Genomic DNA, 576,716 nt, shown 5'->3' with positions numbered 1-576,716 from the left:
AGGGTCTGATCCATAAACAGGGACCCCTAGACTACAGCAGCTAAAACCAGGAAAACACACGGACAAAACGCAACCCCAAAAAGCTTAGGGGCGCTCTCTGCCAGAGACAGGTGGCTGGGATGCAAAGAGACATTTAAAGGGCCAACGCAAAAATTTGCAGTGGTAGCTTCCCTCCTTAATCTCTGGATAGAGACAGCAGCAGAGTGGGCTGGTGCCTGGGAGAAGATTGGTGAGGAAAACTTTGTGAAGAGAACTGAGACGGTGGCCAGCGGAGCCCCGGTGATAACACACCTCCCACTCTGCAGCTCCCATTTCGATCAGGCGTAAGGGAATCAATTAACCTGCCTTTTGTGTGCTCCACACACAGCTTGTGCATGTGCGAGCTGGGAGGCTATGTGCAGACAAGCTGGAAGAAATAGAGGATCCCTGGCCAAAGAGGTCACACAGCTGCATAGAGACCCTTGAAGAGAGACTGGAGACGGAGATGTTGGGGAAAGAGCAAGAGGAGGAACCAGGGATTCCCAACTCCCTCCCCATTCCATAGTCTCCATTTTGAATAGGCAGGGCCAGCCCCTAATGAGGCAGAAGCAGGCACATTGGAGCCAGACAGCCTGGGAATACAATGCCATCCCCAGAAATAGTGGATCCCTGGCCAAAGGGGCCACAGAACTGCCCAGAGACCCTCAAGGAGAGACTGGAGACAGAGGAGTTGGGGAAAGAAAGGGAGGGGGACCAAGGAATCCCAAATCCTTCTACTTTCCGTAGTCTGCATTGTGCGTGGACAGGCCACACCCCCAAAGAACCAAAAGCTGAAAAGCACACAACAGACAGCACAAAACGACCTACTGCAGGTGTGTGCACATGCCCCAAGTGGCTGGCGAGGGTTGGCAAGCATGTGTGCGGACCCATGTGGGCTGGCGAGGGCTCCCACAGGTTGGCGCCCACAGGGCCTGTGAGGGAGTGCACAGATCAGTGAGGGCAGGCGTAAACCAGCCTGCGTGGGCCCGCGAGTGCAGAGCAGTCCGCAGAAATAGTGGGTTCTGGGCCGAAGGGGTCACGGAGCTTCCCAGAGACCTTGGGGGAGAAACTGGAGACAGGATTAACCAGAGTCCTGGAGCTGACTTCCTCCCATTTCCGTAGTCTCCATTTTGCACGGGACAGGGGACACCCCCAGAGAGCCAAAAGTGGGGAAAACACACGATAGAACACCCTAAACTGACCAGTGCTGGGGTGACTGCTGGGCAGGGGGCCAAATGAGTGCACGAGGTCGCGAATAAGCACCTCTGGGCTGGGGCAAGCGCGCGCCAGCCCAAGCAGGTGGGGGATCCTGTTGGCAGTGGAGCGCACTCAAGGAGTCAGCGTGAGAGTGCAGAGCGATCCACAGAAATAGTGGATCCCTGGCTGAAGAGGTCACAGAGCTGCCCAAAGCAGGAGTCAGACACAGACAGTAGACTCCTGGAAGCCTCAACAAACAATCCAAGGTCATATAGGGTCAACAACTGACATCAAAAGGTAGGTCTATAAAGAAAAGAAAAGAAAAGAAAAGAAAGAAAGAGAGAAAGAGAGAAAGAGAAAGAAAGAAAGAAAGAAAGAAAGAAAGAAAGAAAGAAAGAAAGAAAGAAAAACAGAGAGGGAGGGAGGAAGGAAGGAAGGATGGAAGAAAGAGACCTGCCTACTACCATAGAAGTTTAACCACAAAAGAAGGAAATCTAGATGGATCGATTGAAGCAGAAGCTAAATTAATTAATTAATTAATTAATTAATAGACACTCACAAAAATGGGAAGAAAAAGAAGTTTTCCCCAAATCAGTGGAAAAGAGGAATCCCCACAGAGAGAGCTAAATGAAATAGAGGCAAGGGAACTATCAGATATGGAATTCAAAACAATGGTTCTAAGGAAGCTCAATGAGCTCAGCCAGCTCAAAGAAAACTATGAGAAACTGCACAGAAACTATCAGGATCTTACAGCAAACTATACAGGCTGGAAAAGGACATTGAAACTATCAATAAGACACAAGAGGATATGAAGAATACCATTTCTGAATTGAAGAACACAGTAGAAGGAATCCAGAGCAGGCTGGATGAAGCCAAGGATCGATTCAGTGAGTTGGAGGATAAGGTAGAAAAAAGCTGCCAGAAAGAAAAAGAAATGGAAAAAAGACTCCAAAAGAATGAAGAGGCACTTAGGGAAATGGAGGACAACCTGAAACGCAACAATGTTCACATGATAGGGATACCAGAAGGAGAAGAAGAGGAGCAAGGGATAGAGAACCTCCTAGAAAAAGTAACGATGGAAAATTTCCCTAATTTGTGCAGAGAAAGGCTCTCATGGATCCAGGAGGCACAGAGGACACCACTCAAGAGGGACCCAAGTAGGTCCACTCCAAGACCCATCATCATTAAAATGGCAACTATCAAAGACAAAGAGAGAATCCTCAAGGCAGCAAGGGAAAGACAGAAAGTATCATACAAGGGGGCCCCAATAGGCTTAGGAGCTGACTTCTCAACAGAAACACTACAAGCCAGAAGGGAATGGCAACGAATATTCCAAGTAATGAAAAGCAAGGGCCTACAACCAAGGCTGCTCTACCCAGCAAGGTTCTCAATTAAAATAGAGGGAGAAAAAAGAAACCAACAGAGGCAAGAGGGAATGGGGGGCAGGCGAAAAGGAAGGGAAGTGGAAAGTCAAGGAACATATAGCAAGGATTCATGGACTAAACCAAAGGGGAAAGGTTGAGGGAGAGAGGGAGGCAGGGAGGGGTCAAGGGAAAGTGGTGGGGGTAGGCAGAGACAAATGTATTTGAAAAAAATAAATTAATTAACTTAAACATGGATAAAGAATACAAAAAAAAAAGTTTCCCAGACAAAATAGGGCTAAAAGAATACATCTCTACCAAACCAGCACTACAAGATATGCTAAAGGGATTGGTTTAAGAAGATGAAGAAAAAGAGTTAGAAAGAGAAAAACACAGGTACAAAGAGGAATAGGTTTCTATCAGTAATAACTCTCAATGTAAATAGACTAAATGCCCCAATTAAAACACAGGATAACTGAATGGATAAGAAAATATGACCCACACATATGCTGCCTACAAGAGACCCACCTCAGAGCCAAAGACCTACAGAGACTGAAAGTAAAGGGATGGAAAAAAATATTCCAAGCAAATGGGCAAGAGAAGAAAGCAGGGGTTGCAATACGTATATCAGACAAAATAGATTTCAAAACAAAGACCATAAAAAGAGACCCAGAGGGACACTTTATAATACTTAAAGGTAAATCTATCAAGAAGACATAAACATTATAAACTTATATGCACCCAACATACGGGTTCCCAAATACATAAGGAAAATCTTGAACAACTTCAAAAAAGACATAGACACAACACACTGATAGTAGGAGATTTCAACACCCCACTGTCTAAAATGGACAGATCTTCCAAACAAAACATCAATAACGATATTGCGGAGCTGAATAATGCACTGAATCAAAGAGACTTAACTGACATATATAGAACCTTACATCCCAAAGAAGGAAAATACACATTCTTTTCAAATGTGCATGGCAGTTTTTCAAAGATAGACCACATGATAGGACACAAAGCAAACCTCAGCAAATTCAGGAAAATTGAAATAATACCAAACTTTTTCTCTGACCACAAGGCCTTGAAACTCGAAATCAACCTCAAAGAGAAACTTCAAAAACGTACAAACTCATGGAGACTGAACAGTAGACTATTAAACAATGAATGGGTCAATAATGAGATAAGAGAAGAAATCAAAAAATTTCTGGAAACAAATGAAAATGAACAGACAACTGTCCAAAACCTATGGGACACAGCAAAGGCGGTCCTGAGAGGGAAGTTCATAGCAATACAAGCCTATCTAAAAAAGATAGAAACATTTCAAATAAAAGACCTAATATTACAACTTCAAGAACTGGAGAAACAACAACAAATAAATCTCAGAGCAAGTAGAAGGAAAGAAATAATCAAGATCAAAGCAGAATTGAATGACATAGAGACGAAAAGAACGATTCATAGGATCTACCAATCCAGGAACTGGTTCTTTGAAAAGATAAAATTGACAAGCCTTTAAGCAGACTCATCAAGAAAAAAAAGGGAAAAGACCCAAATTAATAATATCAGAAATGAAAGAGGAGAAATAACAACTCATACTACAGAAATACAAAGGATTGTCAGAAAGTACTATGAACAATTATGTCCCAAGAAATTTGAAAACCTGGATGAAATGGACAAACTTCTAGAAAAGTATAAACTTCCAACACTAAAGGAGGAAGAAACAGAAAGCTTGAACAAACCGATAACAGCTGGGGAAATTGAAGAGGTAATCAAGAAACTCCCAGCACACAAAAGCCCAGGGCCGGACGGTTTCACAGGAGAATTTTACAAAATATTTAAGGAAGAACTAACCCCTATCCTTCTCAGACTATTCCAAAAAAACCCAAGAGGAGGGAACACTCCCAGACTCATTTTATGAGACCAGCATCACCCTAATCCCAAAACCAGATAAAGACCCTACAAAGAAAGAAAACTACAGGCCAGTTTTGCTGATGAACATAGATGCTAAAATCCTCAACAAAATATTGGCAAACCACATCCAGAAATACTTTCAAAAGATTATCCACCAAGATCAAGTGGGATTCATTCCAGGGATGCAGGGATGGTTCAATATATGCAAGTCAATAAATGTAATACATCGCATAAACAAAAGACAAAAACCACATGATCATCTGGATAGATGCAGAAAAAGCATTTGATAAGGTACAGCACCCATTTATGATCAAAACACTCTGCCACATGGGAAGAAATGGGGCATTCCTCAATGTAATAAAGGCCATATATGAAAAACCTGCAGCCAACATCATACACACGGGGAAAAACTAAAAGCTTTCCTACTAAGATTGGGAACATGACAAGGATGTCTGCTTTCACCACTTCTATTCAACATGGTATTGGAAATCCTAGCCACAGTAGTCAGAAAAGAAACAGAACTAAAAGGCATCCAAATAGGAAAGGAAGAAGTAAAACTATCATTGTTTGCAGATGACATGATAGTGTACATAGAAAACCCTGTAGACTCTACCAAAAACTCCTCAACATATTAACTGAATTTGGCAAAACAGCAGGATACAAAGTCAATATTCAGAAATCAAAGGCATTTTTGTACACCAGCAATGAAATAGAAGAAAAAGAAATCAGGAAAAAATACCATTCGATATAGCAGGAAGAAAAATAAAGTATCTTGGAATAAATTTAACCAAGGAGATAAAAGACCTGTACACAGAAAACTATACAACATTGAAGAAAAAAAATTAAGGAAGACGGAAATAAATGGATGCATATATCATGCTCATGGATTGGAAGAATTAATATCATCAAAATGTCCATACTACCCAAAGCAATTTACAGATTCAATGCAATCCCTATTATGATACCAATGACATATTTCACAGAAATGGAACACACATTTCAAAAATTTAGATGGAAGCATAAACGACCATGAATAGCTGCAGCAATTTTGAGAAAGAAATACAAAGTAGGAGGGATCACAATACCGGACATCAAACACTACTACAAAGCCGCTATACTCAAAACAATCTGGTACTGGCACAGGAACAGACCCGTAGACCAGTGGAACAGAATAGAAAGCTCAGAAATAAGCCCAGGTCTATATGGGCATCTAATATTCAACAAAAGGGGCAGAACCATAAAATGGAGCAATAATAGCCTCTTCAACAAATGGTGTTGGGAGAGCTGGATGGCTACATGCAAAAAATTGAAACTGGATCATCAGCTGACACCATACACAAAAATAAACTCAAGATGGATAAAAGACTTAAATGTAAGTCGCAACACCATAAAAGTCCTAGAGGGGAACATTGACAGGAAACTCTCAGATATCCCATGCAGCAATTTTTTCACTGATATGTCTCCTAAAGCAAGGGACATAAAGGAAAGAATAAAGAGGTGGGACCTCATCAAAATAAGAAGCTTCCGCACGGCAAAAGAAAATATCAGCAAAATGAAAAGGGAGCCGACCGTATGGGAAAATATATTTGCTAATGATACATAAGATAGAGGTTTCATCTCCAAGATATAGAAAGAACTCACTTGACTCAACTTCAAGAAGACAAATGATCCAATCAAGAAATGGGCAAAGGACCTGGGCAGATGCTTTTCCAAGGAAGAGATACGGAGAGCCCAGAGACATATGAAAGGATGCTCAGCATCACTAGCCATCAGAGAAATGCAGATCAAAACCACCATGAGGTACCACCTCACACCGGTCAGAATGGCCATCATAAACAGATCCACAAACAACAGGTGCTGGTGAGGCTGTGGAGAAAAGGGAACACTAGTCCACTGTTGGTGGGAATGCAGACTGGTGCACCCATTGTGGAAAGCAGTGTGGAACTTCCTCAGAAAGCTGAGAATAGAACTGCCTTTTGATCCAGTGATTCCCCTGCTGGAACTATACCCTAAGAATCCCAAAACGCCAATTCAAAAGAACCTATGCACCCCAATGTTCACAGTAGCACAATTTACAATAGCCAGGTGTTGGAAGCAACCTAAATGCCCATCAGTGGACAATTGGATGAAAACATCATGGTACATATACACAATGGAATACTATGTAGCAGAAAGAAAAAAAGAACTACTAAACTTCGAGACAGCATGGATCGAACTCGAGAGCATTATGCTAAGCGAAATAAGCCAGGGGGCGAAAGACAAATACCATATGGTCTCACCTATAAGTGGAACCTAACCAAGAAAACAAATGCAAGGAAAATAAGACCCGCAACACTGAAACAAAAAGAAACCGCCAGAGACAAGAGGGAAGGAGGGAGGGGTGGGCGGGGGGAAAGGAAGGGAAGGTGAAGGTCAGGGAACATGTAGCAAGGTCTCATGGACAAAACCAAAGGGGAAGGATTGAGGGGGGCAGGGACAGGGGAAGGTGGTAGGGGGAAGGCAGAGACAAATGTATTTGAAATAAATAAATAAATAAATAAATAAATAAATAAGAAAAAAATAGACAGGAATAGGTTAAGAATAGTATAGGAGATGGAGAAGCCAAAGAAGTTATATGCACAAACCATGGACATGAACTAAGGGGGAAGAATTCACACGGAGGGGCATGCAGGGCAGAGTGGGTTAAAAGGGAGAAAAAAATGGGACAATTGTAATAGCATAATTAATAAAATATACTTAAAAAATAAAAAAATTACAAAAAGGACAGTTTGTAAACTGGAAGCTCTCAAACCAAATTGGAATGAGGCTCAAAGGTAAATTGTTATAGATCAGCTTATATCGTTAGAACACAGTGACTGTTTTCTTTACAGTGATTGGTTTTAACATTGGAATCATCATTGGTCACCTCATATTAACCTTGGAAAGAGATCAAGTTTTGCTTATGATTCCCAGAGGCACAAGCAAGAAATGTCTCAGGTCAAGTTAATCTTGCCAAATAAGCTAAATTAAACTTTGCTTATATCACTAAACTGAAAAAAAAATGAGTAAAGGACCTTAACAGATACTTCTTCAAGGAGGACATACACAGGGCCCAGAGATATCTGAAAGGATGATCAGCATCACTAGCCATCAGAGAAATTAAAATGAAAAAACCACAATGAGATACCTCTTCACACTGGTCAGAATGGCCATCATAAACAAATCAACAAACAATGGGTGCTGGCGAGGCTGTGGAATAAAGGGAACCCTAGTACACTGTTGGTAGGATTTCAGACTGGTGCAGCTATTGTGTAAAACAGTATGGAATTTCCTCAAAGAGCTAAAAATGGAACTGCCTTTTGATCCAGCAATTCCACTGCTGGGATTATACACTAAGAATCCTGAAACACCAATTCAAAAGAACCTATGCACCCCAATGTTCATAGCAGCACAATTTATAATAGTCAAGTGCTGGAAGCAAGCTAAAGGCCCACCAAGTAAATGAGTGGATCAAGAAACTGTGTTATATTTGCACAATGGAATACTACACAGCAGAAAGAAAGAAAGAGCTACTACCCTACGCAATAGCACGGATGGAGCTGGAGAGCATTTTGATAATGAAATCAGCCTGGGGGTGAAAGACAAATACCATATAATCTCACTTATAAGTGGAACCTAACCAACAAAACAAACAAGCAAGGTAAATATAACAAACAACATTGAAAGATAAAAGAAACCAACAGAATTAAGAGGGAAGAAGGAGGGGCAGGGACAGAGAAGGGAAGGTCAAGTCAAGGAGCATATATAAAGGACCCATGGACAAAGCCAAAGTGGGAATGGATTGAGGGAGAGGGGCAGGAAGGCAGGAGAAAGTGGAGGCAGGAAAATGGAGACAAATGTATTTGAACAATAAAAAATTAAAATTAAAATTTTTAAAAAAGCTATGTTACATTTACACAATAAAATACTACGCAGCAGAAAGAAAGAGCTACTACCCTTCACGGAAGCATGGATGGAACTCGAGAGCTTATGCTAAGTGAAGTAAGCCAGGGGGTGAAGAACAAATACCATATGATCTCACCTATAAGTGGAACCTAATCAACAACAACAACAAAAAGACAAGCAAGGAAAATATAACGAGCAACAGTGAATGAAAAAAGCAACCAATAGTAACATGAGGGATGGAAGGAGGGGGTTAATGGAGAAAGGAAGGAGAGAAGTCAAGTCAAGGAGCACGTATGAAGGACCCATGGACAAAGCTAAAGTAGGAAATGGTTGAGGGTGGGAAATGTGGGTGGGTGGGGCAGGTGAAAGTGGTGGTGGGAAAAGAGACAAATGTATTTGGACAATAAAAAATAAAAAAAAATTTAAATAAAGACCAAACAGCAGAAGATACTCATAAATGATAAACCTGTTAAGGGGTTAATAACCAAAATACATAAGAACTCATACAACTTAACAACAGAAAACCAAAGATTTTAATTAAAAAATGGTCAGAGAACTCAGACATTTCTACAAAGAGGAGATACAGATGGCCAACTGACATATGAAAAAATGTTCATCATCACTAATCATCAGGGAAGTGCAAATTAAAAACACACTGAGTTATCATCTCAGACCTGTCAGAATGGCTATGATCAATAAATCAACAAATAGGCACGGAGGAGATAGTGGAGAAAATGGAAACCTTGTGCACTGTTGTTTTGATTGTAAATTAGTGCAGCCACTGTGGAAAATAGTATGGAGATTCCTAAATAAATTAAAAATAGAGCTGCCATATGATTCAGCAATTCCACTTTGGGTATTTACCCCAAAGAGGAAAAACCCCACTAATTTATAAAGATATATGCAGCGCTATGTTCATTGCAGAATTACTAGTAAAATTCAAGATATGGAAGCACCTTGGATGTCTATTAATAGATGAATAGATAAAGAAGATATGATATATATAATGAAATTTTATTTATCAAGAAGAAAAGAATGAAATCTTGCCATTTTCAATAATAGCCAGGGACCTAAAGTGTATTATACTAAGTGAAATAAGTCAGGGAAAGACAAATCCCGTAACTCTCACTTCTATATACAATCTTAAGAAAACAAAATAAATGAATAAACAAAATAAAACAGAAACAAATACACACACACACACACACACACACACACGTGGGTGGTTGCCACAGGGAAAGGGATGGGAGAAGTGAGAATTTTTTTAAAAGAAAAAAACTACCCTTTTGTTTTCATGTATACCATACGTCTCTGCACATATGGGTGCATGCCATTATGTGTGTGTATGCATGTTGTGTGTGCTGACCTTTGGAAACCCCATTCCATCCCTTAATGCTTTGGGTGGAGAATGTGACAGTAGCGAAATCAGCTCTGAGTATCTGGATTTGAAGTTGTCCATACTTGGTTAAATTTTACCTAGACCCCACAGAGAATGGTTATTTCTTGTCAGATTTCCAGGCATCGGGCTGCCTTCTCCCTAGTACAACCTGTTCTCTCTGCCCCAGACCAAACAGACACTGAATTTTGATGGAAATCTATAATATTTTTCATTTGGGGGGAGTTCAGCAAAGTATTCCAAAGCAATGATAATGAGAAGATGAAGAGATGGGTCTTTATTTTAGCTACCTTGAATCCTGGTCACAAAGGAGCCTCCGGAGGGTGTCTTATGCCTGCCCTCCCTAACTGTCTATCCCCCAAACTTCCTTGCCCTCTTCTCACAGACTCCCTAAAGCCCTCCATCTGGTATCTAGCCTCCATCTTTTACAAAGGACACTTTCCAGAGGGCAATGGAGTCCTGCCTCCACTTTTCTTGAGTCTTACATATTCTGCTGCCTCAAGTTTTGACTGGATGTCCAAGGAGTCTTATGCTCATTTCATGGGGAAGAGGGGAGCTCTGATCCTGTGGACAGGATTCACTGCAGTTGGATATGAGGTAGGAAGAAACTACTGTGCTTGAAAAGCAGTTTAGTTTCTCTCCACCTATTTGAGAACTTGTGTCCTGAGCTCATGCAGCCACAGTTATATAAGGAACACATAGTCCTCCTATTGGTATGCCTTGAACCCTCTTACTTGTAAATTAATAACAGTGGACTTTTTAATATGGGCAACATGAGACTCTGAAATAGCACCATTCAGCTAAGCTACTCCTAAATTCCTCACCAGCAGAAATATTGTGAGTTAACAAATGCTGTGTAAAAGAAAAGCTACTAAGTTCTGGAGTAATTTGTTATGCAAAAATAGAAAACTAACATGCTCCTCTGTCTATGATGACAGTACAAAACTCAGTCCCATGATCCTTGTAAAAATAACCCATTAACACAAGTCTGTTTTACTGAACATACATGAAGCTACAGGGGAGGGACATTACATATAGAAGCAAGTAGTAGTTTTCCTTTTTGTTGACTCTCCATGCCCTTCCTTTCAGAATTGCCACTTTGTAGAGACTCACATGTGATCTCCATGTCATGTTCCAATTCCCAGAACATATAACCCAGCCTTTTCCTCCCCCTCCCTACCCACTGTCATGTCACCTCTGCCTTAAAATGAGATTACACTGTACATAGTGCTTAGTAATCCACTTTTTTGTGTACTATATTACATATATACTTTTTTGCACCAATAAATATCCTTTTATAACATGTTTTCAATAATTTAAAACTATGCCATTGTTTATGAATGTTCCAGAATTAATTTACCTAATCCTTGTGTACTACATTTTAATGATTCCCTGCATTTATAAAAGATAACACCCTTGGAACTAAATCTTTCAACAAATAAAAATAATTTCCTTAGGATTAATTACTGGACAAATGAAGGCTAGGCAATAAAGTGTTTTTAGGCTGTTGAGGCTTTTGATGTTTATTGCCTTACTGATCTCCAAAAATGAATATACCATTTTTGTTAAAATTGATAACAATATCTGAATGGGCCAGCATTCCCACTGACATTGTGTGTTATTCGAATATATTTCTGAAATGTCTGCCCTCTGTTAAATCCAGTTATTTTTAAGTATGGGCTTTGTATATTATTTGTTATGAATGTGAACAAGCTTTTATTATACATTATGACTGACTATTACTGGTATACAGGAAAATTACAGATTTATTTCTCCTATATTTGATTTTTAGGCATAGTTTTAAACTCTCTTACAAGAGTTTTCTCATGGATTATTTCAAGTTTTCCAAATAGCCATGAATGAACGTGATTTATAAATGATAATAATACCATTTGCAAACCTTCCTTTCCAAAAGCCATTTCTCATTATCTGTCATACTTCATTGTTTAATGCAGTGTACAACAATATTGAATTATAGGAGGCACTGTGGCAACATTTTCTTATTTCTGGCTATAATGAGAATGTCTCTAAAGTTTCTCCATTAAAAGTAGTTTCTTTTAAAGTTAAAATCAATGTTTTAATAAGTTTTCAACATTTCATCTGTTTTTATACATTATTTTAAATTTATGTCATGTTTATTCTATTACAGTTGTCTCAATTTTTACCCCTTTACCCCTCCACCCATCCTACCCTCACCCCCTGCTCCACAGTCAATTCCCAATCTGTTGTTCATGTCCATGGGTTATTCATACATGTTCTTTGTCTAGTCCCTTCCCCTTCTTTCCACCATTGTCCTCTTTCCCCATCCCTTCTGGTCACTTTCAGTCTGCTCCATGTTTCCTGGCCTCTGGTTTATTTTGTTCATTAGTTTATTTTGTTGAATAGAGTCCACTTATAGGTGAGATCATATGGTATTTGTCTTTCATCAACTGGCTTATTTCATTTAGCTTAATATTTTCCAGTTCCATCCATGTTGTTGCAAAAGGAAGGAGTTCAATCTCTCTCTTTCTCTTTTTCTTTCTTTTTCTTTCTTTATAAATGCAGATTGATTTTATTCATTTTTAATGTTAAAGTTAATTATAAAATATTAAAACATTTAAAACCATTATAAAGTCTCAGCAATTAAACCAACATGATACCAGCACAGAAATAATCAAGTAGATCAATGAAATATAATGTGCATTCTAGAGACAAATGTATATATCTGTCTAACAATATAATATATGCTTAACTTGATATTTCAAATCAGTGGGTAAAATAAGACTTAACAAATAAGGTGCATTGAAATAAAACAAATATAGAGCCCTATTTCACACATTGTACAAGAAATATTCAGGTGATTTAAAAATCAATATGTAGAATCTAAAGAGTTTTAGAAGAAAATAGAACAGATATTTTTCATGACCTGAAGTCAAATATTCACCCCCAGAAACTATAAAGTAAATATCGACAATATGACTATATTAAACATTTAACTATATAGTAATATAAAAAAAATGAAAGGACAAAGAATAGAATAGAAGAGTATTTACAACACATCTGAAAAAGGGTTAATGGGCTCTTTTTTTTTAGGGAAAAAAGGTCCTACAAACCTTTAATCAAAAAATGGACAAAGAATACCAAAAAGTCATTTAAAGCTTTTAAAAATAATATAAATAGGCAAGAAATATACAAAACAGGTTTAGTTTCAACAAATAATAAAGGACAATAAAAATAACATCATTGTCACAATCGAATTAATAAGTATTAAAAATATTAGTGAGATCAAGTATTGGCAACTCAAAGGAACTGGGTATTCATAGAAACTTTTTCTTCATCTTAAAGCAGTCTCTTTAACATATTTTGCAATGCTGGTTTGGTGGAGGTGTATTCTTTTAGCCTTCTTTTGTCTGGAAACTCCTTATTTCATCTTTCATTAAAATTGAGAGCCTTGCTGGGTAAAGCAGTCTTGGTTGCAGGCCTTTTCTTTTCATGACTTGGAATATTTCTTGTCATTCCCTTCTGGTTTACAGTGTTTCTGTGGAGAAGTCAGCTGCTAGCCATATTGGGGCTCCCTTATATGTTACTACCTATTTCACCCTTGCTTGCTTTAGGATTCACTGTTTGTCTTTGATATTTGCCATTTTAATGATGATGTGTCTTGGAGAAGGCCTCATTAGGGTCCTCTTGAATGGGACCTTCTGTGCTTCCTGGACTTGTGTGACTTTTTCTCCCCTCCAATTAGGGAAGTTTTCCATCATGACTCTTTCAAACAGGTTCTCTATCCCTTCCTCAATCTCTTCACCTTCTGGTATCCCTATTATAGAGATATTATTTCATTTCCGGTTGTCCTGAATTTCCCTCAATGCCTCTTCATTCTTTTTTTAGTCTTTTTTTCATTTTCTTGCTTTTTCTGGGAGCTTTATTCTACCTGGTCCTCCAGCTCATGGATTCCATCCTCAGCTTCATCTATCCTGCTTTTAATTCCTTCTACTGTGTTGTTCAATTAAGAAATTGTATTCTTCATTTCCTCTTGTCTCTTATTGATAGTTTCTATATCCTTTTTCATGCTGATATAGTTTTCAGTAAGTTCCTCGTAGTTTCCCTGTCGTTTTTGGTAATTCTGTCTGAGCTCACTGAGCTCGTTCAGCTTCCTTAGAACCATTGTTTGGAACTCAGTATCTGATAGTATACTTGCCTCTATTTCATTTAGCTCTCTCTGTGGGGATTCCTCCTTTCCCTTCTAGTAGGGGGTATTTCTCTGTCTTTCCATTATTTGTGAGACTCTTCTCTTTTGCTTCCGCTTCTTAAGCTTATCTGTCTTAATTTCCTCACTTTTTGGTGTGAACTATGGTTGGAAACTGCTGGGGGGTTTTTTTTTCTGAATCTGCCTCTGATGATGTCAAATGTTGTCCCTGTTTGACCTTAGGCAGTCTGTTCAAGACTTACAGGAATCTACTGTTTGCAGCTGTCTCCTTCAGCTGTTAATCCAGTCACTCCGCACTCAGCAGGCTGACTTAGACAGGTCAGGGCAGGGAGGAGTCCCTCCTTGGGGTGGGGTTATTGGGTCCTTTCATGCTGCTGCCTTATGGGGAAGGTGTCCACACTGGGATCCTGCCAGCTACTCTCTGTGTTCTCTCCCCAAAGTCTCTGTCCTCAGTCTCTCCACAAGTGTCTCCAGATTTCTCTGCACCCCCTTTAGCCAGAGATCTACTGTGTGTGGCTGTCATTCTGCACTCAGGTGGTGGCTTAGACAGCACTGGGCGGGAGGGAATCCCACCTGGGGGTGGGGCTATTGGGTGCTTGGATGCTGGCGCTGCTCAGGGGGAGTGTCTCTGCCTGAGCAAAATGGCTGCTGCTACATAGGGGATGAGTCAGCACCGAGATCTCGTCAGCTACTCTCTCAGTTCCTTCCCCAAAGCCTCCTTCCCCAGTCTCTCCTCAGGTATGTCTAGCCCACTCTGCCTCCCACTTTGCCAGATACCAGGGTAAGTGGCTGCAAATAAAAATTTATGCATTGGCCCTTAAAACAGCTCTTGTGTCTCCAGCCCCTTGTCTCTGGCAGAAAGCAACCCTGCCGCTTTTTGCAGCTGGCTGTTTTCTGTGTGCTTTTTGGACTCTGGTGCTGTGGGCTAGAGATCCTTGCTTGCGGTTTAGTCCCCGCTCTTCTCAGGGGAATCCAACTGGCCATTTCAGTACCCTCTGGTGCTACCACTTGTGGACGCCCCTCCTGCCTTCTCCAGTCTGTATCTCACTCCTTACAAGTTAGATTGCACTGAAGCTGATTCTCCTGTCTCCGAGTTTACAAGGCTCTTCTCTTGCTGTTGTTCAGTTGTTTGTTCCAGGTGATTTCTCCACAATTTATTTGTAATTCCAGGTTGGTCCTGGGAGGAGGTCAGTTTGACTTCCACTCATTCCTCCGCCATCTTGATTCTCCTCCACACTTGTTTTGGGTAACAGAAAAGTAAACACAAGTTGTATTATAAAGTAAATTAGAAGTCTCATAGCAAGTTCAGGCAAGGCTTGATCCAGTCAACCATCTCTCAGTCTTTATTATAAAGTGTCTTCCTGTCCTGGTCCTAAAATGGTTGTCAGAGGCTTCTAAGGGCTGCATGTTTTCTTGTTCACATTTAATAGGAAGAGAATATTCCTCAATGCTTTCCCAGGAGCCAGAAAAAAATACCCTTATGTCAGTTTAGCCAAATGAACAATTACTTATTCCTAAACAAGTCACTACAGCCAAGTGAACAGATTATGCTAATTGGCTTAAGCCAATTAGAAAATATACATGGAATGATCCCAAACAGTAAGTGCCCCTTATAATCATTTTTATTAAATTAAGGTTCCATCCTCTTCCTAGTTCAAGGAACTTTATCAGAGAAAGATATTGACATTCATCAAATATCTCTTCTGCATGTATTTTCTCTTTTCTTATACCTGTCTTAACATATTTATAATGTCTCCTACCTCAAGATACTTAAGCGATTCTAGAATTTTTTTAATGCCTTGTAGAGCTTTTTTACATAAGAGGTGTTCAATAAATACCTCAAAAGTTTCAAATCTAATCCTGCTGGGATATGGACTTCTGGGCACTTCCTGATCACCAGGGGCCTCCAACAGCTCAAAATTTTTATGAGTCAATGTTAGCTTTAAAAAGGTTAATGTTGTCCCAGCCTGTGATAATAAAAACAACACAAATGCATTCTGACTCCAATCTACTCTTTCAATTTTGTTTCCAACCAACTTGAGCTTACAGATTCTTGTGCAATTTTCTGTGGAAATTCTGACAATTTCTGCCATTGTATCATGGCTCCTGCTCTTCAGATACCACTACCCTGTCACTATGTGTACTGGTCATTTATTAACTAATATTTCCTGTAAGCTCATGTAGGACAGGTTTTCTGTATATAACTTTCATTTGTGTCATGCTTAGCATAATATTTGTGTTTGATGATAATATTTACTGGGAATCATTTTATTCAGGAACATGCTGAAATATCACCATCTTAGCCATGAATTTCTAGGTCACTGGCTGGGCCTAAATAAAAACACTCAATATATGAGGGATAAAATAATTGAGTTTTATTTTCACCTAGATGTCTATTTTTCTGTACTCAGCTCTCCTAAGCCTCACTGAAAAATACTTTAAAATGGTGCCTCCTGTTGGATCATAGTTTCTTGTGGGTTTTTTTTGTTTGTTTTTGTTTTCTTTAATCCCCACCAGAAAACATGCCCATTGATTTTACAGAGGTAGAAGGAGGGAGAAAGAGAGGGAGAGAAAATTGATGTGAGGGAGAAACATTGATTGGTTGCCTGCATACATGTCCTGAGTGGGAAGACAACCCACAACCTAGTCATGTGCCCTGACCAGGAATCAAACCCATGACCTTTCAGGTTGCAGGACTACACCCAACCAACTAAGCCACACTATCAAGGGCTGTTGGGTCATAATTTTAATGGAGTCACTGAAACTTTCATCTATCAAAAGCATTTCTGAAACTCAAACCTGAGTTTGCTACTAAACATTATAGGTAGATTCAAATATTGCCTAATCACCACTGGGTCAAGGTTGCTTGAGGTTTTGCAAACACTAAATTATCAACTGAAAACTGGAATAAGCATGCATATCATTGTCAGGACTGGGTGGAAACTGCTTAATCTACTGACCTATGTATGCAAGTGAAGATTACTCAGCATGTCTCTATATAGATCTATTTAGAAAGATAATATTTCCCTAGTTTAGGATCTTGTGCCTGTCTATGAGGATAGACATTAAGTGAATCTGAAATATGCTGGGAAATATAAACCTAAAATTTATTCTAAAGTTGTCCAGTGAGTAACTGTTATTTCAGATCACTGCCATGAGTAAAGGAGAGAGTCCAATGGGTCAAATAGATGACGGTGCCTGTGAAAATGTGACCCTAATTAGGAAAGTGCTAATACTTCTTGTTTCTACAGACCAGCTCGAGTTTTCTTGCCTTGATGGAGTCAAGGATAGGGGGTAAATTGTACAATCATTGTAAATTTGGAACTGTTCTCTTAAACATCCCAGATAGTGAAGATCATTGTCTGAATTTTTTTAAAAGTCAACCACTGCCTAAAACCTTTATTAGTACAACATCAACCCTGTCCCTTGTTCTTTTTGCCCATATTTAAGGCCATGTGTTCCCGCGAAGCCATCTTCAGAGTCAACAGACTTAAAGAAGTCAAAGTTACAGTGGACCTCAGAGAGCCTCATTCTACACATGATAATAACCCAGATGAGCATCCTGAAAGATCAAGCAACTTACCTAAGCTTACACACCTTGTTGGTGTGTAACACAGCACCATAATTCTGGCCTCTCCATCCTAAGAGCAGTATTTTTTTTGTGTGAGAACTGAAAACCATTATTTTAGTTTGCAAGTATCCCATTAATCACTGTCAGTACATGATATATCATAATAGGACCAGTGATTTTTGCCACCCCAATGTGGATTCTTTGGAAAAGTATCTGTGTTGCCGATTATGCATGAACTGCATTTGCTGACAGAGGCAATAAGCCATTTATTGGGGTAATTACACTAATGTGTCATTTTATATGCACAGCTATCCATGAGGCAATATGTGCTATTGTTTTCACAATATCAGTTGTTCTAACCTTCTGAGAACATAAAATACATTAAAGTTGTCCCCATTTTGGGGTGTCTATAAGAGCAAAACTTGCTAAACAGTCTAAAAACCCAGTTTAATTGAAGTCTGGGAAGAAAAGTTGTGAGGGCTTAAAAAAAATTATTTCCTGTTTCTACAGCATAAAACGAGGAACTCAGTTTGTCTGGAATCCTGTCAAAAACCAGGCAGAAGCTGGATTTGCAATAGAATATGATCCCAAATGTTTGAGTATCAATTCTATTGTAGTTGTGTTTTGAATTGGTTATCAGTGTGGTTTAGTCTCCCTTGAAAGAGACGACCATCCTTGGGATCAATCACTCAGTGAAAGAAACTGAAGACAGGATCCATCCACTGTCTCTTGCTTTCAATCTCTTGGCTTTGAGGAGTTAAGTTGTCCAGGTGTGTGGAATTCACTATAGGGGCTAAGATGGTACCTGACAATTGGGGATACAAACACATCTTTCAGAATTTCATGAAAGCTATTAACTCTATTCCCAGAAAAATTCACAGGCATGCAGACATTCAATTACAATTTCAGGGGATCAATGGTGCTTGCTGAAATTCATCCACAAACTTCCCAACCTCACCCAGTGGTATGATATAGCAGCAAGCTAGAGCCTAAGGAGAGAGCATCCTTTACAAAGCATCTCAAGAATAAAACAAAACAACCTTATAACAAGATTATCTAAATTGTGGTTATTTTCACTGTGTCTTTCTATTTTGTAATCCATAAAGTTTTAGGAAGTTTTGAGTGTCAGTCACTTTCAAATATGCTATTATGGGGATAGACTGTGTTCCTACTCAGGCCAGAACATGAAAGAGAAATCTCCATTAAGAAGGCCATTTTTAAACAACAACAAATAAATCCCAGAGGAAGTAGAAGGAAGGAAATAGTCAAGATTAGAGCAGAACTAATGACATAGTGACGAAAAGAACAATTCAAAGCATCAACCAATCCAGAAGCTAGTTCTTTGAAAAGATAAATAAAATTGACAAGCCTTTAAGCAGACTCATCAAGAAAAAAAGGGAGAGGATCCAAATTAATAATATCAGAAATGAAAGAGGAGAAATAACAACTGATACCACAGAAATACAAAGGATTGCAGAAACTACTATGAACAATTATATGCCAAGAAATTTGAAAACCTAGATGAAATGGACAAATTTCTAGAAAAGTATAATCTTCCAACACTAAAGGAGGAAGAAAGAGAAAGCTTGAACAGACCGATAACAGCTGGGGAAATTGAAGCAGTAATCAAGAAACTCCTGGCACACTAAAGCCCAGGACCGGATGGTTTCACAGGAGAATTTTACAAAACATTTAAGGAAGAGCTAACCCATGTCCTTCTCAGACTATTCCAAAAAATCCAAGAGGAGGGAAGACTCCCAGACTCATTTTATGAGGCCAGCATCACCCTGATCCCAAAACCAGATAAAAACCCTACAAAGAAAGAAAACTACAGGCCAATTTTGCTGATGAACATAGATGCTAAAATCCTCAACAAATAATTGGCAAACCGCATCCAGCAATACATTCAAAAGATTATCCACCAGGATCAAGTGGGATTCATCCCAGGCATGCAGGAATGGTTCAATATATGCAAGTCAGTAAACGTGATACATCACATAAATAAAAGAAAAGACAAAAACCACATGCTCATCTCAATAGATGCAGAAAAAGCATTTGATAAGATACAACACCCATTTATGATCAAAACACTCAGCCACATGGGAAGAAATGGGGCATTCCTCAACATAATTAAGGCCATATATGAAAAACCTACAGCCAATTTCGTACTCAATGAGCAAAAACTGAAAGCTTTCCCACTAAGATCGGGAACAAGACAAGGATGTCCACTTTCACCCCTTCTTTTCAACGTCGTATTGGCAGTCCTAGCCACAGAGGTCAGAGAAGAGAAAGAGATAAAAGGCATCCAAATAGGAAAGGAAGAAGTAAAGCTATCATTGTTTGCAGATGACATGATAGTGTTCATAGAGAACCTATAGACTCTACCAAAAAACTCCTCAACCTAATAAGTGAATTTGGCAAAAGAGCAGGATACAAAGTCAATATTCAGAAATCAAAGGCATTTTTGTACACCAGCGATGAAATAGAAGAGAAGAAATCAGAAAAAAACACCACTTGATATAGCAAGAAGAAAAATAAAGTACCTAGGCATAAATTTAACCAAAGATGTAAAAGACCTGTATGCAGAAAACTATACAACATTGAAGAAAGAAATTAAGGAAGACACAAATAAATGGAAGAATGTACTGTGTTCATGATTGGAAGAATTAATATCATCAAAATATCCCTACTACCCAAAGCAATTTATAGATTCAACACAATCCCTATTAAGATACCAATGACAACAAATGCTGTTGGGAGAGCTGGATGGCTACATGCAAAAAATTGAAATTGGATCATCAGCTGACACCATACACAAAAATAAACTCAAGATGGATAAAAGACTTAAATATAAGTTGCAACACCATCAAAGTCCTCGAGGAGAACATTGGCAGGAAACTCTCAGATATCCCACGCAGCAATTTTTTCACTGATATGTCTCCTAAAGCAAGGGACATAAAGGAAAGAATAAACAAGTGGGACCTCATCAAAATAAGAAGCTTCTGCACGCTAAAGCTAAAGAAAACATCAGCAAAGTGAAAAGGGAGAACCAACCATTTGGGAAAATATATTTGCTAATGTGTGATAGAGGTTTGATCTCCAAGATATACAAAGAACTCACTCGACTTTACTCCAAGAAGACAAACGATCCAATCAAAAAATGGGCGAAGGACCTGGGCAGATGCTTTTCTAAGGAGGAGATACAGAGGGCCCAGAGGCATTTGAAAGGATGCTCTGCATCACTAGCCATCAGAGAAATGCAGATCAAAACCACCATGAGGTATCACCTCACACCGGTCAGAATGGCCATCATAAACAGATCCACAAACAACAGGTGCTGGCGAGGCTGTGGAGAAAAGGGAACTCTAGTCCACTGTTGGTGGGAATGCAGACTGGTGCAGCCACTATGGAAAGCAGTGTGGAATTTCCTCAGAAAGCTGAAAATGGAACTGCTTTTGGCTTTTGATCCTGGGGTGGGACTATACGAGAACACCAAAACGCATACAAAAGACCTATGCACCCCACCAAAAAGAACCAATGTTCATAGCAGCACAATTTACAATAGCCAAGTGTTGGAAGCAACCTAAATGCCCATCAGTAGATGATTGGATCAAAAAATTATGGTACATATACACAATGGAATACTACGCAGCAGAAAGAAAAAAAGAAGTACTAAACTTTGCGACAGCATGGATGGAACTGGAGAGCATCATGCTAAGCGAAATAAGCCAGGGGGCGAAAGACAAATACCATATGATCTCACCTATAAGCGGAACCTAACCAACAATGCAAAGAAGCAAGGCAAATATGACCAGCAACACTGAAAGGAAAAGAAATCAACAGAGACAAGAGGGAAGGGGGGGCAGGGAAAGGGAAGGGAAGGGGAAAAGTCAAGGAACATATAGCAAGGACTCATGGACAAAACCAAAGGGGAAGAGCTGAGGGAGGGAAGGTGGGAGGGGGCAAGGGAAAGAGGTGGGGGGAAGGCAGAGACAAATGTATAAAAAGTAAATAAATTAATTAAAAAAAAAAAAAGATACCAATGACATATTTCATAGAAATAGAACAGACATTTCAAAAATTTATATGGAACCATAAACAACTCTGAATAGCTGCAGCAATTTTGAGAAAGAAACACAAAGTAGGAGGGATCACAATACCGGACATCAAATTCTACTACAAAGCCATTATACTCAAAACAATCTGGTATTGGCACAAGAACAGAGCCATAGACCAGTGGAACAGAATAGAAAGCCCAGATATAAGCCCAGGTCTCTATGGGCATCTAATATTTGACAAACGGGGAAGAAGCATAAAATGGAGCAATAACAGCCTCTTCAACAAATGGTGTTGGGAGAGCTGGATGGCTACATGCAAAAAATTGAAACTGGATCATCAGCTGACACCATACACAAAAGTAAACTCAAGATGGATAAAAGACTTAAATGTAAGTTGCAACACCATAGAAGTCCTAGAGGAGAACATTGGCAGGAAACTCTCAGATATCCTATGCAGCAATTTTTTCACTGATATGTCTCCTAAAGCAAGGGACATAAAGGAAAGAATAAAGAGGTGGGACCTCATCAAAATAAGAAGCTTCTGCACAGCAAAAGAAAACATCAGCAAAATGAAAAGGGAGCCAACCGTATGGGAAAATATATTCGCTAATGATACATCAGATAGAGGTTTCATCTCCGAGATATATAAAGAACTCACTCGACTCCACTCCAAGAAGACAAATGATCCAATCAAAAAATGTGCAAAGGACCTGGGCAGATGATTTTCCAAGGAGGAGATACAGAAGGCCCAGAGGCATTTGAAAGGATGCTCAGCATCACTAGCCATCAGAGAAATGCAGATCAAAACCACCATGAGGTACCACCTCACACCGGTCAGAATGGCCATCATAAACAGATCAACAAACAACAGGTGCTGACGAGGCTGTGGAGAATAGGGAACACTAGTACACTGTTGGTGGGAATGCAGACTGGTGCAGCCATTGTGGAAAGCAGTGTGGAACTTCCTCAAAAAGCTGAAAATGGAACTGCCTTTGGATCCAGTGATTCCCCTGCTGGGACTATACCCTAAGAACACCAAAACCCCAATACAAAAGAACCTATGCACCCCAATGTTCATAGCACACAATTTGCAATAGCCAAGTGTTGGAAGCAACCGAAATGCCCATCAGTAGATGATTGGATCAAAGAATCATGGTACATATACACAATGGAATACTACGCAGCAGAAAGAAAAAAAGAACTACTAAACTTCACGACAGCATGGATGGAACTTGAGAACATTATGCTAAGCAAAATAAGCCAGGGGGCAAAGGACAAATATCATATGATCTCACCTATAAGTAGAACCTAACCAACAATACAAAGATGCAAGGAAAATAAGACCCGCAACACTGAAAGGAAAAGAAATGAACAGAGACAAGAGGGAAGGAGGGAGGCGGACCGGGGAAAAGGAAGGGAAGAGGAAAGTCAAGGAACATATAGCAAGGACTCATGGACAAAACCATAGAGGAAGAGCTGAGGGAGGGAAGGAGGGAGGGGGCAAGGGAAAGTGGTGGGGGGTAGGCAGAGACAAATGTATTTGAAAAAATAAATTTAAAAAAATATTATAATAAAAAAAGAAGGCCATTTTTAATAAGAGAACATCTGAGCTGAGAGATCCAGATACCTTAAACAAGGAGGATATTTTTGTTTTATAATCTGGATTTTATTTTTCTATTTAGGAAGGTACACATATTTCATGATTGACTATGAAATATGCTGTTGGTGAGGGTACCTCTACAGTACAGCCCCAATCTTCAGAGGCTGCTGCACCATTCTTGTAATTTGCTGTTGTCTTCCTGAATGACCTGCCTCTCATGTAGGAAGATCTATATTTGTTTCTGGATCTTTTTTCAGTCTCTCTCACGCAGAGTGAATAGAGGCTGATATTAAGCCTGACAAAACAAAAACTGTATCAAGTCACTTATATGTGGAATTTAAAAAGAAAAGACAAAAAGCTGATCTCATAGAAGCAGCAAGTAGAATGAGAGATAGTAGGACCTGGGGGTGGATATAGGGAGATGTTTGTCAAAGGGTACAAAATCTTAGTTATACTGGGGATCTAATATAAAAAAATGGTGACTATAGTTAATAATATAATATTAAATACTTAAAATTTACTGAGTATAGATCTTAAGCATTCTCACAACAAAAAAAAAAAGGTAAATATGTGTGATGTTAAAGGTGTTAACTAGCTTAGTTGTGATAATCATTTCACAATACACATATATCAAATCACTACATTGTACACAAAGTATATACACATTTACTTGTCAATTATACTTCAATAAATATGGAGGGAATAAAAAAAGAAAGGGGAAACTAATGCCATTGGGAAAGTCCCCCGCCCCAGCAACCAATGACTGTAAAATTAAGGGAACAACAAATGGATGTTTCTCTCTCTCTCTCTCTCTCTCTCTCTCTCTCAGTATACTTGGCAGAGGGGGGGCTGAGAACAATTTTATTTCATTTTTTTTCCTGCCACCACATGCCCCTGCCCCAATTCCCCCACCTCCTACCCTCAATCCTTCCCCACTTTGGCTTTGTCCATGAGTCCTTTATACATGTTCTTTGACTCAACCCTTCTCCTTCTTTTCCCTGTTACACCCCTTCCTTCTCCCCTCTCATTACTGCCAGTTTGTTTTTTCTTTCAATGCTGTTGGTTATATTTTGCTTGCTTGTTTGTTTTATTAATTAGGTTCCACTTATAGGTGAGATCATATCATATTTGTCTTTTACCACATGGCTTATTTCGCTTAGCACAATGCTCTCCAGTTCCATCCATGCTGTTGCAAAAGGTAGTGGCTCTTTCTTTCTTTCTGCTGTGTAATATTCCATGGTGTAAATGTACCGTAGTTTTTAGATCCACTCATTTATTGATGGGCACTTGGTTGCATCCATCACTCAGTTATTGCAAATAATGCTTCTCTGAACTTTGGGATGCATAGGTTCTTTTGAATTGGTGTTTCGGGATTCTTAGGGAATAATCCCAGCAGAAGAATTGCTGGGTTAAAAGTCAGAGACAAATGTATTTAGAAAGAAAGAAAGAAAGAAAGAAAGAAAGAAAGAAAGAAAGAAATGCTTGGGGGAAAAAAAAAGTCGGTTCCATTTTTAGTTGTTTGAGGAAATTCCACACTGTTTTCCACAGTGGCTGCACCAGTTGGCATTCCCACCAATAGTGTACTAGGGTTCCCTTTTCTCTACAACCTCACCAGCACTTGATCTTTGTTGATTTGTTTATGATGGCCATTCTGACCAGTGTGAAGTGGTATCTCATTGCAGCTTTAATTTGCATCTCTGATGGCTACTGATTCTTCCTTTGAGTATTATAAAGTGTCCTTCTGTGTCTCTTTTATGACCTTTGTTTTGAAATTGATTTTCTGATATAAATATTGCTACCTTAGCTGTTTTTTCCTGTCCATTTGCTTGGATATTTTTTCCCATCCCTTTACTTTGAGTCTGGGTAGGTATTTTGTTCTGAGGTGGATCTCTTGCAGGCAGCATATGTGTGGGTCATGATTTCTTATCCATTCACCTACCCCATGTCTTTTGATTGGGGCATTTAATCCGTTTACATTTAAAGTTATTATTGATAGGTACATATTCATTTTTTCCTTGTGTACCCATGTTCTTATCTTTATCACTCTTTTCCTTCACCTTCTCAAAGCAGTCCCTTTAGCAATTCTTGCAATGCTTGTTTGGTGGAGGTGTATCCTTTTAGCCTTCTGCTGTCTGGGAAACTCCTTATTTCACCTTCTATTTTAATGGTAGAGCAGTCTTTGTTGCAGGTCTTTGCCTTTCATGACTTAGAATATTTCTTGTCATTTCCTTGTGGCTTGTAGTGTTTCTGTGGGGAAGTCAGCTGCTACCCATATTGGAGCTCCCTGGTATGTTACTATCTATTTCTCCCTTGCTGCCTTTAAGATTCTCTCTTTGTGTTTGATATTTGTCATTATGATTGTCTTGGAGTGGGCCTCATTAGGTTCCTCTTGAATGGGACCCTCTGTGCTTTCTCGACTTGTGTGACTTTTTCTCTCCTCCAATTAGGGAAGTTTTCCATCATTACTTTATCAAACAGGTTCTCTATCCCTTCCCCCTCTTTTCCTCCTTCTGGTATCCTTATTACATGGATATTTTTACATTTCATGTTGTCCTGCATTTCCCTAAACACCTATTCATTCTTTCTGAGTCTTTTTCCATTTTCTTACTCTTTCTGGTTGCTTTTTCCTACCTTGTCCTCCAGCTCACTGATTCGTTCCTCTGCTTCATCTAAACTGCTTTTGATTCTTTCTACTGTGTTCTTCTATTCAGAAATTGTATTTTTCATTTCTTCTTGCCTCTTTTTGATAGTTCCCATGTCCTTTTTCATTGTGATATAGTTTATAGTAAGTTCCTCATAATTTCCCTTGGTTTTTGGTAATTCTCTCTGAGCTCATTATTACCATTGGTTTGAACTCAATGTCTAATAGTTTATTTGCCTCTATTTCATTTAGTACTCTTACCGAAGAGTCTTCCTTTTCCTTCATTGGAAGGTGTTTCCTTGTCTTCCCATTATGTGTGAGACTCTTCTTTTTGGCTTCTGCTTCTTAAATTGATCTGTCTTGATTTACTGACTTTGTCATGTGAAGTTCTATAATAGGAGACCTGTGAGATTCAGTTGTGCAGTCTCCTTGCTCTCCTGAACTTCATGCTCTTTGGATGCCTTTTGTGGCGTTTATGTTGGCTGTCTGGAAGTAACTGCATTTTGATTGTTGTTTAGCCATTCTTTGGTTGATCCTGCCCTCCAGCTGCTTGACTGAGGGTCACTCTGCCAAACATGTCTTGTGTGTTTTTGTGCAGTTCCTGCCAGAATAAAACCACAAAGCCCAGGAAAGAAACCCACATCCACAAAAATAACTCTCCCCTACAATCCCACCATCAACAGCAAATGTAGTAGTATTACTAAGTCTATAAAGATATTAAGACTATTCTAAGAAAGGAGAGAAACAAACTATTAGTATAAAATCTGATGTATTAATATGCACAAACTTGATCGACCAGAAATGGACATTAAAAAGCTATGTAGTAAAGAAAATATAGCAAATTAAGGAGAAGACCATAGTGGATTTTTGTCTAGGTAGCCGCTTATATTTACTGCTGTTCTCCCTTTCTGGGTCTGCCTCTGATGATGTCAGATGTTGACCCTATCTGACCTTGGGCAGTCTGTTCTAGACTTCCAGGAATCTATTCTCTGTGGCTGTCTTGTTCACTTGTTAATCTAGACACTCAGCACTCAGTAGTCAGGCTTAGGCACCACCGAGTGGTGCAGAATTCATCCCGGTTCAGGTCTATTGTTTCCTCTCATTCTCTTCCCACTCAAGGGAGTGGTCTGCATGAAAAAGATGGCTGTTGTGCCATGGGAGATGAGTCAGCACCAGGATCCCACCAGCTACTCTCTCAGTTCTCTCCCCAAAGCCTCCATCGCCAGTCTCTCCTTGGGTGTCTCCAGCCTACTATGTCCCCACCTTTTCTTGAACACAGGGTACGTGGCTGAAAATAAAAATTTATACATTGGTATTTTAAATGGGTCTTTGGATCTCCAGCCTCCCATCTCTGGCAGAGAGCAACCCTGCTGCTTTTTGCAGCTGGCTGTTATCTGTGTATTTTTTAGGCTCTGGTGCTGCAGGTTTGGGATCCCCACTTATGGTTAAACCCCACTCTTCTCAGTAGGATCCAACTGGCCATTTAAATATCCTTCTGGTGCTGCCGCCTGTGGGCACCCAGCCATCCTTCTCAAGTCTCCACCACCCTCTTTATCAGTCAGGTTGTGCTAAAGCTGATTTCTGTCTGTCTGAGGTTACACGTCTCTCTCACTCTTGTTCAGTTGTTTGTTCCAGGTGATTTATCCAAAATTTAGTTGTAATTCCATGTAATTCCAGATTGGTCCTGGGAAGAGGTTAGTGTGACTTCCATTTACTGCACCATCATGTTGTCGTCTCATCACTACACTTTTTAACAAATTGTTTAAAAAACTTCCCAGCCCTTTAGAAAGTCCACTCTTCAACTTGTACTAGCTTCTGAATAGCATCAACCTGAGTTATTTACCCTCATTTATTATATCTGAGGGGTGGAACTGATCACCTAAAAAGTTTCTTTTTAAGGATGATGTATCTCCCTGAAATTTTCCTCAGTATAGTAGGAAAAGCAGTGGAAGGCTGAAAACCCAGAGTGAAACAGCAGATGTGACAACTGTCTGTGGACCTCCCACCAGAAAGGAATAGGAAGTTGTGAATCTAAGAAGTGAATGCTACTAGAAAAACCTAGACTTAGGTTCAAGGGAAGGGATTTGAAAGGGTAGAGCTGGTTTCCAGGACTTGGAGGGTATTGGGTTCAAATCAGGTCACTGTAGCGGGGACTCCATGACAGGAGACATGGCAGAACTTGTCATAAGAACTTATATGCACAGAGACTCTAGGCTTCTAACAAGAAGATCAGTGCCTTTGCAAGAACTGTTCAAACAGACAGCAAGGAAGATTTAAGAATGAACTTTTGCTGCACATTTGAAACTCATACAGAAAAAATATTTAATGTAAACAGTAATCAAAAAATATATAAATATTTTTTTTTTAAAAAATGTGAGTCCAGGAATGTAAAGGGATCTGGTTAACCCCTCATGGTAGCACAGGTGGAGAGATGCAAAAGCTAGAAACCAAGAACCACATCATGAGAGATGCAAAGAAATGAAAGTCTTATCAATGCAAGTAAAATGTGGTTGAATCTCAAAACTAGACTATGCCACGTAAAACATCCTCCTTAACAAATACTCCTGGTCCCAGAAAAGTCCAAGGCCAAAAGATAGACTAATTACAAGCCCTACTTGATATATGAAAAGAAGTCAGACATTAGTCCCAAAAGTGCGCTCAACCTGAGATCTCTTTTGAGTGTGGATGTATCTGAGATTCCCAGAATAAGAAAACACCATTGTCTTTTCTGAGTCTACCCTCCAAGCAAAACCCAATTTTTATTTTGAGTTTTGAGGCAATTTCTAATAAAATAAATCTATGCTTAACTCATCTTCCCCCCCCCCCCCCCAGGAAAGATGTATGGTGAAATCTTAGGGTGAGTTGTCAAGGACTCTGCAAGGCCTCGTGAAATATTGATACTTAGAAATAAGTAATATCTTTGTATGATAGTAGGTACATATCATGCTTTATCAGCTTCTTCTCAGAAGTCACACCACATGTGACTTAATCTTCTAGAGGATTTTGGAGGGGAAAAGCAGGTGAGGTAGACAAGAAGATCCTGGAAAACACTTTGTCACATACGGGGCTCTCCTGATGATGGAAAATGCTACCTGTAAATTGTTTTCATTGACTATCCTCAATGCAAAATCCTTAAAGGAACATTCATTCTCCACTCACACAAAACCTCCCTGAGCCTTCACAGGAATTGTCAAATTCTAAAGGAGACCCAATGTGTTTGCGACCTCAGCAAATCTGTCCTCTCTAAATTGACCTGATTCTTCATAGAAGTCCATCTACCACAGGCTACAGCTATAACTGAACCCATGAAAATAGTTCTTTTTCCTCCTAATCTTGTTTGCAAATGATACACTTAGCATTGGAAAAATCTTTCTACCTTGCTTTCTGACCCATGCTGAAGGTGGAAGTTTAATATGAGAAACATTTACCTCTCAGTTGTTTTGAAGTAGTGACTTCAGCTTTTACATATTTTAAATTGAATTTCATCTAGCACCTGTGACACCAAAAGAAACATAAACATTTATAACAAAAAGCAAATGAAACTGCAAACAAATGAGACAAATAGAGGTGATACCAAAAAAAGTCCATTTGAAAGAGGAATTTGCAGGTTTTGAACTTTATGTACAGTATTTTACTTTATTTTTTAAAATCTTTTTGCATGTAGAAACTTTCTAAAATACTATGGAAAAGTGTGGGGGGTGAGGGGTACAAAAAATGTTTCTTTTTTATTATTCTTGTTTATTGCAGTTGTCCAATTTTTCCCCTTTTGCCTTCCTCCATCCAGCCCAACCCCCACTCCCATAGTCAATCTCCACACTGTTGTCCATGTCCATGGGTCACTCATACATGTTCTTTGTCTAGTTCCTTTCTCTTCTTTCCACCATTCTCTTCCCCCTCCCCCCTGGCAGCTGTCAGTCTGTTCCATGTTTCCATGTCTCTGGTTCTGTTTTGCTCATTAGCTTATTTTGTTCATTAGATTCCTCTTATAAGTGAGATCATATGGTGTTTGTCTTTTACCAATTGGCTTATTTCACTTAGCATAATAGTCTCCAGTTCCAACCATGCTGTCTCAAAGGGTAGAAATTCTTTAAATTGTTCTACCATCTAGAAGCAATATATTACCTTTTGGCCTATTCCTTTCTTATCACTTCTCTATGTATTTTGAACACAGTTGAGATAAAACTATACAGAACATTCACCATCTTGTGAATATTCATGTAATAATTTCCTATGTCATTAAAAGTATAACATAAATGTTGTTCTTAGGATTCACATAATATTCTATTGCATGAATGCTTCATGATTTACTTAACCATTACTCTAATAACAGGTATTTACATTTTCAACTTCTCACTTTTATAAATAACCTTGCAGTGGCTATCTTTGAATCTTTGGCCATAAATCTGGACTATGCTTAGGATTATATCTTCAGGAAAGAGTACCAGGAAGAAATTTATAAGGCCAAAAGAAATGAACATTTTATGGCCTTTGACACATGTTGTGACACTGCTGAGCTGCTTCTTTTGGAAATAGATAAAGCAAGGCAGCAAAACTACCTTGAATCTAGCAGGCTTGCTCAATTGTCTGTAATGCAAGTAGAGGGGCAGGATTCTAATGCCCATCCCATGAAGGTTGAGTCAGTTGGACATGGACACTATTTAATAAACAGAAGCTACAATTACACTTTCTAAATTTTCCAAATTTTATACAGAAAATTTATAATCAAAAAGTGGTTGTGATTTTTTTTAGAATTGCCCAGTAAGGCTGTTGCCCATTGCTTTTTAAGCAACAGTTAGAGAAGCACCATTGTTCACCTCTTGAAGGTACAGTTTATGCAATGCCTCTCCAGGGTATTTCCTTAAATGGTCCTCTCCACAATTGCTTAAGCCAGGCAGCTCAGGTATTATTGTTCCATTGTACAGATGAAAAGACCAGGCTTCCCAGTCTTTTAGACAACCAGGGTCTAAAAGAGTTGACATTATTTGTTTTCAGTTCCTTTAACTTAACCTTTCCTTGCTCTTCTTTATATGAATTGTACATGCTACTAGGGAAACAGAACAGAGCCCAGGCAGCCATGAGCACAGTACAAAACTGAAAACAGAAAGAACAGTGCATCTCTGCTTAATGTCCCTCTTGAACACTGCCTGATGAGGGACCAGCTGCATCCCTGATATTCCTTTCTCTGAGCTTGAATAATATGTGGTTGGGCTGCTTTTTGTAACATGCTGTTCTCTCCCCTGGAAGAAATAATTGTTAGCATTAGGGCAATAGTTGCCTGAGGTTAGATATAGGACAGTCAAGGGTAAGGGTAATGACTTATCATTGTCCATTATCTGTGGGGACCCCAGAATATTGATGAAAAGAGTCCATCCTTTCAGGTATCTTTCTCTGATGAGAAATACCATAATCTAAAATGAGTATGGTCCTTTCAATTTCTTCAGAGGTAAGACAACTTCTTACATTTACCTCAGCTCCACAGCTACCTCGGGAAGTTGGTATTGCTATTATCCCCATTCATAGAGAAGAAATTGAGGCACTGTATGGCAGAAACTGACTAGATTTTCTCCTTGAGTACTCAAGAAAACTATTTTTCCCAGATTTCTTTGTAGTTAGGATGCAGTCATATGTTTGGGTCTTGGCCAATAGACAACCAGGATCTAAAAGAGTTCACATTATTTGTTTTCAGTTCTTTTAACTTAACCTTTCCTTGCTCTTCTTTATGTGAAGCTTACATGCTACTAGACAGAACAGAGCCCAGCACAGTACAAAACTGAAGACAGAAAGAACAGCAAGTTGAAGTAATAGAACTCACTTGAGGCTGAGCCAAGTGGTTTTGGTTTTTTTTAAGAAATTTATTTATTTACTTGTTGAGAGACAGAAAGGGAGGGAGAGAAAGAAGGAGAGAAACATCAATGTGTGTTTGCATCTCACACGCCCCCAACTGGGGACCAGGCTTACAACCCAAGAATGTGCCCTGACTGGGAATCCAACCAGTGACTCTTTGGTTTGCAGGTTGGTGCTCAATCCACTGAGCCACACTAGCCAGGGCGCCAAGTGGTTTTCTATGTGATCCTCCATGCTCTCTTTCTTTACTGACAGGCCCATTAAATGAAAAGGGTACAGGAAAAGAGTCGAAGGAGACCCTTGAAAACAGAAGAGCCACCACATGAAGGAAAAATGGATTCCTGCATCATGATGTGTAGAGCCACCCTGATCTTCATTGGACTACAATGTGAGTGAGAAATGAACATCGATGATATAAAGTTGTGAGATGTGAAGGTGTGTTTGCCATTGCCTAGCCTAGCATAACTCACAGAAAGTGATTGGCTCAAGGTCACCCATGAATAACACTTAAGATATACCATTATCCTGTAACTCCTGCAGTGTAGCCCTTAAATAGAATCAGGAAATCCTTTCTCTAATTTCTTTGCTAGAGTGTCCTAAAGACTGGGGGCTGGAATCACCTGATGCTCACTGCCACATGTTTCTGGAAGTTGATTTTAACTGTTGCCTGGAACTTCAGCTAGGGCTGTTGGCCAGAAAACCTAAATAGAGCTTCCCCGTGTGGTCTCTTTACTTTCCCAGAACATAGTGATTGGGTTCCATGAGTAAGCATTCTAAGATGACAAGGTAGAAGCTGTATCACTTTTTATGACTTAGCCTTGAAAGTCACACAGTGCCACTCCCAACATAGTCACAAAGCCCTTATGCTTCAAAGGAAAGGACCATAAATCCCACATCCCAAAGGGTGGGATGTCCAGGGACATTTTAGGGTTGCAGCTGTCTTAGAAAATACAATCTGCCATCATGGCTAACAAGACACACAGTAATAAGAAAAAGCCTGGTACAGAGGCTTTGGTCACATTTCTCTTTTTTAACAAGATTATTTTTTAGATGTGTGTGTAGAAATGTTCTGTAAATATTTACAAAAAAAAAAACCAGATGAAAATAATTTCCTCTAAAGAATGAGAGTGGGAATCCAAGAAGAAAGAAGAGCTCACTTTTCATTGCATAACTTTTTACTGCTTGAATTTTTTACCATGCATTTATGTTATTTTCATAATACTAAATAGAATTTTAAAATGATGAATGGGGATATTCTGAGTTGATTATACACATTTTTCTTTTTCTCCTGTTCAAATCATTAGATTCTTTTTGAAGCCAACCATATGATGCAAATGAGGAAAAAGAAGTTTTTGATTTTGAATCCAGATGTCAATTTTCATTTTGTACTCACTAGATAACAATTTCACACAACCAGAGTCACATTTGCACATGCAAGAGATTCTTAATTTCCCTGCATCTGTGGTTTCCCATCCTGGCTGCACACTCCAATCACCTGGAGAGTTTTATTTAAACAACAACAACAAAAAGATTTCTAGCCCTATTTCTGACCATAAATCACAGCCTCTGAGGTAGGCACCCAGGAATCTTTATGTGTGAAAGCTCTCCCACAAAATTCTAATACCATCAGCCCAGCCTTGGGTTTTTGAACTTGGCTTTGGGAAGAAAACATCTGCCTAACCTTGCTTATCCATGTGTGGGCCATTTTTTTAGGAATGCAGGTTCTCAGGTGCAATCTCAAACCTACTGAATTAGAATCTACGTTTTAGAAAGATCCTCAGGTGATTCCTGGGCATGTTGAAATTTGAGAAGCATTGATCAAAAGGATATAATCCCAAGAATAGGGAACAAAACAGACAAAAACCCCTATCTTCATAAGGTTCATTTCATGTGGGAGAGATAAGCAGTAAACAATGGGTAATAAGCATATTTTATATTTATTATTTATTTAAATATGGTAGGTAAAACTGGTGATTTTGAAAATAACCTGTAACAGTAGATTGTTTGCCATAAATTGTAAAATAGCATATTAGATGTTGATAAATATCAGGGAAGGGGAAAGGGAGTAGGGGGACAAATTTGCATCTTTAGAACAGGAAAGACCTCACTGAAAAGATAGCAATTGAATAAAAGCCTGAAGGAGCTGAGGGCAGGTGTCTTGCAGAAATATAGTGAAGAGAATTCCCAGGAAAAGAAACAGCCAGTATAAAGGCCCTTCTTTGTAGAGTGAGCCTGGAGAGGGGGCAGAGAATCTGAGGCAATGTGAAGACATTGTCATCTATACATAGTGAGATGGGAAACTGGATGGGCTTTGAGAAACAGCGACATGATCTAACTTACGTTATCAAAGGATCCCTCTGACTGCTGATTTGAAAATATACTGTGGGAGCAGTTGTAGAAACAAGGACCCCAGTTACAAAGCTATTGAAATAATCCAGGGGAGAGACAGTGGTGACCCAGAGCAGGAGGCAGCAGAAGGGACTGTGAGAACTGGTGAAAGGGCCACATCTGTTATGGCCCCTTCTCCCTACCTCCAGGGGTTAGGGACAAACTGGCATTGTCTATGATACTTCAATAGTGTCATGTGAGCCAGAGGGGAAAAACTATGCAAAGTAGTAGGAGAGCTAAACTTGTGTCTCATTTTCCCCAGGTTTGCTTCAGAGTCCGCTGCTCACAAAAGCACCATCTCACTGTCATTTGCAAGGGTTAATGTCCCATGTTGTTTTAGTGTTCTATATAAAGAATTGTAATCATCACCAATGGGGGAAATAAGAGTACTTGCAAGGCACAGAAGTCATAAAAAACACAGTTTAATTTCCAGCAAGGTTTGTAAAAAGAGTGTAGGTGGCTGACATGTAATTTCTTTTTACTCATTCATAAGCTGAATGATTGCCATTAATCTTTATCAGCAAAGATAATTAAGTAGAACAATTCTGGCGAGGAGCAGGCCTGGGGGAAAGGGCAGAAAGAAGGGGAGGAAGAAGAAGCATCTCCATTAAGTTCTGCCTACCATCACATAAATCATCTCACTGCCCACACAAAGACATTAAAATGTTCTTTTCCTTCAGATTCATCCTAGCCTAAACTCAAAATCTCCTTGCCACCATGGCACATCCTGGTAATCACAAGTGTCCTCTTGCTTAGCACCTTGAGGTGGGTGTCATGAATCAACAAGAAGAACTCTTCCTGAGAGACCACAGGAACTGATGGATACCAAAGAGGAGCCATCATTTTGAAGGAATGGGAGGTGCAGATATTTACCAAAGTGAAATGGGATGAGATTGTCCACGGTGAAGGGACAGCACAGATCTCATTGTATAAGAATTTTAATTTTATAGACTCATAAGTACTTACAAATGGACCAATTCATTTTACCCACTTATAAGGAAACTAAAGTCTGGAAAGGAGGAGTGACTACCAGAACAATAAATTAAACACAAAGCTACTTGCCTCACAACACCATGATGATCCCATGTTTTAACAGTTCAGTACTAACATCTTCAGGCACTAATTAGGAACTTCCTACTCTATTATCTGTCAAAATTAGTGCTTCTCTGGGGATACCCTAAATATAGATACTGTCACATAGTATTAAACCCTCACTTTTATCAAGAGGTGTTTTGGGAAATTATATATAATATTGAGGCTCCTACCTCTTTGACACAATCCCCTCTTCTTCTCTTGGAACAAGCAGGGTTTATCTTCTGCACAACTTTCTTTACCTTCCTCAAGACCAGTTGTTTATTCAGATTTTATTAACCCTGCTCATTCATCTCTCTGCCTTCTAATTCTGCTTGGAAGGGCTACTTTAGTGAGACATAGGAGGATAGCCATGGTCTTTCATAAATGAACAAATATTTCATTTGTCCCCTTCATGTTGACAAAGACTCTCTCCTCTGAGCCATTTCCTCAACTAGACCTCAATCATGGCCCCTGTACTTGCCTGGGCCTGTATAGTATAGTCCTAACAAGAATCCTGCTGAGTCAATTTAGAAAAAATCCCCCAACCTTGATGTCTGACCACCTTGGCCTTCCTTCAGCAAGAATCTTATTAAGTGGGTTTAGTAATAATCCCCCTGCCCTTGATGTCTCCTTTTAGTAATTCTCTGTCCACTGACACCTCTTGATCTGTTGTTGGCTACAATTCCCACCTGTCCTTGATGTATTCAGTGTTGAACCCAAACTCTCACCCCTACTGCTATTGTCTTGCCACCTATTGCAATAATCCTGAATAAAGTCTCCTATACCATTTTAACAAATTTCATAATAAAATTTTTAACAGCATATATATGTGAGAGAGGTTATAAGTAAATATACCAAAATATGAATAATGATGATCTCTGGGTTGTACTTGACTTTATACTTTTTGGAACCTATGTCCCCAAGAGTCCAACTGCCCAGTCATAAATTCAAGTCACTCTTCAACTTGAATTTATGTTGATGAACACCATACATTCCATCATTGTCTCCTAAGAGACTGTGTGATCAGGAAAAGACTTTCCAGGAAGCCATTTGCTTTAAACTTCACCTGAAATTGAGTTGAAAACCAATGTGCATTCACACAAAAGCCCAGGGCCAGACGGTTTCCCAGGAGAATTTCACAAAACATTTAAGGAAGAGCTAACCCCTGTCCTTCTCAGACTATTCCAAAAAATCCAAGAGGAGGGAAGACTCCTAGACTCCTTCTATGAGGCCAGCATCACCCTGATCCCAAAACCAGATAAAGACCCTACAAAGAAAGAAAACTACAGGCCAATTTCGCTGAAGAACATAGATGCTAAAATCCTCAACAAAATCTTGGCAAACCGCATCCAGCAATACATTCAAAAGATTATCCACCACGATCAAGTGGGATTCATCCCAGGGATGCAGGGATGGTTCAATATATGCAAATCAGTAAACGTGATACATCACATAAATAAAAGAAAAGACAAAAACCACATGATCATCTCGATAGATGCAGAAAAAGCATTTGACAAGGTACAGCACACATTTATGATCAAAACACTCAGCAAAATGGGAATAAATGGGGCATTCCTCAACGTAATAAAGGCCATATATGAAAAACCTACAGCTAATATCATACTCAACGGGCAAAAACTGAAAGCTTTCCCACTAAGATCGGGAACACGACAAGGATGTCCGCTCTCACCGCTTCTTTTCAACATCGTATTGGAAGTCCTAGCCACAGCGGTCAGACAAGAGAAAGAGATAAAAGGCATCCAAATAGGAAAGGAGGAAGTAAAACTATCATTGTTTGCAGATGACATGATAGTGTGCATAGAGAACCATGTAGACTCTACCAAAAAACTCCTCAACCTAATAAGTGAATTTGACAAAACAGCAGGATACAAAGTCGACATTCAGAAATCAAAGGCATTTTTGTACACCAGCAATGCAATAGAAGAAGAAGAAATCAGAAAAAATATACCATTCGATATAGCACGAAAAAAGATAAAGTACCTAGGGATAAATTTAACCAAAGACACAAAAGACCTGTAAGCAGAAAACTATACAACATTGAAAAAAGAAATTAAGGAAGACACAAATAAATGGACGCATGTACCGTGCTCATGGATTGGAAGAATTAATATCCTCAAAATGTCCATACTACCCAAAGCAATTTATAGATTCAATGCAATCCCTATTAAGATACCAATGATGTATTTCACAGAAATAGAACAGACATTTCAAAAATTTATATGGAACCATAGACGACCCTGAATAGCCGCAGCAATTTTGAGAAAGAAACACAAAGTAGGAGGGATCACAATACTGGACATCAAACTATACTACAAAGCCACCATACTCAAAACAATCTGGTGCTGGCACAAGAACAGAGCCATAGACCAGTGGAACAGAATAGAAAGCCCAGATATAAGCCCAGGTCTCTATGGACATCTAATATTCGACAAAGGGGGCAGAAGCATAAAATGGAGCAATAACAGCCTCTTCAACAAATGGTGTTGGGAGAGCTGGATGGCTACATGCACAAAATTGAAATTGGATCATCAGCTGACACCATACACAAAAATAAACTCAAGATGGATAAAAGACTTAAATGTAAGTTGCAACACCATAGAAGTCCTAGAGGAGAACATTGGCAGGAAACTCTCAGATATCCCACGCAGCAATTTTTTCACTGATATGTCTCCTAAAGCAAGGGACATAAAGGAAAGAATAAAGAGGTGGGACCTCATCAAAATAAGAAGCTTCTGCGCAGCAAAAGAAAACATCAGCAAAATGAAAAGGGAGCCAACCGTATGGGAAAATATATTCGCTAATGATACATCAGATAGAGGTTTCATCTCCGAGATATATAAAGAACTCACTCGACTCCACTCCAAGAAGACAAATGATCCAATCAAAAAATGGGCAAAGGACCTGGGCAGATGCTTTTCTAAGGAGGAGATACAGAGGGCCCAGAGGCATTTGAAAGGATGCTCAGCATCACTAGCCATCAGAGAAATGCAGATCAAAACCACCATGAGGTACCACCTCACACCGGTCAGAATGGCCATCATAAACAGATCCACAAACAACAGGTGCTGGCGAGGCTGTGGAGAAAAGGGAACCCTAGTCCACTCTTGGTGGGAATGCAGACTGGTGCAGCCACTATGGAAAGCAGTGTGGAATTTCCTCAGAAAGCTGAAAATGGAACTGCCTTTTGATCCAGTGATTCCCCTGCTGGGACTATACCCTGAGAACACCAAAACCCCAATACAAAAGAACCTATGCACCCCAATGTTCATAGCAGCACAATTGACAATAGCCAAGTGTTGGAAGCAACCTAAATGCCCATCAGTAGATGACTGGATCAAAGAATCATGGTACATATACACAATGGAATACTACGCAGCAGAAAGAAAAAAAGAAGTACTAAACTTTGCAACAGCATGGATGGAACTGGAGAGCATCATGCTAAGCGAAATAAGCCAGGGGGCGAAAGACAAATACCATATGTTCTCACCTATAAGCGGAACCTAACCAACAATGCAAAGAATCAAGGAAAATATGACCAGCAACACTGAAAGGAAAAGAAATCAACAGAGACAAGAGGGAAGGGGGGGACAGGGAAAGGGAAGGGAAGGGGAAAGTCAAGGAACATATAGCAAGGACTCATGGACAAAACCAAAGGGGAAGAACTGAGGGAGGGAAGGTGGGAGGGGACAAGGGAAAGAGGTGGGGGGAAGGCAGAGACAAATGTATTTAAAAAGTAAATAAATTAATAAAAAAAAAGAAAAAAAAAGAAAACCAATGTGCATTCAAATTTTAGTCACCCTTCAAAGTTATCCTTCAGTTTCATTATTAGAGGAAAAAGTCAAATTGTCCTTCTCTGGTCACAACAATGTTCTACTGCTGTATGAATTGAGGCTGCTGTGTATATAAAAAAGAATATACACAGTTTAGACTCAAATTAAGAAGGACTTGCATTCACATGGAATTACAGAACATGAATTTCTAGAGGCAGAACGACCTTTTAGGTAACCTTATAGATTAGGAAAACTGGGGCCAAGGCAAGACAATATTTCTCACCATTTGTTTTGTTTTCTTTAAATTGTTTTTAAATTACATAAACAATACCTAAAAGTTGATTTTCTTCAGTAATCTTTGTAAGAAAAAAAGGGTCTCACCTGTATGAGTGTGCATTATTTTGTTGTTGTTTTTGTTGTCATTGGGGTGTGCAGAAAAATAAGATCCTAATGTACATAGTTTTTTTAAATGCCTTGTCTTAGAGATCTTGATATGCTAAACTATGGATCTACTTTGTTATATAAAACAGTTTACATAATCATTACCTAGATGATGTTTATTTATTTTCAACTTTTAGCTATTATCCCCCAAAATGCTTCTTCTTATGTTCAAAACTAAAATTCTGATGATCTTGCCACCCCCAATCACCCCAGAAAGGAACCCTACTCCACCTTAAGTCTTCCTCATCTCAGTTGACAGCCAAGTTGCTCAAGCCAAAACCTTGGAGTCAGCCATGACCCTCATATTCAAAGTGAGCGTCTGTCTGCAGAACACTGGCAGAACCTGACCACCTCCAGCCCCTCTCCTGCTCTTGCCCAAGTCCAGGCCAGGAGCAAAAGCCTCCTTACTTCTTCCCCTTTGTGCTCTTGCTTCTCCCCTTTTGCTCCTGCCAAATGTTTTTTTCGCAGCTTCCAGGATGGTTATATAAATATGTAAATCAGATGGTCTACATTGCTCAAAATCCTACAAAGCCCTCCATTTTATGTGCAGAGTCACCCAAAGTTTTTACAATGTCCAATAAGTCCCCTTATGTTGGATGTCCTATTATCAACACTGACTTCCTTTCCTATTCTCTCTTCTGGCTCCAAGTCTTTGCTTTTTCTCAAACATGTCAAGCACACTCCCACCTCAGGGCATTTGTACTTGTTCTTCAAATACCTACAGGACTCCTTCCCTCCCTTACTCAGATATCGCCTTTACAATGAAGCCTCCCCTAACCACATTATTTAATACTGAAAACTTCTCCCCACTTCTAAACCCCACTATGGGTACTTCTGATTCTCCTGATGAGGTTCAGATCACACTACCCTCAAATATGGCACCTTGGCATCTTAAATACTTTAAGCTGAAGGAGTCTGAGAAAACAACAGAAGCAGAAATGTCATTCTGACTCCCCCTAACCTTCTTCCCTGAAAAGCTCATAAAACCCTCATGTAAGAGGTATCCTTCCCATACCTGGATGAAAGAGTATCCTATCTCTGAAGACAAAGGGACACAGTGAAGAATCTGAACACACAGGCTTTGCTAGGTCTTCCCCAATTTACTACGCTTACTTCATATTCCTTAACTTGTCATATTCCTCCAGAACTGCCCACTCATCATCAAACCCAGCATAAAAATACTGAAGTCTAATTTCTTTCTTCAGGTCTTCCTTTCCTTATAAAGACTCATGTGTCACACAAAACTTATATTAAATGAATATGTATGCTTTTCTTCTGTTAATCTTTGTAAGTTTAATTTTCAGACCCAGCCAGGAACCCAACAAGAGTTGAGGAAAAGTTTTTCCTCCTTTACACTCCTTTATACTAATTATCTTCTAACATTCTAGAGAATTTATATATTCCTTATATTAAATGCTCCCAGTCTCTCTAACCCATGAGAATACAAATCCCATGAAGACAGGGATCTTTGCTTGGTTTGTTTTGTTTACTGATTTATATCAAGTATCTCTAAGCTTAGGATACAGTAGGTGCTTTATCAATATTTAGAGCATGAATTAATGCTTTCATTATTATATGTTTGCATGTTTATGAATATTTCTTAGGAAATATAAATATAATTGCTGGGTCAAATATGCATGCATTTAAAATTTTAATAGACATTACCAAATTATACTCCAAGAAAGGAACCAATTGACACTTCCAATATCAATGCATGGGAGTCTTTGCTTCCCTCCCTTAGAAGTTAACTGATAAAAATCCTTGTGTGGTTTTAATGTGGGTTTTTCACCCATATGCTGGTGAGGTTGAACATTTAGTCATAGTTATTGATCATTTGTATTTCCACTTCTTTGAACACTACAGTGTTTTAATATTTATAACAGCTTAAAATTTTTTGAGATTATACTTTTTCAGGAAAAATTGTCCAAGACTGGGCAAAAGGAATACCTGGGTGTCCTTTAAGTGGCAGATCTGGGCATTGCCTAGAAAACACTCCAGGGATTCTATAATTCTATAGAGGTTTGGCCTTTGATTGACTTTCCATTGATTGGGCAACTTTACATGACTGTAGGGGTAACAGTTAAATGGAAGACAACTAGTCGCACTGTAATGGTTTTGACCTAGAGCAATGGAAATGATTTTGTCCTAGAGAGAATGGAGCTCTTTGTAAGTTAAATTCTGATTTGAATCTATTTTAACTGATGACTAACTCCTTCAAAATTAATTAGCTAAATAAAATCTTTGATACATGTTCATTTTATATTTATAAAAGGGTCATGTTTCTAACTTCTTGAAAATTCTACCTTAGCAGACTTTCCTTAGTCAGTCTGAGGAATTCAGCTGCCCTTGGGGTTGGGGATGAGAAAAGAAGTTTAAAATTATCTACAGTATGAATACCAAGAATTAATATTTTTTTAATTTATAAATCATGTTTATTCTATTACAGTTGTCTCAATTTTTACCCCTTTACCCACTCCACCCATCCCACCCTCACCCCCCCACTCCCACAGTAATTCCCACTCTGTTCCCATTCATGTCCATGGGTCATTCAAAATGTTCTTTGTCTAGTCCCTTCCACTTCTTTCCACCATTGTCCTCTTTCCCCATCCCCGCTGGTCACTTTCAGTCTGCTCCATGCCTGTGGTTTATTTTATTCAATAGTTTATTTTGTTGAATAGAGTCCACTTATCAGTGAGATCATATGGTATTTGTCTTTCATCAACTGGTTTACTTCACTTACCTTAATATTTTCCAGTTCCAACCATGTTGTTGCAAAAGGTAGCATGTCTTTCTTTCTTTCTTTTATTTCTTTATTTCTTAAATGCTGATCGATTTTATTTATTTTTTTAAATGTCAAATTATAAAATATTAAAAAAAATAAAACCATTATAAAGTCTCAGCAATTAAACCAACTTGACACCAGCACAGAAATAATCAAGTAAATCAATAAAATATAATGAGAATTCTAGAGACAAATGTATATTTCTGTCTAACAATGTACTATATACTTCAGTTGATATTTCAAATCAATGGGGAAAATAAAGCTTATTCAACAAATAAGGTGCATGGACCACTTTACTTGAAATAAAACAAATATAGAGCCCTATTTCACACATTGTACAAGAAATATCCAGCTTAGTTAAAAAAAAATATGTAGAATCTAAGGAGTTTTTGGACAAAATACAAAATAATATTTTTATTACCCTGAAGTAACATATTCAAACCCAGAAGCTATAAAGTAAAATATTGACAATATGACTATATTAAAAATTTAAGGCTGTACAGCAATATACATATACAAAACTTAAAGGACAAGTAATAGAATAGGAAAGTATTTGCAACACATATGAAAAAGGGTTAATGGTTTGGGCTTTTTTTAAGGTAAAAAATTCTACAAACCTTTAACCAAAAAATGGATAAAGAATACCAAAAAGTCATTTAAAGCTTTTTAAAAATAATAGAAATAGGCAAGAAATATACAAAAACAGGTTTAGTTTCAACAAAAAATAAAGGAACAATTGAAATAACACATAATTGTCAAAACCAGATTAATACATTTTTTAAAAATATTGGTAATATCAAGTATTGGCAACTGCGAAAAACTAGGTACTCCTAGACTCTTTTTCTTCATCTTAAAGCAGTCCCTTGAGCATATTTTGCAGTGCTGGTTTGATGGAGGAGTATTCTTATAGCCTTCTTTTGTCTGGGGAACTCATTTTGCCTTCCATTTTAATTGAAAGCCTTGCTGAGTAGAGCAGTCTTAGTTGTAGGCCTTTGCTTTTCATGGCTTGAAATATTTCTTGCCACTCCTTTCTGCAGTGTTTCTGTGGAGAAGTCAGCTGCTAGCCATATCAGGGCTCCTTATATGTTACTACTTCTTTCTCCTTTGCTTCCTTTAGGATTCTGTTTGTCTTTGATATTTGCCATTTTAATGATGATGTGTCTTGGAGTGGGCCTCATTGGGTTCCTCTTGAGTGGGATCCTCTGTGCTTCCTGGACTTGTGTGACTTTTTCTCTCCTCCAATTAGGGAAGTTTTCCATAATTACTTTTTCAAACAGTTTCTCTATCCCTTCCTCATCCTCTTCTGGGATGATGAAAGAAGTCTCATCTTCTTTCTGGTGAGGATGAGACTTCTGGTGTCCTTATATACGGATATTATTATATGTTTCTGGTTGTCCTGCATTTCTCTAAATGCCTCTTCATTCTGAGTCTTTTTTCACTTCCTTGCTCTTTCTGGGAGCTTTTTTCTACCTTGTCCTCCAGCTCGCTGATTTGATCTTCGGCTTCATCTAGCCTGATTTTGATTCCTTCTACTGTATTCTTCAATTCAGAAGTTGTCTTCTTCATTTCCTTTTGTCTCTTATTGATCGTTTCTATGTCCTTTTTCATGCTGATATAGTTTGCAGTAAGTTCCTCATAGTTTCCCTGAAGTTTTTTGTAGTTCTCTGAGCTCACTGAGCTCACTGAGCTTCCTTAGAACCATTGTTTGGAATTCAATATCTGATAGTGTACTTGACTGTATTTCATATAATTCTCTCTCTGGGGATTCCTCCTTTCCCTTCTAGTGGTGGGTATTTCTTTGTCTTCCCATTATTTGTGAGACTCTTCTCTTTTGCTTCTGCTTCTTAAGTTGGTCTGTGTTGATTTCCTGACTTTGTATTGTGAACTTATGGTAGGAGAACACTGTTTTTACTTTCTGGATCTGCCTCTGATGATGTTGGATGTTGTCCCTGTCTGACCTTAGGCAGTCTGTTCAAGACTTCCAGTAATCTACTATTTGTGGCTGTCTCCTTCAGCTGTTAATCTATTCACTCTGCACTCAGCAAGCTGACTTTGACAGTTCTGGGTGGGGCAGAGTACTTCCTGGGGACAGGGTTATTGGGTTCTCTCATGCTGCTGCTGTATGTGGGAGGAGTCAGCATCAGGATCCCACCAGCTACTCTCTCTGTTATTTCCCCAAAGCCTCCAACACCAGTCTCTCCTCAAGTGTCTCCAGACGTCTCTGTACCCCCTTTAGCCAGGGATCTACTGTCTGTGGCTGCCACTCTGCACTCAGCAGGCAGCTTAGACAGCAGAGGGTGGGGTGGAATCCCATCTTTGGGCAGGGCTCTGAGGTCCACTGACATAGCTGCCACTCAAGCAGAGTGGTCTCTGCCTAAGCAAGATGGTTGCTGCTGCATGGGGCATGAATCAGAACCAATATCCTGCTGGCTACTCTCTCAGTTCTCTCCCCAAAGCCTCCTTCCCCAGTCTCTCCTCAGGTGTCTCTAGCCACTCTGTCCCCACCTTTGCCAGAGACCCAGATAAGTGGCTGCAAATAAAAATTTATGTGTTGGCTCTTTAAACATTTCTTTGCATCTCCAGCCACCTGTCTCTGACAGAGAGCACTCCTGCTGCTTTTCGCAGCTGGCTGTTTTCTATGTACTTTTTGGGCTCTGGTGCTGTGGGCTAGAGATCCCTGCTTTTAGTTTAGACCCTGCTCTTCTCAGAGGGATCCAACTGGTCGATTCAATATCCTTCTGGTGCTTCCCCCCATGGGCACCCCGCCCACTTTCTCAGTCTGTACCTCAGTCCTTACCAGTTAGATTGTGCTAAAACCAATTCTTCTGTCTCCGAGGTTACAAGGCTCCTCTCTCGCTATTGTTCAGTTATTTGTTCCAGGTGATTTCTCCACAATTTACTTGTAATTCCAAGTTGGTCCTGGGAGGAGGTCAATGTGACTTCCACTCACTCCTCCACCATCTTGATTCTCAAAGAATTAATATTTAGATTCCTACAGGTAAAGTAAGTTTTACATTCACTGTAAGATAATGGGCTCTAAATCCAGGTTTTGTGCAGAGAGATCAAGATTTTCCAAATTTCTTTATCTTTATACTTTAATGTCTCAAGAGCCTGGAGGACCTAAGGGATGACCAGTTAGACAGAAGAGAACAGAAGAGTGTCCCAGAAACCTGCCAAGAGAGGAGAGTGTCTAGTTTAATATCTCTGTGTTGAAAGAGCATAAACATGTATGTAAATTGAGGGGAAAGCAAAAGGCAGCAGAATCCAGACTGCCTTTTGCTTTCCCCTCAATCCAGAAGGAGATGGCCTCACACCTGCCCCAGTTCCAGCAAGTCTGGGCCCAACCAACTGAACCCAGTATGCAAGGTGGCAAAAGATGTGCCAGGCAGGAGGAAGGAGGGTTTGAGTTAAATTCTCCTAAGTAGCCCTTAGGTTCGATCTGGCTAATACTGACAACTTCAGCAAATAAAAATGCAAGCTGTCTAGTTAAATTTGAATTTCAGGTAAACAATGAATTTTTTTTTAGTGTAAATATGCACCATTCAATATTTGAGACATGCAATATTTGGAACATATTAATACTAAAAAATTATTTGTTGTTTATTTGAAATTGAAATTTAACTGGGCATCCAGTGTTTTATCTGGCAACCCTACCTGTGGCTCTGATGGAACCCAGAGTTTCCCACAGTGTCTCCAGGTGAAAAGGAACTTGGGTGGCTAGCTAGGGAACACACAGAAAGTGGAAGAGGACACTTCAATGAAGAAAAGTAGCTCACTCATACGTAAGAACCATAGGATGGGCCAGCATTGGGACATAAGAATACCTCAGGAGACCGTAGCAGTGGGGCCTGATGAGCCAGAAAGGGCCATAAGCATTGACCAAGCCTGGATAAAGGCCAAAACCCAAGACATCAATATAGACCTCAACCTCAGATACCAATGGAAATAAAAGACCTAAGCATGGGACAGATGACACCTGGGAAATCACCAATTCATGGACTGAGGTGACATGAGGGACAATCTAGAAGTCAACAAATGAAACCACTGAATGTATTAGTTCATATTAAGCTTACTGGAGTAGACGAAATTGTGGTCCCCCACTAGGGAAGATAAGATCAACTATAGAGAAATAAAGTATGGAATTTCCTCAAAAAACTGAAAATGGAACTGCCTGATTCCACTGGGTCAAAAGGCAAGGGGATAGCAGGGAGGGGAGAGGAAGTGTCATCAGGAAGGGAGGCGAAGGGTCAGATCAAGGAACAGGTGTGAAGGACACATGGACAAATCCAAGGTGGGGAAGAATTGAGTGGGGGAGGTGGTGGCCAGTGAAGCAGGGGAAAGTGGTGGCAGGTAATAGAGACAAATGTATTTGAAAATTGTTTTTTAAAGAAAGAAATGAAATTTTTTTTAAAAAAAAGATGATTAAAAAAAGGAACTGCTTTTTGACCTGGCAATTCCACTGCTGGGATTATGCCCTAAGAATCCCAAAACACCAATTCCAAAGAACCTATGCACCCCAATGTTCATAGAAGCACAATTTACAATAGCCAAGTGCTAGAAACAACCTAAGTGCCCATCAGTAAGTGAGTGGATCAAAAGCCTATGGTATATTTACACAATGGAATACTAGGCAGCAGAGAGAAAGAAGGATCTCCTACCGTTCACAACAGCATGATTGGAACTGGAGAGCATTATGCTAAGTGAAATAAGCCAGGTGGTGAAAGACAAATATCATATGATCTCATCTATAAGTGGAACCAGTCAACAAAACAAACAATCAAGCAAAATATGACCAGAGACACTAAAAAAAAGAACAAACTGACTGTAACCAGAGGGGATGGGGGAGGGGGTAACAGGGGAAAGAAGGGGAAGGGTCATCAAGGAACATGTATAAATGACCCATAGACAAAGCCAAAGGAGGTTAGGATTTAGTGTGAGAGACGGGTGTGGGTGGGGTGGGGAGAAAATGACAGGAGGAAAATGGAGGCAACCATACTTGAACAATAATAAAAAGAGAGAGAGAAATAAAGTAGAATATATTTTATCTGCACTTCCGAGTGTATGGTAATTTTGTCATTCAGCCACACTCATTTTTGTATAGAATTATTTTATCTTTTTCTGATTGCTTTATAAAGGCTTTGTGTAGTCTGGATAATAATCATTTAGCTCATATATGTTACAAATATTCTCTGGTTATTATATTTTAATTCAATGATTATACACTACCATTTTTTTATATAGTAGTTTAAATTTTCATGTAGTCTATCAAAATTTATCAATTGTGCCTGATGCATTTTGTGTCTTCCTTAAAATTTCCCTATCCCAAGATCAACAAATATTCCTATATTTTCTTCTAATATTTTTACAGTTATAACTTATACATTTTTCTTTTAATTTATTGTATATAACATATATAGAATACATATTTATAGCCAATAAAGCAAAAACCCTATAATGTACTTCAACTTATGATTTTTAAAAACTCTTTTTGTATTTTATGGATCAAGTTAGTAAGAACTGACAAATAGACAATATGGACACATGGTATGGCTCTTCACTAACTTAGATCTGTACTGGTGACATTAAAAAGGACCTGGAATTGTTTCATGAAGATCCTGCATATCTCTTATTACATTTATTACTATATATTTTATAGTTTTATGGCTATAAAATCTTATTTTGTATTATTGCTAAAGTTTAAGAAATCTTTGGACTTTTTATGCTGATCTTGTATTAGACAACTTTATATAAAGGCAACCAGTTTTAATAACTTGTCACTTGATTTTCTCTGATTTTCCAAGGAATCATATCTTCTCCAACCATCTCATTTTCATCTAATTGCATTGGTCTTTAGTATGTTTAATAGTAGTGATAATTGTCTTTGTCCTATTCCCCTATTTGATGGAAATGTTCAGGTATCTAGTAAATGCTTCATATAAAGATGTTATGCTGGATGTGTCAGTAGTTTGCTTACCCATAATATCAACACCTACCTAATAGCAGGTACACTGCCCTCTTTCCAAGTACCCATGCTTACTGTTCACACCTGCCTGCTGCTGCTTAATTAAATTATGTGGCAACCAACCTGACTGCTCTAACAATACCTCACCAATGCCTGGACAGGTAACTCTAGGGCACCTCTCTGCCTCCACTACCTCAAGCTTGGAGCTCTGCTGGAGCCCTAATGCAACACCCCTGGACTGCTTCCACTTTTTAAAGAATGTTGCATGAGTTTTGATTGGTGAACTCTACTTGCTACCTGATTTCTTCTCCTTTCTGACTTTCATGCATTCCTCATAAATCCTGGTTCATGAGAGTTAACACATGCAATTTTACAAAGGTGTAATGAATGTTTTATGTATTTTCCATAATTTCAAGAGATCTAATGTAGAGGACGGCTGGTTCACAGGTGTGCTCAGTCTGGTACATTTATCTAATCCCCCTCCTTTCCCAGATAAGGTACTTTTACCCCTTCATCAAAGACACCTACTACCCCAAGGAGGAATCTCCTTTATCTTCTTAGCATGCTATCAAGAACTTCTTGTGCTGTGCACATTCTCTTACTCTACTGGGGTCACTCAGATGGAAAAGGCTGCCAGAGCCCTATCATAAAAGCTACAGATGGGCTGGTTATTTATGTTGCTGCACTTACTTTGTCCTCAAAGTCACCCTCTCAATAAGCATAGATCCAGAGAGAAATGGATAAGATTTCACAATGATGGGTGGCGTCAGAAAGGTCCATTTTAGGCACCCAGACAAGCTGAGATTTGAGCTCAACTATGACCTTACAGAGAAGTTTCAAAACATTATTGGAACTAAAATTGCCCAAGAAAAATGCTTTCACAAGTCTTTTGGCAATCAACTTTGTTACCCAAAGGACAGTAGTACTAATAGTTCTGGTCATTTAGAATCACTTTTTGATCTTCAAAATTTAAAATTACATCTTTTATGATTTTTTAATGCACATTTGGTGTTTTATAGGTCCTCTGGCTTGGTCTGATTTGCCTACTTGGAAATCACTTGCCAGAAATCATTTCAATACCATGACTTCCTTCTCTAGGAAATCATGGCAAAGTCAGACTAAGAAAAGGGAACTAAGAAAAGACAATGGGAATTAACAAATTACTTTTACTCACATGCACTAAAAATTATTGGCCTCCGATGTGCAGACAAGTGGATTTGTAAGACTTAAGATTTCTTCCTTATTTGTTTTTATTGGAGTCTTTCCTTTGTTGGCTTTAAATGTTTAAATGTGATTGTGTAAACAGTTCAGAAACAATATGGCTATGGAGGGTGAAATGTTCAAGAAGAGGATGTCATATTGTTGGAAAACTGAGTCATGACTAGACTTTCAGACCCATAGAGTGCTGAGCCTGAAATTCATCTCCAACATATTAAGGAAAAAAATAACATTAACTTCCAATGGATATGACCAAGACTTTGCTGCCACCTACCCTCCATCCCTAGATCTGGCCTTTCCTCTGAGTGCCAAACAGCAACCATGAACACTTTTCCATCCACAGGGCTACCAAACAGTTCAAAGCCAATTCTAACAGACTGTCCCTGAATGTCCTCCTGATTGGTAGAAATCTAAAGATACTACAACACTCAAAGTGAAGATGGTGTCCTGGGGCATGTGCAAGACTTGGGATCCCCCCAAAACAGACTCTGAAATGAGAACTTGAATGTAAGTAGTTTATTTGGGAGGTGGTCCCAGGGCATACCACTAGAGAAATGGAGAAATTAGGCAAGGAAGAGGAGCTAGCCAATAAAGGGTAGGGGATGGATTCAGGTACTACTATGGGCAACTGAGTATCAGTTAAGCTGGGCACTTTGGGAGACAGCATAGAACATGGCACAGAACTGTCTCATTCTTGGGACGGGGTGAGGAATAGGGGTATATACCACACTTTGCTGAGAGCTGTTTTCAAGGGACATTAACTTCTGCTGCCTATCTCTGACCAAACATGCTGCAGAATGCCCTTGGGTGGGAAGTTGGAAGTTCTTATAGAGAAAGCCTTCAGCATGCCCTGAACGATGAACATGAGAGCATGTGGGCAGGGCACCAAGCCCATCCACTGAAAGATTTGCAAGCTTTGACTGTTGGGTTTTCTGAGCCCTCTGAGCAACATGACTACCCTGTGTCCTCCCTTTGGTGAATACTTCTCAACATGATTTCTTGGACATTATTGTTGCCTTGCTCTGGTTCACTCACTATTTCACATGCTCTCAGTCTTCAGGATTTCTATAAATAGTATCATCATCAGTAGGGGAGGAAAAAGTTTTACTCGAGGATCATCTTAGGGTCCCTGGCTGGGTCCAAAAATTAAACTGGCAGAGACAAGTTAACAGGAGTAAAGCATACAATTTTTTTTGAATTTTCACATGTACAAGAGAGCTTTCACAAGAGAATCAAGAGAATGATCACTTCTTTGGTGATCAGAACAAGAAGGTTTTATACCTTGTAGACAAGGAAACAATAAATTTGTGAAGAATTAACAAGACAAAGAGGTTTGGGCTAGGGATACTAAGTAGTGAAGAAGTAACTAGTAAGAATTGGGTGAGCTTAACAAGATTTATTTGTATATATTTCTTGCCTCCCAAATTTTCTGTTCCTGGGCATAAGAATGTCTTTGCCTTTTTTTCCTCCTGGTACAGGGAATGTGTTTTTCACATGAGAGTTTTTTATGACCTATTTCAGGGAGAAAGGGCGATGGGCAAATGGAGAAGTTTGAAGTCTAAGCAACCTTCTGGGCTCTGTTGTCTTCCCAAACTCCTTCAGCTTAAGATAGCCCGTATCCCAGGGTGCCGTATTTTGGAGTACTCTGTCCTAAATCTCGTCACATCAAGTTATGCAATCAGTTCCCAGAAGAAAACTCTGCCCTGAAGGCCCAGATGACAAGATGATTCCAGACTTTCAGCTACCAACTGCTTTTGCTATTAAATCATGTAGAGAATGTCCTAACACTTGTGACAGTTCCTAGCACTTCTCACCCCAGCTATGGCAACCACCTCACAATGGGTCTTCAATGTACAACACTCCACCACTTAGTAAATAAGATTAATGGAGCTAAGTTTTGTACGTGCCTATCCTGATTTCTTTTTTTAACAAATATTTTATTGTTTATGATATTACAGTTATCCCAATTTCCCCCTTTTGTCCCCCTCCACCCAGCCTGCTCCCCACTCTCACAGGCAATCTCTATCCCGATGTCTGTCCATGGGTCATGCATATATGTTCTTTGACTAAACTTTTCCCTTTTCCTCAACCAGTAGCCACCTCACTGCTCCCCTCTTAATGCTGTCAGTCTGTTCCATGTTTCTATGCCTCTGATTCTATTTTGCTCATTAGTTTATTTTGTTCCTTATTCCACTTATGAGTGAGATCCTGTGATATTTGTCTTTCACCAACTGGATTATTTCTCTTAGCATAATAGTCTCCAGTTATATCTATGCTTTCTCAAAAGATAAGAATTCCTTCTTTTTTACTGCTGAGTAATAGGCCATTGTGTAAATGTATCAGTTTTTTCAATCCACTCATCTACTGATAGGCACTTAGGCTGTTTCCAAATCTTGGCTATTGTAAATAACAATACTATGGATGTAGGGGTGTATATATTCTCTTGAACTGATGTTTGGGGATACTTAAGATATATTCCCAGAAGTGTAATTGCTGGATCAAAATGCAGCTCCATGATTAATTTGTTGAGTAAACTACATTCTGTTTTCCACAGTGGCTGCACCAGTTTGATTCCCACCAACAGTGCACAAGGGTTCTCCTTTCTCCACATTCTCACTAGCACTTATTGTTTGTTGATTTCTTAATGATAACCATTTTGGCAAGTGTGAAGTGATATCTCATTATGGTTTTAATTTGCAATTCTATGATGACTAGTGATGTTGAAGATTTTTTCATATGTCTTTGGGCCATCTATATGTCCTTAAAGAAGTGTCTATTCAGGTCCCTTGCCCACTTTCTAATTAGATTATTTGTCTTCCTGATGTTGAGTCATGAGTTATTTATATATTTTGGAGATGAACTCCTTGTCCGATATATCATTGGCAAATAAGTGTTCTTATACAGTGAGTTTCCCTTTCATTTTGATGATGGTTTATTTAGCTTTGCAAAACCTTTTTAATTTGATGTAGCTCCATTTGTTTATTTTTTCCTTTTTCTCCCTTGCCCTGGAAGATATATCAGCAAAAAATATTGCTACATGAGATATCTAAAATTTTACTGCCTGTTTTCCTCTACGGTTTTTATGGTATCATGACTTATGCTTAAGTTTTTATCCATTTTTAGTTTATTCTGGTGTGTGGTATAAGGAGGTTATCTAGTTTTATACTTTGGCATGTACCAGTCCAGTTCTCCCCACACCATTCATTGAAAAGATTGTCTTTACTCCATTGTATGCTCTTGTCTTCTTTGTCAAATATTAATTGACCATAGAGATATGGGTTTATTTCTGGGTTCTCTATTCTGTTCCATTGATCTATATGTCTGTTCTTATGCCAGTACCAGACTGTATTGATTTCAGTGGATTTGTAGTGTAGTTTGATATCAGGTATTGTTATCCCTCCTCCTTTGTTCTTCTTTCTCAAGATTACTGAGGCTATTCAGGGTTTGTTGTTGTTGTTGTTTGTTGTTCTTTTCTGGTTCCATATAAATTTTTGGAGTATTTGTTCTAGATCTATGAAATATGCATTTGATATCTTGATAAGAATTATGCTGAACCTATAGATTGCTTTGGGTAGGACGGACATTTTAATGATGTTAATTCTTCCAATCCACAAACATGGTATATGAGTATGTTTCCACTTATTTGTATCTTCCTCAATTTTTTTTCTTCAGTGCCCTATAGTGTTCTGAGCACAGGTCTTTTACTAGCTTGGTTATTTATTCCTCAGTTCCTTTTTTGCAGCAATGGTAAATGAGATTGTTTACTTAGTATCTCTTTATGATAGTTCATTATTGGTGTGTGAAAATACCATCAATTTCTGAGTATTGATTTTGTATGCCACTACATAGCTGAAACCATTTAGTAGGTCTAGTAGTTTTGTGGGGGAGCCTATAAAGTTTTCTATGTACAATATCATGTTCAAACTGTCTGCAAATAATGACAGTTTGACTTCCTCCTTTCCAATGTGGATGCCTTTTATTTCTTCTTCTTGTCTGATAGCAGTGGCTAGGACTTCTAGTACTATGTGGTGAAAGCAGACATCCCTGTCTCGTTCCTGATCTTAATGAAATGTTTGTAATTTTTGCCCATTGAGTATGATGGTGGCTGTACGTGTTTTTTATATGACCTTTATTATCCTTAGGTATGACCCCTCTATTCTCACTTTGCTAAGAGTTTTTATCATAAATGGGTGCTGGATTTTACCAAATGGTTTTCTGACATCTATTGATATTATTATGTGAGTTTTACCTTTCACTTTGTTTATGTGATGTATCATATTTATTGATTTGTAAATATTGTATCAATCTTGCATCCCCAGGGTAAATCCCACTTGATCATGATGTATGACCTTCTTAATGTATTGCTGGATCCAGTTTGCTAATTTTTTTCTATGATTTAAGCATTTATGTTCATAAAGTGGGCTATAATTTTCTTTCCCTGTTGTGTCGTTACCTGTTTTGAAATTAGGATAATGCTGGCTATGTAAAAAAGAGCTCAGAATTTTTCCTGTTGAATTTTTTGGAATAATTTGAGAAGGATAGGTGTTAGTTCTTTGAATGATTGGTAATATTCACCTGAATGATTGAATAATATTCACCTGGAATAATTTGAGAAGGATAGGTGTTAGTTCTTTGAATGATTGGTCCAGGACTTTCGTTTGCTGGGAGTTTTTTGATTACTGCTTCAATTTTGTTCATTGTTATCGATCTATTCAGGTTTTTGGCTTTTTCCTGATTTACTTTTGGAATATTGTATGTTTCTAGAAATATATTCATTCACCCAGGTTGTCCAATTTATTGGCATATAGTTGTTCATAGTATTTTCTTATAATCCTTTGTATTTCTGTGATATCTGTTGTTACTTCTCCTTTTTCATTTCTGATTTTATTTATTTGGGTCTTCTCTCTTTTTTTCTTGATAATTCTGGTAAAGGTTCATCAATTTTGTCTACCTTTTCAAAAAGTCACCTCCTGGATTCATTGATATTTTGAAATTTGTTTTGTTTTGTTTTAGCCTCTATGTCATTTATGTCTGCTCAGATCTTGATTATTTTCTCCCTTCTACTCAGTCTGGGTTTTGTTTGTTATTGTTTTTCTAGTTCTTTTAGGTGTAGGGTTAGATTGTTTATTTGAAATGTTTCTTACTTCTTGAGGTAGACCTGTAATGCAGTGAACTTCCCTCTCAAAACTCCTTTCACTGTGTCCCATAGGTTTTGGTTTGTTGTGTGTTAAATTTAATTTGCTTCCAGGTACTTTTTGATTTCTTCCTTGATCTTGTTAGTAACCCATTCATTATTTAATAACATGCTATTTAGCCTCCATGTATTTGAATGTTTTTTTAAAATTTTTTATTGATGTTGATTTCTAGTTTCATGCCGTGTGATCTGAAAACATCCTTGATATGATTTCAATTTTCTTGAATTCATTAAGACTTATTTTGTGTCCAAACATATGGCCTATCTTTGAGAATGATCAATGTGCACTTGAGAAGAATGTGTACTTTGCTGCTTTGGGATGAAATGTTTTATAAATATCAATTAACTCTATTTGATTTAGAATGTAGTTTATGTTAGTTGTTTCTTTGTTGATATTTTGTCTGGATGATATTTCCATTGGTCACAGTGGGGTGTTAAAATCCCCTACAATGGCTGTACTGCTGTCAATCTCTTCAAGTCCTCCAAGATTTTCTTTTTATATTTAGGTGCTCTATTTTGGGTTCATATGCGTTTACAAGGGTTATATCCTATTGTTGGGTTGATTCCTTAAGTTTTATGTAGTGGTCTTCTTTGTCTCTTGTTATGGTCTTTGTTTTGAAGTGTATTTTGTCAGATATAAGTATTGCTCACTCAGCTTTTTTTTTTTCCTTCATTTGCATGGAGTATTTTTTTCCGCTTTCAGCCTATGTAAATCTTTTGTTCTGAGCTTGGTCTTTTGTATACAGGATATGTATGGGTCATATTTTCTTATCCATTCAGCTACCCTATGTTTTTTATTAGAACCTTTATTCCATTTGCATTTAAGGTTATTATGGATAGGTACTTATTCATTTCCTTTCCCCTCTTCTATATCTATTTTCCTCTCTATTTATTATTCTTAAAGCAGTCCCTTTAACATTTCTTGCAATGCTGTTTTGGTGGTAATGAACCCCTTCAACATTTTTTCTGGGAAGTTCTTTATTTCATCTTTAATTTTAAATAATAGCCTTACTGGATAGAATAGTTTTAGTCTCATGTCCTTGCTTTTCATTTTGAATACTTCATGCCATTCTCTTCTGGCCTGTAGTATTTCTGTTGAGAAACCAGCTAACACTCTTATGGGGAACTCCCTTGTAGGTATCTGTTTCTCTCTTGCTACCTTTAAAATTCTCTCTTTGTCTTTAAACTTCACCATTTTAATTATGATGTGTCTTGGTGTATGTCTCTTCAGGTTTGTTTTCATTGGTGCTCTCTGGGCTTCTTGAACTTGTGTGAGATTTTCCTTCATGAAGTTGGGAAAGTTTTCTCTCATTATTTCTTCAAACAGGTTTTCTATCCCCTGCTCACTTTCTCCTCCTTCTGGTATCCCTATAATACAAATATTATTACATTTTATGTTTTCCCATAATTCCTTAAACTATCCACATTCTTTTTGAGGTTTTTTTTTTTTTTATTTTGTTACTCTGAGTCAGTGGGTTTTGTTTTTTACCTTGTCTTCCAAATTGCTGATTCAATCATCTGCTTCAACTAGCCTGCTTTTAATTCTTACTAGTGTATTCAACATTTCAGATATTGCATTTATAGTTTCTATGTCCTTTTTCATGTTGATGCAGTTCCTACTAATTTCCTTGTAGCTTTCCCTAAGTTCCTTGAGCATCCTTATAAGCATTATTTTGAGCTCTATAGCTGATAAATTGCTTGCCTCAATTTCATTTAGCTTTTTTTCTGGGGATTCCTCCTTGTCTTTCATTTGGGGGTTGTTTCTTTGTCTCCTAATTATATTTGTCTTTTTGTTTGTTTGTATATATTAGATAGATCTGCTTTAACTCCCTGTCTTGATGGTGTGGCCTTATGTGGTAGGAATCCTGTGGGACTCAATAGTACAGGCTTCTTGATCACCTGAGCTGGTTGCTCTGGGAATGTCCCTTATGAGGGTTATGTGGGCTCTCCTGTTGTATTTGGGTCTTGATCACTTTTGGCCCATTCATTGGTGGGATCTCCCCATTACTGGCTGACTGAGGGGCTCAACTCTAACCACATCTTGTATGCGTGTATGTTGTACAGGTGCTTACAGGACAAAACAAAACAACACACACAAAAAAAATCAAACAAAAAAGAACCCCAAATAACAAGAGCAGAATCAATGATGAAAGATGAAAAGAGCAAAGAATATAAAAAGAGAAAAGAGAAATAGAACAATTAAAGGAAAAAAGAATCCAAGAAGACCACAGGAAAGGAAAATGATTATGAAAGGAGAGGAGGAAGAATAACAAAAAAAGTAAGTAATAGAAAGAGGAAAAGGGCAAAAAAAAACCAAAAAAATGGAAAGAATAATAAAATGAAAGAAGAAAAACAATAGACTAAGAAAAGGAAAGAGTAAAATAAGAAATATGAAAGAAAAATAGAGAAAAGAGAAAAAGAAAAGAAAAAGAAAAAGGCTATGAAAATGAAAAATATTATAAAAGATAATATTAGAAAGAGAACAAAGTAGAATTTGTCTCTGCAGGGGTTAGTGCCTGTCTGCTGGGTTCTCCCTTTGGATATGGCTCTGATGTTGCCTAAAACTGGCGTGAGACAATCTCAGATGCTGTCCAGTCAGCCTGTTTGAAACTACAAGTGATCTATAGTTTGTGGCTGTGTCCTCCAGGTTTGGCTGCACATGGCATGGGCCAAGCTATGCTGCAAGGCTGACTTTCATAAGCACAAGGCCTAGGAATGGGTCAGGAAATGTGTAAAGGTTCCATAGGATCTGCCTCCACCTGCCTTTGCCTGCCAGCCTGATGTCAGTCTTGGATGCTGACATGATTACTTCTGAGAGGGCTTCTGGCAGAATCAGGAGGATGGAACCCCTTGCTCTCCCAGTGTGGGGGGAGGTGCCATTCAGACTTCAGGGAAGATGGTGGGTGTGTTCCCCTATCCCCAAGTCATTTGTCTGAGTCTGTTGCTAATTATTTCCATGAACTTGGCAGGGTGGAACCCCTAGGAGGAAAGTGGGTGGAGCCTCCAGAGCCTAGAGTTTGGGTCTTCCAGAAACCTGGAGGGTGTTTCTATGGCTCTCTCATGAAGGAGATGGGCCAGACCAGTTCCTGGGAAAACATATGGAATGGCCACACCGTAGATCCAGTCTCTGACACCTCCTGAGTTGGCATATGTTGTTGTCTCCTCTGCAGAGGTTAAGATGCAGGGTAGGGGGTGGAGAGAAATAAAAAATAAAGGATACAGAGTAGAGCCAGAGGGTTCCAGAGGGTGGAGTGAGTGGTACCTCACAGGGTAGGGTAATTGTTTTTCCCTTGGGAAGGGCTTGCTCTTCTCAAGAAAAATGGCTGCTATGGTATCAAGTGATATCCTGGCCCAGGAATCCCAACAGTTTCTCCCCTACATCTCCCAAATGCTCCCACTTAGACTCTCCTTAGGAAACTACAACCTGCACTGCCCTCCCTTCACTGGAGCACAGGGTGAATGGCTTCAACAAAAAATCCTGTGTTTTTGACCCCTTAATAAGATAGTTGCTTTGTTTCCAGCAGGCTCCATCTCTCCCAGGCAACAGAAACCCCATGGCCTTTCACTGCTGGGTGTATGTGGGAGGCTGATCCTGGCTCCGGTGCTCTGTGCTTGGGAGCCCTGGCTGAGGTCCAGGGTCCAGGCCACTTTCCTCTCAGGGGAAAATTCCCACAGCCCTGTTCCAATCTCGGTCTGCCACCTGTGAGAGTGGGGCCAGCCCCTTTGGTGTCCCTCCCTCTTCCTACCAGTCTCAAGGTGGTTTCTGCTCATGCTTGGTTATAAGTCTCCTCTTCGGGTAATCCAGTTGTTTATTTTGGGTGGCTGTTCCCCTCTTATTTTTATTTCCAGTTTGGTTCTGGGAGGAGGTGTGAGAAATGTCCTCCTAATTCTGCTACCATCTTGCAACTCCTAGGCTTTTCTTGATTTCAAACCTGTCCTTGGCTTCTCATTCTCTGTGGAATAACATCCAGCCTTCTTAGTCTTCCAAGTCTCCACAATCCATACCTAGCCTGGCTCCAAGTCCAGGACCCAGCCAATTTGGCCACTGAGACAGGGCCAGACTGACCATGTATCCTCCAACCTCCTCCCCTACGAACATGCCCTCTCTGTCTTACACTCACCTGGACTCCCTTGGCCTGGTTAATGCCAGGAAATAATAAGCACTCAGTAATTCCTTTTGTGAATTGATTCATCAATCAACCTCTGACCTTTGCATTGATGCCATTTTGAATAGAAGTGTTACTTGGTCCTCATCCAATAGTCTCAGAGATTTATTCACATTTTTGTGTTTTTATTTGGATACACTCTATGTCCCCAAATCTGTCTAAAAAAATAATTCTGTGACTTAGTTATCATTTTTCCCCTCAATTAAAAAATAACTTTGAAGGGAGAAAACAAATCTAGGTAGCTTTCTTTTTTCTTTTTCTTTTTTTAGAACTAAATCATTGAAATTTGATATACTTGAGACCTGGCATCCATAGTCGACATGGTAGCTTATTCTGTGGGGTGGGGGATTATCGCACAATGCAGTTCTCTGCAGACTTGAAGGGATTAGGCAGATGGAGCACATAGATGAAACGTAGCCAAGGGATCAGTAAATAGGGGTGAGTGTGATCCCAGAGCACATTTCATGGCCCATTTTATATCTATAAATCAAGGAAAGTGGCTCTGGGAAACAGTTCTGTACATAGCAATATGCTGAAAAGTAGCAGAAATGGACTCCAACTAGCATCATTAATGAGGAGAGTAAGCAGTAGGATGCAGGGAACTCTGAGCAAGAATGATTTTGGTCCATGAATGACTAAAATGCAGCCCTGGTGAGCCCTGGCAGAATACTCTCCTCAAAGGGCTGCCTGTTGGCTGGGCGTTAAGCCAAGTGTGGCAAGGAACCTGGGATTCTTCCCCACATGGCTTCTCCCAAGCCAAGTGAGCTGTCTCGCAGCATGGCAGTTTGATTCCAATAGGGAACCCCTCAAGAGACAGAAAGAAGAAACTGCACATTTCTACCAAGAATGCACAACCTACTTCTGGCCAAGATGGAGGTGTAGGTAGATATGCTTTGCTTCTTTGCATAACCAAAATAAGGATAACAACCAATTTAAAAACAAAAAACAATCAGAACTGACAAAAAAATCAAACTATATGAAAGTCCAACAAGCACAGAGTTAAAGAAGAAACATTCATCCAGACTGGTAGGAGGAGTGGAGACGGCAGCCAGTGGGGAAAGGACATGAAGCAAGGCAGCAGCTGGTGGACTGGGCAAGTGAGGCAGAGGCTGAGAGACCACGTGGTCCCATATTCAGGTGCAGATAAACCAGAAGGAACAAATGGAGAGCAAGACAGACTGCACCACCCAGGGTTGTAGCATGAGAAAATAAAGCTTCAGAACCTCTTACTTTATAACTTGTGAAGGTTGTAGTAATAGGAGAAACTCCCAGTCTCAAAGGAGAGTCTGCTGGAAGGGCCCACAGGGTCCTAGAATGTACACAAGACCACCCACCCAGGAATCACCACCAGAAGGGCCCAATTCACTTGTGGGTAGTGGTGGAAGTAACTGAAAGTAGAGCAACAGCCAAGCAAGTGGCATTGTTCCCTCTCTATCCCATCCCCCACATACAGCATCACAATACAGCAGGTTTGGTTGCCCTGCCCTGGTGAATACCTAAGGCTCCATTCCTTCCAATGTAACAGACGTATCAAGACAAAGAAATATGGCCCCAATGAAAAAACAGATCAAAATTCTATAAAAAGAACTAAATGATGAGGAGATAGCCAACCTAGCAGTTGCAGAGTTCAAAACACTAGTAATCAGGAAGCTTACAGAAGTGATTGAGGGTGGATGCAAATAAAGGAAGATGTGAAGGCTATACAAAGTGAAATAAAGGAAAATATACAGGGAACTGACAGTGAAGGGAAGGAAATTGGGACTCAAAATAATGATTTGGAACAGAAGGAAGAAATAAATATTCAACTGGAATGGAATTAAAAAAACAAAAATTCAAAAAAATAAGGAGAAGCTGAGGAACCTCTGGGATAATTTTAAAAATGCCAAGATCTGAATCATAGGAGATTCAGAAGGAGAAGAGAGGGGGCAATAAATTGAAAACTTATTTGAAAATTAATGAAGGAAAACTTCCCCAATCTGGTGAAGGAACTAGACATTCAAGTCTAGGATGCTCAGAGAGTCCCTAAGAAGTTGGATCCAAGAAGAAACACACCAAGACACATCATAATTAAGCTACCAAGATTAGAGATAAGGAGAGAATCTTAAAAGCAGCAACAGAAATGAAAAGGGTGGGGAAAAGATGGCAGAGGAGTGAATGGGAGTCATGCTGACTTCCTACCAAGACCAAACTTGAATTGTGACTAAATTGTGGAAAAATCACCTGGAAAACAATGGAATGATAGAGAGAGAGGAGCCTTGGAGCTGCAGACAGACAGTGGAATCAACTTTCACACATCTGAATGGGTCAGAAGTGCGGTGGAGGCTCAAGAGGGTGGGCTGGGTGCCCACAGGCACCAGCATCACAGGGACATTGAAATGGCCAGTTGGATCCCCCTGAGAAGAACAGGGTCTAAATCATAAGTGGGGACCCATAAACTACAGCATCTGAAACCAGAAAAACACACAGACAAAACACAACTGTGAAAAGCTTAGGGGCGCTCTCTGCCAGACAGGCAGCTGGAGATTAAAAGAGACATTTAAAGGGCCAAAGCAAAAATTTGCAGTGGCAGCCACCTTCCTTGATCTCTGGGTAGAGGTGGCAGCAGAGTGGTCTGGTTCCTGAGGAAAGATTGCCGAGGAAAACTTTGCGAAGAGAACTGAAATGGCGGACAGCGGAGCCCCGGTGATAACTCACCTCCTCCTCTGCAGCTACCATCTCACTCAGGCATAAGTGAATTAATAAACCTGCCTTTTGCGCACTCTGCACACAGCTTGTGCGTGTGTGAGCTGGGGGCTGAGTGCAGACTGACTGGAAGAAATAGAGGATCCCTGGTGAAAGGGGACACACAGCTGCATAGAGACCCTTGGGGAGAGACTGGAGATGGAAACATTGGGGAAAAAAACAGAAGGAGAAACTGGGGAGTCCTGACTCCTTCCCCTTTCTGTAGTCTCCATTGTGTGGGGGAAGAGCATCATGGACCATGCCCCCAAAGAGCAAAAGGCGGGAAAGCACAAAACAGATGGCCCAAAACCGCCCAGTTCAGGGGTGCACTAGCGAGTGGCCAGTGAGGGTTCGCGCAGACCAGCGGGGACACACACAGACCAGTGCCTGTCAGGGCCAGTGAGGGCTGGGGAGGGCCAGCGTTAACAGGGCTGGTGAGGGCATGTGTGGATCAGCACCTGCAGAGTTGGCAAGGGCGCACAAAACTGGTGAGCGCAGGTGAGGACCGGCACCAGCGTGGGCCTGCAAGTGCAGAGCGGTCTGCAGAAATAGTGGATCCCTGACTGAATGGATCACAGAGCTGCCCAGAGACTCTCGAGGAGAAACTGGAGACAGAAGCATTAGAAAGTCCCGGTGCTGACTCTTCCCAAGTCCACGATCTCCATCTTCCTCAGACAGACTACTCCGCAGAGTGACAACAGCCTATAAGGGGACCATAGTCCTGCCATCAGGAGACCCTGCTCCACCTTGTGGTACCTAAGCCTGACAAATGACACAGTGACCAGATTGACAATCACAGGAGACAGACACAGACAGTATATTCTGGGAAGGCTCAAACACACGGCCCAAGGTCAGATAGGGTCAACAACTGACACCATCAGAGGGAAAGCCAGAAAGAAAAGTAAAGAAAAAACAAACAAATAAAAGGACTCGTCTACTACCATAGAAGTCTAATCCACAAAGTCAGGAAATCTAGATGGATCAATTAAAGAAGAAGCAAAAACAAACAAACAAACAAAAAAAGACTCACAAAAATGGGAAGAAAAAGAAGATCCCCCAAATGAGGGGAAAGGAGGAATCCCCACATAGAAAGATAAATGAAATAGAGGCAAAAGAACTATAAGATATTGAATTCAAAAAAATGGCTCTAAGGAAGCACAATGAGCTCAGCCAGCTCAAAGATAACTATGAGAAACTGCAGAGAAACTATCAGGAACTTACAGCAAACTATATCAACCTGGAAAAGGACATAAAAACTATCAAGAAGTCACAAGAGGATATGAAGAATACAATTTCTAAATTGAACACAGTAGAAGGAATCTAATGCAGGCTAGATGAAGCAGAGGATTGAATAGGCGAGCTGGAGAACAAGGTAGAAAAAAGCTCCCAGAAAGAACAAGAAATGGAAAAAAGACTGAAAAAGAATGAATAGACAATTAGGGAAATGCAGGACAACATGAAACACAATAATATCCATATGATAGGGATACCAGAAGGACAAGAAGAGAGCAAGGGATACAGAACCTCCTCAAAAAAGTAATGATGGAAAACACTCCCAATTTTAGGAGAGAAAAGGTCTCATAGGTCCAGGAAGCACAGAGGGCCCCATTCAAGAGAAACCAAATGAAGCCCACTCAGACATATCATCATTAAAATGGCAAATATCAAAGACAAAGAAAGAATCCTAAAGGCAGCAAGGGAGCCCCAATACGGCTAGCAGCTGACTTCTCAACAGAAATACTACAAGCCAGAAAAGAATGGCAAGAAATATTCCAAGTCATGAAAAGCAAATGCCTGCCTCCAAGGGTGCTTTACCCAGTAAGGCTCTCAATTAAAATAGAAGGGGAAATAAGGAGTTTCCCATACAAAAGAAGGCTAAAAGAATAGGTCTCCACCAAACCAGCACTACAAGATATACTAAAGGGACTGGCTTAAGAAGATGAAGGAAAAGAATGAGAAAGAGAAAAACACAGGTACAAAGAGAAAAAATGAATAGATTTCTGTCAATATAAACTCTCAATGTAAACGGGCTAAATGCCCCAATCAAAAGACACAGGATAGCTGAATGGATAAGAAAACATGACCCACACATACACTGACTAGAAGAGATCTACCTCAGACAGGAAAGTTACACAGATTGAAAGTAAAGGGATGGAAAAAAGTATTCCAAGAAAATGGGCAAGAGAACAAAGCAGGGGTAGCAATAGACAAAAAAGATTTCAAAATCAAAGGCCTTAAAAAGAGACCCAGAGGGACATTTTATAATGCTTAAAGGAAAAATCCATCAAGAAGGCATAAACATTGGAAACTTATATCCACCCAACATAAGAGCACCCAAATATATAAAGAAAATCTTGGACGACTTCAAAAAAAATATACAGCAACATACTGATAGTAGGGGATTCTAACACCCCACTGTCAAAAATGGACAGATCTTCCAAACAAAAGTTCAACAAGGATATTATGGAGCTGAATGACACACTAAATCAAATTGGCTTAACTTACATATAAAGAAACTTACATCCCAAAGAATAAAAATACACATTCTTTTCTTGCTCATGGAAGTTTTTCAAGGATAGACCACATGATAGGACACAAAGCAAGCCTCAGCAAATTCAGGAAAATTGAAATAATACCAAATTTTTTCTTGGACCACAAGGGCTTGAAACTGGAAATGAATCTTAAGGAGAAACCTCAAAAACTTGCAAATTCATGGAGACTGAACAGTAGACTATTTACCAATGAATGGGTCAATAATGAGATGAGAAGAAATCAAAAAAATTCTGGAAAGAAATGAAAATGAACAGACAACAGTCCAAAACCTATGGGACACAGCAAAGGCAGTCCTGAGAGGGAAGTTCATAGCAATACAGGCTTACCTAAAAAATGTAGAAACATTTCAAATAAAGACCTAACACTACAATTTCAAGAACTGAAAAATCAACAACAAATAAATCCCAGAGCAAGTAGAAGGAAGGAAATAATCAAGATCAGAGCAGAACTGAATGACATAGAGACGAAAAGAACAATTCAGAGGATCAACCAATCCAGAAGCTGGTTCTTTGACAAGATAAATAAAATCGACAAGCCTTTAAGCAGACTCATCAAGAAAAAAAGGGAAAGGACCCAAATAATAATATCAGAAATCAAAGAGGAGAAATAACAACTGATACCACAGAAATACAAAGGATTGTCAGAAACTATTATGAACAAATATATGCCAAGAAATTTGAAAACCTCAATGAAATGGACAAATTCCTAGAAAAATGTAATCTTCCAACACTGAATGAAGAAGAAGCAGAAAGCTTGAACAGACCAATAACAGCAGGGGAAATTGAAGCCGTAATCAAGAAACTCCCAGCACACAAAGGCCTGGGCTGGACGGTTTCACAGAATTTTACAAAACATTTAAGGAAGAGCTAACCCCTGTCCTTCTCAGACTATTCCAAAAAATACAGGAGGAGGGTACACTCCCAGACTCTTTTTATGAGGCACCATCAATCACCCTGATCCCAAAACCAGATAAAGACCCTACAAAGAAAGAAAACTACAGGCCAATTTTGCTGAGGAACATAGATGCAAAAATCCTCAACAAAATATTGGCAAACCACATCCAGCAATAATTTTAACAGATTACCCATAAAGATCAAGTGAGAGTCATCCCAGGGATGCTGGGATTGTTCAATATATGCAAATCTATAAAAGTAACAGATCACATAAACAAAAGGAAAGACACAGGTCACATGACCATCCGGATAGATGCAGAAAAAGCATTCCATAAGGTAGGGCACCCATTTATAATCAAGACACTCAGCAAAACAGGATAAAGGGGGCATTCCTCAACGTAACAAAGGCCATATATGAAAAACATACAGTCAACATCATATTCAACGGGCAAAATAAAAGCTTTCCCACTAAGATCGGGAACATGACAAGGATGTCCACTTTCACCACTTCTATTCAACATAGTATTGGAAGTCCTAGCCACAGTGGTCAGAGAGGAAAAAGAAATAAAAAGCATTCAAATAGGCAAGGAGGAAGTAAAACTACCATTGTTTGCAGATGACATGATAGTGTACATAGGGAAAGTGGTGGGGGGTAGGCAGAAAAATGTTTTTCAAAAAATAAATTAAAAAAAAAGAAAACCCTGTAGACTCCAAAAAACTACTCAACCTAATAAGTGAATTTGGCAAAACAGCAGGATACAAAGTCAACATTCAGAAATCAAAGGCATTTTTGTACACCAGCAATGAAATAGAAGAAATCCAAAAAAAAATATCATTCAATATAGCAACAAGAAAAATAAAGTACCTAGGAATAAATTTAACCAAGGAGGTAACAGACCTGTACACAGAAAACTATACAACATTGAAGAAAGAAATTAAGGAAGACACAAAAAAATGGAAGCATATACTGTGCTCATGGATTGGAAGAATTAATATCATCAAAATGTCCATACTACCCAAAGCAATTTATAGATTCAATGCAATCCTTATTAAAATACCAATGATGTATTTCACAGACATAGAACAAACATTTCAAAAATTTATATGTAACCCTAAACCACCCCAAATATCCACAGCAATTCTGAGAAAGAAACACAAAGTAGGAGGGATCACGATACCAGACATCAAACTATACTACAAAGCCACTATACTCAAAACAATCTGGTACTGGCACAAGAACAGACCCATAGACCAGTGGAACAGAATAGAAAGCCCAGAAATAAGCTCAGGTCTATATGGGCAACTAATATTTGACAAAGGGGGCAGAAGCATAAAGTGGAGTAAAAATAGCCTCTTCAACAAATGCTGTTGGGAGAGCTGGATGACTATATGAAAAAATTGTAATTGGATCATCGGCTGACACCATACACAAAAAATAAATTCAAGATGGATAAAAGGCTTAAATATAAGTCGTAACACCATCAAAGTCCTAGAGGAGAACATTGGCAGGAAACTCTCAGATATCCCATGCAGCAATTTTTTCACTGATATGTCTCCTAAAGCAAGGGACATAAAGGAAAGAATAAACAAGTGGGACCTCATCAAAATAAGAAGTTTCTGCATGACTAAAGAAAACATTGGCAAAATGAAAAGGGAGCCAACCATATGGGAAAATATATTTGCTAATGATACATCAGATAGAGGTTTGATCTCCAAGATATATAAAGAATTCACACAACTCCACTCCAAGAAGACAAATGATCCAATCAAAAAATGGGCAAAGGACCTGGGCAGACACTTTTTGAAGGAAGAGATACAGAGGGCCCAGAGACATTTGAAAGGATGCTCAGCATCACTAGCCATCAGAGAAATGCAGATCAAAACCACAATGAGATACCACATCACTCAGGTTAAAATGGGCATCATAACAGATCAACAAACAACAGGTGTTGGCGAGGCTGTGGAGAAAAGGGAACACTAGTACACTGTTGGTGGGAATGAAGACTGTTGCAGCCATTGTGGAAAACAGTGTGGAATTTCCTCAGAAAGCTAAAAATGGATCTACCTTTTGATCCAGTGATTCCCCTGCTGGGACTATACCCTAAGAATCCCAAAATGCCAATTCAAAAGAACCTATGCATCCCAATGTTCATAGCAGCACAATTTTCAATAGCCAAGTGTTGGAAGCACCCTAAATGCCCATTAGTAGATGATTGGATCAAAAAATGATGATACATTTACACAACAGAATACTACGCAGCAGAAAGAAAGAAAGAACTACTAAACTTAGTGACAGCAGGATGGAACTTGAGAGCATTATGCTAAGTGAAATAAGCCAGGGAGTGAAAGACAAATACCATATGATCTTACCTATAAGTGGAACCTAACCAACAAAACAAAGATGCAAAGAAAATAAGACCAGGAACACAAATGAAATGAAAAAAAAATAGAATAGTAAGAAAAGAAAACAAAAGAGAAAAGAAGGAAAGGAAAGGAAAGAGGAAAGGAAAAGGAAGGGAAGGGAAGGGAAGGGAAGGGAAGGGAAGGGAAGGGGAGGGGAGGGGAGGGGAGGGGAGGGAAGGGGAGGGAGGGGAGGGGAGGGGAGGGGAGGGGAGGGGAAGGGGAGGGGAGGGAGGGGAGGGGAGGGGAGGGGAGGGGAGGGGAAGGGGAGGGAAGGGAAGGGAAGGGAAGGGAAGGGAAGGGAAGGGAAGGGAAGGGAAGGGAAAGAAAAGAAAAGAAAAGAAAAGAAAAGAAAAGAAAAGAAAAGAAAAGAAAAGAAACCAACGGAGACAAGAGGGAAGGAGGGAGAGTGGGCAGGGGGAAAAGGAAGAGAACGGCAAGTCAAGGAAATATAGCAAGGACTCATGGACAATGCCAAAGTGGGAAACGATTGAGGGAATGAGAGGGGAGAAGGGGGTAGGGGAATGTTGTGGGAGGTAGGTGAAGAGAAATGTATTTGAAAAATATAAATTAAAAAAAAGAAATGAAAAGAGTTACCTACAAAGGAGTTCCCATAAGACTATCAGCTGATTTCTCAAAGGAAACCTTACAGGCAATCCCTGGCAGGTGCAGCTCTGTGGGTTGAGTGCCAGCCTGCAAACCAAAGGGCTGCTGGTTGTTACTAGTAAGTGCACATGCTGGGTTGCAGACCAGGTTTCCAGTAGTGGGCACATGAGAGGCAACTACACATTGATATTTCTCTCCCTCCCATTCTCTCTCCCTTTCCCCTCTCTAAAAACAGTTAATTTAAAAAAATAAAGTTTAAAAAAATTTAAAAGAAATCTTACAGGGAAGAAGGGGCTGAAAAAATGTATTCAAAGTCATGAAAGGCAAGAACCTATATCCAAGATTACTCTATCCAACAAAGCTATCATTTAGAATGGAAGGGCAGATAAAGTGCTTCCCAGATGAGGTAAAGTTAAAGGAGTTCATCATCACCAAGCCCTTATTGTATGAAATGTTAAAGGTACTTATCTAAGAAAAAGAAGATCAAAACTATGAACAGTAAAATGACAATAAACTCACAACTATCAACAACTGAACCTAAAAAAACAAAAGCAAACTGAGCAAACAACTAGAACAGGAACAGAATCATAGAAATGGAGATCACATGGAGGGAGATCAGTGGGGAGGGGGAAGGGAGAGGGTGGAGGAAAAGTATAGGCTATAAGAAGCATAATTGTTAGGTACAGAATAGACAGGGGAAGGTTAAGAATAGTATAGGAAATGGAGAAGCCAAAGAACTTACATGTACAACCCATGCAAATGAACAAAGGGGCAATGCTGGAGGGAATGGGGGTATGGGCAGAAGGGAAGAAAGGGGAGAAAAAAATGGGACAGCTGTAATAACATAATCAATAAAGTATACTTAAAAAAAAAAAAGAATGCACAACCTGACTCTAATCGTGAGGAGACATCAGACAAACTCAAATTGAGGGACATTCTACAATGTAATCACCCTACACTCTTAAAATGTCAAGGTGATGAAAGACAAAGTCAGATGAACTCTTCCTAATTGTAGGAAACTAAAGAGGTGTGACAACTAAATGTGTTGCATGAGCATGACCACTCAATGCAACGCTTGAGCCAGGATTTTTTTTTTATTTTTTGCTATTTATTTCAATCTGTGAAGTCTGCCTGCTAGTTACCTCCCAGCTCAAAAACATTGTGTAGAAAAAATAAAACACATTTCCAGTTTGGTTAATCAACAATCTTAATTAAGATAAACCTGTTTATAAATATTCAACCTATCATAAAGTTCCATCAGCTCCTGTTCACTTATAGAGCAGCTCAATTGCAGAGACTGAGTCTAGAGAACCAGCTTGCATCATAGACTGCTACAAATACCATTAACTCTGAAAAAAAGTTGCATCCCTGGGATCCAGAAGCAAATTTGAAAATCTGATGGGGAAAATAAGCCACACATTCTACATAGAAAAAACAGCAGCATGCAGTGAAAGCTACGGCTTCATCCCCTGCAGAGTCCAAAGGCCTATGAGGCAGAACCCAACTCTATCACAAAGATGTAGACATTCAGGGAGGCATTTGGCATGTGCTGGCCTCAGCTTCCTCCACCTGAAAAATGAAACCATGGACTCAGTCCTTTCAGAGATCTTCTTAGCTCTAAAGGGGTAGCCCATCCCTAAAGATGTTGAAAACTGAGGGCATGGTGACACTCAACAGTGCAGACACAGGATAAGCACAACATTGTGCAAGTCTAGAAATTCTGGTGACAGAACCTTCACTATGGACCTGCAATGTGCTGCGGTCACTAAAGAAGAGGCAGTGAGGCTTTACCTTGAATTCAGAGGCATCTACCTGCACAAACACTGTTGGGACTCCACCCAGACAATCTCAGGGACTCATTGCCATTTATTACAGACTGAATTATGTCCCTCCCCACAAAATCCTTAGGTTGAAACCTTAACCCCCCAATGTGAATGTCTTTAGAGATAGGGCCTTAGAAAATGTGATGTGGTGAAATGAAACCAACTTTGCTGGCACCTTCATCTTTGCCTTTCAACTTCCAGAACTGTGAGGAAATAGATTTCTGTTCATAAGCCACCCAGTCTGTGTGTTTTGTGGTGGCGGCCTACTAAACTAATACACCATTTCTGCATGTCCAGCCCACACCTCCATGCACTTCACCTCTATTCCTCACATCTGCAACTTACTTCAGTGCCATTCAGTGCCACCACTGAAACCACTGCCCAGCACAAAGAGAATAAGTGCCTTTAAGTTTATGGCCTGCCCAAAGTGGTGCAGAATATGCAAGCCTACTCCCTGCCATTAAGAAATAACAAACTCTTGATGCAATTCACACCCCAAAACCACCCATGGGATCAGGCTGAGGCTGCAACTCCATCTGAAATTACACCCTTGTGGCTCCTTCACTCCCCTACTTGCCTTACTTCTAATAAATTTATCTCCAAAGTCCTGCACACAGATTGTTGTCTAAGGACGTGCTCTTGGGGAGCCCCTCCCAAGAAACTGGCTCAAAGGAAATATCCACCCCAATGGCATAACTTCGAGAGAACATGATATTCCACACTTACTTCTTGTTCCTAAAGGGAAATATGAAGGGCCATGCCGATGGTTGAGTCATCTGAGACCTCTGGTATCCAGGACATCATGATCTCTGCCATGTATTTGTACAATCACATCCAGCCTCAGACCACCTCCAAGGAGTTTTGCAAGCACATAGGTTGCTCTGGTTATACTCCCAGTCCCCTCCTGAGATCTCAGGGACACAGGGAAGTAAAGGAAGCCAGTAAGAGTAAGTTATCAAGCAGGTCACTGCTGTGGCACCTGCAGCTCTATCCTGCAGGGGATGTCTGAGAAACAGCATAGAACTCACACCCCAAAAAATCAAGATGGCAGAGGAGTGAATGGAAGTCACATGGACCTCTTCCCAGGACCAAACTGGAATTACAGCTAAATTGTGGAGAAATCATGTGGAACAAACAACTGAACAATAGTGAGTGAGAAGCCTTATAACTTTGGAGACAGAATAATCAGCTTTAGTGCAATCTAACTTGTAAGGAGTGTGGTACAGACTGGAGAAGGTGAGTGGGGTGCCCACGGGGTGGCAGCACCAGAAGGAAATTGAAATGGCCAGTTGGATCCCCCTGAGAAGAATGGGGTCTAAACCATAAGCAGGGATCTCCAGCCTACCAGAGCACCAAAACCCAAAAAGTATACATATAACAGCCAGTTGCAAAAAGCTGCAAGGTTGCTCCCTGCCAGAGACAGGCATCTGGAGATGCAAAGAGCCATTTAAAGGCCCAATGCATACATTTTTGTTTGCAGCCACTTAGCCTGGGCTCCAGCAAAGGTGTGGGCAGAGTGAACTGGAGAAACCTGAGGAGAGACTGGGGAAGGAGGTTTTGGGGAGAGAACTGAGAGAGTAGCCGGTGTGATCCCTGTGCTGACTTATCCCTCAGACAACAGCAGCCATCTTGCTCTAGCAGACCACTCCCCTGCACAGGAGCAGCATCAGAGGCCCAAATAGCTCAGCCCCCAGGAGGGACTCTGCCATGGCCTGATAGTGCTAAAATCTGATGGCTGAGTACAGCCACAGATAGTAGATCCCTGGCTAAAGTGGACACAGAGTGGTCTAGAAACACTGGAAGAGAGACTGGAGATGGAGGCTTTGGGGAGAGAATGGAGAGAGTGGCCAGAAGGATCCCAGTGCTGACTCTTCCCCTATATGGTAGTAGCCATCTGGCTCACGCAGACCACTCCCCTGAGTGGCAGCAGCATGAGAGGACCCAATAACCCGCCGACAGGAGGGACTCCATCCCATGTTGTGGTGTCTCTAAGCTGGCCTGCTGAGTGCAGAGTGAGTAGATTAATAGCTGGAGGAGACAGCCACAGACAGCAGATTCCTGGAAGTCTCTAACAGAGTGCCGAAGTTCAGACAGGGTCAATATCTGACATCATCAGAGGAAGATCCAGAAAGAAAAAGAACAGTGGTCTCCTACCATAGAAGTTCACACCACAAATTCAGGAAATCAAGACAGATCAATTTAAGAATCAGAAGCAAAAGAGAAGAGGTTCACAAATAATGGGAAGACAAAGAAACACCCCTCAGTCAAAGGGAAATGAGGAATCCCCAGAAAGAGAATTAAATGAAATAGAGGCAAGTAAACTATCAGATATTGAGTTCCAAACAATGGTTCTAAGGAAGCTCAACGAGCTCAGAGAGAATTACAAAAAAAATACAGGGAAACTACGAGGAACTTACTGAAAACTACATCAGCATGAAAAAGGACATAGAAACTATCAATAAGAGACAGGAGGAAACGAAGAAGACAACTTCTGAATTGAAGAACACAGTAGAAGGTATCCAAAGCAGGCTAGATGAAGCCAAGGATCAAATCAGCGAGCTGGAGGATAAGGTAGAAAAAAGCTCCCAGAAAGAGCAAGGAAACGAAAAAAGACTCAGAAAGAATGAAGAGGCATTGAGGGAAATTCAGAACAGCAGGAAATGTAATAATATCTGTATAATAGGGATACCAGCAGGAGAAAAGGAAGAGGAAGGGATAGAGAACCTGTTTGAAAAAGTAGTGATGGAAAACTTCCCTAACTGGAGGAGAGAAAAAGTCACACAGGTCCAGGAAGCACAGAGGATCCCATTCAAGAGGAACCCAATGAGGCCCACTCCAAGACACATCATCATTAAAATAGTAAATATCAAAGACAAACAGAGAATCCTAAAGGAAACAATGGAGAAACAGGTAGTAACACATAAGGGAGGCCCGATAAAGCTAGCATCTGACTTCTCCACAGAAACACTGCAAGCCAGACGGGAATGGCAAGAAATTATCCAAGTCATGAAAAACAAAGGCCTGCCACCAAGACTGTTCTACCCAATAAGGCTCTCAATAAAAGTGGAAGGTGAAATAAGGAGCTTCGCAGACAAAAGAAGGCTAAAAGAATACACCACCACCAAACCAGCCCTGAAAATTTGCTAAAGGGACTGCTTTAAGAAGATGAAGAAAAAGAATCTAGGAATACCCAGTTCCTTTTGCAGTCACCAATACTTGATATTACCTATATTTTTAATACTTATTAATCTGATTGTGACAATGATGTGCTATTTTAATTGTTACTTTTTTATTTATTTATTTTTGTTCAAATACATTTGTCTCCACCTTCCCACCACCACTTTCCCCTGTCCCACTCCCCCACTTCCCTCCCTCAATCCTTCCCCACTTTCGCTTTGCCCATGAGTCCTTGCTCTATGTTCCTTCACTTGACCCTTCCCTTCCCTTTCCCCACCCACCCCACCCCCCTTCTCTCTTGACTTTGTTGGTTTCTTTTTTCTTTCAATGTTGCTGGTCATATTTTCCTTGCATCTTTGTTGAAGCTAAACAAAGTTTAGTTTTTGTCTATTTTTTGCCTATTTCTATTATATTTTAAGAAGCTTTAAATGACTTTGGTATTCTGTATCCATTTTTTGATTAAATATAGAATTTTTTCCCTAAAAAAAAAGCTATTCATCCTTTTATAGATGTTGCAAATACTTTATTATTCTATTACTTGTCCTTTAACTTTTTTACATGAATAATACTGTATAGCCATAAATGTTTAATATAGTCATATTGTCAATATTTTACTTCATAGCTGTTGAGTTTGAGTATGTCACTTCAGGGTAGGAAAAATATTATTTTGTATTTTCTCTAAAATTCCTTAGATTTTACATATTGATTTTGTAAATCACCTTAATATTGTTGTATAATGTGTGAAATAGAGCTCTATATTTGTTTTATTTCAAGTAATAGTGACCCATGCACCTTATATGTTGAATAAGCCTTGTTTTCCCCATTGATTTGAAATATCAACTTAAGCATATAGTATGTTTTATAAAGATATATACATTTGTTTCTAGAATGTTCATTTTATTTCATTGATCTACTTGATTATTTCTGTGTGGGTGTCATGATTGCTGAGACTTCATAATGTATTTAAATTTTTTAATATTTTTATCCATTTAACATTTTAATCCATTAATATTAAATCCATAATGGATCCTGACATCTAAATAAATAAATAAATAAATACAATCTGCATTTTTTTAAAAAAAGGAAGAAAGAAGGAACTCCTGCCTTTTGCAACAACATGGATGGAACTGGAGAGTATTGTGCTTAGTGAAATAGGCCAGTGGGTGAAAGACAAATACCATAAGATCTCACCTATAAGTGGACCCTATTCAACAAAATAAATTAGTGAAAAAAATAAATCACAGGCAAGGAAACATGGAGCAGACTGAAAGTGACCAGAGGGGATCAGGAAGGAGAACCATGGTGGAAAGAAGGAGAAGGAACTAAACAAAGAACATGTATGAGTGACCCATGGACATGGACAACAGAGTGGGAATTGACTGTGGGAGAGGGAAGCAGGGTGGGATGGGTGGATGAGGGCAAAGGGGGAAAAGTTGAGACACTGTAATAGAATAAACATGATTTAAATATAAAAATTTCAAAAAAGAAGATATAAAAGCAATACATTTCTACCTTAGGTAACTAGAAAAATTAAGTCCAAAATAAGTAAAATAAGATTAAATCTTTTCAGAAAAGGAACTCACACTCCAGAGCTTTCCATCTAATGGGTATAGTATCTGATTGATGTCTTCAGCAACTGTAGAGTTGCCAGTAACTATCTGAGGCCTGCTCCCCGGGGAGTGTTATTCCCTTCGCACTTCTGGTGAACACAGGATAGCAGAGCCAGTGCCAGTGGCCATGCAAAGCCTTCAAGTGCTGGCATCTGGAAGTGAGACTAAGTGTAAAGGCTGAGGAAACACTGCTTAGGCATTGATCCCATCTGATGCACCAGGATGATTTTAGGAACCGACATTTGTAAGCCAGGAGATTTGTGGGGTGGGCAAAGAGACATGATTTAATGTCAGGAACTTAATTTTACTTGCTAGCATTGTTAGCAGTTCAAGTTGCTCCATCTCTCCAAACATTTATTTCCACGTCTATAAAGTGTGTGTTAAAAATAACCATCTCATGCTGACAGTTTAAGGAATAACAGGATATTTGCCTAGTCTCAAAGTATCTCTCCACAAAGTACTTATAAATTGTAAAGGGAAATATATCCACTTTATAGTGGAAAAACCTGACAGATACCACTTTAAACAAGTGACAAAAATTGTGACTCCCTGTGATGGGACAAATCACTGTCATGCTCCTGGCATGATGCACTGAGAGACGCAGCAGCACTTCTGCACATTCCTGCCAAAAATGTACAACCTGACTCTAGTCATGGGGAAGACATCAGACAAAATCAAATTAAGGGACATCCTACAATATAATTACTCTACACTCTTCAAAATATCAAGGTGATGAAAGACAACATCGGAGAAACTGTTTCCGATTGCAGGAAACTAAAGAGATGTGACAATTAAATGTGTTGCATGAGCATGACAACTCGATGCAATGCTTAGGCCAGGATTTTTTTTCCTGCTATAAAGAACTGAAGTCCAAATAATTCCTATAAATTACATAATAATGTTCTACAAGTGTTTGATTTTTACAATTGTGTGGTGATTTTATAAGAGGATTTTTGTTTGGGGAAAATATACTCTGAAGAATAAAGGAGTGAAAAATAAAGGGCAAAGGGATATACTCTTTAACTTAATCTCAGAAAAAATTCTTTTTTTCTGTAAATCTTAAATTGTTTCAAAATTAAAAAGTAAAAAGGAAATCATAATCACCTCAGTGTACCAACCCCTAACTTCACCATGGACCCTGGACCTTGCTTATGGAAAGTCCAGAAAAATAGACCCTCTGTGACTTGCTGCAGCCCATCCATCCACTCCTTGCCCATCTTCAGCCCAGGCTTCTGCATGAATGGATGATGGAATGACTGAATGACCAGATAACCAGATAATACACCATCCCCTAGACTCACCATGCTATTTCCTACTTCCACTCCTTTGAACAAACTATTTATTCTGCCTGGAAGACCCTTCCTCTCTTGCCCACAAAATTTTCACCAAGGCCTTTTTCCAATATCATCTCCTTTGCTTCCCTGATCCACCACCCATGGCCCCGAACAAGCCAATCATCTTTTCTTCCACTCAACTAGTATGCCTCTTCTAGCTCCACACAAGTGAACGTGTAAGAACTTCAAACACCAACTCAGACAAGTGTTAGAAGATAGGTTTTTTAGTTTTTGTTTTTAATATCCCAGCTCCATTGCTTCTTTACTGCAATAACTCTTCTAGCCTTTTCTATCTTGGCTTAAAGTTTCACCCACAAACTAAGCCCCAGTTGCCCATAGGGGTGGCTGATTTCATAACATACTCTCAATTGGTTGACTTTCCTTCCTTGTATCACCTTCAGACTCCCTTCTGGAGTTCCTTCATGGCCCAAATAAAGTACTTGGACTTGACCCCTTGTCTCAGATTCAGCTTCTTGGGGAAAAAAAATTAAGGCAGGCAGTATGTCTTGTAATCTTAGTTTCCACCCTTGTTCCCTCTGTCCACATAAACTGATAAACCATATAATCCAAGAAGGCTATTTAATGCTTTAATCTAATGCACTTATGATTCTTCATTTTATTTTTCTGTTCTAGCTCTCTTTGAAACAAATGATGCATAAAGAAAAATGAAAGTACATACTACTGTCCTCATATTCCAGTATGTAAAATTCTTTCAGATTTTGTATTTTAAACTTGAAAATACCAAAAACAAGGTATCAGCTTTCTGCACTCCAAGGGTTGAAATAAAATTCTGTTAACACAATGTTTGAGTTCACTCAGGTGGCATTATATATATATGATATATGTGTGTGTTATGTGTGTGTGTGTGTGATATATATGAGATATATAGAGCAGATTTAGGTTCACAACAAAATTGAATGAAATGTATGGAGATTTGCCATATACTCCCTGTCTCCACACAAGCACAGCCTTCCCCATCATAAACATCCTTCACCTGAGTGACACATTCGTTATAGTTGATAAACCTACATTGGTATATCATAATTACCCAAAGTCTATATACATTAGGATTCCCTCTTGATCTTGTATATTCTATGATTTTGCACAAATGTTTAATGACATATGCCCATCATTGTAGGGTCATACAGAGTCATTTCACTGCCCTACAATCTCTGTGCTCTGCCTACTCAACCCTCTTACTTTGCCCTCTGCCCCATTTCCCTGGCAACCATTGATCTTTTTACTGTCTCTATACTTTTCTTTTTCCAGAATGTAATATAGTTGGAATCACATAGTGTGCAACCTTTTCATATTGCCTTCTTTTACTTAGTAATATGCATTTAAGTTTCCTACATGTTGATTCATGGCTTGACAACGTATTTCTTTTTACTGCCTAATAATATTCTATTGTCTAAATGTACCACAATTTATTTATTATGGAGAATGTCTTGGTTGTTTCCAAATATGAGAAATTATGAATAAATCTGCTATAAACATTTGTGTGCAAGTTTGTGTGTGGACATAAGTATTCACCTCCTTTAGGTAAATACCAAAGACTGTGATTCCTGGATTGTAATTGTAAGAACATGTTTAATTTTGTAAGAAACTGAAAAACTATCTTCTTATGTGGCTGTACATTTTGCATTCCCACCAGCAATAAATGAGAGCTCCTGTTGCTTTGCATCCTTGCCAACATTTGCTGTTATTGTTCTGTATTTTGGCCATTCTAATTGGTGTGTAATGGTGTCTCGTTGTTTCAATTTGCATTTACCTGATGACATATGATAATTTTCATATGCTCATTTGCCATCTGTGTATGACTTTTGGTGAGGTGTCTTCTAAGGTCTTTGACCCACTTTTTAATCATGTTATTCATTTTTCTTATTGAGTTTTAAAAGTTCTTTGTACATTTTGAACAACAGTCCTTAATCAAATACATCTTTTGCAAATATTTTTTCTCAATCTGTGACAGTGTATTCTCCAGACAGTGTATTTCACAAAGCAGAATTTTTTAATTTTAGTAAATTCCAGTTTATCAATTATTCCTTTCAAGGATCATGCCTTTGGTATCATATCTAAAGAGTCATTGCCATACCCTAGGACATCTAGATTTTCTCCTATGTTATCTTCAAGCAGCTTTATAGTTTTGCACTTTACATTTAGGTGTATAACTCATTTTTTTAGTTAATTCTTCTGAAAGATGTAAACCTTGTGTATTTGTTATTTATTTATTTATTTATTTATTTATTTTTGGTTTTTGTTTTTTTTCTTTTTTTATTTATTTTAATTTATTTTTTCAAATACATTTGTCTCTGCCTACCCCCCACCACTTTCCCTTGCCCCCTTCCTCCTTCCCTCCCTCAGCTCTTCCCCTTTGGTTTTGTCCATGAGTCCTTGCTATATGTTCCTTGACTTTCCCCTTCCCTTCCTTTTCCCCGCCCCCTCCCCCTTCTTCCTTCTTGTCTCTGTTGATTTCTTTTCCTTTCAGTGTTGCTGGTCTTATTTTCCTTGCATCTTTGTATTGTTGCTTAGGTTCCACTTATAGATGAGATCATATGATATTTGTCTTTCGCCCCCTGGCTTATTTTGCTTAGCATAATGCTCTCCAGTTATTTATTTATTTAGCATGTGAATGTCCAGTTGTTTCAGCAGCATTTGTTGAGGAGAATATCTTTGCTTCATTGTATTGCTTTCATTCCTTTGTCAAAGATCAGTTGACTATATTTATGTGGGTCCATTTCTGGCTCTTCTTGCCTGTTCCATTAATCTATTTGTTTATTATTTCACCAATATCACCATGTTTTAACTACTGTTGCTTTATAGTTAAGTCTTGAAGTCAGATAGTGTCATTCCTCTGACTTTGTTTTCCTCTTTCAATATTGTGTTGGCTATTCTGGGTCTTCTACCTCTCCATATAAAGTTTAGAATCTGTTTCTTGATATCCACAAAATAATTTGCTAGGATTTTAATTGAGGTTGTCTTCGATTTATAGATCAAGTTGGGAAAAAAACTTACATTTTGACAATATTGGATCTTCCTATTCATGAACATGAAATATTTCTCCATTTCTTTAATCCTTCTTTCATTTCTTTCTTCAGAGCTTTGTAGTGTTCCTCCTATAGATCTTATACATGTTTTGTTCAATTTATACCTAAGTATTTCATTGGGGGAATGCTAATATAAGTTGTTTTTAATTTCCAATTTTACATGTTTGTTGCTGTCTTTTTAGGTCAACTTTGTATCCTGAAACCCTGCTATAATTACTTTTTAGTTCCAGGAGGGTGTTTTTTCTGGGGAAGGGGTTGTTTGGGTTTTGTTGTTGTTGTTGTGGGGGTTTTTTTGGTCAGGTCTTCTGAATTTTCTGTGTAATTATGTCCTACGAAAACAAACATAATTTTATTTCTTCTTTCCCAATCTGTATATTTTTTATTTTGTTGCATTGCCTTGTTCTAATATTAGTGAGAAAACTTCTAATTTGCGACTACTAAATATGATGTTAACTGCAGGTTTTTTGTAGATGTCCTTTCTTAAGTGAGAAATTTTCCCCTTTATCGCTACTTTGCTGAGACTATTTAAAAAACGAAGAATGGGTGCTGAGTTTTGTCAAATGCTCTTCTGCATCTATTTATATGATTATGTAATTTTTCTTCTTTAGCTTGTTGATGTAATGGATTACATTAATGGATTTTCAAATGTTGAACCATCTTTGCATATGTGGAATAAATCCAACTTTGTTGTGGCATATAATTCTTTCTGTATATTATTAGATTTCATTTGCTAATATATTTTGAGGATATTTTAATATATGCTCATATTGGTCTGTAGTTTTCTTGTCATGTCCTTGTCTAGTTTTGGTATCAGAATAATGCTGGTCTCATAGAATGAGTTAGTAGTATTCCCTCTGCTTCAGTCTTCTGAAAGAAATTGTAGAGAATTGATATAATTTCTTCCTTAAATATTTGAGAGACTTTACCAGTGAACCCATCTGGCCCTGGCACTTTGTTTTAGAAGATTATTAGTTAATGACTCAATTTTTACATAGCTAAAGTCCTATTTAGATTCTCTATGTGTGTGTATGAGTTTTGGCAGATAGTGTCTTTCAAGGAATTGGTTCATTTCACCTGGGTTATCAAGTGTGGGTATAGAGTTGTTCATAGTACTCTTTTATTATCCTTTTAATGTCTATGTGATCTCTCTTCTTTTATTTATGATACTAGGAAATGTGTCTTCTCTTTTTTCCTCAGATAGTCCAGCTAGGGGTATATTGATTTTACTGGTTTTTCTAAGATTCAGCTTTGGTTGCATTGATTTTCTCTATTGATTTCTGGTGTGATTGTTATTATTTATTTTCTTCTGTTACTTTGGATTTAATTTGTTTTTCTTTTTCTAATTTTCTAAGGAGAAAGCTTAGATTATTCACTTTAGGTCTTTTTTATTTTATAATATGTACACATTCAGTATTATAAATTTTCCTCTAGGCACTGCTTTCACTGTATCCCAAAAATCTTTAGAGTTGTATCTTCTTTTAGTTAAAAACATTTTAAAATTTTTCTTGATATTTCTTCTTTGACATACATATTATTTAGAAGTGTGTTGCTTAATTTCGAAGTATTTTGAAATTTTCCAGCTATCTTCCTGTTATTCACTTCTAACTTAATTTCATTGTGACCTGAGATTATATATTATGTGATTTCTACTATTCTAAATTAGTTAATATGCGTTTTATGGTCCAGAATGTGGACTATCTATGTGCATGCTTTATGTGAGCTTGAGAAGAATGTGTTCTGCTGGTATTGGATGAAGCAGTCTAATGATGTCTAGTTATATCTAGTTATTTGATGATGTTGTTGAGTTCAACTATGTATTTATTGATTTTCTGACTGTCAGATCTGTCCATTAGTTGCAGTTCTATCAGTTATGCCTCATGTAGTTTGACACTTATTATATGCATACAAATTAAGAATTATTATGTCTTCTTGAAGAACTGATTCTTTATCACATTATGTAATGCTCCTCTTTATTCCTGATAACTTTCCTTGCTCTAAACTCTGCTCTGCCTGAAATTAATAAAGCTACTCCTGCTTTCTCTTGATGACTATTAACATGGTATATCATTCTCCATCTCTTTACTTTTAATCTACATGTGTCTTTATATTTAAAGTGGGTCTCTTGTAGACAATATATAATTAGGTTTTGTTTTTTGATCCACTCTGACAATCTCAGTCTTTTAATTGGTGTATTTACACCACTGACATTTTAAAGTGGTTATTGATACAGTTGGATTAATATCTATTCTGCTTATAGCTGTTTTCTATTTATTGCCCTTGTTATTTGTTCCTGTATAATTCTTCCATTCTTTTTCTGCCTTTGTGGATTTAGTTAAGCATTTTATATGGTTCCATTTTATCTCCTTTCATAGCATACTAATTATACATTTTTTTAGCGGTTGCCCTAGAGTTTGCAAACATTTAAAACTAATCCAATTTCACTTCTAAGTGACATCATGCTACTTCATGGGTATTGCAAGTATGTTATAATAACAAAATTTGGTCTTAATTCCTCCCTCCCATCCCTTGTATCATTGTTTTCATTCATTTCACTTATATAAACTATAATCATTGGCTATGAACTGTACCTGTGCTCCTCATTTTCCCCCACACCTTTAGGTAGTACGAGATGGCTAGAGAGGGCTGCAGAGGGTTATTTCCGTTTCAACAGATCACTTAAGCTCTGATAAAACTCCAATAGATTAAACTCTGGTATAATAGTTTCTCTTTTTTTAAGATTTTATTTAATTTTTTTTTTAGAGAGAAGAAAGGAGGGAGATAGAGAGGGAGAGAAACATCAGTGTGTGCTTGTGTCTTGACCACCCCCTACTGGGGTCCTGGCCCACAACCCAGGCTTGTGCCCTGACTTGGAATTGAATGAGCAACCCATTGGTTCTCAGGCCAGCACCCAATCCACTGAGCCACACCAGCCAGGGCTGCTATAATAGTTTCTATTGAGTGCAGGCATGTTGAGAAGAACAGAGGGCTCTGGCGAATTTCAAAATTATTTCTCCTGCTGGAAGCCTGGGGTGGGGGGGTTTCTCCAATATTTACTATAAGAATATTGTTATAAAGCTTTTGAGATAAGACTCTCAAAAGTGTCCCCTCTCCCCCTATGACTGGCTCCCCTGGAGATTTTATCTCTCAAACTTTTCCACATTGAGCCTCTAGCCACTCAGCAATTATAGTTCAGGGTTTCCTATGCTAGAACCTGTGCCAGCAGAGGTTTATGCTACAGTAAATTGCGATTCTCTATATCCACCTCTCTCTCCAATTTTGGGGCTACAGTTTGCTCTGAGACCACACTTCCTTGAGCATTCTAAGAAGAGACATGGATTTTTCAGGTAGTTCACCTTTTTACTCATTATTAAAATGGTGTGATGACTTCTAAGTTCTTTATGTACCAGATCAGAGAGCAAAAGTCAAGGATAATTGTTTTTCAAAGGTAAAATTATAATTGTCATATAGTTATAAAGTGAATACCTGCCACTTACTTACAAATTAACACTTTCATTTACTTAACTCTTTAATTATAAAGAAAACAGTAAGATGTTGCAATCTGCTCAAAAAAAGTTCAACCAGCAACCATATATATACACAATATAAATCCTGAAATAAATTTTGCAAACACATACAAAACTGGCCAATAATTAATTGTATCTCCATCAGACACAACTTATTTATATATCTATGGACAAGAATAAGTTGAATTACTCTAGTTTTTTAATGACTTTTTTTAGAGAGAGTGAGGGAGAGAGACAGATATTGATTTTGTTGTTCTACTTATTTACACATTCACTGGTTGATTCTTATATGTGCCCTGACCAGAAATTGAACAATCAAACATGGCATATCACGACAACCCTCTAACTAACTGAGTTACCCAGCCAGGGCCTGAATTACTATAGTATTGCTATAACTTATAGAGCTGTGAGATAACTCAAAGACAATGAAAGAAAATGATAGCCTGAAAGGGTGCCCTAGATAAGACATCTAGTGATCTTTGTCACCAATTCCAAAGTCTTTCCAAATTTTTCTTGGCATAAGTAAGCCAGACAACTCTATTTTCTTATCATTGGCTTTAATTTCTATTTCAAATCCCTATTTGACCTACCTAAATAGTAGAAACTTTACCTCAGTCAATTTGGGCTTAATTCTTCTTTTCCAGAATAGCATCTAAGTTGTGGGGGAAGGGAGGGTTAAGATTAGTACTATTACTGTGAAAAGAGTCATCTGGTCTTGGTGTCATCACCACACAGAAGACTGTTGTTATTCATTGGTTCACATACACTTCCATGGTGAGATCCTGTGTTCCCATTAGTAGTTCCTTCTGACCTAGACATTCTTAATACTATTTCAGTGCCTTTTGAGTACATAAAACTTTAGATGACAACCCTATTGAGGTAGGTGGGTCCCAAACATGTCTAACAAGTTCTCAGGTGATGCTGATGCTGTGGTCTGAAAACCACATTTTGAGAACTGGACAACTCAGATACCGCTTAACAATTTCCAACTCAAATAGAAATAACTTTAGGACATCTAGAAGATGGTGGAGGAGTGAATGGAAGTCACGCTGACCTCCTCCCAAGACCAAACTGGAATTGTGACTAAATTGTGGAGAAATCACCTGGAAAACAACAGAACTATAAAGTGAGAGGAGCCTTGGAGCCGCAGACAGTCAGTGGATTCAACTCTCACACATCCCAACAGGTGAGAAGTGTGGTGAAGGCTCGAGAGGGTGGGCTGGGTGCCCACGGGCACCAGCACCAAAGGGACATTGAAACAGCCAGTTAGTTCCCCCTGAGAAGAACAGGGTCTGAATCATAAACAGAGACCTCTAAACTACAGCAGAAAAAAACAGGAAAATACAGACAAAACGCAACCCTGAAAAGATTAGGGTCACTCTCTGCCAGAGACAGGTGGCTGGGATGCAAAAAGACATTTAAAGGGCCAATGCAAAAATTGCAGTGGCAGCGACCCTCCTTGATCTCTGGGCAGAGGCAGCGCAGAGTGGGCTGGTGCCTGGGAAAAGATTGGTGAGGAAAACTTTGTGAAGATAACTGAGACAGTGGCCGGTGGAGCCCCGGTGATAACGCACCTCCCACTCTGCAACTGCCATTTTGCTCAGGCACAAGGGAATCAATTAAGCCACCTTTTGTGTGCTCTGCGCACAGCTTGTGCATGTGTGAGCTGGGGGGCTAAGTGCAGACAAGCTGGAAGAAATAGAGGATCCCTGGCCAAAGGGTTCACACAGCTGCATTGAGAGCCTAGAGAAGAGACTGGAGACAGAGGTGTTTGGGAAAGAATGGGAGGAGGAACCGGGGAGTCCCAACTACGTCCCTGTCCTGTAGTTTCCATTCTGGGCAGGCAGGGCGCGCCCCAAAGAGGCAGAAGCAGGGCGCGCATGAACCAGACTGCCAGCAATTGCAACACAGCCCACACAAATAGTGGATCCTTGGCTGAAGGGGTCACAGAACTGCCCAGAGACCCCTGAGGAAAGACTGGAGACAGAGGTGTTGGGGAAAGAATGGGAGGAGGAACCGGGGAGTCCCGACTCCTTCTCCTTTCCTAGTCTCCATTGTGTAGAAACAGGCCACACCACTAAAGAGCCAAAAGCTGAAAAGCACACAATAGACAGCCCAAAACGACCCAGTGCAGGCAGGCACACTTGAGCCGAGTGGCCGGCAAGGGTTGCCCAATGTGTGTGTGGACCCACGTGGGCTAGCGAGGGCTCACACGGGCTGACAAGGCCTCCCACAGGTTGGCGCTGATGGGGCCTGCAAGGGAGTGTGCAGATTGGCAAGGTCAGGTGTAAATCGACCTGCACGGGCCCGCGACAGCATAGCAATACACAGAAATAGTGGATCCTGGGCAGAAAGGGTCACAGAGCTGCCCAGAGTCCCTGGAGGAGAGACTGGAGACAGGATTACCCGGAGAGTCCTGGAGCTGACTTCCTCCCATTTCCGTAGTCTCCATTTGGCGAGAGTAGGCAATGCATCCAAAGAGCCAAAACCAGGGAAAGCACACAATAAAAGACCGTAAACTGACCAGTGCTGGGGTGCCTGCTGGGCAGGGGGCAAGACAAGTATGCGAGGTCGCAAATAAGCCCCCTGGGCTGGGGCAAGCATGCAGGAGACCAGGCAGGTAGGGGATCCTACTGGACCAGGGAGCCTGCTCATGGAGCCAGCGGGAGAGTGCAGAGCGATCCACAGAAAGAGTGGAACCATTGAAGAAGGAGTCACAGAGCTGCCCAAAGCAGGAGTCAGACACAGACAGTAGACTCCTGGAAGACTCAAACAAACGACCCAAGGTCATATAGGGTCAACAACTGACATCATCAGAGGCAGGCCCAGAAAGAAGAGTAAAGGGGGAAAAAAAAATTAAATATATAAATACATAAATAAATAAATAAATAAAAAGACCCGCTTACTACCATAGAAGTTTAATCCACAAATTCAGAAAATCTAGACGGCCCAATTGAAGCAGAAGCAAAAATAATTAAATAAATAAACAAACAAACAAACAAACAAACTACTTAACAGATTCTCACAAAATAGGAAGAAAAAAAGTTCCCCCCAAATGAGTGGAAAAGGGGACTCCCTACAGAGAAACCTAAATGAAATAGAGGCAAGGGAACTATCAGATATTGAATTCAAAACAATGACTCTAACGAAGCTCAATGAGCTCAGCCACCAAAAATATAACTATGAGAAACTGCAGAGAACCTATCAGGATCTTACAGCAAACTATATCAGCCTGGAAAAGGACATAGAAACTATCAAGAAGACACGAGAGGATATGAAGAATACCATTTCTGAATTGAAGAACACAGTAGAAGGAATCCAAAGCAGGCTGGATGAAGCCGAGGAAAGAATCAGTGAGATGGAGGATAAGGTAGAAAAAGCTCTGAGAAAGAACAAGAAATGGAAAAACAACCCAAAAAGAATGAAGAGGAAATTAGGGAAATGCAGGACAACCTGAAACGCGTAATATCCGTATGATAGGGATACGAGAAGGACAAGAAGAGAGCAAGGGATACAGAACCTCCTCACAAAAGTAGTGATGTAAAATTTCCCCAATTTGAGGAGAGAAAAGGTCTCATGGAACCAGGAGGCACAGAGGACCCCACTCAAGAGGGACTCAAGGAGGCCCACTCCAAGATATATCATCATTAAAATGGCAACTATCAACGACACAAAGAGAATCCCCAAGGTAGCAACGGAGGAGAAAGTAACATACAAGGGGACCCAAATACGACTAGCAGCTGACTTCTCAACAGAAGCACTACAAGCCACAAGGGAATGGCAACAAATATTCCAAGTCATGAAAAGCAAGGGCCTACAGCCAAGGCTGCTCTACGCAGCAAGGCTCTCAATTAAAATAAAAGGGGAAATAAGGAGTTTCCCAGACAAAAGAAGGCTAAAAGAATACATCTCTACCAAACCAGCAGTCCAAGATATGCTAAAAGGACTGGTTTAAGAAGATGAAGGAAAAGAGTGAGAAAGAGAAAAACACAGGTACAAAGAGAAAAAAAATGAATAAGTTTCTATCAGTAATAACTCTCAATGTAAATGGACTAAATGCCCCAATCAAAAGACACAGGATAGCTGAAAGGATAAAAAACATGACCCACACATATGTTGCCTACAAGAGACCCACCTCAGAGCAAAAGACCTACACAGATTGAAAGTAAATGGATGGAAAATAATATTCCAAGAAAATGGGCAAGAGAAGAAAGCAAGGGTTGCCATACTTGTATCAGACAAAGTAGATTTCAAAACAAAGGCCATAAAAAGAGACCCAGAGGGGCACTTTATAATACTTAAAGGAAGAATCTAACAAGAAGACATCAACATTGTAAACTTATATGCTCCCAATAGAGGAGCCCCCAAGTATATATAGAAATTGTTGGATGACTTCAAAAAAGGTATAGACAGCAACACACTGATAGTAGGGGATTTCAACACCCCACTGTCAAAAATCGACAGATCTTCCAAACAAAACATTAATAAACATGTTGTGGCGCTGAATGACACACTGAATCAAAGAGACTTAATTGACATATATAGAACCTTACATCCCAAAGAAGAAAACTACACATTCTTTTCTTGCTCATGGAAGTTTTTCAAAGATAGACCACATGATAGGACACAAAGCAAGCCTCAGGAAACTCTGGAAAATTGAAATAATACCGAACTTCTTCTGTGACCACAAGGGCTTGAAACTGGAAATAACATCCAAGAGAAACTTCAAAAACTTGCAAACTCATGGAGACTGAACAGTACACTATTAAACAATGAATGGGTCAATAGTGAGATAAGAGAAGAAATCAAAAAATTTCTGGAAACAAATGAAAATGAACAAACAACAGTCCAAAACCTATGGGACACAGCAAAGGCAGTCCTGAGAGGGAAGTTCATAGCAATAAAGGCTTACCTAAAAAAGGTAGAAACATTTCAAATAAAAGACCTAACAATACAACTTCAAGAACTGGAGAAACAACAACAAATAAATCCCAGAGCAAGTAGAAGGAAGGAAATAGTCAAGATCAAAGCAGAACTGAATGACATAGAGGTGAAAAGAACAACTCAAAGGATCAACCAATCCAGAAGCTGGTTCTTTGAAAAGATAAATAAAATTGACAAGTTTTTAAGCAGACTCATCAAGAAAAAAAGGGAGAGGACCCAAATTAATAATATCAGAAATGAAAGAGGAGAAATAACAACTGATACCACAGAAATACAAAGGATTGTCAAAAACTACTGTGAACAATTATATGCCTAGAAATTTGAAAACCTTGATGAAATGGAAAAATTTTTAGAAAAATAAACTTCCAACACTGAAGTATGAAGAAACAGAAAGCTTGAAGAGACCAAAAACAGCTGGGGAAATTGAAGCAGTAATCAAGAATCTCCTGGCACACAAACCCCCTGGGGTAGACGGTGTCACAAGAAAATTTTGCAAAATATTTAAGGAAGAGCTAACCCTTGTCCTTATCAGGCTATTCCAAAAAATCGAAGAGGAGGGAAGACTCTCAGACTCTTTATGCAGCCAGCATCACCCTAATCCCAAAACCAGATAAATACCCTACAAAGAAAGAAAACTACAGGCCAATTTCACTGATGAATATAGATGCTAAAATCCTCAACAAAATATTGGCAAACTGCATCCAGAAATACTTTCAAAAGATTACCCACCTTGATCAAGTGGGATTCATGCCAGGGATGCAGAGATGGTTCAATATACACAAGTCAATAAACATAATACATCACATAAATAAAAGAAAAGACAAAAACCACATGATCATCTCGATAGACACAGAAAATCATTCGATAAGGTACAGCACCCATTTATGCTCAAAACACTCAACAAAATGGTAACAAAGGGGGCATTCCTCAACATAATTAAGGCTATATATGAAAAACTGATGGCCTACATCATACTCAACAGGCAAAAACTGAAAAGTTTCCCACTAAGTTCAGGAACATGACAAGGATGTCCACTTTCACCACTTCTTTTCAACATCGTGTTGGAAGTCCTAGCCACAGCAGTCAGACAAGAAAAAGAAATAAAAACATCCAAATAGGAAAGGAGGCAGTAAAGCTATCAATGTTTGCCGATGACATGGTAGTGTATATGGAAAACCCTGTAGACTCCAAAAAACTACTCAACCTAATAAGTGAATTTGGCAAAACGGCAGGATACAAAGTCAATATTCAGAAATCAAAGGCATTTTTGTACACCAGCAATGAAATAGAAGAAGAAGAAATCAGAAAAAAAAATACCATTCAATATAGCAAGAAGAAAAATAAAGTACCTAGGCATAAATTTAACCAAAGAGGTAAAAGACCTGTATGCAGAAAACTATACAACATTGAAGAAAGAAATTAAGGAAGACACAAATAAATGGAAGCATATACCATGCTCATGGATTGGAAGAATTAATATCATCAAAATGTCCATACTACCCAAAGCAATTTATAGATTCCACGCAATCCCTATTAAGATACCAATGACATATTTCACAGAAATGGAACAGACATATCAAATATTTATATGGAACCATAAATGACCCTGAATAGCTACAGCAATTTTGAGAAAGAAATACAAAGTTGGAAGGATCACAATACCGGACATCAAACTGTACAACAAAGCCGCTATACTCAAAACAATCTGGTACTGGCACAAGAACAGACCCATAGACCAGTGGAACAGAATAGAAAGTCCAGAAATAAGCCCAGGTATATATAGGTAAGTAATATTTGACAAAGGAGGCAGAAGCATAAAGTGGACCAATAATAGCCTCTTCAACAAATTGTGTTGGGAGAAGTGGACGGCTCCATGAAAAAATTGAAATTGGATCATCAGCTGACACCATACACAAAAATAAACTCAAGATGGATAAAAGACTTAAATATACGTCACAATGCCATCAAAGTCCTAGAGGAGAACATTGGCAGGAAACTCTCAGATATCCCACGCAGCAATTTTTTCACCGATATGTCTCCCAAAGCAAGGGACATAAAGGAAAGAGTAAACAAGTGGGACCTCATCAAAATAAGAAGCTTCTGCATGGCTATAAGAAAACATCAGCAAAATGAAAAGGGAGCCAACTGTATGGGAAAATATATTTGCTAATGATACATCAGATAGAGGTTTGATCTCCAAAATATGTGAAGAACTCACATGACTCCACTCCACGAAGACAAATAATCCAATCAAGAAATGGGCAAAGGACCTGGGCAGACGCTTTTCCAAGAAGGAGATATAGAGAGCCCAGAGACATTTGAAAGGATGATCAACATCACTATCTGTCCAAGAAAACCAGATCAAAACCACAATGAGGTACCACCTCACACCAGTCAGAATGGCCATCATAAACAGATCAGCAAACAACAGGTGCTGGCGAGGCTGTGGAGAAAATAGAACGCTAGTACACTGTTGGTGTGAATACGAACTGGTGCAGCCATTGTCGAAAACAGTGTGGAATTTCCTCAAAGAACAGAAAATGGAACTGCCTTTTGATCCAGTGATTACCCTGCTGGGACTATACCCTAAGAATCCCAAAATGCCAATTCAAAAGAACCTATGCACCCCAATGTTCATAGCAGCACAATTTGCAATAGCCAAGTGTTGGAAGCAACCTAAATGCCCATCAGTGGACGACTGGATCAAAACATCATGGTACATTTACACAATGGAACACTACACAGCAGAAAGAAAAAAAGAACTACTACACTTCATGAGAGCATGGATAGAGCTGGAGAGCATTATGGTAAGCGAAATTACCCAGGGGGTGAAAGACAAATACCATATGATCTCACCAATAAGCGGAACCAAACCAACAATACAAAGATACAAGGAAAATAAGGCCAGCAACACTAAAAGAAAAAAGATACCAACAGAGTCCAGAAGGAAGGAAGGAGGGTTGGGTGAGGGAAAAGGAAGGGAAGGGTCAAGTCAAGGAACATATAGGAAGTACTCATGGACAAAGCCAAAGTGGGGAAGTATTGAGGGAGGGAGATGGGGGAGGCAAGCAGGGGAAAGTGGTGGTGGGAAGGCGGAGACAAATATATTTGAACAAAAATAAATAAATTAAAAAGAAAAAAAAACAGTTTCCAATTAACCTTGAGTACTAACAATTGGGATTTCTTGCCCTAGAGGCAAATACATAGATATCTTCATGCATTTCCCTAGGACCAGGTAAAGTAAGCGACTTCAGCAGCTCTTGGCTATCTTGATGAATGAGAGGTATATCTTACAAACTTACCATTTAACCTGAGTTATTATAATATCAACAACCGAGCTAATCCTCTTGGGACATTGCAAATTTGATTTTTATTGGCTGTTTGTACAGACTACTGTCAAAACAGTAGTTTTCTCTCTGCTGGCTTTGAGAAAAGATACTGATTTCTCATAACAAGGAGTTGTTCTTTTGCATTTGGAAATCAATTCTCACCTTGGTTTCCTATTGCAGAATTTTCCTGATTGTTATGTGGCTTCCTCTCTCTTCCTGTGATAAACATTAGAGGTGCTGAGAGAGATATGTGTGCCTGGTAGGAAATTATTTTTTCTGTAGGCCAGGTGGTTGTTTTCTCTTTAAAATTGAGTCCAGTCCTGTGAATAAGAGTTGCAGGTTACTACATGGATACTCCTTGTCATTTATTTTTCCAGGCAAGTGACTGTTTCTTCCCAGTGATGCATGTTTTCATATGCACAAACCTTACATACATAACAGAAAGAGAATGAAACACTGAATTAAAAGAACCTAAAAGAACACACTCAAGTGAAATCAACATTTATTAAGAGTTATACATACAGGCTGAATTCCATGTTGTGATTCCCCTGTATTCTCTCCTGATATTTCTATCAGTGACTGTCAACACTGGCCTTAAGACCACTGGCCCTGTGTCTCCTTGCCAGAGATGCCAATTTAGCAGGTCTGTGTGTATGGCCTGACCAACGGCAGTTTTAAGGGCTCCCCTGGTGGTACAATCACTTTAGCAAACTGCTAGGCAGTATTTATTAAAGTTGAAAATTCAGTCAATTCTCATTATTCATGATAGTTATGTTCTATAAAGTTGCCACAAACACTGAATTAATGAATGCTAAACTCCTACTCCCAGGGGTAATATAGCAGGTACTTGAGTAAATTCATATTATTCAACATTATTTCGTTATAATGTTGATGAGATTCCTGAACTCATACCTATTAGTCTATGGTAAATTGGTTTCTATATAGGCTATTTTGCTTAAAGTCACAGAACCCATCAAGAATGTTAAGTGAAGACTTATTTAACAGAGTTATGTTGGCACAAGACTCTGTTCGCACTATTTTCACCAGCCAATCAATACCTAACCTTGTTTTATGTGTGTTTCTGTTTAAAGACACTTTGTTTTTTAATACTATGTTGATTAATTAGCATTGAACTCACAGCCACTGACACTATTATTCAGGCCTGAAAGAAACTTATCTAATGCACATGTTTTCTTCACAAGATTTATCACAGCCTCTTGAGCATAGGAACATAGCACTTTAACACTAGACTCTGGGCCAGTTGTTTACAGTAAAGAGCTGCAACAGGAAGGCAGAGCCTTCTTTTATGTCAGCTAGTAAAGAAACTCAAATTTTAAAATTTCCCATCACTTTGTCTGTGTCTATGAATGAGTCTGAAAGTAGAGTATTGATTTGGGGGACTGCAAGTGTATTTTAGCAAATAGCAAATGCACAATTCAGTATATATAAATAATGAAGATTGAATGTACCTTTCCCCTCAGACCCAGCAGTCCACTCCACTTTGAGAAACTTGAGAGAGTATGTCACTGAAAGATAAGTACAGAATGTCCAAAGCAGCTTTCTCTAATAGTGCAAACCCAGAAATATCTAGCAATGAGAAAATGGATCATGTATGATGTATTCATACAATAGAACACTCATGTGCAATATAAGTGAACACACTACCAATTCAATCAACAACATGGATAAATCCCAAAAACATTCACTAGAGAAAAGAAGCCAGACATAAAAGACTATGTATACACATATAATTCAAGGACAAGTTAGATTAATCTGTGGTGATAGAAAACAGAATAGTGGTTACTTCTGTGGTATTCATGGGAAGACATAAGGTCTCCTGAGGTGCTTAAAATATTCTATGTCTTGGTTAGGGTAGTGGTTACATTTTTTATGTTAAAATCCATCAAGCTGCATACCTAAGAAGTAGATAATCTATTGTGTGTATGATATACCTCTACCTCAAATGTTTTTTTTTTCTTTTTTAAAGCTGCCAAGGTAATTCCAATGGGCAACCAAGCTTGGGAACCATAATTTAAAGAAATCTTTGAGCACTGGCTGGTGTGGCTCAGTGGACTGAGCCACGGCCTGCAAACCAAAGGGTCATCAGTTTGATTCCCAGTCAAGGCACGTGCTTGGGTTGCGGGCCAGGTCCCCAGTAGCAGGTCCATAAGAGGCAACCACATATTGATTCTCCTCTCCCTTTCTCCCTCCCTTCCCTTCTGTCTAAAAATAAATAAAATAATTTATTAAATCATGTTTATTCAATTACATTGTCTCAATTTTTCCCCCTTTCCCCTCCCCACCCATCCCATCCCCCCCATAGTCAATTCCTACTCTGTTGTCCATGTCCATGGGTCATTCATACATGTTCTTTGTTTAGTCCCTTCTCCTTCTTTCCACCACTGTCCTCCTTCTCTATCCCCTCTGGTCACATTCAGTCTGCTCCATGTTTCCTTGTCTGTGGTTTATTTTGTTCATTAGTTTATTTTGTTGAATAGAGTCCACTTATAGGTGAGATCATACAATATTAGCCTTTCACCGACTGGTTTATTTCACTTAGCATAATATTCTCCAGTTCCATCCATGTTGTCATAAAAGGTAGGAGTTCGTTCTTTCTTTCTTTCTTTCTTTCTTTCTTTCTTTCTTTCTTTCTTTCTTTTTAAATGCAGATTGATTTTATTTATTTTTTTAAATGTCAAGGTCCATTATAAAATATTAAAAAATTTATATCCATTATAAAGTCTCAGCAATTAAACCAACATGACACCAGCACAGAAATAATCAAGTAAATCAATGAAATAAAATGTGCAAACTAGGAAAAAATGTATATATCTATCTAACAATGTAATACATGATTAAACTGATATTTCAAATCAATGGGGAAAAAAAGGCTTATTCAACAAATAAGGTGCATGGACCACTATTACTTGATATAAAACAAATATAGAGCCCTATTTCACAATTATACAAAAAATATCCAGGTCAGCTAAAAATCAATATGTAAAATCTAAGGAGTTTGAGGAGAAAATACAAAATAATATTTTTCTTACCCTGAAGTAACATATTCAAACCCAGAAGCTATAAAGTAAGATATTAAAAATATGAACATACTAAACTGTTAGGACTATATAGTAATATACATATTTAAAAAGTTAAAGGACAAGGAATAGAATAGGAAAGTATTTGCAACACATCTGAAAAGGGTTAATTGGTTTTTTTAGGGAAAAAATTATACAAATATTTAATTAAAAAATGGATAAAGAATTCCAAAAAATCATTTAAAAGTTTCTTAAAATAATAGAAATAGACAAGAAATAGACAAAAAGAGGGTTAGTTTCAACAAATAATAAAGTAACAATTAAAATAATACATCATTGTCACAATCAGATTAAGTATTAAAAATATTGGTACTATTAAGGATTGGTGACTGTGAAAAAACTGGGTATTCATAGACTCTTTTTCTTCATACTCTTTTCTTTAGTAAAAAATTATATTTAATAAAAATATACTTGAGATAAATATAAGAACACAATAACAGTATTTGTCTTTGAATTATGCAACACTGGGAATCATTTGTTACAATGGATGGCATTTTCCAAAATTTTCATAAAACATATGTGTATTACATTATTGTTTTTCAAGTAGATCAATGAAATATAATGAACATTCTAGACAAATGTATATATATGATTAATGTATGTATGATAAAGTTGATATTTCAAATAAATGGGTAAAATAAGGCTTATTCAACAAATAAGGTGCATGGACCACTATTACTTGAAATAAAACAAATATAGAGCCCTATTCCACACATTATACAAGAGCTATTCAGGAGAGTTAAAGATCAATATGTAGAATCTAAGGAGTTTTAGAAGAAAATAGAACTAATATTTTTCATGACCTGAAGTGAAATATTCACCCCCAGAAACTATAAAGTAAATATCAACAATATGACTATATTAAACATTTAACTATATAGTTATATATATATATATATATATATATATATATAAAATGAAAAGACAAAGAATAGAATAGAAGAGTATTTGCAACACATCTAAAACATGGTTAATAGGTATTTTGTTTCTTGGGTTTTTTTTAGGGAAAAACGTTCTACAAACCTTTAAATCAATAAATGGGTAAAGAATACCACAAACTCAATTAAAGCTTTTTTTCTAAAAAAATAATAGAAATAGGCAAGAAATACTAAACAGGTTTAGTTTCAACAAATAGTAAAGGAAAACAAAATAACATCATTGTCACAATCAGATTAATGAATATTAAAAATATTGGTAATATCAAGCATTGGCAACTTTGAAAGGAACTGGGTATTCATAGAAACTTTTTCTTCATCTTAAAGCAGTCCCTTTAGCATATTTTGCGGTGCTGGTTTGGTGGAGGTGTATTCTTTTAGCCTTCTTTTGTCTGGGAAGCTCCTTATTTTGCCTTCCATTTTAATTGAGAGGCTTGCTGGGTAAAGCAGTCTTGGTGGCAGGCCTTTTCTTTTCATGACTTGGAATATTTCTTGCCCTTCCCTCTGGCTTGCAATATTTCTGTGGAGAAGTCAGCTGCTAGCTGTATCGGGGCTCCCTTGAATGTTACTACCTCTTTCTCCCTTGCTTGCTTTAGGATTCTCTGTCTTTGATATTTGCCATTTTAATGATGATGTGTCTTGGAGTGGGCCTCATTCGGTTCCTCTTCAATGGGACCCTCTGTGCTTTCTGGACTTGTGTGACTTTTTCTCTCCTCCAGGTAGGGAAGTTCTCCATCATTACTTTTTCAAACAGGTTCTCTGTCCCTTCCTCAATCTCTTCTCCTTCTGGTATCCCTGTTATATGGATATTATTACGTTTCTGGTTGTCCTGAATTTCCCTCAATGCCTCTTCATTCTTTTTGAGTCTTTTTTTATTTTCTTGCTCTTTCTGGGAGCTTTTTCCTACCTTGTCCTCCAGCTCGCTGATTTGGTCCTCAGCTTCTTCTAGCCTGCCTTTGATTCCTTCTACTGTGTTCTTCAATTCAGAAATTGTCTTCTTCATTTCCTCCTGTCTCTTATTGATAGTTTCTATGTCCTTTTTCATGCTGATGTAGTTTTCAGTAAGTTCCTCGTAGTTTCCCTGTAGTTTTTTGTAATTCTCTCTGAGCTCACTGAGCTCATTGAGCTTTCTTAGAACCATTGTTTGGAACTCAATATCTGATCGTTTACTTGCCTCTATTTCATTTAGTTCTCTTTCTGGGCATTCCCCATTTCCCTTTGAGTCGGGCATATTTCTTTGTCTTCCCATTATTTGTGAGACTCCTCTTTTGCTTCTGATTCTTAAGTTGATCTGTCTTGATTTCCTGACCTGTGGTGTGAACTTCTATGGTTGGAGACCACTGTATTTACTTTCTGGATCTGCCTCTGATGATATCAGATGTTGACTGTGTCTGACCTTAGGCAGTCTGTTTGAGACTTCCAGGAATCTACTATTTGTGGCTGTCTCCTTCAACTGTTAATCTATTCACTCTGCACTCAGCAGGGTGCCTTAGACAGCTCAGGGTGGGGCGGAGTCCCTCCTGGGGGTTGGGTTATTGGGTTTTCCATGCTACTGCTGTATGGAGGAGAAGTCCACACTAGGATCCCGCCAGCTACTCTCTCTGTTCTTTCCCCAAAGCCTCTGTCCCCAGTCTCTCCTCAAGTGTTGCCAGACCTTTCTGCACCCCGTTTATCCAGGGATCGATTGTCTGTGGCTGCCACTCTGCACTCAGCAGGCAGCTTAGACAGCACAGGACGGAATGGAATCCCACCTTGGAGTGGGGCTATTGGGTCCTTTGATGCTGGTTCCACTCAGGAGGCGTGGCCTCTTCCTGTGCAAAATGGCTGCTGCTGCATGGGGGATGAGTCAGCACTGAGATCTGGCCGACTACTCTCTCAGTTCTCTCCCCAAAGCCTCCTTCCCCAGTCTCTCGTCAAACATCTCTAGCCCACCCTGCCCCTGCCTTTGCTTGAGGTTAGGGTAAGTGGTTGCAAATAAAAATTTTGCATTGGCCCTACAGAATGCTCTTTGCATCTCCAGCCTCCTGTCTCTGGCAGAGAGCAACCCTGACACTTTTTGCAGCTGGCTGTTTTCTGTGTACTTTTTGGGCTCTGGTTCTGTGGGCTAGAGATCCCCGCTTTTGGTTTAGACCCACTCTTTTCAGTGGGATCCAACAGGCCATTTCAATATCCTTTTGGTGCTGCCGCTGGTGGGCACCCTTCTGCCTTCTTAGGTCTGTACCGCTGACCTTACCAGTTAGATTGCGCTAAAGCCAATTCTTCTGTCTCTGAGGTTACAAGGCTCCTCTCTCACTCTTGTCCAGTTGTTTGTTCCAGGTGATTTCTCCCCAATTTAGTTGTAATTTCAGGTTGGTCCTGGGAGGAGGTCAGTGTGACTTCCACTCACTCCTTGGCCATCTTGATTCTCCATATTATTAAAACAGTCCCTTTAGCATATTTTGCAGTGCTGGTTTGGTGGAGGTATATTCTTTTAGCCTTCTTTTGTCCGGGAAGCTCCTTATTTTGCCTTCCCCTTTCACTGAGAACCTTGCTGGGTAGAGCAGTCTTGGTTGCAGGCCTTTGTTTTTCATGACTTGGAATATTTCTTGCCATTCCCTTCTGGCTTGCAGTGTTTCTGTGGAGAGTCAGGTGCTAGCCTTATCAGGCCTCCCTTATGTGTTACTACCTGTTTCTCCATTGCTTCCTTTAGGATTCTCTGTTTGTCTTTGATATTTGCCATTTTATTGATGATGTGTCTTGGAGAGGGCCTCATTGGGTTCCTTTTGAATGGGACCCTCTGTGCTTCCTGGACTTGTGCGACTTTTTCTCTCCTCCAGTTAAGGAAGTTTTCCATCATTACTTTTTCAAACAGGTTCTCTATCTCTTGCTTCTCTTCTTCTGGTACCTAATTATCTGGATATTATTATGTTTCAGGTTGTCCTGCATTTCCCTCAATGACTCTTCATTCTTTCTGAGTCTTTTCTCATGTTCTTAGTCTTTCTAGGAGCCTTTAGCTACCCTCTCCTCCAGCTCAATGATTCGTTCCTCTGCTTCATCTAGCTTGCTTTTGATTCTTTCTACTGTTCTTCAATTCAGAAATTGCAGTCTTCATTCCTGTTGCCTCTTATTGATAGTTTCTATGTCTTTTTCCATGCTCATATAGTTTGCAATAAGTTCCCTGTAGTTTCCCTGTAGTTTTTGGTAATTCTCTCTGAGCACACTGAGCTCACTGAGCTTCCTTATAACTGTTGTTTGGAACTCAATATCTGCTAGTTTTCTTACCTCTATTTCATTTAGTTCTCCTTCTGGGGATTCCCCCTTTCCCTTAGACTGGGGCCTTGTTTCTTGTCTTCCTATTATTTGTGGGGCCCTTCTTGTTTGTTTCTGCTTCTTCAACTGATGCCTTGATTTCCTGAGTTTGTGTTGTGAACTTCTATGGTAGGAAAATGCTGTTTTTTTCTTTCTAGATCTGCCTCTGATGATGTCTGATGTTGACTCTGTATGACCTTAGGCAGTCTGTTCGAGACTTCCAAATATCTCCTGTTTGTGGCTGTCTCCTTAAGCTGTTAATCTAGTCACTCTGCACTCAGCTGGCCAGCTTAGATACACCACAGTGAGGGGCGGAGTCCCTCCTGAGGGCACAGTTATTGGGTCCTCTGACTTTTCTGCCACTCAGGGGTGTCGTCTCTGCCTGAGCAAGATGGCTGCTGCTGTATGGTGGAGGAGTCAGCACTGGGATCCCGCCAGTTACTCTCTCTGTTTTCTCCCAAAAGTGTTCATTCCAATCTCTCCTCAAGAGTCTCTAGACCACACTGTGACCCATTTAGCCAGAGATCTACTATCTGTGGCTGCCGTGCTGTACTTAGCAGGGCCAAGTACCCTCTGGGGGCAGGACTACTGTGTCCTCTCACTTTGTTGGCACTCAGGGGAGTGGTCTGCCTGGGCAAGATGGCTGCTGCCATCTGGGGAATGAGTCAGCAGCAGCATCCCTCCAGCTACTCTCTCAGTTCTCTCCCCAAAGCCTCCTTCCCCAGTCTCTCCTTCGGAATCTCTAGCCCACTCTGCGCTCACTTTCACCAAAGCCCAGTGTAAGTAGCTGCAAATAAAAATTTATGTATTAGCCCTTAAAATGTCTCTTTTTGTCTCTAGCCTCCTGTCTCTGGCAGAGAGCAACCCTGCTGCTTTTCACAGCTGGCTGTTATCTGTGTACTTTCTGGGCCCTGGTGCTGTGGGCTGGAGATCCCCACTTATGGTTTAGACTCTGATCTTCTCAGGGGGATCCAACTGGCCATTTCAATATCCTTCTGGTGCTGCCACCCATGGGCACCCACCTTCATGAGTTTTTATCACACTCCTTACCAATTAGTTTTTGGTAAAGCTGATTCTTCTGTGTGTCCAAGGTTATAGGGCTCCTCTCTTGCTATTGTCCAGCTGTTTTTCCAGGTGATTTCTCCATAGTTTAGGTGTAATTCCAGGTTAGTCCTGGGAGGAAGTCATTGACTTCCATTCACTCCTCCACCATCTTGATTCTCCCTAATTTTTTAAAAAAGAATTTTTTGAGTCCCATTAATGCCCTGGGTGTTCCAAGTTATGCTGCCAGTTCTACTTTCAGATCATGATGACTTGCAAGATATCTGAGACACCACAGGTTTAAGTGTCTGACTTGGAAAAAAATACAGTTTAGAGTAGTTGTTCTTAATCTTTAATCATTGGGACAGCTTTAAAAAGATTCATGTTTGGGCTCCACCCAGTGGGTTTTAAAGTTCCCCAGTGATCATCGATGTGCAGCAAAGGTTAAGAGCAACTGATACAAGTGATCTGGAGAAATTATGAGGAAGCCTAATGATATCAATTACACAGATGAAGAGGAGGCTCTGCTCCAACCCACAGTTGGCAGAGTGACCAGGACAGTGTCAATAGCAGAGATGTACAGGGCCCAGAAGCCCCCATGGTTTAGTGGCCACCCATATGAGAAATGAGTTTGCTGAGGCACAGTGCCACAGTGGGCAGCCACCAAGGGGCCAGGAACCACCAAAGGTATCCTAAAAGTCATTTGAGAGCTAAACTTAGGGACAGTCAGTGCTCAAGCAAGGGGCAAGGCAGGATTTTCAGTGGTTTCCATAGTGACCCTTAGGATGTACAATTATTTCCAGCACCATTGCTATGACATATCCCCAGCTCCTCCTTGTGGATGCACAGCCCAGGCTGGTATAGAAGAGGGAATGTTAGGGTCTACTCACATTTACATAACCCATCACTGGGCAATTGGCTTTCCCACACAGTAACTCACTTCAACTTTCCAACTATGCAGTGAAGTAGCCAAGGGAGACGTGACTATCCTCAGGTCACAGACATGGAAATCAAGTTCAGAGGTTAGACTTGCCAAGGTCACAAAACCAGGAAGAGTTTGGGATGACATCCAACAGATTTCCTAACTTCCAGTGGGGGCTTCTTTTCAGTCATTATTATTAACAATAATAGGTAGTATTTAAGAGCATTTATGTGCTCCGGGCACCTGCTGCATTTTATTTCAATTATATCATCTAGTTCTCATATTGCCTAGAAGGTATATATTAGAATTACCACTTTACATATGAAGAAACTGAGATTTCAGGGTTTAAGTAATTTGTCCAGATTCACATGATATTCTGCTAAGAGTGGTTGTGGGCAACACTGCATTATAAATTAACAAACACAGTGACATACCAGCTGGAATACCTAGTCTGTAATCAGAGAAACTAAATCCTACATGGAGGAATCCTACAGATTCCACCAGATTTTTGAGTTTGACATGTCTACACCACAGCTGAGTGGAACAGACTATGCCTGAGGGACAAACACCATCTCCTCATTTCCCAGCTTCCTTTGAATTTAAGAGGCTGGTGAGAAAAGCAGAAGTCTTATCCTATACAATACCTGAAGCCAGAACTGAGGCCTGATATGTGAGCATATACATCACCTTTCATGTGTGTAGACCTGCCCTCAGGTGATCTACATAGAGTATAAATAAGAGAATGTCTGAAGGGAAATGTGATTCCACCAGGTTATGACACATTCTGAGTGATTCCCCACTCAAGAACATAAAACACAGAGATCTTACTTCCTCATAGGTTCCCATTTTAAAAGGCACCAGTCTAAACACTCCAATTATGGAACTAATAGATATTATCTCCTTCTAGATATGATTCACTGGGAGGATAACCATAATTTCTGGGGTATTTCTTCCAAAATCTAAGATCTAATCTAATCTAAATCTAATCATTAGAAACACCAGACAAACCCAAACTGATAAACATTCTACAAAATAAGTGGTCTATACTAAAAAGAAAGAAAGAAAGAAAGAAAGAAAGAAAGAAAGAAAGAAAGAAAGAAAGAAAGAAAGGAAGGAAGGAAGGAAGGAAGGAAGGAAGGAAGGAAGGAAGAAAGAAAGAAAGAAAGAAAGAAAGAAAGAAAGAAAGAAAGAAAGAAAGAAAGAAAGAAAGAAAGGAAGAAAGAAAGAAAGAAAGAAAAAACAAAAGAAAAGAAAAGAAAAAAAGAAAAGCAAAGAGAGAGAGAGGGAAAGAGAGAAAAAGATTTTCCATGAAAGTCAAAGAAAGATCAAAACGTTGTTCCAGCCCTGCCCAGTTTGGCTCAGTTTGTTGGAGCATGATTCCATAACCAAAAGGTTGCAGGTCTGATTCCTGGTTAGGACACATGCCTACATTGCGGGTTTGGTTCTGGTCTAGTTATGTATAGGAGGCAACCAATTGATGCTTCTCTCTCGCATAGATGTTTCCCTCTCTCCCTTCTTCTCTCTCTAAAAACAATGAAAAGATATCCTCAGATGAGGACTTTAAAAAAATTTAAAAAACAAAAACTGTTCCAGATTAGCAAATAAAGAGATATGGTAGCTAAATGCAATATATAGTCTTGGATCTCCTGAACCAAAAAAAAAAAAAAAAAAAAAAGTTTTTTTCTTTTGATGTAGAAAATATTATTGACAAAATTTGAATAAGAAATGTTGATCAGCACACAGTATTGCATCCATGTTAATTTCCTGATTTTGACCATTCTACAGTGGTTATGAAAGATAATTTTCTTGTTTTTTAGGAAATACACATTGAAATATTGAGGCAGAAAGAAAGAGAGAAGTCAGAGAAAGAATTCTAAAGCAAACATGATAAATGTTAACATTTGGGGTTAAAGGATTTCTTTTATACTCTTCTGGGTTGTTTTTTTTTTCCTGTTTGCCAGGAGAGAGGAAAGGGCACTTTCCAAAAGAAGCACCCTGAGCCCCTTTTTTCCAAAGGCTTTTATTGCAAAGGCTATCAGTGGGGCTAGGGAATAGGAAAGTGCAGGTTATCTCATTAGGTCAGTATGTTAATGTTTACGGAGAATAGATGATGTTTTGAAGAAAATAGATGTCAGGAACACACCAATTTACATGGGTCCAAGAGGAGACTAGTAAACATGACAGCATAAACATGAGAGCACAAAAAAAGTTTAGGGTTAGGGTCTATGAATAATGTAAATTTCTTTCCCAGCATGAGCTGGCTATCATAGCTTTTGAGGGAGAAACAAAGCATGCTTTAAAGAATTTACTTTTAGGCCTGATTTCCCCTGGGAACTGCCAGCTCCAGTTTAGGACTGTCTCCAGTATTATTTCAAGCCTGAGCCAAGCATGGGGACGGAGCCACCAAGAGACAAGGAGACTTCTTTCAGATAGAACGAGGACCCCGGCCACATCGAAGCCAAGCCGAAGGGTGTGGGCCTTTTTGCCCTTTCTCTGTGTTACCCAAGTACTTGACCTGCTGCCCATATTGGCTGTGTCTGGCTTAGGTCATCCCTCCTCTTGAGGAATCTTACCCATCATTGACTACCAACCATCACAGGGCCAAGCAGGGTGATGTGAGGGAAGCAGGGGCTGCACTCCTGTGAGGGGAACTATTCTTTATGCATTGGGCCTTTGTGTATAGTAAACATGGCAGAATCCTTGGTCCTTCTGGGGAACCTCAGAAAGTCTCTACAGGTCATGCCTCAAAATTGTACTTAGAGGAGAGGAAGCAGGATATTAATCTACAAGTCTTACTACCCTTTGGTTGAGGGCTGCTTCTGGAGCAGAGTAATTACAGTGTCCACTAAATTCCCTCATTATAACTCTTGCCTCCATGCAGAGCATCCTCCACCTGGCTATCCAACCCCCAAAGCCAGAACCTGCAAAACATGCATAAGCATGACATTAAGTTGACATCCATGTTCTGCTGAAAAACAAAGATACAGGCACTGAGAACCATGGATGAACACAGAGGAAGTGTTTTCAGTGTGGACTTTCCCAGGCACACTTTGGCACTTTCCAGCTAGGGTAATGGGAACACGGGTGTTCTGAGCCAAGAGGGCAAGCCAGGTTCACTGCTTGAAGCCAAGAGCTCGAGTGGGACTGTTGTGTAGGCTATCCAAAAGGAAGCAGCCTACTGCTGCCTGGATTATGGATTTTAGGGCTGAAGAAAGAAAGGAGAATTGAATCCAGCTTGATTGCAGGAGCTGAATCAAGCCACCTGCTCCGTTAAGAAAAGACAGTTCACCAGAGGATATACAGATGGCAAATAAACACATGAAAAGATGTTCACCATCATGAGCTTTCAAGGAAATGTAAATCAAGAGCACAATAAGATACCATTGCAAATCTATCAACAGCTAAAATAAAAAAGGAGCACCAAATGTCTGCAATGATGTGGAAAAACTGGATCACTCACACATTACTGGTGGGAATGTAAAGTGATACATCCATCCTAGAAAACTGTTTGATAGCTTCTTATAAAACTAAATATTAAATTACCATATGATCCAGAAAATGTACTCTTGGGCACTTTTCCCAAAAAAATGAAATTTATGTTCATATGAAAACCTATACATGAATGTTCATAGCATCTTTCTTCATAACAGCTTTTCTCCAAAATCTGAAAATAGCCCAGATGTCCTTCAACAGGCACACAGTTAAACAAACTTGTATATTCATACCATGGAATGTACTTGCAATAAAGAAAAATGAACTATATACTCACACATGAACTTGGATGAATATCCAGGGAATTATACTAAGTGAAAAAGTCAGTACTAAAGGTTACATACTCTATGATTCCAGTATAGAAATGAAGAGCAGATTAAGTAGTGTTTGCCAGGAGTTAAGGATGGGAAGAAAGAAGAGAAGGGGGAATGGGAGGAAAATAGTTATTGGTGTAAAGGGCAACACAAGAAATCTTTGTGGTAATGGAAATGCTGTGTGTCATAATTGTAGTGGTTATGGCACATGTGAATAATACACACACAAATGAATACAAGTAAAATTGGGGAAATCTAAATAAGACGGGTGGGTGAATTGTATTAGTGTCAATATCCTGACTGTAATATGGTATCATAATTTTGCAAGATGTTATCATTGACAGAATCTGGATAAAGAGTACATAGGACCTCTCTGTGTTACTTTTGATATCTGCATGTGAATCATTTATCTCAAAATTAAAATTTTAATTAAAAATAGAGATAAACATGCATATTAAAAGGCTTGTTTAAAATCTTGGAAATAAAAAAAATGTAGTCTTGAGAAAAAGCACAATTGATGGAAATTAATGAATTTGAACCAGCACAGTCCTGATCTAGTCCAGGATGTGAAGGCTCAGGTGTCTGCAGGGGTAGGTAATCTCATAAAGGAGTATATCAGTTTGACCAGGGGTTATAGTGAACTAGAGAGGACTCATCTCTAAAGAGGCACAGCATTTTGCCAAGCAAGGGAGCAGGCCCAGTGTCACCAGACTTTCTAATTTTTTTAGAAAAGGTAAAATCTGGATTTTAATAACTAATATTCCCATTTTTAAATGTTGGTGACTAGTTTAAAAATTCTAAAACATTGCACATAACAAAATGTAACTGAATCATATTCAAACTTCAGGTAGCCAGTATTCTATCCTTAGTCTAATCCAACTCCACTTCCCTCCACTAAATTCTACTCATCATGCAAGACTTAGCAAAGGTTTTATTTCCTCTTTGACCCTTTTCAGTCCCACACTAGCCTATGTGCCTTTTCTGTACTTATATGTATTTTAGACCTACAGTTGGGAATCAACAGATGTGGAGGGCCAACTGTAATTACACGCAGATTTTTGACAGCACAATACCCAGGCACCACTAACACCCTGATTGTTCAAGAGTCAGTTGTATAGCCCACCTCCACCTCCCCACCATTCTGTTTCTCTCTATCAGAAGGAAACTCTATTATTGAAATGTCTGATTACCTGAGAGCTCTGTACAGCTAACTATGGACACCATAATGCTGTATAACAAACAGGTCATCTAGGAATAGGCTGATGTGAGCTAAGGAGTTTACTGATGTTGGCTTGGCTTGCTTATGTGTTTGTGTTAACAAGGGTCAGCTGATCTAGGTTAGCTTCAGCTTGTATGGTTCTGCTCCATGTGTCTCATTCTCCTGGGACAAGTGGCTAGCCTGGGTTTGTACTTATAACAATAGCAGAGGACAAGAAGGAAACATTCCAGGACTACTCCAGGCCTAGGCTCAGATCAGCACACTGTTATTTCCACCATATGCTATGATCCCAAGTAGGTCACATGGTGTACCTCAAAGTCAAAGTTAAATAGACTCCACCTCCTTAATGGGAGGTGCAACAAAATCTAATGCAAACAGGGTAGATTAGACACAAAGTGGAATGAATAATTAGGGATTTAATGCAATCTACCCAGCCCCTAGTGGTTAGGAGCCTTGTTTTACTCATTTTGTATCCCCAAGAGCTTATCATTGTGCCAGGTACATAGTATATGCTTAATGGTTCTTTTTGAGTTTTGAGAAAGAAAGAATGAATGAGTAAATAAACAATCATTTCTTTTATATATGAGGAAATAGTTCCAGTGAGGCAGAATGACTTGCCCTGAATCACACAGTTCATGGCAGATTCATGAATAGGCTTCATGTCTTCTGTCTCTTTCCACCATCACGAGATGCTTGGTGATGAAGCCATCATGGCAGAGCACACACCCCTCTTCACCCTGGGTCAACTGAAGGCTGGTGTCTGGTGGACACCTACTGACCAGCTCACAGAGCCTTATATAGCAGGGTCCTGTGGGAGCAGCTGCCAGGCTGTGAATCTAGCCAAGGTGTGGGTCTGTTTTGCCCTACTGCCCCTGACACACCCCAACCTCCTGCATAAAATGAAAGAGACACTTTATCTCTTAACAAATAGAACACAGCCAGAGGTCTCCACTGTTACTGTCATCTTTCCTTTTTACATGCTAATCTTCCCTTCAGGGAGTTGGAAAAGGCTGCTATTCTGAGGCAGTTTTCTACAGTTTTATGCTTGTGTTCCTAATCATTATTGCCACTTGCTGGTGTCCCTGTTGGTATATTAACAGTTTAATCCATGTGGATTTCATGTGTGCTTGCATTCTTAGGTGGCTTAAAGTGAAAGCTGGGATTTTATTTGCCTAGAAAACTAAAACTACTTTCTCTCTTCAGAGGAACTGGCCCTTGGCAAAGAGAAAGCATTCGGTCAAATCTCTCACTGCCCCAAATTGAAGAACAAGGAGGAGTGACCAGAGGTCACTGTATAATTTTGTTTTTCTTAGCTACCAGTTAAGAAAATCGGATTCTAGTAATTGGCTGTTTCATTAGACAGTTGTGTGAGCTTAGGTAAGCTGCTTGGCCTCCTTGCACCTGAGTTACAATCTGCAAAACAAAGTGGGTAACTAGATGTATGTTTCTTATGAACAGGTTAATATCCCCCAGAGATACACAGGGGACGGAGGTGGGTAGAAGAGGGTGTGAGGGACTTCAGGATAAATTATGAGAATCATTGGTACTTGGCTAGCTACTTCAAGTCACCCTATCCATTCTCACAATATGATTTTCTCCTCTTCTAACATTAGAGGTACTTGGTAGAAAAGTGTGAGAAATTCCAATATTACCATCTGGTCTTAACATTGCCTAAGTCAGTGAATCAAGACCATCAAACTGCCAATCTCTCATCCTGGAAAGGGTAAATACATACAGTCACTTTGGAAAACTGGCAGTTTTTCTTATAAAGTTAACCATGCATTTACCTATGGCTGACCAACTCCACTCTGTTAACCCAAAGAAATGAAGACATATGTTCACACAAACACTTGTACATGAATGCTAATAGCAGTCAAAAGCTAGAAACAACCTAAATATCCATTAACAAAAAAATGGATAAACTGCATTGCATCAAACATTGGAATACTCCTCAGCATTAAAAATATAGAACTGATAATATATGTAAAAGCTGGGTGTTTGTGAATCCTAAAAATTCATATGTTGAAATCCCAATCCCTAATGTGATGGCATTGATATTTGAAGATGGGATATTTAAGACGTAATTGGGTTATAAGGGTGGAGCCCTCATGATGGGATTAGTACCCTTATTAGAAGAAACAGGAGAGAAATTGCTGCCTCTCCTCTCTCCTCTTTCTTCTATCTCTCTCTCTCCCTCTCTCTATCTCTGTCTCTCTCCCTCTCCAGCCATCATGTGAAGACACAGCAAGAAGGTGGCCATCTACAAGCCAGGAAGAGGGCTCTCACCAGAACCCAAGTATGCTGGCACCCTGATCTCAGGCTTCCAGCCTCCAGAACTGTGAAAAATAAATTTCTATTTAATTGTTTAAGCTACTCAGTCTATAGTATTTTTGTATAGCAGCTCGAACTGACTAAGACAGTGGATGAATCTCAAAAATCACTATGCTGAATGAAAGAAGCCAAATACAAAAGTGTACATACCATATGATTCCATTCAGGTGAAATCCTAGGAGGGGCCATACAAAGCCGAGTAGAGGTAGCTCCTGGAGGGAGTGCTATAGGTGTTGACTGGAAAAGGGCACAAGAAAGTTTGAGGGTGGGGTAAGGGAAGTGTTTTCTATCATAATGGGGCTGTTGATTACATAGGCATAAACATTTGTCACAACTCATTAAACTGTTAATTTAAAATCTGTGTGTTTTACTGTATATGTTATGCCTCAATTTTTTAAAAAAATCAAAAAACAAATAGAAAATTTTTACTCTAACTATAGAACAGAGATGTTACTGGGAATTAAGAACAGTGGCTTTTTAAACATCAGAGGTTTCTTGGAACTTCATTGAATAAAAGCTGTTGAACAGAAAACTTTGTGTCTAGGACAAAACCAATTTGTCAAGATATAGCTGAGGGCCTCCTCAGTCAAGAGTTGTCATTAATACAAAATGTCATTGATAATGCTACTGTGACAGATTGGGTTTCCTGGAAAGCAGACTCTGGGATTAAGAATATCTTGCTGGAGGTTTTTTAGGAAGGGCTCTTGGGAATCAATGTTTGTGGGAGGTAAGGCAAGGAAGTAGGATTGGACAAAGGGGAAAGACTGAATTGCAGTCTCAGCAAAGGCCTCATCTGGCGCCATGGTGAGTCAAGTGGCTTTCAGAGCTAACTCATGAAGGGTGAGAGCTGGATCCTCAGCCCACATTGACTACTCATTGGATGCAGGCTGACCCTGGAAGGAGGTCTTACCTCAAGCCAGCCAATACTGACATGAACTGACAGTCTGAGGGCTGTCAGCCACCAAAACTCAGAAGCTGGCAGAATTAAGCTTTCATAAGATAGGTCTGGGCAGGTCATCAGAGACTCTACTACAATTGCAAAAATTATAACAAAACCTCTCTCATTTATCATAAACCCAACTCCACTCTCTCTGACATAATTATAAATAATAGTATTCTCCCTGACACTCACCTGTTAAGTGAATAATGAATATATGCACACAGTTAAAAACAAAAATTAAGCCAGTGCAATCACCAGAAAAAAGTAAGTCAAAACCACAATACAAAATCCCAAACACAAAGTAAATTAACATTCAAATTGAAACAGAAACAAACTCATACACACAGAGAACAAACTGATGGTTGTCAGAGACCTGGTAGTGGACAGAGGCAGGTGGAAAGGGGACAGTGGACAGGGGATTGAGAAGTAGAAACCCATATATGCACCCAATATAGGAGCACCCAAATATATAAGGAAAGTCTTGGAGGACTTCAAGAAAGATAGAAACAGCAACACACTGATAGTAGAGGATTTTACACCCCACTACCAACAATGGATAGATGTTCCAAACAGAACATTAACAAGGATATTGTGGAACTGAACAACACATTAGCTCAAATAGACTTAACTAACATATATAGAACCTTTCATCCCAAAGAAGCAAAATGTACATTCTTTTCAAATGCGCATGGAGCATTTTCAAAAACAGACCACATGATACAACACAAAACAAGCCTCAACAAATACAAGAAAACTGAAATTATATCAAGCATTTTCTTAGACTACAAGGGCATGAAACTAGAAACCAAACTCAAGGAAAAAACTCAAAAACACTCAAATTCATGGAGATTGAATAGCATGCTATTAAGCAATGAATGGGTTAATAATGAGATCAAAGAAGAAATCAAAAAGTTTCTGGAAACAAATGAAAGTGAACACACAACAGTCCAGAACTTATGGGACAGAGCTAAGATATTCTTGAGAGGGAAGTTCATAGCAATACATGTCTACCTAAAAAGGATAGAAACATTTCAAATAACAACATAACCCTCTAGCTTCAAGAACTGGAGAAACAACAACAAACAAAGCCCAGAGCGAGTAGAAGAAAGGAAACAATCAAGATCAGAGCAGAACTGAATGACATAGAGACTAAAAGAACAATTCAAAGGATCAACAAATCCAGGAGTTGGTTCTTTGAAAACATAAACAAAATCGACAAGCCTTTAAGCAGACCCATCAAGAAAAAAAGGGAGAGGACCCAAATAAATAATATCAGAAATGAAAGAGGAAAGATTACAACTGATACCACAGAAATACAAAGGATTGTAAGGAATTACTAAGAACAATTATATGCCAAGAAATTTCAAAACCTGGGTGAAATGGACAATTTTTTAGGAAAATATAACTTTCCAACACTGAATGAAGAAGAAGCAGAAAGCCTGAACAGAGTGATAACAGCTGGTGAAATTGAAGCAGTAATCAAAATACTCCCGGAACACAAAAGCCCTGGACAAGGTAGTTTTACAGGAGAGTTTTAAAAACATTTAAGGAAGAGCTAACCCCAGTCTTCTCAGACTATTCCAAAAAAACTCAAGTTGAGGGAAGACTCCCAAACTCTTTTTATGAGGCCAGCATCATCCTAATCCCAAAACCAGATAAAGACATAACAAAGAAAGAAAACTACATACGTAAATATAAATCGTAACACCGTAAAAGTCCTATAAGAAAACATAAGCAGGAAAATTTCAGCTCTTTCATGCAGCAATATTTTCACTCATCTATCCCCTAAAGCAAGGGACATAAAGGAAAGAATAAACAAATGGGACCTCATCAAAATAAAAGGCTTCTGCACAGCTAAAGACAACATCAGCAAAATGGAAAGTGAACCAACTGTATGGGAAACTATATTTGCAAATGATACCTTGGACAAGGGGTTGATCTCCAAAATATATAAAGAACTCACATGACTCTACTCCTAGAAAACAAACAATCCAATTAAAAAATGGGCAAAGGACCTGAATATATACTTCTCGAAGGAGGACATACACAGAGCCCAGAGACATGTGAAAGGATGCTGCTCCTTTAATTTGCATGAGAGAAATGCAAATTAAAACCACAATGAGATACCACTTCACATTGGTCAAAATGGCCATCATAAATCAGCAAATAAGTGCTGGCAAGGCTGTGGAGAAAAGGGAACCCTAGTACACTGGTGGTGGGAATACAGACTGGTGTGGCCACTGTGGAAAACAGTTTGGAATTTCCTCAGAAAACTAAAAATGAAACTGCCTTTGGACCCAGCAATTCCACTACTTGGACTATACCCTAAGAATCCTGAAACACCAATTTGAAAGAACCTATACACCCCAATGTCCATAGCAGCACAATTTACAATATCCAAGTGCTGGAAGCAACCTACGTGTCCATCAATAAGTGAGTAGATCAAAAAACTCTGGTACATTCACACAGTGGAATACTTTGCAGGAGAAAGAAAGAAGGATCTCCTACCCTTTGGGACAGCAGGGATGGAACTGGAGAACATTATGCTAAGTGAATCAAGCCAGGTGGTCAAAGACAAATATCATGTGATCTCATTAGGTGAAATTTATTAAACAAAACAAACAAGGAAGCAAAATATAACCAGAGTCATTGAAATAAAGAACAAACTGACAGAAACCGGAGGGGAGGGAGAAAGAGATAATGGGGGAAAGAAAGGGGAAGGGTCAGTCAAGGAACATGTATAAAGGACATATGGACAAAGCCAAAGAGGGTAGATTCAAGAGTGAGATGTGGGGGTGGGTGGAGCGGTGGGGGGAATTGTGTGGGGGAAATAGAGACAACTGTGCTTCAACAATAACATAATAAAAAAGAAAAGCAAAACTGAAAAAGGTAAGCACATTTAAAAAAAGAATAAAAGTATATACTGCAAAAATAAAAAAGTACAAACTGTTGTCTCACCACTATGCTGTACATCTGCAACTAATACAATATTGTGTGTTAATCATATTAAAAAACACAATAAGGTGTCACCTCACACCTGTTAGAATGGTTATTATTAAAAAAGAAAGGAAATAAGGTGTTGGTGAAGATGTGGAAAAAAGAGATTTGTGCACTCTTGGTGGGAATATAATTGGTGCAGCCACTATGGAAGGCAGTATAGTGATTCTTCAAAACATTAAAGCACAACTACCATATGATACAACAATTCCACTTCTGGGTATATATTCTAAAAATATAAAATTATAATCTTGAAGTGAAATCTGCACCACCTCCATGTTCATTTGCAGCATTTTTATAATAGCCAAGACATGGAAACAACCTGTTTATCAGTGGATGAATGGATAAAGCAAATGTGGCGTGTATACATAGTCAATAGAATATTATTCAATTATAAAAAAATCCTGCCATTTATGATACATGTATGAACCTTTAGAGTGTTATCCTAAAGTAAATAAGTCAGACAGAGAAAGACACATACTGCATTATTTCACTTACATGTGAACTCTTAAAAAAGAACTCAGAAACAGAACAGATTGGTGGTTGCCAGAGGTGGGGCAGCAGGGAGGGGAATTAAATGAAGGTGGTCAAAAAGTACAAACTTATGCTTATAAGATAAATAAGTTCTTGGGATGTAATGCACAATATATGAATACCATATTGTATATTTGAAAGTTGCTAAAAGAATAAATATTAGAATTTCTCATCACAAAGAAAAGTTGTAGTAAGTCAGGTGATGGATGTTAACTAAACTTATTGTCATAATCATTTCTCAATATATATATGTCAAATAATTATATTGTACACTTAAAACAAATACAATGTTATATGTTAATTATATATCAGTAAAACTTGGGAAGGGTGGGGAGATATCCCAGGGCAGCCCTAACTTTAATAGCTTTTAGGAAATGTCTCCCCTTTGTTCTGCAAATTAGATGTAGATAGCATAGCACCAACTCATGTAAGAAAGGACCCATGTCAATTCTCATTCTCTGAAGAGAATGTTATTCTCCCATTACACAGAGGGGAATAGTCAGTACTTTAGCAATAAAGTCTAAATTGAAGATTGTCCCCATGATGTCAAGGGGGACTAGCTATGGGATGTAGGTCTCTGACTGGTCCATGTTGTAGCCAAAACAAAACGATGCCCTCATTCCTCCCAACAATGTGTGCTACCTGTTTATTAACCAAAAGTACTTCTTTCAGTTTACGCCTCCACAAAGTTGAGAAAACATCACTTATTTTGTGAACAATATCAGCTTCTTCCTTCTCTAGCTGTGTTCAGCCTAGGCCCCAATTCCTGAGTTAGTCCTCAACAAGATCATGTATTTTAGAGCTGGAGAAAAGGATTTGGGATGTCAGCCTAGGAAGCCAGAGTGAGGGAGTGAAGAGAGTAGGACAAGGAAAAAGGGAAAGCCAATAAATTTCATTTTATTGAGCTGTTCATCATTGTGAGTAACGGTAGCTCAATCTCACAGAGATCCCTCTGAAGAACTTTGCAGAGAACACACCTCAGAATTGTCCCTGCACAGTGTAAGGGCTGCCTCCAGTAGTCTAAAAGTGCCACCCAGGTAGAGATCGAGCTACCTCCTCTGCCTTCACAGAAAGTCCAGATCTGTGGAGAAAGGGGAGTGCACTGTTCAGATCCACTTCAAGACAGGACTGTAGTACAATTGCAAGTGGTATGCTCAGCTGCGGCCAGGGCTGGCTTCAGGCTGCACAGCCCAGAGCAGGTCCTTACATGTGACTTAATGCTCTGCTGTCACAGTCTTGACATTCTCAGTAATTTTTGAACAAAGGGCGCTATTTTCATTTTACACTGGGCCCTGTAAATTATGTTTCTGGTCCTGGTGATAGCCTCCAGCTTTAACTCCTCAGGGTCCACCTTGACTATGAAGCAAAGTTCACATTCTTGGAACAGTGCCCAGCCAGTTGCTGAACAAGACATTTATACAGGGAAATGTCTAGACATTTCCATCCAGTGTAGGACTCTTCTAAAGGGCAGTCTTTGTTAATATGGACTTTACCAGGCCTGCTTTGGGGTCTGATGACTCCCCTAACCCAATTCTGCTTGTTCCCTTTTCAGCTGTTACTCCTCAGTGAGCCTTCAGCACTCTTAACTTTGACTTAGCATTTGCTTCCCAGGGAATCCAACATGCTGCTGCAGCTGAAGTCAGAAGAAGGACAAGGGCATGTGGTGAGAAGCAACAGGACAACTGCTCAGATCACTTTTGTTACCATTCAGCCTTGTGAATTTCCCACCCCACCACCCAGTAGGGGCATTAGCACTTTGTAATGGGATTGTAAGCTTATAATGTGTCTTACTCACAATTCAAAAACTGGGTTTTTTTTTCTCAGTTTCCCATTTTGTACTTCAGTTCTCTTGAGACAAGATCTGTATTTTCTGTGCCAGAATATTAAGCTGGAACAATGGCTAATTTCTGCCAACCTCCCTCCCTGTGCCAAATATGGATAATTAATAAAAACTATTAAGGACACAGTCCAGCTGACTTTGACATTTGGAAAAGCCACAGTCTAACATCTTTCTGCACCCAACACCCCAAATTCCACACAGTTGACACCATTGCCTATTGTTTGTTTGTCTTATAATATTTCTCTAGTCTAGCTGAGAGCTTTCACCTTCTTTCCACCTACATGAACACCACTAGCTGATGACTTCTTCTTAAACTATTTTTCAAAAAAAATAAAATTTGTCCCTCCACACAAGTTATAACATGAGAGACAAGGGAAAATTACATTATTACACACATGTGACTGGTAAATCCATGGATGCACAAACTCTATACTGATCTAAATAAGCAAAGAATATAAGCATCTTCTCCACATCTAACTAGTCCCTAACTATAAATATAATGAGTTATATCTACACACACATTATATGCACCTCGATTTGCAAATATGTATAAACATAACTGAATTTTTAGTATGTATAGCAGACTCTGATTGCTGTCCTATCCCAGAGACCCCCGGGCTAATCTCTTGAGTTGACCTGCAGCTGTAGTGGGGAGTTCCTGGGTACACTGGCAGCATCCCTCCCACAGCACATATGTGTTTCAGCTTCTCTGCCTGAGAGCTTTCTTCAGCACCAGGTTATCTTGATCAGACTGTGCTCAGGGAAACCCAGAATGCTAAGAAGTTTAGGTCATTAAGCAATCTCAAAACCAGTAAGAGATGAGAATGGGTAGACAATCACTCCAGCTTCATCATCCCTCAACTGCTCAAGAGGAAATTCTGTGGCATGTTCTATACAGAGGCTCTCAAGCATCAAAATCATCTGGAAGGCTTGAAAACCGTGGATTGCTGAGCACCACCACCAGAGCTTCTGATAAGCAGGTCTTGGATGTGAACTCAAGATTTCACATTTTTAATAAGGTCCCAGGTGATGCCCAAGCTGCTGGTCCAGGGAGAACCCTTTGAGAAGCAGTTTTTCTGGGGTCTTCAGTGCAATTCTCCCCGCATTGCCCACAGAGCAACCCTGCTCATCACACACACTTCATTGGTTTCTCTCTCTTTCCAGTCTTATTTTCCCACTCCCTAGTTTGGGCTTCCTTGGAATTGCCTCCCAAATAAATTCCCAGTGCTCAAGCTGTTGTCTTGGAGTATCTGCTTTTGGTTTTATAGTCTTTCCATTAAAAAGTACAACTGAAACATATCCTGACACCAAAAGATATTGAAAACCACTGATTTAGATAAAGCTTTTATTTTACATAAAACATATTTTACATAAAAGTTTGGGGTCTTAATAAGGGAGATCTGAATCTCCTGAGGGAATTCAGATTTCCTCGACTCTCATTCTCTCACACTACCTACTTAGAAAGTAATATTTTCCTTATGCCAAATGTTAAATTATGTCCACTGCCTGACCAAAAGAGTGTGTGTGTGTGTGTGTGTGTGTGTGTGTGTGTGTGTGTGTGTGTTTGTGTGTGTGTGTCTGGCGGGGGCATGAAAGGACAGAGAGGGAGAGAACACCCACTCAGTCATGCTTAGTCAGCTTGCCCAGTATTTTCCTCTATGCCCCAAATGGAGCCTTGATTTTCAAGATCTTGAGGATTTACTTTCTGCCCAGCTGACATTTCCTTTTTTATTGAGACATAATTGAAATATAACATTATATTAGTTTCAGGTGTACAACATAATGATTCCAATATGTATATATTGCAAAATCACCACCACATTAAGTCTAGTTAACATCCATCACCAACATACTTAAAAAACTATTTTTCTTATGACATTTTGCAAATTACTTTATTTATTTTTCCAAATACATTTGTCTCTGCCTTCCCCCCACCACTTTCCCTTGCCCCTCCCTCAACTTTTCCCCTATGGTTTTGTCCATAAATCCTTGCTATATGTTCCTTGACTTTCCCCTTCCCTTCCTTTTCCCCCATCCCCCCTCCCTCCTTCCCTCTTGTCTCTGTTGGTTTCTTTTCTTTTCAGTGTTGCTGGTCTTATTTTCCTTGCATCTTTGTTTTGTTGGTTAGGTCCCACTTAAAGATGAGATCATATGGTATTTGTCCTTCGCTCCCTGGCTTATTTTGCTTAGCATAATGTTCTCGAGTTCCATCCATGCTGTCGCGAAGTTTAGTAGTTCTTTTTTTCTTTCTGCTGCGTAGTATTCCATTGTAAATGTACCATGATGTTTTGATCCTATCAGACACTGATGGGCATTTAGGTTGCTTCCAACACTTGGCTATTGCAAATTGTGCTGCTATGAACATTGGGGTGCATAGGTTCTTTTGAATTGGCATTTTAGGATTCTTAGGGGATAGTCCCAGCAGAGGAATCACTGGATCAAAAGGCAGTTCCATTTTCTGCTTTCTGAGTAAATTCCACACAGCTTTCCACAGTGGCTGCACCAGTCTGCATTCCCACCAACAGTGTACTAGCATTCTATTTTCTCCACAGCCTCGCTAGCACCTGTTGTTTGTTGATCTGTTTATGATGGCCATTCTGACTGGTGTGAGGTGGTACCTCATTGTCGTTTTGATCTGCATTTCTCTGATGGCTAGTGATGCCGAGCATCCTTTCATATGTCTCTGGGCTCTCCGTATCTCTTCCTTGGAAAAACGTCTGCCCAGGTCCTTTGCCCACTTCTTGATTAGATCATTTGTCTTCTTGAAGTGGAGTCGAGTGAGTTCTTTCTATATCTTGGAGATGAAACCTCTATCTTATGTATCATTAGCAAATATATTTTCCCATATGGTTGGCTCCCTTTTCATTTTGCTGATGTTTTCTTTAGCCATGCAGAAGCTTCTTATTTTGATGAGGTCCCACTTGTTATTCTTTCCTTTATGTTCCTTGCTTTAGGAGACATATCAGTGAAAAAATTGCTGCATGATATATCTGAGAGTTTCCTACCAATGCTCCCCTCTAGGACTTTTATGGTGTTGCGACTTATATTTAAGTCTTTTATCCATCTTGACTTTATTTTTGTGTATGCTGTCAGCTGATGATCCAATTTCAATTTTTGCATGTAGCCATCCAGCTCTCCCAATACCATTTGTTGAAAAGGCTATTATTGCTCCATTTTATGCTTCTGCCCCCTTTGTCAAATATTACTTGCCCATAGAGATCTGGGCTTATTTCTCGGCTTTCTATTCTGCTCCACTGGTCTATGGGTCTGTTCTTGTGCCAGTACCAGATTGTTTTGAATATAGTGGCTTTGTTGTACAGTTTGATGTCCGGTATTGTGATCCCTCCTACTTTGTATTTCTTTTTCAAAATTGCTGAGGCTATCCGGGGTTGTTTATGGTTCCATATAAATTTTTGAAATGTTTGTTCTATTTCTGTGAAATATGTCATTGGTATCTTAATAAGGATTGCATTGAATCTATAAATTGCTTTGGGTAGTATGGACATTTTGATGATATTAATTCTTCCAATCCACGAGCATGGTATATGCTTCCATTTATTTGTGTCTTCCTTAATTTCTTTCTTCAGTGTTGTATAGTTTTCTCTGTACAGGTCTTTTACCTCCGTGGTTAAATTTATTCCTAGGTACATTATTTTTCTTGTTGCTATATTGAAAGGTATTTTTTTTCTGATTTCTTTTTCTTTTATTTCAGTGCTGGTGTACAAAAATGCCTTTGATTTCTGAATGTTGACTTTGTATCCTGGTTTGCCAAATTCACTTTTTAGCTTGAGGAGTTTTTTGGTGGAGTCTACAGGGTTTTCTATGTACATTATCATGTCATCTGCAAACAATGATAGCTTTACTTTCTCCTTTCCTATTTGGATGCCTTTTATTTCTTTTTCTTCTCTGACCGCTGTGACTAGGACTTCCAATACCATGTTGAAAAGAAGTGGTGAAAACAGACATCCTTGCCGTGTTCCCGATCTTAGTGGGAAAGCTTTTAGTTTTTTCCCATTATGATGTTGGCCATCAGTTTTTCATATATGGCTTTTATTACATTAAGGAATGCCCCATTTATTCCAATGTGGCTGAGTGTTTTGATCATAAATGGGTGCTGTAACTGATCGAATGCTTTTTCTGCGTCTATCGAGATGATCATCTGGTTTTGTCTTTTCTTTTATTTATGTGATGTATTATGTTTATTGACTTGTGTATATTGAACCATCCCTGCATCCCTGAGATGAATCCCAATTAATCATGGTGGATAATCTTTTTAATATACTGCTGGATGAGGTTTGCCAATATTTTGTTGAGAATTTTAGCATCATATTCATCAGTGAAATTGGCCTGTAGTTTTCTTTCTTTCTTTGTAGGGTCTTTATCTGGTTTTGGGATCAGGGTGATGCTGGCCTCATAAAAAGAGTCTGGGAGTTGTCCTTCCTCTTGCATTTTTTGGAATAGTCTGAGAAGGACAGGAGTTAGCTCTTCCTTAAATGTTTTGTAACATTCTCCTGTGAAACCATCCGGCCCTAGGCTTTGTGTGCTGGGAGTTTCTTGATTACTGCTTCAATTTCTGAAGCTGTTATGGTCTGTTCAAGCTTTCTGTTTCTTCCTCCTTCTGTTTTGGAAGTTTATACTTTTCTAGATATTTGTCCATTTCATCCAGGTTTTCAAATTTCTTGGGACATAATTGTTCATAGTACTTTCTGACAATCCTTTGTATTTCTGTGGTATCAGTTGTTATTTTTCCTCTTTCATTTCTGATATTATTTATTTGGGTCCTCTCCCTGTTTTCTTGATGAGTCTGCTTAAGGGCTTGTTGATATTATTTATCTTTTCAAAGAACCAGCTCCTGGATTGGTCGATCCTTTGAATTGTTCTTTTCGTCTCTCTGTCATTCAGTTCTGCTCTGATCTTGATTGTTTCCTTTCTTCTACTCACTCTGGGCTTTGTTTGTTGTTGTTTCTCCAGTTGAAGTTGTAGTGTTAGGTCTTCTTTTTGAAATGTTTCTATTCTTTTTTAGGTAAGCCTGTATTGCTATGAACTTCCCTCTCAGGACTGTCTTTGCTGTGTTCCATAGGTTTTGAATTGTACTATGTTCACTTTCATTTGTTTCCAGAAATTTTTTGATTTCTTCTCTTATCTCACTATTGACCCATTCATTGTTTAATAGTCTACTATTCAGTCTCCATGAGTTTGCGAGGTTTCACATTTTTGAAGTTTCTCTTTGAGGTTGATTTCCAGTTTCAAGCCCTTGTGGTCAGAGAAAAAGTTTGGTATTATTTCAATTTTCCAGAGTTTCCTGAGGCTTGCTTTGTGTCCTATCATGTGCTCTATCTTTGAAAAACTTCCATGAGCAAGAAAAGAATGTATTGTTTTCTTCTTTGGGATGTAAGGTTCTATATATGTCAATTAAGTCTCTTTGATTCAGTGTGTCATTCAGCGCCACAACATGTTTATTAATGTTTTGTTTGGAAGATCTGTCGATTTTTGACAGTGGGGTGTTGAAATCCCCTACTATCAGTGTGTTGCTGTCTATACCTTTTTTGAAGTCATCCAACAATTTCTATATATACTTGGGGGCTCCTCTATTGGGAGCATATAAGTTTACAATGTTGATGTCTTCTTGACAGATTCTTCCTTTAAGTATTATAAAGTGCCCCTCTGGGTCTCTTTTTATGGCTTTTGTTTTGAAATCTACTTTGTCTGATACACGTATGGCAACCCTTGCTTTCTTCTCTTGCCCATTTGCTCGGAATGTTTTTTTCCATCCATTTACTTTCAATCTGTGTAGGTCTTTTGCTCTGAGGTGGGTCTCTTGTAGGCAACATATGTGTGGGTCATGTTTTTTATCCATTCAGCTATCCTTGTCTTTTGATTGGGGCATTTAGTCCATTTACATTGAGAGATATTACTGACAGAGACTTACTCATCTTTTCTCTTTGTGCCTGTGTTTTTTTCTTTCTCACTCTTTTCCTTCATCTTCTTAAACCACTCCCTTTAGCATATCTTGGAGTGCTGGTTTGGTAGAGACGTATTCTGTTAGCCTTCTTTTGTCTGGGAAACTCCTTATTTCCCCTTCTATTTTAATTGAGAGCCTTGCTAGGTAGAGCAGCCTTGGTTGTAGGCCCTTGTTTTTCATGACTTGGAATATTTGTTGCCATTCCCTTGTGGCTTGTAGTGTTTCTGTTGAGAAGTCAGCTGCTAGTCATATTGGGCCCCCTTGTATGTTACTTTCTCCTTCTCCGTTGGTGCCTTGAGGATTCTCTCTTTGTCTTTGATAGTTGCCATTTTAATCATGATGTGTCTTGTAACCTGTTTGGTTACAAGACACATCTGGACCTGCTTGGGTCCCTCTTGAGTGGGGTCCTCTGTGCCTACTGGATCCATGAGACCCTTTCTCTCCTCAAATTGGGGAAATTTTCCATCATTACTTTTTCGAGGAGGTTCTCTATCTCTTGCTCCTCTTCTTCTCCTTCTGGTATCCCTATCATGTGAACATTGTTACATTTCAGGTTGTCCTGCATTTCCCCAAATGCCTCTTCATTCTTTTGGAGTCTTTTTTTCCATTTCTTGTTCTTTCTGGGAGCTTTTTTGTACCTTTTCCTCCATCTCACTGATTCGATCCTCGGCTTCATCCAGCCTGCTTTGGATTCCTTCTACTGTGTTCTTCAATTCAGAAATGGTATACTTCATATCCTCTTGTGTGTTCTTGATAAGTTTCTATGTCCTTTTCCCGGCTGATATAGTTTGCTGTAAGATCCTGATATTTTCTCTGCAGTTTCTCATAGTTCTCTTTGAGCTGGCTGAGCTCATTGAGCTTCCTTAGAACCATCGTTTTGAATTCAATATCTGACAGTTTTCTTGCCTCTATTCTTTTAGCTCTGTCTGTGGGGAGTCGCCTTTTCCACTCATTTGGGGGGAACTTCTTTTACTTCCCATTTTCATGAGAGTCTGTTAAGTAGTTTATTTATTTATTTTATTTTTGCTTCTGCTTCAATTGATCCGTCTAGATTTCCTAACTTTGTGAATTAAACTTCTATGGTAGTAGGCAGATTTACTTATTTATTTATTTATTCATTCATTCATTCTTTATTGTTATTTCTGGGCCTGCCTCTGATGATGTCAGTTGTCGACCCTATATGACCTTGGTTCCTTTGTTTGAGCCTTCCAGGAGTCTATTGCCTGTTTCTGACTCCTGCTTTGGGCAGTTCTGTTACATCTTCAGCCAGGGATCCACTATTTCTGTGGATCGCTTTGCACTCTCCCGCTGACTCCTTCAGCACACTCCCCAGCCCAACAGGATCCCCGGACGACTGCATCCCCCACCCAACAGGATCTCCAGCCTGCCTGGGCGCTTATTCGCCCAACTTCCCGCACTCGTCTAGTGCTCGTAACCAGTGCACGCCCGGGGACTGTTCAGTTTATGGTCTTCTATTGTGTGCTTTCCCTGCTTTTGGCTCTTTGTGGGCATCGCCTGCCCTCGGCAAATGGAGACTATGGAAATGGAAGAAGTCAGCTCCAGAACTCTCTGGTTAATCCTGTCTCCAGTCTCTCCTTCAGGGACTCTGAGCAGTTCTGTGACCCCTTCGGCCAGGATCCACTATTTCTGAGGACTGCTCTGCACTCGCAGGCCCGTGCGGTCGGTTTATGCCTGCCCTCGCTGATCTGCATACTCCCTCGCAGGCCCAACCCATGCCATCCTGCGGGAAGCCTTGCCAGCCCACAGGAGCCCTCACCAGTCCACATGGGTCCACACACACGCTCGCCAACCCTCGCCAGCCACTCTGCACAAGTGTGTGCGCCTGCACTGGGGGGCTTTGGGCTGTCTATTGTGTGCTTTTCAGCTTTTGGCTCTTTCGGGGTGTGACCTGTTCCTGCACTATGGAGACTACAGCAAGGAGAAGGAGTCGGGACTCCCTGGTTCATCCTCCCGTTCTTTCCCCAACACCTCTGTCTCCAGTCTCTCCTCCCAGGTCTCTGGGCAGCTGTGCGACCCCTTTGGCCAGGGATCCTCTACTTCTTCCAGCTTGTCTGCACTTAGCTCCCCAGCTCACATGTGCACAAGCTGTGTGCAGAGCGCACAAAAGGTAGGTTAATTGATTCCCTTATGCCTGAGCGAGATGGTAGCTTCAGAGTGGGAGGTGCGTTATCACCTGGGCTCCGCCGGGCATTGTCTCAGTTCTCTTCACAAAGTCTTCCTCACCAATCTTTTCCCAGGCACCAGCCCACCCTGCTGCTGCCTCTACCCAGAGATCAAGGAGGGTGGCTGCCACTGCAATTTTTGCGTTGGCCCTTTAAATGTCTCTTTGCAGCCCAGCTACCTGTCTCTGGCAGAGAGTGCCCCTAAACTTTTCAGGGTTGTGTTTTGTCTGTGTGTTTTCCTGGTTTTAGCTGCTGTAGTTTAGAGGTCCCTGTTTATGATTCAGACCCTGTTCTTCTCAGGGGGAGCTAACTGGCCATTTCAATGTCCCTCTGGTGCTGGTGCCTGTGGACACCCAGCCCACCCTCTCAAGCCTCCACCACACTTCTCACCTGTTGGGATGTGTGAGAGTTGAATCCACTGTCTGTCCACGGCTCCCAGGCTCCCCTCCCACTATTGTTCCATTGTTTTCCAGGTGATTTCTCCACTATTTAGTCGTAATTCCAGTTTGGTCTTAGAAGGAAGTCAGCGTCACTCCCATTCACTCCTCCACCATTTTTCTTCCCCCTCTTATGACTTTTAAGATTTACTCTCTTAGCAACTTTTAAATATGCAACACAGTATTATGAACTATAGTCACCATGCTATACGTTACATACCCATGCCTTGTTCATTTTATAACTGGAAGTGTGAAGATTTGACCACTTTTACCCACTTCACACACTTCTCCCACCCCTACCTGGCAACCACCCATCTGTTCTCTGTATATATGAGTTGGGGTGATTTGTTTGTTTGTTTGTATTATATTCCACATATAAGTGTCATCATATGGTATTTGTCTTTCTCTGTCTGCCTTGTTTCACCTAGAATGATGTGTTCAGGTTCATCCATGTTGTATCATGTATCATTTCATTCTTTTTATGGTTGAAGGTATTCCATTGTATCTATATGCCCCATTTTCTTTGTCTATTCTTTTGTCAGCTGAACTTAGGTTGTTTCCATGTCTTGGTTATAGTAAATAATGCTTCTCTGAATATGTAGGTGCAGATGTCTCATGAGATAGTGATTTTGTTTCCTTGGGATTATACCCAGAAGTGAAATTGCTAGGTTGTTTGACAATTCTATTTTAATTTTTTGAGGAATCTTCATATTGTTTTCCATAATGACTACACATTTTCTATTTTCATTAATCTGATCAGGGCCTGGGCTTTCTTGGTCCCACCCTGAAATAGCAGGTCCTCCATGTCTTCCCCATCAAGGGAACAGATTCATGCTGTACCTTTTTGGCCATGTCCTAGGCCAACACACTTGAAAGCATTAAGTGGGCTGGAAGGACCCTGTTGTGCTGTACTCCTCCAGTCTTCTGGCTGTAGACTAAGCAAAAACAGCTGTAAAATTTCCTCTAACATGATTCATGCAAAACCTCCTACACATATGCAGTTGTTGAGCAAGTGGCAGGACGCAAGCGGTGCTCTAAATCTGGAAGATAAAACCAAATGATCAGGACCCTGAAAACCCATGGCTGTGTTCTGGGAGAAGCAACAAGTCTCCTCTGGTGGTTCTGGGGGCTTCCATTTGGCTGTTTTACTTTCACTACTATTTACAACATTGAATCCTGTTTTGCACTTCTCTCTCCATGATCTGCAACTCATCTGACATTTAGTAGTTTACTTTTTATAAACATTCTCTAGATGTGTTACCATTTGATGCCATCTGCTTGTGTACATTGCCTTCACCTCTAATCAATATCAATATTGGCTTATAAAGTGTTTGGCCTTTTAGAAGCTACCAAGGAGCATTATTTTGGGTCCTTAATGCTTCCAATTTCCCCCTCATAAATTAGGAATACATTACCAAGTTCAAAGATGCAGGAGAGGAGGTGTATTTTGAGTGATTGGTCTTGACTAAATGTAGAAGTTATTTTCCAAAAAGCTAATCAAGTGACCTCATGGTAGGCTTAATAATGACCAGCCCCCCATATATCTACAGCCTAATCCCTGCAACCTGTGAATGTCACTTCACATGACTAAGGGGACTGAACAGATGTGATTAAGTTAAGGACCTTGAGATGGAGAGATTATCCTGGATTATCTAGGTGGGCTCAGGTGTAATCATAATGGTCGCTATGAGAGGAAGGCAGGAGGATCATATTTAGAGAAGATATGTGATAGCAGAAGCAGAGATTGCAGTGATATAACAATGGAGGAAGGGGCCACAGACCAAGGAGTACAGGCTGCCACCAGAAACTAGAAAGGCAAGAAAACAGATTCTCCCCCAGAGCCTCCAGAAGGAACCCACACCTTGAGTGGAACTGATTTCGGACTTGCAAGCTGCAGGACTCTCAGAGAATAAATTTGGGGTGTTTAAGCCCCTACAATTATGGTGAAGCCAGTAAGAAATTTTGTTCTTTTTAGAGCCATTACCTCTTTATTATTGGTGCTAACTTGCCAATTATATCTTTTAAAGCAATAAGTAAACCCTGAATAGCAGGTCTTGGGGCAGCACAGTCAACTTCTATATCCACTTCCACCACCTGGTCAGTTGACATTAAAGAAACTTTATCCTAGTTATTCTGATTTGATCAAATATGTGTTTTTTAACTGCCCTCTGATAAGGCAGATTATTCTCAAAGCAGGAACTTGTTCCCAAGGCATTCTCTATTTTTGTTTATACCCCAAACTTAATGATGTCCTTGCCAATCTCATCTTTGCCCGATAAAGTGAAACACGGGGACACAATGACACACACACAGAGCGATCCACAGAGTGATCTCCTGCAGAAAAATCCACACAGGCTGGTTACTCCTCAAGCCTGAAAAGAGACTACAGTATTGTTCAAATCTCCTGCAACAGCCAACTCTAAAAGGGGAGAAAGAGGAGGCAGGAAAATCTTCATGTCTGTTGCCTCCTTTTAAAGACAATCAGATCATCCTTTTCCTGAAAAATGAAGCCATTCTTATCCAAGGAATTTAATCACCGGACTCAGTGTTAGCAGGGATTCATGGGTGTGCAAAATGGTTCCTCATATACAATTAACCTTTATACCTAGCCTGCATTCCTTCCAAAGGTGACATGTTTTCAAGCCTCCTTTCTCTTAGGAATAATGCACATCCTGATGCATGTATGTTGATACTTCTTCACTTCTCTCCTGCTCCTACTTCCTCTCCAGAAAGAGACATATTTATTTTCAGAGTCTGGCTAGTCAACTTTTGCTCACCCAGAAGTTGGATGACAATATGAGCTGCTGAGATGCCACTCTCACCACATAATGCAGATGTCAATCTTTAATTATCAGAGAAGGGAGAGTCAGTAACCTATAAGTAGGGTAACAAAACGGTTTTTTAAATATATATTTTATTGATTATGCTATTACAGTTGTCCTATTTTTTCCTCTCCTTTATTTCCCTCCACCCTACACCACCCCACCCCCAAGAATTCCCCTCCTTAGCTCATGTCCATGGGTTGTACATATAAGTTCTTTGGCTTCTCCATTTCCTATAGTATTCTTAACCTCTGCCTGCCTATTTTGTACCTATTATTTATGTTGCTTATTCCCTCTACCTTTTCCCCCATTCTTCCCCCTCCTCCATCCCCGCTTTTTATCTTCTTCTTTTTCTTAGGTAAGTCCTTTTAACATTTCATATATTAAGGGCTTGGTGATGGTGAACTCCTTTAACTTGACCTTATCTGAGAAGCACTTTATTTGTACTTCCATTCTAAATGATAGTTTTGCTGGATAGAGTAATCTTGGTTGTAGGTCCTTGTCTTTCATGGCTTTGAAAACTTCTTGCCAGCCCCTTCTTGCCTGCAAAGTTTAAGTAATTATGATGTGCCTTGATGTGTTCTTCCTTGGGTCCAACTTCTTTGGGACTCTCTGAGCTTTCTGGATCTCCTGGAAGTCTATTTCCTTGGCCAGATTGAGGAAGTTATCCTTCATTATTTTTTCAAATAAGTTTTCAATTTCTTGATCTTCTTCTCTTTATGTCACCCCTACGATTCAGATGTTGGATCATTTAGAGTTGTCCCAGGCGTTCCTAAGCCTCTCCTCAGTTTTTTCAATTCTTGTTTCTTCATTCTGTTCTGGATGAATATTTATCTCTTCATTCTGCTCCAAGTTGTTAATTTGAGTCCCAGTTTCCTTCCCTTCACTGTTGGTTCCCTATATATTTTTCTTTATTTCACTTTTTGCATAGCCTTTGTTTTTTCTCCATTTTGCAACCATACTCAACCAATTCAGTGAGCATCCAGATTACCAATGTTTTGAACTGTGCATCTGATAGGTTGGCTCTCTGTTCATCACTTAGTTCTATTTTTGGAGCTTTGATCTGTTCTTTCATTTGAGCCACATTTCTTTGTCTCAGGGTGCCTGTTACATTGGAAGAGGCAGAGCCTTAGGTATTCACCAGGGTGGGGCAACCCAGGTGGCAGAGTTGTGACACCGTATGTGGGGGAGGGAGTCCAAGAGGGAACAATGTCGCTTGCTTGGCTCTCTGACAGCTTTCAGTCACTTCCCCCACTACCCATAAGCAAATTGGGTCCTTCTGGTACTAATTCCCAGGTGAGTGGGTTTTTGTATGTTCTAGGACCCTGTAGGTCTCTCCAATGGAATCTCCTGTGAAGCTGGGAGTTTCTCCTGCCACCACAACACCCACAGGTTTTTACCTCCAGAGGTTTTGAGGCTTTCTTTTCCTGCACTGGAACCCTGGATTGTGCCAACTCTCTTACTCCCCAGGTGTTCTGTTTTATCTACATGCAAATGTGGGACTACCCAGTCCTCTAGCCACCGCCTTGCCACATGGCCTCTTCACCCTGCTGCCCATCTCTGCCCTTCCTACCAGTCTGGATGAATGTTTCTTCTTTAATTCCTTTGTTGTCAGACTTCCATACAGTTTGATTTTCTGGCAGTTATGGGATTTTTTTTTTTGTTTTAAAATTTGTTGTTGTCCTTCTTTTGGTTGTGTGAGGAGGCAAAGTGTATCTATCTACATCTCCATCTTGGCCAGAAGTTGTAAAGGGTAACAAAACATTTCAGTCTGCCTGGGAAAATCCCAGTTTGAGCCTATATTACTTGCATAATTATTAATGGTGCTCCCTTTTACCCTCAGAAGTATCCTGGGTGGATGATTAATGTATAGTCATCCTACTTAGAGTTGTTCTCTGAGATCTTGGTCTGGTGAAATGGTATAGAAAGGTAACACGCTATCAATCAATAACTAGATGTCCACCTGGCCCACACCCACAGAGGATGACCTGGTTCATTTGCAACAAAAACTTTAATGTGATTAATTCAGCCTCTTTAGATGCCAACAGTGGTTGGGGGCAACTTCTTCCTAATGCCTGAAAGAAGGTTTGGAGCTATGACTTTATCAAAGTATTTAAATGCCATTTTCTACCCCTGGTCAGGTGGCTCAGTTGGTAGTATCATCATCCTATGTACCAAAAGATTGCAGGTTCCATGCCCAGATGGAGTGGGTATTGGAAGCAGTAGATGTTTCTCTCTTGCATTGATGTTTCTCTCTCTCTCCTCTCTCTCTCTCTCTCTCTCTCCCCTCCCCCCATCATTAAGAATATATCCTCGTGAGGATTAAAAAATAAATTAAATTAAATAAATGTTATTTTCTAAAAGTAAAGTTAGGTCCTTACCTTATAATAGATTCCCAAATAAATTTCAGCAGCCTTCAAGAGTTAGATATGAGAAAAAAAAACTACAGTAGAATTAGCAGAAATCCACATGATCTTGGATAGAGAAGTTTTATCTGTGCACTAAAAGAAAACGTTGTGAAGGGATAAATCTAATTATACCAAATTTAAGTTTTCTGAATGGTGAAAACATAACCATACACACAAAGTTAAAAGTCAAATTCAAGCCAAAAAAAAGATGTGCAATATATAAGAGAAACAAACATTTGATATCTTTAATTTTGACAGATAATTCAACTAACAAATTTTCCTATTAATTGGTGCTGCCTGCATGTACATAGCCTGCAGTAAAAGGAATAGCTAATATATATTGAGCCCTTAAAAATCAGTTTTTAAAACCATGATAGAAAAAAAGGCAAATAGAAAAAAAATAAGCAATTTACAAAATAGAAAATACAAATATCAAAATTGAACATATTCCCTCTGATAATAAAAGAATACAATCAATGTGACATACTATTTCCCACCCATCATTTTCATGATCATCCAATGTTGATCAAGAGCTGGATAAATGAGCTCTTTCACACACACCTAGAAGGACCAGATGTTGTCAACGTTTCTGGAGAACATTTTGAGTATATCTCAAAGCCTCATCTCATTTGAGTCACTTGAACATAGTCACAGCCACCCAATGCAAGTCACACAGATCTCAAGCCAGACCACCTCAAAGTTACTGTCAGTCCATGAGAAATGGCCTCTTGAGGAGTCGAGTTCTAGCTTTGAAATATTATTGAGTTCAGAACTCTGAAAATACAGAAGGTTGCCTAAACAAGAACTCACTGTCTGCCTCCTATCCCACTTCTTCTGGTGGTGATTGTAGTTGCAAACTGCCTCAGTCTTCCCTCTCCCCACTTCTCAGGGTTGAGGTTAAAAAAAGTTTCCTAGTTCTCCAATCTGACAAGTAATAGAGGCACACCAACCTAAGTTGTTCCCCTGCCCTGAATTCACACTAAAGGTGCTTTATAGATATGGAATGTGGATTCCAAGAGCAGTCAGGTCAACAGGAGAAGATGTGTGAGCCAGGCAGGACAGCCTGGGTTTACAACATCCTTTCATTGAGAAACATATGGGCCTGGGCTGCCCAGAGCATAAGGGAAGTGCTGCCCCTGGGAGCTCACCCAGCACTGTGGCTGGAGGCATAGTGCAAGGAAGCCAATGACAAGTGTTTGATAAACAAACGCATCTGGAAAGCCCGGAGGAGAGGGATCTGTGAGGGGAGAAAAGGTGAGACTGAGCTCTGAGTACCACCCAGGGAGTTCTCATTTCCCTCCATTCATTGCCTGCCATTGTTCCTGATTATGATTTTTTGCTCCTGTCCATCTCACATCCTTGTGCTACCTTCCAATCTGGGGCAATTTTATTGTGCTGTGTTTGCTAAATTCCTATTTAGAGCAATGAGAAGGCAGCTTTCCACTGCTTCCTGATGGCTCAGAAGCCAGCTGAACAGGCAGGAGGTGAGAATTCTCTGCTTCTGCAGTCTTCCCTTTGTAAAACAGTATTAGCTTTGAAATACAGGCATGCCAGAAGCTTTGGAGCAGCTGCTTCTATAGAAAAAGCAACAGAGAAGTCAGGGCAGAGGAAGCAGTGTTGAGAGAAGAGTAGTACCAGTAAAACTACAAATGTTGACTCTGAGCTCCAATATAGATGCTGAGGGCAGAAGCAGCTGCTTTGCTACTTCCTTCTTTCTATTATTAAGCTCAACAGCAAAGAGGTTTTCTTCATCCCTAAGGAAAAATGGGATTGGTGATAGGTTAGCTTGCAACAGCCTGATAGAATCCAAATGACCTCCCATCCACCATGCCCTGGGGAGCTATTGTTGGGCCTCCAAAAGTTCAGTGTATCAACCAGCTATAGCTCTGCAACAAATTTCTCTAAAGCTCACAATTGCCTGGGTCAGAAATGTAGGTTTGGCTCAGCTGGGCAGTTCTGATCTCAACTGGATGCCCTCATTTGTCTGTAGCCAGTTGCAAAGGGGCTGTGCTGATTTAGTCAGGGCTCTCTCATGTGTATAGGTCTCAACTGGGACAACTTGGCTCAGGGACATTAGGTTCTCTTCCACCAGCCCTGGTTTATTTACATGGTGAAGGCAGGAGTCTGGCAAAAGCCTACAGAAGCATGAATGGCCACTTAAGGTACAGGCCCAAAACTAGCCTGCTCCGTCCTCCCATTCAGACTATTGACTAAACCAAGTCAAACAGATGCAAGGGGGTTGGAAACAGACTCCCCTCGCAGTTGAAGGAGGTCCAGAATCACATTGCAAGACAGATGAACTAGCAAGGAATGAACAAATGTGGTCTTTTCTGCAGTCTTAGCAACATTCTGTAGTTCCTCAGAGGAATCCTTTGCCCAGTCCAATAGCTATGAAAATGGACTCAAGATATTTTTCAAAAAACACGTTTAGTCAAAGAAAACCCCAGGACTGACCCCTTCACATGGGCTTAAATTCAAGGCATGCCTCAATCATGACACCCATGGGACAGTGTTAAAATCTAACACTGTCAACTGGGGAAGCAGCAATTTTCTAAGATTCAAGTCTGGTCAGAGAAGTGTCCTAAGCTTTCAGCATAAACTGGGGAAGAGAAACTACCTTTGAATAGCTTAATAAAGGAATTTATTAAAGTGGGAAGGGTTAAAGGAGTAAAAACAGGGCCTGTTGAAGTGCCCAGAGACAAACAATGGCAACACAGTCAGCACCAGCCCCGACCTGAATTGGAGCCCAGCAAGCAAAGCAGCCCTGGAGGAAGGACCATTGGACAGAAGTCAGAGCCATGGGAGGACAAGAAACTTGGCCCAGGGCAGGCAGGCCAGCCATAAGGGAGAATCACCTAGACTTCTGTCTTTTTCTATCTTTCTGGGACCACTCAGTGACCAAGCCCAACTGGAAGCCTGAGGCAAGGAGTAAAGTGATGTACTCCGCAGAGCTCAGCCCCTCTGGGTACTCGTCAGGGCAGAGAGGGTGAGGGATGGACTGGAGAGTGACAGGGAGTGAGTAGTAGCACATTACCACTGCTGCTGACCATGCTGGACAATGACAGCAGCCATAGTGGCCTCAAGAAATGAGACAGTTTCCGTCACTGCTGCCACAACCACCGAGGATGGACTCTCCCTGGCTTCAGCTTCTCACTAACACTCACTTCCAGGCAAAGGTATGAAAACGGAGGTGGTGACTCCAAGATGTATGTCTGTACCCTGTCTGCAAAATATAGATGGGAACGCTAGCATCCTGTTTTGTTTGATTGTTTGTTTGTTTGTTTCTTTCTTTCTTTCTTTATATTGTTCAAATACATTTGTCTCCATTTTCCTGCCACCACTTTCCCCCGCCCCACCCACCTCCACCTCCCAACCTCAATCCTACCCCACTTTGGCTTTGTCCATGGGTCCTTTATGCATGTTCCTTGACTTGACCCTTCCCCTTCTTTTCCCATTACCCTCCTCCCACCTCCCCACTCATTACTGTTGGTTTGTTTTTTCTTTCAATGTTGCTGGTTATATCTTTCCTGCTTGTTTTGTTGATTAGGTTCCACTTAGAGGTGAGATCACATGGTATTTTTCTTTCTCCCCTGGGCTTATTTTACTTAGCAAAATGTTCTCCAGCTCCATCCATGCTGACGCAAAGAGTAGTAGCTCTTTCTGGCTCCTGCTGCATAGTATGCCACCTGTAAATGCACCATAGTTTTTTGATCCATTCATTTATTGATGGACATTTAGGTTGTTTCTAGCACTTGGATATTGTACATTGTGCTGCTATGAACATTGAGATGCATAGGTCCTTTTGAATTGGTGTTTCAGGATTCTTAGGGTATAATTCCAGCAGTGGAATTACTGGGTCAAAAGGCAGATCCTTTTTTAGCTTTTCGAGGAAATTCCATACTGTTTTCCACAGTGGCTATACCAGCCTGCATTCCCACCAACAGTGTACTAGGGTTCCCTTTTCTCCACAACCTCGCCAGCACTTGTCTGTTGATTTGTTTTTGATGGCCATTCTGACCAGTGTGAAGTGGTATCTCATTGTGGTTTTCATTTTCACTTCTCTGATGGGTAATGATGATGAGCAACCTTCATATGTCTTTGGGCCCTGTGTATGTCCTCCTGGGAGAAATGTCTGTCAGGTCCTTTGCCCATTTTTTAATTGGATTCTTTGTCTTCCTGGACTGGAGTCACATGAGTTCTTTATATATTTTGGAGACCAAACCCTTATCCGAGGTATCATTGGCAAATATATTTTCCCACCTAGTTGGTTCCTTTTTCATTTTGCTGATGTTTTCTCTAGCCATGCAGAAGCTTCTTATTTTGATGAAGGCCCATTTGTTTATTCTTTCCTTTATGTCTGTTGCTCTAGGGGACGTATCGGTGAAAATATTGCTGCGTGGAATATCTGACAGTTTCCTGCCTACGTTCTCCTCTAGGACTTTTATGGTGTCGCGACTCATATTTTACTCTTTTATCTGTCTCAAGTTTATTTTCATGTATGGAGTAAGTTGGTGGTCAAATTTCAATTTTTTGCATGTAGCTGTCCAGCTCTCCCAACACCATTTGTTGAAGAGGCTACTTTTACTCCATTTTATGCCTCTGCCCACTTTGTCAAATATTAATTGACCATAGAGACATGGGTTTATTTCTCGGCTCTCTATTCTGCTCCATTGATCTATTTGGCTGTTCTTATGCCAGTACCAGGCTGCTTTTATTACAGTGGCTTTGTAATATAGTTTGATGTCAGGTATCGTGATCCCTCCTACTTTTTTCTTCTTTCTCAAAATTGCTGCCACTATTCAGGGTCATTTATGGTTCCATATAAATTTGTGAAATATTTGTTCTATATCTGTGAAATACATCATTCGTATTTTAATAGGGATTGCACCAAATCTATAAATTGCTCAGGGCAGTATGGAAATTTTTATGATGTTAATTCTTCCAATCCATGAACACAGTATATGCATCCATTTATTTGTGTCTTCCTTTATTTCTTTCTTCAGCGTTGTGTAGTTTTCCGAGTACAGGTCTTTTACCCCCTCCGTTAAGTTTATCCCTAGGTACTTTATTTTTCTTGTTGCTATAGCAAATGGGATTTTTTCCCTGATTTCTGATTCTGCTATTTCATTGTCAGTGTACAAAAATGCCTTCTATTTCTGAATACTGACTTTGTATCCTGCTGTTTTACCAAATTCACTTAATGGGTCAGGTAGTTTTTTTGGTGGGGTCTATAGGGTTTTCTATGTACGCTATCATGCCATCTGCAAACAATGACAGTTTTACTTCCTCCTTTCCAATTTGGGTGCCTTTTATTTCTTTTTCTTGTCTGATCACTGTGGCTAGGACTTGCAATGCTATGTTGAATAGGAGTGGTGAAAGCGGGCAACCTTGTCTTGTTCCCGATCTTAGTGGGAAAGCTTTCAGTTTTCGCCTGTTGAGTATGATGTTGACTGAAGGTTTTTCCTATATGGCCTTTATTATGTTAAGGTATGCCCCCTTTACCCCCACTTTGCTAGGTGTTATTATCATAAATGAATGCTGTACCTTAGCAAATGATTTTTCTGCATCTATTGATGTGATCGTGTGATTTGGCCTTTTGTTTATGTGATGTATTACGTTTATTGATTTGTGGATATTGAACCATCCTTGCACCCCTGGGATGAATCCCACTTGTTCATGGTGGATGATTATTTTAATGTATTTCTGGATGTGGTTTGCCAATATTTTGTTGAGGATTTTAGTGTCTATGTTCATCAGAGATATTGGCCTGTAGATTTCTTCCTTTGTTGTGTCTTTATCTGGTTTTGGGATTAGGATGATGCTGACCTCATAGAAAGAGTTTGGGAGTCTTCCCTCTTCTTGGATTTTTTCGGAATAGTCTGAGAAGGACAGGGGTTAGCTTTTCCTTAAATGTATTGTAAAATTTCCCTGTAAAACCATCTGGTCCATGACTTTTGTGTGCCTGGAGTTTTTTGATTACTGCTTCAACTTCACCAGCTGTTATTGGTCTGTTCAGGCTCTCTGCTTCTTCTTCATTCAGGGTTGGGAGGTTATATTTTCCTAGAAAATTGTCCATTTCATCAAGGTACTCAAATTTCTTGGCATATAATTGCTCATAGTAATTTCTTACAATCTTTTGTATTTCTGTGGTATCAGAGGTTATTTCTCCTCTTTCATTTCTGATGTTATTTATTTGCATCCTCTCCCTTATTTCTTGATGAGTGTGCTTGGAGGCTTGTCAATTTTGTTTTTCCCCTCAAAGAACCAGCTCCTGGACTTGTTGATCCTTTGAATTGTTCTTTTAGTTTCTATGTCATTCAATTCTGCTCTGATCTTGATTATTTCTCTCCTTCTACTTACACTGGGCTTTGTTGGTGTTGTTTCTCCAGCTCTTGAAGCTGTAGGCTTAGGCCATTTATTTGAAATGTTTCCATCTTTTTTAGGTAGGCCTGTCTTGCTATGAACGTCCCTCTCAGGACTGCCTTCACTGTGTCCCATAGGTTTTGAACTGTTATGTGTTCACTTTCATTTGTTTCCAGAAACTTTTTGATTTCTTTGATCTCATTATTGACCCATTCATTGTTTAATAACATGCTATTCAGTCTCCATGAGTTTGAGTGTTTTTCCTTGAGGTTGGTTCCTAGTTTCAAGCCCTTGTGGTCTGAGAAAGTGCTTGTTATGATTTCAATTTTCTTGAATTTGTTGAGGCTTGTTTTGTGTCCTATCATGTGGTCTCTCTTTGAAAGTGTTCCATGTGCATTTGAAAAGAATGTGTATTTTGCTTGTGGGATGAAAGGTTCTATATATGTCAGTTAAATCCATTTGACCTAATGTGTTGTTCAGTTCCACAATTTCCTTATTGATGTTTTGTTTGAAAGATCTATCCATTGTTGACAGTGGGTGTAACATCCCCTACTATCAGTGTGTTGCTGTCTACACCTTTCTTGCATTCCTGCAAGACTTTCCTTATATTTTGGGTGTTCCTATGGTGGGTGCATTTATGTTTACAATGTTTACATCTTCTTGATGGAGTCTTCCTTTGAGAATTATGAGGTGCCCTTCTGGGTCTCTTTTTATGGCCTTTGTTTTGAAATCTTTTTTGTCTGATATAAATATTGCCACCTTAGCATTTTTTCCTGTCCATTTGTTTGGAATATTTCTTTCCAAATCTTTACTTTCAGTCTGTGTTGGTCCTCTGTTCTGAGGTATGTCTCTTGTAGGCAGCATATTTGTGGGTCATGTTTTCTTATCCATTCAGCTGCCCTATGTCTTTTTTGGAGCATTTAATCCATTTACATTTAAGGTTATTGATAGGTACTTATTCATTTTTTTTTGCTTTGTACCTTTGTTCCTCTCTTTCTCACTCATTTTCTTCATCTTCTTAATGCAGTCCCTTTAGTATAGCTTTCAATGCTGGTTTGGCATTCTTTTATCCTTCTTTTGTCTGGGGAACTCCTTAATTTGCCTTTCATATTAATTGAGATACTTGCTGGATAGAGTAGTCTTGGTTGCAGGCCTTTGTTTTTCATTCCTTGGAATATTTCTTGCCATTCTCTTTTGGCTTGTAGTATTTCTGTGGAGAAGTCAGCTGCTAGGTGTATCTGGCTCCCTTATATATTACCATCTCTTTCTTCCTTGCTACCTTTAGGATTCTTTTTTTGTGTTTGATATTTGCCATTTTAATGATGATGTGTCTTGGAATAGATCTTATTGGGTTTCTCTTGAATGGGACCCTTTGTGCTTCCTGGACTTGTGTGACTTTTTGTCTCCTCCAGTTAGGAAAGTTTTCCATTTTATCATTTCAGACAGGTTCTCTATCTCTTCCTCTTCGTCTTCTCCTTCTGGTATCCCTATTATACGGATATTATTATGTTTCAGGTCATCCTGCATTTCCCTCAATGACTCTTCATTCTTTTTGAGTTTTTCATTTTCTTGCTCTTTCTAGGAGCTTTTTTCTACCTTATCCTCCAGCTCAATCCTCTGCTTCATCTAACCTGCTTTGGATTCCTTCTACTGTGTTTCAATTCAGAAATTGTATTCTTCATTTCTTCTTGCCTCTTATTGATAGTTTCTATGTCCTTTTTCATGCTGATACAGTTTCCGAGAAGTTCCTTGTAGTTTCCCTGTAGTTTTTTGTAATTCTTTCTGAGCTCACTGAAATCATTGAGCTTCCTTAGAACCATTGTTTGGAACTCAGTATGTAATAGTTTACTTACATCTATGTCATTTAGTTCTCTTTGTGTGGATTCCTCCTTTCCTTTTGAGTGGGGGTGTTTCTTTGTCTTCCTATTATTGACAAGACTCTTCTTTTTTGCTTTTGCTTCTTAAGTTGATCTGTCCTGACTACTTGATTTATGATGTAGATTTCTAAGGAAGGAGACCTGTGACATTCAGTGGTGCAGTCTCTTTGATCTCCTGAACTTGATGGTCTTTGAATGCTTTTTATGCCATTCACATCGACTCTCTGGAAGTAATTGGGTTTTGATTGTTGTTTAGTTGTTCTTTGGTGGGTCCTGCCCTCCAGATGCTTGACTGAGGGTCACTCTGCCCACCACATCTTGTGTGTTTTTGTTCAGTTGTTGCCAGAACAAAACCATAAAGCCCAGGAAAGAAACCCACATCTGCAAAAATAACTCTCCCCTGCAATCCCACTATCAACAGCAAATGAACCAGTATTAATAAGGCTATTAAGGGATTAAGACTATAATAAGAAAGAAGAGAAATAAACTATTAATATAAGATCTAATGACTTAATATGCACAAACTTGATGGACCATAAATGAACATTACAAAGCTATGTATTAAAGAAAATATCACATATCATGGAGAATGCCATGGTAGATTTCTTCTAGGTAGCCTCTAGTATTTACTGCTGTTTTTTTCTTTCTGGATCTGCCTCTGATGATATCAGATGTTGACCCCATCTAACCTTAGGCAGTCTGAGTCTTCCAGGAATCTACAGTCTGTGGCTGTCTCATTCACTTGTTAATCTAGTCACTCTGCACTCAGAAGTCAGGCCTAGGCACCACAGGGCAGAGAAGAGTGCTTCCTGGTCGGGGCTATTGTTTCCTCTCACACTCCTGTCGCTCAGTGGAGTGGTCTGTCTGAGTAGGATGGCTGCTACTGCATGAAGGGTGAGTCAGCAGCAGGATCCCACTGGCTCTTCTCTGAGTTTTCTCTTCAAAGCCTCCTTCCTCAATTTCTCCTTAGGTGTCTCTAACCCACTTTACCCCCACCTTTGCCAGAGCCCAGGGTAAGTGGCTACAAATGAAAATTTATGTATTGGACCTTTTAACACCTCTTTGCATCTCCACCTGCCCATCTCTGGTGGAGAGCAACTCTGCTGCTTTTTGCAGCTTGTTGTTATCTGTGTACTATTTGGGCTCTGGTGCAGTAGGCTGGGTGCCCCACTCATGGTTTAGATCCCACTCTTCCCAAGAGGACCCAACTGGCTGTTTAAATATCCCTCTGTGGCTTCTGCCCATGGATGCCCAGCCCACCTTCTTGTGTCTCTACTGCACTCCTTCCTGGTCAGGTTGTGCTAAAGCTGATGCTTCTGTCTGTCCAAGGTTATAAAGCTCCCCCTCACTGTTGTTCAGTTGTTTTCTCCACAATTTAGTTGTAATTCCATATTGGCCCTGGGAGGAGTTCAATATGGCTTCTAGTCACTCCTCCGCCATCTTGCCTCTTCATATCTTATTTTTTTTTAAGCCGATATATTTGGGAGGTAAATTCTATAGTCTACCAATAGATATAAGGTGGACCATTTTCCAAACCCAGAAAAGAGGATGTGCTATAATGCTGGGCAGCCAAGGAAAAGGATCTCTACCCAAGTCCCTCAGGCATCTGTGGATCTGCTGTGTGCAGCAGGCCAGTCCAAACCATTCCCTCCACCCTGAGATCTCACACAGGTATTAGAGCCTTGGATGGGACTCCTGAGTCCAAACCCATCTGCAGACACCCAGGTCCTTCCATTGAAGGAGTCTCTTTCTCACTTCCTCACAACCTGGAAATCACTCCTGGTGCCCTGGTGGGAATGGGGCTATAGAGACACATAGTGGTCCCTTGATAGGGAGCTAAGGAAATAAAAGTAACTATGAATGCTCTGCTGGGGTGACACAGCCCTTGTGAAACCAGAACACATTCACCTTTTGCCTAACGCAAATCTTCCAGAAGATGCTGACATCTGTGGACCAAACTCTGGCATGAGGACTTCCTCCCACTGCCTGACAACTGTATTAAATGCTCGTTCTAGCTTCACCAAGATGAGTCATGTGTTCCCTGTCTCATCCTGACACATGCCATCAACAATGAGGGTTAAGTTCATGGGGCAGGGAGGATTCATTAGTCTGCATTATGATCCCTTTAGTCTGACCTGGGATAAATGGTTTTCAGCATTAACTTAACCAGGGTTCCCTGTGAATATGAGCCTAGTTTATCCCTCCACTGCAAATGTAAAGGGTGCTAAGTATCGAATGTAACTATGTGTCCAGATCCATCTAAGTTTTCACCTACCTAAAAATATTTAGCTTTTACACTTCTGTGTAATGGGCATTGTTACTATTTTCCTTTTACAGATGAGAAACTGAGGCTCAGAGGGGTATGGACCTCACCCAAAGTCATGCAGTTTGTAAGTGGAAGAGCCAGGATTAGAACCATGCAGAGCATAAGCTTCTGACCAACAGGCTCTACTGCCCATGGAAAATGGTGGCCCCAGCCCTGCCCTGGGGCTCTGCAGGATTCCAAAATGTCTTATATACCTCTGTATTTGCTACAATTACATTTTACATTAGTATGAAAATGTTTTAAACAGAACATTTTCCAGAGGAAAATGTTTATTTGTTGATCAGAGGAAGGCTTGTTATTGACTACATAGATCACTATCTGTGTAGAATTTTAATGTTCACTCCATTATTTAAGCATTTGCTACACCCCACCCCAGGTGCTGGGGTAAGGACCTATAGCTATCATCTCAGCAAATCCTCATAATAACACAAGGAGGTAGATGATAACAATAATAATAGTCCCATTTTATAGGTAAGGAAACTGAGGCTCACAAGAACACTTCCAGCTCACTATTTTGTGAAATATACCCAAAGTACATGGGAACAGCCCACTGAGGTCCGCTGAGGTGGTGACCAACCTTTATTAGGTGCAGCTTTTTCCCCTTCACATCCTTCTTCCTCTGCTTTCTCAGTGCTTCTCTCTTCTCAACCTTTCCCTCTCTCTCACTCCCAGGTTCTTCTCTTCCTTTGTCCACATCGCAGATCTGTCAGCAGCTTCCCTGGGCCTTGTTAGCTCCGAGGGTGATGTGCAGGCTCAAACACCCAAGACCTCATTCCTGAAAGTACAGTCTCTGCTAGGAGCACCCAGAGATTCTTTGACATGGCAGTGAGGTGGGGCAAGGAATATTTGTTCATGTTACCTTTCAGGAAGCTATCATCTGACTGTTTGAAAATTCTGAGATAGAGATACTAAGAAGGTCTAATACTTATTCCAAGCTCTTAATAGAAATCATAAATCATATTCAAGTTAATCTTCAATCATCTAAAGTGATCACATTAAAAATTAACATGTACAATCCAAATACAGGGTCCGGCACAACTAATGCACCTTCTTATTATAAAATCTTTTGTTACAAAATCACAAGCATGTAATTCTGTAACATAAGAATATCAAACTCAAGCATACCATATAACATTTTAGGTGAAATGTTCACGTTGTTATCCATCTTGTGGAAGACATTCATGTGCCCTACCAACCACACTCAAGCAAGCCATACTTCTGCCAGACACTGTACACAGATAATTTGCCCTCATGGATAAGTTTGTGACTGGGTGTGACATTCAAAGCACCATAGTGTCCCAGTTCTCACATGCACATTTTTTTCACATTTAATCACCCCTGAAATCAAGGCCATAGTCAGTGGCATCCTCGCATTTGTTACTGGGCAGGCAGCAACAGTGACATGGTGTCTTTGCCTGGGCTGTATGATCTTGGTCATGGTTCTTCATCTTGCAACCACTGCAAATGTGCATTGTGGGTTCTACACCTGTTGGGTTTAATTTTTATTTAGAATGTAACCTAAAGGGCATGTAAAAGGGCAACTTAGCCTTTTACTACCTTCATTGGGACATTTAGAAGGTAGAGCCTGTGGTATGTGGTTCAGGAATTTTCTTAATATCAAACACCTACAAGAAACTTCACAGGCCTGTGGCAATGTTTTTAAAGATGAAGCCAAATGTTTACTTTTTGTGTGTTCTCAGAGATATTTGTTAAAGGCAGAAAGAGGAATATCATAAAGGGCTTCTCCATCGTCACATTATACCACGAGGCTCCCATGGTGCAAAGTGATGCTGTTAAAGTTTATGTTCCTTGAAAGCCTACTAGGCCCTGGGCTTACACAGCAAATAAATCAAACATCTCTGACCTGGTGTCTTTTCTAGGTATGACTAGGACACCTCTGATCTCAGCTTCTTCCCTAAACTTCAGGTCAGTCCACAAACAAGCCTGGAAACATGATTTTATATTTGTTCAGAAAAAAATATTAGCCAGCTTTTGTCAGTAACTGCAAAAGTAGAATGGAGACACACTCTGACACAGCAATTCCAACTCCAGTTATGTACCCAACAGAAACACATACCTCATTTACCAAAATACATGTACTAGAATGCTTAGCTTTTATTAAACCCAAACTAGAAAAAACTATTGTAGGTTAACAGTACACGGAATATGTAAATTGCATGCTCTTCATATAATTACATTCTCTAAAGCAATAAAAATGAACAATATACAACTACATGCAACAACATGGAACAATCTCACAGACATAATGTTGAATGTTAGTAAGGGATTCGTACCTTATAATGCCATCTGTATAAATTATGGTCTAATTATCTCTCGCTGCATAACAAATGATTCCAAAAGTCAGTGGCTTTCAACAATATTTTTTGGCTCATGAATTGGAATTCGGGTAGAGCTTAGTTCAGGACAGCTCATCCCCGCTGCACTCTGGAGCAGCTGAGGAATTTGGAAGTCTGGAGGCTGCATCATGTGAAGGCTCTTTGCTGTGGTTGTGGTTGGAACACATATGCCCAGCCTTGCAGGTGACAGGCTCCAAAGGTGAGCACCCCAAAAGGATCAGGGAGCAGTCATAATGCCTTGTATAACACAGCCCCGGAAGCCGCAATGGATTGCTTCTGCCATAGTGACTGGTCCACACATATTTAAAGGGAAAGAACAGAGGCCATGCCTTTCAATGGAGGAATATCAGCACCACATTTTCAGAAGAGAGGAATGAAATATATTGATGCAGCCATCTTTGAAAAATGCACTTATCACAAAGTACCAAACAGGCAAACTAATCTCTGATCTTAGAAGGGTAGTGTGACTCTTAGGAAGGATGTAGTGGCTAAAAGGGAATATGAGAGGGGCTTCTGGGTGCTCATAATATTCTATTTTTTATCCAATGCTGGTTCACTATGTGAGAATTCATCAAGCTTTACTGACAGGTATACACTGTGGATGTATGTTTATAACTTAGAAAATAATTTTCAGAACATTAAAAATTATATTTTTGACAAAGCTTGGTGAATTCTGTAGGTCCAATCCAAAATTTCCTCAACAATAACCACAGCACTTCCACTGGAATACAATTGAGAGATGAATAAAAACACTCCAGTCAAAGCCTAGCCCTCTTTTGGGGCTAACATCTTTCCAATAAGGAGAAAATGGGTTTCTTTTTCTCAGGGCCAGAGAAAGACTAAAGCCCACTGTGATGTTTAATTTTATGTGACTGGTTGGCTGAGCCACAGTGCCCAGATATATAGTCAAACATTATTCTCGATGTTTTGGTGAAAGTGTTTTTGGATTAAATTAACATTTAAATTGGTGCACTGTGAGTAAAGCAGATTATTCCCCATAACATAAATGGGCCTTATCCAATCAGGTGCAAGACTGAATAAAACAAAATACAGACCTCCCCCAAGCAAGACAGAATTTTGCCAGGACTTGAAGTATAACATTAGCTCTTTTCTGAATTTCCCAGCCTATAGATTTTGGACTTGTGTGTTTCCTTAATTGTATGCCCTTTCTTACCTAAACTGGATGTCAGCTGCGTGGTCTGGACCTCTCAGAGAACTGGTAAAACTTTGCCCAGCCCTAATTTCCATGTTTATGTGAGGTTCCAAGACTTATCCTGTGGCTTCACTTTATCTAGGTATTTCTTCCAAGTGCTACTTTCTCCCTCAATAATCCTTTGCAATTCAGATTTAAGCCCAATCCCTCACTAGTTTCTAATTATTTTTTAAAAAATCATTTATCTCAAGTATTTTTTTAGTTTATTGACTTTACTAAAGGTTTGAGAGGGTTAAAAGGAAAAATTATTTCTGTTTTAGTCAGCTCTTGCCACAAGGCGCTATGTAAGAGACAATTGCCAAGCACAGTGTGCGACAACAATAATAATTTATTTCCTGATCACCTCTCAGTGGATTGGTTGGAGTTTGGCTGATCTAGAAGAGGGTGAGCTTGGCACAAGCCGTGGATTGGATCCAGTTTTTCTTCACATATTCCTCATGGCCCTTGGTCCTGAAAATCATCAGGCCTGTCTTTTACCATGATGAAAGTGAGGTGTGACACACAGCAAAAGCCCTACCCAAGGGGATCTCCAGCCTCTACCCATGTCCTATCTGCTAACATCCACTTGTTCAAATTCAGTTAAGTGGGCAAACCTAAAATCAAGGGGTAGGAGTGAATACTCAGCCCCCATCCACTAGGCCCTGGCAAGAGTGTGGGTGCATAATCCTAGGGAGGGGGAAAGAATTGGGATCAATCATTCAAACTCCCACAGTGGGATCTCCTACTACCCTCCAGCCTCATACCACCTCTGTCTCCTTTCCTCTCTTCCACTTCACCTCTCTCCAGAGCTTGAGAGAAAGCCTTCCCTCATCTTAGCAGAATGGTTTCTTTTTTGTTACAACCTCAAGCATTATTTTCTTCTCCAAAGCTCAGAATGTGTCCTCAATGAAAGTGAATATCTCCTTATGGTCTCCAGGAAGCTTGCTAAGAAACTAAATTTGTCCAAAAGTGATATGTAGAATAGAGCCCTTAAGTCTGGCTATTATGCTACTGGGCCATCCACTATGAAACTCTAAAAGGAAAAATAAACCATCATCTTTCCAACCCCCCACCAAGCCCTTTCTCAGGAAAACTCTGAAGTCAGGGAGATAAATATTGAATTTCCAGGCTCCCAAGTCCTTAAACATAAAGAGAAAGTTTCCCTGGGGAATTGCCTGAGTCTTTTTCTGAATGAACCTCTGTTAAAAACACAAATAAACTTTTTTTTATAGGGGTTCCAGGGTAGCACATTAATGGAGCAGCAATGAAGAACAGAGCATCTATCTGCCAGTGCCAAAGTGTATTCCTGGGAAAACTGGCAAAAATCAAGCAGAAAATTAATCCTTTGCTCCTTATACAGTCTCATTCTCATCAGTCTAGATGCATGGCTCACCCTACAAAGATGACACATGTGACAAGGACAAGGATGGAAGGTGGAGGCAGCACAGCCTTTGGCCCTCCCCAGGGCTGCTTTGATGTTGAATCACTTCATGTCTAGGCAAGGAATGCACCCACAACTCTCCAGGGTCTGAAGGCTGGTACTACTTTTTTATATTGTTCCAGAAAAATCACTGCGTTTTGTCACTGGATTTACTTTGGAAGGGTGTGGGGAGTGGAGCAATATGACCCATTTACACACAATATTTGAGAATGATGAAGAAAAACCAAGTGTTCATGCTCAGGCTACAGTCCAGGACAAGGCAGCACACTTCCTGGAAGGTCATTGCTCTGGGGGACAGCAGAATGGGGGAGAGCCATCCAGCAGGTAGCTGTGGGACTATGGCATTGCATTGATTCTAAGAAATGTTTTATTCCCTATCCAAATACCTCTGAGATGGGACTCATTTTTAGAGGTCCCTTACAACCACTTGCTCTAGGAAGCAGTCATGTAGTAACTTTCGCCTTCATATGCCCCAATATCAAAAGCAATGCATCAAACCTTGCAGAGTGGCTGCAGCCAGCAGTGGACACCTGACTGGGGTAGGATGAAAGGAAGATGAAATATGTGCTTGAAAGGCCTATCAAAGCAGGCACTGAGAGCAGGATAGCTTTCTGTAATTGCAAAACCAGCCAAAGGAGCCCAAATCCAATGGATTTTAGTTCTTGTATGGTTTATACCAATTGAGATTTAGGCATTGGCAGTCAGAGGAAGGGTGAAGGAGGTGACAGAATGAGCTTTTTTTTACCAACAACTCCTTGAAATCTGGCCGTGTGAGTGAGAAGCCAAAAAGGCCAATGAATACACATGGACACTGTGGGACCCAGAGGGGAATGGATAAAAATTTACCAAAGAACTTTCTTGCCATCAGATCCCAAGTAAATGTTCCAGGTATTTCACACAACATTAAATAATCTGTACACTGGGGACACAGGGAGACAGATGGTAAACATATCAGGAAATGATTCACACCCAGTAGAATTGATAAATAAATTGCTGTATATTCATGAATTAATGTAGCAAAACTGATGAAGGAGCCAAAGCACACAGGAGAAATTCATGCACTTCATACACAGCACATGGAGCTGAAGCCTCAGACATTAAAACACACTTAGGGGAAGAGTGTATAAAAATCAAGAACTGGGGAGACTAAACAATGTTATCTTAAGTTGGGACTTTGGTTTCCCTGGTGGGCAGACCACGTATGGCCTGGGAGGAAGTATAAAGGGGACATCAAGATGCTGGGTGTTGGTTCCCACGGTCAACAATGGATAGATCTTCCAAACAAAACATCAATAAGGAAATTGTGGAACTGAACAACACATTAGGTCAAATGGATTTAACTGACATATATAGAACCTTTCATCCCACAAGCAAAATACACATTCTTTTCAAATGCACATGGAACACTTTCAAAGAGAGACCACATGATAGGACACAAAACAAGCCTCAACAAATTCAAGAAAATTGAAATCATAACAAGCACTTTCTCAGACCACAAGGGCTTGAAACTAGGAACCAACCTCAAGGAAAAACACTCAAACTCATGGAGACTGAATAGCATGTTATTAAACAATGAATGGGTCAATAATGAGATCAAAGAAATCAAAAAGTTTCTGGAAACAAATGAAAGTGAACACATAACAGTTCAAAACCTATGGGACACAGTGAAGGCAGTCCTGAGAGGGACGTTCATAGCAAGACAGGCCTACCTAAAAAAGATGGAAACATTTCAAATAAATGGCCTAAGCCTACAGCTTCAAGAGCTGGAGAAACAACACCAACAAAGCCCAGTGTAAGTAGAAGGAGAGAAATAATCAAGATCAGAGCAGAATTGAATGACATAGAAACTAAAAGAACAATTCAAAGGATCAACAAGTCCAGGAGCTGGTTCTTTGAGGGGAAAAACAAAATTGACAAGCCTCCAAGCACACTCATCAAGAAATAAGGGAGAGGATGCAAATAAATAACATCAGAAATGAAAGAGGAGAAATAACCTCTGATACCACAGAAATACAAAAGATTGTAAGAAATTACTATGAGCAATTATATGCCAAGAAATTTGAGTACCTTGATGAAATGGACAATTTTCTAGGAAAATATAACCTCCCAACCCTGAATGAAGAAGAAGCAGAGAGCCTGAACAGACCAATAACAGCTGGTGAAGTTGAAGCAGTAATCAAAAAACTCCAGGCACACAAAAGTCATGGACCAGATGGTTTTACAGGGAAATTTTACAATACATTTAAGGAAAAGCTAACCCCTGTCCTTCTCAGACTATTCCGAAAAAATCCAAGAAGAGGGAAGACTCCCAAACTCTTTCTATGAGGTCAGCATCATCCTAATCCCAAAACCAGATAAAGACACAACAAAGGAAGAAATCTACAGGCCAATATCTCTGATGAACATAGACACTAAAATCCTCAACAAAATATTGGCAAACCACATCCAGAAATACATTAAAATAATCATCCACCATGAACAAGTGGGATTCATCCCAGGGGTGCAAGGATGGTTCAATATCCACAAATCAATAAACGTAATACATCACATAAACAAAAGGCCAAATCACACGATCACATCAATAGATGCAGAAAAATCATTTGCTAAGGTACAGCATTCATTTATGATAATAACACCTAGCAAAGTGGGGGTAAAGGGGGCATACCTTAACATAATAAAGGCCATATAGGAAAAACCTTCAGTCAACATCATACTCAACAGGCGAAAACTGAAAGCTTTCCCACTAAGATCGGGGAACAAGACAAGGTTGCCCGCTTTCACCACTCCTATTCAACATAGCATTGCAAGTCCTAGCCACAGTGATCAGACAAGAAAAAGAAATAAAAGGCACCCAAATTGGAAAGGAGGAAGTAAAACTGTCATTGTTTGCAGATGGCATGATAGCGTACATAGAAAACCCTATAGACCCCACCAAAAAAACTACCTGACCCATTAAGTGAATTTGGTAAAACAGCAGGATACAAAGTCAGTATTCAGAAATAGAAGGCATTTTTGTACACTGACAATGAAATAGCAGAATCAGAAATCAGGGAAAAAATCCCATTTGCTATAGCAACAAGAAAAATAAAGTACCTAGGGATAAACTTAACGGAGGGGGTAAAAGACCTGTACTCGGAAAACTACACAACGCTGAAGAAAGAAATAAAGGAAGACACAAATAAATGGATGCATATACTGTGTTCATGGATTGGAAGAATTAACATCATAAAAATTTCCATACTGCCCTGAGCAATTTATAGATTTGGTGCAATCCCTATTAAAATACGAATGATGTATTTCACAGATATAGAACAAATATTTCACAAATTTATATGGAACCATAAATGACCCTGAATAGTGGCAGCAATTTTGAGAAAGAAGAAAAAAGTAGGAGGGATCACGATACCTGACATCAAACTATATTACAAAGCCACTGTAATAAAAGCAGCCTGGTACTGGCATAAGAACAGCCAAATAGATCAATGGAGCAGAATAGAGAGCCGAGAAATAAACCCATGTCTCTATGGTCAATTAATATTTGACAAAGTGGGCAGAGGCATAAAATGGAGTAAAAGTAGCCTCTTCAACAAATGGTGTTGGGAGAGCTGGACAGCTACATGCAAAAAATTGAAATTTGACCACCAACTTACTCCATACATGAAAATAAACTTGAGACAGATAAAAGAGTAAAATATGAGTCGCGACACCATAAAAGTCCTAGAGGAGAACGTAGGCAGGAAACTGTCAGATATTCCACGCAGCAATATTTTCACCGATACGTCCCCTAGAGCAACAGACATAAAGGAAAGAATAAACAAATGGGCCTTCATCAAAATAAGAAGCTTCTGCATGGCTAGAGAAAACATCAGCAAAATGAAAAAGGAACCAACTAGGTGGGAAAATATATTTGCCAATGATACCTCGGATAAGGGTTTGGTCTCCAAAATATATAAAGAACTCATGTGACTCCAGTCCAGGAAGACAAAGAATCCAATTAAAAAATGGGCAAAGGACCTGACAGACATTTCTCCCAGGAGGACATACACAGGGCCCAAAGACATATGAAGGTTGCTCATCATCATTACCCATCAGAGAAGTGAAAATGAAAACCACAATGAGATACCACTTCACACTGGTCAGAATGGCCATCAAAAACAAATCAACAGACAAGTGCTGGCGAGGTTGTGGAGAAAAGGGAACCCTAGTACACTGTTGGTGGGAATGCAGGCTGGTATAGCCACTGTGGAAAACAGTATGGAATTTCCTCGAAAAGCTAAAAAAAGGATCTGCCTTTTGACCCAGTAATTCCACTGCTGGAATTATACCCTAAGAATCCTGAAACACCAATTCAAAAGGACCTATGCATCTCAATGTTCATAGCAGCACAATGTACAATATCCAAGTGCTAGAAACAACCTAAATGTCCATCAATAAATGAATGGATCAAAAAACTATGGTGCATTTACAGGTGGCATACTATGCAGCAGGAGCCAGAAAGAGCTACTACTCTTTGCGTCAGCATGGATGGAGCTGGAGAACATTTTGCTAAGTAAAATAAGCCCAGGGGAGAAAGAAAAATACCATGTGATCTCACCTCTAAGTGGAACCTAATCAACAAAACAAGCAGGAAAGATATAACCAGCAACATTGAAAGAAAAAACAAACCAACAGTAATGAGTGGGGAGGTGGGAGGAGGGTAATGGGAAAAGAAGGGGAAGGGTCAAGTCAAGGAACATGCATAAAGGACCCATGGACAAAGCCAAAGTGGGGTAGGATTGAGGTTGGGAGGTGGAGGTGGGTGGGGCGGGGGAAAGTGGTGGCAGGAAAATGGAGACAAATGTATTTGAACAATAAAAAAATAAATAGCTTTTTTTAAAAAAGATGCTGTTTTTTGGTAATAAAGGTGCATTAATTCTATGAAAATTCACACATATTTAGGGTGTGCCCCTTCTGTGTGTATGTATGTTGATTGTCGATAAAAAGGTTTTTTTAAGGAAAAAGAAAACTGGTTTGGTAGTTGATATTGGAGAGAAACTGAAACAAGAGGACTATAAGATCTGGAGGGTAGAGACTACATGGATTCATTATCCTCCATTGTCATAAGTGTGCCTAAAACATCCCCCTAAACAAATTATATATTGTGTGTTATACAACTTGATGAAAAACAGCTTAGCAAACAAGAAAAGAGTTCCTTCAAGAGCCATGGAAAAAAATTCACACACAACGATCAAGGCTTTGAAATATGTAAGCTTTCTTTTCCTCCCCTCATTTTACTGAGAGATAATGACATTTAGCAGTGTATTAGTTTTCGGTGCAACATAATGATTTTATATATGTATATATTTTGAAATGGTTACCACAGTGTTTAGTTGATGTCCATACCACATATAGTTACAAATTTTTTTTCTTGTGATGTGGACTTTTAAAATCTCTATCAGCCTTTCTATAGGAAGACTTGAAGCACATGCATGTTTGTGTGAGCACATGCACATGCACAATACACTCAACAACCACTGGTAGCAATGATTGGTAGTCTAAGCTAAACCATAGCTGTGTTGCAGTCATTCCATTTTCCCATTTTGTGATCCCCAGTGTCTCCATGGCAAGTCTCTACCCACCTTCCTGCCATAATATATGAACCAAATTTAATAGTAAGTGGTTATTTATTCAATTAATATTGACTGAGCACCTACATGACCCAGGGCAGTGCTACCTATTTGATGTAATTTGACAGCCAACCATATGAGGCCAGAATCATGACCATTTCATAGATAGAGAAGCTGAGGGTCAGAGATTAGGTGGAAAGTGGTCAATTTATGAGAATTAATCAGCATTACATTAAGCCACAGAGCCTTGAAACAGCTTGTGACACAGATTTTTTGTGGCTGTAAGGAAATGGTACACAGCCACTCAAAAGAAAAAAAAAGACACAGGACCTGATTTCAAAAAGAATATTTGGGATATGGAACAAGCCTTATGCCTCATCGTATATGAGTGCTGCCCAAGATGAAGAAAATATAAATAGGAGACGAATTAACAGCCAATCTGGCCAATGACCTTTCAGAAAGTTTTCCAAGGTTCTGTGCCCATGAACCTCACAGAACCAATTTCTCAATACTCCCATCAAGGCACTGTGTGAGTCCTGCTCAGGAAGAGCAACCTTGAAACAGCTCACTGATGTCAGTTAATTGTGATGCATAGGAACATGCAAACACATGTTGTGTTCTGTGTGCTGTGTAGGTATGAAAATGGAAGAGCATCTCTGTAATGAAAAACAATTAAACCTCAGTCTCTAGTCAGCTCTCTGGAGCTCTGATACTGGCTATTTTTTTAAAATGAGAAAACAAAAATAAAGTTTTATTTGCTCTTTATTAAATAAACTTTATAAAAATGATTGCTACCACATTCCTGGTTCACTTATACCACCCTGTCCCTTATGGGGCCTGCTCCTTTTCTACCACCCCAATTTCCTCCCCAAGAGACATGGGAAGAGACTTGAATCAGAGTTAGAGAACTTTAAAGCTTGAATTATGTGAGAATAAACCCAATCCCACTCATCTGATACTCAGAGATAGCAAGTGGCCTCCTGGTGGTCACACAGCAAGGCTGGGCACCAGCTTGAAACAGAGCTCAGATCCACCTTCAGGAGTTTCCCTAGAAACTAGTGAAGCCCATGGAATCACAGCAACCAGAGTCTTGCTTTCTTCAGTTCTCTGAATTTCAGTTTATTCAACTATAAAAGGATTAGGTGAATTCCAAAGTCCTACCGATCACTTCAATTTTTTAAAAAAATTTTTTGGGAAGAATTCAGAGACACTATACATCTCTCAATAAGACATCTGTGGTTAACCAAGCCTGTTCTCAAATCCCAGTTCCATGCTGAACTTTTGCCCTGTGTCCTTGTGCAAGACGCTTAGTTTTTCTCCCCACCAATGACCAACTAAGCGCAGCAAGTCCCTACCATTGCCATATGCAATTCAAACACTCTCAGGGTGTGTTTATTGTTTTTTTCAAAATAATTTGCTACATGGCAGTTGTATTTTCTGGAGCAATGCTTTCCTGAAGACCTCGTGTACATTCCAGTTCTCATAACCAAGGCCAACTTTTCATACATTCACAAAGGATGGCGGCTTTCCCTTCACCAGCTGCTAGTGAAGCTAGTCTTTCCAGTTCCTGGAAATTGTCTTGCTCTGTCAGCCACAGGACATTTGCACATATTATTTTCTCTGCTTAGAATGGACTCACCTCTGTCCCATCTTGTTACCTCTCACTCACCCCTCTAATCTCATTCCTCAGGAAGCCTGCCCTGAACCCATCCAATCTACAAAGATGGCTTGGCTTTTCCTTCAGAGCCTGCACCATGGTGTGTGCCATGCACCACACTGGAAGTTCCAGGTAAACAGGAAATGTCCATTTTGCTCACCATTACATCCTTTACAGTCAGCACAGGGCAGAGTAGATACATTAGTAGGTGCTCAGTCATTTTTTGCTGAATATAAGATTGGGGACTGGCAAAGAGTAGGATTCTAAAGGAAGGGGACAGTCAAAGGAAGAGGTACCAACTCTGAAATGTCTCCCTACCTCCAGATGCCTCCTCAACTCCCTCCTCAGAGGCCTGACTGAATCCCCCCCAATCCAGCTCATGTTTTTGGGGCACTCCTGAAAAGACACCATATTGAATGCAGTCCTCAAGACTTCAGAGGAGTTTTGAGACCACTTGCTCATAATTGGCTCCAATGTTAATTCACTGGCCTTCAGGAACTCAAATAAGAAATTGCTCAGCTGAAAAGCTAGGAGACTCCTTTGTCTAAAAAATTTCCTCAGCCATACTCTTTTCTTTATTGGTGAGGAGAAAAAGAAAGCATGCAGCTTCACCCCTCACTAGCTAAAATCCTGATTAATATATACAGGGTCTAGCAGAAGTAATGCTTGCATGAGTGTGGTCAGTAGGGCAATAATATGGGTGTAATAATTTATAGTTTTAATTTGAACATTTCACTTAAAATGTAATATGGTGCACTTGAATGTGATATTGTTATGTTACAGAATTACATGCTTATGATTTTGTAACAAAATATTTTGTAATAAAAAAGGGGCGTTATTTGTGCCCGACCCTGTATGTGGTTCCTTGGAAACAAGCAAGAACATCTCCAGAAAAATCTATTACCCTACTTAACCTCCTCAGGCTACAAGACAACAACCAGAGCCCACTTAGGGATGAGGCACTTTCTGATCAGTTCTCTAAGGGAAAACCTTTCCTCTCTGGAAAACGTTCCAGAGGCTGCCAGACAGGAACAAAGAAATGACTGTCACCAGCTGCTCCGGGCAACCACACAGCCTTCCATCACACTGTTTTCCCAATTCCTCATCCTACCCCCATCACTGTGGCCCCTCCATGCCCCACCCCCACCAAAAGCCTGCAGTTACATCCCCAAGGACCCTCTTCCCCACATTTTCACAGGCTGCCTGCAAATCTCAGCCTGAGCTTTGGGAGTCTCCAGCTGTTTTCAAGAGTTAACTAAACAGCCATTTAATTACACTTCTGGGCTATATAAATATTTTTCTCTACAAAATGGTAAAAAGCAGATATTTTTAGGAGGTCACAGATGTTTCTTGTGATTAGCCAAGTCACAGGTCAGGAAGAATGCTTTTGATCTCCAAAGAGAAGTTAAAAAAGAGGCTCTCCAGCAGCCACTTGTAGGGGCTCCATGTCATGAGCAAGCACAGGTACTCAGCAGAGAGTTTTCCTCTGAAACCCAGCAAGTGGGCTCCAAAGTCCAGGATCATGGAGCAGGCCAGTGGCACAGGAAGTCAGACACTCAAGCCTAACATGGGCTGTTTTCCTGCCTCTGGATTTGCTCTGCCTCTTGATCCACATCACCAACATTCATGAAGCACCTACTTTGTGCAAGACACCACACTGTAGGTAACAAATACTAAGTGACAGAAAGGGACTTCCAATCACTCATACATACAAGAAGGTTTACAACAGCACTGTTTGAAATAGTCCCCCACTGGAAACCATCCAGATACAACGGAACCCACTCAGCAGTGAAACAAATGAAGCATAACCACTCACAACAGCATGCATGAGTCTCAGACACAGAATGCTGAGTGGGAGAAAATGCAAAAACAGACAGAACTAAAATCTATGATGGTTATCCTGTAAGAGTGAGTAACAAGGAGGATGCAGGAGGAGAGTTCCTAGGGTGCTGGTCATGTGCTATTCTAGAACCCAGTGCTGCTTACAGGGGTTTGTTCCATTTGGGAAAGTTTTTTTGTACTGTGCACTTGGGATTTGTTGACTTCTCTCTACAAAAAAGTATATTTAAGAGCAATTTGCCCAAGTTCCCACAGCTATGAAGTGGCCAAGACAATACCCAGCTTCAGACAGTTTGATTCCAGAGTCCAAGGTCTTACACCTATGTCCTACTGAGGTGGCCAGAACAGAACACCACTATGGGTTTTTTTTTGGGTCTCACTATCACTGTCTACTGTGGCTGACTGCTAACTTCCCAAGGGCTTCTTCGGGTGCATAGAGGCCACTTTGCCTGGGAGTCAACCACCTGTGTCCCAGGAGCAGCCCTGCCCCCCAAGACTGACAGGAGTTGGTTTAAAAATGCGACAGATCCCTCATTCCCCAGTGAAATGACTCTGATGTACGTTCTGAGACTGAACTGAGCTGTGCCCTACAGTGACCCTCTCCATTACAATCTCTGGATCTCCTTCCTTCCTTGCCTGGTTTCACATCCCCACTCCCCCAAGCAAACTCCTGGCACTGGCACTTTGCCCCATGGTCTGCCTCTGGAGTATGAAATCAGGCAGCCCCTTCTCAGAGAGTACATCCCTGGCCACCCAGTTCCCTCAGCCACATTCCCTTTGCCAATACTTGCTTTCTGAATTATCTTGCTTGGTTATTTGTGTTACCATTTATTTTCTCCCCACCATCCACATGTATCCCCATCTGAAAATAAAAGCTCCAGGAAAAGAGGAACCACAGCTTGCTTTCTACTCTCCTCCCAACACCTAGAACCAGCAGTGATTTCTAGAATGGTTAATAACAACTATGGAGAAGGATAAACCAACCACAACACAGTCCTGGACAAATCCAAGCCTCAAACAACTGGTATACAGCAGCTTAATATTATTAATGCCTAGCATGACAGACGTTCAATAAATATTTGTTAGATGAATGGGCCAGTGAATCAACCAATGAAAGAAGGAAATCTGGCAGTTCACTGCTAAAAATCCAAAATCTACCCTAATGGAAACCCTCCAGGATAGAAAGCCTGCTCTTGTTGATGGTGCTTTCCTGGATCCTGAGCCTAAACACATGTGAATGGATTCATTGGCTGCAAGAAAGTGGGGCCCTAACAGTTGCCCCAGGCTCCAGAATCTCAATCTGGTCTACATCCAGGCACAGGCACTTCTGACAAACCTACACAGGGGCCATGAGCCACTTGCTCCATCTCTTCTAGGGCCCAGTGCACAGCTAAGCCTTTTTCTGAGCTGAAGGTGTAGTTGCAAGCCCATTCACTAGCTCCTTTCACCAGCCTAGACTCAAGATGCTCTTAGCCTCTCTCAACCCTAGATTCCTGCCATAAGGATTGTCTTCCAATTACAGGTTGTCTCTTTGGGTTGAGAGGAGGTGCTTCATTCACCATCACATCTCAATGCTTATCACAGAGCCCACTCAGAGAAGATGCACAATAAATGTTTGCTAAATGAACCATTCAATACACGAAATGGTAACCTTGTAATAATACATCGTGTTAAGTTCTTAGCAGGGCATGTGGACCTTGCATTCAATACTTCTCTTGTACTGTCCCCTGAATCAGAGATGCAAGTTCCCTTCAAAGGTGGAAAGCAGATTACAAATAGGAGATGAAGAGCTATTTTTCAGAGGATGCGTGGTATGTGAGCTGGCACCCACACCCATGAGCTGGTCCCTGGGAGGAGTCCTTCATTTCAGCATCAGATATTGACAGTCCACTTTGGAAGCCTCCCAGGAGAGCATTTTTTTGTGTGCCTGTAACAGAAGAGTGATAAAATCCTTTATCAGAATATTTTTCTCTCTCCTTTTGTGTTTCAGGCAAATGGATAGACTATTCCTGGTTATAAGGAAACTCAGGATTCCTCTGAGTGGACCAGGACCCACCAAAGTGCCTCACTGTCTCCTACTCTGGTGTCTGCCATTGCAGAAGTGCCTGATTCTGTAGCTCTATCTGTTGATTGCTACTTTAAAGCTAGGATTCCCTCTCAGATGTCAGGCAACCCTGAGGGTTCCAGAAGGAGTGATCCCAGTGTCTGACAGAGTCCTCAGAATCCTCCATTTAGGTCCCATCATACCACCAAGAGCCTTGGGAAGATGGCAGCCCAGAGGACAAGAGTGTCAGGAGAAGACAAGCACAGGCATCCCCACTCGCTGCCCATGGTTCCTGGGGCACTAAGGATTGACAGGACTGCTCTCACAATGGGGGAAAATAAATCCCACCTCCAAGGAAGAGGGATTTATTTTGCACCCTTCTCTTGTAAAGCAGCCTGTCATGAAACTTTCCCTAAAGGACACAGGCAGATTTGAGAAGTATCAGTTGTGTAAGTTGAGTCTATACTTTGACACTTCAGATAGTCATTCTTTGAAAAGGCATGTGTATTTTTTTGGAATAAATGAAAATACAAGGTGGAGAATAGTTTTTGTGGACAACTAAAAAAAGTGAGATGTGGAACATGTACATTGGGGTTCATGTGTGTGTAACTGGAAGGACATACAAGAAGCCAGCAACTGTGGGTGACTTTGGAAATAAAAATGGGAAAAGACGGTCAGGAGAAGTATGAAAAACTGACTTTTCTCTGTGTACTTCTTTGCACTATTTAGATTTTTTCCATGTGCATGTTTTTAAAAAATTTTTTCAGAGGTTTTTTATTCAATCAACAAACAACTTGGAGTACTCGTACAGTGGATGTCAAGCATTGAGAGAATGAGACAAAGCAAAACCAGGCCAGGCTCTGACTAACACCGTCCTCAGGAGCACACTGTCACTGGTAGGTGCTTAAGTCAGCCATATAATCTGCCATCTAAACTGAGACCCTTCAGAGGAAGGAGACACACCACTGATCAAACATCAAGACAGTGGTGTAAAATGAAATTTTCCTGGGCAAACCAAGATTTGGTTGGCCCAGATAGGATAATACCCATCCATAGTCAGAACACTGGGAGAGAGGCATAAGAACTATGGGAGAAGATTTCAACTGAACAGGGGAGCTTTGTGAAGGAGGACCTAATGGGTAGGTGGGATTTAGATATAAGATTCAGGAAGGGATGCTAGGTAGAATTAAGGCCCCCAAGAGGATCCTACACCCAAACCCCAGGACTAAGTATATGATGATAAATCATACCCATGAATGCATTTCTTGTTTTAGCACATGCTGCTATAACAAAATACTGTAGACCTTGTATTTTATACAATATGCATTTATTTCTCCAACTCTGGAGTCTGCAAGTCTGAGATCAGGGTACTGGCATGGTCAGGTTCTGGTGAGAGCTCTCTTCTTGGTCTGTAGTTGGCACCTTCTTGCTTTATCTTCACATGGTGAAGAAAGAAAGTTCATATGAATTTGGGTGGAGAGGCATAATTATTCAGTCCATAGCATTCATTACCTTACAGGGCAAAAGGGACTTTGCAGATATAAGTAAATTCACTAATCATTTGACATTAATATAGGGAGATCATCCTAGATTATCTGACTGGGCCCAATGTAATCAGTCAAGTCTTTTCAAGTAGAGGCAGAAGATGAAGGCAGAGGAGCTCAGAGAGATTAGAAGCCCAAGAAGGGACCCATAAGCCATTGCTGGTTTTGCAGGTAGAAGAGCCACATGACCAGGAATGTGGGAGGTTTACAGGAGCTAAGAGCATCTTTGGCTGATAACCAATGAGGAAATAGGGACCTCAGTCCTACCACCCCAAGGAACTAAATTAGGCCACAACCCAAACTAGCTTGGAACAGATTCTTCCCCTGGTCCCTCAGATGACAGTCCAGCCGGGCCAACACCTTGGTTTCAGGCTGTTACATGGGATCAAAGCAGAGAACCCAGCTGAACCTACCCTGATTTCTGACCTGCAGCAACAGGAAGACAATGAACAGGTGCTGTTTTAAGGGACTAAATTTGTGGTAATTTGTTGCACAGCAATAGAAAACTAACACAGAATATTTGAGTTATGGGGAAGAATAAGATCATTTATTGGGGGGGAGCTGTGGTCATGCATGCAAACATCTATGGGGTCCAGCAAAGTAGGCCCAGCTAGAGAAACAACAATGTAAGCTCACTGATGGAGGGCCTCCAGGACCCAGTCTGAGAGTCAAAGAGGCAGCATGGAAGGTGGGGTGGGCCTGTCTGGAAACCGACCCCACTCCCTGTCTTCTGAGCCTAATTTTTGCTTTTTTGAAGAATATAAGCTCAGTGTGGCCCAATAATCCAATTTTTTGAGAGAACCTAGAAATCCAATTCTTTCTTTTTTTTTTAGTCTGACAAAGAGACTGTAGTTTGGATGTTGTTTTTTAAAAAAGCAATTGGACAATGGGCAAAAGATATGAACAGACATTTCGCTGAAGAATATATACAGACAGAAAATAAACATGTAAAAGATATCAAACATCATTGGCCAATTGGGAAATGCAAATTAAAACTATAATGAGAAATTAGTACACACCTATCTGAATGGCTACAACAATAAATATTGGGAACAACAAATGGTGAAAATAAGAGAAACTGAATCACTCATACATTGTTTTTTGGGCATATAAAATGGTACACTCTGGAAAACAAGTTGGCCATTTCTTATAAGTTGAGATGCAACTAGCATATGACCCCAATTTAGGAATTACAGTCTTGGTCATGTATTTAGAGAAATGAAAACTTATGTTCACACAGATACCTGTATGTGAATATACAAGTCAGCTTAATTTATAATAGACTCAAACTGGAAATTACCCAGATGCTTTTCAATGAGTGAATTATTATACAAATTGTGATTCATTGATACCATGGAATACTACTCAGCAATAAAAACAAATGAAACACTGGTGCAGGCAACAAATTGGAATCTCAAGTCCAATTCTTTTTCAAAAAGTCTTCTTCCAAACTATATACTTTTCTAGGCAGACCAAGCAACTCAGATATGTGTGTTTTGAGCCATATGTGACCTTCTAGGGCATCAACTGAGTATAAGAGAAAAGGCAGAAGGTCTCTGAACAGTGTGAAAGCCAAGTGTGGTTTTTTCAAGAGATAATAAGGAGCAGGTGACAGTTCCCACTTTCATCCAGAAGAGAAAGGGAAATTACATACATGGAAAAACAATTGACTATGCCAGGCCTGACCTTCCTGGTGCTCCCCAACAACTTGATGTCATAAGGGCCACTGGCCCCATTTCCAGGCAAGGTAGATGAGTTGCAGAGTGGCTCCACAATTGTCTGTAATTACCTGGATGTGAAGTGCTGACACCAGGCTCAAAACTCCATTTCTGATTCCATAATCTGAGTCCTTCCAATCATTCCACATGACATTCCACATTAAAGTTATTTGATCCTTTTCATTGGAAAGGGCTTTGCTGCCATGTGTCCCAAGGTCTGGCCTCTTGCCTCACTTAATCAACCAGCTCCCTCTCCTTATTCAAGGCTGCTGCTCTTTCTTCTCTCCAGCTCCTATTGCACTGGCTGCCCATCAATCCCTATAGCACCTCCCTTCGTCCGCCTGCAGCCCAGCCTTTCAGACACGATTCTCACTGCTCACTTGTAGCTGTCTCTTGGCTTCCTAGTTCCAAATTCCTTAGTCAGTAATCTAATTGATTTGGGTAATGTTTTTGTCCCAAGCCATAATGGATGGCTGGTCAGCCTATGGGATGGGTCTCCCTTTGGTCAAAAGCCAGCCTAGGCATTGACCCTCTGTAACCCCTCTCTTTTCCCCATCCCCCTCTACCCTCTAATCCATCTGTAAGCAATTTATGTCTTAGGGCCAATCCCTAAAAGCCCCTCATTGCACAAACAGGACCATTCAGGAAAGCTTTTCCTAAATACAGAACCCAAACACCTGCTAAGGCTTGCCTGATGCTCATAAATATAGCTTGAATGGAGTGCCTGCACAAGACAAGGTATGCATTCATGATGGTACACACAATCAGCCTAAAGCCTCTGAAACCCCCACCACTGCCCTGCAGGGACAATGGCAAGAATAGCACGTGGATCACCTACAGACTGACCCAGGTGAGCAAAAGAACCAGAGAGTGCTACATGTCCCCACCTACCCTCAGCAATGCTGCACCATGAAGCTGAGCCAATTGAACAAAAGCTCTCTTTGTTTCCCACTGAGAGAATGAAATTTTTGTTAGCAATGAACCCTCAGTCTGCCTCTTTCTGACACGGACAACTTAGGGAGGCCTCTGCAGAACCACCCAAATCAGTAAGGGGTTGGAAAGACAGACACATAATGAAGTCAGAGGATTCCTTGTACTGAGAGGGTAGAATTTTAAATCCTATTTAAAAAGTCTGCATTTTGAATAGAGGGCAGCAGCTTTTAAAAACAGACTTATTTAGCTTACATTGACACAATAAACTGTGTATGTATCTATAGTGTACAATTTGCTGTTTGACCTGTATATACACCTATGAATCTGTCACCACAATCAAGATAATGAATCCATCCATCACCTCAAGAGTCCTCATGGCCATTGTAAAGACTCCCTCCCTTCCCATTCCCCATTTCCATGTCTTAGCAACCACTCATCTTCTTTCTGTCAGTAGGGTTTGCCTTTTCTAGTATGCTACATGAATATAATCATATTGTATGTACTTGGTTTTCTCTGGCTTCTTTCTGCATAATTATTTTGATACTCAATTGTGTTATTGCACATATATCAATAATTAGTTCTTTTTATTACTGAGTAATATTCCATGGTCTAACACACAACAATTTGCTCATTCATTCACCTGTTGATTTGGTTTATTCCCAGTTTGGGGCTATGACAGACATGAACATTCACATACAAATTTTTGTAGTTGCAAATATGCTTTCTTTCCTTTTGGGGAAAATAGTTAAGAATGGAATAACTGGATCATTAGGTAAGAATGAGTTTGAGCATGGCCAATTCAATAAAACGTCCTTGTATGTTTCAAAGTGTCCACACTGTGTATGTTTAACCTACAAAATAAAGGTACACAAAGATCACACAGGAACACATGACACACATACTCACTGATGAGGAGGTTACCTCAGGTAGCAAGCTTCATTCCAGTCCTCCCAATATATGAAAAGGGATTCCAGGAGAGAGACTCTCCCAGGATGACCTTCAATTTTGTAAATGTTCACTGCACAAGCTCCTGACACTTCAGAAATGGCCCAGAAGAGGACTATGTAATCTGTCCCCAGGAGATCCTTTAAATAAGGACAACATCTCACTAGTCTAGAATAAGAGAGTTATGATCAATACTGAAAGCTGCGGCATGAACCAGGGCAGATGTTGTTCAAGGGTGCTACCATCAACATTACCTGGGAACTTATTAGAAATGCACATTCCCCCCAGCCCAGACCTACAGAGTTGACTATCTGATTGGGGCCCAGCACTCTGGGTTTTCACCAGCCCTGCAGGTGATCTGATGTGTACTCCAGTTTAAGAAACAGTGGCCTAGAACACCTTCCAAGACCTCCAACTCACTCAAAGTTGAATCCATTGGAAGCCATGATACACCATCATCTTTATTGCCTGTTCCACCCACACCACTGTTGAGCCCACCCTTTTACAATTCTGCAACCCTGTGTTAGTCTTCTCAGAGAACCAAGTTACCAACTGGAATGCAAACTTACTCAGTGATGGTCATCACTATTTCCCCAAAGCACAAAACAGAAAAACTAATAATCAGGCAGGAACTCAATCATTAAACCATTTAAATCCAACTGTCAAAACCATGCATTTCTCTACATGTGGCTTTCACCCTAGCATATTTCAGTATAAATAAATCTGAGAAAAGAAAAAGATTTCAGGTGATACACTATTCCAATACTCTTTACTGCTCTACAACCATTGCTGCAAATTTATACACTAGCAGGAAAATTAATCAAACTTGAATAGGAAGAATTTGAGTAAAAATATTGGATATTTTTTCTTTTAATCTTCAGTTTAAGCATGATTTCTGCTCAACATTATAACCAGAGAGAGGTATTGATCATTTTCTTGGTATTTTTGCATGTTTAACATTTAGCCCAGTCTTTGAACACCCTCTCCAACTTCCGGCCAAGCAGAACTTTGCCACTAACTTTGAACTTGCCAGCAAGGAAAGCCTTCTGAGGGTTTATTTTGCCCAAAACCAACTCCATAAAGACATGTTCTGGGATTGTGAAGATGGTATCTGCTGGGAGCCTGGCTGATCCTGGATACATGTCCCCAGAACTGTTCTTCAGATCAATGGTCCACTGCAGAACAATTTTCCCATCTTTGGTGATATCCAGCTGAAAGATGGCATTGACTTTCTTTACCAGTTGGGCCCCCACTTCTTTGATGTAATACCTAATGTCCTCAAACACCTGGAAGCTCTGGAATTCTGACAGCTCTAGAGTGTGTGGCATGGCACGTTCCCAAGCTGAGCCCAGTTCCTTGAACTGACCTGCTTTAGGTCCATCCCCTGCTTTGATCTTGGGTTGATGGTCAGTTCTCTTCCACATCTTACTGTGCTGATTCTCTTGACCTTGCCATCCGGTTAATGAGCTACTGTGGCCAGATTAATATCTGCAGGTCAGATTGTGACATCAAAGGTAAGGCTCAAGCAGGGAATGAGGCTGGTGTGTGTGCTGCAGTCTTATTGGCTAAACAGATGCTAAAATGTGACATGGGGTGAGGCCTCAGACAGGTTATTATGAGGCATATCCACACCACCACCTTCCAGACCAATCAGAGCTATTGGTCCCACAAGCCCAGAAAATTCGGGACCCCATGGTGGAAATAAGGGAAACTGGCATAAGAAGATTCTTTGGTGACATCAGCTCTGTTTTTCCAGTGCAGACATCTCCCAGTAGCAATGGTAATTGAAAGAGCAATTATTCTGATTCTTTCAAAAGTAGATTATTCTTAAGCAACAGACCGTGGCACTGGATTTGGCTTGACATCGTGACTTGTGGAGGAAAAATGCTTTTAGAGCCAAACAGGAGGTTGCAGAAGGAATCAGCACAGACCTGTATCAATCAGAAAGCTTTCAGAACAGTGAAAGGAGAAATAAAAAAGACATATCCCTAAAATGAGCAGAAGATTCTGCTGGTCTTGAATGATAGTTGCAGGTAATAATATAGTCCTTACTCTGGCACTGTTCTAGGCACCGTACATATGCCTGGAACATGTACTAATCTTTTAAATCCTCATTACGGCACCTTGAAGTAGGTATTACATTTTATCCCCAATTTACAAATAAGAAAACTGAGGCAAGGAGAAATGAAGTGATTGCCAAAAATCACATAATAAATAAATCACATAATCTAATAAATAAGGTAGCAAGGTTTGAACAGAGGTAGAATGACTCTAGAACACACTGTTAGTCTGCCTGATGGTTTCTCATGATTAGGATGAAGTTTTCTGCAGGGAATATCACAGAACTGCTCTTGTGCCCTTCTCAGTGCATTATATCAAGGTGTATATGGTGTCAGCACGTCCCATTTCCGGTTATGTTGACCTTGATCACTGCTAGGTTTCTCCACTGCAGTTCCTGTTTTTCCCCTTGTAATGAAGAAGTATCTTGTGGGGAGATACTTTTAGACTTTGCAAATATCCTATTTCATGTCATATTTCAGCCCAGTCCTTTCTGTATCTAACCATGGTCCATCAGTGTGATATGTGCCATAGTCATTTTCTATTCTGATCACTCCCTTCAGTTTTTTTTAAATTTTTTAATGGTGTTCAAGTATAGTTGTGTCCATTTCCCCACCAACAATTTCCCCTGCCCCACTCATCCCCACCTACCCCCCTTTGGCTTTTTCTATGGGTCCTTTATACATGTTCTGTGATGACACTTCCCCTTCTCTCCCCTGTTATCCCCCTCCCCCCTCCCTTCTGGTTACTGTCAGTTTGTTCTTTATTTCAATGTCTCTGGTTATATTTTGCTTGCTTGTTTGTTTTGTTGATTAGGTCCCTTCAGTTTTAACAATTGGAATTCTGCTATAAAGAAGCACTGTCCCTTCTCCCCCATGTCTTTATGTATTCAGTTATGTGTTTATTTCGATATTAACTTGTAGATATTTATTTTATTCTGTGGGTCATAATATATTATTATAATTATTTATTTTCTTGCAAATTGTCCCAGATTTGGTCATTGGGAGCGCCATCAAGCTGGTGCTTGTGTCCACCCCCAATCATACTGCCCTTATAGGTAAGGAAAGATGCATTAAATGGAGTTGCTGATAGCTTTCTTCTCTCTGGGAGGAATGAAGATAATAAAAAGTCTTTGGCATATTTTCTTTGGTACATGACGACTGAGGTGGTATTATCAACATGGAGCAGTTCAACAAAACCCAGTGGCCTCCAAAACCAAGTCTACTCTGAGAACACCAGATATGAACAACATCTGCATAGAAGATTTAAAATGAAGAGACAGGCAACTCCTTAGCAAGTTCACTGTGAGAAACCAACAGAGAATTGGGGCACATTGCCACCCACATCTGCTTTTACTCAAGAGGGGTTGTCCCTTCTGAATTATTCGGATAGGTCCCCAAATAGGCTGCCATTCCTCCCTCAGCATGTCAGAGGGAAACACAGCACCATAATCCATACCTGCTGCCTTCATGTTTCTATCTTTTATAAGTGGGTATTTCCTCCCTTAAAGGTATTCCCAGTATGAATGGTTCTTATGCACATGAAAAGGTATTCAACATCATTAGTACTTGGGGACATGCAAATTAAAACTACATGACTCATCACACACAAAATTTTTTGTAACTATGTATAATAATGAATGTTATCTAGACTTATTGCGATGATCATTTCATGATATATACAAATATCAAATCATTATGTTGTACGCCTGAAACTAATAATGTTGCATGTCAATTACACATCAATAAAAAAAAAGATGAGCAAAGATGTTGAATGATTTTCAAGTGAAGAGAAAGATTATCAATTGGTAATCACTATCTCTGTACCAGGGGTGTCCAACCTGCAGCCCACAGGCCACATGCTTTTCAGGATCGCTGGGAATGCGGCCCAGCACAAAATTGTAAATTTACTTAAAATATTATAAGACTTTTTGTGATTATGTCACAATGTATGTGGCCCAAAGTAACTCTTTTTTCAGTGTGGTCCAGAGATGACAAAAGATTGGACACCCTGCAAGTGTAGACTTTTCTCTCATGTCCCTGCAGGAACCCTGCAGAAGGGAGTTTTGCACTCCCCTTCTGAACATTTCTTGAGCTTCCCAGGTCTAGGCTTTTGTATTCTATCCTCTATTTCTATTAAAAATTTTATTTTCCTTCAAACCTCAATTTAAACTGTGTCAACCTCTGTCAGCCCCATTTTCACCATGCAGTAGAATCTACACAAACATCTAGCTGGATATGCTTACAACTTTGGAGTTCAGGCACGTGCTAAACTGGGACCAGTGCAAAAGTGCAGCCCAAATCAAGCATGAGGCAGCCTTAGAAAACACTTTACCAGGACTATGCAGTCTGTGGGAACATCCAATAAACAGAATTTCTCTTTCCTACCTGAAGTCTAAAGAAACTGAGAAATAGGGCAAGGAATGAAAGATGTAAACCAAAATTTTGCCTTTATAACTGATAGAAGCAGAGGTTAAAGACAAGACTTATGTGAGACCCCAGTGTGCCTGACAACTGAACCCCACAATGCAAGGCAGAGTTCCCCTCTTCCCTCTCAGCCACTCTCCTGGGAGGTCTGTGCATGTGAGGCTGGTCATGAGGGACCCCCACAGGGAAAGTCCTGGACACAGAGAAGTTCATTTTATACTTCCCAGCTTCATCACTCAAAAAAGTCACCTTATCTAAGTGAGTAAAGGAGTGAAGAGAGGCCAGGAGTGATTTGGGGAGAAATCACTGTGCAGGAAAATCCCTGTACATATTTGAGAACATGTATAAAAGACCCATGGTCAGAGACAACAAGAGGGGGAGGATCGAATGTGGGAGGTGGGGGTGGGTAGCGTGGGGGAGAGTAATGGGGGGAAAATGGGGGCAACTGTAATTGAACAACAGTAAAAAAATTAATTTTTTAAAAAGTCCCTCCTTGAAGAAGCCAGAGAATGGAAATAGACCCAGTCTTCTAGGAAATGCTAGTTCTCACTGCAGGGCAGTAGGAAGGATATAGTCAAGGGAACCTGGTCATAGAGCATTATTATTCTTAATATTCTCTTTCTGTTCTTCATTTTCTTCTTTTTCCCCACTCAGGTTTATTTGAGGTTTTAATAACTCAAACTGGGGGATCTCTCAGCTGCCCACACTCCCCTCAAGCTCTCTGCCCTGGTAGAATGAATACTTACCCTGTCAGTATAGGTAAATAAATAAAGACTCTGCTTTAATGGTAGCTTTGTTACCTATAAACAAAGAGAATATTTACATTGTAGGTGTCAAAACAGGCTAGCTTGAGTTTTATAAAATAACCTAGACAACAATTACTCATTTTCCCCAGATGATACAGAGTGAGAGCCTGTCAGAATCATGTGGTCAGCAGACACTAGAAATTTAGACAGAAAAGATTCTGTAAGTAAGAAGTTTGAACATAAACAATGAGACCAGCACTGCCCAATAGAATTTTCTGAAATAGTGAAAATAGTCTGTATGTGTGCTGTCCAAAGCAGTAACCACTAGCCACCGGTGGCTGTTGAGCACTTGACACATGGCTAGTATGACTGAGGAACTGAATTAATTTTTTAAGTATATTTTATTGATTATGCTATTAACGATTGTCCCAATTTTTCCCCTTTGCCCCCCCACCCAGTAGCCCCATTCCCTCCAGCAGTCTCCCCTTTTGTTCATGTCCACAGATCGTGTGTGTAAGTTCTTTGGCTTCTCATTTCCTATGCTCTTCTTAAGTTCCCCCTGTCTATTTTGTTCCTACCAATTACGCTTCTTTTTTCTGTACCTTTTCCCCATTCTCTCCCTTCCTCCTCCCAGCAGATAATCCTCCAAATGATCTCTTTATCTATTATTCTGTTTCTGTTATTATTCTGTTTCTGTTGTGATTGTTTCCTTAGTTTTTTGTGATTTTTGTTTGTTTTTTGGGGGGGGTTGTTTTTTGTGTTTTGGGTTTTTTTTTTGCTGTATGAGGAAATTTATTTTGACTTTTGAGGAATGTAGTCTTCAACCTTTTTAAAAAACAATTTAAGAAAATAAACCAGGAGATGTGGTAAACACAAGAACATGGAAAGGTCACTTCAAATCCAGGACAAGCAGTAGTTTAAAAATCCAAAGGCACACGTCCAACTGGAAATACAACCAGTATCACTATCTTTGTTGAATGGCACAAAGTTAAACATACAAGGAAAAGAATTTTTTTCAAACCAGCTTCACAAATACCAACTTACACAAGTGATATTAAGATGCTATGAAGAACCAAAAAGTAATAAGGTTGCTTTATAATAGTTTTTAAATTCAGTTGTTGATAGTGTGAATTTGTTGCCTTTTTAATGCTCATAGTTTTGATCTCCTTCTTTTTCTTAAATAAGTCCCTTTAACATTTCCTGTAGTAATTGCTTAGTAGTGATGAACTCCATTAATTTTACCTTGTCTGGGAAGCAACTTATCCGTTCTTCCTTTCTAAATGATAGCTTTGCTGGATAAAGTAATCTTGGATGTAGGTCCTTGCTTTTCATCACTTTGAATAATTTGTGCTAGTCCCTTCTTGCGTGCAAAATTTCTTTTGAGAAATCAGCTGATAATCTTATGGGAACTCCTTTGTAGTTAGCTCTCTGCTTTTCTCTTGCTGCTTTTAAGGTTCTCTATCTTTAACCTTTGGCATCTTAATTATGATGTGTCTTGGTATGGTCTTCTTTGGGTCCAATTTGTTTGGGATTCTCTGTGCTTCCTGTACCTGTATGTCTATTTCCTTTGCCAAATTAGGGAAGTTTTATTTCATTATTTTTTCAAATAAGTTTTCAATTTCTTGCTCTTCCTCTTCTCCTTCTGGCATCCCTGTGATTCAGATGTTGGCATGTTTGGAGGTGACCCAGAGGTTCTTTTTTTTTTTTTTTTTGAATTCTTGTTTCTTCTTTTTGTTCTAGTTGAATTTTTATCTCTTCCTTATGTTCCAAAACATTGGTTTGAATCCCAGCTTTCTTCCTTTCTCTATTGGTTTCCTATAGGTTATTCTTTATTTCACTTAGTGTGACCTTCATCTCTTCCTTTATTATTATTATTATCATGATTATTATTATTTTTTGCTGTCTTGAAGGAGTTCTCTGAGCATCCTAATAACCAGTGTTTTGACTCTGAATCTGATAGGTTGGCTATCTCTGTTTCACTTAGTTTTTTTCTGGGATTTTGTTCTGTTCTTTAATTTTGGCCATTTTCTTTGTCTCCTTTATTTAACAGCATCCCTGTGTTTGTTTCTGTGTATTAGGTAGAGCTGCTTTTACTCACTGTCATGGGTGTCGCCCATGTAGAAAAGGCACCTGTAAATTGTATGGGGCAGAGCCTTGGGTAATTGTCAAGGTAGGGCAACTTGTTTCACTGCTTTGTGGCTGTGTGGTGAGAGCTCCTAGAAGGGACAATGCCACTACCTGGTTTCTGGCAGTTCGCCAAGTGCTTGACCCATTTCCAGTCCCTTCACCCCTTTTCCTGTGTGTGACTGCTTCCCCAGTGGTGAATCCTAGACTAGGTGAGTTTGCTTACATTCTAAGACTGTGCAGGCTCTTTAAGAGGTGAAAATCTGGCAGTTTCTTCTGCTTCCCCAACCCCCATGGGTTTTTACAGTCAGAGGTTGCTGGGATCTGTCTTACCAGTGCTGGAACCCTGGGCTGCATGGTCTGGCCTGAGGCTGGGATCACTCTTTCCCAAGGTATCCCTTTTGTCCATTCCACCACTGCTGTCGCCACCACCTTTCTGCACAATACCACCTCTGCACCTGTCTTCTCAGCTGTGCCCCTCCCACCTGTCTGAAGGAATGTGTCTTCTGTAAATCCTCAGTTGTCAAGCTTCCATAAAGCTTGATTTTCTGATGGTTCTGGGTATTATTAGTTTTGAGATCTGTTTATATTTCTTTCTATGGTTGTGCATGGAGGCAAAGTGTGTCAACCTATGCCTCCATCTTGACCAGAATTTGGAACTGAATTAACTTTATTTAGTTGTAATAAATTTAAATAGTCACATATGACTTTCCACCAACAACCTGGGAAACAATCCCATCATTCTAACTACTATAAAGAAGTTTCATGGCCATCTAGGGGATGCTGCCCTTATCTTTAATCACCAAATTACAAGAAACTCATAAAAATCCCATTCTTAAAACCCCCAATTAACTCACTGAAGACTATTACATATGTGGAACAGAGATCAGTTCCCACTGGTGGGATATGATCCATGCATGAAGGCACCCCATTTTCCTCTCCTCTGGGCTCCGTCACAGGTCTGGCATTTGTTTGTCAGCTGGCACGCTTAGGCCATTGACACTAATTCTCCTACAGGCTAATCTGGGCACATTATCATGGTGGAGGTAAGGCATGAGTAAACAATATCAACTACATGAGTGCTTTTCTAACCTCCGTTTATACCTATTGTCCAAAGAACATCCCCTTGCCAAACCCAGAGTCATAGTGAGAGGGCACTACCGGGCTACATGACAAAGGGTATCGTTATGGGCTGAAAGTGTATGTCCTCCCACAAACTCTATGTTGAAACTCTACCTCCCATCCCTACACACAATAAGATGGTGTTGGTAAATATGGCCTTTGGGAGGTCATTAGGATTAGATGAAATCATAAGAGTAAAACCTTCATGAATGGAATTAGTGCCCTTGTTAGAGTCACAGGATGGAATGTTTACTCCCTTTGCTCTCCATCACATGAGAACTCAGTGAGAAGTTAATAGCCTGCAACCTGGAGGAGGACTCTCACCAGAGCCCAATCATGCTGCCACCCTGAACTTTGACTTCCGGCCTTCAGAACTGAGAAATAAATGCCTGTCATTTATAATCCACTTAGTCTATGGCATTTTTGTTATAAAAGCCTAAGCTAATAAAATTAGTACTGAGATGTGGAGTACTGCTATTTAAATATCTAAAATTATGGAAGCAGCTTAGTAACTGGGCAATGGATAGAGACCGAGGAGCTTTGAGGTGCATGCTAGAAAAAAGACCTTACATTTCCATGAACAGAATTTTAGAGATTATTCTGGTAGAAACTCAGAAGAAAAGAGAGCTGTAAAGAAAGCTTCAGCTTTCTTAAAGAAGACCTAAATAAGCCTGAACAGAATGTTGACAGAAATATTAATATTCAGATGAGGTCTCAGACAGAAATGAGGAATGTGTTGTTGAAAACTGGAGGAAGAGCAAACCTCATCATAAAAAGGCAAAGCACTTGACTGGATTTGTGTTCATGTTATAGTGCTTTGTGGAAGGCAGAACTTGTGAGTAATGAAATTGGATATCTAGCTGAAGCAATCTCTAAGCAAAGTGTTGAAAGTGCAACTAGGATCTTCCTGATTGCTTATGTAGTAAAGTCTGAGAAGAAAGAAGTGACTTAAAGAGAGAATAGTTAAGCAAAAAAAGCAATCAGACTTTAATGACTTGCAAATTTCTCAGCCTGTCCACATAGCAAAAATGAGTACACTAATGGTATGGCCAAGCAATCATTGACAGGGAAATTAGTATGGATGTGAACCACACACAGACCTGATCAGACACCCCAGGAGGAAAACTGCCCATTTGAACTGAAGGGGAAGGAGATGGGAAGAAGTGAAGGACTTCTGGATTTTATAGGATAGAACTATAGAGCTATTTGGCTGTGAACATGCTAATTCTTCAAGACAAGGGAAGAATCATCCTGAAGACAATTCAGAGGTCACCAAGACTCCCCTCCTTAGTTTCTTTTTTTAAAAAATCTTTATTGTATTTTTTCCATTGCCGTTTAGTCCCCTTATACTCTTCTCCCCCAGCGATCACCACACTGTTGTCCATGTCCACGAGTCCTTCTTTCTTTTTGCTCAATTCCTCTACCCCTTAATTTCCCCACCCCCCACCACCAGCTGTCATCTGCTCTCCATCTATGAATCTGTCTCTATTTTCCTCGTTCATTAGATTACAAACATGAATGAAATCATATGGTATTTGTTTTTCTCTGACTGGCTTATTTTACTTAGCATAATGTTCTCCAGGTCCATCCATACTGTTGCAAACAGTAAAATTTTATTTTTTACAGCCAAGTAGAATTCCATTGTGTAAATGTCCCATAGTTGTTTTATCCACTCATCTATTGATGGACACTTTCCCTACTTAGTTTCTTTTTTAAAATTAATTAATAATATTTTAATTGTTGTTCAAGTACATTCATCTCCATTTCCCGCACACCATTCCCCTGCCCCACCCATCCCTGCCTCCCACCCTTGATCCTATCCCCTTTGGCTTTGTCCATGTGTCCTTTATTCATGTTCCTTGATGACCCTTCCCCTATTTTCCTACTTAGTTTCAAAATTACAATTGCCTTGCCTTCAACAGGCCAAAGGGCATCTGCCCAAAACTGTGGGTTTGAGGTCCCCCAGCAGTCCTGGGGGTGAGATCCTGCCTGATAGAGTTCTGGAGGCAACAACTCTGCCCAAACAGGTCTAGACTGGGCCCCAGGGGTCTGATAGGCAGAACATGAAGCCAGAGAGCATTAAGCTTCAGCATGAAAATCTCATAAAGTTTGCCTTGTTGTGTTGGGTTTGCTTGGGGCCCATGTCCATTTTCTTCTTCTCTGGTTCCCCCTTTCACAATGAAACTATCTATTCTATGTCTGTTCCACCATTGTATTTTGAAAGCACATAACTTGTTTGGTTTCCATAGGTTCACAGCTGACTTAGGATAACTCAATCATACCAAGTCTCACCCACGTCTGATTTAGATGATATTTAGATAAAACTTTGGACTCTAGACCTTAGGGTTGATGCTGGAACAAGTTGAGATGGGGGTAGGGGGAGCAGTGTTGGGATGAAATGAATGTATTTTGCATATGAGGACATGAATCTGGGGAAACCAGGGGCAGAATGGATTGAATATAACCACCAAATTCATATTTCGAACCTCCTCCCCACACTCCATGTGATGGTATTAGGAAGTGGGGCCTTTAGAAGGTAATTAAGATTATATGAGGTCATAGTGTAGAGCCTTTATGAATACTCTTGTAAGAGTCATGGGAGAGGTTGTTCCCCGTCTTGGATCTCTAACATGTGAAGATACAAGAAGAACTTGACAGCCTGCAACCCAGAAAAGGACTCCCACCAAAACCTGAATGTGCTGTCACCCTGATCTTGGACTTCCAGCCTCCAGAACTGAGAAATAAATTTCTGCTGTGTATAAGTGATCCAGTTCATGGTATTTTTGTTAAAGCAGCCCAAGTTAAGACAGGTGTAGGTATAGGAAAGGGCAAAGATCAATAGTGTACTTAATTATACTTAATTTACTACATCCACAGGAAGACTGTGTCAAGTTCTGAAACCCTTTCTTTCTGGAAAAATCACTGAACCACACCAGACTCACGTACAAAAATATTTGAAAATCCCAGTAACTTACTTGAGACTTAAATATGGAAAACAGATATCACCCTTTCCCTCTGGGCCCATGAGAGGGCACTTCTATTTTAAGACAAAGCTAAATAAAGGCCCAAAGACAAGCAAATCCCTAAAACAGAACAGTTATATTTATCTATCCTTATATGCATGCTTAAGTGATAACTTTTTTTAATTAAGTAAAATATTTAAGTTATGCCAGCCCATAATGAAACAAATTTTAATATTGCTCAAAACGTTTTTTAGAATCACTCTTTTATAAATGGTATCAGAAACAAAAGGCACATTCTTTTATTGCCGATACCCTTGAGAACACTTTCAGCTTCAAGCACCAAAAACAGGCACAACTCATGTGACTTAAACGTAAAAGGAATTATCCCCTATCAACATCCTGAGGCAGGGCTAGAACAACAAACCATCAGGCATGCTCAGGACTGAGCAGTTTCCCCAGACACAGGACTTTTGGTGCTAAAACCATTGAAAGTTCCAGGCAAACGGACAAATTGGCTGCTATCCCAGGGTTGGTTCCTTGAGCAGCTCAATAAGTCTTCAAGTACCCAAGGTCATTCCTTATATCTTCCTGTAGTATATTCTTCTATGGGCAGGGCCCCTTGTGTCAGCAGTAGTTAGGGGAAACATCAAATAGAGCAACAAAAACTGTCATTTTTTTCCTATATGTATCTCTTTCTCCAAAGGGCCTATTCTCCATAAGTCCCTCAGCAACTTCCCCGTCTCATTGGAAAGGTCTGGGTCCATTACTCTTACCAAGATTTGTTCATCAAGCCATCTTTGATGATGGGCTTAGCCAGCTTTTCCTGAATCTCCTGGCTGCGCAGTGGAGTGTGGGCTGTAGAATCAAATCAGGGTGTTAGGGAGAAAAAGAGAAAGTGAATACCACATATCCTATATGGTGGAAAAAGTGTCCCACTGAGTGTGCCCACTCAGGTTGCAATCACAGAGACGGCATTAAGAATAACATCAAATGTGGCATTTGTTATACGGATGTGACCTTACACATTTGTGGGAGGTAGCTGGTTACACAGTTCTAGTGCTGGGCTGCCACAGCAGACAGCCTGGCCCAAAAGCCAGGGAAGCTGACAGTGGTCTGGGGTACCTGACCTTGTTGCAGGCCTCCACCATCCATGAGTCAAAAGGCAGGGAGAAGATGCTGTCCAAGGCACGCAGGTGAGCCAATGGATCTGGGACCATCCCATGAGCTGCAACAGTACCCAGGCTCGCACATAGACATTTCCAGTGTAGAAAGACTTAGTGTTGTGTCACTTTTGTCTTCCAAGGCTCCCACCAGGTGGAAGTGTGCAGGGAAAGGAATTCTGGGAATAGTTCTAGCTTAGCTAAATTGGCATGTAAGAAACCTGGGAGCCACAGTGAGTGTGGCTTTGATTTTAAGAAAGAGCCAGTTAAAACCTTAAGCTAAATCTAAGCAATAAATTGGTCCAACAGGTTGAGCATTGGCATTTCACAATCATGGAGGAAAATGTAGCTGTATTCTTATTTTCTTTCACTTTTTCTCCACCTACTGCTGTGAACTCTAATTGCCCAACCAGAGAAAAGTAGGGACAACTTCCCAGGTCTTTCAATCATTCCCAAAACCTGCGGTTTGGACACGCTGTTGTGAGGCCTGTGAAGGATAGACTGCTAAGACCTCTTGGAGAAAAGTCAGAAGCAATTAATCCTAGGAGCTCAGCCTGCCCCTACATTTTGCTGAAATCAGTGAATCAAAAGCACTGTGCCCATGGGACAAATCTGAATAAATTTCCTCATCAGTTTTGAAATATTTATCAATTCTGAAAAGGTTATATGTGGTGGGGGTGGGGAGGGATGATAACCAAAGGGCAAAATCTCTGACAGACATGTAGGAGAGATACATTTCCAGAAAGATGTTTGTTCAAGCATATTATTTAACAGTGGTTACTGTAACAGTATACACATTATAGAAACCCAAAATTTTAAGGTAAAGAGAATCTAAAATGATTTTGTCTAATTATTCACTTAAAAATGAGGATCCTTTCCCTTGCTGGTGTGGCCCAGTTGGTTGGAGTGTCATCCACGTTAAAGGTTCAGTTACCAGTGAGGGAACAGAGCTAGGTTGCAGGTTTGATCCCTGGTCAAGGTATATATAACAGGCAACTGATTGATGTTTCTCTCTCACACCAATGTTTCTCTCTCTCCCTTTCTCTCTCTCTCTAAAATCAATAAATATTAAAAAATGAGGATCCTTACTGATAGACACAACAATGTGAGTAAATATCAAAAATTTACCAAATAGGAGCTAGACACAAAAGACTACATAGTGTATAATTCCATTTATATAAAGTTCTAAAACGGGCAAAACTAATTTATAATGGAAAAAAATAAAAAATAGTCTTTACCCTGGAGTGCAGTGTAGGATTAACTGGAAAGGGGAATGAAGAAATTTTCACGGGTGATGGGTATATGCATTTGTCAAAATTCACAATGGGAGTCAAGTGTACTGATATCTGAAAATTATTTTGAAATTCCTCAAAATATAAATGAATACACGGATGGATAGAAGGATGGGTAGACATATAACAAAACAATTACAGCAAAAAATATTCATCATAGAACCTAGGTGGTGAGTATATGGGTGTTCACAGTCCAGCCCAGGATTGAGCCACAAATGTCAACATACTGACTGGAGAAAAGATGGGAAAGAAGCCATTAGAAAATGATTCATAAAAGTTATAGCCAGTTAAAAGTGTGCATGAAAAAGGGGTGCTGTAATAAACCTAACAGAAATTAACCTTACAAGGTAATCTGATCATAAATTCCTGAGTAGGTAGGTCATGATGGGTAGCCATGCCCCTGGTCTATGATTTAAGTGAAGGGTTTTTAAACAAGCCCTTTCCATTTTTCTTATACATCTAGGTTACCACACCTTTACAATGTCAGAAGCGATCCTCTTTTCCAGACCTCTCAAAGGCATAACCACCCTCAAGAGAGCACACAGTCTTAACTATCCTGTAATCCAATCCCTTCCCCTCTTTGCTTTCCTCCACTCACGTAATTTTCCTTAGTTCCCTCAATTCCCATGCATAAAATAAACTGCAAAATGTCATTCTCCTGACATTTGAGGTTTTGCTTCCCAGCAATTGTCATCAGTTTGGGCTCAAATAAACACATAAAAATTCTCTACAGGTTTGAACAGTCTTACATTGACAAGAGGAAGTTATCAACAGGCAGCCAGACACATAGTGTGGTTCACTCTATTCTCTTTTAAATACATGAAATACAGTCACTCTCTTAAATTCAGTTCCTCTCACAGTTACTAAGTGCTTGCTATATAACTATCCCAAACTGAGCATTTTTGCAAATTTTGTCCACAGCACACTAAGAATCTCTTATTCATCCAATAGCCATGTATCAGTCACTTATAACATAATGCACCTCACAGCAAACCACCACAAAACTCAGTAGTTCACAGCAATAGTAATAATTTTTTGCTTTCATGTTTGCAGAGAGGCTAAAGAATGGCTGGCCTAGACTGGGCCAGCCTCCAGGCTCTGTGTGTCTCTCACCGTTCTTAATCCTCCAGTTTTCTGGGGTTTGTTCTCCCCATGATAGTGACCGCAACATGAGAAGGCAAGACCGCCTGCACGAGTACATTGCAAGACTCAGCTCACTTTGTATCTGATAAAATTCCATTAGCTAAAGCAAGTAACACACAAATACAAATGATCACAAACCTCTAAATACCCAGATCAGGAAATAGAAAGTTCACCTCCAACTCTGTAGCACTGTAAGAGATTTGGGAGCCGCTTTGGTCCCAGGGTCTAGTTTTGGGAGCTAGAACACTCCTCCCAAAAACCTTTGTCTGTCTGGAAGGGCTCTCCATGTCTTCTATCAAGCACTGTAAACAACTCTTGAGTATGCAATTACACCAATTCAAGGGAATTATTATTTTGTCTCTGTAGCTTCCCTCGAGGAAGAATCCCAAGGAGACAGTTACAAACATCTGGCCAAGAGAAGAAATATAAAGCACTTGTTTTTCTGCTTTAGGAGAAGTCAATTAGAGTTTCAATTTCCACTGTTAAATGTCACCTTTTTACAATATCCTGGAGATTAGAGACAGCAGCCCTGTCATTAGGAGGTAGAGAGGGGAACCTCTTTCAAGGAAAAGCTTATTGTCTAAAAAGTCACAAAAGGGTCCATAGATTAAAGGACCCTCTCAGGCTGTATGAGTTTCCCAGAGCTCTTGGTTTCCATTTTGAGCTGAACATTTGGCTTCTCTTGTAGTCTGAAATGAGCCTTTTTAGCCTCCCTGCACCACTTTCTACCATTTGCAAAAAGGGACATAAGACTTGCTGCTGGGTACTGCACATGACGTGCTCTGAGGACCTCAGAGGGAACACAGGCTTCTCTCAGGGAAAGCTGTCAGCATGTTTTCTCCCGATCTCCAGATATTTTGCAGCTGCTACCCCTCATTAGAGCATCCAGTCCCTTCTCAGAGAAGTGAGACTAAAGCCAGAACAAGTAGAGCAGAAAAGATCCCTTCTCTTGCCTCTTGCAAAGGAGGTATGTCAAGTGGAATGATTACTATTCTTCACTTACTAACACTCTTTACCCTATTTTCAAATTAAAGAGCACATTGTTGGTGTACCTGAATAGTTAAACACTCCCACTTCATTTCTATAGTCACTAATTGATGATTATTTACAAATCCATGGGAGGAGCATTTGTCCACAAAACCTTTCCTCTGCAGAGTTCGGGGAGACTTTCAGAGTGACTTGAGTTTCTAAAGTCAGATCATAAATCTCTCTCCTTATTGTAAGATGCTACTGAACCTAAAAAGACCCCATCTGTTAACAGTCAGCAATTTTTTAAAACATAAAAAAAAAAAAAGATGGGTTGATGCCTTAGAAAAATTCCTTAGGGCAAGATGGTGGAGGAGTGAATTGATGTCACACTGACCTCCGCCCAAAACCCATCTAGAATTACAACTAAATTGTGGAGAAATCACCTGGAACAAACAACTGAACAATAGTGAGAGAGGAGACTTATAGCCTCAAACAGACAGAAAATTCAGCTTTAGCACAACGTGACTGGTAAGGAGTGCGATAGAGGCTCGAGAAGGCAGGAAGGGTGCCCATGGGCAGTGGTATCTCACTGTTGTTTTAATTTGTTTTTTGTTTTTTTTTTGTTTTTTTTAATTAATTTATTTACTTTTTAAATACATTTGTCTCTGCCTTCCCCCCACCTCTTTCCCTTGCCCCATCCCACCTTCCCTCCCTCAGCTCTTCCCCTTTGGTGTTGTTTTAATTTGCATCTCTCTGATGACTAGTGATGCTGAGCATCCTTTTATATGTCTCTGGGCCCTGTTTATGTCTTCCTTGGAGAAGTATCTGTTCAGATCCTCTGCCCATTTTTTATTTGGATTGTTTGTCCTCCTGGAGTGGAGATGTGTGAGTTCTTCATATATTTTGGAGATCAAACCCCTGACTGAGGTATCATGGGCAAATATATTTTCCCATACGATTGGCTTCCTTTTTATTTTACTGATTTTTCTTCAACTGTGCAGAAGCTTCTTATCTTGATGAGGTCCCATTTGTTTATTCTTTCCTTTATGTACCTTGCTCTAGGGGATATACTGGTCAAAATATTGCTACGTAGGACATCTGAGTTTCCTGCCTATGTGCTCCTCTAGGACATGTATGTTGTTGTGACTTACATTTAAATCTTTTATCCATCTTGAGTTTATTTTTGTGTATGCTGTAAGTTGATGGTCGAAAACCAATATTTTTCAGGTAGCTGTCCAGCTCTCACAACACCATTTGTTGAAGAGGCTATTTTTATTCCATTTTATGCTTCTGCACGTTTTGTCAAATATTAATTGACCATAGAGACATAGGTTTATTTCTGGGCTCTCTATTCTCTTCCATTGATCTATGCGTCTGTTCTTATGCCAGTACCAGACTGTTTTGATTGTAGTGGCCTTGTAATACAGTTTGATGTCAGGTATTGTGATCCCTCCTATTTTGTTTTTCTTTCTCAAAATTGCTGTAGTTACTCGGGGTTGTTTATGGTTCCATATAAATTTTTTTAATGCTTGTTTTATGCCTGTGAAATACATCACTAGTATTTTAATAGGGATTTCATTGAATCTATAAGTTGCTTTGGGTAGTATGGACATTTTGATGATGTTAATTCTTCCAATCCATGAACATGGTATAAGCTTCTATTTATTTGTGTCTTCCTTAAATTCTTTCTTCAGTGTTGTATAGTTTTCTGCATACAGGTCTTTCACCTCCTTGGTTAAGTTTATTCCTAGGTACTGTGTTTTTCTTGTTGCTATAGCAAATGGGATTTTTTTTTTCCTGATTTCTGATTCTGGTGCTGTAGGCTGGAGATCTCCATTTATGGTTTACACCCTGCTCTTTGTACGCCCTTTGTTCAAAAATGATAATTCATTTTTGGTGTACAAAAATGCCTTTGATTTCTGAATATTGACTTTGTATCCCACTGTTTGCCAAATTCACTTATTAGGTTAAGTATTTTTTTTGATGGAGTCTATGGGGTTTCCCATGTACACTATCACGTCATGTGCAAACAATGACAGTTTTACTTCCTCCTTTCCAATTTGGATGCCTTTTATTTCTTTTTCTTGCCTGATCACTGTGGCTAAGACTTCTAATATTATTTTGAATAGAAGTGGTGAAATTGGACAACCTTGTCTTCTTTTCAACCTTAGTGGGAAAATTTTGCCCATTGAGTGTGAGGTTGGCTGTATGTTTTTCATATGTGGCCTTTATTATATTGAGGTATGTCCTCTTTACCCCCACTTTGCTGAGTGTTTTTATCATAAACGGGTGCTGTACCTTATCAAATGCTTTTTCTACAACTATTGATATGATAGTGTGATTTTTGTCTTCCCTTTTGTTTATGATGTATCACGTTTATTGATTTGCAAATATTGAACCATCCTTGCATTCCTGGGATGAATCCCACGTGATCATGGTGGATGATCTCTTTAATGTATTTCTGGATATGGTTTGCCAATGTTTTGTTCATCTATGTTAATCAACAATATTGGCCTGTAGTTTTCTTTCTTGGTTGTGTCTTTATCTGGTTTCACGATTAGGATGATGCTGGCCACATAAAAAGAGTTTGGGAGTCTTCCCTCTTCATGGATTTTTTGGAATAGTCTGAGAAGGACAGGGGTTAGCTCTTCCTTAAACGTGTGTAAAATTCTGTGAAACTGTCTAGTCCAGGTCTTTTGTGTGCCAGGAAATATTTTGATTATTGCTTCAATTTCACCAGCTGTTATTAGTCTGTTCAGGCTTTCTGCTTCCTCTACATTCATTTTTGGAAGTTTATATTTTTCCAGAGTATTGTCCACTTATCCCAGGTTTTGAAATTTCTTGGCATATAATTGTTCATAGTAATTCCTTACAATCCTTTGTATTTCTGTGGTATCAGTTGTAATCTCTCCTTTTTCTTTTCTGATACTATTTATTTGGACCCTCTCTCTTTTTCCCTTGATTAGTCTGCTTACAGGCTTGTCAATATTTTTATGCCTTCTAAGAACAAGCTCCTGGACTTGTTGATCCTTTGAATTGTTCTTTTAGTCTCTATGTTATTCAATTCTGCTCTGATCTTCATTATTTCCTTTCTTATACTTGCTCTGGGCTTTGTTTGTTGTTGTTTCTCCAGTTCTTAAAGCTGAAAGGTTAGGTCGTTTATTCAAAATGTTTCTTTTTTAGGTAGGTCTGTCTTGCTATGCACTTCCCTTTCAGGACTGCCTTCACTGTGTCCCATAGGTTTTGGACTGTTGTGAGTTCATTTTCATTTGTTTCAAGAAAATTTTTTATTTCTTCTTTGACATCATTATTAACCCATTCGTTGTTTCATAGCATGCTCTTCAGTCCCCATGAGTTTAAATGCTTTTGAGTTTTTTCTTGAGGTTGGTTTCTAGTTTCAAGCTCTTGTGGTCTGAGAAAATGCTTGTTATGATTTCAATTTTCTTGAATTTGTTGAGGCTTGTTTTGTGTCCTATCATGCGGTCTATCTTTGAAGATGTTCCATGTACATTTGAAAAGAATGTATATTTTGCTTCTTTGGGATGAAACGTTCTATATATGTCTGTTAAGTCCATTTGATCTAATGCATCGTTCAGTTCCACCATATCCTATTGATGTTTTGTTTCAAAGATATATCCATTGTTGGTAGTGGAGTGTTAAAACCCCTACTATCAGTGTGGTACTGTCTATATCTTTTGTGAAGTCCTCCAAGATTTTCCTTATACATTTGGGTTCTCCTATGTTGGGTGCATATATGTGTGCAATGTTCATGTTTTTTCATGGATTCTTCCTTTGAGCATTATAAACTGTCCTTCTGTGTCTCTTTGTTCTGAAATCAATTTTCTGCTATAAGTATTGCTACCCCTGCTTTTTTTCCCCCTGTACATTTGCTGGGGATTTTTTTCCCATCCCTTTATTTTCAGTCTTTGTACGTCCTTTGTTCAGAGGTAGATCTCTTGTAGGCAGCATATGTGTTGCTCATGTTTTCTTATCCATCAGCTATCCTATATCTTTTGATTTGAGCATTTAATCCCATTACATTTAAAGTTATTATTGATAGATACTTATTCATTTTTTTTCATTTTGTAACTGTGTTCCTCGCTTTCTCACTCTTTTACTTCATCTTCTTAAAGCAGTCCTTTTAGCATATTTTGTAGTGCTGGCTGGGTGGAAATGTATTCTTTTATTCTTCTTTTGTCTGGGGAGCTCCTTTTTTCACCTTCCATTTTAATTGAGAGCCTTGCTGGGTAGAGTAGTCTTGGCTACAGGCCCTTGCTTTTCATTACTTGGCATACTTCTTGTCATTCCCTTGTGGCTTGTAGTGTTTCTGTTGAGAAGTCAGCTGCTAGCCTTATCGGGGCTCCCTTATGTATTACTACCTGTTTCTCCCTCGCTGCCTTTAGGATTCTCTGTTTGTCTTTGATATTTGCCATTTTAATGATGATGTGTCTTGGAGTGGGTCTCATTGGGTTCCCCTTGAGTGGGATCCTCTGTGCTGCCTGGGCTTGTGTGACTTTTTCTCTTCACAAATTAGGGAAGTTTTTTATCATTAGTTTTTCAAACAGGTTCTCTGTCCCTTCCTCAATCTCTTCTCCTTTTCATATCCCTATTATACAGATATACTATGTTTCAGGTTGTCCTTCATTTCCCTAAATGCCTCTTCATTCTTTTTAAGTCTTTTTTCATTTTCTTGCTCTTTCTGGGAGCTTTTTCCTACCTTACCTCCAGCTCACTGATTCAATCCTCTGCTTCATTTAGCCTGCTTTTGATTACTTCTACTGTGTTCTTCGATTCAGAAATTGTATTCTTCATTCCTCGTGCTTCTTATTGATAGTTCCTATGTCATTTTTCATGCTCATATAGTTTGCAGTAAGTTCCTCATAGTTTAGCTGTAGTTTTTGGTAATTCTCTTTGAGCTTACTGAGCTTCCTTAGAACTGTTGTTTTGAACTCAGTACTGGTAGATTACTTGCCTCTTCTTCATTTAGTTCTCTTTGTGGGGATTCCTCCTTGCCCTTTGATTGGGGGGGTGTTTCTGTTTCTTCCCATTATTTGTGAGACTCCTCTTTTTGCTTCTGCTTCTTCAATTGATCGCTCTTGACTTCCTGACCTTGTGGTGTGAAAACTATGGTAGGAAACACCCCCCCTTTTATTTTCTTTCTTTCTGTATCTGCCTCTGGTGATATCAGATATTGACCCCCTCTGACCATAGGCAGTCTTTAGGAGATCTCCAGGAGTCTATTGTCTGTGTCTATCTCATCCAGTTTTTAATCTAGTCCCTCTGACCTCAGCAGTCAGGACCAGACAGAGTCCCTCCTGTGGGCAGTGCTATTGGGTCCTCTCATGCTGCTGCCACTCAGGGGAATGGTCTGCCTGAGCAAGATGGCTGCTGCCATATAGGGAAGGAGTCAGCACCAGGATACCCCTGGATACTCCCTCAGTTCTCTCCTCAATGCCTCCATTTCCAGACTTTCCTCAAGCACGTCTCTAGACCACTCTGCATCCTCTTTAACCAGGGATCTACTATCTATGACTGCCACTCTGTACTCAGTATCCATACCTGTGCAATACTGGGCCAGGGCCGAGCCTCCTGGGAGCATGGCTATTGTGTCCTTTCATGCTGTTGCCTCTGGGGAGGTGATCTGCCTGAGCAAGATGGCTGATGCCATATGGGGGAGGAGTCAGCACCGGCTTCTCACTGTCTACTCCCTCAGTTCTCTCCCCAACACTTCTGTCTCCAGACTCTCCTCAAGTGACTCTAGACAACTGTGCATCCTCTTTAGCCAGGGATCTACTATCTGTGACTGCTACTCTGTACTCAGCAGCTGGGCTTGCCCACCACCCAAGCCTATGCCAGCCTTCTGGGAGCATAGCTATTGTGTCTTTTCATGCTGCTGCCGCCCAGAAGAGTGGTCCACCTAAGCAAGATGGCAGCTGGAGAATGGGGGGTGAGTCAACGTCAGGACCCTGCTGGCCACTTTTTCAGGCCTTTCCCCAAAACCTCCTTCCCCAGTCTCTCCTATGGTGGCTCCAGCCAACTCTGCTTCAGCCTCTGCTGGAGCTCAGGATAAGTTGCTGTCTCTACAAATTTTAGCTTTGGCCCTTTAAACAGCTCCTTGCCTCTCTAGCTACCTGTCTATGGCAGAAAGCAATGCTATGCTTTTTGCAGCTGGCTGTTGTCTGTACACTTTCTGGGCTCTGGTGTTCTAGGCTGGAGATCCCCATTTATGGTTTACACCCTGCTCTTCTAAGGGGGGTCCAACTGGCTGTTTAAATATCCCTCTGGTGCTGCCACCCTTGGGTGCCTAGCCCATCTTCTCAAGCCTCTACCATACTCCTTACCAGTTAGGTTGTGCCAAACTCGATTCCTTTGTCTGTCTGAGGTTATAAGGCTCCTCTCTCACTATTGTTCAGTTGTTTTCCAGGGGATTTATCCACAATTTAGTTGTAATTCCAGATTGGTCCTGGGAGGAGGTCAGTGTGACTTTCACTCACTCCTCCACCATTTTGAGTCAGTCAGCATCAGTAGTTTTTAAAGTACAAGTAAAAATACTGTATTTTTTCCTTTTCTTTTCCTTTATTTTTTTATTGTTGTTCAAGTATAGTTGTCCCCATTTTCCCACCACCACTTCCCCCATCTCCACCCCCCACCCTCAATTGTATTCCCCTTTGGCTTTGTTCATGGATCCTTTACACATGTTTCTTGACATTTCCTTTCTTTCCTCCACTATCCCCCTCTTCCCTCCTCTCTGGTTACTGTCTGTTTTTTCTTTATTTCAATGTCTCTGGTTATATTTTGCTCACTTGTTCATTTTGTTGATTAGGTTGCACTTATAGGTGAGGTCATATGGCATTTGTCTTTTACCGCCCGGCTTATTTCACTTAGCATAATACTCTCCAGTTCCATACATGCTGTCACGAAAGGTAGGAGCTCCTTCTTTCTTTCTGCTGCATAGTATTCCTTTATGTAAGTGTACCATACTTTTTTGATCCACTGATTTGCTGATGGACACTTAGGTTGTTTCTGGCACTTGGCTATTGAAAATTGTGCTGCTAGGAATATGGAAGTGAATAAGATACAATGATTGGTTCTAGGGAATTTAGCCTAATGAAACTAGATCTAACATTGCTATCCTTAAAGTTACCTTCCTTGGCCCATAAAATGAAACTTATCTTCAAACTCTGCCATTCTTGGCATATTTTTGCAAATCAAATAAAATAATGTTATACCTTGTTTGCTACTCATAACACTGTGGCATTATATCTACCAATAGAATGAACTTTCCCAAAAGATCCTATGAAAGTTTAGACAGAAAGTATTTAAGATAAATAGTGGCCAGCATCAATAATAATATGAGTATTCTGCTTTCACAGAAGTGAGAAAAAACAGGAAAAATTTAATTTTGAGTAAACAAAATTACTGAAGATTATTCTACATATAAGGTACATGTGTAAGTATCATAAATGAAGAAGAATGAGGTATTACAAAGCCAAATTAGTTGTCAGGCTTCAAAGAATTACAGATTTCTTTCAAGAGGTCCTGCAACATTTTAGGGAAATTTGGATTTTCTGTACAGATGAAGACAAACTGTTTCACTTGAGCTGATACTGCATATTTGGCTTCAAGAAGTTTGATTAATGAAAATGCTGCATCTCTGATCTGCAGCTTCAATTCCTCCAGCAGGTCGACCATTTGGCTACTTCTGCTGCTTAGAACTGGCCAGTACAAACTCACTGGGCTGCCAGGTTAAAATGCTAAAGAGGCCTCTGAAGACAAAGGAGAGAAAGGATGCAGCAGGGGTGTAAAGAAACGCTCAGGTTCTCAGGGTCTGACATGGAGAATAAGCCATTAAGGTTTTAAGTGGTTTGTTGCAAATAGACAGCTGATCAATAAGAAAAGAAATGGACCACAGGCCCCTATAACCACTGAATTGCTCTGTCAACTCTAACAGCAACATCATGTGTGAGGGTGGGAGTGGGTATGTGTGTGTATGGAAGGAAGACTCAAGTTGAAATGAACTCCAGCTGCAAGAAACAGTCAAATATTTCCTACCAGAATCTGTCACTGAAACAGAGTAGCATCCGGCTCACAGCACACCTGAGCTCCTGGTTCGGCATGGGAGGCAGCAGGGCAGAAGCCAGAGACCCTAGCAATACCAGGAAACATGAGACTTGAATTCCAATCCTGTCTCTGCTGCTGCCTAGCTTGGAGAAGCCACTTACATTCCTCAATTCCAGTTTCCTCATCCCAGAAATGGGCAAGATAATGTCTTTTCTGCCTACATCACAAGTTTATAAGTACAAATGAAATAAAAAGTATAAAAACTCTTAAGTAAAGTGACGGGCCCATGTGCTATAGCCATCTAGGCATGCAACATCCAGAAAACAATGGGTCCTAATTAATTCTCAGAATGTTAGTCGTCATGGGAACAGGAACCAACCACACCCCTAGAGGGCTTCTGTTGTTGTGTGAGAGGCCAATTCTATCTCTTGGAGATGATCCATGGCAAAACTATCACCTTGTTATGTTTATATTTTAACTCAGTTCCTCCCTTGGAGTATCTGAAAATTGCTTAATGTCCATGTTGGTCTCATGGTCAACCTCAAAATTTCTATTTTGCTTCCCCAAACCAGGAACAATGCTCTAGCCCATTGTCCATGAGACATTACTAATGGTCACCAAAACTCTTCCTCATTTAATTGCTAGCTGTGGCATCTGTTGTATTAATTCCTCTTCCCCCCTCAACACCCACAAACCAAAGTCCCCCCCTATAACCTCTTGTTAGCTATTGACAAATCTTATTTTCTCTTTCAATCCATTCTAAGTTCTCTTCAGCCTCCTTTGTCTTTTCTGGCTCCTGGTCACATGGTTTCCTCAGCCTGCTGGAAGCCCCATCTCCTTTAATAACCAGCAAACAATCATACTTTTTTCATATCCCTGTCTTTTCTTCTCAGTTATTCCTTCTGCCCTACCCCAATAGGATGTAGTTAAATGATTTTCTAAGTTTTTCCTCTCAAGATTACAATGGATTTCATATGTCAGGCAGGAGATAATAATAGTGCAGAAAATGTCAACCCACAGTTCTTTAACAACATTACAGTACACCACCACTATCACTTCCACACATCTATTATTTGGAGTTTAAATCTGGTGTCTGTAGTTCAGTTAAAATTTTCACTCAGGCAGGCCTATGTGCATGTATCTGGGTGGCGTTCTTCAACCTCAGATAAGAAAACACTATATTGAAGTTTATGCCACTTTCTATCAGGTAAATGAAACTGTTCCCCCATTTGCAAGTTTGTTAGTTTTAAAACATGGCTCTAAGATTTTTTGATAGTCCCTTTATTGAAAGTGGAGACTCTTTTCCCTTCCTTTGAACCTAAGTGGGCTTGTCACTGCTTGGAACACAGACAGCAGAAATGATTCTGTGTGGCTGACAAGGCTGGATCCAAAAAGGCTATGCAACTTCTACCTCATTCACTGGAATACCAGCAGTTGGAGCCTGAGCTGCCCTGTAAGTTCAACTACGTGGAAGCCACCATGTTGTGAAGAAGCCCAGCTGCATGGACAAGCCAGGTAAGTGCTCTAATTAGCTGCCTTAGTCCTCACATCTTCCCACCCCAGGTACTAGACATGAGAATGAAGGAGGCTTTGGATAATTTCAGCCCTCAATTGTTGAGTCATCCCCAGCATTAAAGATTTTCCAGGTAAAACTTTAGAAACTGGGTTGCAGAGATAAGTCATCCTAGCTGTGCTCTGACTAAATTCCTGACCAACCAAATCCAGTAAGCATAACAACATGGCTGTTTTTAACAACTCGGTTTTGGGGTAATTTGCTAAATAGCAATGTAACTGGAATGACAAATTCGATACAAACAAGCATACACACAGCATGGTGGTCATTCTGAAGGTGCTGTTGCTACCAAGGCAGAGTCCTTGAAGGGCATCCTGAAGGAAGGGAGCTGTGGCCCCTCTTTTTTTTAATCCTCACCCAAGGATATGGTTATTGATGTGAGGGAGGGAGGGTAGACAGAGAGAGAGAGAGAGAGAGAGAGAGAGAGAATGAATTTATGTGAGAAACATGGAGTGGTTGCCTCCCATATGCACCCCAACCAGGCATCAAATCTGCATGCAACCTAGGTATGTGCCCTGACTGGGAACTGAACCTGCAATCTTTTGGTGTACAGGACAACACTCTAACTGAGCCAACTGACCAGGGCTTTGGTCCCTCTTTTGAACTGAACTGAAGTGGTGTCTGAACCTGTGTCTCAATATCTAAAGGAGGAAGATGGTAATTCTGCTCTGGCAGGTGCTGTCAGGTAAGACCATTAATATACCCACAATGAAAGTCAGCATGATGGTGCTTGCAAATTACCAGGTGAGAACACCTGGAGCATTTGGTTCTGCCCCAAAACACTTGGGAGGGTAGAGGGAGAGGACCCTGTCTAGTTGTTTTTCAAGGTCTTTTTCTCTGACCCAGGAAACAAAAAACATTTAAAAATCCCTAATGAAGTGATTCTTGTACTTTGGAGAGAGTTTGAACATTCTGGGCTTCTTGTGGGGTGAAAAATGCTACAAGAACTCAGTGAGTTTTCCTTTTAATTACAGATAATACTCACAGCTAAAAACAAATCTGGTAAAAAATTAAAACTAAAATATGGTTTAGGCATGTGTGATAAGATAAAACAATCAGATTATATGTGCAAAAATCAACTAAAGAAGCAATAATTGTACAGACAAATGCAGCCACAAGCTGCTTTTCACAATTTCTTAGATAGTAGACTTGTGGAAAGAGTGATTCAAGAAGCTGTCTCTTCTGAGGTAATTGTTCTAACACCAATTTTGCTCTGGCACAGCTCGTTCAAGCAGGATCTGAATTCTTTAGCAGTTTGAACCATAGTTATTAATTGATCCTAATGTATCAGTGGGGTTCAACGGCATACAGTGGGTTCTTGACACACTATTTCCTCCCTTTTCCCCTTCAGGAGGTAATGGCTTCTCACTCTTGCATGTCTCTGGGTGCCTCAATATCCTGCATTTGCTCTCTTGCCCCTCCCTCACCTCTGGAAGGAGCCCTTTATTAAAGTCTCTTGAATATTAGCTAAGACAGATTCTGTTTTAATCAATAGCACTGTTACTATTGATGAATGAAACCTTTGGTCAGTGCAGGCTTCAGAAAGCCAGAAAGTCTTTCTGAAAAGATTTGCCATGAGCTTCCATATTATTGAGTCACCTGGTTCTTTAGGAATAAATGACCTTTGGATTAGACCACATCACATAAGTATTGCATTCAGCTGCAAGAAGGGAAAAAAAAATAAAGAGCAATGGCTTAGATAAAGAGTTGGCAAACTATTTCCCAAAGGACCAGATAAGACAGTAAATACTTTAGGCTGTGGAACATGCAGTCTCTGTTATAACCACTCAACTTTGCCACTGCAATGTGAAAGCAGCTACAGACAGTACATAAATGAATGTGTCTATATTCCAATGAAATTTTATTTACAAAATCAGGTAGCCAGCCTATGGGATGTATTTTGCCAAACTCTAGTTCATACACATTAGTGGTTTCTTTCATTCTTGTGTAATAAGAAGGCCTGAGGTGTGTGGCTATGATGATATAGTTTGACAAGTCACTAGCTGGTGCTACATTCATTTGAAGGTTCAACTGGGGCTGGACAACCCATTTCCAAGGTGTTTCATTCACATGACTGACGAGTTGTTGGTATAGTTAGTTCCTTTCCTTGTGGGAATGTCCATGGATGGGGCTGCTTGAGTGTCCTCATAACATGGAATCTGGCTTTCCCTAGAGCAAGTAATTAAAAAAAACAAAGTTGAAGCTGCAGTGTCTTTTCTGACCTACTCCTGAATTCCCACATCATTAACTATGCTGTGTTCTGCTTATCGCATAGGTCAGCGCTGATTCAATGAAAGAAGGGACTACACATGAGACTGAATACCAGAAGGCAATGATCCCTGTGGGGGGGGGCCATCATGGAGCCTAGTTACCACACCACCTGAAAAGGTTGCATTGCTGTAGTTTATACATGCCTGTCACCTGGATAGCAATAATAGGGAAAGGTAGGAAAGGAAGGGACAACATCTCTGGAGGGGAGTACCTACTGTGTGTCATCTCCCTTAATACTTTCCTAACTATTACTATTATCCACAAAGCCTGCAGTCTCCTGACATCTCTAATAAAAATGGTTAATCCCAGAACTGAGGATGATCCCAGTAGCATGCCGAGTTGACAAAAGTTAACAGTTATTTGAAGGCCCAAAACTAAAGCAGAGAAGCAGTTCTGGTAGGCATCTTTAGACAGACACTGCTAGTGCTTGCTTGGCCTCAGGCCACTGCTATGAACCAGGCTGACCCTGAAAAGCCTGGGTCCTCATACTCTCTCTACTGTGATGCTAAGAATCACCTTGGCTTCATTTCTAGAACAATAATAATTTCCTAATCCCAATGCCACTACAAACACCTCAAGAAATTCTTTAAAAAAATTTTATTTTTCAATTACAGTTGTCCCTATTTTTCCCTCATTACTCTCCCCTGACCTACTCACCCCCTACATACAACATGCAATCCCACCTCCCATTGTTTTTGGTAATGGAGATTTTATACACATTCCTTGACTGACCCTTCTTTCCCCCGTTATTCCCCTTCCCTCTCCCCTCTGGTTACCATCAACTTGTTTTTTATTTCAATGTCTCTGGTTAAATTTTGCTCACTTGTTTGTTTTGGTGATTACGTTCCCATTATAGGTGAGATCATATGGTATTTGTCTTTCGCCCCCTGGCTTATTTCACTTAGCATAATGCTCTCCAGTTCCATCCATGCTGTCGCAAAGTTTAGTAGTTCTTTTCTTCTTTCTGCTGTGTAGTATTCCATTGTGTAAATGTACCATAGTTTTCTGATACAGTCATCTACTGATGGGCATTTCGGTTGCTTCCAACACTTGGCTATTGTAAATTGTGCTGCTATGAACATTCGGGTGCATGGGTTCTTTTGAATTGGCGTTTGGGATTCTTAGAGTACAGTCCCAACACGGGAATCACTGGATCAAAAGGCAGTTCCATTTTCAGCTTTTTGAGGAAATTCCACACTGCTTTCCACAGTGGCTGCACCAGTCTGCATTCCCACCAACAGTGGACTAGTGTTCCTTTTTCTCCAGAGCCTCGCCAGCACCTGTTGTTTGTTGATCCGTTTATGATGGTCATTCTGACCGGTCTGAGGTGGTACCTCATGGTGGTTTTGATCTGCATTTCTCTGATAGCTAGTGATGCCGAGCATCCTTTCAAATGTCTCTGGGCTCTCCGTAACTCTTCCTTGGAAAAGCATCTGCCCAGGCCCTTTGCCCATTTTTTGATTGGATCATTTGTCTTCTTGGAATGGAATTGAGTGAGTTCTTTATGTATTTTGGAGATCAAACCTCTATCTGATTTATTATTAGCAAATATATTGTCCCATACGGTTGGCTCCCTTTTCATTTGCTGATGTTTTCTTTAGCTGTGCAGAAGCTTCTTATTTTGATGGGGTCCCACTTGTTTATTCTTCCCTTTATGTCCCTTGCTTTAGGAGACATATCAGTGAAAAAATTGCTGTGTGGGATATCTGAGAGTTTCCTGCCAATGTTCTCCTCTAGGACTTTTATGGTGTTGCAACTTATATTTAAGTCTTTTATCCATCTTGAGTTTATTTTTGTGTATGGTGTCAGCTGATAATCCAATTTCAATTTTTTGCATGTAGCCGTCCAGCCCTCCCAACACCATTTGTTGAAGAGGCTACTATTGCTCCATTTTATGCTTCTGCCCCCTTTGTCAAATATTAGATGCCCATAGAGACCTGGGCTTATTTCTGGGCTTTCTATTCTGTTCCACTGGTCTATGGATCTGTTCTTGTGCCAGTATCAGGTTGTTTTGAGTATAGTGGCTTTGCAGTAGAGTTTGATATCTGGTATTGTGATCCCTCCTACTTTGTATTTCTTTCTCAAAATTGCTGCAGCTATTCGGGGTAGTTTATGGTTCCAAATAAAGTTTTGAAATGTCTGTTCTATTTCTGTGAAATATGTCATTGGTATCTTACTAGGGATTGCATTGAATCTAAAAATTGCTTTGGGTAGTATGGACATTTTGATGATATTAATTCTTCCAATCCATGAGCATGGTATATGCTTCCATTTATTTGTGTCTTCCTTAATTTCTCTCTTCAATGTTGTATAGTTTTCTCTGTACAGGTCTTTTACCTCCTTGGTTAAATTTATGCCTAGGTACTTTATTTTCCTTCTTGCTATTTCTAATGGTATTTTTTTTTTCTGAATTCTTCTTCTTCTATTTCATTGCTGGTGTACAAAAATGCCTTTGATTTCTGAATATTGACTTTGTATCCTGCTGTTTTGCCAAATTCACTTTTTAGCTTAAGGAGTTTTTGGGTGGAGTCTACAGGGTTTTCTATGTACACTATCATGTCATCTGAAAACAATGATAGCTTTACTTCCTCCTTTTCTATTTGGATGCCTTTTATTTCTTTTTCTTGTCTGATCTTGTGGCTAGGACTTCCAATACCATGTTGAAAAGAAGTAGTGAAAGCAGACATCCTTGTCGTGTTCGTGATCTTAGTGGGAAAGCTTGTAGTTTTTGCCCATCGAGTATGATGTTGGCCATAGGTTTTTAATATATGCCCTTTATTACATTGAGGACTGCCCCATTTATTCTCATGTGGCTGAGTGTTTTGATCATAAATGGGTGCTGTACCTTATCGAATGCTTTTTCTGCATCTATCGAGATGATCATGTGGTTTTTGTCTTGTCTTTTATTTATGTGATGTATCACGTTTACTGATTTGCGTCTATTGAACCATTTCTGCATGCCTGGAATGAATCCCACTTGATCGTGGTGGATAATCTTTTGCATGTATTGCTGGATGCGGTTTGCCAATATTTTCTTGAGGATTTTAGCATCTATGTTCACCAGCAAAATTGGCCTGTAGTTTTCTTTCTTTGTAGGGTCTTTATCTGGTTTTGGGATCAGGGTGATACTGGCCTCATAAAAAGGGTCTGGGAGTCTTCCCTCCTCTTGGATTTTTTGAAATAGTCTGAGAAGGACAGGGGTTAGCTCTTCCTTAAATGTTTTGTAAAATTCTCCTATGAAACCATCTGGCCCTGGGTTTCTGTGTGCCTGAAGTTTCTTGATTATTGCTTCAATTTCCTCAGCTGTCATAAGTCTGTTCAAGGTTTCTGTTTCTTCCTCCCTCAGTGTTGAAAGATTATACTTTTCTAGAAATGTGTCCATTTCATCAAGATTTTCAAATTTCTTGGCATATAATTGTTCATAGTAGTTTCTGACAATCCTTTGTATTTCTGTGATATCAGTTGTTATTTTTCCTCTTTCATTTCTGATATTAATAATTTGGGTCCTCTCCCTTTTTTTCTTGATGAGTCTGCTTAAAGGCTTGTCAATTTTATTTATCTTTTCAAAGAACCAGCTCCTGGATTGGTTGATCCTCTGAATTGTTCTTTTCATCTCTATGTCATTCCGTTCTGCTCTCATCTTGACTAGTTCCTTCTTTCTACCTGCTCTGGGATTTATTTGTTGTTGTTTCTCCAGTTCTTGAAGTTGTAGTGTTAGGTCTTTTATTTGAAATGTTTCTATCTTTTTTAGGTAAGCCTGTATTGCTATGAACTTCCCTCTCAGGACTGCCTTTGCTGTGTCCCATAGGTTTTGGACTGTTGTCTGCTCACTTTCATTTATTTCCAGAAATTTTTTTATTTCTTCTCTTATCTCATTATTGACCCGTTCATTGTTTAATAGTCTACTGTTCAGTCTCCATGAGTTTGCAAGTTTTTGAAGTTTCTCTTGGAGGTTGATTTCCAGTTTCAAGGCCTTGTGGTCCGAGAAAACATTTGGTATTATTTCAATTTTCCTGAATTTGCTGAGGCTTGCTTTGTGCCCTATCATGTGGTCTATCTGTGAGAAACTTCCATGAGCATTTGAAAAGACTGTGTATTTTTCTTCTTTGGGATGTAAGGTTCTATATATGTTAGTTAAGTCCATTTGATTCAGTGCATCATTCAGCTCCACAATATCCTTACTGATGTTTTGTTTGGAAGATCTGTCCATTTTTGACAGTGGGGTGTTGAAATCCCCTACTATCAATGTGTTTCTATGTATATCTTTTTTGAAGTCGTCTGACAATTTCCTTATATATTTGGGGGCTCCTCTATTGGGAGCATATAAGTTTACAATGTTGATGTCTTCTTGATAGATTCTTCCTTTAAGTATTATAAAGTACCCCTCTGGGTCTCTTTTTATGGCCTTTGTTTTGAAATCTATTTTGTCCGATATAAGTATTGCAACCACTGCTTTCTTATTCCAAGCAAAATATTGCCCATTTGCTTGGAATATTTTTTACATCCGTTTACTTTCAATCTGTGTAGGTCTTTTGCTCTGAGGTGGGTCTCTTGAAAGCAGCATATGTGTGGGTCATGTTTTCTTATCCATTTAGCTATCCTGTGTCTTTTGATTGGGGCATTAGCCCATTTACATTGAGAGTTTATATTGACAGAAATCTATTCATTTTTTCTCTTTGTACCTGTGTTTTTCTCTTTCTCACTCTTTTCTTTCATCTTCTTAAACCACTCCCTTTAGCATATCTTGGAGTGCTGGTTTGCTAGAGATGTATTCTTTCAGCCTTCTTCTGTCTGGGAAACTCCTTTTTTCCCCTTCTATTTTAATTGAGAGCCTTGCTGGGTAGAACAGCCTTGGCTGTAGGTCTTTGCTTTTCATGACTTGGAATATTTGTTGCCATTCCCTTGTGGCTTGTAGTGTTTCTGTTGAGAAGTCAGCTCCTAGGCGTATTCCGGCCCCCTTGTATGTTACTTTCTCCTTCTCCGTTGCTGCCTTGAGGATTCTCTCTTTGTCTTTGACATTTTCCATTTTAATGATGATGTGTCTTGGAGTGGACCTCCTTGAGTCCCTCTTGAGTGGGGTCCTCTGTGCCTCCTGGATCCATGAGACCCTTTCTCTCCCCAAATTGGGGAAATTTTCCATCATTACTTTTTCTAGGAGGTTCTCTATCCCTTGCTCCTCTTCTTCTCCTTCTGGTATCCCTATTATACGGTTACTATTGCGTTTCAGGTTGTCCTGCATTGCCCTAAATGCCTCTTCATTCTTTTTGGGTCTTTTTTCCATTTCTTGTTCTTTCTGGTAGTTTTTTCTACCTTGTCCTCCATCTCACTGATTCAATCCTGGGCTTCATCCTGCCTGCTTTGGATTCCTTCTACTGTGTTCTTCAATTCAGAGATGGTATTCTTCATATCCTCTTGTGTCTTCTTGTTAGTTTCTATGTGTTTTTCCAGGTTGATATAGTTTGTTGTAAGATCCTGATAGTTTCTCTGCAGTTTCTCATAGTTCTGTTTGAGCTGGCTGAGCTCATTGAGCTTCCTTAGAACCATTGTTTTGAATTCAGTATCTGATAGTTCCCTTGCCTCTATTTCATTTAGCTCTCTCTGTGGGGAGTCCCCTTTTCCACTCATTTGTGGGGATCTTCTTTTTCTTCCCATTTTTGTAGGAGTTTATTAAGTAATTTATTTATTTATTCATTTATTTATTTTTGCTTCTGCTTCAATTGATCCGTGTAGATTTCCTGAATTTTTGGATTAAACTTCTATGGCAGTAGGCGGGTCTTTTATTTATTTATTTATTTTTCTTTACTTTTCTTTCTGGACCTGCCTCTGATGATGTGAGTTGTTGACCCTACATGACCTTGGGTCCTTTGTTTGAGCTTTCCAAGTGTCTATTGTCTGTGTCTGTCTCCTGTTTTGGGCAGCTCTGTGACCCCTTCGGTAGGGACCTACTATTTCTGTGGATCGCTCTGCACTCTCATGTCATCTCCTTAAATGCGCTCCCCAGCCCAGCAGGATCCCTCACCCACCTGGGTGCACACGCGCTTGCTCCAGCCCAGGGGCACTTATTTGCCCAACCTCACCACTCGTCTGGTGCCCATGCCCCGGAAAGGTCAGTTTTGGGTCTTCTGTTGTGTGCTTTCCCTGCTTTTGGCTCTGTGGGGGCATCGTCTGCCCGCGCAAAATGGAGACTACAGAAATGGGAGGAAGTCAGCTCCAGGACTCTCTGGTTAATACTGTCTCCAGTCTCCTCCAGAGTCTCTGGGCAGCTCTGTGACCCCTTCCACCAAGGATCCACTATTTCTGCAGACTGCTCTGCACTCGTCAGCCTGCAGATGAGCCGGTTTACACCTGTCCTCTCCGATCTATGCACTCCCTCGCAGGCCCCATGGCCACCAACCGGCAGGAGCCCTCGCCAGCCTGCGTGGTTGTGGGTCCACACCCCCTATCGCCAGCCCTCACTGTCCACTCAGCGCATGTGTGTGCATGCCTGCACTGGGTGGTTTTGGGCTGTCTATTGTGTGCTTTTCAGCTTTTGGCTCTTTGGGGCGTGGCCTGCCTGCACACAAGGGAGACAACCGAAAGGAGTTGGAATACCCCGGTTCCTCCTCCCCATCTTTCCCCAATGCCTCTGTCTCCAGTCTCTCCTCAAGGCTCTCTATGAAGCTGTGTGACCCCTTTGGCCAGGGATCCTCTACTTCTTCCAGCTTGTCTGCTCTTAGCTCCCCAGCTCACACATGCACAAGCTGTGTGTGGAGCACACAAAAGGCAGGTTAATTGATTCCCTTATGCCTGAGCGAGATGGTAGCTGCACAGTGGGAGGTGAGTTATCACCTGGGCTCCGCTGGCCACCATCTCAGTGCTCTTCACAAAGTCTTCCTCACCAATCTTTTCCCAGGTACCAGCCCACTCTGCTGCCGCCTCTACCTAGAGATCAAGGAGGGTGGCTGCCACTTTAAATTTTTGCGTTGGCCTTTTATATGTCTCTTTGCATCCCCAGCCACCTGTCTCTGGCAGAGAGCGCCCCTAAGCTTTTCAGGGTTGCATTTTGTCTGTGTGTTTTCCTGGTTTTAGCTGCTGTAGTCTACGGGTCCCTGTTTATGGTTCAGACACTGTTCTTCTCAGGGGGATCCAACTGGGTGTTTCAATGTCCCTCTGGTGCTGGTGGCCTTGGGCGCCAAGCCCACCCTCTTAAGCCTCCACCTCACTTCTCACTCATGGGGATGTGTGAGAGTTGAATCCACTGTCTGTCCGTGGCTCCAAGGCTCCTTTCTCTCTATCGTTCCATTGTTTTCCAGGTGATTTCTCCACTATTTAATCGCAATTCCAGTTTGGTCTTGGGAGGAGGTCAGCATGACTCCTATTCACTCCTCTCCCATCTTCGAATCTCCCAGCTGCAGCCATTTTGAGAAAGAAAAACAAAGTAGGAGGGACCACAATACCTGACATCAAACTGTATTACAAGGCCACTGTAATCAAAATAGTCTGGTACTGGCATAAAACAAACACATAGATCAATGGAACAGAATAGAGAGCCCAGAAATAAACCCATGTCTCTATGGTCAATTAATATTTGACAAAGGGGGCAGGAGCATAAAATGGAGTAAAAATAGCCTCTTCAACAAAGGGTGTTGGGAAATCTGGACAGCTACATGCAAGAAAAAATAAACTCAACCACCAACTTGCACCATACACAAAAAATGAACCCAAGATGGATAAAAGACTTAAATATAAGTTATGACACTATAAAAGTTCTACAGGAGAACACAGGCATGCAAACCTCAGATATTCCACACAGCAATATTTTCACTGATATGTCCCCTAGAGCAATGGATATAAAGGAAAGAATAAACAAATGGGGCTGCATTAAGTTTAGCTTCTGCACAGCTAAAGAAAACATCCACAAAATGGAAAGGAAACCAACCATATGGGAAAATATATTTGTAAATGATACCTCGGTCAAACACCTCAAGAACTTTTTAATATCCTCAGTCCCTCATTTTAGCCCCAATCTGTTGAGTCAGTACCTCAGGGGAAGGGCTCAAGCATATAAAGTGTTCAGATTATTTTGGTGTGATGTCCAGCTTGAGCACTTCTAGCACAAACACCAGATCCCTTTCAATGAGGCTGGAAACAGGCCAGATATTTTGGTGGCTATATCACATTTGCAACTCATTTGCATCTTGTGTTTTGCTGAACCCCCAGTTCATTTTCAAAGAAACTCCTCTTCATCTAGGTCTTCTCTAATCTATATATTGCAAGTTTTTTTTCACCCAAATAATTTTGTTTAATTGTATTTTATTGAAAGTGGGCTCTAGATTCTGGCATTACTCAGGCTTCTCTCACCTTTTCACTTTGCAAATCAGCCCACTTGATGAGAGTAGCTTTATCCGAGACGTGGATGAATGTGCTGTGTGATGCACAGACCTGTGTCATTCCCCTAGTAAATTCCTGTGCACAATTTACCTGCCACAAGTCCCCTGACACCATTCCTATCCTCTATAATTTCTCAAACTTTAGCAACAGCTCATAAAGTCAAAAGAGCATCTTTATTTCTTACACAATCTGTGATGGCATCTTAGTCCTCCCCTTTCTATCCTTTACATATTCCTACTTTACATAAATTGTTCTAGTCATTGTTCTTCTGGAGAAGACAGAGACAGAACAGGAATTCAATGGTTCTGGCTCTTCTGAAGCCAGACTGCCTCATTCAAATTCTGGTTCCTCCCCTTAGTAGCTGTGTGCCCTTGGGCAAGGTATCTAATGGTTCTGTGCCTCACTGTCTGGTCTGTGAAATAGGAATTCTAATAGTACTTCCCTCACAGGATATTTGAAGTATCAATGTAGGAATATGAGAACTGCTTAGAACAGCATCTGGCACATAAAGAGCACTATAGAGGTATTACCCATCATCATCATCATGATCACCATTGTGATCATTGTCACCATCATCCCCATCATAGTCCTCACCACCAAACTGTGGTTGATGTCACTATTATTATCACAATTATTTCTCCAAGCAGTGAAGCAATGTCTTGTTTATATCTTTTTTTTTTTTAGAGGGGAGGGGAAGACTAACCATATTTTTATTTCTTTTCTTCTACTTGCCCTAGGTTTAAGTTACTCTTCCATCTTTGGTTTCCTAAGAGAGAAGTTTGGGTTATTAATTTTAGCTCTTTTTTTCTGTTCTAATATATGTATATAATGCTATAAATTTTCCTCTAAGCACTGCTTTTATTTCATCCCACAGATTTTATAAGCTATATATTTATTTTTATTCAAAATATTTTTAAATTTCTGTCAAGACTGTTGATACATGAATTATTTAAAAGTATGTTGTTTATTCTCTAGTTTTGGGTGGATTTTCAATTATTCTTGATTCCTCACTTAATTTTTCTGTGGTCTGAGAACTGACTTTGTAAGGTTGCTAATCTTTTAAGTTTGTTAAGTTGTGTTTCATGAGCCAGAATGTGGTCTATCTTAGTGAACGTTCCATGTGAGTTTGAGAAAAATGTGTACTCTCCTTTTGGTGGATGGAGTGTTCAAAAAATGTCAATTACATCTCCTTGATTAATAGTGCTGTTCAGGTTAACTTTATCCCTATTGATTTTCTGCCTGCTTGATCTATCAATTACTGAAAAGGAGGTGTTGAAGTCTCCAACTACTATAGTGGATTTGTCTCTCTCTGTGTTTAGCTCTATCAATTTTGCCTCATGTATTTTGATAATCTGTTAAATACATCTAATGTTATGTATTCTTAGAGAGCTGAAACATTTATCATCATATAGTGGCCTTCTTTGTCCATATAATTCTCCTTGTTCTGATGTCTGCTTTGTTTGAAATTAATATAGCCACTTCGGCTTTCTTTTGATTAGTGTTAGCATGCTTCATTTTTCTCCAAACCTTTACATTGAACTCCTCGGAGTCTTTATTTTTAAGCTGGATTTCTTGTAGAAAACATATAGCAATTTCCCTAGAGTTTAAAAATCTACATTTTAAACTAATCTAAGTCCATCTTCAAACAACACTATGCCACTTCACATTCAGTAAAGGTTACTAAAAACAAAATGTTTTCAATTCCTCTCTCCCAAACCTTGTGACATTACTGTCATTAATTTCACTTAACCATATGCTACAATCACCAAATATTTTGTTACTATTATTAAAGTTATCTTTTAGAGGCCAGAACAGTCTTTAGATTTGTTTCCATTGTGAGCAGACCTATTTTAGAGAGGATGGTGAGATGTAAGCTCCCTGTAACATAAAGTTATTCCTAAACCTCTGGAAAGCATGACTTTATTAAACATCTTCAGAGCAACTGGGATGTAAAGCACTGTGCTGGTCACCCTGGGCCATCAGATGATCACACGACTCAGGTATCAGCTGCTCTTACCCACATCTTACAGATGAGGCAACTGTGGCCCACGGTGTGGAAGTGGTCTGCTAATGGGCTATTCTGTAGAAAAAAAGAAGCTACAGAAAGGCAGCCTGATCTTAAACTAAGACCTGTACTAAAGGATAAAAATGTAGCAACCCCCCCCCAAAAAAATTATCATCTTAGTCTAACAAAAATAGAATAAGGACAATAAAGAGCATTAAACCAACTGAGGTTGACAACCATGCAGTGGTTTTGTAAGGGGAGGTTCCTAATTCTTAAGAAACACACACTGAAGCACACAGGGTTAAAGGGATGTGAGATATGCAACTTACCCTCAAATGTGAATATAATTTATCCTTGAATGATTCAGGGAAAAAATGTGCACATATATAACTGGGTAAGGAAACAATAATAAAGCATATGGTGCAAAATGTTAGCACTAGACAAATCTGGCTAAAGGATATAAGGATTTAAGGATAAAAAGGATTTGTCATATTCTTGCAACTTTTCTATAAGTTTGAAATTATTTCCAAATAAAAGGTTAAAAAAGTAATCCTTTAAACCAGTGCATCTTGGGGATGGAGGGTCATGTAAAATATCCTGTGTAAGAGAAAACAACCCCATTCTATTCCCAGGCAAATGGTTGCTAGGTTTGTATCATAATTATGCCCAGGGTCTTGCTCTCAACCAAAGCACAGCATGGTTTGGCTCTTCCTGCGATGCCCCCAACCCCTGCGCTGGCAGGGAGGGCCTGTTCTTTCTCCATCCTTATTCTGAAGCATCCTATCTTTAGGAAGTAATGAGAAATGTGGAGAGAACATTCTTTGCTCTGTTATCCACATTGCATTTCTGTTTTCCTGTTGAGCAGCAACACTTGCGTTAATATGCACAAGAAAGAAACCCAGAAATTGAGGCAAGCAGCACGTCTGTGGACAGTCAGCAGGCCTCTCTCACACCCTTTGCTCATTCATCTGACCCCAGCCCACAGCTTTTGGAACCTATGTCTGAAGCCCAGGGTTTGCAAAGAAAGCAGGAATAAGGAGCATGTCCTCTACTCCTATCCCCTGCTCCCCTCCACTGCAGTTGCAGCATTGGATGAGCAGCTCCCATATCACTGCACCTATCCTGGGTCATTATCACCTTGGGTCTCATAGCAACCCAGAGCGGGAGGCATGCCACTGTACAGTCAAGAAAGAGACTCACAGGTCAAGTGGCTTTCCCAAGGTCAGACCTCTAAGAACTTCCACAGGATGAAAAGCTAGACTTGGAACTTCTGACCAGACATGCCTTGCTCCTGATGGGTGACAATTCCTTGTGGTCTCTGGTGTTTCTGCACATCTTGTGAGTGGAGACATTGGCTGCCTTCGCTCTGAAACTGTATTTCCAGGAATGTTTACTTGTGGAAATGAGGGTTCAGGGAGCCCGCACAAATGCTGACACCAGCTTCCACTATTGCTATAATAAAGTTCAGTCATGTCTCTGCCCTGGGTCTCCTGTTTTCTGCCGGTATCTAGGAGGTTGGCAGGCTAATTGATTACTCTGTAAATAAGATAAGATTCCATATCCTTCACAGCTCTCAACAGTTACCTCACTTCTCTCAGTCTCAATTTCCTCAACTGTAAAATGGGAATAAAAGGGCTATGGTGGTTGTAAGAAATTACACACATAAAGGGCTTAGAACTGTTTTGGTCATGCTTAAGTGCTCCAGTTAAGTTAGTTATTTTACTTACACTTGTACTGCAAATATTTCAAACTCAAAAAAGGCAAAATAAACATTGTAAAAGGGGACCCAAAGTCCACAATAGGTAAGAGACATATTTACTCAGTTCTCTGAATGAACTGAAGTTTCAAAAGTTCTGAAATAACTTCAACATATGATTATGGAATAGACTTCCCACTTATAACAAAAAATATGATAAAGAAGAAAAAGGACAGAAAACCAAAAGTCAAAATTCTAGTTTCAAAAAGTTTCCAGACACGTCAGGCTGGCCAGTGAAATGCAGATTCCTGAAAACATTCTACAAGAGATGTTTAGACAGATGGTTTGTAAGCCCGTGGAAAAGAACACAGCGATCATTGGAAGACAGCATGAGTTCACAAATAACACATTGTGCTGTACTAATATTTTTTTCTGACAGAATCATTGGATTAATCATCAAAATACTGTGAAAATAATATAGCTTGATTTTAGCAAGAACAGGTGATGTGGGAAGGAAGAATGTGGATTAAATGAGAATATAAACAATGTATCTATTGACCTGATTTCTAATGGAGTGCAAACTCTATCCTGTGCATTGTGTTTAGCCAAGACTAAAGATACAGAAAATATGTCTGAAGATGACACAAAGCTGAGAGAAATAGCCAACATTCCATTTGAACTATGTCAATAATACAGAACCCAACATGAGCTGAGCCCGACAGGAATAAAATTAAGTTATTCATTTGTGTTCTTCACTGGCCAGAGAATAGTTGTATGGAGTAAGCCTGGGATTTTAGTTATGTGCAGGCTTGGTATTAGCCACAGGTATGGTGCAGCTACAGAAAAAACGCACTTCGGTCACATTGAGCTACATTATCGCAGTAACATGCCTGGTGTCCCAGACATGCACCACTGTAAGGCATTGTGCTTAGTGCTTTGTATACAACTCTTTTTAACCCTTACAACCATGCTCCAAGATTGTACAGATGGGGGATGAAGCTCAGAGAGCTGAATGAACAAACAAACTGTGCTAAGTGCACGCAGCAAGTCAACAGCACAGGTAAGATTCAACCCTATGTCTGTGCAACCTCTTGGCCTCTTGAGACCACTACATCACTGTCCAGGGTCCTTGTTCATACCACATCAGCAGAGCTGCACTCAGTTCCCAAGGTCACTCTCATGGTCACATCATGAAACTGCTGAAGGGCTAGAACAAATCAACCTGGAGAACATGAGGGAGATGTGAAGTGTAAATGCATTATCATGACTTACCAGATCTCTCTGGGTCCTGTTCTGCTCACCTCTCAACCTTGTTTCCCTCCATGACCATGCATGTGACCCCTTCTTCCTGAATCCAGTCCTATTGACCTGCTAGCAATTGTCTGAACCATCCCTCTCTCACACCATGAAGCACTGCACTTGTTGTTTTACCCTTCTCGTGGCTCACCACTTTCACCGGGCTAACACTACCTCATCCTACAGCTCTCAGCTCCCTCTGGGAGGCCACCTCTTCAGACCCACACCTGGTCCAAGTCCATCTCTCTGCTGCAGGGGGACTGTTAGCCATAGCTCCTTCAACAGACACTACAATACATTTTCTGCTTGATGACAGAGCCTCTGACACACCAACCTTCATGGGAGACTCAGAAACAAGAAATGCTATTTTAAGGGCCCCTACAAATATGAAATATAATATAAAAAATTAATATGACAAATCTAAAATACCATCACAAATAGATACTTTCATGATGGGAACTGAAGGTTTTGTTTACTTCTAAACATTAGTATACTAGTATCTGTACCTCAGAAGAGAACAAAAACCTTAGCAGTTACTATGAGAGGAAGGTTCCCCTCAAAACAGGTTCTATCTTCTTCTCTAAATTGATCAATGGGAAGCCCTGCCTTTGATATTATTCCATATCTTCTGAAATGAGGTTCCTTAACTCTAACTTCAAAAGACCCAAATCAGCAATGAATTGCAAATTAAGAATTCTGAAATTGCCTGGCTGAAAAAGGGCAGGGAATCTGACAAATCAGTTTGGCAGTAAAGATCACCAATCTGGTTTTGGAATTACTAAAATGACACCATATTGGAGGAGACAGTGAGTTGGTGGAATTGTGTTCCTTATGATCAAATCAATGAAATACCACATTCTCTATCTGCCAGTGGCACCCATCCTGTCAGGACGCAACTTGATAGAGAAAATGTTACCCTGAGGACCACCAACCATGTGGTGATGCTACAGAGTGTCCATCCCCAGAAGGTGTCTTTAATTGGTCTATGTTTTGTGTCTCCAGAAGACCTGGGTCTCCTATAAATTAAACCATGAAAAGGAAGATTAATGTAGCCTAGCATCCAGTCTTATCAGAAAGCGCTCTGTTTAAAATACTGGACTGCAGTACTTTAAAGACTCCTCAGAAAAGCCATACATGGTACAATTCTCTTCTCCCATCCCCATTCACATAATGTTTTAATGGACAATGAACAGCTAGTTTTATAAACAAGCAGAAAGGCGCTGGAGATGTTAGGAGAGGTATAAAGACTGAGAGTTTTATATTCTGCAAGTAGAACTACATGCAAAATCCAATTTAGCCATTAGTCTCACAGTAAGAGTTAGAAATGACCTTTAGAAAGAGTGAAAGGGAGTGGGGAAGGCAGAAATAGTGTGTTTTTGATGCAGTTGTGGATGTCATGGGCTTTCTCCTTGAGCTTTCATTTTTTTCTTTATTACTTTGCCCTGTGGTTAGATCTGACCATCTAGAGGCAGGCATTAGTGTACACACTCCTTCTTTTCTGTTCCTATGTGCTGAAAGTGACCTTCAGGATCATAGAAAACCTTCCTTCAATCCAATGCCACAAAAGTAGCAAATATTTTCCAACATTTACCACGTCCCCTGCATGTAAGGGAGGAAAAAATTTTAATTAATTAAAATAAATAAAAATCTCCCCACATATAAGAAGGCTCAGAACTTTTGCTCAAACACTAACAGCTCCCGACATAACCATTCTCTTTTGAACAGTGTTGTTAGGAAGTTTTGCCTTCTTTCAAGCCAGGATCTTTGTTTTTTGGGGTTATTTTTTTGCGGGGGGTGGGTCGGGTTCATTTTATTAACAGCAATCATCAGCTTTCAACCAGCAGCAGCTATCCATCTGGAGTTGTGAGGGTGGACTTGCCCCCTCCTCAATGTTGTCTTCTTGAAGGGTACACATTGTCTTGTCTTTCCTGTTGACTGTCTGATCCTTAGCTGAGAGGGGAAGAGGACTATAGGACCTAAAGACAGTGCAAGCAGCAGGCCAGCAGGAATGGGAACTCAGCTGTAATTCAGCAAAGGGGAAAGACCATCATTCTATTTTCTTCTTGTACCAGTGAGAGCTTTACCAAGGTACTAGCACCTTCGGCTCCTGCTCAGAGACTCCAAGGGCACCCAAATCTCCAGGTCAGTGCCAGACATGGCCTACAACACCGTAAGGGAAGCTGGGAAGACAACTTGGGAGGTGGTCCAGCCCCAAAGGGGCATCCATGGATTGGATGCCTACATTGATTGGATGGTAGCCCCCAATGCTAGGTGGTCCTAAGCCCTGGAACCTGTGAATGTGGCCCTATTTGAAAACAGGGTCTTTGCGGATGTAATCAGGTTAAGAACCTCAGGATGAAATCATTCTGGATTTAGGATGTGCCCTATATCCAATGACATGTGTCATAAGAAAAAAAAAACAGGAAGATTTGAGGCGCAGACACAGAGGAGGCCACGTAAAGGTGGAGGCAGAGACTGGGGTGACCTGGCCACAAGCCTAGGAAAGCCAAGAGCCAGCAGCTGCTAAGAGAGGCAAGGAAGTATCCTCCCTAGAGCCTTGGTAGGGAACATAGCACTGCAGTACCTTGATTTTGGACTTCTGGTCAAGTCAGCATCTATATTAATGCAACTTAGATCTACTGCTCCTAGTTTTGACCCTGACCCAGTGTCCTGCCTGTGACTTTCAAATATGCAGAGTTTGTTTTTTTCCCCTTCAGCTTTTCTTCCTTTATGGTTTTCAGACCCTTCCACAAATTTATCAGAGTGACACTGCTCATACTCCAATTTGTCTAAGTCCCTTTGAAATGAAAGCCAGGAACTAGATTGTGGGTTATGAGGGACTTTATCATATTACCACCATCCAAATGCCAAGCACATTACCTCTTCTCTCTATGCCATCATCATTACCCATTACCACAAGGACAGACTGCAGCCTTCAATAATCAGTGCTGATAAAATATTGTGGCAGGGAAAATGTATAACAAATCTGTTTGGCAAGTCTGCAACCCTACAACTAGCTTACAAAACTGTAGGTTCAAGTTGCTTTAAAGGGAATTTGAATTCATTCTGTAAGAGCCTACTTAGATAACTCAAAAAGAAGAGCTTCCGGTACTTCATGATCCATAGACCTGGGGGAGCTGATCAGGGGTTTGCATGTGGAATGTAATGATTTCAAATCCAGGTTTAAACTATCTTGCATTACACTGGGCCATCTGTATCAAATCAGCATAAAGCAACCTGGCAAAATCCTTTTCAACTCCATATTCTAAGTGCTCAGTTGTACACTAAAGATGTGATTTGAGCTTTTTGTTTTTTTCCCACATTTTCTATGTTTTTATTTGAAGCAAACAATTGGGTCAGACTAGAGGGACTCAGAGTTATAAAGGTCACAGATAGAGTTTTAGCATTATAAAAATGCCAAATAAGGATGTCCCTTATATAGGAAAGCAAGGAGTATTTCAAGAGAGGATAACTCCGTTTAATATAGTCACTTAATATATTATAAATATGTTATATAAATATATGTTACTATTGATATATCATAAAATGTCTAAAAATGATAACTATAGCTATGCCACTAGTAGATTAAAATGAATTGAGAAACTCTTTGGCAGAACATGGTTCTTTCTTCATATAACTAGAGCTGTATTGGCTTGGATATATGGACAACCATGCTATTCCAGGAAAAGGGGCATCTGTATAGCCTAACACACTGAGCCCTACCCCTACCTCTCAAAGGTGGATAAACCAGATATGGCAGTCATGCTTGGTATCAGTCATCTGGCCATTCTGAAACTGGATTTCCTTCCCACACACACTCCCCTTTCCTGCCATCTCATGTCCAAGTAAAATATCAATCAACTACAAATTACCATATAGTCTTTCACTGGGGAATCTGAGGCCTATGTGGGCCACTAAGGGAAGGCCTCTCATAAGAGGGTTACTTGAAAAAAATAACCTGTTGAGGTTTGGAGTTTTATTATTTCTTTTTAGAAAAAAGAGAAAATTTACAAGATGCAAAAGTCTCACACAATACATTATCATTGATGATTGTTCTCTTTACACAGGCACTGGCTTGGCCAGTGTTGGGAAGAACATGGACAGCATGAATGCATTTGAAACCCATCCATCATGGACACACAGAAATAAACCACAGTGTGAAAGAAGAACTCAATAACAAATGATATCGGACCAGCCTGTTCCAAAAGTAAGCCAAGGCATTACAGGGGCCAACAAAGTCTTCCTGTGGGGGAGGCACAGGTGTATTCCCTGCTGCCATGAGCACAGGGGACACTCCCCTGCACTGGCAGCACCCACTTCTTCTATCAGACCACAGCAACAACAGAAAATGGTAACACTCCTTTGGTGTTTTCTGCAGGGCTCCTCAGGTTACCAATTTCTTATTTCTGTCTTCCTTTTCATGATTCAGTTCCAAATTCTTAAAGCAGTATAGGTGTTTAGCATCTTTCATGAATTTTTCAGAATCCAGTTCTGCCCAATGATAATGCACTAAAGAGAACAAAGAGAAGACAATATCTCAGAAGGATCCCAATATTTGCCTTCAAATACTATTTAAAAATATTGCTAAGCATAATAAAATAGCTGAGGATACCCTTTTTCAAGTTCATACAATTAAAGTAGCATGACAGTGTTTCACTTTACCATGAAAAATCTGCAGTGTTGTCATGTATAAATGCGAATGCCTTTTCACCAAAGAGTTTCCAATTTATTAGAACTTCATTCTTAGAGTTCAAAAAGATAACCAAACCAAATATCTGGGAATTAAACAATACACTTCTAAATGGCCCCTACAGCAAAAAAAAAAAGTCACAAGGCAAACTGGAAAATATTCTAAAGTGAATAAAAATGAAAATACAATATAGCAAAATTGAGATACTCACCTAAGGTAGTGCTTAGAGGGAAATTAATACCATTAAATGTTTATAATAGAAAAGAAGAAAGCTGTCAAGTCAGTAATCTGAATTTCCACCTTAAGGAACTAAAAGAATTAAAGCAAGGTAAACCCAGAACAAACAGAAGTAGGGGGATAATAAAGACAAGAACAAAAGTGAAATTTCAAACAGAAAAACAAGAGAAAATAAAAGGTCTATAAAATTAATAAAACTCTTGCCAGACAAGGAAAAAAAGACAAAAGTTACAAATACCAGGAATCTAAGAGGCAACATTAGTACAGATTTTATAGGTATTTAAAGGGTAAAAAAAAGATATATCACAAGCAACTTTATGCCCACGTGTTAGACAATGGATGAAATGGACTAATTCCTTGAAAACAGGTACAAAGCCTCATCTCCAAACCCTTGTAACAATAAGGGAGGCAGAGGGGTGCCATACTAAAGAAAGCATAGGGACAGGGAATAAACAAACCATTTTTTCTTGGGATAGTTTCAATACTGCCTGGGGTATGGGACATTCTTTGATATAAGATATCCAAGTGTCTTGAGTTTCTCTGTAATCTGAGTCTACAACAAAACCAGCTGGCCTTGACAAGATATGTGAGGCAGCTATTTGCCATCAAGAGTTTAACTAAATCCTAAACTTAACAGAGCAATTTCTATTCCCTTATATCTAAATTCTAATTGAATGGACTTCAGTAAAAGCCAAAAATTCTGATAACAGGGGGCTGCACACAGTAGTGCGATATCTGTGAAAATGCTCCCAGATGCATTCAACACAAGCAACATTCTTAAGAAATTAATTATGAGCAGATGCCTCAATGGAATTAATAGATTTCCGTTCCTAAACCCAGCTTGATACTGAGGTCCATGAGCCCACTAAAGGAAGGGTAATTTCAACTGTCCCTAGTCGTTGTTCTTTGGTTCTGTCTGGACCCAAACAAGGAACTGAAACTTCCCCAAGGCCTACCCTCATGCGTTGAAATACATCTGTCAAGGTCCTGCATGACTTCCTAAGAAGTATCTGAAAGACCATGAGAGGGTAGAGAAGATACAACGTAATTCTTGGAAACCATACTACTTTCATTTTTTAAGTCAAGAGAAGCAACCCATTTTTTCCCTATATTTTAATCAAGATGCAAACCCAAACCTAAGAACTCTAAGACCTATTATTACTTCTCTTGTCACCTGAATACTAGTAACTGAAATCATGAAATTCGTTCTCACAGTGACCTTTGGCAAACTCCATCTTCTTGGTATGAACTAAAACCTTTGTTTTTGAACTCAAAATGAGCTTTGAGATTCTGCTTGAGTACATTATTCTTTTACACTTACTTCAATTAAATATTCTACATGTTTAATGCTTTGATATAATAAATATATGCTTCATATATTTGATGTGCAGGTGGAAGTGATAAGGTTTACTGTAGAAGAATAAATGACCTAGAAAATGTTCATGATATTCTGTTAAGTGATAAATGCAGGTAACATTAAACATACAGTATGTTTCTAACTTTAGATAAAGAACAGAATTAGCTATTTAGAGAAAATGTTATAAAAGCATTATGTTAATAATTATTTCCTTAGTATAATGTGATGGCAGATGACTTCTATTTTCTTCTTTGAGCATTTTGGCATCTTTGAAATGTTCTACAATGAATGAGCATTAGCTTTGCAATAAAAATAGCTTTTAAAAGAAATTTTATATGAGAAAGACAACTTAGGAATTCTACTTTCCTCCTAGAGAATCAGAAAATTGGAAGGAATTCTGAGAGGTTTCAGCCCAGGATTTCTCAAAGTTTTTAGGTAAACCACTCAGGCATAGGGACTTTATAAAGTGTTTAACTGGGGGTTTACAACTAAATGTCTTCAGAACTGTGTTACAAAGCAGCTCAAGTGTCCATCGGTAGATGAGTGGATAAAAAAAAAGCTGTGCTACATTTACACAATGGAATACTACTCAGCTTAAAAAAGAAGGAAATCTTACCTTTTGTGACAGCATGGATGGACCTGGAAAGTATTATGCAAAGTGAAATAAGCCAGTCAGAGAAAGACAAATACCATATAATCTCACTTATATGTGGAACCTAATGAACAAAATAAACTAACAAAATAGAAACATACTCGTAGATAACAGAAACCAGACTGACAGTTGTCAGAGGGGAAGGGGTTTGGGGCAGGGTGAAAAAGGTGAAAGGAGTTAAGGGATTAAACAAAGAAAAATAAAATTCATAGACACAGACAACAGTATGGTGATTACCAGAGGGAAGAGGAGTTAGGGGGAGGTAGAAGAAGGGAATGGGGGGATAAGTGGTGATGGAAGGATATTTGATTTGGTGTGGTTAACACAGTACAATGTACAGATGACGTATTATAGAACTGTACACCTGACACCTATATAATTTTATTAACCAATGTCACCCAAATAGATTCAATAAACAAACAAACAAATAAATAAATAAAGAACTAACTGTGCTACTACTGGGAGCTCTAACAGGCAGACCTAATCATAACATCAACATTAGTATTATAAGTAATTAGCTTCCAACTGCATTCAAGGGCTTTTGTCCAGCAGTTAGCCACTGCCCCATTACAATACACGGATTGGTCAGTAGATGCTTTTTTTAAAAAAGATTTTATTTACTTATTTTTAGACAGAGGTGAAGGGAGGGAGAAAGAGAGGAAAAGAAACATGAATATGTGGTTGCCCCTCATGTGCCCCTGACTGGGGACCTGCCCCGCAACCCGACCGACCATGTGCCCTGACTGGGAATCAAACTGGCGATCCTTTGGTTTGGTTCACAGGCCAGCACTCAATAGTCACACCAGCCAGGGCTCAGTAGGTGCTTTTAATTTCCAACCTCACTTTTAACAAATATTCCCTCTCATTTTCTTAAACATAACTATAGGAAAACCTAGGGGCCAGGTTGCTGGTTATCAACTGGGAGCAGGTGGAGATCATGAGGCTCACATAGCTGGAAGCATAAGCAGGGAGGTAGGTCCCTTTGCCAGATGAGAAATGAGGAGAAGTCATGTTCAAGCTGATAAACACATGATTCTCTAGACTAGTGGCCCATTGATGCTTAAAATTGGGAAACCCAGGAAAAGAGGAAATGTGCCTCCCTCTGAGAGGATGATGTGTTTCCAAATGCTTTTTTTTTTTTTTTTAATGTTCCAGTGAGCCAGGTGAGATATTTGAGAGCCTGTAGGTTGAGGACACCTGACACGCAGCAGTAAGAAGTATCTGATAACTTAGCACCACAACTTCCTAGCCTTATGAAAGAAGTTGCTGGAGTGGTTCTTTTTTACTCCCTGAAAACATCAGTAACATTGGGGAACAGCAGAACCAAGAACCCTCAAGAGTGCTAAAATGCTGTCTCTCAAAGATGCTGACTTTTGCTGACTGATCTGCTTCTGGCTTTAGGCCATTAGAACAACCACAATAGGTAAGTGCTAGAGTTAGGATATACCCAAATCACAGACCTGCTCTCCAAATGACTGTCAAAAGAGTCAAGCCATTAATTATTTCAGGTCATGGCTGGGGATCTAATCTGAATTCATGTACCTAGAAAAGAAAGGCTATTCTATGAAAAACATAAAAGTTACTGGGAAGTCAATGATATCAGTGCAGGATTCACTCAGACCTTCTAACATTGTTAGAGATTCCAGTGAACTCTCCCTGAGTTGTCAAAATAGAGAATCTCTTCCTTTGCTCGAATGCTGATGGTCCCACTTGGTGTTGAGAAAATGGGGACAGTGATTCAATATTCTAATTAATAAAATAAAACTTGGTGTGATATAATAAAGCAAGCAGGAAAAAACCCTGATGTTACCTAATAGTGGAAGAAACAAAATCTGATGGCAATTAGTTCTTTGGCTTAAATTCTACCCCATCTATTTCTTATGTATATTGTACATATTTAACCATGTCAATCTTACAGAACTTACACTGGTTCCAATGATGGTGTAAAAATCTAAACTCAGTCCCTGTACTTAATGCTGTCCAACTGAGCTTTTTGAAAAGATAGATTTGTTCTGCAGACACTGCTAGCCATATGTGGCTTTTGAGTACTTGAAATGTGGCTACTAGGATGGATGAAATCCATTTAAATTTTAATTAATTTACTTTTTAAAAAAATATGTTTTATTTTATTTTTCCCTCAGCAAGGCTTGCACCCACCGAACAGTACATATAATTACAATATTATTGTCTATATTTTCTTTTATTTAAATTTTATTTCAATTTATTTTTTCAAATACATTTGTCTCTGCTTACACCCCACCACTTTCCCTTGCCCCCTCCCTCCTTCCCTTCCTCAGCTCTTCCCCTTTGGTTTTGTCCATGAGTCCTTGCTACATGTTTCTTGACTTTCCCCTTCCCTTCCTTTTCCCCACCCCCCCTCCCTCCTTCCCTCTTGTCTCTGTTGATTTCTTTTCCTTTCAGTGCTGCTGGTCTTATTTTCCTAGGATCTTGGTATTGTTGCTTAGTTTCCACTTATAGGTAAGATCATATGGTATTTGTCTTTCATCCCCTGGATTATTTCGCTTAGCATAATGCTCTCCAGTTCCATCCATGCTGTCCCAAGTTTAGTAGTTCTTTTCTTCTTTCTGCTGCGTAGTATTCCATTGTGTAAATGTACCATGGTTTTCTGATACAGTCATCTACTGATGGGCATTTCGGTTGCTTCCAACACTTGGCTATTGTAAATTGTGCTGCTATGAACATTCGGGTACATAGGTTCTTTTGTATTGGCGTTTAGGTGTTCCTAGGGTATAGTCCCAGCAGGGGAATCACTGGATCAAAAGGCAGTTCCATTTTCAGCTTTTTGAGGAAATTCCACACTGCTTTCCACAGTGGCTGCACCAGTCTGCATTCCCACCAACAGTGGACTAGTGTTCCCTTTTCTCCACAGCCTCGCCAGCACCTGTTGTTTGTGGATCTGTTTATGATGGCCATTCTGACTGGTGTGAGGTGGTACCTCATGGTGGTTTTGATCTGCATTTCTCTGATGGCTAGTGATGCAGAGCATCCTTTCAAATGCCTCTGGGCCCTCTGTATCTCCTCCTTGGAAAAGCGTCTGCCCAGGCCCTTTGCCCATTTTTTGATTGGATCCTTTGTCTTCTTGGTGTGGAGTTGAGTGAGTTCTTTATATATCTTGGAGATTAAACCTCTATCTTATGTATCATTAGCAAATATATTTTCCCATATGGTTGGCTCCCTTTTCATTTTGCTGATGTTTTCTTTAGCCATGCAGAAGCTTCTAATTTTGATGAGGTCCCACTTGTTTATTCTTTCCTTTATGTCCCTTGCTTTAGGAGACATATCAGTGAAAAAATTGTTGTGTGGGATATCTGAGAACTTCCTGCCAATGTTCTCCTCTAGGACTTTTATGGTGTTGCGACTTATATTTAAGTCTTTTATCCATCTTGAGTTTATTTTTGTATATGGTGTCAGCTGATGATCCAATTTCAATTTTTTGCATGTAGCCATCCAGCTCTCCCAACACCATTTCTTGAAGAGGCTATTATTGCTCCATTTTATGGTTCTGCCCCTTTTGTTGAATATTAGATGCCCATATAGACCTGGGCTTATTTCTGGGCTTTCTATTCTGTTCCACTGGTCTATGGGTCTGTTCTTCTGTCAGTACCAGATTGTTTTGAGTATAGAGGCTTTGTAGTATAGTTTGATGTCCGGTATTGTGATCCCTACTACTTAGTATTTCTTTCTAAAAACTTCTGAGGCTATTTGGGGTTGTTTATGGTTCCATATAAATTTTTGAAATGTCTGTTCTATTTCTGTGAAATATGTCATTGGTATCTTAATAGGGATTGCGTGGAATCTATAAATTGCTTTGGGTAGTATGGACATTTTGATGATATTAATTCTTCCAATCCATGAGCACGGTATATGCTTTCATTTATTTGTGTCTTCCTTAATTTCTTTTTTCAATGTTGCATAGTTTTCTGCATACAGGTCTTTTATGTCTTTGATTAAATTTATGACTAGGTACTTTATTTTTCTTCTTGCTACATCGAATGGTATTTTTTTTCTGATTTCTTCTTCTATTGCAATTCTGGTGTACAAAAATGCCTTTGATTTTTGAATGTTGACTTTGTATCCTGCTGTTTTGCCAAATTCACTTATTAGGTTGAGGAGTTTTTTGGTAGAGTCTACAGGGTTCTCTATGTACACTATCATGTCATCTGCAAACAATGATAGCTTTACTTCCTCCTTTCCTATTTGGATGCCTTTTATCTCTTTCTCTCGTCTACCGCTGTGGCTAGGACTTCCAATACCATGTTGAAAAGAAGCGGTGACAGCAGGCACCCTTGGCAAGTTCCCGATCTTAGTGGGAAAGCTTGTAGTTTTTGCCCGTTGAGTATGATATTGGCTGTAGGTTTTAATATATGGCCTTTATTACATTGAGGAATGCCCCATTTATTCCCATTTTGCTGAGTGTTTTGATCATAAATGGGTGCTGTACCTTATCAAATGCTCTTTCTACATCTATCGAGATGATCATGTGGTTTTTGTCTTGTCTTTTATTTATGTGATGTATCACGTTTACTGATTTGCGTATATTGAACCATCCCTGCATCCCTGGGATGAATCCCACTTGATCATGGTGGATAATCTTTTGAATGTATTGCTGGATGCGGTTTGCCAATATTTTGTTGAGGATTTTAGCATCTATGTTCATGAGCGAAATTGGCCTGTAGTTTTCTTTCTTTGTAGGGTCTTTATCTTTTTTTGGGAATAGGGTGATGCTGGCCGCATAGAATGAGTCTGGGAGTCTTCCCTCCTCTTGGGTTTTTTGGAATAGTCTGAGAAGGACAGGGGATAGCCTTTCCTCAAATGTTTTGTAAATTCTCCTGGGAAACTGTCCGGCCCTGGGCTTTTGTGTGCTGGGAGTTTCTTGATGACTGCTTCAATTTCCCCAGCTGTTACCGGTCTGTTCAAGCTTTCTGTTTCTTCCTCCTTCAGTGTTGGGAGATTATACTTTTCTAAAAATCGCCCATTTCATCAAGATATTCAAATTTCTTGGCATATAATTGTTCATAGTAGTTTCTGACGATCCTTTGTATATCTGTGGTTTAAGTTGTTATCTCTCCTCTTTCATCTGATAATATTAATTTGGGTCGTCTCCCTTCTATTATTGATGACTCTGCTTAAAGCCTTGTCAATTTTATTATCTTTTCAAAGAATAAGCTTCTGGATTGGTTGATCCTCTGAATTGTTCTTTTTGTCTCTATGTCATTCAGTTTTGCTCTAATCTTGACTAGTTCCTTCCTTCTACTTGCTCTGGGATTTATTTGTTGTCGTTCTCCTGTTCTTGAAGTTGCAGTGTTAGGTCTTTTATTTGAAATGTTTCTATCTTTTTTAGGTAAGCCTGTATTGCTATGAACTTCCCTCTCAGGACTGCCTTTGCTGTGTCCCATAGGTTTTGGACTGTTGTCTGTTCATTTTCATTTGTTTCCAGAAATTTTTGGATTTCATCTCTTTTCTTATTATTGTTTGATAACCCATTCATTGTTTAATAGTCTACTGTTCAGTCTCCATGAGTTTGCAAGTTTTTGAAGTTTCTCTTGGAGGTTGATTTCCAGTTTCAAGCCCTTGTGGTCCAAGAAAAAGTTTGGTATTATTTCAACTTTCCTGAATTTGCTGAGGCTTGCTTTGTGTCCTATCATGTGGTCTATCTTTGAAAAACTGCCATGAGCATTTGAAAAAGATGTGTATTTTTCTTCTTTGGGAGGTAAAGTTCTATATATGTCAGTTAAGTCTCTTTGATTCAGTGTGTCATTCACCACCACAATTATTAATGTTTTGTTTGGAAGATCTGTCCATTTTTGACAGTGGGGTGTTGAAATCCCCTGCTATCAGTGTGTTGCTGTCTATATCTTTTTTGAAGTCGTCCAACAATTTCCTTATAAACTTGAAGGCTCCTATATTGGGAGTATATAAGTTTACAATGTTGATGTCTTCTTGATAGATTCTTCCTTTAAGTATTATAAAGTGCCCCTCTGGGTCTCTCTTTATGACCTTTGTTTTGAAATCTACTTTGCTGATACAAGTATGGCAACCCCGGCCTTTTTCTCATGCCTATTTACTTGAAATATTTTTTTCCATCCCTTTACTTTCAATCTGTGTAGATCTCTTGCTCTGAGGTGGGTCTCCTGTAGACAGCATATGTGTGGGTCATGTTTCCTTATCCATTCAGCTACACTGTGTCTTTTGATTGGGCATTTAGTCCATTCACATTGAGATATATTACTGATAGAAATTTACTCATCTTTTCTCTTTGTACCTGTGTTCTTCTCTCTCTCATTCTTTTCCTTCATCTGCTTAAACCAGTCCCCTTAGCATAGTTTGGATTCTGGTTTGGTAGAGATGTATTCTGTTAGCCTTCTCTTGTCTCAGAAACTCCGTATTTCCCCTTCTATTTTAATGGAGAGCCTAGCTGGGTAGAGCAGCCTTGGCTGTAGGCCCTTGCTTTTCATGGCTTGGAATATTTGTTGCCATTCCCTTCTGGCTTGGAGTGTTTCTGTTGAGAAGTCAGCTCCTAGGCATATTGGGGCCCCCTTTTATGTTACTTTCTCCTTCTCCCTTGCTGCATTGAGGATTCTCTCTTTGTTTTTGACATTTGCCATCTTAATGATGATGTGTCTTGGAGTGGACCTCCTTGAGTCCCTCTTGAGTGGGGTCCTCTGTGCCTTCTGGATCCATGAGAGCCTTTCTCTCACAAATTAGTGAAATTTTCCATGATTACGTTTTCCGAGGAGGTTCTCTATCCCTTGCTCCTCTTCTTCTCCTTCTGATATCCCTATTATATGGATATTATTGCGTTTCAGGTTGTCCTGCATTTCCCTAAATGCCTCTCCATTCTTTTTGGGTCTTTTTTCCATTTCTTGTTCTTTCTGGGAACTTTTTTCTACCTTGTCTTCCATCTTACTGATTCGATCCTCGGCTTCATCCAGCCTGCTTTGGATTCCTTCTACTGTGTTCTTCAATTCAGAAATGGTATTCTTCATATCCTCTTGTGTCTTCTTGATAGTTTCTATGTCCTTTTCCAGGCTGATATATTTGCTGTAAGATCCTGATAGTTTCTCTGCAGTTTCTCATAGTTCTCTTTGAGCTGGCCGAGCTCATTGAGCTTCCTTAGAATCATTGTTTTGAATTCAGTATCTGATAGTTTCCTTGCCTCTATTTGTTTTAGGTCTTTCTGTGGGGAGTCCCTTTTTCCACTCATTTGGGTGGAACTTCTTTTTCTTCCCATTTTTGTGAGAGTCTGTTAAGTATTTTCGTCCTTTTCTTTCTGGGCCTGCCTCTGATGATATCAGTTGTTGACCCTATATGACCTTGGGTTGTTCGTTTGAGCCTTCCAGGAGTCTACTGTCTGTGTCTGATTCCAATTTGGGGCTGTTCTGTGACCCCTTAGGCCAAGGATCCACCACCTGTGTGGCCTGCATTTCAATCGCAGGCAGTCTGATTCCTGTGCGCCCCTCTTCTGCCTCTTTGGGGGCACACCATTCCAGCCCACAATGGAGACTACGGAACGGGGAGGGAGCCGGGACTTCCTGGTTCCTCCTCCCATTCTTTCCCCAATGCCTCTGTTTCCAGACTCTCCTCAGGGGCCTCCGGGCAGTTCTGTGACCCCTTTGGCCAAGGATCCACCCTGTGCGGACTGCGTTTCAATCACAGGCAGTCTGGTTCATGTGTGCCCCGCTTCTGCCTTTTTGGGGGCGCGCCATTCCAGTCCACAATGGAGACTACAAAATGGGGAGGTAGTCGGGACTCCCCAGTTCCTCCTCCCATTCTTTCCCCAACGCCTCCATCTCCAGTCTCTCCTCAAGGCTCTCCCAGACAGTCTGCACTCAGTCCCCCAGCTCACATCACAAGTTGTGTGCAGAGTGCACAAAAGGCAGGTTAATTGATTCCCTTATGCCTGAGCGAGATGGTAGCTGCAGAGTGGGAGGTGAGTTATAACCCAAGCTCCACCGGCCACTGTGTTAGTTCTCTTCCCAAAGTTTTCCTCACCAGTCTTTTCCCAGGCACCAGCCCACCCTGCTGCCTCCTCTACCCAGCGATCAAGGAGGGTGGCTGCAACTGCAATTTTTGCTTTGGCCCTTAAATGTCTCTTTGCATCCCCAGCCACCTGTCTCTGGCAGAGAGTGCCCCTAAGCTTTTCAGCGTTGCGTTTTCTCTGTATTTTCTTGGTTTTAGCTGCTGTAGTTTAGGGATTCCTGTTTATGATTCAGACCCCGTTCTTCTCGGGGGAAGCTAACTGGCCGTTTCAATATCCCTCTGGTGCTAGTGTCCGTGGGTACCCAGCCCACCCTCTCGAGCCTCCACCGCACTTCTCACCCCTTGGGATGTGTGAGTCGAATCCACTGTCCGTGGCTCCAAGTCTCCTCTCCCACTATCGCTCCACTGCTTTCCAGGTGATTACTCCACTATTTAGTCGCAGTTCCAGTTTGGTCTTGGTAGGAGGTCAGCGTGACTCCCATTTACTCCTCCGCCATCTTCTCTCCTATCTATTGTGTATATTTTCTAAGCTGTACTTTACATCCCTGTGATATTTTGTAACTGCCAGTTTGTACTTCTTAATCCCTTTAACCTTTTCCAAAGTTCCCGAATACCTTCCCCCCCCCGCAAAAAATCTGACAACCATCGACATGTTCTCTGTGCCTGTGAGTCTGTTTCAATTTTGTTTGTTCATATATTTTGTTCTTTAGAGTCCACATATAGGTGAAATCATATGGTATTTGTCTTTCTCTGATTGACTTATGTCACTTAGCATAATACCCTCCAGGTCCATCCTTGTTGTCGCAAATGGTATCATTTATTCTTTTTTATGGCTGAGTAATATTCCATTGTCTATATGTAACACATCTTTAGCCATTTGTATTTTCTTTCTTTCTTTTTTATAACTGCTTTATTTTTTAATTTATAAATCATGTTTGTTCTATTACAGTTGTCTCAATTTTTCCCGTTAGCCCCCTGAACCCATCCCACCCCCACCCCCCACTCCCACAGTCAATTCGCATTCTGTTGTCCATGTCCATGGGTCATTCATACATGTTCATTGTCTAGTCCCTTCCCCTTTTCACCACCATTGTCCTCTTTCCCCCTCCCCTCTGGTCACATTCAGTCTACTCCATGTTTTCTTGTCTGTGGTTTATTCTGTTCATTAGTTTATTTTGTTGAATAGAGTCCACTTATAGGTGAGATCATATGGTATTTGTCTTTCATCAACTGGCTTATTTCACATAGTGTAATATTCTCCAGTTTCGTCCATGTTGTCACAAAAGGTAGCAGTTCCATCTCTCTCTCTTTCTTTCTTTCTTAAATGCAGACTGATTTTATTTATTTTTTTAAATGTCAATGTTAATTATATTAAAAAATTTAAAACCCTTATAAAGTCTCAGCAATTAAACCAACATGATGCCAGCACAGAAATTATCAAGTAGATCAATGAAATATAATGAACATTCTAGAGACAAATGTATGTATCTAACAACATATGATTAAGTTGGTATTTCAAGTCAATGGGTAAAATAAGGCTTATTCAACAAATAAGGTGCATGGACCACTATTACTTGAAATAAAACAAATACAGAGCCCTATTTCACACATTATACAAGAGAGATTTAGGTGAGTTAAAAATCAATATTTAGAATCTAATGAGTTTTAGAAGAAAATAGAACTAATATTTTTCATGCTCTGAAGTAAAATATGCAAACCTAGAAGCTATAAAGTAAATATTGACATTATGACTATATAAAACATTTAACTATATAGTAATATACATATAAAAAAGTTAAAGGACAAGGAATATAATAGAAAAGTATTTGTAACACATTTAAAACATGGTTAATAGGGTTGTTTTTTTTTTTAATTTCTACAAACGTTTGATCAGTAAGTGTGTAAAGAATATCGAAAAGTCACTTAAGCTTTCTTTTAAAAAATAAAAGAAATAGGCAAGAAATATACAAAAACAGGTTTAGCTTCAACAAACAGTAAAGGAACAATTAAAATAACATCATTGTCACGATCAGATTAATGAGTATTAATAATATTAGTGAGATCAAGTATTGGCAACTCAAAGGAACTGGGTATTCATAGAAACTTTTTCTTCATCTTAAAGCAGTCCCTTTAGCATATTTTGCAGTGCTGGTTTGGTGGAGGTGTATTCTTTTAGCCTTCTTTTGTCTGGGAAACTCCTTACTTTATCTTCCATTTTAATTGAGAGCCTTGCTGGGTAGAGAAGTCTTGGTTGCAGGCATTTGCTTTTCATGACTTGGAATATTTCTTGCCATTCCCTTCTGGCTTACAGTGTTCCTGTTGAGAAGTCTGCTGCTAGCCGTATTGGGGCTCCCTTATATGTTACTATCTCTTCCTCCCTTGCAACATTCTTTGAATGTTGCCATTTAATCATGATGTGTCTTGGAGTGGGCCTCATTGAGTTCCTCTTGAATGGGACCCTCTGTGCTTCCTGGAGTTGTATGACTTTTTCTCTCCTCCAATTAGGGAAATTTTCCATCATTACTTTTTTTTTTTTTCATTTTAATTTATTTATTTATTTTTAATTAATTTATTTACTTTTTAAATACATTTGTCTCTGCCTTCCCCCCCATCTTTCCCTTGCCCCCTCCCACCTTCCCTCCCTCAGCTCTTCCCCTTTGGTTTTGTCCATGAGTCCTTGCTATCTGTTCCTTGACTTTCCCCTTCCCTTCCCTTTCCCTGCCCCCCCCCCTTCCCTCTTGTCTCTGTTGATTTCTTTTCCTTTCAGTGTTGCTGGTCATATTTGCCTTGCTTCTTTGCATTGTTGGTTAGGTTCCACTTATAGGTGAGATCATATGGTATCTGTCTTTCGCCCCCTGGCTTATTTCGCTTAGCGTGATGCTCTCCAGTTCCATCCATGCTGTTGCGAAGTTTAGTACTTCTTTTTTTCTTTCTGCTGCATAGTATTCCATTGTGTATATGTACCATAGTTTTTTGATCCAATCATCTACTGATGGGCATTTAGGTTGCTTCCAACACTTGGCTATTGTAAATTGTGCTGCTATGAACATGGGGGTGCATAGGTTCTTTTGTATTGGCGTTTTGGTGTTCTCAGGGTATAGTCCCAGCAGGGGAATCGCTGGATCAAAAGGCAGTTCCATTTTCAGCTTTCTGAGGAAATTCCACACTGCTTTCCATAGTGGCTGCACCAGTCTGCATTCCCACCAACAGTGGACTAGAGTTCCCTTTTCTCCACAGCCTCGCCAGCACCTGTTGTTTGTGGATCTGTTTATGATGGCCATTCTGACCGGTGTGAGGTGGTACCTCATGGTGGTTTTGATCTGCATTTCTCTAATGGCTAGTGATGCAGAGCATCCTTTCAAATGCCTCTGGGCCCTCTGTATCTCCTCCTTAGAAAAGCATCTGCCCAGGTCCTTTGCCCATTTTTTGATTGGATCGTTTGTCTTCTTGGAGTCAAGTCGAGTGAGTTCTTTGTATATCTTGGAGATCAAACCTCTATCTGATGTATCATTAGCAAATATATTTTCCCAAATGGTTGGCTCCCTTTTCATTTTGCTGATGTTTTCTTTAGCCGTGCAGAAGCTTCTTATTTTGATGAGGTCCCACTTGTTTATTCTTTCCTTTATGTCCCTTGCTTTAGGAGACATATCAGTGAAAAAATTGCTGCGTGGGATATCTGAGAGTTTCCTGCCAATGTTCTCCTCTAGGACTTTGATGGTGTTGCGACTTATATTTAAGTCTTTTATCCATCTTGAGTTTATTTTTGTGTATGGTGTCAGCTGATGATCCAATTTCAATTTTTTGCATGTAGCCGTCCAGCTCTCCCAACACCATTTGTTGAAGAGGCTGTTATTGCTCCATTTTATGCTTCTGCCCCCTTTGTCAAATATTAGATGTCCATAGAGACCTGGGCTTATTTCTGGGCTTTCTATTCTGTCCCACTGGTGTATGGGTCTGTTCTTGTGCCAGTACCAGATTGTTTTGAGTATAGTGGCTTTGTAGTAGAGGTTGATGTCCGGTATTGTGATCCCTCCTACTTTGTGTTTCTTTCTCAAAATTGCTGCAGCTATTCGAGGTCGTTTATGGTTCCATATAAATTTTTGAAATGTCTGTTCTATTTCTGTGAAATATGTCATTGGTATCTTAATAGGGATTGCGTTGAATCTATAAATTGCTTTTGGTAGTATGGACATTTTAAGGATATTAATTCTTCCAATCCATGTGCATGGTATATGCTTCCATGTATTTGTGTCTTCCTTAATTTCTTTTTTCAATGTTGTATAGTTTTCTGCATACAGGTCTTTTGTGTCTTTGGTTAAATTTATCCCTAGGTACTTTATCTTTTTTCGTGCTATATCGAATGGTATATTTTTCCTGATTTCTTCTTCTTCTATTGCATTGCTGGTGTACAAAAACGCCTTTGATTTCTGAATGTTGACTTTGTATCCTGCTGTTTTGCCAAATTCACTTATTAGGTTGAGGAGTTTTTTGGTAGAGTCTACAGGGTTCTCTATGTACACTATCATGTCATCTGCAAACAATGATAGTTTTACTTCCTCCTTTCCTATTTGGATGCCTTTTATCTCTTTCTCTTGTCTGACCGCTGTGGCTAGGACTTCCAATACGATGTTGAAAAGAAGCGGTGAGAGTGGACATCCTTGTCGTGTTCCCGATCTTAGTGGGAAAGCTTTCAGTTTTTGCCCGTTGAGTATGCTATTGGCTGTAGGTTTTTCATATATGGCCTTTATTACGTTGAGGAATGCCCCATTGATTCCCATTTTGCTGAGTGTTTTGATCATAAATGGGTGCTGTACCTTGTCAAATGCTTTTTCTGCATCTATCGAGATGATCATGTGGTTTTTGTCTTTTCTTTGATTTATGTGGTGTATCACGTTTACTGATTTGCGTATATTGAACCATCCCTGCATCCCTGGGATGAATCCCACTTGATCGTGATGGATAATCTTTTGAATGTATTGCTGGATGCGGTTTGCCAATATTTTGTTGAGGATTTTAGCATCTATGTTCATGAGCGAAATTGGCCTGTAGTTTTCTTTCTTTGTAGGGTCTTTATCTGGTTTTGGGATCAGGGTGATGCTGGCCTCATAGAAGGAGTCTGGCAGTCTTCCCTCCTCTTGGATTTTTTGGAATAGTCTGAGAAGGACAGGGGTTAGCTCTTCCTTAAATGTTTTGTAAAATTCTCCTGGGAAACCGTCTGGCCCTGGGCTTTTGTGTGCTGGGAGTTTCTTGATTACTGCTTCAATTTCCCCAACTGTTATCGGTCTGTTCAAGCTTTCTGTTTCTTCCTCCTTCAGTGTTGGAAGATTATACTTTTCTAAAAATTTGTCCATTTCATCCAGATTTTCTAATTTCTTGGCATATACTTGTTCATAATAGTTTCTGATGATCATTTGTATTTCTGTGGTATCAGTTGTTATTTCTCCTCTTTCATTTCTGATATTATTAATTTGGGTCCTCTCCCTTTTTTTCTTGATGAGTCTGCTCAAAGGTTTGTCCACTTTATGAATCTTTTCAAAGAACCAGCTTCTGGATTGGTTGATCCTCTGAATTGTTCTTTTTGTCTCTATGTCATTCAGTTCTGCTCTAATCTTGACTATTTCCTTCCTTCTACTTGCTCTGGGATTTATTTGTTGTTGTTTCTCCAGTTCTTCAAGTTGTAGTGTTAGGTCTTTTATTTGAAATGTTTCTATCTTTTTAAGGTAAGCCTGTATTGCTATGAACTTCCCTCTCAGGACCGCCTTTGCTGTGTCCCATAGGTTTTGGACAGTTGTCTGTTCATTTTCATTTGTTTCCAGAAATTTTTTGATTTCTTCTCTTATCTCATTATTGACCCATTCATTGTTTAAAAGTGTACTGTTCAGTCTCCATGAGTTTCCAAGTTTTTGAAGTTTCTCTTTGAGTTTGATTTCGAGTTTCAAGGCCTTGTGGTCTGAGAAAAAGTTTGGTATTATTTCAATTTTCCTGAATTTACTGAGGCTTGCTTTGTGTCCTATCATGTGGTCTATCTTTGAAAAACTGCCGTGAGCATTTGAAAAGAATGTGTATTTTTCTTCTTTGGGATGTAAGATTCTATATATGTCAGTTAAGTCTCTTTGATTCAGTGTTTCATTCAGTGCCACGATATGTTTATTAATGTTTTGTTTGGAAGATCTGTCCATTTTGGACAGTGGGGTGTTGAAATCCCCTACTATCAGTGTGTTGCTATCTATATCTTTTTTGAAGTCATCCAACAATTTCCTTATAAACTTGGGGGCTCCTATATTGGGAGCATAGAAGTTTACAATGTTGATGTCTTCTTGATAGATTCTTCCTTTAAGTATGATAAAGTGCCCCTCTGGGTCTCTCTTTATGGCCTTTGCTTTGAAATCGACTTTGTCTGATACAAGTATGGCAAAGCCAGCCTTTTTCTCATGTCCATTTGCTTGGAATATTATTTTCCATCCCTTTACTTTCAATCTGTGTAGGTCTTTTGCTCTGAGGTGGGTCTCTTGTAGGCAGCATATGTGTGGGTCATGTTTTCTTATCCATTCAGCTACCCTGTGTCTTTTGATTGGGGCATTTAATCCATTCACATTGAGAGATATTACTGATAGAAACTTACTCATCTTTTCTCTTTGTACTTGTGTTCCTCTCTGTCTCATTCTTTTCCTTCATCTGCTTAAACCAGTCCCCTTAGCATATCTTGGAGTGCTGGTTTGGTAGAGATGTATTCTTTTAGCTTTCTTTTGTCTGGGAAACTCCGTATTTCTCCTTCTATTTTAATGGAGAGCCTAGCTGGGTAGAGCAGCCTTGGCTGTAGGCCCTTGCTTTTCATGGCTTGGAATATTTGTTGCCATTCCCTTCTGGCTTGGAGTGTTTCTGTTGAGAAGTCAGCTCCTAGGCGTATCGGGGTCCCCTTGTATGTTACTTTCTCCTTCTCCCTTGCTGCCTTGAGGATTCTCTCTTTGTCTTTGACATTTGCCATTTTAATGATGATGTGTCTTGGAGTGGACCTCCTTGGGTCCGTCTTGAGTGGGGTCCTCTGTGCCTCCTGGATCCATGAGAGCCTTTCTCTCCTCAAATTAGGGAAATTTTCCATCATTACTTTTTCGAGGAGGTTCTCTATTCCTTGTTCCTCTTCTTCTCCTTCTGGTATCCCTATTATACAGATATTATTGCGTTTCAGGTTGTCCTGCATTTCCCTAAATGCTTCTTCATTCTTTTTGAGCCGTTTTTCCATTTCTTGCTCTTTCTGGGAGCTTTTTTCTACCTTATCCTCCATCTCACTGATTCGATCCTCAGCTTCATCCAGCCTGCTTTGGATTCCTTCTACTGTGTTCTTCAATTCAGAAATGGTATTCTTCATATGCTCTTGTGTCTTCTTGATAGTTTCTATGTCCTTTTCCAGGCTGATATAGTTTGCTGTAAGATCCTGATAGTTTCTCTGCAGTTTCTCATAGTTCTCTTTGAGCTGGCTGAGCTCATTGAGCTTCCTTAGAACCATTGTTTTAAATTCCATATCTGATAGTTCCCTTGCCTCTATTTCATTGAGCTCTCTCTGTGGGGAGTCCCCTTTTCCACTCATTTGGGGAGAACTTCTTTTTCTTCCCATTTTTGTGAGAGTCTGTTAAGTGTTTTTGTCCTTTACTTTTCTTTCTGGGCTTGCCTCTGATGATGTCAGTTGTTGACCCTATAGGGCCTTGGGTTGTTTGTTTGAGCCTTTCAGGAGTCTAATGCCTGTGTCTGACTCCTGCTTGGAACAGCTCTGTGACCCCTTTGGTCAGGGCTGGGCTATTTTTTGGGATCTCTCTGCGCTCTCACGAGAGCTCCTTGAGCGCGTTCCCAGCGCGGCAGGGTCCCCCACCTGCCTGGGCTCGCATGTGCTTGCCCCAGACCAGGGGGCTTATTCACGACCTCCCGTGCTCATCTGACCTCCCTGGCACGCGAGCTTCGCGGCACTGGTCAGTTTAGAGTCTTCTATTGTGTGTTTTCCCCGCTTTTGGCTCTTTGGGTGCGTTGCTTGCCCTCGCCAAATGGGGACTACGGAAATGGGAGGAAATCAGCTCTCCGGTTAATCCTGTTTCTGGTCTCTCTTCCAGGGACTCTGGGCAGCTCTACTTATTTTGTGGGCTGCTCCGCAATCGCGGCGGGCGGGTCAATTTACGCCTGCCCTTGCCCCTCTGTGCAATCCCTCGCAGGCCGTATGGGTGCCAGTCTGTGTGAGGCCTTGCCGGCAGGTGCAAGCGTTTGCCAGCCCGCGTGGGTCACACACACGCTCGCCAACCCTCGCCAGTCACTCGGCGCAAGTGTGCGCGCCTGCTCTGGGTGTTTTGGGGGTGTCTATGTTTGCTTTTCGGCTTTTGGCTCTTTGGGGGTGTGGCCTCTTCCCGCGCAATGGAGACTTCGGCAAGGAGAAGGAGTCAGGACTCCCCGGTTCCTCCTCCCGTTCTTTCCCCAATGCCTCCGTTTCTAGTCTCCCCTCAGGGGCCTCTGGGCAGTTCTGTGACCCCTTCGGCTGAGGATCCAACCCCTGTGCGGACTGCGTTTCAATCGCAGGCAGTCTGGTTCATGCGCGCCCCGCTTCTGCCTCTTTGGGGTCGCGCCTTTCCAGCCCACAATGGAGACTACCGAACGGGGAGGGAGTCGGGACTCCCCGGTTCCTCCTCTCGTTCTTTCCCCAACGCCACTGTCTCCAGTCTCTCCTCAAGGCTCTCCCAGAGAGTCTGCACTCAGCCCCGCAGGTCACACGCGCACAAGCTGTGTGCTGAGCGCACAAAAGGCAGGTTAATTGATTCCCTTATGCTTGAGCGAGATGGTAGCTGCAGAGTAGGAGGTGAGTTATAACCCAAGCTCCACCGGCCGCAGAGTCAGTTCTCTTCACAAAGTTTTCCTCACCAGTCTTTTCCCAGGCACCAGCCCACCCTGCTGCCGCCTGTACCCAGCGATCAAGGAGGGTGGCTGCCGCTGCAACTTTTGCGTTTGCCCTTTAAATGTCTTTTTGCATCCCCAGCCACTTGTCTCTGGCAGAGAGTGCCCCTAAGCTTTTTGGGGTTGTGTTTTGTCTGTATTTTCTCGGCTTTAGCGGCTGTAGTTTAGTGGTTCCTGTTTATGATTCAGACCCCGTTCTTCCCGGGGGGACGCTAACTGGCCGTTTCAATATCCCTCTGGTGCCAGTGCCCGTGCGCACCCAGCCCACCCTCTCGAGCCTCCACCGCACTTCTCACCCGTTGGGATGTGTGAGAGTCGAATCCGCTGTCCGCGGCACCAAGGCTCCTCTCCCACTATCGCTCCACTGCTTTCCAGGTGATTACTCCATTATTTAGTTGCAATTCCAGTTTGGTTTTGGGAGGAGGTCAGCGTGACTCCCTTTCACTCCTCCGCCATCTTTTTCCTCCTCATTTTAATTTTCCATCATTACTTTTTCAAACAGGTCCTCTATCCCTTCCTCAATCTCTTCTCTTTCTGGTATCCCTATTATCCAGATATTATTACATTTCATGTTGTCCTACATTTCTCTAACTGCCTCTTCATTCTTTTTGAGTCTTTTTTCATTTTCTTGCTGTTTCTGGGAACTTTTTTCTACCTTATCCTCCAGCTTGCTGATTCGGTCCTCAGCTTCATCTAGCCTGCTTCTGATTCCTTCTACCTTGTTCTTCAATTCAAAAATGGCATTCTTCATTTCCTTTTGTCTCTTATTGATAGTTTCTATTTCCTTTTTCATGCTGATATAGTTTGAGTAAATTCCTTGTAGTTTCCCTGTAGTTATTGGTCCTTCTCTCTGAGCTTACTGAGCTCATTGAGCTTCCTTAGAACCACTGTCTTTGAACTATCAGTATCTGATAGTTTACCTGCCTCTATTTCATTTAGTTCTCTTTCTGGGGATTGCTCCTTTCCCTTAGAGTGCGGTGTATTTATTTGTCTTCCCATTATTTGTTAGACTCTTCTCTTTTGCTTCTGATTCTTAAATTGATGCCTCTTGATTTCCTGACTTTGTGGTGTTAACTTCTATGGTTGGAGACCACTGCTTTTACTTCCTGGATCTGCCTCTGATGATGTCAGATGTTGACCCTGTCCAACCTTAGGCAGTCTGTTCGAGACTTTCAGGAATCTACTCTTTGTGGCTGTCTCCTTCAGCTGTTTATCTATTCTCTCTGCACTCAGCAGGCCATCTTAGACAGCTCAGGGCAGGGTGGGGTCACTCCTGAGGGCGGGGTTCCTCCTGGGGGCGGGGTTACTGGGTTCTTTCACGCTGCTGCCATATAAGGGAAGAATCTTTACTGGGATCCCACCGGCTACTCTCTCCGTTGTCCCCAAAGCCTCCCTGCCCAGTCACTCCTCAAGTGTTGCCAGACCTCTATGCACCTGCTTTCAGTAGGGATTTACTGTCTGTAGCTGCCACTCTGCACACAGCAGGCAGCTTAGACAGCAAGGGGCGGGGTGGAATCCCAGTGGGGGCGTGGCCTCTGCCTGAACAAGATGGCAGTTGACGCATGGGGGATGAGTCAGCACTGAGATCCCACCGGCTACTCTCTCAGTTCTCTCCCCAAAGCCTCCTCCACCAGTCTCTCCCCAGGCATCTCCTGTCCCTGCCTTTGCCAGAGACCACAGTAGGTGGCTGCAAATAAAAATTTTGCATTGGCCCTTTAAACGGTTCTTTGCGTCTCCAGCCGCCTGTCTCTGGCAGAGAGCAACCCTGCTGCTTTTCACAGCTGGCTGTTTTCTGTGTACTTTTTGGGCTCTGGTGCTGTGGGCTAGAGATCCCCACTTTGGTTTAGACCCCGCTCTTTTTGGGCGGGGAGGGGGGGACCCAGCTGGCCGTTTCAATATCCTTCTGGTGGTGCTGCCTGTGTGCGCCCCACCCACCTTCTCAGGTCTGTACTGCACTCACCAGTTAGATTGCGCTAAAGCCAATTCTTCTGCCTCCAAGATTACAAGGCTCCTCTCTCACTATTGTTCAATTGTTTGTTCCAGGTGATTTCTCCACAATTTAATTGTAATTCCAGGTTGGTCCTGGAAGGAGGTCAATGTGACTTCCATTCACTCCTCCACCATCTTGATTCTGCCATGTCTTTTTATTGGAGTATTTAATCCATTTACATTTAAAGTAACTGATTGGCACATAGTTATTGCTATTTCATTACTTGTTTTCTGATTGTTTTTGTAATTCTTCTCTGTTCTTATTCTCTTGTTCTCTTCTATGTTGATGACTTTCTGTAGTGTTGTGTTTGGATTCCTTTTTTTATTTCTTGTCATCTCTTGTAGGTTTTTGGTTTCTGGTTATCATGTGTTTCATATATACCAAGCTATGTTTATAGCAGTGTATTTTAAGTTGATGGTATTAAGTTTGAACGTATTCTATAATCACTACAATTTTTACTCACCCACTCAACATGTTTGGTCATTTTTTATTTTTTACTTCTTACGTGCATGCATGTGTGTGTATCCCTTAATTTACTGTTGTAATTACACATGATCTTCCTATTTTTGTCTATTAACCTTTGTACTAAGTTTAGTTTTGGTTAATCCACTGCTTTTATTATGTTTGCCCTTGTCAGTGAGAATTTTTTCCTTTGGGTATTATTTTCTTATTTATACCTTTTCTTCTCCCCCATCCACCTCTTCCCTTTGCCCCTTCCTCCTCCTTGTTTTGTCTCCTTCTCCTTCTTCAGGAAGAATCTCCAACATTTCTTGTAATACTGGTTTGGTGGTGGTGAACTCCTTTAGCATTTCATTTTCTTGTCTGGGAAGTTCCTTATCCATACTTAGATTCTAAATGACAGCCTTGCTGGATAGAGTAATCTTGGTTGTAGGTCCTTGCCTTCCATCGCTTTGAATATTTTGTGCCAATCCCCTCTGGTCTGCAGAGTTTCTGTGGAGAAATCAGCTGACAGTCTTATGGGAGCTTCCTTGTAGGTAACTGCTTTCCTCTTGTTGCTTTTAAGATTCTCTCTTTGTCTTAACCTTTGCCATTTTAACTATGATGTGTCTCAGTGTGGGCCTCTTTGGGCTCCTCCTGTTTGGGACCCTTTACATCCTGAACTTGCATGTATATTTTCTTTGCCAGGTTTAAAAAGTTTTCAGTCATTATTTCTTTAAATAGATTTTCAATTTCTTACTTTCTCTCTCCTCCTTTCGGTGCCCCAATAATGTGAATTTAATACACTTGATATTGTCCCCCAAATCCCTTAAACTCATTTTTTTAATTTTTTTTCCCTACTGTTGTGGTCGGTTCTTTTCCATTTATCTCCAGGTAATGGGGCAGGAAATAATATTTGAGGAAATATTGCTTAAAGTCTCCAAAATGTACTGAAAAACATATTTACAGATTCCAGAAGCTCAGAAAACCCAAAGCAATACTCAAGATGAGACTTAGATATGACACAGATGTTGAAATTATCAAGCAAAGTAAAATAACTATGATTAATATGTTAAAAACTCTAATGGGGAAAATAGACAATATGCAAGAACAGATGGGTTAATGTAATCAGAGATGAAAACACCAAGAAAGAATCAAAAGGAAATGCTAGAAATAAAAAAAAGCACTGTAATAGAAATGAAGAATGTTTTGATGGACATAGTCAAGGGATGAATCAATGGGTTTGAAGATGAGTCAATACAAACTTCCCAAACTAGACTCAAAGAGAGAAAAGAATGGGAGAAAAAGTAACATACCATCAAAGACCTGTGGGGCAAATATAACAGGCTTAATATGTGTGTAACTAGAATAACAGAAGGAGAAATGAGAGAGTACAGAGAAGAAACACTCAAAGTAATAACAGCGAAGAACATTCCAAACTTAATGACAGAAAACACCAAATCACAGATCTAGGAAGCTTAGAGAACACCAAGTAAAAATCATACCTAGGCAAATCATTAACAAACTTCATTAAAAACACCAAACAAAAAAAAAAAACCCAGAAAATCTTATAAGAAGCCTGGGGTCAGGGCAGGGAGGCAGGAAGGGGTGCACATGGGAAAGCCAAGAACCCACCTTACCTATAGAGGAACAAGGATTAGAATTACAGAGGACTTTTCAGAATAAACTATGCAAGCAAGAGGAGAGCAGAATAAAATATTTAAAGTATTGAAAGAAAAAAACACTGAGAATTCTGTAAAACTGAAATTATGTTTCAAAAGTGAAGGAGAAATAAAGACTTTCTTAGATCTGCACTGCAAGAAATTCTAAAAAGAAGTTCTTCAGGCAGAAGGAACACAATATAGGTCAGAAATTTGGATTCACATAGTGAACTGAGGCGCATCAGAGAAGAAATTAAGGTAAAATAAGTTCTTTTTTTATTCTAATTCATAAAAAGGTATTTATAAAATAATAGTAACAATGTCTTGGTTTATATAGTATATGGGAAGTGAAATGAATGATAAATAGTGTCAAGGGATGAGAGGCAAGATGTGGTAAATGCTACTGCAAGGTACTTGTAATACATGTGAAGTGGTACAGTGATATTTGAAGGTTAGTTTAAAAGGTATGTTGCCAACTGTAGGGTAACCACTAAAAACTTATTTTGAGTTAAAAAAAAAACACCACCTCAGAGGCACAGCTAGTTTTATATCACAAAATACCAGTACATAGAGATGAATGTTGACACAGGGAAGCAAAGTAAAGCTCTGGGAATGAAAGTGATACTACATTCTACAAGGAAAAAAAAAGTAAAAAGTGATGGAATTTCCTTTTAACAGAACACACATAACACAAACATACAAACTACACTAGCTTAGTGAGAAGAAATGTGTTCAGCCAGGGCATGTCTTACTATTCAGATAAAGGTCAAATTCATGGCAGCTTCCAAAACAATTTTGTTGTTTGCTTTCAAGTTATGCTGACATTTGAGAACAGACATGTGAAGCACTGCTCAGGAGCATGGTCCTCTTACACCCTAATGAAGACCATTAAGTAAATACTCAAAGTAGGTGATACCTGTACCTGCAATCAAAAGCAGAAACCACATTCTTTCAGTGAGAAGTTGTCTTAGCACCCCTAGCTGTGGGCTAGAAAGGGGGAAACATTCTCCCAGTGAGGTGAGGGAGCATGAAAGGAATGAAACAGAAGACAAAAACAGGTTAATTTTAGCAGTTTCATGTCCATTTAATAAATAAGAACCAACATTTGCAGTGTGACAGAGAAGTGTCAACACTCTGGGAATGTCCTCTGAACCATGAAGGCTTTTGATTCATTTTCAAAGAAAAATATGTCCAATATCATGAAGTATCTCATTCCATTTTATTTTGCCTTTTCTTTCCCTCTCATGCCTTGGAAACACAAAGCTTCTCCCCTTAGGGCCCATGAGGCTCCCTAGGGCTCTTTCTTTTTTTAAGGAAAAGCAAATGAAAACTGCAGGTCCCCTTATTGAAGTGGGCAGCAGGGTTGGGGGGGTTAGCAGGGGTGGCGGCAGAAATTGTTTTTTTCTGTGAAGCAGAGCAAATGCCAAGGTCATTTTCTGTTTGTCTTTACTTAATTAAGCTCTTAAAGAAATCTGAATATTGTGTGGTGATTTTGTGGTCTACAGGGATGACAAATTTCATGACAAGGAGCAACAAAAGACAATGGGCAACAAAACCCGCCAATATATAATTGGAATAATAGCTGTCCTTTAGTGTAGCCCCCTTTAGGATCTAAAATCAGAGACCATGGCTATAATCCCATAAGTGGGATGCCACAACCCTCCCTGGTCCTCAGCTGGCTGTGGGTGTCTCAGAGGCAGCCAGAATGAATGCTCAGAAGACCCCTCACTTAAATCCATCCACACCGGGATGTCAGCACCAACCACCAGGCCTCTCCTGCCCAATCTCTGGTTTGAATAGCTGCAAGTGGACACAACTATCAATAAATGAATGGTTTCTCTCTTGCAATTAGTCAAAAGCCAGACTACATAACTGTACCAAAAAAATGTAGCTTCTGCATTTCCATGGGCCCATCCAAACTTCCTTACAAACCTCCATCCTTCTGAGTAAGCAGCTGGGTAAATCTTGAAAACATAGTCACAATGTGTCATCATCCTATTAAAACAGCTCTCTGAGTCCTCAGTGGCCTCTCTGGTTAGGTGGCTGATATGAATCAGCACCTGGGCCCTGGTGCACACCAGTGAGGGGCACACTATTACTCACGGGCCAGAGGCCCTCTCTGGCTGACTTGGCCTTACCTCAGCTCTCTCTAGCCCTACAGACCCAAGTCTCACTCAGAAGGCCAGAAAGAGGCACTTTCTAAGATCTTCAGGGACTGTCAATACTGTTAAGACCTAAGATCATGATCCCTCTGCCCTTCTGGATGAAGCTGTTCCCTTTCAAACTCTAGGGTAGGATCATTCCTTCCACCAAGAGTCTCCATGGTCAGTCCAATGGACATCCATATAACTCTCATGGTAGATGACACCTTACATTAATTCCTTCCACCTTCTGATGCATGTCCATGCCTGGCTGGACCTTCTACTCAGCGACAACATCCTCATGGAGACCTGGAGCCATCCTGCACAGCAGTCTCCTTTCAAAATTCCCACAAGGGGCCAGAGCACAGGCCCTTATGGCTTCCAGATTTCACATCAACTTATCTCCCACCCCAAGGATTCTGGCTTGCAGCAGGGAGCCAGAACACCAAGTGTGGCCTCTGGTGTCCCCCCTATCTGTTCCTCTGACGCTTCTAACCTGAGGGCTTTCTTTCACTTTTCTTCCTTCCAGGCATATTCTTCTTTACTCATCTTTTCCCCACATCTTCCCTAGGGTCATCATAATGATATGGCCGCAGTGAATTTGATTTACAGGGAAAACAAAGGAAAACACATCTGTCTTCTCTTTTCAAAACACTGTGTCCAGTGACTTTGCTTCCCCCACTACTTTGTTCCCTCTCTGGCTGGTTCTTTTTGGGCATCTGATGGGACAATAGTGTAATTTGTGCCCAATCTACACTACCTTGAGAATAAATACAACTACAGATTTAAAATTTTTTCATGAATTTTAGAGAAGCAAAAAATAGATGCCTACAAGTCTAAGAGAAATTTTGCCTCTTAAGCACAAGAGATGTTAGAAAGAAATGCTCATTTTCACCTCTTGCCCATCTTTCTGTGTTCTCAGTTTTCTTATTGCAAATGTGTCCTCTGGTAAGTTCTGTGACACAGTTACTGTCACTTCTTCAATGCATAGGGCCCTCAGTTGTTTTTCTTGTCCACAGAAATGGCTAAATCACTTCCAGGCCGCCCAGTGGCCATGGGATACTGATGTCCATGGTATACTCCCTGCTGGAATTATTCTGAGGCCAAATTCTAATGTATACAGAAAGTTATATGTTACTCTAACTTTAAAAGAATTCTATACCCCTCAATAAATAAAACAAAGATTTTCAAAGTATTGATCAGATGTAGTTAAGAGCAAACATTCAAGACATCAAATTTATAAAATATAAGAGCAAGTTGATAAATACAATCAAGAAAGAAATCAACTAAAACTAGAAAGATATATGCAAAAAAAATTAAACTAGGCCACTTTCTTATACCATACACAAAACTAAACTCAAAATGGATTAAAAACTTAAATGTAAGACCTGACACCATAAAACTCCTAGAAGAAAACACAGGCAGTAAGCACTGACATCAGTCTTACCAATTTTTTTTTTTTTTGGTTATGTCTCCTTAGGCAAGGGAAACAAAAGCCAAAATAAGCAAATGGAATTACAACAAACTAAAAAGATTTTGCACAGCAAAGGAAATCATCAATGAAACAAAAAAGTAACCTTCTGAATGGGAGAAGATATCTGCAAATGATATATCAAATAAGGGGTTAATAATCAAAATATGTAAGTAACTCATAAACTCAATATCAAAAACTAAACAACCCAATTAAAACAAAAGCAGAGGACATGAATAGACATTTCTCCAATGAGAACATACAGATGGCCAACAGACATGCAAAAAGATTCACAACATCACTAATCATCAGGGAAATGCAAATCAAAACCAAAATTAGATAACACCTCACACCTGTCAGAATGACTATTATCAAAAAGTCAGCAAGTAACAAGTTTTGGTGAGGATGTGTAGAAAAGGGAACTTTCATGCACTGTTGGCAGGACTGTAAATTGGTGCAGTCACAATGGAAAACAGTACAAAGATTCCTCAAAAAATAAAAACTATAACTACCATATGACCCAGAAATCTCACTTCTGGGTAGTTTACCTGAAGAAATCCAAAACACTAATGAGGAAAGATTTAAAAACCCCTATGTTCATTGCAGCATTATTTACAATAGCCAAGATATGGAAACAACCTAAATGCCTATCAGTAAATAAAAAAAGATGATATATCTGTCAGACCTGTCCAGAAAAAGTTCAACCATTGTTAATAAAATGAGAACTGTGTGCATGACATTGATGTAACCTGGCAGCCAAGAAGAGTAGACTAGAATGCATATGTGTGAACAATGACGACTTCACTGTACTAGTCAGTCCTTTGAAAGGGAAGAGATTTCAGACCATCGATAAGATTCAGGAAAATACGATGTGGCAGCCGATGGCAATTGGGAGAACTGTGTGAGGTCCCAAAGATGCCTACTTTGAAGGTGACTGAGGTGTCATTGTCCTATGACAGTGTTTCTTATATCTTGTATTTTCTTCCACAAATGTCTCTTTTTCATAGTACATACTGGCTGGATACTTTCTGGACAATTTTATTTTTATATATATGAATGAAATCTTGCCCTTTACAACAACATGGATGGGTGTTATGCTAAGTGAAATAAGTTGGTCAGATAAAGGCAAATACTATATGATTTCACTTATATGTGAAAACTAAGAAACGAAACAAATGAATAAAGAAATGGATTCATGGATATAGAGTACAAACTGATGGTTGCCAGAGGGGTGGGGGTAAAGGGTTTAGGCAAAAAAGGTGTAGGAAAGAAAGAGGTAGAAATTTCCAATTACAAATAAGTCACAGGGATGTAATATACAACATAGGAAATATAGTCAATAATATTGTAGTAACTTTACACAGTGATAAATGGTTATTAGGCTTATCATGTGATCATTTCATAAGTTATATAAATGTCAATCACTATGTTATACACCTGAAACTAATATAATATTGATGTCAATTATAATTTAAAAACAAATACATTTTAAATAAATATTTGAAAATATAAGCTATATAAAATCAAGTGTTTAAAAAAATAAAGGAATCAACTAGGTGGCATTAGAATTTCTAAAGCCCTTTAAAAAAATCCAAAGTTCATCTGGGTTTGGCCAGTTTTCTGGGCGAGAAGATGAAACACAACTGAGGCTTAGATGTTATCTTTAGTTTAATTGAAACTCTCTCTCTTTAGTCACTAGACCCAAAGTTTTGTGCTTAAGATTATTTGATGCTGGCCAAAACTTCATTGTCCTGAGCACTTAATGATTAAGGGAGTAAACATTCAAAGGAAAAGAAAGCAGAGATCCATAGTGGCAGTGGTTTAGGTGGAAACTACACTAACCTCCTCCCAGGACCAAGTTGAAATAACAATTAATTATAGAAGAATCATCCCAAATAACCAACTGAAAACTAGCTAGAGAGGTCTTATAACCAAGGACATATAGAAGCCATACTGAGACTGGTAGGAAGTGCAGAGGAGTGAGAGGGCTGGCCGGGCTTGCATGGGTGGCAGCTAAAGTTCTAGAAGGCTACCTCAGCTGTGGCGGAGTTTCCCCTGAAAAGTGTGGGGTTTAAACCCCAAGCCCAGAGCACCAGAACCGGGAAAGGTTCCCACAGAGCATCCAGCTGTGAAAAGCAGCAGAGTTTCTGTCCACCAGGGAGAGATGGCTAGAGCTACAGTCACTCCCTTAAAGGCCAATTCAAAAAATTTTGTTTGCAGCTACTTCTCTGGGCTCCGGTGGAGGGAAAGAGCAGACTAGAACTGTGTGAGCAAAGTCTGGGGTTAGCTCTGAGGAGAAAGTTGAAGGTTAAGCAACCAGGATCCCCAAGCTGAGTCATTCTACCATACTGCAGAAACCATCTTTCTCCAACAGAGCACTGCTCTCCATGCAACATCAGCCAGGGAAGAAGCAATAGTCCCACCCACAGAAATCACTCTTGCTCCACCCTGTGGAGCTTAAGCCCTGCTGAGGAGTACAGCTGGAGACTCTTTCAGTGACTAAGCCTAATAGGCAGCCTGCAGGTGGAGGCAGATCTGTGGGTACTTTGAGACTTTTGCTAACCCACCCCCTGTGCTGGTAAAAGATGGCCTTGCTGTGTAACTTAGTCCTTTATGTATGACCCAGTCCCAGCAGAGGGAGCCACAAGCTGTGGATCCCTGACAGCTCCAAATAGATTGCACAGAGCCAGGCACAGGCAGCGTCTGACATAGGCATGCACCAGAAACTTTCCAGAGAGTCCCAGAACCAACACACCCAGTGGTCAGCTTCAGACAAAAACAGAACAGAATCAAATAAGCTCCACAAGCAGCATATCCACAGGAAGATCTTGAAAGGCACCAAATCCTGCTGAGGCAAATTCTCCTTTATGTGATCAGCTCCTGCACAACACCTTGCACACTGTGTGAGGACTGAGCCTCACAGTCAGCCATCCTGAGTGTCAATCCCACATACAAACAAGACAACAGCAATCAAGATTCGATTACAGTAGGTGGGTGACACAGGTGCAAAAACAACATTCCTAGAGCACCCAGGTCAGGTGATCAGGGAGACTGTGCCACTGGGTCCCATAAGACACCTACTATATAAGGCAATCCTAACAAGACTGGGAGTCAGAGCAAATCTACCTAATACATAGAAACAAACACAAAGAGGCAGCCAAAATGGGGAGACAATGAAACAAGCCACAAGTGAAATAACAAGAGAAATTCTTCTAATTTCATGTAGAAGAAGAGCTACATGAAATGCAGGCAAGCAATTTATCAGATATAGAGATCAAAGTAATGATTATAAGGATGCGAAACAGCATGAAAAAGGATATGGAAACCATAATAAAGGCTCAATCATATAGGAAGAATGCAGTATCTGAAATAAAGAATGAATTGGAAAGAATAAACAGTGGGTTAGATAAAGCAGAGAAGAATGGCCATCATAAACAGATCAACAAACAACAGGTGCTGGCGAGGCTCTGGAGAAAAGGGAACACTAGTACAGTGTTGGTGGGAATGCACACTGGTGCAGCCATTGTGGAAAGCAGTGTGAAATTTCCTCAAAAAGCTGAAAATGGAACTGCCTTTTGATCCAGTGATTCCCCTGCTGGGACTATACCCTAAGAACACCAAAACACCAATTCAAAAGAACCTATGCACCCGAATGTTCATAGCAGCACAATTTGCAATAGCCAAGTGTTGGAAGCAACCTAAATGCCCATCAGTAGATGATTGGATCAAAGAATCATGGTACATTTACACAATGGACCGTTTAAGAACGAAATAAAACTACTGAACTTCACAACAGCATGGATGGAAGTAGAGAGCATTATGCTAAGCGAGGTAAGCCAGGGGGCGAAAGACAAATACCATATGATCTTACCTATAAGTGGAACCTAAGCAACAATACAAAGATGCAAGGAAAATAAGACCAGCAACACTGAAAGGAAAAGAAACCGACAGAAACAAGAGGGAAGGAGGGGGGGTGGGGAAAAGGAAGAGAAGGGGAAAGTCAAGGAACATATAGCAAGGACTCATGGACAAAACCAAAGGGGAAGAGCTGAGGGAGGGAAGGAGGGAGGGGACAAGGGAAAGTGGTGGGGTGTAGGCAGAGACAAATGTATTTGAAAAATAAATAAATAAAAAGACAAATAACCCAATTAGTAATGTTAAAGTAGCTGAATAGACAGTTTACAAATAGCCAGTAAGGATAAGAGATATGCTCACCATAATTAGCCATTAGAGAAATTATGATCAAAACTACAATGAGATACCACCTTACGGTCATAAGGATGGCTATTATAAAAAAGACATAATATAAATTGTTAGTGAAGGTATGGAGAAATCGGAACCTTCATACACTGCTGGTAGGAATGTAAAATGTTGACCCAGCAATTTATATACAAAAGAGAAATACATATATATGTCCACACAAGTGAGGCTGTACATAAATGTTTATGGCTGTATATTTATAATAGCCAAAAAGGTGGAAAAAATAAAAATGTCCATTAACTGATGAACAGATAAACAAAATGTGGCATATCCGTAACAATAGAATATTACACGGCAATAAAAAGGAACGAAGTACTGATGCTTGATACAACATGGATGAACCTTGAAATCAGTTTGCTAAACAAAAGTACAGACCCAAATACCACATATTATATGATTCCATTTATATGAAATGACTAGAATAGGCAAATCTATAGGGACAGAAAGTACATTAGTGGTAGCCCAGGCCTGGAGAGGAGCATTGGGGGGTGACTGGGGGAAGTTTGTCTTTTGGGTAATGAAAATGTTCTAAAATTACACAGATCTGTGAAAGTACTAAGATCCATTGAAATGAACACCTTAAATAGTGAATTGTATGATATATGAATTATACCTCAATAAAGCTGTTACAAAAACCCCCCCCATAAAGTACTGATAATAAAATAAAACTTCAACAACAACAAAAAAAGAAAGACAGGGTATGAAAAAAACATCCAATCAGAGTAGCAAAAAGAAAAAAGAATTTTAAAACATGAGGATAGTTTAAGAAGTACAACCTGAAGCATAACAACATCCACACTGTAGGGGTTCTGGAAGGAAAACAGAGAGAGCAGAGGATTGAGAACCTCTTTAAAGAAATAATGACCAAAGACTTCCCTAACTTGCTGAAGGAAAAAAGACACACAATTCCAGGAAGCAGAGAGAGTCAAAAAAGATGGATGCAAAGAGACCCATACCAAGACACATCATAATTAAATTGAAAAAGCTTAAGACAAGGGGAGAATCTTAAAAGCTGCAAGAGAAAGGCAATTAGTTACCCACAAAGGAGCTCCAATAAGACCGTCATCTCATTTCTCATCAGAAACATTTCAGTCAAGAAGGGATTGGCATAAAATATTCAAAGTGATGAAAAGCAAGGATGTACAGCCAAAGCTACTTTACCCAGCAAGGCTATCATTTAAAATAGAAGGAAAAATAGAGACCTTTTCAGAAAGGAAAAGCTAAAGGAGTTTGTCACCACCAAACCAGGATTACAAGAAAAGCCTGCAAAAAGATGGAGGAGGAAGAGGAGAAGAGGAAGAAGAAGAAGAAAAAGAAAAAAAGAGTACCATAGTGTAAAAAATAAAATGGCAATAAATACATATCTATTATTAATCAATTTAAATGCAAATGCCTTAAACGCTCCAATCAAGACATAAGATAGCTGAAAAGATTTAAAAAACAAGACCCATACAAGGGGGGGACCCTTCAAAAAATCAGATTTTATTTATAAAAATTGTGTATTTATTCTTACATGTTTAAATCAGTCACCTTCAGAGTACTCTCCATTTGATGCAATATACCTACTGACAGGTTTTTTTCCACTGCTCAAAAGACTTATTGAACTCTTTGATTTTGATGCTTTTTAGTGCCTCTGCCATTTTTGTTTAACCTCTTCCACATTGGCAAAATGTTTCCCTTTGAGGAATTTTTTCATCTGGGAAAACAAAAAAAAAAGTGGCTCAGGATAAGATAGGGTATATAGGGAGGGTGAGGCACAGTGGTCATGCCATTTTTGGTCCAAAACTGCTGAACACTCTGCTCGGTGCAGGCTGGTGCACTCATAAATCACCCATCGTGAAATGGGCACACACGTTGAAAGAGTCTTCAAAAAAAAAAAAACTCAGAGAAGCCAAATGCAGTCTTTCACAACAACTCCAGCTGGTACAGTGATTTGATGGGTTCCTGGAACACTCATATAGCAGGGGAAGCCTCTATTAGAAGGGATCAGCCTTCCAGAAGAAAATTCTGGGTTTTTTGGAGGCCCCACTTCTCTTCAAGAGACTCACCTCATAATGAAAGATACACATAGCCCGAAAGTAAAGAGATGTTCCATGTAAATGGAAAGGAAGAAAAGATGGTATAGGAATATTTATATCTGAGCAAATAGACTTTCAAACCAAGGCTATAGTAAGAGACAAAGGAATACACTACATAATGATAAAGGGAACAATCCAACAAGAGGGTATAACCCTAGTGAACAATTATGCACCCAACTTGGGAACACCTAAATATAGGGCAAATCTTGATGGACTTAAAAGGAGAGAATGACAAAAATACAGTGAAAGTAGGGAATTTTAACACCCCATTGACATCAATGGATAGATCTTACAGGCAGAAAATCAACCAGGAGATGGCAGCCTTAAATGACACACTGGATCCAATGGATTTAATTGATATCTTCAGAGCACTTCACACCAAAGCAGCAGAATATACATTCTTTTCAAGTGCATATGGAGCATTTTCTAGGATAGACCACATGTTAGGACACAAAACAAGTCAATAGATTCAAGAAGACTGAAATCACATCAAGCATCTTTTCTGACCATAATGCTATGAAACTAGAAATCAATCACAAGAAAAACACACAAGGACATGGAAGCTAAATAACATGTTTTTAAACAATGAATGGGTTAACAGTGAGTTCAAGGAAGATATAAAAAGATATCTTGAAAAAAATGAAATGGAGACCTTGCCAAACCAAAATCTGTGTGATACAAAGAAAGCAGTCCTAAGAGGGAAATTCACAGTATTATAGGCCAATCTCAAGAAACAAGAAAAAGCTCAAATAAACAATCTAATCTTACACTTAAAGGAACTTGAAAAACAGGCAACAAACAAAGTCTGAAGTGAGTGGAAAAAAAGAAATAATAAAAATCAAAGCAGAATTAAATGAAATACTCTACAAAATAAAAAAAAAAAAAAAAAATCAATGAATCCAAGAGCTGGTTCTCTGAAAAAATAAACAAGATTGACAAACCTTTAACCAGACTCATCAAGAAAAAAAGAGAGAGGACCCAAATAAATAAAATCAGAAATGAAAAAGGAGAAATAACAACTTACACCAAAGAAATACAAAGGATTGTAAGAAAATGTTATAAACAACTATATGCCAACAAAAAGGATCATCTGGACAAAATGGAAAAATTTCTGGAAATATACAATCTTCCAAAGCTAAATCAGGAAGAATCAGAGAGTCTGAATAGACAGATTACAACTAGTGAAATTAAAGCATTAACTTACAAAAAGTCCCAACAAACAAAAGCTCTAGACTAGCTGGCTTCACAGGTGAATTTTACCAGACATTCTGAGAACTAACACCTCTCCTCAGGCTATTTTAAAAAATCCAAGAGGAGACATAGCTCCCAAGCTCACTTTATGAGGCCAGCATTATCTTAATTCCAAAATCAGAGAAAGACACTACAAAAAAATAGTTATAGGTCAATATCCCTGATGAATATGGATGTTAAAATCCTCAACAAAATATTAGCAAACTGAATACAGCAATACATCAGAAAGGTCATGCACCATGATCAAGGGGATTTATTCCAGGAATGCAAAGTTGGAACAACATTCACAAACCAATAAATGTGATATACCACATAAAATGAAGGATAAAAAACAGATGATCATATCAATAGATGCAGAAAGAGCATTTGATAAAATCTAGTACCTAGTTATGATAAGAACTTTCAGCAAAGTGGCAATAGAGGAAATATACATCAATGTAAAAAATGCCATATATGACAAACTCAAAGCCAATATCATGTTCAATGAGCAAAAACTACAAGTGTTTCTCTTGGGATTGGGAACAACACAGGAATGTCTACTTTCACCACTCTTATTCCACATAGTACTGGAAGTTCTAGTCATAGTTATTGGACAAGAAGAAAAAGTAAAAGGCATCCAAATTGGAAAGGAAGAAGTAAAATGGCCATTATTTGTAGATAACATGATACTGTATTTAGAGAACATAAAGATTCCACCAAAAAACTATAAAAACACATAAATGAATTCAGTAATACAGCAAGATACAAAATTAATATCCAAAAATCAGTTGCATTTTTATACACCAATAATAAACTATCAGAAAGGGAAACTAAAAAAAACCTCATTCACAATTGCTTCAAAAAGAATAAAATACCTGGGAATAAATTTAACCAAGAATGTATAAGAACTGTACTTGGAAAATTATAAAACACTAAAGAAAGAAACTGAAGAAGGTACAAATAAGTGGAAGCATACACTGTGTTCATGGACAGTAAGAATTAACATCATTAAAATATCCACACTACCCAAGGCTATCTACAGATTAAATACAATTCCTATCAAGATCCCAATGACACATTTCACAGAAATAGAAAAAGTATTCCAAAAATTTATATGTAACCACAAATGGCATAACAACAGCAATCTTGAGAAAGAAGAACAAAGTTGGAGAAATCATGCTAATACCAAACTCTAGTACAATGCCATAGTAATCAAGACAGCATTGTATTTGCATAAAAATAGACACATAGATCACTGGAACAGAACAGAGAGTCCAGAAATAAACCCATGCCTTTATTGTCAATTAATTTTGGACAGAGGAGGCAAAAACATACAATGGGCTAACAAGAGTTTATTCAATAAAAAGTGTTGGGAATTTTGGACAGGAATCTGCAAAAAAATGAAACTAGATACCTTCTTACACCACACACAAGAATAAATTACAAATGGATTAAAGACTCAAATGTTTGACTTTAAACCATAAAAATCCTAGGGAAAAAAAGAAAAGAAAAAAATCCTAGAAGAAAACAGAGGCAGTAAAATCTCAGACATTTCTCACAGCAACATATTTTCTGATATATCTCTTTGTGCAAGGGAAACAAAAGAAAAAATAAATGGGATTACATCAAATTAAAATATTATTGCACAGGAAAGGAAACCATCAATGAAATGAAAAGACTACGCACTAAATGGGAGAACCTATTTGCCAATACATCTGATAAGGGATTAACATCCAAAATTTATAAAGAAGTTATAAAACTCAACACCAAAAATACAACCCAATTAAAAAAATGGGCAAAGGACCTGAATACACACTTCTTCAAAGAGGACATACAATGGTCAAAAGATCCTCAATGTCACTAATCATCAGAAAAATGCAAATTACAACCACAATGAGAAATCATCACACCTGTCAAAATGGCTACCAACATTAAATCAACAAATAACTAATGTTGGCAATGATGTGGAGGAAGGGGAACCCTTCGGCACTGTTGGTGGGAATGCAGATTGGTGCTGCCACTGTGGAAAGCATTATGGAGATACCTCAAAAAATTAAAACTGGGACTGCCTTATGACCCAGCAATTCCATTTCTAGGAATTTATCGGAAGAATCCAGAACACTAATACCAAAGAATATATGCACCTCTACATTCACTACAGCATTATTTACAATGGTTGAGATTTGGAAGTAGTCCAAGTATCCATCAGTGGTTGAGTGGCTAAAATAGCTATGATACATTTACACTATAGAATACTACTCGGCCATAAAAAAGTAGAAAATTTTTCTCTTTGTGACAGCATGGATGGACCTGGAGAACATTATACTAAGTGAAATAAGTATTCAGAGAAAGACAAGTACCATATGATTTCATTCATATATGGGATCTAATGAAAAAACTGAACTAAGGAGCAGAGACAGGCTCATATATAGAGAACAGGCTGACAGCTCTGGGGTGAGGTTTGGGGAGGTGGAGGAATCATGCAAAAAAAAAAAAATAGAGAGAGAGAGAAAGAACTCATGGACACAAACAACAGTGTGGTGACTGTGGGAGGAGGAGAGTGGGTGGAGGTTTAAGAGGTATAGGGGGATAAATGGTAATGGAAAAAATAGTAAAAAGAAGAAAGTGAAAGGAGAAACAAAAATATTAAAATAAATACATAAATAAAATATTTATCTGAAAAAAATACAGAACGCCAATGAATATTTGAATTTGTGTTTGTGTGTGTGCTTAGGTGAATAAACTGGGTTTGGAAGATGAGTACTTTCAGTCACACCTCAGCACTCGTCAGCTTCAGAACTCGTCAAACCCTATACTTGTTGTATTTTGACAAGAAAAAACTGTTTCAGCACTTGGCACTTGCTCAGGACTTGTTGTACTTGCTAGAACTTGTATGAGTCACAACACTGTCCCGCAAGAGAAAATGCTTCATCACTCGTCGCATTCAGTACTCTGGTTTTAGCATTCATCATGAGTTCTGGAACAAATTAATGACTAGTACTTAGGTGCCATTGTATTTTTATTTATTTTCTATTCATTGATTTCATCATGGGAATCTAAAATTTTACTTTTTAAACTTGTTTAAGGTCACAGCTCACCAGGGAATGGCCTATATTCATAATCTTAACACTAAAGGGAAAAGAAATGGTGCTGTGCTTGAGTGAGGCCAAGAGAGTGAAAAAAACACGAAGCCTGGGTCGTTGGCCTCATCCCAAGAAGGAAAATCAGATGACATTTTTCTTCTGAACCAAGGAATGGCACACTTTGAAATTTTGGCCTAATAGCTCCCTGACCATCATATTAACCAGCCTTTTATCCTTCATCTGGGGACCAGAAGCAGGTGCTGAGATGTTCTCTCTAGCATGCTCCCCAGAGCCAGAGAAAGTTTGAGAAGCAGCTCCAGAAAAACTCTGCTTCAATCTGTCCCCTCCCACCCCAGCCTGGTGAGACTATCCATAAATCCACAACCCATTTTCTAAAAATGTTTTTATTGTTGACACTATTACAGATGTCCCCATTTTCCACCCTCTGCCAACCCCCACCCGGCCCCTGCCTCCCTTCCCTCTGGCCGTCACCACACTGTTGTCTGTGTCTATGAGTTATGCATAGACAAGTATGTTCTTTGGTTAATCCCTCCACCTTCTTTTCTGAGCTCTATTCTGTTCCTTTGGTCTGTTTGAAAGCTTGTTCCATTACACCAAATTATTACTATGGATCTGTAATATACCTCAATACCTGGTAATGTATGTTCTAAAAGACATAGATTACCTAAAGGTCCTAAAGGTCATAGATAGATTTCTAACCTCTTTCACTTCATAGGGAAAAAAGAAGGCAGAAAACATTACAAATGTTCTCCTCTGTCACAATTTGGCATCTCCAGGACAAACTTGTCTGCTGACTTGGTTTGAAACAGTCTACAAACTGAAGGCTCCAAAGACCTTCATTCTCTCTTGGTTTCTGCAACTGCCTCCAAAGTGGCCTGCTTCCAGCCTCATACTCAAGGCTTCTTAGAGTGATCTTTTTAAACTTGGTATCTGATTATGTCACTTGTGTATTTAAAACCTTTCAGAGGTTTCCTAGCACCACAGGATAAAATCCAAATTTCTCAAAGTTGCATGCCAGACCTCTTATAGCCCCAAACCATCCTACTTCTCTAACTTCAGAGAAGCTCCATGGACAACCCTCCATCTTTTGTTCCCAACACTTCAGCCATTCTTCAGTATCTCTGTTGCAAAACTCATCTGTCCTTGTCCCTCTCCCTCAACATTAGCACCTGCTCTTCTCTATGCCCAGTTCAAGAGTTTTCCCCTCCACGGAGCCTCCCTGACTTTCACCTCCACATCACCCCACATCCTATCACCATCACAATGCACCATGCTGCCGCGTAATTATTTCTATGCTTCTCCCTGACCTTGTGAATTCCAACAAGTAAGAGGCTCTTGATAATGCGTTCACTGAGGGAAGGAAATTAAGCAAATGGCCATGAGACAAATGGATCAAGTTTCAGAGGCCTCTGATCTTCAAGCAGGGAGGTGGAGTTAATGTCAAATCACTAAATGGACGGAGATGCATTCCTGGGCAAGGAAGTGATGGAATAAAACCCTATTTTAGGAAAAGTAAATAATAATGCCACACCAGATGAAGTGAAGGATAGCAGAACATTAGGCTGTAATTTATGAGAGGAGGCTGCCAGAGATGACGACAGTTGCCATAGGAGCTGCCATGAGCAAGAATGGAGAGGAGGGACCAATGGCGAGAGCTTGTATGAAGCTCCTGGTCTAGATCCTGGATCTGTGAACACTCTAGAAATGCTAATAATAGCAGCAGTTGTCAACTGACATAGGCAACTGAAGAAGGTAACATACACAGACCTCCTAGGTGAATACCCCAGGCCATAGGTACCTGTCTCTCCCACAGTTTGGTTTTTCTCTCCATCTTCAAAGTCAGTGAATTTAAGGAAACTGTACATGAATTACCATAAAATGAATTCAACCTCAAAAGCCATTCTGTTCTCTATTCATTTTTGGTTGCCCAAAATGTGGGAAGATGGAGCCATGCAGGGAGGAGACCCTCTTACCTGAGTTCTGAACCCAAAGTTTATGGTTCCCGTTCAGAAGACACATCACCTTCAGCCCCACTGCTGGCACTGCGATCTTCTTTACGAGGAGCATTTCTTTCTTTGCTTGATTCAGAAGGCCCTTTGGCTCTGGTCTTTTCTTTCCTCTGCTGTTGTTTTTCAAGCTTTGACAGCTGATTATTAAAAATAAAAAATTATTTTGCATATATAAATATGCATCTGTATATACAAAACACCAATTACTTCACAAAAAGCAACCACTGAAAAACCTTTTGTCTGATAACCTGGTGACCACAGTGGTTCCAATACACAAAATCATATACAAAATGTTTATCAGTCAGGCACCTGCTTCATTAACACAGATTAGTCATATGTGTTATATACTGTATTCTTACAATAAAGTAAGCTAGAGAAAAGAAAATGTTATTAAGAAAATCATAAGGATAAGAAAATACATTTACAGTATTTATTGAAAAAATCCAGGTGCAGTCAAACCTGTGTTGTTCAAGGATCAACTGTATTGTGAAATGATCATCACAAGAAGTCTAGTTAACATCCAGCAACAAAAAAAATACTTTGATGATCTTGGGAAACATGAAATTGGCAACCCATGCTGGATCCTCCAGTTTCTTTTTTATTTTTGGTATTTCTACTTCATAAAATTCAAACATATGGAAATTAATGTTCTGCAGTGAACTGTGATATGTTGCCTTTTGCTGCCAGGAGTTTACATCAGTGTCAGTATATGTATTTATACACATGTATGTTACAGATATGTGTGTGTATCTTCAGATTTTGCATATACACACACATAAATATAAAATTATAAGTGCATCCAAGCTAGACACGAGAAAGCATGATTATTATAAAAGTCATGTTACTCATGGACAAAACCAAAGGGGAAGAGCTGAGGAAGGGAAGAAGGGAGGGGGCAAGGGAAAGTGGTGGGGGGTAGGCAGAGACAAACATATTTGAAAAAATAAATTTTAAAAAAAGGTCATGTTTGTAAAAAACATGTACCTCATGTTTTGTTTCCCCTCTTTAAAATAAATAGAGAAAATGTGAATATAACGAGTGAAAAACAAACCAAGCTTCCCCTCACTGCTAAGATTCAATATCTTGCAAAGGTCTGTGGTCCAACCTGTTAGTCACTTGCTACCCTTTAATACTGTTGAAAGCCAGATTCTGTGAGAGTGACAGAGAACAATTCCCAACTATACTCAGTTTCCTGGAGGCTCCTCTGCCCTGGCAGCACCTCTCTAATTCCACACTGACTGGGAGCCGCCATCAAGAGTGCAAAACTGCTGAAAAGTCAATTTGACCATCCACCTCATCATGGACCATGCTTGTAAATCTGTGATAATTATTTAAGCAACAGGCATAGCCTAAGTTTCCGTAAACAATGTAATGTTGATTCTTTTACATTTAGCTTAAAACAATCCTAACCACATATAGGTCCATGCCCCAAACTAAAGTTTTTTATGAGAACACTGTGAACCAGCCTAATAAATTTAATCCTTTTCTCAGAAGCTTTGGAATCCAATGCAACCAAAATGTGGAATTTATATCTCAAGGCAAGAAAGCAGTTAAATTATTTTTTAGGAAACAAATAAGAAAGAAAAAGAGGAAGAAAATAAATTGATACTGCATATAGACTCATGTCAGCAGTGTTCAAATTAGCAGGTAGATGCAGGTCAAGGAGAAACAGAAACCACTACAGGCCCTGTGAAACACGTGGTCTATAAACATTGAAGTGGAGTACTTCTGGTTTTTTGTTTGTTTGCTTGTTTCTTGGTTAACTGATAAGAGTGTCCATATTGCAAAGGAGACATTGTCCAAATCATCCTGGCTCTACTGCCTTAGAGAGAAATTCAACCTTCCAAAGCAGCTCTGGGCACAAATAAACTGCCATAGGCCAGGTAACCATCTTATGTCCAGCCTGTACCTCTCCTAGTGGATCGCAGAAAAGGGAGGCCAAAACAAGGGAGACTGGAATACCTAGATCCCAATCTCCCCAACTCATTATTAAATCCATTGAGAAAATAATTTTCTTTTTAATTAAGATGTATAACATAATTTAATTGTATAATATAAGAAAAAGCTAGTTGATGGCAGGGTTTGGAGTTCAATCTTTGCACTTTAGATACGAAGAGTAAGACAAAAATAAAAACCGCAAATGATTCACTATTATTTGTTTTAAATGACTTTAGCCAGGAACTTTTGGTCAACATGTCAGTGTAGGTAAAAGCAACTTGACTCCTTGCACAACTATATCAAAATAACAACCAAACTATAGAACAACCATCATTCAGACCCATCAGAAACTGAGCTAACTGGAAGTCCTACAACTAAAGAATTAAAGAAGAAATGACATCGAGAATGGTAGGAGGGGCAGTAATGCAGAGGGGACTGGTCCCACACCCACATGTAGTGAAAAAAGTAGGGAGAGAGAGCTCAGGAGCGAGGGGCCCCAGCCCAACACCAGGCCCCCCAGCCCAGGTTTCCAGTGCCAAGAAGAGAGGTCTCCATAACTTCTGGCTATACAAATCACTAGGGATTGAAACTATGAAAGAAAAACTGTGGTAATTCCAGACAGTTCCTCTTAAAGGGCCAACACACAGACTTAATCAAACTCACTCTCTCTCAGCTCCAGCACTGGAGAAGCAGATTGAAAGGCATCAGAGATGTACAGGGAGGAACTGAATAGTCCAGCATCAGGGTGAGAGCTAAGCACAGTTTTCTCACAGATGGAAGTGCTAGCAGAAACCATTATTCCTTTCCTGAGCCCTCCCCAAACATAGTCACAGAGCCAGCAATGGGGATTTAAATCCCCATCATCCTGGCTCACTGTTTGCCTCACCCTGGAGATTCTCTGAGGCCCTGCCCCAGCCAACTTTCATACCCACCAAAGATGTTTCCAGTGGCGATCCCATATGAATAGCTTCAGATTTTCCTAAATCTGCTCAAACAAGCAGCACCTGCTTTCAGTGAGCCCTGTACCTCTCACTAAGTTGTCCAAGGCCTGGCACTAGCAGCAACTGGACCTGGTTCAGAGTTTGGCCTTTCCTAGGCACCTCCAAGTCCATCACAAGTAGCCACCATCTGCAGATCACTTTGTATCTTATGCATCGTGACCCTGGACAGAACATAGGTGTGGTTGCTGACCTTGGATGCACCAACAGCAACAAGTCTCAACTACAAGACGAGGGTGTATACAGCCGCACAATGGGCACACCTTGAGTACCCAGCTTGGTAATAGGAGAGGCTGTGCAACTGAACACTATAGGACACCTACTACATTACTCTACTCTATCAAGCCTGGAAGACATAGCAACTCTCTATCTAATACATGGAAACAAACACAGGGAGGCTGCCAAAATGAAGAGATGAGAAACATGGCTCAAGGAGCTTAGTGAGAAGTTCAGCACCAGTAAAAATGTCCAGTCAGGAGACTTCAAGATGGCAGAGGAGTGAATGTAAGTCACACTGACCTCCTTCCAGGACCAATCTAGAATTACAACTAAATTGTGGAGAAGTCACCTGGAACAAAAAACTGAACGATAGTGAAAGGAGACTTATAACCTCAGAGACAGAAGAATCAGCTTTACACAACCTAACTGGTAACGAGTGCAGTAGAGACTTGAGAAAGTGCTCAGAGTGCCCACTGGCAGCAGCACAAGAGGGATATTGAAATGGCCAGTTGGATCCCCGTGAGAAGAGTGGGATCTAAACCATAGGCAGGGATCTCTAGCCTACAGCCCAAAAAGTACACATATAACAACCAGCTGCAAAAAGCAGCGGGGTTGCTCTCTAACAGAGATGGACAGCTGGAGACCCAAAGAGCCTTTTAAAGTGCCAATGCATAAATTTTTATTTGCAGCCACTTTCCCTGGTCTCTGACAAAGGCAAGGGCAGACTGGGCTGGAGACACCTGAGGAGAGACTGGGGAAGGAGGCTTTGGGGAGAGAACTGAGAGAGTAGCTGGTGAGATCTTGGTGTTGACTCCTCTGCCATATGGCAGCAGCCATCTTGCTCAGACAGACCACTCCCCTGAGCAGCACCAGCATGAGAGAAACCAATAAATAGCCCCACCCCCATGAGGCACTCTGCCCTGGCCTAGTGGCACTTAAGTCTGACTGTAGAGTACAGAGTGGCAGCCACAGATAGCAGATCCCTAGCTAAAGAGGGTGCAGAGTGGTATAGAGTCACTTGAGTAGAGACTGGAGATGGAGGCTTTGGAGAAAGAACTGAGAGGGTAGCCAGCAGGATCCCAGTGCTGACATCTCCCACATACCATAGCAGCCATCTGACTCAGGCAGACCACACCCCTGAGCAGCACAGCATGAGAGAACCCAATAACCCCACCCTGAGGAGGTACTCTGAGCCACCATTTGGTGCCTAAACCTGACTGCTAAGTGCAGAGTGACTACATTAACAAGTAAAGGAGACAGTCACAGACAGTATATTCCCAGAAACTATCAATAAGAGGCAAGGGGTCATGTCTGAATTGAAGAACACTGTAGAAGGAATCAAAGGCAGGCTAGATGAAACAGAGGATCGAATAAGTGAGTTGAATCACAAGGTAGGAAAAAGCTCCCAGAAAGACCAATAAAATGAAAAAAGACTCAAAAAGAATGAAGAAGCGTTGAGAGATGTGCAGGACAACCTGAAACGTAGTAATATCTGTATAATAGGGATACCAGAAGGAGAAGAGGAGCAAGGGACAGAGAACCTGTTTGAAAAAGTAATGATGGAAAACTTCCCTAATTGGAGGAGAGAAAAAGTCACACAAGTCCAGGAAACACAGAGGGTCCCATTCAAGAAGAACCCAGTGAGGCCCATTCCAAGACACATCATCATTAAAATGGCGAATATCAAAGACAAACAGAATCCTAAAGCAAGCAAGGGAGGAAGAGGTAGTAACATGTAAGGGAGCCCCCAATACACCTAGCCCCTGACTTCTCCACAGAAACAGTACAAGCCACAAGGGAATGGCAAGAATATACCAAGTAATAAAAACCAAAGGCCTGCAACTAAGACTGCTCTACCCAGCAAGGCTCTCAATGAAAATGGAAGGCAAAATAAGAAGTTTCCCAGACAAAAGAAAGCTAAAAGAATATACCTCCACCAAACCAGCATTATAGGATATGCTAAAGGGGCTGCTTTAAGAAGATGAAAAAAAAGAGTCCATGAATACACAGTTCCTTTCACAGTCACCAGTACTTGATATTACCAATATTTTTAATACTTCTTAACCTGATCAAGACACAATGTGTCATTTTAATTGTTATTTTATTATTTGTTGAAACTAAAACTCTTTTTGTACATTTCTTGCCTATTTCTAGTATTTTTTTAAAAGCTTTAAATAAATTTTTGTCATTCTTTATCTGTTTTTTGATTAAATGTTGGTAGACTATTTTCCCTAAAAAAAAAAAAAAAAACCCACAAAACTATTAACCCTTCTGTAGATGTGTTGCAAATATTTTCCTATTGTATTACTTGTTCTTTAATTTATTTTATATATACATTACTGTATAGTCTTAAATGTTTAATATAGTCATATTGTCAACATTTTACTTTATAGCTTCTGGGTTTGAATATTTTACTTCAGGGCAAAAAAGATATTAGTTTGTATTTTCTCCTAAAACTCCTTAGATTTTACACATTGATTTTTAACTCACCTGAATACTTTTTATATAATGTGTGAAATAGGGCTCTATATTTTTTTATTTCAAATAATAGTGGTCCATGCACTTTATTTGTTGAATAAGCCTTATTTTCCCCATTGATTTGAAATTTCAATTTAATCATATATTACATTGTTAGACAGATATATATGTTTCTTTCTAGAATGCTCATTTTATTTCATTGATCTACTTGATTATTTCTGTGCTGGTGTCATATTTTCATTGCTGAGACTTTATAATGGATTTTGACACTTAAAACTAAAAAAAAAAAAAAAACAGGAAAATATATTTGCCAATGATACCTCAGACAGGGATTTGATCTCCAAAATATATAAAGAACTCACATGACTCCACTCCAGGAAGACAAACAATCTAATTAAAAAACTGGGGAAAGGACCTTAGTATACACTTCTCCAAGGAGGACATACACAGGGCCCAGAGACATATGAAAGGATGCTCAGCATCACCAGCGATCAGAGAAATGCAAATTAAGACCACAATATTACCAGTAACACTGAAAGAAAAAAGAAATTGACAGTAATGAGAGGGAAAAAGGGAGGCGGGTACAGGAAAAAGAAAAGGATGGGTCAAATCAAGCAACATGTATAAAGTACTCATGGACAAAGCCAAAGTAGGGTAGGATTGAGAGTGGAAGGTAGGAGTGTGTGGGGGCAGAGGAAAGAGGTGGGTGGAAAATGGAGACAGATATATTCAAACAATAAAAAAAAGTTTAAAAAAATCCAGTCAGAAACAAAGGACACACTAACTGAAATAAATAACAATTTACAAGGAATCAACAGCAGAGTGGATAAAGCTAAGAATCAAATCAGTGTTTTGAAATATAACAAAACAGAAAACAACCAATCAAAACAGCAAGAAAATAAACCCTAAAAATGGAGGATAGTGTAAGGAACCTCTGAGATAACTTCAAGTATACCAACATTCTCACCTGTGTGGGAGGATGGTGTCAGAGAAGAGAAAGAGTGAGAAATTGGAAACCTATTTGAAAAAATAATGACAGAAAACTTCTCTCTCTTGGTGAAGGATATAGACATACCAGTCCAGGAAGCACAGAGAATCCTAAACCAGATTAACCCAAAGAGGCTCACACCAAGACACATCATAATAAAAAATGCCAAAGGTTAAAGACAAAGAGAATCTTAAAAGCAGCAAGAGAAAAGGACTTAGTTAGCTACAAGGGAGCTCCCATAAGACTCTCATCTGATTTCTCAAAAGAAACTTTGCAGGCTAGAAGGGATTGGCAAGAAATATTCAAAGTGATGAAAAGCAAGGATCTACAACCGAGCATACTCTACCCAGCAAAGTTATCATTTATAATTGAAGGACAGATAAAGAGCTTCCCAGACAAGAAAAAGCTAACGAACTAATCACCACCAAGCCAGTATTACATGAGATATTAAAGGGTCTTCTTTAAGAAGAAGATCCAAAATATGAACAAATAAAATGGCAATAATACATATCTATCAACAATTGAATCTAAAAAACAAAATAAACAAGCAGAACAGAAACATAATCATAACTACAGAGAACATCTTGATGGTTGGGGGGTAGGGAGATGGGAAACAAAGGTGAGGGGATTAAGAAGTATAAATTGGTAGCTATGTAATAGTCATGGGGATATAAATAGAGCATAGGGAATAGAATAGCTAAATAACATATATGCATGACCCATGGAACTGGACAACAGTGTGAGGATTGCCTAAGGGAGTTGCAGGGGGAGCTGGGTGAAGGGGACAAAGTAAGAAAAATTAGGACAACTGTAATAGTATAAACAATAAAATATAATTTAAAAAATGGATTTAGCCAGCTTAACACTTTGGAGCTTAATTCTTTGGGTTTGAGTTGATCACGAAAACAACAGCTGCTGAAAATGTTAATATAAACCTTAGATTAAGATTTTGAGAGACTAAAAAAGGAATAAACTAGGTGAACATGGGCATTTACAATGTTCTACCACTGGGCCTGCAAACTTAAATACCTTGAGGAACTAGGCAGGTAGCAAAATAAGTAAAGAAACTAAGTATAATAGAGCATGGTGAAGACTGGCCACCTAGGAGAGAACAAGCTCCACCTAAGGACATTCATATTTTGTTTTTAAACATGTATCTGGACAAATGTAATGACAATGGAATAGGTATGGCCCACCTGTTACAGACCCCTATGTTTCACTTTCACCTATATGATCTGTTTGCTTTTAAAAACCAGTAACAGTTATATCATCATCAACATTCCATGGAGAAGCCACGGTCTGCTTCCTGCACCACAGATACAGTCATCCTCCCAGCTCCTCTCCCCCTCCCTGCTGGCATAAGCAGCCTTCAGAAATGGCAATATCTGACCCTGCTACCTCTTGGACATGTGACAGAAATCACAGCCAACAGGACCTGAAGGGGCTGCAGGGAGGCTCAGAGAAAGGCATCCCTCCCTTATAAATACAGGTGCAAGAAGGCACAGGAGAAAAAAGAGCTTTGGAGTGTTAACAGGTCTCATAACGAGGGGATGTCCATAAGTACAATGAGGCCATTGGAGAGATACCCAACAGGGCCAAGCTGAAGGAATCAGTTGTCCTATAAGGAAGGCCATCAAGTTTTATATTGTTTAAGCCACAGTTAGGTAGGCTTGCTGACACCAAAATAACTTATAACATGCCCACTGTAATAAATGAGAAAATGGATGTTCAGTAGGTTCTATGACTTATTTAAGGTTTCTCCACATATGAGTTGCTTAGATGGGACCAAACTCCAGGTCTTTAAATACCAAACTCCTTATTCTTCACAGGAAGCCACAGGCCCTCTCCTGCTCAATCTATGAACTTCATTTAACAGATACTTATTGAGCATCAGCTACAAGTCATGCCCTATATTCTGGGATCTAGAGACATACAGGAGAACTAAGTAGAGCCCTGGCTTCCTGGGGTTGACTGTCTACCAAATGAATAATGGGTGATCCCCACTTGTGATGAGCAAGCCTGTTTTAAGCACCTGGAAAGTATAAAGGCTATTATTATAATCCTCATTTTAAAGTAGAGATAGCTGAGAATGCTGGCAACACTCCTCTCCCCAACCAATTCTACCTGCGACATACAGTAGACCAAGCTGTCATCCTTCTTTGCACCTGCCTTTATTGGTAGACAATATGCAGGTGTGACCTCAGGGCCATCTCCATTTGCTAAATTAAAAAAAGAAAACTGGCCCAAGTATGAGTTCAGCTCCTTGGTGGTTTAGCAACAAGCTGCTGCAGGACCTCAGTTTGCCTGTAGGTTTTTCCCGGATAGCTGAAGAAGTCACAGGGATCAAATATAACAATTATTTGTCTTTAATCAGCTAGGAATAGGCTGGATAAGGAAGTAGGGTAGGGAAACTGCAAAAGCAATACAGGCCTAGAGATAGCTCTTAAATGTCCCTGACACTCATCCAGTGTGTCCTATGAATAGCAGTGGAAGGGTCATACCAGGGTAAGGGAGACAAATCTGGCTCCAAGCTCAAACACTGATATGGGGCAGTCATGGAACAGGGTATAGTCTAGCTGCTAGCATCAGGAGAAAGTGCAGCCCAGCAGACAGGACAGGGACTCTCAGTGCCCAGTCACAGAGTAGGGGGCAGCCAAAGAAGCAATCAGCATCATATCATTGCAGCAAGAAACAAGATAGCCAAAGAGTGGTGGGCTTCAAGAGGGGAATGAGCCCCCAAGTTCAGGAAGGTCAAGAAAGAGGTGGTACAGGCAAGTAGGGGAGGGCCAGTGGAAGCCAGGGCTAATGGTGGGGTGAGAGTCAAGGTCTTGATAGAGGGCTAAGAAGACATGCAAATTCCAGAGACCAGCATCATCCTCTGTGTATTCACTCTTCACTGCCAGACACGTTAAGGTAGAAAGCGTAAGACAGTGCAGGCCATCTGAGCAGAAACTGACAGGCAGATGACTGAAGACAGGAAAGTCAAGGGCTGCACAAGAAGGCCAAAAAGCAAGAGGCCAAGGTGAGGATAAGGACAACCACAGAAAAGCTGGGAAAGAGCAAAGGTGAATTACTGTTAGGATGCACCATCAGCAGTAACTGAAGTGTCCACATCTGGGAGTGACAGGTGAGTCAATGTACTGCTGGTAGTAACCATCACCAAAAACTTGGAGGACAGACTAGACAAGGCCAAGCATCACAGAAGGCTGGGGTGCTGCCAGTGTCTGGGTACCCTGGGAACAAATTTTTCACAATTTCCCCTTTAATTAAGAGAAGCACAGTGATGTGACTTACACAGTGTGGCACACACTCAACACTGGATGAATGAGTGCAGAAATCAATGAATAGGATGTGCTTTGTTTGATGAATGACCAGGTGATGGCCTCAAAAGGAAGGGAACCTCAAACTTTTGCTTATGTCAGCTGTGTGACTAAATAGCTCTTCACCAGCATTTGAGAGTAGAAAACAGCATGAGACCCAAAAAGCAGTGTACAATGAGTGTTCGCACTACAGGTGAATCCCTTCTCCCAGGGTAGAAATAGCTCTCTCTTAATCAGGAAAAGAAAAACAGATTCTTAGGCAGGCTGTTTAATCCCCCTTGCCACCATCTGCTTTTTTATAAATCATAGGCTGCCACCCACCCAGGCTGATTGCCCAGGTCACTGAGAACAGAGTGCATGCAGCATTTGCACATGCTCTGAGACTTGTAAAGCACCAAATAAACAGGGAATCATTCTTACCATTCCTGTTCTTTCACACATCAAATCGCACTTCTGAAGCATCTTTCATACTGCAGAATGACCCAGTGTGATAGACATAAAACACAAAAAGGGCCACTTTAGGCTTCCATGGACACTAATGAGCTGCCAGAAACACCTTGATGAATCAATCTGAGAGCTCACTGCTCCATGTACAGTCAGATGCTAGGCCTCCCAAAGATGTCACTTGCTCCAGTAGAAGCTCAGACACTGTCTGCTGCCCTGCAACTGATAACACCCACCCAGGCTGGAAGGGTTTACACAGAGCTGGCAAAGGTGTTCTGTCTGCTGTTGCCATCAACCCTGCCTGCCTCTCTAGGAAACATTCAACCCTACCAGGCTGTTAGGTGCTAGATACAGTTTTGAAGGGGCTCTAGAAAACCAATGTTTTTGCAAGTCATTTTAGAACCAAACAGGTGCCCAGGACTCCTGATGGAAGGACCTCTCTTAGAGTGAGATAGTATCTGAAACTTGCTTCCAACATGATTTGGGGGTCTGATGGTGAGAAATTACAGCTTCTTGCTGATGTCTTCATATATCCTCATAAGCCCCATGAAAACCATTGCAAATCATACTCTTCCTCATTTTTTAACCTTCTGTTGACAAAAAAAAAAAAAAAAAAAGCACCTCTTCTCTCAAAGGGCCCATAGATATAACCTGAAATGTTATGTTCATTTCAGCTTTTTAAAGTCTGTTTTAAAACTTGGGAAATAAATGACCCCTTATATTCTGACAATTTGTCACCTTTAGAATTCCAAGATGTCAAAGGCAGATATTATTATTTTCAGATTGCTTTTGAGTGCAGTGGAGGTGACAATACTAGAGAGAGAGCATGCCCAAGGCCACATGCAGGCAGCAACCAGGCTGGAAAGAATGCCAAGTCTCCAAACTCCTTGCCAAGACCCAGTTGACCTGGCCTCCTTTTGGAGCCAATGCTCACCTGGACAGGGACTTCTTGCGTTGGCCAGAGGTCCAGGGCAGTGAACCTCATCTCTCTTCTTGCTAAAACCATGCCAGGCACAGCTCTGTCTTTGAGTTATTTTAATGCTGGCTACTTCCTGCCAGACTGTTCTGTCCCACATATCAGCAAAATCTAATTAGAGAGTGAGGAAAATAACAAAAGAAACAGTATGGTACTGGCACAAGAACAGACACAAAGATCAGTGGAACAGAATTGAAAGCCCAGAAATAAACCCATGTTTATATAGTCAATTAATATTCAACAAAGGGGGCAGGAGCATAAAATGGAGTATAAATAGCCTCTTCAACAAATGGTGTTGGGAGAGCTGGACAGCTACATGCAAAAAATTGAAATTCGACCACCAACACCATACACAAAAAGAAACTCAAGATGGATAAAAGACTTAACACCATATAAGTCGTGACACCATAAAAGTCCTAGAGGAGAACATAGGCAGGAAACTCTGATATCCCACACAGCAATATTGTCACCGATATATCCTCTAAGCAAGGGACATAAAGGAAAGAATAAACACATGGGACCTCATCAAAAGAAGAAGCTTCTGCATGACTAAAGAAAACATCAGCAAAATGAATAGGGAACCAATCATATGGGAAAATATATTTACCAATGATACATCAGATACAGGTTTAATCCTCAAAATATATAAAGAACTCACTCGACTCCACTCCAAGAAAACAAACAATCCAATTAAAAAATGGGCAAAGGACCTGAACAGATGCTTCTCCAAGGGAGAGGTACAGAGGGCCTAAAGACATATGAAAGGACGCTCAGCATCACTAGCCATCAGAGAAATGTAAATGAAAACCACAATGAGATACCACTTCACACCAGTCAGAATGGCCATCATAAACAGATCAACAAACTACATGTGCTGGTGAGGCTGTGGAGAAAAGGGAACCCTAATGCACTGTTGGTGGGAATGCAGACTGGTGCACCCACTGGGGAAAACAGTTCGGAATTTCCTCAGAAAAGCTAAAAATGAACTGCCTTTTGACCCAGCGATTCCACTGCTGGGATTATACCTTAAGAATCTCAAAACCAATTCAAAAGAACCTATGCACCCCAATGTTCACAGCAGCACAATTTACAACAGCCAAGGTGCTGGAAGCAACCTATGTGTCCATCAGTAAATGAATGGATCAAGAAACTGTGTTCTGTTTACACAATGTAATACTACATAGTAGAAAGAAAGAAAAATCTACTACCCTATGCAATAGCATGTATCAAACTGGAGAGCATTATGCTAAGTGAAATAAGCCAGGGGGTGAAAGACAAATACCATATGATCTCACTTATAAGTGGAACCTAGTCAACGAAACAAACAAGCAAGGAAAATATAACCAGCAACACTGAAAGTAAAAACAAACGGACAGTAATTAGAGGGAAGGAGGGAGGGTGGTAACGGGGAGAAGGGGAAGGGTCAAGTCAAGGAACATGTATAAAGGACCCAAAGCCAAAGTGAGGAAGGATTGAGGTAGGAGGTAGGGATTGCTGGGGCAAGGGAAATTGGTGGCAAGAAAATGGAGACAAATATATTTGAACAATAAAATTTTTTTAAAGATTTTTAAAAAGTCCTGATTTTGTCAAAACACTTAAAATGCCCTGTGTTATCATTCTCTAACCCTGAAGATAAAGAAGCTGACACTAGATATATGCTTTTTCTGAATAATTAAAATGTTCAAGGCAATGTAAAACCTGCTGTAAAATACATGTGTATTTGATCAGCAATGAATCTCCTCAGGTTTGTCTGAGTACTGTACTTCCCTGTGCCTCGGTGCACTCTGCTAGACCACATAAACTGGGGTGTAGCCTTCCAGCACTATCCTGCAGATGCAGTAAATCCCAGGGGGACCAGCACAGCAACTGGAGCAGCCTGCTGCCCTTCCATCATTGACTGGGACACCATCAAGAGTGGTTTCTTTAGGGAATGATAGAGTTTTGCGTGGTTTCTTTAGGGAATGATAGAGTTTTGCACTGAGACTCTAGAAGAGGAGTCTTCCACCTTCTAGTCCAATTGCCCACCTGTCAGCTTCATAGAGACTCATTTTGTCTTCAGAACCAAGACAACCCTTGAGCTACTGGAAAACTGAGTCCATGACCTTTTGTTACTCCCTGTGTCTTTCTGCTACTTACAGGCCAGAGTGGCAGAGGATGAAGAGGGTAAAGAAGGCAAATTCCAATCAGCATATGATAATGGCAAAAATTTGAGATGATAGAAATGTGAACCGACTGGAGTTTTAAACAATCTTAGAAAACTACTTCCATAGTTATTTCTAGTTGATGAAGCCCTTTTTTAAAAAAGCAGTTGTAATTTGTATTTAGGCAGTTTGTTTTATCACATTGTAATATGATATAATTTCATACTATGTGATAATTCTGAAAGCTTTTTAAAAAAATCCTTTGTGTAATGGATAACCTGATAGAACATTTGAAGATGTTTCTATATACACCACAGGGCCTGCCATTATGTCAATTGTTACATTGTGTTATTTTAAATCAACTCTCTGCTTAATAAAAACATTATGAAGCCAAGTGCACACATGGTACCTAATTTTCATATATTATTAACTCTGCTTGAGGTTTTTGTGGGACTTTTAAAAAATCAAGCAAGTGGGCATCTGTTCCCATCTGAAATCATGCAAGCTAATTTTATTTTCTAATTCCCCACTGTTTACAAAAACTCTCTTAGGCATGCAAAAATTACAGAGGGAGGAGTGGGGTGTTCAGTTGCCTTTTCCATTATTCTTACTTAGCTAAATTTCCTTTGGTCTAAGCTATGCACAGCACACGTTAGAGCAGCCCCAACCTCCAGGCCCCAGGGGTGGCTTGTTTTAGACCACTGAAGGACGTGCTGAGCAGTTTGAAGTCAGCTCATGAGTGTGTTTATCTATCAGTGCAGCTGCCCTAAAATCTTCCAGGTTATCCCCCTGCAGCAGATGCTGTCAGGCCTGACATTTCCCCCACCCTGGAAGACATCTGCAGTGTCAGTGGACAACAGCCTGCAAGCCCAAGACTTCTGACCTGGAGCACACAGGTCTCTGCCTGGGGGATACCACCAGGCCACAGAAGGGTGCTAGACCTGAGTGTAGGGCAGTTTCAAAAAGTTAATGCCTCTAGAAGTGGTCTCAGTCACTGAAAATGACAGTTCTGGGGTTCAAACTCCCAGTTTCCTCACCCTTCATGGCACCAATTCTGGAACATATCCTATCCATCCCCTAGAAGGTACCCAGTGATCATCAACCCACCCTTGGCAGGCTTTTCTCCTCCTTGTCTTATCTCCACTCCTCACTGTGCTTCCTGGGAAGACCTCCTAAACTGCCTACATAAACCTAAATTCTATTACTTTGGGGGGACCCAAACCAGCATCATTTTAATGATTTGCAATAAGTCACATTATAATGTGATAATTATCTGTAACTTTTTTGTTAACTGGTCCTCTTTTAACCAGAATCTACTCTGGTTTACATGCCTGGACACTGGAGGGCAATGATGATGTTCAGGATTACTCCTACTCAAGGCACTGAAAGAGGTTGCAATATGAAGAGATGATTGAGCAAGTTTGAGTACAATCTTGTGACATTTTTACTGTACATGATAATTCTGTGAAAATTGGTCACCCCTATCCATGGCAAACTATCAATTCTAGCAGCCAGCGTTTTTACGTTGCTTTCCATTTCCTAGCCCTCTTGGAGAACAAGGTATTGACTGCATTTCTAACATTTCCCAACTTTTCATCACACCTGTGGCCTGGGCTTTTCCTTTGATGGGGGCTAAATATAAAATTTCAAGAGTTATAGGAGAGAAGTAGCCATTTTCCCCCCACCAAAAGACAAGTAATGGCCCATGGCATTTGAAAGGCCAGAGACTAGCCTTCTCCATGCAACATTAAATGGTTTCTCCTCTCTTTTTCCATGCTTGTGTGCATTTATTGTTTTGTATGCGATAAGCTACTTGAAGGCAACTGTTTAGTCGACAAATATGTTAGACGTAGGTCATCATCTATCACACTATTGGCACATGTCTGGTTAATAATCATGAACTGTAGCAAAGTTTAAGGAGACACTAAAACAATTTCAATTTTGGTATTCCAATGCATAATTGGTAACAGAATACTGTTCATAAGCATTTTAAACTAATAGTGTTCTTTAAATGATTCAAAATGTTCCTTCAATTTGCAAGAGTTAAAAAGGAGGGGTGGGATCTTTTCTCTGCCCCATTTGGTCTTTATGCTGTACAAATGCCAATAGAATAGATTTGGAACAATGAAGAATTATTGTGCAAAACAACAATAATCCAGAAAAGAGGAAGACATGGGACCAAGAAAAACATGGACACGACCTGGGAGGAAAAAACAAGGCCAGGCTTAGGCAAGATGTTTGGCAGCCAGGGAAGTGACCCAACCACAAAGGAACAGGGTGAGACCTTAGAGGCTGAGCTCCCATAGAAAAGAGCTCTAGAAAAAATGCATGGAAAACAGGTTTGGGAGCAGGAGGTGTAAATACAATACTTCAGCAGGATTTCAAGAAGAAAAGAAAGAGAAGTGCACACTCCCAGAAAAGCAAAAGGCTGACAACAGAAACAAAAATCACAGGGTACAACTTGGCTCAGTGGCAACCAGAAGTTACAGAGCCACAATATAAATATTTTTATTAATTAAAATAACAGTATATCACTGACTGGTGTGGCTCAGTTGGTGGGGCTGGTTTGATTTCCGGTCAGGGCACATGCCTGGGTTGCAGGCCGAGTCCCCAGTTGGGGCATGTTCAAGAGGCAACCGATTGATGTTTCTCTCACACATTAATGTTTCTCTCCCTTTCTCCTTCCCCTACCCTCTTTCTAAAGATAAGTAAATAAATGAAATCTTTTTTTAAAAAATGATATCATAATACTAGAAACATGGAGAAAGAGGGGAATGAATAGTGCTAAGTCTTCATCTACAGAAGCATAATTAATAATGTCAGAATTTAATACATCAAGAAATTGCAAGTTTATTATTTAGGGATAGAATAGAAAGTATCCAAAATATAGCTTAAAATATGTCAAAGGTGCTTACTTCTGGGGAAGAGGACAGAGACAGGGGAAAACAGGCAGAGAGGGGCATTTCCATGACAACCCTTTATGTATTATGATTTTTGACTGTATAATTACTTGAATAAACTAAAGTTTGTTTAAGAAAGAAAGTTCATACAATAAATGTAGTTAATAACAGATCCAATACTACAGAAAAAAACAGTTCATGTAATTCTCCCAATATTTGGAGTAAAAAACAATAAGCAAAAAAGAGCAGAACCTTGGAAGTCACCTGTAGAACAAGAACTACAAAAGGAAAGATCAGAGCAGATAGAGAAAAAGCAATAAGCAAAGACATTATTACAGGAGGACAGCCTACGGTCTACAAAAAGGCTCAAGTATATACTGGAATGTCCCATCAGGGACATTCAAGAAAAGAAATCTACTTGGAGGGTACCCATCTTCTCTTCCATACAGGGAGCCAGCAGAGGATCAGGCACAGTAAAATACCACCCAGATTTGTGTTGGATGACTGACTGACTGAATGAATGAATGAATGATGACAGACAGAGGGTTAACAGAGAGAAGGAAGAAAGACAACCAACCACCAGGATGATATCTGCAGTCTGAGAGTAAGAGGTGGCAACCCAAATATTCCATATCAACCAGGACATTCCCCAAAATGCAAGTATTCAGAAAGTATTGTGGCTATTCCCATCCTGAAAAATAAATATGTAAATAAATTAACTCACAAAACTTCAGCCTCTTGAGAGAGTAACAAAGGAAACTGTGCTAAGTATGTAAGCAGTAAAATGAGTTCTACAAATAGGGGGAACCCAAAATGGTGGAGGAGTAAGTGGGAGCTACACTAACCTCCTCCCAGGACCAAACTGGAATTACCATTAAATTATAGAAAAATCTCCTGAGTAACCAACTGAATAGTAGCTGGAGAGAAACCTTATAACCATGGACAGATGGAAGAAGCCACCTCACCACAATGAGACTGGCAGGGAGTGCAAAGGAGGCACGAGAGGACTAGCTGGGCTCACAGAGGCAGCAGGTGAAGTGCTGGAGGGATACTTCAGCTGCAGCTGGGTTCTGCCTGAGAATTGTAGGATCTAAACCCCAGGCTGGGCTCTCCAGCCTACAGCACCAGAGCTGGAAAAGGAACCCAAATAACATACAGCTGTGAAAAGCTGCATGGTTTCTGCCCACCAGGGAGAGATGGCTGGAGACACAGAGAACCTCTTAAACGGCCAATACACAAAATACAATTTGCATCCACTTACCCTGGACTCTGGCAGAGGGAGGACAGAGTGAACTCAAGACACTTGAAGAGAGTTTGGGGCTGGTGGCTCTGGGGAGTGAACTGAAGAAACAGCTGCCAGGATCCTTATACTGAGTCATTCTGCAGAGGCCATCTTTCTCAGGAAGAGAACTCTCCTCCAGGTGGTATCAGGCTGAGGTGTAGCAATGGCCCCACCCACAGGAATTACTCTGTCCTTCCCCCATAGTGCTTAAACCCTGCTACTGAGGAATACAGCTGGAAGACATTCACTGATTAATCCTACAGAAAACCTGCAGGCAGAAGCAGATCTATTAGACCTAGTACTGTTAAAAGCTGGTCCTGTTGTTCAGCCTGGTTCTTTCTGCATGAACCCAGGCCCAGCAGAGAAAGTCACAAGCATATATTGCTGTTAGCTCCAAAAGGTTCCTTTAGGCCAATCACCTGCACGGTGTGACTTAGGCCTGTACCAGAGTCTTGCAATCTACCTATTACATAGAAAGAAACACAAAGAGGGAGCCAAAATGGGAACACGAAAAAAGACAACCCCAAATGAAAGAACAAGAAAATTCTCTAGAAGAACTAGATAAAAATGGAGGCAAGCAATAGATCAGATAATTGAGTTCAGAGTAATGATTATAAGGAGACTCGACAGCATGAAAAAGACATAGAAACTGTAAAAAATAAAGAATGCAATATCTGAAATAAATAACACATTGGAAGGAATAAACAGTAGGTTAGATGATGCACAGGATCAAATCAGTGATTTGGAAGACAATGTAGAAAAAAAATGCCTAAGCAGAGTAGCAAAAAGAAAAAAGAATTAAAAAAAAATGAAGAGAGCTTAAGAAATCTTTGGGACAATATGAAGCATAACAACATTTGCATCATGGGAATATTCAGAAGGAGAACAGTGAATAAGGGATCAAGAACCTATTAGAAGAATGGGCAAAGGACCTGGGCAGCCGCTTTTCCAAGGAGGAGGTATAGAGGGCCCAGAGACATTTGAAAGGATGCTCAGCATCACTAGCCATCAGAGAAATGCAGATCAAAACCACCATGAGGTACCACCTCACACCGGTCAGAATGGCCATCATAAACAGATCCACAAACAACAGGTGCTGGCGAGGCTGTGGAGAAAAGGGAACCCTAGTCCACTGTTGGTGGGAATGCAGACTGGTGCAGCCACTGTGGAAAGCAGTGTGGAATTTCCTCAAAAAGCTGAAAATGGAACTGCCTTTTGATCCAGTGATTCACCTGCTGGGACTACCCTAAGAACACCAAAATGCCAATACAAAAGAACCTATGCACCCCAATGTTCATAGCAGCACAATTGACAATAGCCAAGTGTTGGAAGCAACCTAAATGCCCATCAGTAGATGATTGGATCAAAGAATCATGGTACATATACACAATGGAATACTACGCAGCAGAACGAAAAAAGAACTACTAAACTTAGCGACAGCATGGATGGAACTGGAGAGCATCATGCTAAGTGAAATAAGCCAGGGGGCGAAAGACAAATACCATATGATCTCACCTATAAGCGGAACCTAACCAACAATACAAAGATGCAAGGAAAATATGACCAGCAACACTGAAAGGAAAAGAAATCAACAGAGACAAGAGGGAAGGGGTGGGGCAGGGAAAGGGAAGGGAAGGGGAAAGTCAAGGAACATATAGCAAGGACTCATGGACAAAACCAAAGGGGAAGAGCTGAGGGAGGGAAGGAGGGAGGAGGCAAGGGAAAGTGGTGGGGGGGAGGCAGAGAGAAATTTATTTTAAAAATAAATAAAAAATAATAATTAAAAAAATAAAAAAATAAAAAATAAAGATAATAGGATTTAATTTGAAAAATAAAAGAAAGAAAGAGAGAGAGATGGAACTCCTACTTTTTGCAACAACATGGATGGAAGTGGAGAATAGTAAGCTAAGTGAAATAAGCCAGTGGATGAAAGACAATTACCATAGGATCTCACCTATAAGTGGATTCTATTCAAGAAAATAAACTAATGAACAAAATAAGCCACAGGCACAGAAACATGGAGCAGACTGAAAGTGACCAGAGGGGAGGAGGAAAGAAGACTACGGTGGAAAGAAAGGAAAGGGACTAGACAAAGAACATGTATGAATGACCCATGGACATGGGCCACAGAGTTGGAATTGACTGTGGGAGTGAGGGATGGGTGAAGGGGGGTAAAGGGGGAAAAATTGAGACACCTTTAATAGAATTAACATGATTTATAAATAAAAAAAATAACAAAAAAATTAAGATGAAAGACAAAAAAAAGATCAAAGCAGAAATGAACAAAATGGAGTCTAAAAAAAATTATACGAAAGATCAATAAATCCAAGAGCTCCTTCTTTAAAAGATAAATAAGACTGACAAACCTTTAACTAGGCCCATCAAGAAAAAAAAGAGAGGACCCAAATGAATAAAACCAGAAATGAAATAGGATAAATAATAACTGACACCGAAGAAATACGAAGGATTGTAAGAAATCATTATGAACAATGATATGCCAACAAACTGGACAACCTGAATGAAATGGATAAATTGCTAGAAACATACCATCAGAATCAGAAAATCTGAACAGACAGATTACACCTAGTGAAGTTGAAGCAGTAATCAAAATCTCCCAAAAAACGAAAGCCCTGTACAAGATGGCTTCACAGGAGAATTTTACCAAACATTCTAAGAACTCACACCTCTTCTCCACAACCTTTTCAAAAAATCCAAGAGGAGGGAAGGTTCCCAAACTCCTTTTTCAAGGCTAGCATTATCCTAATTCCAAAACCAGATAAGACACTATTTTAAAAAAATTATAGGCCAATATCCCTAATGAACATAGATGTTAAAATCCTCAACAAAATATCAGCAAACCAAATACAGCAATGCACCAAAATGATCATACACCATAATCAAGTGGGATTTATTCCAGAAATTCAAGGTTGGTACAACATTCACAAATAAATAAGTGTAATTCACCACATAAACAAAGTGAAATATAAAACCACATGATCATATCAATAGATGCAGAAAGAGCATTTGATAAAATCCAGCATCTATTTATGATAAAAACTCTCAGCAAAATAAGATACAGCGAACATACCTAAACATAATAAAGGTCATGATGAGCAACCCACTGCCAGCGTCATACTCAATGGGCAAAAACTACAAGCATTCCCCTTAAGATCAGTAACAAGGCAGGGATGATCACTTTTACCTCTCTTATTCAACCTAGTTCTGGAAGTCCTACCCATAGTAATCAGAGAAGAAGAAATAAAAGGTATTGGAACTAGAGAGGAAGAAGTAAAACTGCCACTATGTACATATGACATGATACTGTACACAGAGATTCCCAGAGATTCTACAAGAAACTATCAGAACTGATAAATTCAGCAAAGTAGCAGGATACAAAATTAATATCCAGAAAAATCGTTTCCTTTTTATATGCCAATCAAAACTAACAGAAAAAGAAATTAAGAAAACAATCTTATTTACAATTTCTGCAAAAAGAATAAAATACCTAAGACTAAACCTAACCAAGGATGTAAAAGACCTGGACTCAGAAAATTAGAAGAAACTGAAGAAAGAATTGAAGATACATATAAATGGAAGTACATACCGTGTTCATGGATAGGAAGAATAAACATCATTAAATGTCCACACTATCCAAAGCCATCTATAAGTTCAATGCAATTCCTATCAAGATTCCAACAACATATTTCACAGAACTAGAATAAATATTTCAAAAACTTATATGGAACCTCAAAAGGCCCCGCATAGCAACAGCAATCCTGAGAAAGAACAAAGTTGGAGGAATCACGCTACCTAATATCAAACTATACTTAAGTCCATAATAATCAAAACTGCATGGTACTGGCATAAAAATAGATAAATAGGTCAATGGAACAGAACAGAGAACCCAGAAAGAAACCCACATCTTTAGAGTCAATTGATATTTAACAGAGGATACAAGCACTATGGGTTAAAAATAGTTTACTAAAAATAGTTTAATAAGTGGTGTTGGGAAAATTGGACAGATATGTCCATAAAAATGAAACTAGACCACCTTCTTACACCACAAACAAGAATGAATTCAAAATATATTAAAGACTTAAATGTTACATCTGAAACCATGAATATCATAGAAGAAAGCAGAGGCAGCAAGATCTTGGGCATAGCTCATAGCATTATTTTATCAGCTATAACTCCGCAGGCAAGGGAAACACATGAAAAAAATAAACATTGGTACTACATCAAACTAAAAAGTTTTTGCACAGCAAAGGAAAACACCAAAAAAATTAAAGACAACCCACATAATGGGAGAACGTATTTGCCAATATATCTTTTAAGGGGTTAATACCCAAAATTTATAAAGAGGAACTCCACAAAAAAAGCAATCCAATTAAAAATCTGAACAGACATTTCTCCAAAGAAGTCACACAGCTTGCCAATAAACATATGAAAACATGCTCAAAGTCACTAATCATCAGGAAAAAAGCTAATTAAAACCACCATGAGACATCATCTCACACTTGTCAGAATGGCTACCATCAATAAATCAACAAACAAGCATTGGCGACAATGTGGAGAAAAAAGGAGGACCCTTTTGCATTGTTGGTGGGATGCAGATGGTGCAGCCACTGTGGAAAGCAGAGTGGAGATACCTCAAAAAATTAAAAATGGATCTGCCATTTGACCCAGCCATCCCCCTTTTGGGAATATATCGGAAGGAACCCAAAACACTAATTCAAAAGAACATAAGCACCCTTATGTTCACTACAACATTATTTTCAATCGCCAAGATATGGAAGCAGCCCAAGTGTCCATCAATAGATGAGTGGATAAAACCACTACAGGGCATTTATACAATGGAATACTATTCAACCATAAGAAAGAAAAAAATTTTACCCTTTGCAACAGTATGGATGGAACTGAGGAACATTATGCTAAATGAAATAAGCTAGTTAGGGAAAGACAAATACTATATGATTTCACTCATACGTGGAGTTTAATGAAAAACCTGCACTAACAAGCAAAACAGAGACTGATTAATATATAATATAGAGAGCAGGATGACAGTTAAGGGGGAGGGGGAGGGTATGGAGTGGACGGTTGAGCAAAATGGAAAAAGGACTTATGGACATGGACAACAGGGTGGTGGCTGTAGGACTAAATGGTAATGGAAAGAAATACAATAAAAATAAATTAATTAAAAATTAAGAAATAAATAAAATGAGTTATACAAGTTCTAAAACAAACTGGTAAATGATGAATATAAAGTACAAACAAGATATTAAATAAACTTAACAGAGTCTCAAATCCAGATTCACAAGCGATTTTTAAAAATGTAAATAAATGCAAATGGCTAATAAGAAGAGAGTTCAACTTCACTAGCAATTAAGTTAATATAAATATAAATAATGATATAATTTACAATTCATCAAGTTGGCAAAGATTAAACAATGATAATTGTCTTTGCAAGAGTTTGAGAAAAGAATCAATATATGGAGAAATCATATTGGTGATGGAGAGTGTAAACTTGTTTAATTTTGTTTTTATAATCATTTTTTAATTTTTCAACTACAGGGACATATATTATTATATTAGTTTCAGGTGTACAACCCAGTTATTAGACATTAAATAACTTACTAAGTGATCATCCCTATGAATATCTCACCCATCTGACACCATACATGATTATTAGAATATTATTGACTATATTCCTAATGCTATACTTCATATCCCCATGACTATTCTGTAACAACCAATTTGTACTTCTTAATCCCTTCACCTTTTTCACCCACACCTCCAACATTAAAATGTTCTCTGTATGTATGAGTTTCTTTCTGTTCTGCTTGCTCACTTACATGTTTTTTAGATTCAATTGTTGATAGATATGTATTTATTGTGATTTTATTGTCTATATTTTTTATCTTTTTTTCTTTTCCCCTTCCCCTCCCTATCCTCTTCCCCCTCCCCCTCCCTCTCATTCTCCTCCTTCTTCGAGAAGACCCTTTAACATTTCATATAATAATGGTTTGGTGGTGATCAGTTCCTTTAGCTTTTTCTTGTCTGGGAAGTTCCTTATCTGTACTTAGATTCTAAATGATAGCCTTGCTGGGTAGAATAATCTCTTTTGTAGGTCCTTGCTTTTCATCACTTTGAATACTTCTTGCCAATCCCTTCTGGCCTGCAAAGTTTCTGTTGAAAAATCACCTGACAGTCTTATGGGAGCTCCCTTGCAGGTAGCTAACTGCTTTTTTCTTGCTGCTTTTAAGATTCTCTCTTTGTCTTTAACCTTTGGCATTTTAATTACATGTGTCTTGGTGTGAGCCTCTTTGGATTCATTTTATTTGGAAATCTAAGCTTCCTAGACTTGTATGTCTATTTCCTTCCCCAAGTTAGGAAAGTTTTCTGTCATTTTTTCCAAGTAAGTTTTCAATTTTTTGCTCTCTCTCTCTTCTTCCAGCACCCCATGTTGTGAATGTTGGTATGCTTGAAGTTGTCCCAGAGGCCCCTTACATTATTCTCATTTTTTGGACTCTTTTTTTCTTTTTTGCTGCTCTGTTTGGGTTGTTTTTTGTTTTTTTTTTTTGCTTCCTTATATTCCAAATAATTTATGTGATCTGCGGCTTCATCTACTCTACTGTTGATTCCCTGTAAATTATTCTTCATTTCAGTTAGGGTATCCTTCATTTCTAACCAGTCCTTTTTTATGCTGCTGAAGTTATCAGTAAGTTCATTGAGCATCCTTATAGCCAATGTTTTGAACTCTGCATCCAGTAGACTGCTTGTCTCCCTTTTGTTTGGTTCTTTTCCTGGAGTTTTGCTCATTTCTTTCATTTGGAACACGTTTTTTTCCTCCCACTTTTGGCAGCCTGCTGTGTTTGTTTCTATATATTCAGTAGAGCTGCTACATCTCCCAGACTTGGTTCAGTGGTCTAACCTAGTAGGCGTTCTATAGGGCCCAGTGGCACAACCTCCCTGATCACCCAAGCTGGGCACTCAGGGTGTCCCCCCATGTGGGCTGTGTACACCCTCCTCTTGTAGTTGAGCCTTGATTGCCATTGGCATATCAATAGGAGAGATTTACCCAGACCGATCAGCTGCAAGGATTGGCTATGACCATAGACTACCGACCTCTGACCACTGTGGAAGATCAGCTGTGCAGGAGCTCACCCCACAGAGCAAGACTTACTTCAGTGGGGCTCTCATGTCCACTGAGTCCACCTCTTGAGTGTGTCTCTTGTAGAGGTGATTGAGGGTAGTGCTTCAATGTAGTCTAAAGCTATCCACTGGGTGCACTGGCTCTGGGGCCTTCCAGGTAGTTCAGGCCAAGGTCAGCTGTCACCTATGTTCTTCCCAGAGCTAACCAATATGAGATACAAAGCAATCTGCAGATGACTGCAAACCAGGGCCAGCTGATGCTAGTGCCAGTGCTGGGGCAACTTAGTGAGAGGTATGGGGCTCACTGAGGCCTGATGCTTCTTGTTTGAGAGATTTTAGGAAAATCCAAAGCATGAACCAAGAAAGGTTATTTGTATGGAAAAGCCACTGGAAACTGCTTGGGTGGGCCTGAAAGTTGGGTGGAGCAAGGGCTTCAGGGAGTCAGCAATCCCTGCTGATTTTTACAGCTAGAAGTTATGGGGATTTCTCTTTCTGGTACTGGAACCATAAGCTGAGGAACCTGGTATGGGGATAGAACCCCCTGTTCCTTAAGAGTGACCTCTGCAGCCAACATATACCTCCTGATTTTTATCCACTACATGTGGGTGTGGGAGAGCCCATTTTGCATCTCCACCCCAGTCTCAATTGGCTTCTTCTTTAATTCCCTAATTGTGGGACTTCCATTCAACTAGATTTCAAGTGGTTCTGAATAATGGTTGTTCTGCAGTTTAGCTGTAATTTTGTTGTTGTATGAGGAGGCAAGTACCATGTTCACTTATGCTGCCATCTTGACAAGAAGTCTAAGAGTGTTATTTGGAGTTTAGGGGGCACAATTGGGCAATGCACATTTCAAAGCACTAAGTATACAAGTATATTTACATTACAACTTTCAATTTTGCTTGTTAGGATTTATCTTGTGGAAAGTGGCTTAGTGCACAAGGATACATGCCAAAGGATGTTCATTTGGGATGTTCAAACCCAATATTCATTGCACTCTCTTAGTCATCAGATCCTATGCTTTGGTTCTCTCAAACTCTCCATTTCATTTCTCACTCACTCCAGCCTCCTCCTCTAGTCATGCTGCCCATTGGGAACCTCTCTTTGACCACTATGGCTAAATTCTGGCCCCTTTCAAAAAGCACAACCTCTACAGAAGGGATTCTAGGCCCTTCAAGTCACAGTCAAGGATAGCTCCATTTTATCTGTTTTATATACTTGGGTTCTGCATGAGATTTTGGCTAAAACACAAGATTCCACACGTCAAGAAGTATGAAAAAAATTTACACAGATTCTTATAACTACCTAACATGCTCTTTGCCTCTTTTGTACTCCTCAAATCTATCTTGTACTCAGTCCAAGTGAGGTAGTCAAAATGCCAATGTGATGGCCTATAAACATCACTCCCTAGCAGCATTATTCATAATAACCAAAAAGTGGAAACACAGATGTCCATCAACTGAAGAATGGCTATATTAAATGTGGTATGGCGATACAGTTGAATAGTATTTGGAAAAGAAACAAAAAAAATCCTGAAATACTGGCATATTCTATAACATGGATAAACACTGAAAACATGAAACTATGTGAAAGAACTCAGACACAAAAGACCATAGATTGCATGATTCTATCTGTATGTAATGTCCAAAACAGGCAAATATATAGAGACAGAAAAGAGATTAGTTGTTGCCTGAAGCTGGGGAAGATGGGGGAAATGGGGAGAAATAACTAAAGGATATAGGGCTTCTTTCTGCAGTGATGAAAATGTTCTAAAAATCAATTGTGGTGATGGTTGCACCACAACTCAGAATATACTGAAAGTCATTGAGTTGTACACTAAAGTGGATGAATTGTATGGTATGTGAATGATATCTCAATAAAACTGCTTAAAAAATGAAGTCACTCCCCATTTGGAATGCTTCAAGAGCTACCTATTTCCTACAGGAACAAGTCAACACTCCTGTGTGTATTACAGAAATTTAATGAACTAGCCTCTGACTGTTTCACTAATTTTATTTCCCACATACCTTCCCTTTGTGTTTCAAGCTGTAGGAAATCCAGACTATCTCCTCCTCACTCCACATTCTTATTTCCTGCCCAGGCCTATGTTCACACTTGGTCTCCCATGTCACCTTGTCCTCATCATCTTCAAAGTTTCAGCTTCAGCATCCTGTTTTTCCCTCAGAGCTGGGCTGAAGGCCCCTTTTCCAGGTTCTCAGCACAGTCTTGCCCACACTCCCACCCTAGGAGTTCATGGAGCACCCATTGTCTGGCATACAGCTCTAGAACTCACCATTAGGAGACTGCTTCCACCTACAGGCTCTGACCATGACTACACACATGTGTCCTGGGCCCTATATGACCATCTTGCCACAGCACACCTGTGAAGGGCCACACCATCACACTGTTCATTGACCATTGCCATGGGCCCTAGCACACAGGAATCTATACACTATCCTCACCAACTGGCCAAGGCCAAAAGAAATGGAAAGATGGTCACTCTTCAGCCTTAGTCTCCAGCATTTCATTTCCTTCTCTGTAAAAGTTCAAGTCACTTTCAAGCTCCCTCTGGCCCCCACTGCAATTAACACCTCAGGAAAATACTTTGTCCCCATCTCCTTTGTCTAAATTGGGAGCAAAAGTTCTACAAATGTCATTAGTTACCAAAGAAAGGAAGAGTCATGGGGAAGGTTGTCTGTCTCTCAAGATAGGGGACAAGGAGGGAGGAAGAGAAGACCAAACTATATCAAAGCCCCCAAAACTAAACCTGGATCTTGTTTGGTGGCCAAAGAAATGATCCTAACTGAGTCTAACTTCCTAACAATAAGGAGTAGAATTTCCAGTCTCTTTTACAGGCCTCCATCAGAAACATATCCAGGATTTTAGTTTCTTCAACACCTGTGCACAAGGCACCTAAATTTTGGTGACAGCAGCTGATATTTAAGCAAATGATTAACTGACTGAATTATGTCAGCAACCTGTTAAGGAAAAAACCCTGGATCGGCAATCCCCTACCCCTGCATTATTGCTGCAATGTGGTGATAGAGTACTTTTACAATGCAATTTCATGATGAGAATTCATGTAAATATGGAGCTCAGAGGCCAATAAATAAATTACATCACTTTCAATTATTAAATCAAGATAGGAACATTTATGGACAAATAGATGAAGAATGAGTTTGACCAAGCATGAAAAGAAAATGCCTCCTCTGTCACTAAGAAGGTCAGACTGGCAAGATAAATGTCTAAATTTCAAGTGCAATCAATTATTTATAGACCATCTATGCCAGAGGCCTTCCTACCCCACACCTACAAATTCAGAAATATTCTTGAACCTGTGAGGACCTTGAATGAGTGAACTTGAGGACAATCCAGTGTTCTGCTAAAACAAAACAATCCAGATGGCAGAAACAGCTCACAAAGACACTAGTCTCTAGAACCAACCCCAGCACTCATCTGCCTGGGAAAAGCCTGAGAATAGGATGAAGGCAGGGGGGCTTTCAAACTTGCTCAGCATCTGCCTCTGACCACCTGGAAAGGTTTGTCTGAATTCCAAGGAATAAATGCCACACCAGGCACAGACCAAGACACGGAATGAAAGTAAATGCTGATGAAGTGTTGGAGGTTACTTGCTAGATATCTGCTGAAGCACAGTGAAAAGTAAGATGCTGAATCTGAGGAAATGCTGGTGTACTTGAGATTGGACCTTAAGGGAAGCAGCTCAGGAAGTACCTTGGAGAGTTTGAAAGTTAGACTTTCATGGCCTCTTACTCAACATGACTGGAATATCTTGCAAAGAGAATGGTATCAAAAACTGATTCCTGACAAAGCATGATGCATTGATCAGGTCAGAGAACAAGACCCAAAAGAACTAAACCCATCAGAACTAGACCTGACAGAAATTATTTTAAACTTTTGACTTTGGAACAGAAGGTTGAGGAATAGCTTCAAAACTATTTTCTCATGAAATATAAATAAAAATATAAATCCGTTTATTGTCCATTCTACCAGTGGGGAGGGGGGAACAAATGAGAGGGTGTGCCAACTGAATTTCAATTAGTTAAGGGCTAGCTTGCTCTGAGAAGGCCTACAACAGGTCACTAACAGCTTCCAGATTTCCTTCCTTGGCAATCTTAAAAATTAAATAGATTCCCAATTATCTGAAATTAAATAATATTTTCAAATACTTTAAATCTTGTCAAATACTTTTAAATCTGCAAAAAGAGGAGTGGGCTCCTCTTTTTCACAATTTGGAGAAAAATGAAAAAACATATACTATTTAGTGGCCATTACAGATCCCAAATCACACTCTAGGATAGAAACATAGTACATAAACTATGGCCAAGTTATAGAGTGATGTTCATGTGATATAGTTCAATAATAATTACATATTTACCAATGGAATTTTGAAGTTTTTTTGTTATAAAAAAGATTGATCTCCAGAAATCTAATATCACTTAGTATGAGCCAATTTACTAAAAACAATCAGCAATTATGGTAGACAAACTGAGGTTTTAGACCATGGAATTCTCAAAACAGGCTGAGGACAAATCACAAACAAAACACGAAACTCAGGGAACATCAAATTTTGCACCCCTACCCCAACCTTTGTTTACTAGCTTTTTTTCCCCCCTCACAAGGCTAGATAGCCACTCCTTTTAGGTGCCTTGGGCTTGGACTTAAATAAGGTTTGCTACCTAGTGTTTGAGTTATCTTCCTAAATGTAGACCAACCTTTTCACATATTGCTGGCAGGTGCAGACCTGACACTGGCAAGAGTCAGTGGGAGTCAGGTAACCAAAAATGAACGTCTCATCCCAAACACTGCTCATTTTTTAAATTCTCATGGCATTTCCCCCAAGTTTTTCCAAATTGAAGGCCTCTTGGAGAAAAGAAAGGAGGCCTTTTTCTCAACCTACTCCAAGTGTCATGTCTCTAAGCAGGAACCATCTGGATAAAGTCAGGACTGTTGAAGCTGGACCATCCTCTAGGTGTCTCCCACCTGGCTAAAAATGTGTGTAGGAAAGAAAAATGTGCACCTACCTGCCAGCCTTTCTCCCTACCTCCTTCCTTTGCTCCTCCCCAAGAGGAAGGACTCTGACCAGAATTCCAGGCCATTTTGGGGCCCAGTTTACTAGCAGGAAGAGTCTCTGGACATTAAAAAGTCATGCACATGCATGGGCCTCTGTTTCTCTCGTCCACTTCTTCTCCCTATATAATTTGGATGGGTGCTCAAGACTGATCTCCCCCATGACAACATAAACCTTTATTGACATAAGCCAACATGTATAGTCTATGAACATCAACAGCCACCCTCCAGGTAGTAACTGCTCTAACTGGTACAAACATGGATAACATGGTATATGCATAACTTCCCATGAACATTTGAAACCACTGTTTTAATCACTTCCCATCTTTGCTACTTTGCTATTGCCATCTTGTCCTTGTTTGTGGGATTCTCCATGCTGTACCTAAGGTGGTATTTATTTTCCTTGCATGCACTTAATGTTTGCAATCAAGAATTCATACAAAAACAGAAAACACAACAATTCTGTTTACTAAGGCAAAGAAGAACATTACTCTTATGTACAATAGGAGCCCAGCACACCTTGTGCATTTCTTCAACAAGGACAGTGCTCTCAGAGGCACTGCTGCTAACACACCACAGTGGAAAGTGGTCTCATTTCCTATCCACCCACTCCACCCCACTTTCTTCCTTATTAGTAGGACTATTGAATGTACCATCCTTCAACTACCCCAGTCCTTCACAGGGTCCCACTTTAAACCATCACAGGCACCAGTGTACTGACTGAAGTAAAAGTATGCAAGAGAATTGTAGCCAAGGGACATAAGGGGAAGTTTGCTAGAGGGGAATGTCTTAAAAAGGGAGAGAAGATGGGGACATTCCCTCTTCTGCCTTTGGACATTGCTCTCTGTCTGCATACAATGTTTGGAAATGAGGCAGTCCTTTTGGAATGATGACAGAAACCCGTGTGCTTAGAAAGGTAAATGAAATAGAGAAGGAATCTGGACCCTTGAGGACATTTCTGAGCCACTGTAATAATGAATTTTTGCCTCTAAACATTGTGTTATGTGACATAATAAATGTACCTATCATTTAAGCCACTTTTAATTTCTTAATACCTGTAGACAAAATATCCAAACTCATAGAACCATTAGGAAGCAATGGGTTTAAAATGCTTTTACTCTATGACAGAACTACAGCATGCATGTATTTGAAGTATGCTAATTCACCAGTAACAATTTCCTGTGTTATTAAATAATTCACACTCTTTATTATACACTGCCCCTTACTCTGTACATCACACATGACATACATATTATCACACAGAAGTGTATATGCACTAAATTAACTGTACTGCAATGTAAAACCCAAACTGTGTGTTGAACATCAGAGCTGACTGCAAAAAATAGTCTGTTCAGAATACGAAGATCATCTGTTCTTCTGATCAGCCTGGCAGTAGACTCTCTTGAACATTAAAATTTTGGAAACGCTGAATCCCTTAGAACATGACTGCTTTAGTGAATGCCTTAGATAGGCAGTATAGGTAAGACTAGCTAAGCTTCCCAAGGTATCGCTATTACTATCTCTACTCTGTCTGTTAGTAGTACACTGTAAAGTAGCATGCACAAAATAGCAAAGCATCCAAGGTGAGTACAGTAATGGCAAAGTATCTACAGTGGTGGCCCTCAACTGGAGGGAATTTAGTACTCTTCCCACCCCTATCCAATCCTCCCCCTCACCAGGATATTTGTTAGTGTCTGAAACATTTTTTGTTGTCTGAGTGCAGGGGCAACTGGTACCTAATAGGTAAAATCCAGGGATGCGGCTAACCATCCTACAATGCACAGGATACCGTAAACAACGAAGAATTACCTGGCATAAGGTGGAAACAGTGTCAAGGTTAAAAAGCCCTGGTCTAACCATGACTAGTATGGCACAGTTGATTGGGCATCATCCTGCAAAGTGAAAGGTTGCTGATTCAGTTCCTGGTCAGGGCACATGCCTGGGTTGCAGGTTTGGTCCCTGGTTGGGATACAAGAGGCAACTGATAGATGTTTCTTGCATTGATGTTTTGCTCCCTCTCTTTTTCCCTCCCTCCCCCTGCTAAAGTAAATAAATAAAGTCTTAATTTTTTTTTAAAAAGCCCTGGTTTAAAGCCATATGACTCCTTCCACACGTAAGACACACAAAAAATTGATTTCATTAACTTAATAATTAAATCTTCTACATTTATTTTAATGTTGTTTCTGTGTTTCACAGAAAAATAGAGTAATTTCAGATTTTGAGGGAAACTGACATACAAATTTTGGGCATGCTTGAAATCTGCTTTACTGGATGATGATTTGCAAAGCACCAATTTGCCTTTTACTTAAAGTTTCTACACTGAGACAGCTCATTCCTTGAAAACATATTTTGCAGACCTAGCAAGTCCACCCACCTGTGTGATATCTCTTATTCTGCTCTCAACAGTGTAACTCTCTGAGTGTGTTATCATGAACGAACATGGTTCCCAAAATACAGTTGGGTCATTCAATGAGTTATAAAATGCAAATAGTGAAGGAGTCAATACAAAAAAAATTTCATCTAGGCCAGATAGCCCAACATAAAACTAAATTTTGAATCATGCATACATTCAGGAAAAGTTATTAGATATGATGCATACCTTAAGATATGTAAATGTAAAACATTTCCTACCCCATCTGCATAATCATCTTAGTCTCCTACTGAAAATGCACATGCCCAGTTCCATATGCCATACTGTATGTGACCCCTTACCATACTACTTCTATGCCTTTCTATGGCTGGATTCTAACCAAATGGCCCAGATATATTAGGATTACAAGGAATGCAGAACACCACCAGACTGAGTACACTGGGCAGGGCCCAGCTCCAAGAGACTCCCTTTTCATAGATTACGATGTGAATGAATCTTCTGTACCAAAGGAAAATGCATAGGAAGATAAGGGAATTAGGAAGACTTCTGAACTTGGGCAACATAGTCATTTAATGAATGGTGGCCAAAGCAGACTTTGTGGCATCTGAAGCCTGGCTAACAGGTGTGGGTCAGATTAAAACAATGCCATGATCTTCATGGAGTCCCAGGATGGCTCCCCACTTAACTCAAGGAAGCTAACCGAGGAGAATGGTGTCCACTCATCTCTCATGATGCACAGATGTACACGTGACCACCTGTCCTGTCCCTCTTTCAGGACAGATCCCAGGACTAGGGCTGAAGGAGAAGAGCTATCATTTCCTGCTTGACCCCTATGGCTTCCAATTTGTCCCCACCACCACTCCAAAATACCTTCACGGTCTTGAGAATGCTTTTAACCCAAAGAGGAAACAAACAAGACTTTGAAAGTGGGAAGCAAAAACATTTCCCACAAAAAAATACCAGGCCTGGCACTTTTACAGACACATTCTACTACCAGTATTGAAGGAACTGATCATTCTAATCAGATACACACTTTCTTTTTTTACTTTTGTTCTTTTATTACTCTTTTTATGTCCATGGATTCATTAGTGATGGCCCTGATTTCATCTTTGTTTTTTTTTTCCTTTGGCTTTTTTTTTAAATTTTAATTTATTTTTTCAAATATCTTTGTCTCTGCCTCCCCCCCACCACTTTCCCTTGCCCTATTCCTCCCCCTCCCTCAGCTCTTCCCCTTTGGTTTTGTCCATGAGTCCTTGCTATATGTTCTTGACTTTCCCCTTCCCTTCCTTTTCCCCGCTCCCCCTCCCTCCTTCCCTCTTGTCTCTGTTGATTTCTTTTCCTTTCAGTGTTGCTGGTCATATTTTCCTTGCATCTTTGTATTGTTGGTTAGGTTCCACTTATAGGTGAGATCATATGGTATTTGTCTTACGCCCCTTGGCTTATTTCACTTAGCATAATGCTCTCCAGTTCCATCCATGCTGTCGCGAAGTTTAGTAATTCTTTTTTTCTTTATGCTGTGTAGTATTCCATTGTGTATATGTACCATGATTCTTTGATCCAGTCATCTACTGATGGGCATTTAGGTTGCTTCCAACACTTGGCTATTGTCAATTGTGCTGCTATGAACATTGGGGTGCATAGGTTCTTTTGTATTGGCGTTTTGGTGTTCTTAGGTTATAGTCCCAGCAGGGGAATCACTGGATCAAAAGGCAGTTCCATTTTTAGCTTTGTGAGGAAATTCCACACTGCTTTCCACAGTGGCTGCACCAGTCTGCATTCCCACCAACAGTAAACTAGGGTTCCCTTTTCTCCAGAGCCTTGCCAGCACCTGTTGTTTGTGGATCTGTTTATGATGGCCATTCTGACCGGTGTGAGGTGGTACCTCATGGTGGTTTTGATCTGCATTTCTCTGATGGCTAGTGATGCTGAGCATCCTTTCAAATGTCTCTGGGCCCTCTGTACCTCCTCCTTGGAAAAGCGTCTGCCCAGGTCCTTTGCCCATTTTTTGATTGGATCATTTGTCTTCTTGGAGTGGAGTCGGGTGAGTTCTTTATATATCTTGGAGATGAAACCTCTATCTGATGTATCATTAGCAAATATATTTTTCCATACGGTTGGCTCCCTTTTCATTTTGCTGATGTTTTCTTTCGCCGTGCAGAAGCTTCTTATTTTGATGAGGTCCCACTTGTTTATTCTTTCCTTTATGTCCCTTGCTTTAGGAGACATATCAGTGAAAAAATTGCTGCGTGGGATATCTGAGAGTTTCCTGCCAATGTTCTCCTCTAGGACTTTGATGGTGTTGCGACTTATATTTAAGTCTTTCATCCATCTTGAGTTTATTTTTGTGTATGGTGTCAGCTGATGATCCAATTTCAATTTTGTGCATGTAGCCGTCCAGCTCTCCCAACACCATTTCTTGAAGAGGCTATTATAACTACAGGCCAATTTCGCTGATGAACATAGATGCTAAAATCCTCAACAAAATATTGGCAAACCGCATCCAGCAATACATTCAAATGATTATCCACCACGATCAAGTGGGATTCATCCCAGGCATGCAGGGATGGTTCAATATACGCAAATCAGTAAACGTGATACATCACATAAATAAAAGAAAAGACAAAAACCACATGATCATCTCGATAGATGCAGAAAAAGCATTCGATAATGTACAGCACCCATTGATGATCAAAACACTCAGCAAAATGGGAATAAATGGGGCATTCCTCAACATAATAAAGGCCATATATGAAAAACCTACAGCCAATATCATACTTAACGGGCAATAACTGAAAGCTTTCCCACTAAGATCGAGAACACGCCAAGGATGCCCGCCCTCACCATTTCTTTTCAACATCGTATTGGAAGTCCTAGCCACAGCGGTCAGACAAGAGAGAGATAAAAGGCATCCAAATAGGAAAGGAGGAAGTAAAGCTATCATTGTTTGCAGATGACATGATAGTGTACATAGAGAACCCTGTAGACTCTACCAAAAAACTCCTCAACCTAATAAGTGAATTTGGCAAAACAGCAGGATACAAAGTCAACATTCAGAAATCAAAGGCATTTTTGTACACCAGAATTGCAATAGAAGAAGAAGAAATCAGAAAAAAAATACCATTCGATATAGCAAGAAGAAAAATAAAGTACCTAGTCATAAATTTAATCAAAGACATAAAAGACCTGTATGCAGAAAACTATACAACATTGAAAAAAGAAATTAAGGAAGACACAAATAAATGAAAGCATATACCGTGCTCATGGATTGGAAGAATTATTATCCTCAAAATGTCCATACTACCCAAAGCAATTTATAGATTCCACGCAATCCCTATTAAGATACCAATGACATATTTCACAGAAATAGAACAGACATTTCAAAAATTTATATGGAACCATAAACGACCCCGAATAGCCTCAGCAATTTTGAGAAAGTAAAACAAGGTAGGAGGGATACAATACCAGACATCAGATACACACTTTCAAAGCAACAGAGAAGAGAAAAAAAAGAAAGAACACACCCAACTCATTAACTGGATGAAGATAATATGAACTCAATTACAAAGCAAATAACAGAACAAATAACGGAAAACAATAAGCCAAGTTTACTCCTAAACAGAAATACAAAAATCTTAAAACATTAGCAAACCAAACTTAGCAAAATGATGATATAGCATAACCAAATGTTTTGTTTTTTGGGGGGTTTTTTTGCCAAGAAATGCAGGGATAGTTTAACATGAGAAAATTAGTATATTTCATTACATTAATGGGTTAAGAAGGGGAAAGCCCATGTGGTTGCCTCAATTGATGACTACTATTTGATAAAAATTCAACATTCACACAAAGAAATCTGTTAAGAAACTAGAAACTGAAAAGGACTTCCTTAAACCTGATAAAGAGTACCTATTAAAACAAAACAATCCTACAGCAATCATCTACTCAATGATGAAATAACAGAAACATACTCTTTAAAATTAGGAAAAGACAAAGAAGTTTACTCTCACTACTTCTGGTCAGCATTGCAGTCCTCCTTATCTGTGATTTTAGTTATCCACAGTAAATGCAGTCCAAAAATATTACATGGAAAATTCCAGAACAATTCTTAAGTTTTAAATTGCATGCCATTCTGGCACTATCCCATTCAGTCCTGCCCAGGACATGAATCTACACTGTATACACTACCTGTCTATTAGTCACTTAGTAGCCATCTCAGTTTTCACATCAACTGTCGTGGTATTGCAGTCCTTGTGTTCAAGTAATCCTTCTTTTACTTAATGATGCCACATTCATATAACTTTTATTACAGTATTTTATTTTTTGGTGTTTTTTTTTATTGTTGTTCAAGTACCATTGTCTCCATTTACCTGCCACCAATTTCCCCTGCCCCACCCACCCCCACCTCCTATCCTTAATCCTTTCCCACTTTAGCTTTGTCCATGGGTCCTTTATACACATTCCTTGATGACTGTTCCCCTTCTTTCCCCCATAACCCCCCCCAACACTCTCCCCTCTGGTCATTGTCAGTTTGTTCTTTATTTCCATTTCTCTGGTTATAGTTTGCTTGCTTGTTTGTTTTGTTGATTAGGTTCCACTTATAGGTGAGATCATATGGTATTTGTCTTTCACCACCTGGCTTATTTCACTTACCATAATGCTCTCCAGTTCCATCCATGCTGTCATGAAGGGTAGGAGTTCCTTCTTTCTGTCTGCTGCGTAGTTTTCCATTGTGTAAATGTACCACAGTTTTTTGATCCTCTCATTTACTGAAGGCCCTTAGGTTGCTTCCAGCACTTGGCTATTATAAAGTGTGCTGCTATGAACACTGAAGTGCATAGGTTCTTTTGAATTGGTGTTTCAGGATTCGTAGGGTATAATCCCAGCAGGGGAATTGCTGGGTCAAAAGGCAGTTCCATTTTTAGTTTTTGATGAAATACCATACTGTTTTCCACAGTGTCTGCACTGGTCTCCATTCCCACCAACATTGTACTAGGGTTCCCTTTTCTCTACAGCCTCGTCAGCACTTATTGTTTGTCAATTTGTTTACAATGGCCACTCCTACTGGTGTGAAGTGATATCTCATTGCGGTTTTAATTTGCATCTGATGGCTAGTGATGCTGAGCATCCTTTCATGTGTCTTACAGTATGTTGTTATAAGTGTTCTATTTTATTATTACATAGTTAATCTCTTATTCCGCCTAATTTATATTTGGCTAGCCAAAAAGTTCATTTGTTTTTTTTCCATAAGATGGCTTTAGTAGCACTTAGTTGCCTTTAACTTCATTCAAAACAATTTTTTTAGATTATATTGTGACAGCTGTCATATCAGTGTGCATTTTAAAAAAAGCCTATCAAAATTGAAGTTTTGTGTAGCAATTTTAATATTGAAGATGGAAGAAAATAAGCAATATTTTCTGCAGAATATGCTTTATTATTTCAAGTAAGGTAAAAATGCAACTGAAACGCAAAAAAAGAATTGTGCAGTGAGTGTATGGAGAAGGTGCTCTGACTGCTCAAATATGCCAAAAGTGGTTTGTGAAGTGTCATACTGGAGATTTCTCACTGGATGATGCTCCATGGTGGGATAGACCAATTGAAGTTGACAGCGATCAAACTGAGACATTAATGAGAACAGTCAACATTATACCATGTGGGAGATAGCCGACATACACCAAATATCCAAATCAACAGTTATTGGTGAAAATAAAGAATGTGTCTTTTATTTTACAGAAAAAACTAAATGAACTTTTTGGCCAACCCAATAAACTTCATCACATGTATGTGTGAATAAGAAAAAACATAGGATATTATATGGTTCAGCACTATCCATAATTTCAGGCATCCACTGGAATGTATCCCCCTTGGATAAGGGAGACCAGTGTACTGAAGTACTAAGCAGTGCAGTAAGACAATAAAAGAAAATAAAAGAATAGGGATTGTAATGCTAGAAGTAAAACTGTCCTTATTCTCAGATGATGTGACTACCTGTAGGGATAGACCAAAAGATTCTACAGTCTACAGATTACAAACTATTACCAAGTTTGTTTAACAATATTGTTGATATAATACCTAACCTGCCTGAGACATTCAAGGCTTTCTTTATTAGAGATAACATAAATACATTACTGTCACTCTTAAAGGTAGCTCTTCAGATTTCTAAACTCTAAAAATTTAAACATTTCTCTCCCACAGTATTCTATAAACCTTCTCTCTGGAATGAGAGCCTCTGTGTGGAGAAGCCAGGATGACATGACACTACTCTCCAACGAGTCCAGCTCCACATATGAGAATCCAGACACATTTTACAGTTCAAGTTCCCTTCTCAGTCTTAAAATGTTATTTCTCCTTTCTGGGAAGCAGAGAAACATTATAGCCTTTCTTTTTAAGGGAGGAATCAAAATGTTTCTGGGATATCAAAGGAATCAAATCCTGAACCAACATTTAAATGAACTAGGTCAAAAGAACCACATGGATTACATTTGCTCAAAAAAGCATGTGGTTTTAAAAATGAATGGCGAAGGTGTCATTGAAATGTGCTGGGTTTTATTGAATGTCAAAGCCCAAAAATAGTTTGAAAAATCTAGTAAACCAAGAGTATGACAGGGTTGACCCTTCCTTAGCAGAAAAAATTCAAGTACAGTAGGTAAGTCCAATTTCAAATTACTCAAATTGTGTTTCAAATGTGACATAACCTATACCAAACAAGAGTCAGTGCCAATAACAGACTCCTAATACACCTGGAATATCTGTGTACCAGTAACTCAACACCAAAATCCTCCAAGAAAAGGCAATGAGGAAAATGAACTCCTACTGTTCCCACAGAACATGAAACCTGTAAATTAGAACCTGATACACTAATCTTTAAAACTGTGGTAAATTTTTCAGAGTTCAAATAACTACTACTAGAGGAAAAAGCAAAAACAGCTTTTGTGACTTTTGATTATTCATCACTTTATAGATTATATCCACAGAAAATCTGAGATTTTCATTTTAAACAACAGCTTCAAATTCTCCCACCAAAGCAGAAGTTCCAGAATGTCTGCTTTACTTGGTGACTTGGTTTGGTTTAGCCTTTTCTTCTAACTTTTCTCAGCTATAGCCTGTCATAGGGCCAGGTGCAGCTATGGGAACACTACAGGAGAGGCAAATGTGCAGAGCAGCTCCCCAACTTTTGTGGTGGATGGGAAGGCCAGGTGGACGAAAAGAGCCCCAGGTAAAGGGAGTGGTCTGGGGGAGGCAGGCACTCTTCCTCAAGGTGGTCCCCCTGGGGTTTGAACTCAGGAACAGGGTTTGCTATCTTCACACCCCAGGGGGGAATGGGAAAGGGAATGGAAAGGTTTGGGGCAGGACTCAAGTAATACCTGAGACACAGGGCCAATATCCACTATCAAAGCTGGAGTGATGGCAGATATGGTGAAGGCAGAGTCTGAGCTGGCCCATTCTAGGGCCTGAAGTCAGGACTAGTTTTCAGGCTATGACTGAACATGAAATCCAGGACAATAAGACCTCCAGAATCTGGGATCCAGGATGGGCCTCAGCACTGGACCAGAGGCATCTTGTTAAAAGGCCTAGGCAATAGACATTCATATATATCATTCCCAGGGATCTGGCTGAAGGGGCAGGAGTATCAGCATCCTAGTCTCTGTTTGAAGCACTGAAGACACTGCCTATTTAAACAAATCTTCTAACTGAAATAAGAAACAAGTTTTGTTCTGAAGGAAAATTTTTAAAACTTCTCCAGGGCTTAAGTATTAATCTGACTTAATACTCTCAATTGCACCTGGCTTCTCTCAGGGCACTAAGAGAAGGGGCCTGCATCCTCCTAAAGGACAGCTTCATTTGGCCCAACCTAGAGGAAGGCTGGTAACTGGGCTGGCCTCCACATTGGTTAAGGGCAGCACTGAAGGAAGCAGAATTGATTAAAACTATCACCTAGGATCTGCTCTTAGTGTACACCAGGATCACTAAATTAACAAAGGGAAAAAAACCTACTTTTCTCTAGTTAGTCTATTTGTAAATAAAATAGGCAAGTTCTAAAACTAGATCCAACCAGAAGAGGACTTGAGGTAAAAATAATTATTCCTGCAGCAAAAAGTAATGGACATAAAATATGGGGATTCAGTCAGTGAAAACAGCTTCAATGTGAGTCACACAGTGATGCATTAGAACAGAGGAGATACAGAGGGCCCAGAGACATTTGAAAGGATGCTCAGCATCACTAGCCATCAGAGAAATGCAGATCAAAACCACCATGAGGTACCACCTCACACCGGTCAGAATGGCCATCATAAACAGATCAACAAACAACAGGTGCTGGCAAGGCTCTGGAGAAAAGGGAACCCTAGTCCACTGTTGGTGGGAATGCAGACTGGTGCAGCCACTGTGGAAAGCAGTGTGGAATTTCCTCAAAAAGCTGAAAATGGAACTGCCTTTTGATCCAGTGATTCCCCTGCTGGGACTACCCTAAGAACACCAAAATGCCAATACAAAAGAACCTATGCACCCCAATGTTCATAGCAGCACAATTGACAATAGCCAAGTGTTGGAAGCAACCTAAATGCCCATCAGTAGATGATTGGATCAAAGAATCATGGTACATATACACAATGGAATACTACGCAGCAGAAAGAAAAAAAGAATTACTAAACTTCGCGACAGCATGGATGGAACTGGAGAGCATTATGCTAAGTGAAATAAGCCAGGGGGCGAAAGACAAATACCATATGATCTCACCTATAAGCGGAACCTAACCAACAATGCAAAGAAGCAAGGAAAATATGACCAGCAACACTGAAAGGAAAAGAAATCAACAGAGACAAGAGGGAAGGTGGGGACAGGGAAAGGGAAGGGAAGGGGAAAGTCAAGGAACATATAGCAAGGACTCATGGACAAAACCAAAGGGGAAGAGCTGAGGGAGGGAAGGAGGGAAGGGGCAAGGGAAAGTGGTGGTGGGGAAGCAGAGACAAATGTATTTAATAAATAAATAAATAAATAAATAAATAAATAAATAAAAAGAACATGTACGCCTAATGAAGTGATACCTCAGATTAATGGTAAATATATAAACAAGCTGCAAGTGGTTAGGAATGGGAAAATCAAAGAGGTAATTTGGTCCAAAAATATACATCAAGTACAGCCTTCTGATTTCACAGGCTAGGAAAGTGGGACTTAAGAGCTTAAGTGAATTGACACAAAAACTCTCTATACTCACCTGTGAGCCCTGCTTTCTCATCCTTTCTTTATTTGAGCCTTTCAATGGTCTGAGAGGGCAGGTAGGCCTCACAATCATCCCATCTGATAGATGGGTAAATTGAAGCTCAGAAAACTCCAAGCCTTTCCAGTTTCATAATTCTAGGGAATGGTACAGTGGAAGCTTGAGGTAAAGGTTCCTTGGTCTAGACCAGGACTCTGTATGATAACCCAGACCATGATGGGTTTTGGCCAGTTCATCCACATCAAGGCAACAAAAACATCTAATAATGACCCACACTATTCACAGCTGTCGCCAGGTCCAGAAAGGGATGTAAACCAAGGAAGACAGAACCTGCCCTAAGGAAGACAAGGATTCCATAGTCTTAGGTAGAGCCCGTAAGAATTGGTATAGCGCATACTAGAAAGGCAATATCTTAGTCTTGAGAAAGAACATGAACAAAGGACCAGAGATAAGTAAAAGTAAAAGAATGTCCAGTGATGACATAATGTTTGAACTAAGGAGTAAGGAAAGATGTGGTCAGATGATAAAGATGGGGATGTGAAGCCAGGCCAAGGATCCCCCAAATCTTTACTCCTGCACCAAGGACCTGCTCTAGTCTGTCTGAACCAGAAACACCAGGGCAGCTCAGTCAATCACTCTTGTGGCCACTGTGATCTGTTTCCCAGCTCTTACATACAGAGCATAATGTTCCCAAAGGCAGTGTGACATGCTGCTGGGCTAGTTCATCTAAACAAACTGGAGAGCTGAGTCCTCAACCACATCTAGGGACCTTGGGAAGATTTTGACAAGAAGATGCTTCTAAAGGAGAAACAAGGTGTAGAGAAGGAAAAGGCTGTCTAAAATTAAATTGTTTTAAATTTTCATTAGGAACACACAAAATCCAATACTTCATGAACCATCTCCCAAAATGCCAAGAGCACATGCACTAGGAAGAAAGAGCATTTGGAAGAGAAGCACAAAAAGCATGTTTTTTCTTTTCTTTTCTTTCCTTTCCTCCCCTCCCCTCCCTTCCCCTCCCCTCCCACCTCCTCCCCTCCCCTCCCACCTCCTCCCCTCCCCTCCCACCTCCTCCCCTCCCCTCCCCTCTCCTCCCCTCCCCTCTCCTCCCCTCCCCTCTCCTCCCCTCCCCTCTCCTCCCCTCCCCTCTCTTCCCCTCCCCTCCCCTTCCCTTTCCTTTCCTTTCTTCAATTGGGGCCATTTCTTTTCTTTTTTTTCCCCTTGGTTATTCTGTTACAATTGTCCCAATTTTCCCCCTTTGCCCTCCTCCATCTAGCTCAGCCCCCACTTCCACAATCCACCCTGCACCATTGTCTATGTCCATTGGGTTATTCATACTTTGACTAAACCCTTCCTCTTCTTTCCACTATTCTCCGCCGCCCCCCCACCCCAGACAGCCTCGGCAGGAGGCCACCGCAGGGGCAACAGAGGCTGCAATGAGCCTGAGAGCAGCTCTCCAGCAGCCCCTCTGGCCAAGGCCAAAGGAATAGAAGGAACTCTGGGGAAATGGAAATCCTGGGGCTGGGGAGGGAAAGAGAACATATTAAAATGGTAATCCCATTACAGGGAGATCTAGTGACAGTAAAACCATGAGAGCTTTGCCAGATCCCTCTGCTGAAATTGGTACCTTATGTGGTGTGGCAAGCAGGGAGGTCTGTACGTGAAAGAACTTCAGATAAACTGAAGAAAGAAAAGACTCCAGCACCAGCACAGCTATTGGTAAAACAGTTTCCATGAGAGTCAGTGTTAAGATCTTGACCTCTTTAAACTAAGATAGAGAGTAAGAGTAGACATGTATCCAGTAAGTTTGCAGATCTTGAATGCAGTGGCTTTATATCCACTGGGAACTTATGCAAATGCAGTGAGTGCACTGCTGCTTTATTTAAAAGTCTATGAGAGGAGAATGACTTTATTTTATGTTATTTGTCTCAACTGTTAATATTTAGTTTTCATGTGGTTTCTCAGGTCATGTTCCTTGCTGACTTGTGATCCAATGACCTCATGGTAAATAAAAGGCCACCTAAAACACAGACTGAGGGAGGCTGCTACAGTAGCAAGAACAGTCTTGTTCACATCTGACCATAGATGAGAGTTACTACTTCACCCTTACTCTATCACACACACACACACACACACACACACACACACACACACACACACACACACACAGAGTAATTCTCAAAATGTTAAAAGGGTGAGTCTTCCCAACCATAAGTATTCACTAACATTTTTGGGCTTCTTCCTGTTCTAGTCACTATGAAATGCATGAAAAAGTATAAACAATTATAAACAAGGACCCCTGGCTCAAGAAGACTGGAAAGGCAAGACTGAATCACTGTAAAACAAAGATGGAACACTGTACGACAGCACACTGCTAATTGCTAGCATTTCTAAGTACTCTCAGAAAGGAAAATCCCATGCACATAGGAGTTAGTAAAGAAAGATTTGTGATCGAAGTTAGACTTGAGCTGATTCTTAGGGAATGTCTGGACCTTAGTAAGCAACACAGACAAGACAGGACTTCAAGACAACCCAGTTACCACCCTTGATCTAGAGAGAGGACTGTGAGCCAGAACAGCTCATAAGAAAAATAGGTAATACTGAATCAAGATTAAAAAACAAACAGCCCTGTCCTTGAGACTCCAACTTCTGCCCAAGATGGAGCACAAGGAAAGACATTCACTCTCCCACCTGAACCAAAAAGAAAGAAAGAAAAGACAAACATAAAAAATAGTTTTCAAGACACTAGACACAAAGCAACAAATGCCAGTGATCTCTGAGACAGGAAACAAACCAGGTTAGACATCAGCAGCCCCAGCTGACCACCTTGAGAGAGTTTCCAGGCTGCAATACAGACAGGGAAACTGAAGCAGAGCCAGGAGGACTCCCTGAGCAGAGAAGATGAAAATGGGAGTCCTGGAAACCAAGGCAGCTAAGGTGCTCAGGGCAGAGTCTTAGAAAAGAGCGAGCAGCACACAGCACCTATGAGTGAAGAAACTACTCGAGAAGGGAAAGAACCACTCAAAAAGATTAGAGGTTACAGTGCCCAGTGCTCACACAATGCTGGGAATAGTGCCTGTTTCCAATAGCCAGACTAGAGAACCTCATAAGCCATGGGGCAGTGGGTAGGGTGCTCAGAAAGGGAACAATTAATTAGCCCTACACTGAGCAAAGCTCTGGGCTCAGTAAATCATAAAAGCAAGACCCACAGAATCAAACTGATTTTAAGTAACTTAACTAAAATATCAAGGATATAGGAATACAAAAATATCCCATACCAAACTAAGCAAAAACTCTGAAATCTGTCCAACTTTCTTAACCCATAAATGGCTGAAGGAGAAAACAGAGGCTGTTACTCTCCACTAATTCAGCACAGGAAGACATGTGGATTTGGTGGCCTTGACTTCTAGGGCCAGAAGGCATGTCAATATGCAATCACATTTGTAATGTTTGCTACTGTCAGCCTCCTCCATTTAAGGGTTGTTTGAGAAGCAGTGCAGTGAGTCTTTTTCTACCATATTCTAAGCTACAGGCAAGTCTTAAGTATTCAGCTGTTTCTAGGGATGTAACAATTTAAAGTAATTGAGGCATAAATTTTTCCTTTTATGTTTTATAAAGCTTATCTTATGAATAAAATTCTAGGTCATGAGATATAATTTTATTAGAAATGTTCAATCTTATAAAAATAAACTGACTGATTATTAAACATTTGAGTGAGATTGATAAATCCTTGAGGTAATTTTAAACAAGCAGCTTATTTTGTATGTTAATCCTTAACAAAATAAACACTTTCACTATTTATCTTCAAACTGTCCATAAAAAAGTTCTCAGAATATTTTAATAAGATTGTAAAAGTATAATGTCATTTTTTAATTTTGTCAAAAGCTCAATTTTTTTTTTTGTGAAAGAGTCTTGGTATAGATTTACTTTATAAAACTAAATTTATATATAGTTTATATAGAAAAATTCCTGTTATTATTATTTATAACATTATTGTTCCTATATTTCTATAGTAATAATTATTACTATTATTTCTATGATGTTATTATTTTCTACTATTTCTATTATAGAGAGAATATAAACCGCGGTAAATTGTTTCTCGATTCTATCCAAATTTCTGATTTTAGGATGAATAATCCAAACTGATCTTCATAATTAAGATGACCACATGTTTTGGTTTTACCAGAACAATAAGAATTTACAGCTGCTGTCCCCTTCACATTCAGAAGCACCCCAAGTCTGGACAATATGTTACAGGGTTACTGTATTCATACTGGAAGTGAGCACAATGTATTTTCAAAAAGGACCAAACCCTTAAATACAAGCAGAATACATTATTTACCCTACTATATGCTAGAATTAAATATATTAGGGTGAAGGACCAAAGTTTTAGCTGCCCATTTCCTATATGATTTCCCAGGGATTTCAAAGAAAAGGATACTCAGAAATGAAAATGTCCCACCACTCCATATCCCCTACCTCCTGCTGTAAGGTGGCTCAGTAAGTCCTTACCAGCTCTTTCAATTCCCCTTGTTCTACTAGAAGGTTCCCTCGGGAAACTTAAGATTTTTATGCCAAGTCTACACTAAGTATTATAAATTGCACTATATAAACTTCCAGCCAAGATGGAGGCATAGGTGGATACATTTGACCTCTGCACACAACCAAAAGAAGGATAACAACAAATTTAAAAACAAAAATAACCAGAACTGCCAGAATATTGAATCGTATGGAAGTCCAACAACCAATGAGCTAAAGAAGAAATATTCCACACTGGTAGGAGGGGTATAAATGGGCAGCCGGGGCAGAGAGGCCGTGTGGAAAGACATCAGCTGGACGACCAGGTGGGTGAGGGGGCGGCTGGAAGACAGGGAGGTCCCACATTTGCATGAGGATAAACTGGGAGGAACAACAGGGGAGCAAGACAGACCACGCAATCCAGGGCTTCAGTATGGGGAAAGAAAGCACCAAAACCTCTGGCTCTAAAAACCTATGGGGGTTGAGGCAGCAGGAAAAACTCCCAGCCTCACAGGAGAGTTCACTGGAGAAATCCATGGAGTCCTAGAACATACACAAACCCACCCACCTCAGAATCAGCATAGAAGGGCCCAATTTGCCTGTGGGTAGTGGGGGACATGACTGAAAGCTGGCCAGTGCTGAGTAAGCAGCATTGTTCCTTCTAGGACCCCTCCCCAACAGGTAGTGCCACACCACAGCAACCTGGGTTGCCCGCCCTGACAAATACTTAAGGTTCTACTCCTTCCAACATAACAGGCACACCGAGACAAAGAAACATGGCCCAAGTGAAAGAACAGATCAAAGTTCCAAAACAGAACTAAGGGATGAAAAGATAGCCAACCTATCAGATGTATAGTTCAAAACACAAGTAATCAGGATGCTCACAGAAATGGTTGAGTGTGGTCACAAAATGGAGGAAAAAGTAAAGGCTATGCAAAGTGAAATAAAGAAAAACACACATGGAACCAACAGTAAAGGGAAGGAAACTGGGACTCAAATTAACAATTGGGAGCAGAAGGAAGAGATAAACACTCAACCAGAACAGAACGAAGAAACAAGAATTCAAAAAATGAGGAGAGGCTTAGGAATCTCTGGGACAACTTTAAACATTCCAACATTCGGATCATTGGGGTACCAGAAGAAGAAGAGGAAGAGCAAGAAATCGAAAACTTATTTGAACAAATAATGAATGAGAGCTTCTCCAATGTGGCCAAGGAAATAGACTTCCAGGAGATCCAGGAAGTTCAGAGAGTCGCAAAGAAGTTGGACCCAAGGAAGCACACACCAAGGCCCATCATAATTATATTACCCAAGATTAAAGATAAGGAGAGAATCTTAAAAGCAGCAAGAGAAAAGGAGACAGTTACCTACAAAGGAGTTCCTGTAAGGCTACGAGCTGATTTCTCAAAAGCAACCTTCTGGCAAGAAAGGGCTGGAAAGGAATATTCAAAGTCATGAAAGGCAAGGACCTACATCCAAGATTACTCTGTCCAGCAAAGCTATCATTTAGAATGAGAGGGCAGCTAAAGTGCTTCTCAGATAAGGTCAAGTTAAAGGAGTTCATCATCACCAAGCCCTTATTACATGAAATGTTAAAGGGACTTATCTAAGAAAAAGACCAAAATGACAACAAACTCATAACTATCAACAACTGAACCTAAAAAAAATAAATAAACTAAGCAAACAACTAGAACAGGAACAGAATCATACAAATGGAGATCAGAGGGGCAGGGGAGAGGCGGAAATAGGGGTAAAGGTTCAGGGAATAAACAGCATAAATAGTAGGTACAAAACAGACAGGGGGAGATTAAGAATAGTATAGGAAATGGAGAAGCCAAAGAATGTGTTTGACCCATGGGCATGAACTAAGTGGGGGAGGGGCGGGTATGCTGGTGGGGAGGGGTAAAGGGTAGAGGGGAATAAAGGAGAGAAAAAAAATGGGACAACTGTAATAGCATAACCAATAATATATATATTTTTAAAATAGTAAATAAATTGCACTATATGTAAATTTAATTTACAAGATTTCAACTACCTGACACTCAGAATAAAAGAAAGAAATGATTATTCCCGTAGGCCTATGCATCAAACCCATGGAGAGCGGGTACACAACCCAACCATATGGGGAAACTTGTGGCTAGAACCTCCAAATCTCAGGCACAGCTCTCACCTGAGCCTTGAGGGGCCAGGTAGGTAGGTTAGAAGGCTCCTTCAACATCTTCCAAGAAATCAAAGAAGGGATGGAGAGTCACAGGACAAAAACAACCACAGGAACGTGAGGGCAATAATGACATGTTTACCCAAATGTGAGGACCATAAGGAATAAGAGGAACAGTGGCCACAAGAGTTACCATAATGATCCTTTATGGATTTCATCATGCATACTGGGACACAACACAAAGACTTACATAAATATGGTAATCATTACTGCAGAGGCTGCTTATACAAAACCACAGGCTTCTCAAGAGATTTTTCTGGGTCATTCGTGCCATATCTAATTTCCACCTTATGTGATGACTAGAAACTGACCTATGCTCAGAGGAGAGTTGGCCACCAATTTGCATCCCTACATTTACCACCAAGGGCATGTGAAATCAAGGGACTCAAAACTAACACCTGCATGACATTAGGAAGGTACTGCCTCATGCATAGAGGCCAAGCGTGAGAGGTGCTGCCTGCAAAGGAGACAGCCGAGACTCCGAGGTGACAACTGCTGCCATCAGGCTATTCTATGTAGACCTGGAGTATCCAGATTCTTGGATTTAAAGAGAAAAGCTAAAAACCTGAACTTTTAAAAAATGATGCTTCCTGTTTTTAAGTTTTGGTCTCTGATATTCAGGTCACCATGATTATTCAATTAATCTAATATGTCTGTACTGCCCATGGTCCCTAAGAAAATAGCTTGGGCATTCACCCTGCCTAATCAAATCCCTCAAAATGACACTAAAACCCATCTTCAAAGTCTTAAAACTCAAAGCCTTAAAACAGTATTTCTTCCAAGCACAACAGGTCTCAGGTAAGCAGCAAGCTAGGTAAGCACTACACAAACTACAGAGTCGTGGAGGTATTGAATAAAGGGTCAGGCAAAAGTAGGTTTACAGTTGTTTGTATGGAAAATTAACACAATAATTAATAAATAATAAACTCTGTGTTCACGTACTCACAAATGTAAACCTCCTTTTGCCCTACCCTGCATATGCTATGCTCAGACCTCCACAGACTTGATGCAGTCACAAGGTAAATGAATCCATTTCCAAGGAGACATGAGCTCTCCCCTCACTAGAGAAACACAACAGCCAAAGGACAGAAAGAAAACCATGTTTAACCATCAAGTACAAAAAAACCGTACCATCAAAGAATGTAGGTATAATTACCCTAATTGGGCAGGGAGAACCTTGGAGAGGCTGCATTCTCACTGACAGTGCCTCCTAATTCCATACACCTGGAAAGGCACAGGCACATGCTGGCTCGAGGAAGATAACTTGCCCACCTCACCTACCTGAGCAGGGATCAGATGCCAAGAGCAGAGTGCGGTCACCTCATTTACAGAAAGAAGCTCCCGAAAACAAAAGCTAAAGGAAATAGAAATTGCTAGGAAGGGAAATGTCATTCTAAACATACAGAACAGCAGGGGGTTTGATTAATGTCTTTTTAAGTAGCTTTTAAATATGTCTATTTTTATGTAATGATTAAGAAAGGTTTTGGGGTTTTTTTTTTAATTTATTTACTTTTTAAATACATTTGTCTCTGCCTCCCCCCTACCTCTTTCCCTTGCCCCCTCCCACCTTCCCTCCCTCAGCTCTTCCCCTTTGGTTTTGTCCATGAGTCCTTGTTATATGTTCCTTGACTTTCCCCTTCCCTTTCCTTTCCCTGCCCCCCCCTTCCCTCTTGTCTCTGTTGATTTCTTTTCCGTTCAGTGTTGCTGGTCATATTTTCCTTGCTTCTTTGCATTGTTGGTTAGGTTCTGCTTATAGGTGAGATCATATGGTATTTGTCTGTCGCCCCCTGGCTTATTTCGCTTAGCATGATGCTCTCCAGTTATATCCATGCTGTCGCAAAGTTTAGTACTTCTTTTTTTCTTTCTGCTGCATAGTATTCCATTGTGTATATGTACCATGATTCTTTGATCCAATCATCTACTGATGGGCATTTAGGTTGCTTCCAACACTTGGCTATTGTCAATTGTGCTGCTATGAACATTGGGGTGCATAGGTTCTCTTGTATTGGCATTTTGGTGTTCTCAGGCTATAGTCCCAGCAGGGGAATCGCTGGATCAGAAGGAAGTTCCATTTTCAGCTTTCTGAGGAAATTCCACACTGCTTTCCATAGTGGCAGCACCAGTCTGCATTCCCACCAACAGTGGACTAGGGTTCCCTTTTCTCCACAGCCTCGCCAGCACCTGTTGTTTGTGGATCTGTTTATGATGGCCATTCTGACCGGTGTGAGGTGGTACCTCATGGTGGTTTTGATCTGCATTTCTCTGATGGCCAGTGATGCTGAGCATCCTTTCAAATGCCTCTGGGCCCTCTGTATCTCCTCCTTAAAAAAGCATCTGCCCAGGTCCTTTGCCCATTTTTTGATTGGATCATTTGTCTTCTTGGAGTACAGTCGAGTGAGTTCTTTATATATCTTGGAGATGAAACCTCTATCTGATGTATCATTAGCAAATATATTTTCCCATACGGTTGGCTCCCTTTTCATTTTGCTGATGTTTTCTTTCGCCGTGCAGAAGCTTCTTATTTTGATGAGGTCCCACTTGTTTATTCTTTCCTTTATGTCCCTTGCTTTAGGAGACATATCAATGAAAAAATTGCTGCGTGGGATATCTGAGAGTTTCCTGCCAATGTTCTCCTCTAGGACTTTGATGGTGTTGCGACTTATATTTAGTCTTTTATCCATCTTGAGTTTATTTTTGTGTATGGTGTCAGCTGATGATCCAATTTCAATTTTGTGCATGTAGCCGTCCAGCTCTCCCAACACCATTTCTTGAAGAGGCTGTTATTGCTCCATTTTATGCTTCTGCCCCCTTTGTCGAATACTAGATGTCCATAGAGACCTGGGCTTATTTCTGGGCTTTCTATTCTGTTCCACTGGTCTATGGGTCTGTTCTTGTGCCAGTACCAGATTGTTTTGAGTATGGTGGCTTTGTAGTAGAGTTTGATGTCCGGTATTGTGATCCCTCCTACTTTGTGTTTCTTTCTCAAAATTGCTGAGGCTATTCGGGGTCGTTTATGGTTCCATATAAATTTTTGAAATGTCTGTTCTATTTCTGTGAAATACATCATTGGTATCTTAATAGGGATTGCATTGAATCTATAAATTGCTTTGGGTAGTATGGACATTTTGAGGATAATAATTCTTCCAATCCATGAGCACGGTATATGCTTCCATTTATTTGTGTCTTCCTTAATTTCTTTTTTCAATGTTGTATAGTTTTCTGCATACAGGTCTTTTGTGTCTTTGGTTAAATTTATCCCTAGGTACTTTATCTTTTTTCGTGCTATATCGAATGGTATATTTTTTCTGATTTCTTCTTCTTCTATTGCATTGCTGGTGTACAAAAACGCCTTTGATTTCTGAATGGTGACTTTGTATCCTGCTGTTTTGCCAAATTCACTTATTAGGTTGAGGAGTTTTTTGGTAGAGTCTACAGGGTTCTCTATGTACACTATCATGTCATCTGCAAACGATGATAGTTTTACATCCTCCTTTCCCAAATGGATGCCTTTTATCTCTTTCTCTTGTCTGACCGCTGTGGCTAGGACTTCCAATACGATGTTGAAAAGAAGCGGTGAGAGCAGACATCCTTGTCGTGTTCCCGATCTTAGTGGGAAAGCTTTCAGTTTTTGCCCATTGAGTATGATATTAGCTGTAGGTTTTTCATATATGGCCTTTATTACATTGAGGAATGCCCCATTTATTCCCATTTTGCTGTACCTTGTCAAATGCTTTTTCTGCATCTATCGAGATGATCATGTGGTTTTTGTCTTTTCTTTTATTTATGTGATGTATCACGTTTACTGATTTGCGTATATTGAACCATCCCTGCATCCCTGGGATGAATCCCACTTGATCATGGTGGATAATCTTTTGAATGTATTGCTGGATGCGGTTTGCCAATATTTTGTTGAGGATTTTAGCATCTATGTTCATCAGCAAAATTGGCCTGTAGTTTTCTTTCTTTGTAGGGTCTTTATCTGGTTTTGGGAATAGGGTGATGCTGGCCTCATAGAATGAGTCTGGGAGTCTTCCCTCCTCTTGGATTTTTTGGAATAGTCTGAGAAGGACAGGGGTTAGCCTTTCCTTAAATGTTTTGTAAATTCTCCTGGGAAACTGTCCGGCCCTGGGCTTTTGTGTGCTGGGAGTTTCATGAGTACAGCTTCAATTTCCCCAGCTGTTACTGGTCTGTTCAAGCTTTCTGTTTCTTCCCTCTTCAGTGTTGGAAGATTATACTTTTATAAAATTTGTCCATTTCATCAAGATTTTTAAAATTTCTTGGCATATAATTGTTCATAATAGTTTCTGATGATCCTTTGTATATCTGTGGTATCAGTTGTTATTTCTCCTCTTTCATTTCTGATATTATTAATTTGGGTCCTCTCCCTTTTTTTCTTGATGAGTCTGCTTAAAGGCTTGTCAATTTTATTAATCTTTTCAAAGAACCAGCTTCTGGATTGCTTGATCCTCTGAATTGTTCTTTTTGTCTCTATCTCATTCAGTTCTGCTCTAGTCTTGACTATTTCCTTCCTTCTACTTGCTCTGGGATTTATTTGTTGTTGTTTCTCCAGTTCTTGAAGTTGTAGTGTTAGGTCTTTTATTTGAAATGTTTCTATCTTTTTTAGGTAAGCCTGTATTGCTATGAACTTCCCTCTCAGGACTGCCTTTGCTGTGTCCCATAGGTTTTGGACTGTTGTCTGTTCATTTTCATTTGTTTCCAGAAATTTTTTTATTTCTTCTCTTATCTCATTATTGACCCATTCATTGTTTAATAGTGTACTGTTCAGCCTCCATGAGTTTGCAAGTGTTTGAAGTTTCTCTTTGAGGTTGATTTCGAGTTTCAAGGCCTTGTGGTCTGAGAAAAAGTTTGGTATTATTTCAATTTTCCTGAATTTGCTGAGGCTTGCTTTGTGTCCTATCATGTGGTCTATCTTTGAAAAACTGCCATGAGCATTTGAAAAGAATGTGTATTTTTCTTCTTTGGGATGTAAGGTTCTATATATGTCAGTGAAGTCTCTTTGATTCAGTGTGTCATTCAGCGCCACAATATGTTTACTAATGTTTTGTTTGGAAGATCTGTCCATGTTTGACAGTGGGGTGTTGAAATCCCCTTCTATCAGTGTGTTGCTGTCTATATCTTTTTTGAAGTCATCCAACAATTTCCTTATAAACTTGGGGGCTCCTATATTGGGAGCATATAAGTTACAATATTGATGTCTTCTTGATAGATTCTTCCTTTTAGTATGATAAAGTGCCCCTCTGGGTCTCTCTTTATGGCCTTTGTTTTGAAATCTACTTTTTCTGATACAAGTATGGCAATGTCAGCCTTTTTCTCATGTCCATTTGCTTGGAATATTATTTTCCATCCCTTTACTTTCAATCTGTGTAGGTCTTTTGCTCTGAGGTGGGTCTCTTGTAGGCAGCATATGTGTGGGTCATGTTTTCTTATCCATTCAGCTACCCTGTGTCTTTTGATTGGGGCATTTAGTCCATTCACATTGAGAGAGATTACTGATAGAAACTTACTCCTTTTCTCTTTGTACTTGTGTTCCTCTCTGTCTCATTCTTTTCCTTCATCTGCTTAAACCAGTCCCCTTAGCATATCTTGGAGTGCTGGTTTGGTAGAGATGTATTCTTTTAGCTTTCTTTTGTCAGGGAAACTCCGTATTTCTCCTTCTATTTTAATGGAGAGCCTAGCTGGGTAGAGCAAGGGGTGTAGGCCCTTGCTTTTCATGGCTTGGAATATTTGTTGCCATTCCCTTCTGGCTTGTAGTGTTTCTGTTGAGAAGTCAGCTCCTAGGCGTATCGGGGTCCCCTTGTATGTTACTTTCTCCTTCTCCCTTGCTGCCTTGAGGATTCTGTCTTTGTCTTTGACATTTGCCCTTTTAATAATGATGTGTCTTGGAGTAGACCTCCTTGGTTCCCTCTTGAGTGGGGTCCTCTGTGCCTCCAGGATCCATGAGAGCCTTTCTCTCCTCAAATTAGGGAAATTTTCCATCATTACTTTTTCGAGGAGGTTCTCTATCCCTTGCTCCTCTTCTTCTCCTTCTGGTATCCCTATTATATGGATATTATTGCGTTTCAGGTTGTCCTGCATTTCCCTAAATGCTTCTTCATTCTTTTTGAGCCGTTTTTCCATTTCTTGTTCTTTCTGGGAGCTTTTTTCTACCTTGTCCTCCATCTCACTGATTCGATCCTCGGCTTCATCCAGCCTGCTTTGGATTCCTTCTACTGTGTTCTTCAATTCAGAAGTGGTATTCTTCATATCCCCTTGTGTCTTCTTGATAGTTTCTATGTCCTTTTCCAGGCTGATATAGTTTTCTGTAAGATCCTGATAGTTTCTCTGCAGTTTCTCATAGTTATCATTGAGCTGGCTGAGCTCATTGAGCTTCCTTAGAACCATTGTTTTGAATTCCATATCTGATAGTTCCCTTGCCTCTATTTCATTTAGTTCTCTCTGTGGGGAGTCCCCTTTTCCACTCATTTGAGGGGAACTTCCTTTTCTTCCCATTTTTGTGAGAGTCTGTTAAGTATTTTTGTCCTTTACTTTTCTTTCTGGGCTTGCCTCTGATGATGTCAGTTGTTGACCCTATACAGCCTTGGGTTGTTTGTTTGAGTCTTTCAGGAGTCTAATGCCTGTGTCTGACTCCTGCTTGGAGCAGCTCTGTGACCCCTTCGGTCAGGGCTGGGCCATTTTTTGGGATCTCTCTGCGCTCTCACGTGGGCTCCTTGAGCACGCTCCCAGAGTAGCAGGATCCGCCACCTGCCTGGGCTCGCATGTGCTTGCCCCAGACCAGGGGGCTTATTCACGACCTCCCGTACTCATCTGGCCTCCCTGGCACGCGAGCTTCGCAGCACTGGTCAGTTTAGGGTCTTCTATTGTGTGTTTTCCCCGCTTTTGGCTCTTTGGGTGCGTTGCTTGCCCTCGCCAAATGGGGACTACGGAAATGGGAGGAAATCAGCTCCAGGACTCTCCGGTTAATCCTGTTTCTGGTCTCTCCTCCAGGGACTCTGGGCAGCTCTACTTATTTTGTGGGCCACTCCGCAATCGTGGCAGGTAGGTCAATTTACGCCTGCCCTTGCCCCTCTGTGCACTCCCTCGCAGGCCGTATGGGTGCCAGTCTGTGTGAGGCCTTGTCGGCAGGTGCAAGCCTTCGCCAGCCCGCGTGCGTCACACACACGCTCACCAACCCTCGCCAGTCACTCGGCACAAGTGTGAGGGCCTGTTCTGGGTGTTTTGGGGTGTCTATGTTTGCTTTTCAGCTTTTGGCTCTTTGGGGGTGTGGCCTCTTCCCGCGCAATGGAGACTACGGCAAGGAGAAGGAGTCGGGACTCCCCGGTTCCTCCTCCCGTTCTTTCCCCAATGCCTCCGTTTCTAGTCTCCCCTCAGGGGCCTCTGGGCAGTTCTGTGACCCCTTCGGCCAAGGATCCAACCCCTGTGCGGACTGCGTTTCAATCGCAGGCAGTCTGGTTCATGCGCGTCCTGCTTCTGCCTCTTTGGGGTCGCGCCTTTCCAGCCCACAATGGAGACTACCGAACTGGGAGGGAGTCGGGACTCCCCGGTTCCTCCTCCCGTTCTTTCCCCAATGCCTCCGTCTCCAGTCTCTCCTCAAGGCTCTCCCAGCCAGTCTGCACTCAGCCCCGTAGCTCACAGGCGTACAAGCTGTGTGCGGAGCGAACCAAAGGCAGGTTAATTGATTCCCTTATGCCTGAGCGAGATGGTAGCTGCAGAGTGGGAAGTGCGTTATCACCTGGGCTCCACCGGCCGCCGTGTCAGTTCTCTTCACAAAGTTTCCCTCACCAGTCTTTTCCCAGGCACCAGCCCACCCTGCTGCCGCCTCTACCCAGCGATCAAGGAGGGTGGCTGCCGCTGCAACTTTTGCGTTTGCCCTTTAAATGTCTTTTTGCATCCCCAGCCACCTGTCTCTGGCAGAGAGCACCCCTAAGCTTTTTGGGGTTGCGTTTTGTCTGTACTTTCTCAGCTTTAGCTGCTGTAGTTTAGGGGTTCCTGTTTATGATACAGACCACGTTCTTCTCGGGGGGACGCTAACTGGCCGTTTCAATGTCCCTCTGGTGCCAGTGCCTGTGCGCACCCAGCCCACCCTCTCGAGCCTCCACCTCAATTCTCACCCGTTGGGATGTGTGAGAGTAGAATCCACTGTCCGCGGAACCAAGGCTCCTCTCCCACTATCGCTCCACTGCTTTCCAGGTGATTACTCCATTATTTAGCTGCAATTCCAGTTTGGTTTTGGGAGGAGGTCAGCGTGACTCCCTTTCACTCCTCCGCCATCTTTCCCTCACTTTTTCTGATTGAGAAAGGTTTGATGATGCCCTTTGAAAGGAAAGCCAACGCCATCCAAAAGACCATAAATATCCCTGAGCAAATGGAGACTTTAATTTTTGTGTACATTTCTTTTCCAAGTGTCTTATTCTGTAACAAAGGCTACAAAATAATATTCTCTGTACATTGCTAAGTCTTCCTTTCAAAGTGTGTGAAGACCAAAGGAGTCTGAGCCAGTAGCCTAACCGAAAGCCTTTTTTTCCTAGAGGTAGTAAGTGGGATGGCTTCAGAATTTACATGTAGAAGGGGCTTTGCAGTGGCAATTCAGCAGGAGAAGTATTCAGGGGAGGGTGTTACACTTGTCTTGAAGCTGAATTTTGAAGGCAGCTTATATGACTGATGGAGACCACAGGAAGTAAGGAGTTAACTATCCCGCAGCCACTCAGTACCACCACTGGGGCAGGTGAGAGCAGACTCCATTTTTACCCTGACACTAATGCTAAAAGAGAATGTTCTCTAAGCCAATGCTGCTCAAAGTAAGGGCAACAGACCACTGCCCCAAGCTGTTTGTGCAGGTCTGTGAGAAAGTAAGTACGTATAGATAGAATGTTCAGAGATTTTTGCAGTAATTCGACATTGCTGTGCATTTTTATAGTATTCATTCCCAATAGATTGGATATGAAAATCAAAAATGTTAACAGAAAATAACAAACACAACTACAAAAAATCTGGCCCTTCACACCCACAGTTAGAGAAGTACTGCTCTAAGTGATCCATTGCTTTTACTTCACTCTCCTAGGGAATGCAGGCTAAATAAGACTGTAGAAGTGGGTGGCCTCATGATCCTAAAATATGCAAAAGCCCCCTCAGAGTTTACAAGAGCAGGAAGGGCCCCAAGGAATCACCAACACTGGAAAAGATAAAGTGAGCCTGTTTTGTTGGGGAATATTAGCCCGAATTTGGAAATGAGGCCAAAAGACTTCTGGGCACTGTTTCAATGTTGTCCAGCATGGTTTAGCAAGCCCAGCCTGATTCTAGGAGAATGTAACTTGTGTGATTTACTTACTGATTAGGGCCCACACCCTAAAAAGTTACATATTAGAAGACTGAGAAACTGAGAATGAGTTGTGCAGGAACAGAGAGAAATCCCAAAGATTACCATCTGACAGCCATTAAGCAATTCCTATTTACCTCAGGAAACTTATTCTAACATTCTGTAGCTGACTATTCATTCCCATCAGTCTCTCATAGCCTCCCCCCGATCCCACTGCCATCTGACTGGCTTGCTCATTACTGAATTAATTAAATCGTTGATACCTGCTCACTATCCATTTATATGAGAGTTAGGTTTTAACTTTTTAAAGATTTTAATTCAACCATTAATATGAAAAACTGTGTTTTCCCTTGATCTCTCTTCCTCTCGGTAGCAATGGATACATTCTATGCACCCTAGCCATGGCATAAAACTATCAGAATAAAGAGGAGACATAAAGAAACACTTTTTTAAAAAAAAAACATATTATTTACTTATATTTAGAGGGGGAAGAAAGGGAGAAAGACAGGGAGAGAAACATCAATGTGTGGGTGCACTTCATGCATCCCCTGCTGGGGATCTGGCCTGCAACCCAGGCATGTGCCCCGACTGGGAATTGAACCAGCAACACTTTGGTTTACAGGCCAGTGCTCACTCTACTTAGCCATGCCATCTAGGTCAAGAAACATTTTTAAATGAACAAATAATTTCATTTGAGAAAAAATCTGGAAATACCCATTGCTCTGTTTAAAATGAGTAACCCAATAAGCCAGTCTCATCAGCAAAATCACCTTCCTGTATATGAAAACATTTTTATTTAAACAAAATTTATTTCAACACTAAGTGCACTTTCTTGCTCTCTTGAGATCAAATACTACTATATCAAATAATTTTCATGTGGTTTTCCCATAATATATCATGAAATGTGGAGAAAAATATATAGATAGAAGAAAGTTCACAGTTTACAATTAAGATTTTAGTCACTTTAATCTCAAAGTCCTTGAGATTTTCCTAAATCCTCTCAAACAAGCAGCATCTGGCTTTAGCAAGCCCCATACCCCTCAATAAGTGGCCCCAGGCCCAAAACTAGCAGCAGTCAGCTGGGTTTACAGTTTGGTCTCATCTGAGCACCTCCAAGCCCAGCACAAGTAACAGCCATCTGCAGACCACTTCGTAGCTTATGCTGTGTGACCCCAGACAGAACACAGGTAGTGGCTGACAATGGACATGCCAACAGCAGTCAGGTCTCACCTACAGCAGAAGAGTGTAACACAGTAAGTGCTGTGTTACCCACACAGTAGGTGCACCTCAAGAACCCAGCTTGGGTGATAGGGGAGGCTCTGCCACTGGACCCTATCAGACACATACTATATTAGGCAACTCTACCGAGCCTGGGAGACATAACAGCTCGACCTAATACACAGAAACAAATGCAGGAGGCTGCCAAAATGAGTAGACATAGAAACATGGCCCAAATGAAAGAAGAGAACAAAACTCCAGAAAAAGGACTAAAAAAATGGAAACAAGCAAGCCACTAGAGGCAGAGTTCAAAACACTGATTATAAGGATGCTCAAAGAACTTAGTGCAAACCTCAACTGCATAAAAAAAAAGAGTCAGAAACAAAAGATACACTAATTAAAAGAGTGGATGAAGCTGATAATCAAATAAACAATCTGAAAATAAGGGAACAAACAAAAAAAACCAATCAAAACAAGAAGAAAAAAGAATAAAAAAAATAAGGATTTTATAAGGAGCTTTTGGGACAACTTCAAGCACACCAACATTTGCATCACGGTGGTGCCAGAAGGAGAAGACAAAGCAAGAAATTGGAAATCTATTTGAAAAAATAATGACAAAATTTCCCTCACTTGGTGAAGGAAATAAATAGCCATGCAAGTCCAGGAAGCACAGAGAGTTCTAAACAAATTGGACCCAAAAAGGCTCACTCCAAGACACATCATAATTAAAACATTAAAGGTTAAAGATAAAGAGAGAATCATAAAAGCAGCAAGAGAAAAGCAGTTAGTTACCTACAGGGGAATTCCCATAAGACTGTTGGCTGATTTCTCAAAAGAAACTTTGCAGGCTAGAAGGGATTGGCAAGAAATATTCAAAGTTATGAAATGCAGGGACCTACAGCCAAGATTGCTCTACCCAGCAAAGCTATTGTTTAGAATGGAAGGGCAGATAAAGAGCTTCCCAAACAAGAAAAAACTGAAGGAGTTCATCATCACCAAAATATTATTATATGAAATGTTAAAGTGACTTACTTAAGAAAAAGATCAAAACTATGAACAATAAAATGACAATAAATACAAACCTATCAACAATTGACTCTAAAAAAACAAACTAAGCAAACAAGGACACAGACAGAGTTATGGATACAGAGAGCATTTTGATAGTTGTCAGATGGGAGGGGGACTCTGAGGGAATGGGTGGAGAGGTGAAGGGATTAAGATATACAAATAAGTAGTTACAGAATAACCATGGGGATATAAAGTACAGTATATGAAATGAAGTAGCAAAAGAACTTATATGCATGACCCATGGACATGAACCATGGTGTGGGGCTGGGTGGATGGGGGTAAAGGGGAAAAAATTGGGACAAATGTAATAGCATAATCAATAAAATATAATTAAATAATAATAATAATAATGGCCCTGGCTGGTGTGGCTCAGTGGATTGAGTGCCAGCCTGTGAACCGAAAGATCACCTGTTCAATTCCCAGTCAGGACGCATGCATGGGTTGTGGACCAGGTCCTTCGTGAGGGGCACATGAAAGAGAAACACATTCATGTTTCTCTCCCTCCCTTTCTCCCTCCTTTCCCCTCTGTCTAAAAATAAATAAATAAAATTATTTAAAATTTTTTGAAAACATAATAATAATAATGGATAGGGTTCGTATGTATATCATATAGGCCTTAGGATATGACTTCCCACCATAACATGGAAATAAGAACAGGTGTTTCCAGAGTTTCTATTTTTAAGAGAAATGAGAATTCTAGGTTTTTTACTGTGATCTTTCAATGAAGACTAACATTTAAAAATAACTACAAACCTGAAAATAGAGCAGTGCTCTTAATCCAAAAAAACAAACAAACAAACAAAAACAAAAACAAAAATAAAAAAACACAAAGTTCTGGGCAGCTTACACTTATGGTGACACATATACACACACAACTTCGTCACTTTTTGTTGGGAAAAATTCCCAACTTTCCCTAAGGAAAATTCCCTTTTGTTGAGACCTGGAGCCAGCCAATACCACTCTATGTAAAACCGTTCTTTCTTTGTTTACCAGATTATCCTGACAGTAGTTAAAGCCTAGAGGCCTTAAATCAATGCAATAGAAGTATAATGCAAACTACAAATGAGATCACATACTTAATTTTAAATTTTCTAGAAGGTTCATTAAGAAAGTTTTAAAAAAGGTAAAATTAAGTTTAATATGTTATATAATCAATATAAAATTTATTATTGAGGATATCCAAGACAGTGGGGAAATAAGTGGAAGCTACACTAACTTCTTCTCAGGACCCATCTGGAATTACAACTAAATTATAGAGAAACCACCCTGAATAACCAATTGGACACTAGCTGGAGAGAATCCTTATAGCCAGACAGATGGAAGAAACCATTTAAACACAACTAAATTGGCAGGGAGATAGAGGAGTCATGAGAGGACTGGCTGGGCTACCACAGGCAGCAGCTGAAGTTCTGGAGGGATATTTCCGTGGCTGGGGGGATCCCTCTGAGAAGTGTGGTATTTAAACCCTAAGGTGAGATCCCCAGCCTATAGCACTTGGTCAGGAAAGGAACCCAGATAACATTCTGCTGTGAAAAGCACCAGGGTTTCTCTCTGCCAGAGAGAGATGGCTAGAGACTCAGAGGGCCATTTAAAGGGCCAAAACACAAAACTTCATTTACAGACACTTACTCTGGGCTCCAGGAGAGGGATGGCAGACTGGACTAGAAATTCTTAAGGAGAGTCTGGGAGAGAACTGAAGGAACAGCTGCCAGGATCCCTGTGCTTAGTCATTCACCATACTGCAGGATCCACCTTTATCAAGCAGAGCACTCCTCTCCAAGTGGCATCAGACTGAGGGGGAGCAACAGCCCCACCCACAGGAATTACTCTGCCCCACGCTGTGGTGCTTAAACTATGCTACTGATTACAAACTGAGACTATATTACTGATCAGTTTAACAACTAAAGTGGAAAATACAAAGAAGCAGCCAAAATGGGAAGACAGACAGACACCAAATGAAAGAAGAGAATTCTCCAGATGAGCTAGATGAAATGGAGGCAAGCAATTTATCAGATAGCAAGTTTAGAGTACCAATTATAAGGATACTCGACAGCAAGAAAAAAGACATGGAAACCATAAAAAGGACCAGTCAGAAATAAAGAATGTAATATCTGAAAAAATAACACACTGGAAGGAATAAACATTAGGTTAGATGAAGTAGAGGATCAAATCAATGATTTGGAAGACAAGGTAGAAAAAAACACCCAGCCAGAGCAGCAAAAAGAAAAAAGAATTTTAAAAAATGAGGAGAGCTTAAGAAATATTTTGGACAACATGAAGCATAACAATAACCATATCATAGGAATACCAGAAGGAGAAGAGAGCAAGCAAGGGATCAAGAACCTATTGGAAGAAATAATGACCTGAAAATTCCCTAACTTGGTGAAGAAAAAAGACACACAAGTGCAGGAAGCTTAGGCAGTCTCAAGCAAGTTGGACCCAGAGGCTTACAGCAAGATACATCATAATTAAAATGCCAAGGCTAAACACAGGGAGAAAATCCTAAAAGCTGTAAGAGAAAAGCAGGTAGTTACATACAAGGGAGCACCAATTGACTGTCATCTGATTACTCACCAGAAACATTTCAGGCCAGAATGGAGTGGCATGAAATATTCAAGGTGATGAAAAGCAAGGACCTATAACCAAGGCTACTTTAGACAGCAAGGCTATCATTTGAAATCAGACAAGAAAAGGATAAAGGAGTTTGTTAACACCAAACCAATACTGCAACAAATGTTAAAGGGCTTGCTTTAGAAAAAAGAAAAAAAACCCAAAACCTATATATGCTGCCTCCAAGAGACCCACCTCAGACTGAAAAATACACACAGACTAAAAGTAAAAAGATAGAAAAAGATATTTCATGCAACTGGAAAGGAAAAAAAACTCAGGGTAGCATTACTTGTATCTGACAAAATAAACTTTAAAACCAAGGCTATTGGAAGAGACAAAGGACACTACCTACTAATAAAAGGGAATAATCCAACGTAAGTATATAACCCTAGTAAACATTTACACACCCAATATAGGAGCACCTAAACATGTAGGACAAAACATTTTTTAAAGTATATTTTATTGATTATGCTATTACAGCTGTCCTAATTTTTCCCCTTTTGCTCCTCTTCACCCAGTTCCCCCCTCTTCCCTCCAGTGACTTCCCCCTTAGTTTATGTCCATGGGTTGTGCATGTAAGTTCTTCTGCTTCTCCATTGCCCATACTCTTAACATTCTTCTGTCTATTTTATTTTGTACCTACCCAATTATGCTTCTACATCGCTATACGTTTTCCCCCATTCTCTCCATCCCCCCACCCAGCTGATAACCCTCCACATGAACTCCATATCTATGATTTTATTCCTGTTCTAATTGTTTGCTTAGTTTTTACTTTTATTTTTTAGATTCAGTTGTTGATAGTTATGAGTTTGTTGTTATTTTAATGTTCATAGTTTTGATCTTCATCTTTTTCCTAAATATGTCCCTTTAAAATTTCATATAATAAGGGCTTGGTGATGATTAACTCCTTTAGCTTTACCTTGTCTGGGAAACATTTTATCTATCCTTCAATTCTGAATGATAGCTTTGCTGGATAGAATAATCTTGATTGTAGATCCTTGCTTTTCATCCCTTTGTATAGTTCTTGCCAGTCCCTTTGGCCTGCAAAGTTTTCTTTTGAGAAATCAGATGATAGTCTTATGGGAACTCCTTTGTAGGTAACTCTCTGCTTTTCTCTGGTTGCTTTTAAGAACAGGAAAGGGATGTCCACTTTCACCACTCTTATTCAACATACATTGGAAGTCCTAGCCCCACCAACCTGACAAGAAGAAATAAAGGCAAACAAATTGGAAAGGAAGAAGTAAAACTGTAATTATTTGAAGATGATGTGATATGGTACATACAGAACCCCAAATATTCCACCAGGAAACTACTAGGAGAGATAAATGAATTCAGCAAAGTAGAAGGATACAAAATTAATATGCAGATATCAGTTGCACTTTTATATGCCAATAATGAACTAACAGGGAAATTAAGAATCCCAGTCACAATTGCTATAAAAAGTATAAAATACCTATAAATAAATCTAACCAAGGATGTAAAATACCTTTACTTGGAAAGCTATAAGTCAATGAAGAAAGAAATAGAAGATATAAATAAGCAGAAGCACATATTGCATTCATGGATAGGAAAAATTAGCATCATTAAATGTCCACACTACCCAAAGCAATCTAAAAATTCAGTGCAATTCCAATCAAGATTCCAATGACATATTTCACAGAACTAGAACAAATATTTCAAAAATGTATATGGAACCACAAAAGGCCCCACATAGCAACAGCAATCCTAAGAAAGAAGAACTAAGTTGGAGGACTTGCACTACTTAATATGAAACTATAATATATGGCCATAGTAACCAAAACAGCATTGGAATGGCATAAAAACAGACATATATATCAATGGAACAGCATAGAGAGCCCAGAAATAAACCCACACCTTTATAGTCCATTCATATTCAACAGAGGAAGCAAGCATATACAATGGGCTAAAGACAGTCTATTCAATAAATGGTGTTGGGAAAATAGGTTAGATACCTGCAGAAAAATGAACTAGACCACTTTCTTACACTACAGACAAGAATAAAGTCAAAATGGATCAAAGACAAATGTTAGAACCAAAACCATAAAAATCATAGAAGAGAACATAGGCAGCAAAATCTCAGACATAGGTCATAGCAATATTTTATTGGATATATCTCCCCAGGCAAGGGAAACAAGAGAAAAACAAATGGGACTATATCAAACTAAAAGCATTTTCCATAGCAAAGGAAATCATCAGAAAAATAAAAAGACAATCAACAGAATGGAAGAACATATTTGCTGAGTCATCTGATAAGATATTAATATCCAAAATGTATAAAGAACTTACAAAACTCAACATCACAAAGAGAAATGCAAATTAAAACCACAATGACATACCATCTCACACCTCTCAGAATGGCTACCATCAATAAATCAACAAACAGCAAGTGCTGGTGAGGATATGGAGAAACGGGAACCCTTTTGCACTGTTGGTGGGAATGCAGATTGGTGCAGCCACTGTGGAAAGCAGTATGGAGATTCCTCAAAAAATTAAAAATGGACCTGTCTTTTGACCCAGCTATACTACTTCTTGGAATATATCTGAAACCCACTTCTGGGAATATATCCAAAACACTAATTTGAAAGAACATAAGCAACCCTATGTTCATTGCAGCATTATTTACAATCACCAACACATGGAAGCAGCCCAAGTGTCCACCAGTAGATGAGTAGATAAAACAATTGTGGGACAATTACACAATAGAATACTACTCAGCTGTAAAAAAAAAAAACAACAACAAGAAAATTTTACCCTTTGCACCACTGTGGATGGGTTGGAGAAAATTTTGCTGAGTGAAATAAGCCAGTCAGGGAAAGACAAATATATGATTTCACTCATATATAGAATCTAATGAACAAACTGAACTAACAAGGAAAATGGGGGCAGACTCATAAATGGAGAATAGGATAACAGCTAGTGGGGCGCGAAGGGTGGAGCAATTGAGCAAACAGGAAAAAGGACTCATGCATGTGGACAACACTGCAGTGATTGCTGGGGGGAGGGACGTATCATGGAACTAAATGGTAATGGAAATAATACAATAAACATTTTTTAAATAATTTTAAAGTTATTAATTAGACTTTTTACCTTCTTTTCATACCAACTCCTCCAAATCCAGCGTGTACTTTATACCTACAGCATATTCAATGTGTTCTAGCCATATTTAAAGAGGTAGGGAGAATGTCCCATCCTCCCCAGGCTTCTAACCACCCTCACTATGCCACAAGCCCCCAAGCCCTGCCCACTAATGGTTAAGACACACTCATAAGACCTCTGTCTGGGAGGCCAGTGGGCCAGTGGGCTAGGTGCTGGGGTTGGAGCCTAGGCCTGGGACAGGGAAGTTCTGTCCCATCTTTTGTTCCAGAGGACCAGCAGGCCACAGAGAGGGCCACAGACAAGAGCCCTGAGAAACTGAAACTCTTCATTTCCTCTTTGGCCAGGTACCCTCTATTCTCTCCTTGGCTGAGAAGCAGGCAGTGTTAAGATGTATATGGGTATGTGTACACATGAAACATGCTGAGTGTTACCAGGTAGAAGATTTTCTTTCACAAAGCCCACCTTTCCAGAGACAAAAGAACCAGCTCTAAGATCTGCACTCATCACAGGGTCAGTCTCTGATAGGTCTAACACATGATACCTTAAGGAGGCCTTCTTGTAACAGAGGGCGACCAGTTTATCTTGAAAAAAGCCATTTACCCTTTAGGCAACCAGGGCTCCATTGAGTCCCCATGCTATTATACTACACAGTAAGCTTTAATCAAAGGAGTTGGCATGTCCGCATGACACTGACCACCCTATCTTGGTATATTTGGTAAGACCAGATGCGTATGTGAGAGAGAAAGGGAGATTAGTCCTAGACACAGAGTATTCAAGCAATAATTTCTTCTAATGCATTCACAGGTATCTTATGTAGACAGTAATGATATGTGGTTTTAAACAGCTAAAGAGCACAGACAGAAGAATCAGCTTTAGCACACCCTGACTGGTAAGGAGTGAAGTGGAGACTCCAGAAGGGTGGCTGGGTGTCTATGGGCAGCAGTGCCAGAGGGATATTTAAATAGCCAGTTGGATCCCCCTGAGAAGAGTGGGGTCTAAACCATAAGCAGGGATCCCCAGCCTACAGCACCAGAACCCAAAAAGTACACAGAGAACAGCCAGCTGTGAAAAGCAGCAGGGTTGCTCTCTGCCAGAGACCGGTGGCTAAAGATGTGAAGAGCTGTTTAAAGGGCCAAAGCATACATTTTTATTTGCAGCCACTTAGCCTGGGCTCCAGCAAAGGCGGGGACAGAATGGTCTAGAGACACCTGAGGAGAGACTGGGGATAGAGACTTTGCAGAAAGAACTCAGGGGGTAGCCAGTGGTGCTGAGTCATCCCCCATACAGCATTGGCCATCTTACTCAGGCAAACCACTCCCCTGAGCTGCAGCAGCTCAAGAGAAAACAATGGACTACCCCTCCCCAGGAGGGACTCTGCCTTCCCCTGTGGTGCCTAAGCCTTACTGCTGAGTACAGCGTGGCAGGCACAGATAGTAGATCACTGGCAAAAGGTGAGGGGAGCAGAGTTTACTAGAGACACTTGAGGAGAGACTGGAGACAGAGGCTTTGGGGAGAGAACTGAAAGTGTAGTCGGTGGGATACTGGTGCTGACACATCCGCTATATAATAGCAGCCACCTGTGCTCAAGCAGACCATTCCCCTCTGAGCAGCGCTGACCCCAGGAGGGACTCTGCCCCACCCTGGGGTGCTTAAGTCTACCTGCTGAGTGCAGAGGGATTAGATTGAAAATTGAAGGAGACAGCAACAGAGAGTAGATTCAGGGGAGCTTCCAACAGATTGGCAAAGGTCATACGGGGTCAACATCTGATATCACCAGAGGCAGATCCAGAAAGAAAAAACAGCAGTAAATACTAGAGGCTACCGAGATGAAATCCACTGTGGTCTTCTCAAAGATTTGTGATATTTTCTTTACTACATAGCTTTGTAATGTCCATTTCAAGTCTATTGAGTTTGTGCATATTAAGACATTAGATATTATACAAATAGCTTATGTCTCTCCTTTCTTATAATAGTCTTAAACTCTTTTTAGAGCTTTAGTAACACTGGTTCATTTGCTGTTGATAGTAGAATACCAGAGGGCACTTATTTTTGTGGATGTGAGTTTGTTTGCTGGGCTTTGTGGTTGTGTTCTGGCAGCACCTACACAAAAACACAAAAAACGTAGTGGCAGAGTAACCCTCAGTCAACCAGCAGGAGGGAAGTACTCACCGAAGAATGACCAAACACAATCAAAACCCAATTACTTCCAGAGAGACAACATAAATAGCATAAAAGGCATCCATATACCATCAAGTTCAGGAGATCAAGGAGACTACACTACTGAATCTCACAGGATTCCTACGATAAAAGTTCACACAACAATGTCAGGAAGTCTAAATAGATCAATTTAAGAAGCAGAAACAAAAAAGAAGAGTCTCACAAATAATGGGAAGACAAAGAAACAACCCCTACTCTAATGGAAAGGAGGAATCCCCAGAAAGAGTACTAAATGAAATAGAGGCAAGTAAACCATCAGATACTGAGTTCAAAACACTGGCTCTAAGGAAGCTCAATGAGCTCAAGTGAGCTCAGAGAGAATGAAAAAACACTACAGGGAAACTATGAGGAACTTACTCCAAATTATATCAGCAGGAAAAACAACAGAGAAACTATCAATAACAGGCAAGAGTAAATTAAGAAGACAATTTCTGAATTGAAGAACACAGTAAAAGGAATCAAAAACAGGCTAGATGAAGCAGAGGATCAAATCAGTGAGCTGGAGGACAAAGTAGAAAAGAGGTCCCAGAAAGAGCAAGAAAATGAAAAAAAGAATCAAAGAGAATGAAGAAGTATTGATGGAAAGGCAAGACAACATGAAACATAATAATATCTGTATAATAGGAATACCATAAGGAAAAGAAGAGGAGGAAGGGATAGAAAACTTGTTTGGAAAAGTAATGATTGAAAACGACCCTAAATGGAGGAGAGAAAAGTCAAACATATTCAGGAGGCACAGAGGATCACACTCAATACCAACCCAAAGAGGACCATTCCAAGACATGTCATAAAAAAAATGGCAAATATCAAAGACAAAGAGAGAATCTTAAAGGCAGCAAGGGAGAAACAAGAAGCCCTGATAAGGCTAGCAGCTTACTTCTGCACAGAAACACTACAAGTCAGAAGGGAATGGAATATTCAAAGTAATGAAAAGCAAAGGCCTGCAACCAAGACTGCAATAACCAACAAGGCTATCAAGGAGAATCTAAGGTGAAGTCAGGAGTTTCCCAGACAAAGGAAGGCTAAAAGAATACACCTCCACCAACCACCTTTGCAAGACATGCTAAAGGGACTGTTTTAAGAAGATGAAGAAAAAGAGTGAGAAAGAGAAGAATACAAGTACAAAGGGAAAAAATAAGTAAGTGCCTATCTATAATAAGTTTAAATGTAAATGGTTTAAATGCTCCAATCAAAAGACATAGGGTAGGTGAATGGATAAGAAAACATGACTCACACATATGCTGCCTACCAGAGACCATAAAAATATACCCAGAAAGACATTTCATAATAATCAAAGGAAGAATTCATCAAGAAGACATAAACACTGGAAACCTATATGCACCCAATTGGAGCACCCCAATATATAATGAAAATCATGAGGGACTTCAAGAAAGATATAGATAGCAACACACTAATAGCAGTGGATTTTATACCCCACTACCAACAATGGATAGATCTTCCAAACAAAACATCAACAAGGATACTGTGGAACTGAACAACATATTAGATCAAATGGACTTAACAAACATATATAGAATATTTCATCCCAAACGAGCAAAATACACATTCCTTTCAAATGTACATGGAACATTTTCAAAGATAGACCACATGATAGGACACAAAACAAGCCTCGACAAATTGAAAAATATTGAAGTCATAATAAGCATTTTCTCAGGCCACAAGGGCTTGACACTGATAACCAACCTCAAAGAAAAAACTGAAAAACATTCAAACTTATGGAGACTGAATAGCATGCTATGAAACAATAAATGGGTCAATAATGACATCAAAGAAGAATCAAAAAGATTCTGGAAACAAATAAATTGAACACACAAACAGTACAAAACCTATGGGACACAGTGAAGGCAGTCCTGAGAGGGAAGTTCATAGCAATACAGGCCTACCTAAAAAAGATAGAAACATTTCAAATAAATGATCTAAACCTACAGCTTCAAGAAATACAGAAACAACAACAAATACCAGAGTAAGTAGAAGGAAGGAAATAAACAAGATAAGTGCAGAATTGAATGACATAGAGACTAAAAGAATAATTCAAAGGATGAACAAATCCAGGAGCTTGTTCTTGGAAAAGATAAACAAAATTGACAAGATTTTAAGAAGACTTATCAAGAAAAAAATGGAGATGACCCAAATAAATAATATCAGAAATGAAAGAGGAGCAATAACCACTAATACCACAGAAATGCAAAGGATTGTAAGAAATTACTATGAACAATTACATGCCAAGAAATATGAAAAACCACGATGAAATGGACAAATCTATAGAAAAATATAACCTTCTAACACTGAATGAAGAAGCAGAAAGCCTGAACTGACAGATAACAGCGTGTGAAGTTGAAGCAGTAATCCAAAAACTCCTGGCGGTGCAGAGTGGCCAGTGAGGGTTGCCGAGTGTGTGTGTGGATCCACACGGGCTGGCGAGGCCTCCCACAGGTTGGCAAAGATGGGGCCTACGAGGGAGTGCACAGATCAGGGAGGGCAGGTGTAAATCGACCTGCGCAGGCCGCGAGTGCTGACCAGGGCGCAGAAATAGTGGATCCCGGGTTGAAGGGATTACAGACCTGCCCAGAGTCCCTCGAGGAGAAACTGGAGACAGGATTAACCAAAGAGTCCTGGAGCTGACTTCCTCCCATTTCCTAGTCTCCATTTGGCGAGGGCAAGCAACGCATCCAAAGAGCCAAAAGCGGGGAAAACACACAATAGAAGATCCTAAACAGACCAGTGACAGGGGGCCCGCCGGCCTGGGGGCCAGAGGAGTACACAAGGTTGTGAAGAAGCCCCCTAGATTGGGGCAAACACACGCAATCCCAGGTTGGCGGGGAATCCTGCCGGGCCAGGGAGCGTGCTCAAGGAGCCAGCATGAGAGGGCAGAGAGATCCACAGAAATAGTGGATCTCTGGCCAAAGGGGTCACAGAGCTGCCCAAAGCAGGAATCAGACACAGACAGTAGACTCCTGGAAGGCTCAAACAAAGGAACCAACGCCATATAGGGTCAACAACTGACATCATCAGAGGCAGGCCCAGAAAGAAATGTAAAGGAAATAAATAAATACATACATACATACATTTATGCATGCATGCATTAATAAATAAATCAAAAGACCTGTCTACTACCATAGAAGTTTAATCCACAAAGTCAGGAAATCTAGGCAGTCCAATTAAAGCAGAAGTAAAGGTAAATAAATAAATAAGTAAATTACTTAACAGTCTCTCACAAAAAATGGGAAGAAAAGGAAGTTCCCCCCAAATGAGTGGAAAAGGGGACTCCCCACAGAGAGACCTAAATGAAATAGAGGTAAGGGAACTATCAGATACTGAATTCAAAACAATGGTACTAAGGAATCTCAATGAGCTCAGCCACCTCAAAGAGAACTATGAGAACCTGTAGAGAAACTATCAGGATCTTACAGCAAACTATATCAACCAGGAAAAGGACTAGAAACTATCAGGAAGACACAAGAGGATATGAAGAATACCATTCCTGAATTGAAGAACTCAGTAGAAGGAATCAAATGCAGGCTGGAAGAAGCAGAGGATCGAATCAGTGACATGGAGAATAAGGTAGAAAAAGCTCCCAGAAAGAACAAGAAATGGAAAAAAGACTCAAAAAGAATGAAGAGGCATTGAGGGAAATGCAGGACAACCTGAAACGCAATAATATCCATATAATAGGGATACCAGAAGGAGAAGAGGAGCAAGGGCTGGAGAACCTATTTGAAAAAGTAATGATGGAAAATTTCCCTAATTTGAGGAGAGAAAGGCTCTCATGGATCCAGGAGGCAGAGACGACCCCACTCAAGAGGGACTCAAGGAGGCCCACTCCAAGACACATCATCATTAAAATGGCAAATGTCAAAGACAAAGAGAGAATCCTCAATGCAGCAAGAGAGAAGGAGAAAGTAACATACAAAGGGGCCCCGATATGCCTACGAGCTGACTTCTCAACAGAAACACTACAAGCCAGAAGGGAATGGCAACAAATATTCCAAGCCATGAAAAGCAAGGGCCTACACCAAGGCTGCTCTACCCAGCAAGGCTCTCAATTAAAATAGAAGGGGAAATAAGGAGTTTCTCAGAAAAAAGAAGGCTAAAAGAAAACATGTCTACCAAACCAACACTCCAAGATATGTTAAAGGGAGTGGTTTAAGAAGATGAAGGAAAAGAGTGAGAAAGAGAAAAACACAGGTACAAAGAGAAAAAATGAATAAGTTTCTATCAATAAGAACTCTCAATGTAAATGCACTAAATGCCCCAATCAAGAGACACAGGATAGCTGAATGGATAAGAAAACATGATCCACACATATGTTGCCTACAAGAGACCCACCTCAGAGTAAAAGACCTACACAGATTGCAAGTAAAGGGATGGAAAAAAATATTCCAAGCAAATGGGCAAGAGAAGAAAACAGGGGTTGAAATACTTGTATCAGAAAAAGTAGATTTCAAAACAAAGGCCATAAAGAGAGACCCAGAGGGGCACCTTATCATACTTAAAGGAAGAATCTATCAAGAAGACATCAACATTGTAACCTTATATGCTCCCAATATAGGAGCCCCCATTTTATAAGGAAATTGTTGGATGACTTCAAAAAAGATATAGACAGCAACACACTGATAGAAGGGGATTTCAACACCCCACTGTCAAAAATGGACAGATCTTCCAAACAAAACATTAATAAACATATCGTGGTGCTGAATGACACACTGAATCAAAGAGACTTAACTGACATATATAGAACCTTACATCCCAAAGAAGAAAAAATACATGTTCTTTTCAAACACACATGGCAGTTTTTAAAAGATAGACCACATGATAGGACACAAAGCAAGCCTCAGCAAATTCAGGAAAATTGAAATAATACCAAACCTTTTCTCAGACCACAAGGCCTTGAAACTCGCAATCAACCTCAAAGAGAAACTTCAAAAACTTGCAAACTCATGGACACTGAACAGTACACTATTAAACAATGAATGGGTCAATACTGAGATAAGAGAAGAAATAAAAAAATTTCTGGAAACAAATGAAAATGAACAGACAACAGTCCAAAACCTATGGGACACAGCAAAGGCGGTCCTGAGAGGGAAGTTCATAGCAATACAGGCTTACCTAAAAAAGATAGAAACATTTCAAATAAAAGACCTAACACTACAACTTCAAGAACTGGAGAAACAACAACAAATAAATCCCAGAGCAAGTAGAAGGAAGGAAATAGACAAGATTAGAGCAGAACTCAATGACGTAGAGACGAAAAGAACAATTGAAAGGATCAACGAACCCAGAAGCTGGCTCTTTGAAAAAATAAATAAAATTGATAAGCCTTTAAGCAGACTCATCAAGAAAAAAGGGAGAGGACCCAAATTAATAATATCAGAAATGAAAGAAGAGAAATAACTACTGATACCACAGAAATACAAATGATCAGCAGAAACTATTATGAACAATTATATGCCGAGAAATTTGAAAACATGGATGAAATGGACAAATTTTTAGAAAAGTATAATCTTCCAACACTGAAGGAGGAAGAAACAGAAAGGTTGAACAGACTGATAACAGCTGGGGAAATTGAAGCAGTCATCAAGAAACTCCCAGCACACAAAAGCCCAGGGCCGAACGTTTTCATAGGAGAATTTTACAAAATATTTAAGGAAGAGGTAACCCCTGTCCTTCTCACACTATTCGAAAAAATCCAAGAGGAGGGAAGACTCCCAGTCTCTTTCTATGAGGCCAGCATCACCCTGATCCCAAAACCAGATAAAGACCCTACAAAGAAAGAAAACTACAGGCCAATTTTGCTGATGAACATAGATGTCAAAATCCTCAAGAAAATAATGACAAACCGCATCCAGCAATACATTCAAAACATTATCCACCAAGATACAGTGGGATTAATCCCAGGGATGCAGGGATGGTTCAATATACGCAAGTCAATAAACGTAATACATCGCATAAACAAAAGACAAGACAAAAACCACATGATCATCTTGATAGACACAGAAAATGCATTCAATAAGCTACAGCACCTATTTATGCTCAAAACACTCAGCAAAATGGGAATAAATGGGGCATTCCTCAACGTAATAAAGGCCACATATGAAAAACCTACAGCCAACATCATACTCAATGGGCAAAAACTGAAAGCTTCCCCATTAAGATCGGGAACATGACAAGGATGTCTTCTTTCACTGCTTCTTTTCAACATGGTATTGGAAGTCCTAGTCACAGCAGTCAGACAAGAAAAAGAAATAAAAGGCATCCAAATAGGAAAGGAGGAAGTAAAGCTATCATTGTTTGCACGTGACATGATAGTGTACATAGAGAACCCTGTAGACTCTACCAAAAAACTCCTCAACCTAATACGTGAATTTGGCAAAACAGCAGGATACAAAGTCAATATTCAGAAATCAAAGGCATTTTTGTACACCAACAATGAAAGAGAAGAAGAAGAAATCAGAAAAAAAAATACCCTTTGAAATACCATGCTCATGGATTGGAAGAATTAATATCCTCAAAATGTCCATACTACCCAAAGCAATTTATAGATTCAACGCAATCCCTATTAAGATACCAAGGACATATTTCATAGAAATAGAACAGACATTTCAGAAATTTATATGGAACCACAAACGACCCCGAATAGCCTCAGCAATTTTGAAAAAGAAAAACAAAGTAGGAGGGATCACAATACCGGACATCAAACTAAACTACAAAGCCACTATACTCAAAACAATCTGGTATTGTCACAGGAACAGACCCATAGACCAGTGGAACAGAATAGAAAGCCCAGAAATAAGCCCAGGTCTCTATGGGCATCTAATATTTGACAAAGGGGGCAGAAGCATAAAATGGAGCACTAATAGCCTCTTCAACAAATGGTGTTGGGAGAGCTGGACGGCTACATGCAAAAAATTGAAATTGGATCATCAGCTGACAGCATACACAAAAATAAACTCAAGATGGATAAAAGACTAAATATAAGTCGCAACACCATCAAAGTCCTAGAGGAGAACATTGGCAGGAAACTCTCAGATATCGCACGCAGCAATTTTTTCACTGATATATCTCCTCAAGCAAGGGACATAAAGGAAAGAATAAACAAGTGGGACCTCATCAAAATAAGAAGCTTCTGCATGGCGAAAGAAAACACCAGCAAAATGAAAAGGGAGCCAACCGTATGGGAAAATATATTCGCTAATGATACATCAGATAGAGGTTTGATCACCAAGATATCTAAAGAACTCACTCGACTCCACTCCAAGAAGACAAACGACCCAATCAAAACATGGGCCAAGGACCTGGGCAGACGCTTTTCCAAGGAGGAGATACAGAGGGCCCAGAGACATTTGAAAGGATGCTCAGCATCACTAGCCATCAGAGAAATGCAGATCAAAACCACCACGAGATACCACCTCACACCGGTCAGAATGGCCATCAGAAACAAGTCAACAAACAACAGGTGCTTGCGAGGCTGTGGAGAAAATGGAACCCTAATCCACTGTTGGTGAGAATGCAGACTGGTGCAGCCATTGTGGAAAGCAGTGTGGAATTTCCTCAAAAAGCTGAAAATAGAACTGCCTTTTGATCCAGCTATTCCCCTGCTGGGACTATACCCTAAGAATCCCAAAACGCCAATTCAAAAGAACCTATGCACCCCAATGTTCATAGCAGCACAATTTACAATAGCCAAGTGTTGGAAGCAACCAAAATGCCTATCAGTAGATGATTGGATCAAAAAATTATGGTACATTTACACAATGGAATACTATGAAGCAGAAAGAAAAAGAACTACTAAACTTCGCGACAGCATTGATAGAACTGGAGAGCATTATGCTAAGCTAAATAAACCAGGGGGCGAAAGACAAATATCATGTGATCTCACCTATAAGTGGAACCTAACCAACAATAGAAAGATGCAAGGAAAATAAGACCAGCAACACTGAAAGGAAAAGAAACCAACAGAGAGAAGAGGGAAGGAGGGAAGGGGGGTGGGGGAAAAGGAAGGGAAGGGGAGAGTCAAGGAGCACATAGCAAGGACTCATGGAGAAAACCAAAAGGGAAGAGTTGAAGGAGGGAGGGAGGGCGGAGGCAAGGGAACGCGGTGGGGGGTAGGCAGAGACAAATGTATTTAAAAAATTAATTAATTAATTAAAAACAAAAACAAAAAACTCCTGGCACATGAAATCCCTAGACCGGACAGTTTCAGAGGAGAATTTCACGAAACATTTAAGAAGAGCTAACCCCTATCCTTTGGAGACTATTCCAAAAAACGAAGAACAGGGAATACTCCCTAACTCTTTTTATGAGGTTAGAATCATCCTAACCCCAAAAACAGATAAAGACACAAGAGAGAAAGAAAACTACAGGCTAATATTGCTAATGAACATAAAAAGCTAAAAACGTCAACAAAATACTAGCAAATCGCATCCAATGATACGTTAAAAAGATCATCCACCATGATCAAGTGGGATTCATCCCAGGGATGCAAGGATGGTACAATATTCACAAATCAATAAATGTAATACATCACATAAACAAAAGGAAGAACAAAATCACATGATCAAATCAATAGATGCAGAAAAAGCATTTGATATGTTACAGCACCCATTTATGATAAAAACACTAAGCAAAGTAGGAGTAAGGGGGCATACATCAACATAATAAAGGCTGTATATGAAAAACCTACAGCCAACATCATACTCAATGGGCAAAAACTAAAAGCTTTCCTATTAAGATCAGGAAAAAGACAAGGTTGTCTCCTTTCACCACTTCTATTCAACATAGTATTGGAAATCCTAGCCATAGCAATCAAACAAGAAAAAGAAAGAAAAAGCATCCGAATTGGAAAGGAAAAAGTAAAACTTATTGTTTGCAGTCACATGATAGTGTATAAAGAAACCCCTATAGACTCCACCAGTAAACTACACAACCTAATAAGTGAATTTGGCAAAGTGGTGGGATCCAAAGTTAATATTCAGAAATTGAAAGCATTTTTGTACACCGACAATGAAATATCAGAATCAGAAATCAGGAAAAATATCCCATTTGCTATAGCAACAAGAAAAGTAAAGTACCTGGGAATAAACCAAGGAGGTAAAAGTCCTGTACTCAGAAATCTACACAATACTGAAGAAATAAATTAAGGAAGCTACAAATAAATGGAAGCATACACTGTGTTCTTGGATTAGGAGAATTTACATCATCGAAATGTCTATACTACCCAAAGCAATTTATAGAGTTAACGCAATCCCTATGAAAATACGAATGATGTATTTTAAAATATAAGATATGTATTTCAGAAATTTATATGGAACCATAAACAACCCCGAAAAGCTGCAGCAATTTTGTGAAAGAAGAACAAAATAGGAGGGATCATAATACCTGACATCAAACTATATTACAAGTCCACTGTAACCAAAACACTCTGGCACTGGCATAAGAACAGACCACATTGATCAATGGAACAGAATAGAGAGCCCAGAAATATACCCATGTCTCTATGGTCAATTAATATTTGACAAGGGGGTAGGAGCATAAAATGGAGTAAAAATAGCCTCTTCAACAAAGGTTGTTGGGAGAGCTGGACAGCTACTGCAAAAAAATGAAATTCGACTACCAACTTACACCACATTCAAAAATAAACTCTAGATGGATAAAAGACTTAAATATAAGTCATGAAACCATAAAAGCCCTAGAGAAGAACATAGGCAGGAAAATCTCAGCTATTCCACGCAGCAATATTTTCACCAATATATCCCTTAGAAGGGACATAATGGAAAGAACAAAGAAATGGGACTTCATCAAAATAAAAAGCTTCCACACGGCTAAAGAAACATCAGCAAAGTGAATAGGGAACTAACTGTATGGGAAAATATATTTGTCAATGATACCTGACAAGGGTTTGATCTCCAATATATATAAAGAACTCATGTGACTCTACTCCAGGAAGACAAACAATCCAGTTAAAAATGGGCAAAGGACCTGAACAGATACTTCTACCAGGAGGACAGAAACAGGGCCCAGAGACATATGAAAGGATGCTCATCATCACTAGCCATCAGAGAAATGCAGATTAAAACCACAATGAGATACCGTTTCATACCGGTCAGAATGGCCATGATAAACAAATCAACAAAGAAGTGCTGGCAAGGTTGTGAAGAATAGGGGACCCTAGTACACTGTTGGTAGGGATGCAGACTGGTGCAGCCACTGTGGAAAACAGTTTGGAATTTCCACACAAAACTAAAAATGGAACTGTCTTTTGACCCAGTGATTTCAGTGCTGGGATTATACCCTAAGAATCCCAAAACAGGAATTCAAAAGAACCTAAGTACCCCAAAGTTTATTTCCAATAGCCAAGTATTGGAAGCAACCTACAAGTAATGGAAGCAACCTAAGTGCCGAACAGTAAATGAGTGGGTCAGAAAACTATGGTACATTTACTCAGTGAAATCCTATGCAGCAGAAAGAAAGAACTACTACCTTTTGCAACAGCATGGATGGAACTGGAGAGCATCATGCTAAGCAAAATAAGCCAGGCAATGAAAGACAAATACCATTCGATCTCACCTATAAGTGGAACATAGTCAACAAAACAAAAAAGCAAACAAAATATAACCGGCACCATGGAAATACAGAACAGACTAACAGTAACCAGAGTGGAGGATTGAGGCCAGTAAGAGGACAAAAGTAGGGGAAGGGTCAAGTCAAGGAACATGTATAAAGGACCCATGGACAAAGCCAAAGTGGGGAAGGATTGAGGGTGGGAGGTGAGGGTGTGTGGGGCCAGGGAAAGTGGTGGAGGGAAAATGGAGGCAAGTGTACTTGAACAAGAAAGAAAAAGAAAAAAAAAAGAAATTAAAAATAAATAAATAAACAGCTAAAGGTGTTATTTAAATGGAAGAACTTGAGCTGCAATGAAGTAGGTCTCTGATTTCCCCTAATCAATTACCATGAGCCTTATTCAACAAAACTCACATTCTGAAAATAAGTGAAATCCTGACAATGTCTCAAGAAGCTAATAACTAGAGTTATCAGAAACATCAGGTGAAACATGGCAAGTCATGCAGGAACAACAAAATGTGCAGGAGGCATCCCAAGAGTAGGCACTTTCTGCCTATCCCATCATCAGGACTAGGCTCACCCTGCTGTAAGCCCCCTTCCGTATGCAGGCTCTCCTGGCTCTCCACAGGGCACACCTGATGGGTATGATGCCAACACTCAAAAATGCTTCACCTGCCAAGTGCTGAAAAATGCAATTAAAATATATAAATGTACCACTAAAGAGATTAACAAGAACTCAATTACCAAGGCAATACTTCCTTTCAGAGGCTAAAACACCAGGACAGGGCTAATTACAGAGCACTGAGTCACACTGCTTCCTTGGGTATAATTCACACAAAATGTTTTTCTGCCTACAAATGCATCCCACTTGATCTGCCTTAGAGAGCGGAAGTAAAAGGTCATTTTGTGTGTTATTTTTTTAACCTGAGATTAGCTATTAATCTAGCTCACTGGAGGTAACTTCCTACATCATTGTAAAAGCATCAAACCTCCTTTTTTTTTTAATGTAAGGGGTCCTCTGCCTCAAAAGAAGTCCCAACATTTGTTTTCCTTTTCCATATTCAACCACGATACCCTGAACTGCCCAAACCCAAGAGCAATCCCATGTATCTGACAAGTTACCAATTTGATCGGAAATCAAGGCAAGAAGATTCTATTCCAAAAGACATTATGAAAAGTAGAAAATCTAAAGCAGTTACAAGAGATTTTACCTTTCAATATTTTTGCCTTCCATTTGCAATTATGCTCTTCATAAAGAGATCTTTCCAGGTACTGAAGGGTAACACGCCCCCCCGACCCCCCCTACCCCGCCAAGAAACCTCAGTGCAGGATGACAAATCTACTCCTATGAACACAGGATGTGGCTAGCAATGGCTGCCTCTACAAGCGCAGTTGCCTGGTGTTGCCCCTGACCTAAGAAAAGAGTTCCAAACTCTGTCATTGGTAATGACCCTGTTATTTCTCCACTCAGAGTCAACAATTGTTAAATCTCTAGCATCAAACCACAACTGCTGAGAGTAGCTCCCTTAGCTTTATCCTCTAACGAAAAGAGAAATGAGGAAAGCCACACACATTAAGCCAGTCCCCTTTTCCAGTAGTCCCAGATAAAGGCTTGATCAGACATGGTTCCACCAGTGCAGACAGTCAAGGAGAAAACACTATGCATGAGTAGGGCTCAAATGGCTCAAAAACCAGGAAATGAGCAGGATACAGGCTCAAACACAAGGACACACACTCAAATATCAGCAAATGAACTTAGAATACACTGGGCTACAGAAACAAACTTCCATTTTTAGAACATATTTAAGCTTCCAATAATGCTTCTGCCCTTTGGCATTTTGTTCTAACATCTCCACACTGTATAAAGGAGCTCAATGTCACTATCTTTTCCAGGAAGGGAAAGTACACCTGTGGCAGATGTACATCTTTCTACACAGGTGAAAGGAGGTGGAGGCTTATCACGTCTGTTTGCCTTTGATTCAATCATTCTCACACAAAGCAAATCTCCTAACACATTATGCCTACCATGACTAAGCTAACTCACTCTGTCACATTCTTTCCACTGAGACATCTGTGTTTGAGCTCATTATCATGTTATTAAAGTATTCAGATTCTCTGGATCCTTTGGGAAAGACAATTAAACTCTCACCTTCCACTACAAGCTATTACAATCCTGGCTCCCTCATTCTCATGGATATTCCCCAGGTAAGTAGCACTCACAGAATACACGTATTATTACTAGTGATCATTGATTTCCTCCAATATCACTGATTAGTTACTGGTGGTTCGACAAGGCCTTAAATTCACTTCCTTTGTCTGGGTGCTAACTCTGACCCTAAATCTGACACTCTACTGGCACCTGAATGCATCTTGTGACATGTTTTAAAGCCAGCTGTACATTACGATGCCCACAGCCCAGTAAAAGACATTTGAATGTGTCATCAGACCCCCAGAAAAACATCCAATCCAACAGGACACCGTGAACTCAAATGAGACTGCGATTCCAATCTCAAAAGCACCCTCAGACTTGACATGAAACATCTTTAATCCAGACCTTCCTGGGGAGCTTCTTGAACAACATCTAAAGCTATTCTCACTTTCCACCTACTTGAGTTCCATCCCTCTTCATATATTAACTATGAACCAATTGTGAAGAAAGGGTATGGGCTGGGACAGGGGCTGCTGTCATGGGTACACAAGGGGGTTTCTGTATTAGGAGAGTGCATTATGGATATATATCTATATATGAGGATAATGATAAACTCTTGTTAATCAATCTATTAAAATTTAAAATTTGTACCAATTGGTAATTTGTTTCACACTCCCCTCGTCCCGATATCTTAAAATACAAAACTTAATTTGATAAAACAGCACCCATCTTCAAACTCCTTGAAACATCAATAATACTGTTTTAGACCAACTCTGTTCAATAGAGTTATCTGTGATGATGAAAATGTTCTATCAATAAAAATAGAGTAGCCACAAATGGCTGTCAAACACTAGAAATGTGATTAGTGCAATTCAATGACATTTTTAATTATCGTTAATTTTAGTTCACTTAAATAGCTCCTGTGGTGAGTGATGGTATTAAACAACACAGGTCTAGACAATGTCCCTTACAAATTCTCTAGAATGAAGACTTATTTACTGACCCAAGTCTCTCCCCTTGGCAAAGTGGACAAGCAAAATGGGAACTGACATCCTTCACTCTGCCCTGACAGCCCTAAGACAGAGCTCTACACTCTCCTTGGTCATCTTCATCTATAGTAGTATTTCTCACTATCAGCACTACTGACTTTTGGAGTTAGATAATTTCTCATTGTGAGGGCTGTCCTGTGAATTTTTAAATGTTTAGTATCATCTCTGACCTTTACCCACTAGAAGCCAGTAGCATTTCACTTTTACCTGGATGTGGCAATCAAAATATCTCCAATGTCAAATGCCCTTAAGGTGCAAAACAGCTGAGAATCACTGCTCTATGAATAGCTTAAAGACAAATACCATATGATCTCACCTATAAGTGGACTCTATTCAACAAAATAAACTAACAAAACAAACCACAGGCATGGAAACATGGAGTGGACTGAAAGTGACAAGAGGGGATGGGGAAAGAGGACAATGGTGGAAAGAAGGAGAAGGGACTAGAAAAAGAACATGTATGAATGACCCATGGACATAGACAACAGAATGACAATTGACTGTGGGAGTGGGAAGTGGGGGTGGGATGGGTGGAGAGGGGTAAAGGGGTAAAAACTAAGACAACTGTAATAGAATAAAAATGATTTAAAATTTTAAAAATAAAATTTAAAAAAGAAAAAATAAACAAACACAAATAACAATAGCAACAAAAAAAACACCATTCTTACAATTTCTGTCTCAGTTTATTTTAGAAGACTAGGATACTCTGTCATACTTGCTGTTGGTTAAGTGCCCTTTTTATCCACCTATGGCACATTCTCCTTCAAAAACTTAGCCAACTGGGGCTCCTGCACTGTTTCTCTAAGGTTCCTGCCCACATATGGACATAGATTGAGTGTCCAGGTAGCCTTCTGTTTGGAAAGAGGCCAACTAGATATCAAAATTACCTACTTGTAAAACTAACTACCCACCAACTACCTCTGTTATTCTACTTCAGACAGCATTCTGAACTATGGACAACCACAGATATCTAAATACTTGAGGGAGCGTCCATTGCTCAAAAGAGAAGGATCAAGTAGAATAAACAGAACTAACTCTGAACAACAGGTAATCCAGCAATTAAAAACAAACATGAAAAAATTCCAATTAGAATCTTTAGAGAGCATCAAGAAAACTCCTCAGAGCTACAGAAAGGCAAGAGAATCTAAATTTAAGAAACCCTAGAATACAGGACAAAAACTAGATACATCTTCATTAAATTTCAGAACAACAAAAAAGAATAAGGATTTCTCCACAGAATCCAGAAAGAAAAATGCAATTGTCCAAGAAGGACTATGCAATGAGTTAAGCACAAATAAAAGTGTGGCACAAACAATTCAAAGATAAAAACTTTGGTACATTTACACAATAGAATACTATGCAGCAGAAAGAAAGAGCTACTAACCTTCAAGACAGCATGGATGGAACTGGAGAGCATTATGCTGAGTGTAATAAGCCAGGCAGTGAAAGACAAATACCATATGATCTCACCTATAAGTGGAACCTAATCAACAAAACAAACAAGCAAGCAAAATATAACCAGCAACATTGAAATAAAGAACAAACTGACAGTAACCAGAGGGAGAGGAGGGGATAACCAGGGGAAATAAGGAGAATGGTCATCAAGGAACATGTATAAAGGGGCTACAGACAAAGCCAAAGAGGGGAAGGACTGTGGGTGGGAGTGGGTGGGACAGGGAAAAGTGGTGGCAGGAAAATGGAGACAAATGTACTTGAACATTAAAAAAAAAAAAATTAAATCTTTTGAAAGTGATCCACATTCTGGAAGGCCTGCAACTAGTAGAACACCTGAGAATGTTGAACGTGTGTGGGCCGCAATCGACAAAGATCGGTGACTGACAGTGCAAGGACTAGAAGCTAATCTGGAAATTCCAAAATCTACTGTGTCTAAGATTTTGACACACGATCTTGGCATGAGACATCGTGGCAAAATTTGTTCCAAGACTTCTGATACCAGAGCAGAAGGAACGTTGTGCTCCAGTTGTTAATGACTTGATTGAAACCATTACCAATGAACCAGATTTCCTCAAGAAGGTCATAACCAGAGATGAATCGTGAGTCTATGGCTGTGATCCAGCAATGAAGGCCCAGTCATCCCAATGGAAGTCGCCTGGTTCTCCATGTCCATAGAAGGCATGGCAAAGTCACAGCAATATCAAGACCATGTTAACTGTGTTTTTTTATTAGGAAGGTGTTGTTCATCACAAGTATGCTCCTCCAGGCCAAACAATTAATAAGGAGTACTACCTCAATGTTCTTTGTTGGTTGAGAGATGCAATACAACAAAAACAGCTACAGCTATGGACAATTGGTGATTGGCAGCTTCATCACAACAATGCACTCGCTCACGCATCACACCTTGTGCAGAGATTTTTGGCAAAACATGAAATCACCCAGGTGACTCAGCCCCCTACAGCCCAGATTTTGTGCTCTGTGACTTCTGGCTCTTCCCAAAACTAAAATCACCTTTGAAAAGGAAGAGATTTCAGATCATCAATGAGATTCAGGAATACACGACAGGGCAGCTGACAGCAATTCCAACAAAGGATTTTGCGGAGTGTTTTGGGCAGTGGAAGAAACAGTGGGAGAACTGTGTGAGGTCCCAAGGTACCTACCTTGAGGAGGACCGAGGTGCGATTGTCCTATGTACAATGTTTCTTGTATCGTCAATAAATGTCTCTTTCATAGTAAGTGGCTGGATACTTTCTGGACAGACCTTGTAGACGTTTCAGATTCCTTAAAAAGTCAGGAAGTTTATTTTCCAAACATTCTTCTTAGAAAAAAAAAATTTCCTCAAGATTGACTTCAGCACAAAATAAAAAGAAATCCAAGAATGATGAAGACATGGAATGGAACCAGAAAGCAGCCTAGTTCAGGAGTATGGTCAAAGGAGGCCTCTAGATTAATGCTGGGCAGCAGCAGGCCCCAAGCACTGGTCCAGGCTGGGGCCCACTCAGAGAGCTCTGGGAAGAAAACTGGTGCCATAGGACAGGAAGACAATTGACAGGGATGAAAACCTTAAGATTATGGCAACAGCATATTCTAAGAAGAACATTAGTTTGCTAATTCTTTTAAAAATTTTATAGACAGTGCTCTTTTTTTATCTTTCTACTCCAATATAACTAGTGATAGCTTTGCAGTCAGATCCCTATCCTCTGTGGCAGGCACCATTCCCTTTAGTATCCCTGACACACAGACACTGAAGACTCGCCCACTGCTGGTTACCAGTGCCTGAGAACCACTGAAGAGTTCGATCAGAGCTGTGGGAGATTGCTGTCTTTCTCACCTCTAGTTTGTACTGCAGTTTGGCTCCTCCAGCCTGGCTCAAACTCAGATTTTTATTCAACATTACTTGCTCAGTTTGCCAACTTCCTCAAGTCAATTCTGGACTCAACAACTTCCCAGTCTAGGAAGTGGGAAAAGAGGAATTTAAAATAAGGATATAACTAATGGCGCTTAACTGAAGAGTTCAATTGCCAAGAAATTTAAAATTAAGGAAGAAGAGCTTGTTACAGAGGAGTGGGGGAAAAAATAGGAAGGTGGAGAGACTTAGGGGCTTTGGAATGGAAACCAAAACCTATTTTGCTTGCTTCAAGGGACCAATGAAAGGGTCTCTCCTTTAGTGTTTCTGCTTCACCTCTTTGATCTGTTTTGAAGGACACACAAATAGATGCTTATTCTGATACTCTCTGGCAAGGAAGTAAATTAGAGGCTATCTAGACATTTATTATGCAACAGAGTAAAATGATTATAGACAAATTTCTCCATCAACAATGAAGGTTACATAATAGGACTTGAAAATGGACCTCAGGCCATGCCCTACATCAGCTCTATGCAAAATGAACAACTCTAAATGATACTGTAAAAGGACCCACAAACCACAATGAATTCTATTCCGATTCACAATCATTAGTTTACTTTTTATGCATTCTGTCTGATAGATATACAAATCAACAGTCTGAAAGACTTACAATTATTTAAAAGTAGAAGGCAAAGTATATGGAACATCACACACTCAGTGAATATTTACTGAAAGCCAGACTACTACGTCCCAGGCACTGGTAAGACCAGTGGTAATTCCTAAGTGATCTGTGCGGTAAGCCTGTGCCCTGTGCCGTTCCATCCCAACTGTGCCCCTGGATATAGCAAAGGCAGAGGGCTCTGTGAGAGCATTCAGCTCACACAGGGCAGCAGAGCACAAGGCCCCAAGATGTGTCCCTGCTATACTGTAACCATACAATGAAGGAAAGGTATAAAGTCTTTTTTTTTAACTTTTCTCAAAATATTTACTTTTCTCAAAAAAATTTTATCTTTTTACAAAAACTGAATCTTTTTCAAAATCAGTGAAGGAGTTTGTCAAAGAAAACCAGAAACATCTATTTTAGGCCACTGAACATGAAAAAAAGCATTGTCTTTCAAAGACCATGGAAAAGGCATTTGTCTTTATTGGTATAACCTAGCAAAGGGCCTCTCAGTTGCTGGGAAATCTCGGAAACAGCATACACTGCTGAGACACACTGAGTGACCCTGACACTGTCTGAAGCTGTCTATTTTGCTGGAAGGGAGAAGGAAGGGAGTGAAGAATGGAGGAGTAGAGTATGGAATCAGGGATCAGGCCATTTCCCATTTCCTATACCTCTCCCCCAGTCCCCAAAGGCAATGATTACACTGAAGTCACTCCTAGGAATAGCAAAAGACCGTCACTAGGGATAATCACAATGCATGAAGAGAATACTTATTTTTAAAGCAACAGGAATAAATTTCATTGTCCTTCCCAGAGGACAGTAAGAATTAAGTATACAAGGTGGCCACTAAGTCTGGAAACCAGGAAAACCCTTAATAAATGATTTATTGATATTACATTACAATGAATGACAAAATAGCATTATCTGTATTTTTAGACTTTACAGCCACGCTGAAGAATCTTTGGAATAAAAAAAATTAAGTTTTTGTTTTCTCATAATTATAAGCTAGTATACTTAGTCTAGGCACAGCTAGTACAACATGTTTCCTCAACCTCACAAGCTCCATTCCCTTTATCAACTATTCATAACAAACTTGGGTCACTCACAGGAGAAAAACACTGTCAGCATCTACATATAGCAGTATTTTCTAAATACATGTTCTTCATCTTGAATAAAAAGTAAACTATTCTTTTTGGCCAGTAATTCCATATGGTCTTATTGCATTTATACAGAAGATATGATATTTTAACATTTATGTAAGTGAATATTTCTTACTTTTTGAGGATTTAAAAAAAGACTCTGAGGATTTTATTTTTGCACAGAAAAATAAAGGAACAGTGTCCACCAATGAAAGTCAGACCAGCAGTCTAAGGAGACCTTCCAAGAGCTCAGTTCCTCACTCTTTGCTCTTAGAAAGGAATTTCAGAGGGATAAGAGCAATAAGCATCTATATAATTTAATAGCCTAGGAAGGGAAAAAACAGATATAAAAAAATGCAGTCTAATAAAAGAAAAGGTATAAAATCTTGAGGGCAAAAACTATCATTGAATAGGCCTAAAAAATTCAAAGAATAAAGCCAGGATCTAGCAAATGACATAGGGAATTATTTGGAACTAACCTATTTAGAGAAGATCAGTCATATTGTTTTCAAAGACATTTGCTATATATTGCACTTATCACCGCACTCGTTAGGTCTCATTTATCAGGAATTCATTAAGCCATTTCTGTTAACCGACATAGTTTCCCTCTGGCCCAGAGTGTCCATGTGTAGAAAATTTTGTGTTCTTGTGAAAGGCATGAGTCAGGGACATATCCCTGCCAGCACTCCCCATAACAGTGGTGCTCTGGGGCTCACAATCCCTGATGAGAAAACCCAGTACCCACTGAGTTATTTTGTAATGAATGGAAAAAAAAAAAAACAACAACAATCAATTAACTTGTGCTTTACTGCTCTGTTAGGAATGTTCCAGAAAACACTATGAGAAAACAGAAGTAGCTTGTTCACCTCATAGCAACATTAGACACTACTTTAATGCCACCTTTTATCTGTACAGTGCTTTGTACCAAAAGTGATTTTACAGCCAGTCTCCACACAGTCTGTCCTATGACAGCCTTCCTTCTTCTCTGGTACCTGTTTGCTCTGAGCTTTCTCCATCAAGTGCCTAAAGCCCCATTCACATCTCAGGTCACTGTATCCCTGACTTCTACCCCCACCATTCTATTGAAACTGGGTCAAAAAAGGTCACTACTATGTGCACAGAAAAAGTTCTGAAGAGATACACACGAAAGAGGTTTTAGTTTACAGCTCTGTAAACTCAACCTTTTTGAACTTTTAAACCAAGTGCTTAACATTTTTTTTAAACTATATCAGCAGAGGTTACTGAGGGTGGTCAAATGATGAGCCATTTTTCAAAAGCATATGTGTTTCTAAAAAACACACCTAAGAAATATTTTTAAATGAATAAATAAACAGTAACTCTACCATGTGATCTCACCTATAAATAGACTCTATTCAACAAAATAAACTAACGAACAAAATACACCACAGGCTTGGAAACATGGAGTGGACTGGAAGTGACCAGAGGGGATGGGGAAAGAAGACAATGGTGGAAAGAAGGGGAAGGGACTAGACAAAGAACATGTCCCATGGACATGGACAACAGAGTAGGAATTGACTGTGGGAGCAGGGGGTGGGGGAGGGATGGGTGGAGGGGGTAAAGGGATAAAAACTGAGACAACTGTAACAGAATAAACATGATTTATAAATTTAAAAAAATCAAGTCTTCAACTTTGATCATCGATGTGGGGCATGTTGTTCAGCCAGACTACCCTTCTATACAACCTGGAGACAATTTTTTGTTTTGCTGTCATCCAAAACTGTTTCAACCAATTAGAAATTTTCTACAAAAAGCCTGGATCAAAATAAGAAAGGCCACCTTATAGTTGTCATGCAGTCAGCCTCTTCCTGAGGCTTCTATAGCCAGGTCAGAGGGTGCCATGCCTATTTTGTATTAAACTATATTTTCTCTAGCTTTAATTTTTTTAATGAAAAGTTTTGTAGTGTTGCAACATATTATTCACTCCATTGTATTTCCTCATTAATGTGCATTCCAATTACCTCTATAGGATCCCTAAATCTAGGGTGGGTACCTAGGGTAAGCATGACCTGAAGAGATAGGAAGACCAAATAAGATCTAAGGAGAAGGACATGGAAACTGCAGTCTCATCTTTCCTAATCTTAGCAACACCATGGTGTTCCCATTTTCACCCATAAGACTGTCTTGGGTGACCTGACTTGCTCAAAAACATGCCCTTCTGATTAGTGGGGAAATGCACTGGGGTCAGAAGTGACACCCATGTGCATCCCACTCCTGGACAACTCTAAATAAGATTCATGAGTGGAGATGTGCTCTTCGCACAGAGGACAACAGAGCCTGGGCATAAATATCAAAACAACATCCATAAAAGTACAATCAGAACAGTAAGCTGCAAAGTGTCACACTTACAACAGGGGTTTCACTGGGGAGTGTCCTCACTGGGTAATGCAGCCATTTCTCACGGACAGTGCAAGGCCAGCTGCACCTGATTCCGCTGCTCCTATTCCCAGAAAAGACCTCTACTTCCCCCTCCTCCAGCTGACATTGATTTTTAAGCTTCTGTCATTTTTTATGATAGAAAAGGCTAAAGTAATAACAGTCTCTATTTAATGTTGAGTACTGAGCACTGGGTTTTACAATTTTTCTCTCTGAACCATTACCACTGCTCCATAAAACAGATACTAAAATTCCACTGTTAAAATGGAAGAAAATGAGGCTCAGAGAGGGTAAGGGACTAACCACAAGGCAAGCACTGGGCTAAATTTCTTTGCATTAATCATTCTTTTCTTTTGTAAACATATGCTGTTTAATTGTCTTTCTTCCCTGCTGAATGGAAAGAGAGGGACAATATCCCCAGTGTCATCTCAGTGTCCCCCTGGGAGTGGTGGGCACAGAGATGCTGACATGAATTACATGGGAATTTCTGGTTGAGCTTCTTGCACCTTGTTCCTCACCAAGACAGTAGCTCTGTTGAGTGTCTGGCTTTGTCTTTCTTATTCCTCACACCATCCCTGTGGTCAGAACAGCCTGAAAGAAAGATACTCAGCAATATCTGCTGACTGGATAAAGAAAGCTCATTCTGAGAACACCTCCCATAGCACTGTCCAACAGAACTTTCTGTGTATGAAAATATCATACATTTGCACTGTCCACTAGACACATGTGACTACATAGCACCAGAAATGTGGTTAAGTGGAATTAAGAAAAATGTTTAATTTTATTTAATTTTTATGAATTTAAATTTCCATGGCTACCTGTGGTTAGTGACAACCCTGTTTTCCAGTGCAGGTATAACCTGTCCTAATTTCTAACACAAGACCATGCCTTTGCAGATGATGCCTCAGATCCCTGTTCCAGGCATTATTCCTGAACAAGTGCACTTCTCTGTGGGCACCACGCTAGCACTGAATTCATGGTGGGTGTTAAGGCTGCAACTTTCAAGGTGCTTAGCTAAGGAGCAAGAGGAAAAACTAAATGAATAAAATAAGCATGATTCATGCTGAAAATGCAATTACTAGATTACAAAAAAACTGGTGGAAAATAACAAGGTTATTCACTGGTTACTTTTCTTGATATGTGAGTCATGAGATTAATGTCCCTTCCCTTCCTATCTGCCACCAACTATCACAAAAAAAGGGTAATAAAAAGTCAAGAGAAAAACTAAAAATAATTTTATTGCTAAATGCACCAGTTATCAAAAAATTTGAGTCATGGTTACTCAGATGCCATTTAAATGCACAAGAGATGAATGATTCCAGAAAATGTTCAAATGTACAAGCAATATATATCACATTAAGAGTTCAATGTAGGAGTTATTTTCAGAATTTGGTTAATTCACGTGCAGCTCTATACTGTTTGGCAAGGAGACAGCAAGGGTGTTTTTATAAAAGTAAACACAACTTCTACGCATGTGGTGCCAATTGCTAATTGTTCAAGGATGGAGACTCAGCCCTCTCTGCTGGGCATGCAATGGGGCTCCTACTAATTCCAACCAGATCAATCCTGTCTCCAACATGTCCTTTTGAACTGTGACCTCAGAGATAACCAGATCGATGGTTAGCAATCTCTCTCCTCTTCCCTATATGATCCTTTCACCAGTGAGGACTGTTCTAGCCCTGGCAAAACCAGTTCACTCTGTGACAAAGGCAGGGGAGATGACCTCTTTATCTACTACTAGCCTGCCCCAAATGCCCCAAATGAAAGGCATTCTCACTGGGAAATGGCCAAAGGAGTCAAAGATACAGAGTTTGTAGCTGATAAAAATAGCAGCATGCCACATGCCAGAGACTTTCCTCTAAGAAAATAGAAACCATTTAATTATGTACATCACTGATAAAGCATAGAATCTGCAAACATTAAATGCCTCATCTTAGGTAACAAGGCAATATTTAATTACATGTGAAGTAGGGAAATCTTCATCAGAACTTGCTTTTGCCAATGTGTATGCTAACAAGAATAAACTGCGGGGAAGAGCACAGTTTGGGTATGGCTCACACATCTTTGGTATACAGTAAGCACTCAATAAAAGAATCATTTTATTCTTTTATACATTCATCACTACACCTTAAGTTGAAAGAAAGGTGGTAATTTTTGACATGGGCACAACGTCTCTTTCTTCTCCCTCTATTCATTGAACTGGCACCAAAAGGTGAGCAGCAGCCTAAGAGCTGGCTTAATGTTTTATTATGGGGGGACTCCAGCCTGCAAAGCCCCCCGATTCGCAACAGATGGAAAAGTCATTCCAGACACCATTTACCTGTCAAGGAAAGGGGAAGGCAATTTCCTCTAGTGGGGAATGCCAAGAGCCCCCATGCTAAATGGCCTTTATTGAGAGGGTTACAAGCAGGGGATAGGTAGCAGGAATGTATAGGTAATCTAACTACATCAGTAATTTAAGCTTATAGAGAATAGGCGATGTTTAAAGAAGACAATTGCAGGGACACACCCAATTGCTTGGGTCTGAGATGAGCTAACATTATGGTACCAGATGGGATTTGGGTCCAAGTTCAGGAATTTTATCAATTTCTTTCCCAGCCTTGAGCTGGTTATCTGGTATAAGATTAACAGAGCTTAAGGGAGAAACAAAGCATATTTCAAGGAGGGTAATTCCCCCGGGGGCCCTCAAAGTTATCATCAGGTCCTGCCTATCAATCACATTACCAGTGTTCCAGCCAAGTCTTATGGGTCTTCTCCCAGGCTCCCAGCTTGCGCAGGACTATAGTCCCTGATAGCACTCAAAGCAGCCCTCTACATTTTATCATGTGTGAGATTCTCCAGGCAACAAGGTGGAAACCTGTCTTGCCTTTCTTTTCCAATATGGTAACCTCTGGCCACATGTAGTTATTTAAATTTAAACTTAATTAAGTTAAGTTTAAGTTCCAGAATCATGCTAGCCACATTTAAAGTATTCATTAGTCACAAGTGGTGAGTGACTAAGGTATTAGACTGTGCAGACGTAGAATACTTCCAACATCACAGAAAATTCTATTGGACAGTGATGGTCTAGGTGGTTTTAAAACATAATAAAACTGACTAAAAGTCATTTTGATTTCCATATTCAAAAAAAACTGGCAATTCTAAACAATACTAGTAATAAAATACTCTCTCAATTTACCTCTGCCCAAATAAATGTGCCTAGTGATAGAGGATAATTTTAATCTACAAGCAAACTAAAATTTCAGTTGCATCACTGCTCAAATGAATGCTAAAAAATGAAAAAAAAAAAAAAAAAAACCAGTGTGTATTCTGCTCCCTTTTTCTGTCCCTAACAGACCTACTCTACAAACTGATATAAAAAAAATTATAATTACCAAACTGTATATAACCTGTGAATACTACACATAACATATATACAAGAAGGAGGGGTGAATAACACAGAGCAAACTATTTTTCTTCTACCAAATGTATCCGTTCATAGGAGGGCAGTCCTCAGGGTCTCATTCCATAGGAGGATCCAGTTCCCAAGTACAGTACTAAAATAGAACCCAACTTCTTTCTTCTAGATAAAACTGGAAATAACCTGGCCATGGACAGCTGTTCACCTATCACAGTCCATGCATTAAACATTAATGTGGCTATAGTCTTTTCCCTAGCAGAATATTAAAAATGCACACAGTGTTTCTAATTTCAATTCCCATAATGGTCCATAATGTTTTTGGAGAGTTCTGAATTTTTTATTTTCATTTGGTCACCACCTCCTGGCTGGTGCTGGCTCCAACTACTACGTGTTATGCCTTCTCCCTTCCCCACCCCTAGTCAAGGGCGAATGAGGGCCAGACTTCTGAGCTCTCCAGCACATGCTCTGCTGGCCTTTCCTCCCAGGTACATGTGTTACCCAATTAAGCACCACTTTGCCAAGAAGATCTTTGCTCAGGTAATTTCTGTGAATGCATTACAGGTAAAGACTAAATACTGGAAAAACAGACAACAAAAATAACATTTAGCTATTAACAGATGCTTCTCAATTCACAAGGGGGTTGTATAAGTTGAAAATATCATAACTTGAAAATGCATTTAATACCAAACATCATAGCTTAGCTTAATCTACCTTAATCACACTCAGAACACTTACATTAGATCACAGTTGGACAAAGTCATCGAACACAATAAAGATGCTGAAGAGTATCAGTAGTTTATCCTCGTGACTGCATGGCTGACTGAAAGCTGCGTTTAGCTGCCACTTCCCAGCATGACCAGAGTATTTTATCACATATTGTTCGGCTGGGAAAAGATCAAAATTCAAAATTCAAAAAGTACAGTTTCTATTGAATGAATATCACTTTATTGCCATCATAAAGTTGAAAAATCTTCAGTCAAATCATTTTGAGTCAGGAGCCACCTACTATAGTAAAGTGGATGTTCCAGACAGGACCTTCCACATGCTTACAGGGTAAGTTTTTATGATCTAAAGTATATTTAACTATGTCTAAGTTCAGGCACATCATGAAAAGGCAGGGTTCTTTGGGAAAGATAATAATGCTGGGAAAAACAGAAGGCAGCAGGAAAAGAGAAAGACCAAATATGAGATAGCGTGAGTCTATAAAGAAAAGCCATAGAAATGAGTCTACAGGAGCTGAGCAGGGCTACTGAAGACAGAATTATGGACATCACTAATTCATAGGGTTGCCAGGAGTCAGGGCTGACTCGAGGGTGCATAACACACAAAGATTTCCCAGCCATTTTATGAGGGGGGATCCAAAAAAATAACAGAGTTACTTTCTGGAGGGCGGGCCCCTTGTAGTACAGGTTTCCCCTGCAAGATGAGTGTTCCAGGAATCGTGTATCAGTGTACCAGCTGGTGTTGCTGTGAGAGGCTGTGTTCAGCTTCAGTGAATATTTTTTGAAGACTATTTCAACACATTTGCCCATTTCATGATGGGTGATTTATGAGTGTACCAGCCCAAACCAAGCAGAATATTCAGCAGTTTTTGACCAAAAATGGCATGATCCCAATGCCCCCCCCATTCACCCAATTACTCCCCAAGTGACCTTTTTTTCCCCTAGATGAAAAAAGTCCCCAAAGGGAAACATTTTGCCAATGTGGATGAGGTGAAACAAAAAATGGCAGAAGCACTAAAAGACATCAAAATCAACACATTCAAAAACTGTTTTGAGCAGTAGGAGAAATGTATTGCATCAAATGGAGATAAGTGTATTGCATCAAGTGGAGAGTGCTTTGAAGGTGACTGAAGTTTAAAAATGTAAGAATAAATACACAATTTTTTTATAAATTCTGAGGTGTTTTGGGTCCCCCCTTGTATAAGAATATCCCAGAGTTACTGCATTCTGTCTTTTCTGAGCACCTTTGCACATGCTGCTCCTGCTTCCTGGAATGCTCGTCCCATACCACTTCACCTCACTATCACTCCTCATTCTTTAGCTCAACTTCACTTCCTCAGGGAAGCTTTCCTGACACTCCAAAGCTCACTTCACAAGGGCAGCATTATACAAATTCCAACACTAGAGGAAGACACTAAAACAGAAGAAAATTTTAGGCTTCTGTTCCTGATGAACATAGATGCCCAAATCTTGAAAATATAGTAAATTGAATACAACAATGCATCAAAAGGTCATATACCACAATCTTGTGAGATCCCTTCCAGGAATGCAAATTTGGTATAATATTCGCAAATCAATAAATGTGATACACCACATAAACAATATGAAGGATAAAAACCACATGATCATATCAATAGATGCATAAAAAGCTTTTGATAAGTCCATCACCATTTATGATAAAAATTCCCAGAAAAGTAGGAATAGAGGGAACATATTTAAATATAATAAAGGCCATATATGAGAAACCAACTGCCATCATCATACTCAACATGCAGAAACTATAACCATTCCCCTTAAGATCAGGAACAAGAAAGGGATGTCCACTTTCACCTCTCTTATTCAACATAGTACTGGAAGTCCTAGCCATAGCAATCAAACAAGAAGAAATAAAAGGCTTCCAAATTGGAAAAGAAGTAAAACTGCCACTATTTGCATATGACAAGATATTGTACATAAAGAACCCTAAAGATTCCACCAAGAAACTCCTAGAACTGATAAATTAATTCAACAAAGTAGCAGGATACAAAAATTAATATCCAGAAATCAGTTGCATTTTTACATGTCAATAATGAGCTATCACAAAGGGGAATTAAGAAAACAATTTCATTCACAATTGCTTCAAAAAGAATAAAATACCCAAGAATAAATCTAACCAAGGATGTAGAATACCTGTACTCAGAAAATTATGACAATGAAGAAAGTAAAGAAGATGCAAATTAGTGGAAGCACATACTGTGTTCATGGATACGAAGAATTAACATAATTAAAAAGTCCATTCTATGCAAAGTAATCTGTAGATTCAACACAATTCTTATCAAGATACCAACGACAAATTTCATGGAACTAGAACAAGTATTTCAAAAATTTATATGACATGACAAAAGACCCCATATAGCAACAATGATCCTGAGAAAGAAGAACAAAGTTGGAGGAATTCACACTACCTAATATCAAACTATATTATAAGGCCATCATAATAAAATAGCATGGTGCTGGCATAAAAACAAACACATAGATCAAGGGAACAGAAAAGAGAGACCAGAAATAAATCTACATTTTTATTGTCAATATTCGACAGAGGAAGCAAGTATATACAGTGGGCTAAAGACACTTTATTCAATAAATGGTGTTGGGATAATTGGACGTGTACATGCAGAATAATGAAACTGACCACCTTCTTACACCATACACAACAATAAATTCAAAATGGATCTATGACTTAAATGTTAGACCTGAAATCATAAAAATCCTTGGAGAAAACATATGCAATAAAATCTCAGACATTGTTGATAGCAACATATTTCCTGATATATCTCCTTGTAAAAGAGAAACAAAAGAAAAAATGAACATGGGACTACATCAAACTAAAATGCCCATGCAGAGCAAAGGAAACAATCAAGAAAATACAAAGACAATCCATGGAATGGGAGAACATATTCGCTGATATAACTCATAACAGGTTAACATCCAAAAATTTTTAAAGAACTTATAAAACTCAACACCAGAAAAACAAAAACACCTATGAATAGACACTTCTTTAAAGAGGACATACAGAGAGCTATAGACATATAAAAAGATGCTCGACATCACTAATCATCAGAGAAATGCAAATTAAAACCACAATGATGTATCAACACACACCAGTCAGAATGGCTATCATTAATAAATCAACAAAAAAGAGGTGCTGGCAAGAATGTAAAGAAAAGGGAACCCCTTTGCACTTTTGGTAGGAATGCAAATTGGTGCAGTCACTCTGTAAAGCAGTACAGAGATATCTCAGAAAATTTGAAATACATTTTCCTTTTGACCCAGTGATGACACTTTTGGGAACATATTTGAAGAAACCCAAAAGACTAATACAAAAGAACGTGGCACTCTGATGTTCATTATAGCACTGTTTACAACTGCCAAAACAAAATATGAAAGCAGACCAAGTGATCATCAGTAGATGAACGGATTAAACTATGGGACATTTACACAATGGAATACTACTCAGAAGATTAAAAGAAGAAAATTTTACCCTTGCAACAGCATAGATGGACCGGGAGAGCATTATCCTAAGAGAAGTAAGCCAGTCAGAGAAAGACAAACACCATATGATTTCACGCATATGTGGAATCTACAGACAAACTGAACTATCAAGCAAAATAGACACAGGGTCATACAAAGAGGGCAGAATGATGCTATGAAGTGGGGCATGGAGGTGGTGGAAGGATCAAGCAAAAAGGAAAAGGACTCATGGACATAGACAACAGCTTGGTGACTGCAAGGGGATTGGGAACAAGGTATCAGAAAAACATACAATGAAAAAAATTTTCATAAAAAATAAAACTAAATTAAAAAACATAATAAAAGCCATATATGACAGACCCACTGCCAAATCATATCCAATGAACAAAAGATAAAAGTTTTTTCCTTATGACTGGGAATAAGACAGGGATGTCTGTTTTCACCACTCTTATTCACATAGTACTGGAAGTCCTAGCCATAGTAATCAGACAAGAAGGAGAAATAAAAGGATTCCAAACTGGAAAGGATTAAGTAAAATTGTCACTACTTGCAGATGACATGATCCATACTGGATACAGAAAAACTCCAAAGACTTGAACAAAAAAACAGACTAGAACTGATAAATGGATTCATTAAAGTAACAGGATACAAAATAAATATCAAGTACCCAGTTACGTACTTATACACCAATAATGAACTATCAAAAGGGAAACTAAGGAAACAAACCCATTTACAATTGCATCAAAAAGAATAAAATGCCAAGAAATAAATTTAGCCAAAGAGATAAAAGAGCTATGCTTGGAAAATTATAAAACACTGAAGAAAGAAACTGAAGAAGATACAAATAAGTGGAAGCATATACAGTGTTCATGGATAGAAAGAATTAATAGAATTAAAATGTCCACACTACCCAAAGCAATCTATACATTAAACAATATTCCTATAAAGATATCAATGGTATTTTTCCAAAAATGGTAGAGGAGTTAATGGAAGACACACTGACCTCCTCCCAGGCAAACCTGGAATTACAAATAAATTGTAGAGAAATCACCTGGAACAAATGATGGAACAATAGCAAAGGAAAATCTTTATAACCTTGGACAGACATAAATATCAGCTTTACCACAACCTTACTGCTAAGGAGCATGATGGAGACTCAAGAAGACTGGCTGGGCGCCCATGGCCAGGAGCACCAGAGGAATATTTAAATGGCCAGTTGGATCCCCCTGAGAAGAGGGGGTCTAAGCTATAAGCGGGATCCTCAGTGTTCTGCACCAGACCCCAAAAACTAAACAGATACAGCCAGCTGCAAAAAGCATCAGGGTTGCTCTCTGCCAGAGACAGGTGGCTGTAGACACAAAAAGCCATTTAAAGGGCCAACACATAAAGTTTTATTTTTAGCCACTTACCCTGTGCTCCAGCACAGGGGGCAGAGTGGCGGGGGGGAGGCTAGAGACACCTAAGAAGGGACTGGGGAAGGAGGCTTTGGGGAGACAACTGAGAGAATAGCCAGTGGGATCCTGGTGCTGACTCATCTCCCATACAGCATCAGCCATCTTACTCAAGCAGACCACTCCCCTGAGCAGAACCAGCGTAAGAGGAAACAATAATCCCACCCCAGGAGGGACTCTGCCCTGGCCCTTGGTGCTAAGCCTGACTGCTGAGTATGGAGTGGAAGCCACAGATAGTAGATACCAGCAAAAGGGGGTGCAGACTGGACTAGAGGCACTTGATGAGAGACTGGAGATGGAGACTTCTGGGAAAGAACTGAGAGAGTAGCCAGCAGGATCCTGGTGCTAACTCCACCCCACACAGCAGCAGCCATCATGCTCAGGCAGGCCACTCCCCTGAGTGGCAGCAGCATGAAATGAACCAATAGCCCTGCCCCAAGAAGGGACTCTGCCCTGGCCCTGTGGCACCTAAGCCTGAATGCTGAGTGCAGAGTGTCTAGATTAACAACTGAATGAGAGAGCCACAGACAGTAGATTCATGGAAGTCTCCAACAGACTACCTACAGTAAGACAGGGTCAACATCTGACATAATCAGCGGCACATTGAGAAAAAGAAAAAAGTAGTAAATACTAGAGGCTACAGAGATAAAACCTGCTGTTGTCCTCTACAGGATTTGCGATCCTTTCTTTACTACATAGCTTTTTAACATCCATTTCAAGTCCATCAAGTTTGTGATATTTAGTTATTAGATTTTATACTAATAGTTTATTTCTCTCCTTCTTATAATAGTCTTTTTTTTTTTTTTTTTGCTTTTTATCCACTGATAACTTTATTTACAGGGAAACTGTAACTCATTCTGGAGTTTAGATGCAGAGGTATTTCTCATTTACTTATTTCTCAAAACAACAAATAAAAATGCTTACATAGTTGAAGACCTATGTAAATTCTTTATGTCTTTTTTTCTTTTTTTTTATTTATTTTTCAAATACATTTGTCTCTGCCTACCCCCCACCACTTTCCCTTGCCCCCTCCCTCCTTTCCTCCCTCAGCTCTTCCGCTTTGGTTTTGTCCATGAGTCCTTGCTATATGTTCCTTGACTTTCCCCATCCCCCCTCCCTCCTTCCCTCCTGTCTCTGTTGATTTCTTTTCCTTTCAGTGTTGCTGGTCTTATTTTCCTTGCATCTTTGTATTGTTGGTATAATAGTCTTAATCTCTTTACAGCCTTATTAATACAGGTCACTTGCTGTTGATACTGTGATTGCAAGGGAGAGTTATTTTTGCAGATGTGGGTTTGTTTCCTGGGCTTTGTGGCTGTGTTCTGGCAGCACCTGCACAAAAGCACACAAGACGTGGTGGGCAGAGTGACCTTGAATCAACCAGCTGGAGAGAAGGACCCACGAAAGAATGACCAAACAACAATCAAAACCCAATTACTTCCAGAGAGCCAACATAAACAGCATAAAAGGCATCAAAAGAGGAGCGAGTTCAGGAGATCCAGGCAACACCACTACTGAATTTCACAGGTAACCTATCATAGATGTTCACACCACAAAGTCAGAAAGTCAGGACAGATCAATTTAAGAAGCAGAAGCAAAAAAGAAGTGTTTCGCAAATAATGGGAAGACAAAGAAATATCCCCCAATAGAAAGGAAAGGAGTAATTCCCACAAAGAGAACTAAATGAAATAAACTCTCAGATACTGAGTTGAAAACAGTGGTTATAAGGAAGCTCAATGAGTTCAGTGACTCAGGGAGAATTACAAAAAAAGTACAGGGAAACTATGAGGAACTTACTGCAAACTATATCAGCATGAAAAAGGACATAGAAACTATGAACAAAAGCAAAAAGAAATGAAGAATACAATTTCTGAACTGAACAAACACAGAAGAAGGAATCAAAAGCTGACTAGATGAAGCAGAGGATCAAATCAGCAAGCTGGAGAACAAGGTAGGAAAAAGCTGCCAGAATGAGCAAGAAAATAAAAAAAAAGACTCAAAAAGAATGAAGAGGCATTTAGAGAAATGCAGGACAACATAAAACATAATAATATCCATATAATAGGGATGCCAGAAGGAGAAGAAGGGATAGAGGACCTGTTTGAAAAAGTAATGATGGAAAACTTCCCTAATATGAGGAAAGAAAAAGTCACACAAGTCCAGGAACCACAGAGGGTACTATTCAAGAAGAACCGAATGAGGCCCACTCCAAGACACATCATCATTAAAATGGCAACATTCAAAGACAAAGAGTGGATCCTAAAGACAGCAAGGAAGAAACAGGTAGAAACATACAAGGGATCCCTGATCAGACTAGCAGCTAATTTTTCCACAGAAATACTACAAGCCAGAAGGAATGGCAAGAAATATTCCAAGTAATGAAAAGCAAAGGCCTGCAACCAAGACTGCCCTACTGAGCAAGGCTCTCAATTAAAATGGAAGATGAAATAAAAAGTTTCCCAGAAAAAAAAGACTGAAAAAATACATCTCCACCAAACCAGCAGGGCAAGATGTGCTAAAAGGACTGCTTTAAAGATGAAGGAAAAGATTGAGAAACAGAGGAAGACAGGTATAAAGAAAAAATGAGTAAGTGCCTATCAATAATAACTTTAAATGTAAATCGATTAAATGCTCCAATCAAAAGACACAGGGTAGCTGAGTGAATTAGAAAATATGACCCACACATATACTACCTACAAGAGACACACTTCAGAACAAAGGACCTATACAGACTGAAAGTATAGGGATGGAAAAAAAATAAACAAGCATGGACAGGAAAAAAAGCCTGGGTAAGGATGCCTATATCAGACAACATAGAATTCAAAACAAACACCATAAAAAGAGACACAGACAGACATTTCATAATACTCAAAGGAAGAATCCATCAAGAGGACATAAACATTGTAAATCTATATGTACACAATATAGGAGCACCCAAATATATAAGGAAAATCTTGGAGGACTTCAAGACAGAGACAAACAGCAACACACTGATAGTAGAGGATTTTAATACCCCCTTATCAACAATGGATAGATCTTCCAAACAAAACATCAACAAGGAAATTGGGGAACTGAACGATGCATTATATCAAATGGACTTAACGAACATATATAGAACCTTCTGTCCCAATGAAGCTAAATACACATTCTTTTCAAATGTACATAAAACATTTTCAAGGATAGATCACATTATAGGACACAAAACAAGCCTCAACAAATTTTGGAATGTCAAAATCATAACAAGCATTTTCTTGGACCACAAGGGCTTGAAACTAGAAACCAACCTCAAGGAAAAAATTCAAAAACATTCAAACTCATGGAGGCTGAATAGCACACTATTAAACAATGAAGGGGTCAATAATGAGATCAAAGAACAAATCAAAAATTTTCTGGAAACAAATGAAAATGAACCCACAACAGTCCAAAACCTATGGGACACAGCAAAGGCAGTCCTGGGAAGGAAGTTCATAGTAATACAAGCCTACCTATAAAAGATAGAAACATTTCAAATAAACGACCTAACCCTATAGTCCCAAGAACTGGAGAAACAACCACAAACAAAGCTCAGAGCAAGTAGAAGGAAGGAAATAAACAAGATCAGAGCAGAACTCAATAACATAGAGACTAAAAGAATAATTCAATGGATCAATAAATCCAGTAGCTGGTTCTTTGAAAAGATATACAAAATTGACAAGCGTTTAAGCAGACTCATCAAGAAAAAAAAGGGAGACCCCAAAAAATAATATCAGCAATGAAAGAAGAGAAATTACAACTGACACCACAGAAATAGAAAGGATTGTAAGAAATTGCTATGAACAATTTTATGCCAAGAAATTTGAAAACCTCAATGAAATGGACAAATTTCTAGAAAAATAGAACCTTCCATACTGGATGAAGAAGCAGCGGAAAGCCTGAACTCACCGATAACAGCTGGTGAAATTGAAACAATAATCAAAAAATTCCTGACACACAAAAGCCCTGGTCCGGACGGTTTCAGAGAAGAATTTCACAAAACATTTAAGGAGAAGCTAACCTCTGCCCTTTGCAGACTATTCCAAAATATCAAAGAAGAGGGAAGACTCCTAAACTCTTTTTATGAGGCCAGCATCATCCTAACCCCAAAACCAGATAAAGACACAACCAAGAAAGAAAACTACAGTCCAGTATCGCTGATGAATATAGATGCTAAAATCATCGACAAAATATTGGGAAACCGCATACAGCAAAACACTAACAAGATCATCCACCATGATCAAGTGGGATTCAAACGAGGGATACAAGGATGGTTGAATATTCACAAATAAATAAATGCAATATATCACATTAACAAATGGAAAGAACAGAATCACAGGATATCAACCAATGCAGAAAAAGCATTTGATATGGTACAGCACCCACTTATGATAAAAAACACTCAGCAAAGTGGGAATAAAGGGGGATACCTCAACATAATAAAGGCCATACATGAAAAACCTACAGCCAACATCATACTCAATGGGCAAAAACTAAAACCTTCCTACTAAGATCGGGAACAAGACAAGGTTGTCTGTTTTCACCACTCCTATTCAACATAGCATTGCAAGTCCTAGCCACAGTGATCACACAAGAAAAAGAAATAAAAGGCATTCGAACTGGAAAGGAGGAAGTAAAATTGTCATTGTTTACAGATCACATGATAGTGTACATAGAAAACTCCAGACAACTCCACCAAAAACTGCTCAACCTAATATATGAATTTGGCAAAACAGCAGGATACAAAGTCAACATTCAGAATTAAAAGGCATTTTTCTACACCAAAAGTGAAATATCAGAATTAGAAATCAGGAAAAAGATCCCATTTGCTATAACTACAAGGAAAATAAAGTACCTAGGAATAAACATAACCAAGGAGGTAAAAGAACTCTAAGCAGAAAACTACAGAACACTGAGGAAAGCAATTAAGGAAGACAGAAATAAATGGAAGCATATACTACATTCATGGAGATTGGAAGAATTAACATCATCAAAATATTCATACTACCCAAAGCAATTTATAGATTTGACACAATCCCTATTATAATACTAATTACAGAGTTCACAGATATAAAACAAACATTTCAAAAATTTATATGGAACCATAAATGACCCTGAATAGCTGCAGCTATTTTTAGAAAGAAGAACAAAGTAGGAGGGATCACAATACCTGACATCAAACTATATTTCTAGGTCACTGTAATCAAAATAGTCTGGTACTGGCATAAGAACAGACACACAGATCAGTGGAACAGAATAGAGAGCCCAAAAATAAACCCAAGTCTCGATTGTCAATTAATATTTTATAAAGGGCGCAGAAGCATAAAATGGAGTAAAAATAGCCTCTTCAACAAAAGTTGTTGGGAGTTCTGGACAGCTACATGCAAAAAATTGAAATTTGACCACCAATTTACACCATACATGAAAATAAACTCAAGATGGATAAAAGACTTAAATATAAGTCATGAAACCATAAAAGTCCTAGAGAACATAAGCAGGAAACTCTCAGGTATCCCACGCAGCAATATTTTAACTGATATGTCCCCCAGAGAAAGGAACATAAAGAAAGAGTAAGCAATTGGGACTTCATCAAAATAAGAAGCTTCTGCATGGCTAAAGAAAACATCAGCAAAATGAAAAGGGAACCAACCATATGGGAAAATATATTTTCCAATGAAACCTCGGACAAGGGTTTGATCTCCGAGATATATAAAGAACTCACACAACTCCACTCCAGGAAGACAAACAATCCAATTAAAAAATGGGCAAAGAACTTGAACAGACACTTCAAGGAGTACATAAACAGGGCCCAAGGAAATTTGAAAGGATGCTCAGCATCACTAGCCATCAGAAAGATGCAAATTAAAACCACAATAAGATACCACTTCACACTCGTCAGAATGTCCATCATAAAGAAATCAACAAACAACAAGTGCTGGCAAAGTTGTGGAGAAAAGAGAACCCTAGTACACTGTTGGTGGGATTTCAGATTGGTGTAGCCACTGTGGAAAATAGTATACAATTTCCTCAGAAAGCTAAAAATGGAACTGCCTTTTGACCCAGCAATTCCACTGCTAGGATTATACACTAAGAATCCTGAAACACCAGTTCAAAAGAACCTATGCACCCCAATGTTCACAGCAGCACTATTTACAATAGCCAAGTATTAGAAGCATCCTGAGTGCCCAAAAATAAATAAATGGATCAGAAAATCATGGTACATTTGCACAATGGATTAGTACACAGCAGAAAGAAAGAAAGAGATACTACCCTTTGCAACAGCATGGAGGGAACTAGAGAGCATTATGCTAAGCGAAATAAGCCAGAGGGTGAAAGACAAATATCATATGACCTCACCTATAAGTGGAACCTAATAAAAAAAACAAACAAGCAAGAAAAATATAATCAGCAACATTGAAAGAAAAAACAAACCAACATTAATGAGAGGAGAGGAGGTAGGAGGGTAACAGGGAAAAGAAGGGGAAGGGTCAAGTCAAGGAGCATGTATAAAGGACCCATGGACAAAGAGAAAGTGGGGAAGGATTGAGGGTGTGGGGAGGTGGGGCAGGGTAAAGTGGTGGCAGGAAAAGGGAGACAAATATATTTGAACAATAAAAAAATAATAAATAAAATTAAAATAATAAAAGACCTAGGTATTTTGATAAGTTAAATGGATGAAAAAAAGGATATCAATGGCATATTTCACAGAACTGGATCATATAATTCAAAAATATGTCTAGAACCTCAAGGGACCACAAAGAGCAACAGCAATCTTGAGAAGGAAGAATAAGGTTGGAGGAATCACACTACCTGATGTCAAACTATACCACAAGGCCACAGTAATGAAAACAGCATGGTACGGGTATTGATATATGTATCAATGGGCCAGAACTGAAAACCAAGAAATAATCCCACTCCTTTATGGTCAAGTAATACTTGACAAAGGAGGCAAGAACATACAAGGAGTTAAACACAGTCTATTCAATAAATAGTGTTGGGAAATTGGACAGGCATCTGCAAAAAAAATTGATGGGTTGGGTAAAAAGGTGAAAGGATTAAGATAAAAACTTAAGACACAGTCAATACAGTGATTACACAAGGGAAAGGAGTGGTGGGGGAGGTAGAAAGAGCTATGCGGGTGATAAATTATGATGGAAGAAGACTCACTTTGGATGGTGAGCATACATTATAATACACAGATGATGTATTATAGAACTGTACACTTAAAACCTATAGAATTTTATCAACCAATGTCACCTCAATAAATTCAATAAAAAATTTAATAATAAAAATAAATAAATGTTTTAAAAGAACAGAGACAAGAATAAAGACAATAGGAACATCTGAAGCTTCCAGCACCTCTAGTTATAACAACTGTTAAAGCCCAACTCAAATCAAATTAACATAAATCCTCACATTATAGATCTATCTAACCTATGCCTTAATAAGCATGCCAGATTTTCAACAAAAATTTGCAAGGTGTGCAGAAAAAAAGGGTTAACAAGGTGTGCAGATCTGGGTTGCTCAAACCCTACACATGCCCGAGAAAGGTCCATTTTCATGGCTGGCCTTGGTTAGCTCCTGGGAACTGAGCTTTTAAAATCTTCTGTACAATAAGGTTGTCTCTGCATGCTTGAGGCCTTGCATATGCTCTAAGCCTGTCCAGTTTGTTTACACTAACAATGTGATTTGTTTGGTACCTCTGCTCTCCGTATGGAGACCTGGAGCTTTATTAACTGAGGTCAGTCACACAGGTACTATATGCCTACTGAATTGACCTCCAATAAAAATCCTGTACACTTAGGATTAATAAATCCTCCCTGGTAGTCAGCACTTTGCACTTATCTCCACACATCATTGTTGGGGGATATAAAGCACCCGGGGGACACTTAGAAGCTCCAGACTTCACCCCATGTGCTAGTTTCCTTTCCAAACTTTGCTCCATATACTTTCACTGTAATACACCATAACCATGAGCATCACAATTTCTGAGTCCTTTGAGTCCTTCTAGCAAATCAGCAAACCTGATGGTGATCACGGAGAATCTAACACAGAAGTGAGAAGCATCAGAAGTGGGATTTTCTAGAATGACTCTGACTCCTGAATTATCAAAAAAGCACTGTTCAGGAAAAGGATGAAGGATCAGGGAGGACAAATCTTTGTCTGATGGCTATTGAATCATCCATGATATAGACAGCAGCTGCACTGTGATCACTGCTGGAGGTAAGTTAGCAACTGAATTTATGTAGATATAATGGATCTAACTCCCAACAAGTTGGCTCACTAGATACATAAAGGATGTAAAATAATAGGAAACAGGTTATATGGACAATCCCTGGGTTATTTTTAGCCATGTTAACTAAAATGAAAATAAAAGACAGTGCTGGGACAGATTCTGGCACTGTACCAACCTTGGATTTTGGGCAATCCAAGCTATGGCCACCACTGGTCTAATGGCCACTGAATGAAAAATTGTTCTGGCACAACTAATAGCACCTTTCTGACCTTTGGTAACCAAGAGGGCAGTCCCGGTGGCAAGGGGTGGGAGGGAAAAAACAAAAAACTACTGCAAATAAGACTAAGAAGGTACATACAGTGAATGATCTATCTCATTCTGTGGGCTGATACTGCCAGCTTCCTGAAGAACTTACTAAAATCAGTTGTGAGCAGACTACTTCATAATGAATATTGCAAAATAAAGGAATATGTTTAGGTTGATACTGAACGTCCAGCTTACTACTGAACAATCACAGATGGCCTGACATGATGCAAACATAGTGGGCTGCTCCAAAGGGGGCAACTATCCTGGTAGACTAGACACAGGCCTCTACAAAGTCAATTAACACCAAAAAAGAGAGTTGCCCTGTCCCTCTTCTAAATGCCAAAAAGAACACCCCAGTTTCAAGTGGCTGATATGCTGTATACACAAACCATTTTGGATTGGCTTTATGATGACTAAGATGTACGTCCACTTGATGTATGCCTTACTAAAGTCATGAAAAATGCTGTGATTTACCTGGGTCTCATGTGACCTCACTCATGAAAAATCAGGGAATAGTTTAAGAAGCCACATCAGATTTGTTGTCTCAGCTTCCCCTTAAGGGTCTTAAAGATCCTAAAAAAAAAAATGAGTGATTCACAAGAGAATGGGGAATGATGAAAGGGATGGCCAAGGGACTTTCCCAACAGGGTGGACATATTTAAAATGTTAAGAATGAAGTGAATAAACTGAACACTGAGGGGGTCAACACAAAAGTCTTACTATATAACACAATTGATGGTTGGGCAAACTAATGAAAGCCCCCACTGGTCCCCTAACACTGAAGGGATCTAAATGAATCTGCTCTATTAATTACAATTTAGAGGAATTTGAAAAGCCAGAAGGCAAAAATGACAATGAGAAGTCTGACCCCCTGTCACTGGGGGGTGATATTATGACTGATTAATCAGGATAAGACCTGATGAAGGAGACAGTCTCTTGGCCTTTCCTCTGGCTGAGGACCCAAGATCATACATACACGTGTGGGTAAAATGGCCAGGGAACAAGCAAAAAAATTTTTCTGGGGCTGCTGGAAATGGAAGCCCAATGCTCTGTGATTCCAAAACCTGCCAGTGAGGTCCTGAAAGGGGCAACAATCAGACTGGGAGGATATGGGGACACAACAGTTGATGGTATGAGGATAAAAGTTTGGATGAGGAGAATTAGAATGTGTTGACAGACTTTATGTGAACTGATTATGTCTCCTTTACCTGAATATATTGTTGGGATGGTTATTATGTGTGACTTGGGAACACATTCTCTATCTCATATTGTTAATCTGAAACAACACAGAATTCCTGGTGGACAAAAAGAAATGACCACCTTAATTAATGACATGTTAGAAATACCAACAAATGCTCTATAAAATAGCACTAAGTAGCCTGTGAAAAAGACCACAATCTACTGTTAGTCTCCACATTGGCCTGGGGAGACTAACAGTAGATTATCAAGGTATGAATAAAGTAGTACCACCCAAACATCAGCAATCTCTGATGTGGTTTTGACAGTGCAAAAAATACAAATTATAGGAGACTGGTATTCAGTGAGCAATCTAGGAAATGCATTTTTCTCAATACCTACTTCAAAAGAGTCGTGTCATTTGCCTATACATGAAAAGAATCCCAATTTACAGTTACTGTGTTGCCAAAGAGTTATTTGAATTAACCAGCTTATTGTTATGATGTGGTTAGGAAGGTCCTAAGGTGTGATAATATTCTATGGTGATGATACCATAATAGAAATTGAGGAGCAAACTAGGACTGAATTAAACCCAACAGACATTCAAGGGCCCAAATAAATAGTGAGAATTTAGGACTAACTTGTGCAGGAACCACCCGTGATACTCCACAGACAAATAAAAGTAAATTGCTCTCCTTCCTCACCCCTGAAACTAAGTAAGAAGCACAGTGCCTGGTCTTACAGCTCAGATTTGAAGAACAAATATACCATATATAGAAATATTGCTAAAACCTAACCATAAAATTACCCAACAGAGGGTCATACTTGAAAGTGAGACTGAAAACATCAGGCTATGTCTGAACTGCAAAAAGAAGTGTATCAGTCAATGCCTTTGGGCCCCTAGCTTTCACACCCAGATAGATGATTTTACTCTTAAACAGATTGGAGCTTATGACAAAAGCCTTAAGTGCCACCAAGCAGCAATTGCTAAAATTTTGGAGAAAAATATTTCTAGACATGATGATATGGTATGTGTCATTTGAGGGACAATTACTGGCTTGCCATTGGCAATTAACCAAAATTGCCACTATGGCTGAAGGTCATAAAATAATCTTGATATCTAGTGATTCCCTGAGACCCTGCTCCACTCTATTTGCAGGTCCACCAAAACTGCTTCCAGTGGCTTGTCCTGACACATGATTCTTACTTTCCTAAATTCTGTCAAAGGTTCACAAAACTGAAACAAGCAGCACCTGACCTTGGTGTGCCCTGTACCTCTTGTTAAGAGCTCTAAGCCCTGCAACAGTGACAACTGGCCTCAATTTGCAGCATAGCCTCTCCAAAGAACCTCCAAGATAGCAACCAACTGGATATCGCTCTGTAACTCATACCAAGTGGCCCTGGGCAAGGCATAGGCAGCAGCTGACTTTGGCCCGCACCCCGGCCCCTCTGTAAAGGTCCCAGAACCAACACACCCAGTGACCAGGTTGATACCCCACCAGAATACCACTAAACAACCTCCACAAACAACACACTCAAAGGGAAGACACAATAGGCACTAGAGTCCTATTAACATGAATCCTACTCCATAGGGTCAACCCCTGCACAACAACTCCTCCACTGTAGTCACAGCCAATCCTCACAAATAATCAGCCTGAGGGTCAATCCCTCTCACTGGTTTCCAAGAGCAATTAAGCCTCAACTACAACAGGAGGGTACACACAACCTACACAAGGGACAAGCCTAGAGCATTCAGCTCAAGTGACTAAGGAGACTACATCACTGGGCCCCACTAGATATCTACTACTTCAGACCAGAGACATAGCAGCTCTACACAGTGCATAGAAACACACACAGGGAGACAGCCAAAGTGCAGGGACAAAGAAACATGTTCCAAATGAAAAAAGAGAAAATCCAGAACAAGAACTAAATAAAATGCAGACAAGCAATCTACTAGATGCAGAGTTCAAAACTGCTTATAAGAATGCTCAACAGACTTGGGGAAAGGGTAGGTGAACTTAGTGAGAACTCAACAAAGAGACAGGAAACAAAAATGGATACAGGAAACATAAAAGATCCAGTAAAAAATGAAGAATATACTAACTGAAATAAAGAATACATTATAGGGAACCAATAGTAGATTAGGTGAATAAGAGGATTAAGTCAGTGATTTAGAAGGTAAGGAAACAAAAAAACAGCCAAGAAGAAAGTAAAAAGAAAAAATCCCTCCAAAATAGGAGGATAGTTTAAGGAAACAACTGAGAGCAACTTCAAATGTACCACATTTGCATCATGGGAAATACAGAAGGAGAAGAGAGGACCCAAGATGGCTGCAGAGTACCTGGAAGCTCCATCCACTTGCTCCCAGACCTGGACCAGTCTTCCAGCTAATCAACACAGAGCAATCAACTAAAAATTCCAGTGGAGTGTGAGAGTATGTGCAAGTGAGTGTGTATGCAGATGAGAGTAGAGTGTGCATGAATGGGAAAACACCTGCCCTCCTGCAGAGCACTGGGGAGCAGGCAGCCCGGGCTCTCTTAGCAGAGCAGTTGCCACCACCACTGCCCAAACTGGCACTTCTAGCTGCACAGATTCAGGGCAGCTGCAGATTGGCTCAGGAGCTGTGAGCTCCAGAGGTAGACAGAGACAGCCAGGAAGGTGCTGGCTACACAAACAGCACAGCGGGAGCAGGTCCACCTGAGGCTGAGAATCTCTGGAGGGAGTGAGGACAGCACCCCACCACTGCCCCACGTTATAGTATCACTGTGGGACTCTTCCCAGCACCACCCAGGAGAGATACAGAGAGAAACTTTATCTAAACCTGTCGGAGGCACTTGCAGGCAGTGGCCAGCCCTAACTGAAAGAGACTCTGTGATTTTGAGGGAGGAGCACATGGAGAAAAAGCCCACCAGGGCTTATGCTGCAGCATGGGAACAACACAGAAACTCTTTCAAAAGAGGAGGTGACACTTCTGGTCAAGATGGAGGGATAGGTAGACAGGCACAACACAAGAAGAATTACAACTAACCCCAAAACAAAAAACACCCAGAACCGCAAGAAAATCAAACTGTATGAAAGTTTAATAACCAAGGATTTAAAGAAATCACATTCATCCAAGCTGGTAGGAGGGGTGAAGATGGGGAGACAGAGTGGAAAGGAAGTGGGTAGCATGGAGTGGCAGCAGCAGAGGTGGAATGGAAGTCCCACATTCATGTGTGGTGGAAAAAAATCAGGAGAGATACCTTGGGAGCAAGTGATCCCATCCCCAGGACAGACGGCAAAGTCCAAGATTCCAGCACTGGGAAGATAAAGCATCACAACTTCTGGCATTAAAAACCAGTTGGGGTTAGGAGGAAGAAACTGCTGGTTTCTCAAGAGAGTCAGTTTAAAGGGCCCGCACAGTCCTCGAACATCTGCAAACCCACCCATTCTGGGAATCACCACCAGGCAGCAGTGAGAAGGGTGCCAATCACACACAGAAAGTGGTTGATGCAACTGGAAATGGGGCTAGTGCCAGGCAAGCCTCCAGAGGCCAGGCAGCAAGACTGACCCCTCTCCAACCACTCCCCCGACACAGTGCCACAAAAAGGTGAAGTGGGTTGCCCTGCCCTGGTGAACACCTAAGGCTCTGCCCCTCACAACTTAACTGGTGCACTAAGACAGGAAGTCCAAGGAGCAATATCTAATACATGAAAACAAACACAGGGAGGCTGCCAAGTTGGGGAGACAAAGAATATGAAAGAACAGAACAAAACCTCAGGAAAAGAACTAAGTGAAATGGAGATAGCCAACTTATCAGATACAGAGTTCAAAACACTGGTGATAAGGATGCTCAGAGAAATGATTCAGTACAGCAAAAACATAAGAGAAGAAATGAAGGCTACAGTAAGTGAAATAAAGAAAAATCTGCAGGGAACCAACAGTGAAGGAAAGGAAGCCAGGATTCAAATCAAAGATCTGGAACATAAGGGAGAAATAAACATTCAAATAGAACAAAATGAAAAAACAAGAATTCAAAAAAATGAGAGTACAAGAAGACTCTAGGACATCTCCAAATATGCCAACATCTCAATCACAGGGATGCCAGAAGGAAAAGAGGAAGAGTAAGAAATTGAAAATTTATTTGAAAAAATGATGAAAGAAAACTTCCCTAATTTGGTGAATGAAATAGACATACAAGGATGTAGAGAGAATCCCAAACAAGTTGGATCCAAAGAGGACCACACCAAGACATATCACAATTAAAATGCCAAAGGTTAATGATAAAGAGAGCCCTGACTGGTGTGGCTCGATGGGTTGAGTGCCAGCCTGCAAACCAAAGGGTCGCAGTGGATTCCCAGTCAGGGCACATGCCTGGGTTGCAGGTCCCCAGTAGGGGGTGTGTGAGAGGCAACCACACATTGATGTTTCTCTTCCCCTCTTTCCCCTCCCTTCCCCTCTGTCTAAAAATAAATAATGTTTTTTTTTTAAAAAAAAAAAGATAAAGAGAGAATCTTAAAAGCAGCAAGAGAAAAGCAGAGTTACCCACAAATGAGTTGTGTAGACTACTAGCTGATTTCTCAAAAGAAATTTTGCAGGCAAGAAGGGGCTGGAAAGAAGTTTTCAAAATGGTGAAAAGCAAGGATCTACAACCAAGATTACCCTATCCAGCAAAGCTATCATTTAGAGTGGAAGAGTAGATAAAGTGCTCCCCAGACAAGGTAAAGCTAAGATATAGATCAATGAACAGGATAGAGAGCTCAGAATAAACCCACAACTTTATAGTCCATTAATCTTTGACAAAGAAGGCAAAAATACAGTAATAGGTAGTAGTCTATTTGAGAAATGGTGTTGTGAATATTGCACAGATACATGCAAGAAATAAAACTAGACCACTTTCTTACACCATACACAAAAATAAACTCAAAGTGGATTAAAAACTAAATGTTAGACTCAAGACCATAAAAATTCTAGAACAAATCATAGAAGGTAAAATCTTGGACATTTCTCTTCGCAATTTTTTTTTTTTTTTTTTTTTTTTTTTTTGCTGTATCTCCTCAGGCAAGAGAAACAAAAGAGAAAATAAACAAATGGGACTACATCGAACTAAAAAGTTTTTGCACAGCAAAGAAAACCATCAGCAAAATGAAAAAACAAACCACTGAATGGAAGCACATATTCATTGATACACATGATAAGGGGTTAATATCCAAAATTTTTAAGAACTTAACTCAACACCAAAAAAAAAAATCCAATTTTTCAAATGAGCAAAAGACCTGTATACACGTTTCTTAAAGAGGACATGCAGAGAGCCAATAGACATATGAAAAGATGCTCAACATCATTAATAATCAGAGAAAGGCAAATTTAAACCACAATGAGATACCATTTCATACCTGTCAAAATTGCTGTCATCAGCAAATCAACAAACAACAAGTGTTGGCAAAGATGTTGAGAAAAGGGAATCCTCATACACTGCTGGTGGAAATATAGATCGGTGAAGCCACTGTGGAAAGCAAGATGTAGTTGCCTCAAAAAATTAAAAATGTAACTGCCATATGACCCAGGAATTCCACTTCTAAAAATTTACTGAAGAAACCCAAAACACTAATTCAAAAAAAATATAGGCTGCAGCTTTATGTTTACAAGAGCTAAGATTTGGAAGCAGCCCAAGTGTTCATCAGTAGATTAGTGGATAAAAAAAAAAAAGCTGTGGTACATTTATACAAGAGAATACTACTTGGCCATTTAAAAAAGGAAATCTTACCCTTTGCAACAGCATGGATCAACCTCAAGAGCACTGTGCTAACTGAAATAAGCCATCAGAGAAAAACAAGTTCCACATGATTTCACTCATATATGGAATTTAATGAAAAAAAATGAACAAGTATAACAAAGACAAACTCGTAGAGAGCAGGCTGACAGTTTTTGAGGGTGGTTGGGTGGAATTGAGGGTAGAGGAATTGGGCAAAAGAGAAAAAAATAGAAAAAACTCATGGACACATAACAATGTGGTGACTTCCAGGAGGAGGTGAGGCGAGGTGGAGGAGGGTATAGGGAGATAATATGTGACATACAGAGACTCAACTTGGGTTGCCGAACACACAATACACTGTACATATGAGGTGTTGTAGAATTGTGCACCTGACACCTGTATAATTTTGTTAACCAGTGTCACTCCAATAAATTCAATAAAAAGGAAAAATTGAAATAAATTTAAAAACTAAAAAGGAATGAAATCTTGCCATCTGCAACAACATGAATGAACGTAGAGGGTATTGTACTGAGTGAAATAAGTCAGAAAAAGATAAATAAATGCCAGATGACTTCAGATTTATGTGGAATCTAAAAACAAGATAAATAAACAGAACAGAAACAAACTCATACAGATACAGAGAACATTTGACAGCTGCCAGATGGGAGGGTTCTGAGGGGAATGGGTGAAAAGTTGTACGAATTAAGAAGTACAAATTGGTAGTTACAGAATATTCATGAGGATGTAAAATACAGCACATGGAATATAGTCAATGATATTGTAATAACTACATATAATGTTAGATGGGTACTAGACTTATCAGGGTGGTCACTTCGTAAGTTATATAAATGTTAAATCACAGGGTCATACACCTGAAACTAATATAATGTACATCCACTGAAAAATAAAAAATTATTTTTAAAAAAATGTTTAAAATTCTGTAAAGCAAAAAAAGAATAAGAAAAATTTAAAAATGACTTTAATTTATTCCTTCTCTTAGATTCTTCTTTCCTTTATGCAGGTGCAAGTTTCTGATGTACATCATTTTCCTTCTGCCTAAGGAACTTCTTTTAACATTTCTTGCAAAACAGGTCTGCTGGTGATGAATTCTCTCAGCTTTTGTTCATCAGAAAAAGTATTTCTCCTTCACTTTTGAAGGGTAACTTCACTGAATACAGAATTCTAAATTGGTGGGTTTTTCTTTCAAAACTTGAAATATTTTCTTATACTCTCACCCTGCTCGCATAATTTCTGACAAATAGCCCATTCTAATTTCCATTCCTTGTTCCTCTCTAATGATGTGTCATTGTTATATTGAAAGCCTTCCAGTAAAACACTTTCCTCCAAAAATAAAGACACTATGGATCCCATAAAACTTCCATATGGTAAACCTGAATGATATGTGCAATACTGGCAGATTAACATGGCTAAAGTAGATGATATCTTACCATAAAAGTGTGAAGGGCCTCACCTGATATTTGCATTGCAATGCTTAAAAATAATTCCACATCTTGCAGGCAAACCAGACTGTAAATAGCATTTCTTATAAGATGTCCCAAACTGATAGGAGCTCAGCATGCCCAGTTGGTGTCTGACCTAAAGATAATAAATTCCCATCCTCCCACACAGGAGGTTCCTGCATGGGGGACCGTCCACACCTGACATTCATTGTCTTATACCATGGCCTGCTGCCAAGATGTGGATAATGAAGCCCCTAATGCTGCTGCCTCTGGAGTGTTTCCAGATTACAATAAAGGCTGCCCACTCCCCTAGTGTCAGTTCCTGACAGGCCATTGGCCAAGGTCTCAGTGTCTCTACCCAAGGCAAGATAGCAAAGCAATTACTCAGCTGTTTTTCATAAAGTAATCTTGAGCAAGTGGGGAGCCCATCCTTCAGAGGGTCAAAGTACAAAGTGAATCCAGTTCAGATCAGATGATGGGTTAAACTTTTGTAATGTCTTCTTGAGTGATTCCCTGAATTAGTAAAGCTATCTATATATCACAAGGACAACTTTCTACACTATGAAAGTCGTCTTGTTCTATGAAGTTCGTTCCAGAAACTATAAAGTTTGTTCTTTATTCCTAAAGCCACCATAGACAGGCTTCTGTTTTGAATGTGTATCAATAGTTTATAGGGCTCATCATAGTTTTTAACCAGTCTTTCCATACAGTTGGCACATAACCATATGTAAGAAGTAAACATTCGCTGCTCTTCCTCATAGTGGTTTTATAAGGTCAGGCAAATGATTAGCAGTGAAGAGGTCCTGAGTGCTGAGCCATATACCCGCTGAGTCTAGAAGAGAGCATCTGCTTGAGCACTGTAGTGTCAGTAAGCTAACAGAACAGTTTGTAGGGTTGTTTGAGGCCTGCTTGTTAATACATGTCTCTTTCCTCAATCCTGTACAGCAGAATTAGGTCTGATATTTGTTCCATCATATCTGGCAGGAAGGTTGTAGTGGCAGTAACTAACCCTCACCCACCTCAAACATTCTGGTGGTGACTGACACCTACCAAAAAGAATCTAAGAGTTGCTACAGCCAGGTTGATTAGGTCAGTTCTCAACAGCGGTTTATCCATTTTTCCTTCTGGCAGACAGGTCAGTGTTACATATAAATCAGATCAGAAGGTAATTATTTAAAATGTCATTTTTAATATCTGTTTTTCAAAAAAAGTACCTCAAGTTCTAGATTCCTTGGAAAATTAAAGGCAGTAGTGGCAAATGACAATGACTACATGTTGAAATACATGTCATCAAGGTCCCCGGAGTATAATCAAGAGTGAACAAGGTTGAGTCATTTTCCTGTCCTTTATAACAGAACCTGTTCCATACCCTAAATAAAGAAGCACCTTGAGCTTTCTTGTGACTGCCCACAGCCCTAACCATAAGTATCATCGCCATAGCAACTGTTGTCAGGCCAACAGGCCTTTTCAAATGCAATCAAAGAAAACATAAATCAAGAAATGCTTTCACACTCGAAAGTATGGTCTCAGGAAAACTACTACAGATAAGGCCCTGGCTCACTCAGGGACTTGTAGAAGGATGTGGCTTATTATGGATTTAACTCTAAGAGCAAATTTGACATTTCTTTACTATTCAAAGGGTACTCATAATATAAAGCCTGGGGTCTCACCAGCTTTTACTCCCACTCTTCATAAGCCATCCTATGGATGGGATGGTAAGGCCTAAGATGGAAAAAAGAGCTTTCCTAGAAAGCCAAGAAACAGGACAATGAGGAGAAACCAGTGTCTGGGAGAGTTCTGGACTGATTCTAAGTCCATAATATACTGAAAAGAAATAAAATCAATTCTCTGTGGGATCTGGGGTGAGCAGGAGGGTGATGGCATGATGCAGGTGGAGGGGATGGAGTGGTAACAAGGGGCAGGACAAAGGCATGGTGAGGCAGAGACAGAATGTAAATATGAGACCAAAAACAAATGCCATGTTCCTGGAGGGTAAATAGGTCACCGGGACAACTTCAACTCAACATCAAGCATTCAGATAAAATGCATTTTAAATCCTAAAGTTTTTTCTTTTTATTTTTTAAGATTTTATTTATTTTTTTAGAGCAAGGGCACAGGAGGGAGAGAGGGAGAGAAACATCAATGTGCAAGAGAAACACCCAGAAACATAGAACAGTTGTTTCTCACCTGCCCCCAAGCACAGACCTGCAACCCAGCCCTGTGCCTCGACCAGGAATCAAACCAGTTTGCAAGATGACACCCAACTCATTGAGCTACATCAGTCAGGGTGAAATCCTACAGGTTATTTCTGATATACTTTTCAGATCTCTTCTTTCAGAAAAAAATCACAACTACAGTATGGCCTCACCTACAGTCAAGTTTCAAAATAAAAATTCATTGTAGTGATTATGATGAGTTTTAAAAAAATGGCAAGTGTCAGAACTCAAGGGATACCAGTGATATGTGGGAGGAAATAAGCAGCAGATTAACCTAGAAAGAAGCAAGTTCCAAAGAAATAACTATTTCCAGAGAGTAAAGTTGAATTACCAGTGAAGGTATTAACAGCCCATAGCTCACCTAGAAACCTCTTAAAATCAGCTCTATTTCCTCCCATTACGTGACCTGGGCTTGGGTGCACCTGCTGAGAGGTAGTCCCAGGCCCTTTCAGGATCCCTATCAGCCCCAGGCTGTCTGCATCACAGTCCTCCCCACTCCAAGCAGTTTCACTTCCTTCTCTCCTGCACTGTCCTATCTGGTTCTGGCCCTGCCAGCATTTTAAGCACCATTTGATTTCAAATTCTTTTCCAAACCTTTCTTTTATATTTCCATGCATACCATCTCAAAAAACTCACAAAAACCTGCATTTATCATTTGTTCAACAAGAGACTAGAGTTTCAAGGAAGTGATGTAGTACAAGCAAGCCCTTCTCTTTCACCAAGCACATTTTGAAATCACACTCATTTGTCCAGTAAGAAAAGCTGGGGTTTAATTTTTAAAAAGAAGTAATTCTATTTATCAAATTATTGCTTAAGACTTTGGTAGAGTAGATGCTCCTTAATTTTGCCTTTGTTTTTAGATGTATTTAGATAAGAATTTGGTAAAGACAAGGAAATAGAGGAAAATAAGAGGGAATTCTCATGGGACTCCACCGTCTAGTTCTTTCCCACCAGTAAAATCAACGCAGGTTTCCTCTGAGACATAGGGACGATTTAACAAAACAGCATCTGTGGAATGTTCTGAACATTTTGGAAAGCAAAAATGTCTTCTTTACGCAGTATTTGCTAAACATCTAAGGCACAGGCACTGAAAGTCAGGCCTTCTGAAAATCATGCCCTGGGGGCAGATTTCCACCACAGGAGACATCAGAGCACTGGGTGGATATTTGAGGTGTGTTAGTCAGTTTCAACCACCTTCACCCAACCCCTGTGTCCAGTATTCTTAAATGACAGAAAACAGCTCCAAAAAGAAAAATAAAACAGTAAAATAAACTAGGAACAATTCTTCATTGAAATGATCCCTAAGTAATTCAGAACTTCAGAGACAACATGGATTCTTCAGTGACAGATTCAAAAGCCAAGCTCCAGTTCATTAAAAAAAAAAAAAAGTGAAATGTTATCCTTTCAATGAATAAAGTTGTGTGTCTTCTTTAGGTATATAAAAAAAACAGCATACTGAAACCTCAAACCATTTAAATGTGCAGAGGCTGTTAAGGGTTGTAAAGCTTTTGAATCAAGGCAAAGAAAACAAAAACAGCAAATGAAAAAATATTTACTTGCTCCTAAAGTTCACATGTAAGAAAAAATTTTAAGTTGTACATTATTTATAACTGTGACTACTTTGTCACCTGAATAAAATGATGTCTACAAAATGTCTGTTTCTTTTCCTTTTTTGGAGAGAGGAGAGGTAGTAAGAATAAAAAATTAAAAATTAAAAAAAAAAAAGCAATGCCTGACAAGTAGAGCTAGGAGTGAAATAAGTGGTAGTTCTCTTCTCCTTCCCATTCTTGCCCTTCTGGGGCCTGAAACAGAATTATTCCAAGGGCCAACAAGTAGCTGTCCAGTACACACAGGCATCAGTCACTAGGCTGGGCTTCAAGGTCTGTCAGTCACTGAGCCCTAAGTTAACCACCACAAAAGATGAGAACAAATATGACCAAAATGCCATCCTAATAACCCACAGCAGTCAGCGGAGGATATGGCTGCCTTCAATGCTCTGAGGATAAACTGAGGATGAGTACCCCTGTGCTTCTACTCTCTGCTCTTGGCTGTTCTGTGGCTCAGCAGAACCTCCACATTGGGGGAGGACAGAGAGAAATGAGGGATGAAACATAAAACAGTTAATTTTCCAAATTACTGGCAATAGTGCAAGAGAAGAAACAGCTTCTTGCAGGGGAGGCTGCTTGGCTTTCTGCTTGAAATGTTTGGCTGTTCATCCCATGTGGCCAGGTTATTCCCCACCTCCTCCTACTATCTCCATGCAATTTCTGAGGGCAGTTAGGAATTAACTGACTTGTTATTAAGTGATGTATACTCTGGATAAATAAATTCTATGTTTTTCTATTTTTTAATTTATAAATCATGTTTATTCTATTACACTTGTCTCAGTTTTTACTCCTTCACCCCCTTCCACGCAGCCCACCCCCACCCCTCACTCCCACAGTCAATTCCCATTCTGTTGTCCATGTCTATGGGTCATTCAAAGATGTTCTTTGTATAGTCCCTTCCCCTTCTTTCCACCATTGTCCTCTTTCCCCATTCCCTCTGGTCACTTTCAGTTTGCTCCATGTCTCCGTGTGTGTGGTTTATTTTGTTCGTTAGTTTATTTTGTTGAATAGAGACCACATATAGGTGAGATCATATGGTATTTGTCTTTCATCAACTGGCTTATTTCACTTAGCTTAATATTCTCCAGTTCCATCCATGTTGTCGCAAAAGGTAGGAGTCCCACCTCTCTCTCTCTCTTTCTTTATTAAATGCAGATTGATTTTACTCATTTTTTTAAATGTCAAAGTTAATTATAAAATATTAAAAAAATTAAAATCATTATAAAGTCTTAGCAATTAAACCAACATGACACCTGCACAGAAATAATCAAGTAGATCAATGAAATATAATGAGCATTCTAGAGACAAATGTATATATCTGTCTAATAATGTAATATATGATTAAGTTGATATTTCAAATCAATGGGGAAAATAAGGCTTATTCAACAAATAAGGGCATGGACCACTATGACTTGAAATAAAACAAATATAGAGCCCTATTTCACACATTGTACAAGAAATATTCAGGTGAGTTAAAAATCAATATGCAGAATCTAAGGAGTTTTAGAAGAAAATAGAACTAATATTTTTCATGATCTGAAGTATAATATTCAAACCCAGAAGCTATAAAGTAAATATTGACAATATGACTATATTAAACATTTAACTACATAGTAATATACATATTTTAAAAAGTTTAAAGACAAGAAATAGAATAGAAAAGTATTTGCAACACATCTAGAACATGGCTAATAGGTTGTTTTTGTTTGTTTGTTTTAGGGAAAAAAGTTCTACAAACCTTTAATCAATAAATGGATAAAGAATACCAAAAAGTCATTTAAAGCTTCTTTTAAAAAAAAATAATAGAAATAGGCAAGAAATATACAAAAACAGGTTTAGCTTCAACAAACAGTAAAGGAACAATTAAAATAACATCATTGTCACAATCAGATTAATGAGTATTAAAAACACTGGTAATATCAAGTATTGGCAACTCTGAAAGGAACTGGGTATTCATAGAAACTTTCTCATCATCTTAAAGCAGCCCCTTTAGCAGATTTTGCAGTGCTGGTTTGGTGGAGGTGTATTCTTTTAGCCTTCTTTTGTCTGGGAAACTCCTTACTTCACCTTTCATTTTCACTGAGAGCCTTGCTGGGTAGAGCAGTCTTGGTTGCAGATCTTTGCTTTTCATGACTTGGAATATTTCTTGCCATTCCCTTCTGGCTTGCAGTGTTTCTGTTGAGAAGTCAGCTGCTAGTCGTATCAGGGCTTCCTTATATGTCACTACCTCTTTCTCTCTTGCTTGCTTTAGGATTCTCTGTTTGTCTCCGATATTTGCCATTTTAATGATGATGTGTCTTGGAGTGGGCCTCACTGGGTTCCTCTTGAATGGGACCTTCTGTGCTTCCTGGACTTGTGTGACTTTTTATCTCCTCCAATTAGGGAAGTTTTCCATCATGACTTTTTCTGACAGGTTCTATCCTTTCCTCATCCTCTTCTCTTTCTGGTATCCCTATTATATGGATATTATTACATTTCAGGTTGTCCTTCATTTCCCTAAATGCCTCTTCATTCTTTTTGAGTCTTTTTTCATTTTCTTGCTCTTTCTGGGAGCTTTTTTCTCCCTTACCCTCCAGCTCGCTGATTCAGTCCTCAGCTTCATCTAGCCTGCTTTGGATTCCTTGTACTGTGTTCTTCAATTCAGAAATTGTATTCTTCATTTCCTCTTGTCTCTGATTGATGGTTTCTATGTCATTTTTCATGCTGATGTAGTTTGCAGTAAGTTCCTCGTAGTTTCCCTGTATTTTTTTGTAATTCTCTCTGAGCTCACTGAGCTCATTAAGCTTCCTTAGAACCATTGTTTGGAATTCAATATCTGATAGTTTACTTGCCTCTATTTCACTTAGTTCCCTTTGTGGTGATTCCTCCTTTCCCTTCAAGTGGAGTGGATTTCTTTGTCTTCCCATTATTTGTGAGACTCTTCTCTTTTGCTTCTGATTTTTAGGTTGACCTGTCTTGATCTCCTGACTTTATGGTGTGAATTTCTATGGTTGGAGACCGCTGTTTTTACTTTCTGGATCTGCTTCTGATGATATCAGATGTCGTCCTTGTCTGACCTTAGGTAGTCTGTTGCAGACTTCCAGTAATCTACTGTTTGTGGTTGTTTCCTTTAGCTGTTAATCTATTCACTTTGCACTCAGCAGGCTGCCTTAGACAACTCAGGGCGGGATAGAGTCCCTACTGGGGAAGGGGTTGTTGTGTCCTCTCACGCTGCTGCCATATGGGGGAGGAGTACACACTGGGATCCTGCTCGCTAATCTCTCCTTTCTCTCCCCAAAGCGTCTGTCCCCAGTCTCTCCTCAAGTGTTGCCAGATCTCTCTGAACCCCCTTTAGCCAGGGATCTACTGTCTGTGGCTGTTACTCTGCACTCAGCAGGCAGCTTAGACAGCACAGGGTGGGGTGGAATCCCACCTGGGGTTGGGGCTATTGGGTCCTTTGACACAGGTGCCACTCAGCGGGTGTGGTCTCTGCCTGACCAAAATAGCTGCTGTTCCATAGGGGATGAGTCGACACCAAGATCCCGCCGACTACAATCTCAGTTCTCTCCCCAAAGCCTCCTTCTCCAGTGTCTCCTCAGGCATCTCTAGCCCACTCTGCCCGCCTTTGCCAGAGACCAGGGTAAGTAACTGCAAATAAAAATTTATGCATTGGCCCTTTAAACAGTTCTTTGTATCTCCTGTCTCTGGCAGAGAGCAACCCTGCCACTTTTTGCAGCTGGCTGTTTTCTGAGTACATTTTGGGCTCTGGTGCTGTGAGCTAGAGATCCTGGCCATTTGTTTAGACCCGTCTCTTCTCAGGGGGATCCAATTGGCCATTTCAGTATCCTTCTGGTGCTGCCGCCCGTGGGCACCTCACCCGCCTTCTCTAGCTTCTACTGCACTCCTTACCATTTAGATTGCGCTAAAGCCAATTTTTCTGTCTCCGAAGTTACAAGGCTCCTCTCTCGCTATTGTTCATTTGTTTGTCCCAGGTGATTTTTCCACAATTTAGTTGTAATTCCAGGTTGGTCCTGGCAGGAGGTCAGTGTGACTCTACTCAGTCCTCCGCCATCTTGATTCTTATCTCTCTTTTTCTATTTTTTAATCTATCACGTTGGCAAAGACTCACACTGATGTGCTGAGTCCAATGCTTGGGAAGGTTCACCTTCAAACTCTAACAGGTTAACTCTAAAGACATGGAGAGGGGGCTCTTGATAAAAAGAATCAAAACCCTGAATGCACCTGTGTTCTGTGACCCAGTAGTTACCAGCCTGGGAATTTATGCCAACAATCAACCTGGGCTACAGAGCAAAATTTAAGACACAATACCACCACAGCACTGCTCTTTAGAAGAAAAGCTAGAACGTAACTTAAATGTCCAACAATAGTGAGTAACTAAATAAACAATACTACCTCTATGGAAGAAGAGTAGACTCACATTAAAACTGAGGTTGAAAAAGATTATTTGATAATATTAAAAAATGTCCATGATATTATAAGTGGAAAAATAAGGTTATAAACTTATAAACACTATGATTCCATTTTATAACTATATACATAGATATAGAGGGGTATATCTGCTGCACACAGGCACAGGGGAAAAAAAGCACTACATAGAAAGAAAAGACTAAAAGTATTTTGGTACTATGGAGGGTAGAATTAAAGGTGATTTCATTTTCTTCTTCGTAGAAACAAGATTAAGTGTTATAACTGATTTAAAAAGAAAAATGTTTGAATAAAATGCTTCTACCATGCACTTGGCAAGAATGAAGTTTTCTTTGTTATGTCTAAGCAGCCACGTCTGCAAGCTTCCAAGAATATGATTCATTATGTAAGTACCTGTACTCAGCAAGCAACTTGTTCATCTTTAAGCTAATGATGAAATTACAAGATGGATTTTACCAGCTGTAAGGTACATTTGGGATAGAGTGGCAATCCTCAGTGAGTCCCAACTCCTGGTGTCTGTGACCTGGTGTAGTCACAAAGAGTAAGGCTGGCCTGTGTAACAAACAGGATACTGCAGAAATGAGAGCATTTAATTTCAGAGGCTAGGTCTCTGCAGGAAACTAACTATCATATTGTGAGGACATTTGAGAAGACCTGTGCAACTCCCTGTGGCAAGAAACCAAGGCCTCCTGACAACAGCCAGTACCAGCCTGCCAGCCTCCTAAAGGTCACATAGGAAGCAGTCCCTCCTGACTGTCCTGGTAACATTGCGACTGAAACCTCACAAAAGACCCCTGGCCAGAACCACCCAACTAAGCAGACCAAATTCCTCACCCACAGAAACAGTGTGAAAAATGTTTATTGTTGTGCTGAGCCACAGAGTTTGCAGGCAATTTGCTACACAGCACTAGATAAATAACACAGATGGTCTGATTTAAAGTACAACACGTGACCCACACAGACTTCACTTTGCAGGGTCTGGGGCTGGGAGTCTTCACCAGCACAGCTACAGACAATGGCCTGAAGGTGTCTGTACAGGCACACACGCTGCTCTGCCAAGAGCTCCACTGGGAGTAGAGATGGGGACACATTTCTATCAGTAAGGTCTGTGGCTCCTCCAGTGACACCTGGGAGGCCAGCTAACTTCTGGGTGAACTCTAATTGGGCCAGCCAAGGAGGAGCCCCAGCTCGCCCAGGGGAAACGGCTTCTGACCTTGTCAACAGAAAGCACTCTGAAGCAACCTTGGGGTCACAAGATTGCTATGTGGCAAACCCACAACTAACACCCTTCCACAAAGTAACACTTGAAATTGTGTATGCAGCAAAACAATTCCACTGATGCACTTTATGCTTATTTGGACATTTTGGTATTTGCTCCTGAGGTCCTGTCCAAGTAAGATTATTTTTAATTCTCAATATTATGACCATATTTTAAGTGATTCAGGTTAACTGCTCTCTTTTGTAACTGCTACAAGCAGTTTGTAATTTAGACAGCATTTTTTCCATTCCTCACCCTATCCCTTCCTTTTCTTGTTTTTAATCATGAACTTATGGTAATGATCTCAAGGTTGTCAGCTATTTTAAACACTGCAAGAAAATACTGCAAAAAAAATCAAGACAACCCAGACATTCAAGTCAATAAAATTATTGTTGCTCAGAGTATTTCAATTGTAACAGTTTCTGTATATATTTATACCATGAAATCAAGTTAGTAAACTGGAAAAAAGTCACTAACGTAGGAGAAAAGTACCTCTGGTATAAACAATGCAAATACAAAAAAAAAGTAACCCTGAGCATTTTAATTTGGTAATTTAAGAAATTAGGCATCTTCTCCCTTTAGTACAAATATTTTTGAAAAAGTAATTCTGAAATGGTTGGTATCAAAATAGAATAAATATAATAAAAACATTTCATTGTGAATTCTAAACAGAAAGATATGTCAATGTAGGGTTTATTTCATTTTAGATACATTTTAAAAAATTTTTTATTGTATTTTTTCCATTATCACTTAAACCCCTTACACTCCCCTTCCCCCAGCAATCACCACACTGTTGTCCATGTCCATGAGTCCTTTTTCCTTTTTGCTGAATTCCTCCACTCCATTTTTTAATGGAGAAAACATAATTAGATAAATGCTGCCGGAGTGGTTAAGCAGTACACTTTGCTGAAAAATACTCTAGACCCAGTCAGCTATCAAACTAGTTCTATAATCACTTGTAGGAAGACTTCTGTGCTTATTTACCCAGGAATAAACTAGAAACACCATTTCGACTATCCTGTAAAAGTGAAGCTTTTAGTGTCAATTTTGATGTGATACAGGCTTTCAAGAGTAAAAGCTACTTTGAAGACAATGAGTGACAGTATTTCAAAGAAACTGAATTTTTATTTTTCTAATCAACTGGGATACAGATTATTCTAGAAAGGTCAAGAATCATGAGCTTGACAAAAATAACTTTCATCATTCTAGACTTTTCCCTTTATATTATATAAGAGTAGGAACCTCCTAAGAATTGAGTCCCTTCCACCTCTCCCCCAATAACATGTAAAATAATGATCACAAAAGAAAATATGATTAATAGATATGTTCTACTGTACCATATACTCTAATTTGGAAAATTTTTCACACCAGAAGTGGCTTAACATTTTATTAACTGTAAGGTGCTTAACTGGTAAAAAAAACACAAAGAAAAAAAGATTGATCAATTGATCTCAAATGGTTTAAGACATCACATGAAAATGAAAGTCACACAATCCAAGAAAACCTCAGAATTTCAATTTAGGACTTGAATATACTAGAGAGATTAAACAGCTTGGCTATCAATTAACACAGATAATAATAACACCATGAAAACAGGTGGCACTCCACCAATAAGCCATTCCCTATGTACAAATGTCATCTGGTCACTTGTAAACTCTTTTGGCAATTCATTAATTAGACAAACAGTTACTGAGCGCTTGTTATGCACCAAACAAGCATCACGCTTAGTGCTTGCAATGGTGAGAAGATTAAAGCAGAACCCAGCTGAATGACAGAATATGCTCACTTGCTTGGAAGCAAGAGATGTTCACACCTAGGAAGTCCGATTATGAGTTCAGCAGTATCTGCCTGGCTTACTACAACACACATTTTCTGTGCCATCATAATGGTACAGCCCCAAACCAGAAAATGTATCAATTAACCAGTAGGAAATTTGCTAGACTACAGGTTTCATTATGACCACTTACACTGATGATATTATATTGACTTTATTAGGTGCCTGCTTTAGGTTTAACCAATGGAGTCACCCCATCTATCCAAAATTCTTAAAAGGCAGAGAAGACAATTTAAATAGTATAAAAGAATAAAGAAGGTTTAAAATAATCCTTTCACCTTTAGAGACTTTTTCTGAAACTAAAATTTTTTAAAATTGTTATAATATTATTTTACAAAAGTCGTTATGATGTAGCAATTCAGGAAGTATATTTTGGCCCAAGCATGGAAGCAAAACATTTTTTGAGTTAATATTGATAAGCTTTTCTATCATTGCAAAAATAATCATTAGATTATTAAGCTATGGCATATGAACCATGCTCATGTCGAAGTCTGAATCAGTCTTCTACTGACTTAATTGATTCAAAAGCTCTGCCTAAACAAGTTGACAATGTTTTTTATTTTATTTTTTAATTTATTTTTTTATTGTTCAAGTACAGTTGTCTCCGTTTTCCTGATACCACTTTCCCCTGCCCACTCACCCCTACTTCCTACCCTCAATCCTTCCCCACTTTGGCTTTATCCATGGGTCCTTTATACATGTTCCTTGACTTGACCCTTTCTCTTCTTTTTCCCCTTACCCCCCTACCTCCTCCCCTCTCTGTTGGTTTGTTTTTTCTTTCAGTGTTCCTGGTTATATTTTTCTTGCTTGTTTTGTTGATTAGGTTCCACTTACAGGTGACATCTGCTAACCTTAAAACAATGGTAACTTGGCTTTTGCATTTTTAAAAGCCATCTTTCAGGGTGGTTTGACATTTGGATTGCTATTAAACATCTGCTAACTATAAATGGGAAGATTTCTGCCATGCTACCCCTAGCTTTTCAAGTTTATGGTTCCTTTCCTTCAACCTCTTCACCCAATCCAGCTCATCCTAGTCATCTCATTATCCCTCCCCAGAGCCAGGACGTGGACCAGGTCTGAAAAGGGCTCATAGGTTGCTCTGTTCTCATGGCCCACAGCTCTTTCTAAAAACATGTAGATATAAATGTCCTTCATGTCATCAGAATTAAGTAAACAAATACAGCCATGCCAAAATATTCTCTTAAAACATCTGTTCTAACAACAACCAATTAAAGTGATGACAGAGTCTATGAAAAGTAAAACAGATGACCATGTTGGTGCTGTTTTTAATGCTTCATGCAATAAATAGTACAGGAATAAGTTATTCTGCTTACTCTGGCTTCAGCCTCTTGGTTATGAAGCCAAAGCTTTAAAAGTAGCATAACTCAAAGTGCAATTGGCCAAAAACATTAAGCTGTTCTGTGCTGATGGAGATGGGATAAAGGCCTTGAAAGATAATGCAAAGGAGGCCCTTCACAGGGGAGTTATATTCATTCATTCATCACAGGGATCAATCAAAACCTCTGCATGAATCCAAATTCTTCACAATTTCAGTATTTTAAACATTTTTTTCACTGAAATGTTCTCAATTAAATAAGCCACTAAAGTAAAAAAAGAAAATTTAAGCTGTAATGAGACCAAGGTCTTGAAATAACAATACATACTAGAGAACGAGGAAGGAGCGCCTTAGTCTAAGAATGTCTTGTGAAGGGGAAGCCTCTCCCTTGCCATCTTGCTTCATTCTGGCAAGCAATGGAGACCCAGATATTCTGCAGATTCAAGCGCATTTACACAGGGGAGACTGTTTTGAAGAGTGCTGACTAGGGAGTGGCAAAGCCACTCTCAGTTCCCATTTCCATGAAGCTATCAGCAACAGTTCTGTGAGAATCTGGGAAGTAGGTCCACATCATATATATTAGAAGAAATGATGCAAAATAGTTAATTATGCATGCCACCAGAATTCCAAGCTTACACTTTTATATTAATAGATAATGATGATGATGCCAGTGTTTTCCCTGTACTGTTATACAGAAATCTTAGAAAGTTTTATTCCACTAGCTTCTTTGCTCTACTTGGTTGGCTCTGAACGAACCTCTCATAGAACAAGATTGGAAGATGAAGAACAAGAAGGATGGCAAAACAGGAATACCATGTTCTCACACAGGAACACAAAGCTTCTTTACACAAAGCTTCTTTATTTTCAGTATTGACTTTCTTTAGAAATCTAATCAAAAGCAAGTATTTGTCGACTGTCTACTCTGTACACTGGGTTAGGTGCTGTGGGGGGATTTTTAAGTTCTCGTTCATCCTTAAAGAGTTTGCAATTTAATTGCAGAACAGGGATAAACTCTAGAGAAGTCAAATGTAAATGACTTAGTTACATTTCAAGACAATGAGAGTGTAACAGATTACATAGGGCAGTGCACACACATACAAGCTATGCCTGCAGTTCAAATGCGAAAGTGGGGGACACACTCTTCTGCAAAAGGGAGAGCAGGAAGGAGGTGCACTGATTTGTAGCCATATAAGTGAAAAGAGTTTAAGTACAGTCTTGGGTACAAGAAAACAAGCATGTGCTTTCACTCTTGATTCATGCAGGGAAGTAGGGGAAACAGTCCTGAGACAGAGACCTGTGCTGGGCTGAAGTCTGATCTTCACCCTAAGGGAAGTGGAGCCAGCAAAGACTTTGAGAGAGAACTGTTGTGAATAAAGGGTTTGAGAAATATTAAGCAAAACCTGGTATGCACGACACACTACAGAAACCCTTAGCATGGAGCCCCATCACGGATAATTAGAATAATTCCAATTTGAGAAGGCCTTGAGTTCAACAATGATACAAGAAATGGAAATTCTGGGTCATCTGCACCTAACATGAAAATGTTGGGGTGAGGGGTGAATGAGATAAGATTGTAAAGCACTGACAGCAGACCCAGGACAGCGGGTGCTCCAACAATGTTGGCCACTAATGCTGGTTTGTTTGTTTTTTAAATCCTCACCCAGTGACATTTGTTCATTGCATGTTTCGAGAGGGAAGAAGGGAGAAAAAGAAACATCAATGTGAGAAAGAAGTATCAACTGGTTGTCTCACATACACTCCTGGACCAGAGATCACACACACCCAGACTGGGGATAAAACCCACAACCTTTCAGCAAAAGAACAATGTTCCAACCTACTGAACCACACCAGCCCGTTCAGAAGAGGTTGTGGTCAGTGTAAAAATGAGAACTCTGTAGCTCAATTCACTCCGCAATTCCATCGGGTCTCCAGACACAGAAGGGCACCAACCCGGAGAGTCACATCTCATAATAGTTACTGAAGAGCTCAATTTCTATGTCACTGATCCCCGACAATCAGAGTAAGAGCTGCCATGAGCTCTCTGTTGGGCCACAGTCAGAATGGGGCTTTGCCAACAGGTGTGGGTCGAGCTGACTTTTCCTGAAAATGTTAAACTACAAACGGTGCCACTGTCCCAGTGCTTGGCCCTGACTTCCTCACCTCTGAACAATGCAGGATTCAGCTGTCATTCTTTGGGGCTTTTGCTTTCACTCCAAAATCCTCACCAAAAATATAACTGCCTGCTTTTTCTAGAGCTGTTAAGAAATGACCTCACTGCTTACCATTTGTGTAGTTAACACACTGGCATCCCACAAACAGAAATTCAAGAAAATTTGAAACTTAAAACAGCTTGGCAAAACATATCCTACAATCAGGTAGCACTCAGCACTCACTTCTATAGTAATATTCTAAAATGTGTTTTTAAGCTTCAAAACACAAATTCAAAAATAGATAATAAAACTTGTACTACAGACATCTGGTATCTTAAAAAATGTAAACACATGGACAAACATATCTTGTTCTGTTCAACATGATACAAGAACCAAACACAGACATTTGTAACACCTCCAAGGAAGCTGTTAAAAGCAATGCATTTTGTTTTCTTATGAAAAAGAATTGGCAGCCTCAGCCTAAATTTATTAACTGTACACATGTGCAGATGTTTTAATGAGTTGCCCTTAACATCTTTGTACCTGTAAGCACTTCTTACTTGGGATACACAAAGAATTTCAACCTGAAGTCCAAAACTGTACCAGGTACCAGAGACTAAGCCATAAAGAAAGACCTTTCCAGAAGCAAAGGAACAAGCAGCCACATCCTCATAGGGAAGAAAGATAGGGCACTCAAATCAAAGGGAACCAGAGCCCTGGGAGTGCTGGAGGCTTTCCATGGAGACCTGGAGGGAGTCAGGCCCATAGTTCAAAAAAATTGATTTAGGTAAGCAATGACAAGTGGCTGGCATTGTTATTGGGGAAGACAGGGTTCAGTTTAGATAAGGTAGGTAGATCCATGTCACAATTGCTGAGGATTATCTGAACATGTGGCAGGATGAAGAACAGATGTCCTCATTCAACTGACAAACGTTTAATAAAACACCTACTATATGCCAAACAGGATCTCACCTTCAAGTGACATATACCCTCTCAAGTATCATCCTTTCGAAAGAACTGATTAGAAGGCAACTGTCAGCAAGGCACAGCCACATTCGGTTCACCAAGCTTCGACACTTTCTCTCTGCAGTCCTTCAGCTTGAGTAAGGTTCACTGGAGCCCCTGCGACAGCAGAGGTCTCTTGTCCAGGAGGAGCTGAGCCCTCTTTAAACTCTGCAGTCCCTTGTCACTTACTGGAACACCTGCTGCTGATGAGAAGCAGGCTTTGATTTGATAGGTACCAGCTGCTGACAAGACACCCAAGTAATCTTGCTGCAGGATTGTTGCTTTAACAAAACACAACACCATCTGAAGGGCTACGTACACTTCACAGAAACAAGAAGTCTGTTTTTATTTTAAAAGGACAATTATTACAGGATCTCTCTGGCATCGCCACTACCCTAGCTCTCCTTCATTTCCACATCCACTTAGTAAGCATTCTCTCATACCTGCTAGAAGGTGGGGAGTTGAAACAATCATAAGTGCCTCACACTGCCAAGTTCAGGCAGAATCCACGTGCTTATTGCTGCTTCAGCCACCTGGGGCTGCTTAAAGGAACATCAGCCTGGGGCTGCTTATAGCAGCAACCTTCTTCCCTCCCCCTTACACAATCCACACTTGGAAATTCAGCACAAATCTCCTGTTTCCTTCAACTCTGGGTTTCATTTATAGGGTTGGAAACTAATGTACTTTTTGGCTCATGCAATGAAAAAAATCCTTTGATTAAACACACACACACACAAATTCACTTTTTGAGGCAAACTATTTTCCATGTTGTTTTAAAAGAAAATTAAGTAGACAAAAGTACAATCACTAAAGTATATTGAACTCTGCTAAAGAATGACAGAAAGTGGGAGGAAAACTATAACAAAGAGATGGTAGAATCAAACTAAAAATCAAATGTAAGGGGAAAGAGACCAATTTTTCTTACAGAAGAATTCCAAATAATTAGAGTTGCCAGATTTAACAAATTATAGAATGCCCAGTTAAATGTGAAGTTCTGATATTCCAAGGAACATACTTCATTACAAATAATTCATTGCTTATCTGAAAATTAAAGTCATTTGAGTGTCCTGCAACCCTACAAATAATACATGTTGATAATCATATCTCCAGGAGGTGGAGCTTAATCTTGGAAGGAGTTCAGGGATTCACTTCCAAGAACAGAGTAGAAAAAAGAAAAAACAGTAACTGTGTCTGGAGAGACCTGGCCAACACAACATTAACCAGGTTATCAACGTTCCCCTTACCAGAAAGGTCACATGATGTCAGGTACCCCCTGAGAAGGTGAGACAAGAAGAACACTTCACCTCTGCGTGCTCTTCCTAAAAAACTATAATCCCAGTCTAATCACAAAAGAGATGAGACAAAGCCATATTTGGGGGGATTCTACAGGATACCTAGCCAGTACTCCTCATGACTTGAAGGTCATGGAAAATGCTTCTTTTTCCTTCTGTTAACTGAGAAAGACTAAGAAACTGTCATAGATAATGAAATTCAATGAGGTGCCCTGGACTGGATCCTGGAACAAAAAGAGGACATAAATGGAAAAACTGGTGCAATCCAAATAAAGTTTAGAATTTAGTTAATGGTACAATACTAATGTCAGTTTCTAATTTTGACAAATGTGCATGGAAATGTTTAAGATGGTAACAATAGGATAGGCTGGATGAGGGTTATTCAGGAACTCTATCCACTCTTGGCAACATTCTGTAAATCTAAAATCACAAATGAGAGGATAGAAGGGAAGTGTTTCAGAATTCTCCAGTAAAAATTCTTCAGGGAGGGAGTTGATAAAACAATAATAAAGTATTGGTAATCATAATTTAAATAAGGATGTCTTTTAAAAGGGACATGAGCAAATGGCAAAAGACAATGACTAGAAAACTTCACACTTAGAATCTTTTAGGTCTCACCAACCTACATCACTTTCTGTCCCAAGTAGGTCCTTCACAGGGTAGGTCCTTAGCTGGGCTGGCCTAGTTTTAGCGAAGTCCTACATCCCAGAGAACACCTCAGTCCTGAGCAAAACCAGGCCTCTAATATCTGTTTCTCCATTTTGGTGTGGCTGTTTCATAAGCACATGCACAAACACAGTGGGATTCTTGAGTTAAATAAACAAAGTTAGGTGCAACTCCACACTCCAGGTAATTATTTCACTTTTACAAAAAAACTCAAAGATAAAACAACCTTCCCTCCTCTCTTCCATCCACCTACCACCACTATATATTTATGCCCAATATTTAGCCCAGAAAGGAAGGTATTCTTTGCTATAATTTGTAAGCACCAATTGCCACCTTTGTACATATCCTTCCACAGCCTTTGGTATGTTTCAAGAACACCCAAAGAGTTTTGGGAAAGGCCATTCTTAAGCAGTCTGTCTCCAGGGGTTTCCAACCTTTTGGCATCTCTTCACCATGCTGGAAGAAAAATTGTCTTGGGCCACACATTAAATACATTGAGACACATTGAGACACATAATCACAAAAAATAAAAAATAAATAAAATAAATAAATAAATCTCATAATGTTTTAAGTAAATTTATCATTTTGTGTTAGACTGCATTCACAGACATTCTGGGCTGTATGTGGCCTGCAGGCCACAGGCTGGGCACCCCTAAGAGGAAGTATGGTTTATTGTGCACAAACCTAAACAGTGAGATCTGTGTTTTTTCAGGCTTGACATGGATCCATATAAGCACCAATGATCTGTACTAGAGAATACCAGGCCAGCCCCTGCTACTGTACCAATCATCCTGAGACTGAAAACAGGTACTCCTGGCACTTTCCTACCTCACACCTACATTTGGAAATCTACATTTCAGTGAACCAAAAGAATTTGCCACATGGACACCATGCAAGAAGCCCAGTGATGAGCTTTTCCCTAAGTAAATAAAGATTACTGGTGGCATACCAATGACCACACCTCTCTTATAATCAAAACAATAAGAACTACCATCGACTGAGCAACTATTATATGCCAGGCACATGGTTGGCTGTGACTCAGCAGACGCAGCCAGATCATAGCAGGGGGGCAACAGGGACTCTAAGAAGAAAACAAAATCATGTTCAAAGGATTTCTACAAACTCACATTTATACCCTTTCAAATACAGGGTCTGGCAAAAGTAAGGCCTGCGTGAGTGTGGCTGTTAGAGTAATAATATGAGTGTAATAATTTACAGTTTTAATTTGAACATTTCACCTAAAATGTCATATGGTGTGCTTGAATGTGATATTATTATGTTACAGAATTACATGCTTATGATTTTGTAATAAAAAAGGGGTGTTTTTTGTTCTGGACCTGTATATAACATGAAGACTGAGGCACTGTCCCATATTGGAGGGAACCAAAGAGACATGAAAAATGCAATGTGTGATTCTGGACTGGATCCTGGAAAAGAATAGGGACATTATTAGGAGAAATGGGAAAATTCAAATGAAGGTTTAAGATTAGTTAATGGTATCGTACCCATCTTCATCTCTTACTTTTGATAATTGTGCTATGTTCATGTAAAATGTTAACATCAGGAGAAGCCAGGTAAAGAGTATATAGACACTTGTTAGTACCATTTTTGCAAACTTTCTCTAAAATTATTTCAAAATGAAAAGTTAAAAAAATACATTTTTAAGTAACATGTAAGAGATTATAAAAATAAACACTGTAGACCAGATGCTTTCTTTTGTAAAGATATTTCAAAGTTATTGAATAGATTGTAAAACCTGCCTTTATAAAAACTTCAGACTACAGAGTAACCCTTACAAACAATTGGTACAAAGTATGGGTACTTAATCAAACACCAAAGATTGCTACCCTTCAGGAGCAGGGGTCCCAAATGCTAAGGACATTTCACATTGTTATCAAAGCTACTTGTCACATTTTTAACTCAGGGGCACCAAGCAAACAAAATGTGTGTAACTGAGTTAGCTAAGCCAGAATCTTCCCGGAATTCGATTTGTTATTGGGTCCACAAGGCCTAAATGAGGGGACAGTGGTAGCCCACTGGAGTCCTGGCTTTGGATACCGTCAAAAAGGAGTTCAGTCTGTACTGACCCGCTATATGGGAAGGCCAAGGAATTCTGAATGAGGCTCTTCCATTGAAGCACCCTGCACAGGAGGACCATCCTTGTTTTGTAAACCAAGAGGGGCCCTCAGAAAAACTGAATGATCTGTCCTGATCAGAAGCACAAGCACTACCTAAGCCAAATGTGAATGCAGGTCTGACTCTAGCCAGCAGTCTTGCACACAACAGGCAATGACTGAAGATGTCTTCCCAAAAGTGATCTGGGTCAAGAGGTGCAGTCACTGAAGGATTGCTGGGCAGGCCAGGCACTACCAAAGGGCTAAGCAGCTACCCTGCTAGCGTAGATCTTCTGAGAATAGTGCTATAGGCAATGCCAAGGCCTTCATTAAAGCAGCCGGTCATGGAAGGAGACATTGGGCATGATTGCCAACTCATCTAGACCCAAGCCCCTGACAGGACCAGCCTTCGTCTTAGCAATGGTCTCCAAACTCATTAATTATGCATCCCATCGGTAAAAAGGCATGGGCATGTACCCCCAACAATGAACAATCACTTATAAATTACATACATATTCTGTTATACTCACATACTAATGACATTATATCATAGCCCTAAGAATAGAAATTTTTAAAAATGAGATACATATAAATAAGAATAGTAATATTTACTTCCCATATAGGTTTCTTTTTTCTGGCACCACTTGTTTATTGAGTCTCTAGCCCCTCTAGCCTATGCACTCAAGGCCTCCCTTATGGAAGAAGAGGTAAGGGAAAGGTGGGCTTTGAGGCAACTGCAGCCTCTAACTCAGTTCCAGGTAGGAGGGTGAGGGGAAGGACCTCTAAACAGACCACCACTAACATCCCTTGGTTCATGCACCTGCCTCCCACCCCAGTGCACTCCACACTTATATCAGAGTTGTAGATTGAAAGGGCAAACTGAGTGTGTCTCTTCCCTGCTTAATATCCGTACAGAGCGCTGACTAGCATGGTTCAGTTGGTTGGGCATCATCCTGAAAAGTGAAAGGTCACTGGTTCAATTCCTGGTTAGGGCACATTCCTAGGTTACAGGTTTGGTCCTCGGACAGGGCGCATGCAAGAGGCAACCAATCAATTTGTCTCTCTCACATGAATGTTTTTCTCCCTCTCCCTCTCCCTCCTTCCCCTTCTCCATAAAAATAAATGCATAAAATCTTTAATATATATCCTTACAGGGAAGACTCTGTAGAAAAAATACAAAGTGCTTAAGAGTGTCCAAATCCTCAGCCAAATCAACTCCTTAGTCTCACAGTTGACTCCAATCATACAAACCAGCTGCAGATTCTGGACCATGCTGTAGTAGCAGTCTCCAAGAAAGCCCCAATAATCTTTGCATCTTGGTATCCATGCCTATATGTAGTCCCCTCACCTCACAGTGGACAGGGCTGGCCGGTGTGGCCAATAGGACACTGTGAAATGGGGCTTTCAAAGCTGTCATAGAAGACGTTTAGCTTCCATCCTGCTTTCTCATGGATCACTTCCTCTAAGGAAGCTGGAAGCTTTCTGTGAGGATATTGTTGTGAGAGTGTTCAAGCAGCCCTAGGAAGAGGCAGAAGGAAAGGAACTGAGACCTGCCAATAGCTGGTATCAACTTGTTGGCCATATGAGTTAGACACCTGGAAAGTGATCTCCAGCCCTAGATGAGCCTTCAGGTGATGGTGGTGGCCCTGGGCTGACATCTTGACCACAACCTCATGAGAGACCCTGAGCCAGAACCATACACCTAAACTGTTCGATAATTTTTTTAATTGAATATGTTGGGGTGATATCGATTAATAAAATTATATAGGTTTTAGGTATAAAATTCTGTGATACATCAACTGTATATTTTATTGTGTGTTCACCACCCCAAGTCAAGTCTTCTTCTATGTGAGATAATAATAATGTTACTTTAAGCCACTAAGTTTTGAGATATTTTGTCATCCAACAACAAATACCTAATATGCTATGCTCTCTCCCTCCACGTCTTTGCAAAAGCTTGTCCCTCATTAGAATGTCTATCATATATTCTTCTCACTTACCAATACATATATCCTGTCTCACTCTATCTCTCTCTCTCTCTAACATCAACCTCGTACTTACATATACACGAATATGTGCTGCCATAGCACTCTTGACACACCTTAGGTAAACCCTTAATATGTACTAGAGTTACCTATTTCTTTTTCCTGTACACTGGAGGCAACTTGTGGATGGAGGTGATCTACAAGAATACCTTCAGCCAAACCAAGTTATTTAAAGAAGCACATGCTCACCCACCACACCCAGCTCCTGAGAAGGTCGACCTGTAGTGTATCCACTGCCCTGAGGTCTTTGCCAATAAGAACATACTGTTCACCCAAAAGCATTAAGCCCATACCAACCATAAACATAAGGGCCCTATGTACTAGAAACAGTTCTCCTTGGTGGACAGCACCTACTGCCACCTGGACAGCCCAGGAGCCAAACTCCAAAAATCACATCAGTCCCAACTCTGTGCTGGGCAGCATGGCCTCCATGAACAGTACCATCCCATACTCCAGCACTTCTGTGTAGTGTGGCTTTACCCTGGACTCCACCTTGGAACCACTGCAGGGCTACAAAATGTGGGATGTTGGGCAGAGGTGATCCAAGGTAGTCTACAGCTCTCTTCATGGCTCTAAGTGGAACTTCTACAGTGTGGCCATGCCATGCACAGAGCCTTAACTGAGTGGACACTCATAGAATATTCAATCAATGAAGGGCTGCCAAAATGGATGGATGGGTGGATAGGTGGATGGATGAATGGATGAATGGATGAATGGATGGATGGATTATGGATTATGGGTGGGTGGATGGACAGACAAATTGATGGGAAAGCAAGGAGGCAGGTGGGGGAAATGGACCAACTCTGGTCTCCTATACTGCCAATGAATAAGAGCCTCACCAGCTCATCTAAGGGTGCCAATATTACCATAAGTGTTGTCAACAGCGAGAAACAGTTTCCTATAAACCTTATGTTAAATACTAAATTTCACCTACAAAGAAATCACAGTAAGTCATTTTCTGAGTCTGCTCAGCCTGCTCTCTTTTCCACCACTGAGCCCTGCTATAGAACTTCCCATCACAGAGGTCACTACAAGAAACAGTAACAGATAAGCCACAGATACCAATACTGAATCAGAAAACACTAGCATGGGGACATTAAAATGTCCAGTTCTCCCTTCACTGAAACATCTTCAAGACTCTACAAGTGAAAAGAACACTTTCTTATGCCAGAAGGTGGATATACCAGTGTTTACTGTCTTATTCCTTATTTTTTTTAAAAAGACAAATGTGTTTTCTTTATTATATTTTATTGATTATGCTACTATAGTTGTCCTGACTTTTCACCCTATGCCCCGCTCTGCCCAGCATACCCTCACTCCCTCAGGCAATCCCCCCATCATTGGTCATGTCCATGGGTCATGTATATACGTTCTTTGGCTACTCCATTTCCTATACTGTACTTTATATCCCCATAACTACTCTGTAACTACCTATTTGTACTTCTTAAACCCCTCACCTTTGTCCATTCCCCCATGCTCCCATTTGGCAACCATCAAAAATGCCAAAACACTGCATCCATGTTCCTGTCTCTGATCTTCTTATTTGCTTAATTTGTTTTTTAGATTAAATTGTTTATAGATTTGTATTTTTGGCCATTATACTGTTCTTAGTTTTAATCTTTTTCTTAAATAAGTCCCTTTAACATTTCATATAATAATGGTTTAGTGATGATGAACTCCTTTAGTTTTTTGTCTGGGAAGCTCTTTATATGCCCTTAGATTCTAAATGATAGTTTTGCTGGGTAGAACAATCTTGGCTGTAGGTCCTTGCTTTTCATGACTTTGAATATTTCTTGCCAATCTCTTCTAGCCTCCAAAGTGTCTTTTGAGAAATCAGTTGACAGTCTTATGGGAACTCCCCTGTAGGTAACTAACTGCTTTTCTATTGCTGCTTTTAAGAGCCTCTCTTTCTTTAAACTTTGGCATTTTAATTATGATGTGTCTTGGAGTGGACCTCTTTGTATCCAATATGATTGGGACTCTGTGTTTCCTAGACTTGCATGTCTATTTCCTTCACCAAATTAGGGAAGTTTTCTTTTTTTTTTTTCCAAGTAGATTTCCAATTTCTTGCTCTTTCTCTTCTCCTTCTGATAACCCTAAGATGCGGATATTGAACCTCTTAACGTTGTACCAGAGGCTGCTTATACTACCCTCATATTTTTGGATTCTTTAATCTTGTTCTGATTGGTTGTTTTTTGTCCCCATATGTTCCGTATCATTGATTTGATTCTTGGCTTCATCCACTCTGATGTTATTTCCCTATAAATTGTTCTTTATTTCAATTAGTGTATCTTTCATTTCTGACTGGATCCTTTTTTTATGCTGTTGAGGTCCTCAGTTAGTTCCTTCAGCATCCTTATAAACAGTGTTTTGAACTCAGCATCTGATAGATTGCTTATCATCATTTCCTTTAGTTTTTTTCATGGGGTTTTAATTTGTTTACTCATTTGGGCCATGTTTCTTTGTCTGCTTGTTTTGGCAGCCTCCCTGTTTGTTTCTATGTATTGGGTAGAGCTGCTTTGACTTCATGTCTTAGTAGTTTGGCCTAATGTAGTAGGTGTGCTATAGGGCCAGTGGCACAGCCTCTCCTATCACCCAAGCTGGGTACTTGAGGTGCACCCTTAGTGTGAGCTGAGTGTACCCTCCTCTTGTAGTTAAGGCTTGATTGCTGTTGGCAGATCAATGGGAGGGATTTACTCAGGCCAGAAAGGCACAAGGACTGGCTGTGACCACTGACCACAACCTCTGCCCCCCATGGAAAATCAGCTGTTCAGCAACAGGTTGGTGGTGCTCCGACATGGCCTGCAGCTGTGCACTAGGTGTGCTGGCCCATGAGTTTTCTGGTGGTGCAAGCCAAGGTCAGCTCCCACCTGTGTTTTGCCCAGAGCTACCTTGCTTGAGCTACAAAGCAACCCAAGATGGCTGCTACTTGTGCTGGGCCTGGAGATTCTCAGGGAAAGCCCAGCTGTGAATCTAGGCTGGCTGCTGCTAGTGCCAGGCCTGGGGCTCACTGAAGCAAGCTATTGCTTGTTTGATGCGATTTAGGAAGTTGTGAAGCATGAGCCAAGATCAGCCATTTATAAGGAAAAGCAGCTTGGGTAGGCCCATGAGATGGGGAGGGCAGAGTCTCTGGAGATCTCTAAGGTGGGTCATACAATGTTAGCAAGGTTGAAGAACTCTCAGATACGGCATGAGCTTGCTGGCTCTGTGGAGGAAGGGTTTAGGAAAGGGACAAGAGCATCTGTTCGCCTTGATGCCAGACACTTCAGTCTCTCCCTATATACCACTGATGGCTTTTGAGCTGCTATCCAGTGCTGAAGCTCAGAGGGAGTGACTCCATGCATGGGTTTTTTAGAGGAACCTCTTAGGGTTCCAGCAGTTTCTTCCACCAACTCAATCCTTGCTGGTTTTTGCAGCCAGAAGTAGTGGAGACTTATCTTCCCGGCACTGAAACCCTGGGCTGGGGGTCCTGGTGTGGAGCTGGGACTCCTTGCTCCCAAGATATCCATCCCAAATTTTTATCCACCTCTCATAGGTAAGGGGACCAGCCCATTGCATGTCTGTGCCCCTCCTACCAGTCTGGATGGATGTGGTTTCTTTAATTCCATAGTTGTCAGACATCCAATGGTTCTACTGGAAATTCTATTTCCAATGGTTCTGAGTGATGGTTGTTCTATATTACAGTTGTAATTTTGATGTGGTTGTGAAAAGAGGTGAGCCATGTCTGCTTACGCCACCATCTTGACCAGATGTGCTCTACCTGTCTTAAATAATTGACAATTGTATTTAATTGGACAAGAACATACAGAAAATGAGCTCTGCTCACAGCAGCAATTATGTTCTGAAATGTTTTTGAAAAAAATAAATGTTTTGATTTATTAAATAATTAAGAATTAATTTTGATGGGTGTATAGATCAAGAAAGTTAATCAACTGTTGCATGGATACTTTTCATGAACCTATTCTCCAAACTGGATCATGAAAATAAGACTTCTTCAATATGCCAACTCTACTGAGACCTTGTTAAAGGAAAAGCCATTCCTCAGAGAGGTTACCCTTCTGACCAAACAAAGGTAAAAAAAGGCCAGAGAACTGAGAGGACAAGACCACTAGGCATAGCCAGAGACACACTGTTCCTGCCTGAGGCACGACCCTATCTCCCAGCCCTGGATGTTTATTCTCCATTACTGGTACACAATGAAAGCAATAAAAATGATTTCAAGATAAGAGCCATAAAAAGAAAGTTAATTTATCAGTAATTTACCCTCCATAACAGAATTATCCGAAGCAACTATATCAGTTCAATAATGTGACAAGAAAGTCAAAATTGACCAAATGGCTGTTTTATTTCAGTTTAAAAGGAAAGTAGAACCACAGAGGGTGAGGGTGTAATTAGCCTTCTCTCCTATTCTTATCTACCTTGAAATCTCAGTACATAGAGGTCACCTTCATTCTTTTTAACTTGTGCATGGTATTTTACACTATGGATGAGATGTAATTTGTCTAAGCTTTCCTCTGCTGATTAGCATTTTGGTTGTTTCCCTAATGCAATACTGAGCACCCCTACACCAACATCTTTATGCCTGTGAGCCCAGACTTTTGTACAAGAGATTCAAAGAAGTGGAACTGCTCAGTCAAGTTACATCTGGTTCTAATTTTGATCAATATTGCTAAACGCCTTTTAAAAAAATGCTTCGCCAGCTTGCTCCCACCAACAGTGTATCACAGTGCCCATTTCCTTGCCTTGTAATTAACTGATAATGTTATAAATTTTAATTTCCTAATCTAAACAAGCAACACAATGTGATTTTACGGTTTGAATTTCCTGCAACATCCATCAGGTTGAGCACCTTTTGAATCTTTAGTGGTCATTTGTATTTCTTCTGGGAACTACCTTTTCCCAGTTTCCTATCTGTTTTGGGCCATTTTTGTTGTTGATTTTTGGATGTTCTTTATAGATTCCAACTATTAGTTCTTTATTTGTAAAAAAGGAAATGTTTCATAAAAGAAACATACCATGTTTATGAATAAGAGATTCAATGCAGTAAAGAAGTAAATTCTCTACAAATTGATGTATAGATTTAATGTAATTCCTATCAAAACCCCAGCCTAGTTTTTTGTAGACATAGAAAAGCTTATTCTAAAACTTATATGGAAAGGCACAGGCCTCTAGAATAACTAAAAGCAGTCTGACAAAGAATATTAAATTGGGAGGAATTATTGTAACCAATACTAAGGCTTACTCTATAGTGACAGTAATCAAAACTGCAGTAATGGTGGGGAGATAGGTATATAGGTCAATAGAATAAAAAGATAGAATCCAGAAATAAACTCACACAAATAAACCAACTGATTTTTTACTTCAGCATAAAAACTGAGGAAAGACAGGCTTTTCAACAAATGATACTGGATCAATTTGACATCCATAGGCTAAATAAATAAACCCTGACCTAAGGTTGGGTGGACTGGATCAATGTCAATGTCCTAGTTGTGATATTGTACTATACTTTTACAAGATGTTGCCATTAAGGGAAACTGCATGAAGGGTATACAGTATCTCACTGTGTTATTTCTTATGACTCCATATGAACCTGTATTATTTCAATTAACAATACAATTTTAAAATGTTGAAAATATTTTCTCCTAGTCTATCTTTTATCTTCTGAATTTCTTTCAGGTATAGGAAGGTTAAATTTACTTTTTATGTCTTCTGGATTTAATTTTTTATACTTTGCAATTTTCTTGAGGTTGCTAAAAAAAGAACAGAAAATACATATTTTTTAAAGTTTTTATACTAAATAAATAAGTTATTTTTTAAGATTTTATTTATTTATTTTTAGAGAGGGGGAAGAGGAGGAAAGAAACATCTCTTGCACACCTCCAACTGGGGATCTGGCCCAACAATCCAGGTATGTGCTCTGACCGGGAATTGATCCAGCGACCTTTTGATTTGCAGGCTGGCGCTCAATTCACTGAGCCACACTAGTCATGTCTTTTCATAATAAAATGCATTTTTAATTAATCATAAGAAATCCAATGAAAGGTAACATAAGAAAATTAAATAAACTTGGGCATTACCTTAAAAAATGATTTTTAAGTACTTTTAATTTCAGGCTTAGTTGATATAACAAGGAAAGAGAAATTAAACATCATAAATAGAATGGAAGAAGCACATAAATATATAGGTGCTCATGAAGGGAGCAGAAAAGATTCTGTAAAGCCACCAGATGAATGTTAGGGCACTCCTATTCTGCCCACATCCTTGTCAGCCTGTGCAATCACAGTCGAGGCAACAGAGCCAAAGGTGCAAACTAGCTTTTGATCAAGTTCTTTAGCATCTAACTGAGGATCTGACTCACCAAACTACATCCAGAAAGATATATGTTCCACTTTTCTAAAACTTTCTTGCAGGGTATTCAAAAAAGACATCACACAGAAATTATAAATTCTTAAGAAAGCTGCCACGCACATTTGACTTTTCTGTACTTATTGGGCTTCCTTTTTATAAATATTTTATTTATTTATTTTTAGAGAGAGGTGAAGGGAGAGAGATAGGGAGAGAGAGATCAATATGTGGTTGCCTCTTGCATGCCACCTACTGGGGACCTGGCCTGCAACTCAGGCCTGTGCCCTGACTGGGAATCCAACCAATGACCCTTTGATTCGCAGGTTGGTGCTCAATCCACTGAGCCACACCAGCCAGGGCTAATGGGCTTCCTTTTTTAAAGAAAGCATTTGTTCAGAATCTTAAACAAAACTACTAATAATAAAGATACATTCTGAGTGCCTATAATATGCCAGATACCAGTCAAGGCATTTTACCTACTTTCTATATAGAGAGGTAAGTAACCTGTCCAAAGTCACACAAGTTAAGACAGTGTTGAGTCAGTTCCCAAGTGTACACCTGAGGCCTGAGTCTGCTTCTCAAAGTGCATACTCGTGCTGGACCACACAGTCACATCTTCAACTGCTAACCAGTATCCCAACCTTATATAAATGGGCAAGCTGCCTGTACCAATACTTCTTCCTTCCTAAATCGCTTGTGTTAATAAAGATTATCTCAGAGAAATAGAAATATAAATATTTTAAGTCAACCCTGTTTAACCAGTGGGACAAGAAAAACAAATAATATCAACAAAATGAAGCGACAACCTATAAAAGGGGAGAAAATATTTGCAAGTCACATATCAAATAAGGGTGTTGTATTATCCAAAAGATATAACAAACTCATACAACTCAAAAGCAGAAAACCCTCCAAAATCCAATTATTTTTGCTTTTTTTAATTCATTATTTTTAATTTTTCAAATACATTTCTCCGCATTTACCTGCCACCACCTTCCCCTGCCCCACCCACCCCCATCTCCCTCCCTCAATCCTTCCCCAATTTGGATTCATCCATGTGTCCTTCACACCTATTCCTTGATCTGACCCTTCCCCTTCCCCTTCCCCTTCCCCTCCCAGCTACCCTCCTCCTTCCCTCCCTCCCATCCCCACTGGTTTCTTCTTTCTTTCAATGTTGATGGTTATACTGTCCTAGCCTGCTTGCTTTGCTAATTAGGTTCCACTTATAGGTGAGATCATATGGTATTTGCCTTTCACCCCCTGGCTTATTTCACTTAGCATAATGCCCTCCAGTTCCATTCATACTGTAGCGAAGAGTAGAGGCTCTTTCTTTCTTTCTGCTGCGCAGTATTCCACTGTGTAAAAGTACCATGGCTTTTTGATCCACTCATTTACTGATGGGCACATAGGTCAATTGTGCTGCTGTGAACATTGGAGTGCATAGGTTCTTTTGAATTGGTGTTTTGGGATTCTTAGGGATTAGTCCCAGCAGGGGAATCACTGGGTCAAAGGGCATTTCCATTTTTTAGCTTTTTGAGGAAATTCCAAACTGTTTTCCACAGTGGTTGCACCAGTCTACATTCCCACCAACAGTGTACTAGGGTTCTGTTTTCTCCATAACCTTGCAAGCACCTGTTGTTTGTTGACTTATTTATGATGGCCATTCTGACCGGTGTGAAGTGGTATCTTATTGTGGTTTTAATTTGCATCTCTCTGATGGCTAGTGATGATGAGCATCTTTTCATATTTCTCTGGACCTGTGTATGTCCTCCTTGGAGAAGTGTCTCTTCAGGTCCTTTGCCCATTTTTTAATAGGATTGTTTGCCTTCCCGGAGTGGAGTCACGTGAATTCTTTATATATTTTGGAGATCATACACCTGTCTCAGGTATCATTGGCAAATACATTTTTCCATACAGTTAGTTCCCTTTTCATTTGCTAATGTTTTCTTTAGCTGAGCAAAGCTTCTTATTTTGATGAAGTCCTGTTTGTTTATTTTTTTCCCTTATGTTCCTTGCTGTACAGGCCATTTTGGTGAAAATATTGCTGCATGGGATACCTGAGAGTTTACTGCCTATGTTCTCCAACAGGACTTACATGCTGTCGTGACTTATATTTAAGTCTTTTATCTACCTTGAGTTCATTTTTATGTATGCTGTAAGTTGGTGATTGAATTTCAATTTTTTGCATGTAGCTGTCCAGCTCTTCCAATACCATTTGTTGAACAGCCTATTTTTACTCAATTTTATGCTTCTGCCCCCTTTGTCAAATATTGACCATAGAGACATGGGTTTATTTCTGGGCTCCCTCTGTTCCATTGATCTGTGTGTCTGTTCTTGGGCCAGTACCCGACTGTTTTGATTACAGTAGCCTTGTAATATAGTTTGATGTCAGGTATTGTGATCCCTCCCACTTTGTTCTTCTTTCTCAGAATGACTGTGACTATTCAGGGTCACTTATGGCTCCATATAAATTATTGAAATCTTTGTTCTATGTCTGTGAAATACATCATTGCCATTTTAGTAGGTATTACGTTGAATCTATAAATTGCTTTAGGTAGTATGGACATTTTGATGATATAAATTCTTCCAATCCATGAACATGGTATATGCTTACATTTATTTGTGTCTTCCTTAATTCTTTTTTCAGTGCTGTATAGTTTTCTGCACACAGGTCTTTTACCTCTTTGGTTAAGTTCATTCCTACATACTTTAATTTTCTTCTTGCTAAAGCAGATTTTTTTTTCCTGATTTCTGATTCTGATATTTCATTTTTGGTGTACAAAAATGCCTTTGATTTCTGCGTATTGACTTTGTATCCTGCTGTTTTGCCAAATTCACTTATTAGGTAGGGTAGTTTTTTGGTGGAGTCTATGGGATTTTCCATGTACACTATCATGTCATCTGCAAACAATGATAGTTTTACTTCCTCCTTTCCTATTTGGATGCCCTGTATTTCTTTTTTTTGTCTGATCACTGTGACTAGGTCTTCCAATACTATGTTGAATAGAAGTGGTGAAAGCAGACATCCTTGTCTTGTTCCTGATCTTAGTGGGAAACATTTTGATTTTTGCCCATTGAGTATGAGGTTGGCTGTACATTTTTCATATGTGGCCTTTATTATGTTGAGGTATGCCCCCTTTATTCCCACTTTGCTGAGTGCTTTTTGCCATAAATAGGTGCTGTACCTTATCAAATGCTTTTTCCAAATCTATTAATATGATCATGTGGTTTTTGTCTTTTCTTTTATGTGATGTATTATGTTTATTGATTTGCAAATATTGAACCATCCTTGCATCTCTCATATAAATCCCACTTGATCATGGTGGATAATCTTTTTAATGTATTGGTGGATGAGGTTTGCCAATATTTTGTTGAGGATTTTAGCATCTATGTTCATCAGCAATACTGGACTGTAGTTTTCTTTCTTGGTTGTGTCTTTATCTGATTTTGGGATAAGGATGATGCTGGTCTAATAAAAAGAGTTTGGGAGTCTTCCCTCTTCTTCAATTTTTTGGAATAGTCTGAGAAGGACAGGGATTAGCTCTTCCTTAAATGTTTTGTAAAATTCTCCTATGAAATTGTCTGGTCCACGGCTTTTGGGTGCTGGGAGTTTTTTTATTACTGCTTCCATTTCACCAGCAGTTATTAGTCTGTTCAGGCTTTCTGTTTCTTCTTCATCCAGTATAGAAGGTTATACTTTTCTAGAAATTTGTCCATTTCATCGAGGTTTTCAAATTTCTTGGCATATAATTGTTCATAGTAATTTCTTACAATCCTTTGCATTTCTGTGGTATCAGTTGTTATTTCTCCTCTTTTGTTTCTGATATTATTTATTTGGGTCCTCTCCCTTTTTTTCTTGATGAGCCTGCTTAAAAGCTTGTCGATTTTATCTTTCCAAAGAACCAGCTCCTGAATTGGTTGATCCTTTAAATTATTCTTTTAGTCTCTATATCATTCAATTCTGCTCTGATCTTGATACTTCCTTTCTTCTACTTGCTCTGGGCTTTGTTTGTGGTTGTTTCTCCAGTTCTTGGGACTATAGGGTTAGGTCGTTTATTTGAAATGTTTCTATCTTTTATAGGTAGGCTTGTATTACTATGAACTTCCTTCCCAGGACTGCCTTTGCTGTGTCCCATAGGTTTTGGACTGTTGTGGGTTCATTTTCATTTGTTTCCAGAAAATTTTTGATTTGTTCTTTGATCTCATTATTGACCCCTTCATTGTTTAATAGTGTGCTATTCAGCCTCCATGAGTTTGAATGTTTTTGAATTTTTTCCTTGAGGTTGGTTTCTAGTTTCAAGCCCTTGTGGTCCAAGAAAATGCTTGTTATGATTTTGACATTCCAAAATTTGTTGAGGCTTGTTTTGTGTCCTATAATGTGATCTATCCTTGAAAATGTTTTATGTACATTTGAAAAGAATGTGCATTTAGCTTCATTGGGACAGAAGGTTCTATATATGTTCGTTAAGTCCAGTTGATCTAATGCATTGTTCAGTTCCCCAATATCCTTGTTGATGTTTTGATTGGAAGATCTATCCATTTTTGACAGTGGGGTATTAAAATCCTCTACTATCAGTGTATTGCTGTCTATATCTTTCTTGAAGTCCTCCAAGATTTTCCTTATTTATTGGGGTGCTCCTATATTGTGTACATATAGATTTACAATGTTTATGTCCTCTTGATGGATTCTTCCTCTGAGTATTATGACGTGTCCTTCTGTGTCTCTTTTTATGACCTTGTTTTCAAATCTATTTTGTCTGTTATAAACATTGCTATCCCGGCTCTTTTTCCCTGTCCATTTGCTTGTAATATTTTTTCCATCCCTTTACTTTCAGTCTGAGTAGGTCCTTTTTTCTGAGATGGGTCTCTTGTAGGCAGCATATGCATGGGCCATGATTTTTACCCATTCAGCTATCCTATGTCTTTTGACTGGGGCATTTAATCCATTTACATTTAAAGTTATTACTGATAGGTACTTATTCATTTTTTCACTTTGTATCTGTGATCATCTCTTTCTCACTCTTTTTCTTCACTTTCTTAATGCAGTCCCTTTAGCATATCTTATACTGCTGGTTTGGTGGGGGTGTATTATTTAAGCTTTCTTTTGTCCGGGAAACTCCTTACTTCACCTTTCATTTTAATTGAGAGCCTTGCTTGGTAGACTAGGCTTAGCTGCAGGCCCTTACTTTTTATTACTTGGAATATTTCTTGCCATTCACTTCTGGCTTATAGTGTTTCTGTTGAGAAATCATCTGCTAGTCAATTGGGGCTCCCTTGTATGTTACTACCTCTTTCTCTCTTGGTTCCTTTAGGATTCTCTATTTGTCTTTGATATTTGCCATTTTACTTATGATGTGTCTTGGAGTAGGCCTCACTGGATTCCTCTTGAATGAGGCCCTCTGTGTTTCTAGGCTTGCATTACTTTTTCTTTCCTCCAATTAGGGAAGTTTTCCATCATGACTTTTTCAAACAGGTTCTCTATCCCTTGGTCCTCTTCTTCTCCTTCTGGTATCCCTATTATACAGATATGATTACGTTTCAGGTTGTCTTGCATTTCCCTCTACACCTCTTCATTCTTTTTGAGGGTTTTTGTTTGTTTGTTTTTGTTTTAGTTTCTTGCTCTTTCTGGGGGCTTTTTTCTACCTTGTCCTCCAGCTCACTGATTCAATCCTCTTCTCTAAGCCTTCTTTTGACTCCTCCTACTGTTTTCTTTGATTCAGAAACTGTATTCTTCATTTCCTCTTGTCTCTTATTGATAGTTTTTATGTCCTTTTTCATGCTGATATAGTTTGCAGTAAGTTGCTCATAGTTTCCCTGTAGTTTTTGGTAATTCTCTTTCAGCTCACTGAGCTCACTGAGCTTCCTTAGAACTGTTGTCTCTGAACTATCAATATCTGGTAGTTTATCTGCGTCTATTTCATTTAGTTCTCTTTGTGGGGATTACTTCTATTGGGAGGTGTTTCTTTTTCTTCCCATTATTTGTGAGACTCTTATTTTTTAATTCTGCTTCTTAAATTGGCCTGTCTTGACTTCCTAACTTTGTGGTGTGAACTGCTAAGGTAGGAGACAGCTTTTTTTTTTCTTTCTTTTTGGATCTGCCTCTGATGATGTCAGCTGTTGATCCCATCTGACCTTAGGCAGTCTTTAAGACACTTCCAGGAATCTACTATCTGTATCTATCTCCTCCAGTTGTTAATCTAGTCACTCTGCCCTCAGCAGTCAGGGTGGGGCAGAATCCCTCCGGTGGATGGGCTATTGTGTCCTTTCATGCTGCTCCCACTCAGGGGAGTAGTCTGCCTGAGCAAGATGACTGCTGCTGTATGGGGCAGGAGTCAGCACTGGGATCTCCCCCACTACTCCCTCAGCTCTCTCCTCAATGCCTCCATCTCCAGACTTTCCTCAAGCATCTCTAGACCACTCTGCATCCCTTCTAGCCAGGGATCTACTATCTGTGACTGCCCCTCTATACTCATCAGCCAGGCCTGCACAACAGAGGGCCATGACTGAGACTACTGGCAGCGTGGTTCTTGTGTCCTTTCATGCTGCACCCACTTGGAGTTGTCGTCTTCCTGAGCAAGATGGCTGCTGCAGAATGGGGGAGGAGTAAGCACCGGGACCCCGCCGTCCACTTTTTCAGTTCTTTCCCCAAAGCCTCCTTCCCCAGTCTCTCCTCAGGCAGCTCCAGCCCATTCTCTCCCCACCTCCACTGGAGCCCAGGGTAAGTGGCTGCCACTACAAATTTTTGCATTGGCCCTTTAAATGGCTTTCGTGTCTCCAGCTGCCTGTCTCTGGTAAAGAGCACACTGCCACTTTTCACAGCTGGCTGTTATCTGTGTGCTTTTTGGGCTCAGGTGCTGTAGGCTGGAGATCCCCGCTTATGGTTTAGACCCTGCACTTCTCAGGAGGATCCAACTAACCATTTCAATATCCCTCTAGTGCTGCTGCCTGTGGGTGCCTATTCCACGTTCTTGAGCCCCTACTACACTCCCTACCAATTAGGTTGTGCTAAAGCCAATTCCACTGTCTCTCTGAAGTTTTAAGGCTCCTCTCTCATTATTGGTCAGTTGTTTTCCAGGTGATTTCTCCACAATTTAGTTGTAAGTCCAGATTGGTCCTGGGAAAAGGTCAGTGTGACTTCCACTCACTCCTCCACCATCTTGAAGTTTATTTTCATCCAGTTTTTTAAATGAGCAGAAGACCTGAATGGATATCTTTCCAAAGAAGACATACAAATGGCCAATAGGTACATGAAAAAATGGTCAACATCACTAATCATCAATGAAATGTAAAGCAATATTACAATGAGATATCACCTCCCACCTAACACAATGGCTGTCATCAAAACGACAAGAGATAACAAATTCAGGTAAAGATGTGAAGAAAAGGTAACATCTGTTCACTGTTTGTGGTACATACATTATGAAAAACAATATAGTGGTTCCTCCAAAAGTTAAAAATCATTACCATATGATCCAGCAATTCCAGTTCTGGGTATACAAGTATATCCAAAGGAAATGAAATCACTATCTCAAATATTTGCACCCCCCGGTCCATTGCAACATTAGTTGCAGTTGCAAAGACAAGGAAACCTAATCAAAAGATGATTAGATTAAAAACGTGCTATATATGTATGTGTGTGTGTGTATGTGTGTGTGTGTGTGTGTGTGTGTGTGTGTGTATAAAATATGAAAATTCAACCATAGAAAAGAAAGAAATCCTGCCATGTAGAACAACATGAAATGACACTGAGGGCATTATGCTAAATAAAATAAGTCAAAGACAAATACCATATGATCTCACTTACAAGTGTCTTTAAAAAAAACAAAAAGCCAACCTCAAAGAAACCTCAAAGAGGTAATTTCCAGAACCTGAGGAGTGGAGGAAAGGGAAAATGTTGGTGAAAGGGCATAATACTTTCAGTTATAAGATAAGTAAATTCTGGGGGTATAACGCACAGCATGGTGACTATATTAACAATAGTGTATTGTACACTTGAAATTTGTTAAGAGAGTAATCTTAAATGTTCTTACCACACACAAAAAAAGATTATGCAAGGTGATGGAGGTGTTAACTAACTTTAATGTGGTAATGATTTAACTATATGTATATTAAATCATCACACTATATACCTTAAACTTATACAATGTCATATGTCAGTTATATCTCAATACAGCAAGACAAAAAAACTTAAAAGAAAAACAAATAGTAAAGTCATGAATCTACCTTTTCTTGTATTCTTACTAACCAAATTACCTGTGTGTTTACCTGGGGTTGAGCCCAAATTACAAATCATTAGTGGCCACTGAAAAATGAAACTGGAGCCCTGGCTGGTGTGTCTCAGTAGATCGAGTGCTGGCCTGCAAACCAAAGGGTCGCCTGTTTGAGTCCCAGTCAGGGCCCATGCCTGGGTTGTGGACCAGGTCCCCAACAGGGGGCACATGAGAGGCAACCACACATTGATGTTTCTCTCCCTCTCTTTCTCACTCCCTTCCCCTCTCTCTAAAAATAAATAAATAAACCTTTACAAAAATGAAACTGGATGGCACAATTCCTTCATTTCAGAAACAATAATCAAATTTCATCAATACTTTCATCAATTAATATCTACAGCAAAGACATAAAGCAAGAGACACAGGCATTTAATTATTAGAAATTAAATATGCCTTTGGGGTGGGCAGGGGCTGAAGGTAGAGGGATTGAGCCAGGAGAGAGAAAGAGAGAAAACTTGTGGACACAGACAACAGTGTGGTGATTGCAGGGGTGGGATGAGGTGGTGGTGTTGCCAGTGGATGAAGGTGGAAGAGGGTATAGGGAGGATAAATGGTGATGAAAATAATAAAATAAAACATGAAAAAAAGAAAAAATGAAAATAAATTAAATAGAAATAGAGACTGGCCAGTTTGATATTTAGACTGATAATTAAAGTCTTTAAGATACATACACATCCCAGAGCTTTATGCTCTCCCTGGAATGTTTTTTCCCAAGGTATCTATGGAAGGGGTCTTAATAAATAATAGCTTTGTGAAGATAGAAATAATACAAATGAAGAAACCTTATTTTAAAGCACTGGGCTCCAAGTATTTATGATCATTCAAGTTTTTCTACCTATAATATTGATTTTCAGATAGCTTTGCCTGATGTCAAGTTCATCTTCTAGCCATTTCCCTGAAGTCTGTTGCTCAGATCTTAGTGATTATATACCCAAACATTTATAAACCACAATTAGGGCGAGGCCTCTGAGTTGGTTCTCACTTCCCCACAGTGAAAGAGTCAGAAGGGAATCCTTAGGCAACAAAGTAATAATGAATAAAACACAAAAGGCCAAATGTTAGTTTACATATTATTCAGTAGCGGAGCCCAGACTGAGGTCCTTTGGGGGATTCTCAGTTCATCCTGCTCATTTTTGAAGTAAGGGGTACCTGTGAGCAAAGAGAGACAATGGGATGTACCCATGGGGGATGTACAAACAGGAATCTGATGACAATTATGAGTATTATCTTTAACAAAACTCAAATAAGATACATAGATAATTACTGAATTCACATTAATTTCCTGCTTTAGATTATTGCACTGTGGGTATGAAAGATGTTAAAATTAGGGGAAGCTAGGTGAAGGTACACAGGTAGCACATGTACTATTCTTGTAACTTTTATATGTCTAAAATATTTTTTAATAAAATAGATTTAAAGCAACAAAAAAGAACATTGACATTGCCACTAAAACTGAAATGACACTAAATCCAGTCTTGATGTTAGTTTTCTAGAGTATACTTGGAAAAGCCATTCTAACATGGCCATAGTTAAGGAGGATGCTAAGATACAAGAGGAGTCTAAACTTCACTGCAAACCTCTTATTCCTTGGTAAGCAAAGACTTCATGTATTTTGGATGTGTGTTATGTGGGGCTGGAGAGAGAGGACAATCCAATATACAATGGCCCCTTTCTTAAAGACTGGAGGATAGGGGCAGACACAGTGTTCACCCAACATCAAAGGGCTCCCGCAGCACTCTCAGCCTCCCATAAACTGAATGACTCAGATGGGAACATGAACAGAGGTGATGCATAAGAGTTGGTGAGGTGCTTCCATTCCCCTCTTGCCCCACCCAGGAGGCCAGTGTTACAAGCTGAAGGGAGCCTATCTACCTAAGAAAGCAAACAGAGTGAACTCCCACCAATCGATGTTGCACTTTGGTGAGATTAACTTTTATCATGTTAAGCCACAGAGATTTCTGAGTGTCTGTTGTGGCAGCCAGCACTTCTTAAAATAATCTCAATGAAGATATTTCCACTGAAAATAATTAACCTAGAACTTCTAAGAAAAAGTGCTAAAACTTATCAGGTTATAGACTTCTGGCTAAGACGGAGGCATGGGTAGATACACAAACAAAAGGAGGACAACAAAAAAATTTAAAAACAAAAAATAACCAGAACTGCCAGAAAATCAAACTATATGGAAGTCCGACAACCAAGGAGCTAGAGAAGAAACATTCATCCAGACTGGTAGGAGAGGCGGAGACAGGCAGCCGGGGTGGAGAGGACACACAGCAAGGCAGTAGCTGGTAGTCTAGGCAGTCCACATTTGCATGTGGACAAGCCATGAGGAACAGCTGAGGAGTGAGACAGACTGGGCAATTCAGGGTTCCAGTGCAGGAAAAGAAAGCCTCAAAACTGCTGACTGTAAAAACCTGTGGGGAATAAGGCGGCAGGAGAAACTCCAAGCCTCACAAGAGAGTCCACTGGAGAAATCCATTGGGTCCTAAAGTGTACACAAACCCATCCACCAGAGAATCAGCACTACAAGGGCCCAATTTGCTTATGGGTAGAAGAGGAAGTGACTGAAAACTGGCCAAGAGGCACTGTTCCCTCTTGGACCCCTCCCTCACACAAAGCATCACAACTCAGGGACCTGGGTTGCCTCACCCTGGTGAATACCTAAGGCCCCACCCCTCCCAACATAACAGGTGCACTGAGACAAAGAAACATGACCCAAATGAAAGAACAGATCAAAGCTCCAGAAATAGAACTAAGCGATGAACAAATAGGCAACCTATCAGAGATGCACAGTTCAAAACACTGGTAATCTGGATGCTCACTGAATTGGTTGAGTATAGTCGCAAAATGGAGGAAAAAGTGAAGGCTACGCAATGTGAAATAAAGAAAAACATACAGGGGACCAACAGTAAAGGGAAGGAAACTGGGACTCAAATCAGTTGCGAGCAGAAGGAAGAGATAAACATTGAACCAGAAGAGAATGAAGAAACAAGAATACAAAAATTGAGGAAAGGCTTAGGAACCTCTGGGACAACTTTAAACATTCCAACATCCCAATCATAGGGGTGCCAGGAGAAGAGGAAGAGCAAGAAATTGAAAGCTTATTTGAAAAAATAATGAAGGAGAACTTCCTCAGTCTGGCCAAGGAAACAGACTTCCAGGAGATCCAGCAAGCTCAGAGAGTCCCAAAGAATTTGAACCCAAGGAAGCACACACCAAGGCACATCATAATTAAGTTAGGCAAGATTAAAGATAAGGAGAGAATCTTAAAAGCAGCAGGAGAAAAGGAGTCAGATACCATAAAGCTATCAGCTGATTTCTCAAAAGAAACCTTACAGGCAAGAATGGAGTGGCAAGAAGTATTCAAAGTCATGAAAGACAAGGACCTACATCCAAGACTACTCTATCCAGCAAAGCTATTATTTAGAGCAGAGGGGCAGATAAAGTGCTTCCCAGATAAGAGAAAGTTAAAAGAGTTCATCATCACCAAGTCCTTATTATATGAAATGTTAGGGACTTATCTAAGAAAAAGAAGATCAAAAGCAATGAACACTAAAATGACAACAAACTCACAACTATCAACAGCTGAACCTAAGAAATAAACAAACCAAGCAAACAACTAGAACAGGAACAGAAGCATCGAAATGGAGATAAGAAGAGAGTGGGAGGGGGAAGAATGGGGGAAAAGGTACAGGATATAAACAGCATAAATAGTAGATACAAAATAGGCAAGGGGAAGTTAAGAATAGTATGGGAAATAAAGAAGCCAAAGAATTTATATGTAGGACCCATGGACATGAACTAAGAGGAGGAGGGGGAATGCTGGGAGGAGGAGCGGTGCAGAATGGAGGGGAATAAAGGGGACAAAATATGGGGTAACTGTAATAGCATAATCAATAAAATATGTATTAAAAAATAAAATTATAAAAAATAAAATAAAACTTATCTGGTTATAGCAATATCTTCATAGTGGGGAATGAAAATATACAAACCCCCTTCATATTTAAATGTTTCCTCCATTATCCTACAAAAATACTCACACAAGTAGGCAAAGATTTACATCCAAGCATGTTTACTGCCACAGTGGCTGTTTGTGTTAGGAAAGAGATGAAAACAAGCTAAATGCCCATCAAATAGTGAAAGAATATAGCCATTCAATGAACTATTCTGTCATCCCCACACATTCCCTCTGATGTGTGCTCTGCCCAAATTCTCTCTAGCTGGACTCCCAATAAGTGGTACCCATAGCTGTTCCATGCACTAGGACACCCAATAAATATGCATTTTCTGTGATGGATAATAGTCACTGATACAGGATAATAAGTACTGGGTGGTGTATTGTACTATCCTGTTTATGTGAGTTGGAAGTTTTCTCAAATATAAAATTTTAAATATGTATACTTCAGAAAAATTATGATAATTAAAACTAAATACCTTTGCTACAAACAGAAATTATTACACTCAATAAAAGAGGCAAGAACACTAACCCAAGCAGACAAAGCAATTGATCTAGTATATCAGCAATTAGAATGGGCTGCTGATTAACTCATGAGTCTACTATAATCATTCACATAAACCCAGTGGCAATCAACACTATTTTTACAATATCTAGATTTATTTAAAAGAGTTCATGATCTTGTTTGAAAAACAAAAATATTGACTAGGAAGCATTCCTAATGGATTCACATTTCCTAGACTGTATTGTTCACTCTAAAATTCAAGATCCTTGCTTTGTTGTTACTGAAATTAAATTTAAATGAATATCATAACATAGCAAAACATTCTAATAACCAAAAATACTCTTTGAAATAACTTCATATTTTAAATTACAGAGTAAAATAAAAGACAGAAACATGATCCATAAACATTTATTTTCTAAGTCATGATTACTTTTTAAAATAATAATGTGATTTTACTGTTAATATTGATTAATGCTCAAAAAAGAGGTTCTTTTAACACTGTAAGATTATTTGCATATGTATAAAACTGAAACTTTCCTTATTAATCTAACCTTTTACTCAAAATTATTTTCCATCCAGTTAAACAATGCTTCTAACTGTAAGATACACAGGTTCTGGAGACTGGCCAAGGTGATTCCCAGAACCTTGGCCTGGAGAAATATAACAGAAGAGGTAAGCTATGAAGAACAGCTTTGCAAGCAGGCCTTATCATCAAAAAGAACATGCAGACCTGTAAACTTCAGTGCAGCTACAGAGTGAGCTTCCAAGGTCAAATGGCAAGAACATGAATATATTTCTACAACTGATTCTGGCAGAGTCAACTCTTGAGACTTTATTTGTTTAAACAGACCATAATACAAGTTAGAAAAATGGTACTTAAGAAAGTTTAGTCAGGAGAATTGTGAAGCATACAACCTGAAAGACTGTCTTCTGTTGGAACTCAGTTCTCTTACTTACTGGCTATGTGCTGTGACCTTGAACAAGTCATTTAAGGAGAAATCTGACCTGTGTTTCTCCCCTCTCATGATAGTTGTGAAAGTCACATGCATGGATGTGAAACTAAGTAATGTTTAGTTCTCAAGTTCATTTTTATTAACAATGAAATTCAGCTATTATTATAATCCTCATTCATGTATAATAATTTCATTTTTCAAAAGCAAGATTTATGTTTTGAGTTACACATCTCCAAAATGTTTCTCAATATTTCACCTAAAAAAGAACATTTTGAAAAGATCACCAGAGCTGCTATCCAAAAATATAAGGCAGATTAGAAGTTATGAATTAGCATCTCTCTAACTTTTAAAAGAGCAGGCTATATGTCTGTTTAGGTGACTTAATAATAAGCTATGAATAAGTGAAACTATTTAGATTTAATAAGCTACTCTATTTTTTTTAACTATTTTTATTTCACACTCAAAAACCAAACTCAACTACTACTCTCAAATATTTGTATACTCTGGATCAATATTTAAGGTCTGGTCATTGTTCTTTAATTATTAAGTGACATACTATTCAACCACAATACACTTGTTAAATGCCACATTTGCAGCTATATGATCTCTTTCTGCTTCAGGAAGCTGCATACACGCTGTCAAAATTATTCAGGGGTGAGTTAATAATGTTATACAGTGTAAGTTAATAATAATAATTAATAATACAATAATTAGTAAGTAAATAATAATACAAGAATAAACTGTTTCACATATTCACAACTATAAACCTACTTTTGCCCACCCTGTAAAAATATTTTTATTTTTTTCCTTATTTTTATTATTGACACTAGTACAGATTTCCCCATCCCCCCCTTTGCCTCTGTCTACCCAGGCCCCGCCCCCTTCCCTCTGGCCATCAGCACGTTGTTGTCTTTATCTAGGGTTTATGCACTTATGTTCTTAGGCTAATTCCTTCCCTTCTTTATTCAGTCTCTCCTCCCTCTCCCCTCTAACACCTGTCAGTCAACTCCAGGTATCCATGCCTCTGTTTCTATTTTGTTTATCAATTTATTTTGTTAATTAGATTCCACTTGTATGTGAGATTATATGATATTTATCTTTCTCTGACAGGCATATTTCAGGTATCATAATAATATCAAAGTCCATCCATACTGTATCAAAAAGTAAAAGTTCCTTCTTTTTTATGGCCATGTAGTATTGTGTAAATATAGCACAGCCTTTTTTATTCACTTATCTACTGATGGACACCTGGGCTCTTTCCAGACATTGACTATTGTAAATAATGCTGCTATAAACCACTCCCATATTTTTTAAAGCAAGTCAGCCAACACCTGCTCCTGAGCACCTCTCCTCCGATCCCCAATGCCACTTTTGGCCTCTCATATCTGAGGCATGCCTATACACTGAAGATGACAGTGCTCTTTCAGAAGTGACATCCAAGTCCCCAAGCAGGCTGGAAATGTTGGACCTGACAGGGATCCTTTCTGTGGGCATCTCTGACCCATGTCCTTCAAGACTACACACAAGACAAGGTAGCCACACAGGGACACATTTCACAAAACTGAAACAAGAAAGGTCACAACACATACCCATGGAAGGATGCTAAACCTTGCCCCTCACCCCTCACCACCTGCTAATGCCTCCAGGCTGCAACAGGCTTGCTTCAAAAGCTGAATGAGCCTCTCCAAATTGAATATGCCATTCCTGAACAGGGCCCAAGTATTGCCTAAGGATTTGATGGACTTTTAAATTCCTAGGAGCTACTCTACCAGACTGAAAATGTAAAAGAGAAATGAGACTTTTCTCTCACTGCTTTAGAGAATATTTTATTCTTCCTGCTTTGTCGACAATATGCCAGAAAAAAACAAGGACAAGCAAGACTTTCTTATTTATTAGGAACTTAACTTTAAGGATGGGGTGCATAAGGACATGCCAAGACTTAAATGCAGAGCCTTTTGAGTGCCTACATGCCATCCCCTCAGCCCACCTCTATTGTCAGCCCTGCTGCAGACAGCACCACGCAAACTCCAGCTCAGCTGACAACTGGGACTCCTCAAGCAAGCACTGAGGGTCTTTTTGCCTCAGGGCCACCTTGGAAGCCACAGGAGCTCACTTGCCTGCTTGGACAGCCAAGGGAAGCAGAAACCAATGGCTAAAGGTCCCACCACCCATCCTCTAGACAGAAAACCTTGGAGGACATTCTGTACACTTAAATAAATGGGCTGGTTAGAAATACTGCAGATACATCTCCATCCCTATGCAACTATAAGAATCTAGTGAGTCCTATGCCCTACCCTTGGGAGCAGCATTTTTGGCCTAGATTTTGTATTATGCCCCAGGAAGAATTCTTACCAGATCCAACTATAACAATTTCAGTTGACTCTCAGCATTAGCTGCATGTTGGAATAATCTGGGGAACTTTTAGAAGTGGCGTTCAGATTGCCCTCCAGAGTAAATTACAATGGTCTGTCTCACAGTGGGGCAGGCTGCCCAGGGCTCACCCTTATACTGGGATCCAAGAGTTCCAGTGCTGGCCAGGAGTGCAGTTGACTAAGCCCCACCAAGAGGGCCAGAAGATGCAACAAGGCCGCTCTCAAGGGGACCAGTCATGACGAGATAAATCCTCTCTTTTCTAGAATGTACTAAAAGTGGAAGATCCATAAAAGTGGTAGGCAGATAAACAGATTACATAGCAACAGATAGTTTCTGTTTTTATATAACTAAAATCATACTATATGTATGCTTTGGAGATAGATGACTTATTTCATCTAATAATACAACTGCTACATTTTTCCACGTAAGTGCATATACCTCTTTTGCATTAAATTTTAAAACTAGTCAGTTGTCAAAACACCTTTGTTGAAACTCTGTTTCTTGCTCATTGATCTTAAATGCTATTTTTATAATATACCAAACATCTTATAAATAATCAGTTTTTCTCTCAGGTCTCTCATCTAGTCTACCAATCTGCCAGCACCATCTGTTTTTATTACTGTCACATTGTAGGGAGGCCAGTACCCTCCAGGGGATTCTTTTAGAATTACATTTATTTCTTTAATTCCATTGAAATTTATTTTAAGATATGCTATAAAGTAAGGATCAAAAATAATTAAATGTCTATAAATGCCAACCAGTTACTCAATTACTGCTTACTGAGAAACCCTGCTATCTGACATTAACTTATAATGTCTACTTTATATACCATCATATTCTTACAAAGCAAATATTATATATTCATTTCTGAACTGCTTACTCCCTTCCTTTAATTGGTCTAAGATTTCTTGCCCTTAGGGAACTTATCTTCTAGCAGGGAAATAGACAATTTTTAATTTTTTAATTTATTAGACAGAGAGAGGAAGGGGGAGAGATAGAGAGAAACATCAATTTGTTTTTCCACTTATTTATGCATTCATTGGTTGATTTTCTTGTATGTGTCCTGGACAGGGACCGAACACATAACCTTGGCATATCAGGATGATGCTTTAACCAACTGAGCTACCCAACAAAAGCCCAATTAAATTTCAAAAGCAAATAATTAATACATATAGTTGTAATATTTAGAAGATGGAAAGTCTTACAAAAGTAGTAAGAAGTGAAGAAAGGTAGGGGGCCCAGAAGTACACAGCAGGGATGGGGATCAGGAGCAGGACAGAATAATAATTAGGATGATTAGGATAGAAAAGCAAGAGTATAGGGAGGGAAGACAGGCTCCATTATAAAGAAAAGTGGTCAGATATGGGGCAGGGAATGTAGGATGCTGAAAGGAGGAGGGGAAAGCTGCAATATGATAGAGGATGGCACTGCTGACTTCATGGGCCTGTAACCTCAGCAGGCACACAAAGCATCCTGATCAAAAGGGTCTGCACTTGGTTCAATGTTCTGCTACTGCCATCTTGAAATTCTTAATAATGTTATCTTTGAGATTGTGAGTGAAGTCTTACAAAGAAGCATGCATGTGAGCAAAAGAGAATTATATGATATGTATACCCATTGCCTTTCCTTGCCACACCAAAGAGCATGAAATAGAGTCTAAAAATATATATATATATATAAAAGATCAAGGAATCCAAGAGCTTGTTCTTTGAAAAGAAAAACAAGATTTACAAACCATTAATCATACTCATCAAGAAAAAAAGAGGACCTAAATAAATAAAATCAGAAATAAGAAATAACAACTGATACCAAAGAAATACAAAGGTTTATAAGAATCAGAAACAAGGGGAGAAATAACAACTGACACCAAAGAAATACAAAGGATTGTAAGAAAATATTATGAACAACTATAGGCCAACAAATTGGACAACCTGGATGAAGTCAATAAATTCCAAGAAACATACAAGCATCCAAAACCAAATCAGGAAGAATCAGAGAATCTGAATAGACAGATTACACCTAGTGAAATTGAAGCAGTAATCAAAAAAACTCCCAAAAAAGAAAAGCTCTGCACCAGATGGTTTCACAGGTGAATTTTACAAAACATTCCAGGAAGAACTAACACCTCTCCTTCCCAACTATTTCAAAAAATTCAAGAGAAGACTACTAAGCTCATTTTATGAGGCCAACATTATTCTAATCCAAAATCAAATAAAGACATTACAAAAAAAGAAAATTACAGACCAATATTCCTGATGAACATTGATGCTAAAATCCTGAACAAAATATTAGCAAACCTAATACAACAATGCATCAAAAAGATCATATACCATGATCAAGTAGGATTTATTCCAGGAATGTAAAGTTGGTATAACATTCACAAATTAATAAATGTGACTCACCACATAAAGTAAATGAAGGATAAAAAGCACATGATCATATCAATAGATGCAGAAAAAAAGTGATAAAATCCAACACCCATTTATGATAAAAACTCTCAGGAGAGTGTGAATAAAGGAAACATATATAAACATAATAAAGACCATATATGACAAACCCACAGCCAGCATCATACTCAACGGGCAAAAACTACAAGCATTCCCCTTAAGATAGGGAACAAAACAGGGATGTCCATTTTCACCTTTCTTATTCAATATAGCACTGTAAGTCCTAGCCACAGCAATTAGACAGGAAGAAGAAATAAAAAGGCATCCAAATTGGAAAGAAGTAAAACTGTCTTTATTTGCAGATGGTGTGATAATTGTACATAGAGAATCCCCAAGATTCTACCAAGTAACTACTAGAACTGATAAATGAATTCAACAAAGTAGCAGGATACAAAATTAATATCCAGGGAGGTGTTCCAGTCAAGATGGCAGCATAGGTAAACACAACTCACCTCCTCATACAACCACATCAAAATTACAACCGAATACAGAATAACCATCACTCAGAACCATCAGAAATTGAGTTGATGGAAATCTGACAACTATGGAATTAAAGATCCCACAACCATCCAGACTGATAAGAAAGGCAAAGATGTGGAATAGGTTGGTCCCACATCAACATTTGGTGGATAAGTTTGGGAGGAATATCTCAGGAGTGAGAGTTCCAGCCCCACAACAGGCCTCCCCAGCCTAGGGTTCCAGAGCCAGGAAGATAAGTCCCCATAAGTTCTAGCTGCAAAAACCAGCAGGGATTGAGTCAGAGGAAGAAATGTCTCGAGTCCCAAGCAGTTCCCCCTAAAGAACCCAACACAGATTTAATATACTATGACCCTCTGAGCTCCCTCACTGGGCTAGCAGCTTGAAAGGCACCAGTGGAACAGGAGAAGAAACTGAAGTGTCTGGCATCAACACAGGAGATGGGGAAAGGTTTCTCCTATACAGAAAGGCAGGCAAAAGCCATAGTGCCTTTTCTCAGCCCTCCCCCAATAGAACCACAGAGCCAGCAGCCAGGTGCCATATCTCAGAGTTCATCAACCTGGCTAACACTGTTTGCCCCACCCTAGAGATCCCCGGAGACTCCATCTCATCCAACTTATGGACACACCAAAGCTGCTAACCATGACTTTTCCATATGAATGGCTGGTCTTGATTCACAACTTCCTACATACTGCCAAACAAGCAACACCTGCTTCAGTAAGCCCCCAGTGACCATACCTCCCACTTAGTGATCTCAGGCCCAGTACTAACAGCAGCCAGCCTAGATTCACAGCTTGGCTGCAACTAGAATCTCCAAGCCCAGCACAAGTAGCAGCCACATCAGATATAGCTTGGGTAGGGTGGCCCAGGGAAAAACACAGGTAGGGCTGACGTTGGCCTGCACTACCCAGGAAACCACAGACCTTGTATACCCAGAGAACAGCTACAGACCATATAGGAGCACAATCACCCAGCTGTCACACAGCTGATTCTGCACAGAGGACGAATGTTGGTGATCAGTGGTCACAGCCAGTCCTTGCAGCTAACTGGCCTTAGTAAATCCCTCCCATTGATCTTCCAACAGCAATCAAGGCTCAAGAGGAGGGTATAGTCAGCCCCTACAAGTGGCGCACCTCAAGTACCCAGCTTGAGTGACAGGGGAGGCTGTCCTACTGGACCCTACAGGACACTTACCACATTATGCCATGGTAGCAGGACAGGGAGTCATAGCAGCTTTACTTAATACATAGAAACAAACATGGGAGACTGCCAAAATGAAGAGACAAAGAAAAATGGCCCAAATGAAATAACAGATCAAAACTCCAGAAATGGAATTAAACAAAATGGTGATAAGCATTCTATCAGATGCAGAGTTTAAAACACTAGTTATAAGGATGCTCAAGGAACTAACTGAGGACCTCAACAGCATAAAAAAGATCCAGTCAGAAATGAAGGATACACTAATTAATATAAAGAACAATATACAGGGAAACAAAAAAATGTATATGGAAGCACAAAAGGCCCCACATAGAAACAGTGGTCCTGAGAAAGAAAAACAATGTTGGAGGAATCATACTACCTAGTGTCAAACAATATTATAAGGCCATAGTAATTAAAACAGTGTGGTACTGGAATTAAAACAGACAGATAGATCAATGGAACAGATAAGAGAGCCCAGAAATAAACACACATGTTTACAGTCAATTAACATTTAACAGAAGCAAGCACATACAATAACCTAAAGATAGTTTATTCAATAAACTGTGCTGGGAAAATTGGACAAATACATGCAGAAAAATGAAATTAGACCACCTTCTTATGCTACACACAAGAATAAATTCAAAATGGATCAAAGACTTAAATGTTAGACCTGAAACCATAAGATTCTAGAAGAAAACATAGGCAGCAAAATCTCGGACATAACTCATAGCAATCTTTCAACAGGTATATCTCCCCAGGCAAGGGATACAAAAGAAAAAATAAATACACAACTACATCAAACTAAAAAGTTTTTGTACAGCAAAGGAAATCATCAACAAAATAAAAAGACAACCCACAGAATTGGAAGACATATTCACCCATACATCTTATAAGGAGTTAATAGCCAAAATTTATAAAGAACTCATAGAACCGAACACCAAAAAAACAAACAACCCAATTAAAAAATGGGCTAAGGACCTGAAGATACTTCTCCATAGAGAACATACAGATGGCCAATAGACATATGAAAAGATTCTCAATGTCACTAATCATCAGAGAAATGTAAATTAAAAACACAATGAGATATCCTCTCATAGCTGTCAGAATGGCTATCATCAATAAATCAACAAACAAGTGCTGGTGAAAATGTGGAGAAAGGCAAACCCTTTTGCACTGTTGGTAGGAATGCAGACAGGTGCAGCCACTGTAGAAAGCAGTATGGATATACCTCAAAAAAATTAACTATGGATCTGTCTTTTGACCCAGCAATCCTACATCTAGGAATATATCTGAAGGAACTCAAAACACTATTTTGAAAGAATATTAGCACCCCTATATTCATTGCAGTGTTATTTACAATTGTCAAGATATGGAAGCAGCCAAAGTATCCATCAGCAGATGAGTGGTAAAATAACTATGGAACATTTATGCAATGGAATACTACTCAGCCATAAAAAATAAAATTATACCCTTTTCAACAGTATGAGTGGACCTGGAGAACATTATGCTAAGTGAAATCAGCCAATCAGAGAAAGACAAATACCATATGATTTAACTAATAGGTAGTATCTAATGAACAAACTGAACTAGCAAGCAAAATAAAGACAGACTCAAAGACAGCAGGATGAAGCTAAAGGCAGGGGAAGGGTAGTAGAGTGGAGGGATTGAGCAAAAATTAAAAAGGACTGATGGATATGGACAACAGCCTGGTGATTGTGGAAGGGGAGGGGAGTATATGGGGACTAAAGAGGTAAAGGGGAAAATACAATAAAAAGGTAAAAATTAAAAAAGTGTTAAAAGTTAAAAGAAATCACAGGCATCATCTAAAAGCACATATTCACAGACAACATTCTGAAAAGTTTCAATTCACAGAAAGCATTCTGACAGCACCGATTATAGAGACACATTCTGAAAGCATAGAGTTCACAGACAGCTTTCTAACAGCACCTAATTCACAAACAGCCTTCTTAGAGCACAGAATACAGAGACAGGATCCTTAGGGCACCAAATTCACAGACAGAATTCTGTGAGCATCAAATTCACAACAGTAATCTGGGATCCACGAATTCGCAGACACAATATGTGAGCACTGAATTCACTGACAGAATTCTGAGAGCAACTAATTTAGACATCATCCTGTGAGCGCCAACTCATAGACAGCATCCTGAGAGTAATGAATTCACAGACAGCTTTGTGAGAGCACCAAATTCAAAGACAGCATTCTGAGAGCACTGAATTCAGAGACAGCATTCTGAGGTCACCAAATGCACATAAAACATTCTGACAGCATAGAATTCATAGATAGCATTGTGAGATCACTGAATTCACAAATAGCATTCTTTTATTTACTCAAAAGTCATGTTAATTATAACTTCTTTGACATTCCAAAAACATAAATGTTCCTATTTTTCCATATGATTCTTTTTGCTATAACCTACATTTCTATTAATATAGTGCTACTACTTTTATTTTTTCTTTTTATTGTTATTCTATTACAATTCCAATTTTCCCCCTTGATCCTCCTCTGCCCTGTCCACCCCTGACTGATAACAGTCAATCCCAACACTGTTGTCCATGTCCATAGGTCATTCATACATATTCTTTGACTAGTCCCTTCACCTTCTTTCCACCTTTCTGAGAACATCAAATTCACAACAGCAATGTGAGGTCAATAAATTCACAGAATTCTGAGAGCAATGAATCCATAGGCAGCATTCTAACAGCACCAAATTCAAGGAGAGTATTTTGAGAGCATCTAATTTAGACAGCATCCTGAAAGCACAGAACTCATAGACAGGATCCTCACAGTACCAAATTTACAGACATCTTTCTTAGAGCACCAACTTCACAGATAGCATTTGGAGAGCACTGAATTCACAGATAGCATTTTGAGAACACTGAACTCACAAACATCATCCTGAAAGCACCAAATTCATGAAGTTCAGACAGCATAAAAATCACAAACTGCACTCTAGGAGTACTGATTTTTACAGATGGCATTCTGAGCACTGAATTCACAGACAGCATTCTGGGAGCACAGAATTAACAGACACCATTCTCTGAGCATTTAATTCACAGATAGCATCTGAGACACCAAAAACACAAACATTCTGAGAGCACTGAATTCAGACAGCATTTTGAAAGCATAAAAGTCACTGACAGCATTATAAAAGTACTAAATTCATGTACAACATTCTGAGAGCACAGAATCCACAGACAGAATTTGAGAATACAGAACTCATAGACAGAATTCAGAGAGTAATGTATTCACAGACAGCATTCTAGGAGCACCAAATCCACAGACAGCATTCTGACAGAACTGAATTCACAGAGTGAATTCTTAAAACACTGAATTCAGAGGCAGCATTCTTCAGAATTCAGAGCAATGAATTCAAAGACAATATTAAGGAAGCACCTAATTTAAACAGCAACATGAGCTTACAGGACTCTAGAACAGCATCCTGAAACCATCAAATTCACAGACAGCTTCCTGAGAGTACCAACAGCACTCTGAGAGCATCAAATTCACTGAAAGCAGTCTGAGACACCAAAAACACAAAGAGCATGTGAAAAGTACCAAATTCACAGAAAGCACTGTGACACAGTGAATCACAGACAGCATTCTGAGAGCACAGAATTCAGAAACAGCATCATGAGAGCACTGAATAAACACATAGAATTCTCAAAGCACCAAATTCACCAAAATCATGCTGAGAGCATAGAATTCACTGACAGCACTCTAACGAAGAGTGCAGAACTCGCAATCATAATGAAAGCACTTAAATCACAGACAGAATTCTAAAAGCACCAAATTCACAGAATTCTCGGAGCACATAATTCACAGACAGAATTCTGTGAGCACAGAACTCACAGATAGCATTCTGAAAGTACTGAGTTCACAGACAGCATTCTGAGAACACAGAGTTCACAGTGAGTCTGAGAGCACCAAATTAATGACCATACTCACAGAATACGAATTTACAGACAGTATTCTAAGAGCACCAAAATCAGAGATAGCATTCTGAGAGGACTGTATTCACAGACAGGATTGTGAGGAAACAGAACTCACAGGGAGCATCCTGAAAGCACTGCACTCACTGATAGAATATTTACAGAACCAAATTCACAGACTTCTGAGAGCACAGAACTCATGGACTGTATTCTAAAGACTATTAAATTCACATGCAGCATCCTGAGAATGCAAAATAGACACAGGATTCATAGAGCACTAATTTCACAGACAGCATTCTTGCAGCACAAATTTCATAGAGATTTCTCAAAGTACCGAATTCAGAGACAGCATTCTCAGAGAATCAAATTCACAGACAGCATTCTGAGAAAAACAAATTACAACACAGAATTCTGAGAGCGCTGTTTACATGTAGCATTCTAAAAGCACCAATTCACACCCGGCCAAGATGGAGGCATAGGTAGATACACTCTGCCTTCCCGTAAAACCAAAAGGACAACAACAAATTTAAAAACAAAAAATAACCAGAACTAGCAGAAAATCAAACTGTATGGAAGTCCAACAATGAAGGAGTTAAAGAAGAAACATCCAGACTGGTAGGAGGGGCGGAGACCAGCAGCCCCAGTGGAGAGGCCAGCAGCTAAAGGACCGAGCTGTCCCACATTTGCAGGCAGATAAAACAGAGGAACAGCTGATGAGCAAGACAGACCACCCAATCCAGGGTTCAAGTGCAGGAAAAGAAAGCCTCAAATTCTCTGGAGATAAAAACCTATGGGGGTTGCGGTGGCAGGAGAAACTCCCAGCCTCACAGGAGAGTTCATTAGAGAAACCCATGAGGTCCTAGAATATACACAAACCCATCCACCAGAGAATCAGCACTACAAGGGCCCAATTTGCTTGTGGGTAGAAGGGGAAGTGACTGAAAGCTGGCGGAGAGCCATGCAAGAGGCATTGGTTCCTATTGGACCCCTCCCCCACCCAAAGCATCACAACTCAGGGACCTGGGTTGCCTCACCCTGGTGAATACCTAAGGCCCCGCCCCTCCCAACATAACAGGTGCACTGAGACAAAGAAACATGACCCAAATGAAAGAACAGATCAAAGCTCCAGAAATAGAACTAAGCGATGAACAAATAGGCAACCTATCAGAGATGCACAGTTCAAAACACTGGTAATCTGGATGCTCACTGAATTGGTTGAGTATAGTCGCAAAATGGAGGAAAAAGTGAAGGCTACGCAATGTGAAATAAAGAAAAACATACAGGGGACCAACAGTAAAGGGAAGGAAACTGGGACTCAAATCAGTTGCGAGCAGAAGGAAGAGATAAACATTGAACCAGAAGAGAATGAAGAAACAAGAATACAAAAATTGAGGAAAGGCTTAGGAACCTCTGGGACAACTTTAAACATTCCAACATCCCAATCATAGCGGTGCCAGAAGGAGAAGAGGAAGAGCAAGAAATTGAAAGCTTATTTGAAAAAATAATGAAGGAGAACTTCCTCAGTCTGGCCAAGGAAACAGACTTCCAGGAGATCCAGCAAGCTCAGAGAGTCCCAAAGAATTTGAACCCAAGGAAGCACACACCAAGGCACATCATAATTAAGTTAGGCAAGATTAAAGATAAGGAGAGAATCTTAAAAGCAGCAGAAGAAAAGGAGACAGTTACCTACAAAGGAGTTCCCATAAGACTATTGGCTGATTTCTCAAAAGAAACCTTACAGGCAAGAATGGAGTGGCAAGAAGTATTCAAAGTCATGAAAGGCAAGGACCTACATCCAAGATTACTCTATCCAGCAAAGCCATTATTTAGAGCAGAAGGGCAGACAAAGTGCCTCCCAGATAAGGTAAAGGAGTTCATCATCACCAAGCCCTTACTATATGAAATGTTAAATGGACTTATCTAAGAAAAAAAACATCAAAAACTATGAACAGTTAAAACAGAGGGGAGGGGAAAGGGGAAGAATGGGAGAAGAGGTACAGAGCATAAGCAGCATAAAGAGTAGGTACAAAATAGGAGGTTAAGAATAGTATAGGAGATGGAGAAGCCAAAGAACTTGTATGTAGGACCCATGGACATGAACTAAGTAGGGCGGTGGGGGGAAGGCTAGGTGGTGGAGTGGTGCAGGGTAGAGGGGAATAAAGTGGAGGAAAAAAATGGGGCAACTGTAATAGCATAATCAATAAAATATATTTTTAAAAAAAATAATAAAATTAAATTAAATTAAAATAAAATCACCCATTCACAGACAGCATCCTGAAATCACAGACATCACCTATAGCATCCTGAGAGTACCAAAATCACAGACAGCATTCTGAGAGCACCAAATCTACAGTGTTCTGAGAGTACTGCATTCACATACAGTAATTTGAGAACACCAAATTAACATATAACATCCTGAGAGCATAGTACACACAGACACCATCCTGAAAGCATAGAATTCACAGACAGCATACTGAGAGCATAGAATAACACACAGCATCAGAAAGCACCAAATTCACAGACAGCATAGAATTCACAGACAGCATTCTAGAGCACAGAATTCACAAACCGGATTCTGAGACCACCACATTCAAAAGTAACATTCTGATACACGAATTTACAGACAGCATTCCAAGAGCACCAAAATCACATATAGCATTCTGAGAGCACTGAATTCACACACAACTTAGAACAGCAAATTCAAAGACAGTATTCTGAGAGCACCTAATTATGACAACATCCTGCGAGTACAGAACTCACAGTCTTCTGAGACCACTGAATTCACACACAAAATGCTAAGAGAACAAAACTCACAGACAGCATACTGACAGCACCAAATTCACAGAAAGCATCCTGGGACCACTAAATTCACAGACAGTATTCTCAGAGCACCAACTTCACAGAAAACATTTTGAGAGCACAGAACTCACAAAATTCTGAGAGCACTAAATTCACAGACAGCATTTGAAAGCATAGAACTCAGAGAAAGCATCCTGAGAGCACTGAATTCACAGACAGCTTTTTAACAGCACAGAACTAGCAGGCAGCAATGTGGGAGCTAAATTTCACACACAGCATTCTGAGAGCACCAAATTCACAGATGAAGTACTGAGACCACCAAATACACAACAAAATTTTGAGAGCACTGAATTCACAGACACCATCCTGAGAGTACAAAATACATCGACAGGATTGTTAGAGACCCAAATCACAGACAGCATTCTTAGAGCACCAAATTCACAGACAGCATTCTGGGATTAAGGAATTCATGGACAGAATACTAAGAGCACTGAATTCACAGACAGCATTCTTAAAGTACTGAATCACAGAAAGCATTCTGAGAGATCAGAATTTACAGATGTGAGACTAAGAGCACCAATTCATGACACCATCTCACAACAATAATTTAGAGAGAACATTCCAAGAGTACCAAAATCACAGACAGCATTCTGAGAGCACAACACTCACAGAAATCATCCTGAGAGCACTGCATTCACAGACAAAATTCTTAGACTACCACTTTCACAGAAGGAATTCTGGGAGCATCGAATTAACACACAGCATTCTGACAGCACTGAATTCACAAACCGAATTTGTGAGAGCACAGAATTTTCAGAGCACATTCTAAGAGCACCGAATTCACAAGGACTTTCTGACAGCACTGAATTCACATAGGGAATTCCAAAAGCACTGACTTCACAGACAGAATTCTGAAAGCATAGAATCAGAGGAAGCATGCAGTGACGATAGAAATAATAGGCAGCATCCTGATAGCATATAATCACAGACAGCATTCTGAGAGCACCAAATTCACAGACTGAATTGTAAGAGCACAGAATTTTCAGAGCTCATTCTAAGACCACTGAATTCACAGAAAGGATTCTGGGAGCACTGAATTCACAGACAGCATCCTGAGTGCACCCAATTCATACACATCCTGAGAGCACTGAATTTACATTCAGCCCTCATGAGAGCACTGAACTCACAGAGAGCATCGTGAGAGCTCTGAATTCTGGTGGATCGCAGTGTGGGAGTTCATGCCACTGATTGGAAATGTAATATAAGCATGTTTCTTCTATGACTGAGCAAGTAGTTGTGCTGACAGTCCCAAGAGGTCACGCTTTTCATTGAACCAGAACTTGATGAATGCAGAAAAAGAGCAAAAATTATCTTTTTCCTTTACTAATTTGTAAACTGAAGGTAGAAAGTTTGGCAGAATGCACCTTTATGGAGAAGCAAAGCAAAAATAGGGAAATTAGTTTCGTTCAGCAATTCCACTGTTGCAGTAAGAACAAAATATGCATGTGTACAAGCTGAAAAATACAAATTGTATAATTACAGTGAATCTACACACAAATTAAATTTGCATTTAAAACTGGCACTGGACAATTTAAAGATTAACCATAAAATTCTTGATTAAATTAAATTTTCCATTGGTCCTTGGTTGAAATAGCATCATATAGCAAATAAAACATGCCATGACCAGTTCAGAGACAGGTCACAGAAGAAAAAAAAAAACTTAACATTGTATACCTTTAAAAAATATTTTTTTCCTTCTTTTTGAGCAGGAGTTGACATTTGATTTTGCACTGATCCGTGAAAATGATCTAGGCAAAAGATTCCCAGCAAGGCCGTAGGCCAGGGCAATGGTCTGTCCTCCTGGTCCCTCTACCCACAGCCCAGATCAGCAGTCCCAGTCTTGGGTACAAACTGTAACCTCTGGTCCCACCCTCAGAGAATCTGGTTTCATGGGTCTAGGGTTATAGTTTAGGCATTGGGAGTTTTTATATATGATTCTAATGTGCATCCAAGGTTGAACACCAGTGATCTAGATTAAAGCTATCAGGTATGGGCATACGCACCAACCGGAAGTAATAGATCCTGTAGTTGGCACTTTCAGTAAGGCCTGCCATGACATCAGATGAGAAAAGTACACCAACTTCCTACAGTAAGCAAATTAGTCATCAACCACCAAGGCACACTGGGCACTTAAGGTTAAATTAACAGCACCAGAAAGATAAGATATACAAATAGAGCAACTTATAAGACCCACAATAACTCAAGAAACAAAAAAAGTCCTTTTAAAAACAATGCTTTTGATGTGGACCTTATCTAGGATAATAATACCACCATCCTTTAGTCCAGCAATTTTCAACCATTGTGCCATGGCACACATTTGTGCTACAAGAATATCTAAAACATGCAATATCTGCCTATTTAGTCAGGGGCATTGACCTCTTTTCCATTAGATTGTCAAATAAAAAAATGACAACAGCCAATACAACAATAACTATCTGTTATGAATGAATCAGAATTATAGTTTTTTTTGTCAGATAGGCAAAAAATATCCTTGATGTGCTGCAGAATTGTAGTAATTAGTTTATGTGTGATATGAGATGAAAAGGTTAAAAATCGCTTGCTGCCTTAGTCACTTACACCAGAAATCTAAGCCACATCCTTGAGCATCCTTATCCTCCACAATTGATCAATCTCCTCCTCTCTGGCTCATCATCACCCCCTGTCCATCTGGTTCACACTCTGCTTCTCTCTAGTCTAGCCCAGTGCAGTACTGACGTCTCAGGCCCCCCACCTCTATTGCCTTCCCTGGTCCAGTCTATCTGCCATCGTCCTATAAGAGGGTCATAGCTAACAAGCAAATCTGACCTTCCTATCCTGCTGGACTCTATACAATGGCTGCCCATTGCCGATGAACCAAGCCCATGCTCCTTAGCAGGACACTAAACATTGTCATCATCTGCCTGCCTCTCCAGGCTCACCGTCCTCCTCTCTACTGGCAGCCTTCTGGCCCCACCAGACTCAAGTACTTGTTATCCCACCAGGCAGGTTCAAGCCTCCTCCCTTTGTTCCCACTCTTCCAGGAATGTGCCAGCTCCAGCCCCAAGCATTTAGACCCAGCTGACTCTTCCTCACCCTTCAAGACTCAACTCAAATGTTTCATATCTGCTCATGGACACCTGCTGTGATGACCATCACCCACCCAATATTCTATGTGTTCCACTCGTTCCCGCAGCAGCAAATCAATGATGTCCCCTCAGAACTGTCCCAGTGGGATTCCCATGTCATTAAAGTACAAGCCTTTGGCAGAAACTATGCCTTATTTCTCTTCTTGTACCTATGACTAAAACAAAATCTGGCACATGAAAAGCGGTCAATACTTGTGAAAGGAAACAAAGGGAGGTAACTAGTTTACCTTTTTCCATATGAAGTTATGGGTCAAGTGTAGAAATTAGTCTTCTATCCAAAGCCAATAAAAATACCAATACATTTTGGAAGATAAAGATTTTTAATACAAATGTTGCTTTCTGCTTTTGTTATTTCTGTAATACTTGACCTTTTAGACTTTCAGATTGATTGATTAGAGAAGCAAAGGAATTCCTTTTCCCCACTGTCAGCGTTTCTCTTTGTTATGCAGAGCTGAAGTTAAAGCCAAAAGTAACTGATTCATCTTGGAAGGTCAGGGCTAAAAAGCCTGAAACTCAATCGGGCCCACACGGCTCATTAACAACACGCCCCTCCACTGCTGGCATCTGATTTCCATTAAGGTATACAGAGACCCATGCCTGCATAGTCCCTAACAGTTTCCAGTGCAGATTTTAAAACTACTTGGGGTTGTATGTTTCTTTTGGAGAATAAAGGCCTATGGAAAAACACTGTCAACAGAGAGAATCAATAAGGGCAGATTAGGAAGGAGGTCCTACAAATGGCCAACTATCAACACTTCATAATCACAGATTCCTAGAGTTAGAAAGGCCCCATAGGATCATCTGGCCCTACACTCTAACACCAGACCCAAAGGGCTCTATGATGTGGCCAAAGTCACCTAGTAGCAGGCAAGCCAGAATTCCCAAGCACTCTGCTCCCAACCCTGGCTCTGGACTACTCCTCTTCTCCTTACTTCAAACTCCTCAATGCCCTTCAGGAAGGAAAATCAAGAAAGAAAAAGCTATAATGTACATTTTGTGTATTCCCCCAGGCTTTAATAAAGAGGTAGATGCGGTGAACGGTAGATACCAGCCTACAAGGAAGCCTGGGAACAATCCTGCCCTCCATGCTGAGATGTCAACCACAAGCTCATACAACATTCTTCTTCTGCAATGGATACTTAAGCCTCTTATAAGAAAAATGTTGCCAGCTCATCACAGGCCTTTATGGTCACTAACACATAATACACAGAGGTCTGATGTGGCTCTGATTTCACCCTTGTCCAGAGAGGGCTCATTTCCTATTTGGTCTTTCTCAGAGCCTTAAGCACTCATTACAGTGGCGCCTTAAGCACTCATTACAGTGGCACCTCCAGGCCTCCGAGACCTGCAGCAGCAATCTGACTCCCCAGGCTGCATCACTTCCAATGCCAAATGCTCTGTGTCATAGCCCTCAGAATTACTATCTATGCCAGAATCCTGAACCGATGACTAAAACAAGTTACATCCACTATGCTCTATGCTAAAATACAGATGTTCCATTTTTACAGCTGTAAAATATATAGTACTTCAAACACCGTGGGCAATGAATCCATAAGACTCAAACTAGTTCCTGGTTGTGGTTACTGTTACTGTTATTGTCTTTCAGGCTGGAGGCCACAGGCCTTTTCTCCTTAGCCCTGATCCAGGCCTCATAACATAAAAACTGAAAGACACATTCCTACCAAATGCCATTTCAGCCAGGAATAGGCACCCAGTGCACTGTGAACATTAAGAAGCCTTCATGGTTCCTTTTATTCTACTATTAATAGACAAGCCAAGAGGAATTCTCCTTAGGGTGTTATTAAGCATTAAAAACAAAATCTGTGGAAACCACCACCAACAGGACCATGGAGACTTCATTTCTAAGTATTGAGATATGTCTCCAAAGCTCAAAGTGGATCACATTTTTTCTGTACTGGTAAGAAGACACAACTGACCATGTGCCTTTGAGTCTGGCAGAGGCCTACAAGTGGTCTGAGGACTCTGCAATCCAGAGAGACACATTGATCTCTCCCTGCAGGTGTGTGAATTAGGAGACAGGATCCTCCTCTGCAGTTTCATTTCCTCAGGTTAGAAAACAAGAGGCTCCAGTAAAACTCCTGACACCATTGATTACTATCATTTCTCTCTAAGTCCTGAATTTATGTATTTATTTAACTTTAGAGAATTTTATTTCCCGTGGCTTGGTGAAGTAAGCTAGGCTCTGACCTGCTTCCTTTTCTTCTGGTCCCTTGATTGGCCTATATCATATATGGGTATGGAACTGATTTATTAACAACCTAACCTGGGTACTGTGAGTGTCTTGGAAGGAATTCCTGAACACACTTCGCATCTCGCCTGACACGAGAGCCAAGGAAGGGATCCAAGATGAGAAATGGGTCTACACCAGTTTTCTAAGCAAGTCTTTCAGGTCTATTACTCTTAACGTTTTGTCGTTCCTCCTCCTGCCTCATTGTATTAAATTCTATTAAAAAAAGACATGAAGAAAAACTAAAATAAAAGTTGACTGAGCCTACCTGATATTTTATTCACTGTTTCCATTTGGGTGGGAGGCCTAACAGTTTTTGTTTTTTAAATCTGACTGGTTTTCCCAAAATATCTCTGTCTTGAATAAAACTTGAATGAACACAATTTTAGGTAATTTTATCATTAACAATAATTCTAACTCAGTAAGACACTAACTTTGAGCAAGCCCCAGTAAAACTCTCATTTATTGAATGGGACAACAACTTTACCAAATTAAAGATTTTAAAGCCAATAGTTACCATTTGCTAAAGTTGAGTTTTGTTCTATTATTCTCTGAACTTTTAGCATGTTTGAAATATTTCAAATTTTTAAAATATTAAAAGTCTATTGCCTAGAAAATCTACATCCACAAAAAGAAATGTAAACAAGGATGATTATTGCATCATCATTAGTAAGGGCAAAAACTGCCAACACCACCCTAAGTTCATTCAGAAAAACAAACAAATTTTAGTATGTTCACATGACAGAATCTTACCTTGCAGTTAAAAATAAATGAACTAAAATAAATAAATGTAACAAAACAAATGACATCGATAGGTGGGGGAGCATGTTTCAGAACGGTATATGCTACATAGTACCATTTAGTTCAAGGACATGTGCATACATACACATACACGCATCCTGAATCTAAGGAAGCCCAACTGAGAGCCATTTTTCAAAATAACCTGTCTGTATACTTTCAAAGAGCCATGGTCATGAAAGTCAAGGAGAGTCTAAGGAACTTATCTAGAATGAAGGGAACTAAAAACACATTACAATTAAATGCAACACATAATTCTAAACAAATATAAAAAAACTTGTTGCTGGTAAAACTACTAAAACATTAATAGGGCCTGAGGACTGGATGGTACTAACATGCCAATGGTATTTCTACTTTTAATGAATGTTTTGGGGTTCTATCAGAGATGTATTTGTTTGCAGGAAATATACACTAAATGGTTTCAGGGATGGTGGATCACCAGGTACACAACTTTTTCTCAAATGGTTCAGGAAAATAATCCATTGGGATGGCTATTACTAAAAAACAAAAAAAAAAAAGAAAAGAAAAGAATAGGTATTGGCAAGGATGTTGAGAAATGAGAACCCTGTGTATTGATGGTAGGAATGCAAATGGTGCATCCATAGTAAAAAATGACAGGCCAATTAGTCAAAAAAATTAAAGAAAGAACTATGAATATGATCCAGCAACTCCACTTCTATGCATATACCCAAAAGAATTGAAGGTAAGGTCCTGAACAGATATTTGTACACCCATGTTCATAGCAGCATTGCTCACAACAGCCAAAAGCAGAAACCATTCAAACTTCTATCAACGACCCTGGCTGACGTCGCTTAGTTGATTGAGCACCTGCCTGCAAATCAAAATGTCGCCAGTTTGATTCCCTGTCAGGGCACATGCCTGAGTTGCTAGCCAGATTCCCAGTTGGGGGTGTGCAAGAAGCAACCAACATTAATGTTTCTCTCCCTTTCTCCCTCCCTCTCCCTCTCTCTGAAAATAAATAAATAAAATCTAAAAAAAACAAAACAAAAAAAGCTCCTTCAAGTAAATTGGATATTATATTCTTAAAAAAACTTCCATCAATGGATGGTTAAACAAAATATGGTATATACATATAATGAAATATTATTAAGAATTAAAAAGGAATGAAATTATGATACATGCTAAACACAGAAGAACTCTGAAGACACTATGCTAAGTGAAATAAGCCAGACACAAGAGAACGAATATTGTATGATTCTATTTACGTGATGAGATACCTAAAGTAGTCAAATTCACAGACACAGAATGTAGAATGGTGGTTACCAGGGACTGGAGGAAGAGGGAATGGTGAGTTAGTGTTTAATGAAAAGAATATCAGATTAGAAAGATGAAAAAGTTCTGGACATGGATGGTGGTAATAGCTGCAAACCAACCTGAATGCTGTTAATGCCACTGTATGTAATGTATATTTCACTACAATTTTAAAAAAATTATAATATACACATACCCATACATACCATGCATTTTTATGAATATGTGTAAATGTGGGTAAACATATTTTTAATGTCTGGAAGATAACACATAGCACTTATTAATGGTGTTACTCTGAGAAGCAGAGATTATAAGCAAAATCATCTTTAGTGTATCTTAAAACTTCTAACTTTTTAAAGGATATTTATTTTACCTATCATACATAACAAAAAATTGATGTAAAAATGTTATAGACTCATGAGAAACACAAAAGACAGGAAAAAGAACTGTTTCTATAAAAATACCTTTCTACCCAGGACTACTGTAAAAATTTATGAATAAAAAATATTTCTAAACTAGCACTTTCCAGTTAATACATTGCTTGCATGAAATTTAAAAATAAATAAGAGACTCTTCCCAGGAGAAAGTGAAAGGGGCAAAGGGACAACATAAAATGGAAAATAAAAGAAAAATCCACAGAGCAGGCATAAGGCCAGATCTAGTATGGGTTTTGAAATGAAATTTTATAGAAACTGTACTTATTTGCTCAAGGTTCCCTGACACACCAGTGACACCAGGAGTTAGTAACAGCCTTTGCCCCCACCTCTGCAGTCCACTGCACAGGACTCAGAGCAGTGCCACTGCTGGGGGATATCCCTGGACAGCATGTTCGCAAATGAGCAGGAGGGGTGGAAGTGCAAACAAGGCCACAAAACCAGATCTCTCCATTACACTGAAACTGAGGCTTCAGGCTTCACTTTCATGATGAAAAAGAAATTAACATCACATTTTATGGAAAGTAGTCAAAGGAAAATATTTTATGTGAAAAAATTCATTGAAGTGCTATTCTGCACTTTAGATTGACAAAAATAACGAAGGTGATGGAATAGGCAGATAGAAGCTCGCTATTGTGAAACCCCTGACCTGCCACCAGCCAGGGATACACAGCATCCAGGCACAACTTCCTCCAGCCCTGGATTGTTGCTCTGCCTCAGGAGCTGCTGCTGTCCTTCTGATGATTACTTCCCCAAATTTCCAAGTTCAGGAGGCACCAGGAAATATATTCTCCCAAAATAAAATTTCTTGTTTTCTCTGACAAGCTATGAACACTTAGATTTAGATTTATACTGCCCTGACAATATATGTAAAAATAATATACATAGAAAAATTCAATATAAATGTTTTGTTTCTTGTGCTTTTTACAACTGAAAAGTTTTTACAATAATAGTTTTTTTTGCATTTTGGGGAAAGCTGGGCAATAGTGATCTGGCTTCATGCTGACCTCAAGAAGGGGGCCTGAATCCCTGAAATCGGCTTCTTTTTTTTTTTTTACTTTGTGTCTGGACAGTGCCCAAGGATCACGCAAAACCAGGAGGGAGCATCGTCCCCCTTGATGTCTAAATGTCTGATGTCATCCTAGAAACTCAAGGAAATGTATGCCTCAGAATCCCTTCACCATCTTGCCCTGGATCAGAAATGGGGTCTTCCTTGTAGGGAACTAGGGGAGGTTAGCCATTGCACTATGTCCTAATGTTCAAAGCACAGTACAAAAGATTTCAAACATGAGTCACTTACAGAAAAGCTCTCTTGTGAGAGGCAGAACACCAGAGTGGTTGAGAGCCTCCAAAGTACATCCAGACTCTCTCCACATCTCTCATCTGTCTGTGACAGGAGCTCCCAACTGTTCTCCCTGTTGCCCTGGCCCCAGCCTACACTACAATCCAGTCTCAGCCATCTCTGCAAACATATGCAGATGCCTTCACATTTAGTAACTCTCCAACAAAACCCAAACTCTTCACTCTGGCCATAAGGCCTTGCTTACACCATCAGGACCACGTCCAGTTCCATCCTCGTGTCCTACTCTCTGCCTACCACCTTCCAAGCTTGAACCATGCTTGCCTTCTTTCTAACAGTTGCTCTAGGGCTCTGTACTTGCTGACCTGTCTAGCACATTCCTTTCTGGTCTTCACATAGTGGTCTCCCTCTCAGCTTAGTGTCTTTACCCAGCATTTGTACCTAAGGTTGCCCCCCACCCCAAGAGCATTCTCTACTCCCTGTTTTGATTTCTTTATTATAATTTTTAATTATACTTGTTTTTGTATGTTTCTCATTGGGGGAAAAAGGTCCATGAGAACACAACTTCAGTTCTGTGTGGTACATATATGCAAGGCTAGGGCAGAGCAGGCACTCTGTAAATACCTGTTGGATGGATAGGTGAGTGGGTAGTGGGTAGGTAAGTGGATAGATGGATGGGCACATGGGTGGCAGAATAAGTGGATAAATGAACAAGCAAACAAATTAACAAATGAATGAAAAATGAATGAACATGGGCTACTATTAAGCTCATTAACATTACAAAATCACTGCCACACCACTCAGTGAGGATTCAAAGACCTCACCAGAAAGGGTACTGAGGTAAGCATCATGAATGAAGCACTGTCTGAAATGAACCTTAAAAGATGGGAAGATGACAATAGGTAGAGTTGGGAAAGGAGTTTATTTCAGATGGAATGAATAGAAATACAAAGGAGGAAAAAAAGCACATTTAAGAAGTAGTAAATTGTCTGTAGGAAGCTAATCCTACAACTTAATGTGAAAAGCTTATACCATGAACTTAATGAGTAATACACCATAAAATATGAACCTTTAACAGTGTCCCATATGTGTTTAAATGTAAATGACTGGCCAACTGTCCATGAAGCCTTGGCATTTACACATTTCATCATATTGCAATTCTCCAAGAAAAGACTTAGGTGTTGATCATCCTGGGTTTTTATTCTAATCCCATCAATAAGTCAAACTGATGAGAAAGGCATTCCATCCATGTCTGGTACCCAAAAAGCCAAGAGACTTATAAATTGCTTTTCAACTAAAAATCTTAAAAGGCTACATTACTGCAATCTCATCCAGCCACTGGGGTATCCACTCATTGGGTTCATCTCTCTCAAGAAACAAATTATTCTACTAGCACGTGCCTCAGTGTTACTCAGCAGAGAGACCCTTCATCATTCACTAATGTATTGAGCTGTCATTGCTCTATCAGCTTTTCCCTGACACATCTGTAATTGTGTCAGGAAGGCACCATGCTTTGAGAATACTTTCATCACCTCTGTATATATGGGGGTGGGGTGGTTAAGGGACCAAGGGGCATTGATGAATGAGAACAACCTCATATGTGACCTCAATAATCAGGCCCAGCCATCTTGCTTCATGGCAGCTGCAGTAGCACAAATTGTAAAGGATTTTTAGACACTTCAGCTGAGTGTCAGGGGAGGAGAGGGCAGGGTGGTCCAGAAGAGACCAACACCTGGAGCAGATAAAAATGGCAATGTCCAATATCCTCTGGTCCAGTGGTTCTCAAATATCAGTGTATTTGATGAGTTCGTGAAAAAAAATGGTTAAAAACATAAATCAATTACTCTTCTGCCTTCCACATCCAGACATGCCAGGAACTCTGGTTAAGAAAACCAGAGGTTGGTGGGGGAAGACAGTGCCAAGACTTTGCATATTAACATGTACCCTCAGGGGCTTGAAGCCAGTGGTCCTCAAACAGCTCCCTGAGGATCACAACCACTAACCATGAATAAGTCTGGTAGAGAGTATGAAATCTCTGCAAATGACAGCCCCAACCTGCCAGCACCTTTATTTCTTTGGAACCTTCTAAGAATCAGATAAAAGCGCAGGTCCCTCCCAGCAAAAGGCACTCACATACACCAATACACAAAAAACTTGGAGGACAAGCCCAGGGTTGTTAGTGAATCCCTAAAAGACCATTTGAGCCACTTCATACCCTATCCTTACCTTCTCTTAAAGACCAACTTATTAAAAAAGATAAAGCCCTTTCAGTCAGACTGCACCTAAAGTAGGGTATGTTGGCAAAACACCTCTGTGCAGTTAAGTGTTTTATCTATTGGGCAGTCCTTTTGAAAAAATTATAGAAAGAGCTTTGTTTTTTAACTCTGATCACTTTCAGATTATTCTTTCCTCTCTCTGTTAGTAATGCAAATATTTGAACAAGGCTTCCTACAAAATACCACTGACCTACCGAACATTTTTTTATAACTGCCCAAGGCTACAAACCTCCTAATAAATTAGCTAAAAAGCTAAGAATCCCAAGTTTAAATATTGAGTCTGTATAATTAAGTTATTGCTTTGCCCATTGTACAAATCCACAGAAGGATAAAATTTACCTCCCTCCTCCGGGAATAAAATAAGATGCTAGTTAATCTTCAGCAGACCAAGTAAGTAAGGTAAGGAGTTTGCTTTTTTAACACAAGTAGAAATGAGATTAAAAGATTAAAATAACTAAAACTCTGCCCAAAATACATACACAGGAACAAATAAATGAATCCCTTAAACCTTAAAATTACTAACCCATTAGTGCCCTGAGAAAGCTGTTAAAAGCAAAACAGATGTATTCCTGAAGTTGAAGATTAGAAATATTTTACATGTCAAAGATAGAAGAGATCATAGTTTTTAATTTATCGGCCATATTCCAATAGCAGGGAAGAAATTTCAATTTTTGAAATTTTGGTATCATATGCTATGGATTTCAGAAGGTAAGATGAAGGTCAATCGATTAGTCAATCCAACAGTGGGGCCCCAGCCAGAAAGGCACAGTCATGCATCTACCACCTTGGACAACTGTCAATATGGAAGCAAATTAAAATGCTGAAATAAAAGTAATTGCTTGTACTTCCTGAACTAGGAATAAGCCAGCCTGCTTAGAAACACCTACAAGAATCCCAACTTTTCCTACCAGCCAGCTATGCATGCCCCAGGCAGGGTACCCCCCGCCACCACCACTGACAGATCTCAATACACATTCTGGCTGCTGGTGGGCAGAGGGCAAGGCTGAGGGAGGTCAGGAGCCAACCCAGCCTGCACACCCAACTATCTCTGGAGAGGGTTGTGCTTAGGAAAGTGGGTGTTCACACTGAAAGAAAACCAAAGGTGATTCCTATAGCCCAAGAGGTCTGGCAGATTCCAGCCCTGCCAGGTTGGGAAGTCTTCTGTGTAGCAGGTGAGGTCCCAGGACTCAGGGTCACCACCAACCCCACCATGACACTGTGACAAAGATAAACAAGAGGAACAATAAAAACTCTGTAATGAGAAAGTTCTTGATAAGTTCCCACTTTTTTTAAATTTATTGATTTGAGCAAGAAAGAAACATCAATTTGTTGGTCCACCCATTCATGCATTCATTGGTTGATTCTTCTATGTGCCCTGACCAGGGATCTAACCTGCAACTTTGATATATCAGGATGATGCTCTAACTGAGCTACATGGGCCCCCATCCATGTGAGAGCTAGGCAAACACCCCCAACCCTCAACTGAAGGGAAAGCATTTAAGATTAAAACTAGAGTAAGAATAAATTTCTGTCATCAGGAATGGCTGATAGGGTGTTGAAATCTCCCAATATCTAGTCACCCACAGAAGAACTCACACTCTAGCAATCATTTCTAGGTAATAATCAGGATGTTCCAACCAGAATCATGTTCTTCCACAAAAATGCAATAGGGAGAACAGCCTGTTTAGTGGTTCTGCTACTGTTTCCATACCCTATTCTCATTAGAGATACGTCCTTCAGAACAAGAATGCAATCTCTTCTTCCAACTTCTCCCCACTGTCAGAACACATTATGGGACCCACACATCTGCCTATAAAAGCACTGGGCACAGTGCTGATGCAGCCATGGGAAAACAGACAGAGGCTTCAGTGGCCAGTTCTGAAAACAGAAATCTGGTTAAATCAGGCAAACAAATAGTTACCTTTACCCGCTCAGTCTTTGCTAGCAGTATCTGCACCACCCAGAAAGAGCTCGGGGACCCTTACAATCAAAAACCCACACCTATTAGCAGTACAAGCTTTGAAACAACAACTGAGAATGCCTCCTCTCCTCTGCATCCTTAAAGGTCAGCTAAAACCTCCAGTGCCCTGGAAGGTCTATCCAACTCAACAGTGACAGCAGTGGCATCAGCCATTGCAGAACTCAGGACATTCACAGATGTCACAGTTCACAAGCCTGTGACACATGATTCCAAAACTAACTACACCAGACATACCTCCTGGGGAGAGCAAAGCACTGGACAAGACTCAGGAAGCTTAAATTTTAGGAGTGATGTGGACAGATAAGGAACACTGAAACACACAGATAACACATTGTGCTAAGTGCTGTGGAATAAATCATCAGAGCTACATGACAGCAGAGTTGATGGAGGCTTACTTGGGAACAAGGGGGTCAGAGGATCTCCTTCGAGGTGGAAGCACTGACATTGAGACCAGAACCCAGAGGTAGAAAAGAGCTCAACTTGTTCTCAGAATAGAAAGGAGGCAACAGGGGGTCAAGGGCAGAGTGAGGGACTGCTGGCTGTAAAGCAGGCCACAGAAAACCACCCACCAAAGGCCGGGCATTCAGAGCATAGATTTAAAAGAGCATGAAATGATGGCCTTGTGGCATGTCCTAAGTTGACCATACTGTTCTTTACCTCTTTCACTGTCACTAACCTTCCAGATTTCTGTTACTCTAACACTATCCTTGAGAGCAGGGACTGTGTCACAGCACTTCTTTCTCTTCCTCACAGTGCCCAGCACACTGTTGTATACGAAAGAGACACTTGATGCATAAACACACACACAGTGTTCATTTGTTCCAATGACTGAAAGAACCTGCATTTAAAAACCTGCCAAAAGAATCACTCCTCTGTAATACATGCATTTTTTTCACTACTGCAGTAGTTGGATTATCATTATCATGGGAATATAAAACACTTAGAATTAATTAAAAGCTCTGTTGATAGAAATGCGTGTTTACCTATCAGCAAAAAAAAAAAAAAAAAAAAAAATTGGCAGCAGTCTTCCTACCAACACAAAAATAAACAAATGAGCTATTTGCCCAAAGAGAATCCCCTTCTTACTGAGGATGAAAAGACAGAAAGGCCATGAGCAAAAGCCAGCAGCCACCACCACATAGGCCCCTTCCATGCCTACTAATCGGCACCTACTGGACAGCTGGAGGACAAAGATCTGTGCAGTTCCAGGGTCTGAGACTTCTGGTGTCAGTTAACAGACACAAATAATTGAAGTTGAAACAGGACAATTCACATATTTGAGGAAGAAGCTCCTAAAAGATTTAGAAATAACCGAAATAAAGGACTTCATTATCCTAATAAGTTAGTTTGCCTCATTAGATGTTTTAAAAATGGTGCCTATTTTTGTTTTAAAGAACAAAAGAGGAGGCACTAGTGAAAAGTGTAACAGGAAATACAGAGAACCCCAAAACTGGAACACCCCCACAGCTATCGCCTGGGGGATGGGGAAATGAATGAACCAGTTGAGAGGTATTTTGCATATCAATAACAGCTGGCCAGCTTCATAGATATTTTAAGTAGCTGTAGCGGAGGAACCAGGGAGATGGGGGTGACTCTAACCTGTGTTGTAGCCAGGAGGTGGTTCCTATGTCACAGGGCCAAGCCTGCCTGGACTAACAATGGTAGCCAGGAAAGGTAGAAGAGACCAGAGTACTGGCAGAGGTAAAGGATTGTGGGAGGAGTTGGAAATGGGATTACAGAGGAGCGGGGTGAGGATTTAAACTCAAGTGCGGGGCAGCCATGCTATCTTAGCCATGCAAGGCTCTTTTGACCATGTGGCTTGGGAGAGGCCTTGGCCATGTGATTTGAAATGATGCAGAAGGGTCCCCACCAGTCCATCATGAGGAGAGGCCATGTGGTTTTGGATTAAGAGTGGGAGCCTACCCGAGCACAGATGACTAGGAGAAGCCAGAATACAGATGGGAACCTGCCTAGCTGGACTGTGGACTTCTGTTTTTCTAAGAGACAGTACCCCTGGCTGGTATACTCTGAGGCAGACTTAGTTTGGCAAGGGAAGGCAGGACTGTGTGTGTTTATGTGTGTTCACTTTTAAGGGACTTTGGGATTTAAAAGCAGAATTCTGCCATTACTCTGAACCTGCATAACTTTTGAATAAATAGTTCCTTTCCTTGTCATAAGACTCTGGCATGGGGAGTCATGGGTTTTTGTTGGCGGTGGGCAATAGAACCCAGTGGTTCTGTTACAAAAGAAGATTGAAGATCCTAAAGATATGAGATATTATTCTACCACTTTTAGAAAAATATTTAGAATGAAAGAAAATTGACTACATTTTTTTCTTAAAATACAATTAAAGTAGAGTAATAAATCAAAACTACAGAATAATGAATAAATAAAACCAGAGGGAACAGCCAGAGGCAAAAGGGAAACTGGGAGAGACCAGTATCCTGGAAAACAAGGTTCAAGGGGGTTCCAGGAGCAAGGGGGCAACTGTGAAAAGAGCTGCTGAGTGGTCAAGTCAGGTGGGCATTCAGTTCACAGCCGTGAAATAAAGCAACATGGAAGTTGCTGGCGACTTCAGTGAGAGTCTCTGAAGATTAGAGGAGTGCACCGAGGAGCCAATAAGAAGAGAGAAAACAGAGGTATTTCTCAATTGGAGATCCCTGGAAATAATTAAAAGCCAACGAGAATAAAATGGATAAATTAAAGAGACAGGCTGACTTGACGAGAGGACAAAGGACTTAGTGGAGGCTGCTGAGAAGGAAGATGGGTAGGATAGGAACTGTGGGAAGGGCGGGGAGGGCTCCACAGCCCATGGCAATCTGGCTCCATAGGGGCACAACCTGTGTGGTCACACAGGCAGGGCCTCCCATTCAGAAGGGCTCCACCTTTGTTTAATGCTGTCACCATGTTGAAATTCTTAAAAATTTTTGAACAAGGGGGCCCCCATTTTCATTTTGCAATGAGCCTCACAAATTATGTAGCCCTGCCTGGCCCAGTGGAAGATGCTGGTCTCAGCACCAGGAAGGACAGCTCAGCTATGAGAACAGGAAGAGGGAATGGAGAAGCAAGTCAGCACCATCCAATACCTTCTGTCTCTAGGAAGCAGAAAAAGAGTCATCTGCTATGAATGAGCAAGAGGGCAGACAAAGGAAGAAACTTCATTGTAGAGTGGAGAAATCTGGTAGACTCCACATTAACCAAGTAATCAAGGTTCATAGCACCTGTAATAAGACAATTCAATACCACGTACCTACACATATGAAACACTAAAAAGGGCACAAGATCAGTTTCGCGCTATTTGCTAGTCCTGTCAAAACATATAACCTCATTATTTCTTTTCTCACAGTTATTGATCCTTTAAAAAGTATTGGTTGTTTTACTTTTGTATTTCATCAGTTCAGTTGTATTTTGTTAATTATAATTTTTCTTAATTATCCCAAAAAGAAACCCAAAAATCATATAACCTCAATGCAATGGTAAGAAACCCAAACTAAAGAACAATAGTCTTGAAAAGTGTCAAGGTCATGAAAGAAAAAGAAAGACAAAGGAACTTTTTAAATAAGGTCTGTCATGTAGTTAACAGTATTATATCAATATTAATTTCAAGGTTTTGATCAGTGTACTCTGATTATGAAAGATTAATATTTGGGGAAACTGGGGAAAAAGTATCTGCAAACTATGACTCCTTTTTCAACTCATCTGTAAGTGTCAAATTATTTCAATATAAAAAGTTTAAATTTTCATGTGGATTTTTTATTTGTGATTTCTTTCATGTTCTCAGTAATTCTAGGAACCTCAATTATCACCTTCGAAGTCTAGCACTACTTTGTCAGACATGGTCTTGCTTCTCTATTAATCCAAAGAATCAGTAACAAGAAAGAAAGGTTATGTTCCCTGGAGAAATTATAACTTTAAACAGGTCATATAGCCTTAAATTTATATAATCCTTCCCCACACCTATTGCATCATTCCGCTTCACAGCATCTTAGCAAGGGAGGGAAGGAGGAACAGAAATGTCACTTCAGTTCTCACTCCTCTGCCTACCCCCGCCTCTGTGTCTGCAAGGCTATGAAGTCGGTATGTTAATTGAAGCCTTTAGAACTGTTGCACATCTATGAGAACACATAGGTTACAAGGACTATCAAGAAATTTCCTTTCTCCATTTTAATTTAAATTTTTTTGTGAAAGCTTACAAAGTTTGCACCAAATCCAGGTCAGATATTGCTTTAGAAAAATGAGGTTTTACAAAGAACTTTGGGTGACACATCTGCTTACACCTGGGAAAAAACCCACTGGCGGTAACTATTTGAATGGGTGAACAAGCCAGTCCAGGGCCAGGGGGGACTGTGCCGTTACTCTGCTGCCACCCAGTGGTGTGCAGGTGCCAAAGCACCTTGCCAGCGAGCAAGAGCCCAGAGGAGGAACTGGATTGTCTGCAAAAGACACTTATTCTCTCTGGAATCCAAAGTCAGGAGGATTCAAGGGAGAAGTGCTATGCCTGCCTGCCACAGCACTAAGGAGGTAAGGTGTAAATAAATACTAGGTTATGGCAATGAAGTGTTCTGTCCACCACAGATTGAGAAGTGCTCTAGGGACTAATTAAAGCCAAAAGATGTTACAGGCATCTAGGAAACAGACCCTGACTCCAGGCTTACCTGCTTTGGGTCAGAAGTAGCAGCACTAGGAGCTGGGGATTCCAGTTCTATGGTCACAGGCCCATCGTTCTGAATGTGGACTTGCATGTACGCACCAAACTTGCCATCTGAAAGAGCAATTTAAACAGTTACAAGAGATGGAGACCCCAGATTACCCCAACTAGAAAGCACACCTATATCAGTGTAATCAAAAATCTGGAGAGTACAAATGGCCTATGCCACCAGTAGTGAGGGAAATACAAAATTAAACAACAGAGGTGCTGCCACATACCCTACAAACTTGCCAAGAATGAAAAGATCTGGTAACACAAAGAGAGGGAGAAATGTGGGTTAAGAGGCCTCTAAAATGACAGGAGAGTAAATTGGTACAACCATGTGGGAGGGTTTTTTGGTGTTATACCCAGTAAAGTTCAAGAAGAACAAGCTCTACCATCTTAGAATTCTACTTTGGGGAGTCTGCTCTAGAAACTCTTTGAAAAAAGGAAACATTCAAAGGTTTATTCTGGCAGTGTTTATTTAAAAAAAAAAAAAAGTGGACACAATTTTACTGTCCCCTGAGTGGGCGAATGAATGTATAAACATAACCTTAATGCTTTATCTCTCAACAGGGCAAATCCCAAAAACATAATGAAATCTTTAAAAAAATAACTTGTAAGGGGACACATTATTGTATAATTTATATATTTCTAAACATAAAAAACAAGTTATATTATTAATGGATATTATCCATATATGTATATATTTGTGTGTGTGTGTGTGCATCAAAATAAAGCATGGGCAGGAAAGACAAATGCAAACACAGGATAGTAGCAACATTTGTACTGAAGAGAAGGCAGGAGGTGGTGGAATTCGAGAGAGATCTAAGTAAATGAGACCAACTGGGTAGGAAGTACATAGCTATCTATTTTCTGTATGTTTCATAATTTTTAAACTATTTAAATATAAAGGAAAAGGAAGCTCAGGAGCTTCCCCAAAAATAATCTCAAAAACTGCCTTGTAACTGGCCCACAGTCCCACATAGTATAAGGTAGGAAGGTGGTCCTGCTCTACAACTATGGGGTCAAAAGGCTGGTCAACCTACAGATGACACCTCAGGGCAGAGAACTGAGGAGACACCTCACTCTTCATAGGACAGAACTGTTCAGAGCTGGGGCTACTCATCTCCCCCTGCCTCACCTACCCTCCTCACCCCACTGAGGCAGCAGAATCATCCTGTTCCCAGGAAATGCACTGTCAAACTGGTCACAGGCTGCCCCATAAAAAGCACTTCTGTGTGTCCTGTTCCCAACTCTCTGTTTTAACACTCAGACTCACTCAATTGTGTCTGATCAATCCCCAAAGGCTGACCTACATTTAAAAAAGAAAGCCAAGAATATGCTTTGGGAGAAGATGTCAGAGAATAATCAGAATATCAACTCCACCCATCCAAGTACCTCTGATAAGTGCTGGCCTAAACACCGCTAGCCCCCACACCTCTTGCTAGACCCAGAACTGGCAGCAACCAGCCAAAATTCACAGCTTGGCTTCACCTGGGAATCTCCAAACCCAACACAAGTAGCAGCCACCTCAGATTCCTTTATAGCTCAGGCAGGGTGGCCCCAGGCAAAACACAGGTGGGGACTGACCTTGGCCTGTACCACCTGGGAAACCCCAGAGCCACATACCCAGTGGGCAACTATAGACCACATCAGAGCACCACCACCCTGCCCTCACATTGCTGATCCTCCACAGAAGGTGGATGTTGGTGGTCAGTAGTCACAGCCAGTCCTTGCAACTGACTGGCCTGGGTAAATCCCTCCCATTGATCTGCCAACAGCAATCAAAGCTCAAGTACAAGACGGGGGTATACAGAGTACACATAAAGGGTGCACCTCAAGTGCCCAGCTTGGGTGATAGGGGAGGCTGTGCCACTGGACCCTATAGGACACCTACTACATTAGGCTACACTACCAAGACACGAAGTCAAAGCAGCTCTACCTAATATATAGAAACAAATACAGGGAGGCTACCAAAACAAGCAGAAAAAAAAACATGGCCCAAATGAATGAACAGATCAAAACTCCAGAAAAAGAACTAAACAAAGCAGAGATAAGCAATCTACCAGATGCAGAGTTCAAAACACTGTTTATAAGGATGCTCAAGGAACTTAGTGAGGACCTGAACAGCATAAGAAAAATCCAGTCAGAAACGAAGGATACACTCATTGAAATAAAGAACAATTTACAGGGAAACAGTAGAGTGGATGAAGCTTAGAAGCTGGAACATAAGGAAGCAAAAAACAACCAATCACAATGAAAAAAGAATCCAAAAAAAACAAGAATAGTGTAAGGCATAGCATATGTAGCTTCTGGGACAACTTCAAGGGATCCAACATTTGCATCATAGGGGTGCCAGAAAGAGAAGAAAAAGAGCAAGAAATCAACAATCTATTTGAAAAAAATAATTAAAGAAAATTTCCCTAATTTCAGGAAGAAAATAGACATGCAAGTCCAGCAAGTCCAGGAATCTCAATGCAAAGAAGCCCACTCTAAGACATATCATAATTAAAATTCCAAAGGTTAAAGATAAGAGAGAATCTTAAAAGCAACAAGAGAAAAGAAGTTACCTACAGGGGAGTTCCCATAGGATTGTCAGCTGATTTCTCAAAAGAAACTTTGCAGGCTAGAAGGAATTGGCAAAAAATATTCAAAGTCATAAAATGCAGGGACCTACAGCCAAGATTGATCTACCCAGCAAAGGTATCATTTAGAATAGAAGGGTGGATAAAGAGCTTCCCAGTTAAGAAAAAAACTAAAGGAGTTCATCATCATCAAACCATTAGTATATGAAATGTTAAAGTGACTCATTTAAGAAAAAGATCAAAACTATGAATAATAAAATGATAATAAATACATATTTATCAGCAATTGAATCTAAAAAACAAACTAAGCAAACAAGAACAGAGATAGAGTCATGGATATGGAGAAGCTTTTGATGATTGCCAGATGAGAGAAAGGTGTGGGAGAATAGGAGATTAAGAAGTACAAACAGATAATTTCATGGGGATGTATAGTATAGGAAATGGAGTAGCCAAAGAACATATACGCATGACCCATGGACATGAACAATGATGTGGGGATTGCCTGAGGGAGTGAGGGGTGCTGGGTGGAGGGGGCAAAGGGGAAAAAATTAGGACAACTGTAATAGAATGATCCATAAAATATAATTTAAAAAAAAATTGGGTCCACAATGTAAAGTTAGTATGAATCCTCAGAATCCAAGAACACTCTGCTCCTGTTCACCATTAGAGAGAATATGAAATCAAGTCTACATTTAAGAATCACTCACTGCTTTTCACTCACAGCAACTGTACCAGAGACCAAAGACCCAGCTCAAAGACACAGACAGACAGACACTCATGAACCATGTTGTCTAGTGCAGAGGACAGACAGGTACATGATGACGATGACATTGTACTGCATGTGAACCATGAGGGGTTCTGGCCCTGAAAAAGCGTCAGAGTCCCTACCTTGGGGTTGAAAAGAAAATCAGAAAGGCTTCTCAGTGAGTCTACAGAGGGTCCAAGGCTTGAAGGGCAATCAGGACTCAGGCTGCATGACAGGACAGGTCCATGCCCTAACTAGCTCTGAGGCCTTGAGCAAGTTTCTTGACTATATCACAGGAATACTAACAAGAGGACCTATATCATGATGAAAATTTAATGAGACCATGCATGGGGGTACTTGGGACAGTGGCTAAAACACAATGTGTGCGAAATTAGTGTTTGCCCTTATTATGAAAAGTCATGTTGAAAGGCTCCACAGAAGCAGAGCAACACTTCCCAAACTGTCCTACCAGGTCCTCCTTGATAAAGAATGTCACAGACATATACTTCCGAAAACCACATTTGTTTGGACTCTTCCTTCTACAATCACGTTGTACAGCAGCATGCAACAGGCTCTCAAGATACCCTGAAGTAGAAAAACCTATTTAGTTTCTTTGCTCTTGTAGTTCCCAAACTTTCCCAGGCAAGGAGCCCTTATTTCAGGGGGAACATCTCTTATAGTGCAAATGACCCTCTGGAAGAGGCCGAACAAGAGAAAAGCAGCACGGAACAAGCCAGCCTGAAACCTAGAGCAGCCCTACTCTCAGGTCCTGCGGTCCCTCCAACACAAGGTCCACCACAGCGCGAGGTGACCTCTGTGAGCCTCTGCTCCCACCACCACCACCATACAGTTTCCACCTCTGATTTCTCCCGAGCTAGTATCACTCCTTCAAATGATCCTTAACCTCGTGGAGGGCTTTAGCAAAATGGACATACCAACTCTCAGTTTCTTCAGGACACAGATAACGGTATTGAAAACTGTATTAAAAGCACCCATGCTGTTTCTCCATTTTTATAGGCAAGATTCATCTAGTTCCTACTGCGTAACCAAATGGACTCAAATAATAGTGACTTTCTAGGATCTATCAGGTTAAAAAGGTCGTTCATATCTGCAGAGCTTTTGTTTTATCCATGTCAGAGAGCTAAAAAGACATCAGCTGGGAAGGAAATCATGTGTTTAATTGCATGCTAAAATTATGGCTACAATTAGTAGCAAATTTCAGCCACTGCACTCCTTAGGGAAGCTGGCAGCAGACTCGGGAGGAAAGGAATTATTTCTGACCTTGAATTACTGTTGCCAGGATATATGGCATGTAGCTTCACTCTGTTTATCATTCCAAAGCAAGAAATTTCTTTTCTGGTTTCTCTTCAATTAAGAACAGAGTTATTATCTGAAACTCCATTTGTACAGCCAATAAATCCAAAGATAGGTTTAAAGAGGTCTTAAAATGGAATCATTTTTTCCAGTCCAGATCAAAGAGTAAAGCCCCCAGGAAAAACTATATTGGCCAGGGAAAATAAAAACATTTGTTTAAAATAACCTTAAAAGACAAAAACATATCTACAAAACCACATCTGGGCTCCAATGGTGATATAATCAAGTTGTTCTTACAAATATAAGTCCCAAGGTTCTCTGCAGAACTGGGGTAGAAACACATGTCAAACAGTTTGTGCCACCTTCGCAGGAAAACTCCCCACTGGAGCCAAACCAAACCTGCTGTGTCCCGATCTCCAGCAAAGCTGTCCAAGGTCCCAACCCCAAGTCAAGGCACCTTTTTCTTTGCAAAGGCTGACGCCCCCATACCTTTGAACAATGTTTGACCTACTGTGACCCTCAAGAAGCCCTGCGGTACCTCTCATGCCCAGTTTGACCTGGGATGATAATAGGACAGTCATCCTGGGAGGTCACATGCATGAGGATGCGTATGAGTTACACAGGCAGGGTGGTATACTACTGTCACTCCTACTACTGTCCATGGTAGTATATGGGCAAATAAGGGAGGGGGGACAAAAAACACACTGAAAAAACAGGCCACTCAAGAAAAATGGGGACAAAAAAAGGCCCACATTCTCAATCTCCAGAGCTGACCCTGCACAGCTATGGCCAGCCTCAGGTTTGGCTTATCTCTGGGGACCGTACCTGAACAAAAGTACTGGACACTGAGCCTTGAGCAAGTCCAATAAGCATACCTCAAAGGCACCTCCCTCTGCCATCAAGAAACATCCTCACCACCCGGCCTTCTTCTTTGTTCTACTTGCAACCTATTCAGGGCATGGGCAGGTGAGGAAGAGGGTGTTACTAATAGAGACCCCAACATCAAGTGCATAGGCTGAGAACCAAGAAGTCAAGCAAATGGGGGACTCAAAATAAGCACATGGCAAGGCTAGCACCCTGAGGCTGGAGGCACTTAGTGTAGACACCCTGTATCACACCTGAAGTCCATGGAAGTATGACCCTGGTAGGCTACAGGCACTATGGCAGCTCTGTCCACAAGTGCCTCAATAGAGTCAGAGTGCTCCTTGGCCCCACCTCCACAGAGGGCTCAGCTGATACAGGGTGCCACCAGTGGGGCAAGAAGTCCCATCTAGTAGCTGACACAGATCAAGGGGTCCAAAAAGCCAAGGTAAGAGCTTTGGGAATCAGCAAAGACCAGCAGCTCAAGTAATGGCATTTCCTAAGTGACTTTGACTGGGGGATACTCAGTTGTTGGAAAAAGGGTGCATTACAAGCTCTTTAGGCCCTGAAAGCCAAGCTTCTCAGAGAGTGAGGGCCAAGCCCAGATGGGCAACATAAGAACCACTGTCCAATTCCACCCACATTCAAGGCCATGGAGGGAACTGGAAAGGTGATCCTGGGACCCTTGTGCCTTCTCCCCAGGCTCAAGTCCCCCTTATGGGTGGTCTCTGCTTGGCTCTTCTGCAATCAATCCACTCAAGGGAGATGACTCCTCTGGGCAGCAAATATCTCAGGCCTGGGACTCTGGCAAGAAGCACTCGGGGATAAGCCCTGTGACCAAGGACAGAGAGTGCCTACTCACAGGGAATGAGGGTGCCTGTCAGCAAATGGAGCCACACAATTTCTAACCAAAGAGAACTGCCAAAGGAAACAAACATTAACATGGTAAATGTCTAGGACCAAAATTAACCTCTTGCTGGAAGGTGAAATTCTCATCTGAGCTCAAATTCTGAGGGCATGTGTTTGGTGTAGTCCTTCCTGCATGACAAGGAGGCTCAGTGCATGGTTTTCTCTGACCATCAGCTTTGCTCAGACATCTTGGGCTCTGCTTAGGTTGCTGCCATCATTCCACCTGGGATAACTCCATTGAAGGCTACCTGATCTCCTCACTGAGGGGCAATGCAGTGTCTGAGGCCCCAAAGGACCTACATGGACCCCTGTGTAAAAAAGCTTAGACACAGCTGACTCCATTGGACACGAACACCCCTCCACAAAGAGCAGCAGAATAAGAAGCCACACAGGACAGTTTCTGAACTCATCAGGCCTTTGATTTAAGACTTTAATTCCTATAGACTTGAATATGATATAGAATTTAAACTTGACCTGTAATTCTTCTTTGGGACAATGATAAAAGAAGAGGATTTACATTCAAATTCCATGCATCTCCATGCTGATAGCATTTTATTATGAGTTTATGTACTTTATTATTGGAGTATATTAATATCATCACTTAACCTCACTGCATAACCTCTGGTGTACTGGGCTGAACAATGTTCTTGGGCACAGCTGGGAAACAGACTAGGGAATAAACCTTCACTTTGGGACAACAGTGGTCTTAGAGGTGCTTCTATTGCAGGGTTATGACCCAGTTCAGAGCCTCTGGGAACAAAAGGCACACTACAGGAGCAATTTCTAAGGTTTCAAAGGTGGAATGATAGAAGATGGTGGCAGAGTAGGTCAAAGTTATACTCATCTCTTCCCAGCTCCAAACTGTAATTACAGCTAAATTATAGAAAAATCAATATGAATAACCAACTGAAGACTAGCAAACAGAAGTCTCAGAGCCAAGGATTTACAGAAGCCACATCAAGAGAGACAGGAAAAATGGAAATGTGAAAGGGGCTGGCCCCACAATCACTAGTGGTGGCTCAGAATCCAGAGGGATATCAGCAGCAGAGGTTCTCCCCTAAGGCATAGGGGGTCTCAACCCCATGTCAGCCTCCCCAGCCCAGAGCAACAGAGCAAAGAAAAGGTACCCACATAACATTTGGTTGTAAAAATCAGCAGGGATTCTGTCTACCAGAGGGAGATGGAAGTCTGCTAGAGACACAGGCACCCTCTTAAAGGGCCAATGCACAAAAATCTCCTTCTCAGCCATTCACCCTGGTTGTACTAAGTTTTGCAAGGATAGACTGGGCTCTGTGGCTCCAGGAAGAAAACTGAAGGGTCAGCCACCAGCGTCCCTTTGCTGAGTTCCTCTCTCATACTGCTTACAGATGCCATCTTTCCTGGAGCTAACACCACCCTCCAATCTGCATTGACCTAAGGCAACTGTGCAACCCTACCCTTCCAGCCCCATTGTTGCCCTGCCTGAATTCAAGCCCTTCAGAGGAGTCTGCTGCCTGAGCCTATGGTACAGACTCTCTAGAATGGACCTTGACGGCAAACTCAAGGAAAATCAGAGACAGAGTTGTATGGCTCTGAGGCAGAAATCATTTCCTCTCCCTGATGACCGCAGAACAGAGGACCCCAGGCAGGCACTGCTGCACTGCCCCTCCCCATGAGACCATTGTAGACTCTCCGAGCACTGGCTGGGAGTGCCCCACTGGAGAAGTCATAGTACCCATCTGAGCACCAGCCCAGAGCACCTCACACCCAGTGGCCATTGTAGCCCCTCAGAGAATCAGCCCAGAGGAGCCCACTGGAGCAACCACAGGAACACTTCCAGGATCCATCCCAGAGCACTACACTGAAGCACCCATAGTGGATACGCTGAGTGCCACCCGGAGTGCCCTGTCCCACAGTAGGTCATAGTAGTCTGTCAGCACCAGCCCAGAGGGGGCCCCAGCAGCCATAGTAACAACGTCAAGACCCTCCACAAAATATCCACTACCCCATGAGGTGAAAAGAATTAGCTCTACTCTTCACATTCCTGGTGGCCCCTGCCCTGCTGAGCTTATGCTCCACAGTATTGTCAGCCAAGCATGGCCAGCCTGTTGCTCCTGGCCCGCCTGTTTCCCCTGCCCCTCAGTGCAGGAGACTCTCCAGTAGATCCAGGCAAACTCTACAAAGAACTGAGCTGTGTGGCTCTTAGGCAGGGCCATTTTTCCAATATACACCAGACCAGAGGTCCTGTGCAGAGTCATCCCTGCAAAAGTCAAACCTTGGTCTCTGTGAGCCCAATGAACACTGCTAGCCTCATTACGACGAGTTCTGAGACCTCACCCAACTACAAAGGTCCATGAGCACACAGTATATGGCAGCTGACCTTGGTATACCCTGAGACTATTGCTAAGTGGTCTCAGACCCAACACTGGCACAGAGCTTGCATCTGTATCAGTCTGATAAACACCACTCACCCCAATCTCGCAACTTACTGAAAGCCTACTTCAAGCAACTTACATATTGCCAGAAGCTATTTCAGTAACTGAGCCTAACAGGCAGCTAACAGGAAAGGGAAGCTCTCAGGGAGCCTTAGGCCTTTGCTAACCTGACCCCCGAACTCAGGTTCAGTGGTGGTGGAAACAAGTCTTGGTAAGCAGCTAGACCCCTCCCACACACACCCAGGACCAGCAGAGTCAGCCAAAAAGTGTGCATTGCTTTGTAACTTCAAACAGGTAGCCCAGGGCCTGTAACTGGCAGTGTCTGACATTGACCCAGCCCTGGATACCCTCCCCAGTACCCCAGAACTACTACAACCAGTGCTTAAGACCACATCAGAGCACAACCCAAGTAGCTTCACAAGTTGTACACACAAAGGGAAATCTCAACAGACATCAGACCCTGTTGGACCAAATTCAGCTTTGTGGAGCCAGCCCCCACACAGCAGCTCATGCAGTGCACTAGGGGTCAATCCTCATAGCCAAGTGAGGAGCAGCCCCACCCAAGGACAGCAACCAAGACTCAACTACAACAGGAGGGCTCATATAACCCATATAAGAGACATTCCTGGACCATCTACCTCAGGCGATTAGTGAGGCTAAGCCTGTGAGCCCCACAAGACACCTACTACATAAGCCCACCTCACCAAAACATAGCAGATCTACCTAATACACAGAAACAAGTACAGAGAGAGAGAACCAAAATAGGGAGAGAAACATGGCCCAAATAAAAATAGAAAATCTCCAGAAAAAGAACTAAGAAATGAAGGTGAGCCAGTTACCAGATACAGAGTTCAAAACAATGCTAAATGAACTTACAACTTCAACAGCATGAAAAAGGACATAGAAACTATAAAAAAAGAAATGCTCAGATATAAATAATATATTAAAAGTGAAGATCACACTAAAAGGAATCAACAGCCAGCTAGACGAAGCAGAGGACCTATTTAGTGATTTGAAAGACAAGGTATCAGAAACCAATCATAGCAGGAAAAATGAATTAAAAAATGAAGATAGTCTAAGAGACCTCAGGGGCAATATGAAACATAATAACATATGCATCATGGGGGTACCAGAAGAAGAGAAATAACAAGAAACTGAGAACCTATTTGAAGAAATATGGCTGAAAACTTCCCTAACCTGGTGAAAGAAAGACACAGAGATTCAAGAAGCACAGACAGTCTCAAATAATATGAGCCCAGAAAGGTCCACCCCAAGACACATCATGATTAATATGGCAAAGTTTAAAAACAAACAGAAAATCTTTAAAGATAAACAGAAAGCAGCAACAGAGACAATTACCTACAAGGGAGCTCATATAAGAATGTCAGCTGATTTTTCAACAGAAATATTTCAATCCAGAAGGGACTGGCATGAAATATTCAAAGTGATGAAAAGCAAGGACCTACAACCAAGGCTACTCTACCCAGAAAGGTTATCATTCAAAAGTGAATGTGACATAAAGAGATACCAGATAAGAAAAAGCAAATGGAGTTAACTACCACCAAAACAGTATTACAAGAAATAATAAAGGGCCTTATTTATAAAGAGGAAGGGGGGAGGAGGAACATAGTCATAAATAATAAAATGGCAATAAATACATACCTATCAATAATCACATTAAATGTAAATATATTCAATGCTATAATCAAAAGACAGAGGGTATCCCTGGCCAGTGTGGCTCAGTTGGCTGGAGCATCATCCTGTAGATGGAAAAGTCACGGGCTCAATTCCTGGTCAGGACACATACCTATGCTTTGGGTTCAGTCCCCAGTCAGGGCACGTATGGGAGGCGACTGATGAATGTTTCTCTCACATCACAGTTTCTCTTTCTCTCTCCCTCTCTCTCTCTACCCGCCCCCCAGATAAAACAAAGATACAGAGCACAGATGAATGAATAAGAAACCAAGTCCCACATATATATTGTCTACAAGAGATCCACCTCAGAACGAAAGATACACACAAAAAGGGATGGTAAAGGGATACATCATGAAGATGGAAACCAAAATAAAGCTGAAGTAGCAATACTTACATCAGAGAGAATAGACAGTAAAACAAAGACTATAATGAGAGACAAAGAAGGACATTTCATAACGAGAAAGGGATTAATCCAACAAGATAATATAACCGTTATAAACATTTATATACACAACATAGGAGCACCTAAATATATAAAGCAAATCTTGATGAACATAAAGGAGACATCAATAGTAACAGAGTCATAGTAGGAGATTTTAAAATGCAATTGACATCAATGGATAGATCTTACAGACAGAAAATCAACAAGAAAACAGCAACATTAAGCAACACACTAGACCAGATAGATTTAATTGGTATATCCAGAGCATTTCACCTAAAGCAGCAGAACGTATATTCTTTTGAAGTGCATATGAAACATTTTCTAGGAGAGAGTACATGTTAGGACAGAAAACAAGTCTCAATAAATTTTAAAAGATTGAAATTTTATCAAGTACCTTCTCTTACCACAATAATATAAAACTAGAAATCAATTATGAGGAAAAAACTGAAAAACACACAAATACATAAAGATGAAATAAATGAAATAACATGTTACTAAACAATGAATGAGTCAATGATGAGATCAAGACAAAAATCAAGATACCTTGAGACAAATGAAAATGAGCAAAAGCAGTCCTAAGAGGGAAATTCATAGCAATACAGGCCTACCTCAAGAAGAAGAAAAAATCTCAAATAAACAATCTTACATCTAAAGGAACTAGGCACAAGAAAAAAAAAAAAAGCCCAAAATGACTAAAACAAAGGAAATAATAAAGATTAGAGCAAAAAGAAATAAAATAGAGACTAAAAAAATACAAAACATCAATGAAACAAGGAGCTGGTTCTTTAAAAAGGTAAACAAGATTGCTAAAGCTTTCACAAGGCCCATAAAGAAAAAAAGAGAGAGGACCCAAATAAATAAAATCAGAAATAAAAGAGAAGCAACAACTGACACTGCAGAAATACAAAGGACTGCAAAATATATATTGCAAACAACTACATGTCAACAAATTGCACAACCTTGTCAAAATGGATAAATTCCTGGGAACATACAACCTCCCAAAACTGAATCAGGAAGAATCAGAAAATCTGAACAGATCAATTATAACTAATAAAATCAAAGCAGTAATAAAAAAAAACTCTCAGCAAGTAAAAGTTGTGGACCAGATGGTTTCTCAGGTGAGTTTTACCAAATATTTTAAAAAGCACTATTACACATCCTTTTGAAACTAGTCAAAAAATTCAAAAGAAGAGAAGATTTCCACACTCATTTAAAAAGCCAGTATTATCCTAATTCCAAAACCAAATAAAGACACAACTAGAGAAAAATTATAGGCCAACATCCCTGATGAACATAGGTGCTAACATCCTCAATAAAATATTAGTAAACCAGGTCCAGCAATACATTAAAAAGATTATACACCATGATCAAGTGAGTTTATTCCTGAGATGCAAGGTTAGTACAATATCCACAAATCAATTAACATGATATACCACATAAAAATGGAAGGATAAAGTAAATGATCATATCAATAGAGGCAAAAAAAGCATTTGATAAAATTCAGAACCCATTTATGATAAAAACCCTCAGCAAAGCAGAAAAAGAGAGAACATACCTCAACATAATAAAGGCCATATATGACAAACTCATAGCTAACATTTTACTCACTGGGAAAAAAACTAAAAATATTTCCCTGAAGAGAGGGAAAAAGGCGAATGTCCACTTTTACCACTCTTATTCAATACACTACTAGATATCCTAGCCACAGCAATCAGACAAGAGCAAGGAGTTGAAAAGAGAGAAGTAAAATTCTCATTATTTGCAGATGACATGATACTGTATATAAAGGACCCTAAAGATGTGACCAAAAAAATACTACTAGAACTGATAAATCAATTCAGTAAAGTAGTAGGATACAAAATTAACATTCAGAAATCAGTTGCATTTTTATATACCAATAATAAACTAGAGAAAGGGGAAGTAAGAAAGCAATCTCATTTACAATTGCTCCAAAAAAAAAATACCTAAAAATAAAATTAACCGAGGATGTAAAAAATTACACTGAGGAAAGAAATCAAAGAAGACACAAATAAATGGAAGCATATACCATGTTCATAGACAGAAAGAATTACCATTATTAAAATATCCATGGTACCCAAAGCTATAGATTCAGTGCAATCCCTGTCAAAACACCAAAGGTGTATTTTGCAGAACTAGAGTAAATAATCCAAAAATTTATGTAAAATCACACAAAAAATAAATAGCCTCAGCAATATTGAGAAGGAACAAAGTTGGGGGTATCATGCTACTTGATATCAAACTATACTACAAAGCCCTAGTAATCAAAACAGCATGGTAGTGGCATAAAAACAGACATATAGATATATGAAACCAAATAGAGAGCCCAGAAATAAACCCACATCTTTATGATCAATTAATATTTCACAAAGAAGACAAGACCATAAAATGGGGTAAAGAGGGTCTATTCAATAAATGTTGTTGGGAAAATTGGACACATACTTGAAAAAAGAAGTAAAACTACACTACCTCCTTATACCACACACAAGAATAAACTCAAAATGAATTAAAGATTTGACTTAAAGATAGATAAAAGACTTAAATTTAAGTCGTGACACCATAAAAGTCCTAGAGGAAAACATAGGCAAGAAAATTTCAGATATCCCACACAGCAATGTTTTTAACAATACATCCCCTAGGATAAGGGATATAAAGGAAAGAATAAACAAACGGGACTACATCAAATTAAAAAGCTTTGGCATGGCTAAAGAAAACATCAACAAAATTGAAAGGGAACCAACCATATGGGAAAAACATATTTGCCAATGATACCTCGGACAAGGGTTTGATCTCCAAAATATATAAAGAACTCACATGATTCCACATCAGGAAGAAAAATAATCCAATTAAAAAATGGGTAAAGGACCTGAACAGACACTTCTCCACAAAGGACATACAGAGGGCACCATAAACAAATGAAGAAATGCTCAACATCACTAGCCATTGGAGAGATGCAAATTAAAACCACAATGAGATACCACTCCACACAGGTTGGAATGGCCATCATTAATAAATCAACCAACAATAAGTACTGACAAGGTTGTGGAGAAAAGGGAATCCTAGGATGCTGTTGGTGGGAATGCAGGCTGGTGCAACCACTATGGAAATCAGTGTGGAGTTTCCTCAAAAAAATCAAAAAGGGATGTGCCTTATGACCCAAAGGTTTCACTTCTGGTAGATTTATCCAAAAAACCCAAACACACTAATTTAAAAGAGTATATCCACCCCGATATTCATTGAAACATTATTCACAATAGCCAAGCTCTGGAAGCAACCCAAGTGCTCATCAACAGATGAGTAGAGAAAAAAGCTGTGGTATACACACACAAAGGAATATTACTCAGCCATAAAAAAGAATGAGGTCTGCCTAAGCAGGATGGCTGCTGCTGTTGGGGGATGACTCAGCACTGGGATCCCACCGGCTATTCCCTCAGTTCTCTCCCCAAATCCTCTGTCCCCAGTCTGTCCTCAGGCATCTCTAGCCCACTCTGCCTCGACTTTTGCTGGATCCCAGGAGAGAAAAATGGAGAGAAGCACTGATGCAAGAGAGAAACATCCTTTGATTGCCTCCCATATGCACCCAGACTGGGTATCACATGTGCCTACATCAGGAATTGGACCTGCCAACCATGAGGCCTATGAGGAAAGTACCAATGATCCTCATTGCACAAATGAGGAAATAAGACTCAGGAGGAAGGGGTTGCGGGATGCTTGGACAAGGAAGAAGTGATTCTGAAATGTGAATCAGGTCCAGCAGCATCAGCCCCATCTGGAAAAGTCTTGAAAATGCAAATTCCTGGTCATACTTCAGACCCACCCCAGACCTACTGAATTAGAAACTCCCAGGGCGAGCCCAACAATCTGTTTTTCTTTTTCTTTTTTTTTTAATCCTCACCCTAAGATATGTTTATTGATTTTAGAGAGAGAAAAGAGAGAGAGATCATTAGTTGCTTCCCATATGCCAATAAGCACTCTGACCAGGGATCAAACCCACAACCTAAGTACGTACCCTCATTGAGGATCTAACCAACATTTTGGTGTACAGGACAATGCTCCAACCAACTGACCCACTCAGCCAGGGCCAGCAATCTAGACTCAGCCCTCCAGGTGTTTCTGATGTCTCTAAAGTTGGACACACAGCTTCAGGTTCTTGTCTGTAAAATGGGAGTGCTACTCTCACCTTATAATGTCTGGAAAGGACAGCATGGGAGCTGCATGGGAAATACCCTGCTCAATGGCTGTTCACAAGGGGGAGTAAGGAAAGTGATGGTTTTCCCCTTGCTGTGCCTCTTGAGGATAAGAAAATGTCATATTTTTTAGCTAGCACAGTATCTCAAAGAGTGAGGAGAGCCATTTTTATGGTCGAGGGTGTAGGGTTCAGATGATGGCACCACACACCTGCAGTTGTCACTACCAGGGCACAGAGCCATTCTTCCATTGGTTTTACCTTCCCTTCTCCCATCTTGTCTGTAGGTTATAATGATCATTATTATTGGTGAGACACACATGCAGCATAATGAGCATGCAGTGTGCAGTTCCTTGTAATTGGCTCATAAAAATGACAAGGTGTAGAAAGAGCCTTTTCAATTCATATATGCCATTAGTGGAAGCTCATTAAAGACATGAACAAAGAAAAAGTGTAAATAAAAGGCCATGCTCTCTGTAATCACAACTTTATGTCTAACTGCCCCTCACAGAGGTCAGCTAAAGAGACCTTCATGCCCAGCCTGCTGGCCTCCCCCTCTCTGCTCCCTTACTTTATGTATGCAGTTTCTCAGGGAGTCTCATCTCATTGAGCTGCAGACAGGTACGGATGTGACTTGCAGAGAGGCTGTTACGGACCACACTTCTTAAATGCTGTGTGCCCCCAAGGGCATTGCACTGGCATTTAGTACAGGTCCAGATAGAGGAGTCACAGCAAACTCCCACACTCAGCACCTCTTGGAGGCATGACTCCAATGCCTAATGGTGCACTTGGTGACTTAGGCAGGTGACATAATACAGAGTTCTCTCAGCTTGTTTTCCTTCTTGTAAAAGTAAAGGTAAGTGATAGCCAAGACTTAAAAAAGTGTGCTTCATGTGCAGTCTATAAATCCTTGTTGAATGGTTACTCCCAGCCGGGCTCTGTCCTGGGACATTCTTGTTTGATTTTAATACTTTTATTTTTTTTTCAATAAAGATTTTATTTAGTTTTAAAGAAAGAGGAAGGGAAGGAAACAGAGAGGGAGAGAAACATCAATGTGAGAGAAACATTGATCTGTTGCCTATCACACACCCCCAACCAGAGACCTGGCCCTGCAACTCACATTTGTACCCTTGAAACAGAGAACCCAGTGAGGGGTCCCCAAAGCTTCCACAGCCAGTGGTGGGGGGTTGGGGAATGAGGGAAGGAGATGATAGTGTTTGAGATACTTTGCATAACAAAAGGCAAGATACCGGCTGTGCTGCTTCCCTGGGGCAAAAGGTATATACATGACTTTCAGAATGTATGGTGACTAAGGATGTAGCTGGGGGTCTGTATAGCACCTGCATGAGAAGCAGGAAGTTGGAGGCACCTGTGTCACTAAGTCATGCTTCCCCTAACTAAAGGTGGCAGGTGAGAGAATGTAAACAATACCAGAAACTGGCAAAGGTAGCACATTGTCGGAGGAGCCTCATAGGAGGTCATGTAGGTAGCTCTGGGTCAGAACTTAAACTATGAGTGGGCAGAGAGAGGAAGAGTCTGGTCCGCCATGAGGGCTGAGAGAATGGGTAGCAGCCATGCTGGTCTGTAGTGAAGAGGGCAGCCATGTGAGGGAGATCTAGCCATGCTGCAGGTAGTGAAATAGGAGCCATGTGGCAGAGAGTGTGTATAGAAGAAAGAGCCATGATGTAGCAGCTAGATAGGTTGTAGTTAGGATTTGGCCATGTGGTCTGTATGGTAAGGGAGAGAATGGCATGCTGCTGCTCTGATCATGCCTGTTCTAGCTGACTCCAAAACCACCGAGGACCCTTCCTTGCAAGACGCTGACCTGCTGCCTTGCAGGTCTGAACTCTATCTGCACTCTTGGAACTTGGGACATATGGAGAGCCCATACTCAGGATTTGTGCATTTCTTAGACTTCACCATGATCCAGTGCAACATGGCACATGCTTTTGTGGACTATAACACAGAGGCTGATGACAATGTACCCCAGATCCTGAAAGAAAGAGCTGCTGTGAGACTCTTTGTACTGCCAGCCTAAGCACAGATAAGGAGATGGGGGACTTTGGGGCTTTTGACTTATAGCCTTTTGGGGATCAAAGGAAGTGCTGGGTCTCGTGGGAGAGCAGAACTCCGAGCTGAAGTGCTCCTAGCCCTCCCACCCAAGGTTGGAATATTGTAAACAAAAACCTGTTTCTTCAACAAAAACAACAAAAAGGAATGAAATCTAACCATTTGCAACATCATGGATCGACCTAAAATTAGGTCAGAGAAAGACAAATACCACATGATTTCACTAATATGTGGAATCTAAAAAACAAAATAAACAAACAAAGGTGAAATAAACTCAAACACAGAGAGAATTGGTAATTGACATAGGGAAAAGGTGTTGGAGGACAGGTGAAAGATGGGGGGTGGGGATGGTGGGATGGATGAAAATGGTGAAGGGATTAAGAAGTACAAATTGGTAGTTACAGAACAGTCACAAGGATATAAGTGCAGCATAGTGAATATAATCTATTTGTAATAACTATGTATGGCGTCAGATGGGTACTAGATTTATCTGGGTGACCACTTAGTAAGTTATATAATATCCAATCACTGGGTTATACACCTGTGATGAATATAATATCACATGTCAACTGTAATTGAAAAATAAATAATTAAACTCAAAATAAAAATATTAAAATGAAAAAATAATAATAAACATACCAGAACTACATTAGTATATATTAGTAGTATACATTATTGATGATAATAGTTGAATTATTCTTTCTGCTTTTCCTGATTAAAAACATTAAAATGTAAAAAATACATATATTTCAAAGTGTATGGCTTTTGGTCAAAATGGTATAGCAAGTAAACGCAGTACTTGCATCCTCCCATCACCACATCAAAGTTACAACCAAACTACAGAATAACCGTCATTTAGAATCACCTGAAATCTAGCTGTACAGAAGTACTGTCACTAAGAATGTACAGAAAAAGCCACATAGAGACTCGTAGGTGGGGTAAAGACACATAAAAGCCTGGTCCCACACCCACGTGTGACAGTTAAAAGTTAGGAGGGATATCTGAGCTGCAGAGGTCCCCCTAGGAAGGAGGCGTTACAGCCTCACTCCAGGCCCCCTAGCCCAGAGTTCGAGTATTGGGAAGAGAAGTCCCTATAACTTCTGGCTGTAAAAACCAGCAGAGATTGTGGCTGAGTGAGAAAGGGGGCTCCAGGAGTCCCTGACATTCCTCTTAAATGACCAGCAGCAGGTCAAAAGTCACCAGGGACACATGGGGAGGAACTGAATTGTCTGACTTTGCAGAAAGGGTGGGGGGGGGCAAGTTTTTTCCCAGACAAAAGTGCTGGCAGAGGCCCTGGCCATGTAGATCAGTTGGTTAGAACATTGTCCTGGAGAAAAAGATGGCGGAGGAGTGAAAGGGAGTCACGCTGACCTCCTCCCAAAACCAAACTGGAATTGCAACTAAATAAGGGAGTAATCACCTGGAAAGCAGTGGAGCGATAGTGGGAGAGGAGCCTTGGTGCCGCGGACAGCGGATTCGACTCTCACACATCCCAACGGGTGAGAATTGCGGTGGAGGCTCGAGAGGGTGGGCTGGGTGCGCACGGGCACTGGCACCAGAGGGACATTGAAACGGCCAGTTAGCGTCCCCCGGGAAGAACGGGGTCTGAATCATAAACAGGAACCCCTAAACTACAGCCGCTAAAGCCGAGAAAATACAGACAAAACACAACCCCAAAAAGCTTAGGGGCACTCTCTGCCAGAGACAAGTGGCTGGGGATGCAAAAAGACATTTAAAGGGCAAACGCAAAAGTTGCAGCGGCAGCCACCCTCCTTGATCGCTGGGTACAGGCGGCAGCAGGGTGGGCTGGTGCCTGGGAAAAGACTGGTGAGGAAAACTTTGTGAAGAGAACTGAGATGGTGGCCGGTGGGGCCCCGGTGATAACGCACTTCCCACTCTGCAGCTACCATCTCGCTCAGGCATAAGGGAATCAATTAACCTGCCTTTTGTGCGCTCCGCACACAGCTTGTGCGCGTGTGACCTGCGGGGCTGAGTGCAGACTGTCTGGGAGAGCCTTGAGGAGAGACTGGAGACAGTGGCGTTGGGGAAAGAATGGGAGGAGGAACCGGGGAGTCCCGACTCCCTCCCAGTTCGGTAGTCTCCATTGTGGGCTGGAAAGGCGCGACCCCAAAGAGGCAGAACCGGGGTGCGCATGAACCAGACTGCCTGCGATTGAAACGCAGTCCGCAAAGGGGTTGGATCCCTGGCCGAAGGGGTCACAGAACTGCCCAGAGGCCCCTGAGGGGAGACTAGAAACGGAGGCATTGGGGAAAGAACGGGAGGAGGAACCGGGGAGTCCCGACTCCTTCTCCTTGCCGAAGTCTCCATTGCGCGGGAAGAGGCCACACCCCCAAAGAGCCAAAAGCCGAAAAGCAAACATAGACACCCCCAAAACACCCAGAGCAGGCGCGCACACTTGCGCCGAGTGACTGGCGAGGGCTGGCGAGCGTGTGTGTGACCCACGCGGGCTGGCGAATGCTTGGACCTGCCGGCAAGGCCTCACACAGACTGGCACCCATACGGCCTGCAAGGGATTGCACAGAGGGGCAAGGGCAGGTATAAATTGACCTACCAGCCGCGATTGCGGAGCAGTCCACAAAATAAGTAGAGCTGCCCAGAGTCCCTGGAGGAGAGACCAGAAACAGGATTAACCGGAGAGCTGATTTCCTCCCATTTCCGTAGTCCCCATTTGGCGAGGGCAAGCAACGCACCCAAAGAGCCAAAAGCGGGGAAAACACACAATAGAAGACTCTAAACTGACCAGTGCCGCGAAGCTCGCGTGCCAGCGAGGCCAGATGAGCACGGGAGGTCGCGAATAAGCCCCCTGGTCTGGGGCAAAAACATGCGAGCCCAGGCAGGTGGGGGACCCTGCCGCGCTGGGAACGCGCTCAAGGAGCTCTCGTGAGAGCGCAGAGAGATCCAAAAAAATGGCCCAGCCCTGACCGAAGGGGTCACAGAGCTGCTCCAAGCAGGAGTCAGACACAGGCATTAGACTCCTGAAAGGCTCAAACAAACAACCCAAGGCCCTATAGGGTCAACAACTGACATCATCAGAGGCAAGCCCAGAAAGAAAAGTAAAGGACAAAAATACTTAACAGACTCTCACAAAAATGGGAAGAAAAAGAAGTTCTCCCCAAATGAGTGGAAAAGGGGACTCCCCACAGAGAGAGCTCAATGAAATAGAGGCAAGGGAACTATCAGATATGGAATTCAAAACAATGGTTCTAAGGAAGCTCAATGAGCTCAGCCAGCTCAAAGATAACTATGAGAAACTGCAGAGAAACTATCAGGATCTTACAGCAAACTATATCAGCCTGGAAAAGGACATAGAAACTATCAAGAAGACACAAGAGCATATGAAGAATACCATTTCTGAATTGAAGAACACAGTAGAAGGAATCCAAAGCAGGCTGGATGAAGCTGAGGATCGAATCAGTGAGATGGAGGACAAGGTAGAAAAAAGCTCCCAGAAAGAGCAAGAAATGGAAAAACGGCTCAAAAAGAATGAAGAAGCATTTAGGGAAATGCAGGACAACCTGAAACGCAATAATATCCGTATAATAGGGATACCAGAAGGAGAAGAAGAGGAGCAAGGAATAGAGAACCTCCTCGAAAAAGTAATGATGGAAAATTTCCCTAATTTGAGGAGAGAAAGGCTCTCATGGATCCAGGAGGCACAGAGGACCCCACTCAAGAAGGACCCAAGGAGGTCCACTCCAAGACACATCATCATTAAAATGGCAAATGTCAAAGACAAAGAGAGAATCCTGAAGGCAGCAAGGGAGAAGGAGAAAGTAACATACAAGGGGGCCCCGATACGCCTAGGAGTTGACTTCTCAACAGAAACACTCCAAGCCAGAAGGGAATGGCAACAAATATTCCAAGCCATGAAAAGCAAGGGCCTACAGCCAAGGCTGCTCTACCCAGCTAGGCTCTCCATTAAAATAGAAGGAGAAATACGGAGTTTCCCAGACAAAAGAAAGCTAAAAGAATACATCTCTACCAAACCAGCACTCCAAGATATGCTAAGGGGACTGGTTTAAGCAGATGAAGGAAAAGAATGAGACAGAGAGGAACACAGGTACAAAGAGAAAAGATGAGTAAGTTTCTATCAGTAATATCTCTCAATGTGAATGGACTAAATGCCCCAATCAAAAGACACAGGGTAGCTGAATGGATAAGAAAACATGACCCACACATATGCTGCCTACAAGAGACCCACCTCAGAGCAAAAGACCTACACAGATTGAAAGTAAAGGGATGGAAAATAATATTCCAAGCAAATGGACATGAGAAAAAGGCTGGCGTTGCCATACTTGTATCAGACAAAGTCGATTTCAAAGCAAAGGCCATAAAGAGAGACCCAGAGGGGCACTTTGTCATACTTAAAGGAAGAATCTATCAAGAAGACATCAACATTGTAAACTTATATGCTCCCAATATAGGAGCCCCCAAGTTTATAAGGAAATTGTTGGATGACTTCAAAAAAGATATAGATAGCAACACACTGATAGTAGGGGATTTCAACACCCCACTGTCAAAAATGGACAGATCTTCCAAACAAAACATTAATAAACATATCGTGGCGCTGAATGAAACACTGAATCAAAGAGACTTAACTGACATATATAGAATCTTACATCCCAAAGAAGAAAAATACACATTCTTTTCAAATGCTCATGGCAGTTTTTCAAAGATAGACCACATGATAGGACACAAAGCAAGCCTCAGTAAATTCAGGAAAATTGAAATAATACCAAACTTTTTCTCAGACCACAAGGCCTTGAAACTCGAAATCAAACTCAAAGAGAAACTTCAAAAACTTGGAAACTCATGGAGACTGAACAGTACACTATTAAACAATGAATGGGTCAATAATGAGATGAGAAGAAATCAAAAAATTTCTGGAAACAAATGAAAATGAACAGACAACTGTCCAAAACCTATGGGACACAGCAAAGGCGGTCCTGAGAGGGAAGTTCATAGCAATACAGGCTTACCTTAAAAAGATAGAAACATTTCAAATAAAAGACCTAACACTACAACTTGAAGAACTGGAGAAACAACCACAAATAAATCCCAGAGCAAGTAGAAGGAAGGAAATAGTCAAGATTAGAGCAGAACTGAATGACATAGAGACAAAAAGAACAATTCAGAGGATCAACCAATCCAGAAGCTGGTTCTTTGAAAAGATTCATAAAGTGGACAAACCTTTAAGCAGACTCATCAAGAAAAAAAGGGAGAGGACCCAAATTAATAATATCAGAAATGAAAGAGGAGAAATAACAACTGATACCACAGAAATACAAATGATCATCAGAAACTATTATGAACAATTATATGCCAAGAAATTTGAAAGCCTGGATGAAATGGACACATTTTTAGAAAAGTATAATCTTCCAACACTGAAGGAGGAAGAAACAGAAAGCTTGAACAGACCGATAACAGTTGGGGAAATTGAAGCAGTAATCAAGAAACTCCCAGCACACAAAAGTCCAGGGCCAGACGGTTTCCCAGGAGAATTTTACAAAACATTTAAGGAAGAGCTAACCCCTGTCCTTTTCAGACTATTCCAAAAAATCCAAGAGGAGGGAAGACTCCCAGACTCCTTCTATGAGGCCAGCATCACCCTGATCCCAAAACCAGATAAAGACCCTACAAAGAAAGAAAACTACAGGCCAATTTCGCTGATGAACATAGATGCTAAAATCCTCAACAAAATATTGGCAAACTGCATCCAGCAATACATTCAAAAGATTATCCATCATGATCAAGTGGGATTCATCCCAGGGATGCAGGGATGGTTCAATATACGCAAATCAGTAAACGTGATACATCACATAAATCAAAGAAAAGACAAAAACCACATGATCATCTCGATAGATGCAGAAAAAGCATTTGACAAGGTACAGCACCCATTTATGTTCAAAACACTCAGCAAAATGGGAATCAATGGGCATTCCTCAACGTAATAAAGGCCATATATGAAAAACCTACAGCCAATATCATACTCAACGGGCAAAAACTGAAAGCTTTCCCACTAAGATCGGGAACACGACAAGGATGTCTGCTCTCACCGCTTCTTTTCAACATCGTATTGGAAGTCCTAGCCACAGCGGTCAGACAAGAGAAAGAGATAAAAGGCATCCAAATAGGAAAGGAGGAAGTAAAACTATCATTGTTTGCAGATGACATGATAGTGTACATAGAGAACCCTGTAGACTCTACCAAAAAATTCCTCAACCTAATAAGTGAATTTGGCAAAACAGCAGGATACAAAGTCAACATTCAGAAATCAAAGGCGTTTTTGTACACCAGCAATGCAATAGAAGAAGAAGAAATCAGGAAAAATATACCATTCGATATAGCACGAAAAAAGATAAAGTACCTAGGGATAAATTTAACCAAAGACACAAAAGACCTGTATGCAGAAAACTATACAACATTGAAAAAAGAAATTAAGGAAGACACAAATAAATGGAAGCATATACCGTGCACATGGATTGGAAGAATTAATATCCTTAAAATGTCCATACTACCAAAAGCAATTTATAGATTCAACGCAATCCCTATTAAGATACCAATGACGTATTTCACTGAAATAGAACAGACATTTCAAAAATTTATATGGAACCATAAACGACCTCGAATAGCCGCAGCAATTTTGAGAAAGAAACACAAAGTAGGAGGGATCACAATACCGGACATCAAACTCTACTAGAAAGCCACTATACTCAAAACAATCTGGTACTGGCACAAGAACAGACCCATAGACCAGTGGAACAGAATAGAAAGCCCAGAAATAAGCCCAGGTCTCTATGGACATCTAATATTTGACAAAGGGGGCAGAAGCATAAAATGGAGCAATAACAGCCTCTTCAACAAATGGTGTTGGGAGAGCTGGATGGCTACATGCAAAAAATTGAAATTGGATCATCAGCTGACACCATACACAAAAATAAACTCAAGATGGATAAAAGACTTAAATATAAGTCGCAACACCATCAAAGTCCTAGAGGAGAACATTGGCAGGAAACTCTCAGATATCCCATGCAGCAATTTTTTCACTGATATGTCTCCTAAAGCAAGGGACATAAAGGAAAGAATAAACAAGTGGGACCTCATAAAAATAAGAAGCTTCTGCACGGCGAAAGAAAACATCAGCAAAATGAAAAGGGAGCCAACCATTTGGGAAAATATATTTGCTAATGATACATCAGATAGAGGTTTGATCTCCAAGATATACAAAGAACTCACTCGACTTGACTCCAAGAAGACAAACGATCCAATCAAAAAATGGGCAAAGGACCTGGGCAGATGCTTTTCTAAGGAGGAGATACAGAGGGCCCAGAGGCATTTGAAAGGATGCTCTGCATCACTAGCTATCAGAGAAATGCAGATCAAAACCACCATGAGGTACCACCTCACACCGGTCAGAATGGCCATCATAAACAGATCCACAAACAACAGGTGCTGGCGAGGCTGTGGAGAAAAGGGAACTCTAGTCCACTGTTGGTGGGAATGCAGACTGGTGCAGCCACTATGGAAAGCAGTGTGGAATTTCCTCAGAAAGCTGAAAATGGAACTGCCTTTTGATCCAGCGATTCCCCTGCTGGGACTATACCCTGAGAACACCAAAACGCCAATACAAAAGAACCTATGCACCCCAATGTTCATAGCAGCACAATTTACAATAGCCAAGTGTTGGAAGCAACCTAAATGCCCATCAGTAGATGACTGGATCAAAAAATTATGGTACATATACACAATGGAATACTACGCAGCAGAAAGAAAAAAAGAAGTACTAAACTTCGCAACAGCATGGATGGAACTGGAGAGCATCATGCTAAGCGAAATAAGCCAGGGGGCGAAAGACAAATACCATATGATCTCACCTATAAGCGGAACCTAACCAACAATGCAAAGAAGCAAGGCAAATATGACCAGCAACACTGAAAGGAAAAGAAATCAACAGAGACAAGAGGGAAGGGGGGGGCAGGGAAAGGGAAGGGAAGGGGAAAGTCAAGGAACATATAGCAAGGACTCATGGACAAAACCAAAGGGGAAGAGCTGAGGGAGGGAAGGTGGGAGGGGGCAAGGGAAAGAGGGGGGGAAGGCAAAGACAAATGTATTTAAAAAGTAAATAAATTAATTTAAAAAAAAAAAAAAAAAGAACATTGTCCTGATACACCAAGGTTGTGTGTTTGATCCTCGGTCAGGGAACATACAAGAATCAACCAATGAGTGCAAAAAAAAGTGGAACAACAAATTAATGTCTGTCTATCTGCCTCTCCCCTACCCACTCCCTTCTTCTCTCTCTCTAAAAAAAGTCAGTAAATTTTAAAAAAGGTTAACTTAAAAAAAAAAAAAGTGCTGGCAGAATCCACTGTTCCTTTGCTGAGCCTCGCCTCTGCAGGCACAGGCAGATGCCATATCGAGGTCTCCATCAACCTAGCTAACACTGTTTGCCCTGCGCTGGTGATCCCTGAGACCCTGCCCTAAACAACTCACCTAAGCTGCTTCCATGACTTTCCCACACAAATGGCCAGTCTTGGCTCATGCTGTGGACTTTCCTAAATTCTCTCAAAGGTTCACACACCCCAAACAAGCAGTGTCCAGCCTCAGTGTCCCATGTACTTCTTGCTACGTGGCCCCAGTCCTCGGACTAGCAGCAGACAGAGTTGGTTCACAGCATGACCTCTCCAGGAACCTCCAAGACTAGCACAATTAGTAGCTACATGCAGAACACTTTGTGGTTCATACCAGGTGGCCCTGGACAGAGCACAGGTGGCAGTGGCTGACCTTGGCCCGCACCTTCTGGGAGGCCCCAGAGCCAGCACACCCAGTGGCAAGCTTCAGACTACACTGGAATACCACCCAACCACCTCCACAAGCAACACACTCAAGGTGTGAACTAGGAAGGCACCAGAGCCCCATAAAAAGTGAGTTCTGCTCCTCAGGGCCAGCCCTGCACAGCAGTCCCTCCACTGTAGTCGTGGCTGGTCCTTCCAGCTGATCAGTCTGGGGGTCCATCCCTCCCACTGACTTACCAACACCAATCAAGGCTCAACTACAACAGAATGGTGCACACAGCCCACACAAAGGGCATAACTGGAGCACCAGGGTTGGGTGATCAGGGAGACTGTGCTACTTGACCCCACAAGACACCTACTACATAAGACCACCCCACCAAGAACTAGGAGACAAGCATAGAAACAAACACAGAGAAGCAGCCAAAATAGGGAGAAAAAGCCATGTCCCAAATAAAAAAAAACAGGATAAATGTCCAGAAAAAGAATAAATGAAATGGAGGCAAGCAAACTGCCAGACATGGAGTTTAAAACAATGGTTATAAAGATACTCAAGGAATTTACTGAGAACTTCAACAGCATAAAAGGACATAGAAACCAGTCAGAAATGAAGATACACTAACTGCAATGAATACACTAGAAGTAATCAACAGCAGTTTAAGTAAAGCAGAGGATCAAATCATTGAATTGGAATACAAGGTAGCAGAATATATTCAATAGACAGCAAAAAGAAAAAATATTTAAATGGGGATAATTTAAGGGACCTCTGGGAAAACATCAAATGTATCAACATTCCCATCATAGAGATACCAGAAAAAGAAGGGAGAGAGTGAGAAATCAAGAAACTATTGGGAGAAATAATGGCTGAAATCTTCCCTAGCCTGGTAATAGAAAAAGACACACAGGTCCAGGAAGCATAGAGAGTCCCAAACAAGAAGAACCCAAAGAGGTGCACAGCAAGACATATAATAATCAAAATACCAAAGGTTAAAGACAAAGAGAGAATCTCAAAAGCAGCAAAAGAAAAGCAGTTAGTTATCTACAGGGGAGCTCCCATGAGACTGTCTTTGAGGCCAGAAGGTACTGACACAAAATATTCAAAGCGATGAAAAGCAAGAACCTATAACCAAGATTACTCTACCTAGCAAAGCTATCACTTAGAATCAAAAAACAGATAGAGCTTCCTAGATAAATAAATAAACAAACTGAAGGAGTTCATCCCCACCAACCCAGTGTTACAAGAAATGTTAAAGGGTCTTCTTTAAAAAGAAGAAGAAAACATCAAAATATGAATAATAAAATGCCAATAAATACATATCTATCAACAATTACTTTAAATGCAAATGAATTAAATAGTCAAATCAAAAGACATATGGTGGTTCAATGGATAACAAAACAAGACCTCTACACATGCTGTCTATAAGAGGCTCACTTCAGATTGAAAAACACACACAGACCTAAAGTAAAGGGATGGAAAAATATATTTCATGAAAATGGAAATGGGAATAAAAAGCTGGATTAGCAATACTTATAACCAGACAAAGCAGGCTCCAAAACAAAGGCTATTACAAGACACAAAGAAGGACTGAGTAATTACACTTCTGGGTATTTATATGAAGAAACTCAAAACAATCAAAAAGAAACGTATATCCATCCATATATTTACAGCAGTGTTATTTACAATAGCCAAGACATGTTAGCAATTTAAGTGTCCATCAATAAATGAATAAAGACAATGTGTTACATATATGCAACGGAACATGTCTTAGTAATACAAAGAATGAAATCTTGCCATCTGTAACAACATCAATGGACCTAGAGGGTATTGTACTGAATGAAATAAGTCAGAAAGAGAAAGACAAATGCCAGGTGAATTCACTTATATGTGGAATCTAAAAAAATAAAATACACGAACAAGGAGCACACAAACAGATTCAAAGATACAGAGACCATTTTGATGGTTGCCAGATGGTAGTTGGAGGAATGGGTAAAAAGGTGAAGGGATTAAGAAATACAAATGTGTAGTTACAGAATAGTCATGGGGATGTAAAGTATAGCACAGGGAAATAGTCAATAATATTGTAATAACTATGTATATCAGATGGGTAATAGTTTTATTGGGATAATCCCTTCATAAATTACATAAATGTCTGTCCATTGGGTTATACATCTGAAACTAACATAATATTGTATATCAACTGTAATTGAAAAAATTAAAAACTGTATTTTTTTTTACAAAGTTCTAAGGTAGACTCAAAGGACTGAGCCTGTAAACTCTGACCCTCCCCTGAGCAGGAAACCCTTACAGCCAGAGTGAGCCTCTGCTTAAAACCACCCATGGTCAGCTCGCCGGGGTTAGTGCTACAATCCTCAGAGTGGCATGTACCTCCCCATCTCTCTGTGTATACATACTTGACCCTTGAACAATATGGATTTGAACTACATATGTCCACTTATGCATGAATCTTTTTTCAATAAGTATATATATAGTTGGCCCTCTGTGTCCCTCAGTTACATATCCATGAATTCAATCAATTTTGTATCAAAAACAGTATTTTTGACCTGCCTTTGGGAGTCCATGGATGCAGAGGGCCAACTATATACATTATTCTATGCCATTTTATATAAGAGACTTAAATATCCTCATATGTTGGTATCTGTAGGGGTCCTGGAATCAATCCCCCTTGGATACTGAGGGATGACTACGGAGTCAGAATTTACTCATATGTAGATGTTCGACTGCTCAGGGGTTGGCACCCCTAACCTGTGTTGTTCAAGGATCAACTTATATAATTTCTCACATAATTATTATTGAGAAGACAGAATAACCCTTAAGTTTTCTAAACTTGAAAGCATGTTATTACATTAAGATAAACATCTATGGGGGAACTGGCTTACTCAGGATGCTTCGCTGGGAAAAGCCAGTAAGAGACCCAGGTGTAAGCAGGAGACCCACTAAAAGACTGTCACGATAATTCAGGTGAGAGATGATGAAGGCCTGGCCAGAGTGGGTACAGCAGAAGTGGTGTATAGCTGCTAGATTATGTCTGTATGTGTCGAAAACAGGGCTAACAGGATTTGCTAATGGACCAGATGTGGAGGAAAGAGGTATAAAACAAATCTCTGAAGGTTTGGACCTGAAATGTATTTATTAGAAATTAAACTAAAAGTAAATAAGAAACCAAACAAACCACACACAGAGAAAGAGTACAGAATGAAAAAAGTGAAAAGGAAAACAATGAAATATCAAACAAAAAAATACTAGCCTTGACAGATTAAGGACTAGTTTTCTGAAAAAAGAAATATTAAAAACTCTGAGTAAAAATGGAGTACATACAACTAAACCACAAAGAGGAAAGGAATATGCCTTTGTGATATAGAGATACAGAGATCCTTCTAAATCACAAAAAATCTGTAAACTTTGTTCTAACACATTTGAAACTCCAGATGGAAAGAAGACATAGGTGAAATGAACTCCTTTTAGGTACCTGATAGTGCTGAAAAACCTGACCAGCACCATGACCAAGGAAGGCCCCCCAAAGGGCCATACTGACATGTTCTATTAAAACAGAGAACTCCTGTATTTAAATTAGTCCAGACGATAGAAGACAATTAAAATCTTTCCAGTTTATTCTGCAAAGTTAGTATTACCCTACTACTAAAATTGAAAATGAATATTTAAAAAAATCATAGGCCAACTTTGCTTTTGAATACAGATTCAAAAATTCTATAGGAACACTTGGAAAAACTCTTGCAGGCAGGCATACATTAGAAGAACACAAGGTGGTGAAGGCTGAATCAGCACGGCTTATGAATAGGAAATGTACTCACTAGGTTAATACTTAAGAGAAAAAGACACTAGAAAAAAACCAACTTGGAAAAAAATCAACTCCCCTTCCTGTTTAAAAATGACAATAATATTATAATAGCTATGCACATTATCATCTAAGTACTAGATTTATCAAGTGATTATTTTGCAAATTATATAAATGTCTAAACACTATGTTGTACACCTAAAACTAATATAATATTGTATGTTAACTGTAATTACAAATAAAAAAGAAAAGAAAAATGAAATGCTTATTTGGCTAGTAAGGGAAACTCACTTTTTTTAACTTTAAAAAGACCATGCACTTGAGCTGAGAAAGAGAACTGATTTAGAAAAGTGGAAGGCATGGAGCCCTCACCAAGGGCAGTTACAGTCGAGGGGCAAGGAAAAAAAGCTGACTGTGGTGCATTTAGGAGACAATAAGAAGAAAGAAATTAGAGACAGAGAATGAGCACAAAGTCTGTTTTAGAGAGTTTCCAGTAAAGTAGAACAGAGAAATGATGGAAGTAACTGGAATAAGGACTAACAGGGTGTCTCTAAGATGGGAGAACAAACAGCATGCTTGTAAGCCTGTGGGAATGATCCAGGAGAGACAAAAAATAACTGACTTAGGAGAAGAGGAAGGAAAGTAGAATGTCCCTGAACAGGAGGTGAGAAGAAGGAATTTGGTGGACATTAGAAGGGTCAACCACTGTGACAGGAAGGAAAGCTGGGTCCTGCTGCAAATGATGACAGATAGAGTGGGGAGAACTTCTGGAAGTTCTCTTCTGAGTGCTTCAATTTCCTCAGGAGAATATAACATAAGATTAATAGCTAAGGTGAGAATGAGAATTTGGACAGAAAGAACAGTCGCATATGAAAATAGAAGACTGAATGAACAGGTCAATGTATCACAATTGGTGGGCCCACTGCGGTCAACATCATGAACCTGAGATCAGTCAACAGGGGGGATGTTTTCTCCATCTACATTCAGCTGCACAGGCACATGGTAGGCCAAGGACTGGCATTAACCAGAGACAGACTTTGGTCAAGCAGAATCAACACTCCAGAAAAAGGTCAAGAGAGGTAAGGAAATATGCTATAGTATAATTATCTTCATGAGCCACAGAACTTATAAATTTATACATTTAATGCAATCAAGATAAAATAACAGATTATTTTCTGAAACAGAGAAGCTGATTTTTAAGTTAATATAAAGTAAGAATTAAGAACAGTTAGGAAAACTCCTGCACATTAAAACTACAATGAGGCAGGGTGACCAGGTGGCTGCTGATGCCCTGGTGTTTCTGCCTCCTCCCTCTGTTTGGAAGCAAAAGGCTCCAGGCAATGTAGTGCTGGGGCTGTGCTGTGGGAACCCCACAGGGAGTTGCTTACAGAGGGCATGCTGCTTTGTGCAAGACGCCCATTCAGCAGACGGAGTAAGAACTGGAGCAAGATGCAAGAGTGGAAGGAGAGGGCTGACAAGATGGCAGTGGAATAGGAGAAATATCTCACACCACCTCCCAGAACCAGAATGGAAATAAAGTTAAAGAGGAGAACAATCATCCAAGTTAAACTGAAGGCTACCTTAAAAAGAGACTTTTAAACAAAAAAGGCCAAACACCACCCCTAAACCAGTAGGAAGGGTAGGGACATCTTAAAGGGCTAGCCACACGCACACAAGTTGAAGGCTGAGGCAGTGGTGAGGCTGTGGGAGCTTCCCCTTGAGAGGAGTGAAGCCAGTATCACAGACAGAACTCCCAAGCAGAGAGAGGCAATGCGGAGATAGCCCACCATGTAACAACCAGTGGTGAAAGGCCATGGGGGCTATCTCTTCTAGGGAGATAGGAAAACCACTGGAGACAAACCCACCATATTTTTTTTCCTTAAAGAGGCAAAGCACAGATTTTGTGTTTGTGGCTACTCACCTTGGACCCCAACAAGGGGTGGGCGGTGTGCACTCTAGTCAAACGGAGAGAGGCTCGAGTAAGAGCCATAGGGGACAAAATCGGGGAAGTAGCTGTGGGATCTTCAGGACAGGGATATACCTGGGCTTCACAGCAGCACTCTCTCAGGAGAAGAGCTAGCCCCCGCCAGGGGAAAATCGGTGACCTTACCCTGTGGCACATGGCTCCCCTCACCCTTGGAATTCCACTCAGCACACCCTCTGAAATCCTGTTTGTTCCACCCCGCACCTTTTTTGTTCTTTTTTCAGTTTTGCTGTCTAGGTGTTTGGTTTGGTTTGGTTTTCTTTCTTTCCTCCCATCCTGCATCTTAACCCGCACTGAGGAGACAGCAACAAAAACTGACTCAAGCGTTGTCAGAGACTGGCTATAAGGCATAACCAATTCACACTTTCCCGGGAAACAGACTGGCACTTCACCCTCACAGGATAGCCACATAAACACCCTCCCAGAGCCAAGATCTTGTAATGGGACACAGCCAGGGTCCCCCCAAAGAGTATTTGTAACAGGGTCTAGAAAATGGAGTGTGCAAGAAAAATATATTCTCCCCACCCCAGGGCGGGCCGCCATGGGGGATGAAAGCCTTGAGCGGGGCCACTGAGAGTCGTTTTGTACGTCAATAACAGGACTGCTTCATTCCTCATATGCAAAAAGGGTTATTTTGCATATCACCAAGGCTAATCAGGAAGGTTTAAAAGACTTAATACAGAGTGTAACTGGGAGAGGAAGGAGGAGAGACCAGGGCCTGCAGGAGAGACAAAGGGACATAGACTCTGGGGAACAACAGTGAAGGCCACTGGCTAGTGGGCCATGAGAAGGTACCACATGGTTATGGATTAAGAGCTAGAGATTGCAGCAACGCAGCGGATGGTGCTGAGAACCGCGAGAGGCCTGCCTAGCCGAGCCCCGGACTTCTGTTCTTTTTCTTCTGAAGGATGGTACCCCTGACTGGCCTGACTGGCCTAACTGGGCAAAGAGGGAGAGGCAGGACTGTGTGTGTGTTGGTGATTGTTTTAAAGGGATTTTGAGGTTTAAGGGCGACATTTAGCCATTAATCAAACCTGTATAACTTTTGAATAAATAGTTCCTTTCCTTTTCACCAAACTCTGCCATTCAGAGCCATAATTCCAAGGGCAGTGGGCAAAAGACCTGCAACCGAGGGACCCCAGGGAAGGAGGATGTCGTTATTTCAGTAATAGCATCTGGGTAACCCCCCCACGGGTCCATTTGTTCGGTAACAATCTGACCTCCAAAGGCCTACTAGGGCCCCATCCTGCCACGTACAGGGAAATAATTCCAGTTTGACTCAAACTAATGACTTAGGGGAGGGGGAACATACCCACCATTTTCCCTTAAGTCTGAAAAGTACCTGCCATGGGAGATCCAGGAATTGCAGCCCCATTTCCGCCAGATGCCCTCTCAGAAATAGTCAGGTCTGCAACTAGTCTAAGATAGACAGCTAAGATAGTCTAAGATAGACAGTTAGGCAGAGATGGATCCTGCAGTGACCTGGGACGTTTGCTGTCCCCTGGTCCCCCTAGCCCCAGTGCTGATAAAGGTTGGCTTTACAGAGCAGCATGGCCCACCCTGGGAGCAGCCAAACTAGGGGGAATCAGCCACAAACTGTAGATCACTCATAGTTTGAAAGATTGCTGAGGGCCAGATGTGGACAGCACCTGACATTGGTTTACACCAGACTTCAGACATCAGAACAGTATCCTAAGGGAGAAACCAGCAGGCAGGCGTTAAACTCTGCTGAAAAAAATATACTTAGTTCTTTTTTCATTATTTTTGCTATTTTTTCTTTTTTCATAGCCTTTTTATTATTTTTATCTATTTTTTCTTTTTCTTTTATTTTTGGTGCTCTAATTTTTCTTTCCTATTTTACTCTTATCTTTGATTATTCCAATGTTCCCTTCTTCTCCCCTTTTATTATTTTAGTTACTATTTCTGTTTCCCCGTTTCCTGTTTTCCCCTTTCAGTTCACTGATAGTGTTAGTTCTCTTCCCCTTTCTCTACTCATTATCATTTTGCTTTCCTTTGGCCTTCTCATATTCTTTTTCCTTTTTCCCTTTCTCTACTATTCCATTTCTCTTTCCTCTTTCACTTTTCTTTGCTCTCTTGTCATTGATATTGCTGTTGTAGTTGGGGGGTACCTTGTTTTGGTGTTGTTTTTGTGGTATTTTGCTTTATTCAGCCAGCACCTAACAACAGCATACAAGACATGATGTGGGATGAGCATTTAGGGAACCCGCCAGGGGGAGTTCCCAATGAATGGGCCAACAACAATCAGGACCCAAATACAATAGAAGAGTCATATAACTCACACAAAGGACATTCCTAGAGCATCCAGATCAGGAGATCAAGGAGTCTGTACTACTGGGTCACACAAGACTCCAAACATATAAGGTCACTCCACAAGACAGAGAGGGTCAAAGCTGATCGATCTAATACATAGAAACAAACACAAAGAGACAATGAAAACAGGGAAAAGAAACAACATGAAAACAAAAGAAAAGGAGAAATTGCCAGAAAAAGAACTAAATGAAATCGAGGCAAGCAATTTCTCAGACATAGAGTTCAAAGTAATGCTTGTAAGGATGCTCAAGGAACTCAGTGAAAACTACAAGTAACTTAGTAGAAGCTACATCAGCATGAAAAAGAACATAGAAACATTGAATAAGAACCAGTTGGAAATGGAAAATGCAATAACTGAAATGAAGAATACACTGGAAGGAATTAAAAGCAGGATAGATGAAGCAAAAAATCAAATCAGCAAATTGGAAGGCGAGGTAGAAGAAAACACCCACTCAAAACAACAAAATGAAAAAAGAGTCAGGAAGATCAAGGACAGTTTACAGGAGCTCTGGAACAACATGAAACAGAACAATGTTCACACCATAGGAAGGCCAGAAGGAGAAGAAATGGAGAAGGTGATAGAAAACCTGTTTGAACAAATAATGACAGAAAACTTCCCTAATTTAGTGAAGGAGAGAGTCAGGTAGGTTCAGAAAGCACAGATAGTCACAATCAAGATGAACCCAAAAAGGCCCCCACCAAGACACATCACAATTAAAATGGCAAAGACAAAGAGAATCTCAAAGGCAGCAAGAGGGAAACAGCTAGTTACCTACAAAGGAGCTCCAATAAGGCTATCACCTAATTTCTCAAAAGAAATACTAAAGGCCAGAAGGGACGGTATTAAATATACCAACTAATGAAAAGCAAGGCCCTGCAACCAAGACTATACTGTCCAGCAAGGCTCTCACTTAAAATGGAAAGTGCAATAGTTTCCCAGATTTTTTTTTTAAAGGGCTAAAGGAATACATTTCTACCAAACAAGCATTGCAAGAGATGCTAAATGGACTGCTTTAAGAAGAAGAAATAGTGAGAGAGAGAAACACAGGGGGAAAAATGGCAACTCATAAGTACCTATCAATAATAACCTTAAATGTAAATGGATTAAATGCTCCAATCAAAATGCATAGGATAGCTGAATGGATGAGAAAACATGACCCACAAATTTGCTGTCTACAAGAGACCCACCTCAGAACAAAAGATTTACACAGGCTGAAAGTGAAGGGATGGAAAAAAGTATTTCATGCAAATGGACTTGTAAAAAAGCTGGGGTAGCAATACTTGTAACATACAAAATAGACTTCAAAACTAAATCCAAAATAAGAGACAAAGAAGGTCACTACATAATACTTAAGGGAGCAGTTCAACAAGAGGATATAACACATAAATATATATGAACCCAATATAGGAACATCTAAATAAAAAAGAAAATCTTGGAGGACTTCAACAACAATATAGTCACTGTAGGGTATTTTAACATCCCACTATCAACAATAAACAGATCTTCCAGACAAAAAAAATCAACAAGATGTAGCAAAAATAAATGAAATACTAAATCAAATGTACTTAATTGATATACACAGAACCTTTCACCCCAAAGAAGAAAATACACGTTCTTTTCAAATGCACATGGGACATTTTCAAAGACAGACCACATGGTAGGACACAAAATAAGCCTTAAAAAATTGAATAAAATTAAAATCATATCAAGCATCTTTTTGGATCACAATGACTTGAAACTAGAAATCAACCTCAAATACAATGTCAAAAACATTCAAATACATGAAGATTGAATAACATGTTATTAAATAATGAATGGCTTAACAATGAGATCAAGGAAGAAATCAAAAAGTATGTAGAAACAAATGAACATGAACACACAATATCTCAAAACTTATGGGACACAGGAAAAGCAGTCCTCAGAGGGAAGTTCATAGCATTACAAGCCTACCTAAAGAAGACAGAATAATCACAAATAAATACCTTAACCCTACACCTAGAAGACTAGAGGAATAAAGCCCAAAGTGAGTAGAAAGATGGAAATAATCAAGATCAGAGCAGAATTAAATGACATAGAGGCTAAAAGAACAATTCAAAGGATCGATGAATCCAGGAGCTGGTTCTTTGAAAAGATACACAAAATTAGGAAACCATTAACCAGATTCATCAAGGGAAAAAGAGAGAGGACTCAAATAAATAAAATGATAAATGAAAGAGGAGAAATAACAACTGATTCTACAGAAATATGAAGAATTGTAAGAAATTACTATGAATAACTATATGTGAAGAAATTGGACAACCTGGGTGAAAGAGATATATTTCTAGGAACATACTATCTTCCAAAACTGAATCAGGAGGAAGCAGAAAACCTGAATAGACCGATAACTAGCACACTTGAAGCAGTAATCAAAAAACTTCTGGCCCAAAAAGCCCTAGAATGGATGGCTTCACAAGCAAATTTTACCAAATATTCAAAAAATAATTATCACCTATCCCTCTCCAATTACTCCTAAAAAAATTCAAGAAGAGGAAAGACTCCCAAATTCTTTTTATGAGATCAGTATTTCCCTAATCCCCAAACTAGGTAAGCACACAACAAAGAAAGAAAATTACAGGCCAGTATCTCTGATGAACATAGATGCTAAAATTCTCAACAAAATATTGACAACATGGATCTTTGCAATACATTAAAAAGGTCATACACCATAATCAAGTGGAATTCATCCAAGGGATGCAAGGATGGTACAATATTTGCAAATCAATAAATGTGAAACATCACATATTTTAAACAAAATGAAAGACAAAAATCACATGATCATATCATTACATGCAGAAAAAGCATTTGATAAAAACCAGCATCCATTATAATAAAAACACTCTGTAAAGTGGTAATACAGGGGACATACCCCAAGATAATAAAAGCCATATATGAAAAACATATTGCCAACATCATACTCAATGAGCAAAAACTAAAAGTGTTTCCCTTAAGATCAGGACAAGGCAAGGATGGCCATTTTCACCACTCTCATCTACTATAGTACTGGAAGTCCTAGTCACAGCAATCAGACAAAAAGAAGAAATAAAAGGCAACTAAATTGGAAAGGAGGAAGTAACTGTCATTATTCACAAGATGACATAATAGGATGCATAGAAAACCGCATAGGCTACACCAAAAAACCACCCAACCTAATAAGTGAATTCAGCAAAGTAGCAGGATACAAAGTCAATATTCAAAATCAATGGCATTTTTATACACCAACAGTGAACTAACAGAATGAAAAACTAAGAAAAAATATCTCATTTACTATAGCAACAACAACAAAATAAAGCACCTAGTAATAAATTTTACCAAGTAAGAGAGAAGATGGCGGAAGAGTGAATGGGAACCACGCTGACCTCCTCCCAAAAACAAACTGGAATTGCAACTAAATAAGGGAGTAATCACCTGGAAAGCAGTGGAGCCATAGTGGGAGAGGAGCCTTGATGCCGCAGACAGTGGATTCCACTCTCACACATCCTAACAGGCGAGAAGTGCGGTGGAGGCTCGAGAGGGTGGGCTGGGTGCCCACAGGCACTGGCAACAGAGGGACATTGAAAGGGCCAGTTAGCTTCCCCCGAGAAGAACGGGGTCTGAATCATAAACAGGAACCCCTAAACTACAGCAGCTAAAACCAAGAAAATACAGACAAAACGCAACCCCGAAAAGCGTAGGGGCGCTCTCTACCAGAGACAGCTGGCTGGGGATGCAAACAGACATTTAAAGGGCAAATGCAAAAGTTGCAGGGGCAGCCACCCTCCTTGATCTCTGGGTAGAGGCGGCAGCGGGGTGGGCTGGTGCCTGGGAAAAGACTGGTGAGGAGAGCTTGGTGAAGAGAACTGACACGGCGGCTGGTGGAGCCCCAGTGATGGCGCGCCTCCCACTCTGCAGCTACCATCTCGCTCAGGCATAAGGGAATCAATTAACCGGCCTTTTGTGCGCTCTGCACACAGCTTGTAGTCTTGTGAGCTGCGGGGCTGAGTGCAGACTGGCTGGGAGAGCCTTGAGGAGAGACTGGAGACGGAGGTGTTGGGGAAAGAAAGGGAAGAGGAACCGGGGAGTCCCGACTCCCTCCCCGTCCTGTAGTCCCCATTGTGGGCTAGAAAGGCGCGCCCCCAAACAGGCAGAAGCAGGGCGCGCATGACCCAAACTGCCTGCGATTGAAACGCAGTCCGCACAGGGGGTAGAACCTTGGCCGAAGGGGTCACAGAACTGCCCAGAGACCCCTGAGGAGAGACTAGAAACAGAGGCATTGGGGAAAGAACGGGAACAGGAACCAGGGAGTCCCGACTCCTTCTCCTTGCCGTAGTCTCCATTGCGCGAGAAGAGGCCACACCCACAAAGAGCCAAAAGCCGAAAAGCACACATAGACACCCCAAAAACACCCAGTGCAGGCGCACACACTTGCGCCGAGTGACTGGAGAGGGTTGGCGAGCGTGTGTGTGACCCCCGCGGGCTGGCGAATGCTTGCACCGTCTGGCAAGGCCTCCCACAGATTGGCACTGATATGGCCTGCAACTGAGTGCACAGAGCGGCAACGGCAGGCGTAAATTGACCCGCCCACCCGCGATTGAGGAGCGGCCCACAAAATTAGTAGAGCTGCCCAGAGTCCCTGGAGGAGAGACCAGAAACAGGATTAACCGGAGAGTTCTAGAGCTGATTTCCTCCCATTTCCGTAGTCCCCATTTGGCGAGGGCAAGCAACGCACCCAAAGAGCCAAAAGCGGGGAAAACACACAATAGAAGACCCTAAACTGACCAGTGCCGCGAAGCTCGCATGCCAGGGAGGCCAGATGAGTACGGGAGGTCGCGAATAAGCCCCCTGGTCTGGGGCAAGCACATGCGAGCCCAGGCAGGTGGGGGACCCTGCTGCGCTGGGAACGTGCTCAAGGAGCTCTCGTGAGAGCGCAGAGAGATCCAAAAAAATGGCCCAGCCCTGACCGAAGGGGTCACAGAGCTGCTCCAAGCAGGAGTCAGACACAGGCATTAGACTCCTGAAAGGCTCAAACAAACAACCCAAGGCCCTATAGGGTCAACAACTGACATCATCAGAGGCAAGCCCAGAAAGAAAAGTAAAGGACAAAAATACTTAACAGACTCTCACAAAAATGAGAAGAAAAAGAAGTTCCCCTCAAATGAGTGGAAAAGGGGACTCCCCACAGAGAGAGCTAAATGAAATAGAGGCAAGGGAACTATCAGATATGGAATTCAAAACAATGGTTCTAAGGAAGCTCAATGAGCTCAGCCAGCTCAATGAGCTCAGCCAGCTCAAAGATAACTATGAGAAACTGCAGAGAAACTATCAGGATCTTACAGCAAACTATATCAGCCTGGAAAAGGACATAGAAACTATCAAGAAGACACAAGAGGATATGAAGAATACCATTTCTGAATTGAAGAACACCGTAGAAGGAATCCAAAGCAGGCTGGATGAAGCCGAGGATCGAATCAGTGAGATGGAGGACAAGGTAGAAAGAAGCTCCCAGAAAGAACAAGAAATGGAAAAACGGCTCAAAAAGAATGAAGAGGCATTTAGGGAAATGCAGGACAACTTGAAACGCAATAATATTCATATAATAGGGATACCAGAAGAAGAAGAGGAGCAAGGGATCGAGAACTTCTGGAAAAAAGTAATGAAGGAAAATTTCCCTAATTTCAGGAGAGAAAGGCTCTCATGGATCCTGGAGACACAGAGGACACCACTCAAGAGGGACTCAAAGAGGTCCACTCCAAGACACATCATTACTAAAATGGCAAATGTCAAAGACAAAGAGAGAATCCTGAAGGCAGCAAGGGAGAAGGAGAAAGTAACATACAAGGGGGCCCTGATATGCCTAGGAGCTGACTTCTCAACAGAAACACTACAAGCCAGAAGGGAATGGCAACAAATATTCCAAGCCATGAAAAGCAAGGGCCTACAGCCAAGGCTGCTCTACCCAGCTACGCTCTCCATTAAAATACAAGGGGAAATACGGAGTCTCCCAGACAAGAGAAGACTAAAAGAATACATCTCTACCAAACCAGCACTCCAAGATATGCTAAAGGGACTGGTTTAAGCAGATGAAGGAAAAGAATGAGACAGAGAGGAACACAAGTACAAAGAGAAAAGATGAGTAAGTTTCTATCAGTAATCTCTCTCAATGTGAATGGACTAAATGCCCCAATGAAAAGACACAGGGTAGCTGAATGGATAAGAATACATGACCCACACATATGCTGCCTACAAGAGACCCACCTCAGAGCAAGAGACCTACACAGATTGAAAGTAAAGGGATGGAAAAATATATTCCAAGCAAATGGGCATGAGAAAAAGGCTGACGTTGCCATACTTGTATCAGACAAAGTAGATTTCAAAACAAAGGCCATAAAGAGAGACCCAGAGGGCACTTTATAATACCTAAAGGAAGACTCTATCAAGAAGACATCAACATTGTAAACTATATGCTCCCAATAGAGGAGCCCCCAAGTATATAAGGAAAGTGTTGGATGACTTTAAAAAAGATGTAGACAGCAACACACTGATAGTAGGGGATTTCAACACCCCACTGTCCAAAATGGACAGATCTTCCAAACAAAACATTAATAAACATATCGTGGCGCTGAATGAAACACTGAATCAAAGAGACTTAACTGACATATATAGAATCTTACATCCCAAAGAAGAAAAATACACATTCTTTTCAAATGCTCATGGCAGTTTTTCAAAGACAGACCACATGATAGGACACAAAGCAAGCCTCAGCACATTCAGGAAAATTGAAATAATACCAAACCTTTTCTCAGACCACAAGGCCTTGAAACTCGAAATCAAACTCAAAGAGAAACTTCAAAAACTTGCAAACTCATGGACACTGAACAGTACACTATTAAACAATGAATGGGTCAATAATGAGATAAGAGAAGATATCAAAAAATTTCTGGAAACAAATGAAAATGAACAGACAACAGTCCAAAACCTATGGGACACAGCAAAGGCGATCCTGAGAGGGAAGTTCATAGCAATTCACGCTTACCTAAAAAAGATAGAAACATTTCAAATAAAAGACCTAACACTACAACTTCAAGAATTGGAGAAACAACAACAAATAAATCCCAGAGCAAGTAGAAGGAAGGAAATAGTCAAGATTAGAGCAGAACTGAATGACATAGAGACAAAAAGAACAATTCAGAGGATCAACCAATCCAGAAGCTGGTTCTTTGAAAAGATAAATAAAATTGACAAGCCTTTAAGCAGACTCATCAAGAAAAAAGGGAGAGGACCCAAATTAATAGTATCAGAAATGAAAGAGGAGAAATAACAACTGATACCACAGAAACACAAATGATCATCAGAAACTATTATGAACAATTATATGCCAAGACATTTGAAAATCTTGATGAAATGGACAAATTTTTAAAAAAGTATAATCTTCCAACACTGAAGGAGGAAGAAACAGAAAGCTTGAATAGACCGATAACAGCTGGGGAAATTGAAACGATAATCAAAAAATTCCTGACACACAAAAGCCCAGGGCCGGATGGTTTCACAGGAGAATTTTACAAAATATTTAAGGAAGAGCTAACCCCTATCCTTCTCAGACTATTCCAAAATATCCAAGAGGAGGGAAGACTCCCAGCCTCTTTCTATGAGGCCAGCATCACCCTATTCCCAAAACCAGATAAAGACCCTACAAAGAAAGAAAACTACAGGCCAATTTCGCTGATGAACATAGATGCTAAAATCCTCAACAAAATATTGGCAAACTGCATCCAGCAATACATTCAAAAGATTATCCACCACGATCAAGTGAGATGCATCCCAGGCATGTAGGGATGGTTCAATATACGCAAGCCAATAAACTTGATACATCACATAAATAAAAGAAAAGACAAAAACCACATGATCATCTCGATAGATGCAGAAAAAGCATTTGATAAGGTACAGCATCCATTTATGATCAAAACACTCAGCAAAATGGGATAAATGGGGGATTCCTCAACATAATAAAGGCCACATATGAAAAACCTACAGCCAATATCTTACTCAACAAGCAAAAACTGAAAGCTTTCCCACTAAGATCGGGAACACGACAAGGATGTCCGCTCTCACCACTTCCTTTCAACATCGTATTGGAAGTCCTAGCCACAGCGGTCAGAAAAGAGAAAGAGATAAAAGGCATCCAAATAGGAAAGGAGGAAGTAAAGCTATCATTGTTTGCAGATGACATGATAGTGTACATAGAGAACCCTGTGGACTCTACCAAAAAACTCCTCAACCTTATAAGTGAATTTGGCAAAACAGCAGGATACAAAGTCAACATTCAGAAATCAAAGGCGTTTTTGTACACCAGCAATGAAATAGAAGAAGAAGAAATCAGAGAAAAAATACCATTCGATATAGCAAGAAGAAAAATAACGTACCTAGGCATAAATTTAACCAAAGACGTAAAAGACCTGTATGCAGAAAACTATATAACACTGAAAAAATAAATTAAGGAAGACACAAATAAATGGAAGCATATACCATGCTCATGGATTGGAAGAATTAATATCCTCAAAATGTTCATACTACCCAAAGCAATTTATACATTCAACGCAATCCTTATTAAGATACCAATGACGTATTTCACAGAAATAGAACAGACATTTCAAAAATTTATATGGAACCATAAATGACCCCGGATAGCCACAGCAATTTTGAGAAAGAAACACAAAGTAGGAGGGATCACAATACCGGACATCAAACTCTACTAGAAAGCCACTATACTCAAAACAATCTGGTACTGGCACAAGAACAGACCCATAGACCAGTGGAACAGAATAGAAAGCCCAGAAATAAGCCCAGGTCTAATGGGCATGTAATATTTGACAAAGGGGGCAGAAGCATAAAATGGGGCAATAACAGCCTCTTCAACAAATGGTGTTGGAAGAGCTGGACGGCTACATGCAAAAAATTGAAATTGGATCATCAGCTGACACCATACACAAAAATAAACTCAAGATGGATAAAAGACTTAAATGTAAGTTGCAACACCATAAAAGTCCTAGAGGAGAACATTGGCAGGAAACTCTCAGATACCCCACGCAGCAATTTTTTCACTGATATGTCTCCTAAAGCAAGGGACATAAAGGAAAGAATAAACAAGTGGGACCTCATCAAAATAAGAAGATTCTGCATGGCTAAAGAAAACATCAGCAAAATGAAAAGGGAGCCAACCATATGGGAAAATATATTCGCTAACGATACATCGGATAGAGGTTTGATCTCCAAGATATATAAAGAACTCACTCGACTCCACTCCAAGAAACCTAAAGACCCAATCAAAAAATGGGCAAAGGACCTGGGCAGACGCTTTTCCAAGGAGGAGATACAGAAGGCCCAGACACATTTGAAAGGATGCTCAGCATCACTAGCCATCAGAGAAATGCAGATCATAACCACAGTGAGGTACCACCTCACATAGTCAGAATGGCCATCATAGACAGATGAACAAACAACAGGTGCTGGCGAGGCTGTGGAGAAAAGGGAACCCTAGTACACTGTTGGTGGGAATGCAGACTGGTGCAGCCACTGTGGAAAGTAGTGTGGAATTTCCTTCAAAAACTCAAAATGGAACTGCCTTTTGATCCAGTGATTCCCCTGCTGGGACTATACCCTAAGAACACCAAAACGCCAATACAGAAGAACCTATGCACCCCAATGTTCACAGCAGCACAATTGACAATAGCCAAGTGTTGGAAGCAACCTAATTGCCCATCAGTAGATGATTGGATCAAAAAATTATGGTACATATACACAATGGAATACTACGCAGGAGAAAGAAAAAAAGAACTACTAAACTTCGCGACAGCACGGATGGAACTGGAGAGCATTATGCTAAGGGAAATAAGCCAGGGGGCAAAAGACAAATACCATATGATCTCACCTATAAGCAGAACATAACCAACAATACAAAGATGCAAGGAAAATATGACCAGCAACACTGAAAGGAAAATAAATCAACAGAGACAAGAGGGAAGGAGGGAGGCGGGGTGGGGAAAAGGAAGGGAAGGGGAAAGTCAAGGAACATATAGCAAGGACTCATGGACAAAACCAAAGGGGAAGAGCTGAGGGAGGGAAGGAGGGAGGGGGCAAGGGAAAGTGGTGGGGGGGAGGCAGAGACAAATGTATTTAAAAAAGAAAGAAAGAAAGAAATAATGAAAAACTGAAAACAGCAAAAAAAAAAAAATTTTACCAAATAGGTAAAAGGCCTATACTCAGAAAACTATAGAACACTGAAGGAAGAAATTCAGGAAGAAACAAATAAATGGAAGCATATACCGTGTTATGGATTAAAAGAATTAATATCATTAAAATAGCCATACAATCCAAAGCATTCCATAGATTCAACATCATTCCTTTTAAAATACCAAGGGCATATTTCACAGATTTAGAACAAATATTCCAAAAATATAGATGAAACCAAAAAAGACCCTGAATAGCCTCAGCATTCTTGAGAGAGAAGAACAAAGTTGGAGGAATTACAATACCTGATATCAAACTATGGTACAAGGCCTCTGTAATCAAAACTGTCTGGCACTGGCATAAGAGCAGACACGCATACCAATGGAACATAATAGAGAGGCCAGAAATAAATCCATGTCTTTATGGTCAGTTAATATTTGGCAAAGGGGACACAAGCATACAATGTAGTAAAGACTCCATTATATAAGACTCTTATAAAGACTCTTAAATAAATGGTATTGAAGAGAACTAGGCTGGTACATGCAAAAACCTGAAACTAGACTTCTGATCTAGATGGAGGCATAGGTAGACATGCTTTGCTTCCTTGCACAACCAAAAGGAGGACAACAAATTTAAAAACAAAAAATAATCAGAACTGTCAGAAAATCAAACTGTATGGCAGTCCAACACCAAGGAGTTAAAGAAGAAACATTCATCCAGACTGGTAAGAGGGGTGAAGATGGGCAAAGACAGGTAGCCAGGGCAGAGAGGACACTCAGCAAGGAAGCGGCTGGCAGACCCAGCAGTCCCACATTCATGTGCAGATAAACTGGGGGGAGCAATTAGGGAGGCAAAACAGACCACACCACCCAGGGTCCCAACACGGGAAACTAAAGCCTCTAAACCTCTGGCCATAAAAACCTGTGGGGGTTGCAGCAGCAGGAGATACTCCCAGGCTCACAGAAGAGTTCGTTGGAGAACCCATGGGATCCTAAAATATACACAATATTGAGGCCCAGGAATCAGCACCAGAAGGGCCTAATTTGCTTGTGGGTAGCAGGGGACGTGACTGAAAGTAGGGCGAGAGCCAAGCAAGTGGCACTGTTTCCATTCTGACCCCTTCCCGACATACAGTGCCACAATGCAACCACATCGGTTGCCCCCGACCCTGTGAATACTTAAGGCTCCACCCCTTACAGTGTAACAGGAGCACCAAGACAAAGAAATATGGCCCAAATGAAAGAACAGATCAAAGCTCCAAAAATAGAACTAAGTGATGAAGAGAGCCAACCTATCAGGTGCAGAGTTCAAAACATTGGTAATCAGGGTGCTCACAGAAATGATTGAGTAAGACACAAAACAGAGGAAGAAGTGAAGGCTATGCAAAGAGAAATAAAGAAAAATATACAGGGAACCAACAGTGAAGAGAAGAAAACCAGGATTCAAATTAACAATTTGGAACAGAAAGAAGACATAAACATTCAACTGGAACAGAATGAAGAAACAAGAATTTTTTAAAAAGTGAGGAGAGGCTTAGGAATCTCCTAAGAGGTTATTTGGCTAAAATCAGTCACACACCTGCATCAAACTTCTGCATCACAACATCAGCCTGTGCCACAGTCTGCCAGGCTTGCCATTTGTCAATAATGCAGATGTGATCCCACACTGTGATTTCCTAAATTTACATTAATCACAGCTCTTGCCAAAGCATATAAAACAGGCTTCTCCTGAAAGGTCATTCATACTGCTAAAATATTTTAAGTAGTGAAAAGAATAAAAAATTAAACAAATCCACAAAAATTAAACACTAACCAAGAAGCAGAAACTAGATCTTGTCTTCCTTCTTCTGGCACCTACTCTTTACATTATAAACCTGTAGGAGACCTAGACATAATGGATGTTCCATGAGGTGAACAGAGCTGAGACAACCTGCACTCCTTAAATGTCTTTCCACCTTTCTTAAGCTCTTTGCCACCCCTGATAGGTCAGACCCCACAGAGAATACACAAGCAGCTCTTTTTAATACCATGGCAGTTTCTGATATGCTGAAAAAAAGCCGACAAGTGAATGCTCACTGGGTCTACTACAAAGAACTCAGAGTTGGAACAAGAAGCTTGAGGACTGAAATCCTTTTCAACTATTCCATTCAGGAATAACATTTTTTTCCTAGCTATAAAAACAATGCATGCTCACCAATAAATTTTGAGGGTGTTTAAGGCCTCCCACTGAACAGAATTTTCAGCATTTTTCTGAAGGATAGAGATTCCTGGGGGGCTGCAAAGGGCCACATCTGAACCTACTTTCCTTCACCCATTCAGTCAGTCTGGGGGTTCAATACAACCCCTTTAACCTCTGCCTCATTTTTCAATAGAGGGGAAAACTGATCAACTAGTGCACTAGGATTTTTTTTACACTTGATGCAGTGATTTTCAACTGGTATTCCACAGCACACTGGTGTGCTGCAAGAATTTTTAAAATATGCAATATCTGATCATTTAGTCAGGGGCACTGACCTCTTTTCCCTGAGACTGTCAAATAAAAATCTAATTTTCCCTTAGACTGACAACAGTCAAAGCAATAGCTGTGCAGTGTGAATAAGTCAAAATTATACCTATATTTTTTGTCATATTGGCAAAAACTGTATTTTCTGGAGTGCCATAGAATTTTAGTAATTAGTTTACATGTGCCATGAGATGGAAAAGGTTGAAAAATCAGTGCCCTAAAGCAATTATTTGAAGAAGAGCCAGAAAATGAGAAAATTCCTTTGAGAGCATCAGAATTATGAGCTGCAGAGAATTAAAGATGGTTACAAATTCTCTGACAATCTTTCATTGCAAGGTAGATCTACAGCAGACAGTGAGGCTGCTCTAACCAATAGCCTGTGGCAGAAGTGATGCCGCGCCACTTTCCAGGCCCAGCCCAGGGGCTTGCGCTTCTATGTCCTGTCTCTTGGAAAACGTGCTCTTAGAATGCTCACTCTGGGAGAAGCTAGCCACCATGTTAGAAATCCCACTACCCTGAGACCACCAGCGTGTGAGGGGCCTAAGTAGTGTGAGGCCCTGGAGAATAAGATGAGGAGGAGAGGGGAGGAACAAGATGCACAGAGGCCAACCTAGAAGCACATCTCCTGGCCCAACCAACACCACATGGATCAGAGACAATCCCTTCCTCATTTTCTGACACACAAAATTGTGAGGAAGACACAATAGTTATTTTTAAGCCACCAAGTTCTGGGATAGTATGTTATGTAACAATAAACAACTGAAGCATAAGGCAAGGGAGGTTCTCACAAAGAGATGCCCCGACAAAGCCAAAGGGTTGGGGGCTGGCAGAACAGGACTAGAGTGTGAACGGACACAAGGGCAGACACAAAGTCAAGGGATTCCTAAGAGACTGCAACCAAACTGGAAAAAGGTGCAGGGTTCTGGTCATGGGGATGTGGTAGTCCTGCTTGGTTCAAAGTACTGAGTCAAGGCTAATTGGGGCAGAACAGACCCCACCATGCCATTCAGAGTAATTATGTCACTTACCCATCCCTCCCAGCTACAGAGAAGAGACAAAAGTAAAGGTGACACCCTCATTAATCACAAAACATCCATGACAGTCCCTTCCTCATCTCTATCCCAGGATTGCCTACTGTGTTCACCCACCTCCCTGTAGTGCACCAATAAAGTAAGTCAAAGTCACAGAGTGGCACTTTCTGGTAGCCCTTCCAGCAAGCATTTATTTTGTCCTCCCCCTGCAACAGACCCAAGACTCCCCCTGTGGCTTCAGGTGGTCCCCAGGAGGCTGACTCCATGAAACACATGACCAAAACTAAGTTCCATATAGGTTCAAGGGCAGATATATGATCTAAGCTGAGCCATGCAGTTCATCCCATGTAGGTTCAAGGGTGGACATGTAACCCATGCTAGTCCACTCAATGTGACCTTCAGGACTTCTTCTTAGAATGCAGAGACAAATGCTTGTTCTGTTTATTGGGATGGTGAATTGTGAAGAGAGCAACCAGTTGCCATCCTGAGGAAAACCCACCTGAAGACAAAACTGATACATGTAGAGGAAATTAGGTTTCAGGGAATCCCAGGAAAACAGTTACAGCAGTGATGACAGAGGGAGGTCTCTAGCTCCGGCTGAATTGGAACTCACTGCAGCTCTGTGAGTTTCTTTCTTTCTTTCTTTTTTGTTTTTTAGAAATTTTATTTATTTATTTTTAGAGAGGGGAAGGGAGGGAGAAAGAGAGGAAGGGAAACAGCAGAGTGTGGTTGTATTTTGCGAGCCCCCTACTGGGGACCTGGCCTGCAACCCAGGCACATGCCCTGCACTGGGAATCAGACCAGTGACCCTTTGGTTCGCAGGCCAGTGCTCAATCCACTGAGCCACATCAGCTATGGCTCTTTGCATTTCAATCATAAGCAATAAATACATTGGATGGGGCTGTCTCGTAGCCAGAAGCATTCTATCCATTTCAGAAGCTTCAGCTTCTTCTGCAGTAATCAGCTAGCACCTCCCTCACTTTGGATCCACCCCAATTCTCAGCCTTGAACTCTGATGACCCAGCACAGGCCCAAAAGTTACTTTGTAGACTCCCGACATGGACATAATGTTCCCTACTCTGATGCTCTCTGCTCCACCGGGAAGCACATCCCTAAACCTCTCTGTTTCTGACTGCTTAAGTGTCCAGCCAGATGCCCTCCTACCCAGAAAGGTCTGGGATCACTCCCTTTAAACTGCATATGCCTTGAATATTCATTTTTGGCCCTTTTTCACCTGCATAAAGTTTAATGGATGGGCACTCAAGAGAATCTATTGCTATGGAGTTTATCCTCTAGGAGGGTGACTGACCACCCCAAAAATCCCAGCTCTATTCTTCCTCCAAAAGTGAGCAAAAAATTATAGAAACAGAAAACAGATCGGTGGTTTCCAGGGGCTAGAGAGGGGAAGGAGTTGACTACAAAGGGCAGCACATATATGGGGGGACGTTGGGACTGTTCTGTGTCTTAATAGTGATCATAGAACTATAGGTATCTGTCCAGTAGCCACAATGTCTATTAGCCAGAAGTGAAAGTATAGGCCCAAGTACATAATAAAAATTAACAACTTTCCATATGTATATTACTGTGATGAATCGGGAAGGGCCAACACATGACCCAAATACAGAACAGAAAGAAACAAGCCCAACCATATGAGTCACCACTTCCTTAGGACTGATCCCTCTTACTCATCCCCACTCACTCACTCAAAGCATATATCACACTGGTAATTACAGAAGGTTCTGGCCCAACACCTGTTCTGCAATGAGGATTTATTCGTACGCAACTAGTAAGGGAATGCATGCATACCACAGAGGCTGCATGGGGTAAGAATTGGGTTTTCTTAGGAAACAACACTCAGAATAATAGGAATTTAAAAAAACAACCTTCAAGATACACTTTGCCTCCTCGCACAACCAAAAGGATAACAACAAACTTAAAAACAAAAAATAACAAGAACTGCCAGAAAAAAGAACTGTATGGAAGTCCAACAACCAAGGAGTTAAAGAAGAAACATTCATCCAGACCGGTAGGAGAGGCGGAGATGGGCAGCTGGAGTGGAAAGAAAGTGCGGCAAGGTGGTGACTGGCGGAGCAGGCAGTCTCACATTTGCATGTGGCTAAACTGGGAGGAACAGCTTGGGAGCGAGATAGACTGTGCCATCCAGGGTTCCAGTGCAGGAAAAGAAACCCTCAAAACCTCTGGCTGTAAAAATCTGTGGGGGTTGCAGGGACAGGAGAAACTCCCAGCCTCATAGGGGAGTCCATTGAAGAGGCCCACAGGGTCCCAGAATGTACACAAACCCACCCACCCATAAATCAGCACCAGAAGGGCCCAATTTACTAGCAGGTAGCAAGGGAAGTGACTGAAAGTCTGCTGAGAGCTGAGCTAGTGGCATTGTTCCTTCTCGGACCCCTCCCCCACAGACAGTGTCACAACTCAGTGACCTGGGTTGCCCCATTCTGGTGAATACCTAAGGCTCCACCCCTTCCAACATAACAAGTGCAATGAGACAAAGAAATGTGGCCCAAATGAAAGAACAGATCAAAGCTCCAAAAACAGAACTAAGCAATGACCAGATAGCCAAACTATCAGATGCACAGTTCAAAACACGAGTAATCAGAATGCTCACAGAAACGGTTGAGTATGGTCACAAAATGAAGGGAAAAGTGAAGGCTACACAAAGTGAAATAAAGAAAAATATACAGGGAACCAACAGTAAAGGGGAGGAAACTGTGACTCAAATCAACAATTGGGAGCAGAAGGAAGAGATAAACATTCAACCAGAACAGAATGAAGAAACAAGAATTCAAAAAAATGAGGAGAGGCTTAGGAATCTCTGGGACAACTTTAAATGTTACAACATCCTAATCATAGGGGTGCCAGAAGGAGAAGAGAAAGAGCAAGAAATTGGAAACTTATTTGAAAAAATAATGAAGGAGAACTTCCCCAACCTGGCCAAGGAAATAGACTTCCAGGAGATCCAGCAAGCTCAGAGAGTCCCAAAGAAGTTGGACCCAAGGAAGCACACACCAAGGCACATCATAATTACATTACCCAAGATTAAAGATGAGGAGAGAATCTTAAAAGCAGTGAGAGAAAGGAGAGAGTACCTACAAAGGAGTTCCCATAAGGCTATCAGCTGATTTCTCCAAAGAAACCTTGCAGGCAAGAAGGGGCTGGAAAGAAGTTTTAAAAGTCATGAAAAACAAGGACCTATACCCAAGATTACTCTCTCCAGCAAAGCTGTAAATTAGAATGGAAGGGCAGGTAAAGCGCTCCCCAGATAAGGTAAAGTTAAGGAGTTCATCATCACCCAGCCGTTATTATATGAAATGTTAAAGGGATTTATCTAAGAAAAAGAAGATCAAAAACTATGAGCAGTAAAACAGAGGGGAGGGGGAGAGGGAAGAATGGGGGAAAAGGTAGAGGGAATAAGCAGCATAAATAGTAGGTACAAAATAGGCAGGGCGAGCTTAAGAATAGTGTAAGGAAATGGAGAAGCCAAAGAACTTATATGTACAACCCATGGACAGGGACTAAAGGTGGGGGGATCCTGGGGGGTGGGGTGGTATAGGGTGGAAGGGAATGAAGGGGAGGAAAAAATGGGACAACTGTAATAGTATAATCAATAAAATATATATTTAAAAAAATAAAACAAAAAAACCACCTTCAACAGAAAAAGGAAAAGCCCTCAGCCCTGGCAACTGAAAGCCTTTGACTATATTTTATGAAAGTGAAAAATAAATTCCTGCTCCCTTTTGGCCTGGTCATAGACCTTCAGTTGTTTGCCCATGAGCCCTGATGGCTTCACAGATGGTATTGCAGAATATGAGTTTCTTAGGAATATTTCTTATAATAGCAAAACAGCTGTGTTTGCTCACTCTCTCTCTCCTCCCCACTATACTGTGAGCTTTACAGCATGGAAAGCATCTCTCCTACTCAGTATTATATACCCAGAGCCCAATACAAGGGCCGGCAGATAAAGAATGTCTTATAAATACAGAAGACACAAAAATATGACTTGAGTGGAGCAAATAACATCCTCCAAACAGAAACAGAACTAAAATGCTAGATTAACATCACTGTTCTGAGATGAAGAACTGGCTTTAGGCTATACTGTGTCCCTTTTACTAGACCTACTTGAGGTCCAAAAACCTTGTCCCCTGATTTCCCTGAGCCGGTCAGAGAAGGCAGAAAAGTTCCAATAGACATGCTGAATTCAGAAGGATAATGAAAGGCCAAGACTAGAGAATGTGGATTTTATAGTGAAACAAAGATGTCAGTGAAGCTCAGGGCCTAGAGATGCCTGCTAGTTCCATTCCAGGCTCTGCCACTTATATGCTGAGTGACCTTCCATAGGATTCCTTTCTATACCTCAGTTTCCTCATCTGCAGAATGGGGGTAACCCTAGGGTCCACCTGAATGGTTCTGTGAGGATGTAATTAGATAAAGAATGGAGAGTATTTACTCTTGCACAGGACCTGGCACACAATAAGCCTCCAACAGATGTACTTTGGCATGCTTTTCAGTAATAATAATGATAATTTTAAAAGTATGTGAAGGACCAAACCATAATTCGCTTGACTCCCCGGGTTCTCATTCCACATGGAACCCAGGGAAACTGCTTGGGTCCCTTCAGAAAGCAGGCCAGAAACCAAGATCAGGAGATGTTGCTCTTCCAGCACATGAGCCATGGCTGGGTCCACTACAGAAGAAGAACAAGGAGAGCTGTGGCTAGCCCAAGAAATGCCTGAAAGCACATGGGCACTGACTGGGGCAATGAAGAAAATAGAGGGAAGGAATAAAGGGGAGAACAATCTTCCCTCTATTTAATCCTCAGCAGTAAGAGAAACAAATTAAATATAAATTTAAAATAAAATTTTAGTCATTAAAGAGAAAGAAAGTAAAACAGATATTCAATCTAACTAAACCAAGAGTCAAGACACGGAAGCAACTTGACTGCCCATTAATAGACAGAGGATAAAAAAAAAAGCAGTGGTACATATATACAATGCAATACTACTCAGCCATGAAAAAAGAATGAAATCTTATCTTTTGGACAGCATGGATGGATCTAGAGGGTATTATGCTAAGTGAGATAAGCCAGACAGCAAAAGACAAATACCATATGATATCACTTGTATGTGGAATCTAAAGAAAAAAATGAACAAACAAAACAGAAGCAAACTTACAGATATAGGCTTATAAATACAAAGAACAGACTGATGGATGCCAGAGGGGAGGGATGTTGGGGGACAGGGTGAGAAAAGGTGATAGGATTAACAAGAACTAATTGGTAGTTACAAAAAAGGCACAAGCATGTAAGGTAAAGCATAGAAAATATAATCAACAATATTGTGATAGCTATCTATGGTGGCACGTGGACACTTGAATTATTGGAGGGAACACTTTGTAACCTATATGAATATCTATCTGCGGTGCTGTACACCTGAAACTAATATAAAATAGTGCTGAAGGCAAACTAGTCAAAAAATAAAATAAAAAAAAAAAAGATATTTAGCAGTTTATTTGTATTCCAACATCCCTCCAGCTAACAGAGAGCTTCCCATGTTGGTGATAGAAGCCAACATCTCAAAATTAACTAAAAGACAGCAAGGATGTAAAACATGCTACAGGGGTGTCCAACCTGTGGCCCATAGGCCACATGTGACTCAGGATGGCTATGAATGTGGTCCAACACAAAATTGTAAATTTATTTAAAACATTATGAGTTTTTTTGTGATTACGTGTCACAATTTATTCAATATGTGACCCAAGACAACTCTTCTTCTTCCAGTGTGACCCAGAGACACCAAAAGGTCAGAGACCCCTGCTATGCATTTTGTTCCACTGAAGACCATAAAAGAGATAAAGGCTTACAGAGAAAATGATACATTGTTGACATCATTGTAATGATTCTCAAAGTCCAAAGGATTTGAAAAAAATTTTAAATAAAACTGTTTGCATAATTCAAGTTGATTTTTCATCAAAATGATCAGATGTATAACATCCTGTGAGCTTAAATTCTGATCCATTATAAAATTGTATTGTGTACAGTACATTGTTTCAGGCACTTTATGTAATTACCTTAATAAAACACATCATTTCAAGAAGTAAGACATTTTTAGGAACACAAAGCACCTAATAATACACACAACACTCCACTTTAAGGACTTAAATGAATGCTGTTTTCTTTTCACTGGAGGATTCCTTAACAATCATCAATGTTCTTCCATTTAAAGTACATACACTTGCTCTGAGCAGGTGGCTCAGTTAGCTGGAGCATCATCCCACATATACCAAAAGGCTGTCGGTTCGATTCCTGGTCAGAGCACATACCTGGGTCGCAGGTTCAATCCATGGTCAGGATGTGTACAGGAGGCAACCGATAAATGTTTCTCACATCAATGTCTCTGTCTATCTTTCTCCCCCCTCCACCTTCCTCTCTCTAAAAATCAATAAAATGTTCTTGGGTAAGAATTTTTAAATAAAAAATAAAGTGCCTTCACTTATGTTTTTATACTATTGCTCATGCTCCCCCTTTCAAGGGACTTAAAAGAATTCATTTTTTATAGAGCTTAACTATATTTCTTGAAAGTTATTAAACTTTGAAATAAAAATAAAAGCTATTGTTAAATTACTTAAAATTAAACACGTGGTGAAATTTATTTTAAATAGAACATTTTTCTTTCAGGTACTGAAATTTTCTTTATGTTTTTGTGCTATGTATCTTCAGAAATATAACCATAACATGGTCATGTCACTCTACCCCTACCCAAGGGAAAAATATTTTCAAATTTATTTTGTAAGATATAGAAAAATTAACACTACTCTAAATTATTCTGACTTCAAAATACCTAATGAACTCCAGTTATTTAAAAAATCACCAACTATAAAATATTGACATATACTAGAGTTTAAAACTTCTATATTATTGCAGTTAAGCTAGGCTTGAAAATAATTAAAATGTATATGATTTTCTCATTTGCAGAATAAACTTGTCAACTTTAAAAAAAAGAATTCATTTTTAAATATATTTATATTAATTAAATATATTTTATTTAATTAATATAAATATATTATATTAATACATTTTATTAATTATTTTTTGTCTCTTTTATTCCCCTCCACACTATCCCCCACCCATTAACATTTCCTCTCCCCACTTAGTTCATGTCCATGGGTCATACATGTAAGTTCTTTGGCTTCTCCATTTCCTACACTATTCTTAACCTCCCCCTATATATTTCATGCCTATCAATTATGCTTATTCCTTGTACCTTTTCCCCCATTCTCCCCTCTTCCCCTCCCCTCTGATCTCTGTTTCTGTGATTTTGTTCCTATTCTAGTTGTTTGCTTTGTTTTTTTCAGGTTCAGTTGTTGATAGTTGTGAGTTTTTTGTCATTTTCCTGTTCATAGTTTTTGATCTTCTTTTTCTTAGATAAGTCCCTTTAACATTTCATATAATAACGGCTGGGTGATGATGAACTCCTTAACTTTACCTTATCTGGGGAGCGCTTTACCTGCCCTTCCATTCTAATTTACAGCTTTGCTGGAGAGAGTAATCTTGGGTATAGGTCCTTGTTTTTCATGACTTTTAAAACTTCTTTCCAGCCCCTTCTTGCCTGCAAGGTTTCTTTGGAGAAATCAGCTGATAGCCTTATGGGAACTCCTTTGTAGGTACTCTCTCCTTTCTCTCACTGCTTTTAAGATTCTCTCCTCATCTTTAATCTTGGGTAATGTAATTATGATGTGCCTTGGTGTGTGCTTCCTTGGGTCCAACTTCTTTGGGACTCTCTGAGCTTGCTGGATCTCCTGGAAGTCTATTTCCTTGGCCAGGTTGGGGAAGTTCTCCTTCATTATTTTTTCAAATAAGTTTCCAATTTCTTGCTCTTTCTCTTCTCCTTCTGGCACCCCTATGATTAGGATGTTGTAACATTTAAAGTTGTCCCAGAGATTCCTAAGCCTCTCCTCATTTTTTTGAATTCTTGTTTCTTCATTCTGTTCTGGTTGAATGTTTATCTCTTCCTTCTGCTCCCAATTGTTGATTTGAGTCACAGTTTCCTCCCCTTTACTGTTGGTTCCCTGTATATTTTTCTTTATTTCACTTTGTGTAGCCTTCACTTTTCCCTTCATTTTGTGACCATACTCAACCGTTTCTGTGAGCATTCTGATTACTCGTGTTTTGAACTGTGCATCTGATAGTTTGGCTATCTGGTCATTGCTTAGTTCTGTTTTTGGAGCTTTGATCTGTTCTTTCATTTGGGCCACATTTCTTTGTCTCATTGCACTTGTTATGTTGGAAGGGGTGGAGCCTTAGGTATTCACCAGAATGGGGCAACCCAGGTCACTGAGTTGTGACACTGTCTGTGGGGGAGGGGTCCGAGAAGGAACAATGCCACTAGCTCAGCTCTCAGCAGACTTTCAGTCACTTCCCTTGCTACCTGCTAGTAAATTGGGCCCTTCTGGTGCTGATTTATGGGTGGGTGGGTTTGTGTACATTCTGGGACCCTGTGGGCCTCTTCAATGGACTCCCCTATGAGGCTGGGAGTTTCTCCTGTCCCTGCAACCCCCACAGATTTTTACAGCCAGAGGTTTTGAGGGTTTCTTTTCCTGCACTGGAACCCTGGATGGCACAGTCTATCTCGCTCCCAAGCTGTTCCTCCCAGTTTAGCCACATGCAAATGTGAGACTGCCTGCTCCGCCAGCCACCACCTCATCCGCCTGGTCCTCCAGCTGATGCCTTGTCATGCATCCTCTCCACCCTGACCCCTGTCTCTGCTCCTCATACCAATATGGATGAATGTTTCTTCTTTAACTCCCTGGTTGTTGAACTTCTATATAATTGAATTTTCTGGCAGTTCTGGTTATTTTCTGTTTTAAAATTTGTTGTTATCCTTCTTTTGGTTGTACAAGGAGTGAAAGTTTATCTACCTATGCCTCCATCTTGGATGGAAGTTCTTAAGAGCATTCTCAAATATATCTGACATTACTCAGAAATAGGAAGATTCCACAAACATCAAGCAGAGAAGACAATGCTGGTAGCATTTAATCCTTGACTCAGCAAAGAAAAATAATTATTCAGAGGATTTGCCTTAACTACCAGTTCTAGGGGTAAACATATTTGCAACACAGCCATGTTGAAGGATCCCAGAGGACACAGGGCAGGAAAAAAATACTGGAGATATCCATGACTAGACTTGTGGATGGAGTTCTAAACTTGGTTATTTCCAGAAAATGCAAATATATTCTGTTCTACTAGGGCCCTAGTAAAGACTGAAATTTGATTTAAGGCAGGAGTGTCCTGATCACATAGAATCCATTTGTCTTTATGACAAATGAACACTTTATACAAGTAAGGGAATTAAAATAAAAGGAAATTCTAAATGGAGTAAAAAAATCACGCTTCAAAACATGAGCAAATCTGATGAGCTGACAATCTTCCATGTGGGGCTTTGCTACAAGGCTTCAAAATCAAGTAACACCTTTTATTACTTAAAGTTGAAAATAGGTCAAACAAATAAGAGATCTAGATTTGTTTAATCCAGAGGAAGTTAAAGTATAGGAAATACTACAGAGTTAATCAGTAACAACTACTAGAAGTCTACAAAGGGATATGATGGCAGCAAAAGAGACATTCTACTTAGAAAGTAGAAATTGATGTGCATTACCAAAAAAGACTAAATATTCTTTTCTAGGAACTTTGAAGAAAAAGGCAAAACAATATGGTCTTAAATGCATTTTAACCCCATGAAAAAAAGACTAGAAGAGAATTGCCTTCTTAAAAAGATTCCTAAGTCTCCCACAAACCAGGACCACTATTCCAAGGCATCTTCTAAACTAACTCTTGGTTAGTCAAACTAGGTTGGCATTCTTGACAATATGCAGGTAATAAACAAAGACTTAAACCTACATGTTTAATATCACAGCTATTGGCCATTCATAGCTATCGGACATTTGAAATGCCACTGGTCCACACTGAGATGTGCTATAAGTATAAACAACATACCAGCTTTAGAAGAAGACTTTAGTGCAAAAAAAATGTATAAATATATAAATTATCTCATTAATAACCTTTTATATTAATTACATGATGAAATAATATTTTAGATACATTGGCTAAATAAAATACAGTTTTAAAATTAATTTCACCTGTTTCCTTTTACTTTTTTAAAAATTGGTACTAGAAGTTTAAAATGACATGTTCCTCACATTTGTGGCTTGTATTATATTTCTGTCAGACAGGGTAAGTAACCAAAATAAAACACCACTATATCAAATGTACCTCAGGGTTGCTAAATATTTTCAAATGTGACTAAAAGAATGAAGAAGAGTAAATGGTGTCCGGGGCATTCAGAGGACATGTACAGCAATAAACAGTGGCAGCAGCCATTATGTTGTTTTAAGTAAGTAATAAGCATAAACAATGAACTTTCTTGAAAAGGAAAAATTGCAGTTGCAGATTCTCTTCTCCCCCTGCCCGGAAGTGTCCCAGAGACTCTCCTGCCTACCTTTGATGAGCTCCGGCCTGTATGTCTTGCGCAGCTGCTCCAGGAAGCTGTTGTAGAAACTCTCTGCCTGCTCCGTGGGCATTGCCAGGTGGAAATCAGGCTTGTTGCCCTTGAGGACGCACTGGAGAGTGAACTGGCTGACACACAGCACCTCATACTGTTTGTCCATCACACTCTTCGACCAGTGCTTCCCATTCTCATCCTCAAATACACGTAAGTTTAAAATCTTTCGGACCCTAAGGGGAAAAATAGCAGTGAAAACTACCTGAGGAACTGCAAGACCCCCAAACATTCCACACCCTCCCAATGTCACCATCATCCTGCCAAACAAGAACATAGTGCTTACTCCATCACTTATAGAAAGCGTTACCTTGGGCAAGTTATTTTCCACTCTGTGCTTCCTTTTCCTCATCAGTAATAGGGAGTAATAATGATTGATTACTACCTACCTCATGGGGTTGTTTAGGAATATCCTTTTTTTTTTTTGTTTTTTGTTTTTTGTTTTTTGTATCGACCCTCCAATTCACAGCAGCTGCCAGGAGGAACTGGAGCCAAGATGACAACGACTCGCTATCTGCTCCTTCAAGTAGAGATTATGTCAAAACATGGGTCCAATTCTAACTGTCTATAGAAGAATTCGATCTTTACATTGGAATAAATGGCACCCCATTTTTTACATCCCTTCTTGGAGCTACTCAAAATGAACAATTCAGCAAATACCGTGGAGAGAACTTAGGTTTACAGCCACTATGCAAAAAGTACTGGAGAAAGATACCTTAACAACTATGTCACATGCTCCTTAAGTCCTAGAGGGGCTTTCTCTATACATATGAATGACAAAGGACAGCCACCTTGGCAAGGAAGAGGGCTAGGTAACATTTATAAGATCAGATTTGAAAAGCATGACAGGTTACGACCTGCACGAAAGTTCAAATTCCACCTTTGGAGAGCCACCTTTTTGGATGTCGTTGAAGACATGTTCAAGGGCTATACAAATAGAAATTCACTGACTCTTTGTATGGGTATTTGCTATGGTGGGCACTTTTCATCACTCCCCTCCACAGACAAGGTTTGTCTTCTGTTGAGTCAAATCTCTTAACCACCAAGATAAGTATTAGCTCTCTAAAATGTCAGAGCCATAAAGAGAGTCAGACCCAGAGCCCCAGTTTTTAACCACTATACTACTCTACTGTCTTGAGCATCCAGGGGTCATTTACTAAAATGCCAACATCCCTAAAGTGTTAGTGAACTATACTTATCAGTCATCAGCACTTTAGCAGGAATTGTGTTCCAAGTCTGATTTTCAATATAATACAAAAGGGGCAATGGGGTGGGATTATACTCAGGCTCTGGGTACCAAAAAGCAAAATAAACAGATCTGAGCATCTGAAGTAAATGTGTCAAGTGGTGCTGGGGCAAGGGGTAAAGGAAGGCACAGGCAGGGGTTAACATGGGGAGGGGGTAGCTACCCATGCTAAGACAGCCAGTCAGGCAACAGCAATGACAAACCCCCTTACTTTAGTAAAGGAGCACTGGCCCAGGTCAGGTAGCCTAGATTCTAATTTGGATTTGGGCTTTTTGATAAGTATCTGTATGTAACTTTGAGAAAGTAATTTAAACTATCTGAGATACACATCCTTATATATACAATGAAGAACTGGGCATTTTAAAAATGCATAAACAGTGCCAGATAATATATCTTAAATTAAAAAACAGGCTTTTGGGACTTGTTTGGAAGAATGGCGCTGCCAGATGAGGATTATACTTCTGGTCAAGATGGAGGTACAGGTAAACATGCCTCACCTCTTTGCACAACTATGACCAAAAATACAACTAGACTACAAAACAAATATCACCCAGAAACATCAGAAAATCGAGCTGTATGGAAGTCTGACAACCAAGGATTTAAAGAAGCCACATTCATCCAGATGGGTGTGCTTTTCTACAGTAGGACATACTAAAAAGACAGGAAGTCAAAGAAGCTCTACTTAATACACAGAAACAAATACAGGGAGGCTGCCAAAATGAAGAAACAAAGAAATAGGGCCCAAATGAAAGAACAGAACAAAATTCCAGCAAAAGAACTGTACAAAATGGAGATAAACAATCTATCAGATGCAGAGTTCAAAACACTGGTTATCAGGATGCTCGCAGAACCAAAAGTGGAGGGCATGAAGCCGAGAATCAAATCAACAATTCAGAGCACAAGGAAGAAAAAAACATTCAATCAGAATGGTAAGAAGAAAAAAGAATTCAAAAACAAGGAGGATAGGCTAAGGAGCCTCTGGACATCTCAAATGTACCAACATGCGAAACTTAAGGGTGCCAGGAGGAGAAGAGGAAGAACAAGAAATTGAAAAAATAATGAAAGAAAATTTCCCTAATTTGGTGACAGAAGTAGACATACAAATCCAGGAAACACAGAGAATCCCAAAGAAGATGGACCCAAAGAGGGTCACACCATGACACATCATAATGAAACTGCCAAAGGTTAAAGGTAAAGAAAGAATCTTAAAAGCATCAAGGGAAAAGCAGAAAGTTGCCTGAAAAAGAGTTTCCATAAGACTGTTGACAGATTTCTCAAAAGAAACTTTTCAGGCTAGAAGGGACTGGCAAGAAGTATTTATAGTAATGAAAAGAAAGAACCTACAATCTAGACTACTCAATCCAGCAAAGCTATTGTTTAGAATTGAAGGGCAGAAAAAGTGCTTCCCAGACAAGGTAAAACTAAAGGAGCTCATCATCACCAGGCCGTTATTATATGAAATGTTAAAGGGAATTATATAAGAAAAAGAAGATCAAAATTATGAACATTAAACGGCAATAAATTCACAACTATCAATAACTGAATCTAAAAAGCAAACTAAGAAAACAAGAACAGAAACAGGATCATAGATATGGAGATCATTTGGAGGGTTATCAGTTAGGAGGGGGATGGGGGAGAATGGGGAAAAAGCTGCAAGGATTAAGAAGTAAAAAATGGTAGGTACAAAATAGACAGGGGAGGTTAAGAACAGTATAGGAAAAGGAGTAGCCAAATTACTTATATGCATGACCCATGGACATGAACTAAGGGGGGAAATTGCCAAGGGGAATAGGGGTACTGGGTGGAGAGGGGTTAAGGGGGGAAAATTGGGACAACTATAACAGCACAATCAATAAAATATTTTTTTAATTAAAAAACAAATATTCATAGGAAAAGAGGCTTAGGTTTTGCATTAAGGGAATGGTTCACAGATGCAGTAGCAAATAGGGATGGAGGCTAAGTTGTACTCCAGCTCTGCTGCTCACTTAGTGGGTAACATTTGACAGATTCCTCTTCCTCGGTCTCCTCATCTGGAACACGGAGATAACCATACTACATCAAATGTCACAATGATAAAAGTTACAGGGGCTCACTTTATAAAAACAAAATCCTATAGAAGTTCTTAGTATATGTATGTACATATATTTTATATAAAACCATCACATATCCCATTGTTCTTTGAAGAACAATGATTTAGAAATCTGTATCTTACATGTGCTCCAGTTCCTTCTGTGTATCTTCCAGAGAAATACCCAGCAACACACAGATGCCCCGTCCAATGGCATTTATCTGCTCTCCTCCAACTAGAAAGGAATCAAAAGGGAAAAGAGACTCAGAACCAAACAAGTACCATGGACCATAAAGTGCCTTTAAATAACCAACAGGATTGTTTAAATAACACACATACTTCTTATAACTACTTTGGCAAAGTCTGTAGGTACTCAAAAATTAAAGGTGCTATGTGAATACAGTAAAATGATCATATTTTATGTCCATTATTATTTTACATCAAAAATAAATGAGTTTTGAAGAGAACAACCATTATGCAGGATTGTAGGGCCACATTTTCATGTGTGATTTTGGGTAAGACACCAAAAACTTTCCATGATGGAGCTTGCCAATCTGTAAAAAAGAAGAGTTTTCCTGCCCAGAGAATCCAGCTTGGTTATTTTAATTCTCAGGAGATGCCTGTTTGTCTTGGAATCAACAAATCTGGTAATACAATACACAGCACAAAATGGAAAACACTTATGTCATAAAAATAAAGAAATGATTTTTCTACTTACCGCAGAAAAGATAAATATATTATACACAAAAACCAAGGTTTAAAAGTTAAGCTTCAGCCCTGGCTGGCATAGCTCAGTGGACTGAGAGCTGGCCTGAAAATCAAAGGGTCACTGGTTCAATTCCCAGTCAGGGGACATGCCTGGGTTGTGGGCCAGGTCTCCAGTAGGGAGCATACAAGAGGCAACCACACATTGATGTTTCTCTCCCTCTCTCCTTCCCTTCCCCTCTAAAAATAAATAAATAAAATCTTTAAAAAAAAATTTTTTTAAATTAAGCTTCAAGTCATCAAACTTCTATTATTTCCCAGTTTAGTACTAAGTTGCATTTTAAACAATGATCTCCAAATCTTTTTGAATCAAGCACCTCATTCATAAAAATAATCTTTGAATATATATTCCTATTCCAAACATTAATATATGTATTTAGAGTTAAATGCATGCTCTACTACCATTAGACAGTCTCTCAGTGTTGGTATAGTACTTAGGCCAAGATGCATCATTTTAAGGGAAAATCAAAGCCCATACTTCAAATGTTGATCTTCAAAATTTTCTACCCTTAGGAGCCAACATTTTGCCAAATCGCATTAGATTATTGATGTTTTGTTACTTTATCATGTACTAATCTAATGTTCCAATTAGAAGAGGGTCAACTCTGTCATTTTTTTGTTGTTTGCTTCTGCTGGATAATAATATCTATGAGTAGGCCCTAGCTGTGTAACTCAGTTGGTTAGAGCATCATCCCAATTTGCCAAGGTTGCAGTTTCAATCCCCAGTCAGGGTACATACAAGTATCAACCAATAAATGTATAAGTAAATGGAACAACAAATTGATATTTGTCTTCCTCTCTCTTTAAAATCAATAAATAATTTTTTTGTCCTCACCTGAGGACATGCTTGCTGACTTCTAGAGAGGGGAAGGAAGAGAGAGAGAGAGAGAGAGAGATCAATGTGAGACAGAAACATCGATGGGTAGCCTCTTGTTCATACCCCAACTGGTTACCAAAGCCACAACCTTGGCATGTGCCCTGACCTGGAACTGAACCGGCAACCCTCCAGTTTACAGGATGATGCTCCAACTGAACCACACTGGCCAGGACAATAAATTAAAAAAATGTTTTTAATAAAAATTTTTTTTTTTAAATAACAGTAATAGCTCTGACCAGTGCTATGCAGTTGATTGCGTGCTATTTCCCAGAGTGATGGGTCTCAGGTTCGATTTCCAGTCCGGGCACATGCCTGGGTTGATGGTTTGGTCCCTGGTCAGGGCACATGTGAGAGGCAACCAATTGATGTTTCTCCCATCAATGTTTCTCTTCCTTTCTTTCTCCCTCCCTTCCCTTCTCTCTAAAAATAAATAAATGAAATCTTTAAAATAATAATAATATCTATAAATATACCTGACAAGGAATCACAGATTTCACTGTGTTGCAACATCCTGCAAGCTAAGGAAAGAGTGAGAGACTCCCCTCTTCCTTCAGGTGTCTGACAAGGCACCGCCTGACATTCAAACCCCAAGGGAGCTCCAGTACCAACCCATTCCTGAAATATCTGTAAAGCTTAGTTTCTCTTAGTTTTATGCTAAAAAAAATTTAATATTTTCTTGTCTGATTTTCTTATAATGGACTATGAGTGATTTACTGTTCTTTAATCCACTGACTCAAAAGCTGAAACTGAAAAAAATCTACCCTAACATAAAGACTAAACAGTTGGGGTTGTTTACTTGTTTTGCTTTTTAAAAAAGCCTTTGGCTTTTTTTTGTTCATTATATAAATCAATATTATTCTTTAATAATTTTTCATTTTTCAATTACAGTTGACATACAATGTTAAATTCGTTTCAGGTGTACAACCCAGTGACTAGTCAAGGTCCATAAAAACTGGAGCATATAGAAAATGGGCAGAATGGGAAATTTTAAGAGAACGTTGGAAAGGGGGATGTTCTTGCTCCAGAAACGCTCCCTACATGTTAGTGCAATACTCCACTGAAGAACGGGCCATAGAGATGCTCGGAGGTTCTACCACCAGGTGCTCATAACCAAAATAATAAGGTGTGCTTATCGTGAACCCAAAGAGAAGATCGTGAAGCCAGGGACGCGTTGGGGCCCACCAGGCACATGGACAACGATCAGGGGCCGTGGCAGTGCCCAGAGCCTGGCCAGAGACTCGACGCTGAGCTCGCGCCAGGGCCTCAGAGGGCAGAACTGCCCTGGGGACCGTTTGGGGAAACCCTCACAGGGGCGTCCGAGGACTGCCGGGCGCGGGGTCAGGGGCGGCTCCTCCCGGGCCCGGCCCCGCCCGACTGACCTGTGACGCTGGCCCGGGTGACGCGCTGCACCAAGGCTTTCATGGCGGCGGCTGGAGCGAGTGAGGCGGTGCCGCGATTCTTCCGGCCTCGCGACTCTGTGAACAGTTCGGCGGCCAGCGCCCTCTGCGGGTGACACCAGGAAGCGCCTGGCAGCCCTGTCAGGCCAAACTGGCGAAGGCCAGCGGATGTTGACCACGCCCACCATAGGTTGGTCCCGCCCACATCGCTTACGCCCACCTGAGCCCTAACTATATAACCCGTTTATCAAGTGATAAGCCACACCGGGTTCTCGGTCCTGCTCCCCGCACAGTTGGTCCCCGCCCTAACTCTAGGATCCCCAATCTTGCCCAGACGGTACCTGCTTTTTCTCACTTCAGGCCTAAGAGCCGTCTTTCCTAAATCCCAACCGTGTTCTGCCTGAATCCTAATTCTAACTATGTTCCCTCTTCCTTCTTTCCATCCCTCTGTCCCAATATCCTCCCAAATTCTTCTTCCCTTGTGTTCCCGCCTCAGTGGAGTCTTAGAAACGAAACAGAACAAGAGTTGTTGCCAAGAATAGCCATTTAAGTATTTTTCATTTCACTTATGTCATGGTTGTACGTAGATGTATACTGTAATTCCATAATTCTAATTCTTCCTCTAATAAAAATACAAATACTTAATATGCCCCACCCACCCCATTCCCCGCAAGGTTGTTAGGAGGTTATTTAAATAGACTATGTAAAAGTGCTTAGAAAGCTGCAAAAGACTGTACGAGCATTATCCTAACAAATTATTTTCACTGATAAAAATAAGTTGCTCTGAATGTGTCCTCTAACAGCACTGGTGAGTGTAGAATAATGAGGTTCAGGACAGGACATCCCAAAACATGGCATCTTGGCATATTGATTATGTAAAGCTGGAAGAATGTGAGAAAACAAAAGCAGGAAAATCACCCCAGTCCTCCACTCCCCAAACAGGTCATAAACTCTTCATGTGAGAGGTGCCATCTCTACACTTAAAGTGCATCCTTATCTCTCAAGAACAAACAGCCTTACTAGGTCTCCTCCAGTTTACCACAGTTACCTCATATTACTTGACGTATCATACTCCTCCGCAACTGCCCAAACTTCATCAAACCTAGCATAGCCCCAGCTGGTGTAGCTCAAGCTGGTTGGAGCAACATCCTGCAAAACGAAAAGGCTGCAGATTCAATTCCCAGTCAGGGCACATGCCTAGGTTGCAGATTGGGGCCCAGATGGGGCATGTTCAATCAACGTTTCTCTCTCACATCAGTTTCTCTCCCTCCCTTTCTCCCTACCTTCCTCTCTCTCTAAAAATCAAGCATATCCTCAGGAGAGAATTTAAAACAAAAAACAAAACAAAATATAGCATAAAAATACTCAGGTCTGTTTCTTCAGGTCTTCATTTCCTTATGAAGGCTCCTGCATCATGTATTGATTGAGTTCAGTCACATGTAAAACAAATAAATTGGTATGCTTTTCTCCTGCTCAGCTGTCTTTATCAGTTTAATTTTCAAGTCCACCCAGGGACTCTATGAGTGTTGAGGAAAACTTTTCCTCCTCCTATAAGAGAAAGCATTCAAATAAAAAAGGAAAGCTATTTGGCCAGAAAAGAATGCAAACTAGTGTACTTAAATGATAACACTACATACTAAAGTACATTAATGAAGTGGCCTAAGCTATTCTCACCAGTAATGAGACAAAAATCGTATGCTCCCTGATATTGCACTGAGACACATCAGTTTTGTGGTATTTCTGCCAGAAATGTATATGTGGGGAAGAAACTTTACTTTCAAGTTTCTTTCAGCTGGTCTAATAATAATAATAATAAAACATGAATCAGATTAACAAGAGAATAATAAACAAATTTAATACATACATATTTATGGGGACCCACATACATGCAAGAGTCAAGAGACCTCACATGCATGGGAGATTCAAAGGCAGTAAGGGAAAATGGGTATATAAAACATTCTGAGCTAGGGATGAGGTAAGGTGCCTTGGGGGCTTCTAAAGGTCATTGCTGGGAGAGCACATTTAGTAATTAGTAGTTCCTCTTGCCCTATAGATGGATCAAAAGAGGTTATCTCTGATGACCTCCTATTATGGGCAAAAGCCCCAGTTCAAGTTCTTCTAGATAGTTCAGGGGCAGAAGTTTCTCTTGAGTCCATAGCTTAAAAGTTGCGTTTAGCTCAGAAACAATCCACATACCATAGAGGTACATGTTGGAATGGTTCTTTCTGTACCTACACAGTTCCCTTCTCTGAAACTTCCTGAAAGTTTCACATTCCAGAAGACGAGTTGATTGATAGTTCAAAACCAGTCTCAGTCCTGAGAAAGGTTCAGTTCAGTTAAACAGTTGTCTCATTTGAGCAGGCAGTAATGCCTGTGGACTCCTAAAATTAAGCCTATGGTGTAAACATAGTACAGTTATTTAATAAAAAGAATCTCTACGGAAACAAGAGAAAAACAAAAGTTAATAATTGGAACACACTATAATCTGTTTCTGAGTTCTGAAGGCAGGCAGTTGAAATGTCTGCCTTCATGCCAACATGTCTGTCTTGAATCATCTTCATATTGAGTGAGGGCAGGCAGTTACAGCCTGATAGATTCTCCTGGTCTGCAGTTTGAATGTCTCTGTTGACCTTTCCACAAGTGGCATAAAGGTTGCTCATATATGAACTGTTGTAGCAATTTCTCTGAAATCTATTTTGGCCATGGCCTTGAGAAAAGGGTAGTTTCAGTTCTCAATGATTCCAAGTCAAAAGATGAAAAAAAAATTGGAAACGGTTTGCAGAGTGATAAGCAGATGTTGGAGGGAACTAGAAAAATTAAAGATTCAGTCCAGTGTACAAGAAAAACATTCAAAAGATAACAGCACTAGAATCTAACATCCCAAAAGTATATTATAGTTTCTATTGAAATATATTTACCTCTAAAATCATCTTTACCAAAGGTAACCAAATTAACACTAATTTATTTGCAAAATAAGTTATTTCAATAAACTTGGCCTGTTTGTAAATCCAACAAGAATAGTAAGAAAATATGTATTTCTATAAATTATAAATGTTTATAAATTTATTAATCTAAAAGAACACTGGTGTAATAGTTTACAATTCCTTACTACTTAGTTTTTACTAGAAATTAGGATTTTTAAATGTTAAGAATTCCTTCAAAAATTAGGAATTTTAAAGGTTAAGAATTCCACATAGGCTCTTTTAGAGCTGTGTTAGAATATTTTTTAAAGAAATCTCAGACTGAACTTAAAATAGCCTCTCAAGGCCAGAAAAGCCACAGCAAGAACTTGCCATCAGATATTGCCTAAAATATCTACAGAGCTGGGTGAGTTCCTCTCTTCTCAAGCTCCCTAAAATATCCTGAGGTTTCTGCACCTGCTAAAAAAGTGACATTTTTACTCACCCAGTAAAGCTGTTAGGAATATGTAAGCAAGGTACCAAGCCAGTATTTCCAAGGGTTTTAACTTCCATCAGTCAATCTTAAAGCTGTCTGGTCATATGTGAGTCTATGCATGTCTCAATCAAATATGATATTCCAGTCAAATCCTTGAAATATAACTAGTTTCCAATTGTCTCCTGTTGTAAGAACAAATTCTTATTGAACTTATGCAAGTAACAATATTGCCATGAAAATGAGAACTCTCACTGTAAGTTTCCAAATTATGGAGGAATCAAGTAGGGAGAAAAAGACAACTTTTTCAATTGTTTCAAAGTTATAGTTTACCAAATTGTTCTAAGTCATAGCTAGCTTTAGAAAGAAAAAAAAACCTATTTCTTATATCTTGAACAAAAAGAACCAGCAATGTTTCAAACAAAAAGTCATAAAAATTGTAAATATTCTCATCACTTCACTCAGTCCCATGTAATTAAAATTTCTGTTTAAATCCAGTTTTTCATTTGTTCTCTGAACTTTGCCTGATAACCAAGTGATAGCATCAGTGATAATTCCAAGTTATCAAGTCTGTCCTTCAAAGCTCGTATGATTTCCTCAGACATGGTTGAACACATACCCCAAGTAGGAAACACATCTTCTAACAGTTTCTTTGTTACTGTGAGGATATCAGCCTTTCAGTAGGTAAAGACTTTATTCCATCCTGGACACATACAACAGAAACATATTGATAACCCATACTAAATAGCAGTTGAATAAAGTCCAGCTTAAAAGTACCATGGTGACAAAGGAATGCAAAAAGAAAAGGGAAAACAAAATGTGGTTTGCCAGGAGCCTGAAAGAACCAAGTGGCCACCTTGGGTTTCCCATAGCCCAGACTATTCTTTTAATTTACAGCCATTGTTTACCTTTACAATATACTCTGGAAGATTAACACCACTTATTTTATAATGCTTCCCATGCAACTTAACATACCAAATAAGCCTAATTAGTTTTTAAAATTTTTGTAAAGAGAGAAAACAAATCTTTTGAGGTGTTCCAGGAGCCCAAGTTTGGACATTTGACTAAATAAGATCTTAAGTCATTTGAATCAATATTTAATTATCCATTTAACCAAAGTAACAATTAAAAATTACAAAGACAAATATAGAAGTTTACATGATTGATAGCAAAACTTTGTTCTTAGTATTGAGGAGATTCAGTTTTCTTAGGTAATCAAGGACCTAATTAAAAAAATGTAAGCCCTGGCCAGGTGGCTCAGTTTATTGGAGCACTGTCCCATACACAGAAAGGTTGAGGGTTTGATTCCTGATTAGGGCACATATCTCGGTTGCAGGTTTGATCCCCAGTTGGGGTGTGTAGAAGAGGCAGCAGACTGATGTTTCCCTCTCCCTTTACCCGCTACTCTCTCTCTAAAATCGATAAACATAGCCTTGTGTGAGGATTTTTTTTAAAAAGACAACATAAAATACAGAAAATTATTTTCATAAAATACATAATCTTTGCTTTCTAGGCAGAAAAAAAAAAAAAACCTTCAAAATATCAGTAGCAGACCAATAGTCTAAGAAAACCATTCTTTTTAGCAGAGAAAATCAAACTCTGATTTTTACATTAGCTTACTTTTGATATTTAAACACATAATTTATTTGAATCTTATGCAGTTTCAATACTTGTATAAGCTTTCCTTCCTCAAGATTCACTTTTTCATAAACTTTCTTCATTTTCAGTATCCCTAGCCATTCAGATATAATCAGGACAAAATTACTTCATTTCCCTTAATGAAATCATATTTCCACACATAAAGATGGCAGAAGAGTGAGTGGAAGTCACACTGACCTCCTCCCAGGACCAACCTGGAATTACAACTAAATTGGGGAGAAATCACCTGGAACAAACAACTGAACAAGAGCGAGAGAGGAGCCTTGTAACCTCAGAGACAGAAGATTCGGCTTTACCGCAACCTAACTGGTAAAAAATGCAGTAGAGACTCGAGAAGCCGGGCAGGGTGCACATGGGTGGCAGCACCAGAAGGATATTGAAACAGCCAGTTGGATCCCCCCAAGAGCAGGGTCTAAACTAAAAGCAGGGATCTCTAGCCCACAGCACCAGAACCCGAAAAGTACACAGAAAACAGCCAGCTGCAAAAAGTGACAGGGTTGCTCTCTGCCAGAGACTGGCAGCTTGAGATGCAAAGAACTGTTTAAAGGGCCAACGCATAAATTTTTATTTTTGGCCGCTTACCCTGGTTTCCAGCAAAGGTGGGACAGATTGGGCTAGAGATGCCTTAGGAGAAACAGGGGAAGGAGGCTTTGGGGAGAGAACAGAGAATAGCCGGCAGGATCTCGGTGCTGACTCGTCCCCCATGTGGCAGCAGCCATCTTACTCAGGCAAAGACCACTCCCCCTGAGTGGCACCAGCATTAAAGGACCCAACAGCCCAGCTTCCCGGTGGGATTTCACACCGCCCTGTGCTTTCTAAGCTGCCTGCTGAGTGCAGAGTGGCAGCCACAAATCCCTGGCTAAAGCGGGCGCAGAGAGGTCTAGCGACACTTGAAGAGAGACGGGGGACAGAGGCTTTGGGGAGAGAATGGAGAGTAGCTAACAGGATCCTAGTGCTGATTCCTCCTCCATATGCAGCAGCGTGAGAGGACCTAATAACCCCGCCCCCAGGAGGACTCTGCCCTGCCCTGAGCTAAGGCAGCCTGCTGAGTGCAGAGTGACTAGATTAACAAATGAAGGACACAGCCACAAACAGATTATTGGAAGTCTTGAACAGACTACCTAAGGTCAGGCACGAACGACATCTGACATCATCACAGGCAGGTCCAGAAAGGAAAAACAGCTGTCTCCAACCATAGAAATTCACACCACAAAGTCAGGAAATCAAGACAGACCAACTTAAGAAGAAGAAGCATGAGTCTCTATCAAATAATGAGAAGACAAAGAAATCAGCCCCACTCAAAGGGAAAGGAGGAATCACCACAAAGGGAACTAAATGAAACAGAGGCAAGTAAACTATCAGATACTGAGTTCCATACAATGGTTCCAAGGAAGTTCAATGAGCTCAGTGAGCTCAGAAAGAATTACCAAAAACTACAGGGAAACTATGAGGAACTTACTGCAAACTATATCAGCATGAAAAAGGACATAGGAACTATCAATAAGAGACAAGAGGAAATGAAGAATACACTTTCTGAATTGAAGAGCACAGTAGAAGGAATCCAAAGCAGGCTAGAGGAAGCTGAGGACCGAATCAGCGAGCTGGAGGGCAAGGCAGAAAAAAGCTCCCAGAAAGAGCAAAAAAATGAAAAAAGAATGAAAAAGAATGAAGAGGCATTCAGGGGAATGCAGGACAACCTGAAACATAATAATATCCGCATAATAGGGATACCAGAAGGAGAGGAGGATGAGGAATGGATAGAGAACCTGTTTGAAAAAGTCATGATGGAAAACTTCCCTAATTGGAAGAGAAAAAGTCACACAAGTCCAGGAAGCACAGAGGGTCCCATTGAAGAGGAACCCAATGAGGCCCACTCAAAGACACATCATCATTAAAATGGCAAATAGCAAAGACAGAGAATCCTAAAGGCAACAAGGGAGAAAATAGTGACATATAAGGGAGCCCCGATAAGGCTAGCAGCTGACTTCTTAACAGAAACACTGCAAGCCAGAAGGGAATGACAAGAAATATTCCAAGTCATGAAAAGCAAAGGCCTGCAACCAAGACTACCCCACCCAGCAAGGCTCTCAATTAAAACGGAAAGCAAAATAAGCAGTTTCCCAGACAAAAGATTAAAATACACCTCCACCAAACCAGCACTGCAAAATATGCTAAAGGTGCTGCTTTAAAATGAAGAAAAAGTTTCTATGAATACCAAGTTCCTTTCAGAGTTGCCAATACTTGATATTGCCAATATTTTTAATACTCATTAATCTGATTTGACAATGTTATTTTAATTGTTCCTGTACTATTTGTTGAAACTAAACCTGCTTTGGTATTTCTTATGTTATTTTTTTTTTTAAAGCTTTAAATGACTTTTTGGTATTCTTTATCCATTTATTAAGGTTTGTAGAACCTTTTTCCCTAAAAAAGAAAAACCAATTAACCACATTTTAGATGTGTTGCAAATACTTTTCTAGTCCCTGTCCTTTAACTTTTTTATATGTCTATTACTATATAGTTAAATGTTTAATATAGTCATATTACCAATATTTACTTTATAGCTTCTGGGGTTGAATATTTTACTTCAGGTCATGAAAAATATTAGTTCTATTTTTTTTCTAAAACTTCAATTCTACATATTGATTTTTAACTCACCTATTTCTTGTATATTATGTGAAATAGGGCTCTATATTTGTTTTATTTCAAGTAGTAGTGGTCCATGGATCTTATTTGTTGAATAAGCCTTATTTTACCCATTGATTTCAAATTATCAACTTAATCATATATTATATTGTTAGACAGATATATACATTTGTCTCTAGAATGTTATCTTTCATTGATCTACTTATTTCTGTGCTGATGTCATGTTGGTTTAATTGCTGAGACTTTATAATGGTTTTAAATTTTTTAATATTTTATCATTAACTTTGACATTTAAAAAAGTAAATAAAATCAATCTGCATTTAAGAGATGGAACTCCTATCTTTTGTGACAACATGGATGAAACTAGAGAATAAGCTAAGTGAAATAAGCCAGTTGATGAAAGACAATAACCATAGGATCTCACCTGTAAGTGGACTCTATTCAACAAAATAAACTAATGAACAAAATAAACCACAGGCACAGAAACATGGAGCAGACTGAAATTGACCAGAGGGGAGGGAGAAAGAGGACAATGGTGGAAAGAAGGGGAAGGGACTAGACAAAGAACATGTATGAATGACCCATGGACATGGACAAGAGTGGGAATTGACTGTGGGAGTTGGGGGTGGGGGTGGGATAGGTGGAGGAGGGTAAAGGGGTAAAAATTGAGACAACTATAATAGAATAAACATGATTTATAAATTAAAAAAATAAAAGTAAAACAAAAAAACTCCACAGTTCCACATCTTATACCTTTTTTAAGCCAAATATATCCCATTTTCCTTTTATACTACTGGCTTTCCCTACTATTAATTTTTGTACCTTTAATTATATATATTAGAATCCTTAACCTTTAAAAATCCTAAATTCTAGTAAAAACAAAGGAGTAAGGAACTGTGAACTATTAACATCAGTATTCTTTTCAACTAATAAATTTATAAACATTTTGTAATTTATAGAAATATATATTTCCTCACGACACAAGATTTTTTAATGTGGCACAAAACATGTTTACTAGGTAAGACTCAAATATCTTTATTTCTTCTATAAAGCAGCAGAAAGTAATCATTTCTTGGCCTTTTGGCTAAGATCAAGTGTAGAAGCAAACAGTAGGTAATGTCTATGTTCAGCAATTGATAGTTTCTTATTTGAAAATGGTCTCGACATTCAATGAATGTCCATCATTTAATTTAACTAGCAAAAGTTTAGTTACCAAATTACCAGACTTAGGAAACCATTTCTAAGTACATGTATGTCAACATAAGAATGTTCAAACTTGTAGAAAATTTTTGAGTTTATTAGAATTTATTTGAGCCAGAGGCAGGCAGAGTGAGTGAGTGGTGAGCTGCATTCCAGTTCCTGGTGCCAGGCCCTCCCAAAACTGCAACATAATCTGCTTTAATTCTGAATTGCCCATATACATTTTTGATAAACAACTCCTTGATTTGAGCTCACCTATGTGGGTTTGTTACTTGCAAGCAAAAGTGACTAGTGAAGAGACCAGTGTAGCACTCCAGGGCAGGAACCATGTTGTCCCAACTTAGTATTCACTGTGTCTAGAATATTGGTAGTCACAGTTGGGATTTAACCCATACCTGCTGTGGTTCTAAAGACCAGGTTGTGTCTATTTAATTCATAGCGTACTTTAATCCACACCTGCTGTGGTTCTAAAGACCAGGTTGCATCTATTTAATTCACACAACGTACTTACATAGTACCCAATAGAATCCAAAGGGCTACTATAAATCCCAAACTAAACATGGAGATTTGCTGAATCTAACTTTAATTGGACCATTCAAAGCTGTGTCGGACAACAAAATAAAGAAATATAAAGTTTATGAGCTAGTTTCAGAACACAAGCTTTACTCAACGTAAAATTTCACTTCAACCTTTCACTCATGTAAGTATAGAGGGAGACTTCTTGAATATGCAAGTTTACTTTTCTTCAAGGAAATGTTTATTGCATATTATTAGTGATGGTAATTTACGGCAAAAATTAAATTAAATGTATACAGTTTTGACAAACATAAAATGGAAATCAAAGCATCTATCAAATTTATAATCTGAACCAAAGTCCTGGTTTTCAAAATTCAGCAGTCGATCATGATTCTGGTCCAGGGCCACCAGTCCATGATTTCCAATAGTTGAGGATCTTCTCAGTAATTGGAACAAAATCTTCTTTGTATGTGACAATCGTTTCCACATAAAACCCCTTTGGGGGCTCAATTATTTCATTCTTTTGCTCTAATTCACCACCTTTAAAAAATATGGAACACCTGAATTATTAACTTTTAACTTAGGAAGTAGTCATTAAAATTATTTAGTAAAGTCTTGGAAATAAAATAATCTAAGGTAAGAATTACTTGGCTCAGGGAATTCATTTGTTGAGACACCTTTTTGTTCTACTTCATCACCTTAAAAAAAAAGAACACCTCAATTATTAACTTCTAACTTAAATAGCAGTCATGTAAATTATTAGTAAAGTCTTATAAGAAACAAACTAAAGTTAAGAATTACCCCCACCCCCATCAGATTCCTGACACCATTTTGTGTAAAAAAGGAAAATAAATAAAATGTAACCACTATAGACACTGAACTGTGTTTAACCGCTCAGTAATGGATACATGTACTTCCAGGCCACTGGTAATCTTTGTCACCAAATGTAATCTTCAGCAGTTTCCACTTAACGGCTTTACTGAGATATACTTAACATTATACAATTACTCATTTAAAATGTAAGATTACATAATATCTTGTATATTCAAATCTGGGCAATAAGCACAACAATTTTACAATATTTTCATTCTCAAAAAGAAACTCCATACTCTTTGCTGTCACTTCCCATCACTCCTCTCATTCAGCCTCAGGCAACCAAAATCTACTCTAAGTTATCTGCAGATTTTCAAGCACATTTTTGAAAGCTAACAGATTTCCTTTCCGTCCAATAACTGGGAAAGTTTTAATATTCTTTAGCTGGTGTAAGTGCTGTAATTGCTCGCCGAATGAGGGCTAATGTTACAGAAGCACCACCCACCGTCCAGTGTCTGAAAATTCCACCTCGAACGTTACACTGATTCTTCAAATTCTTAGAATAAGAGACGGCCTCGTTAAAAAAAAAACAGTAAAACAAGATTTAGGTTAGAGGATTTAAAATGCAGTTCCTGGGAAGACAGCCTTATAACAAACGCTCTAGGCAGCTGTTCCCAAGTTTCGCAGAATATTTGGGACTGGCGGCACAGGGAAGCCGTGCCCATGAACCCCTAAGTACGCCCCATGAAAGGCGGCATATCCGGTGGAAGGTCTTGCCCGAGAGCCGTACCGAATGGTTTGCTATCTTTCCGGCCGAAGAAAATCAAGGAGCCCAAAAGGGTCCAGGTACCCAACGCGTAAACAGCAGACATTCGCCGATACCACAAGGAGGCCTGGTCCGCTCGCATGGCGCTGCATCCGGAGACAGCTTCGATGCCCTGAGACTCGGCGACTCGGCGTAGGCAGGTCTTCCGGCCGGCGCGTCGCAACCGCAGCCTCTGCCTCCAATGGGAAACTGGCCCCGATGCATCGTGGGGCAGGTAGTTCGGAAGTTGCGGCCGGGATTAGGCTGAGGTCAAGGAGTTTTGCCTCGGGTGGTTTCAGTGCTTTGCAGCGAGCACAGGCCCTTGCATGCTAAATAACCCACCAAACGACAATTCCTCTGAGCAAACCTCTCACTTGTAAAATTGTTTTGCCTCATCAGGCTACAAGTGGTATTTGTAAAGATTAATTATATTTCTCCTCCAGCTCAGATTTGCGAGGATACCACCTGTCTCACCCGCCCCCCTCCCCCCGCCCCGCCCCCCCTCCCCCGCCCCGCCCCCCCCTCCCCCGCCCCGCCCCAACTCATCTTCCCCCGTTGTCCTTTCTGGAGCCGTCTGGGTGAGCATTGGGATCCTCTATATCAAAGCTAATCTTCTCTATGCTCTGAGTCCCATTCTTTGCTCCTTCCTCTGGGCCTTTCCCACCAATTACACCAAAATTCTTCGCCTCCCACAAATTTTCATTTTATTGATTTTTACCCGTCATCATACAAGTGTACCCATATCTCAAAAAACAGTATCTTCATCTGTGTCCACCTTCAGCTTTTCTCTTGTCCATACATTTCTTCAAAGTATAATCTACCCCTCCTATAATAGGCCAAACAACTTGATCACAAAGTGCTGTGCTTGGCAGAATGGACACTCAATAAATTGCCATAAATATTAAATAGTTTTCAGGCATAATCAAACTTGATTTATGAAGCATTTGACACCACTGACCCCACCTGCTCCTTTTATGGCTTCAAAAACATCTTCTATACCTCTGAATCCTTCAGGGCTTTTTCCTTTTGCCCATCCTCTAAGAAATTGGTGTTTTGCAACACACAAAAACTGACTCTGAATGGATCATAGGCTAAAACATAGGTTAAAAGCTAAAACTACAAACCTGGAAAGAAAAACACAGGAGAAAAATTTTTGCCACCCTAGGATAAGCAAGTTTCTTACATTTCTTAGCACAAAACAAATATTGAAAAATCGGACATTTTCAAAATTAAAATTTTTCCTCTTCAAAAGTCAAAATTAAGTAAATCAATAGAATATTCAAAACACAGAGAAGACAAAGAATTTGTATCCACAACATATAAGAACCCTTATAACTCAGATATAAAGACAACGTAAACAAAACTATTAACAAGTAAAAAAACTAAAGACAGCCCCAATTAAAAAAAAAAGCAGGCAACAAATTTGAATACTTCACAGAGATACACAAATGGCCAATAAGTGCAGACATCATTAGCCATCACTGAAATGTAAACTTAAACTAGACATCTGCACACACTTGTTATGACTAAAAATTAGACTGAGAACACCAAGAGTTGTAAGGATTTGGAACCATCAGAACTCTTAGTGGTGAAAAAACATAAAATGTCACTACCTCCCTACAATGCTAGCAGTTTCTTAAAGTTGAACTACACCTGCCATACAACGTGGACATTTCATTCCTATTTACCCAGAAGAAATTAAAACAGTACAACCACACACACGTACATGGATGTCCAGAGCCTTATTCATTAAGAGACATAAAATGAGAACCCAAATGTCCACCAACTAGTGAATGGATAAATGAAACGTGCTATACTACTCAGCAATAAAAAGGAACTGAAACATGCAACTACATGGATGAATCTTAAATGGATTGTGCCACGTAAAAGCCAGACACAAGAGAAACCAGACATAAAATTCTAGAAGCAAATTCATCTGTACTGAGACAAAAGTTGGCCAGTAGTTTCCTAAGGCTGAATGTGGAGGAAGCAAGGAATAAAAACGGGGCCTCAAGAAACATGGGGACAAAGATGTTCATGTATGTTGATGGTGGTGGTTTCATGTTGTACACAACCTTGTCAAAATTTATCTAATTGTACACTTCAAATAGGTGAAGTTTATTGTATGTATATTATACCTCAATAAAGTTAAAAACAGAAATGTCAGTATTCTCTTCCAAGCTTCCTTCTCATCCCAAGCAACTTTACTCATTATTTACTTTATATATTAATGACTCTCAAGTCTACTCAATTCTTCTGAAAGCAAATTCATATTAACTACTGCCAACCTGATGGGCATTTTCACTGTTATATCCCACAAGCTCCTTAAACTACCAATGTCCAGGATTAAATTTATCAAGGTCATCATCCTCCCCCTCAACAGGAATGAAACCTATCCTTCCTTTTCTGTTAATTGAGAAAGATCACCAAAGCAAGAAACCTCGACTCATCTTCTTGACTAACATCCTACCTGTAACCTCTAAACACATACCTCTCTTCAGACCTCACTTGGTTTCTAGCCTCCTCCCATCCTTCCTGTCATTCTCCTAGAATTTCTAAAACCTGTAACTGATCATTTAGCACCCCAAGGTAAACCAGAGGCTTTCTTTGCCTTTAAAATGGAATTCAGAGTCTCATTAGGCACACAGGGCTCCATGTTCCCCTCTCTGGATGGCTGCTGTCCACCAACGCTAACCTCCACCTCCACATTCTATCTGGATATAGTCATTTTCTACATTAGGTCACCCAGTGGTGCCCCCTCTACCTCCAGCACTGGAAGTCATTCTCACTGGAGAGAACTCCCAGGTGAGCTGGGTCTATCACATTCTTCTGTTAATTTGAAACTAAAGCCCAAGGAACAGTTTCAGCCTTTATCTGTATACACAGTTCTATGTACTCCTCTACATGATATAACTCAATTAAAAATTATATCCAAAAATTTTTTAAAACTATGCTATGGAAAAGCTACAGAAAATAAAAGTCCTTGGCATTTAAATGCAACTGTTTAACACCTTAAGAAAGGAAAACCTCTCAAGAATGCAGAGGCAAAAAGTACATAAAAATTCAAGATAGAGCATCAGAATCAATCTTGATGGCCCAACACCTAATTAATATTTCCCAGCTTTACTTTTCTACATAGTACCTATTGCAATACATTATATAATTTACTTTACTTTTTTTATTGTTGGTCTTCCTTTACTAGAATGTAAGTTCCAAGAGGATGGGAATTCTGGTCTTATTGGCTACCTACCCAGTACCTAGAAGACTACTCCTTATAGTAAATACTTAAGAATTACTTGCTAAATGAATGAAATAGTTGTTCCAAAATTCTGAAGGAGAAATTTATTTGGAGTTTAGAATTTTATACTCAGCAAAGCTGTCAATTACAAAGAAAGAACAGATTCAGTGGATTATCCTCCATGTACTAATACTTTTTTTAAAGGAAAAGTCATGTAAGATGGAAAAATGACTTAGGGAATAGAAGAAAGAACAGAACTAACCCAGGAGTCCAAACAACAACAACAAAAATTCCTGGATCACATCTATCACAGCAATTGTTCTATTTTTACTGGAAAATCAGTAACCTCTGAAGAATACTCCATTCAGTAGAATAAGAAGCTGGAAGTCCTTAACTGAGAACAAAATCTTTTCTCAAAAAAAAAAAAAAACAAAAATTAGAAACTCCAGGAAAAATAACAGCAAATATAAGCCATAATTCAAAAAGGACACAAACCAGCCTGTGGAATACTAGACTCTTAAGGAAAGTGATTTTGTCATTAAGAATGTTGTTTTTCAAGTGGCATAGGGACTGGGACATCAAACCCTTGGAGAGAAATGTAATACTACCTGACTGGGACATGAACGATATTTACATTATGACCACTGTGTACATAATCTTTATTAATGAGAGTCGACTTTGAGACAAAAGACATAACTATGGTTATAGGTTGAAATGTAAATTTTACCAACCTTATTAATGTAAAAGTAAAGGTATAGCTGATCAAAACTAAATGGTACAAAAGTCTTCAAATCCTCATTCTTAAAAATGGGAGTTGAGAGATACTGGCTAAAACTGATACATTAACAACAAAAAGTTGGAAAGGTTAAAAGCAGTTACCTCTGAAGAGTAGCGTCTAGGCTTAAGGAGTGGAGAAAACTCTGTTACTTGTTTTAAGTTCTTTAGGTTGTTTGTTTTTTACACTTCTCTTTTTACCATGCATATATTATACTTTGATTAAAAAGCAGTACCTGTTAAAGTTATCTTACTTGTGCCCAAGATAAATGTGTTGTCACCCTGTTAGAGCCACTTATGCCCATCATCCACTCTTTTTGTCTACCTAGGCTGGACTATTTACAGGAAATGTTATATGTGAGTTAGGGACAGTGCCACTCCAGACCAGTCTGCCTCAACAAAGTTTCACATATTTGAAACTTTTCCTTGGTCTGTTAACATTTAGACAGTAAATAAGGATTAAGTTCAGGAAATACCTCTTGGGGGAGTCACTTAAAACACACATACACACACTCACAGAGACCTCAGGAAATCAAATTTGTACTAGCATTATTTTATAGCCAGTTCTTTCTTCATTCAAATTTATTTCCTTTCTAACCATTATAGTTTTCATCTAAAATACATTACCTCTGCTTTTACATAGACTGTAAAGTTAGGATACAAAAAAGCATATAAACATTTCTAAGTACCAAAATATTTGCTGCAAGAAAAGGGGCACATATAAGAAAAACAAATAAATTATAAAGAGTTACATACAACACTTCCTTTGATTATTTATTTAAATCCACAAGAAGAGTAAAAGGAATGTTATTAAGCCTTTATAAACAATTATGAACACAATTGACATGGGTTTGTTTGTTTTTTTTTTAATTTCCAGCAAACACACCCAGCTTAAGAGGCACTGGAGACTGCCAGTTTCTTCAAATGATCCATGAATACCTGCAAGCTAACGTCATCAGTGAGGATGGGAGCTCCCGTTTCCTGAAATTTAATGATAAAGGTTTATTAGCAGGATATCTTAAAAACTGTTTAGAATTCATGAGTTATTAAGGACTCAGAATATTCACAAGTGTTGCCCAACTCAGAACATTTGTAAGTGTTGTCCCCTCTGCCATGAGTACTCCCACCAAGCCCCTCCTTTGCCTAGCTAAATAATTCTTTCAACTGAAGCATCAATTCCTCACAAAACCCTTCCCTGACCCACTTGAACTCAAACCATCCCTGGAGTAGTGTTCTGCATATGCTCTACTTCCCCTCTTCACAGCTCTAATGACTCATCCTGAGTCTGGCCCCCACCAGGCGTAAACTCCTAGAGGCCCACAAACCCCTGCCTCTCATTTTCCCCACCACCCTGCCACAGCACCTAGCCTGATGCTCTTAAATGCTCTGGTTATAACAGAAGCTTGATAATGGTATATTCACAAATGAATCAGTACCTCCGTGAAACAGATGGATATTTGTACTATCAGAAAATGTTTATGATTTATTTAATGTTAAAAGAAAGAACTGAATAGAAATCTCAATTTCTAGTAAGATCCCAAATTTGTAAAAAGAAAGAAAGATATACATGACATATACATTTTGTATCACCTAGCAAGAAGCCAGGAGTAGTTAACTGTAGATAGTAGCACTACAGGTACCTTTAATTTTCTTTCTTAATCTTTTTTCAGATATTCAAATTTCCTAAAATAAAACTGTACTTCTATTACAAATAGAAAAATGTAAGCATGGTTAAAATTTTATAAGAAGACTTCTAGGAAGAAGTAGATGTACTTTTTCATATTCCTTCTGCTGGTACAACTAAAAACCCTGGTCATTTTATATTAAAACAAATATAAGAAGGCTCTGAAAGATAGAGAGAAGATAGCAGACAAACTAGAGACCCTGGAACCCAAGAAGCAACATAGCAGTGAATTCCCTGGATTTTCTTTTTGCCTCATACATCCCAGACTTGGAGCTGCAGAAGCTGGAAAATGGTCACTAAGCAGAGACAGACAACAACAAAAAGCCCACTTTCTCTAGCCAAAGGACCAAGGTAGCCTAGCAAGACAAGAAGAATGTTAGATAACCACTGTACTACAGCCAAAGGTGACAATAAAAACTGTGGCTCCACCCCACTCCACCTACACCAGCAAAGGTTGAGTAGGCAGCTTAGGTTTCCACTCTCACAAGACAGTAACAAGAAACCCCAACAACCCCACCAGCGTGGTGTCAAAAGCCAGCTATGGCACTGGGAATTTCATTCCAATGGCCAGTAGTAAGTCTCCATGCCCCCATGGTATCAGTAGTGGCCTTTGGAGGAGCCTGGATGTCTACCTAAACATGGCAGTAGTAAGATGTCCCTCTCCACTGGGGTAGCTTGGGATGTCTACCCCAACATGGCAGTAATAAGGTGTGTGGGCCCCTAGGAGTTTGTAAGTGATAGTGTCAGAGTAGGTCTAGTGGAGAGTCAGCACTTTTACCATCATCCAATGGTAATAATGCAATCTCTACAGCAGGATTAGTGGAAACTAGGTGGGGAGCTGAAGGTGTCAATAGGGGCCAGTGGAAAAGACTTCAGTCTCCACTTAGCAGTAATGAAACAATGTCTCCCTCTGTCCCACTCATTCCCTGAAAAAGCAGCACGAAAAGCCAGCGAAAACACCAAGTTTAAACATATCCAGAGGCTCATAACAAATATGTAAATATCCACATTTCAATAAAAAATCACTTGTCAGGCCAAGAGCCAAGATTTCAAAGTGAATGAAAAAAAGAAAGTCAACAGGTATAAACACCACGTTGACAACAATGTTAAAATTATCTTACAAAGACTTTATAGCAGCCATGATAAAAATGTTTCAATGAGCAATTATGAACACAACTGAAAACAAAATAAAACAAAAAAGCCTCAACAAAAAAATACAAAGTCTCAAGAAAGGCATAAAAGAGAATCAAATGGAAATTTTAGAACTAAGAAATAAAGCAACAAGTAAAAAGTTCAGTGTATAAACAACAACAGAAAAGGAATAGATAAAATAACCAGTAAACTGTAGATAGAAAACCTAACATTCATGTGACTGGAGTCCCAGAGAGAGAGAGATAAAAAAAGGAGGGCAGGCTGACAAAGTATTCAAAAAAAAAAAAAAAAAAATGGCTGAAAATACCCAATTTTGGCAAGACACATATAAATACACCAAATCGAGACGCTAAGAAAATTCCAAATAGGCTACAATCCAAAGAAATCCACACCAAAAATACATCGTACTTTAACTTGAAAACTCAGAACAAAGAAAAAAATATTGAGAGCAGCCAGAGAAAAATGACATGTTATCCATGGGAAAAACAGTAAGAATGACAGTGAATTTCTCATCAGACACCATACAAGCCAGAGAGTGACAAAATATTTTTTAACTGCCTAATGAAAAGGAATGTCACCAGGATCCTATATCCGGAGAAAATATCCTTCATGAATGAAAGGAAAATCAAGAATTTCAAGTGAAGGGAAACTAAGATTCTATCACCAGGAGACCTACCCTAGAAGGAATGGCTGAAGGAGATCTCTAAACAGAAAGGAAATAAGGAACCTGGAGTTTCAAGAAGAAGTAAAGAACATAGCAAGCAAAACTGGGAATATATACAGTAGGCTTTTCATCTTCTCTTAAGGTTTATAAATTATGTTTAATGACTGAAGAAAAACTGTATCTTATGTATATAGAAGAAATATTTAACACAATTATATTATAAACGAGGCAGGGTAAAGGGATGTAAAGGGGTGGTAAGCTTTATATAAAGTAGATATTAGTGCAAACAAAATTACCAGGGATACACATTATACTAGGTCTGTCCAGAAAAAGTCCAACCATTATTAATATAATGAAAGTGGTTTGCACAACATGAATGTTGACAGCTAAAATAACAAAACGTAATATGGAACCCTAGATGGGATAATGAGACAGAGAAAGTACAGTAAGTAAAAACTATAATCTGAATAAATTATGAGCTTTAATTAACCATAATATTCAATTGTAAGAAATGTTCCATACTAACATTAGATTTGGAGGAAATGGGAACTCTGCACTTTCAACTTTTCTGGAAATCTAAAACTCTCCTAATAAAAAAAAAAAAAGTTCAACTAAACAAAAAGGCACTCAGAGATGAAATATGGTTTATGATAGCAGGAATCATTTCTTGCCTAGACTCATCAAATACTTAATCTTATTACTGTCTTATAAAGGTCAGATATGCAAACTAGAGGGCAAAATCCCATTTACTGACACTCTGAGACCAGCGATTATACATACCTGAGACATCTAATCAGAGAGAGGTAGGACATACACAGACTGTCAGAAAAAAGTCCAGCCATTGTTAATATAAGGACAAAGGTTCACATGACATTGATGTAACCTGGCAGCCAAGGAGAGTGGTTTGGAATGCACATGCATGAACAAGGACAACTTCACTGAACTAGCCAGTGGGGGCGGTAGATGCCTTTGAATGAGCATGTGTACTGTGGCCATCACAGTCAAGATGACTGAACAAGTAGAGCAATGAATCTGCATCAAATTTTGCATTAAACTTGAACATTCCCTCTGCGGACACTATTCAGATGATTCAGAAGGCCACAGCTATGGGCAACTGGTGATTGGCAGCTTCATCATGACAAAGCACCCACTCATGCACCACTGCTTATGCAGAGTTTTTCTGGTGAAGCATAAAATCACCCAGGTGACTCAGGCCCCCTACAGCCCAGATTTGGCATCCTGCGACTTCCGGCTTTTGCCAAAACTAAAATCACATCTGACAGGGAAGAGATTTCAGGCTGTTAATAAGACTCAGGAAAATATGATGGGGCAGCTGATGGCAAATATGTGAGAACTGTGTGAGGTCCCAAGGTGCCTGCTTTGAAGGGGACTGCAGCATCATTGCCCTATGCACAATGTTTCTTGCATCTTGTATCTTCTTCAATAAATGTCTCTATGTCTCGGTTTTTCATAGTACATGACTGGATACTTTCTGGACAGACCACATATAATAAATGGTATAAGATGAACCCACTGAGAAGACAGAGCAATCCTACGTGTATGCAACAAACAAGAGAACAGCAAAATATGTAAACAAAAACTGACAGAACTCAAAAAGAGAAAGAGGAATACACAAATTCACAATTGGAGTTGGAAACTTCAACACCTTCTCTCAACAAAAATGACAGAAAAACTAGACGGATAATCACCAGGGATATATAAGAACTCAACAACACTATTAACTAACAGAATCTAACATTTATAGAACACTATCTAACAACAGCAAGATATACATTCAAGTGACCATGGAACACATGCCAAGATTGTCCATACCCCTGGCCATAAAAGAAAACTCCAATAAATTTACAAGCATTAAAACCATACAAAGTGTACTCTTCAACCTCAATGGAAATAGAAATCAATAACAGAGAAGAAAATCTCCAAATACCTGGAAACTAAGCAACACTCTAAATAATCCAAGACTCAGAAACTCTCAAGGGAATTAAAATATAAATATATATCTCAAATTGACCGAACATGAAAATACAACATATCAAAACCTGTGGGACACAACCAAAGCAGTGTTGAAAAGGTAATTAATAGCACTAAATGCATACACTGGAGAAGAGGAAAGCTTTAAATCAGTAATCTAACCTCCTATTTCAAGAACTTAGAAAATGAGGAAAATAAACCTAAAGCAAGCAGAAGAAAAGAAAATAAAGATTAGAGCAGGAGTCAATGAAAATGAAAATAGACAACTGGACATGAAAAGTAAATAGCCCTGGCTGGTGTGGCTCAGTGGATTGAGTGCTGGCCTCAGAACCGAAAGGTCACTGGTTCGATTCCCAGTCAGGGCACATGTCTGGGTTGCAGGCCAGGTCCCTGGATGGGGCTGTGTGAGGGCAACCAATTGATGATTCTCTCAAACATCAATGTTTCTCTTCCTCTTTCTCCCTCCCTTCTCCTCACTCTAAAAAATAAATAAAATCTATTTTTGAAAAAGATTGTGTGGTATTAGGTAGAGAGGAAAAAAACGTAACAGAACAGAGCAGAAAACCCAGAAATAGACTTAAACAAATCCATCCAACTAATCTTTGACAAAGATACAAGTGCAATTCAGTGGAAGAAAATAGTCTTTTTCAACAAATGGTGTTGCGGAAATTAGACATCCCTTTGCAAAAAATAGTTATATCTCCTATCTTATGTAAAAATTAATTCAAAATGAATCATGGACTAAAATATAAACATAAAATTAGAAAAACAAACACAGGAAATCTTTGGGATCCAGGGCTAGACAAAGAATGCTTAAACTTGAGACCAAAAGCACAATCCATAAGAGGACAAATTGATAGACGGAACTTCATAAAAATTAAAAACCGTTCTGTGAAAGACCTGGTGAAGAGAATGTACAGAGAAGCTACAAGTGAGAGAAATATACACAGACCATATTTCCAACATAAGACTAGCATCTTGAATTTATAAAGAACTCAAAACTCAACTATAAAAAAAAGCAAATAATCCGATTAGAACATAGGCACGGGACAGAGATTCATCAGAAAATACACAAAAGTAAAAGCAGCACATGAAAAGCCACTGGAAAAAATTGTAAGTTAAAACCACAACACACCTATTAGAAAAGCTAAAATAAGAATGACAATACTAAATGCTGAGAAGGATGGAAAGAAACTGGATCACGCATACATTGATGGTAGGACTGGAGAAGGACAGTCATTATGGAAACAGTATGGCAGTTTCTTAGAATAACCATATAACTACAAAACCACTGAGCAAATGGGCATTTATCTCAGAGAAATGAAAACTTATGATCATAAGAAAGCTGTACATGAATATTTAAAGAAGCTTTATTCCTAGTAGTCAGAAACTGAACAACCCAGATGTCCTTCAATGGGTAAATTATTAAATAACTATGGTACCTCTATACCATGGAATTACTCAGCCAATAAAAAGAAACAAATTTTTGATACATACAACAACCTGGATGAATCTGTAGATAATTATTTTGAGGGAAAAAAAGCCAGTCCCAAAGGTTATGTACCATGTGATTTCATATATACACACACAACATTTTTTTTTAAGAGAGAAAGGAAGGAAGGGAGAAGGAGAGTGAGAGAAACATCATATTCGAGGGAAACATTGACTGGTTGCCTCTCGCATGATCCCAACAGGGGACCTGGCCTGAAACCCAGGCATGTGCCAACTGGGAATCGAATTAGTGACCTTTGGGTTTGCAGGCTGGGACTCAAATCCACTGAGCCATGGAGGCCAGGACTCATATATATATAACATTTTTAATGACAAAATTATAGTAATGGAGGAGAGATTAGCAGTTGCTATGTATTAAGGAAAGGGTAGAGGCACGAGGGAAGTGAGTGTGACTATAAAAGAGCAACAGGAAAGATTCTTTTGGTGATGGAAATGTTCATTTGGACTGTATCGATGTCAGTATCCTGACTATGATACTACATTACAGTTTTACAGGATGTTACCCATTGGGGAAAACTGGCTATAGGGTATCACAGCATACTATTTCTTACAAATGCATATAACCTTGAAATTATCTAAAAAAAAATTAGATTTTTAAAATGTTATAAGAAGACAGAATGAAAGGAAACACATTTGAAAGAGATAAAAGTACCTGAAATAGATAAGGAAGGAATCAGAGGCTTAAAAGTAAAGACAACACAGATCCAATAGTGAGCATGTGTAGATGTTTTGGCCCTGCCTTCTTGGAAGAGGGAAAGGAGGGGAGGGAGGATTTGGGGCACTGTTGCTGTGTTTATGAGAGTCAAATGGAGGCCACATTACGGTGTTCAGTCCCCTAGCCTGAACCTGTCATATTATGCTGTGTAGTGCATTAACGGATCCACACTGGGTAGCCACCCCCGACCCCCCAAGCTATGTTCAAAGTTATCTTTTCCATCAAAATAACCAAGTTATTCTGTCTCTCAGTCAAAATGAATCCAATTTGTAACTAGTTTTTTAAAAAGTAGCCTGGCCTCCTCTCTCCAAATACCCAACAATTTCTTACCTGTCCCCAAGCATACAGGTTATTGTGTGTCTGAGATGGATTCACTTTAGACAAAAGGAATCGAGCCTTAAAAAAAAAAAAAATTAAAGAGTAAAAGCGGCATTAACATTAGTATACTAGGAAAAAAAGTTTTCCAAATTAAGAAATTTTTTACTGCACAGGAACCCATTTCTTTAGCTTAAAACTAATAGCTCTCAATTTGTTAGGGTTCCAGAAATATAAAATAATGTATTTTATTTCAGCAATCCTCTACTTTTATATCAACATATTCTGACCACTCATTTAAAAAGAAGTCATATTTGGAAGTTTATTTGTATAGCAATTTATGTCACCATATAAAATATTAACCACATTGTTAGAACTTATAGCCATAAAAATGTATCACAAAAACCACGGAGTACCAATGCTCTTATAGAAGAGACCTCACCAACCTGACTGCCTCCATGCTCTGTGTGAATGTAACGTGGCATAGGGAAGCGTGCTTGCAGAATGTCTTGAGCGTCATCCAGTGGTGCCTGTAGAAGGTGCTTGAAGTTTTCATACTCAGGCATGTCCTGGTACCCAGCTTTACGCCACTGGGCTATGGTCTACACCAAAACACACAAACCAAAACTACTGTGGAAACACTGAAACAACAATCTTCTTTGACACTTTTGACATTCTAACACCATTCACCAACCCTCAAATTTATGTCAAGAATGACAAGTTTTAATGGAGAACAAAGCAGAGTTAACTAGAAGTATGAGTAAGCAAAGAGGTGCATCCAGGTCACCCCCAACTACACAATTCTCCCAGGACTATCAGTCATCAGTCACAACTTCTCAGCCAAACTGCCATAGACTAGTTGTCCCAAGGAACCGAGGCTCCCTTCCTTGCCACTTCCACTGCCATCAGTTGGTCTAGCTTCTCATTTCCTTAAACCTGGCAGGGAAAAGGACTTGTGGGCTGCCTCCAAGGAATCCACTCCCCCTTCTCTTTCTAAACCACATATATTGTACATTCTGTTCGAGTGCATAACAGTCACACAGACCTGGTAAGATTAACCTCATCCCCACCCCCTGGGCTCTGTGTGGAGATATTCTTAGTGGGAAACCATTTTGTAGTATATAAAAGCTATCGGAATCAGAGTTTGTGACTTAGGCAATGAGTAGAAGGCAATATACTAAGTGTAGAAAGTAAAGACTGTCTCCCCAACTAGGGTAAACACTTTGAGTCTCATTCATTCTTTCATTCCCATCAGCAAATGATCTAGGAAATATCTTGAACACAAAGGTAATTAAAAAAAAAAAAAAGGTTGACTGATGAACATATGTTTATAGAGAAGCTGAAGTGTCTTCACATGTGAACTGTTAATCTGATTCCAGAAAGGGGATTCTTTTTAGATGTTTCCTTCTGAAGCCCCTTTTCCCTTCTAAGAGTTTCCAGTACCATTTTCTAGGTCTTAATTTTTGACTGACTGGTGGCATGGAGGAAATTATCATAAGCTCACTTGGGTGCAAGAGTTCATAAGAACAACTACCAGCAGACTTAGGGCTTTTGGTGGGTGAGAACGATGTCACTGTTTTTGTCATTAGAACCAATCACTTGCACAGAAAAGGTATTCAATAAATGCATGAATTGATCAGGGGCTATGGCCAGTGATAATCTATGAGGAATGAACTGAAGGCAAAGAAAACTATGTTGTGATTATTGGTCTTAAAGAAACCAGTAGGAAAAGCAGCTGGCCACAAATGGCCCTTGGTCTAGGACCATTACTGATGACCCATCATCTGTGGGCAAGTGGCTAGCAGACTGGGTGTTAATATGCTACAAAACGTTTAGAGTTATAAAATGTTCATTGTATTAGGTCAATGTTCAATGCATTAGAAAACAAATTATTTTAAAGTTATTAAAAAAATTCTGAAACACAATTTACATCTTTTCAGGACATCTGAAATCACTTCTAATGTACAGACACTAGAAGTTAAGTCAACCACAAAGCAATTTAAATTTAGTAGAGGTAAAGCATGTGCAACAGGAGAAAAAGAATGTATCACTGTATACAAGGCTCAGTTAAAGAATTTTCTTCAGAGCCATTCCCTGTCTTAGGGACTGAATCTCTTTGAGAAAGTAATGGACTCTGCCCTGAAAGCCACTCATAGCCATCCTAGAAATCCACAGACCCAGCTTAAGGTTCACAGTGCCACATTATTTAAAAAAGAAAAACCTGTTAGTCCCAAACATGTGTGTGCTTACTACTATCTCTAACATAACTCTGAAAGGATGGTAGTGCATATACAAAGTTTACTGAGGAAATGTAACTGACAGACCTTGTCTGACGATTCAGAAATATATTATGGTGATTTGAAAAGACCACCTAAGATTTACTTACAGCAAATATTATTATAATTACTAATATACAAACACCCCCAGCGACCTAAAAAAAGATTTTATTTACTAGAATAAAAGCCACTGTACTTATTATAATAAACTACGGGTTTTCTAAGCCCAGATTCTTGTTTCAAATACATAAAAAACTAAATTAAGAAGAAGAAAGCAAAAACAATAGTAAAAAAAAAAAAAATCATCTTACCTCACCAAGATAAATGACAATTTGGAAGAAAGTATCCATCAGCAATATTCTGTCAGCTAGAATGCTGCTGCTGTCCAATAGTACTGGCTGAAGAAAGAGGGAAAGAGATGACATTGGTCTTCCCTCTGTTCCCCACATAGCCAGGACATCGACAAAGCCATGTATAAATGGTACCAGGTGCAATGGCTCTTCCCACCTTCATGTCATTTCTGCCTTCTGCTTCCTGACTCAGCAGTTTTAAGTTTCAACTGTACAGAAGAGGCTCCAAATAATCCCTCATCAACTGGGAAGGGAAATTAATGGTATCTTTTGCTCTGGGAACCAAAAGTTATGCCAAATATTCTGTTTTGTGCTAAAAATGTATTTCATCTATCAGAGACACAGTCTCTCAGGTATACCACAACTGCATGTGACAAAAAGAGATGGCTATATAAAAAAGTACAGATTTTATTACAAGTTTGGAAAGTTTAATACAAAATAAAATTTTTATGATTTTTATTTCAATAATAAAAGTAACTTATACTCATTAAAGGAAATTTGAAACCAAAGACAACAAATATTGATAGTTTGGTTGATTTCCATATAGTTTTTCATTCTTGCAGACTTTTTAGAAAACATAATTTAGGAAAGTTTCTATCTTAATTTTTTTTATGTAGTATTTTAACGTTAAGGGTGTACTTATCTTACGATGTTCCATTAACTGTGAATATTTCTGAGGTTACTTATTTTCCTACTATTGAGCACTTGGATTATTTTCTAATGGTTCATTTACTATTTCTTTGAACAAAACCTCTTCTATATCTATGAGTACTTTCTTCAGATACAAAACATGGAATTACTGGATCCAAGTATCTGAACATACTGAAAAAGGTACCTATGTAGCATTTTTAAAAGTTTTCCACTTGTAATCTTGCCATCCACAGATAACAGATTTATGTGCCCATGACTTTTTCCTATGCACATTTTTAAAACTGAGAAATAATGTTAAATTACTATACAGACTCCAAGTTTTTTTTATAGCTTTGCTCTAAGAGAAAAAACAAGGTAGTATATTAGGTGATTCCAATTCCAAGGAAGGCATTCACATGAAACCTCACCTCTGGTGGTCCATGGAATGAATAGGAGTAGAGAATGGGCTGGATCATGATGAGGGACTGGGTTAGATCCTGTCGGGCAAAGTGGTGTCTGTAATACGATGATTCATCAGGACTGTTATTAAACACTTGAAGAAATGGAGATCTTCTAAGATGGAACATGAACTGTACTCATAAAGAAAGAAAAGACAAACACATATACCTGTAATCTTCTTAGATACCCAAAGAGTAGACTTGCCTTAGGTCTCTGAAACAGGAGAACCCAGACTTTCAGAAAGAGGCCTCTGGGTTCATAAAATAGAAAATAAAATGGTGGTACCAGGGGCTGGGGAAAGTGGGAAATGGAAAGTTGTGGTTGAATGGGTATAGCATTTTAGTTTTGCAAGATGAAAAGTTTTGGATATATACTGCACAGCAAGGTGAATATATAACACTATTGAACAGTACACTTAAAAATGGTTAAGATGTTAAATTTTATGTGTTTTTACCACAATTAGAAATTTTAAAATTATTTTTTTTTGGGGGGGGAACCTCTGGGTATGTCAAAGATTCCAAATGAAATGGGAAGGGCAAAGAAACACTCACTTCTGGAATCACTGGGCTGGGTTGCAGAGACTCAATGTCTGCTCTCAAAGGGGTCACTGTCCAGTGGGGAAAAGGCACACTTGGGGCAGTATGTTATGAGCCTCGGTATAGGAAAGTACTACTACAGTGGGGTGGGGCTGCAGGGACAGCAGGCGACTTCCCAAAGCCACAGGAGTCTGAAAAACATTCATGAGGAGGCCTGAGGGCCAGTGGAGAGGGGACTCCAGGCATGGTAAGAGCAGATGAGAAGTGAAAGAGCTCAGACACAAGCTAGTATGTTGGAGTGAGGGGTGTAAGAGAGACAGGGAAAAGATGATGATGCTGGAGAGATGTGTTCTTTACCCTGAGAATTAGAAGTTGGAGGGCAGACTTTTAACTCACTCTAAAAAGTTAACAGAACATGGAAATGAGCTGCCTTGAGAAGTATAAAGCTTCTCGAGACTCCACATATTAAAGCACAGGTTCCTAAGCAATAATCACGGCTGACATTCAATGTGTCCTATGTGTAAGGCATAAAGCACTTCACCAGAATTATTCAATCCTTCCAATAAGCCCACAAGGTAGGTTTTCTTACCATCCCTAGTTTACACATGCGGAAACTGAGGGGTAGGCAACTTGTCCAAGGCCACCCACTACTACTGAGTGGCAGCACCAGACTCTAATCCATGCTGTTGGGCTCCAGTGACTGGGTTCTTGACCGCTATCCTAGATGGCTCAACAGAGGGAATCTTAGAAACCACCTCATTCAGTGGTTTTCACACTGTGCTCTTGAGTTTTAGCAAAACTACAGGGTCCTGGGAGTGAGGTGGTGGAGAGTATCATTGTAGGACCCAGTGTGTGGGGGTAGTACCTGGGCAAAACCAGAGCAGCACCCAAGTCTGTCTGCTTTACATACTGGCCTGTAAGAGGGTTCTCTTAAGAAAAGAGTCCACAATTGTAAAAAGATGCAAATCAGTTGCCCAGGCCAACTCCTTCCTTTTAAAGAGGAAACCAACATTCACAGGAGTCCAGGATCTCATCCAAGATCAGCAGCCCCAGAGCCAGTACTGGAACTTGGCTCTGATCCTGGCTCTTTCCACATGCTGCACAGCCTCCACTACTCTGGCACAGGCCAGAGAAGAGGCACACATCCAGCACCAGAGTCCTACCCTGGGTCAGGGGTCCAGTGAGGTGACCTCCAAGGCCCCCTTTAACCCTGAGAGTATGAGCTATACAAGTTCATGATTCAAACCTGTGTCCACTTTCCAAAGTAAGTATTTGAAAGGATAACGCACATTAGGACAGCTAAGTCCTCACGAGTGTATTTAGAAATAAAAGTGTTTCTTTTTAGTTATTCCCCATAAAGGTCTCTGAGGGAAGAGGAAATCAAGTTGAGTTTGCTTGCAGTGGTGGAAAAGCTGTACCTCTGCAGAAGCCAACCTGAAAGTCCCAGGTCCAACTGTGGAGCCACCAGCTCATGTTTACTAAGTGCTAAACAATTGATTGGCCTCAGCTCATGTAATCCTCACAGCCAGCCACTGAGCTAAATTCTAGTTTTCTCATTTACAGATGAGGATGGAGGTTAAGAAAAGGTAAATACCCAGATACCTGACAGTAACTTTAGGCTCCCTCCACTCACCCCTCCTTTCCCTTGTTCAATGGCTCCCAAATGCTTAGTTCCTGCATTAAGCAGTTATTTATAGAAGCTGCTTATTATACTGATTCCTAGCTACGATGCAGCATAATAACCATGGACACATCATTAAACATCTGTTATATTAACGTAGTCTCCTTTATTATATTCATCTTCCAAAGTGCTTCATTTTTGGTTTTTTGTTTGTTTGCTGCTGAGGTAGCTGATGGTCCACCCAGATCTTCTACAAATTAAGAGATTTTGTTGGGGCCTTATAGCAATGAACCTGTTTTGCCTTTTCATGAAAGTTTATGCAGTTATTTCTCCTCTCTGCATGTCACCTCTGTCTTCTGTAGGGCTCAGGCACTGCCTCACACAGAGACATAGTATTTATCTTGACCTGAACAATATCACCTAGAGCCTGAGTCTCAAAATACACCAAGTCTTCCCCTTGTCCTGAGAGCAGTGAGTCTTATTTCTATCACAATTTATTCTTCTATAGGTAGTTTAGAAACACCTATTACTTACCTGAGGATAGAGAGAGAAAGAATCTGATAACCTAAAAGAAGTGGGGTCTTCCTTGTTATACTGTCCAAACTTCTGGCACTGTTGAAAGAAAACAATGAAAAGGGCAGGAAAATCCTAAGTCAGAGTCACCTGGAAAATTTCTTGGTGTAAGCAAGCTATATTTCAATCAATTTAGTCACTGACTGTGTGTCCCAGACCAGTACTTCTCAGCCACAGATGGGCAGGCACAAAACCCAGAGTGTTGTTGCTAAAATGCAAACTCTGGTTTGGCAGACCTGGGGAGGACCCAGAGATCCTGCATTTTAACCAGCACCCAGGCCATGCTGACCAAAAACCACTCTGACTAGTGAGGGGCTAAATGAGTTCCCAGGTGCCTCTTCCATGAAAATAAATCAATATAAACAAACAAATAAATAAATAAATCCCTCTAACAACACAAAATATTACCTACCTATTATAGACTAACTTTGATGTTCCATCACTAACTCAATTTTCTCACTCCTTTCAAAGGTAAATTTTTGAAAAATGTTTTCTCTCTCCCTACCTTTATTTCCTTTTTATTTCTCACATTTCCTCTGGCCATTAAAGAATCAGACCATCCACGATTTAAAGACAGCTCATCTCTGGCATTCACCTTCTTCATACCAAATCCGATGCTCCTGCAGTTCTTATCTTCTGGAACTCCCTAACACTTCAAGCCAAGAGACTCCCCAAACTTCTGGAAACTCTCTCCTTCAGCAATTAAAATAGCACTTTCCTTTCTTTTGTCAACTCTCCAACCAGTCCTCCTCTGCCTTCTTCAACAGCCCTTCACCTTCCTACTCCTAACTTAGAGGTAAGTTCTTTGCCCCCTGCTCTCAGACTCATTGCTTCAGCTACAAGTGAACACTACAGCCAAGCCAATGTCATCCAAATTCCTCTTCCATGTCCAGCACTGACCTCTACCTAATTACAGGATAGCTTCCCTTGGAATTTCACATTCAGCCTATCAAAAACAAATTTAACTATTACACACACACACACACACACACACACAGAAAAGAAAAAAAAAGGACATCTCACCTTCCTCTATCATAAAGCTGCTCTCCTTTTCCATTTTTCTACCTCACTATCATTCTGCAGTTACCCACACTTAGAATCTGAGTCAATGCTGCTATTTTTGTTTTTTTATTTTACATATAGTTTCACCAAGTTTTATCAATTCTTTTTTTTAAATTCTTTATTCCTTTTTATTGTATTTATTGGGGTGATTCTGGTTAACAAAATTATACAGGTTTCAGGTGCACAATTCCACAATACATCATCTGTACATTGTATTATGTGTTGACCATCTCAAGTCAAGTATCCTTCCATCACCATATCAATTCCTCTTTTAGCATTCATCCTGATTCTAAACCTTCTCCCACTTTTAACTCTACTGCTGCCACCCTGGTCTCAGCTCCCTTGAGCCTTCAAACTCCTCCATCGGTCTCCCCAACAATAGCTTTTTCACCCTCCAAATTAACCTCATATGGCAATGGTAAATGTATATACAAGAATCATGCTACTATCACACGTCTGCTTGGGCATCATACCTAAGTCTCCTTTCTCTCTTACATTAATGGAAGTGACGACTTTAAAATGAAGACATTTCATAATTAAGCTGCACGTTCACTGCCTCTCTCCTCACTGCACATTCTGGCCTCTGTGACAGCGGTCTTGCCAATGTCCCCAGCATAAGCTACCTTCCACAGAGTGGGCCCTGCACTTGGCAAGCTTTGTCGTCTTCTATCCTCCCACTATCCTACTCAATTTAAAAGATTTGATTCGAGGCTCACTTTCCACATGAAGTCAACCACTTGGACCCTCTACTCCATTTTCAAAGTGTGTCTGAAATGTTAATATTCCCTGGAGGACCAAAAAAAAAAAAAAAAAAAAAGTTCCTTGACACTGCAAGGGCAAACACAGAGCTAAACAAAGTAAATGTTTTTTGTTTTTTGTTTTTAACTAGGCTTTCAATGACTTTGATCATAAATACCTACCTTGAATCTCCAAGAAAGTAAAATTATGAGGTATGACAATTATTGATTTATTGCCTTGTGGCTCCAAACTTACCCTTTCTGCCTGTTGTGAAATGGATCTGTGCTCTTTAAAATTTTTCCCTTTGCTAGTTGGCACAATGTTGAGCTTTATCAGTAGAGGGTGCTAGAGACAAGTGTTTGCTTCTGGGTTCCAGTACGTTCAACTCGGCAGCAGCTTTACGGCTTCCCCAGTGCCAGGCTCCTGCAGCACATGGCATCCAGCAGCTATCCCACACCCTGGGTACCTCTGATAAAAACTTCCCTGTGAACAATTTTCCTCAGCACCCCAAGGTGTGGATTTTCATCTAATTCTAGAGGGTGAATTTCTAGCAAGTTCTTCTGACACAACACCATGGCAATTTCTCTGCCATGAGACTCAGTGAACCTTAGCCATGCACTCCCACCTAGATCCAAACCAGCCCTGGGGAAAAAGGGGCTGTTCCTTGGGTACTCTATCTCAGACTAGAAGCAGTGGCTGCATTTTTTATCTGCTATTCCTATATCAGTTAGTGTTCTCTTTACATCTTACTAGCCAATCCCCATTATTCTAATCCCCTATAGTGACAGTAATTCTTTATATAAACCTTTCCTTATTGAAATTACCATGTGGTTTCACTCTCCTGATTAGATCCAGAATGACACATTAGACATCTCCCTATACTCACTGGGCTATGAACTATTATTTCAAGAAAAAAAAAAAAAATTCTCCAGTATCAGGTGGAAAATACAGGACACAGCACTCACAGTGACTCATCTAAATCAATTCTCAAATACACAGATTTGCATCATTCTCTAAATGTCCTGTGCATGTTGTTTCTTCCCAACTGTTATGTAAGCCCTTGAGGAAAAATGCCTATTTAATACCTCTTATCCCTCTCAGAATGTCCAGTGTTTGGTATTTATCAGCTAAGCAACTAATAAACTTTTGATGAATGACTGTATAAGATAACAGTTTTAAGTGAGTTTTCTTTCTCAGAGCAGAGACCAAAATGGAACCTAGTGCCACTGTTCCCAACTTACCAGTCGAATGAGTTGTCGGTCCAGCCACCGGAGTACATCGGGCCCCTCTTCGGACTCGGCTCGGAACACTCCCAGCCGTGCCATCAAGACTGCTGCAGCCTCCTGGTCAAACGCCGCTTCTATGTGCTTGAGCTGACTCTGTGCATCTGCCCAACTGACAGTTCTAGAGTTAGTACCATGCTTATATTCAAGAGACCAGAAAGCCAGCTCTTCATCAAGATAAAGAAACACAAGTCCTGTTCCTTCACCTAAAACAACACAAATTCGAACTACATTGTCAGTAAGGAATCACAGGAGTTTTACACACATTTTTACTTACCCTTATGTGATTTCTGAAGACTCTAAATGCAAAAGAAAATTACAGAGAACTTCCCAATATTCCACAAGACATCATGAATTAGATACCCAAAATGTACATAAGTCTCCAGCCGGTGTTCCTTTCTCTAAGTCAATTTTACAAAAATCTAAATCTTTACAAATTCATAAAATGTATTCCTCAGCATCAGGGTATAAAGGAATAGCATACATACTGAAGTTTCCACACACTGTGAACAAAGCTAAAGGACACTGTGAACAAAGCTAAAAGACTAAAGACAGACTAGAAACAGGTATGAACAATAAACAAAATTATAAGAAGTCCTTGCAAATCATTATACAAGGAAAAGAAACAGGTTTTACAAAACGGGCAAAGACTATCACAGAAGATGTACTTATGGCCAATGAAAATGGGAATTGCTCAACCCATTGATAAATGGGAAAATACATATGAAAGTAACATATTGCTCTATATTTACATGTTAAAGATTGATAACATCATTATTAATAAGGAGAAAGGATACTCTCCTTACACTACTAAGGAAAATACAAATTAGTTTTTTAGGAAAGTAGTTTTGCAGTATCCAAAATTCCCCTTCTATGAAATGACAGGAAAGAAATACTCATGTACACAAAGATCTAAAAGTATGAATACAGCACTGCTAGAAGGAAGTTAAAACCTGAAATGGCCCTTACTAAAGGAGTGATACAGCCCATCCAAACCATGTAACAGCCATTAGAATGAATGAGATAGAGGCTTATTATGTTATTGACATAGAAGATGTCCTTGACACCTTGACACCTTGAGGAAAACCTAAATATATTAGTTTAAGAAGCCATCCATGTATATGATACACACATATGGTATATACCGCCACAGAAATGGGATTGTGAAGTTAACTGCCAGTAAAGCAATAGCATTTTACTTCTGGGGAAGGTGGGCAAAGAGACCCATTCTTTATATACATATGTGCTGTTTGAATCGTTTACAAGAACGATGTATTTATGGGTTACTTATCTGACACATAAAATTAAAAAAAAAATAACTTTGAATGAACTTATTCCTACTGAAAGATGATTCCTCTGAGCAAGTGCTAACTGGATTAGCCAACGATGAGTCTTCTTCCTCCTCCTCTGATTGAATGAGTCAATGAGAAATTGGTGAGAAACATTTAATGGAATTACAAAAACAAACTAATAATGTTAAACTATCTTTTATAAGGCAAAACATCAGTCAGCTCAACAGAAAGAAAACTGGGGCTGCTCACTTTCGGGCAATGGTGGTCACACGGATGCGTCTCTGGGTACTGGAGTGTTGATACTGTGTGACAAACTGGATGGCACCTCGGCCTCCTTGGGGAATCGGGGCGTTGTGCTGCAGGGCGAGAGGCCATATGCTACATCACTCTTACAGGCATGAATCAAACAAAACAGAGTCCAGTGGGCTCTTCCTGAATGACTGACATGGTGGTTCTTGAATTTTGAACGGTACACTTATCACCTACACACTGTACTATATATAACTTTCACCTCAAAAAAAATTTCAAATAAATATTTACATGAAGTTAATGGCATTCATGGTGAAGTGTCTGGGATGAAACAAACTGATGACTGTAATTTGCTTGAAATCTATCAAAAATAAGGGATTGATGAATGGATATTTAACAAAGCAAATACAGTAAATGTTAATTATGAAATGTATGTGGTATGTTTTCTGTACAATTCTTTTAATTTTTCTGTATGTTTAAATTTTTTTTTAAATAAAACATCGGGGCCCTGGTCGGTGTGGCTCAATGTACTGAAAGGTCACTGTGAACTGAAACGTCACTGGTCCGATTCCCAGTCAGAGCACATGCCTGGGCTGTGGGCCAGGTCCCTGGTTGGGGGTGTGCAAGAGGCAACCGATGAATGTTTCTCTCACACACTGATGTTTTCTCTTCCTCTCTCCCTCCCTTCCACTCTCTCTAAAAATAAATAAATAAAATCTAAAATAAAGGATTGGGGAAAGAATTAACTCACTCAAAATTCACCAATATAACAATGGCTGGTAAAAGCCATTACTCTTCTAATGACTTTATCAGTTCGACAATAAAGTGAGGAAAGCAATGGGTTAACTCCAACCAAACCCTGGAGGGAATTCAAGAGACTATGCCAGGCTGGTCACAGGCCAAACATAAGCTCAAAGCAGCATCAGTTTGTAGAGAAAGAAACCAAAGGCCACCAGTCTTGTAATAAATCAGAAAAGAGAACACTGAGATACAAATATTCATGAAGAAATCCAACTCACCTGATTAACTACTTCAAAGTAGATGCCAAGTGTGGTTGTAGGATCCAGGCCACAGATTTTCCACTGACTTGTGCCACCAACACCAAGCTCCTATGGGTGAGAAAAGAAATTTAAACAAAACAAAAAAGCTAATCCTGTTGTTAAGTGCTGATGAAAAACACAGATGCTGAGGATTATTTCATCCCATATGAAAATTTAATTGAAAAAAGTACAATTATGGATTAGAATATGGTTAACATTTATATTTATAGTACTCTAAGGTTTTTATACTTGGTACTCTGACCAACTTTCATTTCATCACCTGTAAATTTGCATGTACAAACACATATACATACACATGTGGTACCTAACACTAAAGTTAAAAGAATCAAATCAGGATTTGGGAAGTAAATAGTAGAAAAGAAAGAGGATCATCTGCTAAGCCTGAAAGTTTAATATACTTTTTTCATCATTATTAGAACAAGAAATAGTTACAGAATGTTAGCTATTAATTTTTAATCTAATTCCTTTGTGCAAAACCTACATATAAACTCTTGGTAAAAGAACTGTGATTTTAGTGCTATGAAGGCTGCTTTTTATTGATCAGTTGAATGGCTCCCAGAGATAAAATATGAAGTTCACTAAAATATGAAGAGTATCACTATTTTAAGCATGCAATCTAGAAGAAAAGGCTGCAGGTATTAAAAAACACCTATAGTCACTTACTGAGATCACTAGACTCTGAAACATACATTCTGTCACTCTAGAGATAGGAAGTATTATACATTTTAACACACCTCATCGAAATGAGGAATAGAGTATAGAAAGTAATGTGATTATGCATTAAGAGTCATACTACTTTTTTTTTCCTTGCAAAAATAATTTTAGTATTTCTCTCAGCTAAGCTCTCAGTCTGTGAAAAGCCAGCAAGCCCAGGTTATAGAGAGCTCTGAGGTACTAGTATTTGAAGGTGCTGGTTCAAGGGCAAATTCATGAGATTTGGAAAGAGCAAATGTGTAACAGATGATGGAAACTGAAGCACCTGAGGCATAAATTTCTGAGTCCCAATAGACCAGGCCACTTTTTGGGTAAGATCCTGCTGAAGAAACAAAACTGAGAACAGCTAATATTTAGTCAAGAAAATAAGGATGGAGTTCACAGGAGATCAGAGCACAGGTAAAAGGCTGTCAAAAAAAATTTGTCATGTGAGGTTTCAGATCCTGTGTTGAGGGGAGAACCCCAAGGTGCTCAGCTTCATGCAAATGTTCCCCCCCAGCTCAACTGGATTTTAATATACTGCCATCTTTGAAAACCTGCGTGATCTTTTCCAGATACCCCCTCCTCCCCACACACATTCCCTCCCTGCACGCACCTCATTTGTCTGTGAGATGCCAGGGAGCATTCAAACCCCTCAGGGCCCTTCCCATCCTGCATAGGTGCCCTCTTCCTCCTGTGTTTTGGGCTGTAATTTCCTCCATCCCAACCCATATCTTTTTCAGGGGATTTATAGAATCCAGCAGCATTACTAAATTTTTGCATCTCTTTCCTGTTATTTCTAGAGATCTGGGGTGGAGCTGAAGGCTTGTGCATATAATTACTCCACCATCTTGATTCAATGTCTACCCTTCCACTTTCTACTTTCTAAAAATTCCTCAAATGTTCCGGACCCTCAATAGTATGCTCTCTCACTTTCCAACCTGTTGAGTTGCATGACACTTCAAATATATATTTGCTTTCATTTCAGTAGGTTCCTGAATGTACATTCAGTCCACCATCTCAAATGGAAGATTTCTAAATTGACCCTGGGCTCTGGCAGAAGGAGGGTGGGCTAGAGTCAAATAAGGGGAGACTGGGTTGTATGGCTCTGGAGAGAGAGCTGAAGGGACAGCCAGCAGGATCCCTATGCTTACTCCTTCTCCCACATCACAGACTCCATCTTTCTTGGGTGGAGCACTCCCCTCCATGATATTACTTCTGTTACTCTTAGTCTCCCCAAACTGCACACTGACAAACTGCACAATGACAACTTAGTAGAGTTTAGTCTCTCTATAAAGCCATGTCAAGAGCCTATGTACCTGGCCAGAGAACCAGCAATCTCAGGGAGATAATGGTCAAAAGGGAAAGGGAAGATTCTTAAGTGAAATTACACAGCAGCTCTAAGGTGGAAAGTGGGGTGAACAAAGACTGTTTCATCAGTGTTAACAAAGCAAGACTGTGAGATGGAAGGATCTGTGGGTATTAACCTTCCCTTTTAGTGGCCTTTTCTAAAAGAAGGAACACCTGCTGAAAGAGCCACACCCAGGGAAAATGGCCAAAAAGTAAAAGAAGATTGCATGCCTTTCTTGCCTTGCTAACCCATTCTCCTGCATCTCTCTACACCTACCAACTCAATTTTTAATATATGAAACTTCTTAAAGTTTCAAATGAGATCAAGTGGTTCAGAGTATGCCACCCCAAAATACCCACTCTCATCTAAGGATTATTTTGAGGTGAAGGCAATTAAAAACAAAAGTACTGACACAAGAAAAACTCTCTGCCTTCCCCTCTGTACCAGGAAGGATAAAATGATTTTTTCAAAGACATTAGATGCTTATCAGCCCAGAAATGGCACCAGAGGAATCTACAGAACAAACTTTGCTTAAAAATAACCTATTCCTTCCATTAGTTTCCCCCACATATCCACTTTTCCACAACTTGACACCCTAGAAGCTCAAAGTCCCTTTCCTCTATCTTCTCACTTTCCTACAAATCTATTGTTTTTTTTTTTTTTTTTTTGGTTAAGATGCCATATAACCCCAAGTTCTAACTAACCCTTTGAGTTACTCATCACTGAGTATGTATGTGATTTATATATGTGTGGTACACACATTTTCTGTTTGTTTTTCTCTTGTTAATCCATTCTCTGTCAGTCTAATTTGCAGAGCTTCAGCCAATGAAGCTAAGACAGGCAGAGGAAAAAACTTTTTTCCTCTCCTATAGCTCCAAGGCCCAGCGTGGCCACAGACTCTGCAGAGCTCCAAAGGTACATTTTCTCAGTAATATACCAATTCCTTATGTAAGCATTTACCCTGCCTTTATCAGAGGAACTATAAAGGTAGAATTTGGAAATTACCATTTTTTAATCTCCAGTGAAATACACTGATTCAAGTAAGGATAATCAGTGGACACTAACATCAACTTTATAGAAAATACAGGGAGGAAATAAACATCTTAAATACCTCCATGAGGAAACAATCAGACATATTGAGAATGTGAGATACTCTATTATACAAAACACCTGGCACTGTCTCTTCAAGGAATCAACATCATTAAACAAAACAAAACAAAACCAAGCAAAAACAAACAAACAAACAAAACCTAAAAAACTAAACAGTAGGAACACCACTCTAGATTTTAAAAAGACTAAGGATAAATAATACAAATGCAATGCTGGTTGGAGGAGAAAAAACAACTGCAAAGGGCATTTAAGGGACAATTAGGGAAAAAATATGGACTAGATATTAGGGAACTGTTTTCTTAGGTTTGATAATAATGTAGTAGAGAACATCCTTATTTTTGGAAGATGTATACTGAAGCACTGAAAGACTGTGTTGTGATGTCTGCAGCTTGTTTCAAAAATTCTGAAAAAAACAATTTATACAGCAAATATGGCTGGCAAGAAGGTGATAACCAGATAAAGCACGTGACAAAAATAACAACAAAGCAATTTTGTCAAAAAGTTAACAATTACTGATTCTAAGTTGTGGGTATACAGGAATTCATTGTACTTTTTCTTTAAACTTCTATGTTTGAAATTGTATTTTCCTCTTCTTTGCATCCTCCATCTCCCATCCAAAAATTTCATGGCTAATGCCTACTGGTTTTGAATAGCTAATGAGCTTATACTAATTGATAAAGTTATTTTCTTAAACTACTCTAGGAAGTCTTCGTCAGGAAGATTTCAAAGATATTGAAAATATTTTGACTATATAGCCTTCCAAAGCCCTGCCAGGAAATAGGGGTATCAGTCCCTTAGTACACTGGGGTAATGAGTTACTCATCATATGGGCTTTGGAGCAATAACCTGCCTCGCCCAGGGGACTACAGAAATGTTCTCTCAAGTTGCTTTGCCTCTCTCAAGTTCAACAAAACTTTTATCAAAGTAGTCACTAAGTGCATGTTCATTGCTAATGAAGACCCAAGAGAAAATCTAAGCTGGGCTTCCATGGTGCCAGGCACTGTTCTAAGTGCTTTACCTGAACTAACTCATTTAATCCCTCTTATAGTATAAAGTATGGTACTAATATTATCTCAATTTCTCAGAAAAAAGACACGAAATCCCAGAATGATTTAATGCCCTGTCCAGGCCACAAGGCTAGCAGTGCAATGAATCCACATGTGGCTCTACAGACCACCCTCTTGTTGAAGACAATGAGGGAAAAACATAGCTGTGACAACCCCAGTTTAGAGCCAGTCAGAACAAGCCTCATTAGACCAAAAGGTTTGTCTCTGGGTAACTAAAGCATAACCAGAGAAAGTGGGCCATCAGCAAAGCCACCTCAACCTCTAGTGGCAGCTCTGTTCATGCATGCATGTGTGCGCACGCGCACACACACACACTCAAAATTTGTTACCCAAGGAACACACACATCTGTCTGCATATGCAACAGTGTCATCCACTGCCTGACCAACTCAAAATGAGTTGTGAGAAGTGAGAAAAAGGTATCATCTCTAAGGTCAAAAAGGACACAAATTTATTCCTGAAGGATTTTGCTGCTTACCTTGTGCTGAATAGAATGTTTTATGGCTCAATGGCACAGCAACCCAAGCATGGGTGGTAGGGTCAGTAGGATCTAGTCTCTAGCTCCTCCATTCAGGTCTAATCCTGAGTAAGATACTTAACCTGAGCCTCAATTTCCTCCTCTCTGACCCTTTAGACAGGTGGACAGATAAAAATAAAACCACCTCTCAGAGTTGTGGTCACCTTTAAGCCTTCTCCCCTCCCCAGACATATCCAAACAGGTAACACAACACAAGGTCATCAAGCTCCAACATTTCTAATGAGCTAGTCCCAGGGCACAGGAGGTAAGGGTGATGGAGGAATTTTTCCTTACATTTTCTGACACACATGGTCCTTTCACATTCAGAGATACACAAGGACCAATGGCTCCTGCAATCTTCAGTTCCCGAGAGGTCTGAAACAGAATTAAATAAGAGTATGAAGTTAGAAATCACTGACAACCATCCTGCTCTCATCAAGGCCACAACTAAAGCCTAAAAAGAAAAATGCAGCAGCATTATCATCCTACCAAGAGAAAATCCCACGTGGATTATGGTATACAATGCTCTTACAAGCTTTTTCCAGGGCCACTGTGATCTGATATAAACTAGTAAAAATCTTCCCTTAGAAACTGCATTATCTTTGTTCCAAAGTTGATGCAGCATTTTCAATTCTCTCAACTTTGAAATTATTGTACACATAACAATACTACATTCTTCTCTAATTCCACATATATGGTTATAATTATTTAGCATTTCTAATTAGTGAATATACTGTTTTGTGTTGCTCTAAGAATACTGAATTCATGAACTCCAACATAATGACAGGGCCAAGACACATTCAGATTTTTTAACTGGAATTCACTTCAACAAAGTCCATCCCTCTTCATCTTAAAAAAACAAACAAAAAAAACCTCGAACATTTGAAAGTGTTGTTTGAATTTTAACCAAGATGATTTAATGATCATCCCCAACTCTCAAAGTACTAATTCCAATCATATGTGCTAACAGCCCCTTTTAATATTTTCTCAATGACTTCAAGTCAAGTATGTAGGGCTATCAGTCCCTACCTGAAAAAACAAAACCCAAACTCACAATCTGCATTGCTTTAGAACACTCTGGCCATACTTCCAGCAGGTAGGAAACTGAAACCAAGGTTCTGTGCATGCAGCAACGCATACCAATGGCTGGGAGAATGCTCCACACTGTGTGGGTGCCTCTGTGCACAACCACCATCCCTTGAAAGGCCTGTTGTCCCACAGCAGAGCAGAGTAGGGCCCACACAGGAGGTGGACACACAGGAGAGCCAGAAAATTCTTTATTTAGAACAGGCCATCCTCAAGAAGCAAAGGGATAGAATGAATACACTTTTCTAGGAACCTTTTAATGTACCCATGTCTCGCAGGTTGAGGCTCTGACAAGCCTGATTGCTAAATAAGTAAGAACACTATTCTTTCATCAAAGTTTAAACAATTTATTGTACCTTTACTTCTAAAGTAGCACCAAATGCCATTCGGAAATCTCCATTAAAATCTTTACTAAAAATTCTTTGGAATGTCTGCTTGAAAAGAGATGTGTTGAAAGAATCTCCCATTACCATGTAGCCTCTAGAAAAGAAAAAAGAAAATATTTAGTATGCACGAAAGTCAGTCAGATAGATGATCCCTCAATAATTATTAACAATAATTTAAAGAGGAAGGAACAAAAAAGAAGCCATGTCCATAGAAGTCCTACTGACTAACTTAAATGAAAAGAGCAAGTTCAATTTGTACTCAGGAAAGACACCGTGTTTAAAACATTAAAAACAGAATACTTTGGAACAGGTCTGTATCTCAGTCACTGTAGCAGTTATACAAATCTATAAAGATAACAAAATCTCATAGAAATTATACACACACACACACACACACACACACACACAAGAACATGTAAAAATTGGTGAAATCCAAGTGAGGTCAGTAATAGAGCTAACTGTATTGTACCAGTGTCAATTTCCTAGTTTTGACATTGTACTCTATATTCACATAACATGCTACACTGGGAGTAGATATATGAAGAGCATGAAGTCTGTTATCTTGTAATATATTTTGTATTATTTTTAAACTTCTTTGTACTATTTTTTACAATTTGTGAAACGGCAAATAATTCAAAATAAAAAGTTAAAAAACAAACAAAAAAAAAAGGACCCTCCAATCAATAACCCCACAGGGTACAGGTTTAATAGGTCACCTACTGAGAAAACACCTCCATCGCTTCTCACACTTCTTTGATATAGAAAAATACCCAGGCCGGTGGGAAATCCTTTTCAGTTTAATCCATTGCCTCAAAACAGTGAACTCCTGGCTTTACATCATCTATTTTTTTCTAGTTTATGAATATCTGTTTTTATCTCTTTTGAGGTTAGAGAAAAACATGTTCAAAATATCAGCATTTTATGTATTTGAGGAGATGAGCACAGCTTGATGCGAGTTATGTATCCAGCCATCATTCATTAAACAGGATCTCAGAACTGGGAAAAGCACAAGATAATCTGGTCCATCTAGCTCAGAGTTTAACTCCTCCATTGACAGTGATTGCTATCTGGCCCCAAATATCTATTCTCCCTACCTTCCTTAATTATGAGAACCATGGTTTCCTAGAATAAAATATATTTCCCAGCCTGCTTTGCACATGGCTGTGTGACTCAGCTTTACCTATTGGAAGTGGCCTTTGTGATTTAAGGAGGAGAGAGTATTCTTTCAGGAAGGAACATGTATTTCTTCAACCCTTCCTCCTTCCTGCTGCTGTAACATGGCTAGAGTCTAGCAACCATCTTGAACTACAGCTACAATACTGAGGTAGGCGGTGGTGCAGCATGGGTGCCTCAGCCTCTGATTATCTTGAAATCAATATATCTGCCCTGCTGCCTACCTCCAGTGAGAGAGAAAAAGATCTGTTTGGGGTTTTCTATCACACTCAAATAAACCGAATGCTGACTCACACTCACCCGCTACCAAAAAACCTTCCAGGTTATTATTCAGATTAGATGCCTCCAGCATGAGGCAGTAAAGCCCTCCAGAAGCAAACCATTCCATGTTTAGACAATGCTGACTGCCAGGAATAGTTTTCCTTTATACTGAATGAAATTCTGTTTCCTAGCAGGTTCCTTCACTGGCTCTAGTTCAACCTTTGGTCACAGACAGATATGATTCCTTCTCCACAGAACAGACCTGCAATTGTTGAATATAGTTCTCACACCCCAACTGTCTTCACATCTTTTCTAGCTCCTTCAATCATTCTCCATATGACATAGTCTCAGGTTGTCTCCACCACTCTTACTGTTCCCTTTTGAATATCTCCAGTTCATCTTTATACCTCTTTTGAATTGAAATGCTCAGAATGAAAGATGATATAATAGAGATAAGCACAAAGGAAAATAAGAGATGATATAATAGAGGTAAGCACAAAGGAAATCAAGGCTATGATTTTCTTTGAAGATCAATTCCTGTAACAAAGTCTGGCATCACTTGTCTTTCTTGGAAATCATCCCAAACTGTTGGTTCATTTTAGGTGAGTTATCATCTAAACTCAGGAATGTTCATAAATACATGGAAACTTTTGTGTGGATGCTCCAAGTCAAGAACTCCTGGAGGGCACTGGTAGGAGTTCACCTTATTAAATGGGCTCTCTGATGCAGGTAGTGTCACCTAACACATCTGCTGCTCTCCAAGACAGATTCAGGTAACTTGGGTTCTAGCTTCTTCCATCCCCTCTTTATTCAGTGAGGACCAGCTGCATCACCTGGGAGTTTGTCAGAAATGCCGAAACACAGGCCCAACAAAGCTCTATGCCAGTGCTTCTCAAACTGTTCTGTGCATACAAATCACCTGGGATCTTATTCAAATGCCGGTTTTGAGTCAGTAGGTCTGGGGTTAGCCTCAAAATGCTACGTTTCCAACAAGTTCTCAAGTGGGTCGATGCTGCATATGCTCAATGACACTTTGAGCACTAAGGGTCCACACCAGTGGTTATCAAGTCCTGTTCCTCCAGAGAATCACATGGGGGAACTTTTAAAATGCTGATGCCCAGGCCAGGTCCCATGCTACTTAAGTCAGAATTCTGGGAACAAGAACCAAAGCAGTTACAGTTTTTCAAGTCCCCCAGGTGATTCTGATGTGCAGCCAGCTTTGGAGCAGTGCTGTGCATCAGTGGTTTTCTCAGTGTCATGTGCACCAGAATTCCCCGGAGAGCAAGTTAAAACTGACTTCCAGGTTGTACCTCCACAATTCCTGATTCAGGTGTGAAGTGAGGCCTGAGGGTATACATCCAGTGTTAGTCATGAGGAAAGGTCACTAAGTTTTAGATGAAGGGTGTCCAAACTGCTCTGGCATTCAGACCCAATTTCCCCTCCTCCTAACATAGTGCCTTGCTGAAGGCCACATACTCCATGCTTGCTTTCTTTCCTCCTCTGCTATCTGTTACAACTCTGAGAAACAACTGAAGTGAGTCTGATGATTTGTTTGTAGTGAAACCTTGAGATCTCCTATTTACCTGTTACTTCCTGTAAAAGGCCCAAACACCTTCCCAGCCACTGAAGCCATAGCCCGGAGCTATCTGAACACTAATCTAAGTCTGCCTTGTTCTTCCTATCATTGCATCACACATTTCTCTTTCTTTAAAATAGACACGCTCATGTTTTTCAGGTGTTTACTGTCAACATACCCAGTAAGATTTGCGCAGCATTTCATCTCCAAGAGTCCAGTTTGATCAAGGGCACAAGCATAAATATCAATGCAGTGACCATTTGTAGCAGTTCGATTAGCAAGCATTTCATAGTGCTGTGAAGAGAAGTAAACCATCTTTATAAAACAGTGACATTATTTACCAGTTATGCCTTACTGTACTAAAGGGATGTAATCAAATATAGGAATATGGAGATAGTGTTTAAAATACCCAAATTAAAATATTTTTTTTATCTCAAAACACTTTTGGCAGTTTTAAGGCCTCCCACTCTTAAGTTCTCACAGTTAGCGAGCCATTTAACAGCAGCCAAGATTTGTGAGGTCATCTCAGCAAAAGCAACTTGCTAACCACAAAACATGTAGCTGTTACTTCAACACAGCCTAATTCCAGCACTTGGTTACCATCACTCAACTACAGCCTGTACCCAGGAGCACTTACCTTGGTTGCTTTCTTCATTAAACGTGCATTATCTTTCTCAATATCATGCCAGGAACGAATAGGAACCTTTAATTCATCTCCAACCACCATGCCAGGCCCTTGGGTGGGGGGACCCCCAGTAAACAACATAATCCTAGCTCCTGTGTTTGGAAAAGTGCCCTGAAACAGTAAATGGCAGCATTTAGAAGGAGACAACCCTGTCCCAAGTGTGTTTCTGTTTCCCTAAAAAAGTACAATAAAAATGAGCTCTCATCAACTGTACTGAATACTGATATTGCAAAATAACACAGATAAGCAGCCTTATTTCATCCAACCTGAAGGTTTTCAACACTTCTATTAATTTACTGTGAACATTTTCCATTGCCCTAATTGCTCTGTGTTAGAACATCAAGGGCTTCTTCAAGGTTGGTAATAATGACTGAGGAATTGTTAATAATAATTCTGATAAATTAACAATCAGTTGACTTTGGTTACAACTGATTTTCATACAAGGCCAATAAACACAACTTCTGAGACCAAGCTTGTATAGTTTGAGGGGTCCCAGAAAATGCTCCATTACCTCCAGCAAGCCAACAGCAATGGACAAAGCAACACCAGTGGACCGCAAAGGTCTCTTCCCCTGAGTTACAGGCCACGGGTCCCTCTGCAGCTCCCCAAGAAGGTCAGTGAGGTTCATGTCAATCTTGTGAACAGGCTGCAGAAACCTGTATGATTTTGAAAAGACACATCAATCCTGGTTTAAAAGGGCACTGTGGTCTTCAGCCCTAAGTAACACGGTTATTGCTCTTCAAAATAGTTACTCAGAATAGAAAAACACGCATTTTTTTCTTTAAAGTTATCTCTAACTATAAATGCAAAACAACTCAAAGTAATTTTATTCAGAAATACATTTTAAAGCATAATATATGGCAATGTAGATATGTGGCATGGGAAAAAACAATTGTGGGAACGAATCATAAGGTTCGTCATGTGGAGTCTTCATCATTCTAAAGATACACAGTTTGTATTTCTCTTGAGTCTTGGGAATAACAGAGAAACACTTTTCTTAACATCTTATAAGGCTGTCTCCGGCACATCAGGCAATGCTTTTTGTCACGTTTTCTGAATGTTAACCTAGCCCAGTGCAACCCCACACACTCAAACTGTTAAGTGAAATAAATGCCTGCTTTTGGGTTTGTGGACACCCAACAGAAGCCTTTTCAGTTTTCCCAGTTTTACTTAAGAATCAAAAAGGACAACTGCCATGTGCTTAAATGAGGGGCACGACTGAACGCAATGGTTTCAAAACCTTTGGGATGATACAATGCTAAACAGGAAAAACATTCTGAATAAACCTGCCACACATGCATGTGAATGCACTTGCAATTCAGGTATATATGATACACAAATACTGATATGTTAAATACATTATTAAAAATGTTAAATATTAGTTAGGCTTAATAATTTGTTTTCTCTAAAAATCAGAAACTAAAACTTACAACATTTTTCTTCTCTCACGAGTGGATTGCCCTGCCTGCCAACTACTATATGGGCAACACTCAGTGTCAGTACCTTACCTGCTTGAAACAAAAGGGTGCTCCTTTGGTTGAGCAGGTCTTGCTTGTTGCATGGGCATGGCAGGCTTGGTGAGGCCCAGCATATCCTAAAAAAGAACCAGAAAGAATCATTTCCCATAACAGTAACAGTAAAAAATTAATTTTTAAGAAATACCCTTGTTCCTACTTGTGTACAGGTTAAGGCACAAACCTGTATTTGCTTTGCAGTTAAATCCTTTGTCCCTCGGAAGACATAACTTTTGGAGATTCCTTCACAACTGAGTTCATGAACCTGCACCATCCTCCCAAATGTGATCAAACCCACCAGAGCATCTGGAGGAAGGAGACTCAGTGACATTTGTAGAGATTCTTTCAGTGCTTGAAGATCATCTTCTTCTAGGCATGTGTCGACCACATAGAGGAATATTAGAGGGGACTGTGGACCTCGCTTTATGCAAAGAAAAACAACATAGTAATCAATATACAAACAGACATATCCAGCTCTTTTTAAGTCACATCAGGTATGTAATTAACAAGTCTTCATCTATATTTACTGTCAGGGAAAAAGGACATCTAAACAAACATCATTAAATGGCAGCCTCTATTAAAAAAAACTAAAAGAAAAAACTATTTGAATCTAACAATTTATTCCATATTTCTGAGAGCCTTCTAGGTGCCAGACGTTGTTCCAAGTCCTGGAATATATCAGTGAACCAAAAGAACAAAGAGTCCTGCCAGCCTTATGGAGCTAACTTTCTGGAATGGAGAAGGTAAAGGGGACTGCAAGTGCCTGGAACGAAGGAAGAGGGCAGGTTCTAGTATTAAATGAAGGTCAGGGCAGCGTCATTTAAAAAAGTAACATTTGAGTAAAAACCTGGAGGAGAGGGAGCAAGCAATACAGAGATAGTGGAAAGAGTACACCTGAGGAAAAGCAAGAGCAAGGCCCACAGGCAGAAGTGTTGCTGGCTGCTTGTTTCTGGCATCTTTGAGGCAAGTCAAGGAGGCCCATCCAGCTGAATGTGGACACTAGCAAAAATTGAGGTCAGAGTAGTAACACAGAGCTGGCTCTAAAAGCTGTCTTGTGGCTCTGGATAAAAAAGGAGGCATTTTCACCATTGGAGGTTTCTCAACACAGAAGCAACATTCTATGTTTTTAGAGTTCCTCTGGCTGCTGAGTTAAGAATAAAATATAAGGGGGAAAGGGTAAAACTTGGAAGAAGAGTTAAGAGACTGCCCCAGTAATTCAAGTGAGAGGTGGTGTCTGGCCCAGGAGAAGAGCAGTAGGAAGAAAAAAGTGGATGGATTCTGGATAAATTCTGAATATAATCCAAATGGGATTTCCTAATGGAATAGATATGGAATGGGGGTGGGGGGGTTGGGGAGTGGGTGGGTGGGTGGGTGGGTGGGTGTGTGTGTGATGAATCTAAGGTTTTCAAGCTGAACTACTAGAAGATGGAGTACCATCAATGAAATGGAGAAGGTTGTAAAGGACAGGATTTGAACTTATTCAATGGAAACTTTTTCTTATAACCTTCTCCCATGACCTGAAAACAATGCCAGAAAGTGCACACGCTCCATAACCTAATGTTTAGGACCTTGCTATAGATTTAATTCCCTCAAACATGTAAAGAGACACAGAAGACAGAGCATTTCTAGAGAATCTCAATATTTAACACTGCTCATAAATTTGCAACAAACAAGTTACCTGTATCACATACTCGATTGTAGAAAACTGGGGCATCAATTCAGCAGGCTGATTCACCTCAGATATGCCTGTATATGCTGGAGGAAACTAAAGAGAAGAAAACAAAGCCATGTTTTATTAGGTTTAAAAACTTGTATGTCATATCTTTTATATTCCATTTATAAAGTAGTTAATTATAACATATTAATCCTAAAAAGATAAAATGTTACTAAAATACAAAAATCAGTACGTAAAATCTCTAACCATGCCTTATACTTACATGCTCTTTTTTAAGAAAAAAAGATTTAAACGTTTTATTTTTAGAGAGAAGGGGAGGGGGAGAAAGAGAAACATTGATGGCTGCCTCTTGTATGTGCCAGATCAGGGACCAAACCGTAACCCAGGCATGTGCCCTGACCAGGAATTGAAAGGGCAGGCTTTCACTTTGTAGAATGTGCCCAAGTAAGTCATACCAGTCAGGGCTCATGTTATAACTTTTTAAAATGCAGTTTTAGGTTACACTGTAACTTTTAAATAATTTAAAAATGCACTATTAAAAACCATTTAAGTGTTGTCATGCAAATTAAGGGCAGAGGTTTTAGCTGTCTCATCAAGTCTGTTTAGAATAAAGCTTGTATTTGGATTTATTATTTCAGCTGTTATCAATAAAGTAATACATGTTCACAGTAGAAAAATTGGCAAGTACAGGAAAATATAAGAAAACATAAAGAAAAAATCCTCGCAATCCTATCACCTTGAAGCAGTCACTGCTAACATCTTCGCATTTTTCCTTTCAGACTTTTCCTACTTAATGCACAGCTGAGGTTGTCCTGTACAGTCTTGCAACCTGCTTTTGGTCCTTAACATGTCACAGCATTTTCTTTAGCTTTTAAAACTCTCTGCAAACATTTTAAATCATAGCTTATCAGGTGAATTTTTCCCTGAAGTTTTTATTGTAAAATACATACAAATTTCACCATCTTAAATCTTTTTTCAGTGTACAGTGATCTTAAACACACTCATAATGTTGGGCAACTGTCTGCACCATCCATCTCCAGTTTTTCATCTTGAAAAACTAAGACTTGAAATCTATTAAACAGTAACTCCCCATTACCCACTCCTCCCAGCCCCTGACAATTGCTGTTCTACTTCCTGACTCTGACTTTGACTACTCCCAGTACCTCATCAGAGTGGAATCAAACAGTATTTGTTTTTTTGCAACTAGCTTATTTCATTCAGCATAATGTCCTCAAGGTTCATCCAAGTTGTAACATATGTCAGAATTTCCATTTTAAGGCTGAATAGTCCATTATATGTATTATATCACATTTCATTTATCCACTCATCTGTCGATGGACACTGGGATTGCTTCTGTGTTTTAGCTATTGTGAATAATGCTGCAATGAACATAGGGTAAAAGTATCTCTTTCAAGACCTTGCTTTCAGTTCTTTTGGGTATATATATCCAGAAGTAGAAATGCTGGATCATTTGGTAAACATCACTAGTAATTAGTGATGCTGAGCATCTTTTCATGTACTCATTGGCCATCTGTTTATCTTCTTTGGAGAATATCCAAGTTCTTTATCCATTTTTGAATTAGGTTGACTTTTTTGTTGTTGAATATTAGGAGTTCTCCATATATTCTGGATATTAAACCATTATTAGGTATATGATGTGCAAGTATTTTCACCCATTCTGTGGGTCTCCTTTTTACTCTGTTGACATTGTCTGTAGACATCTTAGAATTTTCACAATTATATTAAACACAGATATCAATTCTGAATGAACTAAGAGGTAGAAATGTTTTTAAGATTTGTATATACTTCTGAATCTCTCATAAATATAAACCATGAATGGTATCTGCTTATAGTTTCCAAACCTATAATTAGTCATCAGCTGCACATTATTCTTTTCATCACTGGACTTATTGTTGCTGTATCTGAGACTGAGACTGTTCATTGTAATTATGATCAAATATATGAACAAATAAAGGCATGTTATCAACATCTTAAGATGTGCTAGACCACAGTACATTATATTTGGCACTAAATTTTTCTAACAGCTTTATTGAGATACAGCTTATTATCACAAAATCTACCCATTTTAGTACAATTCAATGGCTTTTAATAAATGTACATAGTTGTACAATGATCACCACAATCCAGTTTTAGAACATTTCCATCATAGTCACATTCATTTTAAAGAGAAGCTTCTCTTGTCACTTGTGAACTCCTTCCAGTTTACTAGATTAAAATTTTTTTTAAGACAAAAGAAGCTCAACACTGATACTTCGATCCTAAAAGTTAGAAAGATCTGAAAATGAAACTTCAGTAATGTACACTATCCAATTAGAATTAACTGAAGTCAAATGAAATGTAAACAGCATAGTATTTGTTTTCCTATTGTAACATACTCACTGCCTAGCCAGAACTTACATAAGGGAATTCTATGTCACCTCCACAGCATATGACAAGGATCCAAATAATAAAATTGAATCATTCTTCAACAGAAAAAGCACAAATTTTCAACATTCAATATCATGCTTAACTAGACATAACATTTTTTAAACATTTTTATTGATTGATTTTAGAGAGAGGAAAGGTTGAAGAGGAAGTGAGAGAGAGAAAAATATCAATTTGTTGTTCCGATTATTTATGCATTCACTGACTGATTCTTGTATGTGCCCAGACCAGGGATCGAACCCACAACCTCAGCATATCGGGACAATGTTCTAACCAACTGAGCTACATAGCCAGGGCCTAGAGCTATCATCTTGAATTCAGCAGAAATTGCTGCCTTCCAAGGCACAAACTCAACCTCAATTTTTTTCAGAGTAGTATAACTAAAACATAGAAAATACTTTAAAAAATAATTCACATACCTGATTTCTTTGGAAACAGAAATTACACGCCCAAAGTTTTGCCCGATAATCAACCTGACTGTGAAAAAAATATATATTACAACTAGGTAATGTTTTCATTTTTAAGATAGAAAGCATTCAAATGTAAGCTTCAAGTTTAGTAAATCACATAGACATGTGTTTCTGTGTGGGTGTATAGATAAAGGTATGTAAAATGTTTACTGCAGTTAGAGTGCTGGCTGTTAAGTACAACAAAAGTTTCCTTCCAACAGCAGTAATGAGAAATTAGTAAATCTTTTTTTCTCTTTTCCTATTTCCTAGATAATATTTAAAATGTTATGCTTTATATTAATAGGTTATTTCCCTTTGTCCTATTTTCTTAACATACTCTTTGTAATTTTTCGAACATCTTTATCATTCAGATATGTGAAACTTCTATATTTCACACAAGGAAAAACTTCCCAGATTTCCACCATACTTAGTTAACTTGAAGAAAACTTGAGCAGGCATACTCTGAGTGTATACACTTCCAAAAATTGGTTCAAAATACTTTAGTTGCTTTTTACACTTTTCTCCATTTAGAAAATTAACAATCAGTGGCTATCATTTTAAAAGAAGGTAGCAGTATCATAATGTGACACAGTAAGTAAAAGCAATGAAATGAAGTAAATGTTCCCTTATATAAAAAATTTATCTTTTTTAAAGGGTATTCATGACACTTCGCCTATTTAAAAGTTCTTTCAAATAGCGCCCACGTTTAAGAGAAATATCATAGATTACTATCTAAGAGGCAAAAAAAATTACATTTAACAATAAAATCGTTAAGACTTAAAAATTTCTTCTACTACAACATCATGATATCAGGTAAGTAGGAAAAAAATGTCTAAAGCTTTTGGATTTTTTTTTGGAAAAAATGCTTTAAAGGAACCAATAAAATCTTCCATTGACCCAAATACAAACTGAAAATCAGCCCCAAAAAAGTGAATTTCAGGGGACTTCAAGGTCACGGAGGAGTGAGTGGAAGTCACACTGACCTCCTCCTAGGACCAATCTGGAATTACAACTAAATTATAGAAAAATCACCTGGAAAACAACTGAATAATAGCAAGAGAAGAGCCTTAAAACCTCGGACAAACAGAGGAATTGGCTTTAGCACACCCTAACTGGTAAGGAGTTCAGTAGAGACTCGAGAACGTGGTCTAGGCGCCCACAGGTGGCAGCGCCAGAGGGATACTGAAACAGCCAGATGGATCCCCCTGAGAAGAGGAGGGTCTAAACCGTAAGCGGGGATCTTTGGCCTACAGCACCAAGGCCCAAAAAGCACATAGAAAGCAGCCAGCTGTGAAAAGCTGCAGGGTTGCTCTCTGCCAGAGACAGGCGGCTAGAGAAGTAAAGACTCATTTAAGGGGCCAATAAAAAAATTTGTAGTGGCAGCCACTAGCTCTGGGCTCTTGGAAAGGTTGGGGCAGAGTGGGTTGGAGCTGACTGGGCAGCGACTAGAGGAGGAGGCTTGGGGGAAAAGAACTGAGAAAGTGGACAGCGGGGTCCCGGTGCCTATTCCTCCCCCATGGGGCAACAACCATCTTGCTCAGGCAGACAACTCATCCCATTGGCAGCAGCGGGAAAGGACACAATGGCCACGCCCGCAGGAGGCTCAGCACCAGCATGGTGTTGCACAGGTCTGGATGCTAAATACAGAGTGGCAGTCACAGATTGTAGATCCCTGGCTAAAGGGGACACAGAGTGCCTAGAGATGCTTAAGTACAGTCTGGCGATGGAGGTGTTGGGGAAAGAACTGAGGGAGTAGCCAGGGGATCCTGGCGCCGACTCATCCCCTATACGGCAGCAGCCATCTTGCTCAGGCAGACTATTCCTCTGAGTGGCAGCAGCATAAAAGGACACAAAATGCCCACTCACAGGAGTGACACGGCCCCATCCTGACAGCTGAGGGCAGAGTGACTAGATTAACAACTGGAAGAGAAAGAAACAGACAGTAGATTCCTGGAGGTCTCTTGAAGACTGCTTAAGGTCAAGCTGACATCAGAGGCAGATCCAGAAAGAAAGAAAAAAATAAGTGATCTCCTAAAATAGAAGTTCACACCACAAAGTCAGGAAATCAAGGCAGACCTATTTAATAAGCAGAAGCAAAAAAGAAGAGTCTCACAAATAATGGAAAGAAAAAGAAGCACCACTCAATTGAAGGGATAGGAGGAATCCCCACAAAGAGAACTAAATGAAATGGAGGCAAGTAAACTATCAGATAGATATTGAGTTCAAAACGACAGTCCTAAGGGAGCTCAGTGAGCTCAAAGAGAATTACGAAAAACTACAGGGAAACTGAGGAACTTATTGCAAACTATATCAGCATGAAAAAAGACATGGAAAGTAAAATAAGAGACAAGAGGAAATGAAGAATACAATATCTGAATTGAAGAAGATACTAGAAGAAATCAAAAGCAGGCTCGATGAAGCAGACGATCGAATCACTGAGATGGAGGACAAGGTAGAAATAAGATCCCATAGAGAACAACAAAATAAAAAAAGACTCAAAAAGAATGAAGAAGCATTGAGGGAAATGCAGAAAAACCTGAAACATAATAATATTCATATAATAGGAATACAAGGAAAAGAGGAAAATGAAATAGAGACCCTGTTTGAAAAACTAATGATGGAACACTTCTCTAATTTGAGGAGAGAAAAAGTCATGCAAGTCCAGGAAGCACAGAGGGTCCCATTCAAGAGAAACCCAAAAGGCCTACTCCAAGGCACATCACAATTAAAATGGCAAATATCAAAGACAAAGAGAGGATCCTAAAGGCAGCAAAGGAGAATCAGGTAGTAACATAAAAGGGAGCCCCAATACAGCTGGCAGCTGACTTTTCAACAGAAACAGAACAAGCCAGAAGGGAATGGCAAGAAATATTCCAAGTAATGAAAAGCAAAGGTCTCCAACCAAGACTTCTCTACCCAGCAAGGCTCTCAATTAAAATGGAAAGCGAAATAAGGAGTTTCACAGACAAAAGAAGGCTAAAGGAATACACCTCTGCCAAACCAGCACTGCAAAATATGCCAAAGGGACTGCTTAAAGAAGAAGAAATAGAGTGAGAAAGAGAGGATCATAGGTACAAAGGGAAAAATTGAATAAGTACTATCAATATTAACTTTAAATGTAAATGGATTAAATGCCCCAATCAAAAGACACAGGATAGCTGAATGGATAAGAAAAATGACCCACACATATGCTGCCTACAAGAAACTCACCACAGAACAAAGGACATATATAGATTGAAAGTAAAGGGATGGAAAAAAATATTCCAAGTAAATGGACAGGGAAAAAAAGCAATGGTAGCAATACCTGTATCAGACAAAATAGATTTCAGAAAAAGACCATAAATAGAGACAAAGGACACTTTATAACACTCAAAGGAAGAATCCATCAAGAGGACATAAACATTGCAAACTTATATACACCCAACATAGGAACACCAAAATATATAAGGAAAATCTTGGAAGACTTCAAGAAAGATATACACAGTAACACACTGATAGTAGAAGATTTTAAAACCTCACTGTCAAAAATGGATAAATATCCCAAACAAGACATCAACAAGGACATTGTGAAACTGAACAAGGCATTAGATCAAATGGACCCACCTGACATATATAGAACCTTTCACCCCAAAGAAGAAAAATACACCTTCCTTACAGGTGCACAGGGAACATTTTTCAGATAGACACATGATAGGACCAAAACAAGCCTCAACAAATTCAGGAAAATCGAAATCATAATAAGCATCTTCACGGACTACAAGGGTTTGAAACTAGAAACAAACCTCAGGGAAAAAACTCAAAAACCTTCAAACTCATGGAGGCTGAACAGCACACTATTAAACAATGAATGGGTCAATAATGAGATCAAAGAAGATCAAAAAGTTTCCAGAAACAAATGAACACACAACAGCCCAAAACCTATGGGAAACAGTGAAGACAGTCCTGAGAGGGAAGTTCATACCAATACACACCTACCTAAAAATGACAGAAACATTTCAAATAAACAACTGAACCCTACAGCATCAAGAACTAGAGAAAAAACCACAAAGCCCAGAGCTAGTGGAAGAAAGGAAATAATCAAGATCAGAGCAGAACTGAATGACATAGAGACTAAAAGAACAATTCAAAGGATCAACCAATCCAGGAGCTGGTTCTCTGAAAAGATAAATAAAATTGACAAGCTTTGTAGCAGACTCATCAAGAAAAAAAGGCAGGGGACCCAAATAAATAATACCAGAAATGAGAGAAGAAATAAAAACTGGTACCACAGAAATACAAAGGATTGTAGGAAATTACTAGGACAATTATATGACAAGAAATTTGAAAACCTCGATGAAATGGACAAACTTCTAGAAAAATATAACCTTCCAACACTGAATGAAGAAGCAGAAAGCCTGAAAAGACCAATAACAGGGGGTGAAATTAAAGCAGTAGTAAAAAAATCCCTGCACACAAAAGCCCTCAACCAAATGGTTTCATAGGAGAATTTTACAAAACATTTAAGGAAGAGCTAACCCTTGTCCTTCTCAGACTATTCCAAAAATTCCAAGAACAGGGAAGACTCCCAAACTCTTTTTATGAAGCAAGTACCATCCTAATCCCACAACCAGATAAAGACTCAATCAAGAAAGAGAACTATAAGCCAATATCACTGATGAACATAGATGCTAAAATCCTCAACAAAATGTTGGCAAACCACATCCAGAAATACATTAAAAAGATCGTCCACCATGATCATGTGGGAATCATCCCAGAAATGCAAGGATGGTTCAATATTCTCAAATCATTAAATTTAATACATCACATAAATAAAAGGGAAGACAAAACCACATGATCATATCAATAGATGCGGAAAAAGCATTTGATAAGGTATAGCACCCATTTATGATAAAAACACTCAGTAAGATGCGAATAAAGGGAGCATACCTCAACATAATAAAGGCTATACATGAAACACCTACAGCCTACATCATACTCAACGGGCAAAAACTGAAAGCTTTCCCACTAAGATCGGGAACACGACAAGGATGTCCGCTTTCACTACTTCTATTCAACATAGTATTAGAAGTCCTAGCCACAGCAATCAGACAAGAAAAAGAAATAAAAGGCATTCAAATTGGAAAGGAGGAAGTAAAACTATCATGGTTTGCAGATGACATGATAGTGTAGAAAACCCCAGACTCCAGCAAAAACTATTCAACCTAATAAATGAATTTGGCAAAACAGCAGGATACAAAAGGATACAAAGTCAATATTCAGAAATTGAAGTCATTTTTGTATAACAAAAATGAAGTATCAGAAGCAGAAATCAGGGGAAAAAAAATCCCTTTTGTTATAGCCACAAGAAAAATAAGGTATGTAGGAATAAACTTAACCAAGGAGGTACTAGACCTGTACGCCGAAAACTATACAACAGTAAGGAAAGAAATTAAGGAAGACACAATTAAGTGGAGGCATATACCATGTTCATGGATTAGAAGAATTATCATCATCAAAATGTCCATACTACCCAAAGCAATTTATAGATTCAATGCAGTCCCTATTAAAATATCAATGGCGTATTTCACAGACATAGAAGAAACAATTCAAAAATTTATATGGAACTATAAACAACCCTGAATAGCTGCAGCAATTTTGAGAAAGAAAAACAAAATAGGAGGGATCACAATACCAGACATCAAACTATATTACAAGGCCACTGTAATCAAAACAGTCTGGTACTGGCATAAGAACAGACATATAGATCAAGGGAACAGAATAGAGAACCCATAAATAAACCCAGGTCTCTTTGGTCAATTAATGTTTGAAAAGGGGGCAGAAGCATAAAATGGAGTAAAAATAGGCTCTTCAACAAATGATGTTGGGAGAGCTGGACAGCTACATGCAAAAAATTGAAATCCAACCACCAACTGACACCATACACAAAAATAAACTCAAGATGGATAAAAGACTTAAATATAAGTCATGGCACCTTAAAAGTCCTAGAGGAGAACAAAGGCAGGAAACTCTCAGATATCCCATGAATCAATATTTTCACTGATATCTCCCCTAATGCAAGGGACATAAAGGAAAGAATAAACAAATGGGACTTCATCAAAATAAGAAGCTTCTGCACAGCTGAAGAAAACATCAAGAAAATGAGAAGAGAACCAAAGGTATGGAAAAATGTATTTCCCAATGACACCTCACACAGGGGTTTGATCTCCAAAATATATAAAGAACTCACACAACTCCACTCCAAGAAGACCAACAATTCAATTAAAAAATGGGCAAAGGAACTGAAGAGACACTTCTCCAAGGAGGACATACTCAGGGCCCAGAGACATATGAAAGGATGCTCAGCATCACTAGCCATCAGGGAAATGCAAACTAAAACCACAATGAGATAACCACTTCACACCAGTCAGAATGGTCATCATAAACAGATCAACAAACAACGGGTGCTGGAGAGGTTGTGGAGAAAAGGGAACTCTAGTACACTGTTGGTGGGAATGCAGACTGGTGCAGCCACTGTGGAAAGCAGTGTGGAATTTCCTCAAAAAACTGAAAATGGAACTGTCTTTTGACTCAACAATTCCAATGCATGAATTATACCCGAAGAATCCCAAAACACCAGTTCAAAAGAACCTATGCACCTCAATGTTCACAGCAGCACAACTGACAATAGCTAAGTGCTGGAAGCAACCTGAGTGCCCATCAGTAAATGAGTGGATCCAAAATCTATGGTACATTTACACAATGGAATACAGCAGAAAGAACTACCCTTCGTTACAGCATTGACTGAACTGAAGAGCATTATGCTAAGTGAAATAAGCCAGGCGGTGAAAGACAAATACCATATGATCTCACCTATAAGTGGAACCTAATCAGCAAAACAAGCAGGTAAGCAAAATATGACCAGCAACACTGAAAGAAAGAAGAAACTGACAGGGAAGGGAGGGAGGAAGGGAGTGGGGCAGCAGGAAGGGGGAGGGGAAGGGTCAGATCAAGGAACAGGTGTGAAGGACACATGGAGGAAGCCAAAGTGGGGAAGGATTGAGGAGGGGAAGTGATGGTGGGCAAGGAAAGTGGTAGTGGGTAAATGGAGACAAGTGTATTTGAAAAATTTTTTTAAGTGAATTTCAAATTCTTTCCTTCTACTTCCACCTCATTCCCATAAATTCTAATTTTATCTGAATTAGTATTAGGCCAGGAAGATTTCTAAAAGGATTAATCAACTGAGATTCTCACCATCTACTAATCTCAAATTTAATGACTTGCCCAAATTCAATCACTTATATGAGAATCTCAGAAATTTCATAATATAGTGCATTCATCATTTACTAGTTTTTAAAAGAATTCATACCAAAGTGGATTGAGAATGGCTTTGCAAGTTGGCCTGCTGCAGAGCACAGGTTCATACTGTACAGGGGGCAGGTCTAGGCGTTCCTTCAAAGGTGTCAAGAGACAAGCCAGAGGAACAACCATTCTCGTTGCCTCAAGACGGCTGGAAGGCCACACGTTCCAACTAAACCGCACACCATCCCGTTCTTCATTCTGCTGAATGAACTCCAGATATGTTGCCATAGCCTAAAAAGAAACTGAACATAAAGTTTTAATTGTATGTGAAATTCTCAACTTAATTTTAGTGATTTAAAAATAGTCCCCTAACACTTAGTCCGGCAGAAACTGTCACTGTAGTATAACATCTCTCTTCCTGCTGACCCCAAAAAAACTGATTAACTTCACAGTTATCATTAACTACTGATCCTTTCATAACTCTCCTCTCTAGAACTTAAATAAATAAAAGGGCCAGGAGGCTTACAATTATTTGATCATCTCTAAGGTGCATTTAAACCTCCTCTTACTGTCTCATCTCAGCCAAACTAATTTCAGCTCCTTGCCCAAGGATTATTTTCAAACAGTTTCACAATCCAGCCACCTTCACCCTGACTCCCTCCTTTCCTTACTCTACTAAAGTAAACACTAAATTTTACATTCCAAGTCATCTTGTTTTTATGTCCTTTTTCCTCCTCCCTTTGTTACCTGTGGAGAAAAGAACTGGATGCTGATGTGCAAATCCAATTCATAATGTCAACAGCCACCAAGGAGTTCTGAGTACATTTCTACTTAGGATCACCAAAATCACAAAGGAAAGTTTGCTATTATGCTGAGTGAGCTCCTCACCAAAACCTCTCTCCTCTCCATGGTTGCTTATGACCATGCCTTCTTATGCCCATGCCTTAAAAGATTCCAGTAATAACATAATCATTTAGACTAACCTTTTCAAACAGTGATAACACTAACTCCACAGAATGTTTTACAAATCCTGTTTACATCCTAAAATCTACCCTAACACACACCTCAACTGCTAGGGATCAAGGGAACAAGCACCTCAAGAAAAATGGCAGAAAAAAGCAAATTAAAGAATCTACGATATTGGCCTCATTTCATGCAGTGCTGATTTCATGCAGTGCTGAACAATAATTGACTCCATGTTATTATAAGTGCCACACTGTAAAAGATGTGAACCAAGATAATATATCTAGAAAAATGAATGAATTACTCTATTACACAAAACTCAGCCCACAAAGATTCCAAGTGTTTGGTGCATCTGAAATGCTAAGGAACATATTTGTTATTTCTGGCAAAAGCAGGAAACTGAAGAAGCACTGTGTACACAGGAGGCACTTCTGCAGCTTCCTGGATGGCAAAGGGATGAAAGTTCTAATATCACAGTTCTCTGCAAGTGCCTCAGCAGGCTTCATTAAATGACTGCGTCCCCTCTCAAAAGAGTTCATTATTAAAAGGTACTGGCTCCAACTAGTGTCCTCATGCACCTACATTTTAAAATCTGCTCTCTCAGTTTCCCACTGTGCCTTCCACTCACGCCTTCTTTTACAGCATGGATTCTTAACCCTGGGCTCAAAACTCATGGGGGACTTCAGAAGCTCAAATAATCCTCTAAAACTTACGCGAAATTCTACGCATGAGCGAATGCTCATTTTTCTAGGAAGACGGGTCGATGGCTTAAACCAAAGTCTCAAAGGGGAAGGGTAGCTGAAGAAATTAATAGCCGAATAAATGAATAAACGAAAGGACTGGAAAGATCCAGGGGGGAAAAATCGCTACCACTCTTAACCGACCAAGGCATAACTTTTTACTAAAAAGAAGCCAAGTTTAACCAAAGGCTAAATCCAAGGGCGTCAGAAGACCTGGGTTCTAGTCTAAGCTCTATCCTGAAGCAGAAATCACTTCTCCTCAAACTGGAGATCCACAACTGAGAACAAGGGTTGGGTCCTTCCGCAGCTCACCATTCTCACGGATACCGAGTCAGAAACCAGCCAGCAGCAAGGCCTGGCGGAGAAAGCGTACTTCTTAGATACCTGCATCACCGAGTGGCCCGGTTCCTCTGCCTGTCGCTACAAGGACTCACCTCGGGAGCAAATCTTTCGTCTCCTACAGACTCATTCCCGTGCCCTCGACCTTCATCCCCCAATGCGTTCCCCACTCACCTGGCCGTAGCAGTCTGCACCTAAAACTACAAGATCTCTGTGGCACCGCCTCCCACAGCCAAGTACAGCTCAGCTCTCAGTCGATTGGTCAACACTCTTGTACGTCACGCCACGACACGGCCCGAGGGCCAATCAAAGGGCTCCTCCCCCACAGACGAGCGGAAGCAAGACACTCAAAGAAGCCACGCCGCCATCCTGGAAAAGGGCAAGACGGTCGTGCTTCGTTCTGCGTAACAGCGGTTCGTAAGAACAAATAATTTTCCACGTTCACCTCTAAACGTTTCCACTTTAGAAAACATAGGCGCCTGCCATACTGTTTCCTAGGCGCAGCCAGAACGCCTCGGGAGTTCGCTCTCACCCAACTTGGCGTCCGCTCGCCTCGGCGGGAAGTCCTTTCATCTCTTTAGTTTCCGGGAAGCGAGAAGGATGACACATGGCCCCGGAAGAAGGAGTGGCGCTGCGAGGTGGAAAGTGTAGCAGGCCGGAAAGAGGCGTCAGCGCCCAAGAAGGGGTGGGGTGGGGTGGGGCGGGACTGGACGGCGCGGAGGGAGAGTGGGGACGTGACTGTGGGGAACTCCAGACGCACACGCCTGTGTGGAGGCAGGTCTCTGGGTTTGGTTCAGATTCATGGTAAATGTCACAGGTTTGGTTCTGCTCCATCCCATAACAAGGTTTCCTCTCGCTCTGTGAGGGGACTGGTACTAGTGCACAGTCCTCTCTGCTTTTCTGTCATCCTATGAGGTGAATAATTGAGAACAGTCCTGGTCAAGCCTTATAGAAGACTAAAAAAAAAAAAACAAAAAACAAAAAACCCTCGTAACTAGGAGAGCACAACTTTATAACCACAACTGTCTAAAGGCTTTTTTAAAAAAATATTTTATGTCTTTATTTTCAGAGAGAGTGGAAGGGAGGGAGAAAGAGAGGGAGAGTAACATCAATGTGTGGTTGCCTCTCACGTGCCCTGCCCTGGGGGCCTGGTCCACAACCCGGGCGTGTGCCCTGACTGGGAATCGAACCAGCGGCTCTTTGGTTTGCAGTTCAGCCCTCAAGCCACTGAGCCACACCAGCCAGGGCTAACAGCTTTTTTAAAAAGCGTATTTTATTATGCTATTACAGTTGTCCCATGGTTTTTTTTCCCCTTTATCCTCTCTGCCAGGTACCCCCCCTTCCCTCCACCAACCCATCCTCCCCACACCTCTACCCCCATTTAGTTCATGTCCATGGGTCGTGTATAAAATTTCTTTAGCTTCACATTTCCAGTACTTTTCTTAACCCCCCTGTCTATTTTGTACTACCAATTATGAATCTTAATCCCTGTACCTTTCCCCTTATTATCCCTCTTCCCTCTCCCACCTGCTAACCTTCCATGTGATATCCATTTCTGTATTTCTGTTCTACTTTTGTGCTTAGTTGGTTTTTTTGTTGTTTGTTTGTTTGTAGATTCAGTTGCTGATACTTTTGAATTTGTTGTCATTTTACTGTTCATAGTTTTGATCCTTTTATTAAATAAGTGCCTTTAACATTTCATATAATAATGGCTTGGTGATGATGAACTCCTTTAGCTTTACCTTGTCTGGGAAGCACTTTATCTTTCTTCCATTCTAAATGGTCGTTTTGCTGAATTGAGTGGTCTAGGTTGTAGGTCTTTGCTTTTCATCACTTTGAATACTTCTTGCCAGTTGCTTCTGGCCTGCAAAGTTTCTTTAGAGAAATCAGCTGATAGTCTTATGGGAACTCCTTTGTAGGTAACTCTTTTCTTTTGCTGCTTTTAAGATTCTCTCTTTATCTTCAACATTTGGCATTTTAATTATGATGTGTCTTGGGTGTGGTCCTCTTTCAGTCAAACTTATTTGGGATTCTCTGTGCTTCCAGGACTTGTATGTCTATTTCTTTCATCAAATTAGAGAAGTTTTATTATTTTTCCAAGTAAGTTTTCAATCACGCTTCTTCTCCTTCTGACATCCCTGTGATTTGGATGTTGGCATGTTTGGAGATGTCCCAGAGTCTTCTTATTCTCTCCTCATATTTTTGAATTCTTGTTTCTTCATTCTGTACTAGTTGACTATTTATTTCTTCTTTATATTCTGAAGTGTTAATTTGAACCTTGGCTTCCTTCCCTTCACTGTTGGTTCCCTGTGGATTTTTCTTTAATTTCACTTAGTGTAGTCTTAATTTCTTCCCTTATGCATTTGTAGTATTCAGTGAATTACCTGGGCATCCTTATCACCAGTGTTTGAACTCTACAACTAATAAGTTGGCTATCTGTGTTTTGCTTAGTTCTTTTTCTGGAATTTTGATCTCTTCTTTCATTTGGGCCATATTTCTTTGTCTCCTCAATTTAGCAGCCTCCCTGTGTTTGTTTCTGTGTATTAGGTAGAAATGCTTCAAGAGCTTGTTTGAAGGTTCTAGCAGGGTAACACAGCTACTTTTTACCCTTGAACAAAGACCAGTCCTCTTCTCTAGTTGGGAAGGCCGTCCTCTTCCACTGAGCGCACAGCTTCAGGAGGGATGCACATGGATCAGTAAGGGAGGAAGGGGACACCTACCTAGCCAGCCAGATCAGCTGAATCAACCCTGGCGATCAATAGGGTGACAGATGTTGCAGCCAGATCGCCCTCACATCCAGGTGGAGCTGCTTTGACTCCCTGTCTTAGTACACCTGTTACGTTGTAAGGGGTGTAGCCTTAGGTATTCACCAGGGCAGGGCAATGTTGGGGAGGGATCAGAGAGGGAACAATGCCAATTGCTTGGCTCTCACCGGCTTTCAGTTACTTCCCCTGCTACCAAAAAGCAAACTGTGTCCTTCTGCTGCTTCCTTGCTGCTGAATCCCAGAGTGGGTGGGTTTGTGTACATTCCAGGGCCATGCAGTTCCTTTAAATGGACTCTTCTGGGAGACCCTCCATTTCTTTCATCACCGCACACCCAATAGTTTTTACAGCCAGAAGTTATGTTTATTCCTGGCACTGGAACCCTGGGCTTTAGAGTCTGTCTTGGGGCTGGGATGGCTCGCTCCCCAGGTGTCCCTCCCGGTTTTTATTGGCCACACATGAATGTGAGACCACCTGTTCTCCTGTCCTGTGCCTGCTGCCTCTGCCTCTGCCTCACTGCTGCTGCCATGCTGCCACCACGCTGCATCCTCCCCACCCTAGCTCCCCTTCTCCACCCCTCACACCTGTCTGGATGAGTATTTCTTTAAATCCTTTGTTATCAGAATTCCATTCAGTTTGACTTTCTGGCAGTTCTGTTTGTATTTTGTTTTGAAGTTCGTGGTGATCCTTCTTATGGTTGTGTGAGGAGGTAAAGCATGTCTACCTACACCTCCATCTTGGCCAGAAACTCAAGTTCACCACTTTTTATAAATGGCAAAAATTAGATTGTTTATTAATCTGACCCAGAGATATAATCTCTCTGTAGCATATAAAAATAAACAAAAACCTATATAAACTTAAAATGTTTAGAACTTATCTAGGCATCTGAGAATTAAGATGAATTAGCTCAATTTAGCATTAGTACAGACATTTAAATTACACATCATAGAAATTCATTTACATCAATGTACTATGAAACAATTATTGTTAATATAAAAAGTTTGTCAAGTCCTAGCTGGTGTGGCTCAGTTGGTTGGAGCATTGTCCCTTGACCAAAAGGTTTGATTGTTCATCAGGGCACATACCTAGGCTGCAGGTTCAATTCCTGGTCTGGGTGCCTACAATCCCTGGATGTTTCCCCCTCTCTCTAAAAGCAATGAAAACGTGTCCTCAATTGAGGATTTAAAAAAAATAGTTTGTCAGAATAATTATTCAGTTTTGTTGAGTGAATTTGCATGTTTCATCTTCCTAAAAACATTATGTAAGAGTAATATTAGATCCTTTTATCATTACACTTGTATATATTTAGAAAGTTCAAATTTATTCTGTTAGTAAGGAACCAAACTCAAATAAAATGCGTATTTGTATTATACTTTACATTGAGAAAAGATATAGATGTGTTTTTTTAACCAAACAAAATACAATATGGCAAAGATCTGCTTTATTTGAACCTAGATTTTTTTCTGTACTAGAAATTTCTGTGAGAAGGATTTTTTTTAATCTAACACATTTAAAGTTTTAGAAGTTTAATTTCCTTATTTTCTGGGAATTTTAGGAATAGGTTATTTATGTGTGTATTCATCTCCATAAGCCAATCAGTCAGAACTCCTTTAAGAATGTACTAACCTGTTTTCATGTTCTTCAGCAATATGATTTCCCTGGTTTTGTCAGGTGAACCCATTGGGATGTTGGTTAAACCTCCAAAATTGTTAAAGAAAGTTTCAAAAAGGTAAAATATGGCCCTTCTATAAATGTAAGATGAGAATGTATCAAAGATTCTACATAACTTATTCATTACTAAGAGAACCAGTAGGGATATTCAGATTGATTCAAAGAAAAATTTGGTTTATAGACATATTTTCTACCATGCAAAATTCATTACTGTGAATGGGAATCATTTACATTATTACCATTTGTATTATTATCCATTTTCAGTAAGTTAATTTCTATCTCTACAGAGTTGTAAAATTGTTTAGTCAAAGTCACATGTCTCTTATGATCAGATGACTCCAGAGGGTCCTTTAAAAATGTCCAGCATTCCATAGAAAGTTCTCTTTTGACTATTTCAAAATCTTCCTGAAATATGATTCAGTATGTATAACATACATTCTCTATTTTTGGATTATTACTTCTCTAACATTAGATTCATATATTCAACAACATGCTGGATATCACTGGATATTGTTGGGCATCTCAATCTCATTATATCCTAGACTGAATTCATATTTCCCCTTGCTCCTAAACTAACCTTCTGTCTCTTGTACTTTCTACTTCATTTGGGGATACCATTCTTCTCTCAGTTACTCATCCTGGAAACTAGAGTTATCCTTAGCCCCTCCTCTGACAGGGTTCAGGCCACTACCCCAAAATATGACACCTTCGCATATTGAATATTTTAACCTGAAGGAATTTGAAAAATGATTCAAGGAAGGACTCTGACCTCCCCTCTCTCCCCTAAAGCAGGTCCTAAGACCTTCATGTTAAAAGTTCCTTCCCTTTACCAGGAATAACAAGCACTCTTTCCTCTGAAGGTGAATCACAGTGAACAGACCTTGCCAAGTTTCCCCCAGTTTACTACTTAAACTGGTCATATCCTTTTGTCCTATCACATTTCCCCATGACTTTCCATACATCATCAAACTTAGCACAGAAACAATTAGGTTTAAATGCTTCTTTGGGTCTTCATTTCCTTTTGAAGACTCCCATGTCATATAATTTATATTAAATAAATTTATATATCCCCCTACATTTCTAATTCCCACCCCTGAAACTAACAATGAATCACTTGGCTCTCTTGATCTGTTATTCTAAATATTTCTCAATTTACCTACTTAGTTCAGGCCTTCATCTTCTCCCCTCCCCCTCTTTAACAGTCCGAGTCATGGCACCATAATGTTGGCAGCAAGAACGAAAATGACATCAGGTGTTAGACTGGTGGAGTCAAATCAGTCCCCAGCTCAGCAAACACAGTGCTTGAGTTCTGGCTGAGAAAGAATTCAGAGTCAAGACTCAAACTATAAGCAAAAGTTTATTTAGAAAGGAATAGAGCTAGAAGAAGTGAGCCATAGAGGAAGTGGGTTTGGGAAACAAATTACAAAGACAAAAGAAGGGTGCCCTTGGAATTTAGGGAGAAGAGCAATGGTAACATTCTAGGGGGGAAGAAGATGGAGAGGGAAAAGGCACAGGCATACTCCAGGAAAGGAGAGGGATCCTTCATCCTCGCTCATTGAATTATTGCCACAGCCTCCCAAATGATCTCTCCACCAAATTTTGCCACACCCAGATCTCACACTTGATGCCAGATTTTTCAAAATCACACATCTGACTCTACCATTCTTTTGTTTAAATCTCTACATAGTTTTTACCATAACTCAAATAATAGAGTTCCCTTACTGTCATACTCACAGGCCTGTATGATCTACATACTTTATTCGTACAGCACTGAATAGATTCTTTCCCAGCCCACCTGTGCTGTGTCTTGCCTCTGTGCCCCTCCTCTCTGCTAAGAACAACCACTTCATCTCTATTCATTTCCCAATTATCTCCTATGTGTCCTTTAAGACTCTGAAGCAGCTTTCCTTTTCTTCTCAAGATGGTTAAAAAAATAGTATGTGAAAAAAATGGAAAGGTAGAAGGGGGAGAATGCTTGGACAGCAAATTTAAAGGGTTAGTAAAAACTGCCTATAGCAGAGATCCTGACCTGAAAAGAAAAGGTCAGGCAGAGGAATTTTTTTTTTTTTTTTAGAAGGAGGGCCTCAGAGGTGGGTGGCTGAATGCATTAGAAAAAATAAAACTTTTATGGCAAATTCTTGTGAACAGCTCTTTCAATATTAACAGAGGAGGTCCCAAATATAAATTGTGCATTCTCAGGTTTTTTAAAATTCTAAAAATGTTTTGAAACCAAACTATTTCTTGTCTCATAATGACAAGCTCAGAAAATGCTTGTAAAAGAGAGATAAAGTAGAAAAGGTGGATTTCTGTGTAATTATATAACCTCCACAATCATTATAGATATAAACAACTGGAGAGCACTGGCTGGTGTGGCTCAGTGGATTGAGTACCAGCCGTGAACCAAATGGTAACTAATTTGATTCCCAGTCAGGACACGTGCCTGGGTTGCAGGCCAGGTGCCCACTTGGGGGCATGCGAGAGGATACTACACATTGATGTTTCCCTCCCTTTTCCTCTCTTTAAAACTAAATAAATACAATCTTAAAAAACAGAACAATCAGAGAAAGGTAAGAGTTGAGGCCATTGCCTTAATTTTCTCCTTCAAGGAAGAGCTAACCACCCTATGAGTGAGAAGAAAGAAAAATGTTAAACCTCAAGGAGGGCTAGATTTTTTTCCAGCCTGCAGTTCCTGTTAAGTTCCTGTCACTGTTTCTTGAATTAAAAATCACTAAGCAAACAACCACTTAGCTACTGAAATGCCTCTGTTTTAGTTTTAAGTTTTAAACAGCTTTTTCGAGGTATAATTGCATTCAATAAGCTCTACAAATTTAAAGCATACAATTTGTTAAGTTTTATCACCACCACAATCAAGATGATGAAGGTGTATATCACCCCACAATGTTTCCTTGTCCTCCTTGTATTTTTTTAGAGTTTTAAATAAATGGAATCATATTCCACTCTTTTTTGTTTGGCATCTTTCACTTGGCAATTATCCTTTTAAGACTCACCCACGGTGTTGTGTGTGTCAGTAGTTCATTCTTTTTTATGTGAATGGGTTTACATTTAAAGTTAAATAACATTGATCTTTTCAAGAAAATCTAGAGTCTAAGGTCCAAGAGGAAAAATTATGTCTTGCTCTTTGTAAAGAATGTGGTGGTGGGGCAGTGTATCATTCAGCACCTACTTATGCCTGTTCAAAAAATAAACTGCTGAAGAGTGTTTCTCAGTGTCAGATGCTGATACACAAGTGATGTACACATTGAGTAAGTCCATGGGAGGGGCAAGGAATAAAAAGTATTCTCCTCTTCATTCCCATTTACAATACAAACTCTGCCCACCTCAATTCAATTTGTTTTGAATATATAAGATACGACCAGTTCCTAAAATTTCAGGACTGCCACATTATAATAGGTAAACCATTTCATTGGTATCTCAGTTTCCCCAGTCTCCAAATCAGTTAAAGTATTGTTATCCACATGCTCTTACATGAACCTTGAAACCTTTTAAAGGACAGTGTTCAAAGTAATAAAAAATAACAACCAGGGCTGATATTGACTATTATACTAAGAGCTATTTTGAAATCAGAAGGAAAAATGATATGGAGTCCAGGAATCCTCAACTAATAAATGGGCTGTGTTCTGCATGTTTGGAACTAAAAACACACTTTCCTATGGAAATATCAATACTTCTAGTAAAGAGCACATTCTGGGCATGTCACAGCCTGCCCTTACGGGTCGGGAACAGGGGGCGGGAAATGCGAGCACTAGTAAGAGGCAAGCGAAAGATGATTTACATTAGATGGAAATTTACAAGGTTTGATTTTGACTGTCCTGTGCGGTAAGGAAGGCCAGCGTGAATGAACTGCCCTATGACTCCCTAGAACTACAATTCCCAGGATGCCGCAATGCAGGCTCCCCATCAGACTCACTCCTGGGTTCTAAGCACTGCCCAGCTACTCTGGCACTTCTGTGTTCATGGCTTCCCCTAACAAGGCTGTAATCGTGCCCGGGAACGGAGGCGGGGATGTGGCCACCCACGGCTGGTATGGCTGGGTGAAGAAGGCGCTGGAACAGGTAAGAGACACACTTCGCTGTGCTGGAAAATCACCATGGAGCTGAAGGGGACGGAACAAATGGAGGACGGAAGTTCCAACTTGTGCCTCCCTGCTCTTCTCCAACCCCAAGCCCTGTGTTTCATTCCTCTCTGCCGCCCTGTCTTAAAGTCTAAAACTGGCGGTCCGAACTTTGATAAAATGGCCCCGAGGACTTGGTCTTAGTCTTCAGATTACAAGGCATCACCTCTTATAACTACGGAGATAGACCCCCCCCAACCCTGCTCCTCCTTCCCCGCCCTTTCTACTGGTCCAGATTTGGGATTTTCTATATAAGTTTTACAGCTCTCTTCTTTGTTCCTTGTCTCAGATTTTTAAAAAAATACAACATGTAATAATATATATAAAGGATATATGTAACATGTATATAAATTATGACTCTAATGTAATCAATACCTGAAAATCCATGACCACGCTAAAATCTAGAACATTACCAACAGAAGCCATCTGTGTGCCCCTCCATCCTATTTCCCTGCCATTCTGATTTTTTTATTTGCCTTTCTTTTTAAAATTAAAATACATTTGCGACCTATGTATATATCCTTTAAATAATATACTGTTTAATTTGGCTTCTTTGTGAGCTTTATACAAATGGTATTCTACTGTAGGTGGTCTTGTGCATCTCCATTTTTTTAAAAACTCTGTTCCATAACCACACAATAGAATTGCTTCCTGTGTTGCTGTCCATTAGAGTTCTAGAGTATGTTTCTGGAATAAAATTCCTGAGTTGTTGCTAAAAACCATGACCAGAGGTACAAACCAAAAAGGTCAGAGCTGGAGCTGTCCAAGAGGATGGGATCTACAACTTTCTGTACCATATTTTACCTACTCCCTGGCACACAGTATGTTTTGCTCCAGGTCAGCCTGTCTAGAACACGTTCACTTGTAGATGTAGGTCTTTCTATACAGAGACCTACAGAGCTGGCTAGATGTGGAATTACAGACAGGGTCTGTATATTCAATCCTGTAGTGTTTAACCCTCTTCATTTCATACATAAGCAAGCACTTATGGAATAAAGATCATATTATGTGTCATTTTTTATTGATTTTTATTTTTAAAAGATTTTTAGAGAGGGGAAGAGAGAAAGAGGGAGAGAAACATTGATGTGACAGAGAAACATCCATTAGTTGCCTCTCACATGTCCCCAACTGAGGAGCTGGCCTGCAACCCAGGCATGTATTCTTACCAGGAATTGAACCAATGACATTTTTCAGTTCGCAGGCCATCACTCAATCCACTGAGCTACATCAGGCAGGGATATGTACTGATTTTTAGGGAGAGGAAGGGAGGGAGGGGGCGGGGGAAGGAAAAGAGTAGAGGGAGAACGAGAGAGTGAGAGACGGAGGGTGAAAGAGGGAAAGAAACATGGATTTATTGTTCCACTTATTTATGCATTCATTGGTTAATTCTTGTATGTCCCCTGACCAGGGGCTGAACCCACAACTTTGGTGTATCAGACATTCTAATCAACTGAGTTACCTGGCCAGTGTGGTGTCTCATTTCTTATTACAAAGTATTAATTGTAATTAACATGTTTATTATAGCTTCCTCCCCTCCCCCCCATGTCATAGATACCTGGTTTCCAGTGTTTGGCTAAAAACATGCCTGACCCAAGTGAGTATTACAAGTGTTTTTAAATAGCCTCATCCTGTTGGGTTTTGATCTTGCATTTTCCTGGCAGAAAACAGGAATATCATTGTAGAGCAGCCAAAGAGAGTATGTACCTAAGAATGAATGATGGCAAGTAGCTTGGGGAAGAGGGTGAATCAAAAAACAAATTATAGAAAATTCTAGTTAGGATCAAGAAAAGCACTTAGACTTAGTAAAACTTAATTTTCAACTTTGCAAGCAATTGATTCTTCCTTCTATAAATCAACAGACATTTCCAGGCATTTTATGGGTGCCTAGATTTATGGGTGCCTGGATTTATGGGTATTTCAGCTGAGGCAGAGATAGGATACTTTATAGCATCTATAAAATCCTAGTATTTAAAAATATAACAGTGCCACTTTTGTTCTGAGTTTGGCTATGATTTGTCTCAGGTGTTTCCATTTGAAAAGATGTACAAATTTGAGAAACAATATTGTTATTTTAATTTTAAGTGGGAAATCTTAAAGCTTCAGAGTTATTTTTATTATATCCTCAGTATTTTCTTAAAAGAAAATAGTAAAAAAGTAACACCAAAACTACAGATTTGATTCTTTCAAATAGCAACGTGCAAATCTTTGGCTATAGTAAAATGGCCCTATCTCCCATTGTGGTCCTGAACTTTTTAAAGTTGTAAATTACCGAGTAGTCATATATTAGAAAGGTGAGCAGCATTAGACTAAGGCTGTCTCTATCAAATGACAGATTCTTTGTTTACCCTGAACCTTAGTTACAGCCCGAGAGAGCATCTGGCTTCCCTTCATGGAGACGGAGCTGAACTGTGACGAGAAGACCATCATCATAGGCCACAGTTCTGGGGCCATTGCAGCCATGAGGTGTGATCCTTGCTGAATTACCGCCCCCTGTATGGGTTCCAACCAAACTTGTTTGGGAAATACTTTGTGTATATCTGGTTTCCACTGTAGAGGAAACAGTGTTGACCTCAAAAGTGGTAACATAATTTGTCCTAATATCTTTCTGGTTTGGTTAGTGGAGTTTTCTTTTTTCCTTCACTGAGATAGTGATATTTTTCAAACATAAGTGGCTCCAACCCCAGCAGCTGACCATCCCTTCAGAAAAACACCTCAGACTTCAAGGCTCCCAAGTAACACAGATGTCATCTCTACCTTTACTGCCCCCAGTACTGGTACTGGTTTATAGGCCTCATTGCAGTTCCTTAACATGCCAAGTATACACCTACCTTAGGCCTGTACTTGCTCTTGTTCTATCTGGAATTCTGTCCCTAGATACTTGCATGGCTTTCTCCTCCTCTTTAGGCCCCTTTCAGTGAGGCCTTTTTTTTTGTTTAAATTTTTATTTCTTGATGAGAGACATCAATTTTTGTTGTTTCATCTATTTATGCATTCATTTGGTTGACACTTGTATGTGCCCTGATGGGGACCAAACCCACAACCTTGATCTATCAGGATGATGCTCCAACCGAGACACATGGCCAGGGGGTTTCAGTGAGGTCTTCTAATCACTTCATGTGAAACAGTAACCTCACCCCACTGGCTCCTGTTCCCTTTAAACCTTATTATCCTCCTTATTATCTGTAACACTCTTCACCATCTGATGTTCTGTTTATTTCTTGTCTGCCCTCTGCCAATAGAATGTAAGGTCCATGAGGGTGGACTTTGTTCACTGACACTGAAACTTCAGTGCCTGCCTGGCACATGGTAGGTGCTCAATAAATATTTGTTAGCAGTTAGAAGTTGTTACTCCTTCTCTCCTGAAGCCCCAGTCCTTATGATTTATGGACATATATCCCTGATGCTTTCCATAGATCATTACATCTCTCTCTTTAGGCTTATGAGGCCCAGAGGTTAGGGACTTAGCTGGCTGAATAAGCCTGTTAGGGTTGGGTTTATTCCATGTTTGCCAGGTTGAATGACAACTTGGTGTGTAGTAAAAGAGGCATATTTCTGCTATTGCACAATGTTCCTTAAAATATGGTTGGGTTGGGGGAGGTGCCATGCCTTAAAACGCAGATTCCTGGCTTCGATCCCAACCTTCTGAATATATGCTCTGGGACTGAGCCTGGAAATCTACATGTTGATGTATATTAAAGGTACATTAATGCATACATCATAGAAAATGATATTTTTATATTTATTTGGAAAGGACTGCAGAGGAGGTTGTGATTACCTTGAAAAAATGAGTGGAAACTTATCAAGTAGCCATGGTTAAGTGATTATCCACTAGGCTTGTAATTCTGCAGTTTCCTTACTATTTTTCATTTTAACTTCAACAGCAATAGCACGTGCTTCCTGTAAATTAAACCAAATGAGTTTTCAGGTGGTTAACTGACTTTTTGGTGATCAGACTTAACATTAAACATTAGCTGACATCATTTCTCTCTTTCCAGGTATGCAGAAACCCATCGAGTATATGCGACTGTATTAGTGTCCGCATACACATCAGACTTGGGGGATGAAAATGAGCGTGCAAGTGGTATGTCTGAAGGCAGAAACCCCAGAAAAAGCTCTTCCTATAGTTACAGGAAGAGCAAATGTATTTTAATTTTAAAAAGAAAGGCAAATAAAAAAATCATGTGCTGCTGTTCAGGTTCTAAAACAGCATTGTCTTTCAGATAGTCTAAAAAAAATGAAATAGCACATGAAAAATATTTACTACCCATCTTCAGATATAAGCTTGGCACTTTGAGAGGCCATAGGCCATTTCTAATCCATAGTCTAGAAAGGAACCCTAGAGCTCTATTTGGGCCATATACTTCTCCTTCACACGTACCTATGGTATCAAGCCCTAGAGATTTGAAAACCACTTAGGTTCTGATTTTTGTGTCTCCGCTATGGCCTTCACTAGGTATTTTAGAATGTCTAGAATGGAAATTATCTATAAGCACTGACAGGTTATATATATTTTTCCCCATAGGATACTTCAGCCACCCCTGGCAGTGGGAGAAGATCAAAGCCAACTGCACTCACATTGTACAGTTTGCATCCACTGATGATCCTTTCCTTCCCTGGAAGGAACAACAAGAAGTGGCCGACAGGTTGGAAGCCAAATTGTACAGATTCACTGACCGTGGCCACTTTCAGAACATGTATTTTCCCGAACTGATTAATGTGGTCAAGTCTATGCTGAAAGTACCAGCACAGGCAGAATGATTTCTGCTATTTTGCATACCAATATAATAGAGCAATTATCAGATTATAATCATAAAAAATGCCCACAAAAACAAACAAGTCTCAATGTTCAAAATAAATTACAAACAGCATTTCCATTTTCTATAGACTCTCCATCTCCCCAAATTGCTATGAACTAAAGCACTATTTTCCCCGAATGGTAAGGGACATAAGGACCTCTCAACCACCCAGTGATTAAGACGGAAATGGAACCCAGGTTTCCTGACTTACAGTCTAGATCAAAACTGAATACATTTCATGGATGTTATAGGAGTTGTACTCCTCTTTGAAGTGAAACTTTTCTATTTTATTGGAGAAATAAAACGTGACTAAAGGTCCAGAATGTTGACTTAGAGCTCAGACACTTGTTTTGAGCTGGCCCAGTATATTAAACCCAGACTGGGCCCTTCACCTTTGACACCCTGCCCTCACCCGCAACCCCCAGTCCTCCAAATAGGTTGAGAGAGAATGAAATATAAGGATGCTATGAGGCAGGGGTCTGCAAGGATAAGGCAGGGAATATGAGCAGTCAACCTTTTTGTCTAAGACCTCACTGGGGAAGATAAGGGCAATGTGGAGAGTTCATGTCATGTAGAAATGTGGCAAGGTGTTGCCAATTTTCTGATTTTTCAATTAAAAAACTTTATACAATGGTTTTTACATTCAGGGAAGATATATTTATCTATATATAATCCATATGTACAATAATTATGTCCAGTTCATATACATATGGATTAGTTGGCAACTACAATGTAAATAAATTTAAAAACACTGCAATACACAAAGTCCAAGCCATCCATTTGTGGCCTGTAACTATTAACTTAGCCAGGTGCTTTAAATGATTCTCCAAAAAGCCTGAGAAATGAACATACTGTCAAAGGATGAAATCATGGAAAAAATTTGGATTTTGTTACAAAGTCTTAATTATTTTTTAAAAAAATCTTTCCATTCCTCAACTTTTTGCTCTGTGGAGTTCTATCTTTTAACCACTATGGTCCTTCAGCTCTCTTTCAAGCATCATTCCATGACTTCTCTTCTGATCATGATCCATCAAAAAAATCCTTTTTTATTTTCCAACAATGTTTGCCTATTACCATCCCTAGTATTGCCTCAAACAATTTCCAGCCTTCAGAGCAGCAACTGGCGTGCCACAAGAATTTTTAAAACATGCAATACCTTTCTCTCTCTCCCTTTCTCTAAAGTCAAAAGATACAAATTTTTAAAAAAGAAAAAGCCCTGGCCAGGCAGCTCACTTGGTTGGACCATCATCCTGATATGCCAAGACTGTGTCTGATTCCCAGTAGGGTCACATACAAGAATCAACTAATGGATGCATGGATAAGTGGAACAACAAATCAATGTTTCTCTATCTCCCCTCCTCTCTCTCTCTCTAAAAAAAATTAATAAAAATTAAAAACCAACAGCAGCAATAAAACATGCAATACCTGACTAGTCAGGGAACTGACCTCTTTCCCTTTAGACTGTCAAATTAAAAAAATGACAACAGTCAATACAACAGCCATTCAGTGTTAATGAATCAAAATTATATCTTTTTTTTTCTTTTGGTCAGATTGGCAAAAAAATATTTTTGGTGTGCCACAGAATTTTAGTATAGTTTATCGGTACCATGATAAAATAGGTTGAAAATCTCTGCTATAAAAGTTCTATCAGATGGCACTGGAGTCTAGGGGATGCATTTTATATTCTCCTCTCACCCTCCATCTAATAATGAATAACAGTACAAAGTAAAAGTGACTCAACTTGAAATTACTTCTATTTGACTAGTTTGCTTAGTTGTTCACCATAAAACTCATGACTCTAAAATTTACTCATCACCAAACTAAGATCAGAGTAGTTTCAAGGAAGAATCCCACATAAACTATTCATTTAAGCCATCAAATCATAGACTTTCATGATTCTCTTTGACTGTATCATGGATCACTATTAACCGTGGCAAGGCCTTGATAGACTCCAGGGATTATCTATTCTCTAGTGAGCAAAACACCTTAAACTAAATGAAAATTAACTGTAAGGTTTAGGACTTGACTCACAGTTTGATTTTTTTGGTGTTGTCATGACTCTAGAGCCTCATTATTTGTTTTGGTCAAAGTTTACTCCTGTACATCATAAGCATTTAACTATCATCAGAAATGCTGTATTTTAAAATTATCTCTTTTCTCCTTCAGTTAAATTCAGAATTTAAAACATGCTATTAGAATACACAATAAAAATAAATCTCTAAAAAGAAAATAAAACATGAGAAAAATGTTTAAAGAGACTCTTTAGTGAAGCAAGGGATGGGTATGTTTTATGTTTTAGCTATTGACTGTAAGCTTTAAAAATCAATCTCTGGTCCTGGCCAGTATGGCTCAGCTGGTTGGATCATCATCCCAGACCAAAAGGTTGTGGGTTTGATCCCCAGTTGGAGTGAACACAAGAGGCAACCAGCTGATGTTTTCCTGTCTCTCTCCCTTTCTCTCTATAAAAAGCAATTAAAAAGTGTCCTTGGGTGGTTAAAAAATGATTAATAATCAATCTCTGGTTACCAAGTCATAATGCAAAGTCTGATTTAAAACTGGTTCCTAGAATAATAAAGTACCTAGGAATACACTTAACCAAGGAGGTAAACACCTGTACACAGAAAATACACAACACTGAAGAAAGAAATTAAGGAAGACACAAATAAATGGAAGCATATACCATGTTCATGGGTTGAAAGAATTAAATCATCAAAATATCCATGCTACCCAAAGCTATTTATAGATTCAATGAAATCCCTATTAATTTTCCAATAACCTATTTCACACATATAGCACAAACATTTCAAAAATATATATGGAACAGTAAATGATCCCAAATAGCCTCAGCAATTTTGAGAAAGGACAACAGAGTAGGAGGGATCACAATACGTGATAGCAAACTATATTACAAGGCCACTGTAATCAAAATAGTCTGGTACTGGCATAATAACAGACATAGATCAATGGAACAGAATAGAGAACCCAGTTATGAACCCATGTCTCTATGGTCAATTAATATTTCACAAAGGGGGCAAGAGCATAAAATGGAGTAAAAACAGACTCTTCAATAAATGGTGTTGGGAGATCTGGACAGGTACATGCAAAAAAATGAACTAGACCACCAACTTACACCATACACAAAAATAAACTCAAGATGGATAAAAGACTTAAATGTAAATCATGACACCATAAAAATCCTAGAGAACAGAGGAAAATTTCAGATATCCCATGCAGCAATATTTTCACCAGTATGTCCCCTAATGCAAGGGACATAAAGGAAAGAATAAACAAATGGGACTACATCAAATTAAAAAGTTGCAGAGCTAAAGAAAACATCTGAAAAATAAAAAGGGAACCAATTGTACAGGAAAACGTATTTGCCAATGACACCTTGGACAAGGGTTTGATCTCCAAAATATATAAAGAATTCACATGACTCCACACCAGGAAGCCCAGCAATCCAATTAAAAAAATGGGTAAAGGGACTGAGCAGACACTTCTCCAAGGAGGACATACAGAGGGCCCAGATGCATATGGAAGGATGCTCATCATCACTAGTTATCAGAAAGATGCAAATTAAAACCACAATGAGATACCACTTCACACTGGTCAGAATGGCCATCATAAACAAATCAACAAACAAATGCTGGCAAGGATGTGGAGAAAAGGGAACCCTAGTCCACTGTTGGTGGGAATGCAGACTGGTATAGCCACTGTGGAAGACAGTATGGAATTTCTCAAAAAACTACAACTGGAACTGCCTTTTGACTCGGCAATTCCACTGCTGGGATTATACCCTAACAATCCTGAAACACCAATTCAAAAGAATTTATACACATCTCTGTTCATAGCAGCACTATTTACAATAGCCAAGTGCTGGAAAAAACCTAAATGCCCATCAGTAATTGAGCGGATCAAAAAACTGTGGTACATTTACACAATGGAATACTACACAGCAGAAAGAATGAACTACCCTTTGTGACAGCATGGAAGAAACTGGAGATTATGCTAAGTGAAATAAGCCAGGTAGTGAAAGACAAATATCATATGATCTCACCTATAGGTGGAATCTAATCAACAAAACAAACAAATGAGCAAAAAAGAACCCGAGACATGGAATAAAGAAGAAACTGACAGGGACTAGAGTGGGGCGGGGCAAGGGGAACAATAGGGGAAACAAGGGGAAAGGTCAAGGAACATGCACAAAGGACCCACGGACAAGAACAATGGAGTAGGGAATGTGTTTGAGAGCCTGGGGTTGGATGGGGCAGGGTAGTGCAACAGAGGGGAAAATGGAGACAACTGTAACTGAACAATAAAAAAAGGAAAAATAATAATAATGGCTATAAAAAACAAAACAGAAAACTGCTTCCTGCTCTCCAATTCTAATACTCCTCCAAGTTCAGTTTGCTTACCAAACAAGACTATGCCTCTGTGATAGGCCAGGTCCCAGGAAGGACAGATACTGTTTTAACCATTCCAGCTCTCATTGGCAGTAGAAGGGAATCCTAAAGTTGCAGGCTCCCAGATTCTCTGTTCCATATCAATATCTCTATTGGTATCTCCAATACTTAAAAGTGGTATTTGTTTCAAAGAGTAGTGTCATCAAAAGCTAATTCTATACAACAGACCACAGAATTTATCCAGTTTAAAAAAAACTGGACTGAT

The 576,716-nt window shown here is 39.9% G+C and overlaps 5 protein-coding genes across 8 annotated transcripts; 1 reads left to right on the top strand and 4 right to left on the bottom strand.

Annotated features, from left to right (window-relative positions):
- Nucleotides 1–160,245: 160,245 nt before the first annotated feature.
- SCP2D1 (SCP2 sterol binding domain containing 1) lies at nucleotides 160,246–160,927 on the bottom strand. The gene has a single exon (XM_054573524.1). It carries the CDS (start codon nucleotides 160,714–160,716, stop codon nucleotides 160,246–160,248), a length of 471 nt encoding a protein of 156 aa, XP_054429499.1. The 5' UTR covers nucleotides 160,717–160,927.
- A 43,615-nt stretch (nucleotides 160,928–204,542) lies between these two features.
- On the bottom strand, nucleotides 204,543–498,271 carry DTD1 (D-aminoacyl-tRNA deacylase 1). The gene is made up of 6 exons (XM_054574118.1): nucleotides 498,155–498,271; nucleotides 495,278–495,368; nucleotides 491,760–491,995; nucleotides 433,262–433,368; nucleotides 244,779–244,951; nucleotides 204,543–205,076 (listed from the first exon to the last, which is right to left on the bottom strand). The coding sequence occupies exons 1-5, from the start codon at nucleotides 498,195–498,197 to the stop codon at nucleotides 244,799–244,801; spliced, it is 630 nt and encodes a 209-aa protein (XP_054430093.1). The 5' UTR covers nucleotides 498,198–498,271; the 3' UTR covers nucleotides 204,543–205,076; nucleotides 244,779–244,798.
- Nucleotides 498,272–507,804: 9,533 nt separating this feature from the next.
- On the bottom strand, nucleotides 507,805–509,375 carry SMIM26 (small integral membrane protein 26). 2 transcript variants are annotated; one of them, XM_054573522.1, is made up of 3 exons: nucleotides 509,190–509,375; nucleotides 508,234–508,284; nucleotides 507,805–508,126 (listed from the first exon to the last, which is right to left on the bottom strand). In XM_054573522.1, exons 1-3 carry the CDS (start codon nucleotides 509,305–509,307, stop codon nucleotides 507,972–507,974), a joined length of 324 nt encoding a protein of 107 aa, XP_054429497.1. In that variant the 5' UTR covers nucleotides 509,308–509,375; the 3' UTR covers nucleotides 507,805–507,971. The 2 variants fall into 2 exon arrangements, with proteins under 2 accessions (XP_054429497.1, XP_054429498.1); XM_054573523.1 differs by lacking the exon at nucleotides 508,234–508,284.
- Nucleotides 509,376–513,780: 4,405 nt separating this feature from the next.
- On the bottom strand, nucleotides 513,781–559,268 carry SEC23B (SEC23 homolog B, COPII coat complex component). 3 transcript variants are annotated; one of them, XM_054574115.1, is made up of 20 exons: nucleotides 558,861–559,268; nucleotides 556,712–556,946; nucleotides 549,337–549,394; nucleotides 546,476–546,562; nucleotides 544,982–545,218; nucleotides 544,792–544,877; nucleotides 543,795–543,939; nucleotides 543,236–543,394; nucleotides 542,777–542,892; nucleotides 539,559–539,682; nucleotides 538,411–538,491; nucleotides 533,339–533,428; nucleotides 532,320–532,426; nucleotides 530,737–530,890; nucleotides 527,657–527,734; nucleotides 524,935–525,096; nucleotides 523,838–523,924; nucleotides 521,697–521,852; nucleotides 521,266–521,331; nucleotides 513,781–514,197 (listed from the first exon to the last, which is right to left on the bottom strand). In XM_054574115.1, exons 2-20 carry the CDS (start codon nucleotides 556,930–556,932, stop codon nucleotides 514,108–514,110), a joined length of 2,304 nt encoding a protein of 767 aa, XP_054430090.1. In that variant the 5' UTR covers nucleotides 556,933–556,946; nucleotides 558,861–559,268; the 3' UTR covers nucleotides 513,781–514,107. The 3 variants fall into 3 exon arrangements, with proteins under 3 accessions (XP_054430090.1, XP_054430091.1, XP_054430092.1); XM_054574116.1 differs by lacking the exon at nucleotides 558,861–559,268 and adding an exon at nucleotides 558,782–558,854; XM_054574117.1 differs by lacking the exon at nucleotides 558,861–559,268 and adding an exon at nucleotides 558,660–558,680.
- Nucleotides 559,269–567,083: 7,815 nt separating this feature from the next.
- RBBP9 (RB binding protein 9, serine hydrolase) lies at nucleotides 567,084–572,932 on the top strand. The gene is made up of 5 exons (XM_054574114.1): nucleotides 567,084–567,193; nucleotides 568,804–568,846; nucleotides 569,610–569,715; nucleotides 571,248–571,333; nucleotides 571,775–572,932. The coding sequence occupies exons 1-5, from the start codon at nucleotides 567,095–567,097 to the stop codon at nucleotides 572,008–572,010; spliced, it is 570 nt and encodes a 189-aa protein (XP_054430089.1). The 5' UTR covers nucleotides 567,084–567,094; the 3' UTR covers nucleotides 572,011–572,932.
- The last annotated feature ends 3,784 nt before the right edge of the window (nucleotides 572,933–576,716 follow it).

Source organism: Pteronotus mesoamericanus, unplaced genomic scaffold (genome assembly GCF_021234165.1).
Source record: "Pteronotus mesoamericanus isolate MK-2021 breed Mesoamerican mustached bat unplaced genomic scaffold, CSHL_Meso_final contig_25, whole genome shotgun sequence".
NCBI classification, from domain to species: domain Eukaryota; kingdom Metazoa; phylum Chordata; class Mammalia; order Chiroptera; family Mormoopidae; genus Pteronotus; species Pteronotus mesoamericanus.
This window is presented reverse-complemented; position numbering and strand designations above follow the sequence as displayed.

What these genes read in the sequence shown, in the direction of transcription:
- SCP2D1 (XM_054573524.1), bottom strand. Translation starts at nt 160,716, where the DNA reads ATGTGGAAGAGAACTGACCATCAACCCAAGATCAAAGCAGGGGATGGA.
- RBBP9 (XM_054574114.1), top strand. Translation starts at nt 567,095, where the DNA reads ATGGCTTCCCCTAACAAGGCTGTAATCGTGCCCGGGAACGGAGGCGGG. An exon ending in GGGGCCATTGCAGCCATGAG is followed by an intron (nt 569,716 to 571,247) that starts GTGTGATCCTTG and finishes CTCTCTTTCCAG; the next exon opens with GTATGCAGAAACCCATCGAG. An exon ending in TGAAAATGAGCGTGCAAGTG is followed by an intron (nt 571,334 to 571,774) that starts GTATGTCTGAAG and finishes TTTTCCCCATAG; the next exon opens with GATACTTCAGCCACCCCTGG.
- DTD1 (XM_054574118.1), bottom strand. Translation starts at nt 498,197, where the DNA reads ATGAAAGCCTTGGTGCAGCGCGTCACCCGGGCCAGCGTCACAG. An exon ending in CACCCGGGCCAGCGTCACAG is followed by an intron (nt 495,369 to 498,154) that starts GTCAGTCGGGCG and finishes ATTCCTTTCTAG; the next exon opens with TTGGAGGAGAGCAGATAAAT. An exon ending in CAGGCCGGAGCTCATCAAAG is followed by an intron (nt 433,369 to 491,759) that starts GTAGGCAGGAGA and finishes TTGCTCTTTCAG; the next exon opens with ATGGCAAGTTTGGTGCGTAC.
- SEC23B (XM_054574115.1), bottom strand. Translation starts at nt 556,932, where the DNA reads ATGGCAACATATCTGGAGTTCATTCAGCAGAATGAAGAACGGGATGGT. An exon ending in TCTGTTTCCAAAGAAATCAG is followed by an intron (nt 546,563 to 549,336) that starts GTATGTGAATTA and finishes TCTTCTCTTTAG; the next exon opens with TTTCCTCCAGCATATACAGG. An exon ending in GACCATGTGTGTCAGAAAAT is followed by an intron (nt 533,429 to 538,410) that starts GTAAGGAAAAAT and finishes TCTCACCCATAG; the next exon opens with GAGCTTGGTGTTGGTGGCAC.
- SMIM26 (XM_054573522.1), bottom strand. Translation starts at nt 509,307, where the DNA reads ATGCGAGCGGACCAGGCCTCCTTGTGGTATCGGCGAATGTCTGCTGTT. An exon ending in GAAAGATAGCAAACCATTCG is followed by an intron (nt 508,285 to 509,189) that starts GTACGGCTCTCG and finishes TTTTTTTTTAAG; the next exon opens with GTGATGAAGTAGAACAAAAA. An exon ending in AAATGAATTCCCTGAGCCAA is followed by an intron (nt 508,127 to 508,233) that starts GTAATTCTTACC and finishes TATTTTTTAAAG; the next exon opens with GTGGTGAATTAGAGCAAAAG.